At 43.1% G+C, this 550,632-nt stretch overlaps 22 protein-coding genes and 1 pseudogene across 54 annotated transcripts in view; 18 read left to right on the top strand and 5 right to left on the bottom strand.

Annotated features, from left to right (window-relative positions):
- The first annotated feature begins 3,322 nt into the window (after positions 1-3,322).
- Positions 3,323-32,096, top strand: LOC129862609 (anoctamin-10-like). The gene is made up of 13 exons (XM_055934433.1): positions 3,323-3,666; positions 17,608-17,813; positions 18,187-18,360; positions 24,088-24,228; positions 24,837-24,956; positions 26,521-27,153; positions 27,375-27,430; positions 27,743-27,817; positions 28,048-28,212; positions 28,392-28,583; positions 28,820-28,957; positions 31,049-31,165; positions 31,273-32,096. Exons 2-13 carry the CDS (start codon positions 17,615-17,617, stop codon positions 31,279-31,281), a joined length of 2,019 nt encoding a protein of 672 aa, XP_055790408.1. The 5' UTR covers positions 3,323-3,666; positions 17,608-17,614; the 3' UTR covers positions 31,282-32,096.
- Positions 32,097-49,189: 17,093 nt separating this feature from the next.
- On the bottom strand, positions 49,190-88,524 carry snrkb (SNF related kinase b). The gene is made up of 6 exons (XM_055934432.1): positions 88,106-88,524; positions 76,166-76,885; positions 56,246-56,387; positions 53,074-53,286; positions 52,752-52,889; positions 49,190-52,661 (listed from the first exon to the last, which is right to left on the bottom strand). Exons 2-6 carry the CDS (start codon positions 76,752-76,754, stop codon positions 51,404-51,406), a joined length of 2,340 nt encoding a protein of 779 aa, XP_055790407.1. The 5' UTR covers positions 76,755-76,885; positions 88,106-88,524; the 3' UTR covers positions 49,190-51,403.
- A 3,305-nt stretch (positions 88,525-91,829) lies between these two features.
- ldhd (lactate dehydrogenase D) lies at positions 91,830-106,444 on the top strand. The gene is made up of 11 exons (XM_055934430.1): positions 91,830-92,068; positions 95,738-95,850; positions 96,238-96,379; positions 103,671-103,812; positions 104,124-104,283; positions 104,480-104,679; positions 104,943-105,071; positions 105,208-105,335; positions 105,443-105,533; positions 105,661-105,772; positions 105,899-106,444. Exons 1-11 carry the CDS (start codon positions 91,970-91,972, stop codon positions 106,062-106,064), a joined length of 1,482 nt encoding a protein of 493 aa, XP_055790405.1. The 5' UTR covers positions 91,830-91,969; the 3' UTR covers positions 106,065-106,444.
- Positions 106,445-106,632: 188 nt separating this feature from the next.
- znrf1 (zinc and ring finger 1) lies at positions 106,633-137,737 on the bottom strand. The gene is made up of 5 exons (XM_055934431.1): positions 136,525-137,737; positions 122,653-122,748; positions 112,293-112,398; positions 109,822-109,913; positions 106,633-109,047 (listed from the first exon to the last, which is right to left on the bottom strand). The coding sequence occupies exons 1-4, from the start codon at positions 136,907-136,909 to the stop codon at positions 109,856-109,858; spliced, it is 645 nt and encodes a 214-aa protein (XP_055790406.1). The 5' UTR covers positions 136,910-137,737; the 3' UTR covers positions 106,633-109,047; positions 109,822-109,855.
- Positions 137,738-138,921: 1,184 nt separating this feature from the next.
- gins3 (GINS complex subunit 3) lies at positions 138,922-149,041 on the top strand. The gene is made up of 3 exons (XM_055934429.1): positions 138,922-139,190; positions 146,190-146,423; positions 148,457-149,041. The coding sequence occupies exons 1-3, from the start codon at positions 139,020-139,022 to the stop codon at positions 148,685-148,687; spliced, it is 636 nt and encodes a 211-aa protein (XP_055790404.1). The 5' UTR covers positions 138,922-139,019; the 3' UTR covers positions 148,688-149,041.
- An 18,379-nt stretch (positions 149,042-167,420) lies between these two features.
- Positions 167,421-209,186, top strand: LOC129862603 (protein NDRG4-like). Of its 6 annotated transcripts, XM_055934423.1 has the most exons (19): positions 167,421-167,595; positions 170,879-170,952; positions 178,296-178,386; positions 179,214-179,366; positions 180,396-180,434; positions 187,765-187,870; positions 191,369-191,489; positions 191,668-191,730; positions 191,849-191,909; positions 192,203-192,289; positions 192,456-192,512; positions 197,940-198,043; positions 198,795-198,851; positions 199,612-199,663; positions 201,742-201,789; positions 201,965-202,000; positions 202,379-202,430; positions 202,766-202,804; positions 206,156-209,186. In XM_055934423.1, the coding sequence occupies exons 2-19, from the start codon at positions 170,879-170,881 to the stop codon at positions 206,302-206,304; spliced, it is 1,389 nt and encodes a 462-aa protein (XP_055790398.1). In that variant the 5' UTR covers positions 167,421-167,595; the 3' UTR covers positions 206,305-209,186. The 6 variants fall into 6 exon arrangements, with proteins under 6 accessions (XP_055790398.1, XP_055790400.1, XP_055790399.1 ...); XM_055934425.1 differs by lacking the exon at positions 170,879-170,952 and having other exon boundaries at positions 167,422-167,595; XM_055934424.1 differs by lacking the exon at positions 202,766-202,804 and having other exon boundaries at positions 167,422-167,595.
- A 13,333-nt stretch (positions 209,187-222,519) lies between these two features.
- Positions 222,520-225,614, top strand: si:ch211-194m7.8 (olfactomedin-4). Its single transcript, XM_055934418.1, has 5 exons — positions 222,520-222,637; positions 222,873-223,031; positions 223,179-223,391; positions 224,107-224,239; positions 224,401-225,614. The coding sequence occupies exons 1-5, from the start codon at positions 222,584-222,586 to the stop codon at positions 225,237-225,239; spliced, it is 1,398 nt and encodes a 465-aa protein (XP_055790393.1). The 5' UTR covers positions 222,520-222,583; the 3' UTR covers positions 225,240-225,614.
- si:dkeyp-50b9.1 (uncharacterized) lies at positions 225,500-236,685 on the bottom strand. 3 transcript variants are annotated; one of them, XM_055934419.1, is made up of 14 exons: positions 236,623-236,685; positions 236,355-236,520; positions 235,026-235,161; positions 233,157-233,346; positions 229,270-229,434; positions 227,827-227,914; positions 227,120-227,244; positions 226,977-227,038; positions 226,825-226,891; positions 226,523-226,607; positions 226,200-226,275; positions 225,996-226,067; positions 225,686-225,817; positions 225,500-225,589 (listed from the first exon to the last, which is right to left on the bottom strand). In XM_055934419.1, exons 2-13 carry the CDS (start codon positions 236,496-236,498, stop codon positions 225,726-225,728), a joined length of 1,302 nt encoding a protein of 433 aa, XP_055790394.1. In that variant the 5' UTR covers positions 236,499-236,520; positions 236,623-236,685; the 3' UTR covers positions 225,500-225,589; positions 225,686-225,725. The 3 variants fall into 3 exon arrangements, with proteins under 3 accessions (XP_055790394.1, XP_055790395.1, XP_055790396.1); XM_055934420.1 differs by lacking the exon at positions 236,623-236,685 and having other exon boundaries at positions 236,355-236,612; XM_055934421.1 differs by lacking the exon at positions 225,500-225,589 and having other exon boundaries at positions 225,728-225,817; positions 226,204-226,275.
- A 222-nt stretch (positions 236,686-236,907) lies between these two features.
- On the top strand, positions 236,908-302,083 carry smpd3 (sphingomyelin phosphodiesterase 3). Of its 2 annotated transcripts, none has more exons than XM_055934415.1 (8): positions 236,908-237,175; positions 275,249-276,960; positions 285,768-285,843; positions 290,026-290,184; positions 290,347-290,436; positions 291,441-291,504; positions 300,434-300,593; positions 301,104-302,083. In XM_055934415.1, exons 2-8 carry the CDS (start codon positions 275,590-275,592, stop codon positions 301,203-301,205), a joined length of 2,022 nt encoding a protein of 673 aa, XP_055790390.1. In that variant the 5' UTR covers positions 236,908-237,175; positions 275,249-275,589; the 3' UTR covers positions 301,206-302,083. The 2 variants fall into 2 exon arrangements, with proteins under 2 accessions (XP_055790390.1, XP_055790391.1); XM_055934416.1 differs by lacking the exon at positions 236,908-237,175 and adding an exon at positions 270,524-270,705.
- Positions 302,084-306,473: 4,390 nt separating this feature from the next.
- LOC129861787 (C-C motif chemokine 4-like) lies at positions 306,474-308,353 on the top strand. The gene is made up of 3 exons (XM_055932938.1): positions 306,474-306,631; positions 306,991-307,111; positions 307,826-308,353. The coding sequence occupies exons 1-3, from the start codon at positions 306,562-306,564 to the stop codon at positions 307,938-307,940; spliced, it is 306 nt and encodes a 101-aa protein (XP_055788913.1). The 5' UTR covers positions 306,474-306,561; the 3' UTR covers positions 307,941-308,353.
- A 953-nt stretch (positions 308,354-309,306) lies between these two features.
- Positions 309,307-335,793, top strand: LOC129862598 (septin-7-like). 7 transcript variants are annotated; one of them, XM_055934411.1, is made up of 14 exons: positions 309,307-309,625; positions 317,027-317,123; positions 324,825-324,931; positions 326,410-326,510; positions 326,696-326,830; positions 329,570-329,687; positions 329,771-329,863; positions 330,036-330,132; positions 330,672-330,683; positions 332,704-332,755; positions 332,875-333,003; positions 333,250-333,385; positions 333,614-333,759; positions 333,890-335,793. In XM_055934411.1, exons 1-14 carry the CDS (start codon positions 309,587-309,589, stop codon positions 333,927-333,929), a joined length of 1,302 nt encoding a protein of 433 aa, XP_055790386.1. In that variant the 5' UTR covers positions 309,307-309,586; the 3' UTR covers positions 333,930-335,793. The 7 variants fall into 7 exon arrangements, with proteins under 7 accessions (XP_055790386.1, XP_055790385.1, XP_055790388.1 ...); XM_055934410.1 differs by having other exon boundaries at positions 309,308-309,625; positions 317,024-317,123; XM_055934408.1 differs by lacking the exon at positions 309,307-309,625 and adding an exon at positions 316,518-316,751.
- A 1-nt stretch (position 335,794) lies between these two features.
- On the bottom strand, positions 335,795-337,251 carry LOC129862599 (C-C motif chemokine 3-like). Its single transcript, XM_055934414.1, has 3 exons — positions 336,822-337,251; positions 336,477-336,597; positions 335,795-336,287 (listed from the first exon to the last, which is right to left on the bottom strand). Exons 1-3 carry the CDS (start codon positions 336,991-336,993, stop codon positions 336,155-336,157), a joined length of 426 nt encoding a protein of 141 aa, XP_055790389.1. The 5' UTR covers positions 336,994-337,251; the 3' UTR covers positions 335,795-336,154.
- A 6,104-nt stretch (positions 337,252-343,355) lies between these two features.
- On the top strand, positions 343,356-362,501 carry LOC129862597 (anillin-like). Of its 7 annotated transcripts, none has more exons than XM_055934401.1 (25): positions 343,356-343,483; positions 343,708-343,805; positions 344,109-344,279; positions 344,433-344,528; positions 344,639-344,814; positions 345,045-345,137; positions 346,108-346,197; positions 347,841-347,955; positions 348,113-348,988; positions 350,911-351,233; positions 354,594-354,688; positions 354,838-354,967; positions 357,413-357,548; positions 357,779-357,970; positions 358,204-358,330; positions 358,647-358,695; positions 358,826-358,882; positions 358,988-359,020; positions 359,139-359,160; positions 359,252-359,361; positions 360,136-360,189; positions 360,478-360,564; positions 360,690-360,797; positions 361,091-361,236; positions 361,433-362,501. In XM_055934401.1, the coding sequence occupies exons 2-25, from the start codon at positions 343,715-343,717 to the stop codon at positions 361,542-361,544; spliced, it is 3,489 nt and encodes a 1,162-aa protein (XP_055790376.1). In that variant the 5' UTR covers positions 343,356-343,483; positions 343,708-343,714; the 3' UTR covers positions 361,545-362,501. The 7 variants fall into 7 exon arrangements, with proteins under 7 accessions (XP_055790376.1, XP_055790375.1, XP_055790374.1 ...); XM_055934400.1 differs by having other exon boundaries at positions 344,109-344,285; positions 347,844-347,955; XM_055934399.1 differs by having other exon boundaries at positions 344,109-344,285.
- Positions 362,502-372,380: 9,879 nt separating this feature from the next.
- LOC129862596 (anamorsin-B) lies at positions 372,381-380,758 on the bottom strand. 2 transcript variants are annotated; one of them, XM_055934396.1, is made up of 9 exons: positions 380,669-380,758; positions 375,480-375,642; positions 375,155-375,298; positions 374,983-375,062; positions 374,728-374,896; positions 374,562-374,638; positions 374,352-374,473; positions 374,066-374,147; positions 372,381-373,940 (listed from the first exon to the last, which is right to left on the bottom strand). In XM_055934396.1, exons 2-9 carry the CDS (start codon positions 375,634-375,636, stop codon positions 373,830-373,832), a joined length of 942 nt encoding a protein of 313 aa, XP_055790371.1. In that variant the 5' UTR covers positions 375,637-375,642; positions 380,669-380,758; the 3' UTR covers positions 372,381-373,829. The 2 variants fall into 2 exon arrangements, with proteins under 2 accessions (XP_055790371.1, XP_055790373.1); XM_055934398.1 differs by having other exon boundaries at positions 380,657-380,695.
- On the top strand, positions 380,732-384,198 carry LOC129862595 (ubiquinone biosynthesis protein COQ9-B, mitochondrial-like). The gene is made up of 9 exons (XM_055934395.1): positions 380,732-380,822; positions 381,338-381,599; positions 381,772-381,907; positions 382,017-382,159; positions 382,289-382,373; positions 382,684-382,788; positions 383,154-383,309; positions 383,467-383,520; positions 383,789-384,198. Exons 1-9 carry the CDS (start codon positions 380,765-380,767, stop codon positions 383,822-383,824), a joined length of 1,035 nt encoding a protein of 344 aa, XP_055790370.1. The 5' UTR covers positions 380,732-380,764; the 3' UTR covers positions 383,825-384,198.
- On the top strand, positions 383,957-391,559 carry LOC129861830 (DNA-directed RNA polymerase II subunit RPB3-like; annotated as a pseudogene).
- Positions 391,560-395,720: 4,161 nt separating this feature from the next.
- LOC129862593 (diacylglycerol O-acyltransferase 1-like) lies at positions 395,721-399,972 on the top strand. 4 transcript variants are annotated; one of them, XM_055934393.1, is made up of 18 exons: positions 395,721-395,906; positions 396,206-396,407; positions 396,512-396,599; positions 396,714-396,754; positions 396,830-396,915; positions 397,032-397,084; positions 397,176-397,281; positions 397,450-397,554; positions 397,709-397,768; positions 397,879-397,982; positions 398,077-398,115; positions 398,253-398,294; positions 398,382-398,426; positions 398,527-398,639; positions 398,724-398,789; positions 398,919-399,006; positions 399,191-399,253; positions 399,352-399,972. In XM_055934393.1, the coding sequence occupies exons 2-18, from the start codon at positions 396,277-396,279 to the stop codon at positions 399,526-399,528; spliced, it is 1,407 nt and encodes a 468-aa protein (XP_055790368.1). In that variant the 5' UTR covers positions 395,721-395,906; positions 396,206-396,276; the 3' UTR covers positions 399,529-399,972. The 4 variants fall into 4 exon arrangements, with proteins under 4 accessions (XP_055790368.1, XP_055790365.1, XP_055790369.1 ...); XM_055934390.1 differs by having other exon boundaries at positions 396,202-396,407; XM_055934394.1 differs by having other exon boundaries at positions 395,721-396,017.
- A 1,012-nt stretch (positions 399,973-400,984) lies between these two features.
- LOC129862592 (NEDD4-like E3 ubiquitin-protein ligase WWP2) lies at positions 400,985-443,968 on the top strand. 2 transcript variants are annotated; one of them, XM_055934388.1, is made up of 24 exons: positions 400,985-401,067; positions 402,083-402,164; positions 402,914-403,067; positions 403,205-403,326; positions 403,698-403,835; positions 412,702-412,783; positions 413,988-414,133; positions 414,323-414,542; positions 414,657-414,746; positions 416,243-416,417; positions 431,827-431,884; positions 433,935-434,016; positions 434,832-434,960; positions 436,033-436,111; positions 436,260-436,331; positions 436,537-436,625; positions 437,856-438,015; positions 440,367-440,500; positions 440,660-440,800; positions 441,438-441,558; positions 441,718-441,822; positions 441,920-442,016; positions 443,034-443,106; positions 443,259-443,968. In XM_055934388.1, exons 2-24 carry the CDS (start codon positions 402,095-402,097, stop codon positions 443,356-443,358), a joined length of 2,637 nt encoding a protein of 878 aa, XP_055790363.1. In that variant the 5' UTR covers positions 400,985-401,067; positions 402,083-402,094; the 3' UTR covers positions 443,359-443,968. The 2 variants fall into 2 exon arrangements, with proteins under 2 accessions (XP_055790363.1, XP_055790364.1); XM_055934389.1 differs by lacking the exon at positions 434,832-434,960.
- An 11,977-nt stretch (positions 443,969-455,945) lies between these two features.
- adat1 (adenosine deaminase tRNA specific 1) lies at positions 455,946-477,078 on the top strand. Of its 4 annotated transcripts, XR_008760796.1 has the most exons (11): positions 455,946-456,288; positions 456,415-456,480; positions 456,612-456,666; positions 456,768-456,898; positions 459,192-459,816; positions 460,329-460,474; positions 470,164-470,196; positions 471,126-471,225; positions 471,434-471,520; positions 475,858-476,000; positions 476,449-476,534. XR_008760796.1 is itself a non-coding variant. In XM_055934386.1 (10 exons), the coding sequence occupies exons 1-10, from the start codon at positions 456,147-456,149 to the stop codon at positions 476,579-476,581; spliced, it is 1,518 nt and encodes a 505-aa protein (XP_055790361.1). In that variant the 5' UTR covers positions 455,946-456,146; the 3' UTR covers positions 476,582-477,078. The 4 variants fall into 4 exon arrangements, 3 of the variants coding, with proteins under 3 accessions (XP_055790361.1, XP_055790362.1, XP_055790360.1); XM_055934386.1 differs by lacking the exon at positions 475,858-476,000 and having other exon boundaries at positions 476,449-477,078; XM_055934387.1 differs by having other exon boundaries at positions 475,858-476,541.
- Positions 477,079-483,738: 6,660 nt separating this feature from the next.
- On the top strand, positions 483,739-502,017 carry LOC129862589 (protein spire homolog 2-like). 2 transcript variants are annotated; one of them, XM_055934382.1, is made up of 16 exons: positions 483,739-483,897; positions 484,021-484,561; positions 487,028-487,071; positions 487,279-487,665; positions 487,782-487,856; positions 489,672-489,836; positions 490,006-490,092; positions 493,086-493,206; positions 496,658-496,749; positions 496,856-497,072; positions 498,266-498,393; positions 498,512-498,649; positions 498,740-498,807; positions 499,000-499,027; positions 500,376-500,473; positions 500,899-502,017. In XM_055934382.1, the coding sequence occupies exons 2-16, from the start codon at positions 484,267-484,269 to the stop codon at positions 501,140-501,142; spliced, it is 2,187 nt and encodes a 728-aa protein (XP_055790357.1). In that variant the 5' UTR covers positions 483,739-483,897; positions 484,021-484,266; the 3' UTR covers positions 501,143-502,017. The 2 variants fall into 2 exon arrangements, with proteins under 2 accessions (XP_055790357.1, XP_055790356.1); XM_055934381.1 differs by having other exon boundaries at positions 483,740-483,897; positions 496,583-496,749.
- A 101-nt stretch (positions 502,018-502,118) lies between these two features.
- Positions 502,119-515,264, top strand: LOC129862590 (beta-2-syntrophin-like). Its single transcript, XM_055934384.1, has 7 exons — positions 502,119-503,589; positions 510,009-510,219; positions 510,460-510,667; positions 511,341-511,483; positions 511,682-511,878; positions 513,230-513,420; positions 513,526-515,264. Exons 1-7 carry the CDS (start codon positions 502,872-502,874, stop codon positions 513,616-513,618), a joined length of 1,761 nt encoding a protein of 586 aa, XP_055790359.1. The 5' UTR covers positions 502,119-502,871; the 3' UTR covers positions 513,619-515,264.
- Positions 515,265-515,464: 200 nt separating this feature from the next.
- LOC129862587 (vacuolar protein sorting-associated protein 4A-like) lies at positions 515,465-530,851 on the top strand. 4 transcript variants are annotated; one of them, XM_055934379.1, is made up of 12 exons: positions 515,465-515,749; positions 522,574-522,799; positions 524,432-524,543; positions 524,704-524,848; positions 525,034-525,095; positions 525,199-525,318; positions 525,454-525,610; positions 525,755-525,903; positions 526,096-526,177; positions 526,920-527,139; positions 527,258-527,398; positions 529,504-530,851. In XM_055934379.1, the coding sequence occupies exons 4-12, from the start codon at positions 524,751-524,753 to the stop codon at positions 529,603-529,605; spliced, it is 1,131 nt and encodes a 376-aa protein (XP_055790354.1). In that variant the 5' UTR covers positions 515,465-515,749; positions 522,574-522,799; positions 524,432-524,543; positions 524,704-524,750; the 3' UTR covers positions 529,606-530,851. The 4 variants fall into 4 exon arrangements, with proteins under 4 accessions (XP_055790354.1, XP_055790353.1, XP_055790355.1 ...); XM_055934378.1 differs by having other exon boundaries at positions 515,465-515,826; XM_055934380.1 differs by lacking the exon at positions 522,574-522,799.
- A 12,752-nt stretch (positions 530,852-543,603) lies between these two features.
- The window catches only part of LOC129862586 (charged multivesicular body protein 1a), an 11,806-nt gene continuing 4,777 nt past the window's right edge, over positions 543,604-550,632 (top strand). Inside the window, exons 1-3 of the mRNA XM_055934376.1 lie at positions 543,604-543,743; positions 544,375-544,394; positions 544,496-544,573. Coding sequence (XP_055790351.1) covers positions 543,737-543,743; positions 544,375-544,394; positions 544,496-544,573 — 105 coding nt within the window. The 5' untranslated portion in view covers positions 543,604-543,736. The remainder of the gene's footprint in view (positions 543,744-544,374; positions 544,395-544,495; positions 544,574-550,632) is intronic.

The following is a 550,632-nucleotide window of genomic DNA, read 5'->3' as shown; positions in this document are numbered from 1 at the left end:
CAAGTCCTGGTCAAAGTCTGAGTCACTGGGTCCACATTAACTCAAAATAAAGTTATTTACCCAGTCAGATATAGTGTAGTGGCAAGAGGAATTAAGTCAAATTGTTTGCGATCCCTTTTCCTTCCTTTGCATATATTGTACAGTGCATTCAGACAGTATTCAGACCCCTTGACTTTTTCCACATTTTGTTATGTTACAGCCATATTCTAAAATTGATAAAATGATCCCCCCCCCCATCAAGCTACAATTAATACCCCATAATGACAAAGCAAAACTGTTTTTTAGAAATGTGTAAAAAAAAGAAAGAAAATGAAAAACACATTTACATAAGTATTCAGACCCTTTAGTCAGTACTTTGTTGAGGCACCTTTGCAGCGATTACAGCCTCGAGTCTTCTTGGGTGTGACACTATAAGCCTGGCACACCTGTATTTGGGGAGTTTCTCCCATTCTTCGCTGCAGATCTCTCAAGCTCTGTCAGGTTGGATGGGGAGCGTCGCTGCACAACTATTTCAGGTCTTTTCAGAGATGTCCGATCGGGTTCAAGTCTGGGCTCTGGCTGAGCCACTCAAGGACATTCAGAGACTTGTCCCGAAGCCACTCCTGTGTTTTCTTGGCTGTGTGCTTAGGATCATTGTCCTGTTGGAATGTGAACCTTTGCCCCAATCTGAGGTCGTGAGCACTCTGAGCACAGGTTTTCATCAAGGATCTTTCTGTACTTTGCTCCATTCATCTCGATCCTGACTAGTCTTCCAGTCCCTGCCACTGAAAAACATCCCCACAGCATGATGCTGCCACCACCATGCTTCACTGGAGGGATGGTGCCAAGTTTCCTCCAGACGTGACACTTGGCATTCAGGCCAAAGAGTTAATTCTTGGTTTCATCAGACCTGAGAATCTTGTTTCTCATGGTCTGAGAGTCCTTTAGGTGCCTGTTGGCAAACTCCAAGCGGGCTGTCATGTGCCTTTTACTGAGGAGTGTTTTCTGTCTGGCCATTCTACCATTAAGGCCTGATTGGTGGAGTGCTGCAGAGATGGTTGTCCTTCTGGAAGGTTCTCCCATCTCCATAGGGGAACTCTGGAGCTCAGTCAGAGTGACCATCGGGTTCTTGGTTACCTCCCTGACCAAGGCCGTTCTCCCCCGATTGCTCAGTTTGAACGAAGAGGAAGAGTCTTAGTGGTTCCAAACTTTTTCCATTTAAGAATGATGGGGGCCACTGTGTTCTTGGGGACCTTCAATGCTGCAGACATTTTTTGGTACCATTCCCCAAATCTGTGCCTCACACAATCCTGTCTCAGAGCTCTATAGACAATTCCTTCGACCTCATGGCTTGGTTTTTGATCTGACGTGCACAGGCAATTGCGGGACCTTATATAGCCATGTGTGTGCCTTTCCAAATGATGTCCAAATTACCACAGGTGGACTCCAATCAAGTTGTATGAACATCTCAAGGATGATCAATGGAAACAGGATGCACCTGAGTTCAATTTAAAGTCGTATAGCAATGGGTCTGAATACTTATGTAAATATGGTATTTCTATTTTGAATTTGCAAAAATTTCTAAACCTGTTTTCGCTTTGTGATTGTGGGATATTTTGGGTAGACTACTGTGATTTTTTTATTTCATCAATTTTAGAATAAGGCTGTAACATATCAAAATGTTGAAAAAGTCAAGGGTGTCTGAATACATTCCAAAGGCACTGTATTGCTGTTGGTAATGTTAACAGGGTCATTTTCAGTTGCAAAATGTTCTGCAACGTTGCAGATAGAAATTTGATGAATAGAGCCAACGTGATTCCTTATTCAACATGTCAGAGAGGCATGTTTGTTCTACATAGAAATCTGCTATCTGAACGTTCCAAAGCATTGCATCCTGCTGAACGTGCCCCAGGTTGTTTGATAAATATTGTAGTCACTATTGTTGTTGACGAAATGAACACTGTTCACAGCAATTTTGCGCTTCATTAGCAATAATCAAAATGCGCATCAATAACATAAGAAATAGGTTATATTACCAGAGATTCAGGCATGGCCCATTATATTAGGCTATTGGTATTACTGGACTATACCTATCAGCTAATAGGCTAAACATAGTATGAAAGAGAGTCGGAGTTGGAGTGAGAGCCGACACTTGCATTTTCTCGAGTTATAGCGTACATTTTGCTATTTAATAGCCTAAATAGCCTACTTTTAGGAGTGGGACAACTTGCATGTAGAGACAAATATGGGTGATCAATAGGCTATATTTCCTAATCAAATGTATTAAGTAAATTTTCTTTTGCATAATGCCTCTAAATGAGACCACACATGGGCTTATGCACGCTTGATCTCGGATCTCGCATGCCCGACTAGGAGAGGAGCGGTAGGCTACTGAACTTCAAGCAGTGAATGATGATAGTGTGTGAATTGTGCGTTTAATAGTCTGCATTACATAGGCTAACGCATACAAAACAGAAAACCACCATTTCCAATTTTTTAAATTTTTTTTAAACAAAATGTACACATACAAAACCCTATCTCGAGCTCCCCAATCACTTTCCGCCACATGGCCTCAAACTGCACCATTTTGTTTCTCTCCGTCGCCCACACACTTTCAACATTTAGATAAAGCATTTGACCATTCCGTTGTGTTAATGACGTAGGATTAGTTCATTTCCAGTTTAAGTATACTTTTTTCCCAAGATGATTGACGAGAAAAGTATCGTCCAACCAATCGGGTATCTCACTGCACCCTCATATGCAATGTCTTAAAACATGCAGACAGACGGATTAAAAAGTAAATTTACATTGTAATACTTCTGACAGATAACTTTCTAACGTCGCACATAAAACTTTTGGACATTGTAATATTCCCAGAAGGCAAGGATTGAGTCATTGTTAGTTTTACACTTAAAACATGACTCTGTCGTTGTGCTGTAGATTTTGTGAATTGTGTCTTTCTATACATTAGTTTATACTGTCATTTAAATAGTTATGTTCCAACATTCCCTCCATCTTTTGCCAATCTGTTCTTTTTGAGTCTTGGTTCCAATAGTTTATATTTTTTCCTAAGAGATTGTCAGTTGGATAGGCTCCGCAAGGTTTTGTATAGTTTACCTATCATTTGAATATCCTTTTCTAAATCTAATAAGATTGCTCTGATGTCCAAAATATTTAAAATCAACATTTTGTGATATAAAACTTCTAAGTTGCATGTATTTGAAAATATCTACATTGGTCAATCCAAAATTGTTTGTAATTGTGTTTCCAAATAATCTGCAGTCTTTTTAATCTTCAAGTTTTTAAAAAGTCGTCCCAATGTTGTGTGTCTGACTACTGCGAGATTCCTGTGGGAATACAGTCCTCTACTCTGTCGGACAGTAGGACCCAGAGCTGCAGACAGACAGAGGCAGAGCTGGGAGGTGCCAGTCAGGGAGCTCCACACCCTAAAGGTAACGAGAAGTTTCACTGCATTCCTGTCCTGCAACTCCGACTCACCCATCTGCAAGGACATATCCGTAGTGTGTGTGTGTGTTTGTGGCAGTGTTCAGGACCCCTGAACAGGCCCCACCTTGATTTCAGGACCACATTGTGTGTATATTAGTTTGTGTTAAAACACAACATCGGAGGGGGTGTGGGCCAGACATCCGCATACGCCTATTGACCTAAACCTCAACACATTGTCAGGTACTGTACAGCCCCTCATTCACTCTTATTCTTTCCCTACCCACTCCCTTCTTTCATTTTCCTTGGCCTTGATGTTACATGTTGCATCTCTGTATACAGAGGCAGAGCTAAGAGGAAGTTGCTGGTCTGTTCAAATATTGCTAGTCTGATTAATCAGGCTATAATACAAAATTGGTATATTCAGCCTGATACTAATGTCTGCAAATGTTTCTTACAAGCCAGAATGTTGAAAAAAAGTTTAAATGTAAACTTACTCTACCGGTTGTCTGTGCAATTTGTCCTTAAGCTGCTTGAAACTTGAGACAAAATATCCACAGGAAAGTATTGTTTACCCAACTTTTTAGAGCAGGTAGGTACTGAGGTAAAGTTTGTTTTATATTGTACACTGAGGATACAAAACATTAAGAACGCCTGCTCTTTCCATGACAGACTGACCAGGTGAATCCAAGTGAAAGCTATGATCCCTTATTGATGTCACTTGTTAAATCTACTTCAATCAATGTAGATGAAGGGAAGGAGACAGGTTAAAGAAGGATTTTTAAGCCTTCAGACAATTGAGACATGGATTGTGTATGTTCACAATTGAGAATGGTGTGCCATTCAGAGAGTGAATGGGCAAGACAAAATATTGAAGTGCCTTTGAATGGTGTATGGTAGCAGGTGCCTGGCACACCGGTTTGTGTCAAGAACTGCAACACTGCTGGGTTTTTCACGCTCAACAGTTTCCTGTGTGTATCAAGAAGGATCCACCACCCAAAGGACATCCAGCCAACTTGACACAACTGTGGGAAGCATTGGAGTCAACACGGGAGAGTCCATGTCTTGTACAAATTGAGGCTGTTCTGAAAGCAAAAGGGGGGGTGCTACTCAATATTAGGAAAGTGTTCCTGATGTCTGGTATACTCACTATATGTAAAAACAAATAACACCACAATTCAAGTGTTATACACCTACAAAGAAATTCAACATTATTTTGATAAGACAGGTCTTTATAAACATTTCCAAAATATGTCCATTTTATTTCAAAAGAACAGAATCACTTTAAGTTGTATTATGTTAGTAGTCTGTGCTTAGTAGGCTATGGTTATGCTGCCCCAAGTGCTCAAATATAGAACGCATTGAGTAGCGGCTGTAATATTCTACAAAAGTGATATTTTGAAATAGAGGCCATGCCTTAATTTTAAGTTGTTTGGCAAATGTTTGTGTTTTAGAAACCGTTGAACCCGTTCTTTCCGATAGGTTATGAAATAAAAACGCCTTACCTGCACCAAGGATGATTTCTAAAAGTTTATTTTTGGTAAACTCGCTCCCTTCTTTGTCAATTACCCACGCTGCAGTCTCCTCTTTCACTAGGCAATTAACCTAGCGTAACAGAACTGGCTGAAACTAGATCCTCTACATACTGGTCTTGACAACAACAAGAGGTTATTTTGTGCACTGTTTAACCAATCCAGTAAATGTAGAGGAGGAGTTAAGATGGAGTGTCGCCTTAACAATTAAAAGCGCAAAATCGCTTTCCAGTTGTTGGGGACTCGGCAGAGGCTGCAAGACAATTGATAATAGTGTCACCCATCAGAATAGTGTCAATTTAAGCTCGTCTACATCTGTTATTATATGCCTTTGTAGGAAATTAGTTGATATAGTTTAGATGTTGTTTCTATGGGCCATTGTCAGATGGCAGCCAACTGGTGGAGGAAAGGCAGGCGAAAAAAAGTACCTCCTTGTAAAAGTGGCTGCCGCTGCTGAATACCCTGGCGGTGAGGAGGGGGAGGGTCATTGTGGTGGTGGTTGGAGTTGTCAACAAAGCAGCATGACAAATATGATGCCAAGTTTTCAAACTACCAGTAGTTTCTTGGAGAAGATATATAAAGCGATCTGTGCATTTGAACAACAGCATAAATACGGCCTATTTCACTAACATGTAAAAAATAAAAAATAAAATAACAAAAAATAAACACATGCTGCCACTGTTTTGAACAGATTAAATTATACTGTAATGAAACAGGCAGGGAGCAGGTCTCGAACCCTTGACCTTCTAGCCCGAAGTCTGGCGCGCTATCGGCAGTGCCGCAAAAGCATACTCGTGCGGCAGAGTCGATTTCCTCGCTTATAAACCCAGGTTCGTTACAATACCATTCAGAACGAGCAGGCAGCTCATGAATGAATAAGTGCACTAGGAAGAACGCAACAAGCATGCTTATGCAATAAGTGAAAATACATGATCTAACATAATGTCACAAAGCATGATGCGCTAGCCAGTTAACTTTCGTTCTGAAATAACTTCATAAACTCAGCAAAAAAAAGAAATGTCCTCTCACTGACAATTGTATTTATTTTCAGCAAACATAACATGTGTAAATATTTGTATGACCATAACAAGATTCAACAACTGAGACATAAACTGAACAAGTTCCACAGACATTTTACACCCTAGGTGTAAAATAGAAAATAATGGCTACATCTCAGAAAGTTTTAAACTATCTAGAGGAGTAAAACAAGGTTGTCCACTATCGGCATATCTATTTATTATTGCCATCGAAATGTTAGCTGTTAAAATTAGATCAAACATTAATATTAAAAAAACTAAGGTGTCATTGTACGCTGATGATTCATGTTTTCTTTTAAAACCACAACTAGAATCTCTCCACGGCCTCTTAGAGGATCTAGATACATTTGCTATCCTCTCTGGATTAAAACCAAATTATGATAAATGTACCATATTACGTATTGGATCACTAAAAAATACACATTTTACATTGCCATGTAGTTTACCAATTAAATGGTCTGACCGTGATGTGGACATACTCGGTATACAAATCCCAAAAGAAAGAAATGATCTTTTTTATAGAAAGTTAGCAAAAATAGATAAGATCTTGCTACCATGGAAAGGAAAATACCTGTCTATTTGTGGGAAAATCACCCTGATTAACTCTTTAATCATATCACAGTTTACCTATTTGCTTATGGTTTTGCCTACACCTAGTGACCTGCTTTTTAAATGATATGAACAAAAAATATTCAATTTTATTTGGAACGGCAAGCCAGATAAAATTAAAAGGGCCTATTTATATAACGAATATGAATTCGGAGGGCAGAAATTATTAAATATTAAAGCATTAGACCTCTCACTAAAGGCATCAGTCATACAAAAGTTATACTTAAATCCAAACTGGTTCTCTAGTAGATTGGTACGAATGTCTCATCCTATGTTCAAGAAGGGCCTTTTTCCCTTTATTCAGATTACACCTGCTCACTTTCGGTTGCTTGAAAAGGAAATAATCTCCAAAATATCTTTATTTTTTAAACAAGCCTTAGAAAGTTGGTTGCAATTTCAGTTTAATCCACCTGAAAGGACGGAACAAATAGTACAACAAATCTTGTGGTTAAATTCAAATATAGTAATTGATAAAAAAACTGTATTTATCGAATACATTTTTAAAAAAGCTATAATTTTTGTGAATGATATCATAAATAGGACTGGTGGAGTAATGTCACACATGCAGCTAACACAGCCATATGGAAATGTCTGCTCTACCCAAAATTACAACCAATTAATTGCAGCATTACCACAAAAATGGAAGAGGCAGGTGGAAGGGGATAAAAGTAAGGAACTTGTATATCGGCCTAATATTAAAGAACATAAATGGTTAAAGAAAAGTGTGATAAATAAAAACATATACCAATTTCATTTAAGGACCAAAAAACTTACAGCTGTGCCATATAAATTGCAAAATAGTTGGGAAGAGATTTTCGATGTACCCATTCCATGGCACATGGTTTATGAATTGATACGCAAAACAACGCCGGATTCAAAACTTAGAATTTTTCAATTTAAATTATTGTACAAAATTCTTGCAACTAATAGAATGTTATATATATGGGGGATACAATCTTCCCAGCTCTGTAGATTCTGCTGTGAGGAGGCAGAGTCATTGCCAGCAGCATACCACCCTGCATACCACTGCTGGCTTGCTTCTGAAGCTAAGCAGGGTTGGTCCTGGTCAGTCCCTGGATGGGAGACCAGATGCTGCTGGAAGTGGTGTTGGAGGGCCAGTAGGAGGCACTCTTTCCTCTGGTCTAAAAAAAATATATCCCAATGCCCCAGGGCAGTGATTGGGGACACTGTCCTGTATAGGGTGCCGTCTTTCGGATGGGACGTTAAACGGGTGTCCTGACTCTCTGAGGTCATTAAAGATCCCATGGCACTTATCGTAAGAGTAGGGGTGTTAACCCCGGTGTCCTGGCTAAATTCCCAATCTGGCCCTCAAACCATCATGGTCACCTAATAATCCCCAGTTTACAATTGGCTCATTCATCCCCCTCCTCTCCCCTGTAACTATTCCCCAGGTCGTTGCTGCAAATGAGAACATGTTCTCAGTCAACTTACCTGGTAAAATAAAAAAATAAAAATGAGACCATTTATTTTGGTATTGTCCGCATGTAGCTCGTTTTTGGTCACAGGTCCAGGAATGGTTGAAGAATTGCAACATTTGCGTAGAACTAACGCTACAGATAGCAATACTGGGGGATTTGAAAATCAATCAATAATATAATAATAATTTTAGCAAAAATGTTTATTTTTAATTTACAATCCGTGGAAGCTATGAGAATAGGAAGATTCAAATCTTTTGTGAAGCATCACAGCACAGTTGAAAAATATATGTCAAATAAAAATCCGAAATGGATGATGTTGGAAGATAGATGGGAAAGGTTGAGTGGAGCTGAAGGGTGGGACTAATAACAAGATAAACAATGTAGGGCATACGGGATCTGTGAAATGTGTATAGGTGCGGAGCTATTGTGAAATAGCACAGTTACAAGTGGAAATCAAACTGGATGGACAACAGAAATAGAGGAAGGACTAAGAACAAACAAGAGAGAACTATTATAAAGTAGACTGTGTCTGTAAAATGTGTATAAGATGTATAAATTGAAGGTAAAAACAGAAATGTTTATCAGTTTACTCCAATTGGGGGATCGGTGGTAGGGTTTGCGGGGAATAATAATAAAGGTATACTCTTTAAAAAAAGTATGTATGTCTATGTAGGTATGTGTATGTATGTATATATGTGTATATGTATGAATACGTGAATGGATATATATATTTACCCCAAAAAATATGGGGGATTGGAAATGATGCAGACAATTACATTGGAAGCAACATTCTTTCCGCAATATTAAGCTGATCCACCCCCCAGAAAAAAAAAGAAAAAAAAAAGAAAAAAAAAGTTCCACAGACATGTGACTAACAGAAATTGAATAATGTGTCCCTGAACAAAGGGGGGTTCAAAATCAAAAGTAACATTCTGTATTTGGTGTGGCCACCAGCTGCATTAACTACTGCAGTGCATCTCCTCCTCATGGACTGCACATATTTGCCAGTTCTCGCTGTGAGATGTTACCCCACTCTTCCACCAAGGCACCTGCAAGTTCCCGGACATTTCTGGGGGTAATGGCCCTAGCCCTCAACCTCCGATCCAACAAGTCCCAGATGTGCTCAATGGGATTGAGATCCGGGCTCTTCGTTGGCCATGGCAGAACACTGACATTCCTGTCTTGCAGGAAATCACGCACAGAACGAGCAGTATGGCTGGTGGCATTGTCATGCTGCAGGGTCATGTCAGGATGAGCCTGCAGGAAGGGTACCACATGAGGGAGGAGGATGTCTTCCCTGTAACGCACAGCGTTGAGATTGCCTGCAATGACAACAAGCTCATTCCAATGATGCTGTGACACACCTCCCCAGACCATGACGGACCCTCCACCTCCAAATCGATCCCGCTCCAGAGTACAGGCCTCGGTGTAACGCTCATTCCTTCAACGATAAATGTGAATCTGACCATCACCCCTGGTGAGACAAAACCGTGACTCGTCAGTGAAGAGCACTTTTTGCCAGTCCTGTCTGGTCCAGCAATGGTGGGTTTGTGCCCAAAGGTGACGTTGTTGCCGGTGATGTCTGGTGAGGACCTGCCTTACAACAGGCCTACAAGCCCTCAGTCCAGCCTCTCTCAGCCTAGCCTCTCTCAGCCTATTGTGGACAGCCTGAGCACTGATGGAGGGATTGTGCATTCCTGATGTAACTCGGGCAGTTGTTTCCATCCTGTACCTGTCCCACAGGTGTCATGTTCGTATGTACCGATCCTGTGCAGGTGTTGTTACACGTGGTCTTCCACTGCGAGGACAATCAGCTGTCCGTCCTGTCTCCCTGTAGCACTTAGCACTTAGTCTTAGGCGTCTCACAGTACGGACATAGCAATTTATTGCCCTGGCCACATCTGTAGTCCTCATGCCTCCTTGCAGCATCCCTAAGGCACGTTCACGCAGATGAGCAGGGACCCTGGGCATCTTTCTTTTGGTGTTTTTCAGAGTCAGTAGAAAGGCCTCTTTAGTATCCTAAGTTTTCAGAACTGTGACCTTAATTGCCTACCGTCTGTAAGCTGTTCGTGTCTTAACGACTGTTCCACAGGTGCATGTTCATTAATTGTTTAATGAATGGTTCATTGAACAAGCATGGGAAACAGTGTTTAAACCCCTTACAATGAAGATCTGTGAAGTTATTTGTATTTTTACGAAATATCTTTGAAAGACAGGGTCCTGAAAAAGGAATGTTTATTTTTTGCTGAGATAATTTCCGAGTTAGACCGAAATTGAAATGGGAGCAAACTACTGTAAAAATAGCTGTGACATTTTTTGTTTGTGTGGGGGGGGAGGGGCAGTAGTCACTCATTTTATTTTACAATCACAAGTGGGGCAACTAATGGGCGGGCCACCACTTCCTAAAACAAACTGTTTGTGATATTGAAATTCAAACAACGACTGTGTGAATAGACTTACAGTGCCTATAGAAAGTCTGGGCTTTGCATATGCATTCAACCCCTTTGTTAAGGTAAGCCTAAATTATTTCAGAAATAAAATGTGGCTTAACAAATCACATAGTTCGTTATTTGGACTCTGTGTGAAATAATAGAGTTTGACATGATTTTTTGAAGGACTAACCCTTCCTCTGTCCCCCATGCATACAACATCTTTAAGGTCCCTCAGTCGAGTGTTGAATTTCAAGCACAGATTCAACTACTAAGACCAGGGAGCTTTTCGAAAGCCAGTGCAGTGATTGGTATATAGGTAAAAATAATAAATTCAGACATTGAATGCATCTTTAAGCATAGTCAAGTTAAACATTATACTGTGGCTGATGTATTAAAGCACTCACACATATCAAAGATGCAGTCATCCTTCTGAACTGAGCTGCAGGACAGGAAGGAAACTGCTGAGGGATGTCACCAAGCCATTGGTGATTTAAAACAGTTACAGAGTTCAATGGCTGTGATGGGAGAAAACCAAGGCTTGATCAACAACATTGTAGTTACTCCACAATAATGACCTAAATGACAGAGAGAAAAGAAATATACAGAATAAAAATATTCCAAAACATGCATGTGTACCAACACTTTGACAGAGTATTTTATGTAAATCATTGACAGAAATTTACAATGAAATCCATTTGAATCCCACTTTGAAACAATAAAATGTGAAGAAATCCAAAGGGGGTGTAGACATTCTATAGGCACTGTATATTTATAACCAACTTTGATTTTGTCAAGTGAAACTACAGATGCTAAATTATGGTTACAAATCATTTTCCAAATCTATTTACTACAATATATTTTTTACTTTTGTTTAGCAATTTTAAATGTCTATGCTACAGAAGAATTTTAGGGCCAAGTGAAGAGAAAAAAATAAAATAAACAGCGATAGGTGGTGATACTTGGATTATTATTTTTTGCATAATAGTACTTCAAAAAGTGACAATATTTCGAGAATAAAGTAGAAATTAAATTGTGAATAAAGCAACGACATTTCGAGAATAAAGTGACAATATTTCGAGAATAAACTCGACATTTTGCGAATAAAGTCTCAATTATGTTTCAAGATTAATGTAGAGATTTGGATAAGTGTCTCCCTGACTGCGTGTTGCTGTGTGTTAGATGACCTGATGAAACTACTGTGTACTTTAGAGTTGGCTTTAGTAAGAATGAAATCCTTGCTCTTTCAGCATATAATAACCATATTATTATAAGTATTAGGACCTGGAAAAGGTTGTGCCACAGATTATTTTCAGGAGGAACCGTGGTTACATACATAGGTAGAGACGGCAGGTTGTGTGTGTATGCAGGTGTGTGTGGGTGGTAAAAAACTGGGTGTCAAAACAAACGTCTATCAATCTAGTGAACTAATACACTCGTTCAAACATGTGTCACTGCGCATTCACGCGCATCAATCTTATTTTTTTTTACGCGCATCAATCTAATAGCTGTCCGTTTCAGATTATAGGCATACACTCTGAAGGCAATGGTGCGTTGTGAGCACGTTACAGTGGGCTAGTGGATGTAAGGGATAGGGCTATCCAACGGCTTCGGGGGAATGAACAACGAACCACGGGTTATACGCTAGTGTCTGTGGGAGGAGGTGTAACTCAAGGACGACTCTTGCATGCACCAACCAGCTAATCTGAGGCACTGTTTGAAAATATTCATGGATGCATTCTCCGTTTCTCGAAATAATCCTTGATCTAAATATCAGCCTATTAGATCAATTATGATAACTTTATAGGCTATAAATAAATAAATAAATAATCACTTATATGACATAACTTGGTTGGTAGCCTAGCATAATATCTCCTTTCACTATTCCATTTTAATTAAATTCAAGGGGCTATATTGGCATGGAAACATGTGTTAACATTGCCAAAGCAAGTGAAGTAGATAATATACAAAAGTGAAATAAAACATCCATCTATCAATCTTCAAGGATGGGAGGAATGAAGGATGCATAGGATATCCCAAAACAGGGCATCGTCTCTGTTATAGGCTATTTATTTAAGTTATTAAGCTAATTTAGGCTACCAGTAGTTCACCTTAGACAGAGGCTAGTGGCTAGACCTGTTAGCTAATTTAACGTTACATTATTATAACCTGTCTCAGACGGGGCTTTGCCTCCCTGGCAAGGTCCATGACACGGTTTTGGGGGCAGCCCTTGATCCCGAAAGGACGTGCAATCCTTCTCCACACCATCCGTGACCTACATTGACAAGATAATAAGCATAGGCCTATGAGGCTACATCATTGGAAGTGTAGCCTACATAAAACACCATGTTATGCACACATTTGTATGTTAACCTTTCATTTCGACATACTTTTGGTAATGTAGTGTATGTGGACACCTGCTAATCAAACATCTCATTCCAAAAATCATGGGCATTAATATGGAGTTGGTTCCCCATTTGTTGCTTTAACAGCCTCCACTCTTCTGGGAAGGCTTTCCACTAGATATTGGAACTTTGCTGCAGGACTTGCTTCATTCAGCCACAGAGCATTATTGAGGTCGGGCACTGATGTTGGGCGATTAAGCCTGGTTTGCAGTGGGCGTTCCAATTCATCCCAAAGGTGTTCGATGGGGTTGAGGTTAGGACTCTGTGCAGTCCTGTCAAGTTCTTGCACACCAATCTCGGCCCCTATGCAAGGGAAGCTAGCGAGCATTTGGCCTCCCTTGATAAAATAAGCATAAAATAATAGCCAATCAGCATTGAGCTAAACTGAGTGAGCTCAACTTTAAATGGTCCTATTTTACCAAAAAATACATAAATAAAAAAGGGAGGCCAGTTTGGATTTGGCTTCACAATCACATCAAAACATATTTGACAGATTTTTTTTTGAATTGTTGCATCTTGTGTCGTTGTCTTCCGGTGGCTAAAATTGTCCCTTTCCTAAATTAGCCATGGATGGAGATAGGGATTTGGACTTGTGATTTTACTTAATTCGTCGTACCGGCCAATGATTATAATGGCGATTCTGAGCCAACCATAAATTGTGCCCCTGGCCTGAGAGAATGGAAGTTCAATGTGTAGCTAGATGTACAGTCGTGGCCAAAGGTTTTGAGAATGACACAAATAAATTTCCACTTCAGTGTCTTTAGATATTTTTGTCAGATGTTACTATGGAATACTGAAGTATAATTACAAGCATTTCATACGTGTCAAAGGCTTTTATTGACAATTACATGAAGTTGATGCAAAGAGTCAATATTTGCAGTGTTGACACTTCTTTTTCAAGACCTCTGCAATCCGCCCTGGCATGCTGTCAATTAACTTCTGGGCCACATCCTGACTGATGGCAGCCCATTCTTACATAATCAATGCTTGGAGTTTATCAGAATTTGTGGGGTTTTGTTTGTCCACCCACCTCTTGAGGATTGACCACAAGTTCTCAATGGGATTAAGGTCTGGGGAGTTTCCTGGCCATGTACCCAAAATATTGATGTTTTGTTCCCCGAGCCACTTAGTTATCACCTTTGCCTTATGGCAAGGTGCTCCATCATGCTGGAAAAGGCGTGTTGTTCGTCACCAAACTGTTCCTGGATGGTTGGGAAAAGTTGCTCTCGGAGGATGTGTTGGTACCATTCTTTACTCATGGCTGTGTTCTTAGGCAAAATTGTGAGTGAGCCCACTTCCTTGGCTGAAAAGCAACCCCACACGTGAATGGTCATAGGATGCTTTACTGTTGGCATGACACAGGACTGATGGTAGCGCTCACCTTGTCTTCTCCAGACAAGCTTTTTTCCAAATGCCCCAAACAATCGGAAAGGGGATTCAGAGAAAATGACTTTACCTCAGTCCTCAGCAGTCCAATCCCTGTACCTTTTGCAGAATATCAGTCTGTCCCTGATGTTTTTCCTGGAGAGAAGTGGCTTCTTTGCTGCCCTTCTTGACACCAGGTCATCCTCCAAAAGTCTTTGCCTCACTGTGCGTGCAGATGCTCTCACACCTGCCTGCTGCCATTCCTGAGCAAGCTCTGTACTGGTGGTGCCACGATCCCGCGGCTGAATCAACTTTAGGAGACGGTCCTGGCGCTTGCTGGACTTTCTTGGGCGCCCCGAAGCCTTCTTCACAACAATTGAACCGCTCTCCTTGAAGTTCTTGATGATCCGATAAATGGTTGATTTAGGTGCAATCTTACTGGCAGCAATATCCTTGCCTGTGAAGCCCTTTTTTTGTGCAAAGCAATGATGACGGCACGTGTTTCCTTGCAGGTAACCATGGTTGACAGAGGAAGAACAATGATTCCAAGCACCACCCTCCTTTTGAAGCTTCCAGTCTGTTATTCAAACTCAATCAGCATGACAGAGTGATCTCCAGCCTTGTCCTCATCAACACTCACACCTGTGTTAACAAGAGAATCACTGACATGATGTCAGCTGGTCCTTTTGTGGCAGGGCTGAAATGCAGTGGAAATGTTTTTTTTGTGATTCAGTTCATTTTCATGGCAAAGGGGGACTTTGCAATTATTCTGATTGCTCTTCATAACATTCTGGAGTATATGCAAATTGCCATCATACAAACTGAGGCAGCAGACTTTGTGAAAAGTAATATTTGTGTCATTCTCAAAACTTTTGGCCACGACTGTAGTAGGCTAACGTTAACAAGCTGCCTCATTGTTGCCAATGAAAGGAAGTTAGGCTAGCGAGCAAGTTTTTAGCCAGGTAACCTAAGACAACAAACACTAAAAGCATGTACTGTATGACAGCCATAGACTGCAATAAAATGCAAATTAATTTCTTAAAAATCATACAATGTGATTTTCTGGATTTTTGTTTTAGATTCCGTCTCTCACAGTTGAAGTGTACCTATGATAAAAATTACAGACCTCTACATGCTTTGTAAGTAGGAAAACCTGCAAAATCTGCAGTGTATCAAATACTTGTTCTCCCCACTGTATGTAGTGGAAAGCTATGATTTTCAGAGTAGGGTGCCGGTTTAAAAGGTGTCCTCTCTTGTGTCTCGTTTGACTTAGAGGCTGTGTGTTTTAGGGATAACATGCCAGGAGTGGTAGACAACACTTAAATCAAATGATAGATGGAAAGAAGCAAAGTCTATCGGTTTTACTGTCGTTTGATGCAGTGATTCTCCCGATTTGGGTATGTGAGATATGCAGTGAGACCATATGCACAGACGCCGCAGCAGTGTTACAGTTGTAAAACGTTTGGACATCTGGCAAGTGTTTGTCGAAGGAATAAATATGTAACTTAGTAGTTAAAGAATCAGATGAAGCATGTTGCTGTAATTGTGATCACGTTCCCGGAGTGCCCTGTAAGGAGGAAGGAAGTCGCAGTAGCTAGGATCAAAGCTTTCCAGCAGGTGTCCTATGTAAGGCAGTGAAAATAGCTAAAGGAGTGAGTAGAGATAGCAGTGGATGAACCACAGTCTGCCATGCAGGAGAAGGATCCCGACACACTAACAGCGAAGGTGGACTTTGTTGCGTTTATAGCGAAAGTGATAAATTGCACTAGTCAAACTAATATAAAATCTATGAAGCTAGACATCATTGTGAAGGCGGCAAATGGATTTCTGGATCTCCAGGACTTTACAGGCGAAAGGTTACAGGAAGTACTGAACCCCCCCCCCCCACCACCACACACACAGTAGTAGCGTGAATTTGGTTAGTGTTTTTGTTAAATCAACAACATATTTTGTTTTGGGGGGACTATTTTTATCCTGTACAGTAGGTGGCGGCAATACACCTTATGAATGTAGTCTGCCAATAAACCTTGAAGAAGAATGGGCCGAAGAGATACGCACCATATATTTGTCTGGGTGAAACCGATACCAGGTGAATTAGGTTCTGGGCATATAATGCAATGTTTGGGGTCAGCTTCTAATAGATACAGTCACCATAAGCATTGACTGTAATACCTTTGCTGTGCAACAACAGCTTTCTTCCTGATCTGTCAGCATGCTCCTTTCTGGTGATCTTACTCCCATCACCTGAATTACAATTACAAAAACATGAATAAAAATGTGCCTATTCAGTCCGAATTAGTTAATGAAACACTAATGTGTCCATGTACAAGCCTATTCTATATCAGCTAAAGTATACCAAAACAACACTACTTTTTCCAGTTACCATCAATAAACATTCAGGGGAACTAGAAAACTCGTTTGGCAAAAAGTGTTCAATAGTCAGTAGCAAGTCTTTAAAAATATATAACTAGCAAATATAGTTTTTCCTATCTAAAATCATTAGCTAGCTACATTGATAAACTAGGCTGATGGTGGGAGTTAGCTCTACCCCAGCAGTTTCAACCTAGCTAGCTAGCTATCTCATCCAACAGGCTTAGTTACGATACAGTGAAACAGAGACCAGACCAGACATCCTGATCATAATCCTATTGTGTTTATGCTAGCTAGCTACCTAATAGCCTTTTTAGAATCTTTATAGATAATATTTTTTTTTTTTCCCCCTCACATATACAGCTGCCTAATTTAGCATGCCAGTTGATAGTACATTACCTAGGATGAATGTAATGTGTGACATTAGTAGCGATATCAAATATTTTTTGCTAATTGTTCTGTGGCCAGGAGACAATGGATAATTAAGTATGATTAAATCTGAAGGAATAATTGATCACATCAGAAAAACGATAGACTAAACTGGAATTACTGAGTCTACCATTACAGATATCCACTGGGAAACCTATATCTAAATATTCATTGGTAGGAAGAAGTTGAGTCCAAATTGGATGTTGGGTATTATATTTATTGAACATTATATAAATACTATAAATTAAAATGGCCAATTGAGGTGCAATCTATTAGTTTAATTTCTCAGATCAAATTATATTTAATCCAAATCATGTTGCAGGAATGCTTATCTTATCTGTTTCTAACTACAGAAACCATCAGAGGTGGTGGGTGTCAAAATCCTCTTTCTTGTGCCTTTTTGAGGAGGAACAACCCTTGTAAATGTGTGGATTACAGAGTGTATAACAGATACAGTAAAATCAAATCAAAATCAAATCAAGTTTATTTTATATAGCCCTTCGTACATCAGCTAATATCTCAAAGTGCTGTACAAAACTCCTTGTCCTTCTCACACTGCCTCTCCACAGGGACGTGATGACGTCGCTGGGGGATAATGGCTCTGTCCAGACACAGACCAAGGTCCTGTCCCAGGACTCATGGACGCAGGTCAGCTGTCCCTGCTGTGTGTCTAAGCAGGTGGAGCCCCTGGTCCTCATCCAGCTGTCAGACAATGTCCAGCCTGTCACCAAGAGGTGGCTCATCTCCCTGATTGAAGCTTCAAAGAGACACGGAGGTGAGAGGTCATGTCGGGTTGTCAGCAGAGGTCTGACTGTTCTTCAGTCTGTGTCGCTTGTTTTGGTCCTGCTGAGTGCTATTAACACATCTGATTCAATTGATTCCCCTGCGCTTGATGATTAGCTTATTGAATCAAGAGTTTAAAAGTAGTGTACCCTCATCCAGTGAATGCTTTATGCATGTGGGTTAAGCCTGACAAAGACTTTTGACTCAAAGTGTTGCACAATACAACTGCGGGGCTATCTCGGTTTATTAGCTAAATTAGCTGTATCATTAAGTACTGGGCTGAAACAAAAGCATGTACATCCTCTAAGATCACTGCAGTAAAGGCAGAAGTATTGAAGTTGACCCTCTCCTCCTCCCTGGACTAGGAGCAGCATTGCTGGCCCACCCTGGAGAGGATGAGTGTGGGGATGTGATCATGGTGTCTGCTCCTCGCTGCACATTCCTCAAAGCCACAGAGGACCTGGGTCTGTGTAAGAAATACCACAATGAAGACATGGTTGCATTCTCCTACCACGACAGAGACAACTTCAGCAACGTTGGTAAGAACGTTGGTAATGGTGGGGGAAAGTAGAGGGAGATTAACAGTATCAGCAGTTGATAACAAGTCATTGAACTTGTTGTGTAGATCTTTAGTACCCAATACACATTCTGTAGGAATAGAGACACACATTCACTGTTGTAAGAGTGTGGTAATATAGCCCAAATTACATATTAAATATATTTAAAAAAAATATATATATTTACATACATACATACATACATACATTAGTACCAGTCAAAAGTTTGGACACCTACTCATTCAAGGTTTTTCTTTATTTTTACTATTTTCTCCATTGTAGAATAATAGTGAAGACATCACAACTATGAAATAACACGTGTAGTAACCAAAAAAGTGTTAAAGAAATACAATTATAACTGTAGCAAATATATATTTCACATTCTTTAAACTAGCCACCCTTTGCCTTGATGACAGCTTTGCACACTCTTGGCATTCTCACAACCAGCTTCACCTGGAATGCTTTTCCAACAGTCTTGAAGGAGTTGCCACGTATGCTGAGCAATTGTTGGCTGCTTTTCCTTCACTCTGCAGTCCAACTCATCCCAAACCATCTAAATTGGGTTGAGATCGGGTGATTGTGGAGACCAGGTCACCTGATGCAGCTCTCCATCACTCTCCTTCTTGGTCAAATAGCCCTTATACAGTCTGGAGGTGTGTTGGGACATTTTCCCTTTAAAAAACAAATGATAGTCCCACTAAGCGCAGACCAGATGGTGTATTGCTGCAGAATGCTGTGGTAGCCATGCTGGATATGTGTGCCTTGAATTCTAAATAAATCACAGTGTCACCAGCAAAGCACCCCCACACCATCACACCTCCTCCATGTTTCATGGTGGGAACCACACATGTAGAGATTCCGTTCACCTATTCTGCGTCTCACAAAGACATGGCGGTTGGAACTAAAAATCTCAAATTTGGACTCATCAGAACAAAGGACAGATTTCCACCGGTCTAATGTCCATTGCTCGTGTTTCTTGGCCAAAGCAAGTCTCTTCTTCTTATAGGTGACTTTAGTACATAGTGGTTTCTTTGCAGCAATTCGACCATGAAGGCCTGATTCACACAGTCTCCTCTGAACTGTTGATGTTGAGATGTGTGTGTTACTTGAAGGAGGCTGGTAACTCTAATGAACAGCAGAGGTAACTCTGGGTCTTCCTTTCCTGTGGCGGTCCTCATGAGAGCCGGTTTCATCATAGCGCTTGAGGGTTTTTCCGACTGCACTTGAAGAAACTTACAAAGTTCTTGAACTTTTCCGTATTGACTGACCTTCATGTCGTAAAGTAATAATGGACTGTTGTTTCTCTTTGCGTATTTGAGCTGTTCTTGCCATAATATGGACTTGGTCTTTTACCAAATAGGGCTATCTTCTGTATACCACCCCTACCTTGTCACAACACAGCTGATTGGCTCAAACACATTGAGGAAAGAAATTCCACAAATTAACTTTTAACAAGGCACACCTGTTAATTGAAATGCATTCAAATCAAAGTTTATATGTCACGTGCGCCGAATACAAAAGGTGTAGTAGACCTTACAGTGAAATTCTTACTTACAGGCCCTAACCAACAGTGCAATTTTTAAGTAAAAAATAGGTAGTAGGTGAACAATAGACAAGTAAAGAAATAAAAACCACATTAAAAAGACTGAAAAGAACAGTAGCGAGGCTATATAAAGGCACCGGTTAGTCGGGCTAATTGAGGCAATATGTACATGTAGGTATAGTTAAAGTGACTATGCATATATGATAAACAGAGTAGCAGCAGCGTAAAAGAGGGGTTGGCGGGACACAATGCACACAGTCCGGGTAACCAATGTGCGGGGGCACCGGTTAGTCGGGCTAATTGAGGTAATATGTACATGAAAGTATAGTTAGTGACTATGCATAGATGATAAACAGAGTAACAGCAGCGTAAAAATGGGATTGGGGGGGACGGGGACACACACAATGCAAATAGTCCTGGTAGCCATTTGATTCCCTGTTCAGGAGTCTTATGGCTTGGGGGTAAAAGCTGTTGAGAAGCCTTTTGGTCCTAGACTTGGCGCTCTGGTACCGCTTGCCTTGCGGTAGCAGAGAGAACAATCTATGACTAGGGTGGCTGGAGTCTTTGACAATTTTTAGGGCCTTCCTCTGACCCTGACAAGTGTAGAGGTCCTGGATGGCAGGCAGCTTAGCCCCTGTGATATACTGGGCCGTACACACTACCCTCTGTAGTGCCTTTGCGGTCGGAGGCCGAGCAATTGCCGTACCAGGCAGTGATGCAACCAGTCAGGATGCTCTCGATGGTGCAGCTGTAGAACCTTCCAGGTGACAACCTCATGAAGCTAGTTGAGAGAATGCCAAGGGTGTTTAAAGCTGTCATGAAGGCAAAGGGTGGCTACTTTGAAGAATCTCAAATCTAAAATATATTTTGATTTGTTTAACACTTTTTGTGGTTACTACATGATTCCATATGTGTTATTTCATAGTTTTGATGTGTTCACTATTGTTCGACAACATGTCCATATATATATATATAGTGTTGGTCAGAAGTTTACATACACTTAGGTTGGAGTCATTAAAACTCGTTTTCAACCACTTCACACATTTCTTGTTAACAAACTATAGTTTTGCCAAGTCGGTTAGGACATCTACTTTGTGCATGACAATGTAATTTTTCCAACAATTGTTTACAGATTTCACTTCTAATTCACTGTATCACAATGCCAGTGGGTCAGAAGTTTACATACACTAAGTTGACTGTGTCTTTAAACAGCTTGGAAAAGTCCATAAAATTTTGTCATGGCTTTAGAAGCTTCTGATAGGCTAATTGACATAATTTGAGTCAATTGGAGGTGTACCTGTGGATGTATTTCAAGGCCTACCTTCAAACTCAGTGCCTCTTTGCTTGACATCATGGGAAAATCAAAAGAAATCAACCAAGACCTCCACAAGTTTGGATCATCCTTGGGAGCAATTTCCAAACGCCTGAAGGTACCACGTTCATCTGTACAAACAATAGTACACAAGTATAAACACCATTGGACCACACAGCCGTCATACCGCTCAGGAAGGAGACACGTTCTGTCTCCTAGAGATGAACGTACTTTGGTGCGAAAAGAGCAAATCAATCCCAGAACAACAGCAAAGGACCTTGTGAAGATGCTGGAGGAAAACAGGTACAAAAGTATCTATATCCACAGTAAAACGAGTCCTTTATCAACATAACCTGAAAGGCCACTCAGCAAGGAAGAGGCCACTGCTCCAAAACTGCCATAAAAAAAAGACAGACTACGGTTTGCAACTGCACATGGGGACAAAGATCATACTTTTTGGAGAAATATCCGCTGGTCTGATGAAACAAAAATAACTATTTTTGCCATAATGTCCATCGTTATGTTTGGAGGAAAAAGGGGGACGCTTGCAAGCCGAAGAACACCATCCCAACCGTGAAGCACGCAGCATCATGTTGTGGGAGTGCTTTGCTGCAGGAGGGACTGGTGCACTTCACAAAATAGATGGCATCATGAGGAGGTGAAATTATGTAGATATGTCTTGAGATGTTGCTTCAATATAAGTCAGGAAGTTAAAGCTTGGTCGCAAATGGGTTTTCCAAATGGACAATGACCCCAAGCATACTTCCAAAGTTGTGGCAAAATGGCTTAAGGACAACAAAGCCCTGACCTCAATCCTATAGAAAATTTGTTGGCAGAACTGAAAAAGCTTGTGCGAGCAAGGAGGCCTGACTCAGTTGCACCAGCTGTGTCAGGAGGAATGGACCAAAATTCACCCAACTTATTTGGGGGAAGCTTGTGGAAGGCTGCCTGAAACGTTTGACCCAAGTTAAACAATTTAAAGGCAATGCTACCAAATACTAACTGAGTGTATGTAAACTTCTGACCCACTGGGAATGTGATGAAAGAAATAAAAGCTGAAATAAATAACTACTATTATTCTGACATTTCACATTCTTAAAATAGAGTGGTGATCCCAACTGACCTAAGACAGGGAATGTTTACTGGGATTAAATGTCAGGTATTGTGAATAACTGAGTTTAAATGTATTTGGCTAAGGTGTATGTAAACTTCCGACTTCAACTGTATATACACACACATATATACATATAAACACCCACACACCAGTTCAAAATTTTGTGGTCACTTAGAAATGTCCTGATTTATTGTCCATTAAAATAACATCAAATTGATCAGAAATACAGTGTAGACATTGTTAATGTTGTAAATGACTATTGTAGCTGAGACAGCTGATTTTTGTAGGCCCATTATCAGCAACCATCACTCCTGTGTTCCAATGGCACGTTGTGTTAGCTAATCCAAGTTTATCATTTTAAAAGGCAAATTGATCATTAGAAAACCCTTTTGCAATTATGTTAGCAGAGCTGAAAATGGTTGTTCTGATTAAAGAAGCAATAAAACTGGCCTTCTTTAGACTAGTTGAGTATCTGGAGCATCAGCATTTGTGGGTTCGATTACAGGCTCAAAATGGCCAGAAACAAAGACCTTTCTTCTGAAACTCGTCAGTCTCTTCTTGTTCTGAGAAATTACGGCTATTCCATGCGAGGAATTGCCAAGAAACTGAAGATCTCGTACAACGCTGTGTACTACTCCCTTCACAGAACAGCGCAAACTGACTCTAACCAGAATAGAAAGAGGAGTGGGAGGCCCCGGTGCACAACTGAGCGAGAGGACAAGTACAGTAGAGTGTCTAGTTTGAGAAACAGACGCCTCACAAGACCTCAACTGGCAGCTTCATTGAAGAGTACCCGCAAAACACCAGTCTCAACGTCAACAGTGAAGAGGCGACTCCGGGATGCTGGCCTTCTAGGCAGAGTGCCTCTGTCCAGTGTGTGTTCTTTTGCCATCTTAATCTTTTCTTTTTATTGGCCAGTCTGAGATAAGGCTTTTTCTTTGCAGTGGGTGCGAGACACTGTGGCTTGTAGGCCTCTCCAGGTTTCGCACCCATGCATGAAAAAAGCAACGTACAAGGTTTTCCTGGAAGAAAACTTGCTTCCTTCTGCTTTGACAATGTTCCCCAACTCTGAGGATTGGTTTTTCCAGCAGGACAATGCTCCATGCCACACAGCCAGGTCAATCAAGGTGTGGATGGAGGACCACCAGATCAAGACCCTTTCATGGCCAGCCCAATCGCCAGACCTGAACCCCATTGAAAACCTCTGGAATGTGATCAATAGGATGATGGATGGTCACAAGCCATCAAACAAAGCCGAGCTGCTTGAATTTTTGTGCCAGGAGTAGCATGTCACCCAACATCAATATGAAAGACTGGCGGAGAGCATGCCAAGACGTATGAAAGCTGTGATTGAAAATCAGCGTTTTTCCACCAAATATTGATTTCTGAACTTAAGTTAAAACATTAGTATTGTGTAAAAATGAATATGAACTTATTTTATTTGCATTATTTGAGGTCTGACAACACTGCATCTTTTTTGTTATTTTGACATTGTCAATTTATACAAATACTAGCTCTAAATGACACTATTTTTATCTGGAATTTGGGAGAAATGTTGTCAGTAGTTTTTAGAATAAAACAAAAATGTTAATTGTACCCAAACACATACCTAAAAATAGTAAAATAATAATTTTGCAGTGGTCTCTTAATTTTTTCCAGAACTGTGTGTGTGTGTGTATATATTATTATATATACACACACACGACAATCTTGATTGACGCCTGTCCTCTGTGTTACCAGATGACATGCAGGAGTTCCTGACGCTAGCGGAGCGTCAGTACATAGTCAAGAATGAGCTGGACTCTCTACAGGCCCAGAAGAAGCAGAGAATCCCTGGAGTCCTAGAGGCTCCAGGGGTCCTGGAGGCCTGGGAGAACATATGTGAGTCTTTACATGTGCGTGTGTGTGTTTAGGTATGTGAATAGAGTGATATACTATAAAATGGGGATGTTGGGTGATTCCTCATGAAACTAGATAAAAAAATGACTGATTTGGGGTATTTTCACTAAATATTATCCATATAAAGGTCCTTCAATAGGAAGGATTGTTGACATGTACTTGACATTTGTATCTTCATGCATAATTGAGAAATTATTAATTGAAGTTGGAATATGTGACATTTGGCATTACCCAGGCCTCCATTAAGACTCCACAATGTGCTGCAAAGTAGGTGCTACAAAGCAAAAGTTGGTATCATATGAAGCTTTATCACTTGCTCTGTAATATGAGTAGTATTGTTTGTGCGCATGTCTGCTATTCGGTTTACCTCAGCATGTTCTGTCCTCTGGTCATGATCTTGCTTAGCTAAGCTGTTCTGCAGCAGAGCAGAGCACCACCTCTGGCTGATTATTTCTGTGCTCTCTCCGGTCCTCTGTCACTGCTCTGTGATCTGCACTGTCCCTTAACTTATTCTGCCAAGCTTCTGGCTATGTTACCTCCTGTATGTGTAATAATGTTAGTAGCCCACCTGTCCTGTCTCTGTGCTGTAGGTCAGAAGCTGGTGAGGGCAGGAGTGATAAAGGACATCTTCCCTCTACATAACCAGCAGAGACTGAATGACCTCGGCAGAAGTTGGTACTATAAGAAGCAGATATGGGGACAGCCTCTCGGTAAACAACAACATACAGTAAAGCAAACACAAAATAGTTATACTGTATTCACCCACACACTAGAGCTGGGATGATAAACCAAAAATTACAGACACAGACACTGCCTTCCTACTATGTCGGTGATTTTGCTACACAACGTTCCTGTAGATGGTGCTAATACCATTATTTGGTCAACAGCAATAGTCTATGCATTATGTTTATTCTTGCTTTGAAAGTATCTGCCTGTCCCTGTTTTGCTGACTCTCATTCCCATCTCCCCACTGTGAGGTCATCAATCGACAAGATAATTGGAAAAAACATGCTTATTTTATTTCATAATATACATCATTTAAAACAGCCAAGTTCTATTCATAACGGTATTCCGTTGGCAAGAGACAGACATTCCATAAATACTAGGAATAGATTGTCCACCGCCTATGCGTTATCCAGACAGAAAATTTAGATTTAGAGCAATAAAGGAATGGAATTAATTAACTGGGCAAACGGGAACCTTTCAATATATAAATTTAAACATTTTAAAACCATTTAAATACATAGAAATGTTGTGGGACTATAGTAGATGAAGAATCAATATTTTTTAGATTGAGTATTTATTGGGTCATTGTTAGTATATTATGTATGTTTGTAATAGTGTGTTATATGTGAAAATGTGTTCGTATTATAAATTGTATTTTAATGTTTAAGGACTCTTGGAAGATTAGTCCAAATGGGGACTTAAAGATATCCAAATCAAATCAAATCCCCACTGTGAGGAGGTAGAGATGCATTCTGAGAAGCACAAGCATATGACCTTTGCTCAAAATGGTATTGTGAGAAATACAGTTTAAAGCAACTCGTGTTGTTCTAGTTACAGAAAGGAGTCACAGCTTTCTGTGAGTAGATCATGTATTTCCCACCTCTTAATATTGAGGTTATGGCACCACTTTACAAGTGGAACTGTAGCTTAGGCATAGCGGTGAAAGGTTTTTGTAGGACATTAGACTACATTTACTGAGCCTACATGTACTGAGCCTATATTTACTGAGCCTACATGGCTCATATTTAGAGTTAGCAATCTAGCTAAGTGTTTTGAGTTCCCACTTCCTCAGGTGCTGAAGAATACAGCCATGAGGCCAATATGCAAAGATGTTGTCAAATTCTCTGAAGAATTCTGACAGGTTGCACATCAAAATCTCAAATCATGCATTTCCTGGATGTGTTAGATGAAATAGCTTACTGTTTTAATCATAGGCTACCATCTCAGTTGTTTTAATATGGCACTGACAAATTGTCTAGTGCCATACCACTAATGTAAAGTAACTGTCCATTGACATTTTTTTATTATTGTTGTATATTGTTGTTATTGGGCAAAATAGGGCAAAAAAAACATTCGCGATATTACTTTTTACCCATATTGCCTAGCCCCTCCCGGATGTTTTTTTATTGTAATTTATTGCTGATTTATTATTATCGCAAAAAATGTGTGAATTTATTGTGATATGGATTTTTATCCATATCTCCCAGCTCTAACACACACACACATTTGCTCCTTTGTCCTGCTAATGATTGCTCTCTTCCTGTGCAGATGCAATACAATCATATTTTGGAAGCACCGTGGCGTTTTACTTCAGCTTTCTAGACTTCTACACCTGGGCCCTGGTTCCCCCTGCCTTCCTGGGCCTGGTCCTGACCTTTCTGCTGCCTGGAGGTGGTGGGGTGGTGAAGGAGCAGGCCGTGGAGGGGGTGATGGAGGAGGACGACGATGGCCCCTCGGTCAGTGGTCACATGGTACAGGCTGTATTCAGCATGCTGTGGTCCACGCTGTTCATCGAATTGTGGAAGCGCCGGAGCTCCTCCCTCTCCCACCGCTGGGGCACACTGAACCTGGCTGAGCGCTTTGCCGGGCCCCGCCCTGGCTTCCACGGTACCCTGGGGCTCAACCCTGAAACAGGTCGTCTGGAGCCCCTGTTCCCGGAGTGGCAGAGGCAGCTGCGTGTAGGACTGGTGTCATTGCCCCTAGTGGGGCTGTTCCTGGGACTGGTGGTGCTGGGGATGACAGGCTTCTACCACGGAGAGGCCCTGGTACAGGGCTTCCATCAGGACAGCGGCTCCCTGTTCTCTGGAGCTCTGCTCTACCTACCCTCCATGGCCCACATTGTCTACACCAACATGCTGGGGAATGTGTACCACTCTGTGGCCATGCAACTCACCGAGTGGGGTAAGAGAGGGCACTGGGCAATGGGGAGGGAGAGAGAATAAGTGTGAGGTTGATGAATAATTGCAGTAGGGGTTAGAATGTTTGGGAACACAGAGCTAAGTTCACCAAAGAGCAGATTCATAGAATAATAGAGAATGCAATTGAATGCAAAGTGTTACAGTTTGTGTGTGATAACTGATCCACTGAAGTCCACTGAAAATCTGTCTGATTTCCCCACATAGAAAACCACCGAGAGGAGTCCTCTTTCCAGAACCATCATACCACCAAAGTCCTCCTGGTCAGTCAGTCTTCCTTCCCCATCTATCAGTCTATCATCCTCCTCCTCCCAGGAGAAAGGTAGCATAGCTGTTAAAAGGGCCAGTAAATGAAAGGTAGCTGGATTGAATCCAGGAGCCGACTAAGTGCTACATCTGTTGTTGTGCCCTTGAGTAAGGCATTTAGCCTGTAAATTGCTCTGGATAGGAGCTAGGAGGAGATAGTATCAGCTGTTTTTTTATAAGCAGATGTGGGAGGCAAATCAGATACAGGATCTGTAGTCATGCCTCCAGAGATATTTATTGAAGCCAACATCTCCCTTTCTCATTTTCAGTTTACTTTCTTCAACAACTTTGCTGTGCTCTTCCACATTGCCTTTTACAAACAGGACCTACCACTGCTACGCAAGGTAAGAGATTTCAGCTGGGCAGCAATGTTTGTCTATGGCCGGAGGAAAAGTTATACAATGTGGAAATACCTCATTTTAAAGGGTAGATGGATCTCAAATAGATTGTTTTCTTGAGCTCTACAACAGAACAGATCACGTTTTCTCTGTGCACTGTGTAGTAATTGATCCCAGAGAGAGTGTGTATACAGTATGTAACTATTTATGTTTGTTTACTATCGATTTTTGCACAGAGACTTGCCTCTATGCTAATTGGGAACCAGCTGATGAACCAGTGTACAGAGGTGGTGGTGCCATTTATAGTCGACCGATTCCTCAGTGCTGCCCATAAGAAAGAGCAGGAGGACGACCTAGAGGTGGACAAACTCAGAGCCCAGAGAAGCCTTCCTCCTTTTCCAGTAAGTCCATGTAAAATGTTTTTTTTTCATCTTCTATTTCTCTTCATTGTGCTCATCTGCCTTGGTTTCCTTGCATCTGTGCCTTAAGGGGTAGAATCAGGGTTGGGTGTATTTGCATATGTACTGTATGTTTGGTGTATATTTGTTTTAGTGTTATTGCGTCTGTTGCTATGTTTCAGGGCCTGTTTGCGGAGTACATTGAATTGCTGCTGCAGTTTGGGTATTTGAGTCTGTTCTCCTGTGTGTACCCGCTCACCGCCGTCCTCCTGCTCCTCAACAACATCACAGAGATCCGAGGGGATGCCTACAAGATTTGCAAACTGTTCCGCAAGCCATTCTCTGCCCCAGTGTCCAATATGGGGGTGTGGCAGGTCAGTAGGGTTTTGGGCGATGTGAGAATTTGAACAAACAGAGAGGGCATTTTTAATGCAGACAGAAATGTGTTATGAAGCTAAATCTGGTAAATAAATAAATGTGAGCAACGTGTAGTGGTTAATGTTATTTCCTAATCAGTGCCCATCTATGCCCCTGTGTACATTTGCATGTATTTTTTCCTGTCCTTGTATGTACCTGTAACCATATTATTGTATGCCTGTGTATGTTTCAGACAGCGTTTGAGGTTCTGGGCTTTGTCTCAGTCATGTCTAACTGCTGGCTGCTGCTGCTGTCCCCTCGCGTCCAGGAGTTCTGTCTGGAGGGAGGGATCAGCGGAAAGAATATCATACTCGTCGCCATCCTGGTTGAGGTACAGTATGAGGGAGGGGAGTTAGGTTTGGGAAGCCTTCCTGGTGGAGGTACAGTATGAGGGAGGGGAGTTAGGTTTGGGGAGCCTTCCTGGTGGAGGTACAGTATGAGGGAGGGGAGTTAGGTTTGGGAAGCCTTCCTGGTGGAGGTACAGTATGAGGGAGGGGAGTTAGGTTTGGGGAGCCTTCCTGGTGGAGGTACAGTATGAGGGAGGGGAGTTAGGTTTGGGAAGCCTTCCTGGTGGAGGTACAGTATGAGGGAGGGGAGTTAGGTTTGGGGAGCCTTCCTGGTGGAGGTACAGTATGAGGGAGGGGAGTAAGGTTTGGGGAGCCTTCCTGGTGGAGGTACAGTATGAGGGAGGGGAGTAAGGTTTGGGGAGCCTTCCTGGTGGAGGTACAGTATGAGGGAGGGGAGTTAGGTTTGGGGAGCCTTCCTGGTGGAGGTACAGTATGAGGGAGGGGAGTTAGGTTTGGGGAGCCTTCCTGGTGGAGGTACAGTATGAGGGAGGGGAGTAAGGTTTGGGGAGCCTTCCTGGTGGAGGTACAGTATGAGGGAGGGGTTAGGTTTGGGGAGCCTTCCTGGTGGAGGTACAGTATGAGGGAGGGGTTAGGTTTGGGGAGCCTTCCTGGTGGAGGTACAGTATGAGGGAGGGGAGTTAGGTTTGGGGAGCCTTCCTGGTGGAGGTACAGTATGAGGGAGGGGAGTTAGGTTTGGGAAGCCTTCCTGGTGGAGGTACAGTATGAGGGAGGGGAGTTAGGTTTGGGGAGCCATCCTGGTGGAGGTACAGTATGAGGGAGGGGTTAGGTTTGGGGAGCCTTCCTGGTGGAGGTACAGTATGAGGGAGGGGAGTAAGGTTTGGGGAGCCTTCCTGGTGGAGGTACAGTATGAGGGAGGGGTTAGGTTTGGGGAGCCTTCCTGGTGGAGGTACAGTATGAGGGAGGGGAGTTAGGTTTGGGAAGCCTTCCTGGTGGAGGTACAGTATGAGGGAGGGGAGTAAGGTTTGGGAAGCCTTCCTGGTGGAGGTACAGTATGAGGGAGGGGAGTTAGGTTTGGGGAGCCTTCCTGGTGGAGGTACAGTATGAGGGAGGGGAGTTAGGTTTGGGGAGCCTTCCTGGTGGAGGTACAGTATGAGGGAGGGGAGTTAGGTTTGGGGAGCCTTCCTGGTGGAGGTACAGTATGAGGGAGGGGAGTTAGGTTTGGGGAGCCTTCCTGGTGGAGGTACAGTATGAGGGAGGGGAGTTAGGTTTGGGGAGCCTTCCTGGTGGAGGTACAGTATGAGGGAGGGGAGTTAGGTTTGGGGAGGCTTCCTGGTGGAGGTACAGTATGAGGGAGGGGAGTTAGGTTTGGGGAGCCTTCCTGGTGGAGGTACAGTATGAGGGAGGGGAGTTAGGTTTGGGGAGCCTTCCTGGTGGAGGTACAGTATGAGGGAGGGGAGTTAGGTTTGGGAAGCCTTCCTGGTGGAGGTACAGTATGAGGGAGGGGAGTAAGGTTTGGGGAGCCTTCCTGGTGGAGGTACAGTATGAGGGAGGGGAGTTAGGTTTGGGGAGCCTTCCTGGTGGAGGTACAGTATGAGGGAGGGGAGTAAGGTTTGGGGAGCCTTCCTGGTGGAGGTACAGTATGAGGGAGGGGAGTTAGGTTTGGGGAGCCTTCCTGGTGGAGGTACAGTATGAGGGAGGGGAGTTAGGTTTGGGAAGCCTTCCTGGTGGAGGTACAGTATGAGGGAGGGGAGTTAGGTTTGGGAAGCCTTCCTGGTGGAGGTACAGTATGAGGGAGGGGAGTTAGGTTTGAGGAGCCTTCCTGGTGGAGGTACAGTATCTTGTTCATAACAGTACAGTATATGGTTCATAACAATTGTCTTATTTACAGAATGTTACAGTGTCATCATCTGCCCAACCAACATAGGTGAGGGTAGCAGGTAGCCTAGTGGTTAAGAACATTGGGCCAGTAACCAACAGGTTGCTGGTCTGAATCCCCGAGCGGACTAGGTGAAAAACCTGCCGATGTGCCCATGAGCAAGGCACGTAACCCTAATTGCTCCTTTAAGTTTCTCTGGATAAGAGCATCTGCTAAATGACTAAAATGTGTTTGTCAGCATGTCCTGATCCTGGTCAAGATGATTCTAGCCTTTATGATCCCAGATGAGCCTGACTGGGTCAGAATCAAGAGGGAACAAATCGAGTTTAACTCTATGCAAGCTCTAGGGCAGCAGGTAAGAATGATCTAATCAAGAATAAGCACTAATAATATAGAAAATCCCTGTCAGTTACTGGAACAACCTGGCATCTGACAATCAAACATCTCCTTTTGATCCTACAGAAGCTATGAAGCCCCTGTGGGAGAGTGAGTGTCCTGTTGCCCTTCAAGTGGTGGTCTGGACTAGGGGGCTCATTAGAATTAGCTGCCATAACGAGGACGGACAGAAGGATATAAAGACACGTCTGTTTGGCCTGTGAACTTAAACCCTGGAGCCAGCCAGTCTGAGAAGCTCTCTCAGTTTCTCCCTCTGAAGGACTGCCTCTCCAGGCATAAATACAGTTCAGAAAGGAAACACTAGGTATTCGTTTAACCATTTATTAGAGAATATGAACAGTACAATAGGTCTTGGCAATAGGCTCTGCTCCTTCAGGGTAGCTCACTGTCAGAGCAAAGCGTAAACATATAATAACTACAGGTGTGCTATACCAATCCACCTGCAGGAAGGAAAACAGAACTAATCAGGTGGAGGTTGGGGTGGTGGAGGTTTTGGTGGTGGTGGGTAGCAAGAAAAACAAATGCATACTAGCAGGTGCAGCAAGCGGCGGCAGGCGATGTGTGAGCAGAACCTGGTCAGCTTAAATAGACCGCCATATTAAGGTAGGAAGTGTTGTTAGCATCTGGTTGTTGCAGTCTCAGCTGATGCAGAAACTCAGGTTTTAATTCTGAACCTGCTTTGCTTTATAAGTAATGTTAGATACTAGAGGCAGGGGCCAGGGACTGAAGCGAAACCCAATGAAGAGCTAGGTGTGTTGTTCATTGTTTTAATGTAGCTTTGCAGCTTCAGCTTAGGTGTCAGATTTCTTGAAATACTGGGTAGCTTTGGACTTTGTGTGTGGCACATACTATGCAAGTTTTTAATTTGCTATAAATATTTATTCATTTTCTCCAGTGGTTTACGTACTTTCACATAATGAGTGTTACATTGTACGCTTCACGCACATCACAAACCTACTAAAATCCAATTATAAATTATTTGAAGATTTTGCAAATGTTAAAACATAAGGATTAATGATTAACTTGATTTTGGAATACATACTATATTCATATGTATCTTTTAAAATGGAAGATGTAGAAGAGATGCTGTGTTGGATGAGAGGAGATAGTTATGTTCAGCCAAATAAAATAAACATCCCAAATCATCACACTTCACTGTAGGCTATTTCTCTTTCTTGCTCTAGTCGGGAAAAAACGAAGTTTAATTTGTGCATTTTTATCGTTTGACCTGTTAAAAAGCGAAAAACGCAAGGTTACGTAAACCTGGTTCTATGATAATATGAGTGAGGTCACTCATTTCTGGGGTAACACCTACTTGGTCAAAAAACTCCAATTCCACCATGCTTGCTGATTAACCTATGGGCTCGCTTGTGCAATAATCACTTCACTTTCTAGTGGAAGCCATAGGAACTGCAAACTGGGTCCTATCTATTTGTATTTCCCATAGGCTAGCACTGAAATGGCCTGTGACCTCAAAATAACAACATTCTGGATGGATTTTCCTCTGGTTTTCGCCTGCCATATCAGTTATGTTATACTCACAGACATGTGACATTATTTTAACAGTTTTGGAAACTTCAGAGTGTTTTCTATCCAATGCTACCAAGTATATGCATATCCTAGCTTCTGGGCCTGAGTAACAGGTAGTTTACTTTGGGCACGTCAGTCATCTGAAATTCCGAACAAAAACCAGTCTCCAAAACAGGTTAAACCATTCCCATGTTGCAGCCATACTTCTGGTGGAAGAGCTCCGAAATCATCACGATTATATTAACCTCCACTCATTCAAAGGATAAAATGGGCCTATGTTGACGCTTCGAAAACACAGACAGCGTCTTGGCATTTTGATACACCAGAATTACATTAATTTCCAATGAAACGCTGCTTTTGCCTTGCAGCATTGCGTTGCAGAGGCAGTTGCAGTGCGTTCGGTGTGGTGAATACCTTGGATTTATCAAACGTATTCGTCAAACTGTATGCGTACGGGCCTCCCGGGTGGCGCAGTGGTCTAGGGCACTGCATCGCAGTGCTAACTGCGCCACCAGAGTCTCTGGGTTCGCCCCCAGGCTCTGTCGCAGACGGCCGCGACCGGGAGGTCCGTGGGGCGACGCACAATTGGGCTAGCGTCGTCCGGGATAGGGAGGGTTTGGCCGGTAGGGATTTCCTTGTCTCATCGCGCTCCAGCGACTCCTGTGGCGGGCTGGGCGCAGTGCGCGCTAGCCAAGGGGGCCAGGTGCACGGTGTTTCCTCCGACACATTGGTGCGGCTGGCTTACGGGTTGGAGGCACGCTGTGTTAAAGAAGCAGTGCGGCTTGGTTGGGTTGTGCCTCGGAGGACGCATGGCTTTCGACCTTCGTCTCTCCCGAGCCCGTACGGGAGTTGTAGCGATGAGACAAGATAGTAATTACTAGCGATTGGATACCACGAAAATTGGGGAGAAAAGGGGATAAAATTAAAAAAATAAAAAATAATAATAATGTAAAAAAAAACTATGCGTACACGGATTGGCAGAAATGGTAGCAGAAGTTTAATGATGTGTAGTATTTTGCGCATCACACTGTCAATCCGGCGAATGACATTTCTATCAGCAGTGCAATGATTTGCGTTGTTAATTGATTTTGGCCCGCTTGGCCGCTTCCATAACGCCCATGATGCAGTGCTCTACAAGTCACAGCAAGTACTGCCACAGTGCTGCACGCCAAACCGCAGTGCATTGCCACACACACACACACCCCTCCAAGACCCAAACATGAGCCAGCCAGTGTGCTGTATCATATCATCACTAATGGCACTGGGTGAATCCCCTACGGGACCAAAAGTGTGAACGTGTTGTAGGCTAAATGTCCATGCCAAGTTTCGGTTCCAGCGGGTCATTGCTGTATCCTACAGAAAATGTCATCTTGGTTGTCAAAAAGTTATAAGATAAAGGATTCACACGCGGGTATAAATTACTACTAAAGAACAATAAGACACACGCGAGCAGTGGTGTTAAGTAAAACGTATGTACTTTTTACTCCATACATTTTCCCTGACACCCAAAAGTACTCGTTACATTTTGAATTCTTAGCAGGACAGAAAAATTGTCTAATTCACACACTTATCAAGAGAATATCCCTGGTCATCCCTACTGCCTCTGATCTAGCTGACTCACTAAACACATGCTTCGTTTATAATGAAGTCAGTGTTGGCGTGTACCCCTGATTATCCGTAAAAAAAATTAAACAAGAAAATTGTGCTGTCTGGTTTGCTTAATTGGGAATTTTAAATTATTTATACTTTTACTGATGATACTTAAGTATATGTAATACCAAATACTTTTAGACTTTTACTCAAGAAGGGTTTTACTGGGTGACTCACTTTTACTTGAGTCATTTCTATTAAGGTATCTTTACTTTTAATGACAATTGCGTACTTTTTCCACCACTGCACGCGAGTAATGAGTCAACAGTTGGAGTCATTTACTTCATGAAATCATAAGCCTGATGCGCTCGCGTCGGTGAATACAACATCAAATGCACTGCTTTCATGACTCCGGTTTACAGCCTGCAGCGGAGGGAAAATGTATAGACATGCCACATTCCTAGCTATGCTACTAAAATGTTGCAGTCTGACTTCGGTTTTTAAAGCTTGACAATTAATAACCACCCAAAAAAACACCATACGAAGGATAAACATGTAAGCGTCACACAGCAATGCTGCATGCAATCGCACCGGTGATCCATGCAGTACAAAAAAATGAAAAGCAAGTTTAAGTTTATTACAACAACCTTGCTAGTTTAAAAAAAAAAAAAAGTTATTTGGAGTTATTAAATACTTTGATTATGGTTACAGCATATTATGCACATCTGCAGGCATAGCAGCTAAGGTTGGACAAATAGGGTATTAATGTTGCACGTCACCATTAATATCCACATTAATATCCGCACTATGATTTGATGTAAAGTCCCTCTTTTAAATTCACCTGCACATAAATTTTCTTTGTTGTTCCATTTCCATACAACCCATTATGTACAATTACACTAAATATTATTTGAATAATGCAAGATTTTAAATCACAGCACTTTAAAATGGCATTAAGGAGCAAAAGGTTTTCAATAGTTGTTTTTAACTCATTAAAATATAACTAATAACATTGGAATATGAATTCAATTTATTTTGAGTAACAGACAAAAACAACAAAATGTACAATGTGGGTTATCACTTGAAAATATTATTTAAAACTCTTGTTTCCAAAGTGGTTCTCGATGGTAAAACAATAACAATAATATAACATTTATATTGCCAAAGACTCCAGCCACCCTAGTCATAGACTGTTCTCTCTGCTATCGCATGGCAAGCAGAACCAGAGAGCCAAGTCTAGGTCCAAAAGGCTTCTAAACAGCTTCTACCCCCCAAGCCATAAGACTCCTGAACAGCTAATCAAATGGCTACCTGGACTATTTGTATTGACCCCCCCCCCCCCCCCCCCCCCACATTCTTTACACTGCTGCTACTCTGTTTAATATCTATGCATAGTCACTTTCTACCTACATGTACATATTACCTCGACTAACCTGTGCCCCCGCACATTGACTCTGTACCGGTACCCCCTGTATATAGCCTCGTTACTGTTATTTTATTGTTGCTCTTTTTAATTATTTGTTATTTTTCTATTTTCTTCTTTTGTATTTTTATGTTTTATTTATTGATTTATTTTTACTTTATTTTACTAAATAAATGCTTCTTCAGGATCGGTGAGTCCCCCATGGGATGGTTGAGCTAACGTAGGCTAATGCAATTAGCATGAGGTTGTAGTTAACAAGAAAATTTACCAGGATATAAACATATCTGATATTGACAGAAAGCTTAAATTCTTGTTAAACTAACTGCACTGTCCAATTTACAGTAGCTATTACAGTGAAATAATACCATGCTATTGTTTGAGGAGAGAGCACAGTTTTGAACTTGAAAAGTTAGTAATAAACAAATTAGGCACATTTGGACAGTCTTGATACAACATTTTGAACAGAGATGCAATGGTTCATTGGATCAGTCTAAAACTTTGCACATACACTGCTGCCATCTAGTGGCCAGAATCTAAATTGCTGCTGGGCTGGAATAATAGATTATGGCCTTTGTCTTGTATTTCAAAGATGGTACAAAGAAAGTGTTTTTTTCTTTGTATTATCTTTTACCAGATCTAATGTGTTATATTCTCCTACATTACTTTCACATTTCAACAAACTTCAAAGTGTTTCCTTTCAAATAGTATCAAGAATTTGCATATCCTTGCTTCAGGGCCTGAGCTACTGGCAGTTAGAACGGCTCATAATGGCTGGAATGGAGTAAATGGAATTGTATCAAAACGTGGTTTTGATGTGTTTGATACCATTCCAGCCATTATTATGAACAGGTCCTCTCAGCAGCCTCCTCTGCTAGACATCCATACAAAAGACAGTGGACCGGAATATAACCCACGCTGACTCTGACATATATGTATGCCGGGTCTGCGGCTGTAACCACTGGACCATATAAGCCACTCTGTCTAGCATGAGTCCAACACAGGAACAGAGCAGGGTGATCTGTTACAGTGACATTACCTTAGGAAGCACACACATTACTAGCAGCAAAGTGAAGAGTGCCTGCTGTCTCCAACAGTCTGAAACCAGCCCATTAGATGAAGGGAGCGAACGCGCCCTATCGGTTGTGGGTCATCAGTGCAGTCAAATTCCTCTTGTAGGATAGAATGGAAATGACATTGCAGGACAGTTAACCAAGTGGATGGAGAACTAGTTAGCTAGGAGATTATACGAGCCTAGCTGATCCTAGAAGGCTAAAGGTGTGCTCCACACTAGGTGATAACGCCTCCCTTCCCTCTGATTCCCCTGACGCTATGCCCATGCAGGGTGACAGCCGAGAGAGGGAAAAACATCCACTCTGAAGTGTGGCGAGCCCCGAGACGGTTCGCTATGGCCATGTGGTGATGTGCTACTTAATGATTGTTTTCCTATGAAGGAAACCAACTCAGGGTACAAGGATTAGGCGAGAGATACAATAGCACTGTTGGCTTAAGACACCAGATAGCTATCCGGGGCCTAGTCGGACAGGACCTGCCCCCTTCACCTTCTTCAGGAACTGAGAAGTAGCGTGAACACATACTTCATGTTCCCTGGCTCTAATAAAGGACGCAGCACCTAGGACATGTAAGGATGTCCTAGGTGAAGAGGAACCTCGCTCACCTGAGGGACTGATGACCTCTAGTGGCGCAACGAGGAATCTCCTTTTTTCTGGTGCTCTGTGCTCTTGGCCAGGTGCCTGGATGCAACAGGAATGGCGCTTGATGGCTACTGGTGTTCTGTCGTCCTGTAAGCAGGATGGAGGGATAGCAAACACGTCGACATCCTGCCCCGGTTGGAACAGTGTATCCGGTGGAGAGTTATAACTGAGGTGGCACTTAGGGGGTCGAAGTGCACCTCTCAGTACTATCACTGTTGTTACAAAACCAATAACTAGCCTACTGATTTTGCTGCTCTCATTATGTCTAGGGGTCTTAGACATAGGTACATGGTCTGTGGCCTGATTTGATGTGTGCATAAATGTGAGAAGTAAACGTATGTGACCAGGTGTTGAATGCATGTACCCCGGGAAACAGCAACCTTACCTTAGGTCCAGCTGAGTCATGACTCCCATCGTCAGCCAGTACAAGGTCATTATTTTTTGTTCAGATGATGACGAAACAGAAATATATACAAAAAGGAAACAATACACAAAGGCATGCCAAAAAGGAAAGGTAATGTAAGACAAACAAAGGCAGGCTGAGTGGCTTCCTGCCACCTCTCTCACACAATCCACCTGATTGCTCCCACCTGTCGATTTATCAAGCCGCAGCACCTGGACTCTGTTGCTGCTGCACCTAGCGATGAGATGTGGAAGTGTGTAATGGTAGTGTCTAATTATGCTCCTAAAACTTAACCTAGGTAACTTATTCCATAACACTTTCCGCCAACAATAAAATAAAATAACTCAGTCACCAATATCTATACTGAACAAAAATATAAACGCAACATGTAAAGTGTTGGTCCCATGTTTCATGAGCTGAAGTAAAAGATCCCAGAAATGTGTCACACGCACAAAAAGCAAATTTCTCTCATTTTCTCTCAAAGCTTGTGTTGTGATATCACTTTCCTGAACATTTTTGTGTCGACCAGGGAAAATAAATCCATAGTGCCTTTGCGTGGTAGGCTAGGGCACATATTAAACTTCTCATCGGGTCTTGTTTGACTGATACCCAGCCTTATGTCTGAAGTATGCTCATCACATTTAGATGTGGAGGAAAGTTCACTTCAGAGGTGAGATAGCGTTTCTTAATAATGCGTTCAGTATTACCCTGTGCTATGGGCAACAAGGTAGTAAAAAATACACAGTGGTGATCAGATAAAGCAACATCAACAATATGTCAATAGAAAGACCCTTAGTAATAACCGGGTCCAGAGAATGGCCGGGTAGGCCCAGTAACATGTTGGATAAAGTCCATAGAGCTAAAAAAAAAATGCATACTGTAAATTCAATGGCTTTGGAGTCAGTCTATTTGTCAACATGAATATTAAAATCGTCCAACATATTGATTTTATCATAGTTCTCAAGAACAAGAAACAGTAGTTCAGATAAATCAGTAAAGAAAGTGGGGCAGTTCCTAGGTGGCCGATACAGGGTTATGGCCAGCACTGATGACTCACATTTAAACAGTATAGCATGATGCTCAAAAGATCCAAAGACGCCAAACGAAATGTCCTTACAGCTGAGAGCATGAGTAAAAATAGAGGCTGTCCCCCCACCCTTTTCCCCCTTTTCTGATAGAGTATGAAAAAATGTAGTCCGGGGGGGGGGCTTCAATAAGAGCAGCACTATAGCCTGATGACAGCCATGTTTCAGTGAGATACATGCAATCAACTTCGCGCTCAGTAATGAGGTCATTCAAGAGAAAGGTTTTACTTCTGATTGCTCTAACATTTAAAAACGCCATATTCAAGGAGTGTGGTCCACTCTGCCCCTGGGGCATCTGCCTCGAGGGAACCAATGGAATAACAACCAAATTATTAACGTTACAACTACGTTTTCTTACAGTCTCCAATCTATCAGAATGGTAGTGTCAAACCCTGATCTGTTTCTCCTGTCCTTATGCTTGTCTCCACCCCCTCCAGGTGTCACCCATCTTCTCCATTATCCCCTGGGGATTTAAACCTGTGTTTTCTATCTGTCTGTGCCAGTTTGTCTTGTATGTTCCAAGTCAACCAGTGTGTATTTCCCATGCGCCTGCCTTTTCTATTCTCTTTGCTAGTCCTCCCGGTTTTGACCTTGCCTGTTTTCTGGACTCTGTACCCGCCTGCCTGACCATTCTGCCTACCCTGACCTCGAGTCTGCCTGCCACACTGTACCTCCTGGACTCTGAACCGGTTTTGACCTTTTGCCTGTCCACGGCCGTTCTCTTGCCTACCCCTTTTGGATTATAAGAAATATCAAAGACTCAAACCATCTGCCTCCCGTGTCTGCATCTGGGTCTCGCCTTGTGCCCTTATAGGTAGGAGAAAACAGCTTGTATAAATTCACTAGAAATTACATTTTATTGGTCACATACACATGGTTAGCAGATGTTAATGTGAGTGTAGTGAAATGCTTGTGCTTCTAGTTCCAACAGTGCAGTAATATCTAACAAGTAATCTTACAATTCCCCAACAACTACCTAATACACACAAATCTAAAGGGGTAAAGGAGAATATGTACATATAAATATATGGATGAGCGATGGCCAAGCGGCATAGGCAAGGTGCAGTAGATGGCATAAAATACAGTATATACATGTGATATGAGTAATGTAAGATATGTAAACATTAATGTGGCATTATTTAAAGTGGCATTGTTTAAAGTGACTAGTGATGCGTTTATTAAAGTGTCCAGTAATCGGGTCTCAATGTGGGCAGCAGCCTCTCTGAGTTAGAAATTGCTGTTTAGCAGTCTGATGGCCTTGAGATAGAAGCTGTTTCTCAATCTCTCGGTTCCAGCTGTGATGCACCTGTACTGACCTCGCCTTCTGGATGATAGCGGGGTGAACAGGCAGTGGCTCGGGAGGTTGTTGTCCTTGATGATCTTTTTGGTCTTCCTGTGACATCTGGTGCTGTAGGTGTCATGGAGGGCAGGTAGTTTGCCCCCAGTGATGTGTTGTACAGACCGCACCACCCTCTGGAGAGCCTTGCACTTGAGGGCGGTGCAGTTGCCATGCCAGGCTGAGATACAGCCGGACAGGATGCTCTCAATTGTGCATCTGTAAAAGTTTGTCAGGGTTTTGGGTGACAAGCCAAATTTCCTCAGCCTCCTGAGATTGAAGAGGCGCTGTTGCGCCCTCTTCACCACACTGCCTGTGTGGGTGGACCATTTCAGTTTGTCTGTGATGTGTACGCCCAGGAACTTAACTTTCCACCTTTTCCAATGCTGACCCTTTGATGTGGATATGGGGGTGCTCCCTCCTTTCTCCTTTGTTTTGTTGACGTTGAGTGAGAGGATGTTTTCCTGACACCACACCACTTCGAGTGCCCTCACCTCCTCCCTGTAGGCTGTCTCGTTGTTGTTGGTGATCAAGCCCACTACTGTTGTGTCGTCTGCAAACTTGATGAGTGAGTTGGAGGCGTGCATGGCTACGCAGTTGTGGGTGAACAGGGAGTACAGGAGAGGGCTGAGCACACACCTTTGTGGGGCCCCAGTGTTGAAGGTCAGTGAAGTGGAGTTGTTGTTTCCTACCTTCACCACCTGGGGGCAGCCCGTCAGAAAGGACCCAGTTGCACAGGGAGGGGTTGAGACCCAGGGCCTCCAGCATGATGAGCTTGGACGGTACTATGGTGTTGAATGCTCAGCTGTAGTCAATGAACAGCATTCTTACGTAGCTATTATTTTTGTCCAGATGGGATAGGGCAGTGTGCAGTGTGATGGCGATTGCGTCATCTACGGACCTGTTGGGGCGGTATGCAAACTGAAGTGGGTCTAGGGTGGCCGGTAAGGTGGCAGTGATATGATCCTTGACTAGCCTCTCAAAGCACATTCATGATGACAGAATTGAGTGCTATGGGGCGGTAGTCATTTAGTTGTTATCGTTGCCTTCTTGTGTACAGGAACAATGGTAGCCAGCTTGAAGCATCTGGGGACAACAGACTGGGATAGGGAGTGATTAAATATGTCCGTAAACACACCAGCCAGCTGGTCTGCGCATGCTCTGCGAATGTGGCTTGGGATGCCGTCTGGGTCAGCAGCCTTGCGAGGGTTAACATTTTTAAATGTTTTACTCATGTCAGCCACTGAGAAGGAGAGGGGGGGACCGCAGACATTGTTAGCGAGACGTGACGGTGGCACTGTATTATCCTCAAAGCGGGCAAAGAAGGTGTTTAGTTTGTCTGGAAGCGTGACGTTGGCATCTGTGATGTGGCTGTTTTTGTTTTTGTAGAAGTGATTTCCTGTAGACCCTGCCACATACGTCTCGTGTCTGAGCCGTTGAATTGCGACTCCACCTTGTCCCTGTACCGGCATTTCGCTTGTTTAATTGCCTTGCGGAGGGAATAACTACACTGTTTATATTCAGCCATATCACCAGACCTCTTTCCATGGTTAAATGCGGTGGATCGCGCTTTCAGTTTTTTGCGAATGCTGCCATCCATCCATGGTTTCTGGTTAGGGTAGGTTTTAATAGTCACAGTGGTTACAACATCTCCAATGCACTTATTTATAAACGCACTCACCGAGTCAGCATATAGATCAATGTCGTTCTCTGGGGCTGACTGGAACATATTCCAGTCCACATGATCAAAATAATCTTGGAGCGTGGCTTCCGATTGGTCAGTCCAGCGTTGAATGGTTCTCGTCACTGGTACATCCTGTTTGAGTTTCTGCCTATAAGCCGGGACGAGCAAGATGGAGTCATGGTCGGATTTGCCGAAGGGAGGGCGGGGAGGGCTTTGTATGCATCACGGAAGTTAGAGTAGCAGTGGTTGAGAGCATTAGCCCTACGTGTTGTGCAATCAATATGCTGATAAAATGTAGGTAACATTGATCTCAAATTTGCTTTGTTAAAATCCCAGCTACAATAAATGTAGCCTCCGGGTATATAGTTTCCAGTTTACATAGAATCGAGTGATGTCCCTTGAGGGCTGTCTTGATGTTCGCTTGAGGGGGGGTGTACTGTGACTAAAACTGAAGAGAATTCTCTTGGTAGGTAGAATGGCCGGTATTTGATTGTAAGGAATTCTAGGTCGGTTGAGCAGAAGGACTTGAGTTCCTGTGTGTTGTTGTGATCGCACCATGTGTTGTTAATCATAAAGCATACACCCCCGCCCTTCCTCTTCCCAGAGAGGTGTTTATCTCTGTCAGAGCGATGCATGGAGAAGCACAGTGGCTGGATCGATTCCGACAACATATCCCAAGAGAGCCATGTTTCTGTGAAACAGAGAATGTTACAGTAGGCGGAGATAATGGAACATAAATTAGGTTACTCACAATAACCATAGTGCCATTTCTATAGGAGTTGATATGTTTTCCAAGTCCTCTGTTGCTTATTCTGACAGGGAGAACTAGAGCACTACCAGACCCTGTCCGTCAGTCTCTAAAACAGTTTGAGATGTTGCTGGAAATAATCCTGGAACCACTGTGGTTAGGGTGAATCCCGTCTCTTTTAAAAAAGTGCTGGTTGCTCCTACATCAAATCAATGTTGTCACAAAAAAATACATTCCTGTCATTGCAAAGTTTATTCAGGTACTCGTTCAGGTCAAAGAGTCGGCTGAAACATTCTCTACCCCTTTGTCAGCACGGGAGGGGGCTAGAGATAATTAGCATCTTCCTTGTGCTAGCAAGTGTGTCTAAAAAAGGTTTGTAGTCCTCCCTCAGTTCCTCAGATCGCAAAAAAATCAATATTGTCAATATTGATTAGTTGGCCAGAACCGTGGGCAGGAGGGGGTTGATGTCATGGACACAGGCTCCTGGGTAACAGTGGATTTTGATCGGTCCAGAGATCATAGGCAGGCCAAAATCTGTCACCATCGAGCTGCGCACAATGATGGTGTTCGTGATGGAATATGGTAGGAGTGGTATACAGAAGATAGCCCTATTTGTAAAAGATCAAGTTCATATTATGGCAAGAACAGTGCAAATAAGCAAAGAGAAACGACAGTCCATCATTACTTTAAGACATGAAGGTTAGTCAATCTGGAAAATGTCAAGAACTTTTAAAGTTTCTTCAAGTGCAGTCGGAAAAACCTTCAAGCGCTATGATGAAACTGGCTCTCATGAGGACCGCCACAGGAAAGGAAGACCCAGAGTTAACTCTGCTGCAAAGGATTATTATTATTATTATTCATTAGAGTTACCAGCCTCAGAATTTCCATCCCAAATAAATGCTTCACAGAGTTCAAGTAACAGACACATCTTAACATCAACTGTTCAGAGGAGACTGCGTGAATCAGGCCTTCATGGTCGAAATGCTGCAAAGAAACCACTACTAAAGTACACCAATAAGAAGAAAAGACTTGCTTGGGCCAAAAAACACTAGCAATGCACATTAGACCAGTGGAAATCTGTCCTGGTGACACTGTTGGTGATTTATTTCGAATTCATGGCACACTTAACCAGCATGGCTACCACAGCATTCTGCAGCGATACGCCATCCCGTCAGATTTGCGCTTAGTGGGACTATAATTTGTTTTTCAACAGGACAATGACCCAAGACACCTCCAGGCTGTGTACAGAAAAGGACTATTTGATCCAGGAGAGTGATGGAGTGCTCCATCAGATGACCTGGCCTCCACAATCACCCGTCGTCAACCCAATTGAGATGGTTTGGGATGAGTTGGACCGCAGAGTGAAGGAAAGCAGCCAACAAGTGCTCAGCATATGTGTGAACTCCTTCAAAACTGTTGGAAAAGCATTCCAGGTGAAGTTGGTTGAGAGAATGTCAAGAGTGTGAAAAGCTGTCATCTAGGCAAAGGATGGCTACATTGAAGAATCTCAAATCTAAAATATATTTGGATTTAACACTTTTTTGGTTACTACATGATTCCATATGAGTTATTTCAAAGTTTTGATGTCTTCACTATTATTCTACAATGTAGAAAATAGTAAAAAATAAATAAAGAAAAACCCTTGAATGAATGTGTGTCCAAACTTTTGACTGGAACTCTATGTATCTGAAAATAAATGCCTGTATATTTCTGATCACTTGTCATGTTTTTGTTTTTGAGCCAGCCCATTTTTGTCTTCTGAACCTACTATAATTTTTTATAGTCATGTTGATGTACTGTACTGAACTGTATATCATTCTGTTATTCTTTGCCTTAGTAATAGCACTAATCAAGGATTGATGTCAAACAGCATACATATGCTCTAGGATCTGCCAAACAGAGGACCTTCCAGCTGTCATAAACAACAGAGCGCTATGGCATGCCATTGTCTGGCATATTGCCCCATCATAAACAAGTTAGCAAGCTAGTAGTGGAAATAATTTAAGATAATCCATCATGAGACCACGTACAGATGGTGCTTGTCACTATCACTAACTAAATTGTTGCATCTATTTTTGATCATTTTCACAAAACTTGTTGAGAACTCTTCTTTTAATTGCTTAACTTACCACCAATGTAATATAAAATATGTATCTCTTTAGTCATTAAATATGTATAATTGTGCTGTATGTATTCAGTAGTGTGGCGGTTGTGGTCTGTGAGTCAGAGCTCTGTGAGACAGTGAACAGAGCTCCACACCCTAAAGGTAACGAGAAGTTTCACTGCATTCCTGTCCTGCAACTCCGACTCAGCCATCTGCAAGGACAGCTCCGTAGTGGGTAAAGGCATCCGCATGCTTCCAAGCCAAAACAGTTCGGTAGAGTTCGTGCATATATATTGTTATGATAACATTTTGTGACGTTTCTGTTCGTTTTGGACTTCGGCAAGGGTTCTTCGGCTGTTCGGGCAAACAACAGTTTTTCTGGAGGTAACCTGAAGTTCGGAGCCGAAGTCTACACCCCTTCATAGGTGGTTGGTCAATAGTAGGGATTCTTCAATAAAGTCTTTGTTGTCATTCAACGAGAGACAGCTCGTTTTCATGCACATTTATTTATTTTTTAAACACTGCACCAAACATCTTAGTTAGATGCAAAACTGCGTGACTAAAATCTCTATGGCAAAACATAAAAATTAATTATAGATTTCTTAGATAAATGTTGAATATTTTGAGGAAGTGTATACTGGCTACGGCGTCTCAAAATGGACAACCAGAACTATTGCCGCTTTTTCTCGTTTTACAAGCAAAGGACTTTTAAAGGAGTATGCGAGAACACTCGTTCAATTCAGCTACCCGAGTTCAACTAAGCGCCAGCCAAACTGAAGCATGCTGACACATTAAGTGCTTGTGTGTTTAGGTCTGTGTTCAGGACTCCTGACCAGGCCCTACCTTGATTTCAGGACCACAGTGTTTGTATGTTAGTGTGTGTTAAAACATCACATTGGAGGAGGTGTGGACCAGCAATCCGCATACACCTATTGACCTAAACCTAGTACCGTAGTCCTTATTCTGTCCCTGACTTCCTCCATCCTGCTCTGTGTGTGACGTGATGAGGTTGGACCCAGGTGCAGAGAAGAGACCAGACAAGGAATCCAAGGATAAACATAATACTGCACTGAGAATGGCAGCCGCAGGATCACAGTACACTTGAAAAACAACAAACGCTAAGTCTCAAAAACTCATACAGGAAACGAACGCACACGGTCAACAATTCAAGCTTCTGCAAAGGACAACAGAAAACACACCTCTTCTACACACCTCTTCACACTTCTTCCACTTTCTCCATTTATAGACAATTTGTCTTCCTGTGGACTGATGAACATCAAGGTTTTAAGAGATACTTCTGTAACCCTTTCCAGCTTTATGCAAGTCAACAATTCTTAATCGTAGGTCTTCTGAGATCTCTTTTGTTCGAGGTATGGTTCACATCAGGCACTGCTTCTTGTGAATAGCAAACTCCAATTTTGTGAGTGTTTTTTATAGGGCAGGGCAGCTCTAACCAACATCTCCAATATCATCTCATTGATTGGACTCAAGGTTAGCTGACTCCTGACTACAATTAGCTTTAAGAGAAGTCATTAGCCTAGGGGTTCACATACTTTTTCCAACCTGCACTGTGAATGTTTAAATTATGTATTCAATATAGACAAGAAAAACACAATTTCTGTGTTATTAGTTTAAGCACACTATGTGTGTCTATTGTTGTGACTTAGATAAAAATCAGATCAAATTTGATGACCATTTTATGCAGAAATCCAGGTAATTCCAAAGGGTTCACATGCTTTTTCTTACTACTGTATTTCAGTTCAACAAAGGCTTTCTGCAGGGCAAAAAAGGCAGATTGAAGCTCTGACAGAGGCTGGTCAGCTGTGGGGGCAATAGCAAACACAACAGTGTCATCTCCATACAGGTGAAAGTTTTTTTTACAGATAAACCAATATTGTTCATGTAAATAGTGTAAAGAACCAGACCAAAAATCGATCCTTTGTTATGTCCAGAAAACCTGATTTAACACCATCATTAAATGCACGCTGTTGTCACAACTGTCCTTGTGTGATCCAAATGGGAAGATCAGGTTTGTAATTAATAAACTTCCACCGCAGAGTGGAGGAGGGAACTGATGTGGGTGGGTTTTGACACCTCACGCCCTGTCGTAAATTAAGGTAGAAGAAGACTCTCTTCCTCCCTCTTTAAATGCGCATAGGAATGTATCTTTGTTCCACAGACAGTTTTCCCGACGAAACTCTAACACATTCAAAAGCGAATACTGGATCAATACTTCTAACATAAGAATGTGGGGAAGGGTCAGAGATTATCTATATAAAACTAATGTCATATTGGTTTTTATTTTGTGATGTCATTTTGTGATGTCCTTCTGCTCCTTAACAACCTCACCGAGATCAGAGCAGATGCGTACAACATTTTTAAACTCTTCCAGAAACCCTTCTCAGCCCGTGTGCAACATGGGAGTGTGGCAGGTCAAGTGGTATTAAGCTAAGGAATTTGAAAATGTGAACAGAGAGGGAATTTTACTGCAAATGATCTATGTAGATAAATCTGGTAAATAAATAGATGTGCGCAATGTGTAGTGGTTAATGTTATTGTCTAATTAGTGCCCATCTATGTCACTATGCACGTGTCTGTATTTGCTCCTGTCCTTGTATGTACCTGTAACCATATTATTGTATGCCTGTGTATGTTTCAGACAGCGTTTGAGGTTCTGGGCTTTGTCTCAGTCATGTCTAACTGCTGGCTGCTGCCTCCTCGGGTTCGGCTGTTCTGTCTTGAGGGATGGATCAGCGGCAAGAACATCATACTCTTCACCATCCTGGTCAAGGTACAGTACGAGGGAGAGGTTTAGGGTTGGGAAGCCATCCTGATGGAGGTACAGTACGTTGTTACTGTTCATCGTCTGCCCAACTGACATAAGTGTGTGTTTGTCAGCATTAATCCAGTAGATCGTTTCAAAAATTGTTCCGTTTGGTATAGAAGAGTGAAAATTGGAACGCTTGTATATCAGGACAATGCCATATTGATCGATTTGGGACAAAAGCATGAAAATTGGCACACTTGTATAATTTTTCACGCTGAAAAAAAACTGATATAGTGCCATTTCAGCAAAGCCCCGTGCAAGCATGTAGTGGCCCCTGGGGCTATATAGACCCAACACAGTGGAAGCCATGACCCAAAACATCAATACAGGTAAATGCATTTTCACCATTGACCTATAGGAGGCGCTACAGGTCGAACCGAGGCTTTGATTAAATGACGTTTCATCAGGTTTTGTTCAGCGTGAAAAATTATACAAGTGTGCCAATTTTCACGCTTTTGTCCCAAATCGATCAATATGGTATTGTCCTGATCCTGGTCAAGATGATTCTAGCCTTTATGATCCAAGACAAGCATGACTGGGTGAGAATAAAGAGGGAACAGATTGCGATCCACTCTCTGCAAGGTCTTGAGCAGCAGCTGAGAGTGATCAGATTTAGAGTAATCGTTAATGATATAGAAAAGCCCTGAATCTTAAGGAACAATCAGCTCAATGACAAACATCTCCCTTTGACTCCTGCAGAAAGTTTGAAGGCTGTGGAACCCCCGAGGGTGTTCGTGTTTCCCCTCCAGTGTTGGTCTGGAGACTCTGGACCTGGGGGCTCATTAGAACCAGCTGCCACGACCAAGATGGTGATGATCCACAGACAAGTCTGGGAGCTGAGCCATGAGAACCTGCTCTCCGCCCCAAGAAACTCTGTCAGTATCTCCCTCTGGAGCACTGCTTTAGTCATAACTAGAGCGGTCTCTCATGTCATGGGAGATACTAGAGAGAAGGCCAGGACTAAAGGGAAACACAAAGAAGAAGAGCTAAGTTCATTGGGTTCATACAGGATTAGCATACTTTTTTTTCATCTTGCTTATCATTTTGTCAAATGTTCCCACAGTGTGTTCCATGTAATTTCACATTATCAGCGTTACATTGTACGCTTAACTTATAATAGGCACATCACAAATACAACGAGAGTACTTGATATCACATAATATATCTGTGCACTTCTACTTGAAGTTTACTATATTTAAAACATTTGGATTGATGAGCTTGTTGTTGGAATACATGTAGGCCTATCTATTACATATGTATTATCAGTATCTTTAAAAAAATGAAGATTTCAGAACTGATGCAGTGTTGGATGAATGTAGATAGCAAGGCTGATGGTTGTACTTGATTTAGTATAGTTTACTTTGCCATCAAAATCATTTGTACAGTATGCTCTAGTCAAAATGTACTGAAATTCCCTTGGACTTTCATCTGACCTGCTAAAAAAAGACAATGTTCCATGACCGTTTCAGAGGAGTAATAATACATTGGTTTATCCTTCCTATAGTACATATAGCCCATTAAATCACATCACACACCATATCTCTGGTTTAATCCATTTTAATAAATAAATACAAAAATAAATACATCTCATTGAGACCTAGAGTTGTATTCGATCCGTAGCGCCTAAAATCAGCGTTATAGCGTGATTGAAATTTAAAGGTGAAATCTGCCGTTCAAACAACAATGGCCACCCCACCACTGATTTGGTAAACAGCGGAGGGATGGGGCTGGAGAAATGTAAGCGCTCTCAAATTCATAGACTGAGCTATGGGTGCAAGGACTGACCAGCTATGACATTAAAATGATAGTCTTAACCATGTTTGGAGGCTATACAATGTTTGTTTACAAACAAAGAGGTGTAAAAGGTTAAAATATGTATTGTGATGGGGTACAACTGTTGAACTAAGCTCATTAGGCATTTATAAGTTATATTCTTCAAGAATGAGTGGGTATATCACCAATTTAAAAGTCAAAAAATGGACCTAGCAACCGCAAATTGCCGTTTTAAATGCAGTGCTTCCGCGGTAAACACTTCATATTTCGGCTCAATTGAAAATTACTTAAAAATTTAAACCGTGCTACAACGCTGATCTTCTGCGCTATTAATTGAATCCAGCTCTATAGTCATAGTTTAAATCAGGTTCAATGGGCCGACAGACAGACAGACACTTTCCAGGTAAGGTGACCCCAGGCTAGGTGTGGAGGAGACAGCTGGTTGGCGGAGTGGAATGGAGACCACCCCCCCATTCCAATGACAGAAGAGGAAAGGAGACAGGGGAGGTTGAAGTGTCCATATCATATGAATGTGTGCCAGCTGAGGATAGTGCTCTGTGTCCATCACTACACTCTTCTCTTCCACAATGAGGGGGCTAAAAGTATGCCATTAATTCTGCTCTCATACAGTCCTCTGGGGATTCCACTGAAGAGAAAGAACACAGCTTTCTGAGGACTCTCATTTCTCTTTGCATAATAGCTAGTTCGCATCTAGATTAGGATTTCTGATTTATCAAGTGGTATCTCTTAATAGTATGTATAGGTTGTACTCTCAGAACAATAGACAGACAGAATACATATATACACAAATCCCCAGGCAAGTCCAACAACAATATGCAGGGACACGGTTTGTTTGTTTAACGGCCCAGAGTACACTGAGGCATATGTGGTAAATAATACAGATTTAAATACAGGAATTTAATGTACAGTATCTGTCATCACTCATGAGACTGATTCATTCTGTCACACTTAGATACCACAAAACAATAGTTATAATCACGCACCTGTGGATATGTCCTACGACAAAGAAACTGTTGTCCGACAAAATAAAAGGGTTCAATATCATTTGTAAGAATAACGATTAAAGATTTTTAAATAAAGTACATATACACACAAACAATCTGGAAGACCTGCAATTCCGTAGTCGATTTAATCATATCCATTTTCAAAAGTCTCTTGTATTAAACCCTGTCCAACAATTGTTCACAGATTTTGATCTCCCTGCATTAGTCAGTTTAGGTCCCAAACCTTGCGACTGTACACCTCTCAGATTACCACTGACGTATCCAACCCCCAGCATTAAATGATACCATGCTTCCAGCTACATTGTCAATAGCATCAACCCTTTCATCAGTCCGCTAGCTGAGCAAATGTAGGCGGGCGGCTGAGGCAGGGAGTATAGCTGTCCCCTCTACAGCATGCATCATCTTCATGCTAGACATTACAATTATAGCACTGTACTAGCAGGCCTAAGAGTGACAACATACCATACGCTGAAATGGGCTCAGTTCGAGATAAGCTAGTGCAAAATGAAGAGCTACGATATAAGGGATTTTAAAATAGCAATCAATACAAAGCTATATACTATATAGTGATAGTCTAAGAAGACTACACAAAAAGCAGTTAATAAACTTCAGTACGTAGCAGCACAAGAAGTTGAGTTATTTTCTCACAAAGGAAGCAGCAGTAGATGCTAAGTATAACGAGGTAAGGGCTACACAGATCTAACAAGAATTGTCTAGAAAATGTCTGAGGTCACAGTAAGATAGTTCAGTTCAGGTCGGATGCAGACTTCTAGTTCAGGCAGGACCCAGACTGCTCTGGTGTTTTGTGTTGAACTAGATGGATCGGTGACAGGCTCTGGCCTGGTGTAAAGCTGTCTTGAGGGGCCTGAGGACCCCTAGTTTGTGCCCCGTGGCCAGGCTATAAAGTGAGTGAGTGATGTGGGAGGTATAGGGAGGTAAAGCTACAGGTGGCCCCGCCTACAGCACGTGGCAGCAGTTGTACTGGGCGAAGGGCAGGAGTTTCTCCTTGGAGGTGGGCTGGATATTGAAGGACAAGGCCTTCTCACAGAGGGGGAACTGCAGTAGGCGGTCTCGCAAGTTCACGTTCTTCCCCTTCCCAGGATCCAGTCTGACCGCAGGGTCGGTCCCCGCCTCTCTGAGCCCAAGAGGACCCTGTGGTGCAATATGGGATCTCTCCAACTGGAGCTCCTCCGGCGTTTCCACCTCAGACTCTCCTCCAGGCCCACCCACCTTGCGTGTCGTCTCCACTCCGTCAGGACCCAGGTCCACACAGTGGTTACGTGGCAGAGAGCGGGGTGAAGCGCTTGGAGTGGAACCCCCACCCTGCACCAGGAGCTTAGGCTTGGACTCTGTGGTGTTGTTGTTGTTTTCAAGCATAGTGTCTTCCTCCCCTTCCATGATGTATGGGGTAGGAGGCTCTCGTTGCCCCCGACAACACTGCACCCGCCCTAGGCGAGACAGGCATGGAGGATGAGCTTTAGGAGTGAGTTGACTATCTACCACTGTCTGAACCAGGTTTTCTAAACCATTGATTGGCTGGTCTGAAGTCGCATGACTACCTAGCCTCAGTGGGTCACATGACATGTCCTCTTCCTCCATGGGCTTCTCCTCTGACTCCACTGTACCCTGTTCCTGTCTGGCTGCCACCTGGTCAGGCTCCATATCTTTGTTGTGGCTGGAAACCTTGTCCTGCTGTTCCCTGTTCCCCTCCCCCCTCTCTGTCTCCAGTGCTTCCTTCACTGAGGTGCCCAACAGGCCTGTTTCCTCTCCCTGACCTGGCACTACTCTGACTGGGTGCCTCTGTGGAGCCTCTGGAACTGAGAGTATGGGACTTGACTGTTCTGTAGACCCAGTGGTTGATACCAAGCCTATTGTGTGAGGCAGTGCTTGAATATTATGAAGTCCAACATGTGGTTTGATTGCCTCTTCCTCCCCTTCTTCTTCTTCCTCATCCTCTTCACAGATCAGCTGCAGGGCTCCCAGGCTTTTGACCTGCAGGGGTTCATCAGGGGGTGGGGGGTGCAGGGTGAGCCCCAGGCAGAGCCCTGTGCTGTACTCAGGGAAGGGGCTCTCTGTGCGACTTGGCTGTGGCTGGAGCAAAAGGGGCCTGTGGGCCAGGAAGTCCCCAGACTCTGACACCCCTCGGCGGGGACAGCCAGGCAGAAGTCCATGGAGCCCCCTTTGCTCCAGATCCAGAGGCTCAGACAGTGGCCTCCTGTAGAAGAGACAGGGACATTAGTAGTGTTCATGATCCGTTAGTGGCCTAGTATGTAATGTGACTGTCAGGGACGTGATTAGGTCTTACTGGAGTTGTGGTGGCTCAGCCCATGCGCTGTCAACTTTGGGCATCTCGCTGGGCTGCTCCTGCTTGTCTCTCAGGATGCGCTCCCCCAGCAGGTAATACGTGGCTGTGATGTGGTTGTATCGGTCTGCCTCTAGAGCCCTGGGTGCAACACAATGATTGGTATACACTTAAAATAAAATAATGAACTATCAAAATTAACTACATCCATAACGCATAACTTGCTTGAAAAACGTACAGATCTGTGGCAGGGTACAAAGGAAGAGGATAGATATTGAGAGAGAGAGAATATGGGAAGGAGAGGGAGATGTAGAGAAGTCCTCACTCTTGGATGGCGTCGCGGTCTGCAATGTTGCCACTGGTCATGGCCTGGAGGATGACCTCGTGTTCCTCTGGGGACAGGCTACGGTGGGAGGTGAGGGGAGCGGCACTGTGTCCCGCGGGCGAGGGGTCGACCCCTAGCAGCCAGGGGTGGTTCTCGATCTCCTGCAGGGAGGCACGGCTAGATGGATCCCTCTGCAGCATATGGGAGATCAGACTGAGAGAGAGAGAGAGAATTCATTATCTATGGACCAGATACTATATATAAATATCTCCTTTTGGAACACCGGTACAAGTGAGTGAAGTTCTCATGTACACTGATTCAGTAATTGACAGGCAAAGCACATAACCCCATATATCTGTGATAGACAGTTTGATCTCATTCCCTCTCCTATCTCATAGTTAATCAATATTTATGAGCGCCTGCAGACCTCAGACATTCTTTAGGTGCATCCATGCAGGGCCAGGCAGATAATTTGCTGAGAAGCATGGCATAGTCTGACTCTTGGCATCATCATGCAGGCTCTGAGACAGGATGGGGACTTTGTATTTCTCTCTTATATGTGGGTGTGCATAGAGGTATGCAAAGTCTGCATCAGACATCTATTTGTTCATGCGACTGTTTTATTGCACTGCAGTGAAAGGCTGAGAGCAGCCTCTACAAGCTCATTTGAATTACCATCAGGGGGTGCCACTGCACCCTCCGTGTCACATTTATTTATTTAATTAGGCAAGTCAGTTAAGATCAAATTCTTATTTACAATGATGGCCTACCCCGGCAAAAACCTTAACGACACTGGGCCAATTGTGCACCGCCCTATGGGACTCCCAATCACGGCTGGAATTGAACCAGGTTCTCCTAGTGACGCATCTAGCACTGAGATGCAATGCCTTAGACCGCTGCGCCAACTCGGAAGCCCAAGTCGGGAGCTCAGTGTATGTGTATACACTAAGCTCTTTCCATGACATGACTGGCCAGGTGAATCCAGGTGAAAGCTATGATCCCTTATTGATGTCACTTGTTAAATCCACTTCAATCAGTGCAGATGAAGGGGAGGGGACAAGTTAAATAAGTGTTTTAAAGCCAAGTTAAATAAGTGTTTTAAAGCCGCGAGACAAATGAGGCATGGCTTGTGTATGAGTGCCATGGTAGTAGATGCCAGGCACACCGGTTTGAGTGTCTAAAGAACTGAAATGCTGCTGGGTTTTTCACGCTCAACAGTTTCCTGTCTGTATCAAGAATAGTCCGCCACCCAAAGGACATCCAGCCAACTTGACATAACTGTAGGAAGCATTGGAGTCAACATGGGCCAACATCCCTGTGGAACGCTTTCGACACCTTGTAGTCCATGCCCTGACGATATTTAAGCTGTTCTGAAGGCAAAGGGGGTGCAACTCAATATTAGGTGTTCCTAATGTTTTGTCTGTCTGTGTGTGCGCGTCTGTCTTTACCTGGTTTAACCATGTAAGACCAGGATCACCAAATCAGCCTATGCACTTATCAGAAATGTTCTATTTGCCCTTAAATCCATCTATACTGTTCAAGTACCCATGCTTATCTGAACCTCCAATAATGCTGTTGGTGTTTGGTATATCCTATTCATACAACTACTTAAATATTTATAGAAATTAATTATTTACATACCATCCTAACTGACCCATGCATATCTCACAACACTACTGTAGAGTAAAGCACTAAATACAAATTAAGAGTAGCTTAGAGAGAGAGAGAGAGAGAGAGAGAGAGAGAAATAAATAAATAAATAAATAGCTGGGAAACGAGAGAGAGAAAATGAAAGAGATGAAGGGTGGGGAGAGGAGGTCTGTGCTTTCGCTCAGTTGATTGTTGCCCACAGGACTAAACTGTTTAGCAAGAAATCATCATCCCATTAAAGGAGCTTTCATCAGGGCCCTGGTCATGTGGCCCATGTTCTATGTTTGGAACTGTTCCTGAGCCAGTCATCCAGATGCCTGAGGCAGAATCATCTGCTTCGGAACCACAACATCTGCCAGGTCTCTGGTCTGAGGTTCAGGGGCTGCAGGGGTGTTCTTCAGTCTCAACCACAAATAGCACTGGTAACAAGGGGCTCAGCTAACACAACTTTTAGAACAAATACAGTTTTGTCAAGATTGATCTTTAATATATACCAGAGCTGGGGTGAGATCTGGGGTCAGATATGGAATGGACTAGGTATGCAGGGATTGATCGCACCCATGCCAATCCAATACAGCATGGGTTGCAGTCAACTCACTCAATTTCCTATAACGCCTGACATGAACTTTCCCTTTAGCCAGCTCTTTATTCTACCCCCCTTAAAATCAACACTCAGTATTGTATTCCCTATTCAGTGATTGGCTAGCCCCCATTGACAAAAACAGCCAATGATCACAGGGTACACCGTGTCCAGAAGTCTGTTTGTACAAGGTTGTCAGTTAGGTGTGAGGTTTAGAGTTTGGTAGATAGAAGACACTGGTTTATCATTTCTGGGCATGATCTAGGGCAGTGTAGGCTGGAGCAGTGTAGGCTGGGGCCGGGCAGGCTAGGGCAGTGTAGGCTGGGGCAGTGTAGGCTGGGGCCGGGCAGGCTAGGGCTAAGGCTAAGGCAGTGTAGGCTGGGGCAGTGTAGACTGGGGCGGGCAGGCTAAGGCAGTGTAGGCTGGGGCAGTGTAGGCTGGGGCCGGGCAGGCTAAGGCTAAGGCAGTATAGGCTGGGGCCGGGCAGGCTAGGGCTAAGGCTAAGGCAGTGTAGGCTGGGGCAGTGTAGGCTGGGGCCGGGCAGGCTAGGGCTAAGGCTAAGGCAGTGTAGGCTGGGGCAGTGTAGGCTGGGGCCGGGCAGGCTAAGGCAGTGTAGGCTGGGGCAGTGTAGGCTGTGGCCGGGCAGGCTAGGGCAGTGTAGGCTGGGGCAGTGCAGGCTGGGGCCGGGCAGGCTAGGGCAGTGTAGGCTGGGGTAGGACAGGTTGGGGTAGGACAATTTGGGGCATTGTATTTGTAAACACAGGAGCTGACAACTGACTGGCATCATGATTATTATGTGTGTAAGTATTTTTGTCATATAACCACAGCATCTGATGGAATAATAAAACCATATTACATATTCTCACTGTGTTAAGGTCAATGCATGGATGTGTGAGAGAGAAAGCTGTGGGTCTATCTCTGTAGGTGATGGGTGGTACTCACTCTCTGCAGTCTGCGGAGACGTGGGCTGGGACAGTGTAGCGACAGTCCATGATCATGGTGAGCGTCTCACTGTCATTGGTCTCCTGGAAAGGGGGCTGTCCACACACCAGCATGTAAAGGATCACCCCCAACGACCAGATATCTGTAACACAAACACCATGCATACAGTCATCATATGATACAATACAGAAACACCCTGTCACACTTGAGTAAAGTGAGTACGCACACACGGCCTATGATCACCAGGGCCTAGATATTTGTATGGTCAGGTCACAAGATCATGAAAATAAGCACTCAAACAAACCAACAAAGAACAGTATAACTTGTTCCTCAATAGGCTGGTTTCAGTAGCTGAAGTGTATGATGTTGTTTACAGAGCCAGGCATTTGTCCCAAACAGCTGTGTGAGTGCATAACTCTCCATCCTCCAGGCAGACTGGGTCTGGAGCCTGAAACCTGGAGCGAGCAGACAGGCCTTGAGATACTCAGGGCCAACCTCTCACCCACACTGTAAGTGGCCCTATGATTGCTTGCCCTAAGAGACAGAGAGGCAACCTCTCACCCACACGGACACAGGCCCTGCTCAGAGCCTTCTATCTGGCTCTGCTCTTATTGAGTGACATTCTTCAGCGTGCACAGTGCACGCCCTTCCTGTCTCCTCCCCTCTCCCCTTCCTCAGGGCCGGGGTAACACAAGGTCTCTGGAAGCGCTTTCAGAACATCCTGCACCCAGAACAACTCAGAACAGTGTGTGACCTGTCACAAGTAGAGAGCAGCTGTGGAACATGGGGGCTGGCCACAGAGAGCTAATCTTTTTCGGGATGGTTCCATTCCAAGATATCTCTCCAGGAAAATAAGCCTCCCTCCTTCTCAGTCATGTGCATAGAGAAAGGAGCACTGGAGAGAGTACGTGAGAGAAAAGGCGAATCGAATATGTAACCCCAATTCCCTGAAAAGGGGCTGATTCAAATACCATACATACAGACAATCTTTATTTACATGTTGTTTAACCTTTATTTACCTGGGCAAGTCAGGTAAGAAACAAATCTTATTTAAAATGACGGCCTCTTACCCAGAGTGACTTACAATTAGTGCATCCATCTTAAGATACACTATACAGTGCATTCGGAAAGTATTCAGACCCCTTGACGTTTTCCATATTTTGTTACGTTACAGCCTTATTCTAAAATGGATTAAATAGTTCCTCCCCTCTTCAATCTACACACAATACCCCTTAATGACAAAGCAAAAACAGTTTTTTAGAACATTTAGCAAATTTATATATCTTTTTTAAAGACGGAAACATCACATTTACATAGGTATTCATACATTTTACTCAGTACTTTATTGAAGCACCTTTGGCAGCGATTACTGCCTCAAGCCTTCTTGGGTATGACGCTACAAGCTTCGCACACCTGTATCTGTTTCTCCCATTCTTCTCTGCAGATCCTCTCAAGCTCTGTCAGGTTGGATGGGGAGCATCGCTGCACAGCTATTTTCAGGTCTCTCCAGAAATGTTCAATCAGGTTCAAGTCCGGGCTCTGGCTGGGCCACTCAAGGACATTCAAAGACTTGTCCCGAAGCCACTCCTGCATTGTCTTGGCTGTGTGCTTGGGGTTGTTGCCTTGATGGAAGGTAAACCTTCGCACCAGTCTGGGGTCTGGAGCGCTCTGGAGCAGGTTATCATCAAGGATCTCTCTGTACTTTGCTCCGCTCATCTTTCCTTCAAACCTGACTAGTCTCTCAGTCCCTACCACTAAAGAAAAATCCCCACAACATGATGCTGCCACCACCATGCGTCATCGTAGGGATGGTGCCAGGTTTCCTCCAGATGTGACACTTGGCATTCAAGAATGATGGAGGCCACTGTACTCTTGGGGACCTTCAATGCTGCAGAAATGTTTTGTACCCTTCCCCAGATCTGGAACTATGGACGCTTTACAAAACTGTTTCAGTTCAGCAATATTTTTGGGATGTCTGGTGTGAACCGCTCTCAAAATCGGGTTGAGGTCAGGACTCTGACTGGGCCACTCCAGAAGGCGTATTTTCTTCTGTTGAAGCCATTCTGTTGTTGATTTACTTCTGTGTTTTGGGTGGTTGTCCTGTTGCATCACCCAACTTCTGTTGAGCTTCAATTGGCGGACAGATAGCCTTACATTCTCCTGCAAAATGTCTTGATAAACTTGAAAATTAATTTTCCCATCAATGATAGCACACTGTCCAGGCCCTGAGGAAGCCAAGCAGCCCCAAACCATGATGCTCCATCCACCATACTTTACAGTTGGGAACAGGTTTTGATGCTGGTGTGCTGTGCTTTTTTTTCTCCTCACATAGTGTTGTGTGTTCCTTCCAAACAACTTCACTGTAGTTTCATCTGTCCTCAGAATATTTGGCCTGTAGCGTTGTGGAACATCCAGGTGCTCTTTTGCAAACTTCAGCTTTTTTGCAAACTTCTACTTTTTTTTGGACAGCAGTGGCATCGTCTGTGGTGTCCTCCCATGAAGACCATTCTTGTTTAGTGTTTTAAGTATCGTAGACTCGTCAACAGAGATGATGTTACCATGTTCCAGAGATTTCTGTAAGTCTTTAGCTGACACTCTAGGATTCTTCTTAACATTGAGCATTCTGCGCTGTGCTCTTGCAGTCATCTTTGCAGGATGGCCACTCGTAGGGAGAGTAGCAACAGTGGTGAACTTTCTCTATTTATAGACAATTTGTCTTACTTTGGACTGATGAACATCAAGGCTTGTAGAGATACTTTTGTAACCCTTTCCAGCTTTATGCAAGTCAACAATTCTTAATCGTAGGTCTTCTGAGATCTCTTTTGTTCGAGGTATGGTTCACATCAGGCACTGCTTCTTGTGAATTTCAAACTCAAATTGTGTGTGTTTTTTTATAGGGCAGGGCAGCTTTAACCATCTCCAATATCATCTCATTGATTGGACTCCAGGTTAGCTGACTCCTGACTCCAATTAGCTTTTGGAGAAGTCATTAGCCTAGGGGTTCACATACTTTTCCCAACCTACACTGTGAATGTTTAAATTATCTATTCAATATAGACAAGAAAAATACAATAATTTGTGTGTTATTAGTTTAAGCACACTGTGTTTGTCTATTGTTACCAATTTACTAATAATAACAATTTCTAAACATCTGTTGTTGCTTTTCATTATGTGGCATTGTGTATTGATTTTTTATTTAATCCATTTTAGAATAAGGCTGTAACGTAACAAAATATGGAAAAAGTCAAAGGGTCTGAATATTTTCCGAATGCACTGTATATACAAAAGTATGTGGACACCCCTTCAAATGAGTGAATTTGGCTATTTCAGCCACACCCGTTGCTGACAGGTGTTTAAAATCGGACATGCAATCGCCATTGACAACATTGGCAGTAGAGTGGCCTTACTAAAGAGCTATGAATTTCAACCTGGCACAATCCTAGGATGCCATCTTTCCAACAAGTCAGTTTAAAATGTCTGCCCTGCTAGAGCTGCCCCAGTCAACTATAATAGCTGTTATTGTGAAGTGGAAACGTCTAGGAGCAACAGCGGCTCAACTGCAAAGTGGTAGGCCACACAAGTGTTGAAGCGCATAAAAATTGTCTGTCCTCGGTTGCAACACTCACTACAGAGTTCTAAACTGCCTCTAGAAGCAATGTCAGTACAAGAACTATTCGTCGGGAGCTTCATGAAATGGGTTTCCATGGCCGAGCAGCCGCACACAAGCCTAAGATCACCATGCACAATGCCAAGCATCAGTTGCAATGTTGTAAAGCTTGCCACCATTGGACTCTGGAGCAATGGAAACTCGTTCTCTGCAGTGATGAATCACGCTTCACCATCTGGCAGTCAGACGGACAAATCTGTCAAGAGCAAGTGTTGGTTCAGGAAAGTTTGTTTTGTGTGTAGTGTGTAGGGTGATAATTATCCTTATACAAACGGCATATGTGACTCGTTTCAGGAAACTAGGTGTATGTCGCACGTCACTACTTTACAGGAGAGGCATTTGAACGTAAACATACATTTTTTATCAAAATGCGTTCCTTTGCAGAAATGCAATCATGAACATGTTTACTTTCATGAGCCTTAATAACAAACTTGTATTCCATCTGTAAATATGATAAAAATGGGTAAATTATGAGCCTAATTGGTTTAGCCAAGGAAAAAGACAGGAAGCTTTCCGCTAGCCATGATTGGCTGAGATAATGGGTGGGCTGGACATGCCGAGAAATGAGTTTGGATTGGTCTGCCATGTAGCATGCTCACGGAAGAAGTTGACCAAGTTTTAAAATCAGTGGAATGCCCTGTGGAAGCAGAGTATAATAGATAAGGAGATCGTAAGAGTCTAGCTAGCTACATTTTCTGATACTATAAGTTTCTAATTATGTCAGAAAGTTGTTTTCATTGCAAGTTAAAGCGTACCGTTAGCTAGCTAACGTTACGTGATCTGTGTAGTACTATTATTCGTATCTCAGAAAGCCATTTGGATTGCTAGTTATAGCCTAATGTTAGCTGTGAGAAATAAACTTTGATTTTAATTGATACAGTGTTTACCAGAGACGGTAATGTGAAGAACATGACCTGCACCAAAGTCAGATAAGGATATATACCACTTTCAACACTTTAACTTAGATACTACACTACCTTAATCTGTTTAGCACATGGCCCCACGTGAATCCTTAAAAATATGGGTGGGGCTAAGGCTTAAGAGGGTGTGAACGATGCTGAATGGGTGTAGACAAAGAAGAGTAGGTATACCAAAACTTTCAAAGACATTCTTTAAAAAGTGGGGTTACAACTTTATCAACTTTCAAAGCTGAATTACTTTCCCATTGTTCCTCAACTGCAGTGTATTATATACAATTTTCTAGCTCTGAGTCTTTACTTTCATCCAATGTAAAAAACACAATTTCAAATTTGGCTACATAAGACCGAATTGAGCCGGTCGGTCACATGTAGAAAACAATGTAGTTCATTGTACATTGTTCCATAGAAGAGGAGTGTGTGCTGGTCTAAGCAGAGACATTCCCCTGACTGACAGTCAGACGACTCAGCCTGAACAGAATAGCCTCCTGGGACAGGACAGTGGGCGTCATCACAGCTGCATGCTGGGACAGAGGAGATTATGATGCCTGCTGAGTGCATGTTACCATTGTCCCAGAGGGCTCTTGACAATGAAAACAATAACCCTCACTCTCTTTCTGCCTCGTTACCATATCTATCCCACATATATAAACATTCACACAGAAACACTCTCATGAACGCGCGCGTACACACACACACACCCACACACAACCCTCTCCACCTCAGTTATAAAACGGCAGCAAATTCAAAATGCGACGCGACGCTCCCTCTCTCAATCCACTGGGAATTTCCACATATTCTTACCACACATTAGATCTGACAGATCTGTAATGCTGCACTCAAAACACACATCACTCGCTGCTAAACAAGCACAAACACTGTCTTCACCCTTTACCCTGTCAAAAGCACAATTATCGTCATCACTCGTCTCTGAGCCCAGGGAAAGTAAACAGAAGTTGAAAAGTGAAAATCAACCATGAGCACTGAGCATTCGATCGTAAAGAAAATAACCTTTCCTTGGCTGAGCTGCCATATTTAATCAAGCACAGTCCAATAAATCATATGTATGTGTGCCCACTACGTAACATATTAACTGGAGTTACCCTTTTCTCTGCTGATGACTCCTGAACACTGAGATATATGCATATTATAATGTGTGTTCAAAGGGTAGAACGTGAATAGCTGGCCTTTTTAAGTTAAGGTTCAGCTAATGACATCCGACAGCCAGAATGCCCCATGGCACTGATTGCTGTATGAGGGCAAAGGTTACCCATGTGGAATCCCTGTGATTATTCTCCTGTTCTGTTCTCTTCCTGCAATCTCTATCTATAAATATTGGGGTCAGAAATTATTGATACCGTTGATAAAGAGGAGCAAAAATGACTGTATAAAATAAATAATTCAAATACTGCTAACATTTGGTTCCTTGGAAGTTGGTTTCACAAAAAAAATAAAACAAGCCATACGTTTCCTGACCGGTAAAACATAACCATTTTAAAACATTCTGAGAACAGAAGTGAAAATGTTGCCTGTTCTGTAAACGTTTATTTTTAGGTTGCAGGGAGGATTTGAGAACGTTTTTTTTCTCTGGTTGCTTGAACATTTTCCTGGGAGGTTTTATTAAATGCTCTGAGAAGGAAATTATCATTTATTTGGAGGTTTTTGAATAACTTCCTTACAACTTTCAGTGATCATGTTTATTTATTTTTACCTATACAGACTTTTGATGACACTGCTAGCTTATTTTGGGTTAACTTTTTTGTGATTCCAAGCACAGATAGAACACATGAAAATGTATTTCCTTAGGCATGAACCATGCAAACACTTTTCTTATTATTACACGGCATCAATGAGATTAAAAACTATAATCTTCTGTCCATGGAATTAGTCCACTGTGCCACCAGGATGGAGCTTAAATGCCTTGTTTTGTGTTTTTTCCGCATACAAAGCTGTTCATTTTAGTCTATTCAAACAGACCCCATTTCAAACAAAACAAGCACTCATTAATATCAGGTGTGGCCAATTAGGTGTGGCCAATTAGTGGGGTCGGCCAACACACTTAAGTAAGATGGCACCGAAGAGGATGGCTGACGTTTTACATGCCCGTAAACAATTGTGCTAAAACTTATTTTGTACGTAATGTTGCTGCTACCGTCTTTATGACCGAAAATAACTTCTGGACATCAGAACTGTGATTACTCACCATGAACTAAAAGAAGCTTTTCCGTTAATGAGTCCGACGAAAAAGATGTACTGCTCTCCCGGGAACAGGCCCAGATCCCCATCATTTGCGTGAAGAATTCTACTTGTTAACATGCAATCATTGGAAAATAAAATTGATGACCTACGATTTTCCTACCAACGGGACATTAAGAACTGTAATATCTTATGTTTCACCGAGTCATGGCTGAATGACAACACGGATAATATAGAGATGGAGGGATTTTCAATGCATCGGCAGAAGAGAGAAGCTACGTCTGGTAAGACGAGGGGTGGGGGTGTGTCCTTTTGTCAATAACAGCTGGTGCGCGATGTCTAATATTAAAGAAGTCTACAGGTATTTCTCGCCTGAGGTAGAGTACCTTATTATAAGCTGTAGACCATACTATCTACCAAGAGAGTTCTCATCTGTATTATTCGTAGCCGTTTATTTAGCACCACAGACCGATTCTGGCACTAAGACCGCACTCAACCAACTCTATAAGGCCATAAGCAAACAAGAAAATTCTCACCCAGAAGCGGCTCTCCTAGAGGCCGAGAACTTCAATGCAGGCAAACTTAAATCAGTTTTACCTCATTTTTACCACCATGTCACATGTGCAACCAGAGGGCTCTCCCCGCCCTCTATTTAGCCAATCTGACCATAATTATATCCTCCTGATTCCTGCTTACATGCAAGAACTAAAGCAGGAAGTACCAGTGACTCGCTCAATACTGATGACGCGGATGCTAAGCTACAGGACTCTTTGCTAGCACAGACTGGAATATGTTCCGGGATTCATCCAATGGCATTGAGGAGTATACCACCTCAGTCATCGGCTTCATCAATAAGTGCATTGACGACATCGTCCCCAAAGTGACCATACGTACATATCCCTACTTGAAGCCGCATCGAGCTAAAGGCTAGAAGCGGGACACTAATCCGGACGCGAATAAGAAATCCTGCTATGCCCTCAGACGAACCACCAAACAAGCAAAGTGTCAATACAGGATCAAGATTGAATCCTACTACACCGGCTCTGACGCTCGTCGGATGTGGCAGGGCTTGAAAACTATTACTGACTAAAGAGGGAAACCCAGACGCGAGCTGCCCAGTGATGCAACCCTACCAGGTGAGCTAAATGCCTTTTATGCTTGCTTCTAGGCAAGCAAAACTGAAACATGCAAGAGAGCACCAGCTGTTCTGGATGGCTGTGTGATAATGCTCTCGGTAGCCGATGTGAGCAAGACCTTTTAAACAGGTCAACATTCACAAAGCCGGCGGGCCAAATGGATTACCAGGACGTGTACCCAAAGCATGAGCGGACCAACTGACAAGTATCTTCACTGACATTTTCAACCTCTCCCTGACCGAGTCTATAATACCTACATGTTTCAAGCAGACCACCATAGTCCCTGTGCCCAAGGAAGTGAAGGTAACGTGCCTAAATGATTACAGTAACGATGAAGTGCTTTGAAAGGCCGGTCATGGCTCACATCAACAGCATCCTCCCAGATACCCTAGACCCACTCCAATTCACATACCGCCCCAACAGATCCACAGATGACGCAATCTCAATCGCACTCCACACTGCCCTTTCCCACCTAGACAAAAGGAACACCTATGTGAGAGTGCTGTTCATTGACTAAAGCTCAGCATTCAACACCATAGTGCCCACGAAACTCATCACTAAGCTAAGGACCCTGGGGCTAAACACCTCCCTCTGCAACTGGATCCTGGACTTCCTGATGGACCGCCCCCAGGTAGTGAAGGTAGGCAACAACACATCTGCCAAGCTGTTCCTCAACACTGGGGCCCCTCAGGGGTGTGTACTTAGTCCCCTCCTGTACTCCCTGTTCACCCACGACTGCGTGACCAAACACGACTCCAACACCATCATTATGTTTGCTGACGACAACAGTGGTAGGCCTGATCACCGACAACGATGAGACAGCTTATAGGGAGGAGGTCTGAGAACTGGCAGTGTGGTGTTAGGACAACAACCTCTCCCTCAATGTGAGCAAGACAAAGGAGCAGATCGTGGACTACAAGAAAGGCGGGCCGAACAGGCCCCCATTAACATCAACAGGGCTGTAGTGGAGCGGGTCGAGTGTCCACATCACCAACAAACTAGCATGGTCCAAACACACCAAGACAGTCATGAAGAGGGCACGGCAAAACGTTTTCCCCCCTCAGGAGACTGAAAAAAATTGGCATGGGTCCCCAGATCCTCAAAGTTCTACAGCTGCACCCTCGAGCGCATCCAGACCGGTTGTATCACCGCCTGGTATGGCAACTGCTTGGCATCTGACCGTAAGGCGATACAGAGGGTAGTGCGTACGGCCCAGTACATCCCTGAGGCCAAGCTTCCTGCCATCCAGGACCTATATACTAGGCGTGTCAGAGGAAAGCCCATAAAATTGTCAGAGACTCCAGTCACCCAAGTTATAGACTGTTTTCTCTGCTACGCACGGCAAGCGGTACTGGAGCGCCAAGTCTAGGATCAAAAGGCTCCTCAACAGCTTCTACCCCCAAGCCATAAAACTGCTGAACAATTACAGTTTTTCAAATTGCTAACACACTAAAATGACATGCACAGCACAATTATTTAAACTGACACACAGAGAGCAAAACCTCTTCTCAAGTCTCCAAAAGTCTAAACACATTTTCTGCTTGACACACATTTTGCAATTCAAAATGGCACCTTTTAAATGCACTGCACACTGTTCTCTGCATTAGACACAACAATCTGACATAAAGTAACATGTTGCCATTTCAAAACACTGACATTCAAAATGACACTACATGAGCTAATTGGCCAATACATGTGCCACCTGGCCAAACACCTCACTGGTTAATTGTTACCACTTCAATCAGGAAGTAAGCACTATGAAAAGACCACAGGTGAGCACCTGTTGTTTTACAACAACAATGGAAGCCGTTGCAGAGAGAGGAAGAGGGAGGGTGAGAATGAGAGGGGGATGAAGAGTGAGAGGTAGGGGGGGGTGAGAATGAGAGGGGGAGGAAGAGTGAGAGGAAGAGGGAGGGGGAGAATGAGAGGGGGAGGAAGAGTGAGAGGTAGGGGGAGGAAGAGTGGGAGGTAGGGGTAGAGCTGGTAGAGGAGTTCATGGCCAAAGAAGACAACAACTTTCAAATGAAATCAGAGCAACATTAGTTGATCATGTCATCCACCATGGGCTGACAATGTGAGAGGCTGGACAGAGAGTGCAGCCCAACCTTAGTTGATCATGTCATCAACCATGGGCTGACAATGCGAGAGGCTGGAATCAGAGCAACCTTAGTTGATCATGTCATCAACCATGGGCTGACAATGCGAGAGGCTGAACAGAGAGTGCAGCCCAACTTGAGACGTTTCACTGTCGCCTGTGTCATCCGGACATTTAGACTGGAGTACAGGTATGTAACCAAAATTTCTTTCACACTATGTAGTACACCCCATGTCATAGTGTATCAGTTGGGTGACACCTGTTTACTTCCTGAATGGCTGATGTCATACACTAACTGCACAAATTTCCTGTAGAATTGACTCTACTGTGGGGGAAATATCTTTAGGCTGCATTGTCCAAGTCCTATATTTATTTATTTTTGTTTTTCTAAAGGACTGAGAGACGCAACCATGGTGGAGGGAGGGGCCAAATGTTCACCGGGGTACAGGAAGCTGCCATTGTAAACTTGGTTTTGGAAAATAATGAAATCAGATTACGAGAAATTCAAAGCCACATCATCCAAGACAACTCCATATTCAACAACATTCAACGAGTCAGTCTGTCCACATTGGCTCGCATTCTCAAGCAAAACCAAATCAGAATGAAACAACTTTATAAGGTGCCGTTTGAGATAAACTCTCAAAGAAACAAAGAGGTCAGACGAGCATATGTGGATGTAAGTACAATATTGACTGCAGTACACTACACGCAACATTGTTTCCCAGTGTTCTGGATAACACCATATTGACTGCTTTTGTTCTTTGTTTTCAGGGAGCACTGGAAATGGATGCTCATGCAATCCCACATGAGTGCATCTTTATAGATGAGGCTGGGTTCAACCTAGCAAAGACCAGAAGAAGGGGGAGAAACGTCATTGGCCACAGAGCCATTATAGATGTTCCTGGCCAACGTGGTGGGAACATCACAATGTGCGCTGCCATCTCCAAGACGCATGGTGTCCTCCACCGTCATGCCAACCTTGGACCATGCAACACAGCCCATATTCTCACATTTCTGGACAGATTTCTGGACAGACATTCTCATACCACCAGAGCATATGAATGATGCAGACCATCAAAGAACCCGGTATGTTGTAGTATGGGACAACGTGAGTTTTCATCATGCAGCCCCAGTCCAAAACTGGTTTGCTGACCACCCACCATTTCTCGTGCAATACCTCCCACCATACTCACCATTTCTGAACCCCATAGAAGAGGAGTGGCGGTTGAAGGTATACGACCGGCAGCCCTTTGTGCGCATGCCTCTTGTGCAGGCTATGGAAGAGGCAAGTGATGAGATTGATGTGGGTGCGATTCAGGGTCTCACTTTTTCGAGATGCCTACAAGGCCCTCCCCTGCCCTCCCTTTGGCAAATTCGATCACAACTCCATTTGGTCCTCCCTATATGGCAGAAACTCAAAACAGGAAGCACCCGTGCTAAAGACTATTCAACGCTGGTCTGTTCAATCGGAATCCACGCTTCAAGATTGTTTTGATCACACGGACTGGGATATGTTCCGGATAGCCTCTGAGAATAACATTGACGTATACACGGACAAGGTGACTGAGTTAATCAGGAAGTGCATAGGGAATGTTGTTCCCACAGTGACTATTAAAACCTACCCAAACCTGAAACAGTGAATAGATGGCAGCATTCACTCAAAACTAAAAGTGTGAACCACTGCATTTAACCATTGCAAGGTGACTGGGAATATGGTTGAATACAAACATTGTAGTTATTGCCTCCGTAAGCCAATGAAACAGGCAAAATGTCAGTACAGAGACAAAGTTAAATCGCAATTCAACGGCTTAGACACAAGACGTATGTGGCAGGGTCTACAGACAATCACGGATTGCTCCCAGACAAGCTAAACACCTACTTCGCCCGCTTTGAGGATAACACATTGCCACCGACGCGGCCCGCTCCCAAGGACTGTGGGCTCTCATTCTCCGTGGCCGACTTGAGCAAGACATTTTAGCGTGTTAATCCCTCGCAAGGCTGCCGGCCCAGACGGCATCCCTAGCCACATCCTCAGAGCATGCACAGACCAGCTGGCTGGAGTGTTTACGGACATATTCAATCTCTCCCTATCCCAGTCTGCTGTCCCAACTTGCTTCAAGATGTCCACCACTGTTCCTGTACCCAAGAAAGCAAAGGTAACTGAACTAAATGACTATCGCCCCGTAGCACTCACTTCTGTCATCATGAAGTGCTTTGAGAGGCTAGTTAAGGATCATATCACCTCTACCTTACCTGACACCCAAGACCTACTTCAATTTGCTTACTGCCCCAATACTGTAGAGCCACAGACGATGCCATCGCACTGCACACTGCCTTATCCCAGCTGGACAAGAGGAATACCTACTTCAGAATGCTGCTCATTGACTATAGCTCAGCCTTCAACACCATGGTATCCTCTTAGCTCATCATTAAGCTCGGGGCCCTGGGTCTGAACCCTGTTCTGTGCAACTGGATCCTGGACTTCCTGACAGGCCACCCCCAGGTGGTGAAGGTAGGAAACAACACCTCCACGTCACTGATCCTCAACACAGGGGCCCCACAAGGGTGCGTGCTCAGCCCTCTCCTGTACTTCCCGTGACTGCGTGGCCACGCACGCCTACAACTCAATCATCAAGTTTGACACAACAGTAGTAGGCCTGATTACCAACAATGACGAGAGCCTACAGGGAGGAGGCGAGGGCCCTGGCGGAGTGGTGCCAGGCAAATAACCTCTCCCGAAACGAAGGAGCTGATCATGGACTTTAGGAAACAGCAGAGGGAACACGCCCCTATCCACATCAACGGGACCGCAGTGGAGAAGGTGGAAAGTTCCTCGGCGTACACATCACTGACAATCTGAAATGGTCCACCCACACAGACCGTGTGGTCAAGAAGGTGCAACCTTCTTCAACCTCAGGAGGCTTAAGAAATTTGGCTTGGCCCCTAAGACCATCACAAACCTTTGCAGATGCACAACTGAGAGTATCCTGTCGTGCTGTATCACCTCTTGGTACAGCAACTGCACCACCTGCAACCACAGGGCTCTCCAGAGGGTGGTGCACTCTGCCCAACGCATGACCGGGGTCACACTGCGTGCTCTCCAGGACACCTACAGCACCCGATGTTACAGGAAGGCCAAAAAGATCATCAAGAACATCAACCACCCGAGCCACGGCCTGTTCACCCTGTTATCATCCAGAAGGCGAGGTCAGTACAGGTGCATCAAAGCTGGGATGATAGACTGAAAAACAGCTTCTATCTCAAGGCCATTAGACTGTTAAATAGCCATCACTAGTCGGCTACCACTCGGTTACTCAACCCTGCACCTTAGAGGCTGCTGCCCTATATACATAGACATGGAATCACTGGCCATTTTAATAATGGAACACTAGTCACTTTAATAATGTTTCCATACGGCTTTACTCATGTGTATATTCTGTATTTTAGTCAATGCCACTCTGACATTGCGGGTCCTAATATTTATATATTTCATAATTCCATTCTTTTACTTTTAGATTTGTGTATTGTTATATTCTACTGCACTGTTGGAGCTAGGAAAACAAGCATTTTGCTACACCCGCAATAATATCAGCTAAATATGTGTATGTGACCAATAAAATTTGATTCGATTTTTTGAGTTTTGTTGATGCTGATAACAGAATGTATGTTTTTAAATAAACATTCTTGTGGTTTTTATGAAAAACGTATTTAATGTTCTTGGAACAATTTTAGAACATTACTGTAAACAGAACCATGCGGAAACGATATGATGAAGTACTGAAATTCCCACAGAAGAATGTCATATCTTAACATTCTCTGAACTATTAGAGAACATTCCCAATGTCAAACCAGTTGGAGAACATTCCTAGAACATTACCAAAATGTTCATTAAATGTAACCATGTTGGACATTTTAGGAAACGTTCTGTTAAAGTAATGAAATGCCAAGAAAATGTAGTTTCTTGCACTGAGATGCAGTGCCTTAGACCGCTGCGCCACTCGGGACCTTATGGACTGCCCTCTTCAATTCAAACCACAGTTTTTCAATGTCTAGTGACTAAGCTGGCCATTGCAAAATTATTTTGTGGCCAATAAACCATTTCTTTGTGGATTTTGATGTGTGCTATTGGGTTATTATCTTGCTGGAAGATCAACTCCTGACAGAGGCAACCAAGTTTTTGGCAAAACGTCCTGATACTGGGTAAAGTTCATGATGCCGTTAACCTTAAGGGCCCCAGGACCAGTGGAAGCAAAATAGCCCCATAACATCAAAGATCCACCATATTTTAAAGTAGATATGTTTTTTTTTCTGCTCATGTGTTCTCATTTTGACACCAAACCCACCACTGGTGTGTGTGGCCAAAGAGCTGTATTTTCATGTCCTCCAAAAAAAATGTAAACGCCTGGAGTTTTCTAAACAGTGTGTGTGTGGAGAGCTAGTTCTCCCGGTCTCTCTCTCTGTTCTGTCAAATATCCTACCAGATGGTGTTCAGTCCCTCTCTCAGAGGAAATGCTCTGTCCTAGAGTAAATAATGAGAGCCCTCTACCTCACCCAATCTGTTCCTCTCTCCCTAAATCTGTCACACTCGGACTGAATGAGAGGATCATACTAAACCACTGAATCACCATGTAGTGACGCCTCATGGAATGGGGTAAGGGTGAATCATAGAAAGGAAACTAGACCCACTTTAGACTGATGAATAAAAATAGTTTATCTGAAAGCACATAATCACAAGCATTACCTGCTGCAACTCTCCTTAACTCTACCTCAAAGTTGTATATTCATGAGTGTCAAATGGCCTGCTACTAAATCCCCCAAATTCTACATGTAGATGTCCTCTGCTTTTGAGTATGCCATGACTGTCCGTTTAGGCACAACCCGGGTAGAGACAGACAAGTTCTACTTCAATAGCCCTGGACACAAGACAAGACCTGAGATGGTATCTGACTGTTCTTCTCCACACTGCTTTGTTTGGCTTATGCAGTATAGCAGCCATGTGTTAGACACAGAAGAGGCCACTGTCCCATTGCCCTGGGTTTGGTACTGCTGCGTGGCTCTGCACACACAGGCCTCTGATTTTCTCTGCCTCATCATATGACCACTGTGTTTAGACAGTCATGCTGCACTCAGTTTAATGGCCCTTGGGATCCATTCATAGCTTCATACAGTACCCACCTATAAAATACCAGTACACCCTGTACAAATATTTAATACGTGGTTGTACATTTGTTTGTATATTGCATCATAGGTGTATGAGTGATACACAGTGTGCTATAAAAAGGAGTTTATGACTCACGTCCCCATGGCCTAAGGTAATCTCTTTTCTCAGTACAGAAGGGACATCTCTTTCTCAGAGCTACTCAGCATTATCCACAAACCTGCATCTGTGCAGAAAGAGGGATATAATGGAGTATCATATCTCTAAGTTCTTCTTTCACGCGCACATGTCATGCCTTGCAGTGTTCAGCAGAGCTGCAAGGCTGGGGTCAACCTCATTTGCATTCTGTCCAATCACTCCAATCTTCCAGGTGTCATTTATCTTCTAAGAGCAGTTTGAAATTCTTACATTGGAAATTCAATTTACTTTCTGAATTGTCTGAATGTAAATGGAGTTGACCCTAACCTTGCTGTGTTGTGTTGTGCTGTGTTATCATAACAGGTCTGCATGGCAGTATAATGGCAGTGGGCCTCAGTGAGCTAGCTGCCTCGCTCAGCTGGCACTCTGTCACTAAGACCTAATAAGTAGATTACACCAGCACCTGCTTAGTGGACCAGGATAAGAGCATGCTGAACTAATGAATATTCATTAAGTGATACTGTAACTGTACATAACCACCCAGGTAACCTACTACATCACACTGACTCAGGCTCCATCCATGGCATTTACAGGCGTCATCAGAAGACGACTGAGTCACAGAGACTAGACCATAGAATCCAGTAGTAATAGGATATCTGTGGTCTAGAGACACAATGCCTTCGGAAAGTATTCAGACCCCTTGACTTTTTCCACATTTTGTTAGATTACAGCCTTATTCTAAAATGTATTAAATAGTTTCCCCCCCCTCAATCTACACACAATACCCCATAATGGCAAAGCAAAAACAGGTTTTTAGAAATCTTTGGTAATTTATTTAAAAAAAAAATATATATATATAGAAATATCACATTTACATAAGTATTCAGACCCTTTACTCAGTACTTTGTTGAAGTACCTTTGGCAGAGATTACAGCCTTGAGTCTTCTTGGGTATGACGTGACAAGCTTGGCACACGTGTATTTGGGGAGTTTCTCCCATTCTTCTCTGCAGATCCTCTCAAGCTCTGTCAGTTTGGATGGGGAGCATCGCTGCACAGCTATTTTCACATCTCCTCAGAGATTTTTGATCGGAATCAAGTCCGGGCTCTGACTGGGCCCCTCAAGGACATTCAGAGACTTGTACTGAAGCTACTCCTGCAATGTCTTGACTGTGTTCTTAGGGTCGTTGTCCTGTCGGAAGGTGAACCTTCGTTCCAGTCTGAGGTCCTGCGCGTTCTGGAGCAGGTTTTCATCAAGGATCTCTATGTACTTTACTCCGTTCATCTTTGCCTCGATCCTGACTAGTCTCCCAGTCCCTGCCATTAAAAAACATCCCCACAGCATGATGCTGCCACCATCATGCTTCACCGTAGGGATGGTGCCAGGTTTCCTCCAGATGCGATGCTTGGCATTCAGGCCAAATAGTTTAATCTTGGATTGATCAGACCAGAGAATCTTGTTTCTCATGGTCTGAGAGCCTTTAAGTGCATGTTGGCAAACTCCAAACAGGCTGTCATGTGCCTTTTACTGAGGAGTGACTTCCATCTGGCCACTCTACCATAAAGGCCTGATAGGTGGAGTGCTGCAGACATGGTTGTCCTTCTGGAAGGTTCTCCCATCTCCATAGAGGAACTCTAGAGCTCTGTTAGAGTGACCATTGGGTTCTTCAATCAATTGAATTTACCACAGGTGGACTCCAATCAAGTTGTACAGTAGAAACATCTCAAGTATGATCAATGGAAACAGGATGCACCTGAACTCAATTTAGAGTCTCAAAGCAAAGTGAATACTTATGTAAATAAGGTATGTTTTTTGTTATTACAGTTGCAAAATTTTCTAAAACCCTATTTATGCTTTTTCATTATGGGGCATTGTGTGTAGATGTTTTTGAATCCATTTTATAATAAAGCTGTAACAAAATGTGGAAAAATTCAAGGGGTCTGAATACTTTCCGAAGGCACTAAATATAATCGTACGTGCACACACACACACACACACACACACACACACACACACACACACACACACACACACACACACACACACACACACACACACACACACACACACACACACACACACACACACACACACAGCAGGCCTTGTCCCAGCTTGACTTCAACAGCCTGTCAGATAACATCAGGGACAAGGTGATACTAGAAACAAGGTCTATTCAGCCACATGGTGTGTGTGTTGTTTCCCAGGCTCATTGACTGGGCTCAAACCAGGTTAATGCCCCAAACCTGACCTGTGCCGTATGTTGGGTGTGGAATGGGACCTTTCTCTGTGCCAGACACTGCAGTGCCCAACATGCCACACAATCTGATTATACCACTGTGAGCCTCAACCCACTGGGCAGACTGCCACTGGTCAGTCGCACACACAACACCAAGGCCACCCACGTGCAATAGGTCAAAATATTTGGGATTTTACAGTAGTTCCATTGCCTTGCGAGCCAATAAGCTTGTTTTGATGTAATTATCAAAATGTGTGCCAGATGTGTTTGAGGTTAATCAACCCGTATTAACCAGAGGGATAAAATAAAATCTGCTCTGATTTACTTGAGCTTCCACTACAAATGTAGGTGAGAACTGTCCACGCATTATTGCACGTGCCCACAGTGACACACATAGGACTGATCAGAGAATATACTGGAGCTCCAGTGATCAGAGAATATACTGTGGCTCCAGTGATCAGAGAATATACTGTGGCTCCAGTGATCAGAGAATATACTGTGGCTCCAGTGATCAGAGAATATACTGTGGCTCCAGTGATCAGAGAATATACTGTGGCTCCAGTGATCAGAGAATATACTGTGGCTCCAGTGATTGTCACCAGTGTCCCAGCTACAATAGTCTCTATTTGAGGTGTGGAAGTTAAAGCCAGGTACTGGTGAATGTGGTGGTTGTGTTGTGGTTGTGTCTTTAGTTTCAGTGCACATGCCTAAACCCCTGCGGTCCCTCTGCAGTGGGAAGCCCACTTAGCTTTTGGCACCTGGCAGGCTGAGCTGGATCTCAGAGGAGTCTGACCCAGTTAGGGACTGGCACACTCCCAGCACCCCACTGCATAAAGCCCAGTCAGTATGACTGTAGTCTGTATTACCAGCCCTGCATAGGTCACATGGCTGCTTGAGAACAGTCTCAACTATATGTTCTATAGTATGTAGCCATAGGGGATATTCAATACTTTCCGTAGCGCACATCTTCATTCATTCACATGGCCCATCAGCAGTTATGATTAAGGAATGTACATGACCATGCATCTGCGCACTAGAAGAGTGTTGTGCCGACATGAGGTATGAATCTGATTTGAGTCTCTCTAAACTGTGATCCTGTCAGGTGTTCCCTGGCCAGTGGCTATTACCTAACAGGTCTAATAGGGTTACTGGATTACTCACTGCTAAAAACCCAAGGAATAACTCTGCACTCGCTCTTCTACTATCGCTCAGTGTTCTGCTAGGGTATTAATGACACCACAACACTTTCCACATGTTAAGATGTCATGGTGCATTTTCACAACAACAGTCCATTTCCCTGTAGCAGATGAATGAGGTGCAGCCAGATGTTTATATCTGGGGCAGGCCAGGAGTGTGTATTTGGGGCATGCTTACGTCTGGAATACTACAGAACTGGAGACATTGTACATTTACTCTCGCTGCACTACTCTCCACTGATTTAATTTCATTGAAGAAAAATCCAGATACAACCCTGTCTGTCTGCGGCAAACAAACCAGACTAAAAACAACATCAGTGGGCAGACAGGCTGAACTGTAAGTGGAAAACCACAATCCTCCTACCCTGACACAGAGACAACTATCCCCCTGGCTCTAGGCTTTAAAGATGGAATTGGCAGTAGGGGGAAACAGCGCCACTGACCGCCCCACCACCGTTGTTATTTTTGCCGAGCTGAGGTAAAAAATATAAAGTGTGATACATATTGTGCTCTTCTATCACGCGTGCAATGATGTCCGAGGGGGGGAGACTGTGTTCGTTGTTTACAGTAACTTTTGTTGTTGTAATATCGCAAACAGACATGGCTATTTCCCCATTAAGGATTCCAGGTTTAAGCCCTGCATGTACACAGCTTCACTGTCCCTGCCCTGGATTAAAGCCCTGTGTGGATTGCTTCAACAACACCGCCCATCCACACGCAAATTACATTTCCATTCCAGATTCCATGCAGCCCAGAGAGTAGTCCATCTGTTCACGTTTGTGTGTGTATGTTGGGTGAGCTAGAGGAATGCCTGCCTGACTGATAGATCCACAGGCAGTACCACAGACACACCCATGTTCATCTCTCCAGCTTTATCTTCGTCTCAGGGGATTTATGGTAATTCTGTGTAGCTCAATGGCTTAGCCTTAGAGGGACCTGAATCTATATATGTGGTCTTACGGACAGAATATAATAAAAAAAACTCAGTGAATCATGTATTTGTCTGCAAAATGAGTCACACGCAAACAATGTTCTATTTATTTTATCTTCACATTTCATCACTTGACCCTTCCGATGAAGAAAACCGCCAGCCAGCCAAACAGCCATACAGACAACCAGATGAACAGACAGACCCCCTGCCCAACCAGACACGCCCCCGTCCCGGTCCCCCATTTGTCTTACCTACTGCCGGAGCGTCATACTCCTCTCCCAGCAGGATTTCTGGGGCGGAGTAGGCCAGCGAGCCACAGCTGGTCATCAGCATGGTCCCGGGCTTGAAGAGGTTGCTGAAGCCGAAGTCGGTCAGCTTGACGGTCCCCTGCTGCCTGAAGAACACCACGTTCTCTGGCTTGAGGTCTCGGTGCACCACGTGGAGCCGGTGGCAGTAGGAGATTGCTCGGACGATCTGGGCAAAGTGAACTTTAGCCGTGTCCTCAGCCACGCCACCCTCGTGGCGCAAGATGTAGTCATACATGTCTCCTCCATCGCCCAGCTCCAAGATGAGGTAGAGCTTGTTGGCAGTGTCGATGACCTCGTAGAGCCGCACCACATTGGGATGCTGCACCAGCTTCATACAGCGCACCTCTTGCAGCAGGTGGCCCGTCGCCATGGCGTCCAGCTTGGTCTTGTCGATCACCTTGACCGCCACCAGCTGGCCTGTGAAGACGTGGCGTGCCAGCTTGACAACAGCGAAGTGGCCTTTACCCAGCGTGCGATCCAGGTCATAGAGGCCGGCGATCTTGCCCTCGTAGCCGCTCTTGGAGGCAGCCATGTCTGGGTGGGGCAGGGCAGAGACGGGGTGAGGGGAGTGGTGTGTTGGTGCTGGAGGCAGTCTCAGTCTGGATGAGAGGCCTTGGAGGGGTCTTGAAGCTCTATGGAGGGCTCTCTCTACTGATGCATTACCTGGACAAACAGAGAAGATGTGAAACAGAGTTGTGCTTGATATCAAACGAGATGGAGGAGGGATAAACTAAAACCTATATACTTTGAGCCTTATATCTCAATGTATTGGAATTTCTTCAGCCTTGCAGTCTGTTGCAGCTAGGGTCCTTATTCGAGTGCGAGTGCTCTGATCAGTGGTACAGATTGAGTGCTCATTGTGTGGACTGCCATTAAAGTACTGCTACGGTAGCACACACACATTATGCAACGGCTTTCAACAAGCTATTCATTGTAGAGGTCTATACATTTGTGCAAACTATATTACAATATGAACAGAATCTACTTTTACAATCTTGAAACTAATTTTAGTAGTTATAGTGGCTGGCCATCGTCAAAATGTATGCAATAGAGAATTTAAGCTTCAGAACATTTGTCAAAATTTCCTGGCTGCACTTCATCCTCATTTCCAGTTTCTCACACAGACTGTCCCGTCATTGAACCTATATGTGTACATGCGTGTGTGTACAGTAGGCCTACACAGTGACCTGACAGACAGGTTAGGGAAGTGTTCCTATCAACATAAGGGAGTGGAAGCATCAAGCAGGAAGTAGCCTCATCGACAAACACAGACAGTTGAAGAGGCCATGTTACGACAACTAAAAAGTTTTTTTCTGTGACACCTTATGCCATTAAAACAATCTCAAATCCCTTAATGGCATCATAAACACCCAAGCAACCTTCTGTGCCTCACAAGTTGCAACGGTCCAAGAATCCCAGAGGACTTTCGAAGGCAGCAGGAAAGGAGGCAGAAAGAACAACAGAACAGGCGTCACTATTGTAGTGCTCTAGGCATAGATACACATAACTGTGAGGATAATAGCCAGGACAGGAGAGAGGAAAAGCTAGAATAAACAGAGATTGAGTTGGGGAAGGGCTCGATGGAGGAGGGTGGCAGATACAGACAAGGTTGGAAGGGATAAAGGCTATGGATGTTGAGTGTGTTTAGGGAATTAGTGGCAGGGAGTCAGATAACAGCAATCCTGCAAAAATGGTATGGATCAATATCTGTAATGGGATATCATAATTTGTTTGTGTGGGTGTATCGCAGTGTGGGTGCAAGTGTGAGTGTGTGTGTATCGGGGTGTGTGTGTGTGCATGCGTTTGTGTGTGCGCGTTCGTGCAAGTGTGTGTGCGCGAGTTTGTGCCTGTCTGTGTAACTGAATGGTTAAAGAGCAACTGCCCCTAAACTTCTCATTTATAAAACAGTCTGTGGCATTAATATGTGCCATTAATTAGACTACAAACGTGTAAATAGGATAATTTTGGTCAAAGTCAGTCTCATCCAAAACAGAGTTTGTGAGACTTGTGATCGTGACTGCCTCACAATGTAAATTAAGGTTGGGTTTGGTTCAATCCCGCCCACACCCACAGCTGGCAGCACACAAGTAATCATCAATTCGAGGTGCTGATACCTGTGGTAAATTTAAATTTGGGTTGACTTTGGATATCCCTATGGGGCTAGTTAGGGACCATCGGTCAATTACACAATATACATGGGACAATATGTTAAAATTCCAATAGCGTTAAATTTCGATGACTTAAAAACATCAAACCAACTATAAATTGGAGAAATGCATATGCAAATATTGAACGCATTTAATGAGAACTAAAAGGTGAACAACATAAAATATTGCCTCATTTACATTGTGTAATTTTATTGACGATCCCTAACTAGCCCTGGAGAAAGGCTATCTAAAGTCAAACAAACTTTGCCACGGTCGCACACCTGCCGGCTGAAGCTAATTAGCTAAATCATTTTGCAAACTCTTCCCACTTGCAAACACACACAACAAACCAGACCCCGAGACCAAGACACACATTTCTTAATGAACCATATCTAAAAACGAGGCCAAATCAGGAAGTGCAGTCGCCCTTTAATGAGAAGCAGAAGGGTTGGAGAGAGAGCAGGCCTTCTCACATGTGTCTGAGTGCAGAGTCCTTGGAGGAACATGTGCAGACAGACACAGAGCTCTGTCTGCAGAAATCAATGCTGCTAATTATTGACCTACCCACAGTATGATGGGCGTCTGATGGCCAAGTCTCAGGACTCTCTCTCTCTCTGCAGCATAGCAGACACCCAGACCTTTAGCCAACAAGAAACAGTCTTATAACATAACTTGTGTATAATGCTAAAGAAACGTGACAGTGGATCTTCATATTTACACTGTATTTTTGTTGCCACTGCAAAGCTGGACAACTGAACTTATAGCTAACCTACCTGAAGCATTGTGGGACTCCATTAGGGTTAGGGGGTATTATTACCAGAAGTGCACGCAAAGGGCGCTATTTTAAAAACCTAAAAATGATTAGCTCTCTCATAGTTATACTTCACTTATAAGCAGTGGCGCGGCGCGCACCCCTAGCGGGAGCTGTGGGGGTGCGTGCTGTGCCACCAAAAATTATAAAAGAGCAGTGTCCCTGAACCAAAAAACTATACAAATAAAGCTTTTGTTTTTAATGCACAAAACAATTTAAGCAATAGGGAACTTGATCCAGGAGGGGATTTAATGTCTCTACTGTAACCAAGAAGCTTGATCTTGACATCTAGCCACATATCAAGTTAGCAAATGCATAGCTGGAGGCCTGAGCAGCATATCATGTATTTGACACCTCTTAGATTTATTATAGTTATATACTTAACATAGTTAGAAGGAGTGGCGTGGCATGCCCCCCCCCACCCCCCCCCCCCCCCCCCCCGGGTGCCCCCAAATTTTACAAATGTAAATGTGTTTTTTTATGGTTTTGAAAATCATACCGTTAGTAACTCAAAATATACCGTTTATACCATATACTGAGGTATCAGCCAAGCCTAGAATCAATCATTGTTAGCTGAACTGTGTATACATACACTAGAGCTGTGTTCGAATACTCATACTAACCGCACTATTTATGAAGTAAATTGAGTATGTAGTATGGTTATTGGTCATAGTATGGATATAGTTAGTATGCCAAAAGTTCCCGGATGTCGTACTAAATTCACTAAAATACGAAGTATACAAGCAGTGGACACTATTTCTCTGCTTTTAGGCCCCATAATGCAATTATTCAGAAAATGAGCGTAGCTTCACAACGTTTTCAGATTTTAAGAAAATGGCAGAAAATATGCAGCCGAAGTCCGACGAGAGCATATACAAATTCATTGCTTTAACGAATTATGATCAGTGTTAAGACAACGTTGAGCGACGTAATGCCTTTTCAAATAAGTTACACGTTATGTTGGCTGACAATTTGTTAGCTACGCTATCCTTACGAACCGCATAGCATATCATTACAGCAGTATGTACCGGTGTTAGCTAGCTACTTAAAGTAATGTTAGTTGGCTACTAATACATCAGACCTTCCAGTATATTAACTATATGCTAACTACCTTGATTGACGTTGATTGACAATCAAACGTTGATTGACTTGATTATCCATGTCACGCTTAGCTAAGTGGTCTAGTCGTTGTGCGTTCTCAATGGACAGTGTTAATTTGTTCTGGCTATCTACTCTGATTTCAGAGCACTCTCGTCTGAGTGTGCCAGAGCACAGAATAATTCAAATCAAATCAAATGTTTCTTGTCACATACACATGGTTAGCATATGTTAATGCAAGTGTAGCGAAATGCTTGTGCTTCTAGTTTCGACCATGCAGTAATATCTAACAAGTAATCTAACAATTCCACAACAACTACCTTATACACACACAAGTGTAAAGGTGTCACGTTCCTGACCTATTTCTGTTAGTTTGTTATATGTGTTAGTTGGTCAGGACGTGAGGTTGGGTGGGCATTCTATGTTTTCTGTTTCTATGTTGGTTTATGGGTTGCCTGGTATGGCTCTTAATTAGAGGCAGGTGTTTGGCGTTCCTCTAATTAAGAGTCATATTTAGGTAGGTGTTTTCACAGTGTTCGTTGTGGGTGATTGTCTCCTGTGTTTGTGTATGGCGTTACGCCACACGGGACTGGTTTCGGTTTGTTTGTTCAGTGTCATTTATGTGTAGGCTTTTTTCCCTGTTCGTGCGTTCTCGTGTTTTATGTGAGTCCGTCGTTCAGATCTGTCTACACCGTTTATTTGTTTTGTTAGTGTATTAGTCGAGTTCGTGTTTTTCGTTAATAAATAATGTCTACAAACTCAGCTGCATTTTGGTTCGATCCCTGCTCCTCCTCTTCTGATGAAGAGGAGGAGGAAAGCCGTTACAAAAGGAATGAATAAGAATATGTACATAAAAATATATGAATGAGCAATGGCCGAACAGCATAGGCAAGATGCAGTAGATGGTATAGAGTACAGTATATACATATGAGATGAGTAATGTAGGGTATGTAAACGTTATATAAAGTGGCATTGTTTAAAGTGACTAGTGATACATTTATTACATACATTTTTCCATTATTAAAGTGGTTAGAGATGAGTCAGTATGTTGGCAGCAGCCACTCAATCTTAGTGATGGCTGTTTAACAGTCTGATGGTCTTGAGATAGACTGAAAAACAGCTTCTCTCTGTCCCCGCTTTGATGCACTTGTACTGACCTCGCCTTCTGGATGATAGCAGGGTGAACAGGCAATGGCTCGGGTGGTTGTTGTCCTTGATGATCTTTTTGGCCTTCCTGTGACATCTGGTTGTGTAGGTGTCCTAGAGGGAAGGTAGTTTGTCCCCGGTGATGCGTTGTGCAGACCTCACTACCCTCTGGAGAGCCTTACGGTTGTGGGCGGAGCAGTTGCCGTACCAGGCGGTGATACAGCCCGACAGGATGCTCTCGATTGTGCATCTGTAAAAGTTTGAGTGTTTTTGGTGACAAGCCGAATTTCTTCAGCCTGCTGAGGTTGAAGAGGCGCTGCTGCGCCTTCTTCACCACACTGTCTGTGTGGATGGACCATTTCAGTTTGTCCGTGATGTGTACGCCGAGGAACTTAAAACTTTCCACCTTCTCCACTACTGTCCCGTCGATGTGGATAGGGGGCTGCTCCCTCTGCTGTTTCCTGAAGTCCACGATCATCTCCTTTGTTTTGTTGACATTGAGTGTGAGGTTATTTTCCTGACACCACACTCCGAGGGCCCTCACCTCCTCCCTGTAGGCCGTCTCGTCGTTGTTGGTAATCAAGCCTACAACTGTAGTGTCGTCTGCAAACTTGATGATTGAGTTGGAGGCGTGCATGGCCACGCAGTCATGGGTGAACAGGGAGTACAGGAGAGGGTTGAGAACATACCCTTGTGGGGCCCCAGTGTTGAGGATCAGCGGGGTGGAGATGTTGTTTCCTACCCTCACCACCTGGGGGCGGCCTGTCAGGAAGCCCAGGACCCAGTTGCACAGGGCGGGGTCAAGCTTAATGACGAGTTTGGAGGGTACTATGGTGTTAAATGCTGAGCTGTAGTCGATGAACAGCATTCTTACATAGGTATTACTCTTGTCCAGATGGGTTAGGGCAGTGTGCAGTGTGATTGCGATTGCGTCGTCTGTGGACCTATTGGGGCTGTAAGCAAATTGGAGTGGGTCTAGGGTGTCAGGTAGGGTGGAGGTGATATGGTCATTGACTAGTCTCTCAAAGCACTTCATGATGACGGAAGTGAGTGCTACGGAACGATAGTCATTTAGCACAGTTACCTTCGCTTTCTTGGGAACAGGAACAATGGTGGCCCTCTTGAAGCATGTGGGAACAGCAGAATGGGATAAGGATTGATTGAATATGTCCGTAAACACACCAGCCAGCTGGTCTGCGCATGCTCTGAGGACACGGCTGGGGATGCCCTCTGGGCCGGCAGCCTTGCGAGGGTTAACAATGTTTGAATGTTTTACTCACGTTGGCTGCAGTGAAGGAGAGCCCGCAGAGTAAGGTGTTCTCTCAGTTGTGGCTGGAAGTAGCTAGCAAGCTAGACAACGTTAGCCAGTTAGCTTGGGTGCTTGACTGCTGTTGTGAGGTCAGAACGCTCAGATCAACCCTACTCCTCGGCCAGAGCGGCAGGAGTGGGCTCTGAACGCTCCGAGAGCAAAACGCTCTGAATTTACGAACGCACAATCTGACAACGCTCTGAATTTACGAACACTCAGAGTGCACTCTGGCACTCCAGATTGATTTTACGAACACACCCGAAGTGGTATGATGTCTAGCTAGTAATTGGTTATGCTAACAAGCTAGCAAGAGGTTGCACAGCAACAGCATCAACTTCTGGTAGACAGGCAAAGCGCTAGTCTTCTCAACTAAAAGGATACTGTTTGTTTACAGTATACTAAAATGAACTAATAGTATATAGTATGTAGTATATACTCATTAAGTAAGCTAGTGTGGGTATTCAAACACATCACTGTACACAGAAAGGCAAACTCACTTGTGCATTCAAATGAACACAGCCACACAAACACAATGTGTGTGACTTGCCTCAGGATCTGTCCTTGGGATAGAGCTTTTATGTTACCATCTGAGAGATGCAGCAGCAGTTATGCTAAACAACACTCAGTGGACAAGCTGTGCTGTGGTAGACTGTAAAAGAGAGGGGGAGTGAGAGAGAGAAAGAGACAGGAGGGAGAGATGAGAGAGAAAGTGAACAGGAGAGAACAGAGAATGAGAGAGTTAAGGATAAGGCCATCCTCCTATTCACTGTGGCTTTCACTGCCTCTCTTGTCAGTTACCAAAGCAGAACAGGTCTTAAACAGACTGCTGCTTCCTACAGGGAGCAGGGAGGGAACAACACTGTTTCCTTCTGATAGTGTTCACACCGGGAAAAGGCTTCCGCTGGGGAGATTACTTTTACAGTTATAAAAACACACAGACACACACACCGACAAACTAACACATACATACATACACTCTCACGCACACACCCACACGCCTACAGGTGCACGTACACACATACACAAATAAACAATGCCAAGGCATCATGATTTTAGTACACTCAGCATATTTCTTTGCAAACAAAAAGGATCTCACATCTTGAGCCAATTGGTTAAAATATATATTGTGCTGGTGCTAGCTGAGCAGAAAAGGCAGAGAACACATTCTACCTAAGTGAACATTCCAGACAAACAACAATAGAAGGGCCACACTTAAAGATGCACGCAGGGATCTTAAGCACAAGAAATGTGTAACATATTGCACAAATTGAGTTTGTAACATATCACACGAATTGCAAAATAAAACGGACGATGTAGTACACAATTGGGTGACACAGTACACAAAAAAAGGGGATCCATTTTGGCTCAAGGGCACCACTTTCAAAACTACTGGCTGAAATTATACAAAAGTTTGAGAGTGCATCTTTAACACAAGGACAAGGGTGAATATGGACCCATGCACTGCCACACACACACCCACACACACACACACACACAGGGTACAGCTGGGTAGGATTATGGTGTGAGAGAAGCATAACAAGAGAGGTGCAAGGGGATGACTCATTCAGTTTCTTATCAGAGGGTAGAGTAGAGAGTGAGAGGATAGGGATGGAGAGGGGAAAAGGGAGGGAGGAGGAAATGGAGTCAGGATAGTGAAGGGGAAAATGGAGGGAGGGGTGATGGAGGAACAGAGTGGGGTTTCCTTAGGTATGATCTCATCTCACTTGTTCCCATCATGCAATATTCAACATGGTGAGGTCCACATGGGAATAGGGGAGCAGAGACTTGAGAGAGCACTCTCTCTTCTGAATTCTCAATTCACTCATTACAACAAAGTAGATTCAATTCCACACTCATTCCCAGCATTTAAACTCATCACATATTTAACTCCTCCATTATCTCTGTCTCTCCCTTTGTATGGAACAGCATTTTAATATTAATCTAAATACAATTGGGAGGGGAAGTACAGTGTTGAGTGGGTTGTGTCTTAAATAGAGGTCGGCCGATTAATCGGAATGGCCGATTAATTAGGGCCGATTTCAAGTTTTCATAACAATCGGAAATCGGTATTTTTGGACACTGATTTGGCCATTTTTTTTTTACACCTTTATTTAACCAGGCAAGTCAGTTAAGAACACATTCTTATTTTCAATGACGGCCTAGGAACGGTGGGTTAACTGCCTTGTTCAGGGGCAGAACGACAGATTTTTACCTTGTCAGCTCAGGGATTCAATCTTGCAACCTTACGGTTAGCTAGTCCAACGCTCTAACCACCTGCCTTACATTGCACTCCACGAGGAGCCTGCCTGTTACGCGAATGCAGTAAGAAGCCAAGGTAAGTTGCTAGCTAGCATTAAACTTATCTTATAAAAAACAATCAATCAATCAATCATAATCACTAGTTAACTACACATGGTTGATGATATTACTAGTTTATCTAGCGTGTCCTGCGTTGCATATAATCGATGTGGTGCGCATACGCGAAAAAGGACTGTCGTTGCTCCAACGTGTACCTAACCATAAACATCAATGCCTTTCTTAAAATCAATACACAAGTATATATTTTTAAACCTGCATATTTAGTTAATATTGCCTGCTAACATAAAAAAAAAATAACTAGGGAAATTGTGTCACTTATCTTGCAACAGAGTGAGGGTATATGCAGCAGTTTGGGCCGCCTGGCTCGTTGCGAACTGTGTGAAGACTATTTCTTCCTAACAAAGACAGCCAACTTCGCCAAACGGGGGATGATTTAACAAAAGCGCATTTGCGAAAAAAGCACAATCGTTGCACAACTGTACCTAACCATAAACATCAATGCCTTTCTTTAAATCAATACACAGAAGTATATATTTTTAAACCTGCATATTTAGCTTAAAGAAATCCAGGTTAGCAGGCAATATTAACCAGGTGAAATTGTGTCACTTCTCTTGCGTTCATTGCACGCAGAGTCAGGGTATATGCAAAAGTTTGGCCCGCCTGGCTCGTTGCGAACTAATTTGCCTGAATTTTACGTAATTATGACATAACATTGAAGGTTGTGCAATGTAACAGGAATATTTAGACTTATGGATGCCACCCGTTAGATAAAATACGGAACGGTTCCGTATTTCACTGAAAGAATAAACGTTTTGTTTTCTAAATGATAGTTTCCGGATTCGACCATATTAATGACCAAAGGCTCGTATTTCTGTGTGTTATTATGTTAGAATTAAGTCTATGATTTGATATTTGATAGAGCAGTCTGACTGAGCAATGGTAGGCAGCAGCAGGCTCGTATGCATTCATTCAAACAGCACTTTTGTGCGTTTTGCCAGCAGCTCTATCAACTCCCGAGATTGGGCTGGTGTTTATGACTTCAAGCCTATCAACTCCCGAGATTAGGCTGGTGTAACTGATGTGAAATGGCTTGCTAGTTAGCGGGGTGCGCGTTAATAGCGTTTCAAAAAAAGTGACATCACTCGCTCTGAGACTTGGAGTAGTTGTTCCCCTTGCTCTGCTTTTGTGGAGCGATGGGTAACGATGCTTCGAGGGTGGCTGTTGTCTATGTGTTCCTGGTTCGAGCCCAGGTAGGAGCGAGGAGAGGGACGGAAGCTATACTGTTACACTGGCAATACTAAAGTGCCTATAAGAACATCCAATAGTCAAAGGTTAATGAAATACAAATGGTATAGAGAGAAATAGTCCTATAATTCCTATAATAACTACAACCTAAAACTTCTTACCTGGGAATATTGAAGACTCATGTTAAAGGGAACCACCAGCTTTCATATGTTCTCATGTTCTGAGCAAGGAACTTAAACGTTAGCTTTTTTATATGGCACATACTGCACTTTTACTTTCTTCTCCAACACTTTGCTTTTGCATTATTTAAACCAAATTGAACATGTTTCATTATTTGTTTGAGGCTAAATTTATTTGATTGATGTATTATACTAAGTTAAAATAAAAGTGTTCATTCATTATTGTTGTAATTGTCATTATTACAAATAAATAAATAAATAAAATGTAAAAAAAATAATCGGCCAATTAATCGGTATAGGCTTTTTTTGGTCCTCCAATAATCGGTCGACCTCTTGTCTTAAATATCCTTATATCTGTCTATCCTTATCTTCCTTCCCGCATGACTAGGGCCCAAAGTTTGGTCACGGACAGTCAAATCAATATGGTGGACACCTATCCAGTCCTTTCACCTATCAGTGGTAATGAGAGAGCGGAGTTGAGGACAGCGTGGCTATCAAGGCCTACCGAGACACATAGTTAGTTGATGTGTTGAGCAGCACACGCTCTGTTCCCTTATGCAGCAGATCGAAGCACTAACAGAGGCTGTGTGCTGAGACTGGCTGCTGCAGGGCCTGTGTGACCTGGCTGCTCTCCCTTCTTTCCTGTCCCCTCTCTCTCCCCCAGGCTCTCCCCATGACCCAGGGGACACAGCGCAGGCAGAGGACAATCTGTCTCGTCCCGGAAATGTTTTAAAAATAAACTGAGGACAAGAAGCAGTAACTTGTACACATGCCAATAAGCCCTCACACACACATGCACTCTGACTGTATACACACAAACACATGCGTGTTCCCTCAATTATCAACTCTATAGGTTCGAGTTAACTTTCCTCTGCTATTCAATCACCCCATCTGTATTCCTGTCCACCCTCTCCCTCTCTGGTTGGTGGTCCTGTGATGACTCAGAGTTGACCCATGCTCCATGGTTTCCCTGGAGAAGCCAAGGCAATAAAAAGACAAGGTGCAGGCCAGGATCCAGCTCTCTTGTTACAGTAACGACCAATAGGCTACAGAGTTATCAGTGTTCACACAATGCACTGTGAGATGCCACCGGACTTGCTACCCCCCTAACAAAGGACAACACACACAGAACGCATTAACAATAATTTTACTCATCATCCCCTGTACTACAATCATCATCATCTTTCATTATGGGATCATGAACATCAACAGCTCTTTACATGCATTAAAGCATTCAAAGTTTCAGCTAAACTTGAATAGGAATCTGGGTATTAGAGCGGATGGATCGATCATCAGTCAGTCAGTGTAATTTTCTGTGAAAGCTGTGAGCGCATATGGCTAGATATCAAAATGCAAATAACAATTGTCCCATTGTCCCCACGTAGATTAATATAAGCAGCACAACAGCCCAGCGTAAACACTTGCTTTCGACTGGTAAACTTCCACTCCGCAACTGCAGTCCTGAGTTCGCAAAATACGCATCTACTACGCATCTGATGAAATGCACAAAAATAGACATGTCGTAAACATCCGCGGTCTGACAATAACATTCTAACCAAAGATGATGATTCTAAAATTGCTAAAAGATTGAGAATATTGCTACCTTAAAAGGTTACAAAAATAACTTACCATTGAGAGGAAAATGCGTTATCCTTGAGGCTTGTGGAGCGACCTGCCTCTGTAAACAGCTTGGCACTTCTTGCTATTCCAATACTACTTGATGAGTTAGAATCGTAAAGCTATTGGTTTCCAATATTTTCCCGACGTCCTGTTGTGTTCACTGTGCCAGTTGCGTGTGTATGCCCCGATTTCTCCGAAAGGACGAGGCAACAGGGATGGATGGTCGATGCTGCGAGTGCGCCTCTCTGCAGTATTCGCCCATTCATTCACTGTCTGATCGGCTCTGAGAGCTGGCCTGCTACTGACGTCAAAGCATTCCAGCTTACTCGCGTCCTCTGCGGCCGATGTTCTCTCCCAGTGCGCGAGAGGAAGGGCTGAGGGCCTATACAGGGAAAAAAATGTCTGTTCTGAAGTCAAGAGAGGAAGACTATTATGCAATGCAACAGCCAGCGTGTCACTGTCTATAATTAGGTAGGCTGAGGAAAGCAAGAAACAATGGGGATAATACTCACATATTACTCACATATTTCTATGGGTTGAGGCAGAGTGGCCTATTAGTGGAGGCCTTTCAACCACATCACATTAGGCCAACTGTAGCCTTTAGCAATGATTCATAACTACAAAGGCTTTTTACAAATTGTAATTCTTTAGAATGCCTTTGCAGAGAAATAATGAAAACACGTTCTCTTGAGTCAGTATGGCTACTGTAGCCTATGATAAATGACACAAGATTATCCTCAGACACCTGTAACAGATGTAATCAACTTGTTAATACAGGTACATATTACACAACATAAGCTCAGTTGTAAATACCCAAGGAGGAGGACAGAAAGTCCTGTAAACAAACTAAAGCAGATGAGCAGAGGCAAACAGTGCGGAGAGTTCTGGAGTTCTAAGTGGAAAGAGAGAGCATTTTTATCCTCCAAGAGGCAGTGATCAGGTCTCTGAATATATTTGGCCCAGGCAACAGAGAGCTCTGGTCTGTGGCGTTGGGACCTGTGCCACACAGACTGACCGCTTGTCTGCTAAAAACTATTCTGGAACCAGTGGAATAATAAGGGTATCAGATACTGCCTCAAATAACCCTCTCTCTCTATTGATCCTGGTTGAAGGGCCCCCAACCGAGCCCATCTCACTGCAGGCCACTGACCCACACTGAAATGTGAAAATCCATCATCACCATTGACAAGTGTATTGACAAAACGATGTACTGGGGCTATAATACAAAACCTACCAGCAGCACAGCTGAGAAGCTAGATAGTTTGATTGATTTCATCTTGGGAAAAAAGGAGATATCTCATTCTAATTATCTGCTGTCTCATATGACCTGCGGACATGTCACTAGAGCAAAAACCAGAGCTTTCTAAATAGAATGGCTAGCTACATAAACAAGTGAAAAAAATAATAGTGCATCTGACTATAGCCTACTAGAGGAGGAATAGCCTTGAGGAGACTTGTGGTACCATACTCCCATCTTGTGGAACGATGCTATCACCATAGGCTTCTTTCCTATGACATTTGCATTTATAAATGCGTCACCATTCAATGTGTTACTTTGTGACTTTGGCCAAATTGATAAAAAAGCTTGGTTTAATTAAAAGGCTCATTAAATGGCTTTTGTTCATAGATATGGCTATGTCTTACGAAACTTGGTTACAGTCGAATGGATAGTAGATTATACAAATTATTCCAAATATGTTATTCAAGACAAAACCCCTGTTTAATGTTAAAATTTAAAAACACTAGTAACCTGATTGGTTTTGCTTGATATTGCTGCTCAATATGTAGGTAGTGTCTCGAGCCAGACGGATTACTTCCGCAATCTTTAAATGCTACAGTTAAAAAAGGTCCAATACAGCTGTTTTTATCTCAATATAAAATCATTTCTGAGTATCTTACTGTGATTGTTTTCAATTAAAATGGTCAAAAAGAAACAAAAATAGCTTCTTAGCAAAGAGCAATTTCTTAAGCAAGCAATTTTGCTAGGACTGTCTGGGAATGGTCTGTGGGAGGGGACAACTGAAAACTAGCTTTAGAACTCTCTAATTGATCTATTAACTAATTTTGCGCCTGGCCAAACTCCATCCCACCAAAACAGGCAGAAATTTCAGGAGGTCTTTTCAAACAGCTCTTACAACAAAATTTCATTATCATAATTTTTATAATATTATTCCAACCTCAGTGTGGAAATATATATAACACAGGGAAATCATGTTTTTGACTGCACTGGGCCAAGCCGTTACCCAAAGTCTGGTTAGTTGATACTAATGTGTAGGCAGGTACCTGGCGTGAGGTCGACGTCAGAAGTGTGATGACGCGAAAGCGTAAGACTTTGCTGTTAAGATCAGAGACTCGTCTCCTGAGTATGCACCTTCGTTCAAGGTGTACATACCTATGTTTCCTAATTACAAACCAAGTAATCTTACTTATAGGTCATCAAGCTCTCTTGAGAACCTTGATGATCTGCGAAATGGAGTCAGTCAGCAGTGGTGAGCGCTCTTAAGTTGAACCAGTCCAGGATGTATTGGGCCTACCTGTGGTGGCAGGTGTGGTAGAGTCTTCCAACGTTTGCCCTGAGAATCATACCAGAGATGATTTTGGACGGGTAGGAGTGCAATTTTTGGAAATAGTGGATTCCTGCTTTTTGGCTGACCCATACATTGAGTCAAGCTGGGTAAAGGACAAACTGGTTACATTTGTGAAAGTTTCGAGAAGTGGAATTGTTTAGATTTGTGTATCTGCCTCCTAGAGGAAGTGGGCACTTGGAGTCACGCGGCTCGGGACTCAACCTGTGGTGGGCTTTGCTCTCTGGAGCCACTAAAAAGAGTGATCAGTGGGATAGCGTTGAGTGTAGAGGTGGATCAAATTAAAAGGTATATTCTTAGTGTTTGTGACACCCGCTGTTTGGTAAGACGTAGACTCGGTAGCAATGGTGAGACTGAGAATACCCTGTCTGTTATGTTTAGCTTTGCTATTCTGTGAGGGCCTATGTTCTGAACCCGCTTCGGTGCTTTAGCTGCCGAGGATTCGAACATGTTGCAGCAGTGTGTAGAAGGGAGATCCCACGATGTGAGAAATGTGCAGGAAGGTATAGTCAGAGGGAGTGTGCAGTTGGGATAGAGAAAGCACTGTAGTCAACTGTGGAGGTGCCCATGCAGCTGGGGATCCGAAGTGCCCTGTGAGAGAGAGACAGGTTGAGATTGCCATAGTTCAAGTGGGGCAGAAAGTTTCCTATGAGGCAGTGAAGAGAGTAGAAGATAGCCCAAGGATGAGTGAGTCGACTGGGATGCCCCCATGAGTAGGCCTGAAGAGAGAGAGCCAGCGAGGATGAGTTTTAGTAAGGTTGGATTTGTTGCATTTATAGCCATAGTGATCAACTGCACTGCACTGATTGGGTGGAAATCACAGAAAATATATGTGGTAGTTTCAGCAGCAGATAAATATTTGGGTGTGAAATATTTTTAGTTTAGAAGATCTACAGGATGTTTTGAGAGAAGGGGTTCCATCCTCCCAGGCCGACAGCCTGTTGTAGGCTCGTTTAGGGCCAAAGTTGTGGGATGGGGTGGTCGGATAGTGTATAGCTGCAGGGTTAGATGTTGGTGCAATTAAAGTTTTCCCATTCCCCTTTTCCCTTTTTTTTTGGTCACAAAATGTGCAATCCGTACTCTGACCTGCGAATGGCAGCAATACAACACAGCATCTGGTCTACCAGAAAACCAAAACGAAGAAGAAGTATCGACGTCACTACTGTAAACTTCTGATCCGGAAGAATACTTTGTCCATTATGAAATCACAGGCAACAGATAAGTGCATTTAGTATATAGTAGTTTATTATAAAAAATATTTCACGGGCCGACATTCTGATCTGTGAATATGACCTTCGCCTTGAGACCAACGCGACGCTTGTACGCTCACCTGTCAACGTCTAATTTCGTGCAGTGTCGCACTATCAAGAAAGAACACACTTTAAAAGTGAGCATTCAGTTAACTTGGTAATGTGTCCGTTTGTTCTGATATTTTGATCATACCGGTAGTTAATGTTTAAAAGCTTAATGAGCTGCATGATATAATCTTGTTCTGGTAGATAGATAACCGAAATGCACGACTGCATTTATTCTGTAGGCGAGTAGAGCCTTAGCCCTTGATCATGACTCCGTTCCATTGCATTACACATGAGAGTCATTGGACGAAGGTGTCTTCTAGGGGGAGTTTTGTTAAGATCCCGACGCTCGGTCTGAACATTAACATGCATCTCTTGCGCTACTGTTTTGGAAACACAACAACATTTTCTTTCATATCAGCGAGAAATATTCGCTTTTTTGTTAAACTAAAGGTTAAATTGATACACACCTTGTTAAGATGTGTGGCCATTTCTCTATGTTACAGCACTTGTTTGCTGAAGACAAGAGGCTATCTAGCATGTTCCGAACACCTGTATGTACTGCTGCGTTCAAAACAACTGGGAACTCAGTGCAAATCACGAAGTCAGTGTTCGTCAGGTTGGAACTCTAGAGAGGCCCAGGTTCCTGAGTTGGAATTCAGAGTTGGGTAACCCTTCAAATCGATTTTTCCCAGTCGGTGGTAGTTTATCCCGTGTTCCCAGTTGTTTTGAATTTCATCCGACTTCCGAGCTCCCAGTTGTTTGAACGTGGCAAAAGGGTAACTCGGGATGTGAAGCTGAAGTGTAGTTTAGTCAGGAGACACCCATAGCTGAATGGATCTGTACAAACGGCTACATTATGTGTATATGTTTTATTTGAAATATTCTTTCTCACTGATGAAAGATACGATGTTTTTCGAAAGCTATATAGCAAGTGATGATTATTTACATTTATAAACGTTACAATACAGCGTCGGGATTGTAGTTCACGTGTGGCATTTGTGGGCGAAGCTAATGGCTGAGTGAAGGGAGAAGGCATAATGCGACCTAGTTTTCCAGCGCAAGTATAGCCTAGCCATCTAGGCTACCAAGTAAGCAAAATTACGTTGAAAATATGTATTTTTCAGACCTGGACATCACATGCATTTCAGGTGCTGGACGTCAAAATATATATTTTACGAAAATTAAAAGACGTCTTATACAGACGTCACAGAGACGTTTTTTTCCAGATGTTGAAAGACGTCTTCTCCGGACATTGAAATCAGTGCATTATAGGTGTTGAATGAAAGGTAAAAATAGGTATTTTACTGACGTTGAAAATACAGATTTTTCAGGCATTGAATCTATGGCCAAAATTCAACTGCTATACATTATTAATTAAGTAAGCATTTTATCGCAATAATATTTGCGATATATCTTCCTAGGAAAGAGGAGCAGGCGGCAGACCACTTCGACTACAATAGCATTCTAGAGTAACGGTTACAGATGTTTTATTTTTTGCTATGACTGAAATGTTGTTGTTTATCTATCTTAGTTGAATGCACTGACTAAGTCACTCTGGATAAGAGTGTCTGTTGATTGACCTAGACCTAAATGTAAAAACAAATTAGTTGAATGCACCAAGTCACTCTGGATAAGAGTGTCTGCTGACTGACCTAAATGTAATAACAAATGTAATGCAAAGCATGATGGGTATTAGTCTAATTAGGTTCGCCCCCAAACAATTACACGTTTGGTCGGTGCGAGCCAGATCTAAATCGGAACGAATCATACAGTACAGCACAGTTTAGTATAGTAGAACACAGAGTACAGTACAGATCCCGGTTTCGAGCTTATGAGTGTTTTAACAATGCATCTTTCCTACAACTGGCGAAGATGTAACATGCGTTTCCCAAAACACCACACGGTCGCTAAGTGTTTTGTTGAAGCATGTGTCTATACTGATGGAGTCGAAAGAAACGTAGAGCTGCTCTCGGATCACCCTTTTCCATTAAAATCTTACCTTAACATTATAATTATTTCACAATACTGATGACGAATCAGCTCCTAGAGAGATAAACACTCATGGCTGCAAATATTGAGGTGGCTTATTCTAATTCTTATCCAATAAAAATGCACTAAATCACAGATTTGGACATTGAGCTCATGTTAGGCTGGAGCCAAATAAAACTAAATTGATTGAACATGAAATGTATTTCATGTTTATTGAAATATAGTATATAGGCCTATGTAGCCTATACTGTACATTAGGTAGGCTATTTATCTAATGCATTCATCTCAGTTTTAATTTGAAGCATCTTTTCATCCTTAGCTTGTTTGCAACAATTTCAAAGACATTGACATTGTATTTGTAGTCAACTTCGTTGTGAAGTTATCCGCATCACAGAGACAGATAAACCTCTTCTGTGTATGAAGTGACACGGAAGGGCAAAAGGCATCTAACGACACACTTAACTGTTCTAAGAGTGGTCTGAGGCAGGAGTTAGAATATAAGCGTTTATAGTGCTCAGATATCTATCGATGAACTTAGCCTTAAGATGCTTTTGGGAAACCGGGCCCAGGTCAGTAGAGTTTTATTCGGTAGAATACGACACAGTAGAGATACATTTAGTAGAGTACAGTTTAGTAGGGTACAATAGGTTTCCGAAACTCTGTCCTGGTGCCCCAATTGGGTGCATGTTTTGGTTTTTACCCTAGCACTACACAGCTGTCATAGCTTGAGGATGAGTTGGTTATTTGTATCAGCTGTGTATTTATTTAACCTGGCAAGTCAGTTAAGAACAAATTCTTATTTACAATGATTTTTACTTTGTCAACTCTGGGATTAGAGGGCAGGGCCGAGTTTGGGGGGGGGGGGGGGGGGGGGGGGGGGGGGGGGCAGGGCCGAGTTTGGGAAACCCTGCACAAGAGTATACTTTGCTTTACTTTAAAAAAAAGTTGACTGAGGACACATTCTCATTTACAGCAATGACCTGGGGAATAGTTACAGGAGAGTGTAGGGGGATTAATGAGTCAATTGGAAGCTAGGGTTGATTAGGAGGCCATGAGGGCCAGATTGGGAATTTAGCCAGGACATCAGGGTTAACACCCTTACAATAAGTGCCATGCAATCTATAATAATCATAGAGAGTAAGTACACCTGTTTTAACGTCCCATCTGAAAGACGGCACCCTACAAAGGGCAATGAGCCCAATCATTGGGTTATTTTTTTTTACCAGAGGAAAGAGTGCCTCCTACTGGCCCTCCAACACCACTTCTAGCAGCATCTGGTCTCCCATCCATGGACAGACCAGGACCGACCCTGCTTAGCTTCAGAGGCAAGCTAGCAGTGCTCTACTATATTGTACTGTACTATACTCTACTTTTCTTTACTGTACTTTGCCGTCCAAACTTGTGAAACATAGATGTCTATGATTGACCCCAAAAAGACGTTGCATGACGTCAAATGCTTAGTGGGTACTTTCTTAAGGTGCTGAAAACAAGGGGCTCTCCTTGCCAATCCTTATCTTTTGTCGTTTTTTTGGAGTTGTAATTTTCGGGACTTGTGAACAGTAATGCTTTATTACTTGTTACAAGCATGTATACATGTCTTTTTAAGGCTTATAATGATTTTTTTTTTTTTCACCTTTCTGCCTTTCTTGTCTGTAGAAGTATACAGTGTATTAATTCAGTCACAAGTCCAATAAGCCTATGTGGTTCTTGTATAGTTCCCTTGTTCAGGTATGGCTATACTGTTATTATTGTGTGTGTCCCTGTGTTAGAATGGTGGGTGGGAGCGGGTGATCCCTGCATTCCGCTCTGTGTGTGGTGAAGATGGAGTGTCCTTGGGTGAAGCAGTCAGGGAGCAACATGGCAGAGACGAGTCTGTACACAGGTGAGCTCAGCCGTCTGGCACAGAGCAGGTGTGTCCTGTCTCCAACATGCATGCACACATACACACACACTCGATTTGTGTATGTGTTTCAGGGTTGGGGTCAAATTCGAATTGAAGCCAGTCAATTCAGGAAGTGAACTTAAATTACAATTCAATAATTGAAAAAAGTGCATTTATTTTCAATGTCTTCTCAATAAACTGAACAGTAGAAGCTATTTAAAAATTAAAAAAATCGAAATCTGAATATTAAATTCCTGAATTGACTGCCTTCCATTTGAATTGAGCCAACCCTGATGTGTTTCTTGTGATGGATAGCTTCAGGGATTCGGGGTGTGCCTTTGTGGTTCTAGGAGTATCCAATAAGTCTAAGTGATTGTTCTGTCCCAGATGTCGCCCCCCAGACGTAGTGGTGTGGCCGCGGAGTGTGGAGGAGGTCAGTGCCCTCGCCAAGATCTGCCACCACCACCACCTTCCCATCATCCCCTTTGGCACAGGCACAGGCCTCGAGGGAGGAGTAGGTGCACTTAAGGTGAGAGCGAATCAGTCTGTGTCAAGAAAAAAGATAAATACCAGCCTGGAAAGTTTGATTGATCTCTCTGTGAATTTATAGAGGAATTTATATATAATTTGATTAAGATAATTGATTGTACACAAATTAGCCATTTTAATTGATAGGATTCAGATAATCTTCAATAAATATAGTACCCAACATCCAATTTGGAACTTAATTCTTCCTAACAATGAGTAATACATAAGGAATCCAATAAATTATAAAAAGCCACCCATGGAGCCTACACACCCCATGCCAATCCAACCCCAACAACCAGTATACAATATCGTTTATCAGTGTTTGAAAAGTAGTATGAAGTATTGCTTCTTCTGCGTCCTTTGTAATGTATTCCCTGTGAATCTGGTGATGTTTTTTCCCACTGTTCAGATAAATTAGTCATTGAAGTCACTGAATCCAAGATGGCGTAGCAGTCAGATGTCCTGTGTCCTCGTCTTGTCCCGTGTATATATATTTTATATATTTTTCTTCGCATATCTTTTTATATATATATTCTTTTCTTCTTAAAAACTCAACTTCAAAACACTCTCCTGCAACCCACCTCACCAAATGTGGTGCGGATCTGTTTTTTTTTCTTCCTCAAAAGTATTATTCACCTCGTATCCGAAATCTACAACAGAAGCTAACCAGAAGTTAGCCAGCTCACAAGCTAACGTTAGTAGTTCAGCTAACCACAGCTAGCGCTCATCAGCTATCCTTTAGCTCGGAAAACTATTGCCAGTTTTGTACAACGCGACTCAGACCAGAGCATACCAGACCTATTTTCTCTCGTTATCCCCGGATTTTTACCTCAAGCTCTGGACATTTACACCTGGATCTTGCAGCTAACTAGCTGCTATCCGAGTGACTATCGGCTAACATCAATTCCGGAGCAAACACCAATTATCCCGGAGCTAGCCAGCTGAAGAGTTCCATCAGCCACTCCTGGGCTACAATCACCTATCCGGACCCGTTTTACTGCCGATGCGGAGCCCCACCGGGCCTTCACGACTGGGATACCGACGTTATCTGCCCGAGGGAGTATTTCAACTGGCCCCTCCATCGCGACGTAACCTGAACGTCCATATACTAACTGCGGCCCGCTAATCGTTAGCTGTCTTGAGCATATCGGCTGCTATCTGAACAGGTCTATCGAACAATCTTCTTAGGCCACTATAACTATTTTGACAATTGGATTGGTCCCCTCTACCACACGGAACCCCACTAATCTACCGACGGAATTGCACGGCGTGGCTAAAAACAGACCTCCATCTTCTGCTAGCTTGCTACCCATGACTAGCTGTCTGAATCACGAAGCTAGCACCAGTTAGCAAACACAATTCTACAAATCACAACCTCTCTTTCGCCACCGCCATCCGGCTTGGATTCTCTGTCGACACGACCACGTCTGGTCTGCAGACAAATACCCCATCCGCTGTGCCCTCCACCGGCCTCCGTCTGAGCAGACCCCCTCCGTCTGAGCAGACCACCCCCCCGGGCTACTAACTTTAAACGCCGCGGGCTAGCTTACTCCATCTACGGCTGCCCCCTGGACACTATGATCACTTGGCTACATAGCTGATGCCTGCTTGATTGTCCATTAATTCACGGTACTCCATTCTGTTTATTTGTGTTTTATCTGTCGGCTCTGTGCCTTAACTCAGGATCTGTGTGTAGTTAATCCGACCCTCTCTGCCCAGTCGTCGCCATTTTTACCTTCTGTTGCTGTGTTAGCTGACTAGCTACTGTTATCTCACCTGCTGTTTTAGCTAGCTCTCCCAATCATGACCTGCAATCACTTTATGCCTTATTGTATGTCTCTCTCAAATATCAATATGCCTTGCATACTGTTGTTCAGGCTAGTTATCATTGTTTTGGTTTGCAATGGACCCCGTAGTTCCACTCTCCGTACCTCTGATACCTCCTTTGTCCCACCCCCCACACATGCGGTGACCTCACCCATTGAGACCAGCATGTCCAGAGATACAACCTCTCTTATCATCACCCAGTGCCTGGGCTTGCCTCCACTGTACCCGTGCCCCACCATACCCTGGTCTGCACATTATGCCCAGAATCTATTCTACCACGCCCATAAATCTGCTCCTTTTATTCCTTGTCCCCAACGCTCTAGGCGACCAGTTTTGATAGCCTTTAGCCGCACCCTCATCCTACTACTCCTCTGTTCCTCGGGTGATGTGGAGGTAAACCCAGGCCCTGCATGTCCCCAGTCACCCTCATTTGTTGACTTCTGTGATCGAAAAAGCCTTGGCCTCATGCATGTCAACATCAGAAGCCTCCTCCCTAAGTTTGCCTTACTCACCGCTTTAGCACACTCTGCCAACCCTGATGTCCTTGCCGTGTCTGAATCCTGGCTTAGGAAGGCCACCAAAAACTCTGAGATTTCCATACCCAACTATAACACTTTCCGTCAAGATAGAACTGCCAAAGGGGGAGGAGTTGCAATCTACTGCAGAGATAGCCTGCAAAGTTCTGTCATACTTTCCAAGTCTATGCCCAAACAGTTCGAACTTCTAATTTTAAAAATTAATCTCTCCAGAAATAAGTCTCTCACTGTTGCCGCCTGCTACCGACCCCCCTCAGCTCCCAGCTGTGCCCTGGACACCATCTGTGAATTGATCGCTCCCCATCTAGCTTCAGAGTTTGTTCTGTTAGGTGACCTAAACTGGGATATCCTTAACACCCCGGCAGTCCTACAATCTAAGCTTGATGCCCTCAATCTCACACAAATCATCAAGGAACCCACCAGGTACAACCCTAAATCCGTAAACATGGGCACCCTAATAGACATTATCCTGACCAACTTGCCCTCCAAATACACCTCTGCTGTCTTCAATCAAGATCTCAGCGATCACTGCCTCATTGCCTGTATCCGCCACGGGTCCACGGTCAAACGACCACCCCTCATCACTGTCAAACGCTCCCTGAAACACTTCTGCGAGCAGGCCTTTCTAATCGACCTGGCCCGGGTACCCTGGAAGGATATTGACCTCATCCCGTCAGTTGAGGATGCCTGGTCATTCTTTAAAAGTTACTTCCTCACCATATTAGACAAGCATGCTCCGTTCAAAAAATGCAGAACCAAGAACAGATATAGCCCTTGGTTCACTCCAGACCTGACTGCCCTCGACCAGCACAAAAACATCCTGTGGCGAACTGCAATAGTATCGAAGAGCCCCCGTGATATGCAACTGTTCAGGGAAGTCAGGAACCAATACACGCAGTCAGTCAGGAAAGCAAAGGCCAGCTTTTTCAAGCAGAAATTTGCATCCTGTAGCTCTAACTCCAAAAAGTTCTGGGATACTGTAAAGTCCATGGAAAACAAGAACACCTCCTCCCAGCTGCCCACTGCACTGAGGCTAGATAACACGGTCACCACTGATAAGTCCGTGATAATCAAAAACTTCAACAAACATTTCTCAATGGCTGGCCATGCCTTCCACCTGGCGACTCCAACCTTGGCCAACAGCCCCGCCCCCCCCCCCCGCTGCTACTCGCCCAAGCCTCCCCAGCTTCTCCTTTACCCATATCCAGATAGCAGATGTTCTGAAAGAGCTGGAAAACCTGGACCCATACAAATCAGCTGGGCTTGACAATCTGGACCCCCTATTTCTGAAACTGTCCGCCGCCATTGTCGCACCCCCTATTACCAGCCTGTTCAACCTCTCCTTCGTATCATCTGAGATCCCCAAGGATTGGAAAGCTGCTGCTGTCATCCCCCTCTTCAAAGGGGGAGACACCCTGGACCCAAACTGTTACAGACCTATATCCATCCTGCCCTGCCTAGCTAAGGTCTTCGAAAGCCAAGTCAACAAACAGATCACTGACCATCTCGAATCCCACCGTAGCTTCTCCGCTGTGCAATCCGGTTTCCGAGCCGGTCACGGGTGCACCTCAGCCACGCTCAAGGTACTAAACGATATCATAACCGCCATCGATAAAAGACATTACTGTGCAGCCGTCTTCATCGACCTGGCCAAGGCTTTCGACTCTGTCAATCACCATATTCTTATCGGCAGACTCAATAGCCTCGGTTTTTCTAATGACTGCCTTGCCTGGTTCACCAACTACTTTGCAGACAGAGTTCAGTGTGTCAAATCGGAGGGCATGTTGTCCGGTCCTCTGGCAGTCTCTATGGGGGTACCACAGGGTTCAATTCTCGGGCCGACTCTTTTCTCTGTATACATCAATGATGTTGCTCTTGCTGCGGGCGATTCCCTGATCCACCTCTACGCAGACCACACCATTCTGTATACTTCCGGCCCTTCCCTGGACACTGTGCTATCTAACCTCCAAACGAGCTTCAATGCCATACAACACTCCTTCCGTGGCCTCCAACTGCTCTTAAATGCTAGTAAAACCAAATGCATGCTTTTCAACCGTTCGCTGCCTGCACCCGCACGCCCGACTAGCATCACCACCCTGGACGGTTCCGACCTAGAATATGTGGACATCTATAAGTACCTAGGTGTCTGGCTAGACTGCAAACTCTCCTTCCAGACTCATATCAAACATCTCCAATCCAAAATCAAATCTAGAGTCGGCTTTCTATTCCGGAACAAAGCCTCCTTCACTCACGCCGCCAAACTTACCCTAGTAAAACTGACTATCCTACCGATCCTCGACTTCGGCGATGTCATCTACAAAATAGCTTCCAATACTCTACTCAGCAAACTGGATGCAGTTTATCACAGTGCCATCCGTTTTGTTACTAAAGCACCTTATACGACCCACCACTGCGACCTGTATGCCCTAGTCGGCTGGCCCTCGCTACATGTTCGTCGTCAGACCCACTGGCTCCAGGTCATCTACAAGGCTATGGTAGGTAAAGTGCCGCCTTATCTCAGCTCACTGGTCACGATGGCTACACCCACCCGTAGCACGCGCTCCAGCAGGTGTATCTCACTGATCATCCCTAAAGCCAAAACCTCATTTGGACGCCTTTCCTTCCAGTTCTCTGCTGCCTGCGACTGGAACGAATTGCAAAAATCTCTGAAGTTGGAGACTTTTATTTCCCTCAACAACTTTAAAAATCTGCTATCCGAGCAGCTAACCGATCGCTGCAGCTGTACATAGTCCATCTGTAAACTACCCACCCAATTTATCTACCTCACCCCCATACTGCTTTTATTTATTTACTTTTCTGCTCTTTTGCACACCAGTATCTCTTCTTGCACATGATCATCTGATGATTTATCACTCCAGTGTTAATCTGCTAAATTGTAATTATTCGATTTATTGCCTACCTCATGCCTTTTGCACACATTGTATATAGATTCTCTTTTTCCTACCATGTTATTGACTTGTTTATTGTTTACTCTATGTGTAACTCTGTGTTGTTGTCTGTTCACACTGCTATGCTTTATCTTGGCCAGGTCGCAGTTGCAAATGAGAACTTGTTCTCAACTAGCCTATCTGGTTAAATAAAGGTGTGAAAAAAAAAAAAAAAAAAACTTGCATTATTTACCATAAATAAGTGTGAAAGTACCACGTTTTGTCCAATAGATGCCACTGTTCCTGCTACTGCCACCACGCCCTTTAATCCATGTTGCTGGTCTCTTGTGTTTATCAAATGGATCACAACATTCTCTTTGCAACTTTGGGTAGAAAACCAATAGCTTTTGCTCATGATGAAAATAGATTTTATGGTCATCCTCACAATTCGAGCCTGTCCTCCATGAAAGCAATTCTGTTTTTCATTCTTCTAGGCTTAATTTCTGTCCATGAAACAGACCCTCTGTGTGTGGTGTATTCCCTTCAAAAAGGTCTGGATTAGTTAGACCATTCCTGGTGAACAAACAAACCATTAGGGTACAGCACTTCAATGGTAAAAGTCCCAAATACACAGTGTATATATAGTGTTTTGCAATAGTAATTGTATTGGGTTGGGTTTAATGGTAAATGTCACTAATCACACTACATAAGAGATGTTTTCTAAGAATTTGATTGAAAAACATATGACTGCCATGCAATGGATTATATTTGAATTATTTCATAAGGGTTGTCATAACATTTTATTCACTAGCCCATTTCTCCATCAAAGTTTTGGGCTTGAAAGAAAGGTCTTCATATGAGAATTGCACCGTACGGATAGTTCTCAGACAGCTGCCATTTGTTGGACTATTCAAGGAGAGCTGGGTTGAAGCATTAGGTTGCTAAGAGAAGGACAAATTGAATTGCTTTCATGGAGGACTGGCTTGACCACACAATCAATTTTCATCAAGAGCAAAAGCTATTGGTTTTTCTACCCAATTTCCAAAGAAAACGTTGTGATTCATTTAATAAACACAAGAGACCAGCAAAATGGATAAAACGGTGTGGTGGCAGTATCAGGAACAGCGGTATCTATTGGACAAAACGTGGTACTTTCACACACATTTATGGTAAATAATGCGACTTCAATGGCTAATTTCTCTGAACAGGGTTAAAAACCATCACCAGATTCACAGGGATATACATTACAAATGGTGAATAAGCAGTACTCTAAGCCACAGCTCCGTACTACTTGTCAAACATAGAGAACTCAATCAATAAAATGTATTTATAAAGCCCTTCTTACGTCAGCTGATGTCACAAAGTGCTGTACAGAAACCCAGCCTAAAACCCCAAACAGCAAGCAATACAGGTATAGAAGTACGGTGGCTAGGAAAAACTCCCTAGAAATGCCAGAACCTAGGAGGAACCAGGCTGTGAGGACACTGATTGATGGGTGGGATTGGCCTGCGTGGCTTTTCACCATTTTATTAGATTCCTTGTGTCTCACTCAATGGTAGGAAAAGTTCAGACCAAATTGGATGTTGGGTACTGTAATTTGTTGAATATTATGTGAATCCAATTTGGGTGCAATCAATCAGCTTTATTTCTCAATAACAATCTGAGATGGTGGGTGTCATGGCTTTTTGAAATGACATGGAATGACCCTAGAGAGAAAGATTACTGGAGTGAGAGAGAAAGTTGTTTTTGTGTAAAAGCCGTAATAATTGAAGTTTTTTGTTTCTCGCACAATGTTAGTCGGAATGTGTGTGACAGAGTAAGACAGGATGCAGTGTCATCTCCTAAAGGTGTCTAAATGAAGGGTGCTGTGTAAGAGGTCTTGAAAAAGGGCTCAATGTGTTGTCAGTACCAAACAGCGCAGACGTCTGTGCAGTGCATCCCTGACCTCTGATAACATGGGTCCTTGTATTCACAACGTTTCATTGAGGGTCTATAGGAAGTATTCCAATTGTGTGTGTGTGTGTGTGTGTGTGTGTGTAAGGGCGGGGTGTGTTTTAGTCTGAGGAACATGGACAGGGTGTTGGACCTCCATCAGGAGGACTTTGATGTGAGCGTGGAGCCAGGTGTGACACGCAAAGGCCTCAACTCCTACCTGAGAGACACGGGCCTGTGGTTTCCTGTCGGTGAGTCACGTGACCTGCAATGATGTCACTGCTCCAACGGGTAGGCCCCATAGGCCTGTCACTATACACGCGCCTGAGTTTAGTTAATCATTGTGAAATTAAGGGGCACGTTTTTCTATCATGAAATAGGGGTCCATGGGTGGAAAATGTTGGGAACCCCTGATAAGTAATCATACAAACTACTTTCATGTACAATGGTATTGCATGATCGTCATTCTAGCTGGCATTTTGTGCCTGAAGTTGTGAAGAATATTTGTGAAGTGTTGGGTATGAAATCACTGAGGTGTTCTACTGTCTGTCGGCACACACAGACCCTGGTGCAGACGCGTCTCTGTGTGGCATGGCTGCCACCAGTGCATCAGGCACCAATGCGGTGCGCTACGGCACCATGCGGGAGAACGTACTCAACCTAGAGGTGGTGCTGGCAGATGGATCCATCATCCACACAGCAGGCAGGGGGCGCCGGCCCCGGTAACAGTCCCAGACATAAATATATTCATGGTTATATACATCATTGGTTACACTGCCAGGCCTGAAACAGAAAGTGACAGTTAAAACATATTTTAGTGTTTAGCTATTAACAACCTATGTGGCGTTCTCTCTCTTTCTGTAATTTCCCCAGTAATGAGGACATGTATGACCTTTGACCTTCTCTCATCTCCGTTAGGAAGACATCAGCGGGGTACAACCTGACCAACCTGTTTGTGGGTTCAGAGGGCACTCTGGGGGTGATCACGAAGACCACCCTGCGTCTCTATGGGGTGCCAGAAGCCATGGTGTCTGCTGTGTGCACCTTCCCCTCTGTCCAGGCAGCAGTGGACAGCACTGTGCAGGTCCTCCAGACTGGAGTGCCCATCGCACGCATCGGTTAGTAGACGAGGTGGCCGTTTACTAGTTTTAACACAGAACTTACCTCTGCGTTCATTGTTTTCTTACTGAAAGGTGCCTGTCCATCTTAAACTGACACTGAGCAAGAGACTGCTATGCATTCTTACTCAGAGTAACCAAGGGCTTTAGACACTAATTGGAGGACCTGATGCTATTTGAAACACTGACCAAGTGTTTTTTACCACCATCTTCTCAGTGGAGCTGGAGCCTTGTTCTAATCCAACCACGTCTGTCCTTTCCAGAGTTCCTTGATGATGTGATGATTGACGCCTGTAACAGCTTCAACTCGCTGTCCTACCCCGTGGCCCCCACTCTCTTCCTGGAGTTCCACGGCACTGAGAAGAGTCTGGAGGAGCAGGTTACCGTCACAGGTGTGTGTTTTGTTGCTGTACGGTGTTATACTGAATGTGTGATGTAATTGTACGTTAAGTTAACGTTACTTGCGATAGTTTGCTGTAAATTTGACTTGTGAGATTTCTTCTTATTTGTTGATTGGAAACTGTCCAGAGGAGATCACGCAGGCTAACGGTGGGTCAGACTTTAGCTGGGCACGGGATGCAGAGACCCGCGGGCGCCTGTGGAAGGCACGACACGATGCCTGGTACGCTGCCCTGGCACTCAGACCGGGCTGCAAGGTAAGTAAGGCTCTGACTCATAATTATTGCTAAATAATGTAATCACTTTGGCATTATTGTTTGTAATGTTGTAACAGAAATGTGCTGACTCCATTTTGGTCCTGCAGGCCTACTCCACAGATGTGTGCGTCCCTCTCTCTCGTCTCCCTCAGATCATTGTGGAAACCAAGGAGGACCTGATGCTAAACGGACTCACAGGTAACGGCTAGCTAACAATCAACACAGACTCCCTCGTGGGACATCACTCAGGGTACAGTGTTTGTGTATGTTACTGTACATGTTTGTGTGTGACCAGTAGTGTATTGAGGATTCTTTCTCTTCTGAGGTCCGATCGCGGGTCATGTTGGAGATGGAAACTTCCATTGTATAATGGTCATGGACCCCAATGACCAGGATGAGGTCATTAGAGTTCATGAGTTCACTGAGCGACTGGCCAGGTACTGTATGTCTCTTTCCTCCATCCGTACTCCTTTTATCGCCATTAAAACGGCCCCTTGTTCCTGACCATTGAACTCATTCTCTCTTATCCCTGTATTTATAGTTCTGTTTCTCTCATGCTGTAGGAGAGCACTGGCCCTGGACGGGACATGTACGGGGGAGCACGGGGTAGGCCTGGGGAAACGAGCGTTGCTCCGAGAGGAGATGGGACCCCTGGCCATCGAGGTCATGCAGGGCCTCAAAGCCACCCTAGACCCCAAGAACCTCATGAATCCTGGGAAGGTTCTGTAGCTGAAGGTACTGTAGCTATGACCTTATCAGAGCACTGAATCAATGAATGAAGTGTAATACAATACCTTTGTCTGCCACAGGGTGTCAGGAGTTTGGTATTTTATAGCGTAACTGACTGAGTACCAAGGGCAAATTGTGTTCTTTTTGCCTGTCCCCTGTTTTTCCTGTTAAGTTCCTCAGAATGAACTGCTGCTAATTTAGATGTTATTACAATGGAACAGTAGCTTGAAATTATTTATTTGCAACAAACCTAATGCAACGTTTTGTGTTTTTGTTTCTGCTAAATTGTGTGCACATACTGTATTCAAACTGTAAATTGGCCACTTCTGATTGACAATGAAGTATTTTTTAATAAAAATCCCTCATATTGCCATGGTGAAGTTGCTCTTATGTCTAAAGATTTCTTCTACAATCTGATTTGTTCCTCTTAAGTCAATCTTAGCTGATGCCTTGAAATTGGGTGAACAAAGTAACTAAATGCATTTACACACCATTTCATGAGTAGATTTGTTAAACTTAACAACATTTAGGCCTGGAATCAAATTAAGGAAATTACATGGGAAAAATGTTTATTTTGACTTTTTTATTATTATATTTATCATTACTCATCCCACAGATTGCACATCAAAATCATGAGACAATTAGTTGATACCTTCAAAACAGGCATCCATTCACATCCTTGGGGGGAAAAAAGTAATCAAAAGATATTAAAACTAAATAAAGCAAGAAATTAAGGTATGGCCCTTTAGAGCATTGAGCTACAGTTAGCAGGAGACATTAAGTTATATAGTTTATATCATAACTGACTAGTAGTCTGTCTCCCCTGTGTCTGAGAAGCTTGGTGGTTGTCTGCTTGCTTAATAAATGTTTTTTGTAGTGCCCTCACGGGTATGAAGCAGATAACCCTGCAAAAATACTATTCTCTACATTTTAATCTAGCACAAATGGAAAAAAATATTCACCCATTTGTTCAGCTTTGTTTTTTGTTTTTTTCAGAATCATCATTCTGTTATTCTTTATACATTAGAGGCATTCTGAACAGTACTGTGAGTTTTGACAGATTTGGAAAAACAAATCTTCTTAAATGTGAATAAATAAATTGTAACCCCGGAATAGCTCTAAAATGTTTGGGTTGATGGTCTTGAACACCTCCATTACAAATCAGCCAACACAACCAGAGAGGACATTACCTATTTCAGCAGAAAGCATATGGGGCACAGACAGTCTCTTAGGCCAAGAGGCATCACACTCACATGAACACACTCAAGGCCCTTACAAAGAAATGACTCATTCTGATCAGTGTCTCCCCATCACAGCAAAAACCTGGCGAACAAAAATAAGTACATAGAGTATGTCATGTCAATTTTCTGTAACTGTAAACATTAGCGAAATAAAGGGAGAAAGGACACAGTCACACAGGGAAAATGGACATCTAAATTGTAAACGTTTCAAACACAGACCAACACACAGTATTGTCTCAGACTTCTATTTGACCCTTTAGCAAATCAGGCTCTCACACTACAGAGATCATCATCACCCCAACCACACCACAGGTATGGTGACTGACATCCTCACCGCCCCAGCACATAGACCGTAAACCAACGAACCCCAACTGTCCCCCACAACACACAAGCACACATTCACACACCACCAAGCATAAACAATGTAACCCCTCCACACAAGCACACATTCACACACCACCAAGCATAAACAATGTACCCCCTCCACACAAGCACACATTCACACACCACCAAGCATAAACAATGTACCCCCTCCACACAAGCACACATTCACACACCACCAAGCATAAACAATGTACCCCCTCCACAGAAGCACACATTCACACACCACCAAGCATAAACAATGTACCCCCTCCACACAAGCACACATTCACACACCACCAAGCATAAACAATGTAACCCCTCCACACAAGCACACATTCACACACCACCAAGCATAAACAATGTACCCCCTCCACACAAGCACACATTCACACACCACCAAGCATAAACAATGTACCCCCTCCACACAAGCACACATTCACACACCACCAAGCATAAACAATGTACCCCCTCCACAGAAGCACACATTCACACACCACCAAGCATAAACAATGTACCCCCTCCACACAAGCACACATTCACACACCACCAAGCATAAACAATGTAACCCCTCCACACAAGCACACATTCACACACCACCAAGCATAAACAATGTACCCCCTCCACACAAGCACACATTCACACACCACCAAGCATAAACAATGTACCCCCTCCACACACAGAACAAGTGTAGTTTGACTGGCATCTTCACTGCCTCAACACATATAGAAGCATAAACTACACCCGACACCACCCACCCACACAACCCAAACAGAAACCTACACAGACAGACCCTGCCCCGCCAGTTCTGCACCTCACACACCACTACTCCACCTCAAAGCGAAGACTAAGAGAAGCACATGTGACTCCAGCTAATGAGTGAGTGGGTGGGAGCTGTAACTCTGGTGATTGGGGGGCTTCTGTCGGATGATCAGACAATGTCCTGGGAGTCGACCTTTCCCTGGCACACAGGGTGCATCCAGCCCGATTCTTCCTCCTCCCCCGTCTCTTCCGGTGAAGGCCATGCGAGGACTGGATCCAGATGAGTGACAGGGAGCCAGGGACCGCTAGACTCTGGAGGCAGAATGGAGGGCAGAGCAGGGGGCCAGGGCATGTGGTGGGGCAACTGGCTGGCTGGGGTGGGGCGACAAGCGGCCTGGTGAGGCCGTTTGCCTGGAGGGGTCAGCCTGATTGGGCCGACTGGCAGTCTCTAGGGCTGAAGGGGCAGGGAGGAGGGGCACTCCTTAATGCATGTGGAAGTGACAGTATTGGCTTGATGTTTCTTTTGGTTCAGTTTGCTAGGAATTTTCTTGATAGATCAATTGATTGGTTGTTTTGGTTACTTCAGTATCCAGATATCCATGGTTGGACCATAAAGTGCCCTGAGAGGTTATAACCATATAATCAAAGTGGATACACAAAGACAGTTAAGGGTGTTATTTTAAATGTATAATTCACACTTACAGAAGGCTATAATTTCATACCGACTGAGAATGTTCGTTTTATTCAGGGTGGTTATACTGTACATGCATGTGTGCGTATGTATGCATTATACAGTGCATTTACACTGAGTATACCAAACATTAGCAACACCTTCCTAATATTGAGTTGCTCAATTAGTCGGGGAGTGGACTCTACAAGGTGTCAAAAGCGTTCCACAGGGATGCTGGCCCATGTTGACTCCAATGTTTCCCACAGTTGTGTCAAGTTGTCTGGACGTCCTTTGGGTGGTGGACCATTCTTGATACACACGGGAAACTGCTGAGCGTGAAAAACACAGCACCGTTGCAGTTCTTGACACACTCAAACCGGTGCACCTGGCACCTACTACCCCGTTCAAAGGCACTTAAAAAAATTGTCTTGCCCTTTCACCCTCTTTAACCTGTCTCCTCCCCTTCATCTACATTGGTTTGAAGTGGATTTAACAAGTGACATCATAGCTTTCACCTGGATTCACCTGGTCAGTCTAAGTCATGGAAAGAGAAGGTGTTCTTAATGTTTTGTACACTGTTAGTGAGTGAGCTATTTCAAGAGTACGTTCTCATCATATTACTACTACCTAGTTACACTGAGTGAGTGTCCTATTTGTATCATATAATTCTTGTAAGAATCTCCTGTCCCCAGTCTCCTGTGTGGAAGATAAGGGATGCTCTCACCTTGGAGTAGTAGGACTAGCAGCACAGAGGTCAGTCAGTCTGAAGGATGCTCAGGGCAGGACCGATTAATCTCAAACCAGGAGTCTATACAGCTGGGAGAGGAAGAGAGGAGAAAACACAACCATTACATGAATGCACATATCTCTTTGGCCTCAGTTACGGTATATCACTGAGGCCTAAATGTATTGCCCCACTGAGTATAATTAATCTAGTGGAGTCATTTCAGGCTGGGTAATCCTGTGAGCCTGCGTGCTTACTGTACATTGGGAACGTATTCAGAGCCCTTGACTTTTTCCACATTGTTACATTGCAGCCTTATTTTAAAATAAAATAAAAATATTCTCTCAATCTACACACAATACCCCATAATTACAAAGTGAAAAAAGGGTTTTAGAATATTTTGTAATTGTCTTAAATAAAAAACAGAAATACCTTATTTACATAAGTATTCAGACCCTTTGCTATGACAAATTGACCTCAGGTGCATCCTGTTTCCATTGATCCTCATTGAGATGTTTCTACAACTCGATTGGATTCCACCTGTGGTAAATTCAATTGATTGGACATGATTTGGACAGTGCATGTCAGAGCAAAAATCAAGCCATGAGGTCAAAGGAATTGTCCCTTGAGCTCCGAGTCAGGATTGTGTTGAGGCACAGATCTAGAGAAGGGTACCAAAAAAATTCTGCAGCATTGAAGATCCTCAAGAACACGGTGACCTCCATCATTCTTAAATGGAAGAAGTTTGGAACCACTAAGACTTTTCCTAGAGCTGTGCCCCTGGTCAAACTGAGCAATTGGTGGAGAAGGGAGGTGACCAAGAACCCAATGGTCACTCTGACAGAGCTCCAGAGTTCCTCTGTGGAGATGGGATAACCTTCCAAAACGACAACCATCTATGCAACACTCCACCAATCAGGCCTTTATGGTAGAGTGGCCAGACGGAATTCATTCCTCAGTAAAAGGCACATGGTATCCCACTTGGTGTTTCGCCAAAAGGCACCAAAAGGACTCAGACCATGAGAAACAAAAACATTACGCCAGGGTTAATTTACACAAAACACAGCCCTTATTTTAAGTGTTTCTAAAATCCCCTATGGGAAAAATAAATGGTGGGGAAACAATTGGAACCATTTCCTTGTTTGACAGCTAGGTTATCGCTATTATGACTCATACTGTGGAATAGTCCAAAAAGTACCAACTCCAAGCTAAATTAAAGTGCAGCTCAAATACTCTAAATTGTTTATAACATGAATGAAAATGACATATATATGGATGTTGCCCAAAAAAATATTGGTAAATGTTGAATTAATATGGAAATGACTAAAAGTAACTCCACTACACGTAACTGTTATTCTTTCTTGACTGCGATATTAGGTTGCTTCTTGTGTAAATATTTTCCGTCTGGATTTTAATGATTTGTTTGTTATTCTTTCTTGACTGTGTGATATTAGGTTGCTTCTTGTGTAAATATTTTCCGTCTGGATTTTAATGATTTGATTCTTTGGTCTGATGAAACCAAGATTGAACACTTTGGCCTGGCAGCCAAGCATCACGTCTCGAGTAAACCTGGAACCATCCCTACGGTTAAGCATGGTGGTGGCAGCATCCCTACGGTTAAGCATGGTGGTGGCAGCATCATGCTGTGGGGATGTTTTTCAGGGGTAGGGACTGGTAGACTAGTCAGGATCGAGAGAAAGATGAACAGAGCAAAGTACAGAGAGATCCTTGATGAAAATCTGCTCCAGAGCACTCAGGCCCTCAGACTAGGGTGAAGGTTCACCTTTGGACAGGACAACGTTCCTAAGCACACAGCCAAGACAACGCAGGAGTGGCTTTGGGACAAGTCTGAAAGTCCTTGAGTGGCCCAGCCTGAGCCTGGACTTGAACCCGATCGAACATCTCTGGAAAGACCTGAAAATAGCTGTGCAGTGACGCTCCCCATCCGACCTGACAGAGCTTGAGAGGATCTACAGAGAAGAATGGAAGAAACTCCCAAAATACAGGTGTGCCAAGCTTGTAGCGTCATACCCATTAAGACTCGAGGTTGTAATGCTGCCAAAGGTGCTTCAACAAAGTACTGAGTAAAGGCTCTGAATACTTATGTAAATGTGATATTATATATATTTCTTTCAATTTGATTTTTTTTTCCGAAAAACCTGTTTAAGCTTTGACATTATGAGCTATTGTGTGTAAATAGTTTTTTTCCCCCTCATCAATTTAATACATTTTAGAATAAGGCTGTAACGTAACAAAATGTGGAAAAAGTCAAGGAGTCTGACTGAATACTTTCCGAATGCGCTGTACAGTCCGGACCAGGAGTTGAGTCAGAGGGTTCGTCAACTGGCACCCTATTCCCTATGGTGCATGTCTTTTCACCTGAGCTGTATGTGCCCTAGTCAAAAGTAGTGCAATATCTAGGGGATATGATGTAATTTGAGATGCAGCCTGAGAGCTGAGTCGTACCTCACCTTTTGTGATAGATGCAGAGACAAGGCAGTCTGGCGATGGTGTCTCCTTGCTGCAGCTCCTCCAGACAGATCACACATTCCCCGGCATCCCTTGCTAGCACGTCATCTGTAACACGCAGACACACGCACAGGAAATCAGGCGCAGGCACACACACACACACACACAAAGCAAGACAACGGTGAGTGGCAATGACACATCACATCGTACCAAATAATGAAAACAAAGGCAGTGTGTCACTGCCACAAGAACAAAACTAAATTCAGTAAAAAACTGGAGACTATTCCACAAAAGTAACAATAAAACAGATACACCAGAATAGAACAGAGCAAAAGAAACGCAGCTGTGCGCTATTCAGGTGGAAGAGCATCCAGTCAGTGCGTCAGAGGAGAGGGAGGACTAGGCCTGGTCTGGTTGCTGCTGTGTAAAACAAACAGCAGGGGGCAGCATTGAGCACAGGCTGGTCTGGACCAACACAACCAGAGAAGAAGAGGCGACGCAAGAGGGTCCACTGCTGTCAAAATCTGTCCACGCGGGAATACAGCGATAAGCAGACCGATAAGCAGACCGCCTGCCTACCCGCCTTTTGGGACAACGACTCCTATTTTAAGGGCAGAGACACAACCATCTCACACAGCATATACAAAGTTTCTAACACAACTCACTGATGCAGCCAACCCATCGTTTGGCTTCTAGACCCAACATGGCTCACAGTTACTGTCTCTGTGCACAGGCAGACGGTACACGAACCAGAAGAGTGTGTGTGTGTTACAGGAAACATCCAGCCATTTGTTCAGCAAGGTAATGATCAGCAGGATAGAACACGGTAGCTCATACCCCAACAGTGAGTCACTGAAACACATTTTGCAACAGCCATTGTTCTTAGAATAAGACATTGTGGATTCCAGTAAAACCTAGTTTAAATTTGACAGGAAATGCTGCACTGCACAGTGCCAGAACAGAGTAGGACACCAGACCACATCCTGTTACAGTAACTCAATACTTTCCCTGGAAACACCAGTGTGTGTGTGTGTGTGTGTGTGTGTGTGCGCACATACACACATCTTTCTTGTCATGACTGTTTTGTTGAGTGAGAGTGGAGTTTTAGAACAAAGGGTAGACTTAAACAATAAGGCCCAAGGGGGTGTGGTGTATGGCCAATATATCATGGCTAAGGGCTGTTAGGCACAACGTGAAGCGGAGTGCCTTATTGCTTTTATAAACTGGTTCCCAACATACACTGAGTATATCAAACATTAGGAACACCTTCCTAATATTGAGTATCAAAGGCTTTCCACCGGGATGCTGGTCCATGTTGACTCCAATGCTTTCCACAGTTGTGTCAAGTTGGCTGAATGTCCTTTGGGTGGTGGACCATTCTTGAAACACACGGGAAACTGTTGAGCTTGAAAAACCCAGCAGCATTGCTGTTCTTGACACAAACCGGTGCACCTGGCACCTACTACCATACCCCATTCAAAAGGGACTTTTCTTTGTCTTGCCTATTCACCCTCTGAATGTCACACATACACAATCCATATCTCAATTGTTTCAAGACTTAAAAATCCTTCTTTAACCTGTCCCCCCCCCCCCCCTTTCATCTACACTGATTGAAGTGTAATTAACAAGTGACATGAATAAAGGATCATCGCTTTCACCTGGTTGGTCTATGCCATTGAAAGAACAGTAAACAAGTGTTTGTCATACCCATGGTATATTGTCTGATATACACATTGTGTTTTAGCCAATCAGCATCACAGACCCAAACTACCCAGTTTATAAAACGGGATGGTGAGGTGGACGTGATGCTCTGAACCTCTGGTAGTCCATTCAAAGCATTTAAGGAAGTGAAGGTTATATTTTTAAATGACCCTTAATGAAATGTTTGGTTAGGTTTGAGCACTGGGTGAAAACAGTATTAGAACAAAGGGAAGCGGGAGGAGGAGGGATGAGAGAGGGAATGTGGGGAAGCTAAGGTGAAGGGAGGAGAAGACAGCATGAGATGGAGTGAGACAGACAGAAGACATATGCTCTGAATGTAAATTAGCTTAGCTAGCTGCCCAGTCCCGTCAACCCTCTGCCTCCCCCTCTCTCCCCACCTCCCACAACATCCTCAATCTCCAAAACTGGTCCTCAGTAAATTTATACACAGCTGTTCCCTTTCCACACCCTTGCAGATAGAACAATAAGCACCCCCTCCTCCTCCCCCCGTCCTCAACTCCTGCTCCTTAGCTTGTTATCCTCTTAGGAGCTATGGCATCAGCGGCTCTCTTCGCATTATGCCAGCCAGCCAGAGGGAAGGAGGGTGTGTGTTTTTGTGCATGCAATGTTGTGTACATGGGGGGGATTTAGGTCTAGGTGTTCACACTGCAATGTACAGTGCAGTACACTGTATATGTCTATATATATATATATTTGTGTCTGTGGGTATGCATTATTATTTGTGTGAAGTTCGTTAGGTCTTGTGTTTTATGCTTATGTATGCGTGTGTGTTTTCTAGGAATCTAGGGGTGTTCGTGAGTGAGTGACTGAATGTGACACCGTTTTAGTAGAAATGTAAGTTGGAGATTGAGGGATAGGTGTAGCCAGTCCACGTGAGCTGACCACTGTCTTTTTTGGGCTACGACATTACATGATGATATTTTAATACCTGTGGTTAAATATAGCCCTTGCAGAGAGAGGAGAGTTGGAGAGAGAGAGGAGAGAGAAAGAGTTTGGCTTTTACAGCACAGGTGATGTCTGCCTGCTAGTCTGGAGGACACACAGGGAAGCAAGCCATGCTTGAGAAAGCCATAAAAGAAAAAGTACTTTAATCCTATTTGATGTGTTTGGGAAGAATGCCAAATCTCTGTTGGCAATATACTGTATGCAAATGACACTGAGTGGGAAAGGAGTTTATCTGTGAAATAAAAATGAATAATTCAATAACGTCAAGATATTACACTGTCTCTTACAGTTGATGGCGGACGGCGCTGTTTTTGACCAATATTAATGCACTTATATATTTCTGTATTAGCTGGGTGTCACCACCCCTATGTTAATCTCCCATCAGGATCAATACTGGCTGGGGTGGACAGGAGTTCACAGGTATAAGCACCATTAAAGACCACTGGGTAAACCACACAAATAATGTATGGCATTTCTAACCAGTAACCAATATCACAATGTCAATCTTGCTGGCCAGATACCCACACCTCACCCAACCCACCCACTGTATGGATCTTCTATGTCATTATTATAGACACACACAACTCTCTAGCTGCTCCACAAACAGAAACAGTAAGAATACAGACAGACACACACATTTATCACTGCCACTGCAGACAGGGTGTGTGTGTGTGTGTGTGTGTGTGTGTGTGTGTGTGTGTGTGTGTGTGTGTGTGTGTGTGTGGAGGTACATTGGCCATGCAGAGAGATCTGCTGATGTGTGACAGGCAGCGGGCCCAGCTGACTGACAATGGACCACAGAGCATTCTGGGAAATAAGATAAGCCGCAGTCCTGTCCCTATGTGTCACTAACTCAGGGGATTGCAGAGTGAGAGAGGGGGGGGGGGGGGGGTGGAGAGAGAGAGAGAGAGCGAACAGACAGACAGAGGGGGAGAGAGGGAGAGAAAGCAAATGTGTCAGAAATAAAATTTGACAGGACAGTTGAAAAACAACCCAAAAAAAGGAGAGATTTCTCCTCTTACTCTATATCAGCCATCTCTGTATCACTCTCCAGACTTTTCCATCCTTCTCAGTCACTCTCTGTACTATTCCATCCATCCCAGTCAGTTTCGCTCTACTTTTGCTGCTCACTATCAAGCCAGGCAACCTGGGCTACTATTGCCAGATACCAAGCACGCTAAGCGGTTAACCCTTGTGGCTAGGACCGCACTTCAATGTGTCTCGGTTTTAGGACCACCAATTTCCAGAGTTTTCTACTGCTGGCGCCTCTCATTTCACGGAGTGAATAACGTGCGTGTCCTACTATCATTACTGTCATGCCTCCGAAAAAAGACGAGGACCACATCTCTGCTGGACAGGTACGTGAACTCTTGGAGAAGCAGAAAGTTTTCTAAAAGGAAATGATACTTCAGCAGGAAAATAACTGTAAAAGCTTCATACAAATGATCATGGAGTCTACCAACAAACGACCTGACTAAAGATGTACAAGACATTAAAACAAGCCTTCAGTTCACACAAAAGGATGTGGATGTATTGAAGACACACTTTCCAGAAACTGTTCCTCTATGCGGAATGAAATCACCACAGTCAGGGAGGGCCTCCAGAACATGTCTGGGTAGGCTGATTACCTGGATGGACAATTGAGGAGAAATAATCTTGTAATACATGGTATCCAGGAGAGCCAAAGTGAGACATGGGCTGAATCAGAGGACAAAGTTCGAAAGCTGTTTTCTTAGGAGCTACAACTGGATCAACAGGTAGAGCTGGAACGTGCTCACCGGTCTGGGAAACCAGGGGGCACTGGTGGTGCAAATGGAGCCAGACCCAGGACAATTGTAGTGAAATTCCTCAGGTTCAAGGATAAGCTTGCAGTCCTTGAAAAAGCCAAACGCCTTAAAGGGTACTTCATCTTCATCAATGAGGATTTCTCAGATGCAGTCCGTCAAAGAAGAAAGGAACTAATACCAGCCATGAAGGCTGCAAGAGAACGAGTTGACATAGCATATCTGAGGTATGACAAACTGATTGACCCTCCCTCCCAAGGAGTTAGGAGGAGCGACAGACAAGTAATTCCAGCTCCACACACATTGACTGAGTATCTCTCTCTCAGATTCCAACTGCTGATTCATGTTTGGACATATAAATACTGTGCATCTACCAAAGAAAGGTCTGTTAATTGCTCACTTGAATATATGCAGTTCAAGGAACAAAAATCATGAAATATGCTGTCTAGTGCAGTCAAACAATATTCATGTATTGGCAATAACAGAGACTCACATGGACTCTTCTTTTGAGGATGCTGAGATCTCTATACATGGAGACAATATGTTCAGGAGGGACAGAAATAGATATGGGGGTGAAGTTGCAGTTTACATCCAGAGTCATATTCCAGCAAAACAACGTAAGGACTTGATGTTGAATGGATTAGAGGCGCTATGGGTACAGGTGCATTTAACACATTTAAAACCTAAACTAGTTGGTGGCTGCTATAGGCCACCTGGTGCTGATGTGAAATATATTGATGTAATTTGCGAAATGTTAGATAAGTTATCTGATGAAAATAGGGAAATATATTTTGGGGGGCAGATATGAATATTGCTTTTTTTTGAGCACCAACTGTCCAATGAGAAAGAAACGTATTTCTGTTGCCAATGTACAGTTGAAGTCAGAAGTTTACATACACCTCAGCCAAATACATTTAAACTCAGTTTTTCACAATCGCTGACATTTAATCCTAGTAAAAATTCTCTCTCTTAAGTCAGTTAGGATCACCACTTAATTTTAAGAGTGTGAAATGTCAGAATAATAGTAGAGAGAATGATTTATTTCAGCGTTTATTTCATCACATTCCCAGTGGGTCAGAAGTTTACATACACTCAATTAGTATTTGGTAGCATTGCCTTTCAATTGTTTAACTTGGGTCAAACGTTTCGGGTAGCCTGCCACAAGCTTTCCACAATAAGTTGGGTGAATTTTGGCCCATTCCTCCTGACAGAGCTGGTGTAACTGAGTCAGGTTTGTAGGCCTCCTTGCTCGCACACGCTTTTTAGTTCGGCCCACAAATTTTCTATAGGACTGAGGTCAGGGCTTTGTGATGGCCACTCCAATACCTTGACTTTGTTGTCCTTAAGCCATTTTGCCACAACTTTGGAAGTATGTTTGGGGCCATTGTCCATTTGGAAGACACATTTGCGACCAAGCTTTAACTTCCTTACTGATGTCTTGAGATGTTGCTTCAATATATCCACATAATTTCCCCTCATGATGCCATTTGTTTTGTGAAGTGCACCAGTCCCTCCTGCAACAAAGCACCCACACAACATGATGCTGCCACCCCTGTGCTTCACGGTTGGGATGGTGTTCTTCGACTTGCAAGACTCCCCATTTTTCCTCCAAACATAACAATGGTCATTATAGCCAAACAGTTCCATTTTTGTTTCATCAGACCAGAGGACATTTCCCCCGAAAGTATGATCTTTGTCCCCATGTGCAGTTGCAAACCGTAGTCTGGCTTTTTTATGACGGTTTTGGAGCAGTGGCATCTTCCTTGCTGAGCGGCCTTTCAGGTTATGTCAATATAGAACTCATTTTACTGTGGATATAGATACTTTTGTACCCGTTTCCTCCAGCATCTTCACAAGGTCCTTTACTGTTGTTCTGGGATTGATTTGCACTTTTCGCACCATAGTACGTTCATCTCTAGGAAACAGAATGCGTCTCCTTCCTGAGCGGTATGACGTCTGCATGGTCCCATGGTGTTTATACTTGCGTACTATTGTTTGTACAGATGAACGTGGTACCTTCAGGCGTTTGGAAATTGCTCCCAAGGATGAACCAGACTTGTGGAGGTCTACAATTTTTTTTCTGAGGTCTTGTCTGATTTCTTTTGATTTTCCCATGATGTCAAGCAAAGAGGCACTGAGTTTGAAGGTAGGCCTTGAAATACATCCACCGGTACACCTCCAATTGTCTCAAATTATGTCAATTAGCCTATCAGAAGCTTCTAAACCATGACATCATTTTCTGGAATTTTCCAAGCTGTTTAAAGGCACAGTCAACTTAGTGTATGTAAACTTCTGACCCACTGGAATTGTGATACAGTGAATTAGAAGTGAAATAATCTGTCTGTAAACAATTGTTGGAAAAATTACATTGTCATGCACAAAGTAGATGTCCTAACCGTCTTGCCAAAACTAGTTTGTTAACAAGAAATTTGCGGAGTGGTTGAAAAATGAGTTAATGACTCCAACCTATGTGTAATTAAACTTCTGACTTCAACCATATGTAACCTGACCCAAGTTATGACATTACAAACCAGAACGTTCATTAATAGGTCTGGTATCACATCATCAACTTGTATCGGTCACATTTTTACTAACATGGCTGAAAATTGTATCAGTGGCACTAGGTTGCAGTGATCATAACTCCCTAGGAATGCTAAAATACCAAAGGCGGGCCCTAAAATAATCTACCGCAGGTCCTACAGAGGGTTCAATCAGGACTCATTTGTGGATGAGATTAAGGATGTGCAACGGTTAGAAGTGTGTAGTAAGGATGATCCTGAAATGTCACTTAAGTTTAAGAAATCATTTATGAGTATAGTTGATAAGCACGCCCCTTTAAGAAAATGCACTGTGAGGTCAAACGGTGCCCCATGGATTGATGATGAGCTGAGAAATTTAATGATTCAACGTTATAACGCCAAAAAAGTAGCAGATAAATCTGGCACTCTGTTTGATAAGCAAAGTTATTGTGAATTAAGAAATCTTGGGACCAAGCTAAACAAAGGAAAGAAGAAGGAATTCGGTCAGCACAAAATTGATGAAGGGTGATGTGAAAAAGCTGTTGGGAACGTTGAACACTTATGGGTAGGAATTCGAACATGTCCGCCTTTTTTGTTGAATTAGAGTGTATATTTATTACAAAACCACATGATATCGCAAACTACTTTAATTAATATTTTACAGGCAAAGTGGACAAGTTGAGGAATGCTATGATTCCAACTGATGGCTCAGTGGCATATACCCTTATAACAGATTGTATCAAATTTCATCAAGTAGAACGGGAAGAGTTAGAAAGGATGCTGTTGTCTCTGTCGTATGACAAGTCGCCTGGTACAGATAATCTTGACGCCAAATTGCTTAGAGCTACAGCTAGCCAAACATCTACCCCAATCTCTTATATTTTGAATAAGTGCTTGATGTAGTGGGTGTGCCCAGAAGTCTGGAAAGAGTCAAAGGTTATTCCACTACCTAAGGATAAACAATCTGCATTCGCTGGTCCTAATAGTCCTATAAGTTCGCTGCCTGAGTTAAGTAAATTATTGGAAAAAAATTGTATCTGTACAAATAAGGATTATTTCTCATGTAATGGTCTGATAACGGGTTTCCAGCATGCATACAAAGGGCATTCTACGAGTACGGCCTTAGCACAAATGACAGATTATTGGTTAAAGAGTATGGATGACAGGAAGTTAGTTGGTGTTGCTAGATTTCAGTGCTGCTTTTGATGTAATTGAATGAACTGTTACTAGGTAAACTCAAATGTTATGGTTTTAAGTCTGCAGCTCTATCCTGGATGGAAAGCTATCTATCCAGGAGAAGGCAAAAATTGTTCTTTAATGGTAGCTTTTCAAACAGTAAATATATACACTGTGGTGTTCCTCAAGGAAGTTGCCTAGGCCAACTTCTCATTACCTTCAGTAATGAGCAAAGTAAGAGTGGTCATGTATGCTGATGACTCTACAATGTATAGCGCAGCATCAGAATGTAATGAGCTAACAGATGTACTGAGCAGTGAACTAAGAATGGTGTCTGAATGGGTTGATACGAACAAATTGGTGTTGAACATTTCTAAAACTAAATGTATCGTATTTGGTTCAAGATATATGCTTGCTGATGATCCCCAATTGAATTTGTCGATGAATAGAACGCATGTACAGCAAGTGAAAAAAACAAAACTACTAGGCGCCATGTTGGACGCAGCTTTATCATGACATGGATAATATTGTTATTAAGATGGGTAAGGGAATTGCTGTCACAAGAAAATGTTCAGAGTATGTAACATCTAGCACACTGAATCAGGTGATTCAAACCTTGGTCCTATCACACTTAGAGTACTATCCAGTTAAATGGTCATCTGCAGCAAAGAAAGATATAAAAAAGCTCAAAACAGGGCTGGTAGATTACCTCTTCATTGCTCTATCCGTATGAATATTATCCAAATGCATCAGAATCTCTCATTGCTTCATGTTAAAAACAAATTACTATCTAGTCTTCTGATTTTCTTTAGGAATGTTATATTACATTTTTTAAGTATTTTTCAGTCCAGTCAGTACATACTAGCAACACACATAACCACCAACCCAGACAGGCAAATTCAGGGCAGCTAAAACAACCCAAGCCAAGGAGAAATCGCCTTAAATCTACAGTTTTATATAGAGCCATAGCTGAATGGAACAATTTACCAATCCATATCTCAGGCAAAAAAATAAAAGAACATCCATATGACTGGACAGCAAATAGAAAGCACCAACTGAATGTTAAATGTGTTCATGTCAGGTATTTTAATGATCTGTATTGTCTACTTGTTGAATGACTGAGAAGTCTTGAATGTGGTTGTTTGTATTGTCTTATTAATTGGTGTTGGACCCAGGAAGATTAGCCAGCATTACGGCGTTAGCGAATGGGGATCCTAATAAAAATTACAATCTCAATCTTTTTCTACCGCCATTCCTTTTCAGCCCCTCATCTATCTACTTCTCCCTCTCCATCCTGACAGACCTGGCTTTAAATGAGCCCGAGAAAGCAGACTGGTCATACGTGACACGTAGCCCACAGGGTCACCTTCAGCCCCAGACCGGAACGGAAAGCGGTCACTCAAACAGGTAGCAGTCAGTCAATCACAGGGGTGACCAAGGCTGCAGGCAGCCATCTCAGCTAGTCACGCTGTCAATCAAACAACCTGGAGCCAAGCCGGCACACATGGTCACGGGAAAAGAACAGCAGACAAGGACCCATAATGCCCAGGGAAAGCTGATTGTATACCTGAATCGACTCGGAACATATACCTGGCTTGACTCCCTGAACATACTTAGATGTGCTTAGCTGACACTCTGAACATTTAACTGTCTCTCCTACAATCTGAGCATACTGATTACACATGAACCAAAACCAATTACAGAGCTAATGGCATACATACACTATCTCTGTGTGTCGCTACTGTATGGCGCATGAAGATCAGGTTTTTCTTGTTTAGATACTGTGATTACTTAAGTACAAGCAGCTCAAGCCATTGATATAGAAATACAGGATTCTAATTCTATTTCTATGGCTACAGTCTGCATTGGACAATCCTGAACTCTCTGTCCACAGACAGACAGTAGTAATATGGAGAGAATCGATGGAGGGAATAACACTCGCCGTGACCCCCCAGCTCTGGTGCTAGAGAGACGGCTCATATAAAGTTCACGTCTACATTCCCACAGTCACAGCCAACATCGACATAGTAAGAGATAGGGGGAGAGAGCATCATGGGAGACGGGGATGAGAGGCTACGTGCGCAAGATCGAGACAGAGGGATAATGAGAAGAATGCAAAGATTCAGAGGAGGAAAAGTGACAAACAAGAGGGGAGAGAAGAAGAGATCAAGAGCAGGATATAGGGTCTGGGGAGAGGTAGAGGAAGTGTGTCTCACCATTATAGGACAGGCGGGGCTTGCTTAGACACATGATGAAGTGCACCTCCATCTCATTGGACGCCACAGACTTGGAGCATACAGGACACTTGAACCCTGTGGAGAACGAGGTTAGACCTTAGTATACACACACACACGTTATACTGGCGCTCAAAGCAACTATCCAATTTACAACAGTGAATAAGTGAAACAAATTATCTTAGATTATTACAAACCAATGTTCCAAACTAAAATAGGGGCACCACAAAGTAGTGACACTGAATCACTGTCTGTGTTTTCTAGTCAGTCCCCTTTGCATGACAATGTGATACAGACCTGTCCCCTATTAATCATGTAATACAACAATTATCATCCTTAAAAACGTTGAATGTTTACCTGCATATGGAAAGGGACTGCAGATGGAAATGAGCTGTGTTGCAAAATCTGGTGAGATATACAGTATGTTGTCCCTGACTAATAAACTAAACTCTTTTTCAAACTGTGTTGATACAAATCTGGCACATAGAGTGAGTCATTAATCACATACTGTATATCCCATCCCAAATAGCAGACATGACTTACTGCAAAGCCCTATTTTAGCTATCTCCCTTACGATGTTTGGTTTCAGCTTTGTGCATACAACAGCATTAGCAAAGCACATAACGGAGATTACATCAATTCCTGGCGTCGCTCTCTATCCAGCCACGGGTTGAGTTTTGCATCATGAGCTCTCAATACTGCTTAAACACAGACACTAGTAGTGTTCAGCTGGCTGCACCCAGCACTTTAAAATGTACAGAGCAACCATAAAACAGACACCAGGGCAGTGTCTCAAATGGCACCCTTTCCCCACGACTTTGGAATATAGGGTCTCATTTGGGACGCAACCCAGTAGTGTTTAGCTGGCTGCTGCACCAAACTCTTTACATTTATTTACACAGTTACCATGCCAGATCCTACAGCGCTGGGCTGGACTTGCCAGTGTTTTAATGCACAATAGCAGGCCATTATCACGTTGGCCATGAAACCACTCAGTACAGGGACCACGCTGTGCTGTGTGCATGGCCAGAAATGAGCTCAGCCATGCCAAAATCAGCGTGCTTTTGGTACAATTATAACTATGCACTCATGAAGATGTTGCTATTCATTTATACTGGTAGCATATGACCGAGTTATTCTTCATTACTAGTTAGTTATTCATGTAATGTTTTAGAAATGGTAAATATATATATATGTGCTGCTGGGACAGCAGTGGGCAGAATGTGTCCTTCCGTATTTTCTCTTTATTCAGTAGAGGAAAGGACAGCATAAATGTGTCAGTAGTGGGATTTGTAACCGTATTGCCCATGGACAATATGTGCTTGGGAGCCTGCAGCACTACCGCTATGCCACGCTCCCGCACCGGAATGTGTGTTTAGTGTTAAGTCAGGGTCTAAACTCTTTCTTTGAGGCTTGTCTGGTTTCTATGAGTCTGTCTGGGATTTACCTAGAGAGCATAAAGCATTAAGCAGACGGACCAGCACAGTTGGGAGAAGAGTTGGAGAGATGAAGACAAGCTGTAGAGGTCTATGGAGTAGCTTGGAAGATAAGTATGACAAAGTGATGAAGGTGGGATTGATAGACAGAGGTAGGGAGAAACTAAGAAGGGAAGTAAATGTAGTCAGTAAACCAGGGCCGTCCCCCCACCCACCAGCCCCCCACGGCAGCTGACCCAATTTTCCCCTGGCTGCTATTTTCAGCCCCTCCTTAGGGACAGACGGAGAGAGGGATGGAAGAAATCTGAGGGAAAAAGGAGGAGGTGCAGGAGGACTTTATAAGAGAGATGCTCTGCAGAGGTTGCATGGATCTGATGGACTGAGAAAGCCCATGAATCACCTCCCAGGTGGCAAGAGGCCAGAGAGGCCCTATCTGTAAATGGCAAAGCAGACATTATATGGCAACATCTCTATGACCATTCCAATGATCAAAGAAGTGTTCAAACAGAGTTCACTTGACAACACTGTGGACCTTTTACCCTCATCATGGAATGGAAACAATGCTAATTTACCCTTCCCTATCTTGTTCAGACTTTCGCCCATTTTCTCTCACCGAATAGAAGTGTGTGTGTGTGTGTGTGTGTGTGTGTGTGTGTGTGTGTGTCCATCCACTGAGGCGACATCAGCCTCTGAGAACATACTGTAACTGAGAAATAGCACTCTACTGTGAGGTCAAATAGGGGCAAAAGAAAATCACAAGACTGCATCAAAACATAAGCAAACAAAGATATTCCCTACAGTGAACACAGTGTGTGTCATGAACACAGAGCTGGCCCTTCATCAAACCACACGTACAAGACATACTTCATACTGGCAGAGAAAACACAAATAATCAACACAATAAAATGTACCTACATGAAACTAAGACTAACCACCACACCATAACAGATTTATTATGTGTGATCACGCTCTCCATGGCCAATGTAAGTGAGACCTTTAAACAGGTTAAATTCACAAGTAAGCAGGGCCAGATGGATTACCAGGACGCGTACTTAGAGCATGCACTGACCAGCTGACAAGTGTCTTCACTGACATTTCCAACATCTTCCTGACTCAGTCTGTAATACCTACACATTACAAGCAGACCACCATAGTCCCTGTGCCCAAGAACACCAATGTAACCTGTGTAAATGACTATCGCCCCATAGCACTCACATCTGTAGCCATGAAATGCTTTGAAAGATTGGTCATAGCTCACATCAACACCATCATTCCAGAAACCCTGGATCAACTCCAATTCACATACCGCCCCAACACGTCCAGAGATGACAATCTCTATTGCACTCCACACTGCCCTTTCCCACCTGGACAAAAGGAACACCTACGTGAGAATGCTGTTCATTGACTACATCTCAGCATTCAACACCATAGCGCCCTCCAAGCTATTTTTTGTATTTTATTTTACTAGGCAAGTCAGTTAAGAACAAATTCTTATTTACAATGACGGCCTACACTGGCCAAACCCGGACGACGCTGGACCAATTGTGCGCCACACTATGCGACTCCCAATCCTGGCCGGTTGTGATACAGCCTGGATTCAAACCAGGGTGTCTGTAGTGACGCCTCTAGCACTGAGATGCAGTGCCTTAGACCGCTGCGCCACTCGGGAGCCCATCACTAAATTAAGGACCCTGGGATTAAACACTTCCCTCTGCAACTTGATCATGGAGTTCCTGACGGGAGTTGGTAAGGGTAAGGAACAACCCATGCGCAACGCTTATCCTCAACACTGGGGCCCCTCAGGGGTGCGTGCTTAGTCCCCTCCTATACTCCCTGTTCACCCACGACTGCGTGGCCGTGCACGACTCCAACACCATCATTAACACCACAGTGGTAGGCCTGATCACCAACGACAATGAGACAGCCTACAGGGAGGTCAAAGACCTGGCATTGTGGTGCCAGGACAACAACCTCTCTCCCTCAACGTCCGCAAGACAAAGGAGCTGATCGTGGACTACAGGAAATGGATGGCCGAGTACGCCCCCGTGTCTGTAGTGGCGCATGTCAAGAGCTTGAAGTTCCTCTGTGTCCACATCACTAATGAATTATCATGGTCCAGACACACCAACACAGTCGTGAAGAGGGCACGACAATGCCTCTTTCCCTTCAGGAGGCTGAAAAGATTCAGCACGGGCCCTCAGATCTTCAAAAGGTTCTACAGCTGCATCATTGAGAGCATCTTGACTGGCTGCATCACCTCTTGGTATGGCAAATGCTTGGCAAGGCGCTACAGAGGGTAGTGCGCACGGCCCAGTACATCACTGGGCCAAGCTCTCTGCAATCCAGGACCTCTATATCAGGCGGTGTCAGAGGAAGGCCCTAAACATTGTCAAAGACTCCAGCCATCCAAGTCATAGACTGTTCTCTCTGCTACTGCATGGTACGCGGGTCGGTGCACTAAATCTGGAACCGACAGGACCCTGAAAAACTTCTACCCCCAAGCCATAAGACTGCTAGACCCTTTTGGCACTAACTATTTTGACTTCTCACATACACTGCTGTTACTGTTTATTATCTATCCTGTTGCCTAGTCACTTTATCGCTGCCTAGATTATATGCCACAGGAGGCTGCTGAGGGAAGGGTGGCTTATAATAATGGCCGGAACGGAGCGAATGGAATAGGATCGATGTATTTGATACCATTCCACTCCAACCATTACCATGAGTTCGTCCACCCCAATTAAGGTGACACCAATCTCCTGTGGTATATGTACATATCTACCTTAATTACCTCATAGCGCTGCACATCAACTTGGTACTGGTACCCCGTGTATATAGCCAAGTTATCGTTACTCATTGTGTATTTATTCCTTGTGTTATTATTTTTCTATTATTTCTGTTTTTCTTCTCTCTGCATTGTTGGGAAGGACCCGGAAGCACTTCACTGTTAATCTACCTGTTGTTTGTGAAGCATGTGACAACTAAAATTGTATTTGGTTTGACATTCTTACTTGGTAATAGTACAGCCACTGTATACTTACCCTGAACAATGTAGAGTACAGATGTTGTCACACAACTGTATAGATATCAAGCCATTGTTAAAGTAACTATGGAGTGGGCATGCTAACCCAAGCTGACCAGCGTGCTGCCCCCATGTTTCTGTAGGTGAAATAGAGCCGTCACACTGCGCTTCTGTTAAAGTGTCCCAAGGCGCCTCTCGACAAAGCCGACACATTTCTCAAGCCGAGCCGACTGACTCAATCTCTGCTTCATGCATTTTTCATGATACCGCTGCAGTCCAGCCCCATTCCCCATCGTCAATGATAAAGAATTCAAAACCTTACAAAAATACCTATGTCTCAGAAGCTCATAAAATGTCCATGACTGGCCACCAGCATTACGATAGCTTCCTTCCTCAGGATCATTACCCTCTCGATACCTAACCCCTCCTCTCCCTGTGTGTGAGAGAAGAAACACCATCTCCTTTTAGATGATGTCAAACTGCATTTACCCTTCTGAAGAAGCACTTCAAATGTTAATTACTGTGATTTAAGACTAAATTGTAAACATTAGGCATAAGAAATGGATCACTTAAACCACCAAACAAAACAAGAAGTAGATAGGATCAGCCCCCTAAATGAGTTTAGATCAAATTAACGGTTAAATTAATTGTTTTGGAAACCACACTCCGACTGAATCAATATATTGTTGTAACAAGTGTATTCAACCTTCACATAAATATCTAGGCTCTAGGCCCGGTTGAAACAGAAGACCGAAAAACACAGAAAAAGGTTTTGGATAAATGCTACTATTTGAAAATAACAGTGAACTGCTGATGGTAAGGCAAGGCCATGCATCTGACACAATATTTCACTCATGTGGCACAAACATCACTGCATAAGCACAGTTAAAATACCTCAGAATCATTTCCTCCACATGGGTCTTTTGGGGGCCATAAGTGTGATTTGGTTGGGGGGCCCCACACTTCGCAGTAATACATTTTAGTGCCCCCCTCTTGACGGAGGAGAGAGAACTGTCAAGTTTTAAAGTTAATTTCCTGCAATTATACACATTTTGTCATGGGGCGTAGAGAACATGTTGCAGTTTTATAAAAAATGTCATGCAATTCTAGGGCAGAGACAAAATGTGTACTTTTATAGCTAATTTCCTGCAAATCTACCTATTTTTCCATGGGATTGAGAGAGAATTTTGCCATTTTAAAGCTAAATCTCAGCAATTCTACACATTTCCCCATGACTTATGCCATGTTAATATGATATCTGAGTGAGAGTGACTAACAAAATAAAAAAATGGGGACACCTGGAGGTCAGGGCCCCTGGGCATGTGCCCGGTGGGTATCCCTGCATGCCCGGTCTATATTCAGCCATGATTACTACAAGTTTAGATAGTCTAGCCAGCTAACTATCAATCCAGATATTTTTAGCCGACATTGCTAATTGAGTGACTGTCAGTGACTGACATAACGAGAAAAACTGATAATGCACAACTAAATGTATGAATTGCACTTGGTGTATTCTACTATTCTTACTCTCAATAGTAAGTTGAGACCCCAACTGAGTTCCAAAAAAAAATAATTAAAAGCCAAGAAAAATAATATCAGTCTATGGATTTCACGACTGGGAATACAGATACAGTATCCGGTTTCAGGTAAGACCCAAATGCAAACTGTGTTGAAGTAACAATATTTATTACAGCAACAGGAGCAGACAAACGACAGGTCAAGGCAGGCAGGGGTCGATAATCCAGAGTAGTGGGGCAAAGGTACAGGACAGCAGGCAGGCTCAGGGTCAAGGCAGGCGGGCTCAGAGACAGAACATTTAGTTGGTCACAGATACCTTAAATAAAAGGTAGGGTGTGGATCAGAACACCAGTCCGTATCTGGTGTGACCACCATTTGCCTCTTGCAGCGTGACACACCTTCGCATAGAGTTGATCAGGCTGTCAATTGTGGCCTGTGGAACGTTGTCCCACTCCTCTTCAATGGCTGTGAGACGTTGCTGGATAATAGCGGGAAGTGGAACAGGATGTTGTACGCGTCGATCCAGAGCATCCCAAACAGGCTCAAATGGGTGACATGTCTGGTAAGTATGCAGGCCATGGAAGAACTGGGACATGTTCAGCTTCCAGGAATTGTGTACAGTTCCTTGCGACATGGGGCCGTGCATTATCATGCTGAAATATGAGGTGATGGAGGCGGATGAATGGCATGACACTGGGCCTCAGGATCTCGTCACTGTATCTCTGTGTATTCAAATTGCCATTGATAAAATGCAATTGTGTTTGTTGTCCATGGCTTATGCCTGCCAATACCATAACCCCTGTTCACAACATTGACATCAGCAAACCGCTCGCCCACACGACGCCGTACACGCTCTGCAATCTGCCCAGTACAGTTGAAACAGTGATTCATCCATGAAGAACAAACTTCTCCAGCGTGCCAGTGGCCATCGAAGGTAAGCATTACCTGCAAAACTGCAGTCAGGTCAAGACCCTGGTGAGGTCGACAAGCACACAGATGAGCTTCTCTATATATTTTTGTTCCGTGTACTGTTTATTATTTAAATTTTTTAACTTGGGGGCCTCCTAGCAACCACTTATGCCTGGAACCGGCCCTGCCTCCACAGGCCAAAACTGTGAGCCAGATGAACACTAACTTGGAAAGATCTGGTTTTGAATAAAGTATACATGTTCAGTTTCCAGATGTTCTGAAGACCATCATGACACACTCACCCAAAGCCAACACAGTATTTTAATTCATTGTAGCAATTAATTTAGACAAATGTTTGGCTTCTACCTTGAACTTGTATTGATTTTAAAGCAATCATGAATCTGAACACTTCATGAATCATTAATCTCTACTTAAAACAATCCTGTCATCGCCTCAAGCATTCTGCATAAATTATACAATGCAATCGTTAAGTATTCAGACCCTTTGCCTTTTTCCACATTGTTACGTTACAGCCTTATTCTAAAATAGATTTTTTTAAATGTAATCCTCATCTCTCCACACAATACTCCATAATGACAAAGCGAAGACAGGTTTTTAAAATTAAATCAAATCAAAAATGAAATACCTTATTTACATAGGTATTCAGACCCTTTGCTATGACACTCGAAATTAAGCTCAGGTACATCCTGTTTCCATTGATCATCATTGAGATGTTTCTATTGGAGTCCAGCTTCGGTAAATTCAATTGATTGGACATGATTTAGAAAGGCACACACCTGTCTATATAAGGTCCCACAGTTGACAGTGCAAAACCCAAACCATGAGGTCAAAGGAATTGTCCATAGAGCTCCAAAACAGGAGTGTGTCTAGGCACAGATCTGGTGAAGGGTACCAAAACAGTTCTGCAGCATTGAAGGTCCCCATAAACACAGCAGCCTCCATCATTCTTAAATGGAAGAAGTTTGGAACCACCAAGACTCTTCCTAAAGCTGGCCGCCCAGCCAAACAGAGCAATCGGGGGAGAAGGGAGGTGACCAAGAACCCAATGGTCACGCTGACAGAGCTCCATAGTTCCTCTGTGGAGATGCTATAACCTTCCAGAAGGAAGGTTACCATCTCTGCAGCACTCCACCAATCAGGCCTTTATGGTAGAATGGCCAGACGGAAGCCACTCCTCAGTAAAAAGGCACATGGCAGCGCACTTGGAGTTTGCCAAAAGGCACCTAAAGGACTCTCAGACAATGAAAAACAAAATTCTCTGGTCTGATGAACCCAAGATGAATGCCAAGCGTCACATCTGGAGGAAACCTGGCACCATCCCTACGGTGAAGCATGGTGGTGATAGCATCATGCTGTGGGGATGTTTTCAGCGGCAGGGACTGGGAGACTAGTCAGGATTGCGGGAAAGATAAACGGAGCAAAGTACAGAGAGATCCTTGATGAAAACCTGCTCCAGAGCGCTCAGGACCTTAGACTGGAGCGAAGTTTCATCTTCAAACAGGACAACGACCCTAAGCACACAGCCAAGACAACGCAGGAGTGGCATTGGGACAAGTCGCTGAATGTTCTTGAGTGGCCCAGCCAGAGCCCGGACTTGAACCCGATCGAACATCTCTGGAGAGACCTGAAAATAGCTGTGCAATGACATTACCCATCCAACCTGACAGAGCTTGAGAGGATCTGCAGAGAAGAATGGGAGAAACTCCCCAAATACACGTGCCAAGCTTGTTGCGCCAATACCCAAGAAGACTTGTGGCTGTAGTCGCTGCCAAAATTTGCTTCAACAAAGTACTGAATAAAGAGTCTGAATACTTAGTAAATGTGAGATTTCCGTTTTTTTTTTTATTATACATTTGCAAACATTTCTAAAAACATGTTTTTTATTTGTCATTATGGTGTATTCCGTGCAGATTGATGAGGGGGGAAAAAACTATTTAATTAATTTTAGAATAAGGCTGTAACGTAACAAAAGGTGGAAAAAGTCAAGGGGTCTGAATACTTTCCTAATGCACTGTATATAATACATGATGGTTTATATAGATCAGAATATCATTAAACAACATGTATTATTAGAACAAAGTAAGAAGTAAGTTTCAGTGGGTTAAAATGCAAGGATGCCTACCCAGCTGTTCCCTTAAGCATTCCATAAACACTATCTAAAGGGAGTATTCACAGCAAGAAGACCACCTCAGGTTCAGATCATTGGATTTTAAAGTCACAATATCAATATTTAGATTCATATTTTAATAGCATTCCCTTGGTTCATTGGTAAAATTTTATGAACACAAACACAAAATAAACTCTCCTGACTAGATCTCTCCCTACATTCTTGATGTTTTCAAAATGACATTCGACCGAATCCGTCTTTGCTCAGAGAATTATGTAGAGGGAGAGATGGAGGGAAGAGAGGAGCAGGGGAGTTGTGTTAGCCAGCCAGACAAACACAGTGACACAGCACAGAGGTTCAGGAGTAGCATTATGAACAGAGCCGAGAGGTACAGTAGCAGACAAACAGAGTGCACATCCCAAATAGCACCCTATTCCTTATACAGATGTAGGATCTTAAATTTGAGACAGTTTGCTACAGCAGGAAAATCATCCTGCGGTAACAGGAAATGTGAATTATGTGGATTATAATTAATGGACATTTTTGTAGGGGCTGCTTCATTTTTTTTAAAGGGAAAATCAAGTCTGAAATTACAAAGTGGAAATCAAACTTCAAAAAAAATACAGGTTTTACATTTCCTGCATTGCAGAAAAGTTCTCCTGCAACAGGGTGATCAAATTAAGATCCTACATAAGATTCTACAAAAGTAGTGCACTATATAGGGAATAGGGTGCCATTTTGGATGCGACCCTGGTCAAAAGTAGTGCACTATATAGGGAATAGGGTGCTGTTTGGGATGCAACCAGAGAGAAGGGATAAGACACCATTAAAAAAGGTACAGATGGGAAGTCTGTCTCCCTCTAGCAGGCAAGGTGACAGCTAGCTCCTTGTAATACCCTGCCCGGCCTGCTGTCCAGAAAGCCTCTGTCTCTGAGGAGAGCAAACACCTTGCTATTTCAAGCCCTCTCTCTGTCAAGTCAAGGACATAGCTTGTTTACTGTCTACACAGGTCATTAGAGTAGACAAGACAACATAGATTATCTTATTAAATGAGTGACCTTGTTTGTTTGTGTATATCTTCTTTCCACGTGTCTGGGCTGGTTGTCCCTCTAATGATGGTACTAAATGAGGACTGTATGAGTGTGTCTAGAGACCTGTTTAGTCCAGAATACAGGACATTATGTTCAGAATACAGGACATTATGTTCAGAATACAGGACATTATGCCCATACATGGATAGTAGCCATTTGATTACATCACATCCAACTCAAACCCAACTCAGACAACTCTTTACCTTACCGGAAAGAACAGCAGTTTCCATGGAAACAGCTGAATGAGAGAGTCAAAGACTTGGAGAGGGAAAGGGGGAGGAGGGGGCCGTGAGAGCTGACATACTGACCTATTGTTGTTTTAGCTAAACTCTTTGATTGCAGGAAGTAATGTGGCCTTAGATACAGGTGAGACGGGGGTAGAGTATGGGTAGGAGGGAGGTGTGTAATGGCACTGGTGTGTATTGTGTCGGGGAGAAAGGGGTATCATTACATAGCGAATAAGACAGAATGGGCTGTTATGCTGTGGTGAGAAACAATGTGATTTAGGTTTGTGATGCTTAATAATATAGAAAGCATCCGGTGATCAGTGATGCTTGCTAGCCATTGCAATTATCAGTGTAGTTGATTGACAGGAGCCATTCCCCCCTGCTACTGATGTCAAAGGTTTATCTTAAGAAAGTCTCTGCTGTGTGATGACAGGATATAGTCCCTACACCACGGCAACGGTCGTCACTGCCTTAGCTCCGTCCATTTGTGGTGTCCTTTTATTAGAAAGGTTTGTCGGCTGTCACTCAATCACAGACTGGCTGTGAAACACTAGTGAGAAAGTCTGTTAGAGGAACTTGTCAAGCCTCTATCCCTCTCACCTTACCTCAGTCTCTTCCTTTCTCGCCTTACCTCAGTCTCTTCCTCTCTCCCTCTATCCCCTTACTTCAGGCTCTTCCTTTGTCCGTCTCTCCCCTTACCCCAGTCTCTTCCTCTCTCCCTCTATCTCTCTCTCACCTTACTTCAGGCTCTTCCTCTCTCCCTCTATCCCTCTCTCACCTTACTTCAGGCTCTTCCTTTCTCCCTCTATCTCTCTCTCTCCCCTTACCTCAGTCTCTTCCTTTCTCCCTTTATCCCTCTCCCCTTACCTCAGTCTCTTCCTTTCTCCCTCTATCCCTCTCCCCTTACCTCAGTCTCTTCCTTTCTCCCTCTATCCCTCTCTCTCCCCTTACCTCAGTCTCTTCCTTTCTCCCTCTATCCCTCTCACCTTACCTCAGTCTCTTCCTTTCTCCCTCTATCCCTCTCTCCCTTCCTGGCCCTCTGTCTCTTGAGGAAACAAGTGTGTGAGGATATTGTGGGGATAGCAAGGAGCAAGCAAGTGTGCATCTTGAAAACAGCAGTGACAAGCAACATGGTTGTCACAGCAACAGAAATCCTCTCTCAGCAATCCAGTGTAGACTGTGTGTGTGTCCCTCTTCCTCTGTATACACTGTGCTGAGGTAATGGGAGAAGGGAGAGAGACAGTGTATGAGGGGAGGGGAAAACATAAATAAAATGAGTGACCTATATTGTTGAATCCCACTGCCAGACAGTTTAGCACATATGTTCCACAATCCCATCATTCCAAAAAGACTTGCCACTAAAACCCAGCCACAACAGTGTGTGTGTGTGTCTACAGTAGTGCGTGTGTTCATGTGTGTGTGTGTTATCGTTGTCATTATTTACGTTTCAATTAAAATGGCGGTGCACACAAGTGCATGATTGCTTATGGCTCTAATCTGAGAACAATTACATTGGCTTCCGCTAAAAGAGAGTTCAGTCATTGCTCTGCTCAGTTTACATTCACATCGGTGAGTGAGTGATTACTTATCTCTGTGACAGGTGACTGAACACGGTGGGTCTAACACAAGAGAGATATTACACAGACCATTGTTAAAGGGTCTTTCATCTGAAAGTGCATAACAACAACAGTGGGTGAACAACTCACTAAGTGGCAATGCAGATAGGACTCTGTTTAGGAATTGCATCAGTGGAGGGAGAATTGTCTCAGTGTTGTTCACTGCTTGCATCTAGATCAAACAGTTGACTATCAGAAGGAGGTTTCCTGTCAGGATCAAGCTTATCAGGCAGTCATACACCAGCCACGTAGGCACGGAGGGCCTGGGCCCACACACTGGAAGCCAGGCCCAACCAATCAGATTGAGCAACAGCAACAAAAAACAATTTACTTGTCAGTGGTCCAAACGGGACATTATTTGTCATGCAGGAAGTTAGCTGTTCTGTTTTTGGTCCACCCAAGTTTCCGCTGGCCCACCCACAAATTAATTTCTGGCCACGGCACTGTCATACACTATTGATAGAGTGTCAATGCAGTATCACGGAGGCTGAGGAAAAGGACAGGCCAAAACAGTCCAGTTGGTAAAGATCAGAGGCCTCTGTGATATTTGGGCAACTCCACTGTAACGGAATTACGCTGAGACTCAGATATTTCCATTTAAAACGTATGCCAAACAAAAAACATTGATTTCAAAGTTTAACAAACCATACAACTCTATGCAAAATGACTATTTTCAACAATTTATACAGTAAAAAATAATAATTCACTGGAAAAACTGTGCAAAGTTTGGTAACATAATTAATTGGTAACACAGCTTTATTCTGTTACTAAACGTATCTGCACAGTTCATCCTGTAAATCAGTTTTTGAAACATTTTCAGTGGAAATGTTTAAAAGCAGTCCTTGTGAATAAAGTTGTATGGTTTGTTAATGGCCCACTGCAGTCAAAAACATGATTTTTCTTATTTTTCCACACTATGGGTTTGGAATAATACTGTGAAATTGTGAAAATTATAATAATGACTTGATGGCCTGCCTCCCCACTCAGACCACTCCCAGACAGTCCTAGCAAAATTCTTGCTTGAGAAATTGCTATTTCCTAAGAAGCATTTTTTCTTCTTTTTGACAATTTTAATTGAAAACAATCAGAGTAGGTTAGTTAATTGTTACCCAGAAATGATTTGATAATGAGATAAGGGCTGTCTTGAACCAGTGTAATTCTGCTCCCATAGAATTGCCCATTTGTAATGATCAAACCCTTGGAGAAGTACAGTATATCCCATTGTCATAGGAGTGTTCTAATGTGACTTTGTGTCATTACATTGTTTATTTTGCAGCAGAACTGTCTACCATGGTGGCAACTCAAGCCTTTGGGTGTTAAAATGCTTTGCAGACTGCCAGTACTGTTTTTAGTTTGACTAATCAATTGAAGGCAACAAGATGTCTGACAAATGCTCCACTGAGATAAGAAATATCCAGAAAAAATACTACATACTATGATAGGAGTGTGACCACAACAGACGGGAGGGTTTGAAATTGATACAATTCAAGATTTGGTGTCTCTGTCTGAAAACGTGCTCTATCAGAGACATGGAGCTCAGAATGGAGTTACTGGAAATCTTTAATAGTGTTGGTCTAGAAAAGACCAGTGTAAGGCATTGGTCTACTTAGCATGGCCTTCACTTTTCAATCCCCATTAATATCCTGTGAATCTGAAACCTGAATACATTGACTATATTTTATGTCATTAGGCCTTCTTTGTTGACATCCTGGCATACAAGAGGTCAGACACTTTATAAACCCTGACTTACTGGCCTGCCACACACACTTCACAAATTAATTAATGAAGTTCCATAGATGGTAGGGAAGTTTTCTGATGACATCTAGCCTAATGTCAATTCATCCCTCTGTAAGCACTGATAAATGTGATGTATACTGCCAGCCAGAGGTGGATGTGTTGACACTTACCACTGTGGGCGCTAAACCACCGGGGTGCAATGTGCAGGGGCAAGGTGTCTGCCAACGACCCTCGGGATCCCAGATAGAGCATACCGTCCGTGTGATGCCCGCCGCCTGTTTCCTGGTAGCCGTTACCATGGGCAGCGTTAGTGCCAGACCCCCCTCCCGCCCTGTCCGAGTCAGTTCCTCTGGGGGTATAAAACCCAAAGGGCACCGCAGGACTATGTTCTATGCCCATCCCAGCCACTGAACTCACTGAGCGGCTGCGTAGCCCCATAGTGCCACTCGGTCGGTAGTGCCCAAAGTGAGCCGAGGGCGGCACTGCGCTGTCATCCGTCGAGACACCGGGAAAAGCACCCCGTGGCCGCCCCGCCGTACTTTGCTTGCCCCCCATCCAAAGCACCCGAGCAAAATGGGTGGGGGTTGTTGAAATGGGGGCTCCGCAGAGTCGAGCCGTCACTGGAATCGCCCCCGACACGCCTGTCTGCAGTGGACTTCTCGCCCTTTGCCAAAGACAAAACGGCACCTAAAAAAATCTGGGTTGTCAAGTCTGACTAACAGACGCAACAGCCCATTTCCCTGACCACAACATGAGCGACTGAATGCTTTGATTCACACCAAACGAGAAAAACTAGAATCTATAGTATGATGTCAAACGAATGACAGAAAAACAAAACGATAAAGATAAGCAACACGTTTTCCCTCACAGCTAATGACAGGTAGCCTGCCCCAAATCACAACAGGGATGACAAACACAAAGCGCAACAAACGTATCCGACAGTCGCGCTTCTCCGCAATAGGTTACTACATTTGCATTTATTAATTTGCCTTGACTGGCTCAGTTGATCATAGCAATGACAACTGTTGCTGTCAGTCTGCCAGTATGTCTTTCCAACGATGTGTGTCCGAGTCCACTTGTTCTCCAGTTCCCGGAGATTCGGGTCAATGTATGCCGTTCCCCTGCACTATCATATCCGCGCGCTCGCTCTCACTCTTGCTGCTGGCAGACAATGGCGTTCAGTGCGCATACTCGGATTATCAATGTAAAGACCGTGTGAAGAGGGAATACACAGTACTCTATATTCTTAATCACGATTAATTGATTAACAGATTGTCCTCGTTGTCTATCTCTTCTAGAAATCCAACGATGGCTCTTGTCTGTCTCGCCCCCGGCTGCCAAATCAGAGTGTGAGCAGAGGACGAGATATGACCTGATGTCATAACCAAGTTAACATGCAGATGGCACAGTATTCATATTTCTCACCATATACTGCATTGTTGAGATTATTGACTCGTGAGTAATTATGGGATTAGGCCTACTAAATCTCATCCTGTTGATTAGTAGCCTTGATGTATTTCCCCCCAAATAGTCCTAATTGTTATTGGCATAAATTATTGCCGAACAGTTTATTAGCCTACTGTTAAATAAACTATAAATAAACAAACAATGAACACTATTCACCATTTATAAACCCAGTAAACAATTTGTAAGATGCCAGAATGTAAAATAAACTACCACTGTGTGTTTCTTAAAAAGCAATCTGACTGAGAAAACGGTGTATCATTCCATGGCATCACAGTTGAAAGACAAAGGATAGCCTATAGGCCTACGGAACGAGTCAGAGGTATTTACTTTGCCTTCTTTTATTAATGTGTGTGGGTGTGCCACTGTGCCAGGAAACACACATCAAATGTGTGCGTGTGTGTTAACAATCTCTTTGATTTAGGCTACACGTGATACAGGTTGGCCTATGTGTCTGAATGTGTGGGTTTGAGTGACAGCACAGTCAGGGGTGACAGACACCTGTCACTTCCATTCACTCATGCAACAAGGCAGTCTAACTAACAGTATATCAGATTGTCATATCTCAGGTCAAAATAACCCAATTAGGCCATCCTTGTTGATGTGGTCATTAAACATAGCCTACAAACACAAACACACCCACAAGATAAATATTTGAACTGCTTCATACAAAGGCGACCTTGGGACCTCCACTGGCTAAATTAGTAATTGCAAGTTACTAATCACTCACCATCACTTAAACTTGCATTGTTGTTGCAAAGAAATACATGCCACCTCAGATAACCATGCTGTTCAGAGACTGAATAACGTGTTTTCAGCGATACAGGTTAGAGTATTTTAGCCTATATGATCAGTGAAAAATATAGCTAGTCTGCTAATAATGCACGGAGATTTTAAGAACAAAGAAAAATAAGCATTAAGCATATGTCTTTAATGTGCACGTCTTTCATGTACTCTTCTCATAAGAACCAGTAATTATAGGCTAAATGTTAAGAAAGCTCTCTGTTTTATCCGATTGTTTTGACTGTCGAAAATCGATTGCTCTTGCCTGGCTCAAAAGTGGACTGTTGCGCATGTCGGGTAATTTTGAAGTTTCGCGCCAAACCAGAGAAGCAAAGTGTAAACAGTCCCACAGAGCAGAAGTTAGCTAGCTCGCTAATAACTTGTCGGATATCTACTTTTGAATTACTGTGAGTTTTTAATGGAAACACATTCGTACCTTCCCGTGCCTCCCGGGGTGGGGATGGAAGAGAATTTCTTATCTCTTGATGACATTTTGCTTTCTCACGAAAGGCTACCTAGTCGGACAGAATGCACATTTCCCCGACTTGGATTCCTGGAGAAATCGAGTGACTCGCGAGACATTCAAGAGGTCAGTCGAACATGTGAAACAATGTAGAGCTAGCTAAAAATGCCATCCGATAATGTTACTGTGTAGCCATTAATCTCATCACCTGTGGCTGTTAGCTAGCTAACTAGTTATCCACTTGTAATTCCTGCTAGTCATTCAGTCAACTCGTTCACTAGCCCTTGATCATGACCCAGTTCCATTACATTACACAAGTCACTGAGGGAAAGCAAAATGAAAAATACGTATTTTCTAGGCGTTGAAGTTAACTTCAAATTTGTTGCTGAATGAAAGCATGAAAGGTATTTCATGTTTAAAATGCATATTTTCCAGGATGTTGAAAAGGCGTCTTTTCCGGACGTTGAAAAATGTTTTTTTCCGGAAGTTGAAATAAGGTTCATTTTAGGTTCTGAATGAAAGTTGAAAATTAGTAATTTATAGACCTTTGTTTGGGCCAAATATGTCTCGTCCATACCGGGCAAAATCTGAACCAAACATAGACGTGTACTGGTGATTATAGCATGTAAATCTTGGTGGGGCAAAAAAAAAAAAAAGTGGGGGTTGCATGCCAACAAAGCCACTACACAACACAATACATGAATTGCACTATAACGGGGACAAACGGTGCCTACATAAAGCTGTCCCAACAGCAGTCCTAACTTCTTACCACTGCTACACCTGGCTATCAGCGGAGCCTTGTCTGCCGCGAAACAGTTAATTCAGGCTCATTTACTGCCTTTAAAAAAAAAACTGCTGATTTGGTTGTGGTTTCTACAGACAATTTAGATGTACAAACTATGGCGTAAGGGGACGACGAGCGGATAAGAGGCAACCCGTAATTTCGATTAAGATATTAATGAGCGAACTAAGACGGACGTAGTCAATAACTATTTGTTCAGCACTTTTGAAATGTACAGCAACGTAATTCAGAACATGGGCCGTTCTTAGTCTTCTCCCAGTACACAAAATCAGAACCGTAGGATAAATAAAGGGAGCATATAACCAGACAATGAAAGCTCTTACAATATTCGATGATTACATTTCTCAAAAACAGGTAATAGGCTACATGTGCACCACCAAGTCAGAACAGTTGGCGAAATTAAGAGGTGAAAATAAATCAAATTATTAGCATGAGGCACATGGGCTACTAACAGTTTACAACACAACATACACTTAGTATTATTTCATATGTACAGTATACATATCTCCCTGGCATATTGTGTCATTTATGCAGCAGCAGCATACAAGACACTTTTGGACTCACCTTTTTCAGGTCACTTGAACAGGAAGGTGGCGCAGCAGTCCTTCATGGGCAAATTTTGTCATCAAAGTCTGTAATTCTCTGGATTTATAGTGCTTTCAAGACAACTGGGAACTCTGAGAGGGGGGGGGGGGTTGAATCATGATGAAGTCAGTGATCTTCAGGTCATAGCTCTAGAAAGAGGCCCGAGTTTCGAATTTACAATTCCGAGATGGATGAAAGTTCGAAACATATTTTCCCAGTCGTAGCTCGTTTTTCCTGAGTTCCCAGTTGTCTTAAACTCACTAAAGCCAGATTTTTCAGTTCGAAGTTAGTTGTTTTGAGCGCGGCACAAATCATGCTTCATTGACACCATGGCCAATGTTGAATATCTAAGATTAAGGGTCTCTTTTCCTAGTTTAAAATAATAGACTTTCGACCACACAGCCACTCCACAGAATAGCATTGCTTTGCAATACTTTCAGTTAGCCACACTGAATCCTTCCAAACCACTCATAGTTGAATTTGAGATTTCCTTGTGTAATGTGATTTCCATGTGTAACTTGTCTAATGTTTATGGCCGATGAGCACCGATACCTTTTATCTATAATTGTTGACTTGATTCAGTATGATGTTAACATGATCAGTTCAATCAAAGCTACTGTACATGTAACGTGATTTGATGTAATTTTATCTGTGGCCAATGACATTGAGCCTTCTTGGTTGGGCACTTCTAATGGAACTCTGGCAGAAACCAAGGGGCTAGAATTTTCTAGCTCTGCCCTTAGACTTGGCGGTGACACTCCGTATTTTCTCCTGGCTTGCCCCACTACCACAGAAAGCACTGAGCTAGGCTGAAACACCTGGATTTTTGAGCTGCCTTCCTCAAGAAAACAAGAGACCATGTTTATATGTGGCTTTTTTAAACTCTATGATATATTTTTGCAATGTTTGCAAACTGATATGTAACACGTATAAATGCCAAAATAGCATGCAAGAATGGACCCCCCCCCCCCCAAATAAATGACTGCTTGCCACTGCGTAGATGATTGGTTCGGATTTGGTTTGAACCGCACATACAACAGTGGATGTGAAATCAAGGCCGGTCTGGACTGCACAAAAGAAAACATCCAAAAGGTGTCGGTCTGTGCTTACTGAGGCCTGTGCCTACATTGTTGCCTGAAATGTTATTTTATAAATGCCCATCTGTGGTATGTCTACCGTTTGGAAAACACAAAATAAGACATCCGGACAGGGCCAAAAAATGGCCAAAAGACATTGGCTGGAGCCTACTGGGGTGTAGCCTACAATGTCAGCCAGCAATGGAATTTTATGAATGTCCACCGATTGTAAAACAGGCCGATGCATTGGCTGTATTAGTCCTGATTCCTGGGACTAATCAATTTGCCTATTTAAGCTATGAATATCAACTACCCAACTTTATCAGGAGTTAGCGCGAGCCTATTTGTAATGTGTTTACAACAGCGGAAAATACAGAAGTATTTTATTTTGTAAAAAATGGACAGATACAAACTTGAAACCACTAATGACAATGGGGTAAAACTCCTGGACAACAGTTGTGATTGTCCATTCCAAATTGTCCCTTTTACTTTGACCTGTCCTGTTTTTAGGATATGTTTGTTCACATGCCAGTGCATTTTTATTTGGGTTGAACGCCATTTAGGATAGGCTATTTGATCTGAGACTCCTGCATGATGTAAAAAGTGTCCTTCTCAAAATGTATGACAATGTATTATCTCCAGCCTGTAGGCTACAGAAAGGCCACATTCTTTCTACAGTGGTTTCTCTAAAAGTTGCGAGCTTGCGCTGCGGGACTTAGAGAGGTACCCAGCTTCATTGCTCCAGACCACAACAAGGAGGAGTTAGAGCACTCATTGTGCATTTGGGTCCCAAGGTTTTTATTTGACCAATCATATCGAGTGGTTCCTATGACGAATTTTGACGTGAGCCACCCTTGTGGCGTCCTTCAACAAAGATGGCTGACAAAATAGTATTGTGGAACCAGATGTAAGTTGTTCTAACATGAGACGAAACTGGGGGGGAAAACGACTTGTGTAGAATGTAAACCTCGATGGTGTCAACTGTGCTTATGTCTGCGTAGCGTAATGGGAAAAACAAAAACTTCTGGCCTAGCGATCAATGACAAACGAGCTCGCTGCCCAGGCTTGCATAATTACAAAGAGGAGATTCTCCTGACTTAAAATGGTGCCCGTGTCACAATTTTGCTTCCGTCCCTCTCCTCGCCCCTACCTGGGCTCGAACCAGGGACCCTCTGCGCACACACAGACAACAGCCACCCTTAAAGCATTGTGACCCATCGCTCCACAAAAGCCACGGCCCATGCAGAGCAAGGCGAACAACTACTTCAAGGTCTCAATGAGTGACATCACTGATTGAAACGCTATTAGCGCACACCCCGCTAACTAGCGCGCACCCCGCTAACTAGCTAGCCATTTCACATCGGTAACACCCGACTTGAAATAAAATCTAAATATACACATTGCGAAATTGTTTCCAGCAGCACATTTACAGTCACCAACGCTCTGGTTAACACGTAAACTGCCTTACCACCTCTGCTAGGGTGAGTAAAATGGTCAGCGTGGTCTCATTTGGGTCTGGAAGTAGCTAGCCAACATTAGCTTGGGTGCTTGACTGCCGTTTTATAAGACCAGAATGCTCAAATCAACCCTACTCCTCGGCCCGAACGTCCAGTGTGCGCTCTGAGAGCGAAATGGTCTGAATTTACAAACAAATTTTTGCAAGCCACGTGACTCACTGTCTGTAGGAGGCAATTGCCGGCTAATGGAAACCCTGTCAGGGATATGAGTCTAGCTAAATTGTAAAGTATGGTGGAGCTGTTTTACAGGAAAACATTTCATGCAATCTCATTGGATTGTAGTGGCCTTGTTTGAGCAAGAGTTTTGGAAAATATTGCGTTTTGAAGACGTGCATCCATAGACACGATATAGCAAATTTGGTGCGTGCGATCCAGCGGTTCTGGAGAAGATGTTTTAACATTAGAAATGGTCCAAAAATGTATCAAAAGCAAAAAAAAGAATGTTCTGGTATTTGGCAAGCGTGGTAAAGACTACAGAAGTAGCTAATTCTAGGGCGACGTGTCCATTTTGTCCTGATTGTCTCAGTGGGCCCACAGCTTGAACCCCGGCATTGCTGCTTGCAGCTATACTCATTATTAATAGGAGACAAATATAAGCACCCACATTGTGTAGCTATAGACCCATATAACGTTATAAAGTCATGAGCCTTGTGCGTGGCCAAACTGAAATGCATTTTGGGGAGATGTTTGTTGTGACTGTGTACACTGTGGCCAGTTTTAATAGGTACTAGAGGTCGACTGATGATTTTTAACGCCAATACCGATTATTGGAGGACAAAAAAAGCCGATACCGATTAATCGGGCGATTTCTTTTTTTTCTTTTATTTTATTTTTTTTTATTATTATTATTTAAAGAAAAAAACTTTTTTATTTAAAGAAAAAAATATATATATTAATATATATACATCATACACACATTTTTGTAATAATGACAATTGCAACAATACTGAATGAACAATGAACACTTATTTTAACTTAATATAATACATAAATACAAACACACACACACAGCTCTGAAGTGACAATGAAACTGAAGAGTATGCTTAGGAGACAAATACTCTCAACTGTTTGAATAAAAATAGAGTTTAAGTTACCTGCGATGAATGTTGAGAAAAAAAACTGTAATTTCTATATGCAGGAAATCCTATTTTAATGATGGGCATGGTAAGAATTGACGACCAAAGTGCGAGTCATAATTCCCATAACACCTTCTAGTAAAATCTGAAAATCGGTTCCTTCATTTATTCCATAGGATATTTTTAGATTCAAGGATATTTTTAGATTCACTTAAAATAAGGTCTGTGTTTTGTGTAGGCTTACACCACCGTGCCAATTTTATAACTGTAGATATCCATAGGACAAGGTAACTCTGATCAATATTGGCTAAATATAAGCGAAGATCATTTTTTTGGTATAGTGGATTTATGAATAATCCCCAGTTTACAATTGGATCATTCATCTCCCTCCCTTCCCCTGTAACTATTCCCCAGGTCGTTGCTGCAAATGAGAATGTGTTCTCAGTCAACTTACCTGGTAAAATAACGGTAAAATAAAATAAATAAAATGAAAATATGTTGACAAACGTTACCTTATCCTAGTGAGATTTACACGGTATCAAAACGTCAAGGCGGTTTAAGCCTGCACGAAACACAGACCTTATTTGAAGTAGATCAAGACATTCTCTATGGAAGACATGAACGGTAAAATAACGAAGGAACCCCTTTCAAGTTCAGCCGCAAGTTATTACAGGAATTATAACGCGTCGACTATTTCTCTCTAAACCATATACCTTTGACTAATCTGGAAACTATCACCTTGAAAACAAAACTTTTATTCCGTTCCGTATTTTATCTAACGGGTGGCATCCATGAGTCTAAATATTCCTGTTACATTGCACAACCTTCAATGTTATGTCATAATTACGTAAAATTCTGGCAAATTAGTTCGCAAAGGGCCAGGCGGCCCAAACTGTTGCATATACCCTGACTCTGTGTGCAATGAACGCAAGAGAAATGACACAATTTCACCTGGTTACTATTGCCTGCTAACCTGGATTTCTTTTAGCTAAATATGCAGGTTAAAAAAAATATATACTTCTGTGTATTGATTTTAAGAAAGGCATTGATGTTTATGGTTAAGTACACATTGGAGCAATGACAGTCATTGATTGATTGTTTTTTATAAGATAAGTTTAATGCTAGCTAGCAATTTACCTTAGCTTACTGCATTCGCGTAACAGGCAGGCTCCTCGTGGAGTGCAATGTAATCAGGTGTTCGAGCATTGGACAAGTTAACTGTAAGGTTGCAAGATTGGATCCCCCGAGCTGACAAGGTTAAAACTCTGTCGTTCTGCCTCGTAGGCCGTCATTGAAAATAAGAATGTGTTCTTAACTGACTTGCCTAGTTAAATAAAAATTAAATAAAGGTAAAAAAATAAATAATAAAATTGGAAAATCGGCGCCCAAAAATGCCTATTTTCCATTTGTTATGAAAAACTGAAATCGGCCCCGATTTAATCGGTCGACCTCTAATAGTTACGCCAAATGGTTCGCTCCTACAGACAGTGTGTCGTGTGGCTTTGCTATATAAATCAGGCAGACAGGCGCCGATGCAATTCAGTTACTGTTCGATTAAATGTTAGAATGGGCAAAACGAGTGACCTAATCCAGTGGTTCTCAAACCTCTCATTGGGGACCCCCAGCCATTTAATCTATTCCAGAGCTAGCACACCTGTTTCAACTTGTCAACTAATGATCAATCCCTTGACTATGTGAATCAGGTGAGCCAGTTGAGAGTTACTACAAAATTGTGAAATGTCTGAGGGTGCCCGAGAAGAAGTTAGAGAACCAATGACCTGAGCGACTTTGAGCGTAAGCAGCATGACTCCATGGCCACATCATGCCTGGTGTCAACGGTACAGGCTGATGGCGGTGGTGTAATGGTGTGGGGAATGTTTTCCTGGCACATGTTAGGTCTTTTGATACCAATTGAGCAATGTGTCCATGCCCCAAAGAATTCAGTCTGTTCTGGAGGCAATGTCGATCTGGCCCGGTACTTGATGGGTGTGCCTAATAAGGGTATATATCTTGCTAGCTATGTTATTTTTGATCCATCACCGAAATAATATTTTTCTTCGGTCTTCCAGGGTACGAAGATGGAGATGCCCCTGTTCCTGGCAAAGGGCTTGTATGAGAGGAAGAGGCGCGTTGTCTCAGTGGAGCTGCCCAAGGTCTACAAAGAGGGCTGGAGAACTGTGTTCAACGCAGACCCCACTGTAGTAGACCTTCACAAGATGGGACCCTATTACTATGGCCTCGGCTCCCAGTTGCTGCACTTTGACAGCCCTGAGAATCCGGAGATTGCCCAGGCAGTACTTCAGGTGAGTACAGCACACAAACATTGATGTCAGAGGTTATAAATATCTCACTGCTCACCCCACTACCCCCCCCCGACAGTTCAGGTGTTATTAACTTTGGCTGCTAGCAGAAACTTTGCTTTGACTCTCCCCCAGAAACTGTGCATATCCCAACTAACCTTCATTGTTTTATTAGTCGGCTGTTGATACAGTCCCAAAATGTTTGGCATGTCAGCAATCAAGTTTTCAAGATATAGAACTTTCAAAATACAGAGTGTCACAGTATGATGCATTTTGCAAATAACAAAATATCGATTTTTGAATGGAGTTTTCCTTCCATTTCGTACTATCACTCTTTTACCGTCATCATTGATTTCATGTAAGGGAGAAGTGTATATAGCGATTCTGGGGAAACAATTTTAAACATACTGGCCCTGTGCAGAAACCCAACTCTCTTCTAAGCATAGCTACTGCCTCATTGGTGCTACTACCATAGCCAAATTATTTCTCACTGATCTTTATCTATTTGTACCCATTTAGTTGTATAATATCACTAGAAAGTTTATGAATGAGTCACCACCCAGGTCAAATGGTTGGACACGCTGACAAACCCATTCAGTGTTATGTCCCATAGTCAGCCACTAGGTGGTGCCATGTGATCGAATTGTCATCATTGACTAAAAGGCTACGTAGTGTTTTGTTGCTGGGCAGACTGACAAATCACATCAGTCATCTTTGAAAAACAATGACTTCAAGTGAATCCAACAGGATTATTAGTAGACTGCATCCATGAAGGATGACTGAGTTTCATCAAATGTTTTTATTCACCTCTTCTATCTCCTTCATGTATGTATACGGGTTGTGTGTATTGTTCTTTGGTGTTTATATTAACCTCCCTCTTTATTCACCTCTTGTATTTTCTTGAGCTCTTGGTATGGTTGTGTGTATTTCTCGTTGGTTGTGTTGATGTGAAACATTATATTCTCATGGTTTAACCCAATGATGTTTGTAAACACTGTATTGCTGATTCTATGTATTGGCCATTGAGAGGCTTTGAAGCCACCAGTCAGCCATATTGGCACACTCCAGTAAGAGCTGTCCTCCCATAGGAATCAATGGAATTCTACAGTATTTCAATTAATTGTTTCAAGGACAGAATTACATGTATTCACATTTTTGCAGTGGGGAGAGTAACATTAGTCATCCATTTTTTTTTTTATAAATGTGTTTATTTTTAGCTCATAATATGATTTTTAAAGTATGGATTTAAATGTGCAATAGTCTCCCGATTGGTGCAGCGGTCAAAGGCACTGCAGTGCTAGAGACGTCACTACAGAGGGTTTGGCCGGCCGGGATGTCCTTGTCCCATCGTGCTCTAGCGACTGCTTGTGGCGGACCGGGCGCATGCACGCTGACTTCGGTCGCCAGTTGTACGGTGTTTCTTCCGACACACTGGTGCGGCTGGCTTCCGGGTTAAGAGAGCAATGTGTCAAGAAGCAGTGTGGCTTGGCATGGTCGTATTTAGGAGGAAGCATGGCTCGCAACCTTTGTCTCTCCCGAGTCTATACGGGACTTGCAGTGATGGGCAAGACTGTAACTACCACTTGGATATCACGAAAAAGGGGTAAAAAGTAAAAAAAAATAAAGGTACAATTTGGGAAAAATCACGTCGCCATTTCCTGCTTGCTAAAATTCTAACAGTTTGCCCAATTTTAGTTTGACAAAACAAGCATAGAGAACCATAGTACCATCTAAACCACTGTTAAATGTCTTTTCATTAACCAAAACTATTGTATTTTCAGCTGTTTGAAGCTGGTGTACAAAACCGAAAGTAAAAGGTGCAAAACGCAACGTAAGAACGGGAAGCATAGAATGCCCACCCATGGCTGCGCTGCTGCCCAGTCATGTGAAATCCTATAGATTAGGGCCTAATTCATTTATTTCAATGGAATGATTTCCTTAAATGAACTGTAACTCAGTAAAATCTTTGACATTTTGTATGTTGCCTTTTATTTTTGTTCAGTATAAATCATTGGCTTAAACCTCTTCACCTCCAGACATTCATTGGTCGTTTCCGCCGGACCATGGATTCCTCACAGAATGCCTACAACGAAGACACGTCAGCCCTAGTGGAGCGCTTGGATTACCTGGAGAGGGCACTGTTCAGGGCAGGGCAGAGCGGCCTCAACAGCTTCCAGAACTGGGAGAGGGGCCGCGCATCAACCATCACTGCCTCTAGCCTGGTGCTCAACTACCGCAAGAGGAAGATCACTGATCTGCAGTCCTGAGGGGCATCTCCAAAGATGCATCCCAAATGGCACCATATTCCCTATATTCCCACTACTTGGGCCCTGGTCCATTTGGAACCCAAAGCAACAGGCCAGAAGAGAAATGACTGAGTTGGAAGGAGAGTAGTGGAGGTGTGTGTGTGTCATAAAATACAGAAAACTGATTCCCACATGAAACTTAGCTGAGTTTTGTTTTTATGTTATGGTGTAATCTTGTGTGTTCGATTTTGAGATCTTTATACACATTCTGTACACAAATGTTTTTCAAAGACTTTGTAAATATTTTTTGAATTATCTGCTTTATGTAATGTAAGTTTGAATTGTTATAAAATTAAAGCTACCTTATTCTTTAAATTGGATGTCATCCTTAAAGTAAGAAATGGTGGGGTTAAACAGGAATGTTTTTTTGAAAGCAGAGTTACAGTATTTTGCCGACGCGTGTGGCCATGCATTTCATCAGGGATGAGGCAAAACAACTTTTAAATGGTTGTGTAAGGATTAACAGGAATGTATTACCATATTATGTAGCTCTGCATGCATAATGAATGTAACCTACCCTTTCTTCATAAATGTTATTACTACAACCACACCAACTTAATGAATATATGGCAGAACTGATTTACAGCACATCTATTTAGTCTGTTTGAAAACCATCTACAGTACATCATATGCTGTGTTCATAACCAAGTGGGAAGGTGGTATTTATCACACGACTGGGAAAAATCCACTGGAACGCCCCTCCAACGGATAATTATTTAACTAGGCAAGTCTGTTAAGAACAAATACTTATTTACAATGGCAGCCTACCAAAAGGCCTCCTATGCGGGCCGGGTTTAAAAATATAGGACAAAACACCCATCACGACAGGAAAATAATTACTAGTGGGAAATTATCATCCCTGAGCTCAGGCTTCTTCCACACGCCAACCTCTGTCACCTAAGTAAATTACCTCTAACAGCATTTTTGGTAGTTAAATGCAAAAACATTTTTTAATAAAAAGCAAACTATTAATTTGTTTTTTGAACACTTGAATTTGTTTCCAAGCATGATGGCTGTACTTTTAATTTATGGTTAACGCAGCTTGTTGGCCATTAGCTAATCAGCGTTTCTCAACTAGTTCAAATCACATGAATGCATCCAATTGGTATTTACGACTTCATAACTAGTAACAACGTTAGTCTACAGAGGAGCAGCTTGGATCTTTGCCCATAGAGAGTGATAAAGGATTCTTATCTGTCCCATTGTCATCAGCACACGGGCAGCGCCATTGAGGCCATCTCCATTTTGAAGTAGTCCATTTTCCTCTACTACTTCTATGAGTTGGTAAACAGGCTGAAAAGGTGCATACTTCCATCTGGAGTGTGTTCATTGGCTGATCCCTCTTGACCTGGATGGAATTATGTGATCATGCTAAAACAGACTTTTGGTCACTAGACTCTATCGATCTACCATAGAGTCCGTAGTCATAACAGCACAGAGAGTTGTTGATGCTGCTGCATTAGCTACGCATTGGTTGTTAGGGGACTTCATCTTTACAATGAAACTGCCGTAAGTCGCTCTGGATAAGAGCGTCTGCTAAATGACTTAAATGCATTACCCAATTAAAAGTACATCTAATTTGTACTCTGTCAGCATCAAAGTTTCAGCCTGTGAACATTTTAATCACAGGGAATGATTCTTGACTCAAATGTGAATTGGCTAAAAAATGTAATCTCAATTTGTTTAATCTGAAATGTGGTTTGCATAATGGCCCTTGTAATGTAATCCTCTGTTTACAGTACATATTCATGTGGTGCAGTGTCTGCATAATAATGACTGAAGTGACAGGGAGCTCTCAGGAGATGTGTTATGGGCAGCTGAAGGCTGTTACAACGTCAAGTTTTGAATGGTTTATTTTTGCAAAAGTGTTTTAGTGTTAATGTGTGATACATAAATGTGAGTGTGTTGACCTTGTGCTGCTGCTGTCACTCATTAGACTTGTCTTTGTCGCAGCACTGCCTGTTCCCCAGAGGTGACATTCACACATCACATTCATTTATTGTGTGTGAGAGATGATCAAAAGCTCCATCTGCGTCATAATGCACAAGGGCAAGTCTCGGTGTGCAAACCTCCGCACTTCACACACAAATGAAAGACCTGTAGGAAGCTTTCTAAAGAGAACAAGTACTGTTTACAAACGATTAAACTGTCTATCCCTGTTGAGAGGAAATGTACATACATTATGTATGGTAGTAAATCAGTATGTTTCTACAGTACAGTGGCAGTCCTATATGTTCTCTCATGTGTTAAATGCGGATCAGCTGATGCCTGTCCTGTTAGGGAGTTGGTGATGCGATAGAAGCTATTGACGTTCCCCTCTGGGATGTAGCTATTGATCCTGGGGACTGACCTCTGTGGGGAGGGTTTGAAGAATATTGTCAACTTTTCCCTCGTCATAGGCCTACGTCACAGTGTACTGTAACTTTTTATGCTGGACCATCAGGAATCTTACCAGTCCAGACCATTTGGAGGGACTCTGCACTTCTGGTAATAGTAGAAGTCTGTTGTCAGTGTTTCCTGACCGCATGACCTGACCAGGGAAACTCCTGGCTCTAGTCATTAGTACTGCAGAACTGAGGTATTGTTCTTAGCTCTTTAGCACAGGGCCCATTTCTCCATGGTCTTGAGGCGAGAGAAAGAATATGGCTTGGCTAGAGTAGCTTCCAATCAATGCCTCAGCGGAATAAGCCAGGGTTGTCTAGATATCTGAAGATTGTGACGCAATGCCTGAGCACCACGTGATTCTAGTGTGTGTGCTATGTAGTATGGCTGATTTGCAGTCTTCTAGAATGTTCTGGTCTGATTTTGTCTGGTGCTGTGACAACTGTCGGAGCTCTCCCTGGAGCCAACTAGAGAGACTATGCTCAGCCAAAAGATTATCAACATCAAAGGGTAGAGTTAGGGACAGAGTCCAGGAACTGACACACACAGCAGCCTCTGCTTTCTGTTTAGTTTAAGGGTCTCTGACGGATTTAAAACAAACATATTTGTGTACGCTTGTGCCTCATTTTCTGGGTATTATGCAGGCAGATTTGGGCTTTTATTATGAATGTGGCTGCCAATATACTGTTTCCATGCAATTAACTATTTAATTATCTTTTCTTTGAAGTGTACTACCGCACAGTTCCATAATAGGGCTTGTGTTTTGGGTAATTCCAGCCCACATTATTTAGACTACTTTGATCTACTACAGCACTTCTCTTTAAAGTCCTTGTCCTTATTTGAATAATGGTGGTGGGATGCTGCTGGCTTTTTGTTCTGTAACACTACATCTCTTTGAAAGTTGCTTCTTCTCACCTTTCTATTTTCTGATTGTCTTCTGTAAGGTGTCTGCCCTTTTTACCCGCATGGCTTCACAGATCAAAGAACAAAACTGAATATAAGAGGAGGCTGGTGTGAGGACCTATAGGAGGACGGGCTCATTGTAATATCGGGAATGGAATAAATGGAACGATATCGAACACATCAAACGTGTGTAAACCACATGTTTGACTCTGTTCTATTTAATCCATTCCACACGTTACAATGAGCTCATCCTCCTATAGCTCCTCCCACCAGCCTCCACTGCTGAATATGTGCTAATATATGGAAGCTGTTTCATTGCAAAGATAGTTGAAAAGGTACTGGAAAAGAAGGTATTATAAGGAGGTGTATATGTTTTGTGTCAAATTGCACTAATGTACAGTATGTATTTGTGCTGCTAACTTATTTATTAGGCTGCGTTCTTGGCCAGGGCGCATTTGTAAAATATATGCTCACCACAAAGTGACCTTCCTGCTTGAATTCATTTTAAATGAAATAATAAGATGTCCAACATCTGACAGATTTCTTTATTTATGTTTTGAACTACACCACCCAGCGACATAAAGCGTCTTGACTAATCAGGACCTTGACCTCAGTGGGGTAAAACTTTAACACGAGCGACTAAAAGTAAACTTTTGACGAGCTTTACTTTTCTGAGAGATGACGACGCCTTCCTCTCATCCTCACTACAGGGAGCATGTAGCCTAGCTACATCAATAGAACTCTCCCTGCATCTGTCTGCTTTCTCCTCTCTGTCTCCTCAGACTCCATGTCTGCGTGAGAGCTGTGCACTTTCCAGGGGTTTCTGTAAGAGAACAGAGGTGCTGAGGCGCACATTGCATCCACATCGTAGTGATGAGGTGTGTCAGGATTAGCCGTATCTGTGTGAACGCCCCCACACCACTCTTCAAATGGGTATAATCTCCCCCCACTGCGCACTCTGGCACAGACACAACAGCCCAACAATGCCATGGGCTGGGGGTGGGAGGATAGAGAGAGAGGAATATATTCTTCCCAATATTATCTAATGCGGCAAACATTGGTTTTGTATAGGCTGAGTGTAGACTAAGTAGTGCTAATGGAAAAACTGCGACACAGAACCATTGCTTACCCATGTGATGACGCACAGCATGGCTAAACTACCTATGAACGCTCTATAAAGTATACCATAATGTACATGTAAAGTGTTACCACTCATCCATCTCTCTTTCAGTCTTGATTGATTCTCTGCATTCTCCCTGGTTCCCTCCGTCTTCTCTACCTCTCTGTCGGTGGATTGTATGTAGTGCTGGGTGTTCTGTCGATGGACAAGGGAGCTTTTCAAGAGAAGTGGTCTCCATAAATACATCAGAGCAGAGCCACTCTCGCTGCCTGAGAGCTGCCCATTCTCAGCATATCACACAGATGAGTCAGAGTTGTACTGCAGGAGGAATACTGTACTCCAGGGTTCCCCAACTGGAGGTCCAATGGACAAATTTGACCCGTGGTTGATTTTATTTGGCCCCCCAAGTATTCTGAGAAAAAAATATGATATTATTATTTATTATTATTGTTGGACATAAGACTAAAAACGCCAGTAAATCAGCTCCAAGTTATTTTAATTGAGGAAATTAATCAAAGTATTCCCACGCATAATAGAGATATACAATCACCAGCCAGTTTTTTAAGTACACACATCTAGTACTGTATCGTACCCCCCTTTGCCTCCAAAACCGTCTGAATTATTTGGGGTAATCTACAAAGTGTCAGAAATGTTCCACATGGATGTTGGTTCATGCTGACTCGATGGCATCATGCTGCAGATTTGACGGTGGTACGTTCATGATGCGAACAACCTGTTCCATCTCATCCCAAAGATGCTCTAATGTAGTGGTCACCAACCTTTTCTGAGTCAAGATCACTTTTTGAGTCAAAATGCAAGCCAAGATTTACTGCTCATATATATATGAGCCCGTCCTCATATATATATATATATATATATATATATATATATATATAATATATATATATATATATATATACACTGCTAAAAAAAATAAAGGTCTGGATTTGGAGTCACACTCAAAATTAAAGTGGAAAACCACACTACAGGCTGATCCAACTTTGATGTAATGTCCTTAAAACAAGTCAAAATGAGGCTCAGTAGTGTGTGTGGCCTCCACGTGCCTGTATGACCTCCCTACAACGCCTGGGCATGCTCCTGATGAGGTGGCGGATGGTCTCCTGAGGGATCTCCTCCCAGACCTGGAATAAAGCATCCGCCAACTCCTGGACAGTCTGTGGTGCAACGTGGCGTTGGTGGATGGAGCGAGACATGATGTCCCAGATGTGCTCAATTGGATTCAGGTCTGGGGAACGGGCGGGCCAGTCCATAGCATCAATGCCTTCCTCTTGCAGGAACTGCTGACACACTCCAGCCACATGAGGTCTAACATTGTCTTGCATTAGGAGGAACCCAGGGCCAACCGCACCAGCATATGGTCTCACAAGGGGTCTGAGGATCTCATCTCAGTACCTAATGGCAGTCAGGCTACCTCTGGCGAGCACATGGAGGGCTGTGCGGCCCCCCAAAGAAATGCCACCCCACACCATGACTGACCAACCGCCAAACCGGTCATGCTGGAGGATGTTGCAGGCAGCAGAACGTTCTCCACGGCGTCTCCAGACTGTCACGTCTGTCACGTGCTCAGTGTGAACCTGCTTTCATCTGTGAAGAGCACAGGGCGCCAGTGGCGAATTTGCCAATCTTGGTGTTCTCTGGCAAATTCCAAACGTCCTGCACGGTGTTGGGCTGTAAGCACAATCCCCACCTGTGGACGTCGGGCCCTCATGGAGTCCGTTTCTGAGTAGACACATGCACATTTGTGGCCTGCTGGAGGTCATTTTGCAGGGCTCTGGCAGTGCTCCTCCTGCTCCTCCTTGCACAAAGGCGGAGGTAGCGGTCCTGCTGCTGGGTTGTTGCCCTACTACGGCCTCCTCCACGTCTCCTGATGTACTGGCCTATCTCCTGGTAGCGCCTCCATGCTCTGGACACTACGCTGACAGACACAGCAAACCTTCTTGCCACAGCTCGCATTGATGTGGCATCCTGGATGAGCTGCACTACCTGAGCCACTTGTGTGGGTTGTAGACTCCGTCTCATGCTACCACTAGAGTGAAAGCACCGCCAGCATTCAAAAGTGACCAAAACATCAGCCAGGAAGCACAGGAACTGAGAAGTGGTCTGTGGTCACCACCTACAGAACCACTCCTTTATTGGGGGTGTCTTGCTAATTGCCTATAATTTCCACCTGTTGTCTATTCCATTTGCACAACAGCATGTGAAATTTATTGTCAATCAGTGTTGCTTCCTAAGTGGACAGTTTGATTTCACAGAAGTGTGATTGACTTGGAGTTACATTGTGTTGTTTAAGTGTTCCCTTTATTTTTTTGAGCAGTGTATATATATATGTATATACACACACACACAGGTGAACCTTAGCCAAATACATTTAAACTAAGTTTTTCACAATTACTGACATTTAATTATAGTAAAAATTCCCTGTCTTAGGTCAGTTAGGATCACCACTTTATTTTAAGAATGTGAAATGTCAGAATAACAGTAGAGAGAATTATTTATTTCAGCTTTTATTTATTTCATCGCATTCCCAGTGGGTCAGAAGTTTACATACACTCAATTAGTATTTGGTAGCAATGCCTTTAAATTGTTTAACTTGGGTCAAACATTTCGGGTAGCCTTCCACAAGCTTCCCACAACAAGTTGGGTGAATTTTGGCCCATTCCTCCTGACAGAGCTGGTGTAACTGAGTCAGGTTTGTAGGCCTCCCTGCTCACACAGGCTTTTTCAGTTCTGCCCACAAATTTTCTATAGGATTGAGGTCAGGGCTTTGTGATGGCCACTCCAGTACCTTAGTTGTCCTTAAGCCATTTTGCCACAACTTTGGAAGTATGCTTGGGGTCATTGTCCATTTGGAAGACCCATTTGCGATCAAGCTTTAACTTCCTGACTGATGTCTTGAGATGTTGCTTCAATATATCCACATTATTTTCCTGCCTCATGATGCCATCTATTTTGTGAAGTGCACCATTCCCTCCTGCAGCAAAGCACCCACACAACATGATGCTTTTGATTTTCCCATGATGTCAAGCAAAGAGGCACTGAGTATGAAGGTAGGCCTTGAAATACATCCACAGGTACACCCCTAATTGACTCAAATGATGTCAATTAGCCTATCAGAAGCTTCTAAAGCCATGGCAGAATTTTTGGGAATTTTCCAAGCTGTTTAAAGGCACAGTCAACTTAGTGTATGTAAACTTCTGACCCTCTGGAATTGTGATACAGTGAATTATAAGTGAAATCATCTGTCTGTAAACAATTGTTGGAAAAATTACTTGTGTCATGCACAAAGTAGATGTCCTAACCGACTTCACAAATTTGTTGTCAACAAACTATAGTTTTGGTAAGTGTTTGAAAAACGAGTTTTAATGGCTCCAACCTAAGTGTATGTAAACTTCTGACTTCAACTGTATGTATATTACTTAAAAAACGTAAACCTTTGAAACATTAACCCACACTTTATGATCAAAAGTATGTGGACACCTGCTCGTCGAACATCTCATTCCAAAATCATGGGCATTAATATGGAGTTGGTCCCCCTCTTTGCTGCTATAACAGCCTCCACTCTTCTGGGACGGCTTTCCACTAGATGTTGGAACATTGTTGAGAGGACGTGCTTCCACTCAGCCACGAGCATTAGTGAGGTTGGGTACTGATGTTGGGCAATTAGGCCTGGCTCCCAGTCGGTGTTCCAATTCATTCCAAAGGTGTTCAATGGGGTTGAGGTCAGGGCTCTGTTCTTCCAGTAAAGTTCTTTCACACAAATCTCGAGAAACCATTTCTGTATGGACCTTGCTTTGTGCACGGGGGCATTGCCATGCTGAAACAGGAAAGGACCTTCCTCAAACTGTTGCCACAAAGTTGGAAGAACAGATTCACCTAGAATGTCATTGTACGCTGTAGCTTTAAGATTTCCCTTCACTGGAACTAAGGGACCTAGCCCGAACCATAGAAAAACAGATCCAGGCCATAATTCCTACTCCACCAAACTTTACAGTTAGCACTATGCATTGGGTCAGGTAGCGCTCTACTGGCATCCACCAAACCCATATTCGTCCATCGGACTGCCAGATGATGAAGTGTGATTCATAACTCCAGAGAACGTGTTTCTACTGCTCCAATGGCGGCGAGCTTTACACCACTTCAGCTGACGCTTGGCATTGCGCATGGTGATCTTAGGCTTGTGTGCGGCTGCTCGGCCATGGATACCCATTTCGTGAAGCTCCCGGCAAACAGTTATTGTGCTGATGTTGCTTCTAAAGGCAGTTTGGAACTTGTTCGTGAGTGTTGCAACAGACGATTTTACGCCCTACAGCACTTGGTGGTAGCTTGAGCTTGTGTGGCCTACCACTTTGGCTGAGCCGTAGTTGCTCCAGGACGTTTCCACTTCACAATAACAGCACTTACAGTTGACCGGGGCAGCTGTAGCAGGGCAGAAATTTGATGAACCCGGCTTGTTGGAAAGGTATCCTATGATGGTTCCACGTTGAAAGTCACTAAGCTCTTCAGTAAGGCCATTCTACTAATAATTTTTAGGATGTGACTGAAATAGCTTAATCCACTAATTTTGAAGGGGTGTCCACATACATTTGTATACAGTGCATTCGGAAAGTATTCAGACCCCTTTTTCCACATTTTGTTACATTACAGCCTTATTCTAAAATGGATTAAATTATTTTTCAATCATCAATCTACACACTATACCCCATACTGACAAAGTGAAAACAGGTTTTCCAAATTGTTTGCAAATTAATACAAAATAAAAATAAATAGAAACAGAAATACCTTATTTACATAAGTATTCAAACCTTTTGGTCAAGGAGGGGCGGCAGTTAGCCTAGTGGTTAGAGTGTTGGGCAGGTTGCTATATCGAAAGGTTGCTAGATCGAATCCCCGAGCTGACAAGGTAAAAATCTGTCATTCTGCCCCTGAACAAGGCAGTTAACTCTCTGTTCCTAGGCCGTCATTGTAAATAAGAATTTGTTCTTAACTGACTTGCCTAGTTAAATAGTGAAACTCACGTGTAAGTCTGTGCTGTTGTTTTTTTGTCGCACTGCTTTGCTTTATCTTGGCCATGTCGCAGTTGTAAATGAGAACTTGTTATCAACTGGCCTACCTGGTTAAATAAAGGTGAATTTTTAATAATAAAGGTTAAATTTGCTAAGAGACTCGAAACTGAGCTCAGGTGCATCCTGTTTCCATTAATAATCCTTTTAAGATGTTTCTACAACTTGATTGGAGTTCACCTGTGGTGAATTCAATTGATTGGACATGATTTGGAAAGGAAAACACCTGTCTATATAAGGACCCACAGTTGACAGTGCATGTCAGAGCAAAAACCAAGCTATGAGGTCGAAGGAATTGTACGTAGAGCTCCGAGACAGGATTGTGTCAAGGCACAAATCTGGGGACACATTGAAGGTCCCCAAGAACACAGTGGCCTCCATCATTCTTAAATGTAAGAAGTTTTGAACCACCAAGACTCATCCTAGGGCTGGCCGCCCAGCCAAACTGAGCAATTGAGGGAGAAGGGTCTTGGTGAAGGAGGTGACCAAGAACCTGATGGTCACTCTGACAGAGCTCCAGAGTTCCTCTGTGAAGATGGGAGAACATTCCAGAAGGACAACCATCTCTGCAGCACTCCAGACGGAAGCCACTCTTCAGTAAAAGTTACCTGACACCCCGCTTGGAGTTTGTAAAAAGTTACCTAAAGGACTCTGACCATGAGAAACAATATTCTCTGGTCTGATGAAACCAAGATTGAATTCTTTGGCCTGAATGCCAAGCGGCACGTCTGGAGGTAACCTGGCACCACCCCTATGTTGAAACATTGTGGTGGCAGTATTATGCTGTGGGCATGTTTCTCAGCGGCAAGGATTGGAAGACTAGTCAGGATCGAGGGAAAGATTAATGTATGCAAAGTACAAAGAGATCATTAATGAAAACCTGCTCCAGAACGATTGTTCTGATTGTCCTTGATTGGCCCAGCCAGAGCCCGCACTTGAACCCGATCTTACATCTCTGGAGAGACCTGAAAATAGCTGTGCAGCGATGCTCCCCATCCAACCTGACAGAGCTAGAGAGGATCTCCAGAGAAGAATGGGAAAACCTCCCCAAATACAGGTGTGCCAAGCTTGTAGCATCATACCAAAGAAGACTCGAGGCTGTAATCGCTGCCAAAGGTTCTTCAACAAAGTACTGAGTAAAGGGTCTGAATACTTATGTAAATATTTTTTTATTTTATACATTTGCAAATATTTCTAAAAACCTGTTTTTACATTGTCATTATGGAGTATTGTGTGTAGATTGATGAGGGAAAAAACTATTTAATCCATTTTAGAATTAGGCTTTAACAATGTGGAAAAAGTCCAGGGGTCTGAATACTTTCCGAGTGCACTGTGTATATCTTATTTATAACAGTTCTGTAGCAATGTGGTTTGTGGTAAACTATATGTCCAAAACATTATCATTGCATATTTGCTATGCTTGAATTGCCCTGCCATTGTTTTTTTCAGACCATTTTGAAATGATATGATCGCACTGGTAATATATCATTTGTTGTACAGCTGAATGAGCAGAATCCTGATGGTCTGTCTGAGGAGAGAGAGCAGCGGTAAGGATGCCTCTCACCCAAGTCACCAACCATCTGCTGAGAAAAGGGCACGCAGTCTTCCAGCTGATGGCGAACTCAAGTCGCACTGCATTATTTCTGCCTCATACGCCAATTCGTGTATTTAATCCGATGTCCAGATGAAGTGAAATATCAATATCAAAAAATGGACAAGCTGCTAGTAATAACAATGCAAGCTTATCGAAACACTTTGCTATGAAATACTAATTCGTTGCAGCTGCGGTGCTGGTTGTAGCGGGAGTGGAAGTAGGGAGAATGCACATTTTATTGGTTATAAAAGTTTTGAACAAAGTGTTGACAGTGCTGAATAACAAAAAACATGAACTTACTCCTAAAAACAGCAGCTCTTTGCTCTATTCATTGAGTCTCTCTCTAGTCATGGTTTCAAATGTTTTGTGCTCGGGGCTTCACTGTGCGGACACGGTGATCCGAACTATCTGATTGGCCAGCGGTAGGCCTATAGGTGCACTTGATATACACTGGGACTCCTGGGTTAGGTGAAGTTCTAACTTCAGACACATGAAATGGTTCAAAATGGGAACACTTGCCTTTCAGGGGCTAGGGCTGCTGAATCAAGTGCCCCTACCGTCAAGAGCACAAAACGTTTTTTTTAAAATTACATTTACTGTTGTGTTTTTTACAAAAATGTTTGATCAACTAGGAATGCCTTGGAGATTGACTGTTTGGTGACCACTACTATATTGGGTTGAGGTCTGTAGACTGTGCAGGCCACTGAAGTAAATGTAACTTGCTGTCATGTTCCAAGCTATGTTTTTCAAACTCTTCAATTGTCCAGTGTCGGTGATCACATGCCCACTGGAGCAGCAGCTTCTTGTTTTTAGCTGATAGGAGTGGAACTCTGTGTGGTTGTCTGCTGCAATAGCCTATCCGTGACAAGGATCAACGAGTTCTGAGATGCCGTTCTGCTTTAACACTGTTGTACTGCTCCGTTATTTGTGTCTGTTGCCCACCTGTTAGCTTGCACGATTCTTGCCATAGATGACCCTGCTGGTCAGTTGGAGATTTGCTGGTTCATAGATGACCCTGCTGGTCAGTTGGAGATTTGCTGGTTCATAGATGACCCTGCTGCTCATCTATGAACGTTTGAACATCTTGGCCATGTTCTGTTATAAATCTCCAACTGGCACAGCCAGAGGAGGACTGGCCACCCCTCAGAGCCTGGTTCCTCTCTAGGTTTCTTCCTAGGTTCCAGCCTTTCTAGGGAGTTTTTCCTAGCCCCCATTCTTCTACATCTGCATTGCTTGCTGTTTGGGCTTTTAGGATAGGTTTCTGTACAGCACTTTGTGACATCGACTGATGTAAAAAGGACTTTATAAATACATTTGATTGATTTGTGATCTTCCTTCAACCTCTCTCATCAACAAGCTATTTTTGATCACAGGACTGCCGCTGACAGGAGTTTTTTTTGTTTGTCGCACCATTCTTGGTAAACCCTAGACACTGACGTGCGTGAGAAGCCCAGGAGGGCAGCCGTTTCAGAGATACTGGATCCGGCGCACCTGACACTGAAGATCATACCACGCTCCAAGTCGCTTTGGTCACTCGTTTAGTTTTCACTTTTGCCTTATGGCAAGGTGCTCCATCATGCTGGAAAAGTTATTGTTCGTCACCAAACTGTTCCTGGATGGTTGGGAGAAGTTGCTCTCGGAGGATGTGTTGGTACCATTCTTTATTCATGGCTGTGTTCTTAGGCAAAATTGTGAGTGAGCCCACTCCCTTGGCTGAGAAGCAACCCCACACATGAATGGTCTCAATATGCTTTACTGTTGGCATGACACAGGACTGATGGTAGCGCTCACCTTGTCTTCTCCGGACAAGCTTTTTTCAGGATGCCCCAAACAATCGGAAAGGGGATTCACCAGAGAAAATGACTTTATCCCAGTCCTCAGCAGTCCAATCCTGTACCTTTTGCAGAATATCAGTCTGTCCCTGATGTTTTTCCTGGAGAGAAGTGGCTTCTTTGCTGCCCTTCTTGACACCAGGCCATCCTCCAAAAGTCTTTGCCCCACACCTGCCTGCTGCCCTTCCTGAGCAAGCTCTGTACTGGTGGTGCACCAATCCCGCAGCTGAATCAACTTTAGGAGACGCTCCTGGCGCCTGCTGGACTTTCTTGGGCGCCCTGAAGCCTTCTTCAGAACAATTGAACCGTTCTCCTTGAAGTTCTTGATGATCCGATAAATGGTTGATTTAGGTGCAATCTTACTGGCAGCAATATCCTTGCCTGTGAAGCCCTTTTTGTGCAAAGCAATGATGACGGCACGTGTTTCCTTGCAGGTAACCATGGTTGACAGAGGAAGAACAATGATTCCAAGCATCAACCTCCTTTTGAAGATTTCCAGTCTGTTATTTGGCCTCAATCAGCATGACAGAGTGATCTCCAGCCTTGTTCTCATCAACACTCACACCTGTGTTAATGAGAGAATCACTGATATGATGTCAGCTGGTCCTTCTGTGGCAGGGCTGAAATGCAGTGGAAATGTTTTTGGGGGATTCAGTTCATTTGCATGGCAAAGAGTGACTTTGCAATGAATTGCAATTAATCTGATCACTCTTCATAACATTCTGGAGTATATGCAAATTGCCATCATGCAAACTGAGGCAGCAGACTTTGTGAAAATTAATATTTGTGTCATTCTCAAAAATTCTGCCCACAACTGTACATAAAGAGAGACCTAAGACAACAACATAGCATGGTAGCAACACAACATGGCAGCAGCATAACATGGTACAAACATTATTGGGCACAGACAACTGCACAAAGGCAAAAGGTAGAGACAACAATGCATCATGCGAAGCAGCCACAACTGTCAGTAAGTGTGTCCATGATTGAGTCTTTGAATGAAGAGATAAAACTGTCCAGTTTGAGTGTTTTTTGCAGCTCATTCCAGTCTCTAGCTGCAGTGAACTGAAAAGAGGAGCAAACCAGGGATGTGTGTGCTTTGGGGACCTTTAACAAAAGGTCCCCACATACAACACCCGTTCTGACTGGCAGAACGGGTGTTGTATGTGGAGGATGAGGGCTGCAGTAGATATCTCAGATAAGGGGGAGTGAGGCCTAAGAGGGCTTTTAGAAATAAGCATCAACCAGTACGACGTGTATACAGAGATGACCAGTTTACAGAGTTGTATAGAGTGCAGTGATGTGTCCTATAAGGAGGTTGGTGGCAAATCTGATGGCTGAATGGTAAAGAACATCTAGCCACTCGAGAGAAACCTTACCTGCCGATCTATAATGGGTAGGATGGTCATCTGAATCAGGGTTAGTTTGGCATCTGGGGTGAAAGAAGAGTGATTACGATAAAGGAAACCAAGTCTAGATTTAACCTCAGCCTGCAGCTTTGATATGTGCTGCTAGAAGGACAGTGTACCATCTAGCTATACTCCCAAGGTACTTGTATGAGGTGACTACCTCAAGCTCTTAACCCTCAGAGGTAGTAATCACACCAGTGGGGAGAGGAGCATTCTTCATACCAAACCACATGACCTTTGTTTTGGAGGTGTTCAGAACAAGGTTAAGGGCAGAGAGCTTGTTGGACACAAAGAAAGATTTGTTGTAGAGCGTTTAACAAAAAATTCCAGGTGGGTCCAGCTGAGTATAAGACTGTATCTGCATATAACTTGATGAGAGAACTTCCTACTGCTTGAGCTATGTTGTTGATGTAAATTGAGAAGAGCGTGGGACCTAGGATCGAGCCTTGGGGTACTCCCTTGGTCACAGGCAGTGGCTGAGACAGCAGATGTTCTGACTTCATACACTGCACTCTTTGAGAGAGGTAGTTAGCAAACCAGGCCAAATACCCCTCAGATACATCAATGCTCCTTAGCCGGCCCACAAGAATGGAATGGTCTACCATATCAAAAGCTTTGGCTAACTCAATAAAAATAGCAGAGAAACATTGCTTAGAATCAAGGGCAATGGTGACTTCATTCAGGGCCTTTAAGGTCGCTAAGCACATCCATAACCTGAGCGGAAACCAGATTGCTTACCCGAGAGAATACTATAAACGCCAAAAGGCGAGTTTTTCCAACACGTTTGATAAACAGGGCAAAATATAAATTGGCCTATAACAGTTAGGATCAGCTTGATCTCCCCTTTAAGTAAAGGACGCACCGTGGCTCCCTTCCAAGCAATGGGAACCTCCCCAGAGAGGAGAGAGAGTTTTAAAAATGTCAGAGATAGGCTTGGCAATGATAGGGGCTGTAACCTTAAAGAAGAAAGGGTCTAAACCATCTGACCCAAATGTTTTTGGGGTCAAGTTTAAGGAGATCCTTTAGCACCTTAGACTCAGTGACCGCCTGCAGGGAGAAACTTTGTAGCGGGGCAGGGGAAAAAGAGGGACGAGCATCAGGGATAGTCGCATTAGAAGGGATGGGAAATGTTTGACGGGCAAGGAGGAATGGCTGAGTCAAATAGAAATCCTGACTTAATGAAGTAGTGATTTAAAGAGCTCAGCCATGTGCTTCTTGTCAGTAACAACCACATCATCAACATTAAGGGACATGGGCAGCTGTGAGGAGGAGGGTTTATCCTCCAGGTCTTTAACTGTTTTCCAGAACTTCTTGGGGTTAGACCCAAAGAGAGAGAACTGCTCCTTAAAGTAACTAGGTTTGGCCTTCCGGATAACCTGAGTGCACTTATTTCTCATTTGCCTGAATGAGAGCCAGTCTGCCAAGCGATTTGACAAATGGAATTCTTGAGGTGGAGTAACTCTGCCAAATCAAAGTCGAACCAGGGGCTGAACCTGTTTTTAATTTTCTTTATGGGCGCGTGTTAACAATACCACTGAAAATATAAAAAAGAAGGTCCAAGCGTCTTCCACCAAGGGGATCAAGCTGATTCTATATCCATTTAAAGAGGCCAGGTCATGAAGGAAGGCTTGCTCATTAAAGGTTTTTAGCAAGCGTCTATGACAAATCAGGACAGGTAATTTCACTGAGCAGCCATTACGAACTCAGGCTGTAAAACTGATCACTAAGGTCATTACAGAAAACACCAGACTGATACCTATCAGGATTATTTGTGAGGATAACATCACGGCATAGCCTTTTCTGGGTGTTTGGAGTCATACCTTGTGGGATTGTTAATAATCTGTGAAAGATTTAGGGAGTCCCATTACTTTAGGACTTGGTCAGGTGGTTTAAGCATGTCCCAGTTTAGATCACCTATCAGGACAAATTCAGACTTAGTGTAAGGGGCCAGGAGAAAGCTTATGGCATTTAGGGTACAGGCCGGTTCTCGTGTACAAATGTGATCATGTAGAAATGTAAGCAAGGTTTGAAATGATTGTTTAAGTAAAATATTATACCTGTTTGGGCTTCTTGCTGTCAATTTGCAGTCTACAAATGATTTGTAATTATGTTCCAGCCCCCTGACCATCTGCTCAAGAAAAGATCGGCCCGCGGCTGAATCTAGTTGATGATCCCTGCTGTACAGTATGTGGGTTGAGTAGTTAAGCAAGCTGGCACAAACACCATCCCACATACTGGACCAAGTGCTCTTTAACATTTCTCCTCTGAGGGTAGAGTCCCACACTGTGCCAGGTCTCTGGTGTCCCTTCAGCCTCTCAGTCTGGCCATGCCCTGTTGGTCAACGGCTATTCTCCACTCCAAGATGCTTCTCAAATGGCACCCCTGATTCTATTCCCTATGTAGTGCACTTATTTTGACCAGAGCACTGAGCACTACATAGGGGATAGGGTGCCATTTCAGACACAGTCCCTCTGTGTGCCAGGTTTCCCTTCAGTCTCTCTGCTGGCCACGCCCTATTGGCTAACGGCTGTTCTGTTCTCCACTCCAGCATACTATCCTATCTACATCCTAATAAGGTCTCTGACCTGCTTACTGTGCTGGACCATCAGCAGTATCACTGCACAGACAAATTAGGGCCAATAGCTCCCAGTTTGTGAACACTGCGTACACTAATCTGTGTCTGATGAACACTGAGCATTTTGTCCAGACCAAACATGACAGCGTTTAGAACTGTGACTCACCCCGCCTCACTGAACAAAAATATAAATGCAACAAGTAACTATTTGAGTTACAGATCATGTAAGAAAATCAGTCAATTGAAATAAATTAATCAGGCCCTAATCTATAGAGTTCACATGACTGGGAATACAGATATGAATCTGTTGGTCACAGATACCTGAAAAAAAGGTAGGGTGTTGATCAGAAAACCAGTCAGTATCTGGTGTGACCACCATTTGCCTCATGCAGTGCGACACATCTCCTCCGCATAGAGTTGATCAGGTTGTTTATTGTGGCCTGTGGAATGTTGTCCCACTCCTCTTCAATGGCTGTGCGAAGTTGCTGGATATTGGCGGGAACTGGAAGAGGCTGTCGTACGCGTCGATCCAGAGCATCCCAAACGTGCTCAATGGGTGACATGTCTGGTGAGTATGCAGGCCATGGAAGAACTAGGACATTTTCAGCTTCCAGAAATACACATGGTCTGTGGTTATGAGGCCATTTTGACTTACTGACAAATTCTCTAAAATTACATTGGATGGGGGCTTATGGTAGAGAAATGAGCATTCAATTATCTGGCAACAGCTCAGGTGGACATTTTTGCAGTCAGCATGCCAATTGCACGCTTGATACATGTGTGGCATTGTGTTTAGAGTGACCTTTTATTGTCTCCAGCACAAGGTGCACCTGTGTAATGATCATGCTGTTTAATCAGCTTCTTGATATGCCACACCAGTCAGGTGGATGGATTATCTTGGCAAAGGAGACAGGGATATAAAAACAATAGCACAAAATGTGAGAAAAATAAGCTTTATGTTCATATGGAACATTTCTGGGTCTTTTATTTCAGCTCATGAAACATGGGACCAACACTTTACATGTAGCGTTTTTATTTTTGTTCAGCGTAGAAGAGGCTCTCCATTTTGGCAATCGGTCCATCTGGTCTGATATTACTGTGTCTCGTCAGTGAATCAGTGTTGTTCTAAAGTAGGTCACTTGTTGCGGATCCAGCAAACAAACACAGATCCATTATTGCCTGCATGATGAAAAAAAGATGTTCAAAATAAAAGTATACCAGCAGATCCCTCTAACAAACCCATTGTATTGGTTTATTCCTGTGTGTGTGTGTGTGTGGGGGGGGGGGGGGGGGGGGGGGGGGGGGCGGCTGAGAGAGGCTGTCTACAGTTAAAATGTGCTAAATTAAATAATAAATCCATAAGTACTGTTTTTTGTGTTTTGGTGGAATGTGCCATTGTGTGGGTGTTGCAGAAAATGGACTTCTGAAGCTCATGATTGTGAACTCATTGGTGCAGTGGAACCTTCACTCTTCTGTTTTCAACAGCAATAGTTATTACCCCAAAACAATCAGTTTCTCTCCTTTACCAAACTCTAAATCTCACTTTTATGACCATATCATAATATCCATACCCTCCGTTTAATTTACCTCCCATCACATTCTGTCTTCCCTCTTTCATTTCATCCCCTCTCCCCTTCTCTCTCCTCCCTCGCCTCTGATCTTCTAGTGTGGCGGCGCTCTCATGCTGCATCATTGGGGATGACACGTGCTCTCTGTTTATTGCCAAGGCGAGAAGGAAGGGAGAAGGGAGCGCGAGATGGAGAGGGAGGGAGGGAGCGGGAGAGAAAGAGGGAGGGAGGGAGGATGAGAGGGAGAGAGATCTGGAGAGCAGAGACCCCATAGAATACACTGCCTCTTTCTGTAGCACGCTCATACACACAGACTGGAACAGACTAAGGGAAAGCGAGAGAAAAACAGACGCACTATAAAATACGCAACAATAGCAGCTGTTGAAGCTCAAACCACCACAAGAGGTAAGTTCTTATGTGTGTATGTTCAGTTTGGATCTGATGATGATACCTACATGAGATAGAATGACAGAACTCATTTTTGCAAAGCTTGACTTAACTCTTTGATAGTGCATAAGAAGGTTAAGGTACATCGATCATGATAGCACATACTGTATAGGGACATTAGCTCCCCCAGATCATCTACTGTCTCCTAGCTGTATAAGTGAGGCTCTGACTGTGCCCCAGTACCAGCCTCTGCATTGGCGTGAGTACGAGGTCGTCAGGTTGAATTTATTAACCCTAGAAACAGGAGTGCGTCATACAGATCAGTACTGCCCTGGGCAACCTGCGTATTAATAAGTAATATAGAGAATATACAGTCTAACTTCCTTACCAGGAGCAGGCCTTCTGCTTTCCAGTTAAAGAGAATAGCGAACTGCTTTGCATTGTTGTGTTTAGTTGTGTATCAGCTGTAGAAAAGGTTTGCGTACCCTCCCCTCCAACAACCAGCAGCCACACTAATCACTAACACACTGCACTTCATATCTGAGGCCATTGCATGTGTAAGGGATAGAGTTAGAGATGGATAGAGACAGGAAAGCTTATATTCTGGTCAAAATAGACTCTGTGTTCCAAGTTTTACAGTCTCAATGAAGAGTTCATCAGTGGACATTTCCAGAGCGTTCAGAAAGTGTCCACATGCCCCTTGACTTTTCCCACATTTTGTTCTGTTACAATCCGAAATTAAAATGGATTACATTTATATGCTTTTGTCACCGGCCTACATACAATACCTCATAATGTCAAAATGGAATTATGTTATAAGATTTTTTAATGAATTAAAAATGAATTGGTGAAATGTCTTGAGCCAATAAGTATTTAACCCCTTAGTCATGGCAAACCTAAATAAATTCAGGAGTAAAAATGTGCTTAACAAGTCACATAAGAAGTTGTATGGACTAAGTCCTATGCTATAACAGTATTTAACATGAATTTGGAATGACTGCCTCATCTCTGTACTCCACACATAAAATTATCTGTAAGGTCCCTCAGTCGAGCAGAGAATTTCAAACACAGATTCAACCACAAAGAACAGGGAGGTTTTCCAATGCCTTGCAAAGAAAGGGCACCTATTGGTAGATGTGTAAAAAAAAACAGACATTGAATATTCCTTTGAGCATGGTGAAGTTATTAATTACACTTTGGATGGTGTATCAATACACCCAGTCCCTACAAAGATACAGGCGTCCTTCCTAACTCAGTTGCTGGAGAGGAAGGAAACCACTTATGGATTTCACCATGAGGCCAATGGTGACTTTAAAACAGTTAGAGTTTAATGGCTGTGACAGGAGAAAACTGAGGATGGATCCACAGTTACTCCACAATAATAACCTAATTGACAGAGTGATAAGAAGGAAGCCTGTACAGAATAAAAATATTCCAAGACATGCATCATGTTTGCAACAAGTAATACTGCAGAAAATGTGGCAAAGCAATTAACTTTTTTTCCTGAATACAAAGTGTTATGTTTGGGGCAAATCCAATACAACACATTTACTGAGTCCCACTTCATATTGTCAAGCATAGTGGTGGCTGCATCATGTTATGGGTATGCTTGTAATCATTAAGGACTGGTTAGTTTTTCAGGATAAAAAAGAAACGGAATGGAGCACAGCCAAAAGCCTAGAGGAAAACCTGGTTCAATCTGCTTTCCAGCATACACTGGGAGATAAATCCACCTTTCAGCCGGACAATAACCTAAAACACAAGGCCAAATCTACACTGGAGTTGCTTACCAAGAAGACAGTGAATGTCTTACAGTTGTTCCAAGTTACAGTTTGGACTTAAATCTATGGAAAGATCTAAAATGGTTGTCTAGCATTGATTAACAACCAATTTGACAGAGCTTGAAGAATAAAAACAATTATAATAGGCAAATGTTGCACAATCCAGATGTGGAAAGTTCTTAGAGACTTACCCAGAAAGACTCACAGCTGTAATCACTGCCAAATGTGCTTCTACAAAATATTGACTCGGGTGTGAATAAATTTGTTATTTCTGTACTAATTTTCAATAAATTTGAAAACATGTCTAAACATGTTTTCACCTTGTCATTATTGGGTATTGTGTGTAGATGGGTGAGAGAAAAAAAACAATTTAATCCATTTTGAATTCAGGCTGTAACAACTAAATGTGGAATAAGTCAAGGGGTATGAATACTTTCTGAAGGAACTTTAATTGGATATCTGTTAGGCCTCCATTTCTTTTGAGCTCTTTGTGTATGTGGATGTTCGTTTACATGCTGTGTGCACAGCCTCCTGCCTCATTGAATAGTGGTTGCACACTGAGACCTGTAGGCAAACCCTTTGAGATCTGAGGCTGAATGTCAGGCCTGACATGGTGTGAGTGATCTTCACCCCCTGTCAGCAAAATGATGACGCTCCTGGGCTCTGGTGGAAGTAAATGCTGATATGTATCATTTTCACCTTGTGAGAAATATGTCCTGTTCATTTCTACAGTTTCTGTCGACAAGATAATATGAAATAATATGGGTGCAGCCCCAATTCATTGTCTTATATAAGCCTAGTGCAGAATTCTAATACATACATTTGTTCTAGGATCAAAAGCTTTGACAAATGAACAGTAGACACAATGTCCCTGTTTTTTAATCCACACTGTCTATTATGATTTATTATCACCTTATACATTGTAAAAAGGATGTTATCAGGTTAGCTTTTTCTCCTTCGGCATATGCAAGCTCAACAAAGCCCACTGTATCCTATGGGACCAGGTCTGTTTCTCTGCTGCTCTTGGATATTAATAGAACTACAAAGAGCATTATAAACTGGGTGGTTCGAGCGGTGAATGCTGATTGACTGAAAGCCGTGGTATATCAGACCCTATACCATGGGTATGACAAAACATTTATTTTTACTGCTCTAATTATGTTGGTAACCAGTTTATAATGGCAATAAGGCACCTCGGGGGTTTGTGGTATATGACCAATATAATACGGCTAAGGGCTGTATCCAGGCACTCCACTTTGCGTCGTGCGTAAGAACATTCCTTAGCCGTGTTATATTGGTTATATACCCCCCCCCCCCCCCCCCCCCCCGGGCCTTATTGCTTAAAAATACCCTGTGGATTTGTTCCTCTATCAGCTAGGTTGTGGCAGATAAAATTGCTTTGTTCCTACCACTGTAAAAAATCGACCTATGAGTCATGACGATATGGCTTGAACTTTGCTGTTCACTTTTTTCCCTCACTCTTTCAATCTCCAACGGATGATTTTATTTTGTACTAATAGATGGGGCCCGGATTGTTTTGGAACTTCCCTTCAAAGGCTAACTGCACGGTGCCGCAGAGCCTGCTGCAGACCATGTACGTAGTGCCTTCTGGAATGGACTTCATATACTGTATATAGCTTCCATAACTTATGTTTTGGGCATCTCATTCATCGCTCTTTCCATTCACACTGTCCGTCCTTCCTAAAGTCATGAGCTGATGACTGCAGTGTTTCACACCGAGGCCTAGCTTGTGGACCAGTGGAATGTAACTTAGTGTCCTGGACTAACAAGCTAATGGCCAATCCCTGCAGAGCATTGGACGGCAACTCATGACTCTGTGGCCAATCGTGGCTCAGTATTGGACTATTACTTGTGAGTCATCAAGCACTTTTTTGGCAAAGTTAAAAGAGACTCATGAGCCATGGACCAATTGCAGCAGAGCACTGGACCAGGACTGATGCAATTTGGGTGATCAAATGATGACTCGTATCTCACCTTCACCCCATTAAGGCCTTGGTAATGATGCTCAGAACGAGCTTTAGCCAAGCATCACAGCACACATTCTCTATGTGTGTGTTATATTACCATCCATCAGCTTTGAACCCCAGCCGTAGCTGTTGTTGTGTTCAGTCTGGACAGAACTGCATGTTCCACACATATTGCATGCTAATCATGTCCTTGCTTTGGGGTGTGTAGGTATAGTCTCAAACTCAGTATTAGCATACGCTTGATAGTCTTTTGAAGTAAGGTATAGCTCGTTTTCAAGTGTTTGAAACCTGTTGCGTATTTTTTTTGTTTAGACTTTTGGGTTTGTTTCCTGACTACCCACTGGGCACAGACGTCATTTCAACGTCTAGTTTTGATTTACATTTGGTTGAGTTGTCAACTAACGTGAAATCAACCAAACATGTGACCATGTCATTGGTTTTATGTTAAAAGTTTAGTTTAAAAAAATAAGAAATGCCCATACGTTGATGACTTTTATTAAATCCAATCAGTTTTCCACATTGATTCAAAGTTGTTGTTTTTTATGACAAACAACATTAATTCAACCAGTTTTTGCCCAGTGAGTAACCAGCATACAGTACTTACTTCTTTTAGTTTTCAGTATCTCAAGTACACATTTCCAGCCCAAACAAACATGCTGTTATTTTTTGGGGGTGGGGGGGGGGGTCGGCAATAAAGAGACTGGATGCTATAGGCCTAGATGTTGTGGATGTTTGGGTTACAGTAGATAGACAGTGGGGGATTCAGTGAAGCGGATCATGTAGCCCGTTGACATATTGGATATTGAGTGTGGCTTCACTGGACAAGGATGTTGGCTGACGTCAGAAATGGCCGATGAGGGGCATGAAAGACTCCAGCCACCCTAGTCATAGACTGTTCTCTCTGCTAACGCATGGCAAGCGGTACCAGAGTGCCAAGTCTAGGTCCAAAATGCTCCTAAACAGCTTCTACCCCCAAGCCATAAGACTGCTGAACAGCTAATCAAATGGCTATGCAGACTATTTGCATCTCCCCCCCCCCCCCCCCCCCCCCCTTTACGCTGCTGCTACTCTCTGTTATTATCTATGCATAGTCACTTTAATAACTCTACCTACATGTACATATTACCTCAATTACCTCTACACCGGTGCCCCCGCACATTGACATTGACTCTGTACCGGTACCCCATGTATATAGCCCCGCTGTTGTTATTTACTGCTGCTCTTTCATTATTTGTTATTCTTATCTCTTACTTTTTTTAGGGGTATTTTCTTAAAACTGCATTGTTGGTTAAGGGCTTGTAAATAAGCATTTCACTGTAATGTCTACACTTGTTGTATTCGGCGCATGTGACAAATAACATTTGATTTGATTTGAAGACATCATTTTCTGACCAGCTTAAGTACCCACCAATCTGTAAGCTTTAACAAAACTGAGTCAGGTGGAAGGAGAGGGTTTGGATGTCTAAGAAAAGGGCTTCCAACTCCCTGTTGGGCAGATCCTTTACAGTGTTACATTTCATAATAAAATAATTAAGAGATCCATCTTTTGATCTATAAGAATGAACGCTGCAATCGAAAATGTAGTCTTGTTCAGGAAGGTTTTAAGACCCCCCCCCCCCCGCCTCTCCCCTCTCTGTTGTGTACAGGTCCCATTGAGAGCCACATGCCATGTCCTTCTGGAAGACTGGCTCTGTCCCAAAGCCCTGGGTACCTATAGTGACAGGAGGCAGGGTTAGGCAGGCTGGAAACACAGCCCTGTGGATTCCTCAGGGGACACGGCCCTATCAGGCCATCTCTGACGCCAGAGCTGAGAGGAGCATAGACACAAAGATAGGGTTAGGCTGCGTCCCAAATGGCACCCTGTTCCCCATGAAGTGCACTACATAGGGAATAGTGCACTACATAGGGAATAGTGCACTACATAGGGAATAGTGCACTACATAGGGAATAGTGCACTACATAGGGAACAGTGCACTACATAGGGAATCGTGCACTACATAGGGAATCGTGCACTACATAGGGAACAGTGCACTACATAGGGAATAGTGCACTACATAGGGAATAGTGCACTACATAGGGAACAGAGTACTACATGGCTGGCCTGCAAGGCAGTACTGTAAGTACAGGTATATAAGGCTAAATGCCAGGGGCACCAGCCATAGCAGCCGCAAGTTGATATCCGGTTATCAAACATGGATTAAAAATTGATATCTTGCTCCCCCCAGCGCATGTTCATCTAAGGCCTTCAGACATACACCACTATATTAAAAATGGAATGTGTCACTTCAAATAGTGGAAAAAAAGCTGAATCTCTAACATTGTTTTGATTGCTCTCTCTCTCTCTCTGTGTGTGTGTGTGTGTGTGTGTGTCTCGTTCTCTCTGTCTCTATGTGTCTGTGCCAGTGAGATGATGCCACTTCAAGATTGACCTGCTGAAGTGAATCTCTGGTCATGTTGTCAGTCTCTGTTAGCATCATTCTCTGGGCTTGTGTGGGAGGCGAGTCCTGTAGGGATATGTCCACTTAGCTCATAAACAACACTTGGATTAGCACAGAGAAACCAAGCAGGAGCAGAGAGAATGACGGATACAGAGGATGGATTGGTACTAACAGATGCGGGTCTGGTCTGAGTAGACTAGAAGATCCCCAAGAAGGGTTTTGAGTTGTTTTGTTTGAAAGCAGATCATTGAGAGAAGAGAGATGAAGTCTGTGACGACAGCAGGATTACTGTGAGAGAGGTGACACTGGTTGCATCTAAAATGGTACCCTGTTTTCTATATAGTACGTTACTTTTGACCAGTGTTCTTGTTTGCACTTAATCATCGTTAGTGTGTATAATTGATTTCATTTCTTGAGTTGTTAGTTTCCAGTCTGCTGAGGAGAGCAAAAGGCCATATTCTGTTTTGGAAGAGTTGGCCTTTAATCCTCTCTAATGTTATCGTCCATATGGCTAATTAATATGCCGTACTGGAGTTAATTATGTTACTGACAGAGAGGAGGCTTAAAAAAACATGAATCAAGTAACAGTGTCTTTCTGGATGTTGTTTTTCCAGGGGTCACTGGTGGGCCAGCTTTATTGAATTTATGGGTCAAACAAACTGTTCAAAAACTCGTCAGTAAGAGTTAAAATCCTGACACTACCCAAACACATACATTACACAACGAAACGCACACACATGACAGAGAGCTGAACCTGGCCCAGTTTCCGGGAATTGATTCTGAATCGTGCATCTGGTCAGATGCTTCCCCCTACATGCACATCCCATCGATTTCTTGTCCAGCGGAATGCTTTTCCTCAGGCCCACTCTCTATCACCGATATGAGTCACACATAAGGCCCCTGCAACTGTAATTGGGGACTGTGAGAGAGAACTAGTCTCTCCACAGTACAAAGTCAACCCTTCCAGCTCACAACCCTATGAGCTACATGAGAGGAAAGGAGAGTGATATGTTGGATATGGAGGATGGAGGACGGCCAGCCAGACAGAGGTAGTTAGTGTGGGTAAAGAGATGTGAGTGGGGAGCAGCTGGTGGTAATGAGAAGAGAAGGAACAGAGAAGGTAAGCCAGATCCTGTTAGAACCCAGGCGAGTCGACAGCACTGCTGGAGGTTGTCATGGCTACAAAATCTGTGTAGAACTGTAAAAGAACAGAGGAGAGGAAGAGGGAGAGAGAGAGAGAGAGAGGGAGAGAGATGAAAAGGAGGACCGATTTATTTGACCATCCTTGACCGAATAAAATTACGTTCTTCTCTTGACTCTCATGGAGAAAAACAAACCTCACATCTTCTTTTCACTAACAGAGAGCAGATGAAGAAAAGACACTGGATGAAAGGAGACTTTGAAGTAGCACTTGACTACTTGACTCCATTGACCATGGATGCACAATGGGCACACATAAAACACACACACACCACCAGCACCACCCAAAAGTGAAGTTGATGTTCCCGATCATTCTCATTTTAGGGTAAATGTTCAAGTCCCCCTCATTTCATTTAATTAGTATGAGGAATAATTCCTCAGAGAAAATATAAAACCGTATTTGTGGATTTAGGGAATATTGAATAAAGCAGCTAGCAAACAAAAGTATTGAGTCATTTAAACCTGAATCAGTGGGTTTGAAACGGCTTCAACAGGGACGAGTATAGACTGTAATGGTAATTGATTTCACAGCAAGCCATTTTATATAAGGAGAGAGAGAGATTAAGCAGGCAGAGTGATGAGGCTGGTTGTCCTGGTTAGTTCCTAATTAAAGTTGGTCATGGGCCCATTATAATGTCATGCAAAGGTCACTTTCAGACAGAGAACAACAACAGTGTTGTCGCAAATAGGAGGAGAGGGTTTTGTTATCCAGTGTCGCAAATTACTTAGAGGGACTTTTGTTTTGGAGTGTCTGCATCTGGGTTTTGTCTAAGGGTCTGGAAACTTCCGCTGACAAGAGAGAGAGCGTGTGTTGACTAGCTGTTGCTGTTACTGCATCCCAGCCATTAAACAACCTGTCACTGTGTGAAGTTGGGGTTTCTAAATCATTATGAGGCCACTTTATCACCGTGCATGACTCAATTTGGTAGGAAGGCTCAAACAGCAAACAATGTTTTGATGCTAACTAAGTCTGTCAGTAAAGTACTTGATCCAGCAGGGAATAGTTGTAAATCTCATAGGTTTCCATATTTCACCATACATGCTTATTGGGCTGACAGCCTCCCATTGCAGCTTCTTTACCATTACGTTTTGATCATTTTTACGTTTTTTTATTCAATAGGCCTTCTTTTATTTTGTTGCATTTGTTTTTCTTGACAATGAGTGAGTTAATGTGCCTGTGTGTGCATGCCTATCGAACGTCTACACCACCTTGAACTTTTGTCACATTTTATTGCTTTACAAAGTGGGATTGAAATATATTTAACACAAAATACTCCATAATGTCAAAGTAAAAATATTGTTCTTTGTTTTCTTCTTTTTACAAATGAATACAAATGAAATAACTAAAATATAGTCTCTGCATAAGTATTCATCCCCTTTGTTAAGGCAAGCCAAACTTAGTTCAGAAGTAAAATGTGGCTTAACAAATCACATAAGAAGTTACATGGACTCACTCTGTGTGAAATAATAAGGGTTGACATGATTTGTTTATGACTATCCCTCAGTCAAGCATCGACTTTCAAGCACACAGGCATAGTGGTGGCTGAATCATGGTATGGGTATGCTGGACATCAGTAAAGATGGGAGGTTTTAGTATGAAAAGAAACGGGATGGAGCCAATCACAGGCAAAATACTTGAGGAAAACCTGCTTCAGTCTGCTGTACACCAGACACTGGGAGAGGAATTCACCTTTCAGTAGAACAATAACCTAAAACACAAGGCCAATACTACACTGGAGTTGCTTACCAAGAAGACAGTGAATGTTCCCGTGTGGCCTAGTTACAATTTTGACTTAAATCTGCTTGAAAATCTATGACAAGACTTGAAAATGACTGTCTAGCCATGATCCCCAACACCTTGACAGAGTTTGGAGAATTTTGAAGAGAATAATGGTCAAATATTGCACAATGCAGGTGTGCAAAGATATTATGAGACTTAACCAAGAAGACTCACAGCTGTGATTTCTGCCTAAGGTATTTCTAACATGTATTAACTAAGGGGGGTGAATAGGGAAAACCTAGTCAGTTGCCCAACTGAATGCATTCAATGTATCTTCTGCATTAAAGAGGTGAGGGGGGCTGCCTTATTCGACGTAATTGGCGCCAGGGGAACAGTTGTTGGGGATTAACTGCCTTGCTCAAGGGCAGAACGGCAGATTTTTCCAACTTGGCGGCTTGTGGAGTCAAACCAGCGACCAACACTCCCAACCACTAGGCTACCTGCCGCACAAAACTTATCTAATACTTATACTTGTAAGACTTATCTAATCATGGTATATTAGTGTTTTGTTTTTCATTAATCTTCCTGTTGACCAAAAAATGACAATGAAATCTATTTTAATCCCACTTTGTAATAATATAATGTGATGAAATCCAAGGGGGGTGTAGACATTCTATAGGCACTGTAAATAGGCTGTGTGTGTGTGTGCGTGCGTGCGTGCTTTTGATATCCTCAGTGATCCAATGTGTTAGTCGAGTGGCGCCAGGCTGGGTCAGCTCTGCTCTGTGGGCTTAGCAGTGCCCTTGTATAGACATATCAATCTAAATTGATAGAGCCCCTCTGTGTCCACTGATCTGGCTACACTGCAGGAGTTTCATTATATCCTAACGGGGAAGCTGTCTGTCTGTCCGTCCGTCCGTCCTCAGGCTACTACTGGGCTACTACTGTTTAATATGTTTTCCAATAGGCCAATACCACAACTTTCCACAAACTTTCCACGACCATTGAAATCTTTGGGCGTCTGCCTTAGCATTTTTTCTGGTCTCCTAAGTCCAAGCAATGTATAAATCAGTACACATTATATTATCACGTTTGAGCAAAATAACACAGCATTAGCCATGGCAAAATGCATAGAATCGCAGGAAATTTGCTTTAAAACGGCATCAATGTATCTCAGCTCCATGGACAAATTTGTAGAATTTCAGGAAAATGTCTCTATAGCGCCAAGATTGGGGCCTCTAAAATTCAGACACGCCGACAGTGCCCCCTTTTTGCCCCTTTTTGATCCAGAAAAAACTCTGGACATGTATTCTCTATTCAGATTCTGTGCATCCCTGGACTTCTTTACATGCCCAACAAAAAGGGACTATGGGGGTTGGTGTAGCAATTATATAGGGAAGATGGACTTGCCCAGCCACAGCAACCAAACCTCCTGAAGAACTTGCCACCCAGCCAAAAGCTTGATATACTGTAGAGATTTACTGGGGGGAGAAAAACATGATAATGCGGTTTTGCTACTGCAGTGGTTTGAATTGGTGGATGAATTTCAGATTTTAAAGTAACAAAGTGTGCGTTGCTATGGTGATTGCAGGTTGCTCTCCAGGATGGCTGGGATGAAGGAGCAGCAATTTACTGAGGAGAAACCCCTACTACCGGAGCAGAGAGGACAAGATACTGAGATGGTGAGCATTTACTTTATATAACTGTGTGCGTGTGTATTCAAATATGTATTTGTTTTTGTGCAGAGTGTGTGATATAATAGTGTATTTTTGTGTGTCTTTCTTTGGAAACAGAATGTGTTTACATGTGTAGGAGGGATGAATCATACACTGCATTTCAATTTAGGAGTGTGAAAGAAGGGGTGGGGGGGACAAGACTTTATAATTGAGAGGCTGCAAGGTCTAACCAAATCCACTGATTGCAGCAGTATGCTTGTCTTAGCAGAAGCTGTAAGTAACTCTTGATTGCTGGGACTGTGTGTGAGGAGGACAAGAGAGGTGGCATCGGTAGAGGAAAAAAAATCCCATTGATTGAAATGCCAAATGTCTAAGAGAATATGTCACTGTAATTTATACACTTCCCTGACTCTCTTGACAATGATTGATAGAGTGGAGAAACTGATTACTAATACGATGCCAAGGCATTGGCGGATTAAACTTGGAGGCCAAATAATAAATTCAAAGTTATTGATGATTATTACCTGCTAGCTAGTAATTAGTCCCAAGGGAAATACATAATAAAGTAAAACGTTATCGGGAGTGGATGTGTGACCCAGATTACATTGTATCCTTTAGAAGTCTATGTTGTTGAGGATTTAACAGGAGGACATCATTACAGCAGTTTATCCAGACAGCTATTACCTTAGCCTATCCTCTGTTGTCCTCCTCTACGTGGGTCATGTCCTCCCAGGTCTGTTAGTCTTCCTCCCCTCCAGGCCTCTCCCTGCCTGGACCCCTGAGGTGGACTGACCAGCCACTGTAACACACCTGTGTTTGTGTTTATGATGCAGAGAGACCAAGGGCGGTGTGTGAACGCACTCCCCTGCGCAAGCCCTGCGCCACTCACCGCCCCCTCTTCCTCAAGCCGCCCCCCACAACGGTGGCATGTGATCGCGCGGCACTGGCTCCACCAGACCCGCAATCGGACCAGTGGGTGCATCCCGGTAATTACATACCCAGAACTCACCTGCAGGGGGGACTATTCCCCATGCCCTGCAGGGGTACCAAATCTCCATTACCTTTGACTGTGTTATCGGATGCACCTTTAAATCCTCACCTGCAACACATCCTGAGTCAGAGAAATATGGAGGGCCACAAACAACAGAGAATATTTATATTTTTGAAAGTTCCTTTACACACAGGCTGTAGTAGTAGCATTAGCAGTGTTTCATACTGACATAAATTCAGACAGGCTAAGGATAATCGGATAATAGAGAGGTTTTGAACATTCCTGGAGACCAACATGCAGCCAGCCAACACCTCCAGCACAATGTCGCAGCTCCCCCCCCCCACCATGCTGTGCTACTGCAGTCACACGTGGGCTCCAAAGGACAAGAGTGACACCTGCTGGTCCGACCGCAGCACTGAAACCACTAACCTACTATGTCTCTCCACTAAAAACAACTGCATGAAATAACCATTCTCTCTAGGTGTGTCTGATCACTGTAACACTGTCTTGAATAGCATCACCCTCTATCAATGGACTGCTGATGACGATGCAACCATTTGTCATCTTTACTCTTTCACCTCGTCCATGTGTTTATCTATAATCCTTTTGTCTTTCCTGAAACCACTGTATATGAATACACTATCCAGGATTGCACCTTTAGCATCACAAGGAGTTTGGGGGACAATTTTTCTTAACCCACTAATAATGCTTGGTCTGATTCAACTTTAACCTCTATAGAGCATGTCCTTCATGTTGCACTGAAGTTTAGGGGAATGCTTGGGTTCTGGTTTGGCTTTTTTAGGGCAGGGAAAACGTATTCTGTCTCTCCTGAGCCTTCTCTTCCCTGTCCACTAACTATTGTCTGTCTGTTTGGACCCACACAGCCTCTATCTCTGTTGCTCTCTGTGGATCCATCCCCTCAGCTTTAACGGCCTGCTCAGCCCTGTGGCATCTCAGAAGTGGAAGCAGAGGGACTATCATAATGGGTGTCAGTTGACATTGTGTTTTTGTTATCTGTCTGCAGGAGAACTGTGAGACCCTGATGCCAATTGGAGACTGGAAGGTACTTAAAGTCTATTCTCTTCTATTCTCAATATACTGTATCCCCAATAATCGTTATGTCCACTCACCCGCGTAACCATGGTGTCGCACTGGGAGGAGAAGGAGGAGGGATTGTTTGGCCAAATGGTTGATGGAATCATTCACTATCACACAGCATCCCTCACACAGTGTGGTACAGATTTGTGTCTGAATGATAAAGTGTAAAGGACGTATGTGTTTGTGTGTGAGAGACACTGGAACACTCTTGTTCAATGATTATCACTCACATAATAGGGCATCAATCTCAATACTACAACTATCACTATAACCATAGTAGCCTACTATCCGTTATGGATTAATAATACCACAGTTGTTTTAAAGTCCTCAGAAGTTGATTTCTGTACCCGTGATGTTGTCAGTTTGAACATGAATCCACGTGATGATGAGATCAGAATAATCCAGACACCGTGTTTCTCACCTCTGTCTGACGCCTCCAGTGTCACCCCCCTCTTCTCTCACCCTCTCCAGTCTCACCTCCTCTTTCTCTCTCACTCCCCTCTCCCACCACCTCCTGACAGTCCTTCATAATGGAAAGGCTAACAAACACAGGTGCTGATTAAGTTGAGTTAAACGGGAGAGGACTGTCTACCCTTACGATTGGTGCTATGAAAATAACAACTGATTTGCTTTGCACAAATCAAATGAACGGGCCTCTTGAAGTTTGAGTTTTGAGAGTGTGTATGTGTGTGCCTGTATGTGTGTCCATGCATGTGTGTGTGTTGAATTTTAATTAGCAAAAGCAATCTCACTGCATACTAAGCATTTGTTTATGCATCACCTTCCATGACTTTTGAGGAGCGATAAGAACGGTGGGAGAGGAAAGGGGACAGGTAGGACAGGGACAATAGGAGGAAGGGAGGGAATTGTTTTGCTATATTCTCAATGACTGAATACAGACCTTCCTCAGACAACATAATGCTCTCAGCAAAAACGCATTGTCTTTCTACTCAAACACAGAACAGACCATATACACACATTACACACACTAATAAACCAGCATGTTCATCAGAACAGACCATATACACACATTACACACACTAATAAACCAGCATGTTCATCAGAACAGACCATATACACACATTACACACACTAATAAACCAGCATGTTCATCAGAACAGACCATATACACACATTACACACACTAATAAACCAGCATGTTCATCAGAACAGACCATATACACACAATAATAAACCAGCATCTTCATCAGAACAGCAGAGTAAAAGTATTTGTATGTTTTGTTGATTTTTATAATGCTTTTGATTCCATATGGCATGATGTACTATATAACAAAATGTATGTATTTTTACTTAAGTACTTTACACCACTGACTGTAATAGTGAAGGTGTAAACTTGGCAGTAGAAAACCTAAACAGCATATTTGACCTCTCAGCTTCTCTATCAAGTATTTGTTTTCAAGCAGACAACCTAAGAAAATTAACAACAATGACAAATGGTTTGATGAAGAATGCAAAAATCGAAGAAAGAAATTGAGAAACGTATTCAACCAAAAACATAGAGACCTAGAAAACCTGAGCCTACGCCTTCACTATGGTGAATCATTAAAACAATACAGAAATACACTCCGGAAAAAGAAGGAACAGCAGATCAGAAATCAGCTCAATGTGTCATGTTCACTTGTTCCTGTGATTGTCTCCACCCCCTCCAGGTGTTGCTTATTTTCCACAGTGTATTTATCCCTGTGTTTCCTGTCTCTGTGCCAGTTCGTCTTGATGTTTAGTAAAGTCAACCAGTGTGTTTTTCCTGTACTCCTTTTGCTATTCTCCTTTTTCTAGTCCTCCTGGTTTTGACTCTTGCCTGTTTCTGGACTTTGTACCCGCCTGCCTGACAGTTCTGCCTGCCTTGATCACGAGCCTGTCTGCCACTCTGTACCTTCTGGAGTCTGATCTGGTTTTGACCTTTAGCCTGTCCACGACCATTCTCTTGCCTACCCCTTTGGATTATTAAACATTGCAAGACTCCAACCATCTGCCTCCTGTGTCTGCATCTGGGGCTCGCCTTGTGCCTTGATACAATGTAATTGAAGAATCAAATTTTCTCGTTTCTGCGACAATTTTGAAACACTAAACAAACAACAACACGAAGAGTTATCTATCCAAAACTGAGATGTATGGATAAACCACTTCTCCAATCTTGTTTGCTCTATAACAAAGAACAGCAAAAACACATACAGTACCAGTCAATTGTTTGGATACACTTACTCATTCAAGGGTTTTTCTTTACTTTTACTATTTACTACATTGTAACTCTGGGTCTTCCTTTCCTGTGGCGGTCCTCATGAGAGCCAGTTTCATAATAGCGCTTGGTTTGTTTTTGCGACTGCACTTGAAGAATCTTTCAAAGTTCTTGACATTTTCCAGATTGACTGACCTTCATGTCTTAAAGTAATGATGGACTGTTGTTTCTCTTTGCTTATTTGAGCTGTTCTTGCCATAATATGGACTTGGTCTTTTACCAAATAGGGCTATCTTCTGTATACCAACCCTACCTTGTGACAACACAACTGATTGGCTCAAACGCATTAAAATTAACTTTTAACAAGGCACACCTGTTAATTGAAATGCATTCCAGGTGACTACCTCATGAAGCTGGCTGAGAGAATGCCAAGAGTGTGCAAACCTGTCATCAAGGCAAAGGGTGACTATTTGAAGAATCTCAAATATAAAATATATTTTGATTTGTTTAATGCGTTTTTGGTTACTACATGATTTCATATGTGTTATTTCCTAGTTTTGATGTCTTCACTATTATTCTACAATGTAGAAAATAGTAAAAATAAAGAATAACCCTTGAATGAGTAGGTGTGTCCAAACCTTTGACTGCTACTGTAAGTATTCAGACCCTTTGCAATGAGACTTGAGCTCAGAATTGAGCTCAGATGCATCCTGTTTCCATTGATCATCCTTGAGATGTTTCTACAGCTTGATTGGAGTCCACCTGTGATAATTTCAATTGATTGGACATGATTTGGAAGGCACACACCTGTCTATATAAGGTCCCACAGTTGACAGTGCATGTCAGAGCAAAAACCAAGCTATGAAGTCGAAGGAATTGTCCATCGAGCTCTGAGACACGATTGTGTCAAGGTCTGGGGAAGGGTACCAAAAAATGTCTGCAGCACTGAAGGTCCGCAAGAACACAGTGGCCTCCATCATTCTTAAATAGAAGACGTTTGTAACCACCAATACTCTTCTTAGAGCTGGCCGCCCGGCCAAACTGGGCAAGCGGGGGAGAAGGGCCTTGGTCAGGGAGGTGACCAAGAACCCGATGGTCACTCTGACAGAGCTCCAGAGTTCCTCTGTGGAGATGGGAGAACCTTCCAGAAACACAACCATCTCTGCAGCACTTCACCAATCAGGCCTCTAAGGTAGAGTGGCCAGACAGAAGCCACTTCTCAGTAAAAGGCACATGACAGCCCTCTTGGAGTTTGCCAAAAGGCACCTAAACGATTCTCAGACGATGAGAAACAAGATTCTCTGGTCTGATGAAACCAAGATTGAACTCTTTGGCCAGGCACTGCTTATCACCTGGCCATTACCATCCCTACGGTGAAGCATGGTGGTGGCAGCATCATGCTGTGGGGATGTTTTTCAGTGGCACGGACTGGGAGTTTAGTCAGGATCGAGGGAAAATCCTTGATGAAAATCTGCTCCAGAGTGCTCAGGACCTCAGACTGGGGCGAAGGTTCACCTTCCAACAGGACAACGACCCTAAGCACACAGCCAAGACAACGCAGGAGTGGCACGGGACAAGTTTCTGAATGTCTTTGAGTGGCCCAGCCAGAGCCCGGACTTGAACATTTCTGAAGAGACCTGAAAATAGCTGTGCAGCGACGATCCCCATCCAACATGACAGAGCTTGAGAGGATCTGCAGAGAAGAATGGGAGAAACTCCCCAAATACAGGGGTGCCAAGCTTGTAGGGTTATACCCAAGAAGACTCCATGCTGTAATTTCTGCCAAAGGTGCTTCAACAAAGTACTGAGTAAAGGGTCTGAATACTTATGTAAATGTGATATTTTATTTATTTATAAATTTTCCCAAAAAATCTAAACCTGTTTTTGCTTTGTCATTATGAGGTATTGTGTGTAGATTGATGAGGGGAAAAAACTATTTCATCCATTCTTGGATAAGGCTGTAACGTAACAACATTTGTAAAAAGTGAAGGTGTGAATTTTTCCCAAATGCACTATATATATCAACAAATTGGCGAGGGCACTAGAACAGTCTGCACCACCTGGTCTCACCCTACTGGAATCTGAAGTCAAATGTCTACTGTTTGCTGATAATCTGGTGCTTCTGTCACCGACCAAGGAGGGCCTCCAGCAGCACCTAGATCGTCTGCACAGATTCTGTTAGACCTGAGCCCTGACAGTAAATCTCAGTAAGACAAAAATAATGGTGTTCCAAAAAAGGTCCAGTTACCAGGACCACAAATACAAATTCCACCTAGCCACTGTTGCCCTAGAGCACATCAATGAGTATACATACCTCGGCCGTTTAGGTTTTGTGCTCGAGGGCAACGGTGGCTAGGTGGAATTTGTATCAGCACCACAGATAACTTCCACAAAGCTGTGAACGATCTGAGAAGTAAGGCAAGAAGGGCCTTCTACGCCATCAAAAGGAACATAAAATTCAACATACCAATTAGGATCTGGATAAAGATACTTGAGTCAGTTATAGAACCCATTGCTCTTTATGGTTGTGAGGTTTGGGGTCCGCTCACCAACCAAGAATTCACAAAATGGGACAAACACCAAATTGAGACTCTGCATGCAGAATTCTGCAAAACTATTCTCTGTGTACAACGTAAAACACCAAATAATGCATGCAGAGCAGAATTAGGTCGATACCTGCTAATTATCAAAATCCAGAAAATAGCGATTAATAATAATAGTAATAGTAATAGCAATTGGTGTAATACCACAGTGTGACATCAGAGCAGCAAGATTTGTGACTTGTTGCCACAAGAAAAGAGCAACCAGTGAAGAACAAATACCACTGTAAATACAACCCATAATTATTTATTTTCTCTTTTGTACTTTAACTATTTGCACATCGTTACAACACTGTATATTTACATAATATGGCATGGCTTTTGTGAGTGTAATGTTTACTGTACATTTTATATTGTTTATTCCACTTTTATCTATTTCACTTGCTTTGGCAATGTAAAAATATGTTTCCCATGCCAATAGAGCCCTTTGAATTGAAGGGAGAGAGGGAGAGAGAATCACACCTGATATAGAGCACTGGTGGTGATGATGAGAGAGCAAAACAAGAGCACAGCAGAGAAGATCCTGTGACTGATTGGGCAGCCAACCAATCAGATGCAGAGAGCCAGCCAAAGGGCTTGAGCTCAGCACTCCCTCACGGTGGGTTTATAAGGTGTCTGGGGAAGAGAGAGGGCAGCAGCACTGCAGAGCTCAGCCCTAGAACAGGACGAGGCTAGACGAGACAGAGACCACCAGCAGCAGCAGTCCCACTACCAGAGAGGACGGGCTCTGAATGTCTCGTCTCCCCTCGCAGCTCCTACTCCTCCTGCCGCTCTTCCTCCTCTTCTTCCTCCTCCACCGAGCACGCTTACTCAGGCACCATGCCTGAATGCTGGGATGGGGTGAGTGGCAGTGTAAAGTGTGTCTGCAGGTGACTGAGTGACTGATAGCGTGAGGATATTTTGATAAAGTAAATTCACTACTGTGTCTTAATAAACTTCTTTGTTCATGGATGTGCATGACGAGCACATTGTGCACACGTTTATTTCTCGTGCACATACACAACCATGTCTTACCTTCTTCGTGCATGTTCTTTTACCATGTTTATATCTTAGCAAAACGACTAGCTGTCTATCATGTACCCATCTGTTTTAATGCTCTGAGATCATGAGTGAAATCTGCATGTTGAAATATTAGTAGTCTAGATTTGGTTTTATTATATAACTGAACATATGAGTTAATGTTGCATAGTGGCATGGTTGTTGTACTGTTGTTGTGTTGCTCTAATGATCAGTCGTGTAATGTCTGAGTCTCCGTGGAGACACACTGACACACTAATGCTGTGACACACTAATGCATTCTGCAACACATGCAAGCCTACACAGAGATGCCCGTAAGTCTGGGGGAGATGCAAATTATTCCGCACTTGGATGTCTGTGTGACCTTGGGAGTGAGGGAGGAAGGGAATTAGAGAGGAAGATGAGTGAGAGACAAAGAAATCAGAGAAGAGACTAAGAGAGGGAGGGAGTATTTGCAGTGATACAGGTGCTGTTTTTACCTGCAGTATATTGTTCTGCCATCCAGAAAATACCAAAATAGTTTTACCCATTCCATCAACCCCTATCATACTACACGTTTAGACAACCCAAATGACCTTTACCTTTACATTGTATCTGTCAATCGATCACACAAGCATTTCATGTCACACAAAGACAAAAAAGACAACAGATTTTACAGGTGAGTGTACTGCAGTAGCTGCCAATGTATTGCTTCACAGAGGGCATGCAGCATACTGTCAAACATACATGTATTGGGTGCCAGACCGATGCGTGGTTAGGGAGCACTTGGCGTCACAGACTATGGCTACATTACATCCGCAATGGCATCCTATTCCCTAGTTAGTGCACTACTTCTGACCAGGGCTCATACGGTGCCATTTTGGATGCAGCCTATCAGTGGCATTTCTCTGTCTGGCTGTGATAGGACAAAATCCTGGAGCCCTGAACCAACGTTTATGGGAATAATATCTGCTGCATCCATTTTGAGTGTGTCTACCTGTCTGGCTGTGTTGATGAGGATGTGGGTCATGTGAGATTGAAATACCAATGAGACCCTGTAACTATGTCAACACCACACAATAACATTTTGTAATTAATATGATATTGCATAGAACGTTTGCCGGTTTTTGTTTATTCCTTTAATTTAAGACCTAGAAAACCAGATGTGGGGGTGAGGTTACCTACTAATTAGTGACCTTAATTAATCAAGTAAAAGGGAGGAGGGAAAACCCGCAGCCACTCGGTCCTCCGTGGAATGAGTTTGATACCTGTGCCTCTCAGAATTCTCCTTTGAATCAATGAAGCTTTTATGTTGATCAGAGGTGGAAGGTTGCGGTTGGTGTTTATTACATCTCAGTGATAGTGGGTCAACTGTTTGTGCTCATCAGTGAACTCCATTGAACCCCACCAAAATGGCATTGACTGTATGTGCAGAGGTACAGAATGCGTCCCTGTGGAAGTATATGTATATGCATTTAAATATGTGTATTTGTCTGTTTCAGGAACATGACATTGAGACTCCGTATGGGATGCTTCATGTGGTTATTCGTGGGGCCCCCAAAGGAAACAAGCCTGCCATCCTCACCTACCATGATGTGGGGCTTAACCGTGAGTACAAGCACTGTCTTTCTATGCTTGTGTGTGTGTGTGTGTGTGTGTTTGTGTGTGTATGTTTGTGTGTGTGTGTGTGTATGTTTGTGTGTGTGTGTGTGTGTGTGTGTGTGTGTGTGTGTGTGTGTGTGTGTGTGTGTGTGTGTGTGTGTGTGTGTGTGTGTGTGTGTGTGTGTGTGTGTGTGTGTGTGTGTGTGTGTGCACACGTGTTTTCTGTGTGTGCTCCATGTGTGAGTTCATGTCTTTGTTGCACCACCATCTGTCATGTAACAATGACCTGCAGCTGGTTCCAGGGTTCATCTTGCCACACTTCCTCAGGGTGTTGTTCATGGTGGGATCTGGCAGCTGTATCCGTCGAGCTGTCAGCCCCGGGAGGTGTTGTGCCTATCTGAGGTGATAACTGGGAGCCAAATCAGAGTACCAGTAGCATTCCCTGACAGCAGTCCAGCCAGCCCACTGCAGAGCGCAGACAGACAGTGTGACTCTCTCACCTTTACCCAGCATGTCCGTTACTACCTCCCCACTGAGCCTGCTCGTTAGCTCCTCTAATTGGTGGACGGGGACTGCTTTTCAATGTTGCTGCAGTTTGCAGGGAGTATTGTTACACTTGTAGCAGGAAATGACTCCAGGATACAAAACACAATATTTAATCATCTACATTACAACTACATTGCCAGTAGCTGTCTGAAATAGGATCCAGCCCATTGAAGTTCCAGATACAAGCTGCATTCCACGAGATAGCACTGTCTGTCAGTGCTCAGTCATTAAAGGACTGGGTAATGAAAGAATGATGGCTGGAGAGAGAAAAAGAGGGAGAGTGAGAAATGTAGGTCAGAAAAACATCCCTATCATACAAGCGGGGTGGTGTTTGGGGAAGGGTCAGCACTTCTGCGCTGTAGATCAGCTGCTCCTCTGCATGCCTGCCTCCCACTGCATGTCTGCTTCCCTCTGCGCGCCTGCCTCCCTCTGCATGCCTGCCTCCCACTGCGCGCCTGCCTCCCACTGCATGCCTGCCTCCCTCTGCATGCCTGCCTCCCACTGCATGCCTGCCTCCCACTGCATGCCTGCCTCCCACTGCATGCCTGCCTCCCACTGCATGCCTGCCTCCCTCTGCATGCCTGCCTCCCTCTGCATGCCTGCCTCCCACTGCATGCCTGCCTCCCTGCCTCCCTCTGCATGCCTGCCTCCCTCTGCATGCCTGCCTCCCTGCCTCCCTGCCTCCCTCTGCATGCCTGCCTCCCACTGCATGCCTGCCTCCCTGCCTCCCACTGCATGCCTGCCTCCCACTGCATGCCTGCCTCCCACTGCATGCCTGCCTCCCACTGCATGCCTGCCTCCCACTGCATGCCTGCCTCCCACTGCATGCCTGCCTCCCTGCCTCCCTCTGCATGCCTGCCTCCCTCTGCATGCCTGCCTCCCCTGCCTCCCTGCCTCCCACTGCATGCCTGCCTCCCTCTGCATGCCTGCCTCCCACTGCATGTCTGCCTCCCTCTGCATGCCTGCCTCCCTCTGCATGCCTGCCTCCCACTGCATGCCTGCCTCCCACTGCATGCCTGCCTCCCTGCCTCCCTCTGCATGCCTGCCTCCCACTGCATGCCTGCCTCCCTGCCTCCCTCTGCATGCCTGCCTCCCTCTGTATGCCTGCCTCCCACTGCATGTCTGCCTCCCTCTGCATGCCTGCCTCCCTCTGCATGCCTGCCTCCCACTGCATGTCTGCCTCCCTCTGCATGCCTGCCTCCCTCTGCATGCCTGCCTCCCACTGCATGCCTGCCTCCCACTGCATGCCTGCCTCCCTGCCTCCCTCTGCATGCCTGCCTCCCTCTGTATGCCTGCCTCCCTGCCTCCCTCTGCATGCCTGCCTCCCTGCCTCCCTCTGCATGCCTGCCTCCCTCTGCATGCCTGCCTCCCTGCCTCCCTCTGCATGCCTGCCTCCCACTGCATGTCTGCCTCCCTCTGCATGCCTGCCTCCCTCTGCGCTCCTGCCTCCCACTGCATGCCTGCCTCCCTCTGCATGCCTGCCACCCACTGCATGCCTGCCTCCCTCTGCGCTCCTGCCTCCCACTGCATGCCTGCCTCCCACTGCATGCCTGCCTCCCACTGCATGCCTGCCACCCACTGCATGTCTGCCTCCCACTGCATGCCTGCCTCCCTCTGCATGCCTGCCACCCACTGCGCGCCTGCCTCCCACTGCATGCCTGCCTCCCTCTGCATGCCTGCCACCCACTGCGCGCCTGCCACCCACTGCGCGCCTGCCTCCCACTGCATGCCTGCCTCCCTCTGCTTGCCTGCCACCCACTGCATGCCTGCCTCCCACTGCATGTCTGCCTCCCTCTGCATGTCTGCCTCCCTCTGCATGTCTGCCTCCCTCTGCATGTCTGCCTCCCTCTGCATGTCTGCCACCCACTGCATGCCTGCCTCCCACTGCATGTCTGCCTCCCTCTGCATGCCTGCCACCCACTGCATGTCTGCCTCCCACTGCATGTCTGCCTCCCTCTGCATGCCTGCCACCCACTACATGTCTGCCTCCCACTGCATGTCTGCCTCCCTCTGCATGCCTGCCACCCACTGCATGTCTGCCTCCCACTGCATGTCTGCCTCCCTCTGCATGCATGCCACCCTCTGCAGCCACAGCTGGGGGTATTAGTATGCACTGCCAGTAACCACAGCCTGACTCAGTCAACACAGATGCAGGATGGAGAGAGAAAGCGAGCGAGAGATGGAGGGAGAGGAATGAGACTAAATAGAGGAGACACTGGCCTATATGTGGTTGTGCTGCTCCTGTGTTGTGACCTTGTGCTGGGCAGGAGATGTGAGGCAAAGGAAGGGTCACGTTGCCACAGGGAGACAATGAATAATAATGGTCTTCTGTTGCTCTATGGCTGACTGATGTGGGCGAATCAGAATCACCTCTCTGCCCCTGTGTGATGCCAGGTACTGTAAATCACAGCGCAGAACACATCAGTTTCATTGATGTTTAAAAGGACACCTGGAGCATTTCAGCTTTTTCATTTCCGTCCAGTTCTAGGTTAACTAACCTGGTTAATGATGTTTGTGGGTGTTTGATGAGATGGAACAAACACCTCAGTGTTTTCTATCACCTTATCAACTCCATGTTGTTGTCTGAGTCACCACAAACTGAAGAGAAGTATGACAACAGCGGCGGTAGGAGGGGGGAAACAGAGTTGTTGATATTGTTGTAGGTTTTAAGAGGTGAGGTATATAGGGTGTCATTGCTGGTCTGTAAAACAGAGAGGTGGCACTTCAGTTAACCTATAACCTCAGTTAAAATGCAGTATATCAAACTAGATTGTTTTTTCTTTACTCTGACTTAATGTTTAATGTACGATCATTCAAGCACCCAGATGAAAATGGAATGACTCCCAGTAAAACCTCAGGTCATTTCCCATTCTCATTTCCCCTGCTGACAAGGTGCTCTCTGCTTAATGCATGTTTAACGTTTTCTTCTCTCTGTCTCTCTCTGTCTGCCCTGCATAGACAAGTTGTGCTTCAACAGCTTCTTCCACAACGAGGACATGCAGGAGATCACCAAGCACTTTGTGGTGTGTCATGTGGATGCTCCTGGACAGCAGATTGGAGCCTCTCAGATGCCACAGGGGTATATAATACCTAAACACACGTACATGTCTATACACACTTATACCTATCCATGCACCTCTGGTGTTGTCTTGTATGGACCGGAGTGTGCAGACAGACAGATAGACAGGGATTCCTACAGTGCCGTCTCTTTGCCACGTGACTGTTTAACTAAAGATCTCCACCTCACCTCTCAACAGGTACCAGTACCCCACCATGGACCAGCTGGCAGGCATGCTGCCCAGTGTAGTGCAGCACTTTGGGTGAGTGGGCCTCCCCCTCCTCTCTCTCCTAGTAAACAGTACATATATTATCCATATTGTTCAACTTTGAATGCATTAATGAACCTGTAAATGAATTCAAACCATTCTCATTTGACAGATTCAAGAGCATTGTGGGCATTGGAGTTGGGGCTGGCGCCTACATCCTGGCCAAATTTGCTGTAAGTTATACCCGGTTATTGTTCTTTTTCACACATTTCATATTTTGGGGCCTAATAATGATCCCAGGTATATCTACCACAGGAGGCTGGTGGCACCTTAATTGGGGAGGACGAGCTCATGGTAATGGCTCAAGTGGAATTAGTGGAATGGTATCAAGACATGGTTTCTATGTGTTTGATGCCATTCCATTCGCTCCGTTCCGGACATTATTATGATCCATCCTTCCCTCAACAGCCTCCTGTGGTATCTATCTAACATAAGACAGCCTTGCTCTGCTCTGCTCTGTCCTCAGCTGATCTTCCCTGATCTGGTGGAGGGCCTGGTGCTGCTCAACATCGACCCCAACGGGAAGGGCTGGATCGACTGGGCCACCGGCAAGGTAGCAGACACTGCACCTCTGTGGCAAACACATAAACAGAGTTACCTTTTAAAGCATATTCCAACTATCAAAATGGCTGCTGTACTTGCAATTGGTGCAAGGTAATAATATTTATCTCTCTTTCCTCATCTCTCTCTTTCTCTCTCTCCTCCCCCTTCCTCTCAAGCTCTCTGGGCTCACCAGTGCTCTTCCAGACACAGTCCTGCCCCACCTCTTTAGCCAGGTGAGTTCTCACTCCAGATATATGTGGTAATCAAACCATTATCCACATACCTACAATAGTTTGTGGCAATACATAGCACTACACACAACACACCAAAATAACAACAACACTAGATTGGAGGCTTTGGACTACACACCAAAATAACAACAACACTAGATTGGAGGCTTTGGACTACACACCAAAATAACAACAACACTAGATTGGAGGCTTTGGACTACACACCATAATAACAACAACACTAGACTGGAGGTGTTGGACTACACACCATAATAACAACAACACTAGACTGGAGGCTTTGGACTACACACCAAAATAACAACAACACTAGATTGGAGGCTTTGGACTAAACACCAAAATAACAACAACACTAGACTGGAGGTGTTGGACTACACACCATAATAACAACAACACTAGACTGGAGGCTTTGGACTACACACCATAATAACAACAACACCAGACTGGCGGCTTTGGACTACACACCATAATAACAACAACACTAGACTGGAGGCTTTGGACTACACACCAAAATAACAACGACACTAGACTGGAGGCTTTGGACTACACACCATAATAACAACAACACTAGACTGGAGGCTTTGTGCTACACACCATAATAACAACAACACTGGACTGGAGGCGTTGGACTACACACCATAATAACAACACCAGACTGGAGGCTTTGCACTACACACCATAATAACAACAACACTAAACTGGAGGCATTGGACTACACACCATAATAACAACAACACTAGACTGGAGGCTTTGGACTACACACCATAATAACAACAACACTAAACTGGAGGCTTTGGACTACACACCAAAATAACAACAACACTAGACTGGAAGCTTTGTACTACACACCATAATAACAACAACACCAGACTGGAGGCTTTGGACTACACACCATAATAACAACAACACTAGATTGGAGGCTTTGGACTACACACCAAAATAACAACAACACTAGATTGGAGGCTTTGGACTACACACCATAATAACAACAACACTAGACTGGAGGTGTTGGACTACACACCATAATAACAACAACACTAGACTGGAGGCTTTGGACTACACACCAAAATAACAACAACACTAGATTGGAGGCTTTGGACTAAACACCAAAATAACAACAACACTAGACTGGAGGTGTTGGACTACACACCATAATAACAACAACACCAGACTGGCGGCTTTGGACTACACACCATAATAACAACAACACTAGACTGGAGGCTTTGGACTACACACCAAAATAACAACGACACTAGACTGGAGGCTTTGGACTACACACCATAATAACAACAACACTAGACTGGAGGCTTTGTACTACACACCATAATAACAACAACACTGGACTGGAGGCGTTGGACTACACACCATAATAACAACACCAGACTGGAGGCTTTGGACTACACACCATAATAACAACAACACTAAACTGGAGGCATTGGACTACACACCATAATAACAACAACACTAGACTGGAGGCTTAGGACTACACACCATAATAACAACAACACTAAACTGGAGGCTTTGGACTACACACCAAAATAACAACAACACTAGACTGGAGGCTTTGTACTACACACCAAAATAACAACAACACTAGACTGGAAGCTTTGTACTACACACCATAATAACAACAACACCAGACTGGAGGCTTTGGACTACACACCATAATAACAACAACACTAGACTGGAGGCTTCGGACTACACACCATAATAACAACAACACTAGACTGGAGGTGTTGGACTACACACCATAATAACAACAACACTAGACTGGAGGCTTTGGACTACACACCATAATAACAACAACACTAGATTGGAGGCTTTGGACTACACACCAAAATAACAACAACACTAGATTGGAGGCTTTGGACTACACACCATAATAACAACAACACTAGACTGGAGGTGTTGGACTACACACCATAATAACAACAACACTAGACTGGAGGCTTTGGACTACACACCAAAATAACAACAACACTAGATTGGAGGCTTTGGACTAAACACCAAAATAACAACAACACTAGACTGGAGGTGTTGGACTACACACCATAATAACAACAACACTAGACTGGAGGCTTTGGACTACACACCATAATAACAACAACACTAGATTGGAGGCTTTGGACTACACACCAAAATAACAACAACACTAGATTGGAGGCTTTGGACTACACACCATAATAACAACAACACTAGACTGGAGGTGTTGGACTACACACCATAATAACAACAACACTAGACTGGAGGCTTTGGACTACACACCAAAATAACAACAACACTAGATTGGAGGCTTTGGACTAAACACCAAAATAACAACAACACTAGACTGGAGGTGTTGGACTACACACCATAATAACAACAACACTAGACTGGAGGCTTTGGACTACACACCATAATAACAACAACACTAGATTGGAGGCTTTGGACTACACACCAAAATAACAACAACACTAGATTGGAGGCTTTGGACTACACACCATAATAACAACAACACTAGACTGGAGGTGTTGGACTACACACCATAATAACAACAACACTAGACGGGAGGCTTTGGACTACACACCAAAATAACAACAACACTAGATTGGAGGCTTTGGACTAAACACCAAAATAACAACAACACTAGACTGGAGGTGTTGGACTACACACCATAATAACAACAACACTAGACTGGAGGCTTTGGACTACACACCATAATAACAACAACACCAGACTGGCGGCTTTGGACTACACACCATAATAACAACAACACTAGACTGGAGGCTTTGGACTACACACCATAATAACAACAACACTAGATTGGAGGCTTTGGACTACACACCAAAATAACAACAACACTAGATTGGAGGCTTTGGACTACACACCATAATAACAACAACACTAGACTGGAGGCTTTGGACTACACACCAAAATAACAACGACACTAGACTGGAGGCTTTGGACTACACACCATAATAACAACAACACTAGACTGGAGGCTTTGTGCTACACACCATAATAACAACAACACTGGACTGGAGGCGTTGGACTACACACCATAATAACAACACCAGACTGGAGGCTTTGGACTACACACCATAATAACAACAACACTAAACTGGAGGCACTGGACTACACACCATAATAACAACAACACTAGACTGGAGGCTTAGGACTACACACCATAATAACAACAACACTAAACTGGAGGCTTTGGACTACACACCAAAATAACAACAACACTAGACTGGAAGCTTTGTACTACACACCATAATAACAACAACACCAGACTGGAGGCTTTGGACTACACACCATAATAACAACAACACTAGATTGGAGGCTTTGGACTACACACCAAAATAACAACAACACTAGATTGGAGGCTTTGGACTACACACCATAATAACAACAACACTAGACTGGAGGTGTTGGACTACACACCATAATAACAACAACACTAGACTGGAGGCTTTGGACTACACACCAAAATAACAACAACACTAGACTGGAGGCTTTGGACTACACACCAAAATAACAACGACACTAGACTGGATGCTTTGGACTACACACCATAATAACAACAACACTAGACTGGAGGCTTTGTACTACACACCATAATAACAACAACACTGGACTGGAGGCGTTGGACTACACACCATAATAACAACACCAGACTGGAGGCTTTGGACTACCCACCATAATAACAACAACACTAAACTGGAGGCATTGGACTACACACCATAATAACAACAACACTAGACTGGAGGCTTAGGACTACACACCATAATAACAACAACACTAAACTGGAGGCTTTGGACTACACACCAAAATAACAACAACACTAGACTGGAGGCTTTGTACTACACACCAAAATAACAACAACACTAGACTGGAAGCTTTGTACTACACACCATAATAACAACAACACCAGACTGGAGGCTTTGGACTACACACCATAATAACAACAACACTAAACTGGAGGCGTTGGACTACACACCAAAATAACAACAACACTAGACTGGAGGTGTTGGACTACACACCATAATAACAACAACACTAGACTGGAGGCTTTGGACTACACACCATAATAACAACAACACTAGATTGGAGGCTTTGGACTACACACCAAAATAACAACAACACTAGATTGGAGGCTTTGGACTACACACCATAATAACAACAACACTAGACTGGAGGTGTTGGACTACACACCATAATAACAACAACACTAGACTGGAGGCTTTGGACTACACACCAAAATAACAACAACACTAGATTGGAGGCTTTGGACTAAACACCAAAATAACAACAACACTAGACTGGAGGTGTTGGACTACACACCATAATAACAACAACACTAGACTGGAGGCTTTGGACTACACACCATAATAACAACAACACTAGATTGGAGGCTTTGGACTACACACCAAAATAACAACAACACTAGATTGGAGGCTTTGGACTACACACCATAATAACAACAACACTAGACTGGAGGTGTTGGACTACACACCATAATAACAACAACACTAGACTGGAGGCTTTGGACTACACACCAAAATAACAACAACACTAGATTGGAGGCTTTGGACTAAACACCAAAATAACAACAACACTAGACTGGAGGTTTTGGACAACACACCATAATAACAACAACACTAGACTGGAGGCTTTGGACTACACACCATAATAACAACAACACTAGATTGGAGGCTTTGGACTACACACCAAAATAACAACAACACTAGATTGGAGGCTTTGGACTACACACCATAATAACAACAACACTAGACTGGAGGTGTTGGACTACACACCATAATAACAACAACACTAGACTGGAGGCTTTGGACTACACACCAAAATAACAACAACACTAGATTGGAGGCTTTGGACTAAACACCAAAATAACAACAACACTAGACTGGAGGTGTTGGACTACACACCATAATAACAACAACACTAGACTGGAGGCTTTGGACTACACACCATAATAACAACAACACTAGATTGGAGGCTTTGGACTACACACCAAAATAACAACAACACTAGACTGGAGGCTTTGTACTACACACCATAATAACAACAACACTGGACTGGAGGCTTTGTACTACACACCATAATAACAACAACACTAGACTGGAGGCTTCGGACTACACACCATAATATCAACAACACTAGACTGGAGGCTTTGTACTACACACCAAAATAACAACAACACTAGACTGGAGGCTTTGTACTACACACCATAATAACAACAACACTAGACTGGAGGCTTCGGACTACACACCATAATAACAACAACACTAGACTGGAGGCTTTGGACTACACACCATAATAACAACAGCACTAGACTGCAAGCTGTGTTATGTTAATAACCTTCAGAGACACCAGTCTCTCAGTCTACCTGTGTTATTGTGGATGGTTGTACAGGAGGAGCTGATGAACAACACAGAGCTGGTCCAGAGTTACCGTCAACAGATCAACAACACCATCAACCAGGTCAACCTGCAGCTCTTCTGGAACATGTACAACAGGTAACACACACACCTAGTGTGTACAGACACACACACACACCTAGTGTGTACAGCCACACATACACCTAGTGTGTACAGACACACACACACACCTAGTGTGTACAGACACACACACACACACACACCTAGTGTGTACAGACACACACACACACACACACACACACACACACACACACACACACACACCTAGTGTGTACAGACACACACACACACACACCTAGTGTGTACAGACACACACACACACCTATCAATCAATCAATCAATCAATCAAATGTATTTATAAAGCCCTTCTTACATCAGTTGATGTCACAAAGTGCTGTACAGAAACCCAGCCTAAAACCCCAAACAGCAAGCAATGCAGGTGTAGAAGCACGGTGGCTAGGAAAAACTCCCTAGAAAGGCCATGAGGCTATAAGGCTATGAGGGGTGGCCAGTCTTCTTCTGGCTGTGCCGGGTGTGTAGTCTAGTGTGTACACACACACACACACACACACACACACACACACACACACACACACACACACACACACACACACCTAGTGTGTACACACAAACTGTAAACTGTGTGTGTGTGTGTGTGTGTGTGTGTGTGTGTGTGTGTGTGTGTGTGTGTGTGTGTGTGTGTGTGTGTGTGTGTGTGTGTGTGTCTCTGTGTGTGTCTCTGTGTGTGTGTGTGGGGCAGATGGTGAGAGCACTATATTATTTGAGAGAATGTAAGCAGTGTGTCTCACAGTTCTCCTCTCCCTCTCAGCCGTAGGGATCTGGAGATGAACCGCTCTGGGACCATCATCAATGCCAAGACCCTGAAGTGAGTCTCTCTCTACACTACTAGACTATTTTCCTTTGGTCCTTCATGGCATTGTCTAATTAAGCAATAAGGCATGAGGGGGTTTGGTATATGGCCAATATACCATGGCTCAGGGCTGTTCTTAGGCACAACGCAAGACGGAGTGCCTGGATACAGCCCTTAACCATGCTATATCAAATATTAGGACGAGCAATGTCGGAGTGGCATTGACTAAAATACAGTACAATAGAATACAGTGTATACATATGAGATGAGTAAAGCAGTATGTAAAAATGTTTAAAGTGACGAGTGTTCCATTATTAAAGTGGCCAGTGATTCCATGTCTATGTATATAGGGCAGCAGCCTCTAAGGTGCAGGGTTGAGTAACTGGGTGGAAGCTGGCTAGGGATGGCTATTTAACAGTCTGATGGCCTTGAGAGAGCAGCTGTTTTTCAGTCTCTCGGTCCTAGCCAGGCCGTGGCTCGGGTGGTTGATGTCCTTGATGATATTTTGGCCTTCCTGTGACATCGGGTGGAGTAGGTGTCCTGCCCATATACCACAAACCCCCGAGGTGCCTTATTGCTATTATAAACTGGTTACCAACGTAATTAGAAGGAAATAATTTTGTGTCATACCCGTAATATATCAGCATTCAGGACTCGGTCCACCTGGTTTATAGTAGTGTTTAGGCACCTTTAACATTCATAACAGGTTACTGAAATTAGCCATATTTGTGTATGTGTGTTTGTGTTGTTGCTGATCTGTGGTCTGTGTTTCTAGGTGCCCTGTCATGCTTGTTGTTGGTGACAACGCTCCAGCTGAGGAGGGAGTGGTGAGTCCTTTTCCTTCTGTTATTCCACTCTTTTTCTCTCATCTACACCCTCTCTCCAATTTCAATCTCTTCCTCTCTCCCTGCATCACCTCCCTGCCTCACCTCCCCTCCTCCCTGCCTCAACTCCCTACTTCCCCGCCTCACCTTCGTTCCTCCCTGCCTCACCTCCCCTCCTCCCTGCTTCACCTCCTCTCCTCCCTGCTTCACCTCCCTTCCTCCCTGCCTCACCTTCTCTTTCCCCCTGCCTCACTCCCTTCCTCCTTGCCTCACCTCCTTGCCTCACCTCCCTTCCTCCCTGCCTCACTCCCTTCCTCCCTGCCTCACCTCCCTACTTCCCTGCCTCACCTCCCTTCCTCCCTGCCTCATCTCCATTCCTCCCTGCCTCACTCCCTTCCTTCCTCCCTGCCTCACCTCTATTCCTCCCGGCCTCACTCCCTTCCTCCCAGCCTCACTCCCTTCCTCCCTACTCCCCTCCATCCTTCTGTTGTGACTCTGTACAGTACTTGGCATGCTGAAAGGTATGTTTGCCCTCATTGAGAGAAACAGAACAGGTTAGTCAGCAGAAGCTCAGTTCTCTGTCTCTCTCTAGGCACCCCTTTCCGGGGACGGCTGAGTCAACTGTGTGTGTCTCACTGCCTCTCCAAGGCCCATATGTATCTCTCTCTCTCTCTTTCTGCTCCAGTCTCTGGGTTTCCACATGTTATTATGGGACAGATTTTTCTATCTGTGTCTTTCTGTACTGTTAATCTGACTTTCAGGAGGTCAAGGCTTAATTACATCCCTCCTCTGTAAATGTAGGGATGATAGGAGGAGGGGATGGACAGGGGAGGGGCTAAAATGTTATAAAAATGTTATACAACCTTTTTAGAGAGAGAGAGAGAGAGATGAAAACATAGATGAAAAATAGAGATATGACAGATGGAGGTCACTTTAATATTTATTGCTATGTAATGTCTGCCAGCACACATCTGTACACACCCCGTGTGCTGGAATGACTCATCACTGCAGCAGACTTCAGTAGCTGAGTCCACCCTCTCCCCCACCTCCCTCCAAGCCTATCTTCTGTCTTTCAATCACAACATCTATGTCTCTATAATGCTATTGATTTCAATTTTTTATATGTGTATATAAAGAGACGACTCCGGGATTCTGGCCTTCTAGGCAGAGTTGCAAAGACAAAGCCATATCTCAGACTGGCCAATAAAAATAAAATATTAAGATGGGCAAAAGAACACAGACACTGGACAGAGGAACTCTGCCTAGAATGCCAGCATCCCGGAGTCGCCTCTTCACTGTTGACGTTGAGACTGGTGTTTTGCGGGTACTCTTCAATGAAGCTGCCAGTTGAGGATTTGTGAGGCGTCTGTTTCTCAACTAGACACTCTAATGTACTTGTCCTCTTGTTCAGTTGTGCACCGGGGCCTCCCATTCCTTGTTCTATTCTGGTTAGAGCCAGTTTGCTCTGTTCTGTGAAGGGAGTAGCACACAGCGTTGTACGAGATCTTCAGTTTCTTGGCAATTGCTCGCATGGAATAGCCTTCATTTCTCAGAACAAGAATAGACTGACGTGTTTCAGAAGAAAGTTCTTTGTTTCTGGCCATTTTTGAGCCTGTAATTGAACCCACAAATGCTGATGCTTCAGATACTCAATTAGTCTAAAGGCCAGATTTATTGCTTCTTTAACCAGAACAACAGTTTTCAGCTGTGCTAACATAATTGAAAAAAAGCTTTTCTAATGATCAATTAGCCTTTTAAAATTATAAACTTGGATTAGCTAACACAACGTGCCATTGGAACACAGGAGTGATGGTTGCTGATAATGGGCCTCTGTAAGCCTATGTAGATATTCCATAAAAAATTTGCCGTTTCCTGCTACAATAGTCATTTACAACATTAACAATGTCTACGCTGTATTTCTGATCAATTTTGATCATACATTTTAATGGACAAAAAAATAGCTTTTCTTTCAAAAACAAGGACATTTTTAAGGGACCCCAAACTTTTGAACGGTAGTGTACGTCTGAGAATGAAATATCCAGCACCTTGGTCCTCTATGTAATATTTTGTTGTTTCTCAAGGTTGAATGTAATTCCAAACTTGACCCGACCAACACCACCTTCTTAAAGGTAAGAATGCAAAGTATTAATTGTGGAATGTTGGTCTTTATTCGATTTTTCATCTAATTAATTAACCAAATGGAAAATAATTGTACCTTACATGTTGTACTTGTTGAAACATTTGATGTAAAAATAGAGTATTCTGTAATGACTAATGTCCCTGTTCTCCCCTGTTGTGCTTCAGATGGCTGACTCTGGTGGACTTCCTCAGCTCACACAGGTCAGAACACTGCCTTCAGATGGCCCTCTGCATCCTCTCATTCCATATTCAAATACTCCTACTATTATTTAGCCATGCCTTCCTCTGCACCACCTCCATACCCCCCTTCCTCCAGTTTCTCTTCTGACGCAACTCTCAGTTGACCCCTAACTTCCTCTTTAAAATACTTCTCTAACCTCTCTATATAAGGCCTCCATACAACCCTCTTCTGAATCTCCACTTCCTCTTTTTATAAGCCATTCTGCCACCATGAGAGGGTTGGCTCTATAGCACTCTCCACAGAACTCCACAGAGGTCATTGACATCATCTGGGGTCAGAGTTACACAGGAGTCTCAGGAGGTCAAGTGTCTAACCGTACTCTTGTTGTTGTTTTATAGCCTGGAAAACTGTCCGAAGCATTCAAGTACTTCCTTCAGGGGATGGGCTACAGTAAGTATCTAGAACCCAATTACAGTAATTTGTCATATGTGAGTGAGTGTGTGAGACTGTGCATGTGTTTGCGGTCTCTCAGAAACTAGGCATCACTACCTTGACTGAGTTTATCTCTCCATACCTTAGAAATACAATGTTGTACAGTCTTCTCCCTTGTTTGTCTTAATCCTCTGCTTAAACACTGTCTGTACGTTGGGTTGTTCTGAATGTGTGATGGAGTCCAGTTCGGACTGTGTTGTCAAAATGTTGTTTGGTATGGTGCGATGTGATGTCTATTGCAGGGACCTGTGTTGTGTTAATCTTGCCCTCTATGTTTTCCTGCCTTCGCTCAGTTGCGTATGTGAAGGATCGGAGGTTGAGTGGAGGGCCAGGTACTTCCTGTTTGCTGTTCACCTCTGACCTCCTCCTCTCTTCTTCCCCTACATGAGATGTGGAGTGATAATACTCTGATCATATATCTGCCTTGTGACTTATTATTGCATTTTATTCGTTTTGGCGCTTGATTCCTGGTCATTTGCAATCTTGACGATTTTATTCAAAATTGTTTTTTTTATGCATTTTTCCTCAGCCTAAGGGAAAATATGCCATTGTTACTTTTTTCCCCATCCCTGCCATTGCATTTTCTATCTTGATCTTTGCATGGGATACAGTTAATTATGATCCAGAATTGAACTCTCATTGGCACATTGGAGTATCCAAGTGAAGCAACTTTTTGAGGAATGTTTGCATGAAAACAAATAGGAATAGGTCTTGCCAGATTGTAAATTGAATATTATAGCTAATAGGCCTGTTATGCAAATACAGTGCCCAGAATAATGATTGGGACAGTGAAGCATTTTTTATTATTTTGGCTCTTTACTCTAAAAGTTTGCATTTGAAAACAAACAATGACTATGAGGTTAAAGTGCAGCTTTGATTTGAAGGTATTTTCATCCATATTGGGTGAACCGTTTAGAAATTCCAGCACTTTCTGTACATAGTCCCCCCGTTTGATATTTGTGCATCTGTAACTTTCTCACTCGTCATTATTTACGATTCATTCAGGACTTTCCGTAATCCTGGTAGCATCCACATTCATGTAGAAGTGTTTAGAAACATATTCTATTCAAATTTACAATAAAAGTGACTCCAAAATGACACAATACATTATTTACCATTCATTTCTATTGGGAACAAAAGTCTGAAACACAACCAAAACAAACAGCAAATTCATCCAACAAATTTGTAGTCACAAACTAGTAGTAATTGCGTGCTATACAGTGCCTTCGGAAAGTATTCAGACCCCTTGACTTGTTCCACATTTTGTTTATTTATTCTAAAAAGCTTTATTCTAAAATTGATTACATTGTTTTTTCCCTCATCAATCTACACACATTACCACATAATGACAGAGCAAAAACAGGTTTTTAGACATTTTCGCTAATTCATGAAAAAAAAAATGGAAAAATGGAAATATCACATATACGGAAGTAAGCATCTTTGGCAGCGATTACAGCATGGAGTCTTCTTTGGTATGGCGCTACAAGCTTGGCACACCTGTATTTGGGGAGCTTCTCCCATTCTTCTCTGCAGATCCTCTCAAGCTCTGTCATATTGGATGGGGAGCATTGCTGCACAGCTATTTTCAGGTCTCTCCAGAGATGTTTGATCGGGTTCATGCCCGGGCTCTGGCTGGGCCACTTAGGGACTTTCAGAGACTTGTCCCGTGCCACTCCTGTGTTGTCTTGGCTGTGTGCTTAGGGTCGTTGTCCTGTTGGAAGGTGAACCTTTAGCCCAGTCTGAGGTCCTGAGTGGTCTGGAGCAGGTGTTCATCAAGGATCTCTCTGTACTTTGCTCCGTTCATCTTTGCCTCAATAATGACTAGTCTCCCAGTCCGTGCCACTGAAAAACATCCCTACAGCATGATGCTGCCACAACCATGCTTCACCTTAGGGATGGTGCCTGGTTTCCTCCAGACGTGATGCTTGTCATTCAGGCCAAAGAGTTCAATCTTGGTTTCATCAGACCAGAGAATCTTGTTTCTCATTGTCTGAGAGTCCTTTAGGTGCCTTTTGGCAAACTCCAAGTCGGCTGTCATGTGCCTTTTACTGAGGAGTGGCTTCCGTCTGGCCACTCTACCATAAAGGCTTGATTGGTGGAGTGCTACAGAGAGTTGTCCTTCTGGAAGGTTCTTCCATTTCTACAGAGGAACTCTGGTGACCAAGAACCATCGGGTCACCTCCCTGACCAAGGCCCTTCCCCCCGACTGCTCAGTTTGGCCGGGTGGCCAGCTCGAGGAAGCATTTTGCTGGTTTCAAACTTCTTCAATTTAAGAATGATGGAGGGTTCTTGGGGACCTTCAATGCTGCAGAAATGTTTTGGTACCTTCCCCAGATCTGTGCTTCGACACAATCCTGTCTCTGAGCTATAAGGACAATTCCTTCGACCTCACGGCTTGGTTTTTGCTCTGACATGCACTGTCAACTGTGGGAAAGGGGGATACCTAGTCAGTTGTCCAACTGAGTGTATTCAACTGAAATGTGTCTTCCGCATTTAACCCAACCCCTCTGAATCAGAGAGGTTCGGGGTGCTGCCGTAATCAACATCCACGTCTTCGGGGCCCGGGGAACAGTGGGTTAACTGCCTTGCTCAGGGGCAGAACAACAGATTTTTACCTTGTCAGCTCGGGGATTCAATCCAGAAACCTTCTGGTTACTGGCCCAATGCTCTAACCACTAGGCTAGCTGCTGCCCCTGGACATACACTATCAACTGTGGGACCTTATATAGACAGGTGTTTGCCTTTCCAAATCATGTCCAATCATTTGAATTTACCACAGGTGGACAATCAAGTTGTAGAAACAGCTCAAGGATGATCAATGGAAACAGGATGCACCCAAGCTCAATTTCGAGTCTTATAGCAAAGGGTCTGAATACTTATGTAAATAAGGTATTTCTCCATTTTATTTGTAATAAATTTGCAAACATTTCTAAAACTTGTTTTCACTCTGTCATTATGGCGTATTGTTTATTTATTTTATTTTTTATTTCACCTTTATTTAACCAGGTAGGCTAGTTGAGAACAAGTTCTCATTTGCAACTGCGACCTGGCCAAGATAAAGCATAGCTTAGTGTGAACAGACAACAACACAGAGTTACACATGGAGTAAACAATAAACAAGTCAATAACATGGTAGAAAAAAGAGAATCTATATACAATGTGTGCAAAAGGCATGAGGTAGGCAATAAATCGAATAATTACAATTTAGCAGATTAACACTGGAGTGATAAATCATCAGACGATCATGTGCAAGAAGAGATACTGGTGTGCAAAAGAGCAGAAAAGTAAATAAATAAAAGCAGTATGGGGGTGAGGTAGGTAAATTGGGTGGGTAGTTTACAGATGGACTATGTACAGCTGCAGCGATCGGTTGTGTAGATTGCTGAGGATTTTTTTATTTAGAATAAGGCTATAACGTAACAAAATGTGGAAAAAGTCACACTTTCCAAAGGCACTGTATATATGGGACCAAATACTTAACTTTTTGCTACATTCATACACATGTAAGTGAATTGGTCCCAATACATTTGCTCCTCTAAAATGGGGGGAGGGGACTGTCTACCTTTACCTTCAGACTGACCTCCCAAAATTGTACCTTCCACTATTTCATTCTGTCTTATTTATTTTGCTCTCTTTGTCTCTCTGTCTCCCTCTCTCTTTTTATCTGTCTGTCTCTCTCTTAGTGCCCTCTGCCAGTATGACCCGTCTGGCACGCTCCCGGACGGCCTCGCTGACCAGTGGCAGCTCTATTGAGAGCTCTCGTATCCGGGGTTTTACACACACTGACAGCAACGAGGGCCAGGTCAGCCATACCATGGAGGTGTCCTGCTGAACCCTCAAACACACATACACGTAGATAAACAGACAGACAGAATGATGTTGGTTAAAGAGAGATGAGTTTCTACTTTGAAATTGTTAGTGCAGGATGTTCTCCCTATTTATCTCTATTTGTCTCTGTATTATCTTTCCCAAAGTCCCTCAGTATTTGACATCTTTTGCCACCCCCTCCCCTCACTGTAAAATGACACCAATGTATTACTCTCCCCCCTTAAACTTAAGAAACAGTTTTGGTTTTCTTGAATTGTTGTTTGTTTTGCTCAGTGTCTCATCCCCCTTCATTTTCCCTGCTCCCCCAGCCCTCCACCTGCGCCCGCCCTCTTACACTCAGACCCATAGCCTCATCTGCCCCCTCCCACACTCATCCGCTTGCCTGCCGACAGTTTCTGTGAGGTGGTCAATGATGGTAGTTAAGTGGGTTGTGGTCAGTGAGGATGGTTGGTCACTGGGGAAAAGACATACAGGACATTATGTATTAGGTTGCTCTATTCTTGCTCTTTGTCTGGGAAGTTCAGGATTTGACAGAAAGCAGCACACAGCCTTATATTTCAGAGGGGTTTTATATCACACTGTGGAGGATGTGTCTGTGTGACAGCTACTAGATCAGTATTTCCACTCCACATTCCTCGCATGGCGTTTACCCATTGATGGTCATAAAGAAGCATAAATACATGTAGTGTGATTCTATACCCATGTAGCCCACGTGATTCCACTCACCTGCATTGGTAGGAGCATCCACCCTATAGGCAATGTGACCACGGTCATTTCCAGCTCCCTAAAATGGAAGTAGTTCTGCCGAGGATCGGTTCTTAGTGGTCTCCCAAATGACAATCACACCTTGACCCAAACCAAACCAGACCTAGGAGCCGAGGAAGAACCTGTTAGATCTGAGATGTTCTTCTCTCAGGTCAGATAAAACAAATCTACACACACACACTAACCTACGACGGCTGGGCTCTGTAAGGGGACCGATTGAAATGACATCGGCACAGAAGCACAAAACATGCACAAACTTACGCACACACGCAAACACTGTCAATGTGTCACAGTAAATGTGTTTTCACAAAACAAATGTTCATGTATTTACATACCCATATGCATAGCTCACATAGAGAACCAACATCCTAACATCCCACAGACCTCTTTTTCCCCCCATGATATTGAGCTGAAATACTGGTCGTTGTTAATGAAGAGGAGTGTGCTGCTAGCTGCTGTGATAAACTACCCATTGAGTTAAGCTAGTCCTATGAGGAGGAACTGTTGTCCCTGACAATTTGCACAGTAATGTCTTTCTACATTCTATTTGCATTCCTTATTCTCAGTAAAAACATCTCCCTATTCTCTATTTGAATGCCAATCTCTGCATCCCCGACAAGGGTGAGGTAGGATAACTACTACTGCAGGGTGCTTCCTGGGACCGTCTGTAAGGGACGGGACTTTTTTGGAGCCCATTGCTCAAAGCTAGGAATGTAGGGAAATCCCACCCCCAACCACAAGATGCCCCGCCCCTTACAGATACGTCCAGTCGCCCCAAAAGGGCTATCAGCTGAGGTCACTTTTCAGTTCATAGTGTTGCCTAGCAACAGTGCACCAACGAGCAACGGTCCCCAAGGGGTACACAGCAACCATTTTAGAACAGAGAGATTAATTCATAAATTACTTCTGACAAAGAGCGAGGGAAAGGGAGAGATTATGTCTGGATGAATAAAACACATTTTCATTTGTAAAGATGGAAAGAGTGTGAGAGAGCTGGATCTACAAAATGTCTTGATCGGGGGACAATAAGGGGGGATAATACATGTAAAGAGGGTATGAGTGGGGCTTCTGGGAGAGGATATTGGGTCAGGTCAACAAACACACCCTTATACTCCTCCAATCTGTTTGCATGCACCTTAATGTGTGATATTTAAGGCTGAGGTCATGCATTTTCTCTCCGTAAGACTACTGTTGCTGTCAACTCTGAGCAGGCCTGATTTTGACCCCTCCCTCAGTCTCATGCACACTGCCTGGTGGCCCCTGAATGTAATTGGTCATATTGAAGTGCTGTACAGTATTGTCCAAGTGCCCCCTTCCACCCACCCACCACCATTACCCACTAGTGCTTGTAGCTGCTTTCCCCCCTTCCCTAACTCCTACCCTACATTGTACCCTAATTCCTACCCTACATTGTACCCTAACTCCTACCCTACATCCTACCCTAACTATTACCCTACACTGTACCCTAATTCCTACCCTACCCTAACTACTACCCTACATTGTACCCTAACCTCTACCCTAACTCCTACCCTAACTACTACCCTACACTGTACCCTAACTCCTACCCTACCCTAACTACTACCCTCCATTGTACCCTAACTCCTACCCTACAGTGTACCCTAACTCCTACCCTACCTCCTACCCTACATTGTACCCTAACTCCTACCCTACATTGTACCCTAACTCCTACCCTACCCTAACTCGTCCAAGAGAACCCAAGTCCTTCCGGGTCCTCCTTGCTCTGTAGATAGAGCACTCCAACACTATTGTATTGTGACAAACAGCATTAGGTTCCTCTTTCCTAGAGTTCCTATTTTTACATAACAATAGAATGAAGTTTTCAGTGGTATATTGGTTCTCGTGTATTATTATTATTATTATCATTATTACAGTATTATTGATTGATTTATATTGAGCAATAAGTTGTTTTTTGACTGTATGGTTTCATGGGAGTCTCCCCAACATTGTTTCTGTTCACAGAGATAGTAGGATTGACTCTTACCTGCTTAGTCATAAAATGTGTAATGTAAAGTTTAAATATATATACAGTATATATAGTGTAATCTGTCTCTGTCCATGCATTGAACATGTAAAGACAAAGAAATAAAGACTTTAACTCAGCATGGAGTCATATGTTTAATAAGTGCATTTCTTTGCAACACTGGTTTTATTGAAAAAGTAATGATTCACACATTTTTTCACTTGCTCCCACCGATGCTGGATATGTACACAACAAAATACACTCTGTCAAGTGAGCAATAAACACTTATTTAGATGCAACTCAAACATTATTGTTGTATATATACAGTAGTTCACCCAAAATTAACCTTGCTGTTGGGGTGACCATTTTGGCGGTGATGTTGAAGTGGCAGACAGCGTCTTTGTTGTAGCAGTTATAGTAAAGGGCTACCCCGAATGTGACGACGTTCGGCCCCTGGATGGTGTTGGAGATGTGAATCACCACACTGCCTGGAATACTGACCCCCACAACTAGAGAGCTCAGGCTGCTATACAGTCGCACAAAGTTGAGCAGGTTTGGGGTCACGACCCCAAGAGCCATAGCTGAATATACAGTTGAAGTCGGAAGTTTACATACACCTTAGCCAAATACATTTAAACTCAGTTTTTCCACAATTCCTGACATTTATTCCTAGTAAAAATTCCCTATCTTAGGTCAGTTAGGATCACCACTTTATTTTAAGAATGTGAAATGCAGAATATTAGAGAGAATGATTTATTTCAGCTTTTATTTCTTTCATCACATTCAGAGTGGGTCAGCAGTTTACATACACTCAATTAGTATTTGGTAGCATTGCCTTTAAATTGTTTAACTTGGGTCAACAGTTTCGGGTAGCCTTCCACAAGCTTCCCACAATAAGTTGGGTGAGTTTTGGCCCATTCCTCCTGACAGAGCTGGTGTAACTGAGTGAGGTCAGGGCTTTGTGATGGCCACTCCAATACCTTGACTTTTCCTTAAGCCATTTTGCCACAACTTTGGAAGTATGCTTGGGGTCAGGCTTTAACTTCCTGACTGATGTCTTGGGATGTTGCTTCAATATATCCACATAATTTTCCCCCCTCATGATGCCATCTATTTTGTGAAGTGCACCAATCCCTCCTGCAGCAAAGCACCCACACAACATGATGCTGCCACCCCCGTGTTTCACGGTTGGGATGGTGTTCTTCGGCTTGCAAGCCTCCCCCTTTTTCCTCCAAACATAACGATGGTAAGTTCTATTTTTGTTTCATCAGACCAGAGGACATTTCTCCAAAAAGTACAATCTTTGTCCCCATGTGCAGTTGCAAACCGTAGTCTGGCTTTTTTATGGCGGTTTTGTAGCAGTGGCTTCTTCCTTGCTGAGCGGCTATGTCGATATAGGACTCGTTTTACTGTGGATATAGATACTTTTGTACCTGTTTCCTCCAGCATCTTCACAAGGTCCTTTGCTGTTGTTCTGGGATTGATTTGCACTTTTCGCACCAAAGTACATTCATCTCTAGGAGACAGAACGCGTCTCCTTCCTGAGCGGTATGACAGCTGCGTGGTCCCATGGTGTTTATACTTGCGTACTATTGTTTGTACAGATGAACGTGGTACATTCAGGCGTTTGGAAATTGCTCCCAAGGATGAACCAGACTTGTGGAGGTCTACAGTTTGTTTTCTGAGGTCTCGGCTGATTTCTTTAGATTTTCCCATGATGTCAAGCAAAGAGGCACTGAGTTTGAAGGTAGGCCTTGAAATACATCCACAGGTACACCTCCAATTGACTCAAATGATGTCAATTAGCCTATCAGAAGCTTCTAACGCCAAGGAATTTTCCAAGCTGTTTAAAGGCACAGTCAACTTAGTGTATGTAAACTTCTGACTCACTGGAATTGTGATACAGTGTATGTGTTGAGACATTGGTAGCTGTGAGTGGTATTGTTAAGTTTGGCCCCAATTTTTTCGAACTTTTATTTATGGTTTATGCAATAAGCTGCTGGATCTGAGGCAGTTCGTTCTTTATGACCTGCAGAGACACAGTCAGATCCCCATCATCCTCCTACTCCAGCGCACACAAAATACGCCTCTTCAGACCCAGCAACAGACCCTCCACTTTCATAGGCTACAGGTGAACAGTAGACAGGTAACAGGCTACAGGTGAACAGTAGACAGGTAACAGGCCTCAGGTGAACAGTAGACAGGTAACAGGCTACAGGTCAACAGTAGACAGGTAACAGGCTACAGGTGAACAGTAGACAGGTAACAGGCCTCAGGTGAACAGTAGACAGGTTACAGGTGAACAGTAGACAGGTAACAGGCTACAGGTCAACAGTAGACAGGTAACAGGTGAACAGTAGACAGGTAACAGGCTACAGGTGAACAGTAGACAGGCTACAGGTAAACAGTAGACAGGTAACAGGTAAACAGTAGAGAGGTAACAGGCTACAGGTGAACAGTCGACAGGTAACAGGCCTCAGGTGAACAGTAGACAGGTAACAGGTAAACAGTAGACAGGTAACAGGCTACAGGTGAACAGTAGACAGGTAACAGGCTACAGGTAAACAGTAGTCAGGTAACAGGCTACAGGTGAACAGTAGACAGGTTACAGGTGAACAGTAGACAGGCAACAGGTGAACAGTAGACAGGTAATAGGCCTCAGGTGAACAGTAGACAGGTTACAGGTGAACAGTAGACAGGTTACAGGTGAACAGTAGACAGGTAATAGGCCTCAGGTGAACAGTAGACAGGTTACAGGTGAACAGTAGACAGGTTACAGGTGAACAGTAGACAGGTAACAGGCCTCAGGTGAACAGTAGACAGGTAACAGGCTACAGGTAAACAGTAGACAGGTTACAGGTGAACAGTAGACAGGTTACAGGTGAACAGTAGACAGGTAACAGGCTACAGGTGAACAGTAGACAGGTAACAGGCTACAGGTAAACAGTAGACAGGTTACAGGTGAACAGTAGACAGGTTACAGGTGAACAGTAGACAGGTAACAGGCCTCAGGTGAACAGTAGACAGGTAAAATGCTACAGGTAAACAGTAGACAGGTAACAGGCTACAGGTGAACAGTAGACAGGTTACAGGCTACAGGTAAACAGTAGACAGGTAACAGGCTACAGGTGAACAGTAGACAGGTAACAGGCTACAGGTAAACAGTAGACAGGTTACAGGTGAACAGTAGACGGGTAACAGGCCACAGGTGAACAGTCGACAGGTAACAGGCCTCAGGTGAACAGTAGACAGGTAGCAGGTAAACAGTAGACAGGTAACAGGCCTCAGGTGAACAGTAGACAGGTAACAGGCTACAGGTAAACAGTAGACAGGTAACAGGTGAACAGTAGACAGGTAACAGGTGAACAGTAGACAGGTAACAGGTGAACAGTAGACAGGTAACAGGTGAACAGTAGACAGGTAACATTTGAACAGTAGACAGGTAACAGGTGAACAGTAGACAGGTTACAGGTGAACAGTAGACAGGTTACAGGTGAACAGTAGACAGGTAACAGGTTACAGGTGAACAGTAGACAGGTAAAAGGCCTCAGGTGAACAGTAGACAGGTTACAGGTGAACAGTAGACAGGTTACAGGTGAACAGTAGACAGGTAACTGGTGAACAGTAGACCAGTTACAGGTAAACAGTAGACAGGTTACAGGTGAACATTAGACAGGTTACAGGTGAACAGTAGACAGGTAACAGGTTACAGGTGAACAGTAGACAGGTAAAAGGCCTCAGGTGAACAGTAGACAGGTTACAGGTGAACAGTAGACAGGTAACAGGCCTCAGGTGAACAGTAGACAGGTAACAGGCTACAGGTAAACAGTAGACAGGTAACAGGCTACAGGTGAACAGTAGACAGGTAACAGGCCTCAGGTGAACAGTAGACACGTTACAGGTGAACAGTAGACAGGCAACAGGCTACAGGTGAACAGTAGACAGGCAACAGGCTACAGGTGAACAGTCGACAGGTAACAGGCCTCAGGTGAACAGTAGACAGGTAACAGGTAAACAGTAGACAGGTTACAGGCTACAGGTAAACAGTAGACAGGCTACAGGTAAACAGTAGACAGGCTACAGGTAAACAGTAGACAGCTAACAGGCTACAGGTGAACAGTAGACAGGTAACAGGCTACAGGTAAACAGTAGACAGGTTACAGGTGAACAGTAGACAGGTAACAGGCTACAGGTGAACAGTCGACAGGTAACAGGCCTCAGGTGAACAGTAGACAGGTAACAGGTAAACAGTAGACAGGTAACAGGCTACAGGTGAACAGTAGACAGGTAACAGGCCTCAGGTGAACAGTAGACAGGTAACAGGCTACAGGTAAACAGTAGACAGGTAACAGGCTACAGGTTAACAGTAGACAGGTAACAGGCCTCAGGTGAACAGTAGACAGGTTACAGGTGAACAGTAGACAGGTAACAGGTTACAGGTGAACAGTAGACAGGCTACAGGTGAACAGTAGACAGGCTACAGGTGAACAGTAGACAGGTTACAGGTGAACAGTAGACAGGTAACAGGTGAACAGTAGACAGGTAACAGGTGAACAGTAGACAGGCTACAGGTGAACAGTAGACAGGTTACAGGTGAACAGTAGACAGGTAACAGGCTACAGGTGAACAGTCAACAGGTAACAGGCCCCAGGTGAACAGTAGACAGGTAACAGGCCTCAGGTGAACAGTCAACAGGTTACAGGTGAACAGTAGACAGGTAACAGATGAACAGTAGACAGGTTACAGGTGAACTGTAGACAGGTTACAGGTAAACAGTAGACAGGTAACAGGCTACATGTGAACAGTAGACAGGTAACAGGCCTCGGGTGAACAGTAGACAGGTAACAGGCTACAGGTAAACAGTAGACAGGTAACAGGTTACAGGTGAACAGTAGACAGGTAACAGGTGAACAGTAGACAGATTACAGGTGAACAGTAGACAGGTTACAGGTGAACAGTAGACAGATTACAGGTGAACAGTAGACAGGTTACAGGTGAACAGTAGACAGGTTACAGGTGAACAGTAGACAGGTTACAGGTGAACAGTAGACAGGTTACAGGTGAACAGTAGACAGGTTACAGGTGAACAGTAGACAGGTAACAGGTTACAGGTGCATAGTAGACAGGTAACCGGTTACAGGTGAACAGTAGACAGGTCAAAGGCCTCAGGTGAACAGTAGACAGGTTACAGGTGAACAGTAGACAGGTTACAGGTGAACAGTAGACAGGTAACAGGTGAACAGTAGACATGTAACTTCCGTTAATACTGTATTACACAATGAAATTATGTAAAATATCAGAGATCTGTTTCTCACTATAGGTAATTGCTTTAGAGAGTGGATATTTAGAAATAGAATTTCAGAAGCCTGTCTCTTACCTGCTGTGGAGTGATGTTTTTGGTGCACTTTGAGGCACTGTTCTCTACAGTCTCAAATCAAATTCGAATTGTGTTCGCATATGCTTTGTAAAAAACAGGTCTAAACTAACAGTGAAATGCTTACTTAGGGGCCCTTCCCAATAATGCAGAGAGAAAGAAAATACTGAAAAAATAGAATAATAAAAGTATTAATAAATACATAATGAGTAACGATAATGAGTAACAATAACTTGGCTATACACACTACATGACAAAAGTATGTGGACATCTGCTCATCGAACATCTCATTCCAAAATCATGGGCATCCCCCCTTTGCTGCAATAACAGCCTCCACTCTTCTGGAAAGGCTTTCCACTAGATGTTGGAACATTGCTGTGGGGATTTGCTTCCATTCAGCCACAAGAGCATTAGTGAGGTCAGGAACTGATGTTGGGCGATTAGGCCTGGCTCGCAGTCGGCGTTCCAATTCATCCCAACGGTGTTCGATGGGGCTGAGGTCAGGGCTTTGTGCAGGCAAGTTAAGTTCTTCCACACCGATCTCGACAAACCATTTCTGTATGGACCTCGCTTTGTGCTCGAATCCACACATTTGAAGGGGTGTCCACATACTTTTGTATATATAGTGTACACGTGGGTACCAGTACCGAATCGATGTGCAGGGGTATGAGGTAATCGAGGTAGATATGTACATATAACTAGGAATAAAGTGACAGATAATAAACAGTAGCAGTAGCAGCGTATGTGATGAGACAAAAAAGTTAGTGCCAAAAGGGTCAATGCAAATAGTCCGGGTAACTATTTGGTTATCTATTTAACTAACTATATGGCTTGGTGTATCAGTACCACTTGCCATACGGTAGCAGAGAGAACAGTCTATGACTTGGGTGGCTGAAGTCTTCCTCTGACACCGCCTGGCATAGAGTTCCTGGATGGCAGGGAGCTCGGCCCCAGTGATGTACTGGGCTGTACGGACCACCCTTTGTAATGCCTTGCGGTGAGATGCCAAGCAGTTGCCATACCAAGCAGTGATGCAACCAGTCAAGATGTGCTCAATGGGGAAGCTGTCAAACTTTTTGAGGATCTGAGGGCTCAGGCCAAATCTTTTCAGCTTCTTAAGGTGGAAGAGGCTTTGTCGTGCCCTCTTCACGACTCTGTTGATGTGTGTGGACCATGACAGATCCTTAGGAATGTGGACACTGAGGAACTCGAAACTCTCGACCCGCTCCACTACAGCCCCTTTCTCCGTCGATTTGAATGGGGGCGTGCTTGGCCCTCCGTTTCCTGTAGTACACAATCAGCTCCTTTGTCTTGCTGACATTGAGGAAGAGGTTGTTGTTCCGGCGCCACACTGTCAGGTCTCTGACCTCCTCCCTATAGGCTCTCATCGTCGTTGGTGATCAGGCCTACCAACGTCATGGTGTTGGATAGTGGTAGGCCTGATCACCAACGATGATGAGACCCACAACAGCGGCTACGCAGTGGGTGAACAGGGAGTACAGGACTAAGCACACACTACACAGGGACTACGGTGGTCTGCTTGTAACGTGTAGGTATTACAGATTGGGTCAGGGAGAGGTTGAAAATGTCAGTGAAGACACTTGCCATCTGGTCAGCGCATGCTCTGAGTACGCGTCCTGGTAATCCATCTGGCCCTGCGGTCTTGTGAATGTTAACCTGCTTAAAGGTCTTACTCACATCGGCTACAGAGAACTTGATCACACAGTCGTCCGGAACATGCTCTCATTAGGGAAGGGGCGCTCAGGTCACACACACAATCATTCAGTGACGACCAGGCCTGTGAAGAACAGTGAGAGAAATGTGCAGAGAAAACATACAATATTATAATACACACCTGCAGGACATTTTTAACATTGAATTGTCAAAGATTCACATAGACAAAATGTGTTATCGGCTGAGCAGGACAGTGGTGATGATGGAGACCTGCTCATCAATGTAAACATCCGAGAGGACTTCATGTTTGGCCAGAGTACAGAATGGATGTTAGACCAGTTGCTCTAAGACCCGTGTCATTATGAGAGGGATATGTGACTCCCTCTTGTGAAAAAAGACTTAAGGCATTAATGCTGATAAGAATAACGGTAAGAGAAGAAAAATGGGAAGTTCATTTTTATAGTTTGTGGGTTTGCAAATGAAATATGACCAAATATGTGCTGTAGGGAAAAATATTAGGAACAGAAACGAAAACATGTTCTACTTCTGTTCACAAGGCAACACGATAGATGAGAAAAGATATCGGATTGTGCAAGAGCTTATTCTAACTCACTTTCAGTTCCATTCACGCTTGGTTTGTGCAATTAAATTATATTGAAAAGTTTACCCCATAAAAGAAAGAATGCCTGTTCTTCATCAAGCCTGTCTGATCTATGGCAATGCCATACTTTAGCTATACACTTTAATGAGCAGCTTCAAGTCTACTGTACGTTCAGTAGAGATGTAGGGCCATACAAGCCACACCGAGAAGGATCTTCATTTTCTAACATTTTAGAGCTAGTGTGGTGTTTAAAGGAGTTCAAATTTAAAAATACCATTATTGGTTAGAATGAGATTTCATAAATCACGATGCTGTCTGCGATTCGACAGACGGTGAATGCGTTACCATCGCGCCAAACAGCGCTTGGGATAAACATCGTTACAGGTTACTTATTATATACACTGCTCCAAAAAATAAAGGGAACACTTAAACAACACAATGTAACTCCAAGTCAATCACACTTCTGTGAAATCAAACTGTCCACTTAGGAAGCAACACTGATTGACAATACATTTCACATGCTGTTGTGCAAATGGAATAGACAACAGGTGGAAATTATAGGCAATTAGCAAGACACCCCCAATAAAGGAGTGGTTCTGCAGGTGGTGACCACAGACCACTTCTCAGTTCCTATGCTTCCTGGCTGATGTTTTGGTCACTTTGAATGCTGGCAGTGCTTTCACTCTAGTGGTAGCATGAGACGGAGTCTACAACCCACACAAGTGGCTCGGGTAGTGCAGCTCATCCAGGATGGCACATCAATGCGAGCTGTGGCAGGAAGGTTTGCTGTGTCTGTCAGCGTAGTGTCCAGGGCATGGAGGCGCTACCAGGAGACAGGCCAGTACATCAGGAGACGTGGAGGAGGCCGTAGGAGGGCAACAACCCAGCAGCAGGACCGCTACCTCCGCCTTTGTGCAAGAAGGAGCAGGAGGAGCACTGCCAGAGCCCTGCAAAATGACCTCCAGCAGGCCACAAATGTGCATGTGTCTGCTCAAACGGTCAGAAACAGACTCCATGAGGGTGGTATGAGGGCCCGACGTCCACAGGTGGGGGTTGTGCTTACAGCCCAACACCGTGCAGGACGTTTGGCATTTGCCAGAGAACACCAAGATTGGCAAATTCGCCACTGGCGCCCTGTGCTCTTCACAGATGAAATGACATGTGACAGACGTGACAGTCTGGAGACGCCGTGGAGAACGTTCTGCTGCCTGCAACATCCTCCAGCATAACCGGTTTGGCGGTGGGTCAGTCATGGTGTGGGGTGGCATTTCTTTGGGGGGCCGCACAGCCCTCCATGGGCTCGCCAGAGGTAGCCTGACTGCCATTAGGTACCGAGATGAGATCCTCAGACCCCTTGTGAGACCATATGCTGGTGCGGTTGGCCCTGGGTTCCTCCTAATGCAAGACAATGCTAGACCACATGTGGCTGGAGTGTGTCAGCAGTTCCTGCAAGAGGAAGGCATTGATGCTATGGACTGGCCCACCCGTTCCCCAGACCTGAATCCAATTGAGCACATCTGGGACATCATGTCTCGCTCCATCCACCAATGCCACGTTGCACCACAGACTGTCCAGGAGTTGGCGGGTGCTTTAGTCCAGGTCTGGGAGGAGATCCCTCAGGAGACCATCCGCCACCTCATCAGGAGCATGCCCAGGCGTTGTAGGAAGGTCATACAGGCACGTGGAGGCCACACACACTACTGAGCCTCATTTTGACTTGTTTTAAGGACATTACATCAAAGTTGGATCAGCCTGTAGTGTGGTTTTCCACTTTAATTTGAGTGACTCCAAATCCAGACCTCCATGGGTTGATAAATTTGATTTCCATTGATAATTTTTGTGTGATTTTGTTGTCAGCACATTCAACTATGTAGAGAAAAAAGTATTTAATAAGAATAGTTCATTCATTCAGATCTAGGATGTGTTATTTTAGTGTTCCCTTTATTTTTTTGAGCAGTGTATATATTGAGCACCTACCCACTACTGGTGTTAGCTTTAAACAATTTATAATAAAGAAAAATTTAAGCAATTATTTAATTGGCTGCTGACTGGTTGAGTATCTCTTCTGCCCGGAAGTCCTTCATAAGGATTAGTGACATGTCCAAAACATCGCCATCCAGACAGACTGAGAGGAACCTCTGACTGGATGTAATATAGTCACCATCCGCTGGGATTTTGTGCTGTATTGCCACCATCTCGCTACAACACACACACACACTCGTACTATCTAGCCATTATCTGGCAGCATCCGCACTCACACCCGATTGTGGCACAGCTACACCGACACTCTAGCTGAGGTGTTTCCGGCAGCGTATCTGTGTCACTGCTACGAGAACAAACTCTTTGATCTGGGGCATCGATCCGCTCAAACATGAACGGCTTCAATAGGTTAATTAGCAACCCAACTTACGTTATTTCATCCACTATAATAAACTCATTCACATACTCGGAGCTACTTTTGGTAAATTCAGACATTTTTGGGATTTAAAAAAAATATATATATTTATTTATTTATTTATTTATTAACAACAAATCAATACAGAAAGTACATAAGGGAACACAAGTATATATAGATTATATATAATGGACAATTGAGCTAGGGGGTACAATATCACATTACAATTACACAAGGACCTTAAGGGACCTACATACACTTACAATTCTAACAGCTTTTTTGTTAGTAGAGTATTTAACTGTCTTAAAATACAGTTCAATTTCCTTTTGTAGGGTAAAAAAATGTTTTTTTTTGTTTGTAAATGTACATTTGTGTATATGAAATTTGGCCAAAAGAATAATGAAATGAATTACATAAAAATGTTTCAGCTTATTTCTATCGTATGTAAAGAATCCAAGCAGTACATCTCTCCACAATAGTGTAAAATCTTCATAAATGTGTTCAATTATAAATCTACTGATGTTTTGCCACAGTTTTCTTACATGAATACAATGCCAAAAAATATGCAATACTGAGTTGATGTTTTCCTTAAACTTCTTCATATAGTGGTTGGCAGGATAGTATTTATGAATAATTTTAAAGGAAACTTCCTTAATTTTGTTCCAACAGATATTATCAATAAATCCATTCCAATAAGGCGTGACATAAGGTATAGATACAACATCCTGCTGAAACAAGGTTCGTATCGCTCAGTTGTTGAATGGACCAAAAGATAAACAAATCTTTCCTACTGATGAGTCAACAGGGTCAATAGAAGGTAGGCTCTGAGGGTCAGGTCTTGACACGTTCCTGAATAACAGAGCAACACCTGAGGGAATGGCACCTAAAACAATTGCAAAATCTTTAGGTGTTACAGGGACCTTGTAAAATGATAAGAATTCCTTATAACTGAGTAAAAGACCCTCTGCATTTACCAGTTGGCTCACCAATAGGATATTATTTCGGAACCAATATTCTAAAAACAAAGAAGTATTTTTATACAATATATCCCGATTATTCCATATGTAATATCTGTGTGGAGAAAATTAGTGTTTATAAATTAAGGACCATGACAAGACCTGCAGATGAAAAGCAGAAAGTTTCACTGGAATTTTGTCAATATTATAATTGCAAAACAACATGAAGTTAAGGCCACCAAATGTAGAGAAGACATGATGAGGAATAAAATTCCAGATAGAAGTGGGTCTTCTTAGGAATTGTTTTATCCAATTGATCTTAAAAGTATTATTTAAAGTAGTCAAGTCCAGAAAATTCACCCCACCATTCTCATAAGTGTTCATTACAACAGTTTTCCTAATGTAATGGGTACGGTTTCTCCACAGGGAGTTGAAAAGCATCTGGTCTATCTCCTTGCTTATTTTACTGTCAAGATATAAAGATAGAGCGCCATGTGTTAGTCTAGAGATACCTTCAGCCTTGGTTATTAGGACTCTATCTTTTAAAGATAAGTCCCTCTGTAGCCATTGATTTAGCTTCTTCTGGGTATTTTTAATAAGAGGATTAACATTTAGTAAGCCTCTAGACTTCTGATCCTTTGTAATGGTTATGCCTAAATAGGTAAGTTCTTCTTTTACTGGAATACCATAATATGAAGGTGTCACACAATCTTTGACAGCTATGTGTTCAAATTTATTAATGTTAAGGTTAGCGTCTTTCAGAAAAGGTGTAGTATCATCAGCGAGCTGGCTTATAATAATTTATTTACCAGCTATGGAAATACCTTGTACAGGACTATTATTTAAAGAATTTGCAAGAAGTTGGGTGATTAATAAAAACAGGTACGGGCAGATAGGACAACCTTGCCTAATTCCTCTCTTTAACTCAAATTGTAACTGTACCTTGCTAGCTACTTCCAGACACAAATGAGAGAACAGCTCACTGACCATTTAACTCGCCCTAACAGAGCTGGTTAGGCTCTTATGTTATCCAGTGCGTTGGTGACTGCAACTGTGCTGCAGGCAACAATTGACGCTTTTTGCCAATGTTTACTGACACCGGCCAAAATCAACAGGTGTTGAACGTTCATAAATTCGTTAGTTATTCTGCATTCTGGCACTCAGTAGAGAGTGCTCTGATATCGGAGTAGATAGCCAGAGCGAATTTACCAGCTACGTCTATCAACAGTTGTCGCAGTGACATTCTATTGAAATGGTTACTTGCATAGTGGAGTCTTTTCTTAAGACATGTAGCTAGCTAGGTAAACAATGAACCATAATCCCAACTCACGACATCACTACCCTGCATGAATATGCAGGTAGCTAACCAACCAGGTTCAATGTTAGCAAGCTAACATTAGACCAACTAGCAAAGCAAATGGCTCTGAGATAGGAATAATAAGATCATACACGTATCATTAGCTAGCGAGCCAGCCAGTTAGTTAGCTAGCTAACAGTACACTTTCATTTGAAATGAAAATGACTTTGTCAAAATTAGAAACGTGTAATATCTGAAAATGTAGCTAGCTAGACTATCTTATCCGTATACATCATGGATGGACGCTTCTCCTTGTCACGGATGCCATGGTTGCTCTTAGTTTGAAGATGTAATCCGGAGACAGGTGTTTTCTCCATCTCCTTAGCTATCATGCTCTAATTCAATTCCACTGATTTCAAAACTTGGCCCTCCAGAAAGTGGAGAGCAACACGTATGCAGTTCTACTACGCAATGCATTTAAAAAAAAGCCACGATAGTCAGGGTCACCTACACATTCTGACCAGCTCAAATTGACAGAAGCATGCTATATGGCAGACCAATCCGAACTCATCTCTTGGTGTGTCCAGCCCACTCATTATCTCAGCCAATTATGCCTTAATGGAAGGTTGCTTTCTTTTGATGTGGCTAAACCAGCTAGACTTGTAATTTAACAAATGTATTTGTATTTACAGATGACATACAAATATGTTATTAAGGCACATGAAAGTTCAAATGTTCCAGAAGGCATTTCTCCCCAAAAATGCATTTTGATTAATAAAGTTTACGTTCAAATGGCTCTTCTGTGAAGTAGTGACCAGCGAAATATGCCTAGTTTCCAGAAAAAAGTCACTATTAGGAAGGTGTTCTTATTGTTTTGTACACTCAGCGCAGATATGCAGGTATGTAAATGTGTCCACAGTGCACACGTTTCATAACATATTTTTTGTGAAATGTGAAGACCTCAGCAAAGTGGGTTGCGCTGTAAGGGAATCATGAATTGCACAAAGAGGTAGGAATATGGAACACACTTCCTGTCACTGATTCCGCCACAACCCCAGTACATGTCCATATTTTGGTTTAATGGTTTCACATCCTCGTGATGAGCTAGATCTTTGTCAACCTCTGCATTTACATATAAAAAACTGCCTTCTACAGCAAAAGTAGTAACATCCGTGGCTGTGTACATCTGTGTGTCTGTGTGCTTAAAAGCCAAAGTTGTTCCTTTTAGTTTCAGTGTGCCATGGGTACTCTAACACTAACTATGCTGTTGCTCCTGTTGCTCCTGACATCCACTGTGAGTTCTACTCTTTGTCCACACTGCCTGTGTACTATTTTACATGACCTATCTCATACATCTAATATCTTTTTTAAACCTCCACAGGTTTATGTTCATTGTAATTACAGCACACCTGAATTGTTCATATCTTTTTTTTAAGGATTGATAGTATATTTTTGTTCAAGTAGATGTTTTTATTTTGGTGTATGTGAACAGTTTAACATGCTTTTCTCTGCGTACTGTGTATACACAGAGTAATGGTGATGCCCAGCGTATTCCTGGCTTGAAGAAGGATGACTCATGTTCATGTCAGGTCAACAGTAGTGTCTGGGTGTTCCCTGCCATGAAGTTTGAGGGGGTGCTGCAGCTGGTGCAGGACTGTGGCGACTCCCTGCAAAACCTCCAGGCACAGGTAAGGCGTGTTACAGTGGGCTATGATTAGGTTCTGAAATGTTACACAAACAATATGACCATGGATATGGGATAAAAATGATCTCTTAGGGTAATAAGAGTGTATTTTAAGTTGATTGATAGCTGAAATTCACAACTGATTGTTTAGGTGAAGCTGTCCAACGAGAGGCTTCCTGAGATCCAGGCCATTATTGAGAACGTGACAGCTCGCCTGGAGCCGTACCAGTACCTGAACGACCAGGGTCTGTACACCGCCCTGCACCTGCGTCAGCTAGCTAAGGGACTGAGGGAGCTGGAGGAAGACATCAGCTCCATACACCAAGACATGCCAAGTGATCAGACTCAGAAACTGACCCAAGAGGTACATACAGTGTAGCTCGCTTTAGTACATGTCATTTTGGACAATCTTACAACAACAATCCTCTCAACACGCAGATATATAGATGAATTACAACATGTTATGCAATCTGGCCAAGGTGGTTATACATGCATCTCAAATGGGGATGAAATGAAAGCTTGCCAGGGCCTCCCGGGTGGCGCAGTGGTCTAGGGCACTGCATCGCAGTGCTAACTGCGCCACCAGAGTCGCTGGGTTCGCGCCCAGGCTCTGTCGCAGCCGGCCGCGACCGGGAGGTCCGTGGGGCGACGCACAATTGGCATAGCGTCGTCCGGGGTAGAGGGGGTTTGGCCGGTAGGGATATCCTTATCCCAGCGACTCCTGTGGCGGGCGGGCGCAGTGCGCGCCAGCCAAGGGGGCCAGGTACACGGTGTTTCCTCCGACACATTGGTGCGGCTGGCTTCCGGGTTGGAGGCGCGCTGTGATAAGAAGCAGTACAGCTTGGTTGGGTTGTGCTTCGGAGGACGCATGGCTTTCGACCTTCGTCTCTCCCGAGCCCGTACGGGAGTTGTAGCGATGAGACAAGGTAGTAATTACTAGCGATTGGATACCACGAAAATTGTGGAGAAAATGGGATTAAAAAAAAAAAGAAAAAAAAGAAGTGAAAGCTTGCCAAGGTCTTTCTCTGGGTAGTCTAATGTGTAATATGCTAATTTTGTCACTTCACTGTGTCTCCCAGATAGGTAAGGTACGTAAGGAGGTAGATAAGATGCATTTGTCAAACACCTTTAACATGAAGACGGTGAAGGAAAAACTTCGCTCGCTGAAGAATGGCGTGGAGTCCTGTAGGACAATCCCAGAGGAGTTCATAAGTGAGTGTTATGTTTATGTATGTTTCTGTGAGATAGCTAAAATATGTTATGGATTTTTTGTTGTTGATTAATTGCCATCATTTGGACTTTTATTGATGTAGAAAATCAATCCTGCCCTGACTGTATGACCATCTGATTGACTCCATTGTCTCTTATCCCAGGCAAGCAAGGTGTTTGCTCTCAACGCATCATGTCCAACATCAGCACCCCTGTGATCACAAAGATCAGCCCGTATGGCAAAAGCTATACGTCTGGTTCCTGGGGTCGCCAGGCCAAGCAGGTCATGGAAGACCAGGAGGGCAGTGGGGTGTTCTACTGGGTTCAGCCCCTCGTGAGCAGCCACAGACTGGGGAACATCGTTCGACGCTACCGCTCCTACGACGACTTCATGGCCTCCAAGAACCACGAGGATGTGTCCGTGGCACCGTCCTACAGCCATGCTAATGCCATCCAGGGCTCCGGCACGGTGGTGTATGGTGAGGCAGTGTTTTATAACTGCTACTTCTCCACTGAGCTGTGCCGCTATGACCTACAAACCAAGGTCACAACTCGTCTGAATATCCCAGACATCGGTACCAACAACAAGTTTCCCTACTGCTACTACAACTGTAAAGACTGGACGGACACTGACTTTGCTGCTGATGAGACTGGCCTGTGGGTAATCTACAGCACACTGGGTAACCATGGGAACCTGGTGCTGAGCCGGCTAGACAGCGAGGCGTTCAACGTGACACACACTTGGACCACGCGCCTCTTCAAGAAGTCAGTGACTAATGCCTTCATGGTGTGCGGAATACTGTATGCCACCCGTTACATTGACCAATTCCATGAGGAGGTGTTCTATGCGTTTGACACAGCAACAGGTAAAGACGATAACACCCTGGCTCTTCCCCTGGAGAAGATTGAGAACGGTGTGGCCAGTCTGAGCTACAACCCCATCGATAGGCAGCTCTACATGTACAATGATGGTTACCTTCTGTCTTACCAAGCTATCTTTTAAAGTAAACCTTGTACGTGATGTAGAAACAGTGTATAATGTGAGACAAATCCCACATTTTGCTGTTTTCCTGCTTATCTTTATAAACTTGACTTCTTCCTAAAAATAAAACCACAGCAATCCTCAATTATTTTGATGTTAATAAGAGTGTGTTTTAATTGTGTTGAGGTGCTATAAAACACAATTAACAGACTGAACTGAGCTCTAAATTACTTTATTCAGTCAATCTTTTTTCTCAATGGGGGCATTCACTTTCCTTTCCCCAAAGCTACTAAGGTAGACATGTAACACACACACAGATGATATGTTCTCTCAGTGTAGTCTTGTTGTATCCATAATAGTGCTCTTGTTCCCTGAAAATAAATACATAGAAAATTCCACTAGTTATGAGCCCTTTTTTTCCAAAATAGAAAGTATTGTTTCAATAACTCTTGTTCTGCAAATTGTACCGTAATCTTGTTCAGCTTGATTTCATTTTCAGCCTCTCTCCTACATCTCTGCATCTAGCGACAGGTCCAAAGGACTGGCAGTGGAGATGATGGGGTCACTGGGAGATTCCGGGTCATTCTGGTTGGGATCATCTAAAAAACAGAACATCCTTAAAGCAAATTAATACTGTTTAATGTTCACATTCAAACATAGATATAAATATAAAAACAAAGCTTCATGGAGATATCAGTAACTTGGTATGGCCAGTGCAGGGTGCTAGAAGGACTAGCAATGCGATCAGAACATGTTGGCAAAGCTAGCCACACTGACCTGAGTCGTAAATCACCTGCCTCTCTAGGAGCTGTCGTGTCTTCCTTAGTTTGTACTCCAAGAACTGCTGCTCTGTGCACACAAACGCACAACAATGCTTCAAAATCTAAATTCTGTACAGCATTGTGGATATGTCTGATCAAAACGGAGTAGGGCCTATGTCTGAGTATATTATATGAGTATATAAGCCCATGTGAAACGGACCTACTCTGTGCCGTCGCTCTCTCTCCTTGTCCAGTTCATTGTTCAGGTTGTCCACATCTCTCCTCTGTAACTCCAGCTGAATGTGTTAACACAAATACACATGATGTATATTTTATTGTGTACCTATTTTTATTTTGTTCATTTTCTGACTTTTTAACTCTGGCTTGTTGGGAAAGGACCCGTAAGAAAATATTTCAGTAAAGTCTACACCTGTTGTATTCGGGCGCATGTGACAAATACAATTTGATTTGATGTACAGTTATCTATCCAGGTTATATATTCCATAGGATATCCTCAAAGGAGGAGTGGTTGGTTAGTCTCACCTGTTCTCTGAGTGTCTTGACCTCTCTGACTAGCCTTGTCACACACACGGCCTGCTGCTGATAGGCTGCCAGGGCCTTTGTCCTCCTGACAGAGATAGAGGAGACAACAATTACCTTCTGACAGGGCACAACAATCATAGTGTGTGATCTCACTTTCTATGTATTATGTTACACCATGTAATAACACTGAGAAATTGCTGTGTGACCTATGTGCTACTTTATATAGTCTCTGCTCTAATAAACAATGTTAGTCTCTATGGACACAGTTGGGGAGTGTCATGTTGTGTGCTTAATTAACTCACGCCATCTCCACCTCCAGCTTGAGCTCCGGCAGGATCAAGGAAAACCCAGGGTTACGGCTCTCTGACTCTAGAGGAAGAGAGGATGGTAAAGGCTGGATTTATTGATATGACCAGTATTGAGCTCCCTGTGTGGTAAATGTCAGGTGGCTCACCTGTGGTGAAGGGAGGTAGATAACTCATTAGGGTGGTGTTGGTCCACTCATCCCTCACTTCTCTGATGAAAGATAGACAGAGGTAAGATGTAAACAACATGGTGAACATGCAGACTGCTGCTGGTGAGGATGTGTTTCAGTACCTGAACTTGTCGTTGAGCAGGGCGTCATCAGTGAGGCCACAGTGTGAGAAGAAGTCCACCGCGTCTGTGTCAGCATGAGCGAGGAATGCATCATAGGCCCCACACACTGATTGGGTCTTCAGCAGCTGACCACCACAGAGGAATAACGAAAACAATGGTAAGCTTTTATAATACTATATCATCATCAAAAACAGATGCTGGTAGATTTGGAACTGACAGGTACTGTAGAACCATACGGTAGTAGTTCACTGTAAAGATCTGCAAATCCTCTCATGGCCAGCAGGGGGCCTTCTAACCACACAGAGACAGAGAGAGGATCAGAGATGCTGTATGACTGTGGCAGCAGACAGAGAAGGGCGCTGCCTTGATTTGACTGACACACCCAAACTCCTGACATAATAACAGACTGCTGGTTCATAGTTAAAGAAAATGTACACTCTGTATAGTTCCCGCTCTGTGGTTACAGTATTTTGACCTTTCATCATGTACAACTTTTAGTTAGTAATATTATTTTTAACTGGATTTGTCTGGCAGTTATTTTTCATCTAGTTACTCCTTACTATTTTTCAAACCAGTATAGTCCAACATTACAGAGCGAATTTCTTCTGATTTCAGGTTCTCACTAAAGCACGGTTTACACAGCTACTGGGAACCTCTACTGTATATTCCCACTGAGCTGACAAACACATGCCCCAGCCCCACCCTACCTCTATGATGTAGCGACCCACTCCACAGTTCCGATAACGCTTCCTGGTAGCCATCAGGGATAACTGTAGCACCTTATCTCCTGTTGACCTGGTAAGGTGAAAGAGAGGTCAGACCTTCGCGTTTCCCAGTAGTGTTGTTGTTTGCTTTCGCTCAATGTCATGTCCATATTTCCGCCAATAGCCATTACTATAGTGGTAATGCACATGATGGCCACACTACTATCATCCCCATTACCAGTGATGCTCTTATACTCCTGCATTGTATGCATTAGTGATGATCCCACCAGTTATGGCGATTAGCTAGCAAGCATCTATGCCTGAGTTGATCCCTCTCCTTATGGCCATTACCATCTCTGTTAATACTGCTTGTTATGTCCATAAGTAACCACTAGGGGTAATACTTCCAAATGTGATTAATATTACAGTTCCTATTGTAAGGACCAGGTTCAATGGACTGTTGTGCTGCTAAAGCAGAAGATCTGAAACACTGTTGAGCTGCAGAAGCTAAGCACTTTTTCTCACTCTGCCACCACCATTCACTTCACTGGACACACTGTGAAAGTGTGGAGGCTCGGGTTGGCAGAGGGGAGAGGTGGAAGCCATTGGCAGGGAGAGGAGAGGGGAGGGTGGGGGCAGCAGTGGGAAGGGAAGCAGTACGCTGCTGCTGCTCTCTCATTGGGAGATAATTACACACTACCTCCCTCATAGCTCAGCGCAGTGTTCAGTTCAGCCATCCTCTGGAAATAGACGCAGGCAAGCCGAGAGGGTGTGGGAGGGATGCAGGCCACAAAGGGTGGGACCCAGACCTGACTTCCAGAAGGGGACTTATAATGACAAGGCCTCTTTCAGTTTGAAGATATACATTTTTAAAAAACTCTTTAAAAAACCTGGAAGGAATCCACCCAGTCCAAGAGGAGAGGATGGATGGAAATGGTAATGCTTGCTAGACACTGTACCCAGTCTGTTCCCTATACTGACTGGGTCATTGTGTTTAAGGGCATTTCCCGGACGGCCTTGGGGCTAAAACATTCCATTTTAATATGTTCTACCTGATACATAAAAATGTGGGTTCAAATAGAATGTTGAAAATATGGTTCACACCCTGATGTAAATGCATTTTCTTCTGTGCAAAAACAGAGACAGGTGCTCAGGAATTCCTATGCTGTTGACAGAGGACTGGAAAAGGATAAATAACAGGAAACAGATTTTGGGAGAGAAATGTAGACGAAGACAGACAAGGAAATGATGTTCCTGTGGCAAAACCTGGGCTAGAGCTCAGCAAAGGGGTGTAACCTGTCCCAAATTTTCACCGAATGCCCCATCACCTCACCTAGGATCATTTTCCTGTGTTACATTTTGACTGTAATCTTTGTTCATTTTACCACAGTACCGCATATCCCTGTGTACCTGATGTCTTACGCCTGCCCTCATACTGCTACTCACAATGTCTTTAACTCGTACGCTGCAGCCCCTACGATGAGTGACTCAGCTCCCACAGCTGTGGGCAGGAGTGGCTGGTCTTCTACTAGAGTCTCTCTCTGTGCCCTCCGCTCCCGTGCCTTGGCCAGGAACTCCTCCAGCCCCATACAGAAGGTCTCCCACGCAGACCTGCAGGGATGGAACACTGCACAGTTAGACACACATAGATGACTGACTATTTGACTGGGCCAAATAGTCCTCCTACTATAAGACGACTAGAGGTATGGCTACGTAATAAGACGCTCTTAGAAGCCAGGCCTAAAGAACGGACACAATGAAGACAACTGTCACTATGAATTACAGACTGTTACACAAGCTATTGAGGCACACTGAGGCACACAAGCTAGTAAACAAACACTACAAGGTTTTTCACTACAAAACACAAGAAGATATTTCGCCATGTCTCCGCTGTCTGATAATCAATCTGCGCCTCCCGGGTGGCGCAGTGGTCTAGGGCACTGCAGCGCTAGCTGCGCCACCAGAGACTCTGGGTTCGCGCCCGGGCTCTGTCGCGACCGGGAGGTCCGTGGGGCGACGCACAATTGGCCTAGCGTCGTCCGGGTTAGGGAGGGTTTGGCCGGTAGGGATATCCTTGTCTCATCGCGCTCCAGCGACTCCTGTGGCGGGCCGGGCGAAGTGCGCGCTAACCAAGGGGGCCAGGTACACGGTGTTTCCTCCGACACATTGGTGCGGCTGGCTTCCGGGTTGGAGGCGCGCTGTGTTAAGAAGCAGTGCGGCTTGGTTGGGTTGTGCTTCGGAGGACGCATGGCTTTCGACCTTCGTCTCTCCCGAGCCCGTATGGGAGTTGTAGCAATGAGACAAGATAGTAATTACTAGCGATTGGATACCACGAAAATTGGGGAGAAAATGGGATAAAAACTTTAATTAAAAAAAAGAAAAAAAAGAATGGCCTTACTGAAGAGCTCAGTGACTACTGAAGGAAAGTCAGCACAAGAACTGTTTGTTTGGAGCTTCATGAAATGGGTTTCCATGGCCGAGCAGCCGCATACAAGCCTAAGATCACCATGCGCAATTCCAAGCGTCGGCTGGAGTGGTGTAAAGCTCGCCGCCATTGGACTCTGGAGCAGTGGAAATGCGTTCTCTGGAGTGATGAATCTCACTATACCATCTGGCAAGCTGACGGGACAATCTGGGTTTGGCGGACGCCAGGAGAACGCTACCTGCCCAGATGCATAGGGCCGGGTGCAGTGCGCGCTAACCAAGAGGGCCAGGTACACGGTGTTTCCTCCGACACATTGGTGCGGCTGGCTTCCGGGTTGGAGGCGCGCTGTGTTAAGAAGCAGTGCGGCTTGGTTGGGTTGTGTTTCGGAGGACGCATGGCTTTCGACCTTCGTCTCTCCCGAGCGCGTACGGGAGTTGTAGCGATGAGACAAGATAGTAATTACTAGCGATTGGATACCACGAAAAATATGGAGAAAAGGGGGTAAAATAAAAAGGAAAAAAAAGATAATCAATCTGCAAAACGGTGTCGACACACAGTTATATATCATAATGTTTCCATGCTCTGAGCGGTAGTGTTTCAGCTCTCTACCACGTCACCTTGTGCTTCAGTGCTCTGAGCGGTAGTGTTTCAGCTCTCTACCACGTCACCTTGTGCTTCAGTGCTCTGAGCGGTAGTGTTTCAGCTCTCTACCACGTCACCTTGTGCTTCAGTGCTCTGAGCGGTAGTGTTTCAGCTCTCTACCACGTCACCTTGTGCTTCAGTGCTCTGAGCGGTAGTGTTTCAGCTCCCTACCACGTCACCTTGTGCTTCAGTGCTCTGAGCGGTAGTGTTTCAGCTCTCTACCACGTCACCTTGTGCTTCAGTGCTCTGAGCGGTAGTGTTCAGCTCTCTACCACGTCACCTTGTGCTTCAGCGCTCTGAGCGGTAGTGTTTCAGCTCTCTACCACGTCACCTTGTGCTTCAGTGCTCTGAGCGGTAGTGTTTCAGCTCTCTACCACGTCACCTTGTGCTTCAGTGCTCTGAGCGGTAGTGTTTCAGCTCTTTACCACGTCACCTTGTGCTTCAGTGCTCTGAGCGGTAGTGTTTCAGCTCTCTACCACGTCACCTTGTACTTTGGGGTGCTACAGTGCTCTGTAATAGAGTAACTTCATACTGTTCGATATAGGTTTGTTTCTTCCCCTGTGATAAAGCTGTACTGCAGGCAGGAACTGAGTAGTGGGTGTTTTTATATGGACTCTCCCTTCCAGGAAATGTAATCTCCAGAGCATCAGTGCTAATGTTAGTTGGGCCTGCTCTACTCTGCTGCAGGGAAGCTCTAGCTGGACAAGTGAGAGCACTTGGCTGACAGCAGTGTCAGCCTTGGGAGTGGATATCCTCATAGTCCCTTAATCTCATTATCTTTAATAGAGTCGCTCTTGTTAGCCGGGTCTCGCCTTGGGTTTACTTTGCCCTCATTTGTCATGCATGTCCATTAGCATCACATCAAAATGCAGAGACACAACCTTACAGCTATCAACACACTTACACTCACACATGCACTCTCACACGCACGCACATGAACACACACACTGGAGGATATTGACACAACAAGCTGACAACTCACAGTCCTGAGACCACGCCACAACGTATGTAATACACTCAAACACAGTCAGATACTACTCACTGGGCACAGAAGTCAGTCCAACGTTTAGTTTTGATTTACATTGGATTGATTTCAAATCAAATCAAACTTTTTTTGCGCCGAGTGTAGACTACCGTGAAATGCTGACTTACAAGCCCTTAACCAACAGTGCCGTTCAAGAATAAGAAAATGTTTACCAAGTAGGCTAAAATAAAAAATAAATAGTAAAAAGTAACACAATAAGAATAACAATAATGAGGTTATATACAGGGGGCACCGGTACCGAGTCAGTGTGCGGGGGTACAGGCTAGTTGAGGCAATCTGTACATGCAGGTGGGGGTGAAGTGACTATGCATAGGTAACAAACAAACAGCAAGTAGCAGCAGTGTAGAAAAGGGAGGGGGAGGGGGGGGTCAATGTAAATTGTCCGGTGGCGATTTTTATGAATTGTTCAGCAGTCTAATGGCTTGGGGGTAGAAGCTGTTAAGGAGCCTTTTGGTCCTAGACCTGGCGCTCCAGTACCGCTTGCCGTGCAGTAGCAGAGAAAACAGTCTATAACTTGGGTGACTGGAGTCTCTGACAATTTTCTGGGCTTTCCTCAGACACCGCCTATTATATATATGGCAGGATGCTTGTCAACTAACGTGAATTCAAAGTAAAATCAACAACAACAAAAATACAATCTAATTGGATTTAGGGTCAAAGTTGGATCTGCCATGTCCTGTTATTCCAGAGCAGGGATTCTGGTAGCCCCTTCTGTTTGTAAGTGTCTTTCAGCCCATCCTATTTAGGCACCAAACAATCCTATCAGCTTTATGGTTCCCCTGAGGATCCACCTTTATATTAATCTTTCTGTTGGACTGATGAACTAATAGAGTTGTTTGGAAATGGCCTGCCACAGATAATTATTTATTCATAGGCTTGGCGGTCAATTCAACCCAGTATTCAGACCAATAAATATAATTTCCATGGCACTCACTACAGCAATGCATTTGGAAATGACTTCAATGTGCGTAAATCCCTTATTTCATTCATTCATTAGTTTGTCTTAAATGCTTGAATTGTTTAGGGTTAGTGAGACTGATGTTGGCATTCTAAGTCAGTGCTATATAGATCCATCATGTATTAGCGTGAGCTTATGGATCAACACACCTGCCAATACTAAGAAGAGCTTTTTGAAATCAGGAGTGTTACAGTACTATGAGCTAATGTAACAATGGGTCAGAGGCAGTGCAATGAGATGCATGAGTTACTGTAGCACTGTACCTGGGCTCTGTGCCCTCGCCATCTTCATGCTCATCAGAGCTGTCATCTGAACTGTCTTCTGATTCGCTGAACACTTGGAGGTATCGTCCCTCTGATTCTCTATCCCCATTTACCACTGCAGGGACAGGGGACCTCACCGGTTCCCGTCGAGGACTGGGCAGTGGTCTGCTACTGTACTCTTCTAAAACATCTGGAGAGAGAGAGGAGCAGAGGAGCAGGGGGAGAAAGAGAGAGAAGAGCAGGGGGAAAGAGAGCGAGGAGCAGGGGGAGAGAGAAGAGTAGGGGGAAGAGAGAGGAGCAGGGGGGAGAGAGAGAGGAGCAGTGGGGAGAGAGAGAGGAGCAGGGGGAAAGAGAAAGAGGTGCGGGGGTGAGAGAAGGGCAGGGAGAAAGAAAGAGAGAGTGGAGAAAGAGAGAGAGGAGGCAGGAAGGTGAGAGAGGAGCAGGGGTGGAGAGAGAGAGAGAGGATCAGGGGGAAAGAGAGAGAGGAGCAGGGGTGGAGAGAGAGAGAGAGGAGCAGGGGGAAAGAGAGAGGAGCAGGGGTAAAGAGAGAGGAGCAGGGGTAAAGAGAGAGAGGAGCAGGGGCAGAGAGAGAGGAGCAGTGGGGAGAGAGAGGAGTAGTGGAAAAAGAGAGGAGCAGGGGGAAGAGAGAGAGGAGCAGGGAGGATAGAGTAGCAGGGGGAAAGAGAGCGAGGAGTAGGGGGAAAGAGAGAGAGGAGCGGGGGTGAGAGCGAGAGGAGCAGGGAGGAGAGAGAGGAGTAGGGAGAAAGAGAGAGAAGAGCAGGGGGCGAGAGAGGAGTAGGGGGAAGAGAGAGGAGCAGGGGAAAGAGAGAGAGGAGCAGGGAGGATAGAGTAGCAGGGAGAAAGAGAGAGGAGCAGGGGGAGAGAGAGAGAGAGAGAGAGGAGCAGGGGTAAAGAGAGAGAGGAGCAGGGGCAGAGAGAGGAGTAGTAGGAAAAGAGAGGGGCAGGGGAAAAGAGAGAGGAGCAGTGGGGAGAGAGAGAGGAGCAGGGGGAAAGAGAGAGGAGCAGGGGTAAAGAGAGAGAGGAGCAGGGGGAGAGAGAGAGGAGCAGGGAGGATAGAGTAGCAGGGGGAAAGAGAGCGAGGAGTAGGGGGAAAGAGAGAGAGGAGCAGGGGTGAGAGCGAGAGGAGCAGGGAGGAGAGAGAGGAGCAGTGGGAAAAGAGAGGAGCAGGGGAACAGGGAGGATAGAGTAGCAGGGGGAAAGAGAGCGAGGAGCAGCGGGAAAGAGAGAGAGGAGCGGGGGAACGAGAAAGAGGAGCGGGGTGAGAGAGGCGCAGGGGGAAAAAGAGAGAGGAGCGAGGGAGAGAGGAGCAGGATGAAAGAGAGAGAGGGGCATGGAGATAGAAAGAGAGAGAGGAGCAGGGGGAAAGAGAGAGAGGAGCAGGGGAGAGAGGAGCAGGAGGAAAGAGAGAGAGGGGCATGGAGATATAAAGAGAGAGAGGGGCAGGGGGAAAGAGAGAGAGGAGTAGGGGGGAAAAAGAGAGAGAGGAGCAGAGGGAGAGAAAGAGAGGAGCAGGGGGTTAAGAGAGAGAGGAGCAGTGGTAAAGAGAGAGAGGAGCAGTGGGAAAGAGAGAAAGGAGCAGGGGGAGAGAGAGAGAGAGAGAGAGGAGCAGGGGGAAAGAGAGAGGAGAAATGGGGAGAAAGAGAGAGATGAGCATGGGGTAGAGAGGAGCAGGGGGAAAGAGAGAGAGGAGCAGCGGGAAAGAGAGAGAGGAGCAGGGGTGGAGAGAGAGTTGCTGAGACAAAGATGGAGCAGGACATTACAGAACATGTTTGATGTCTGATGTCTATCTCCAAAAAGGCCCACTCTAACTGTGTGAATAATAACCATACTTTAGAAAGTGAAGTATACCTGAGGGTTGCCTGAGGAGGATAATAGTGTGCGTTCCATGGCTGTGTACCGTGTCATGGACATCTCGAGGGCCAACATCAGGGAGGGACACATCAAACAGAGCAACCACTGAACTCAGGATATCCTTATTTTCTACCTATGGAAAATACACACACTCATGAACACACACACACAACCCTTCCATATCCTACTCTTCCAAGACACTGGGATTTAGCAGGATTTGAAAGTGTAATCAATTAAGAATTAGAGTTCTGGGACAGGAGGAATACTATTGATGATAATATGTATATAATACCTATATGCATAAAATCTGCATCTGTACAGCCATGCTCGTAAAACGCAGAAAAAGCCAGGAAATGGGAGGCAGAGAAGTCGAAGGGGTGCAAAGAATATCATAATGAAAGTATGAACGAGAGGAAATGAGATGTGTGACGAGAGAGAGATAATGGGAGAAGGTGTGTGTTTTGTGTGTGTGTACAGTTGTAAGATCTTAATTTGAACACTCTTGTTGTTTAGAATTAAATGCAGACGAGCTTCATGATTCACATAAATTCACTGATAACCTGAACTAACACTCGGTTATATTAACAGTATTGCACTTTTCATATTTCCTCATTTTGTCCAGCTAATAACCTAACCACCAGTCAAGCAACATTATGGACTAAACGTTCAAATCCTGTTGCTGCAGGATTATTTTGCTGCGACAATACTGGTCAAATTTAGATCTAACACCTGTATGTGTGCACTTGCTATTTTTCTCTCCCTTTCTCTCTCTCTCTCTCTCTCCTATTCTACTGTAGCTATTGCAATAATTAGTTTAGTCATCTACAGTGGTTTCGCAACAAATGATCTTCACAACCAAAGCTAGATTCAGTGTGTGTCTATGAATAGGATGAGGATAAACCCCAAGCAGTAACACATGCACACAACCCACACAAATGCGCATGAGAATACAGACTTGGCTGCACGACTATACAGTATCTTCTAATGACCAAACATAAGGGCAATTTTTCTATATGTTGCATCTTGGCTACACAGCAACATTCCCTAACCCCTTTGGCAGAGCCAGGCATTACTGCCATTTATTTTTAGTGGTCCCAGAAGAGTGGATGCATTTGGACTGCACTCTATAATTAATCTGATTGCCTGTGAGAGGAATTCATCATAGAGTCTGTGGGTATGATGACACTTGTGCTGTTTCCAGCGGAAAAGGGGTGCTATGGTACGGAGGGGATGGACAGATGCACACAAGTTATTCAATGTGAGTTCGGTAGTATGTCTAGATAAGAAGGCAAACGGATGCAGGGGAGTGGCAGGAGTTAAGAGTACCTGTGGAACGAGCTCATTGGCATCACTGATTCCCAGCAGCTCGTAGAAGTGAACTTTGATGGGCTGTGCAGTAAAGTCACCTCTGCTGCCATCTATTTTGGGCTTGAATTTCACTGTGTGGAGACGGACCACACAACCATCCATATTCACAGGCTCTTTATTTACCCTGTAGTAATGACAACAACAAAAATACTTGTCATGTTATCATTCAAGTCGACGCTAACAGCTAATTAGCTAGCTAGTGTCTGATACGAGCTATGCCACTTACTTGCCTGCTGCTGGTAGCCTACAAAAACTCCAATGTTATGTTTTGGTAACTATGGAAACACTGTGACTGACTGTGCCTTCTGGGAATTGAAGTCTAAGAAATTTTACACCACAGAAGAAGCGAACTAGAATCTCACTGAGAAGTGACCAGTGGTTTCAGGAAGCGTGTTTGAGTGAGCCATGCAATCTCACGTTTGCCTTTCTACTTAATTCAAATAGTACATTTAATCAAGTAAAAACCAACCCAACTGCACGAACAAGCACCAGAGTGGTCGTCATGAGAGGTTACAAGGTTTTGTCTCTGCCTTTCGATTGGCGGTGGTCGTTATGAAAAGGGAGTGGCATCGTAGCCGGTGAGCTATGACGTCAATGGAGCTGTTCAAAGTGTGATGGTGCTGTAAGGAATCTCACGCAGTTCATCAGCACAGGCTCCGCGGCCATAAAGTGGACTGGATTTGAGAGCATCAGAGGCTATTATCACGGTTCAGAGATGGAGAATACCGAAGAGAAATAGTGTTCCACCTGTTTGAATAAATCGGCGAGATCTGAAAGAAGTGAGTAGCTATTCTGAATAGCATGATTTGCGAGGGAACAAGGGTTGGGTTCATGAAGAAAATTGGATTTTAGAACATCTTGAGCACGTTGCGATAGTAGAAATTGTTCTTTGCCCTTGTGAATTTTCAACCATACACAAACGGTCCTGATTGGTTACTTCGGGCTACCTCTTGCCTATAATAGCTTTATTGGTGCGTTTTTGTCTTTGTAATCCGCTCCTTTCACCTCAATGACTATTGCATACACAGTGGGATGATTTGACTGGTATTTGCATAAATCCCAAGGATCGAATGTTCAAGGCACATCGAGTGTGTGTTTGTGTGTAAAAGACGAGGGAGAGCGAGAAAGGGAGACGCTGTTCTTTTCACATAGACTAGTCTAGTAAATCAAGCCCGTGGAATTAAAAAAACATTATGCGCTCACGTTTCATATAGCCTACTCCTCGTAACTAATTGTCTCTCTACATATTATATTCTCTTCAACATGATTGTGAGGGGAGGGCTGTGTGGGGCGGCTAGGCGAAGTCACTTGGACATAGTGGCTAGGAGAAGTCACTTGGACATAGTTAGAAAAATATACCCTTTTATGAGAAGTCGTAATAACAGTTTGCATGAAATCGGTAGGCCTAGATATCAACACTGTCGGGACAGAATTATAGCCTACACTCTTTCCAAAAGGGTTCTTTGCGGGGATAGGGTTCTACCAAAAAGCGGTTTTATCTGAAGAGCCCTTTTTGGAAGCAGTGGGTTCTTTGAACGGCAAAGGGTTCTAGCTAGAACCTTTTTCATCCCAATAGCCGTTTTTAGAAGAAAGGGTTATTTTATGATTATTTGGAAGGCAATAAGGATTCTTTGGAAAGTAAGAAAGGTTCCACATACATTGAACACTTTGAATATTAATACCTTTTAATTTATTTTACCTCAGTGTTTAAACTTGAACATCAGGAGTTTGAATAATCTTAAAAAGATAGGTGTGAGCATATTTTAAACTGTACCAATAAAGGAATATTTGTAGGCTGAATTTATCTGGTATTCTCTTATTCATTTTATATATGCAGTACTGACATAGTTGATATCTTTGCCATGGTTTCTATCTTTAAAATGAGTATTTTCTGTGATTTTATTTAGGAGAGTAGGATAATAGAAGGGAGTATGTATGGTACACAGTAAATTGGCAAGTTTGACTGACATCATGTTGATTATTCAGTGTAACATTTCTAGTGTTGATTCAGGAGTTAAATTATCTTAACACTCAGTGGCGTGAAATAACCTACAACCAGAGTTGAGTGTAGAGTAAAATACTCAAAACCACACCCATCATTATGATATTTCCCAGCATGGTCTATTGCAGGTTGATTTTCAGAATTGTTTGTTTCAATATCTGTGTTTTTGCATGTAGATTGATTAGTTCATTAATCGTATGCTATACACAGATAAATAATATACATTTTTCTAAATTAATCCAAACTGTTAGTAGTTGGACTTATTGCACCCATTACTGAGATTGATGTTCCAGTTTAGATAATTGACGTACTCTCATTAATTAATCTTCCCTTCCCTGACATGTGTTCTGTATGCATGTTGTGGGTGATTAAAAGTACCAATTGTTGGATATCCTCGCTCTGGCTGGATTCCAATAGGAATTACACATCACTTTGCAAGCCAACATAATGTGACTTGCAGGCCTGATGTGGTCTGTAAACCAGGAGTTTCAGAGCACTGTTTTAATGTATAACTAAGCTCTCAACAAAAGGCCTAATGATATATGTAATGTATTGTAATAAATCGTTTTTTTAAAGGCTATTACGACTGGTGGAACCGTTCATAGAGGGTTCTAGGAATAACTTTTAGATGATAAAAGGGTTCATGGGAGAGCCATTTATAGAGGATTCTATAAGAAGAACCCTTCATTGAGGGTTCTAGGTAGAACCATTTACAGAAGGTTCTATGAATTACCCTTCATAGAGGGTTCTAGGTAGAACCCTCTGGAAAGGGTCCTCCCTAGAACCAAAAATGATTCCCCTATGGAGACTAGCTGAAGAACCCTATATGGTTATACTAAGTACCTTTTTTTCTAAGAGTGTATTGAAATAGGTTAGTGTTATTGGCTGAACATGACTACTGATTTAGCCCCCATGTTGCTGTAGATTCAGTGGAAACTAAATCTTTGATTTCGGATGGTGATGTTATTCCAATTATAGGTGTGGCACAGCCGGTGTGCACAGGCTGCTCTCTCAGTCGGTGTCCATCTCTGATCCGCTTTTTGGCTGACGTGGTGAAAAAGAGTCAGGTGCTATAAAACTCCTCCCTTCTCGGGGATAGACGCTGAAAGCTGCGGTGACAAGGGAGGGAGCATGAGGATGCTGGTAGCTGATAGGCCTAAGTGTGTCCCATTAATTAAAACACAACCTGCAACTCGTAATTAAATAAACTATTATTGGGGCGCTGATGGCCAAGTGTGATAGGCTATCTTCAAAATGTGGGTAAAGAAAATATAGGGATTCAATCTTCAAAGTAGCCTATAATTGGATAGAATTGAGTGGGTCTACTTTCACTTTATTATAGACCTGCCCAGTGTATGTCTGGCTTGCCTATCAAACGCCCATCTAACCACTGTTCAATAATGAACCAGGTGGTCGGGCCGGATGAGGGTTGATGGGCCTTGCACAGGTGATACAGGATACTTCAGGATTCGGTTTCTTTTATGTGTAACCTACATTACAGTCTCATGAGTAAGTGACAGCCAAATGTAAATAAGAGGCCAGTGACAGTGGTGACAGAAAAACATTAATGTTCAGTGTCACTGTCATTATAGTCTTCAATACATAAGCCTTGTGTGTGTTTTTGTCCATGCAGCTCCAGATGGAGGAGGCCCTTAAAGGAAAAATCCACCCAAAAAATACATTTTGGTAATTTTTTCATTAGTGTTAGCAATCAAGTTTTCAAGATATAGGACTTTCAAAAAGCAAATTGTCACCTCCTACGTCATCATGTATCATGTATCAGCAATGGACTAATGGGCTCCTTTAAGTGCTATCAAGTGAGGCTGAATACACGACTCGGTACATGGAAATGCTCTGTTGTGTATCCTGCAAGCAGGCAATTTTCTCATCAAGAGGATGCAATCACTAATCAAATGCATTGTTGAATGCTTTTAGCAAAATAGCAGCAATACAACACTGGTCCCACTGTGAACATCTACAGTCTTGGTGCCAAAAAGTCGTTCCTGAGCTTCAAGAGGGGATGGGGCCCTCTGCCATTCTAGGCCTACACTACTTTCACTCTTTGTGACACTGAGCAAGTTGTCAAGGCTCTCTCTCCATTTAGGCCCATACACTTAGAAACAAGGCGCTATCTAGAACCTAAAAGGGTTCTTTGGCTGTCCCCATAGGAGAACACTTTGAAGAACCCTATTTGATTCCAGGTTGAACCCTTTTTGGTTCCATGTAGAACCCTTTCCACAGAGGGTTTCACGTGGAACCTAAGAGAGTTCTACCTGGAAACAAAAAGGGTTTTACCTGGAGCCAAAAAGTGTTCTCCTATGGGGACAGCTGAAGAACCCTTTTGGAACCCTGTTTTCTTAAGAGTATGCCTTCTTCCTTCTTTCTTTCATTTACTCCGTTCTGACCATCTGCCTATTTTCAACATACATTATCTTTCCATCCAAGTCTATTTGTCATTCACTCTCTCCTCTCTCACATAACCCTGTCCCTCTCTGTCTGTCTCTGCCATCTCCCTTTCCTCTCCATCTGTTTGTTTCCATTCACAGTGCCTGGGTTAGGTTGTCAGTGTTGTGTAGCCTGATGTTCCCGTGGATGTGTTATTATACAAAGTGTGATGCTCCAAAACTCAGCGAAGCTGGCTCAATTTAGTCTAACCCACGTCACAGTATTGACACAGCAAACTGAATCACATAAATACATCACGTAAGAATACCTGAAAAGACTTCTCTCAATGCCTCCACTTTTCAGCATAAGACATGTTGGCTCGGACAACAAACATCATGCAAAAATATATTTCAGTAAGATTTATTTGAATACTGATATAATGATTCTTCATATATCTGAATAGTTACACAAACTATGAACCCCACTTTAAACACTCAGGCCTAAGAACAGATGATTTACTGCAGGTTTATTAGATGCACATGACCCCACTGATTCTATGGCGTGTAGAAAAGATTACCGACATCTCAGACGTCATTCAGTGTGAGCACTCAAAGAACACACAGGGAAGGAACAATATAACACAGTTCAATTGATGATCCCAAACAGTACAGCAGATTTGATTTGTGTGCTCTAAAATCTGATTTCTTCAGATGAAAGTAACTGTACAGTGTTTACAGATATATCTGAAAAATGACCTATAATGAATTACAATATGAGTGAAATAGTTGCTAATTAAGTATGTTAAAGTGCAGCTTTTCTGTGTTGGAATGGTGTGGGCGTACCCCAACAACCAAATGTTGTGGGTGTATACCAGTCATTACAAATATTAATGCAAGTACACCGCTGATTGGCCAGCTCATCCTACTCAGAATGACATCATCCTCTATGAGGAAATAGCAAGCTTTTTTTTCAAGTCTGTTTGAGATACAAGTTTAAGGTGGGGTTTTGGAAGTGTTTTTTCTCCAATTTATGCTTTGGCCACAAATACAAGTATAGGATGAGTCAACAACATTATTTGGGAATGAGCTAATAGAATATGAACTTTTAAAAGTAAGATTTTCATTGGACGGTTTAGGGAAAAAAACATTTGCTTGTGGATTTTCATGTGCTAAAAATATCACTCAAAGTATAGGACAGAGCAGCCTACAATTATTCTAGTAGAGTGCCATGGTGGGATTGACTCAGCAGGGATATGCTAAGTTTTATTTAATGACCTCTCACTGATCATGTGTTTAAGCCAGTTCATAGTATGTGTGTTCATAGTATGTGTGTTCATAGTATGTGTGTTCATAGTATGTGTGTTCATAGTATGTGTGTTCATAGTATGTGTGTTCATAGTACGTGTGTTCATAGTATGTGTGTTCATAGTACGTGTGTTCATAGTATGTGTGTTCATAGTATGTGTGTTCATAGTATGTGTGTTCATAGTATGTGTGTTCATAGTATGTGTGTTCATAGTATGTGTGTTCATAGTATGTGTGTTCATAGTATGTGTGTTCATAGTATGTGTGTTCATAGTATGTGTGTTCATAGTATGTGTGTTCATAGTATGTGTGTTCATAGTATGTGTGTTCATAGTATGTGTGTTCATAGTACGTGTGTTCATAGTATGTGTGTTCATAGTACGTGTGTTCATAGTACGTGTGTTCATAGTACGTGTGTTCATAGTATGTGTGTTCATAGTATGTGTGTTCATAGTATGTGTGTTCATAGTATGTGTGTTCATAGTATGTGTGTTCATAGTATGTGTGTTCATAGTATGTGTGTTCATAGTATGTGTGTTCATAGTATGTGTGTTCATAGTATGTGTGTTCATAGTATGTGTGTTCATAGTACGTGTGTTCATAGTACGTGTGTTCATAGTACGTGTGTTCATAGTATGTGTGTTCATAGTATGTGTGTTCATAGTATGTGTGTTCATAGTATGTGTGTTCATAGTATGTGTGTTCATAGTACGTGTGTTCATAGTATGTGTGTTCATAGTATGTCTGTTCATAGTATGTGTGTTCATAGTATGTGGTAGGGAAGGAGGGAGGGGGAGACCTGGGTGATATTGGCAGTGTTGTGTGAACAGACTTTGTGAACATGGAGAGATGATGTGTTCTCTACCGATAGAGGGGAAAATATGACTGACACAAGAGGGGGAGGATTTGGGTTTTGTTCACTACGCCAGGGGTTTGTTTTAGCCTATATATGTGCACATGTGTGTGACCACCAGCCCTCAAATTGTCCGACTTTGCCGTCCACTCATCAATGCACTCAGCCACCCACACTGCCAGGCTTGACCCATGCCATCCTCTCTCCTACAAAGCCAGAGCAGAGCTATGTCATTAGGTCCAGTATACTGCCGGTTGCTGGTCTGGGTGAGTGTGTAATTATGGTGCTGTATGGGTGCTCAGGGTGGTGCTATGGTCTTGCCCCAGACAGTGGATCGTGTGGAGACAGGCGCTTCCAGCTCTGGGTCTGGAGAGGTTTCCTCTTCAAGGTCTTGGCTACAGGCTGATCACAGGGGGAGAAGTCAGTGTGGGCCCTGGGTCTGGGTGGGGTTCACTCCTCCATCCCAACACACCCTGCCTATCCTTCTGGAACCTATCAGATGGTCTTTCATTACCTAGAGGCCATGCTCTGACCTCAAAAAGTGTGTGTGCGTGTGCGTGTATGTGTGTGGTTTTGTGTGTGTGTGTGTTGTACATTTGGTTTGTGTGTCCTGTACATGCGTGTGTGAGCGTGTGGAGCAATGCTTTTGTGTCATTTGCCTACTACACTCTGTTGGCTTGTATACTGTGATTGGAGATGGGGTGGACTGGCGCGGTGGGACATTTAGCTGACTGCTTGCTGCCTCAGCTACACACAGACCTGGAGAGCAGCTATAGGAGGGCTGCTGTACTACATGTAGGATGTGGTGCGTTCTTCAGAACCTGTTCACGCGGTGGTGCTTGTTGTGACGGGCAAAGGTACGGACACTCATTTTCTCTCTCTCCATCTCCCTCCCTCTTCTCTCCTGTCTCACTCTCTGCTCCTAGATGGTCTTGTACTCACCTGTGTTTGCCGTTGCCTGAACTTTGAGTGGTTTCCATGGCAACCTTCACCTCACACTTCAGGGAATACCTGTGATCTCTCTCTTTGTCTGTTCTTTCTCAATCTGTCTTGTTTTTCACATTTTGTTACTCCTGTTATGAGTAGCTATGTGTGTTGTTATTATTACATCATTTTATGTGCTGATATTGCTTTATCCCACTGCTAAAGGGATTGCCATGTTTATTATGCCAGGCCTTTGCTTTGAAGCTAAGCAGTTTATTCAAAAAGTGTCAGTTCCTTCAAGTGGCAGTTGGTTTAGTTTCTAAAGACCGTATAAATGGAAATATGGTCTCTCAATGTGCAGCTCTTTGTGGAGCTTCTTTAAAATTACTTACATCTACTATTAACTGGTTGAAGAACCATAGAAAATATCACACTCTCAAGTTCCACACCTAAATGACGAGGGGCATTTTAACTGTTTCTAACATTTCAACCCTGCGGGAATGGTGCAAAGTCGCAGTTCATGCCAGAGATTTTCAGTCCAAGGCTGGTTTCCATTCCAAGGCTGGCTTTCAATTCAAGGCATGGCTTGCTTTTAGTCCAATGCTGGCTTGCTTCCCTCACAAATACAAGTTTTCTCTATCTGTATTTTGAATATGAATGTATTTGTTTTCACTGTCTGCAAGTTATCAGACTGAAACGAACAGTTTTGACATTTCAGATCAGTGTTGCCGTAGCCTTTAACATGACAAATGTGGAACAAATCAATGGGACAACCAATCCATATCTGTCTGTCGAAAACCAGGGCAGGGTTCGAGCTAGTGATGGATCACTTACTGTTTGTTTGTGCGTGTATGTACACTACATGACCAAATGTATGTGGACACCTGCTCGTCGAACATCTCATTCCAAAATCATGGAGTTGGTCCCGCCTTTGCTGCTATAACAGCCTCCACTCTTTTGGGAAGGCTTTCCACTAGATGTTGGAACATTGCTGCGGGGACTTGCTTCCATTCAGCCACAAGAGCATTACTGGTTGGGCAATTAGGCCTGGCTCAGTCGGTGTTCCAATTCATCCCAAAGGTGTTCGATGTGCTTGAGGTCAGGGCTGTGTGCAGGCCAGTCAAGTTCTTCCACACTAATCTTGACAAACCATTTCTGTATGTACCTCGCTGTGTGCACTGGGGAATTGGCATGGGGAAACATGAAAGGGCCTTCCCCAAACTATTGCCACAAAGTTGGAAGCATAAAATGCCATTGAATGCTGTAGCGTTAAGATGTCCCTTCACTGGAACTAAGGGGCCTAGCCCGAACCATGAAAAACAGCCCCAAACCATTATTCGTCCTCCATGGCACTATGCACCTGGGCAGGTAGTGTTCTCCTGGCGTCCGCCAAATCCAGATTGTCCCGTCAGCTTGCCAGATGGTATAGCGACATTCATCACTCCAGAGAACGCATTTCCACTGCTCCAGAGTCCAATGGCGGCGAGCTTTACACCCCTCCAGCCGACGCTTGGAATTGCGCATGGTGATCTTAGGCTTGTATGCGGCTGCTCGGCCATGGAAACCCATTTCATGAAGCTCCAAACGAACAGTTCTTGTGCTGACTTTCCTTCAGTAGTCACTGAGCTCTTCAGTAAGGCCAATCTACTGCCAATGTGTGTCTATTGAGATTGCATGGCTGTGTGCTTAATTTTATACACACAGGTGTGGCTGAAATAACCAAATCCACTCATTTGAAGGGGTGTCCACATACTTTTGTACATAAAGTGTATATGAGCACACATGCATGCAGGATTTGCTATGTTACTGTAACGAATGTGAGAATGCATGATGTCAGCCCATATGTCTGTCTGTGAATGTTTTTCAAGGGCAGGGGAGTAGGCACCATGTTTACAGAAAGAGGAAGCTGGAGTATTTTTAGTCGTAGAGCTTGGTCATGGGTGTTACAGCACCCATGTGAGAATGGGTGAGGAGGGAGGTGGGGTCCAGATGTGTGACTGAGGGAAGGTTGGGGTCAGAGTTCATAAGTCGGGGACAGAGAAACAGGGGACAGGCATGGTGCAGAGGTTAGTGTAAGTCGAGGCACGGTGGGGGGAGGGGCACAGGACATTGCATGAAGTGTATGATGGCACATCAGCTCATTCTTATTGATCCAGCATGATCTAGATTTGAAAGTATATTTAGTGCAGCTGCCCAATGGCAGTGTGAGCCCATATAGGCCACAGCCCAGAGGCATGCTGGGTAATTCTGAATCATCATCGTAATCCCCCATGTCAGTAGACGCCAAGCCAAGGAGCCCAGCAGTAATACTCCACAGCACTACTGTGTACTATTCCAGTTCTCTCTTTCTCTTTTTCTCACACATCTGTTTTCTTCTTGGTACCCCTTTAAAGTACAGTAAATGTCTCTTATACAGGGTTGGGTAGGTTACTTTCTAAATGTAATCCGTTACAGCTAGTTACCTGTCTAAAATTGTAATCAGTAATGTAACTTTTGGTTACCCAAACTCAGTAACGTAATCTGATTAATTTCAGTTAGTTTTGGATGACTTTCCCCTTAAGCGGCATTAGTAAAAGACAAAAATAATCCATCAAATGCATTGGTGTGTCATAATAGTGGTCTCTGACTCGCTCAGGTGGAGCAAACTTAAACGTACGCCTTTTTTCAATGCTGATTTGACTGTCATTGAGAAAACAGAAAGGTTTTCACAAACATCCTTTCTGAATTTAAAAGTAATCCAAGAAGTAGGCCTAAATCATCTAGTTTTTCGAAGGTATCTGTAATCTGTACAATATTTTAGCTGGTAATGTATCTGATTACAGTTATAGTTTTTATTAATCAGATGAATGTAATCGGTTACACCCCAACCCTGCTCTTATACCTGTGCACAGTAATAACTCTTTAGTTACTCACCAACAACCTTAATTAACAAGCTGTTACATAATAAATGAGTAAATATGTTTCATCACTAAATAACACAAACATACACAAACAGAGACCAATTTCCCTGTGCAAGCCCTTAGAGGGAAGCTTGAGGAATGATTGTTCCTTACTAAAAAGCAGGTGGCAGGAGGGGCTGATTGAGTTATAGTGATGATTGCATTGTGGTAATAGTGATGGCATTATCCATTTCCTCTAACAGTATTACATTCCCAATTACACCAAGCCCAGAGCACACTGTGGCTCCCACATGGGCTTCCGAGTGGCGCAGTGGTCTTAGACCAGTGCAAGAGGTGTCACTGCAGTACCTGGTTCGAATCCAGGCTGCATCACATCCAGCTGTGATTGGGAGTCCCATAGGGCGGTGCACAATTAACCCGGTGTTGTCCGGGTTTGTGCGGGGTAGGCCGTCATTGTAAATAAGAACTTGTTCTTAACTGACTTGCCAAGTTAAATAAAGGTAAAAAATAATAAAAAATAAAACTGTCCTGTCCGGCATAGAAAGGGTGATGAAAGAGAGAGAGAAACTAATACAATGATCCAATGGGCCAGTCTTCTACCAGCATGCCAAAAACAACCAGTGCTGCTGAGAAAAACCATTGAGACTATTTGTCTGGACACAGCCAATCCAACAGCAACAAAACAATAATAGACTGACCCTGATACCATAGAATATTCAGAGCATTTGGCAAAGATGCTAATCTGGCCAATATGCTTTCTGGGTTTGGAAAGGCGTAATGATGATGGATTGATTGTCTAATGAGGCTTTGGGAGGTATTGTTTTCAGCCTGCCTTTCTCATAGGGACTTAGTCAATAGTAGAAGCCAATCTTAAGACATTTAAAAATGACAAATGCTTATTTTTACCGCACGTGGACAGACAGGGCCAGGGGTCTGTTACAGACACATGAGTTAGTGCGTCAGGGTGTCGTTCTGCCTGTTGGAGTGTGGATCTGAATTACACCTGAATGCTCTACCTGTGTTATTAGATTGCTTGTTCAAATTTTAAAAGGTACCTGTATCCTTGACCAGGCGTGTGTGTTTGCCAGAGGGTGTGTGTGTATTTGATCCAAAGTGCAGTTTTGTAGAGTTAAGGTTAGACACAAACATGTGTGTGGTAGGGGAGTTGGAGGTGGGCAACATTCACCACCACACACCAACAGGCCTCGCTAGTACCTGAGTGCATGTGACTAGGTCACCATGACAACCGAAATCCCTTAAGCATACTCGGAGTAGCGTCACCGCTGGCTCTGGAAGTGGAGGAAGAGCGGGGGGCAACTTTCAAAGCTTACGGGGAGGAGAAAGAGATCCAGAGAAGGGCCATCCTTAGGGGAGAGGGAAACAGCAGTGGGTCTGCATATGCTCCAACTCTGTTCTGATCGTTTTGGATCCTACTGGTCTGTTTTAGTGCTATGCTCTGAACACAGACATCTGCCGGTGTCTCTGGTCGTCATTACTCACAATGTAGCAGCATCGTACACTTATAAACACTCCACAATTCTGCACCATTAATAATGAAACAGAAGGAAACCACCACAGCCGGCTAGATGGGCTACATCGATCTCTGTGGTCACCGGATACTTAGCAGTACATCACTCATTTGCCCACTCTAAAACGTATTGACACAAACAGAGCCTCCACACACAAGCACACACACAACATACACACACACACAACATACACACACACACACACACACACACACACACACACACACACACACACACACACACACACACACACACACACACACACATGCACACGTATTCACCCAGGATTCAGCAGGAGCTTTCTCCCTTTGTCATTATCAGTATTGATCCAATGGAGGAGGACATTTCGTAAAACAAATCCATGGGGAGCTGTTGAGGCACCCGGACCCCATTCATTTGTCATGCTCGTCCCCATTGAAGCTTGCTGATGAGTCTCTCTGGGTTGGTTATGCTTCAGTTGAGTGTGAATTTTTCAGGCAGGAAGAACCCTTGGGTAACTTATGAAAGATGCCAAAACATTGCTTGGAGATATACGACACGATTATTATCCAAGTCGTTTTAATTCCAAAACAAACACATGGTTGGCTAGCTAGATGAAACAGATACGACCCCTCTCAGCGGGGGATCTATTCCTAGATTCCTTCCAGCAAACAGATAACAGTTGTTAGTCATGTAAACACAGTAAATACCAGAGAGCTGACTACTGAGTTAGTTACTCAGGCAGTCACACAGCAAGGCTCTCTCAATGTCAGTACTAGATGGAGGTCAGGACACTGCTGTGCACTCTGTGGGTGTGTGTGTTTGTATGTGTGTGTGTGTGGGGGGGGGGGGGGTTTGTATGTGTGTGTGTGTGTGTGTGTGTGTGTGTGTGTGTGTGTGTGTGTGTGTGTGTGTGTGTGTGTGTGTGTGTGTGTGTGTGTGTGTGTGTGTGTGTGTGTGTGGGGGGTGTTTGTATGTGTGTGTGTGTGTGGGTTCTCGTTTTTGAGATCGTATTAGGACCTCAACTTATATAAACACCTTCCATATTAGGACCTTTGACCAAGTTAGGTCCAAAACCATGGGCTCAACTAGGGAAACCATTGGAATAGCCTGCAAATAGCATGCTAATATGCCTGGTTTGAAAATCACACAAAACTGTCAGGGTCCTAAGAAGGGGGTATTTTTGTAAGCCACCTGGTGGTAACATACCATACTGCAAGGTATCAAAACAAATCAAATCAAATGTTCTTGTCACACACACACACACAGTCTTGTATTTGTAACCATTTTAGGACACATTGTAGTAATATCTAACAAGTAATCTAGCAATTCAACAACAACCGTTCCAGAACAACCTAATACACACAAATCAAGTAAAGGGATGGAATAGAATATATACATATAAATATATGGATGAGTAATGACCGAGCGGCATAGGCAAGATGCCAGAGGTGAGGTGCTTTTGGGTGACAGCGGCAGAACCGTTGAGGCTAGAAGCACAATTCAATCACAGGAACCTTCCCAAGGTCCTCCCGATCTGTGCAAGCCTAACCTTGACAGTGTGGAATTAACCCTTAACAGTGAAAACAGGGTGTTTTCTTCTAACAGTTTACATTGACATCTCTCCCCATAGGAATACATTGCCTGCTGCACTAAATTCAACCTGATGCCTATGTGGGTTATGATTGCCATCTCAAGCTGTCTTCAATGACAATCCATCAGGCCACTATGAGGATTACCTGTGTTGAGTTTAAGCTTCCTAGAGCAACCGGAAGTGGTTAAATTACCCTAAAAGTGGTTTTGATATACCCAACCTGCAGTTTGTATAAACACTGAGTTCAACCCTCTGTAAATCAGTCAGTTCTTAACGTGAAGACTTGAAACTCAGGATTCTGTAAAAGCCTACCCCAATGAGGATATGTGTTTATTTTCAGCTTCCTGTGACAACCGGAAGTGCCTTGAATTGGGGTCATAGGGGCTGTTTCAAAGGGTTAAAAAGGTCACATCTTTCTAAAATGTCATGTGTGTGATTAGGCAACCCTCATGAACCGGTACATATTATAAAAACAGATTTTTATCCGGTTTTTTTGGCTCTTTTTGGAGGACTTACAAGTTCCACCTAGGTAGTGCTATGTATCCATGTATAGTCTGAATTTAATATATTTCCAGATTATGGTTGGGGGCCATATACAGAGCCACATATGTGAAGAGCAGCTGTCTCTGACGTTTTTGGGGAACGATATTGACATCCAGAAAGGTCTTAGCACAAGGCCCAAAACGAAGCCTGACCTAAATGTGAGGTGCTTTTGGGTGACAGCGGCAGAACCGTTGAGGCTAGAAGCACAATTCAATCACAGGAACCTTCCCAAGGTCCTCCCGATCTGTGCAAGCCTAACCTTGACAGTGTGGAATTAACCCTTAACAGTGAAAACAGGGTGTTTTCTTCTAACAGTTTACATTGACATCTCTCCCCATAGGAATACATTGCCTGCTGCACTAAATTCAACCTGATGCCTATGTGGGTTATGATTGCCATCTCAAGCTGTCTTCAATGACAATCCATCAGGCCACTATGAGGATTACCTGTGTTGAGTTTAAGCTTCCTAGAGCAACCGGAAGTGGTTAAATTACCCTAAAAGTGGTTTTGATATACCCAACCTGCAGTTTGTATAAACACTGAGTTCAACCCTCTGTAAATCAGTCAGTTCTTAACGTGAAGACTTGAAACTCAGGATTCTGTAAAAGCCTACCCCAATGAGGATATGTGTTTATTTTCAGCTTCCTGTGACAACCGGAAGTGCCTTGAATTGGGGTCATAGGGGCTGTTTCAAAGGGTTAAAAAGGTCACATCTTTCTAAAATGTCATGTGTGTGATTAGGCAACCCTCATGAACCGGTACATATTATAAAAACAGATTTTTATCCGTTTTTTTTGGCTCTTTTTGGAGGACTTACAAGTTCCACCTAGGTAGTGCTATGTATCCATGTATAGTCTGAATTTAATATATTTCCAGATTATGGTTGGGGGCCATATACAGAGCCACATATGTGAAGAGCAGCTGTCTCTGACGTTTTTGGGGAACGATATTGACATCCAGAAAGGTCTTAGCACAAGGCCCAAAACGAAGCCTGACCTAAATGTGAGGTGCTTTTGGGTGACAGCGGCAGAACCGTTGAGGCTAGAAGCACAATTCAATCACAGGAACCTTCCCAAGGTCCTCCCGATCTGTGCAAGCCTAACCTTGACAGTGTGGAATTAACCCTTAACAGTGAAAACAGGGTGTTTTCTTCTAACAGTTTACATTGACATCTCTCCCCATAGGAATACATTGCCTGCTGCACTAAATTCAACCTGATGCCTATGTGGGTTATGATTGCCATCTCAAGCTGTCTTCAATGACAATCCATCAGGCCACTATGAGGATTACCTGTGTTGAGTTTAAGCTTCCTAGAGCAACCGGAAGTGGTTAAATTACCCTAAAAGTGGTTTTGATATACCCAACCTGCAGTTTGTATAAACACTGAGTTCAACCCTCTGTAAATCAGTCAGTTCTTAACGTGAAGACTTGAAACTCAGGATTCTGTAAAAGCCTACCCCAATGAGGATATGTGTTTATTTTCAGCTTCCTGTGACAACCGGAAGTGCCTTGAATTGGGGTCATAGGGGCTGTTTCAAAGGGTTAAAAAGGTCACATCTTTCTAAAATGTCATGTGTGTGATTAGGCAACCCTCATGAACCGGTACATATTATAAAAACAGATTTTTATCCGTTTTTTTTGGCTCTTTTTGGAGGACTTACAAGTTCCACCTAGGTAGTGCTATGTATCCATGTATAGTCTGAATTTAATATATTTCCAGATTATGGTTGGGGGCCATATACAGAGCCACATATGTGAAGAGCAGCTGTCTCTGACGTTTTTGGGGAACGATATTGACATCCAGAAAGGTCTTAGCACAAGGCCCAAAACGAAGCCTGACCTAAATGTGAGGTGCTTTTGGGTGACAGCGGCAGAACCGTTGAGGCTAGAAGCACAATTCAATCACAGGAACCTTCCCAAGGTCCTCCCGATCTGTGCAAGCCTAACCTTGACAGTGTGGAATTAACCCTTAACAGTGAAAACAGGGTGTTTTCTTCTAACAGTTTACATTGACATCTCTCCCCATAGGAATACATTGCCTGCTGCACTAAATTCAACCTGATGCCTATGTGGGTTATGATTGCCATCTCAAGCTGTCTTCAATGACAATCCATCAGGCCACTATGAGGATTACCTGTGTTGAGTTTAAGCTTCCTAGAGCAACCGGAAGTGGTTAAATTACCCTAAAAGTGGTTTTGATATACCCAACCTGCAGTTTGTATAAACACTGAGTTCAACCCTCTGTAAATCAGTCAGTTCTTAACGTGAAGACTTGAAACTCAGGATTCTGTAAAAGCCTACCCCAATGAGGATATGTGTTTATTTTCAGCTTCCTGTGACAACCGGAAGTGCCTTGAATTGGGGTCATAGGGGCTGTTTCAAAGGGTTAAAAAGGTCACATCTTTCTAAAATGTCATGTGTGTGATTAGGCAACCCTCATGAACCGGTACATATTATAAAAACAGATTTTTATCCGGTTTGTTTGGCCCTTTTTGGAACGTTTACAAATTCTATCTAATTAAGGGTATTCTTACATTTCTAGTCTTCAAAGCTATTGAGGGGATTTGTCTAGGGGGTCATAGCTTAAACATGTCTATGGCAATGAGGGGAGATGCGTATGTGAGTCTCGAGCTAATCAGACCATTGATATAAGAAGGCTTGCTCCTGGACACTTGTAGCTTAACTGGGTGGCACAACGTGGCACTCCCGACATCATACTTAAATACTGAGCCAATAGCAGCATCTATATATTAGAAATGGCCTTAGGCCCTATAAAGTTCATAAACGAGATGGGCGTGGCCACCCTACCTTCATACTTGAGTCTTTAGCCAACCGCAAAATATATATACAGTACCAGTCAAATGTTTGGACACACATACTCATACTCACACATACTCATATTTTCTACATTGTAGAATAATATTGTAGATATCAAAACTATGAAATAACACATATGGAATCACGTAGAAACCAAAAAAGTGTTAAACAAATAAAAATATATTTGAGATTTGAGATTGTTTTAAGTAAACACCCTTTGCCTTGATGACAACTTCGCACACTCTTGGCACTCTCTCAGACAGCTTCATAAGGTAGTCACCTGGAATGCATTTCAATTAACAGGTGTGCCTTGTTAAAAGTACATTTGTGGAATTTCTTTCTTTCTTAATGCGTTTGAGCCAATCAGTTGTGTTGTGACAAGGTAGGGGTGGTATACAGAAGATAGCTCTATTTGGTAAAATACCAAGTCCCTATTATGGCAAGAACAGCGCAAGTAAGCAAACAGAGACAACAGTCCATCATTACTTTAAGGCATGAAGGTCAGTCAATGAGGAAAATGTCAATAACTTTTTTAAAGTTTCTTCAAGTGCAGTGGCAAAAACCATCAAGCGCCCAAATTAAACTGGCTCTCATGAGGACCGCCACAGGAAAGGAAGAACCAGAGTTACCTCTGCTGCAGAGGATGAGTTCATTAGAGTTACCAGCCTCAGATTGCAGCCCAAATAAATGCTTCACAGAGTTCAAATAACATCAACTGTTCAGAGGAGAATGCATGAATCAGGCCTTCATGGTCGAATTGCTGCAAAGAAACCACTACTAAAGGACACCAAAAATAAGAAGAGACTTGTTTGGCCCAAGAAACTCTAGCAATGGACATTAGACCGGTGGAAATCTGTCCTTTGGTCTGATGAGTCCAAATTTGAAATGTTTGGATCCAACTGTGTCTTTGTGAGAAGCAGAGTAGGTGAACGGATTATCTATGCATGTGTGGTTCCCACCGTGAAGCATGGAGGAGGAGGTGTGGTGGTGCTTTGTTGGTGACACTGTCAGAGATTTATTTAGAATTCAAGGCACACTTAACCAGCATGGCTACCACAGCATTCTGCAGCGATACACCATCCCATCTTGTCTGCGCTTAGTGGGGATATCATTTATTTTTCAAAAGGACAATGACCCAAAACTCACCTCCAGGCTGTGTAAGGGCTATTTGACCAAGGAGAGTGATGGAGTGCTGCATCAGATGACCTGGCCTCCACAATCACCCAACCTCAACCCAATTGAGATGGTTTGGGATGAGTTGGACCGCAGAGTGAAGGAAAGCAGCCAACAAGTACTCAGCATATGTGAGAACTCCTTCAAGACTGCTGGAAAAGCATTCCAGGTGAAGCTGGGTGAGAGAATGCCAAGAGTGTGCAAAGCTGTCATCAAGGCAAAGGGTTGGAATAATCTCAAATATATTTTGAGTTGTTTAACACTTTTTTGGTTACAACATGATTCCATATGTATTATTCTCAGTTTTGATGTTTTCACTATTATTCTACAATGTAGAAAATAGTAAAAATAAAGAAAAACCCTTAAATGAGTTTGTGTGTCCAAACTTTTGACTGTTACTGTATATTAGAGTTGGCTTTAGGCACTTAAAGTCACAGATCTAGGATCAGTTGACCTCCACATAATGTTAACATGAGCCACTAATATCTTACTTCAGTATTGTCTATAGCAGTTTCTTCATTAAGACTTATATTTGGCCTTAATGTACACTGCTCAAAAAAATAAAGGGAACAATTAAACAACACAATGTAACTCCAAGTCAATCACACTTCTGTGAAATCAAACTGTCCACTTAGGAAGCAACACTGATTGACAATAAATTTCACATGCTGTTGTGCAAATGGAATAGACAACAGGTGGAAATTATAGGCAATTAGCAAGACACCCCCAATAAAGGAGTGGTTCTGCTGGTGGTGACCACAGACCACTTCTCATTTCCTATGCTTCCTGGGTGATGTTTTGTTCACTTTTGAATGCTGGCGGTGCTTTCACTCTAGTGGTAGCATGAGACGGAGTCTACAACCCACACAAGTGGCTCAGGTAGTGCAGCTCATCCAGGATGGCACATCAATGCGAGCTGTGGCAAGGAGGTTTGCTGTGTCTGTCAGCGTAGTGTCCAGAGCATGGAGGCGCTACCAGGAGACAGGTCAGTACATCAGGACAGGAGACGTGGAGGAGGCCGTAGGAGGGCAACAACCCAGCAGCAGGACCGCTACCTCCGCCTTTGTGCAAGGAGGAGTAGGAGGAGCACTGCCAGAGCCCTGCAAAATGACCTCCAGCAGGCCACAAATGTGCATGTGTCTGCTCAAACGGTCAGAAACAGACTCCATGAGGGTGGTATGAGGGCCCGACGTCCACAGGTGGGGGTTGTGCTTACAGCCCAACACCGTGCAGGACGTTTGGCATTTGCCAGAGAACACCAAGATTGGCAAATTTGCCACTGGCGCCCTGTGCTCTTCACAGATGAAAGCAGGTTCACACTGAGCACATGAGCACATGTGACAGACGTGACAGAGTCTGGAGACGCCGTGGAGAACGTTCTGCTGCCTGCAACATCCTCCAGCATGACCGGTTTGGCGGTGGGTCAGTCGGTGTGGGGTGGCATTTCTTTGGGGACAGCCCTCCATGTGCTCGCCAGAGGTAGCCTGACTGCCATTAGATGCCGAGATGAGATCCTCAGACCCCTTGTGAGACCATATGCTGGTGCTGTTGGCCCTGGGTTCCTCCTAATGCAAGACAATGCTAGACCTCATGTGGCTGGAGTGTGTCAGCAGTTCCTGCAAGAGGAAGGCATTGATGCTATGGACTGGCCCGCCCGTTCCCCAGACCTGAATCCAATTGAGCACATCTGGGACATCATGTCTCGCTCCATCCACCAACGCCACGTTGCACCACAGACTGTCCAGGAGTTGGCGGATGCTTTAGTCCAGGTATATGCAGTATTTTGTTTTTCTATGTGTTATTTCTTACATTGGTACCCCGGGTGATCTTAAGTTTCATTACATACAGCCGGGAGGAACTACTGAATATACGATTAACGTCAACTAACCACCCTTCCTACCAGGAATATGACTTTCCCGAAACGGATCCAGTGTCTTGCCTTCCACCCAATACAATGGACCTGATCCCAGCCGGCGAAGCTACACGACGCCGAAAAAGGGGCAAACGTAGCGGTCTCCTGGTCAGGCTTCGGAGACGAGCACATCGCGCTCCACTCCCTAGCATACTACTCGCCAATGTCCAGTCTCTTGAGAATAAGGTCGATGAAATCCGAGCACGGGTAACATTCGAGAGAGACATCAGGGATTGCAACGTGCTCTGCTTCACGGAAACATGGCTAACTGAAAAGACGCTAACGGAGTCGGTGCAGCCAGCTGGTTTCTTCACGCATCGCGCAGACAGAAACATACATCTTTCTGGTAAGAAGAGGGGCGGGGGGGTATGCCTCATGATTAACGAGACGTGGTGTGACCATCATAACAACACTCAGGAACTAAAGTCATTCTGTTCACCTGATCTAGAACTCCTCACAATCAAATGTAGACCGCATTATCTACCAAGGGAATTCACTTCGGTCATAATCACAGCCGTATATATTCCCCCCCAAGCAGACACATCGATGGCCCTGAACGAACTCTATCTGACTCTCTGTAAACTGGAAACCACACACCCTGAGGCTGCATTCATCGTAGCTGGGGATTTTAACAAGGCTAATCTAAAAACAAAACTCCCTAAATTCTATCAGCACATCGATTGTCCGACCAGGGCTGGCAGAACTCTGGACCATTGTTATACTAACTTCCGCGACGCATATAAGGCCCTCCCCCGCCCTCCTTTCGGAAAAGCTGACCACGACTCCATTTTGTTGATTCCAGCCTACAAACAGAAATTAAAACTACAAGCTCCCGCGCTCAGGTCTGTTCAACGCTGGTCCGACCAATCTGAATCCACGCTTCAAGACTGCTTTGATCACGCGGATTGGAATATGTTCCGCACGGCGTCCAACAACAACAATGATGAATATGCAGATTCGGTGAGCGAGTTCATTAGGAAGTGCATTGACGATGTCGTACCCAGAGCAACGATTAAAACATTCCCAAACCAGAAACCGTGGATTAACGGCAGCATTCGCGTGAAACTGAAAGCGCGAACCACTGCTTTTAACCAGGGCAAGGTGACCGGAAACATGACCGAATACACACAGTGTAGCTATTCTCTCCGCAAGGCTATTAAACAGGCTAAGTCCCAGTACAGAGACAAAATTGAATCGCAATTCAACAGCTCAGACACAAGGGGTATGTGGCAGGGTCTACAGTCTATCACGGATTACAAAAAGAAAAGCAGCCCCGTCGCGGATCAGGATGTCTTGCTCCCAGACAGGCTAAATACCTTTTTTGCCCGCTTTGAGGATAATACAGTGCCACTGTCACGGCCCACTACCAAAACCTGCGGGCTCTCCTTCACTGCAGCCGAGGTGAGTAAAACATTTAAACGTGTTAACCCTCGCAAGGCTGCAGGCCCAGACGGCATTCCCAGCCGCGTCCTCAGAGCATGCGCAGACCAGCTGGCTGGTGTGTTTACGGACATATTCAATCAATCCTTAGCCCAGTCTGCTGTTCCCACATGCTTCAAGAGGGCCACCATTGTTCCTGTTCCCAAGAAAGCTAAGGTAACTGAGCTAAACGACTACCGCCCCGTAGCACTCACTTCCGTCATCATGAAGTGCTTTGAGAGACTAGTCAAGGACCATATCACCTCCACCCTACCGGACACCCTAGACCCACTCCAATTTGCTTACCGACCCAATAGGTCCACAGACGACGCAATCGCAACCACACTGCACACTGCCCTAACCCATCTGGACAAGAGGAATACCTATGTGAGAATGCTGTTCATCGACTACAGCTCAGCATTTAACACCATAGTACCCTCCAAACTCGTCATCAAGCTCGAGACCCTGGGCCTCGACCCCGCCCTGTGCAACTGGGTCCTGGACTTCCTGACGGGCCGCCCCCAGGTGGTGAGGGTAGGTAACAACATCTCCACCCCGCTGATCCTCAACACTGGGGCCCCACAAGGGTGCGTTCTGAGCCCTCTCCTGTACTCCCTGTTCACCCACGACTGCGTGGCCATGCACGCCTCCAACTCAATCATCAAGTTTGCGGACGACACTACAGTGGTAGGCTTGATTACCAACAACGACGAGACGGCCTACAGGGAGGAGGTGAGGGCCCTCGGAGTGTGGTGTCAGGAAAATAACCTCACACTCAACGTCAACAAAACAAAGGAGATGATTGTGGACTTCAGGAAACAGCAGAGGGAGCTCCCCCCTATCCACATCGACGGGTCAGTAGTGGAGAAGGTGGAAAGTTTTAAGTTCCTCGGTGTACACATCACGGACAAACTGAATTGGTCCACCCACACAGACAGCGTTGTGAAGAAGGCGCAGCAGCGCCTCTTCAACCTCAGGAGGCTGAAGAAATTCGGCTTGTCACCAAAAGCACTCACAAACTTCTACAGATGCACAATCGAGAGCATCCTGTCGGGCTGTATCACCGCCTGGTACGGCAACTGCTCCGCACACAACCGTAAGGCTCTCCAGAGGGTAGTGAGGTCGGCAGAACGCATCACCCGGGGCAAACTACCTGCCCTCCAGGACACCTACACCACCCGATGTCACAGGAAGGCCATAAAGATCATCAAGGACAACAACCACCCAAGCCACTACCTGTTCACCCCGCTATCATCCAGAAGGCGAGGTCAGTACAGGTGCATCCAAGCAGGGACCGAGAGACTGAAAAACAGCTTCTATCTCAAGGCCATCAGACTGTTAAACAGCCACCACTAACATTTAGCGGCCGCTGCCAACAAACTGACTCAGCTCCAGCCACCTTAAAAAATGGGAATTGATGGAAATTATGTAAAAATGTACCACCAGCCACTTTAAACAATGCCACCTAATATAATGTTTACATACCCTACATTACACATCTCTTATGTATATGTATATACTGTACTCTATATCATCTACTGCATCTTGCCATCTTTATGTAATACATGTACCACTAGCCACTTTAAACTATGCCACTTTATGTTTACATACCCTACAGTACTCATCTCATAGGTATATACCTGCAGGTATCTACTGCACCTTGCCTATGCCGTCTGTACCATCACTCATTCATATATCTTTATGTACATATTAGTAGTTGCGGAATTGTTAGGTTAGATTACTTGTTGTTATTACTGCATTGTCGGAACCAGAAGCACAAGCATTTCGCTACACTCGCATTAACATCTGCTAACCATGTGTATGTGACTAATAAATTTGATTTGATTTGATTTGATTTGATTTGATTTGAGGTCTGGGTGGAGATCCCTCAGGAGACCATCCGCCACCTCATCAGGAGCATGCCCAGGCGTTGTAGGGAGGTCATACAGGCACGTGGAGGCCACACACACTACTGAGCCTCATTTTGACTTGTTTTAAGGACATTACATCAAAGTTGGATCAGCCTGTATTGTGGTTTTCCACTTTAATTTTGAGTGTGACTCCAAATCCAGACCTCCATGGGTTGATAAATTTGATTTCCATTGACCATTTTTGTGTGATTTTGTTGTCAGCACATTCAACTATGTAAAGAAAAAAGTATTTAATAAGAATATTTCATTCATTCAGATCTAGGATGTGTTATTTTAGTGTTCCCTTTATTTTTTTGAGCAGTGTATATGACTTTGTGGTTGTGGGAGGGGGGGATTTCAACTGCTGGCTGGAATTCTCACTCAACTGTACCACTAATATGAACCTGTTCTACAGACTCTTGTAGACTACTATGCACTGAAAAACAGTTAATATGTTACAAATCAAAGCTTAACATTGAAATTTGTGATTTCAAATGATTAAGTTAAATTCAGATAGGCATGTTATGTGCTCTCTAACACAAACATAAAATGTGTTGTTGCTGTAGACCTTTTAACAGATCTAGGAGCAGTTGACCACAGAATGTTAACATTAGCCATTAATATCTGACTTCAGTACTGTCTATAGCTGTTTGTTCATTAATACTTATATGTGGCCTTAATATACAGCATTTGACCTGGTAAAGGAGAGGGGGATGGGAGCAGAGAAGGGGGTGGGAGGCTGCTCAATGATTGGCTGTAGTGTAGGGCGTGTCATACAATGTATCAAAATTTCAACTGCTGGCTGGAATTCTCACTCAACTGTACCACTAATATGAACCTGTTCTACAGACTCTTGTAGACTACTATGCACTGAAAAACAGTTAATATGTTACAAATCAAAGCTTAACATTGAAATATGGGATTTCAAATGATTAAGTTAAATTCAGATAGGCATGTTATGTGCTCTCTAACACAAACATAAAATGTGTTGTTGCTGTAGACCTTTTAACAGATCTAGTTGACCTCCACAGAATGTGCACATTAGCCACTAATATCTGACTTCAGTATAGTTTATAGAGGTGTATCTGTCTGTCTGTGTCTTTCAGTTTCTATTTAGACTACATCAAATATGAAGAAGCTGTGCAGCCACACCATGTTCAACATGTTACCTAATTAGCTAGCTGACAATCTGGTTGACCTGTAGCATATAAACATTTGTTGGCACAGAAAGAAAGGGGATATGAAAAATGATTGATCAAATTCCTCCTGACACTATCTGACTGGGTTAATAACTTAATATTAAGTTAATATGGACCCATTGTCTTAGACTTGAACTCTTGGACCAAACAGTGGGACTCTGATTTCAGCCATAGGGACTTGTGACTCGACTCCTGACTCCAACATTGGTGACTTTGACTCAACTCAGAGTAGCCATAGGGTCTTGTGAATTGACTCGGACTTATGCTTTTGTGACTCAACTACAACACTGCTGCCATTACATGGCTACTACTACTGCTTCAACTACCAATTCTAGCAAGTTGTACCCCAGGTTGGGTACACTTTTCTGCTGCTCCCTCAAAAACATTAAGCAGACATTTTGATTATACCTCCCTCCCCATAACTCTCTGTTGGGGTGAAGCTTTCAACAAATATACGCAGCAAGAGGATTACAACAGCTAACACAGGAAGCTGAAATCCTGGGGTCTGCCTTATGTTCCCTCAGTTCTACCCCAGTTTTAAAATGTGCTTTTCATCCATGACCAGGCCATGTTTCGGCCATTTTGCGCGCTAGGCAAGTCTGCAATAGACCTTCTCCTACCCGGAAAAGAAATAGGCCTATAGTGTACAATGTTGGCCTATAATGTCATTTTATAACTAGGCCTAACATTTGATAGCCTAAAACATGCAGTTGCATTGGCTTTATTAACCCAGTCCTGATTCCTGACAAAGGCTTATAGGGACTTGTCCTTTAAGATATGAACATCAGCTACCCATCAGCTACCCAATGTTATTATGAGTTTTCTTGAGGCTTTTTGCAAAGAGATCAATGCTGATGTAAAGGCCTACGTCTTCACAGCAGTACAAACCTGAAATCACGTATTATCATGACATTTTATTCCACATTGTGAAACCAGGGATCTAGTGGAAGATAAATGCAAATATGATTAAAAAAAGGCCTGTTATAAGAGAGAAAGAGAGATTGTGGGAGTAGCTGAGTGCCTATAGTGAGAGATGGCTGTTAATATCAGTAGGCTGTTTGAGTGGTCTGTGGGCAGGTAATTAATCTGATTGCTGATGGGTTAGGTTGCTAGATCGAATATTAACCTGCCATAAGCTACTTTTGTGTCAGCAAGTCTCCCCAGTTAAAAATGTACATATCCACCACTCCATCTCTCATGTACAGACCATTCAAGTAGCTGCACTTAACACCTCACTGATACTGATTGTGTAAGCTACAAACCCAAATTGTCTAAGGAAATGTGGCTAACAGTAATAACATTGCAGACATATTCAGAAATCTGGGCTGATGGAATCATTGTTATGCATATCTACTGGCCATAATTTCCGCTTGAGACCCTGCCCCTCCCCCACTGCAAAGTGCACAAAAGTACCAAACTATCAAAGGTTTTATAGGTCAACAGTCCCCCCCCCCTCCCCCTGACCTTTGTATATTATTTATATATACTTGTGTTCCCAAATGTACTTCCTGTATTGATTTGTTGTTAATAAAAATATAATAATAATAAAAGATACAGAGTTCCCCCTCCCCCATGTTGCAGCATAAATCTCTGCCCAAGGTTGCCATGTACACTATTTTGTGGTTTATTGATGTACTTTTAAAACTTTGCGGCAGGTGAAAGATTTTGGTCGCTAGGTGGAAGTTGTTATACTACTTCTATATTGCAACGTTACCAACATGGCATTTTTTTAAAATCATTATTTTCCCTGTATTCTGCTAAAATTGTGCTAGTGAAGGTGGGTTTTGAAGTCTGGTTTGCGCAGACTCCTAGAAATTTGAAGTTGACCTGGCAAGCCTGTCCCTGCCTGAGCGTGATCACCACTGAAGTAGCTGTGCAGCACGTGTTTTAAGGAAGAGGAGGATGGTTGCAGATGTTTGCATTCATGCAAGAAGGTAAGCTATTAACTAAACTGTTAACCAATATTTTAGCTAAAATTGTATTTGGTGTATTGACAAGCAATGCATGTTCTCGTTGTCTTTATTTTTAGTGAATTAATGTCAGTCATGTATGTCTTTCGGTGGAATCCAACATGCATTGATGATGTCTGAAAGCCGCATTGTGTCAGATATACTGCGTCATGACAGATTGAAATTGGCAGGTTTATCCAAACAATTCATTAATGTGCAATTGTTACTTTGCATGTTTCTACCTTATAGGTATTTGTGGCTTGCTAACGGTTAGCATGCTACCCATGCTAGTTAAAAAAAAAAAAAGGTAGCTATGGTTGCAAGCTAGCTAATAAGTTTAGCATAATTGGTAAACGTGTCTTTGATTCAGAATACATGATTGTGGTTAACAATGTTGCATGTATTGGAAGATAATATTGCTATAGTGTAACAAGCTAGCAAGAAAAGCCAGTTCCTTTTCATCATTTTTGTCAAGTTATAAGCCTGTATGTGTGTTAAAATATTTAAACCCCCTCATTAAATTCATGTATTGAAGTTGCGCCCGTTTTTTATAGCACTTTCTTACCCAAATACCGTTTTTTACATTGAAATAATTCAGATGAAAATAAGAAATATGTTAAACTAATTAAGAAATAAGTGACCAGATTTTTTTTATTGAAAACCATGGACATTATTTTGGGTGGGGGGAGGGGCGTGGTGCGGTTCCTCGTTCTTCTTTTTTTTGCACATAAAAGAGTGAAACACCACAACAAGAATAAGGGTTGTGGAAAGTGTCAATTTTGGTAGGACTGTGACAATTCACTGTCTTGAAAAATACATACATACAATACATACATATATTGGCAGATTCTTTAACCAAATCCCTATTTCTTACACACATTTTTTAAGATCGAAAACATAATGGAAGATAAGAGTCCAGGAACCTACAAAGTAACCAATGCGGTATGTTTTCTGATTTGCCTAGTATTTAGAGTACGCTTGCCTTGCTTTAGCCAAACCACTCATACTGATTCTCTTTTAGTCCATCCATAAAAGCACATTCAGCTTTAGTTGCATGCAGGAACTTGCATAATGTGCTTATTTTATGCTTATACTTGCTTTTTTACCTTGAAAGTAGTTTTAAAAAACAGAAATGGTAATAGATGTTTGTTGGACCTCTTAGTCAATGATAACAGTCATTGGTGTCCCCCAGCCCATCCCCTGTTGTGTGCCGAGCAATCTTGTCATTCTATTAAGTCTCAACTATTCTTTTTGTCTTCCTTTACAAAGGCACTGCAGAGGCTAAGAAGGCGCATGTAAAATCTAAAGAAGCATAGTTCAACTTCAACCAGATTTGAAAAGGAAAAGAAAAGATAAATCCCGAAGCGCAGGTTTGTCAGTTGTTTAGAATGAGGATACTGGGGATGGTTGAATCGTTATCATATCCTATTGCCTAATTTGCACATGACTATCATTTTATTGTATCCTTAGATGTCAGACACCGAGGCTGCCAGTACCTCTGAGGCGGACAGTACTTCTGGGTCGATAGTCAATGTGTTGGATGATGCACCACCGTTGATCAGAACAGACAGTATATACGTAAGTTAAAGTGTCATTCAACACCAGCTTACAGTATGTAAGTTCTTGTGAATCAGCTTTGTAAATCAAAGATGGGCAAGTCTGCACTTTCATCCCATATTCATAGTATTATGACATAAACAAGTAGAGGAGCACAGTCGTAACTAATCAAAATGTGCCGGTGTCCAAATACTTTGTCATCTGTCTAGTTATCCAATATAATTTTTTTCTTCAATACAGTTGACCAAAGCTATGCTTGGATACAAGACTGATGACTCAATAACCAGCATTGGCAACAGTGTAGATGGTTATGTCCCAGGATCATCAGAGAAGGGCAATTTTTATGAAGAAAATCTGACAGGTATGTCTACACTTTACATACTAATGGACCTATTCTTAATTACAATGTCCTGTTTGAAAATGACATGTTTTCCACTGATGTTTTCCAGGAGAGATGTCAGCTATTCAGGCCAAAAAGCCAATGACCAAGGGATTGGGGCAAAAGAGAGACTCACACGGTAAGCATGTTTCCTGCTGCCTTCAGTCAGTGCAAGTCTGATGGCCTTGAGATAGAAGCTGTTTTTCAGTCCCAGCTTTGATGCACCTGTACTGACCTCGCCTTCTGGATGATAGTGGGGTGAACAGGCAGTGGCTCGGGTGGTTGTTGTCCTTGATGGTCTTTTTGGCCTTTCTGTGACATCGGGTGGTGTAGTTGTCCATGAGGGCAGGTAGTTTGCCCCCGGTGATGCGTTGTGCAGACCTCACTACCCTCAGGAGTGCCTTACGGTGTGGGCGGAACAGTTGCCGTACCATGCGGTGATACAGCCCGACAAGATGCTCTCGATTGTGCATCTGTAAAAGTTTGTGAGTGTTTTTGGTAACAAGCCAAATTTCTTCAGCCTCCTGAGGTTGTTTTGTTGATGTTGAGTGTGAGGTTATTTTCCTGACACCACACTCCGAGGGCCGTCACCTCCTCCCTGTAGGCCGTCTCGTTGTTGTTGGTAATCAAGCCTACCACTGTAGTGTCGTCTGCAAACTTGACGATTGAGTTGGAGGAGTGCATGGCCACGCAGTCGTGGGTGAACAGGGAGTACAGGAGAGAGCTGAGAACGGCCCCAGTGTTGAGGATCAGCGGGGTGGAGATGTTTTTACCTACCCTCACCACCTGGGGGCGGCCCGTCAGGAAGTCGAGGTCCCAGTTGCACAGGGCGGTGGGTCTCGAGCTTAATGACGAGTTTGGAGGGTACTATGGTGTTAAATGCTGAGCTGTAATCGATGAACAACATTCTTACATAGGTATTCCTCTTGTCCAGATGGGTTAGGGCAGTGTGATTGCGATTGCGTTGTCTGTGGACCTATTGGTGCGGTAAGCAAATTCGAGTGGGTCTAGGTGTCAGGTAGGGTGGAGGTGATATGATCCTTGACTAGTCTCTCAAAGCACTTCATGATGACGGAGGTGAGTGCTACTGGGTGCTAGTCATTTAGCTCAGTTACCTTAGCTTTCTTGGGAACATGAACAATGGTGTCCTTCTTGAAGCATGTGGGCACAGCAGGCTGGGATAAGGATTGATTGAATATGTCTGTAAACACACCAGCCAGCTGGTCTGCGCATGCTCTGAGGGCGCGGCTAGGAATGCCGTCTGGGCCAGCAGCCTTGTGAGTGTTAACACGTTTAAATGTTTTACTCACGTTGGCTGCAGTGAAGGAGAGCCCGCATGTTTTGGTAGCGGGCCATGTCAGTGGTACTGTATTGTCCTCAAAGCAAGCAAAGAAGTTGTTTAGTTTGTCTGGGAGCAAGACATCGGTGTCCGCAACGGGGCTGGTTTTCTTTTTGTAATCCGTGATTGACTGTAGACCCTGCCACATACGTCTTGTGTCTGAGCCGTTGAATTGCGATTCTACTTTGTCTCTATACTGACGCTTAGCTTGTTTGATTGCCTTGCCTAGGGAATAGCTACATTGTTTGTGTTCGGTCATGTTTCCGGTCGCCTTGCCATGATTAAAAGCAGTGGTTCGCCCTTTCAAGTTTTGCGCGAATGCTGCCATCAATCCACGGTTTCTGGTTGGGGAAGGTTTTAATAGTCACCGTGGGTACAACATCACTGATGCACTTTCAAATAAACTCGATCCCAGTCCACGTGACCGAAGCAATCTTGAAACGTGGAATCAGATTGGTCGGACCAGCGTTGAACAGACCTGAGCACAGGCGTTTCCTGTTTTAGTTTCTGTCTATAGGCTGGGAGCAACAAAATGGAGTCGTGGTCAGATTTGCGAAAGGAGGGCGAGGGAGGGCTTTGTATACGTCGCAGAAGTTAGAGTAGCAATGAACCAGAATCATGCCTGCCCGGGTCACGCATTCCATATGCTGATAAAATTTAGGGAGCTTGTTTTCAGATTAGCCTCGCTAAAATCCCCATCTACAATAAAAGCAGCCTCAGGATATGTGGTTTCCATTTTACATAGAGTCCAATGAAGTTCTTTCAGGGCCGTTGAGGTATCTTCTTGGGGGGGATATACACGGCTGTGATTATAATCGAAGAGATTTCTCTAGGTAGATAATGCGGCCGGCATTTGTGAGGATTTCTAGGTCAGGTGAGTAAAAGGACTTGAGTTTCCTGTATGTTGTTATGATCACACCCCGAATTGTTAATCATAAGGCATACACCCCCGCCCTTCTTCTTACCAGAGAGATGTTTGTTTCTGAGATTTGTGAAGAAACCGGGTGACTCTACGTACTCTGATAACGTATCCCAAGTGAGCCATGTTTCCGTGAAATAGAGAATGTTACTATCTCTGATGTCTCTCTGGAAGGCAACCCTTGCTCGAATTTCGTCTACCTTGATGTCAAGAGATTGGACATTGGCGAGTAGTATACTCGTGAGATGTGGGCGATGTGCCCGTCTACAGAGCCTGACCAGAAGACCGCGCCATCTGCCATCTGTGGCGCCGTTGTTTTGGGTCACCTACAGGGATCTGATGCATTGCCCTGGGTGGTAGTCGAAACAGAGCATCCGCTTTGGGAAAGTCATATTCCTGGACTTAATGTTGGTAGTTGACGTTGCTCTTATATCCAGTAGTTCTTCCCGGCTGTATGTAATAAAACTTAAGATTTCCTGGGGTATCAATGTAAGAAATAACACATTAAAAAACAAAATACTGCATAGTTTCCTAAGAACGCGATGCGAGGCGACCATCTCTGTCGGTGCCATAAGTATTCTGGCCGTACTGTGCTGGTCCAGATCTGTTCTGTCTTCATCAGTTAGTGTATTTCCAACCATGCCAGCACAGAACGGTTCAGTTTGGATTGTACAGTGGTGTGAAAAAGGTTAGGATGGAGTCTGCCTTCATTTCAGCATGGTATTGTGCTTTCCCCTCTCAATACATGGCTGTATCTGTAGGGTTTTGGTGGCTGTAGCCGTCCCTCTCATACCATATTCAATAGGCTTGAATGGCACAGCTGTTATAAACCTGCATTTTGAGTTTTTCCAACAGTTATCGCTTATGGATTGGTTGATAGGTTGGATTGGGTGAAACTGACATGATTTCCACTGATGTTTTCCAGGAGAGATGTCAGCGATTCGGGCCAAATAGCCAATGACCAAGGGAAAGCTGGAACAAGAGACGTTCACACGGTAAACATGTTTCCTGCTATCTTCAGTCAGTGCATTTTCACTCTGGGAATAATGCTGACTCTAATTGGTTGTGCATTGATTTAACTTGCTGCAATTTGATTTTGTTTTTATTGTCTTTTACAAAATGTTATGTTTGAATAAATGGATGCAGCGGCCACTGATTGTTCATCAGAGAATGACTCTGAGAGAGAGGAGTCGTCTGAAGAATCCTATGAAGAAAATCTGACCGGTATGCCAACACCTTACATGGACCTATTCTTAATTACAATGTCCTTTTCGACATGTTTTCCACTGATGTTTTCCAGGAGAGATGTCAGCTATTCAGGCCAAACAGCCAATGACCAAGGGAAAGCTGGGACAAAGGAGAGGCTCACACAGTAAGCATGTTTCCTGCTGCCTTCAGTCAGTGCGTTTTGACTCTGTAGTGTCAGCTTTTATTTATTTATTTTATTTTTATTTCACCTTTATTTAACCAGGTAGGCAAATTGAGAACACGTTCTCATTTACAATTGCGACCTGGTACTGTGCTAGTCCAGATCAATCCTGTTTTCATCAGTTAGTGTATTTCCAACCATGCCAGCACAGAACGGTTCAGTTTGGATTGGACACAAGTCAAGACGTTAGATCTGAACTAGTGTGTCAGAAGGATTACCACACTTTACATTGTTTTTCCTGGGTGAGGGAACTTAATTTAATAAGTATTGCTTTTATTAGAAGGATTACATTGCAAACCTTTTGATGGGCTTAGATTCCATACAGATTGACTCTGCCTTGATGTCAGCATTGCACATTCTTCTCTCACATCCTTATCTATGTAGTTATTTAGTTGGAATTGTTAGTTTAACCTCAACACTCTCTGCAGATACAGCTGCAACCTGGTAGAGTTAATACAGAGATGAACACATACTGTATTGTACTCAACCTTTATTTAATGTAGTCATTCATAATGTCATCTCTTTCCAAAGGTGCCAAAGGAACAAAAAGGTTTTGGTCGACAATAGAGGTGGATGCAGTTGAAGATTCCTTGATGAATTTTATCCGAATGGGAAAAACGCCTGGAAAACAAGACTGTGAGAAATGCATTGCTGCTTCTGGCCAAGCGCTAGTAAACAGGGACAGGAGAGCAGTAAAGTTCTATGTACACAACAGAATAGTTGCAGATCAGAGAAAATAAGTGTAAATAAGCTTCTATCTTGGTGTACATCTGAGGATTTAATGGGACTTACTTGACTTAAGCTCATAGGCAGTTGATGAATGTCCTCCATCTCACTCTGTTTGGGGGAAGTTTTCCCAGGTGGGTGGTTCACTTTTGGAGTGACTAAGGTCTCAAGAATACAAAGCCTGCTGACTTTGAATGTTACAGAAAAATAAAATACATTTTTCTAAACTATTAATCTGTTACTTGGATATAATGACTCCATTACTGAAATGGTTGTTCCAGTTTAAATACTTTACAGAAGAACTACACTACAGAAGAACTACACTACAGTAGAACTACACTACAGCCGTTGAGTTGCCATCCGTGTTGCATCATTGTGGCATTCTACATGCAATATTTTCAGTCATAAAATAGAATGAATGCATCTAATATCGATGTAATAAATGAATCACTAGTCACTTAAACAATGCCACTTTAATAATGTTTATATACCCTACATTACTCATCTCATATGTATATACTGTACTCTATACCATCTACTGCATCTTGCCTATGCCGTTCGGCCATCGCTCATTCATATATTTATATGCACAAATTCGTATTCATTCCTTTACACTTGTGTGTAAAAGGTAGTTGTTGTGAAATTGTTACATTACTTGTTAGATATTACTTCACGGTTGGAACTAGGAGCACAAGCAATTCGCTACACTCGCATGGGGCGGCAGGGTAGCCTAGTGGTTAGAGCGTTGGACTAGTTACCAAAAGGTTGCAAGTTCAAATCCCCGAGCTGACAAGGTACAAATCTGTCGTTCTGCCCCTGAACAGGCAGTTAACCCACTGTTCCTAGGCCGTCATTGAAAATAAGAATTTGTTCTTAACTGACTTGCCTAGTTAAATAAAGGAAAAAATTAATGTCTGCTAACCATGTGTATTTGACCAATTTGATTTGATTTGATTTGCAATGTGCGGTCTCCAGTAGGTAGTAAAATTACAAGTGGACTTTTTTCAAGAAGTCAGCAACTTTCGGTGATTTCCTCATATTAGATTTTTTTTCTAGCTCATGAGTGTAATTTCTGTACTTCTATGATGTCTGGAAAGCAGGGTCCTAAAAAGGTATGTAAATGTGAGGAGTCCTAAATTGGTTAGAAATGCAAGACTGTGTGTGTTTGTATGTGTGTGTGTGAGTGTATGTGTGTGTGTGAGTGTGTGTGTGTGTGTGTGTGTGTGTGTGTGTGTGTGTGTGTGCGCGGGTATGTGTGGGCGTGTGGTCTTGTGTGGCTACAGACTGCAGAAGCATTAGAAGCTGTCGAGATTTCTATCTCTTCCTGTGCTCAAACCCTGACTACAGCATTATTTCACTTTTTATGTTCTGCCCGAGCACAAGTAGTGTGTTCAGGCAGAGATCGTTACATTCAGGCCTGGTCATACTGTAGGTTCAGCATTCTGCCATCTAGCACCACCAGGGGTGGGCTACAGTGATGCACTGGCCTGTCTTCAGCAGGAGTGGACCCAGCAGAGCAAACACTGCAACAAAATAGCAGATTGTTTCTGACAGCAAACAGCCTCTCTGTAAGTGTTCTTCTGTGTTTGGTTTTGTCACTGTGCATCTGTGTCTCTGAGAGAACTGGTGTTTGTGTATGAATGTTTTATGTGTGCGTATGTGCAAATATGTCAATGAAACTGAAAGTAGATAGGATACTATTCATACTGTTTTTGCAATGTGGCACTGTGGTATGCATGTCTGTGTGTCCTTTTTATGTGTGGGTTAGAGACAGAGAGAGACAGAAATGATGTGTTGGCTCATACACCACCCAGTGATATGTTCTCTATCCTCACTGTGGAGAAGTATGGTTAGTTGAGTCTGGATAAGACATAGGGTGACTGTTTGATAAAACAAAAACAATCTCCATTTCCCCCTATTGATCCTGCCATCCGTCACCAGGGTTGGGGAATAACGTATTACATGCAATCAGTTACATGTAATCTGATTACAACAAAACTGTAACTAATCGGTTACGTTACCAGCAAAAATGTTGTTAATCAGGTTACAGATACTTTTGAAAAACTAGATGGTTACTTCTTGGATTACTTTGAAATTCAGAAAAGGATGTTTGAGAGAAAAACAACACATTATGACACCTCTATGTGCATTTGATGGATACTTTTTGTCTTCTTCTAATGCCTCTTAAGGGGAAAGTAATTGTGGTGGAATATTCTAATCAAGTGAGAGACTTTGTCATTTCTTCAAACAATCATCTTTGTTCAATATCGATTAATTATTGCTAAAATGAGGCTGGTCAATCCCCCACCCTTGAATGTTGGACCGAATAACCTAACCTTTACACAAATGCAGAGTACTATATATAGCTGACACTACAAATGCTTAGTCATGGTTGGCTCCACCCATCCCATGCAGATTGGGGCATCATAAACCACCCTGGGTTTATCTGGTCGTTTTCTGCACGGGGTTGTTGTCTTAACCCCACCCTGGTTTAGTTTCCCAGATGCAAGGATGATTTTGAGACAATGAGGGATTGTTCTACTCCTAAGCTATCCCTAGTAAAACACATTCTTGTCTATGTAATGCAGTCTTTAACTCATTTGTCAGCTCAAGCCATCTCTAGTGACCATACGCCCAGATTAGCTGCATGGAACTAGAGTGGAAACCATACAAACACAGACACTAGTAGGACAGAAATGTCTTACTATAAGTGAAATATTTATTGTTAACCATTAATATCAAATAAATCAGGTAAATAGGTAATTTTTCTCTCACTTTATCCAAAGTAACCAGATTACGTTACAGATCCAAAGTTACATTACATATAACAGTTTTGGACAGGTAACTAGTAACTGTAACGGATAACATTTCAAATGTAATCTACTCAAGCTTGTCTGTCACCCACCCCTACGATGCAGAGGTGCAAAGGGAGATAAATGATGATGAGGACAGGAACCGGCTCTGCACCTGCTCTTTCTTTCCTCTCCATCTCTCCTCACTTCTTCTCTCCTCCGCTCTTCTCTTTATTATATCTCTCCATCTCTATCTCTCCTCTGCTTTCTCTCCATCTCTATCTCTCCTCTGCTTTCTCTCCATCTCTATCTCTCCTCTGCTTTCTCTCCATCTCTATCTCTCCTCTGCTTTCTCTCCATCTCTATCTCTCCTCTGCTTTCTCTCCATCTCTATCTCTCCTCTGCTTTCTCACCATCTCTATCTCTCCTCTGCTCTTCTCTCCATCTCTATCTCTCCTCTGCTCTTCTCTCCATCTCTATCTCTCCTCTGCTTTCTCTCCATCTCTATCTCTCCTCTGCTCTTCTCTCCATCTCTATCTCTCCTCTGCTTTCTCTCCATCTCTATCTCTCCTCTGCTCTTCTCTCCATCTCTATCTCTCCTCTGCTTTCTCTCCATCTCTATCTCTCCTCTGCTCTTCTCTCCATCTCTATCTCTCCTCTGCTTTTCTCTCCATCTCTATCTCTCCTCTGCTTTCTCTCCATCTCTATCTCTCCTCTGCTTTCTCTCCATCTCTATCTCTCCTCTGCTTTCTCTCCATCTCTATCTCTCCTCTGCTTTCTCTCCATCTCTATCTCTCCTCTGCTTTCTCTCCATCTCTATCTCTCCTCTGCTCTTCTCTCCATCTCTATCTCTCCTCTGCTTTCTCTCCATCTCTATCTCTCCTCTGCTTTCTCTCCATCTCTATCTCTCCTCTGCTCTTCTCTCCATCTCTATCTCTCCTCTGCTTTCTCTCCATCTCTATCTCTCCTCTGCTCTTCTCTCCATCTCTATCTCTCCTCTGCTTTTCTCTCATCTCTATCTCTCCTCTGCTCTTCTCTCCATCTCTATCTCTCCTCTGCTTTCTCTCCATCTCTATCTCTCCTCTGCTTTTCTCTCATCTCTATTTGTCCTCTTTTCTCTCTTCTCCTCCTCTTTTCTCTTCTCTCCTCTGCTTTTGTCATCTCTCATGCTCCAAAACATTAGGTGCATGGTGCTTCTGCTCGTGCATGCAGATTTGCTTTGTCTAATTTCATAAAAGGGTCCAGTGTTGTTGTACTCTGTGTTAATCACCATGACACAGCTTTAACCTGTCACCCTGAACAGTGAGATGCATTAAGAATATTGCATATGATCAAAATATATTACGCTAGCTGATTCAAAACAGTAGCCAAAGCACAATAAAAAGAATCAGTGCCAACACAAGAGATTTTTGGAAGCCAAGTCTGAGGCCTCAATATGAATAGTAGTAATTACAGTTGTGATGGTGCATTATATTCCATACATACGGTGAAGCATTGAGCGCTATCTTGCTGTCATCCGGACATCAAGATACCAAGATGATCTATCTAGCCAACAAAACCTGTACAGTTTTAAAAATACAGTATCTTCCAGATAAAAATTGCTCATATTGTTGTATATACATCATTATCTTGTTAAATGAAGTGGCACATACTCTATAGTGAAGATAGAATAGATCCCCGTTATTATCGCTTCATTCCAGCAAACACTGACAGTTTCACATTGGAAAGGAAATGAGCGTGTCAAGACAGCTAAGAAGAGTTCACATTGAAATGGCTTATCATCGGAGCAAAACCTATTCACAGTTGACCCCACTGCCATTTCAGCCTAGAGGAGAAGGTCACAAACAGCCCCGGGTGCTGCCTGAACTCCACTTCAACATAGTCATGGTCAGAGGTCCAGAGACAGATGCGGTTAGTGTGCAGCCAGCCTCATCCCAGGGCTCCTCATTTAGCAGATAGACAGACAGACACAGGGGCTGCATCCCAAATGGCACCCTTTTCCCTATATAGTGCACTACGTTGTGCTGTATGTCATCAGGGACAGATAAGGGCCCTGGTCAAAAGTAGTGCACTATATAGGGAATAGGGTGTGATTGAGACACAGACAGGGCCTGCTCTGGGCACTATCTGTCCCTGATTTCATAGAGCGTGACGTTCCACAACATGATAGAAAGTTTGACATTAATCATAGTGGTGACAAACAGTGACGTTACACATGAGGAGACACTATGTAACCAGAGATGGTCTATAATCTTGTAACAGGCTTTGATGTACGAGATGGATGATGAGGTGATCTTATTAAGAGAGCTAGTAGCATCAATATATTTCTGATCCATTGAAAGTTTTTTTGGCATCAGTCCTAAAAGGACTCACTAACTACTTTGTTATCCTAAAAAGTCCATTGACAGGGACTGCATAGTCCATTGACAGGGACTGCATAGTCCATTGACAGGGACTGCATAGTCCATTGACAGGGACTGCATAGTCCATTGACAGGGACTGCATAGTCCATTGACAGGGACTGCATAGTCCATTGACAGGGACTGCATAGTCCATTGACAGGGACTGCATAGTCCATTGACAGGGACTGCATAATTCATTGACAGCAGCTGCACTATTCTTTCTGTTTCGTGAAACAATGACATTTTCATATGATCCTGATCGATTCAGAGCAGCATACATAATGGTCATTTATACAGTGTTTGTGACACGGTCTTGCCCCAGGGTCACGGTGGCACTCTGTCCAGAGTCATATTGCTGTTGCTGTGCTGAATATGGTTTGGTGGCTCTGGGGTTAGGCTAAGGCCAGTGGCCCTTCAGTGTTTCAATTCATGAATTAACAATTCATGATTTATTTATATTGTGTGGATTTCTTCACTTTCCACTCAACCCTATATTTATATAAGCATACCCCACTGAGTGCGTCCTGTGTCTGATCATCATTTACAGCAGTGTTATTTGCTATGAATTCTGCCAATTTATTAACCTTGTTTTGGCACTAAAACCATTTGGTGTTTTTGTTGTGTTATGTCAAAAAACAAGTCTGATTTTGACTGTTTAAACACATGGAGAAACTATCAGAAACTGTGTATCACATGTAATGCAGTATTTCTAACCATTGGGGGACATTATGGATATGAACAAGGCCCATTTTACTGACCACACATTTCCATCACAGTAAGTCATTGCACAGCTGATGCCCCATCCCTTTTTTCTCCCTCTCTCTCTTCGACTCTCTCTCCCTCTATCTTTCTGTCCTCCCTCTCTCTCTTCGACTCTCTCTCTCTCTATCTTTCTGTCCTCCCTCTTCTCTCGGCAGGTTCTGAAGCTGAGATGATACTGAGATTCACGTCTTCATAGATCCGCCTTCCTGGTGTCCATGGGTTCCTTCTGACTACAGCAGCTAGTTCTACGTCATCAAGATGATCTCCACCCAGAGACTCTAGTTCCTCATTCCTCCATTGGAGGGCCACTGTGGTGAGGGGAGGGGGAGGGTGAAGGAGCCTCCTGTCATCAGGCAAATAACTGCAGAGCCTGCTGGTGAAAGCGAAGGGAACCATGTAGTGTTCATTTCTCCACCCAGGGGGGAGGGTAGATTTGAGTCAAGTTTGTTTTCCATTGATTTTAGTGTGAGAGTGTTTTATGTGAGCCAGAGAGGAGATGGTCCTCCACACCTCTCCCTACTCCAGTGCCTTCCTGCAGTGCCTCACTAGCCTGTCATGGGGCTTCATCTTCCCTTGCTACTGGCTGCTGGACCGCCTGCTAGCGTCCTGTGTGGCCACCTCTCTGGAAAAGCGCCGGCGCTCCCAGGACCCCTGCTCCTTTGTGACGCTGTATGTGCTGGTGTCCACTCCGCTCTACCTGCTGCTCCTCTTGGCCTCGCTGCCCTTTGCTCTGCTGGGATTCCTGCTGTGGGCTCCCCTGCAGGCGGCCCGCCATCCCTATCTCTACACCCACCGCCGCCCGAACAAGCACCAGGCCGAGCAGGGGGGCGCGGCATCACTGGCCGACTGGAGGCCGCAAGGCCGCAGCTTCTGCTTCGGCAGTGCCAACGTGTGCCTACTGCCAGACTCCCTGGCACGCTTCAACAACCTGTCTGAGACCCAGCGCCGTGCCTGCGAGGTGGGAAAGCGCATCCGTAACGGGGCCAGCCGGCCGCAGATCAAGATATACATCGACTCCCCCACCAACACCTCCATCAGCGCCGTCTCCTTCAGCAGCCTGGTCACAGGGTTCCCACGCACCTCCTCACTGGACCAGCGGCCTGACAACACAGCCGAGGCCGAACCCCTCACTGAGTGCCCTGTACACAATGCTAGTGCAGACTGCCCAATACACACTGCCAGTGCAGACTGCCCCATACCCACCGCTGGTGACGACTGCCCCATACACCCAACAGGGGACCAGAGCTCCTCAGATTGTCCCGTCCATGTAGCTGGTGGAGAGAAAACACCAGAGTGTCCGCTTCACACTGCTGGTGCCCATAACAGCTCTGACTGCCCTGTTCACACCACAGTGGCCCAGAACTCCCCAGACTGCTCCATGCACGCCTCTGGGGTCCAGATCAGTATCAGTGCACCAGATCCAGACCCCCCAGAGGCCGAGACAGGAAACCACCAAGGCGAGGGTGACGCGGAGAGCCTGACAGGGGGGGTGCCTTCTAACAACACCCTGTCCCACCGCACCTCCATGTTCAAGAAGCACAGCGGCCGCAAGCGGCGCCAAGGCGACGACGGCATCGACCACGAGATCTCGGCCTTCTTCCCTGCCAACCTGGACTTCCTGTGTCTGCAGGAAGTGTTTGACCACCGGGCCACGTCCAGGCTGAGGCGGCAGCTGCACCACTACTTCCCCTACATCCTGAGTGATGTGGGCCGCTACGCCTGGAAGGACTGCTGCTCCCGCTTCAAGTTCCTCAACAGTGGCGTTATGCTGGTCAGCCGCTACCCCATCCTGGACGCCCACTATGAGTGCTACCCTAACGGGCGAGGGGAAGATGCCCTAGCAGCCAAAGGAGTTCTCTTTGTCAAGGTTAGGTGTTTTTTCTCTCTCTCCTAATGATAGCATTGGCAAGTGCTGTAAATGTGTAAAAGGCTGAAGGAAGGATCATAATTAGGGTATCACTTTGAGTGTTAACAATAAGTTACTGCTTCTTATTGGACCAGAACATTGGTAAAGGAGCTATATTTCCTCCAGGCTGCATCCTCACATCTGGCTGCTTTTTGGGATTGGATGTGTTTCCACTGTTGTTAGACAGATATATTCAATCTTACTGTTGCAGAAACTTTGTGAACACAACAACGTTGAATTATTTAGGCATAGTTCCCTGTTCCCTTGGCTTGGGGGTAATTGAAAGTTGAAAATCTCTCTTGCAATTTTTTGCAGAGACCAGGAAAAAATAAAGGCCCTTTTTTTATTCAGTCTCAAATTAAATAATACATAACTGTAGACCTTATTTTTAATTTGAGGGTTGCAGATACAGGACCAATCAAAAGTTTGAACTCATTCAAGAGTTTTTCTTTATTTTTACTATTTTTTACATTGTAGAATAATAGTGAAGACATCAAAACTAGGAAATACACATATGGAATCATGTAGTAACCAAAAAAATAATAAACAAATCTAAATCTATTTTATATTTGAGATTCTTCAAAGTAGCCACCCTTTGCCTTGATGACAGCTTTGCACACTCTTGGCATTCTCTCAACCAGCCCCATGGGGTAGCCACCTGGATTGCATTTCAATTAACAGGTGTGCCTTGTTAAAAGTTCATTTGTGGAATATTTTTCCTTCTTCATGCGTTTGAGCCAATCAGTTGTGTTGTGACAAGGTAGGGGTGGTATACACAATATAGCCCTATTTGGTAAAATACCAAATCCATATTATGGCAAGAACAGTTCAAATGAGCAAAGAGAAACGACCGTCCATCATTAAGACATGAAGGCCAGTCAATGCGGGAACATTTCAAGAACTTTGAAAGTTTCTTCAAGTGCAGTCGCAAAAACCATCAAGCCCTATGATGAAACTGGCTCTCACGAGGACCACCACAGGAAAGGAAGACCCAGAGTTACCTATGCTGCAGAGGATATTAGAGTTACCAGCCTCAGAAATTGCAACCCAAATAAATGCTTCACAGAGTTCAAGTAACAGACACATCTCAACATCAACTGTTCAGAGGAGACTGCGTGAATAATTGCCTTCATGGTCGAATTGCTGCAAAGAAACCAGTGCGAAAGGACACCACTAAGAAGAAGAGACTTGCTTGGGCCAAGAAACATGAGCAATGGACATTAGACCGGTGGAAATCTGCCGTTTGGTCTGATGAGTCCAAATTGGAGATTTTTGGTTCCAACCTCCATGTCTTTGTGAGACGCAGAGTAGGTGAACAGATGATCTCTGCATGTGTTGTTCCCACCGTGAGGCGTGGAGGAGGAGGGGTGATGATGTGGGGGTGGTTTGCTGGTGACACTTTCGGTGATTTATTGAGAATTCAAGGCGCACTTAACCAGCATGGCTACCACATCATTCTGCAGAGATACGCCATGCCATCTGGTTTGGGCTTAGTGGGACTACAGTATCATTTGTTTTTCAACAGGACAATGACCCAACACACCTCCAGGCTGTGTAATTGCTATTTGACCAAGAAGGAGAGTGATGGAGTGCTGCATCAGATGACCTGGCCTCCATAATCCCCCGACCTCAACCCAATTGAGATGGTTTGGGATGAGTTGGCCTGCAGAGTGAAGGAAAAGCAGCCAGCAAGTACTCAGCATATGTGGGAACTCCTTCAAGACTGTTGGAAAAACATTCCCGGTGAAGCTGGTTTAGAGAATGCCAAAAGTGTGCAAAGCTGTCATCAAGGCAATGTGTGGCTACTTTGAAGAATCTCAAATATAAAATATGTATTTTTTGGTTACTACATGATTCCATATGTGTTATTTCATAGTTTTGATGTCTTCACTATTATTCCACCTTGCTATTCCCACATCTAGCCTACAGCATGTCTTTGATTATAATTTTGTGGGCTGTCTATTTATACTGTGACAGTATTTATTAAGTCCAAAACAAGGGGTTCAAATGTGAATTAGCACAGGGCAACAGGAACAAATTGTAGAATATTTAATATTTTTAAGGATAATCTTCTGTTATAGCTGTTTTCGGGCATTCGAGTTGCTCCAGAACTACAGACCGCTGCTATTTCAGAACATGAATTAAGTCATATTTAGCTAGTCTAACCCATTTCCACCAGTGAGCTTCTGGCGTGGCAGCGCCATGCCGTGAGCTGCAGGTAACTGACGAGGCTCCATTGGGGAGACTGATGACAGGCAGAGCAAAGCAGAGTTTGGGTTCATTGATCACTAACCTGCGAGGTTGGTGCTATATGGCTGGGGCTGGGGCTAGGGCTGTGTGGCTGGGGCTAGGGCTGTGTGGTTGGGGCTAGGGCTGTGTGGTTGGGGCTAGGGCTGTGTGGCTGGGGCTAGGGCTAGGGCTGTGTGGTTGGGGCTAGGGCTGTGTGGCTGGGGCTAGGGCTGTGTGGTTGGGGCTGGGGCTAGGGCTGTGTGGCTGGGGCTAGGGCTGTGTGGTTGGGGTTGGGGCTAGGGCTGTGTGGCTGGGGCTAGGGCCGTGTGGCTGGGGCTAAGGCTGTGTGGTTGGGGCTGGGGCTAGGGCTGTGTGGCTGGGGCTAGGGCTGTGTGGTTGGGGTTGGGGCTAGGGCTGTGTGGCTGGGGCTAGGGCTGTGTGGTTGGGGTTGGGGCTAGGGCTGTGTGGCTGGGGCTAGGGCTGTGTGGTTGGGGCTGGGGCTAGGGCTGTGTGGCTGGGGCTAGGGCTGTGTGGTTGGGGCTGGGGCTAGGGCTGTGTGGCTGGGGCTAGGGCTGTGTGGTTGGGGTTGGGGCTAGGGCTGTGTGGTTGGGGCTGGGGCTATGGCTGTGTGGCTGTAGTTGTATAGCTGGGGCTGCCTGGCTGGGGCTGTGTCCGGGGTTGTGTCCCAAATGGCAGCCTATTCCCTTGGTGCCATTTGTGATGCATCCCTGGTTCTGGCTGGGCTCCAGGTCCTGCTGGGGCAGCTCAGCAGTTCTCAGCCTGAAGGTGATGATGGGTCTGGGAGATGCTGGCTGACAACAAGCCTGCTAAGTTCTGTATGCACCTTTTAGTTCCACCACTCTGCCAACCATGTTTGATACCTCCCCCTGCTGCTTATTGATTCACATAACAAGCTCCTATGGCTTTGCCTCTATGTGCCTCCCTCCTCCGTAGGGTCATTCTGGGTCATCATCTCACTCTCTCCAGAGCTCATGTAGGACTGACCCTTAGCTTCAGGGTCCTCGTGCAGCTTGACCCCACAGACTAGTAGGCTTTAGAAAGAATGATGTATCCAAGGGGTCTTCCTCTGAAAGATTGGGAATCTTGTGACCAAACAAACATTATCAAACCACATGGTAATTTTCCTCTAACAATGTACGTTCTTAGCAGACCTACATGAAGTGTAAGTGGCAGATTTCATTTGCAATACAAAGTGACAAACTCAGACATTACAAAGACATGAGCTCCGGAGGAAAAGGGAAGAAGGGTGAAAGGGAGGAAGAGATACAGGGAGAGAGGGAGATACAAAGGTAGATACAGGGAGGGAGAGAGAGAGAGAAATACAGGGAGGGAGGGGGGAGGAAGGGAGGGAGGGAGAGAGAGGGAGGGAGGGAGATACTGGGAGATATATATATATATATACTGTAGCGTTAAGATATATATATATACATATATATATATATATATATATATATATATATATACAGCTAGGGGGGGAGGGAGAGTGGTGGGTGTGTAGAGATACACAATTAATTAAAAATGTCTCCCTGAAGAGCAACCCAGTAATTAAAGCCTTTCGGTCTCAACATTTATCCCTCTTATTATTATTTAAAACCACAAAGTGCAAGGTTGAAGGAGGAGTGTGTGAGTGAGTGTGTGTGCATGCGTGCGAGAGAGCGTGCATCTTTGTGCATGCTTGTGCCTGTTTGTGTGGAGTTTGAATACATTACAGAGAGAACCTTAAAACAGGCCCACTCAGAGTACACATTGAATGGAAATCAATGAAAGAAATCAACCTTAGCTTCTCCCTTTGCTTTTAATGACCAAGAACTCCTTTCAGTGCTGAGGTCGACTCCATTTGTTGATATAAATTACCTTCCTTCCTGGGGATAAAGGGACTTGCTTTTACTCTGCCTGTGTCGATGTGAAAGTCTATTTAAGCATTGGACACAGTAATGGGGTACAGTAGAGGTCTTGGCTCCTCTATCTAGCCTCCATGCTGAGAGAGAAAAAGGTCTGGTTGCAGGAGAATTTAAAGTGGGTCACATAAACTACATGACCAAAGGTATCTGGACACCTGCTCGTCGAACATCTCATTCCAAAATCACAGGCATCAATATGGAGTTGGTCCCTCCCTTTGCTGCTATAACAGCCTCCGCTCTTCTGGGAATGCTTTCCACTAGATGTTGGAACTTTGCTGTGGGGACCTTCTTCGAATCAGCCACAAGAGCATTAGTGAGGTCAGGCACTGATGTTTAGCAATTAAGCCTGACTCGCAGTCGGCGTTCCAATTCATCCCAAAGGTGTTCGATGGGGTTGAGGTCAGGGCTTTGAGCAGGCCACTCAAGTTCTTCCACGCTGTTCTCAACAAACCATTTCTGTATGGAACTCATTTTGTGCACAGGGGCATTGTCATGCTGAAACAGGAAAGGGTCTTCCCCAAACTGTTGCCACAAAGTGAGAAACACAGAATTGTCTCGAATGTCATTGTATACTGTAGCGTTAAGATTCCCCTTTATTGGAACTAAGGGGCCTGAACCATGAAAAACAGCCCCAGACCATTATTCCTCCTCCACCAAACATTACAGTTAGCACTATGCATTGGGGCAGGTAGAGATCTCCTGGCATCCGCCAAACCCAGATTAGTCCGTCGGACTGCCAGATAGGGAAGCGTGATTCATCACTCCAGAGAACGCATTTCCACTGCTCCAGAGTCCAATGGCGGTGAGCTTTACACCACTCCAGCCGACACTTGGTATTGCGCATGGTGATCTTAGGCTGGTGTGCGTCTGCTCAGCCATTGAAACCCATTTATGAAGCTCCCGACAAACAGTTATTGTGCTGACGTTGCTTCCAGAGGCAGTTTGGAACTTGTAGTGAGTGTTGCAACCGAGGACAGATGATTTTTACACGCCACGCGCTTCAGCACACAACGCTCCTGTTCTTGTGAGCTTGTGTGGCCTATCACTTCGCGGCTGAGCCGTTGCTGTTCCTAGACATTCCCACTTCACAATAAGAGCGCTTATAGTTTCCCGGGGCAGCTCTAGCAGGGCAGAAATGTGACAAACTGGCATGTTGGAAAGGTGGCATCCTACGATGGTGCCACGTTGAAAGTCACTGAGCTCTTCAGTAAGCCAATTCTACTGACATGTTTGTCTATGGAGATTGCATGGCTGTGTGCTCGATTTTATACACCTGTAAGCAACGGGTGTGGCTGACATAGCCGAATCCACTCATTTGAAGGGTTGTCTACATACTTTTGTATATATAGTTGAAGTCAGAAATGTACATACACCTTAGCCAAATACATTTCAACTCAGTTTTTCACAATTCCTGACATTTAATCCTCGTAAAAATCCCCTGTCTTAGGTCAGTTAGGATCACCACTTTATTTTAATAATGTGAAATGTCAGAATAATAGTGGAGAGAATGATTTATTTCAGCTTTTATTTCTTTCACCACATCACCACACCATGGCCTTTGAGGTTATGTCGATATAGGACTCGTTTTACTGTGGATGTAGATACTTTTGTACCTGTTTCCTCCAGCATCTTCACAAGGTCCTTTACTGCTGTTCTGGGATTGATTTGCACTTTTTGCACCAAAGTATGTTCATCTCTAGGAGACAGAACGTTTCTCCTTCCTGAACAGTATAACGGTTGCGTGGTCCCATGGTGTTTATACTTGCGTACTATTGTTTGTACAGATGAACGTAGTACCTTCAGGCGTTTGGAAATTGCTCCCAAGGATGAACCAGACTTGTGGAGCTCTACAATTGTTTTTATGAGGTCTTGGCTGATTTATTTTGATTTTCCCATGATGTCAAGCAAAGAGGCACTGAGTTTGAAGGTAGGCCTTGAAATACATCCACAGGTACACCTCCAATTGACTCAAATGATGTCAATTAGCCTTTCAGAAGCTTCTAAAGCCAGGACATTATTTTCTGGAATTTTCCAAGCTGTTTAAAGGCACAGTCAACTTAGCGCATGTAAACTTTTGACCCACTGGAATTGCGATACAGTGAGTTATAAGTTAAATAATCTGTCTGTAAACAATTGTTGGGAAAATGACTTGTGTCATGCACAAAGTAGATGTCCTAACTGACTTGCCAAAGCTATAGTTTGTTAACAAGAAATTTGTGGAGTGGTTGAAAAACGAGTTTTACAGCGCTAGCTGTGCCAACAGAGACTCTGGGTTCGCGCCCAGGCTCTGTCGCAGCCGGCCGCGACCGGGAGGTCCGTGGGGCGACGCTAAGGGAGTGTTAGGGAGTGTTTGGCCGGTAGGGATATCCTTGTCTTATCGCGCACCAGCGACTCCTGTGGCGGGCCGGGCGCAGTGCACGCTAACCAAGGTCGCCAGGTGCACAGTGTTTCCCCCGACACATTGGTGCGGCTGGCTTCCGGGTTGGAGGCGCGTTGTGTTAAGAAGCAGTGCGGCTGGTTGGGTTGTGTTTCGGAGGACGCATGGCTTTCGACCTTCGTCTCTCCCGAGCCCGTACGGGAGTTGTAGCGATGAGACAAGATAGTAACTACTAACAATTGGATACCACGGAATTGGGAAGAAAAAAAGGGGTAAAATTAAAAATTAAAATAAAAGAAAGTAAGAAAAACTAGTTTTAATGACTCCAACCTAAGTGTATGTAAACTTACGACTTCAACTGTATAGTTTATCTTGTCCTTTGGGTTCACATTGAACTTTTACCCTGCTACTAGTTTACTCAAGATGCAAGGAATTCAGATTTTCATAATCATCATTATCATTTATTTATTTTCTAACATGTAGCCTATGTAAAGCACAAACACAAACAGCGCCCACACACCCGCACACGCACCCACACACCCGCACACGCACCCACACACCCGCACCCGCACCCACACCCGCACACGCACCCACACACCCGCACCCACACACCCGCACACGCACCCACACACCCGCACACGCACCCACGCACCCGCACACGCACCCACACACCCGCACCCACACACCCGCACACGCACCCACACACCCGCACCCACACACCCGCACACGCACCCACACACCCGCACCCACACACCCGCACACGCACCCCACACCCGCACCCACACACCCGCACACGCACCCACACACCCGCACACGCACCCACACACCCGCACACGCACGCACACACCCGCACATGCACCCACACACAAGCGGTCCTAGACACAAGACCATGATTCCCTTCAGGCCTGTTGTCAGTTTTAGAGCACACACCTACCCAAGCATGGATAAGCCTCTAAAATATTTATACACAGGGACACAGGCAGAGAAAGAGAGAGAAGTGAAAGGAGAGAGAAAGAGAATGGGGAACAGGAACAGAGGGTAAGAGAGTTGGAAAGGGACCTGCTATACAGACTGGGTCAGGGAATGTACAGTGCATGTGTCAGGCCAAGTGGACAGAGGATGGCTCCAAATCTCTGTGGAGGAAAAAATGTCGCAGAATGTATTATGTTGTTGTCTAAAACGGATCTCTTGCATTTCACTTTAAAGTCTAGCTAATTGGGCTAATGCTTTACTGTGGTCCCAAGCGTTTTCTATGAGGTCCTTGTCGGTGAGACCAAGCCAAGACTGCGTTCCAGTGATTGGATGACTGCACAGTGACTGAACAGAGAGCTTGAACACACTGTAATCAAATCTAATCAAACCTGCAATCGCCCTGATGACAGAGGAGATCTATTGAACGAGTCCTGAAAGGTCTTTAGATAGATCTTTTCTGACACTAGGTGACACTTCAAAACACTGCACATTTACAACCCACTCAATCGAATACTGTAGTCCATCCCTATTACCTGCACCCAACTGTGTAGTCCACCCGCCCCTGTGTAGTCCACCCAACTGTGTAGTCCACCCGCCCCTGACACTCAAAAGCACCAGTCTATCCATTCAGTATAACCATTTTTGGCCCTGGCTCACAGGCCCAGTGTAATCTGCAGTAAAAGCCTCTCCATTCATTCCAGGATCATCAGTGTTTCTATGGCCATTTCGGGCCTATAAATCGAAACAGTGACGAACAGACTCCACTGAGGGGATTTCAAACAGGGACAATGTCAGAGTAACGGGTGTTGGAGAGGGAGGGAGGGAGGGAGGGAGGGAGGGAGGGAGGGAGGGAGGGAGGGAGGTTGTTTTTGGATTGGGCCAATGACAGAGAAAGTGAGGAGCAGAAAGGGGGAAAGTAAAAAAAGAAATAAAAAAAAGCATGTCAGTTAAGAACAAATTCATATTTATGAACAGTGGCTTAAGGAACAGTGGGGTAACTGCCTTGTTCAGGGGCAGAACAACATATTCTTACATTGTCAGCTCAGGGATTTGATCCAACAACCTTTCGGTTACTGGCCCAGCGCGTTAACCACTAGGCTACCTGCCACCCCAGAGTGGGTAGCATCGAGACAGAAGTAGGTCTGTAGATGTACAGGTTACATTAATATATGATATGATGTGGTATTAAATATTTTCTAATTCACTGTCCAATCTGCTTGTTATCAGAGATATTTAACTTACTATTTTTCTCTCCCTATTCTCTACAGGTGCAGGTGGGAACCTCCCATCAGGAGCAGAGAGTTGTGGGATACCTCACCTGCACTCATCTACACGCCATTGAAGGTATTTTTATGTTTACAGTATACAGTACAGTACATGCTCACACACCAATACATTTTTGAGCTTCTTTGATAATTGGATCCTAGCTTCTCCTGTCTGAATAGGTCTATGCTGGCGCTGAAGTCTTATATGAATATCAGAGGTAAATGGAACAAATGTTTGGGAATAAAAAAGGGTTTGAGAGTCAAATCAAATCAAAGTTTATTGGTCGGGTACACAGATTTGCAGATACAATAACACAATAATATGCACACAGCAATACAACAACAATACACATATTATCCAAAAAGTTTTAAAACACAGCAATGTCAGAGTACTGAATATACATACAGTTGAAATTAAAACTAGTTATTCAACCACTCCACAAATGTCTTGTTAACAAACTATAGTTTTGGTAAGTCGGTTAGGACATCTACTTTGTGCATGACACAAGTAATTTTTCCAACAATTGTTTACAGACAGATTATTTCACTTATAACTCACTGTATCACAATTCCAGTGGGTCAGAAGTTTACATACACTAAATTGACTGTGCCTTTAAACAGCTTGGAAAATTGCAGAAAATTATGTCATGGCTTTAGAAGCTTCTGATAGGCTAATTGACATCATTTGAGTCAATTGGAGGTGTACCTGTGGATGTATTTCAAGGCCTACCTTTAAACTCAGTGCCTCTTTGCTTGACATCATGGGAAAATCAAAAGAAATCAGCCAAGACCTCATAAAAAAAATTGTAGAGCTCCACAGGTCTGGTTCATCCTTGGGAGCAATTTCCAAACACCTGAAGGTACCTCATTCATCTGTAGAAACAATAGTATGCAAGTATAAACACCATGGGACCACACAGCCGTCATACCGGTTCAGGAAGGAGACACGTTCTGTCTCCTAGAGAGGAACATACTTTGGTGCAAAAAGTGCAAATCAATCCCAGAACAACAGTAAAGGACCTTGTGAAGATGCTGGAGGAAACAGGTACAAAAGTATCTATATCCACAGTTAAACGAGTCCTATATCGACATAATCTGAAAGACCTCTCAGAAGGGAAGAAGCCACTGCTCCAAAAGAGGCAGCATCATGTTGTGGGGGTGCTTTGCTGCAGGGGGGACTGGTGCACTTCACAAAATAGATGGCATCATGAGGGGGGGAAATTATGTGGATATATTGAAGCAACATCTCAAGACATCAGTCAGGAAGTTAAAGCTTGGTCGCAAATGGGTCTTCCAAATGGACAAAGACCCCAAGCATACTTCCAAAGTTGTGGCAAAATGGCTTAAGGACAACAAAGTCAAGGTATTGGAGTGGCCATCACAAAGCCCTGACCTCCATTCTAACAAACATTTGTGGGCAGAACTGAAAAAGCATGTGCGAGCAAGGAGGCCTACAAACCTGATTCAGTTACACCAGCTCTGTCAGAAGGAATGGGCCAAATTTCACCCAACTTATTGTGGGAAGCTTGTGGAATGCTACCCGAAACGTTTGACCCAAGTTCAATCATTTAAAGGCAATGCTACCAAATACTAATTGAGTGTATGTAAACTTCTGACCCACTGGGAATGTGATGAAAGAAATAAAAGCTGAAATACATCATTCTCTCTACTATTATTCTGACATTTCACATTATTAAAATAAAGTGGTGATCCTAACTGACCTAAGACAGGGGATTTTTACTAGGATTAAATGTCAGGAATTGTAAAAAACTGAGTTGAAATATATTTGGCTAAGGTGTATGTAAACTTCTGACTTCACCTGTATATTTATAATGGTGTGTATAGACGGTATGGACAGTATATGAATATAAAAGGTGTGTATATAATGGTGTGTATTGGCATGACTTGACTTTAACATTAATCTGAAGACTGTTATTTATCTAATCAACTGACTATATTTAATTTTTACCTGATTAAATTAATCATGTAACAATGAACTCATAAGGGGCACCACCAGAGCAGTTCTTTAAAGAGTTACCATCTCCCGAATTAAACTCTACTTATCACATCTATAAACAGTCAACTTATTCATCATTAACTTTGTTAAAAGTAAATAATAAAATAAGTATAATTTATTTTTGTTATTTGTATACTCAGGTTCCCTTGATCTAATATTAGGTTTTGGTTGAAGATCTGATAACATTCAGTAATCAGAAAAGGGTCAAATACTTTTTCACGGCACTGTATACATATAAAGTGGGTCAAATAGTATGTAAGCGTTGTTCAAATGACCAGTGTTCAATGTCTTTATATACATGGGGCAGCAGTCTCTAAGGTGCCGTGCAGAGTACCGTGCGGTGGCCTGCTGGTGATGGCTGTTCAAAAGTGTGGCCTGGAGATGGCCTGGAGATGGCCTGGAGATAGAAGCTGTTTTTCAGTCTCTCAGTCCCCGTCTTTGATACACCTGTCGCCGTCTGCTAGATGAGCAGGGTGAACAGGCTGTTGCTCGGATGGCTGACGTCCTTGATGATCTTCTTGGCCTTCCTATGACACCGGGTGGTGTAGATGTCCTGGAAGGCAGGCAGTGTGCCCCAAGTGATGAGTTGGGCTGAACGCACCACCTTCTGGAGAGCCATGCAGTTGAGGGTGGTGCAGTTGCCGTACCAGGCGGTAATGCAGCCTGAAAGAAAGCTCTTAATGGTGCATCTGTAGAAGTTTGTGAGGGTTTTAGGGGCCTTGACGAATTTCTTCAGCCTCCTGCGATTGAAGAGGCACTGTTGCGCCTTCTTCACCACCGTGTCATTGGAACCATTTCAGGTCCTTGGTGATGTGCACGCCAAGGAACTTTAAGCTTTTGACCCTCTCCACTGCGGCCCCGTCTATGTAGATTGGGACGTGCTCTCTCTGCTGTCTCCTGTAATCCACAATCAACTCCTTTGTTTTATTGACAATGAATCAAATGGCCACCGCACTATTTACATTGACACCCCTCCCCTCCATTTGTTTTGTACACTGCTGCTACTCGCTGTTTATTATGTATGCATAGTCACTTCACCCTACCGCCATGTACAAATGACCTCGACTAACCTGTTCCCCCGCACATTGACTCGGTACCAGTACCCCCTGTATATAGCCTCGTTATTGTTACTTTTTTATTATTTTTTACTTTATTTGGTAAATATTTTCTTAACTCTTTCTTGAACTGCACTGTTGGTTAAGAGCTTGTAAGTAAGCATTTCACGGTAAGATCTACACTTGTTGTATTCAGTGCATGTGACAAATAAAGTTTGATTTGATCTTAAAGCAAGTGGGGACGACAGACTGAGATAGGGAGAGATCTGAGTGATTGTACACGAGTGTGTGAACACAATAGTAGTAGACAGATGGTGTAAGATGGATGGTGTGTGTGTTGTAGCCTACTCTGCGTTCTACCTCAGGGCAGATAAATGGACGCATCAAACCGACACACTTGCTCTGCACACATGCTCTGTTCCCATGGCGATGGGCTCAAACTGTTTTAAGAGTCAGGCCTATTCAAAGCCTCTGGTCTCTGGGTCTCGTTTTTTTCAAAGACAGATCTCCCTGCTATTTTTGGAGCATCCTACACCTCTGATAGTCTGCTCACTGGGCTAACTATAGAACAAGGGCTATTTCTAAAGACAAATGAAATATAGGGAAGAGAGAACAAGAGAGACCTTATTATGTTCTAGGCGATGCTTTACACAGTACAAATCCAATCTTTACAACGAGGCACATTCCTCTTACTGCTTGTTCTGTGTGTGTGTGTGTGTGTGTGTGTGTGTGTGTGTGTGTGTGTGTGTGTGTGTGTGTGTGTGTGTGTGTGTGTGTGTGATTTCTGCTTTTACTTCTGTTTATTTTGGCCTTTGCTGCTTATAACCCATGTTTTCATTGTCTTATTGACTCATAAATGATCAGCATTGAATAGATGTTGTCAAGGGTTCCAGACCACCCCTGCTCTCCCCACACACATATCTGTTTAGTAGCTTGGTCATCCTTGCTGGCCCAGGGAGCCTCCCCATTCCCCAGCCAGCAGCCCATAGTGACCAGTATGCAGTGTGCTGTAAATACTGTTTGAGTACACTCTATGTATTTTTTCTCCCTCTTTCCTTGTGCTGAGGCCAAAGTCCCAGCTAAGCCACTCACATTTTGTATTTCCATCCTTCTAACCACCCTCCTCTCTCTCTCTCTCTCTCTCTCCCCTATTTCTCTCTCTCTGTCTCTCTCTCTCTACATCCTTTAGGAGATGCAGCTGTGCGTTGTGAGCAGTTGGATCTACTCTTGGAGTGGGGGACGGATTTCCGCAAGGCAACGTCCCGCCCCTCAGAGGAGAAGGGTCTGGAGGACCAGGTGGCCTTTGATGTTGTCCTCGGCGACCTCAATTTCGACAATTGCTCTTCAGGTAGCTAGCTCTCTGACTGTGTGAAAAGCTTCTATTCTCTGACATCCTGCAGAAATTGTGTGTTTGGGTGTTGTACCTATCATTCCATGTATCTGGACTAATGACTGGGGGATCTGGACAGACAAGCCCCTCTTTGTTTCTCATCGTATCCCTCCATTTCAGAGGATAAACTGGAGCAGCAGCATTCCCTCTTCACGCAGTACAAGGACCCGTGTCGCCTGGGGCCAGGGGAGGACAAGCCATGGGCTCTGGGTGAGTGAACAGGAGTTTGGGCTGGTACTGGTGGTAGTGGGTGTGCTTGTGTCAGGGAACTAGGCTTTGTCTCTTTGTCAGCAAATCTGGGAACACCTTGTGCAGATCAAAATAAGTACAATAGATTATGAGACATCAGCAATGCTGGCATAAACCTGGAGAATGATGGTCTGGAACTGAATCTAAAGGAGAAGGAACATTATCAAATCAAATGTTATTGGTCACATACACATATTTAGCAGATGTTTTGCGGGTGTAGCGGAATGCTTCTCTAGGACACACAGTGATGTTTGGAAAGTGATATGCGTTGTGATGGTAGGATGGATGTTGGCATATATTCAACCAAGCCAAGTTTATTGTGCACTAGAGCCAATGTGTAGATACTGTATATGGGAGTTATGTTAATCACTGTGAGTCACCAAGTTCTCCTTCTCATCTACTGCTCATTTAAATGTCGTCTCGCCCTCCTCCTTGTGGGAGACATCATTAGCCTAAGACTAGGTCCTCAAAGGTCCTCATTACTGTTACTGCACATTTGTTTGCTGACCACAATTCTCTAAATTAACATTTTAGAGGTCCGGGGAGAGATCTGTTATGTCACAGAGGAGGAAGATACTGGAGTGTTCTTTTTTTCCTCCCAATTACAGTTCATCCATTTGTGTTATTGTTGAGTTTTCGAGAAATTATAGAGAGAACAGGCTTCAGAACTACAGGTTTCTATGGGCTGCCATCCATTGTCAGATTACGAAATTGGTCAGGTGAACTCAAATCCCTCCCTGTCAGCTGTTCTCTAACCCAGGTGTGTGTGTGTGTGTGTGTGTGTGTGTGTGTGTGTGTGTGTGTGTGTGTGTGTGTGTGTGTGTGTGTGTGTGTGTGTGTGTGTGTGTGTGTGTGTGTGTGTGTGTGTGTGTGTGTGTATATATATATATATATATATATATATATATATATATATATATATATATATATATATATATATATATATATATATATATTGTTAACAGGAACACTACTGGACACCAGTGGGCTTTATGACGAGGAGGTCAGTTCACCAGAGAGTTTACAAAAGTAAGTAAAACAACCAGTATCAACTCACACACAGACATAATAATAGTAATAACACGTAGTACATATAATACATAGCACCCAGCTCGCACCTTTGGTTCCTTGGAAATTGTGGGAACATGTGTTTTTGGTTTCACATTGGTTGTCAGAATGAAGCCATATGTTTCCTGACTGGTAAGAAATGATGTTTTTTAAACATTCTGAGAACAGATGTGAACATTTCACCTGTTCTACGAATGTGCATCTTTAGGTTACAGGAAGGTTCTGACAACTTTTTACTCTGTATCCCTGAAAGTTTTCCTGTGTGGTTTTATTAACGCTCTGAGGACGGAAATGATAGGTTATATGAAGATAATTAAATAACATTCTGAGAACATTCTCTAACTGTTGTCAAAGTTTCGTTATGGTTATATACTACCCATCAAAGTTTTAGAACACCTACTCATTTCAGGATTTTTCTTTATTTTATTTTTTATTTTATTTTTTATTTATTATTATTTATTTATTTTTTCTCTTTTTTGGGGGGGGGGTGGATCAGCTTAATATTGCGGAAAGAATGTTGCTTCCAATGTAATTGTCTGCATCATTTCCAATCCCCCATATTTTTTGGGGTAAATATATATATCCATTCACGTATGCATACATATACACATATATACATACACATACCTACATAGACATACATACTTTTTTTAAAGAGTATACCTTTATTATTATTCCCCGCAAACCCTACCACCGATCCCCCAATTGGAGTAAACTGATAAACATTTCTGTTTTTACCTTCAATTTATACATCTTATACACATTTTACAGACACAGTCTACTTTATAATAGTTCTCTCTTGTTTGTTCTTAGTCCTTCCTCTATTTCTGTTGTCCATCCAGTTTGATTTCCACTTGTAACTGTGCTATTTCACAATAGCTCCGCCCCTATACACATTTCACAGATCCCATATGCCCTACATTGTTTATCTTGTTATTAGTCCCACCCTTCAGCTCCACTCAACCTTTCCCATCTATCTTCCAACATCATCCATTTCGTATTTTTATTTGCCATATATTTTTCAACTGTGCTGTGATGCTTCACAAAAGATTTGAATCTTCCTATTCTCATAGCTTCCACGGATTGTAAATTAAAAATAAAAATGTTTGCTAAAATAATTATTATATTATTGATTGATTGACTATGGCTTTTCAAATCCCCCAGTATTGCTATCTGTAGCGTTAGTTCTACGCAAATGTTGCAATTCTTCAACCATTCCTGGACCTGTGACCAAAAACGAGCTACATGCGGACAATACCAAAATAAATGGTCTCATTTTTATTTTTTTATTTTACCAGGTAAGTTGACTGAGAACATGTTCTCATTTGCAGCAACGACCTGGGGAATAGTTACAGGGGAGAGGAGGGGGATGAATGAGCCAATTGTAAACTGGGGATTATTAGGTGACCATGATGGTTTGAGGGCCAGATTGGGAATTTAGCCAGGACACCGGGGTTAACACCCCTACTCTTACGATAAGTGCCATGGGATCTTTAATGACCTCAGAGAGTCAGGACACCCGTTTAACGTCCCATCCGAAAGACGGCACCCTATACAGGACAGTGTCCCCAATCACTGCCCTGGGGCATTGGGATATTTTTTTTTTAGACCAGAGGAAAGAGTGCCTCCTACTGGCCCTCCAACACCACTTCCAGCAGCATCTGACCAGGACCAACCCTCCCATCCAGGGACTGACCAGGACCAACCCTGCTTAGCTTCAGAAGCAAGCCAGCAGTGGTATGCAGGGTGGTATGCTGCTGGCAATGACTCTGCCTCCTCACAGCAGAATCTACAGAGCTGGGAAGATTGTATCCCCCATATATATAACATTCTATTAGTTGCAAGAATTTTGTACAAAAATTTAAATTGAAAATTTCGAAGTTTTGAATCCGGCGTTGTTTTGCGTATCAATTCATAAACCATGTGCCATGGAATGGGTACATCGAAAATCTCTTCCCAACTATTTTGCAATTTATATGGCACAGCTGTAAGTTTTTTGGTCCTTAAATGAAATTGGTATATGTTTTTATTTATCACATTTTTCTTTAACCATTTATGTTCTTTAATATTAGGCCGACATACAAGTTCCTTACTTTTATCCCCTTCCACCTGCCTCTTCCATTTTTGTGGTAATGCTGCAATTAATTGGTTGTAATTTTGGGTAGAGCAGACATTTCCATATGTCTGTGTTAGCTGCATGTGTGACATTACTCCACCAGTCCTATTTATGATATCATTCACAAAAATTATACCTTTTTTAAACATTTCTTCGATAAATACAGTTTTTTTATCAATTACTATATTTGAATTTAACCACAAGATTTGTTGTACTATTTGTTTCGTCCTTTCAGGTGGATTAAACTGAAATTGCAACCAACTTTCTAAGGCTTGTTTAAAAAATAAAGATATTTTGGAGATTATTTCCATTTCAAGCAACCGAAAGTGAGCAGTTGTAATCTGAATAAAGGGAAAAAGGCCCTTCTTGAACATAGGATGAGGCATTCGTACCAATCTACTAGAGAACCAGTTTGGATTTAAGTATAACTTTTGTATGACTGATGCCTTTAGTGAGAGGTCTAATGCTTTAATATTTAATAATTTCTGCCTTCCGAATTCATATTCGTTATATAAATAGGCCCTTTTAATTTTATCTGGCTTGCCGTTCCAAATAAAATTGAATATTTTTTGTTCATATAATTTAAAAAGCAGGTCACTAGGTGTAGGCAAAACCATAAGCAAATAGGTAAACTGTGATATGATTAAAGAGTTAATCAGGGTGATTTTCCCACAAATAGACAGGTATTTTCCTTTCCATGGTAGCAAGATCTGATCTATTTTTGCTAACTTTCTATAAAAATTTATTGGAGTGAGATCATTTCTTTCTTTTGGGATTTGTATACCGAGTATGTCCACATCACCGTCAGACCATTTAATTGGTAAACTACATGGCAATGTAAAATGTGTATTTTTTAGTGATCCAATACGTAATATGGTACATTTATCATAATTTGGTTTTAATCCAGAGAGGATAGCAAATGTATCTAGATCCTCTAAGAGGCCGTGGAGAGATTCTAGTTGTGGTTTTAAAAGAAAACATGAATCATCAGCGTACAATGACACCTTAGTTTTTAGGCCCTGGATTTCTAATCCCTTAATATTAATGTTTGATCTAATTTTAACAGCTAACATTTCGATGGCAATAATAAATAGATATGCCGATAGTGGACAACCTTGTTTTACTCCTCTAGATAGTTTAAAACTTTCTGAGATGTAGCCATTATTTACTATTTTACACCTAGGGTTACTATACATAATTTTTACCCATTTTATAAGAGATTCCCCAAAATTGAAATATTCTAGGCATTTATATATAAACTCCAGTCGTACTTTATCAAAAGCCTTTTCAAAATCAGCTATGAAAACCAGGCCTGGTGTCCCCGATATTTCATAGTGTTCTATTGTTTCCAGTACTTGCCTTATATTATCTCCAATGTATCGTCCATGTAAAAAACCTGTCTGATTAGGATGAATAATATCTGACAAAACTTTTTTTATTCTATGCGCCAAGCATTTTGCTAGGATTTTTGCATCACAACACTGAAGTGTAAGAGGTCTCCAATTTTTTAAATGGACTGGATCTTTATATATACCACTTGGGTCCTGTTTCAGTAATAATGATATCACACCTTCTTGTTGCGTGTCTGATAATCTATCATTTATATAGGAGTGGTTAAAACAAGCTAATAATGGTCCTTTGAGTATATCAAAAAAATGTTTGTATACTTCCACTGGTATGCCATCCAGTCCTGGAGTTTTCCCATCCTTAAAGGCCCCAATTGCATCAAGTAGTTCCTCCTCTGTAATTAGGCCTTCACATGAGTCTTTCTGTACAGATGTTAATTTTACATTATTATTAGGGAAAAAATCCATACAATTAGTTTCAGTTAGTGGAGATGGAGGAGCCTGAAACGAAAACATATTCTTAAAGTACTTTACTTCCTCTTTCAAAATATAATTTGGTGAATCATGCGTGCATTTTTCCCCATATTCCATCCAGTTCGCTTTATTTTTATAATATATTACACTGGATCTTTCTTGAATAAGTTCCTCCATTTCTTTTTGTTTTTCCTCTAACTTATTCTGTGCCTCTATGGTACCGTTTTTATTGTTATCTAACTGTACTGTTAGTCCTTCAATTTCCTTTGTTAATATGGACTCTTTTGATCGAAATTGCTTTTGTTTTATAGATGAGTACTGAATTGCATGGCCTCTAAAGGCACACTTAAAAGTGTCCCATACAATATGGGGATCTGCTGTACCTATGTTATGTCTAAAAAAGTCAGTTATAAATTCTTCTGTCCTAGTTCTAAACAATTTATCATCTAGTAGGCTTTGATTAAATTTCCAATATCCTCGCCCACGTGGAAATTCTGTAAGAGTAATATATATGCCAATTATGTGATGGTCCGACCGCATTCTGTCCCCTATCAAACACTTTTTAACTTTTGGTGCCAGAGAGAATGATATAAGAAAGTAGTCAAGGCGACTAGCTTGATTAAGCCTCCGCCATGTATATCTCACTAGGTCAGGGTATTTAAGTCTCCATATATCATAAGGTGAATGCACCAATTTGTAAGTCGCTCTGGATAAGAGCGTCTGCTAAATGACTTAAATGTAAATGTAAATATATCCACTAATTCCAATATATCCATGACATTCCTGATTTCCTTAAGTGCCTGAGGGTGATAGTTTGTAGTGTGATTTCCTTTCCGGTCCATAGAGGTATTTAAGACCGTATTAAAATCTCCCACTATAATAATAGAGTCTAGTGTTGCTTGTAGAGTTGATACATTCTTATATATATTGTCAAAGAAGCTTGGATCATCATTATTCGGACCGTATAGGTTAATAAGCCATATATGTTTATTGTCCAATAACATATTTAAAATAATCCATCTACCTTGAGGATCTGTTTGGACAAGTTGAACATTTGGATCAAAGTTATTATTAATTAAAACCATCACCCCTTTTGAATTTCTTTGCCCATGGGAGAAATATATTTCGCCCCCCCAGTTCTTTTTCCACAAAACTTCATCTAAAACTGTCGAATGGGTTTCCTGTAAAGAGTAGATATTATAATCCTTCTCTTTTAGCCAGGTAAATACTGATCGTCTTTTCTTATTATCTGCTAAGCCATTACAATTGTAACTGGCTATACTTATTTCACCACTTACCATAATGAGACACACCTTTCAATTATTTTTATCAAAATATATGTTTGTAAACGTCCTATTAAAAAGTAACATAATGATTGAGTGTCTATATAGTTGTACCATGACATTTGCATCTCCACTAAGCAAACCTCCAATTGGTCCCCACTATTCCACCCGCCAAAAGCCCCCATCTCGAGTTGGGTTGTCATCCCAATGCCCGGCAGACCACCCCCGACCCCCCGCATCGCACAGCCCCGGACCGACTGGGATCCATCCTTCGAAAAGTGCACACAGCGCCATCCACCGAACCGAAGCAGATCCATTGCCAAATGCATTTCCATCGCCCTCACCTCGATTTTTATTACATATTGCTGTGAATCATCCTCTATAGTCCCTAACATCTTTTACTTCTTCCTTCGCAACAGTTGTGGGATACACACATACACCCACACACATTCAGCCCTTACCCCCACACAACCATAAGCTCACCCTCTCAACAATTGCACCATCCCAGAGCCCAACTCAAGATGGGTCATGATTTACAAATGTACTTGCAGTTGCAGCTGCATGAGAAGGCCTGCAAGACCGCGCAAAAAATGAGCATAAATGTAGAGATTTATTTACCATTGTCACATCCTAGATGATGGAGATCAAATGTACACCTTCTTCCTGAAACACCCACAATACGGTCATCCATTTTGACCATGTTCCCAAGCATCTCCATGCAGTCCGATTGGTTTCGTGCCACCAGGGCCACAATAATATACCCCCTCTCTGAATGTCCGAGTGTGACCCCCTCCCCATGGGTTACTGCAGCTAGTGTTGCCAGCACTGCCACTGCCACTGCCTGGGTGGGGGCACCCCACCGGAATCACCACCGGCTAGGTACAAGGTCGTCAAGGTTCTCATTAGCAGCTTTGAGAATTTCCTTGTTTATTATGCTCTCCCTTTAGGGGGCTTTGGCTTTGCAGGACCAACCCTGCCAAGCAGGCTCAGAATCTTGAGGGGGCAGTGCTGCTCTTGGTCCCTGACCTCATTTTGGCTGCATACAGACCGCTTACAGCATGCACATAAAACAGTTAGGGACTTCTCCTTAGTATCTGGGCCATTCATGTGGGTGTCTAGGGTATAGGGCCATGGACCGTACCATTAAAATAGGATAATAAATAATTAGATATAATTTATTTTAAAAATGTAGTTCCCCATGATAGGACAATAAATAAATAAGACGTATAATTCATTATAAAAGTATATCCATCATCTGAACAACATTGAAAGCCCTCTCATACCCGGCCCACAGCAATACACTGGCTCTGGGATATGCAACTATTTCATTACTCACTCACTCAACTTTCCAAACATAACAAATAAAAATAAACACACACCACACCATCCACACATACTGTGCCTTCTGTTTACTTAGTTTTTATCTTCACTATGTAGAAATAGTGCTTGTGTTCAATTAGTTATATGTGAAGATTTATAGAAAAGCTATATTTTGTATTGTATTGTTACAATCAGTAACCGGGCTTGAATTGTGTTTATTTTCCTCATCTATGAGAACTTTGTAATTTTTAAAATAACCATGGAGTAATCTTCGTGTCTCTGAACAACTGGTTATCAATATATGGTTTATCAATGACGAGAGCTACTCGTTTCGCTTTTTCTTTATTTTTACTTTTTTCTACATTGTAGAATAATAGTGAAGACATCAAAACTATGAAATAACACATATGGAATCACGTAGTAACCAAACAAGTGTTAAACAAATCAAAAATATATTTTAGATTTGAGATTCTTCAAATAGCCACCCTTTGCCTTGATGACAGCTTTGCACACTCTTGGCATTCTCTAAACCGGCTTCACCTAGAATGCTTTTCCAACAGTCTTGAAGGAGTTCCCACACATGCTGAGTATTTGTTGGCTGCTTTTCCTTCATTCTGCGGTCCAACTCGTCCCAAACCATCTCAATTTGGTTGAGCTCGAGGGATTGTGGAGGCTAAGTTATCTGATGCAGCTCTACATCACTCTCCTTCTTGGTCATATAGCCCTTACACAGCCTGGAGGTGTGTTGGGTCATTGTCCTGTTGAAAAACAAATGATACTGTTGTCCCACTAAGCCCAAACCAGATGGCATGGCGTATTGCTGCAGAATGCTGTGGTAGCCATGCTGGTTAAGTGTGCCTTGAATTCTACAAAATCACTGACAGTGTCACAAGCAAAGCAGCCCCACACCATAACACCTCCTCCTCCATGCTTTATGGTGGGAAATACACATGCGGAGATCATCTGTTCACCCACACTGCGTCTCACAAAGACACGGCGGTTGGAACCAATTATCTCCAATTTGGACTCCAGACCAAACAACCAATTTCCACCAGTCTAATGTCCATTGTCCATGTTTCTTGGCCCAAGCTTGTTTCTTCTTCTTATTGGTGTCCTTTAGGAGTGGTTTCTTTGCAACAATTCAACCACGAAGGCCTGATTCACACAGTCTCCCCTGAACAGTTGATGTTGAGATGTGTGTGTTACTTGAACTCTGTGAAGCATTTATTTGGGCTACAATTTCTGAGGCTGGTAACTCTAATGAACGTATTCTCTGCAGCAGAGGTAACTCTGGGTCTTCCTTTCCTGTGATGGTCCTCATGAGAGCCAGTTTCATCATAATTCTTGATGGTTTTTGCGACTGCACTTGAAGAAACTTTCAAAGTTCTTGAAATGTTCCATATTGACTGGCCTTCATGTCTTAAAGTAATAATGGACTGCCGTTTCTCTTTGCTTATTTGAGCTGTTCTTGCCATAATATGGACTTGGTATTTTACCAAAAAGGGCTATCTTGTGTATACCACCCCTACATTGTCACAACACAACTGATTGGCTCAGACGCATTAAGAAGGAAAGAAATTCCACAAATGAACTTTTAACAAGGCACACCTGTTAATTGAAATGCATTCCAGATGGCTACCCCATGAAGCTGGTTGAGAGAATGCCAAGAGTGTGCAAAGCTGTCATCAAGGCAAAGGGTGGCTATTTGAAGATTCTCAAATATAAAATATATATGTTTTGATTTGTTTAACACTTTTTTGGTTACTACATGATTCGATATGTGTTATTTACTAGTTTTTATCTATTATTCTACAATGTAGGAAATAGTAAAAAATAAAGATAAACCCTTGAATGAGCAAGTGTTTTAAAACTTTTGACCGGTAGTGTATATATGAACATTTTCTTTACACTCTAAGAAGTAAGTGTAAAGGTTATTTAAAGATTTTTGAATAACCTGTGGGAAACATTATGCTGAAGAGCTTAAATTCCCACAGAAGAATGTTGTTTCTTAACATTCTCTGAACCGGATGGAAAGCATTCCTAAAACATGACCAAAATTGAAATGAAATGTAACCATGTTTGAGCTTTTAGGAAACATTCTGTTAAAGTAATGAAATACCAAGAAAATATACATGTTTTCCCCTTAAATGTGTTGAGAATGTTCCAAAGCCAAGCAACTATCCTGCACCATTCCCAGAAAGTGGTGGGAAGGTTGTATGCAAAATAACCATAGGACAACCCCGCTCTCACCAAGTTCTAAAACACATATTGTTCTCAGAACGTTATGTGCAGCTGGCTGTTGAAATCGTTAAGGTGTTTTTAAGTAAATGGTTGATTGTTTTCATTGATAGAGTGATGGAGAATGAGGAGGGGAGGAAGGAATACTTGGTGTTCCCTACCAATAAAAACCAATGTCCTAATCAGAAGGGCAGAAAGATCCCCCTGAAAGGCAACGGGAGGAGGATCGACTACATCCTTTACAGTGAGGCGGTGCAGCAGGACTGGAAAGTGGTACGTTCATTGCCAAATATGGAAACCCTGGCTAAATATCCTCAAGATTCCAAGGAGGTTGAGATGTAGAAACACACAAAATAAGGAGACTGAGCATAACAGAACAACAGCTGATCAAGACCAGATCAAATAAATTGGGAAAGAAGGGTTAGGACAATGTTTTCATCACATTTTGTTTATGGATCAAATAGGATTAGAAAACCAAATCACTTTATTTGCATAGATTGCAAATCTGTGCTCAACAACATCTCACTTTTCTCATTATGAATCATGGCACTGAACTGCCACCTTGTGATTAAATGTAGCTATGGCAAGAAGAGTGACATACATTTTCAGATAAACCATATTTTCAAGGACATTATGCACAATGGCTCAGAAGATTATGATTTAAAATACGCTGTGTTGTAATCTAGTATTATGATAACGTGATATAATTAATCTGTAATCCCATAATGTTGTATTATGAAATTATAATGATGTCATGTACCTACTCTCTGTTGCCACCTGCAGGACATTGAAGAGTTTAGCTTCATCACCCAGCTGGCCGGCCTCACTGACCACCTGTCTGTGGCCATGCGTCTGGCTGTGTCCACAGGAGAGGAGGAGCCTTAGGGCCACACCCTTTATACTGCCACGGAGGAAGAACGGGGACCGAAGAGGCAGAGAGAAGGCAAGAAACTCAGGCCTGAGAAAGACAGAGCTTGAAAAAGGAGAAGAAACGGATGGACATAACGAAGAAGAAATAAAGGAGCAGATGCAGAGGAGTCATGTGATCCAGAGAGAACCTGGTGGAGAGAGATAAGAGAGTGGTTGTTGTGTGTGCCAGAGGTCTGGACTGGGCTCAATGCGGACCTGAGGGACTGAGCCAAAGACTCACACAAACACACACAGTCTGAGGTTGACTCACACACCTACAGGTCTCCACCGTACCATGTATCACCTCTGGTCCTCGGGGCCTATCAGCTCCCTGATGATGGAGTCCCAATGATTGACTTACTATGAATAATTTCCTGTATTTAGATACTTTTATGTTTTTAGGCCTCATTTATGTCTGACCTTTTTATGTTTTTACTTTTTGGGCTCGGAAGCGTCTAAACTTTGTTCTTTATTTGATTTCAAACGGTGACATGAGACTTCTCTTGACACATGGAATATAGAGTGTAGCCTGGCTTACTGTGTCTCTGTGTTAGTGTGTTTGTTCCTCTCTTACCAATTCATGGAACCTCAGCATAAAGTATTTTTTTTCTAACTCTTTCTAATGGTTTCTATGGTCAAGGTACCATCTTTGTAGGGAGTTGAAACACCCACATTTAATATTTTACATTTATAATGGAGGTATTGTATGAAAAATAACATCTGAAAGGGATATTTTCGGGGCCAATCTGACCGGCATCTCATGTTTCAGTGGTTGTTTGGTTGTTATGCAGAGCTGAGCAGTGAGGAACACCTGATATGATTAGATAAGAGGAACTTAGTTAGGAGGGCCTGGGTGGGGGAGTGGGGGGGGGGGGGGGGGGGGGGGGGGGGGGTCTGCATGGGGAGGGTAGTGAGGATATCAGATGCAATCCCTCAATAAGAATTTTAATCACAGACTGTTTGGGTTGAAAGCCTGGTCTCCAGGGCGATAAGCATGTTCCCCTGACGATGCAATCTCAAATGCTGCCAATGCAATGAGTCTGCATGAAATTCCACCCTGGCAAAACCCACAAACACACACACCTGCACACTCATTACATACACAGACACCATTGGCACTGATGCCTGCCTCATTTGTGACAACACCTTTTTACTCTCTCACCTGTTCTTATTGACACTGTTGCTATTGCTGGCTGTATCACAGGATGATAAGGGATGTGCGTATGTGTGCAGAGCTGGCTTTGGGATATTTGACGACCCCATGTCCCCCTTTAGCATGGTGCATTATTAATAGATCTTATTCCTGGTTATGGCCACAGCAGAGACGAACGTTTACACACCTGCTTACTTGTTTCAGGTCATGGAGGGATCCTGGTTGGTCAGAATATATCTGTACTTTACTATGTATGTACTCTATGTATGCCCACCTGGCGTTTCTACTCATCTACTATCACCTGGCTGCTTTTATACGCTCTAAAGCCTCTTTGTTATTATTAGTATTAGTATTAGTATTGGTAGGGTTTATATTTGTGCTTTTTTAATACAGTACATGGCCCATCTTGCATTGATCTGTTCCATATTTAGGATGCTGCAGTTCCCTGGTTTAGTTCACAAACTCATAGAGATAACATCTCCCTTGTGCTGGTCTGCCTCTCCAGTCCCTCAGCCTCTCTGCGGTTGGGTCTGTTTTTGAGTCAGGGACTGGGGGGGGTTCAAGGGGCAGGCAGGGGGACTGCTGTAGCTGCTTGCAAAGTGTTATGATGATGCTCCATGGCTTCTAGTCTCTCCACAGATAATGCATCACATTGCTATTCTTTTGATTTTGTTCTCTATAATAACTGATGGTCACTGATGGTTTTGTAAAATCATTTTGTGGGGAATGCTGCTTTGGGGTAGCCTCGTTATCTGAGTGATGTGGCAGGGAATTGGCTCTCTTTTTTAAGCTTATTCAACAGCTTATTTTCTTCTGCTTTAAAAAATATATATATTTTCCCTCTTTGAATCACTGGCTCTTTGTGTCTTCATTTGAGTGTGGAGTATATGTCTGAAGGAGTCTCATTCACCAACAGTCATTCTTTGCCAAGCCTCCAGTGGAAAACACCATAGAAGCCTTCTGTCTCACTGGGACTTAGGGACTGTGTGTGTGTGTGTGTGCGTGTGCGCGTGTGTGTGACCCAAACTGACCCATAAGTGTGTGTTGTGTAGGTCTTTGTATAGCAAGCGGGCCGAATAAATGTTGCTTTAACTTTGCTGAGCATCAGATACCCAGAGGAAGGGTGGTGGGTTACACAAAGAGCAGCCAGTAGTGCTTGCGTACCTGTGTCTGAATTTGTTTTCACTACCTCAAGTTGTGTAACTCATGCCCATGAACATACCACAGCTCACAGCTATTTAATGAGCTTCACTGTCTATGAAAGCTTAGTGTTACACAGGTTAATTGTGTTTAGTGCCACATTATATAGGACATAGAAAGGAAATAAACAACTTCTGCATAGAAAGAGAGAAAAGTGACAAGGAAGTAAAACCTTGTGTGTACTTTCCTCGTATGACGTGGACTTCTGCTTTTTAATATCAGGGGAGAGGGGAGTTCTATGTTACACTTGATAAACAACAAAGCACTCTTCGCTGTGACAGCATTCCCTTAAATTAGCTTTTTTGAAAACCCCAAGGAGGGGAGTCCCTGTGAACATAAACCAAAAACAAATAAACAGAGACACAAGGCCAAATGTGAGATAAACATTTGGCCATTTTGGCATCTTTTGCCAACCAGAAGGGTCCATAATAATGACATTCCTCCAAACCAATATCACATGCCTTATAATTTGTATCTAATTTTGAGGTTATTATTGTTTATTCGAGCTTGATGATATGCCCTATATGCTAATGAGTTCTGCAGATTGCGTGTCCAGTCAACCGAACACATATTTGTTGCTAATAAAAAGCAACTCTCATTTATAATGACAACATTCAACCATAACTACAGTGAATTTGTGTCAAAGGCAATTCTATACTAAAGCCTTCTACATGCATGCCTAGAAACACATGTAACAACACTGTAATAGGAGGACTTTAAATAAAGAGGGGAAATCACCTGCTTGTGTAAAACTTTACATACCACAATATACTGTACGTTAGTGGTGCGTGGGTCATCTGTTTGTTCACCCGCACCCGTCTGCAATTGCTAATAACCCATCCACAACCGCCTGACTATACGTGATGAAGTGAAAATCTGAGGCGGTTTGTTAGTCTATTTATCTATAATTAAATTAATGTAGCTTCTCTTCTGTCATTAAATGTTGCCCTAGAAGACTAAATAAATCCTGGCTCAACAGAATCATGTCATAGATCAATATAATTAATGCTTTAATCTAGTTGACATCAGTAAAGTTTTCTGTCATCTTTCGAGGAGAATAAAACGTTTAGGGACTTGGGAGAAATACATCAATGCAATCAACAACAAAAAACAGGAAAGATTTTCTGTGCAAAATGTCCAAATGACATCAGTTTGAAAGGTTGTAAAGAAAAAGAAAGCTGTAAAAACGACCCAATGTGTTTCTGATAAGATTTCAGTTCGGCTTCGAGGTATATTTAATGTAGCTGAAATACAATCAGCTTTATTGTGCTTTTATTAGGAAGACAGCACCTCTACAAATGGTATCTAACTGTGCATTGCATTCTCTCAAGATGCAGAAAGAAAGAAATAATATTTCTCCACTCCTGTTCGCATAACAATGTTGCCTACATTTGGTGTATCATTTTCCTGCAAGAAATGCTTAATTCTGCCGGAGTTATTATTAAGGCTATGTGGGAGGTTATAGACCTACAGTCAGTGTCCAAATGTCAATTTAACCCATCTAAACAGTAGAATAGGCTACACTATCTGTAACAGTCAAATTTGTATAACGCCTCACAATCATCACACATAACAGCCACCAGCACCGCTATCATCCTCTTTTACAACTTGACCAAGTATTTTCCAAAAATTGCTTTTATGGCCCTCCCTTCTCTTTATTTTCTACTCTCCTCTCGCAGCTTTTGTCTTATTGGATTCAACTTCGACAACGTATTTTTTGCCTCCGTGGATTGACATTCAATTTTCTGCCCGTACCCCAAATCATTATTTGACGATTGGCTGTGTAGGCTATTTGGCACTCGTACAGTTAAGCCCTAAAGTTTAGGTTTATGCACTAATACCAGATAGCCTAAATATAACCTGGCACAGAATATGTATTCATTTATTTCAGCATTACAGTACATGAGATCTGAAAAAAAGGAACGTTCTTAACGGTTCTTCCTCAGCACTTAAGATTCATTGGACAACTCTTGCCTGATAAAGAACCTTTGAGTTAAGTGTGGGTTTCTTGACATAGCATCTACGGTTCTTCCGAATTCTAAAAGGTTCTTGAAATGTATGGTAACCTGCAGATGTATCCCTTTCATACCACACAGCAAATTGGCCAGATTTAACCTCTAAAAGTCTAAGCCTTTGGGGTGGGGGGGTGGGGGGGGCAGATGTCATACCAAGGATCATTTAGCTATTTGACTTCTAGTTTTAGGACCTATATAGGTATAAAAAAAAAACATTTACCATTGTGTTCGTGAAGTCTCATCTTTCCATAGAGTGGTCATATGACTTCATAGAGCTCGGGCAGGTTCCACTGCAAATGCGGAAGGCCAACATAGGTGGATGTGGTAGATTGAGACGCAGCCCATGCAAAAAAACAGATATCTCTAGTTTAAACTGACAAATTTTGATGGGGATTTTTTTATTATGTTACTTAGATTGGCGCACGGGTGCGTCAATAGTAAATAGTGTTGTTTTTCAGGGTAGCATTTCTAGTGTTGATTCAATAGTGAATAAAGAGAAACAATACCTTAAAAAATCCATAAATGTATACTTCTTGTGCAATTTATATAGGCTACTTTGAGGTTTTTCTTTCATTACCTAACTCTAAGAATAGTTTTGCTGATCAACAGATCAACAGGCTATAGAAATAAAAGTCCCACAAATGATGAACTTCTGGTGTAAAAACCAATGGCGAAAAAGGGAAGTGAAATACAGACACGTCATAACGGGAGAAGACAACACACTGATGCATGGGATGAAACCCACCCACATGTACACATACTAAATGTCAATCAGATGTAAAAAAAAAAAAAGAAAAAAAAAAAGGTGACCGAGACTATCACTTTCTGGATATCCCCCTAACACTCTCACCAGACTATAAAGATTGGTCCTCTGTTCCCTCCACCACACAGCAGACAAGAAAGCTAGAGACCAGTATTCACAGCAGACTTCTCCTCATCTAATCTCCACCCCACCTGAGCCAGCATGTTCACCCCTCGTCTTGCTATGCTGTCTGTGCTTGTTCTTGTACTGAGTGCCATCACATTTAGCGATGGTAAGAGACAACTGGAATGTTTGTATGTTTGAGTGTGGAAGTGTTTAACTATATGTGTGGGGACCAGACGTCCCCACAAGAATAGTAAAGGAACACAAAATAGGATTTTGAATGGGTCACTGAATTGTGTGTCAGTTATAAAATGTCAGTTATACAAGACTGTGTGTGTGTGTGTGTGTGTGTGTGTGTGTGTGTATGTGTGTGTGTGTGTGTGTGTGTGTGTGTGTGTGTGTGTGTGTGTGTGTGTGTGTGTGTGTGTGTGTGTGTGTGTGTGTGTGTGTGTGTGTGTGCGTGTGCGCGTGTGCGTGTGCGCGTGTGTGTGTGTGACCCAAACTGACCCATAAGTGTGTGTTGTGTAGGTCTTCGAATGTCAAGCGGGCCGGAGAAGTGTTGCTTTACCTTTGCTGAGCGTCAGATACCCAAAGGAAGAGTGGTGGGTTACACCAAGACCAGCCAGCAGTGCTCTAACCCAGCAGTTATGTGAGTAAACCCTATTGTACTTATGCTATTGATGTGTGTGTAAGTGGATATGTGTGTGGCGATGAGAGTTAGGCTCATTACAATTTGATTCAAACACTCAAGATGCCGTACCGTATGTAGGAATTGAAATGAATGAAATGTCAAAGAAACAGTGATATGTTGTAAAAGTAGTGTGAAATAGAGGTGTCAGACAGACACAGAGTCATTGATTCAATCATGCTGTGACTGGGATAGTTACAGGGGGTTAGGGTTACCCATTATTGGCCGAATCCTCAAAGCAATCTGTGTTAGAGATCAATCCACAAGGAGAGACACAACAACCTCTTATCATCCAGGGGTCAAATGCAATGTTTAGACTTTTTTGTGAATTTACCTCTGTTGTAAAATGCAGAATGTGCTCTATTCCTCCTTCATTTGATTGATTTTCACATTGGGCATTTTCCTCTCATATAAGCTAATTTTATTTTATTTATTTAACTACGCAAGTCAAACAAATTCTTATTTTCAATGGCAGCCAAACCTAGATGACGCTGGGCCAATTGTGCTGTAGTGACACCTCAAGCACTGAGCTGTAGTGCCTTAGACCGCTGCGCCACAAGTCACATCATAATCTAAAAAAGGATGGCATGAGTATCAACGTTATCTTGTATGTGCATTTCCCTATGAGGTTCGTACTGTTATGCTGTGCTGATAACAGTGTATTTCTATGTTCAGGTTTAAGACCAAGAAGGGGAGACAGGTGTGTGCCAGGCCCTCAGACAGATGGGTGAAGGACTACATCAACATCCTGGACGGCAAGAACTTTGGGAAGCAGACGCCACTCCTGTAACCATGGTGATGTGACCCTCATCTATGTCAACGTCAAAGCAAATCCTTCAAAACCTATTTTATTCCTCGGTTACACAAGAAGGACATGGCCAGAACTCTGCCTCAGCGAGAGCAGTCAAGGTCCTGAGCCAAAACACCACCTGGGTCTATCTGGGCAAATAGATAAGCTAAATGATCTCCATATAACTGTAATGCTATGTATACCTCTCTCTTTACCATTTGATGCCTGTGATCGATAGTCAATATTTATTTTTTGAATCCGTAAAACACATATTTGTGCCGAATGAGTTGTGCATAGTGATGATTAGATTAAATTAGAATGTAGTTCCATAGAATTTCCTATGGAACTACATTCTATAGGCCCATTCTTTTTGATTGCCTTCGATGAATTAAAGTGCATGTGGATAAACCATTCTTTGGTTTTAATGTATCTCTCTATTTTTTCATGCTTACCTGATGAAACAGGACTGTACAAATCTATCTAAACCACATTCAGTTGTAGGCTACTTAATTGTGTCTGTGTCTAACCCTCTCAGCATGAAGAACATGTCATATGCCATTTAGCAGACACTTTTATCCAAAGCAACTTACAGTCATGCATGCATACAGTTTGCATATGGGTGGTCCCAGGAATCAAAACCACTACCCTGGAGTTACAATTGCCATGCTCTACCAACTGAGCTATAAAGAACCACAAAGTGGCCAGCTAATTCTGGTGCTCATCTGCTATCTGCAACTGACCTCTAGTGGTGGATTTCTAACTTGTGTGTGTGTGTGTGTGTGTGTGTGTGTGTGTGTGTGTGTGTGTGTGTGTGTGTGTGTGTGTGTGTGTGTGTGTGTGTGTGTGTGTGTGTGTGTGTGTGTGTGTGTGTGTGTGTGTGTGTGTGTGTGTGTGTGTGTGTGTGTGTGTGTGTGACGTTCCAAAAATGCAAAAATGTGCGTGGGCCAAAATAAAAATGATACAATCACCAAATGTGCATTCTAACAGAACATAGCTAATAGGCCTAATTCAGCTACTTCAATTGCACAGCCACAAGAGAGCGCAACTAGACCGTGTACGGCGGATGTCAAAAGACAATGTGGGATGAATTAATGTATGTTTCTATTTCTTGATCATCCTGTTGAGAATCCTAAGAAGAAGCACACATGTATGCGATACATGACCTGTGAAATATACAAATCCAACTGCGCATTTTTGGTTTGTACGTCCAAGGCATTCGTAAAAGATTCGAGGTAAAAGGCTCGGCTGGCCACAATGCCGACAGTTCACCTTTAGAACCAATAGAATTCGGTAGGCTGTCGGATCTTGTCTGACATCACAATTGTAGATGTCTTTAGCCAATAGGCATGCAGTTCCAAAGGAGGACACAATCGCCTTTTGAGATTTGTAGCTTGGGAAAAAAAATCCCTTCTGCTGTTCATGATGCTATGACTAGTGGTATGTCGATACCACTTACCCAATTTCATTATTTTGGGCCCGTTTAGAGGCATTAGGGGTCTGTTGCTATATAAAAACGTTAAATTGCCTGAATAGGACGTGTCTTTTTGAAAGAAGCGTCTCTAACGCTTTTGTTTCGTAGTTTTCTTATTTTTTTGTATGCCTGATTTCTTCGGCTCCTGGGTGGGTGGTGTCACACTAGTACTACAATGATCGAACGACCAGAATCTACAGTTGCCAGCATTGCAGTAAGTGTTAATCTGATCACATTAAATCAATGTTGATACTCTGTCTCGTGTGAACTGGATTTAAACATTTCCATGAATGAATTGAAACCAATGACTTTATGCAACCGACGTTGTCTCCAACGTTAGAACTCCATTATGGTCCATGGCAATACTATAAGAGAAAGAGGAATGTGACCGAAAATGCTGATTTCATATAGACTATTCCTATTCCATATAGCTCTCGGCCAGAGTACGAGTTTATTCGAATCCATTTTCGCTTATAATTGACAAGAAGAGAAGGGTTCCGCGCCCGGTCGTTGGGAGGAATGGACATGCATACTTATGCGCGTTTGAGAATCCACAAGGGAATTTATAAAATGATGTTTCCATTCATTTTTTTGTTTCCATGCCTAGGCAATTTTTTTAATTTGCGCCCGTGATGAAGGCTATTATGTAGTCTTTGATAATGTCATTATAGGCCTAGGCTATAAAAGGTGGTCTTAGTCAAATATTGATTGAACATATTCAGTTCATTATTGTATTAGAATGCAGAAAAACGTGATCACTTGACACATTTGCATTGGCTAACAGAGAATCCGAACGCAGTTGCTGTCATCCAGCCAACCCTGGTGTGCTTTTCATTCTGCACCACACACATCTTTATTCACAGTCCTCGGATCTCTCTCTTCTCATTCTCTCTCTCTCTCTTTCTGTCTCATACACATGTATTTATACCTACGTCAGTCCCTCTTCAAAAGGTCCCCAATAATTCTTGCTTCTACCGCCTGTTACGTCTGTTACGTGTTAACCCCAGGTGATGAGAGAGCTGAGATTACATCACAGCAAAGTTATATAACCCAGCATGGGTAGGGAGGGAGTATGGAAATTGCTTTGGGGCCATTTAAAATCACTATGTGCCTGTACACATAGTGAACTGTAAACAACAGCAAGATATCAATATTGGATTGACGGTCATAAAGCCTTTATGTATGTGACCTTTTGCTTGGACCTGTTATTTTCCACCAATAATGTACGTGTGTAAATTGAAAAACTCTTGATTGCCACTAGGGTTGCAAAGGGTCAGAAACTTTCCCGGAAAATTTCGACGAGAAGTTAAGCCCGGGAATTTTGCTTAAATTCATCAAAAAAGTAAGTTTATAACTGTGAACCTTTTTTTGTGGTATACACATAAGGCAATTTTAGGTATTGTGGCATATTTTGGTTAAACTATCCCCAATTCAATGGAATTGCAACCCTCTGCATGCACAGTGCATTCTTCCATCATATGTGCAGCTGATTCTCAAGATCTTGCTCACTAATGAGATGCTATTGAGCCCACACTACTACACTGTCTGAGCCAAGGACTAAATGCTTTCTGGTAAGTTTTTATTACAATACTGGGTGGGGTGAATATATTTTGTATGACATATGTGATTTTTGTTAACTAGTAAATGGTAGCCTACAGCAAAGTGTGTTTAAATCATTTCTAACTTGTTAAGAATTTCTGCTAGTTAGTTTTTGCTACCAAGTGGGTTTTAGCTTGCTTGAGCCTGCTAACTGAGGAGTGTTAATTCACCTGTTTCCATACATGTTTCATTTTAAAACATTTATCTAACAAAGGAGTTGATTAATTTAACTGCTTAACTATTTATCTGTACATGGAATTGTTTTGTTTTTTTTACTTTTTTTTTTACAGGAAAATGCCACGGGCACTATCTGATGTGTGAAGACATTTCACTGCAGCTAATGTAGAAGGAAAAGCTGTGTACATTTGCAAATACTGTGCCAAATCATATGTGAAGAATGCAACAAAGATGCAGAATCATCTGGCCAAGTGCATAACGTTCCCTCAGTGCTCACAACAAGCAACCTCTGACAAAAGTCCCTCTACTTCTATTCGAGGTGAAAATGATGAATCAGACACCTTATTAATAGCAGCAGCTCATGGTCCTCGAATAAAAATGTTTTTTGACTCAATGGAGGAACTTAGTCAGAGAAATGCTGATGAATGTCTTGCTCGAGCTGTGTATGCAACTGGTTCACCTCTGATACTCACAGGCAATGTGTATAAGAAGAGATTTCTGAATGTTCTTCGCCTAGCATACACCCCTCCAACCAGACATGCTTTATCTACTAATTTGCTGGATGTTGAGTTCAACAGAGTTCAAGTGAAGGTCAAGCAAATCATAGAGAATGCAGACTGTATTGCAATCATCTCTGATGGGTGGTTGAATGTTCATGGGCAAGGAATAATTAACTACCTCATCTCCACCCCTCAACCAGTATTCTACAAGAGAGTGACAGACAATGCTGCAAACATGAAGGCTGCTTGGTCTAAAGTGAAGGTGTCCTACCCTCACATCACACCCATTGGCTGTGCTGCTCATGCATTGAATCTGCTCCTCACAGACATCATGACACTGAAAACAATGGATACACTCTACAAGAGAGCCAAGGAAATGGTTAGGTATGTGAAGGGCCATCAAGTTATAGCAGCAATCTACCTCACTAAGCAAAGTGAGAAGAATAAGAGCACCACATTGAAGCTGCCCAGCAACACCCATTGGGGTGGTGTTGTCATCATTTTTGACAGTCTCCTGGAGGGGAAGGAGTCTCTCCAAGAAATGGCCATATCAGTCTGCCGACATGGACAGCCCTACCAAGAGGATCCTCCTGGATGATGTATTTGGGAGAGAGTGGTAAGCAGCCTGAAACCTATATCAGTAGCCATTGCACGGATTGAGGGGGAAAATGCCATCCTGTCTGATGTTCAGACTGCTTGCAGATGTAAGAGAATAAATCCGTACTGCCCTGCCCACTTCACTGTTGCTCCAAGCAGAGGAAACTGCAGTTCTGAAATACATCAAAAAGCGTGAAGACTTCTGCCTGAAGCCCATACATGCCGCAGCGTACATGTTGGACCCCAAGTATGCTGGCAAGAGCATCCTGTCTGTTGCAGAGATCAACAAGGCCTATGGTGTCATCACTACCGTGTCTCGCCACTTTGGCCTGGAGGAGGGCAAGGTTCTTGGCAGTCTGGCAAAGTACACTTCCAAGCAAGGGCTTTGGGATGGAAATGTAATATGGCAGTCGTGCCAACATATCTCATCAGCCACATGATAGAAGGGAATTTGTGGATCTGAGGCTCTTTCCCCTGTTGCCTCCATCCTCCAAATCCCACCAACATCAGCCTCCTCAAAGCGCAACTGGTCCTTGTTTGGGAACACACACACCAAAGCACACAACAAGCTGACCAATACAAGGGTCGAAAAATGTATGGCCATCCGGGCAAATTTGAGGCTTTTTGAGCCTGACGACGAGCCATCCTCAACAGGGTTGGAAAGTGACAGTGAAGATGAGGCCTCAGTCTGATGTTCAAGACATGAAAGCCTGAGAGGAAGACAACCAATGCTTTAGTTTCTAGACTATCATTTTACAGATGAATGTTGAAATTTTTTTTGGGATATGCGATGGGTCATTCAATATTCCCTTTTGTTGTTCAATGAAATTTCCCATGTGAAGAGTCAACTCGTTTAATTAAAGTTCAATTTGTAACAATTACAGTTGAAGTCGTAAGTTTACATAAACCTTAGCCAAATAATACATTTAAACTCAGTTTTTCACAATTCCTGACATTTAATCCTAGTAAAAAGTCCCTGTCTTAGGTCAGTTAGAATCACCACTTTATTTTAAGAATGTGAAATGTCAGAAAAATAGTAGAGAGAGTGATTTATTTCAGCGCTTATTTCTTTCATCACATTTTGCTACAACTTTGGAAGCATGCTTGTGGTCATTGTCCATTTGGAAGACCCATTTGTGACTAAACTTTCTCTTCCTTCCTTGAGATGTTGCTTCAAAATATCCACATCATTTTCTTTCCTCATGATGCCATCTACTTTGAGAAGTGCACCAGTCCCTCCTGTAGCAAAGCACCCCCACAACATGATGCTGCCACCCCTGTGCTTCACGGTTGGGATGATGTTCTTCGGCTTGCAAGCGTCCCCCTTTTTCCTCCAAACACAATGATGGTCATTATGGCCAAACAGTACTATTTTTGTTTCATCAGACCAGAGGACATTTCTCCAAAAAGTACAATCTTTGTCCCCATGTGCAGTTGCAAACCGTACTCTGGCTTTTTTATAGCGGTTTTGGAGCAGTGGCTTCTTCCTTGCTGAGCGGCTATGTCGATATAGGACTCGTTTTACTGTGGATATAGATACTTTTGTACCTGTTTCCTCCAGCATCTTCACAAGGTCCTTTACTGTTGTTCTGGGATTGATTTGCACTTTTTGCACCAAAGTATGTTCATCTCTAGGAGACAGAATGCGTCTCATTCCTGAGTGGTATGACGGCTGCGTGATCCCATGGTGTTTATACTTACTACTATTGTTTGTACAGATGAACGTGTTACCTTCAGGCGTTTGGAAATTGGTCCCAAGGATGAACCAGACTTGTGGAGGTCTACATTTTTTAAAATGAGGAATTGGCTGATTTTCTTTTGATTTTCCCATGATGTCAAGCAAAGAGCCACTGAGTTTGAAGGTAGGCCTTGAAATACATCCACAGGTACACCTCCAATTGACTCAAATGATGTCAATTCGCCTATCAGAATCTTCTAAAGCCATGACATCATTTTCTGGAATTTTCCAAGCTGCTTAAAGGCACAGTCAACTTGGTGTATGTAAACTTCTGACCCACTGGAATTGTGATACAGTGAAATAATCTGTAAACAATTGTTGTGAAAATGACTTGTGTCATGCACAAAGTAGATGTCCTAACCGACTTGCCAAAAGTATAGTTTGTTAACAAGACATTTGTGGAGTGGTTGAAAAACAAGTTTTAATGACTCCAACCTAAGTGTATGTAAACTTCTGACTTCAACTGTATATATGTTTTTTCTATTGGAGCTATTTAATCGTTTGCAATTATGTCTACTTATGATAAGGTAAAAGGTTTATGTTTCTGTCTCCATATGATATGGTAAATATAACCAATGCAAAAAACATCTATATTTAAATGGTATTAGTATTCATTTGCATATATTCCTGTTAATTCCCATATATTCCCATTGATTCCCACAAAGTTTCCACCTCTGAATATTCCCCAAAATGTGCAACCCTAATTGCCACAATTGATACAGATCGCATCATTTAGGTGTAGGGTGCTGTGGGTGATTACACCACTGTCACATGCTGATGCACAGACCTGATTACATGAATGTTCCGTTTTCCCTGAAGGAACATGCTATACAGTGGTAAGAAAAAGTATGTGAATCCTTTGGAAATACCTGGATTTCTGCATAAATTGGTCATAAAATTTGATCTGATCTTCATCTAGGTCACACCAATAAACAAACAGTCTGCTTAAACTAACAACACACAAACAATTATACGTTTTCATGTCTTTATTGAACACACTGTGTAAACATTCACACTGCAGGGTGGGAAAAGTATGTGAACACTTGGATTTAATAACTGGTCGACCCTCCTTTGGCAGCGATAACCTCACGCAACTACAGAAAACATTTGGTTATCAGATCTGCACAACGGTCAGGAGGAATTTTGGACCATTCCTCTTTACAAAACTGTTGGGATGAGGTTTTACAGTTGGGATGAGGATTTGATGTTGGTGTGTTGTGCCTTTTTTCTCCACACATATTGTTGTGTGTTCCTTCCAAACAACTCAACTGTAGTTTCATCTGTCCACATAATTTTTGGAACATCCAGGTGCTCTTTTGCCAACTTCAGACGTGCAGCAATGTTTTTTTGGACAGCAGTGGCTTCTTCCGTGGTGTCCTCCCATGAACAACATTCTTATTCAGTGTTTTACGTATCATAGACTCGTAAAGAGTGAGTATTTTATAGGGCAAGGCAGCTCTAACCAACATATCTCATCTCATTGATTGGACTCCAGGTTAGCTAACGCCTGACTCCAATTAGCTTTTGGAGAAGTCATTAACCTTGGGGTTCACATACTTTTTCCAACATACACTGTGAATGTTTAAATGATCTATTCAATATAGACAAGAAAACTACAATTTGTGTGTTATTAGTTTAAGCACACTGTTTGTCTATTGTGACTTAGATGAAGATCAGATCAAATTTGATGACAATTTTATGCAGAAATCCAGGTAATTCCAAAGGGTTCTCACACTTTTTCTTGACACTGTAGTTCGGCAGAGATGGATATGGGCTTTGCTATGGAGCCTATTTGATGGTCAATATAGCCTAGGTGTTTTTGTCCCTGCTACTACGGATTATCTGGTTTTATAAGCCAATTCTCTGACAGGATGTGCCCTGATTTTCTCCATTGACCTGTTATAATTATTTCTTCTAGCACAGTGATTGCGCTGTTACACTGAATCTGTTCAAATACAGAAGGGGATGGTGAGGAAGGTTTCCCATCTGCCCCTTGGTCTTGTTGTCAAAAAATGGTTTGGGGGCAAGGAGTCTTAGGATTTGATTCGTCATTGTATGTGTAGTAACACATTTGTTATCACATAGCCTATAACAACACAATTGTTATTACATATTCAATCAGGGTTAAGGCTTAAACCCCCTCAAATCTACCAGCTTCTGATCGATGTGAGGTTAATAAAGCTTGAGATGTGGAAAGGATACACACAAAGATTGTCGTAGAGCTTTTTGGGTTAATACTCCACTAACTCCTTTCCTCAAATGGAAGCATTGAGGGCAATTGCCTGTACACCTCCGACATACCACAACAATGTGTTTGCTCCCAAAGCAGCCCTGTTGTGTGTCTCCTGACTCTCCTTGTTACTATAGGAGTGAGAGGACACGTTTTCAGGGTGGTAGACAGTGTCTGACTGGGCTGTTGTGTGGGAGTGACTAGTGTGGCCCCTCTCCCTTTTCTACCCCTGTGTTGTCCATTGGGACACGCATGAGAGGTCCTGTGAACAGGGGCGAGCAGTGATCAATTGTGTTTGCCTTATGTAGCATGAGTGACAACGCGCTGGGAGAGAGAGAGGATGAGATTAGAGCAGGCAGAGGGCGGCATGGAGAAATGCGGTACTCAAGAGAAGGAGAACACACAACTTGGGAACGCGTTGGCTGTCATCTGGTGTGAGATCCACTGTCTCCATGACGACGTCTCTCAGATGATGGATATGATGGATATGATACGACTCGTAAATAAACACAGGAGGATCAGTTAGACTACCTTACCCCCTTCTTCTCCTTTTGTACCTATTTTTTGTTGTTGTAATTTTACTCACCTCAAACCCGGAACCCTGTTCCAGTTTTACCCCACTCTTTCAAAGGTGCTTTGTCACTCCAGGCCAGAGAAATACTAATCATGGCCTCTAAAACCAGCTCTTTGTCTCTCTGTGTGTCTATGTACACAAAGTGCTTTTCTCACCCAAGGAGATTCCAGAGTAACTCTGTGTGTGTTTTCTTCCAGCAGAGGAATCTGGAGGGGTATGTGGGGTTCGCCAACCTCCCCAACCAGGTGTACAGGAAGTCAGTGAAGAGGGGCTTTGAGTTCACACTAATGGTTGTTGGTGAGTCACTTTGTCCGCTTCTCTTTTTATGCGTGGGTCTCCCTGGTCGGGTTAATTTTTGTTTGTCTATATGTGCCTGCTTGTGAGTCTGTCTGTCTGTGAAAAAGGAACATGAAGCATGTCATTTGAGGTTCCATATTTGGTTTGAATGTGTGTTTTCTATTTCTCTGCATGGAATTTAAGTAAAAATGTCACACAATTTCAGTGAATTTGTTCATTACTTTTTTAACTCTAGCTCTGTGAATTGGTAAACTGAGTGCATTTAAGAATTATTGAACCACAGAATTCCAATGAACTTGGAATGGAATCTGGAGATGAGAGTGGAGGAGTGATTGGTTATACCAGCCAAGTCGCTCAAGATCCACTGCGAAAGTAGACATCCGTCCAGAAAAACAGGACGTCAGGAGATTACTTCAAAACCGGCCACTAGAAGCAACGGTGAATGCTATTAGAATCATGTAGGCTTGGGTTTTGCTTTGTGGACTGTTCTTCGGGTCGTGTGTTCTATCCCAGTGCTAGGCACTTGTTTTTGATGTATATAACTTAACCTGCCTAGACGTAACCTTCGAAATTTGACGTTAATGGACAAACTTCTGATTCTTCAGTGAGACTGTGAGAGCTGGTTGGTTATACATGCACACGCACACATTCACAGACCACAATCACATGTTTATTGAATTGTTCATCAGCATGAGGCGATTGATGTGAGGAAATACAGTATTGATCATACTTCACTGATGTAAGGGCTGTCTTCCATGGGAATCAAGAGTGCATATTTTGGTTTTTGTCTTATGTATGCCAACTGTGCACTCTTGCACTTCCTTTTGACACACACACACACACACACACACACACACACACACACACACACACACACACACACACACACACACACACTCTCTCTTTCTTTCTCTCACAGCCAACCAGCATGACATGTCCCACATACAGAATATCTCCCTCTGGTTTGGGTTTCCTGTTTGGTAAAGTAACACTGTGAAAGGGCTGCATGTGCCAGAGGGAGAGTGGCAGAATTCAATGTCAACAGGTTTGGATTTCAGCCTTGTTACATATGGGCCTTTCTTTCCTTGTATCTCCAACCACTGCATACCCCAGCTGAGCCAAACATTACACATAACAAATGTGAAGTGTGGAAGAGAGTACAAACACAACAGTGCCTCGAACACAAAGATGAGACACTCACACTCACACAGACACACACTCACACGGTATAACTTTCGCATTATAACTTTTACACTTTAAGACACTATTATTGTGAAACTCTACCAGACACTCATAAAAAGGTTAAGACTTCTGGAGCAATCTCATTCATTCCAGCTCTGACAGACAGGCAGACAGACAGACAGGAACCCTCTCTCTGTGAGAGTTGTAGAAAGTGTTAGAGAATGCACTCCCAGGCTCAGGGCCAGTAGAGCGAGCTGTAGCTGTAGTCGTGAGAAGATTGGCCTATAATGGAAGCCAGCTGGGTTCACTGTTTTGACAGACTGGGGTTCTTTTTGGGAATCCGCTCGCCTGTTAGAGCCCGGTCACTTGGAAGTGTCTCCACTGTTCCAATGTCACTCTGTGAGACTGACGCCACAGGACTTTGGCTTGGGACAATTTTTTCCCTCCAAAATTCTGGAATGGAAAAAACCTGTTTCCTGGCCTTTTGGCCAGCTGGCAGAATTTCTGTACTGAACTTGGGAAAGATTGGAGCGAGCCGGGCCGCTCTACAAAGCAGGTCGTCCAAATCCATGATATACTATAGGAACAAAGAAGAGGCTAAATAGACTACTGTTACAATTCACCTCACAAGACTTAAGAATTTACAACCCTTGGAGCTTGAGCTTCTCTTTTATCACAGTCAGTGCCAATAGTAGATCCCAGTCTCTGTTCTCTTCTGTCAGCCATGCTGTTAATACAATTAATAGAATTCACATCAAAATCTCAATATTGACACGTGCAATATCCATATCGCAAGAGGTCCATATTGCATGGAATATTTTGAAATGCCACTCAGCCACATGTGACGTCTGTTTTTAGAGTTGACTCCGTTTGGCGTCTCTCTCCTTCTCTCCTCTTGCAACTCCTTCCCCACACACACCAAGCCCCGCCCGGTCACTCAAATTGAACCTTTATTTAACTAGGCAAGTCAGTTAAGAACAAATTATTATTTACAATGACGGTCTAAACCAGCCAAACCTGGATGACGCTGGGCCAATTGTGCACCACCCTATTGGACTCCCAATCACAGCCAGATGTGATATGGCCTGGATTTGAACCAGGGACTGTAGTGACACCTCTTGCACTGAGATGCAGTGCCTTCGACCGCTGCGCCACTCGGGAGCCCTCAACCAGTGCAGTTCCTCATCTGTTAGATTCACTATAAGCTTGTTCTGTTCGGTCAAATGCTTTGCTTCGTCTCATTCTATGATTCAGTTCACCCAAGTGTTTTAATCTACACAGAGTAGAAAACATTAAGAACACCTTCCTAATATTGACTTGCACCCCCTTTTGCCCTCAGAACAGCCTCAATTTGTCAAGGCATGGACTCTACAAGGTGTCAAGTGTTCAACAGGGATGCTGGCCTTTGTTGACTCCAATGCTTCCCACAGTTGTTTCAAGTTGGCTGGATGTTCTTTGTGTGGTGACCCATTCTTTATACACACAGGAAACTGTTTAGCCTTCTACCATACCCCGTTTAAAGGCACTTCAGTCTTTTGTCTTGCCCATTCACCCTCTGAATGGCACACATACACAATCCATGTCTTAATTGTCTCAAGGCTTAAAAATCATTATTTAAAGGGGGGATACCTAGTCAGTTGTACAACTGAATGCCTTCAACTGAAATGTGTCTTTAGCATTTAACCCAACCCCTCTGAATCAGGGGATAATAGCTTTCACCTGGATTCACCTGGTCAGTTTGTCATGTTCCTAATGTTTTGTACGCTCAGTTTATATCGCAAGTCCAATCGCAATATTTGGTCAAAAAAATTGCAATTACATTTGTTGCCCATATCTTGCAGCCCTACCTACCATTCATACTCCCCTACCACTGTCCCATCCCTGTTCCAGGATTTTCCAACTGGCGAACCACGGGTGTCTTTATTTGGCCCCTCAAGTTTTTGGAGTACATTTTGGTTTTATTGTTAGACATAAAAGACTGTAAAAATACCAGGAAATCAGCTCCAAGTAATTTTAGTTTTGGGAATCTGTTCTTGAGTATTCCAGCGCAAAAGAGAGACGTGATTGCATATAAACAAGGTTTGAATTTATTCTGTTTTAGTCAAATATTATATCTGTTTGTGCTTCTTGCGGTGAATTTGCAGGCTACAAATGATTTGTAATTATGTTCTGGCCCCCCGACCTTCCGCTCAAGAAGAAATCATCCGGTGGCTGAATCTAGTTGATGATCCCTGCTCTATTCTATGGCAGTTTATTTTCACCTATTGGTTTCCTCTGGTTCGTCTTCTTCCTGTCATCTACTGACTCTTGTTCACTGACTAAAAAGATAGCGTTACCTCAACAGCGTAGAACCACGAAAAGAAAGGATGTTTTCAGACACATATTTTCCAGGTGAAGGAAATGTCATCACATTGCATCAAGATGAGCCACTAAGAAAAGGAAATGTATTTCACAATGACTTATTCTGGCCCTTGTGCGTGAGACACAGCAGGAGCGCCTTTGTGTGTGTTTGTGTGAGATCAGTTGGACTGCTTCAGGGTGTGTGAGTGACTCTGTGTGGGGGGAGCTGCTGCTGCTGTATAATGCAGTGTGCACATGTCCTGTATGACCTCACTCGTGCTGATTCTGTCAGTTTCTGTTTAGACTCAGGGGTTCAAAGTGAATCTTCTATAGATTACCCGCTCTCTCTCACAAACATCTTGGGAAACTGACTCACATTGACTATACAGACCAGATCTTATAATAGACAGTGGAGTAGCTAGTCCATCTGTAAGCCTACCACATCATCTCATATTTCTGGTATATCATCCTCTTTATCTTCCGCTGTATAGTAGTTGAGGTATGTTTGTGTGTGAGTTGCAGATCTTTATCAGATGACCTTTGACCCTACTGCAGCCATCCCATCTCCTGATTGATAGAGCTTATCTGACCCATTTACACATCCCTTCTCACATTTCCTCTCTCCTCACACACACACTCTCTCTCCTCCCTTCCCCTCTCTCTCTCTCCTCATATAGACATTAGTGCATGTAGACCAGATGTCTCATTTCACACTCTGTGATTCAGGCCCACATGTCTGTTAGTTAGGGGAGGAGAGCTCTGTGTTGTTTGTCAGTGGAAAAGAGCTACAGGCGTACAGACCAGAAGCACCAGGAGCCCCTTTATGTGGCATGATGAGGAGAGGAGCAAGGGTTCTGGTGTGGCTGGGCTAAGCAGGGGAGTGTAAAAGGGGCCTGTCAGGATGTCTGGGGCCAGCTGCTACCCCAGGGCTCATTTTTGGTTGGGCATTAGTATGTTGACAGGAAGAGGGAGGAGAGATAAAAGCCCGGAATGTTAGGAATCTCCTGGGAAACATGTCCTGTGTGTCCATCTGTATGTCTGTCCCCATATCCCTGTCAATCTGTCTCGCTCTCAACTGCAGTTACTGTACTTCCATTCCCTCCCTGTCAGTTGTTTTCTCTTCACCTGCCTCTTGGTCTCCCCCTCTCTGTCCCCCTCACAATGTTCCCATTATGAAAGAGGGGAAGTAAGGGGCGGGTCACCCAGCCAGCCATCCATCCATGCAGCTTTGGGTCGTCAGGGACAGGGTCTATTTATGGAGAGTACGTTTCCAGAGATCATGCGGACCAATATTTAATTAAAACTGAGAGGAAGGCTAATTGGGTTGGACTTGCCCTCCGGGGGTGGGGTAACTACTGCAGAGAGACTATCATTGGCGAAACTGTCGGCTAGTTTGCATCACAGAACGGCCACCATCACAACTAACTGTATGTGGTATGTCGACTGTTGCTGTCCTGTGATTTTGACCACGATGAGTTACCATGAACTCCAAGGTCAGTGGTTGTTATAAGTGGAGTACACTACGCAGGACATTAGCTGTAATTTGGCTTTCCTCCTCTTTGGAGCAGCTCTATGGTATTTGGTTAGTGCCCTGTGTTCTGGCTGGTCTGTTGTGCAGCTGAGGTGGAGTGTTTGGTGAGAAAGAGGGGGCAGGGGGTGTAATTGATCCAGGACCGCAGCAGGAGGAGGATGGAGAGAAGATGCGCTGGGGGTTGGATTTTAGATGGTAGGTAAGGTGACCTTGAGTCACCTAAAATGGGTCTGGTTCTTTGTGGTAATAATGGGCCTACTGTGTAAAGGATAATAGATATATGGACTGTTATCACGTTGTGATTGATGTCCTTTCTCGTCCACGTGTTTAGTTATTCATTTCCCTTAATTTGTTTTTTCTAGCCAGCATCAGCAGTCACCCTCAAACTAACAAAGGACGAGGAGGCTCTAGTCTAGGGACCAGAGATAAAAGTTTTTGTGGCTATATATATATTTATATATATATATATTTTTTTATCCCCTTTTCTCCCCAATTTTCGTGGTATCCAATCGCTAGTAATTACTATCTTGTCTCATCGCTACAACTCCTGTACGGGCTTGGGAGAGACGAAGGTCGAAAGGCATGCGTCCTCCGAAGCACAACCCAACCAAGACGCACTGCTTCTTAACACAGCGCGCCTCCAACCCGGAAGTCAGCCACACCAATGTGTCGGAGGAAACACCGTGCACCCGCCCCCACGGTTAGCGCGCACTGCGCCCGGCCCGCCACAGGAGTCGCTGGAGCGCGATGAGACAAGGATATCCCTACCGGCCAAACCCTCCTTAACCCGGACGACGCTATGCCAATTGTGCGTCGCCCCACGGACCTCCCGGTCGCGGCCGGCTGCGACAGAGCCTGGGCGCGAACCCAGACTCTGGTGGCGCAGCTAGCACTGCGATGCAGTGCTCTAGACCACTGCGCCACCCGGGAGGCCCTTTGCGGCTATATTTTATACCAGGATTACAATAGAGTTTGTATTGCATTTCTGCAAGATAGTTATTTAAAGTGTCCTGTTTTTTCCTAATCCAGTGAACGCCGATCCTAATTCTGTCCTTCCCATTGTCTATTTCAACCCAAAACGCAGATTAGTGTCGCAGGAGCCAGACTCAGAACAGGTCCTCTCTCTATCTGGGACTTGTAGATCCATTTTGCATGCATGAGAGGCAGAGAGAAACAGGAGATCCTAGTGCCAGGTTTCAGGGCCACAGAGAGGGGCGGGAAGATGATGTGTATGACTGGCTTCCATTAAAATGCCTTCATAACTGCTGTCAAGCTCCAGTAATGTAATCTGCAGGCACTCTGTCTGCTCTGCTTTAGATACATGCCCCTGACCCTCTGTTGCCCTCCACCTATTCCCCCAGATTAGCGTAGGAGGTGCCTGCCCCTCTATCCTCTCCCCCTCCTGGTTTGGGTGACCTCCTCCAGCACAGGCCCGGTGCTGACAGGTGTACCCAGCAGACAGTGGGTGGGTTTGGTGTGTCTTATCTCCTGCTTAAACAGTGTGTTTTGAAGGGGGCAGGGGGGAACCTGTGACCTAGTGCTGTTTGTCAGCCAGAGGTGAGCTGCCCAGCGTCTACACCTCAAAGAGAGGGTCTGTGTGAGAGGTCAAGGTTAAGAGACACACTGTCTGTAATCTGAGGATTTGACAACTGGACAGGACAGTTGGAAGCTGTGGGAGATGGAAGCTGTGTGTGTGTGTTTTATCCTCTGTAGACTAATAAGATCATATATGTAACAGTATAACTTTAACCCGTCCCCTCGCCCCGACACGGGCGTGAACCAGGAACCCTCTGCACACATCAACAACAGTCACCCACGAAGCGTCGTTACCCATCGCTCCACAAAAGCCGCGGCCCTTGCAGAGCAAGGGGCAACACTACATCTAGGTTTCAGAGCAAGTGACGTAACTGATTGAAACGCTACTAGCGCGTACCCGCTAACTAGCTAGCCATTTCACATCCGTTACACTCACCCCCCTTTCAACCTCCTCCTTTTCCGCAGCAACCCGTGATCCGGGTCAACAGCATCAATGTAACAGTATAACTTTAAACCGTCCCCTCGCCACGACACGGGCGCGAACCAGGGACCCTCTGCACACATCAACAACAGTCACCCACGAAGCGTCGCTACCCATCGCTCCACAAAAGCCGCGGCCCTTGCAGAGCAAGGGACAACACTACATCTAGGTTTCAGAGCAAGTGACGTAACCGATTGAAACGCTACTAGCGCGTACCCGCTAACTAGCTAGCCATTTCACATCCGTTACATATAGTCAAACTAACAACATACTGAGTGATTCTAATGTCAGGGTGGGAAGAGAGGGTAAGAACGATTAGTGAGGGAGAGAAGGGGAGAGAAGAAATGTTTTATTCACTCGGACTTAAAGCTTACTTTCTGGCAGTTAGGCTTTTGGCCTTTCCCAATGAGACAATGAATCAGCTTTTATTTCCTCTGCTGCAATTATCCGGGACAGAAATGATCTTCAAACCCTTGACTGTGACTATGCCACTGCAGGGTATGTGTATGCATGAGTTATTTTGGTGTATGCATACTGCATAGCCAGATAAAAGCCAGATAATATGCTGAAGCTATATGCTGAATTCCACATTGTGACAATGATGTTACTGACGTCAGATCTCCTCCCATAGGTGAGTCTGGATTGGGGAAATCCACGCTCATCAACTCCCTCTTCCTGACTGACCTGTACTCCAAGGATTACCCTGGCCCATCCCTACGGATCAAGAAGACTGTGCAGGTAGCCTACACCCCCCCCCCCCCCCCCCCCCTTCCTCCAAATGTGGAAGTGCAACACAAGCAAAGGCCAAAGAGCACACAGCTCTCAGGCCAATACAAACAAACCCAATAACCACTGGAGGGTCACAGCGGCCAGGCCACAGGCAGCACGCCCAGAGCACCAGCAGCCAGAGATAGAGCCCACAGTGTTTTGTCCTTATATGTCCTTGATAAACAGAAGAGGGACAGATGAAGAGGCTGGGGGGGGGGGGGGCTAGTTCACTCAATGGATGGGTGCACATTTTAGTTTTTTTTAGTTAAGGGTGTTTGGGGAGATTTATGTGGCTTCTCTTTAGGATGGGGACAAGAAGGGGGGGAGTTGGACTCGGGGGCTCTGGTTCCTCTTGGGGCCTGAAGGGGTCAGTAGGAGGTTGGGAATGTTCCCATGAAACAACACCCAGTGGTGACTTTCCCACCAAACACAAGACTCCCATCCCGGAGGCATCCTGGGCCTCGGCTTTCTGTCTTTGTGATGTATATGCAAAGGCGCACACACCAGGGCGGTTTTTGGCTGCTATATTTGGGTTTTGTCACTATCACACTGAGGTGGGAGTTAGTAACCATTGTGAGTCATCATTTCCTGAATTAGAACCACACTTTTGCAAAGCTGTTTTCAAGAAATTAGCTTGTTCGTAAGAAAGCGTGTGACTTCATTTTGAATGTAGACCGACGTAAGTTGTTTTTCAGATTTGTGAAGGCCTAAGATTCCTGGTTGTGACTCTGGGGTCCCCGTGGTTCCTGCTGATGTGTTTGATCCTCCATTGAAGAGTGCGTCCAATGTTTAGAAATGGAGCTGTTGAGGTTGGCCAAAGCCACAGTGTAAATGTAGAGGGGTAGACTTGGGCCCAGTGTGCTGTGTGCAGCTGTCTGCTGAGGAGGAGAGACAGGGGGAAGAGTATTTATATTCCAGAACAATCTCTTATGTCTGTCAAATGGTCACATTCTGTCTACTCAGATTTCACTCAATTGATGGGTGCACATTTTTTGTTTTTTTGTTTCTCTTTCACTGAAATGGATTTAAAAGCAGATATGCAGGCACACACACACACACACACTATTCCGAAAGTATTTTGAGTGCTTGATATATGCCCTGCTAGAAAATAATGTGCATCTTAACTAAAGTGTTTTGCAAAGGCAAAGAATGTGTTTCTGCGTGTTTAGAGAGACTGAAAGAGGTCAACCCAAAATAACTACCCTTGTGAAAGTATGCAGCAGCCGAACAGAGAGCAACTGAAACAAACCGCAGCGGGAAGCTAATTATGCATTTGTCTTCTAAACCGTGAAAAATCTACCAGCACCATATCACTGTCACAGCTGCCATTTGTTTCCCAGGACTAACATGATTAAGCTATAGATGAGCCGTAGTGTATGGGGGAGGCTGAGAGATGAAATGGGAGCTATGGAGTTATGTCTTAGAGCCACCGTGTTGCTGTTTTGCAGGTGGAGCAGTCCAAGGTTCTGGTGAAGGAAGGGGGTGTCCAGCTCACTCTCACCATCGTCGATACGCCAGGGTTTGGAGATGCAGTGGACAATAGTAACTGGTGAGTATTGGGGAGTGAATGTGAGCATGTATGAAAGATATGGTGGAGTTTGTTTGTTGTGTGGGAGTGTGACTATATGCAATATTCTGTCTGCGTCAAGGATAGCCTAAATGTAGAGGTAAACAACATTTTCCTATTTTTCCTCTCTCTCTCTTTCTCACCTCTCTCTCATCCTCCCCTCTCAGCTGGCAGCCTGTCATTAACTTCATTGACAGTAAGTGTGAGGACTTCCTAAATGCAGAGTCCAGGGTGAACCGACGACTGATGCCAGACAACAGAGTTCACTGCTGCCTGTACTTCATCGCCCCCTCTGGCCACGGGTGAGTACTGACAGACCTTGGGGGAACAGTCCTTTTGTGATCATGTACCAGTACTACATTGATGTCATAGGATGTATAGTATATACTCATTGATGGCTAAATATATGAAGCCTATGCTACCCACCTTTCCTTGTCTGAAAAAGAGACTCGTATGAGCTGAAACACATTTTAGATTATAACAAATGTTGTTATACCATATGTGTACTGTAATTGTGTTCTCTATGCTGCTTCTGAGTTAAGGGTGGCCATGTATTTCCATGTGCATTAACTCTGTGTTATAGAAGTCATGACGTTATGCTTTTGTGTGTGTGTGTGTGTGTGTGTGTGTGTGTGTGTGTGTGTGTGTGTGTGTGTGTGTGTGTGTGTGTGTGTGTGTGTGTGCCTTTATCGATTATCTCTGCTTGCCTATGTATGTGAGCCCGAACGTGAACATGAATGTATTAGTGGAGTGTAGGCGCATGCGTGAGTTCACATATGTGAGTGGGAAGCAAGACCGAGAGAGATGTAGGCTGCCAATGTTGTGACCTACAAGGTTGCATAACACCCACTAGACAGAGAATGAGATGGAAGCGCTCTCACCATCACTGAGCCAGCCAATCAGGAGGAGGCAGCTCACTGAGGAGCCCCTGAGCTCAGAATCCCTGGGAATGGGATGCTTTATTTTCAGCTTAGAAAAATGCCTCCATAGATAGCCTCCGTAGCAAATCAGCTAGGCCCACTTTTTGTGTTAGGATCTATCCAATCCTACATATTTTAACCAGTCAAATGGTTGCTGTAATTATATGCAGCCATATAAGGAGGACTATGGACACTGACGTGGTTGTGACATTATATTATAATTATATAATATCATGAAATTGTCCGTTGTTAGACCGACACAAGGTAATGCATTAAGAGATCAGAAATCCTGTCAGTCCTTGCCTCTGCTAATGTGGAGACAAATTCAAAACATCCTCTGCCAGGTCTGTCCCTGTCGCTCTCCCCACACTTCATATGCCCCCTTTACTCCTGTGACCTGTAACAGCGGGTCTGTTGCTCTGTATCTGTATATTCCTGGAATCCACAGCCCTCCCCACCACCCCCCATCACCCTTACTGCTTTTCCCCCTCCAGCTCTCCCCTCCAGTCCCTGGACAGAACTCACTCTCTCAGGCCACAGAGAAGAAGAGCCCCTTTGTCCACCTACTCCCTCATCAGCCAGAGTGAGAACATCACAGAGAGAATAACAAAGAGAATCCCTCATGATCCCACCATGACATAATTAGTAGTGGTCACTGACTGGAAAAAAGAAAAGAAAGAAAAATACACTATATATACAAAAGTATGTGGACAACCCTTCAAATTAGGGGATTCGGCTATTTCAGCCACACCCATTGCTGACAGGTGTGTAAAAATCGAGCACACAGCCATGCGATCTCCATAGACAAACATTGGTCTTACTGAAGAGCTCAGTGACTTTCAGGGTGGCACTGTCATAAGATGCCACCTTTCCAACAAGTCAGTTCGTCAAATTTCTGCCCTGCTGAGCTGCCCCAGTCGACTTTAAGTGATGTTATTGTGAAGTGGAAAGTTTTAAAAACAACAACCGCTCAGCCGCAAAGTGTTAGGCCACACAAGGTCGCCAGGTCGCAATTGTAAATGAGAACGTGTTCTCAATTTGCCTACCTGGTTAAATAAAGGTTAAATAAAAAAATAAATAAATAAAAAACAAGCTCACAGAACGGGACCGATGAAGTGCGTAGCATGTAAAAATAATCTCCCCTCGTTTGCAACACTCACTACAAGTTTCAAACTGCCTCTGGAAGCAACGTCAGCAAAAGAACTGTTAGTCTGGAGCTTCATGAAATGGGTTTCCATGGCCGAGTGGCCACACACAAGCCTAAGATCACCATGCGCAATGCCAAGCGTCAGCTGGAGTGGTGTAAAGCTCGCCTCCATTGGACTCTGGTGCAGTGGAAACACGTTCTCTGGAGTGATGAATCACGCTTCACCATCTGGTAGTCCGATGGGCGAATCTGTGTTTGGCGGATGCCTGGAGAACTCTACCTGCCCTGATGCATAGTGCCAACTGTAAAGTTTGGTGGTGGAGGAATAATTGTCTGAGGCTGTTTTTCATGGTTCGGACTAGGCCCCTTAGGGACATGTTAATGCTACAGCATACAATGACATTCTAGACGAATCTGTGCTTCCAACTTTGTGGCAACAGTTTGGGGAAGAACTTGACGGGCCTGCACAGAGCCCTGACCTCAAGCCCATTGAACACCTTTGGGATGAATTGGAACGCAGACTGTGAGCCAGGCATAATCGCCCGACCTCACTAATGCTCTTGTGGCTGATTGGAAGCAAGCCCCCGCAGCAATGTTCCAATATCTAGTGGAAAGCATTCCCAGAAGAGTGGATGGTGTTATAACAGCAAAGGGGGGACCAACTCCATATTAATGCCCATGATTTTGGAATGAGATGTTCGACCATGTGTCCACATACTTTGGGTTATGAAGTGTAAATAAGACAGTGTTTCTTTGGTTCCTCCAGTGTTTTCTTGCCACTGGTGGCATAATGCACTGCGGCAGTTTGAGCAGAACAAGTACTAACTACAGAGAATTATTCAGGACTGTGTCACATCAAAGCATAAGTCAGCCTTTCCTGCCTGTCTGTGTTTGTCTGACTGACTGTATCTGTTTTGACTGTGCAACAACAGAGCCTCAGAACATGTTTTTTAACTGTGTAAAATGCGTTGAAGGCTGAAGCCCCTGGACATTGAGTTCATGAAGCGTCTCCATGACAAGGTCAACGTGATCCCTCTCATCGCCAAGGCAGACACTCTGACACCTGAAGAATGCCAGCTGTTCAAGAAACAGGTGTGTGTGTGTTCATTATTTGTGTTCGCACAAACACAACATGTGTATGGCAATTACTCATGTCATTTTTACCTTCAACTCAGATCATGAAGGAAATCCAAGAACACAAGATCAGGATCTATGAGTTTCCTGACGCCGAGGACGATGAGGACAGCAAGCTCATCCGGAAGATCAAGGTAGTGTCCAATGAGAGTGAGAGAGACTGATGCGGTCATTGGTATCAGTCCACACTAGTCCCTATCTGCCATTTTGTTTTGTCCCTGTCAGTTTGGTTATCTAATAGGTTGTTGATACTGTACAGGCTCACTGATTAACTGTCACTTCTCCCTCTGTCTCCATGTGTGGCAGGAGCGGATGCCTCTGGCAGTGGTTGGCAGCAACGTGGTGATTGAAGTGAACGGCAAGAAGGTCAGAGGTCGTCAGTACCCCTGGGGCGTGGCAGAAGGTAGGTTCAGAATGGGCCTGGCTGGGTTCTCTGTTCTCTGTCTGAGATGAAACAGTGGCATGGTATTGTCTGTGGGTTGTTGTTGTTCTGGAGAATGTCACTCACTGTGCCATGCAAGTGGATGAAGCACAGACGTGTGGAGACCTAGTGTAGGCAAACTGCATGGCCTCCCAGGAAATCCTCCCCCCCCCCCACTCCCCCAGAGAGTGTTTCTGACAGGGATTCTGGAAAAGGGGGACAGGGTTCTTCTACTATGGTATCATGGTCTCTCTGGCAGTGAACACTGTACTGTACCACCCCAGGGACCTCAGAGAGAGAGACCTTGTCACCCCTTTTTTCACCATTGGCCACAATGAATCGTTGTTGTTGTTCTCCACTTGATTTTCTTTTACTTTAAGTTCCCTGAAATACATTTTTTTCATTTTCAAGTGTTGCTCTGTGGTTGACCGTTGACCGTATCAGTGGTTGATCAGTCTTTCACTTTTTCATTCTTTCTTTTCTCTTTTTTCTTTCTGTCTATTCTTTTCCATGACTGACAGAGGGCATTTTTGGTAAACAAAACCATCTCTCACATTTGATACCCCTCTCCCTCAGGCCTTCCTCCCCTCTTCACTTTTTGTTGCTGCGACATTAGGTTGATCGTCAAAGTGGAGCTCGTACTAATTTAAAAACCTATAGGCTGTTCAGTGCTAACGCTTCTCCTAGAATAGAGCAACATCACCATCTAACTCATGTTAATAAGTACCTGATTATCTTAAAGGGATACTTTGGGATTTGGCTAATGATGCCCTTTATCTACTTCCCCAGAGTCAGATGAGCTTGTGGATACCATTTTTATGCGTCTGTGTCCAGTATAAAGGAATTTAGAGGTAGTTTCGTGAGCCAATGCTAACTAGCGTTAGCACAATGGCTGGAAGTCTATGGGTATCGACTAACACGCTAGATAAAGGGCCTCATTGCCAAAATCCTGAAGTATACCTTTTTATATTAAGTCATACCTTTTCCAGAACTGCATGATCTACCTTTATTCGTTTTAGTCATCATTTGGCCACTCGTCAACACTCAATTGTAGAACTGTTAAGAGTTACATTTTCACAAACTTATTGTATACATAGTATGTGAATGTATACATATTTTGCATGCATTATCTACGAACAGTCACTTATGTATATATGCTCTGTTGCTCTAAATCCTTGCACCATGATGCTGTTTGCTGACACTCCCTCCCTGTAGTTCCCACAGGGGGTCCATCACACATACTCCGTTGCATATTGATTCATAGACCATTTTACAATAAGTTCTTTGTCATGGGATAAGACATTTTTCCCTGTTCTTGGCTCATTCAATGGAAACCTCCATGCAGGTATCATAATCTAACGACCATTAGTAGCTAAAGCACTCGGGCTTAAAACTCCTGATGGGCAGCTGACCCCATGCGATAGCAGTGATCTTGCTCTCAGTATTGCTCTGTTTTAACGGCAGAGCACTGAAAACAACAGTGAGCAAGCAACAACCATTCAGTCCAGCGTACATCAGGAGTTTTCAGCCAATTGGCCGGGGGTGTGTCTTTCCATTAGAGCTACAAACATGCTTTGTTGTGTCCCTATGACCCTGTGACCCCACCTCAACCAAACCCTCCTCCACTCCCGTCCCATCACTGAGGCTGGCCTGCCCTGCCAGCCCTCATCTCCCCTCATGTAACCCCTCGTTCAGTAGACAGTCAGGGTGGACAGACACGGGTTACAGGGGTCACCTGGGCAGGACCTGGGTTCCTGTGTACCCTCCTCCCTCCCGTCAGAAGTCACTCAGGTAGGTGACAGCAAGGGGCTCTATGCATGCACCTCACGGGTAAGGTGTCCTCCTCCTCGTCCTCTTCCTGAGATCCATAGCTGACAGCGTGACGCACGTTAGGCTTAGCCCCAGATAAGGTGGGGCCTGGGGAGAGGAGCTATGTAGTAAAGGAGCCATGTTTTGATCAGGAAAGAGGAGGAATCCACATCCTCAGCAGCAGCAGCAGTGTCTCTGCGGTCCTTTTCCAGAATCCCATGTGATCTTTTAACCATGTGTGTGTTTAATCAGCTGAAATATATGTCTTAGAGCAGTGGTCTGTCTGGTCCGTGACATGTCTGTCTGTTGACTACTCTATGTACTGTATACTACTGAATGTGTGTGTTTGAGCAGTGGTCCAGTGAAATGTGTCTCTGTCTTAGTGATAGTTTTAACCATGTCTGTGTGTTCACTGAGCAGACACATTCTTGTTTAGTCTGTCTGAGCACGGGTTCTTTTGGCCAATGACTTTGTGTGTTGACTGTGTCTGTGTGTTTGACTACCTACCAGTCTCATCAGGTAATTACCTGTAATAGGAATGTACACTAGACTAGCTGAGCGACCCAGTGATTTCTGGCTCCGTGAGTAGAAATTGTCCCTTTGATCCGAGAACCTTTGTAATGTTACCGGGAATTCTGGGAACTGGTGTGTATTCTACCAGGATCCAATGATTGATGGCGATGTGATGAGATCAATCTCTGTGGGTCTCTGACATCTCTCTCTCTCTCTCTCTTCCTGTTTTAGTGGAGAACGGGGAGCACTGTGACTTCACTGTCTTACGGAACATGCTGATCAGGTGAGAGACAGAGGATGCATGTCAATCCTTTTATTCATCCATTATTGTCAGTGATTATACCACGGTATTTACAGTGATATAATTATTTGAGACCCAACTTCCCCAATTCTCTCCTGTAGGACCCATATGCAAGACCTGAAGGATGTGACCAACAACGTCCACTATGAGAACTACCGCAGCAAAAAGCTTGCTGCCGTAACCTGCAATGGAGGAGTGGACACCAGCAAGACCAAGAACCAAATGACCAGGTAGGAGAGAGACCTTAATCATCAGAGGAAATACCATAGATCTGATATGTTCAATAGTAATCAGACAGACAGGCTGAGAAAGAATCTAAAATATGTTGTAAAGCTTATTTCATAGATTAACCTGATGCTTGAGTCATAATGTCATTAAGTGACAGTGACCAGACTGTATTGGTTGGGATGTGCTTCGTTAATCACTGGTCACTGTTAGTGATTCTTGATGTTTGGTCCCTCACCTTTGACCTGTAGGAGCCCCCTGGCCCAGATGGAGGAGGAGCGGAGGGAACATGTCATGAAGATGAAGAAGATGGAAACAGAGATGGAGCAAGTGTTTGAGATGAAGGTCAAGGAGAAGAAACAGAAACTGAAGGACTCTGAGGCTGAGGTGTGTGTGTGTGTGTGTGTGTGTGTGTGTGTGTGTGTGTGTGTGTGTGTGTGTGTGTGTGTGTGTGTGTGTGTGTGTGTGTGTGTGTGTGTGTGTGTGTGTGTGTGTGTGTGTGTGTGTACACCAATTGGGAGACATAAGGACAGGAGAGGTAGAAGGCCTCAGTCAATTTGGATCTGTGTATCTGTCTGTTTTATTCACAAGTAACACATTTGCCTCCCTTCTCAGCTGGAGCGACGTCACGAGCAGATGAAAAAGAACTTGGAGGTTCAGTATAAGGAACTGGAGGAGAAGAGGCGCCACCATGAGGAGGAAAGGTGCAACTGGGAGGCACAGCAACGTATACTGGAGCAGCAGAAACTTGATGCTTCTAAGTGAGTGTCTGACACATTTAATCATCCTTGCTCTTATTCTATCAGACAAGCATATAGTATGTTTTGTCTATTTCTCTCAATGAAATGCAATTTTTAAATATTAAATAATTCCCTTTTTCTCTTTTTACAGGACCATGGAAAAGAACAAAAAGAAAGGAAAAATATTTTAAGTTGAACCTATTCCTCCAATTAAATATTGCAAACTCGTTTTTACATCCCTTTTGATGCTCACACAATCTATGACCCTCAAACCACATATACACACACACACACACTCACGCAAATAAGCCGTGTTCACACTGCACTTAGCTCAGGGCTAAGAGGGTGTTCACGCTTGCACATTCTAAAGTGGGCTAGCTGACCCTATTGTACTATTTAGACATTCCATCCCAACCTCTCTTACATGCAGTACGTCATACATGGACCTCACACATGCATCTCATTCTAATTCAGTACATACAACAACACAACCCAATGTCACACTCATACACCACTATATACACACACAGCCACGTCCCTCTTTTGGGGGTCTGCCAAAACCTTTTATTTCTATTCTTGACAAGGAGGAAATTATGTCCCTCTGATCTTTTGGAGTTTTACACATGGCAGGCACCATGCATAGGCACCATGCATCCTTTATACTAGTACACTACAATCTGTTCTCTAGTCTAGCTAGCTCACCTGTTTCTTCCAGCAGAGGCAGCTCAAGACCATTCACAAGCACACTCCATTGTGACATGTGTAAACACAATTACATACACTCGGACATTCCCTGAACTCCTGGGACATGTGCATGTTAAACACACACTTGTAGGTGATTATTAAGGGTTCGAGTCAGGTGGGAGTGTACAAGAAACAGGAAAATAATTGTTTGGAATTATGACAGTGAAAAGCCAAGTCGAGATGAAAAAGCCAGGTTCAGGAAAGGTGGTGACCTATCTTAAATGTGTGTGTACTTGTGTGTGTGCACGTGCCTGTGTGTGTACAACTGTAAACCATGTGTTTGTGTCTTCTATTTTAGTAATAGAAGACACATTTAACGGTATAAACAGTAACATTGTCAGTGTCATAACATTCTCTGGATACTGAAGCAGATAATTATGTCCCTAATTATATAGATAATGTTACACAAATCATATGGGTGTCTAAAACAATGATAACCGTGATTATGGCAATGTTTTATATTGTGAAGTGATGGATTTTGTCAAAGCCCTAAACCTAAAGCCCTATCTATTCCTTGTCCCCTCTCTCTGTCTCGTTCCCTGTTCTGAAGACTGTACCGAGAGCTCTAAATGCATGGGTTTGTCCCAAACGCACGGTGAGACTCTGACACTGAGACACATTGTGTGACACCTCTAAACCCTTACCTCTCTGAGGTCCGTCAAGTTTTATTTTAATATATTATGTATGTATGGTTGGACAACTATCCCTTGAATCCAGTAGGATCATTAAGCGGTTAAACAATTATTATTTTAGTGTAGTCTTGATTTTACAAACCTCTAGAATCTTAAAATATGCACTTGAAGACATGCAAAAGGGACACAGAAAATGCACAGATAAATACAACACACATAAAACCCCTGTCATTTTCTTCTGGTTCACATACATAATGGAATTGACTGTAAATTGTTATATACTTCAACTGAACACAAATCCCAGAAGACAACCTCTGACCTACACTGCCTTCACAAGCCACACTCACACACACAATATAACTATATGCCAACTGTATACTTTCTCAGGACCAGTCTCTTGTTGCAGGTCTCTGAGTTGTAATAGTCAGAAGTTAGTCCATGGTCTGAGAAGTCTTAAAGGCTCATTTGAGCTAAGGTCTGAGACAAACTTTTCCTAAATCATTCTTTAACCACTCCCCTATCTAATAGTGTTGAAGGTAGCCATAACTTTAGCAGTTGTTTTTGTTATTGTTTTTTTATATATCTACACTCTTCAGCTTTATTCTGTTCTTCATTTTATTATCATCTGTTCTCTCTAACTGTACATTATTAATATTAAAGATGAGAAGGTTATGCTTAAGTGAAATGTTTCCTCTCCCTTTATTAAAGCAGTGGATTCTTACATACAGTACATTAAAACACAATAACGTTCATGTGCATCTTAACACTCATATTAATTCCATATATTGCAAAATAGTTATTGCTGCATTCAAAGTGATAAACATGTCAGTTTCTTACTGTTAAGTGTTATAGGAAATAGTTCTGAAAGTTTTTATAGTAAAGTGAACATGGGTACAGTATAGTACAGTAAAACATGGGGTAAGATGATAACCAAAAGTTTGGTGCCATCCAGTGAGCTACATTAAAACTCTCTGCTTGTATGTCGAGGATAGAGTAGTCTTCATGGAGCTGGTGAGGCTTGAGTCATGATGAGGAGGTTGTCAAGGATGAGTGGAACTCTCAATGCCTCTACCTGTGGCCACAGCTGCTGGCTGCTTGAGCCGGTTGAAGGCTTTCTGTACCCACCGCTCACTCAAGCGGAAGCAAATAAATTTCCCCTTGACAGTTTTGACCCTGTAGTAGAGAAATAAGGATACAAAGAAAAGGGTAATATTCAGATGGGTACTATTCGTTTTATGACTGTTGCAAGTCAGTGAAGTCACTAGTTCTTTATTCTTCCATAATTGAGACAATGCAAGGGCCTCAAACTAAGCGTTTGTGCTGTTGGACTCTGGCATCAGTGGAAGAGGAACAAACACTTACACAAATGCTGGTAGGGGGCAGCCTCTGTGAGTCTTCTGGATGGAGTCAATCTTATTGCGGGGCACTATCACTCTGAAGAAGCTGAAACAGCAGCTTTCTGGTGATGTCTGCAGTCCAAGAGCTGTGGGGGATAAGATGGGTCAATTAGAACATCCTTGTGACTATTTCCTAGCATAAGCCGTGAGGCAATCAACCCAAGATAAGCATGACTATCTTACAGGTATATAATCAAGATCATAAAAGGATAACTTATCCAAGTGCCCCTATCAAGAGGGCATATAAGCACTCACTTGGGATACATCCTTCTGTTAATGCACAATCCTTATGAAAATATAATGAACTTACGGGTAGCATAGGAGTGGAACATTGTCAGCAGCAATAACCCAAGAGCCAAGCAGGTAGTCTTCATGATGGTTTGAGATGTCGAAGGTCTGGCTTTTGCCCTGTTGTCTTGGTTCCTCTGTAGTCTGAGTCCGTAAGAGTTACATCTCCCCATATAAATACTGTCCAGATGCATAATGGAACTTCCAGAGTTATATAAATATTTCGTTGAAGAGTAGGTGCAATTACACACTACCGTTATAATCTCAAAATGTCACTACGCCCCCATAGCTTGCCAAGTTAACCACTACTGATCAATGGCTGTAGTCTTTATATTCAGTTCCTTTTTGAGAGGTAGGGGACTCTGTAAACATGATGGTGTGAAGATAAGATTCAATGCAGTGCCACCACAGTGCTTACAACTTCTCTCCAGAAACCCTCTGTCAGTGGAAAGCTGATGACGAATCTTCACAAGAAGTGGATCAAGCAGGAAGGGGTCATACTGTATGACAAAGTTTTGCTAAAAATATTTTTTCATCCTACTGTATTTCATCAGCTATTTGAAAACATGCCATCATCAAACAACATCCATTCAGCAGTCCTGGAAGAAGCTGAATCTTCAGATGTGTGACTCTGTATGTTGTCCTCCTGCATTATTTAGTTGTAATAGATCAAATATGGGTATACAATCACAATTACCACAAGCCTTAAAGCGGCAATCAGCAGTTAAAGCAATAACATGTATAGGGTTGGAGAAATGTAACCACTCTCAAATTCATAGACAGAGCTATGTAAAACATTGGAGTCAAACACACTTATATTTTGGGTTCTGATGGTGAGACAGTTGAACTAAGCTACATACATAAGTCCAAAAATGGATGTAGTAACTGCAGATTGCCCCTGTAACTGAATTAATATAAACAAAGTATTCACACCCCTTGACTTTTTCCACATTTTGTTGTGTTACAGCATGAATTTAAAATGAATTAAATGTAGTTTTTCTTGTCACTGGCCTACACACGATACCCCATAATGTCAAAGTGGAATTGTGTTTTTTTTTATTTTTACAAATTAATACAAAATTAAAAGCTGAAATGTCTTGAGACAATAAGTAAGTCAACACATACAATTAGCTGTAAGGTCCCTCAGTTGACCACTGAATTTCAAACACAGATTCAACCACAAAGACCAGTGAGGTTTTCCAATTCCTCGCAAAAAAAGGCACCTATTGGTAGATGGGTAAAAAAAACGCTATTGAATATCCCTTTGAGCATGGTGAAGTTATTAATTACACTTTGGATGGTGTATCAATACAGCCAGTCACTACAAAGATACTGGTGTCCTTCCTAACTCAGTTGCCAGAGAGGAAGGAAACCGCTTAGGGATTTCACCATGAGGCCAATGGTGATTTTAAAACAGTTACGACTGTGATAGGAGAAAACTGAGGATCAGGGGTGTAGGTAATGCTTCAGGAGCACTCCCTCACCTTTTTCAATTTGAGAATACATGGAGCTGGTAAAACTATTTCTGGAAAATGTATTCTGATTAATTCTATTAAATTACCATGAAAACCATTTAATGACAGACCAAATAAATATGTAGTCTATAGCAGCCTAGAGGTAGGTAAATGGTGATTTCATCTATGAAAATACACTTTATGAATTGATAGTTCACCTCTCTATTTTCTTTTATTCTTTAATAGGGTATATTGTAGCCATGTGTTAAAGCTAATCAAATCAAAGTGTATTTACGATACAGTGTAGTGCAGTGTGCAGTAGTGGTGGGTGGGTAAAATCACTGGGGCAGCCAAGCCCCCCCCCCCCATAATTCATATGCCTTGCTACCATGATATACTGTATTCGCCTAAAGGCTGAGACAATAAAAAGACACAGTGGCAGAATAAATTCAACCAAGCCTTTGTTTAATCACAAAACCAGATAGCAACCTCTGTCCAGTAAAGTATATTGCATGTACAGTAACATGACCTACAGCATAGTCAAGCAAGTTCATATTTCCAACAGTTTCAGACCACAAGACAACTGTTGATTTAGAACCACAGAGTGTTACATTTACATTTGAGTCATTTAGCCGACAGTCTTATCCACAGCAACAATTGGGGTTAAGTGCCTTGCTCAAGGGCACATCGACAAATTTCACCTAGTCAGCTCAGAGATTAGAACCAGCAAATTTAGTCCAATCAATGTAAGATACATATGATGTGGCTGTCCATGGTTCAGATTTCATAGAGTATAAGATTTTTTGTTGTTGTTGTCTTAGTCTAAAATGCTTGCTCGCCAAACTTCTATTCATGGGCAACGTTAGCTTCTTAACATTAGCCTTTTACATCTAGCTACACATTGAACTTCCATCCTCTCAGGCCAGGAGCACGACAATGTTTAAATTATTGGTTGGATCAGAATCACCGTATAATCACTGGCCAGTATGGATAATTAAGTAAAACCACAAGTCCAAATCCCTATCTCCATCCATGGCTAATTTAGGAAAGGGACCATTTTAGCTAGCTGGCTAGCTAGCTACCGGACGACAACAAGATGCAACAATTCTGTCAATGCTCTCAATGCTCTCAATGGGATTTGATAGGAGTGATGCCAAATCCAAGCTGGCTTCCCTTTACACTTTCAGGACCATTCACAGTTGAGCTCGCTCAGTTTAGCTCAACGCTGATTGGCAATTTTTTGAATACTTTTTTTTTGTCAAGGGAAGCAAAGATTGTACTTCTTGGAGAGATATCCTCTTGTCTGATGAAACAAAAATAGTACTGTTTGGCCATAATGACCATCGTTATGTTTGGAGGAAAAAGGGGGATGCTTGCAAGCCGAAGAACACCATCCCAACCGTGAAGCACGGTGGTGGCAGCATCATGTTGTGGGGTGCTTTGCTGCAGGAGGGACTGGTGCACTTCACAAAATAGATGGCATCATGAGGAATGAATATTATGTGGATATATGGAAGCAACATCTCAAGACATCAGTCAGGAAGTTAAAGCTTGGTCGCAAATGGGTCTTCCAAATGGACAATGACCCCAAGCATACTTCCAAAGTTGTAGCAAAATGGCTTAAGGGCAATAAAGTCAATGTATTGGAGTGGCCATCACAAAGCCCTGACCTCAATCCTAAAGAAAATTTGTGGGCAGAACTGAGAAAGTGTGTGCGAGCAAGGAGGCCTACAAACCTGACTCAGTTATACCAGCTCTGTCAGGGGGAATGGGCCAAAATTCACCCAACTTATTGTGGGAAGCTTGTGGAAGGCTACCCGAAACGTTTGACCCAAGCTAAACAATTTAAAGGCAATGCTACCAAATACCAATTGAGTGTATGTAAACTTCTGACCCACTGGGAATGTGATGAAAGAAATAAAAGCTGAAATAAATCACTCTCTCTACTATTATTCTGACATTCCACATTCTTAAAATAAAGTGGTGATCCTAACTGACCTAAGACAGGAAATTTCTACTAGGATTAAATGTCAGGAATTGTGAAAAACTGAGTTGAAATGTATTTGGCTAAGGTTTATGTAAACTTCCGACTTCAACAGTATATTAATGACTTCCCTTGAGATCCATGGATACACGCCACTGGTGTAGTGTAAGTTACACAATGCAACTTATTTGACATCATTGAGTGATCCTGGCGGGTACTCCAATCTTTTAAAATAGCACTCATCTGTTGCCTACGACTAATAGTCAAACTCATCAAATTATTATTATTATTGCAAATAGAAGGTTATCACTTTTCACAATGGGTCTTTTCACAAAGAATTTTCTTCTGAAACTCTTCAGTCTATTCTTGTTCTGAGAAATGAAGGCTATTCCATGCAAGAAATTGGCAATTTCTCGCATGGAATAGCCTTCATTTCTCAGAACAAGAATAGACTGACGAGTTTGAAAAGAAAGTTATTTGTTTCTGGCTATTTTGAGCCTGTAATCGAACCCACAAATGCTGACGCTCCAGATACTCAATTAGTCTAAAGAAGGCCAGTTTTATTGCTTCTTTAATCACAACAACAGTTTTCATCTATGCTAACATAATTGCAAAAGGGTTTTCTAATGATCAGTTAGCCTTTTAAAATGACAAACTTGGATTAGCTAACGCAACGTGCCATTGGAACACAGGACTGATGGTTGCTGATAATGGGCCTCTGTATGCCTATGTAGATATTCCATAAAAAATCAGCCGTTTCCAGCTACAATAGTAATTTACAACATTAACAATGTCTACACTGTATTTCTGATCAATTTGATGTTATTTTAATGGACAAAAAATTGCTTTTCTTTCAAAAACAAGGACATTTCTAAGTGACCCCAAACTTTTGAACGGTAGTGTATATCAATTAGATATTTCTGCATTTCATTTTCAATAAATGTACAAAAATGTTAGCATTTTTTAATTCTAGCTGTAACACAACAAAACATGGAATAAGTGAAGGGGTATGAATACTTTCTGAAGGCACCGTCTTTGCATAGTCACACTAGGTCTACTGTATGACAATTATTTTAGGAAACCCCCAAGCATTTTCTCTATCATATGTTCTTCTTTTTTTGTTTGTGTGAAAAGCGTAGGATGCTGTTTTCCTCTTTTGCAGAAATCTGTGGTGTGGAGCTATCTGTGTCAAGTGGAGATGCTACAGACAGCAGATGTTATCAGATATTTTCACATGCATACAGTAAGATTTTTTAGAAAGTTCTTATCGGGCTGACTCACACAATCACACACATTTTCAACCCTCACCAATTTCCACAGACAATTCATCATTGATATGCTGCAATAACGCAAATGAGAGAATTCTAGACCTCACATGTATGTTCAATAAATGTTAAATGAATGTAGAGAATGTGTTTTCTTTTGGACTATTAGGTTTTGGTTGTAAATTGCAATTAGACAAATTTTACAACCCAGTGTAGACTGCAAAACGTTGATGACACTGACTCAGGTTATCAACTAATTAAGTTAGTTAGATTAGATATGAATTTATGAAGTTCCTTGCCTCACCCTTTATGGAAGTTCATCATCTAAGATTCTCACATTAATTTTCCACCTCTCAATGTCCTAGTCTGTAATCCCCTGAAGACTTCAATCTTTCTAGTTCACAATAACTCTACTGCTTCATACCACAATGGCTACCACCCTGTAGCGCTCACATCTGTAATTATAAAGTAATTTGAAAGGCTGGTTATGGCACACATCAACTCCATCACCCCATTCACCCCCAGACCCACTCCAATTTGCATATTGCCCCAACAAATCCATAGACAATGGAATCTCAATTGCACTCCACACTGCCCTCACCCACCTAGAAGGAATACCTATGTGAGAATGCTGTTCATTGACTACAGCTCAGCGTTCAACACCATTGTTCCCTCCAAGCTCGTCACCAAGCTTAGCACCCTAGGACTGAACACCTTCCACTGCAACTGAATCCTGGACTTCCTGACGGGCCGACCCCAGGTGGTAGGGTAGGCAACATCACCTCCGCCACGCTGACACTCAACATGGGGGCCTCACAGAGGTGTGTGTTTAGTCCCGTCCTGTACTCACTCTTCACCCACAACTCTGTGGCCACACACGACTCCAACACCATCATCAAGTTTGGGATACAGGAAATGTGGGGGCGAGCATGCCCCCATCCACATTGACTGGGCTACAGTGGAGTGGGTTGAGAGCTTCAAGTTCCTCGGTGTCCAAATCACTAAGGATTAAAAATGGTCCACTCACATGCACACTGTCAGGATGAAGGCGTGACAGTGCCTTTACCCCCTCTGGAAGATGAAAAGGTTTGGCATGGGCCCTCAAATCCTCAAAAAGTTATACAACTGTACCATTGTGAAAGGAAGGCCTAGGAAAATCATTAAAGACTCCAGCCACCCAAGCCATAGACTGTATTCTCTGCTTCCACACAGCAAGTGGTACCGGTGCATCAAGTCTGACACAAACAGGCTCCAGAACAGCTTCTATTCCCAAGCTATAAGACTGCTAAATAGCTAACATAATGTCTACACAGACTATTTGAGTTGACCCTTGTATTTGATTTTTGATTTTTGCACTGGCTCTATGTACAATCACAGGACTCTACATACATACGGACACTGACACTCCAACACACACACATAACATGAATACACATTTATACTGACTCTACACACATACGCACACACACATTCACATACAATAATAATTTATTCTGCTGCAACTCTGTTCATCATATATCCTGATAACCTTACCGCTATACAGATCTACCTCTATCATTCCAGTATCCCTGCACATTTTAAATATGGTATTGGAACTGACTCTGTATATAGCTTCTTACTTTCTCATCTTCTTATTTTTATTTCTTGTGTTTTTTCTCTGCCTTGCGTTATTTTTAGTGCTACATTGATATTTATTACTTCATTTCGGTGTTTGGCGCTTGCAAGAAAGACATTTCACTGTACTTGTGCACCTGACATTAAAACTTGAAACTTAATCTACCGTAAACACAATAACAAAATCTTGCGCGCTCGGTCTTGTCGTTATGGTAATTTATTCACCCACCACTGACGCACTTCCAAAAACCCGCTGAAATTCAAAGTGTATTTGAAAAGGCTTCAAATGAACAGCCGTTCGAATCTTTCCGCAGTTTATGCTCAGCCGTGACTTGTTTGCTTGACCTACACGGACACTTCTGTTGAGGTAAGGGGATGTTATACCCGACACATTATAGGTAAATAGCTGAAAGTATGTTCAGCCAGCTAGCAGCAGTAACATTCAGCTATCTATGCATTCTCCAGAGTCCAGTTAGCTTGTAGCTAGCCAGCTGAGTTATTGTAACCAACCTGCCGAATAAATCAATTAGCTAACGTAAGTTAAGTTGCATAAACTATAGCTAGGCACTTAATTTGGTGTTTATTTCACAGGAAGATCATGGATGGGGAATTTCGAAGTGGGTTGGCGACAGCTTTGAAGAGACATAGAGATCCTTTGTCTGACACAGAAGACAATGTCCACTCGTCTGGTGAGTGTGTCAACATCACTGCGTGCGCATGAGTGCTTGTTAAACCCCCTAAGGTAGACGTCCACGCCCCGCGAAAATCGAATTAATAAATTCATTCAAATCAAATGTCAAAAAGCTCTTTGATATGACCTTAAAACAATTCCATATAGTTAAGCAGACCCCCCCACTTCCCTGGCTTAAACAGGTCTTAGACTCTTAAGGCTTGAACAAGTATTAATTAGTCAACTCATGTCATCCATCATCAGTGCAGTGTTGGGGCATACCCATTATTATTATTGTGAGCTTCCCTTTCCTGTCTTACAGATGTCAATGATGTTCAGAAAAGGCGTCGCCTGGAGGTGTTGGGCGAGAAGAACGTCAGCCCTACAAAGAAGTCTTCAACTAGAGACCGCCTCCGCTGTGCAGAGCTGGTGAAGCCTGACACCCCTGCTCTCTGCTCTGTCCGCTCCAGAGTACAGCAACTAACCCAGAGACGTGAGGGTAAAAGGATAACGCCCCCTCCTAAAATTACCAACTCGCAGCCTGTATACAGTATCGATAGAACTTGAATATGGCAGTATCTGTGCAACACTCAGATCTGTAGTCATTGAGAAACAGTGACTCCAACTGGGGATGTTTTGTTTACAGGAGGGCATGTGCTGGCTCATAGATGCCTCTCTGATCCAGGGTCTGGGGTACCATCCATTAAATTCCAGGATGGATTCAAAGAGCACCATCTTATTGGTGAGGATTCTTATACATTTACCTTCCAGCTTCTTTACATTCATTGAATGCAAGTGATAACACATTTGCACTAAAGTGGTTAAATGATAGGAGCATCTGGTCTGTTTCAGGTGAGGCAGAATTCAGCTCGCGGGTGGAGCGGTTTAGATCCCCCACCACTCCTCAGGCCAGCCCCCTGCCAGCCAACCGGTGGCCCCGTACCCTCTCCAACGCCGTTACCAACTTACAACTGAAACTCGAGGCCAGTGACACGCCCAGCTCCAAACAAGCCTCCCGCATACGCCAGGTCTGTGCCACACACAGGTGAAAAATCTGTCTGTGCCCTTGAGCAAGGCACTTAACCCTAATTGCTCCTGTAAGGTGCTCTGGATAAGAGCATCAGCTAAATGACTAAAATGTATATGTGAAATGTACCAGGAGTCTTGAGGTATGCAATGCATTCTGAAATATTGCTGTTGCACAATTCTTAAAATTCCTGTGAAGTTTCTAACAGCTTCTATTTGTCTGACCAATCAGGAGAGGGAGGAGGAGCTGCGTCTCGTAAGGGCCCAGCCAATCACAGAGAATGTCTTCCTAAAGCGAAGCTACTCTGATTCCTCACTGACTGAGGTAAGTTGTTACCCTCCCTCTTGTGTCTGGTCACAGAATATTGTTAAGTGTTATGTTTGTGGCTTCTGCTCAGCCCAGTCAAAGCTCTTCTCTGTCTTGGCACCTCAATGGCGAAACGAGTTTCCCGCTGACACTAGGACAGCAGAGTCCCTGCCTGTCTTTCAAAAATGCCTGTAACTCTACCTCTTCAAACAGTATCTTAAATTATGTGCACATTATGATCTGTTTCTCTTAATTGTCTAAAATCATATTTTATAACTTGTTGGCAATGGAACAAGCTTTCAAGTCATGCCCACCTGACACATATTACGATTTATAATGGATCCTTTTTGAATTGCGTAAAGAACAGTAATTGTGTGATGGCTGTTATGCAGGGTTGTGTTTCAAATGAAATGACTACAAGTATACTTGCTCTAGTTCCTCAACAGCACAGCTAGGAGAACTCAAAGTACCTTTTTATAGTTGAACTCTTTGACATAAAATTGCTTAGGAACTGTGCACACCTTGGAAAGGTGTGTGTGTGGCCACTTGGAGACACCAGTTAGTCCTCTCACTCAAACCCTTATTAAGTTTTATTTTGCAGATACCCCACATTTTCCAGGAATAGGCTTATGTTACTAAATGTATTTTCAGATTTTGTTGTAAACAAATGCGACAAAGTACAGTAAATGTAAAATGCACATAAAATCTGTTGTTTTGTGTAATGTTTGGATTCAGTCCTGTCAGGTGAACTGTTGTGTACTCACCATTTGGTCTAATAATTTTCCCATTATCTCCAAACTGTTCCCTTTCAATTACTACCGTGGTTATGCATTTTCATATTTCTTAAACATTTCAATATACTGTAGCAAATTCCCATGTGTGTAAAGGGTTAATCGCTCTGGATAAGACCGTCTGCTAAATTACTAAAATGTTGAGCTCAAGTACTTGTTTCCTGATAGAACAATGATATTTGTTGTGATATCATTAGAGGGCGACCCCACCCGTCTCCGCATTCTCCCCTTGGATGATGTTTAGACGTAGCAGGAGACTGCAGTGGCCACCGTTCCAACCATGGAATGTGAGTTTACTTATATGGACTTAGTGTAACTGGTTCTGAGGAGAACAGGGTGTCTTGAAATGTCACAGGTGTCACTGATGAGGTGTCATTTTCATCCTCCAAGTCACTTGACTGGTAATCGGGTATAGGGTTCACTTGGTCCTTCATATAGTGGTACAGAATCTTTATAATATATAGTGCCTTCGGAAAGTATTCAACCGCCTTGATTTTTTCTGTATTTTGTTGCGTTAAAGTATGATTTAATTGTGGGTGAAAAATTCTAACATTTATGAAAATTTAATGACAAATAAAACACTAATATATTTTGATTTGATAAGTATTCAATACATGTTAGAAACACCAATAGCAGCAATCACAGCTGTGAGTGTTTCTGGGTGGGTTAAGAGCTTTGCACACCTAGATTGTTCAATATTTGCACATTCTTTTTCAATTTCTTCAAGCTCTGTCAAGTTGGTTGTTGACCATTGCTAGACAGCCATTTTCCAGTTTTGCCAATTTAAGGCAACTGTAAATAGGCCACTCAGGAACATTCAATGTTTTCTTGGTAGGCAATTCCAGTGTAAATTTGGCCTTGTGTTTTAGGTTATTGTCCTGCTGAAAGCTGAATTCCTCATCCAGTGTCTGTTGGAAAGCAGACTGAACCAGGTTTTCCTCTAGGATTTGGCCTGTGCTTTGCTCTATTCTGTTTTTTATCCTAAGGAAAATCCCTAGTTCTTTGCTGATGAACATGCACTACCCGTAACATGATGCAGCCACCACAATGCTTGAAAATATGAAGTGGTACTCGGTGATGTGTTGGATTTGCCCCAAACATAATGTTTTGTATTCAAGACAAAAGTTAATTTCTTTGTTGCAAACAGGATGTATGTTATTGGACATTTTAAAAATGTTTATTATGCACATGCTTCCTCCTTTTCACTCTTCAGGTTAGTATTGTGGAGTAACTACAATGTTGTTGATCCAGCCTCAGTTTTCTCCTATCACAGCCAATAAACTTTAACAGTTTTAAAATGACTATTGCCCTCATGGTGAAATCCCTGAGTGGTTTCCTTCCTCTCCGGCAAGGTTTATTGATACACCATCCAAAGCTTAATTAATGACTTCACCATGCTCAAATGGATATTCAGTGTTCATATTTCTACCCATCTACTAATCGGTGCCCTTTGTGAGATTTTGGAAAATCTCCCTGATCTTTTGTTTGAATATGTGCTTGAAATTCACTGCTTGACTGTGGGACCTTACATATTGTATGTGCGGATTGCAGAGTTGAGGTAGTCATTCAAAAATAATGTTAAACACTATTGCACACAGTGAGTCCTTAACTTATTATGTGACATGTTAAGCACATTTTTACTCCTGAATGTATTTAGGTTTGGCATATCAATGGGTTTGAGTACTTATCGACTCAAGACATTTCATATTTTCATTTGTAAAAGAATAATATATATATATATCTCCACTATGACATGGGATATTGTGTGTAGATTAGTGGCACAATCTCAATTTAATCCATTTTAAATGCAGTCTGTAACACAACAAAAAGTGGGAAGTCAAGGGGGTTGAATACCTTCTGCTGTAAATGCATAGACATGTGCATAAGAGGAACAATGCATTTTAGGGGGCTAATTTGTCTGAGTGTCCAGCAGGCAGACCTCAATGTGACTGGTGATGAACCTTTTGGGGTGAAGGACGGCAGCTTTACCGAGACATCTGTCTTCACAAAGGTCGATGGAGTGGAGCCTCCAATTCAAGACACCGGTAAGACACTGCAAGAGAAGTCAATGCATTATTACAGTTTAAGAGCTTGAAGGTAGATACGTTAATGGTATATGTTGAGAGAAATCTGACTAAAATTAAGAATCTGAATTTTGTGCAAATGTCAGTGTAGAGAGGTCAGATTGTGATTATTCAACAGGTGAGGTGACCAAGTCCTCAGTTCACATGGATGTCCCACCAAAAGAGGTGAAGGGGAGACACATGGCTGAGCAGCAGGCAGAGTGCACTATGGACATTTGTCAGGGAACTTCTCGACCAGATGATCATGAGACAGCAGAGGGTCCTGTAGTGAAAGAGCAGCAAAAGGCAGTCTCTCCTGCTCGTGACAAGCAGGAGGAAAGGGATTTAGTCCACAGGGGGGTGAAATTCTATGTTAATGATGAGTCCCATTTGTTTTTAGTTAATCCTGTGGCAATGGAGTCAAAGGGAGATGGTGAGGAGTTGGGTTCTTCTGTAGTTGAGGAGCAGATGGTGTCCATACAAGAGAAGGAGATGAGGTCTTCTGTAGTTGAGGTGGGGTCCCCTGTAGATGAGGAAGTGGGGTCCCTGAAAGAGGAGAACTGGGAGGTGGGGTCCTTTGTAGATGAGGAAGATGTGGCTTCCTCTTTAGGTGAGAAACATGTGGCGTCTGCTGTAGGTGAGGAAGAGGAGGTAGTTCAGTCCCAACTAGAGAAGGTTGGGGACCTATTAGGTGAGGAGATGGAGTCTTCTGGAGTTGAAGAACAAGGGAAAGCGGAAAGTATTTTAGATGACATCCAGGGTGAGAAGTCTGTTCTAGGTGAACACCAGGGGGAGTTGGGTCCAGAGCAGGGAGAGGCCGCAAACGCATCAGCTGTGTCAGACAGAGAACAGGGAGACTCTGAGCTGCTTACAGACGAGGAACAGACTGATGAACCACAGTCAGAGGCCAGAGGGTTAAAGAAAGTCACATTTATCCTGGAGCCAGAAATGATCAATGACTCAGCCCTGTCTGAGCTGGACTCTTCATCAAGCTGGAAAAGAGAAAGTATGTCAGGTGAGACATGTCTAGGTTGTTGGCACAAGTTGGGCAGGAGGTGAGACACAACCACGTTGGGTTACACACACAGTTGCGCACACCTGGGCATAAAGTCATAAAGATACTGGTCAAATATTTCTCTCACTACCATTGTCTAAACAAGGGATTCAATGGGTCACTGCCAACACTTTGCACCTAATCTTTTTTCTACACTATGAACAGCTAAATTATGACATTTTAAAATATTTGTTACATGTTGGAATAACAGTAAAATGACAGTGAAAATAACAGTAGCGAGGCTATATACAGGTGGTACCAGTACAGAGTCAATGTGCGGGGACACCGGTTAGTCGGGCTAATTGAGGTAATATGTACATGTGAGGTAATATATTTGTAGACTTCAAATTGAGCGCAAGAAGCCTAAACAGATATACAGTGCTTTCAGAAACTTGTCCAACCCCTTGACTTATTCCACATTTTGTTACGTTACAGCCTTATTCTAAAATGGGTTTGATTGTTTTTTTTGTCAGTCCCTGCCACTGGAAAAACATCCCCAAAGCATGATGCTGCCACCACCATACTTTGCTGTTGGGATGGTGCCAAGTTTCCCCCAGCTGTGACGCTTGGCATTGAGGCCAGAGTTCAATCTTGGTTTCATCAGACCAGAGAATCTTGTTTCTCATGGTCGGAGAGTCCTTTAGGTGCCTTTTGGAAAACTCCAAGTGGGCTGTCGTGCATTTTACTGAAGAGTGGCTTCCGTCTGGCTACTCTACCATACAGGCCTGATTGGCGGAGTGCTGCAGAGATGGTTGTCCTTCTGGAAGGTTCTCCCATCTCCTCCCTGAGCCCCTTTTCCTCCTGTACCCTTCCCCAGATCTGTGCCTCGACACAATCCTGTCTCCGAGGTCTACGGACAATTCCTTCAACCTCATAGCTTGGTTTCTGCTCTGACATACACTGTCAACTGTGGGACTTTATATAGACAGGAATGTGCCTTTTTTTTAAATCATTTCCATCAATTGAATTTACCACAGGTGGATTCCAATCAAGTTGTAGAAACTTCTCAAGGTTGATGAATGGAAACAGGATGCACCAGAGCTCAATTTTGAGTCTCGTAGTAAAGAGTCTGAATACTTATGTATATAAGGTATTTCTGTTTTTATTTTTACAATACATATAATACATACAGCCCAGTTTTTGCTTTGTCATTATGGGGTATTGTGTGTTAAATCATCCATTTTAGAATAAGGCTGTCACATAACAAAATGTGGAAAATGTAAGGGTTCTGAATACTTTCTGAATGCACTGTAATATTTGACTAAACATAATCATTTCAAACCTTGATTACATTTGTGAACATAGTCCTGCGTAGTGTACCGTCTTTGGGACAGTAAAACGGGTGTCCTGACTTCTCAATCCCGTGGCGTTTATTGTAGGGGTGTTCACCCCGGTGTCATGGCTAAATTTCCAACCTGGCCACCTAATCATCCACCTCATTCCTAATTGGCATATATCATTCCTCACCTCTCCAACTGATAGTTGATGTGTGGTGAGAGTTCTGGCACAAAATGGTCGCTGTGCATCACTGAGGTGAGTGCTTCACATTGATGGTGGATGAGGTGCGTTTTCCCCCTACTATGTAAAGCGCTTTGAGTACCTCAGTTGGTAGAAAAGTGATATATAAATCCAATCATTATTATCTCTCTTGTGTGTGGGAATACTTGAACAGATTTCCAAAATGAAAATAACTTGTTGCTGATTTCCTGGTATTTTTAGTCTTATGTCCAACAATGAAATTTAAAAATGTTTGTGTTTTTGGGGCTCAGAAAACTTTGGGCCAAATAAAACCATTGTCAATTGGGGAACCCTGTTGTAGACGCACTAGGGCAACGTTTTTTATGTCTGGATGTAACTTGCTGCATATGGGGATTTATCCACAGAGGCTGAGCTGAGCTCTCGTGATGAAACCAACACCGCTGAGATGATTGACCTAATGTTTGATGAGGTGCTGGAGGCTGCTGCCCAGGGAAGGATGGAAGAGCAGGGTGAAGAGGACACTGAGGATCACAACAGTGGCATAGCCACAGCGATGCGCAGAATGGAGAAAACAGACACCGAGTTGGACAAGGACAAAGCTGAGGAGGGTGAAGACCTGGAAGAAACCAAGGAACTGGACTCCAGTGCAGATGAGCTGCTGTCCTTCCCACCCAGCTTTATCCTCTCCCCTCTCAGCAAGTCTGTGGAAGCTGTGGTCACTCCTATGGTAAGGCTCTGCAGACAAACGGGGGTGCCATAGTCACCTAGTTCAATGTGATTGGTATTTTATTAGGATCCCATTAGCTCTTGCGAAAGCAGCAGCAGCAGCTACTCTTGCTAGGGTCCACACATGAAACATGACATCATACAGAACATTAATAGACAAGAACAGCACTGCATACTTACAAACGGCACACACAGCCTACATATCATTACATGCACACAATATCTAAGTCAATAAGGGGGAGGCGTTGTCGTGAGATGTTGCTTTATCAGTTTTTTTAAACCAGGTTTGTGTTTCATATGAGATGGGAGTTTGACGCAATAATGGCCCTGTACTCTTAATAATACTGTACGCTTTCTTGAATTTATTCTGGATTTGGGGACTATGAAAAGACCGCTGGTGGTATGTCTGGTGGGTTGTGTTTGTGTGTGTCAGAGCTGTGTGTAAGTTGACAACTCCAAATTGTTTGCGTATTCAAAGGAATTGTCCGTTGAGCTCCAAGACAGGATTGTGTCAAGGTACAGATCTGGGGGAGGGTACCAAAACATGTCTGCAGCCTTCATGGTCACTAAGAACACAGTGGCCTCCATCATTCTTAAATTGAAGAAGTTTAGAACCACCAAGGCTCTTCCTAGAACCGACCTCCCTGGTCAAACTGCGCAGTCGGGGGAGAAGGGCATTGGTCAGGGAGGTGGCCAAGAACCCGATGGTCACTGACAGAGCTCCAGAGTTCCTCTGTTGATGAGGAGAATCTTCCAGAAGGACAACAATCTCTGCAGCACTCCACCAATCAGGACTTTATTGTAGTGTGGCCAGATGGAAATCACTCCTCAGTAAAAGGCACATGACAGCCTGCTTGGAGTTTGCCAAAAGGCACATAAAGGACTCTCAGACCATGAGAAACAAGATTCTCTGGTCTGATGAAACCAAGATTGAACTCTGGCCTCAATGCCAAGCGTCACGGCTGGGGGTAACTTGGCACCATCCCTACGGTGAAGGAAGCATGGTGGTGGCAGCATCATGGTGTGGGGATGTTTTTCAGCGGTTGGGACTGGGAGACTAGTAAGGATCGAGAGAAGGATGAACAGAGCAAAGTACAGAGATCCTTGATGAAAACCTGCTCCAGAGCGCTCAGGCCCTCAGACTGTTCACCTTCCAACACGACAATGACCCTAAGCACACAGCCAAAACAATTCAGGAGTGGCTTCGGGACAAGTCTTTGAATGTCCTTGAGTGGCCCAGCCATAGCCAGGGCTTGAACCTGATCGAACATCTCTTCGATCAGGAGACCTGAAAATATCTGTGAAGCAGCACTCCCCATCCAACCTGACCGAGCTTGAGATGATCTGTAGAGAAGAATAGGAGAACTCTTCAAATACAGGTGTGCCAAGCTTGTAGCGTCATACCCAAGAAGACTTGAGGCTGTAATCGCTGCCAAAGGTTCTTCAACAATGTACTAAGTAAAGGGTCAGAATATTTAGGTACTTTATTTTTATTTCTTAACATTTTTATACATTTTAAAACATTTCTTAGCCTGTTTTTGCTTTGTCATTATGGTGTAGATTGAAGGAAAAAATACTATTAAATCTGTTTTAGAATAAGGCTGTAACAAAAAATTTGGAAAAAGTTGAGGGTTTACCATACAAGATAACACCATCTAATTTATTAGCCACACCAGTCAATTCCAGATTCAGCTGAGGTCTAGAGCTTAGGGAATTATTTGTACCAAATACAATGCTCTTAGTTTTAGAGATGCTCAGGACCAGTTTATTACTAGCCACCCATTCCAAAACTGACTGCAACTCCTTAAGAGTTTCAGTGACTTAATTTGCTGTGGTTGCCGACATGCATATGGTTGAATCATCAGCATATATGGACACAGGATTTGTTTAATGCCAGAGGCAGGTCGTTGGTGAACTTAAAAAGGAATAGAGTGCCTAGAGAGCTGCCCTGCGGTACACCACATTTTACAAGTTTGACATTCGAGAAGCTTCCATTAAAGAAAACCCTCTTAGTTATATTAGGTAGCTCTGAATCCACAATATGGCAGAGGTTGGAAATCCATAAAACATAGCTCTGAATCCACAATATGGCAGAGGTTGGAAATCCATAAAACATAAGTTATGGTCAATAATATCAAAGGCTGCACTGAAATCTAACAGTACAGCTCAAACAAATTTAATCAATTTCTTTCAACCAATCATCAGTAATTTGTGTCATTGCAGCACATGTTGAGTGCCCTTCCCTAAAAGCAAAATGAAAGTCTTGTCAATTTGTTTACCGAGAATTAGCATTGTATTTGGTCAAACACAATTTTCCCCAACAGTTTGCTAAGAGCTGGCAGCAAGCTGATAGGGTGGCTGTTAGAACCAGTAAAGGCCGCTTTACCAGTCTTGGGTTGTGGATTGACTTTGGCTTTCCTCCAGGCCTGAGGATAAACACCTTCCTCTAGACTGGAGTGGCCAGTCAGCTACCATCCTCAGTAGCTTTCCATCTGTTGTCAATGCCAGGAGGTTTGTCATTATTGATCGATAACAATGATTGTTCCACCTCTCCCACACTAACTTTACACAATTCAAACTTACAATGCTTTTCTTTCATTATTTGTTTTAATGCATGTATACAATGGCTCACTGTTCATTGTTGGCATTTCCCATCTGAATTTCCCTACATTGCCAATGAAATAATCACTAAAATAATCTGCATCATCAATCGTTTTGTGATGAATAAGCCATCTGATTCGATGAAAGATGGAGTTAAATTAATCTTTCTGCCCATAATTTCATTTAAATGACTCAAGTTTTTTTTCATCGTTTTTTTATGTCGTTGTTCTTGGCTTACAAAGTTTAATTTTATCCCATTTTCTCCCCAATTTTCGTGGTATCCAATCGCTAGTAATTACTATCTTGTCTCATCGCTACAACTCCCGTACGGGCTCGGGAGAGACAAAGGTCGAAAGCCATGCGTCCTCCGACGCACAACCCAACCAACCTGCGCGCCTCCAACCCGGAAGCCAGCCGCACCAATGTGTCAGAGGAAACACCGTGTACCTGGCCCACTTGGTTAGCGCGCACTGCGCCCAGCCCGCCACAGGAGTCGCTGGAGCGCGATGAGACAAGGATATCCCTACCGGCCAAACCCTCCCTAACCCAGACGACGCTATGCCAATTGTGCGTCGCCCCACGGACCTCCCGGTCGCAGCCGGCTGCGACAGAGCCTGGGCGCGAACCCAGAGACTCTGGTGGCGCAGTTAGCACTGCGATGCAGTGCCCTAGACCACTGCGCCACCCGGGAGGCCCTTGGCTTACAAAGTTTGAATGTTTTACACTTAAATGTTCCTCCTTGACTTTGATATCCCCACAGAGACTTGCAGCCAATCAGCTAGCCAACCCTCCATCCCTACTTCTGACTCCTGAAGAGCTGACCACTCCCCCTGCTGATAGTGCCCCTCTCTACAGGTGAGTCATCTTGTCCTCTACACTTCAGGACAAGCAGAACTGACAGTGGTCAGCTAACATGTGTGAAATGAAACTCATTGACTATGACAATATATGATTGGCTTGTTATTTATATCTGTGACAACTCCAATGTGTTTTGTGATTGACAGCATCGATGCCTACCGCACCCAGAGACAGAGCACCAAGCCAGCCATTCAGAGTGTAACCCCAAGGGTGCAGAAGCATGCCGCTGAGAAGTCTCACCCCCAGCCCTGTGTCAACACCAAGGAAAGGATCATGGTCTGTAGTAGGACTGTTGGAACGGTTGAGTCTATTCTGTGTCTTCCGTGTCATGGAGAGTGACTACCTGTGTAGCATATCATCCAAACTTTGCATGTCCTTTATGTGGGCATTGACAAATGTACCACATGGATAACATTGGCTTTGGCACTGACCACGTTTACATGCACGCGCAGTATTCCGGATAGTAGCTCATACCCTGCTTAAGGTCTTTTTCAGGAGAAGCTGTTTCCATGCACCTTTTGATATCCCATTCATGAATATCCCTGTATCCATGAATACAAAATAATATTCCTTATTTAAGTTCATGTGTGTTAACTGAAATATGGACACTGACTGTAAGCCTATAACCGCTCACGTAGCGTAATATTAACTCCTTACAGTGAAATTAGACACAATTAACATTTGTTGTCTTGGGAACAGGAGTGGAGAAATTATTTCTTATCGCATCTCTTGAGGAAATGCGAGTACACGTGTAATGTGTTATCTTTGACACTGTTATGCAAGCAGACAGTATTTCAACCAAGATATGCACTCAAGACGAACTGAAGTTTTATCAGAAATGTATTTTGTCATTTTCTCAGGTTTTCATTTCCTTAAAACCGGTCAAACTGATGACATTTTGCACAGGACCGATCTTTTCACTTTTAGAGTTATTCCGTTTTCTCCTCAGTCCCTAAATGAAACGGTAAAACTGACAACTTTACAGATGTTAACTACTGTAGATTACTCATGCATTCATTCTATTGATGTATGACATTATTCTGGTGAGCTTTACTTTATTTAGTCTTTTGGGGCAACAATTTATAACAGAAGAGAAGCTGCATGTTTCAAACTATAGTTGACAACCAAATGTTGGAAATGTATAATATGGCCTACCAAATATAGGAAATTATAAATTGAAATGTAAGTTTAATTTATAGTAGGCTAAATTATTACGGCATTATTATGGTGGATCGAACTGCACAGGTAGTCTACTTTTTGAAGTGGTTTGTTTGACAATCCGATGACATCACACAACACCCATGATATGTGAAACTGAGCCTGCACAGACCACAATAAACAACAATAAAGGAGATGAGATGTTTACATGTCACAGTATCCCGTCTTACATCAGCATGTCCCAGGCATCTAATCCGGGTTTCTCATAACTGGGATACAAGCGTTTTCGGGTTATTGTGAACTGGATATGATGTTTATATGCATGAACTCAAAAACCGAATACTTGTGTCCCGAATAATAACAACAGGATATTGGTGTGCATGGATTTGGTATTTTAGTTATTTTTTTAGGATCCCCATTTAGCTGTTGCAAAAGCTGCAGCTACTCTTCCTGGGGTCCACACAAAACGTAATACAGAACATCATTAGACAAGGACAGAACTACATACATTTTTTCAAAGGCACACGTAGCCTACATATCAATGCATAAACGCAAACTATCTAGGTTAAATAGGGGAGAGGCGTTGTGCCGTGAGGTATTGCTCTGTTTTTTGAAACCAGGTTTGCTGTTTATTTGAGCACTGAGATGGAAGGAAGTTCCATGCGGTAAGAACTCTATATAATACGGTACGTTTTCTTGAATTTGTTCTGGATTTGGGGACTATGAAAAGACCCCTTGTGGCATGTCTGGTGGGATAAGTGTGTCAGAGCTGTGTGTAAGTTGACTATGCAAACAATTTGGGATTTTCAACACCTTTTAATGTTTCTTAAAAAAAAAAGTGATGCCGTCAGTCTCAACTCTTAGCCAAGAGAGACTGGCATGCATAGTATTCATATTAGCCCTCTGATTACAATTAAGAGCAAAGCGTGCTGTTCTTTTCTGGGCCAGCTGCAGCTTAACTAGGTCTTTCCTTGGAGCACTGAACCACACGACTGGATAATAATCAAGATTAGACAAAACTAAAGCCTGCAGCACTTCCTTTTTGGAGTGGTGTCAAAGCAGAGCATCTCTTTATTATGGCTAGATCTCTCCCCATATTTGCAACCATTGAATCTATGTTTTGACCATGACAGTTTACAATCCAAAGTAACGTGAAGTAATTTGGTCTCCTCAACTTGTTCAACGGCCACACCATTCATTACCAGATTCAGCTAAGGTCTAGCACTTAAGGAATGATTTGTACCAAATACAATGCTCTTAGTTTTAGATGTTCATGACCAGTTTATTACTGACCACCCATTCCAAAACACAGCAACTCTTAAGGGTTTCAATGACTTCATTAACTATGGTTGCTGACTCGTAATGGTTGAATAATCAGCATACATGGACACATGCTTTGTTTAATGCCAGTGGCAGGTCATTGGTAAAAATAGACAAGAGTAGAGGGCCTAGAGAGCTGCCCTGTGGTACACCACACATGTAAATGTGACCAATGTAAAGAAAGAGTATTTGAATGAGTATGGCTGGTTGGAGTTAATGTCCTATCCTCCTGTGATTGGTCAGGTTCTGAATGAGGATGCTGCCAAGCTACAGACGGTCATCAAACAGACGTTGCAGGCCCTGAGCTGCTGCACTGACGAGGACCACGGCAGAGGCTCCCTGGAGGAGGCAGAGGCTGATAAATTGTTGCTTGTCTCCTGTGAGTCTCTATCCACTCCTATCCCACCCCTAGCTCCGTGACGTTTTCTCTCCCCTCTCCTAATTTGTCTGCTGAATTAGTGTATAATCGTCAACCTCATCTCTCTCACTGCTATTGCTTTTTTTTCTCCTGTATACGTTTATGCTGGAAGGTATGATGGACCTCTTGATTTGTTCCATTGCTTGATCATCTGACTGTGTCCCCCTCTGTCTTTCTCTTCTGTGTGTCAGGTGAGAAGCGGGCAGCCCTGCTGGCTGAGGTGGCCAGGCTGAAGGAGAGGGGGGGCTCAGTCTCTGAGGATCTAGAGGGGGGTGAGGGGGACTCCAGCATGTCCCAGCAGCCTTGCAGGGGCACAGTCAGCATCAGCAGTGTCCAGCTCCCTCTCAAGGTGGAGTTTGTCTGCTCTGCCCGCACACGAACAGGTACCTACAGTCAGTTAGGCTACGCGTGTTATCACCTTTGTAGTATGACGTTTGTTGCATCATTTATTTTGAACCATTTACTCTGCTGCTGCTTGCTGCCAAGGTGAGTTGTTTGCCTGCTCATTTGGGTTAAATGTTCAAGTAGTAAAGTACAATTAATTCATTTTCAGCTCAAGACACATTTTAAATCATACCAGGTGAACAACCTTCCTGACTTTCTCTCCTCCCTAAAGGTCGGCCCACTCATTATTTCTTTGTCCTGATTCGTTATGGACCCTGCAACATCGTTGCGACCCCATTGGCCACCGCAGTGGACGCCCAGAATGGAGACACCATCTCCTTCCCCACCTCCATCACCCTGTGAGTCCCGCCACTGGTTCCAAATGGAGGAAGTGAGGAGTAAAGGAGAACTCGCCAGACCGATTGTCGGTCTGTACAGTAGGGGGCTGTTCACTTGTCGACGCATGTGTTGTAGGGTCCATGTTGAATCAGTTTTGTAAATTACGGCCAGCACTCTGTTCAGAGTCGCTAAGTTCTCTCGGCAGGCAATCCTACTGGTCTGTCTTTGCCTTTTAAAGGAGACGCTTGTGTAATATCTGCTGTACTACTGCTAAAATGGCTCTCGCCCCTAGTCTGTCCAACTCTTTCTGTGACTGACTGTATTATGTCCCTTCAGGCAGGACATTCGCTCCAACTTTGAGATTGATGTGGAGGTCTACAGCCTGGTGAGATGGAACATATTACTTTATTTCTCACCTAAAACGTGTGTATTAGTAAATATAGTAGATGGTCCGTGATAAGAATGTGTGTCAACAGGTTGTATGTATCATTTACAAACGGTCTTCTATTACTCAGTCCCATACCTCAGGGAACACCTGCAATGTGGATCTCCGCAGCTCCACCAAGTCAAGGGTGAGTGCGACATCTTCTGATTTACGAATGCTATCCAATGTTCTATGGCTGACAATGAGACATATACATGTCAAAAGCTCAGTTCTGATCATATTTATTTTTTAGGTCACTCCAAGGAAGCTTCTAAGCACCATCAAGGTAAATTATCTGCTTTCTTATCTGTGTAGTACTTGAAATGGTGAGGGGTGTATATTTATACCCCCTTTCCTGTTACATGTTTCTAATCTGAAAACGTTATCTTGTTGCTTTTCAACAGAGATCCAACCAAAATGTAACATGTAAGTATTATTGTCCTAGTTGCATATGATCTGAAGATGACATTTGTCCTGAGTGGTGACAGTTTGATTGGATTGAATCAACACCCCACAGCTTCTACCATGCCGCACCTGAACACCCGGCGCACCAGCAACTTCTCTCTGGTTGGTTCTCACAAGATCTCCCTGGCCTCCCTGGGCCAGAGCAAGTTCCCCCTGGACAAGGTAGGCTCATCTCACCTGGCTGCCCGTCTGTCACACCTGCTGCAGTGCACCAGCCTGGATGAGATATGTTTAGTGTATCTGCACTCCTACATTATGGGAAGATGTAGGGAGGCATGTTTTGTCAGTCCGTTCCATGGTTTTACCGTGCCTCTTATTTTATTTTGAACCACCTGATTGCTAGATTGTATCTCACTGTCACTTGAAGATGTGTGCCACTATCTTTTAATCTATTTAGCTGAATCTAATGTATATCCTGTTACATTTTCAGTTTTTCCAGATTTTGTTGCGATATCAGATCAGATGGTTGTCATTTCCTCACATGACTTGTTCTTCTTTGGTGTTAAAGTTTTACAGTCTGGGCTGGGTCACTTGTAGGGCTGTGATTATGGAATTTGGGATAACAATTAATTGTCATGCAAATTGGTATTTATTGCAATTTTTTTGTTGACAAATATTTTTAGCTTGTAATGCATCTTTGAGAATTATCTATAACATACCTAATAAATAAAACAGCTTTGGTACCACCCTTGTCTCAAACTTTACCCACTTCATAAAAAATGAAAAACGATTATTGGGTAAACTATATCTAATTGAATATGAAATTGAATCGCCCCCCCAATCTTTTAAAATGACTGTATTAAGATGTTTATGACCCCCCCAAAAAAATTCCCTCTTACTGTCGGTTTCATAATTATACAATAATTGTGCCAGCCCTAGTCACTTGGGATGTTACCTCTATCCCTCCCTGTTCTGTTTCTCTCCACTTGTGCACAGATGAAGTTTGAAGGCAAAATCAGGAGACTCCTGGGAGATGAGTTTCAGGAAAAGGTTTCACTCTCACTTTTCCGCGTTGCACACTCACTTTTACCCCTTTTCTCTTTGCGTCTCAATTTGACTCCTTTCATGCGGCCAGCAAAACTGGTATCAATAATTAGTCTTTGCTACACTGGCTATAATATCAGTGATGGAGTACTCCATAGGTAGATTTCTAAACACATTTTAATCTATGTTCATATGACTTCAATTTTTCTTCATTGCATGTTTTGTTTACCTCCCTAGCTAGATGAACTACAAGAAGCTTAACCCTGGTATCCATGTAATTCCACCTCTGTGCAGGTGCCCTTCCTGTCTCCACTAGAGGGAAACATATACCTGCAACTGGACAGCGAGAGCCACTCTAATGTCCAGCAACAGGGCTTCCTTGTGAGTTTGTTGTTGACCCAATTCGCTTTGATCTCAAGTGCATATTATCCTGTTCCTGTCCTCTATACTTTCTTTACTGTGATTCATCCTCCACCCACCCCTTCGTTCTCCCTTCTTCCATCCAGACGATGTTTGAGGTGGTGAATGGATTTGGAGCTTGGCATCGACGCTTCTTTGTCCTGGAGGGAAACCACATGTCCTATTGGAACCACCCCAATGACAGAGGCAGCAAGGTGGGTATTGAGATATGACAGAGATGACTGGACTGGAGCTCTTGGTTCTAAGCTCTCAGGTTATCAGAAGGATTTTGAAAAAAGAAACTAAGGATAACAATTCCATTATGTTTATTGCATACATAATACACTTTTCTAATATTTCTAAGTTGTCTATGTACATTTCCTGCTGCAAAATGCATTGCCTCTTGGGGACATTAACGTTTTCTCTTATCTGAATATACAAAGTCACACTAACTTGATTTAAACATTCCCTTATCGCCTCTCTACTGTTCTCTCTGTTGTACTTGCAGGCAGCAGAAGGCAGCATCTCCCTGTCTAGTTCCTCTAGTCAGAGTGTGAAGCCAGTGATGAGAGGCTCCTGTGCTCGCCCCTATACTTTTGAACTGGTCAGCAGCGTTCAGACTGCACAACCGGATGACCAGGGCGCTCTGGCCAAGTAAATAAATTACATATTTTCTTACTCCGTTATGACACAAGCAAATTAGCTTGACAACAAGTGGTCATGAATGTTTTCAATATTAATGTTTTGTGGATGACTGACACTGCTAAAGTGAGCCTGTCTGTATCTGATAGACAGTGGTCGATTTTCATTTATCTTGTGATATTTCTCATATGTTCTCTCTGTTCTTCAGGTGCTGGTTCTCAGCAGATACTGGGGAGGATCGAGAGGACTGGATGGAGAATCTGAACCAGGTTCTCCTGGACCTGCATACCTGGACTCGCTGCCCCCCTGAACCATGCTAAAGCACAGCCCAACAACCAGGCCAGCTGTGGGAACATGAGGGACAGCAGTCTAACACACTATTATATCATATCTTTATGAATTCTTATGATTACCATTGGGAGATTATTTTAGACATGGTGATATTTTGCCTTTCCTTGGATTTGTCACTTTCAATAGCTATTTAAAATAGAGCTCCATCTTGTCCTGTGTTGCATGATATATATACTATTTACCTGAGCTTGAAGTAGATGGTTTAAATGAATCCATATAATCTACAAACACTATTAAATAGGTTTGATACGTAGTGCAGAAGAGCCCTAACACTAAACGGATGATTAGTCCAATAGTGCAATTATAATTTTCATAAGACTAACAGAAAAAAGACAGACATGGCTACTGGACAATATGATTTCACTACTACAGCATTGCTGTAATGCCCTCGAGTGTAGAAATCTGTCTCTCGGAAATAAGAAATCTGTACCTGACACACAACCTACCTAATCTAGAAACTTGTGAATTTAGTGATTAAACTAGAATTGCAGTCAAGTTGAGTTTATAGTACTGTACTTGAAAAACTGAGCTATCTGCTACGAGGTAAATATTGACTATTTCACAAGTTAAATTCTTGCTTTCCTTAACTCAATCTATTGCTGTGTTGTGCATAACACAACAGGGGCCTGTCAACAAGATGGTACCCAAGCACTTCAAATGGACTATAGAATGATGAGGTGTATAATGTTAGTGCCGCATGATAAATCCTAGTAGGAGCCTGAAAGGTGATGAATGTATATGCTGACTGTAGTCAACCTAGTTTTTTTTATTTTCCTTCCTTGTGTTTACTGTCAATCGGTCATTCTCTTTCTGTATGTGGATGTTATCCCTATAAAATACCTGTCAACATTCTTTATATGCACTTGATTGATGAAGGTACTACCAGTAAATAATACAAATGGGTCTAATGGCATACACTGTCTGAATATGTTTTGAGTCCATGCAGTTTGTGTGTCATGCTCTTCTGAAAATTTGATTTGGAAAATATTTGCAATGTTTTTGGTACACATACAATTTGAGTTTCTAAAACCATAAGCTCAAATATAGCCTTCATTGTCCCCCGTCTTAAAGCTGACATCTTCCTCCATAATATAGTGATGGCAATATTAGCATATGAATGAGTGAGCCATACAGTGTTTACAACATTGTAAAGTATTGAGGGAATGGGGTTGGCTATGGAGCAGGAACTCGGGTCAGTAATGTCATACAGGAAGTCATGCCTGTGTTTGGTGTGTACTGCTACAGAAAGAGAATTCCTGGAGCCCCTCTGGGTGGAGGTGGGGTGGTTGGTCCTCAGCTCAAGGTGATGATTGGATGAGTGGCCCAGCTGTACATCCCAGGGCCCATGCCTCAGTGTCGTGTTCAGCCAGAACACTGGGCAGAGTCTTGTAAATGACACCATATTCCCTATTTAGTGTATAATGGGCCCTGGTCTAAAGTAGTGCACTTTCAAGGGAATAGAATGCCCTTATGAATGCATACTGGGCCTATAGCTAGCAGAACATTGACATGAGTGGTGAGATGCCCAGGGACGAGGCCAATGTTATAGGGGAAGTAATGATAGACCAGTGTCTTAAGTGATCCGGGTGGTCAGTGAGATACAGTAAGAACAATGGGGCACTAGTCTCACCCTAAGAGGAAATAATATCACATCCTCTCCACAATCTGTAACTTATTCCTGGTAAACTTGTCTTAGTCTGTTTTGTTAGATACTGTACCCTCAACCCATTATGGTACATGTCTTTAGGGGTTCATATGCCATGTTACCGGACACTTTACATCAAAAAACCAATTGACCGTTTCACTGATTTGTGGAAGCTGTATCTGACTGGATTACTTTACAAACTGGAAAGAGAGTTTTAAGAAATCCCATCACACATACAAAGGCTGTAATAATACCCCCACTTGGGGCATAGTTCTGTGTTTTGAAGAGGTGCAGGAAATGGGGAGACATAAACACAGATGTGGGGAGAGGTCAGAGGACTTGCTGATACACAAATAAACAAGCTCCCTTTAGAGGTAGCAGTTGTGAAACATCCCTAGTTTGTCCCAGATCTCAATAGCTGTGGAAAATAAGAGGACTTCGCTCCTCAAAGCTACCGATGTTAAGGGCGGTACAGAATTCCCTTATTGAAATGTCTTACAAAGAAGGAATAGAGTTTTCCCCCTTCATTTCTAATGACAAGTACTGTAGGTATGCATTCTATCAGCAAGTATGTATGAAATTCATTTGCCCATTTAAAGAAATAAGTTTCATACGCAGAGCGACACTTGGATAAAAGACCATGCACCCCCCAGCCATCTGGATCGTTTTTTTTTCGACTGACGAAGGTTCCCTCTACCTCTGCCCCCCTCCCTTCCTGCCGGCCTCTCCGTAGAAGATGTGTCTGGGAGAGTGAGAGGGGAAGGCCGTCAGTAGAATGGATATGTGCCTTCTCTCCTTTCTCTACTATCTGACTCTTCATCCCCCTCTCGGTGGTGTTCTGGGCCTATGTGTAGGGCTCTCTTGGTGGTGGATGGGTGGACTGCTGAACTTATGGCAGACAGAGACAAGAATGGTGGTGACAAACCTGAAGGTACAGATGTCTACATGCTCACGTTCAAATCACTAACAACCACCACCACAGACTGTACGAGCTGACTCACACCAACACCCACTTCTCACAACAGAAAATAATACAGGGCTTTATTGGGTTTATGAGTTGGCTGTAAATGTGCATGCATCTAATTCTCTTACCCTCACCGAATGGAATTGTTTGTGTTAGACAAGGGAAGCTTATTCTAAGTGTTTCTCTGACAGCATCTCCAGCTTGCCTATATTAAGACTAGTCATATTTTCCATAGGTTTATTGTGCTGCAGAATTGATGTCATGCTTGGTCATATTTAATGCTCATGGCCACCACTGAGACCGACAGTGCTGTTTGTCTAAATGGCACATACACACATACATACATACACACACACAAACACATTTTACTGCTCCCCATTGACTCATAACTGCTCATGACCACACGCTCATACAAGCAAAACAACAAAACTGATTCCTTCCAGAAGTACAGACAGACCTGTATACTTTTAATGTGTATCCTGTCACATATATTGTTTGATTGAATATCTGGTGAATTGAGCTTGTTTACATCTGATTGACAGATGCTACAGCAGCGCTCTGAGGTGTAGAGGACAGAGCTTGGCCTGGGACACTGCCCTGAAGTGGGTATTGGGTGTGTTCTGTTGCCCTGAGCATTTGGAGAGGTTAGGACAGTACCGCAAAAGGGAATGTCTGAGGACCTCATCCATCCACTCCAGACTCAAGGTGTCATGTAATTACAAACACACCTGCTCTCACTAGAAGCAATTGTCATTTCCCATGTGAAATTATATAGACTTGAGGGAGAAATTGATACCATTCCCCAGATCTGTGCCTCGACACAATCTCGGAGCTCTACGGACAATTTTTTCGACCTCATGGCTTGGTTTTTGCTCTGATATGCACTGTCAACTGTGGGACCTTATATAGACAGGTGTGTGCCTTTCCACATCATGTCCAATAAATTGAATTTACCACAAGTGCACTCCGATCAAGTTGTAGAAAAATCTCAAGGATGATCAGTGGAAACAGGATGCACCTGAGCTCAAATCGTAGCAAAGGGTCTGAATAAATAAGGTATTTCAGTTGTTTATTTTTAATACATTTGCAAAAATGTATGAAAATCTGTTTTCACTTTGTCATTATAAGGTGTTGTGTGTAGAATGATGAGGGAAAAAATTTATTTAATCCATTTTAGAATAAGGCTGTAATGTAAAACAAATTAGGGACAAGTCAAGGGGTCTGAATACTTACCGAATGCAGTGTATGTACACTTGTTTAATACAGTGAGAGTCAGAGAGAGGCTTGAGCATCATTCAAGAGCCCACATTGCTAACTGGAGTTTGTATTGTGTAGGAGAAAAGTGTCTGGGTGGATGCACAAGCCCTGGAGGTTGAGCTGACACACTGGCAGAGAGACCAGGAACCAGACACTGACCATGAGGGCTTTTACCGCACCAGCCTGCCAACCATAATCACACAGGTTAACAAACATACAATCTACATTAAGGCTGCTTTAAAATGGTCAGTATATAAAATGTTTGCAATGTGGTTGTGGTAAATATTATTTTAATGCACATACTTGAGTTGTGTTGGTGATATGTTGTGGAGGATTTTGTGGCCTGTGAGTTGTTAGATGCTGGAGGGGAATGCACGGGTGGCTGATGATCAGTGAATGACTTTGGGATCAGACCACACAGGTGGGGCTCTATGAGATGGAGAACCTCAATAGGTGAGTCTGTTTTTTGTGTGTGTGTATGTGCCTGCTGTGCATGTATGAGAATGGGGTAGAGAATTTGTGATACTTTTCCTATAACCTATATATCACCTATAATATTTGTTTGTGCGTGTAATCACTGGATCCGCTTTCTCTCTACATCAGTCTCCATGTCCAAGTCTCTCATTTCGTCTCCCTCTGTTTCCAGTTTCCGGGAGGCGCTTGTTGAATTTGGGAAGGAGCATCGCTGGGATCAAAGCACAAATAACAAGTTCCACCTCTATCTACTGGCCTATATAAGTGACTGCATCATCCTCATCCTCTATCAACCCCTGGCTGCTCTGGACCGGATTGTGAGGATGGCCTGCCGTCTGGCGATAGGCCAACTACTGCTGGAGATCCAGCCCTTCCTGCAGGGACTCCTGTCTCGCTCCTGACTGGCCCAGGGATACATCACGCTCACTTCGAAGTTATGTGGCGTCCTGGAGCGCCATATTGAGATGTATAGTTGTGTTCCCCCACCCTGCCGGCAGGTCAGTATCTTTGACAATCATATTAGTCTGTAGCTGACTTATACCAGTGTCCCGAGTAGCGTTTGCAGCCGGTGGCTGTTGGTGGTGGAGTATGTGAGGGTGTTGATGGAGAAGAGGCTGGTGTGTCGTAATGCAGAGGAGCGACACCAGCTGGTCCAGAGAATGGCACTGGATGCCCAGTATCTGAGGGATCACTTGCAGGGCCTGGTTGTGAGGATGCACTTGAGTTTAGCCTCAGCCAGTGACACCCAATCCAGTGGGAAACTCTGCCCAGCTCTGCTCTCTTCTCTATCCCACAGACTACACACCCAACTCACAGCCGGTCCACACCATACCCAACATACACCTCAAACCACACCCTCCTTTGTTTTAATTCACTGCACCATTTTATGTACAGTTTCCATTTTCACATAAATACAAACATACTGTACACTACCAGTCAAAAGTTTGGACACACCAACTAATTCAACGGTTTTTCTTTATTTTTACTATTTTATACATTGTAGAATAATAGTGAAGACATAAACTATGAGATAACACATGGAATCATGTAGTAACCAAAAAAGTGTTAATCAAATCAAAATATATTTTATATTTGAGATTCTTCAAATAGCCACCCTTTGCCTTGATGACAGTTTTGCACAGTCTTGGCATCCATCTTCTCTGACACCCTGGTGCCTATTCCTAGCATGCCATTCTGTCTGCCTACTACCATCTGTGCCTGACTAGCAATTTGCACCCTTTAAATTCACTAATCACACACACACAAGCGTGTGGTTTATAAGTTATATAAACTTGAAATTAACAATAATACAATTAAAATGTGTGAAATTCATGACTACTTTATTGGAATAATATGTTGATGAATCTGATAACTTTAAGTGTTTGATCACTGCCAGAAAGAAATACAGGTAACCAAAATAAATACTTCATTAAATGGGGGATACAAAGCATATTGAAAGCATGTTCATCCACACAGTTGTTGTTTCTGAGTTAATTAAGCAATTAACATCCCATCATGCTAAGGTAATTTATAAAAATGCCAAGTTGTGCATTATTTTGCCTACCATGGCTAGAAGAGATCTCAATGAATTGACTTTGAAAAAGGGGTCCCAAAAGTACATAGGAGACAGCGTTTCCCACCACCTTCAACAAAACACCCAATTATGGAATCTTTCATGGAATAATGGTGTCGCATCCCTCCAATAGTTCCAGACCCTTGTAGAATCTATGCCAAGATGCATTGAAGCTGTTCTGGTAGCCCAACGCCCTATTAAAGAGAAAGGAAAGGGGGATACCTAGACAGTTGTACAACTGAATGCATTCAACTGAAATGAAGACACTACGTTGGTGTTTTTTTTATTTTGGCATTCCCTTGGAGCAGTTATCTCGATCGTTAACTACAGCTAACTAAGCATTAATGTCATTGTTGCCTTTCCACCGGCACTGTACTGTAGATAGCCTAAATACTGTACATCTGCAACGTTGGAAAGATGGGATTCCCCGATATTAAACAGTAGCCATGTAATTGCGACAAAGTTAAAACATCTTCTAAGAATAGCATAATTGATAAATAACTTGCTGTGCATAGTTCTCCCCTGAAACGTGAATATTTGAGGCTTATATATAAACATGTATAGTGAGATACCTTGCTCTTAAGTAGCCTACCTTATCCAGCTGATTCCTGATTCATCGAGTTAGGGAATAATTTTATAAAGACAAAAGTATTTGGTTGTAATGTTGCACTATTTTATATCAAGTGTGGCAACCATCCTCCAGGATAGCTACTGGGTGGCAACCATCCTCCAGGATAGCTGCTGGGTGGCAACCATCCTCCAGGATAGCTGCTGGGTGGCAACCATCCTCCAGGATAGCTGCTGGGTGGCAACCATCCTCCAGGATAGCTGCTGGGTGGCAACCATCCTCCAGGATAGCTACTGGGTGGCAACCATCCTCCAGGATAGCTACTGGGTGGCAACCATCCTCCAGGATAGCTGCTGGGTGGCAACCATCCTCCAGGATAGCTACTGGGTGCGCATGCATTTGTTCAAGCCCTGATCTAACCACATTGTAGCCTAAACATCAGCTGCTCAACAGGACCTTGTTAAGCAGACTTGGGTGTTTCAGGGCTGGATCCAGAAAGAGGGTTGACCACATGTTGACAACATCTGACTAACAGTGCAGTGCTACTTTGTGTGTGTGTGTGTGTGTGTGTGTGTGTGTGGGGGGGGGGGGGGGGGGGGGGGGGTTGTTAAGTGCCTTAAGTGCCTTGATCAAGGGCACAACGGCAGGAGATGGTAGGCCTACATGGGATCAGACACTGCAGCCTTCCAGTGTCAAAAATGCTTACTATTTCATGTAGGGTATAATAATGGTTAAAAGTCAAGGAGAAGTCATTGAAAATGTTTATGAACCCCTTAACAGTGAATAACTAGAGGTCTCTATAGCATAATGTCATTTTAGAATTTCTGTAAATATAGTCTTTAATGGACTGACTTGGAAAAAGACAGCTCCTTCACTTCTTTCATCCAAAATCAAGCACTGACTACAACCAGTTAGCAAGTTCAAAATGTCAGTATGTGTTCACACTCAGATTACAAGGGGTTAATGCCGCATTCAAAACAACTGGGAACTCAGGAAATCTTCGACTTCAGTGCGTTCAAGACAACTGGGAACTCAGGGAAAAGAGAGCTCCGATTGGGGAAAAATCTTTTTGAACAGTCATCCGACTCGGTATTCCAAGTCGGAAACTCGGGTATCTTTCTTGAGCTCCGACCTGAAGATCACCGATGTCATGATTTGATCTCGTTTTTGTCCGAGTTCCCAGTTGTCTTGAAAGCACCATATTTTGACACCAGTGTATGACTCGGGGGATGACGTCAGGTAACATGTCTGCCCTGGTTGAGGCAATGCTGTCATAAGCCAATTTTGTGGGGATTGGTGTAAAAACATTATTATTCTGTAATACAATAGATACAGCATGTAAATATGCTATTTCTGTTTGTTATTTGTAATAAAATAGCAAAAATGTATTAAAAAAACTGTTTTTGCTGTTTCATTATGTGTTTAGATTGATTTTTATAAATTTCAGAAAAAGGCTGTAACGTAACAAAATGTGGAAAAAGAGAAGGGGTCTGAATACTTAATGAATGCACTGTAGATATGCAAGCTAGCTGACCCCGTTTTGTTGGTACATAATTTCATGTTAATGTATTGCACTATGCAACGCACTAGCTACCTAATGTTTTCTGTCTTTGTCAATCACTTCAAATCACGTTGCTAACTATAGTTCATATAGGGGGAGTTAATCTAAATGTGTGATATCCATGATCACCTGTTTGTTTCTCAGGACCTGTGGAACTGATATGCTGCACAATCACGATAGGGTGAGTATGTGGCCTGGCAGGAAACACTTCATCCAATACAGCTTGTACAATACATGGCACACTATTCTGTGAGTTGTGGAAGCTGTCTTGTTTCTTACCCTGTACGTAAACCACAATCTGTCTATCTCATAGACTGCTGCCATGCTGTGGAGGTGAGAATGACAATTCTTGACTCGCTGAACCCCAGGCATCGTTGCTTAATCTATCGAAGTGCATTGACAGTTCACCGTCAATTAGAGGAAAAGGGGAAAGGTGTTCTCTGACTGTGTTTGTCTGTCTGATCCAATAGGTTTTCAAGCCCATGACAGATGCTGCTCTCCGAACGGTGAAGATAAATGGCTTCTCCGACAATTTCAAGATCATCAATACACAAGTGACAGTTCGACCAAGTGAGTAACACACATTGTACACACAGTCCTGTAATTTGTAGTCCAAAGTTGTTTTGGTTAAAACGTTATTTTTCAAATTGCTTATGCTGCAGCAACGGTAAATCATTGTGACAAATTCTCTCAGTGACCTGAAATACAGTATTTCTGAAAAATGCAGTAAATTTTTTTTTTTTTCGTCTGCAGTGAAACTTTTCAACCAGATCAACTGTATTTTACCATCAGAATGTTAGATGAATGTGTGGTCACTGCAGATGGAGACATGCAGACTCGAGCCAACGTTCTCGTCACAGAGCTGTTTGACACAGAACTGATTGGAGAGGGAGCCTTACCCCTATGAACACGCTCATACCGAGTGGCGCAGCGGTCTAAGGCATTGCATCTCAGTGCTAGAGGCGTCACTACAGACCCTGGTTCGATTCCAGGCTGTATCACAACCGAGCGTAATTGGGGGAGTCCCATAGGGCGGCGCACAATTGGCCTAGCGTTGTTAGGGTATGCCCGGGGTAGGCCGTCATTGTAAATAAGAGTTGTTTTCTTCAGTAAAAATACTTTAAAGTACAACTTAAGTTGTTTTTAGGGGTATCTGTACTTAACTATTTATATTTTTGACAACTTTTACTTTACTACATTCCTAAAGACAATTATGTACTTTTTTACTCCATACATTTTCCCTGACACCCAAAAGTACTAGTTACATTTTGAATGCTTGACAGGAAGATGGTCAAATTCACGCACTTATCAAGAGAACATCCCTGGCATCTCTACTGCCTCCCTAAACACTAATGCTTCATTTGTAAATTATGTCTGAGTGTTGGAATATGCCCCTGGCAATCCACAAATAAAAATAATATGGTGCCACCTGGTTTACATAATATAAGGAATTTGAAATGATTTATACTTTTACTTTTGATCCTTTAGTAAGTACATTTACTTTTCATACTTTAGTATATTTAAAATAAATACTTTTACTCAAGTAGTATTTTACTGGACGACTTTCACTTGAGTCATTTTCTATTAACATATCCTTACATTTACTCAAGTATGACGAGGTACTTTTTCAATACTGACTAGAAGTCCACTCAGAATACCTCTTTTCCGCCGGTAGCGTCTTGGAGCAGCCTCTGGGTAAGTTCAATTGCCCTGGGGGTTACAAACAAAGGATCCAATTTGGGAAAGTCGTAATTCTGGTCGTTATGCTGGTGAGTTACCACCGCTCTGATATCCAAAAGTGTTTTTTCCCCCTGGTTTACATTTGCTCTTCTGCTCATTCTTTCTCTATAAACAATGGTTTGACTTGATATTACCCTAATAAAGTTTTTTAATGTTTGTGAAGGTTTGGTATGGTGTGACTATTATTATTAAGCTTTAGCTACTGCAGGCCTATGATATGAAGGCAGTGCACCCTGGTACTCCAACTGATCCCCCTGATACATTTAGTGTTCAATGACAGCTGAACCGTGAGGTGCACAATTATTGTTTTAGGTAAGTTATCTACGCCCCCCCCCCAATTTTTTTTTAAATTGGCTAGAAATGTATGCATACGCTATACATCAAAACACAAGTAATAGTGTTTTTGTAATTTGTTATAGGCTGTTTTTAAGGACACCTCATTTATTGATGGTGCAGGCTATGCCAGGTTGGATCAATGCGTATGGATGCCAAATTTTCTTAAAGGAAACTCTGAAATGGCATATTGTCTTTAAAGATTTTAGAATATTCAAATCTGTCACCAAATTGGATGGAAACCAAGCTAAAGAATCTAAGCTACCAGCCAAACAAGCTTGGAACAATTGTACTTGAATTATGCTCATCTAGATGTTGAGCTTTTTTTAATCTCTATCTATGAAAGTGTATATGTATTTACAGTACCAGTCAAAAGTTTGACCACACCTACTCATTCCAGGGTTTTTCTTTAGTCTACAATGTAGAAAATAGTAAAAATAACAGTGAAGACATCAAAACTATGAAATACATATGGAATCCTATTTTTTATTTTGTTATTGACTGTACGTTTGTTTAACTGTTTTTAGTCATTTTATACTGTATTGCTGTTGCCCTCAATTTGTATTATTGTGCTTCTGAGTGTGAAAGTGATTGAGCGTGAGGAAATGGTTTGTGATTGGATCTAAAACAATCTGATCTGTAAACGAGTAATAATTAAATGGGATATCCTGAAAAAAATGAACTTGTGGCTATGATTAACAGATTTTTATTGACTGTTAAGATAGTAATATACACACGATTCATTGAACTGACAAATCGACACCTGTATGTTCCAGTTGTACTTGAAATATGGTGACTGCTCTGTGAAATCTTCACTGTATCCAGTAGCATACTGTAGTTTTCACATGGTCAAAGCCTGTAGCCTGGATTGATGCAATGATTATGTATTCAGTCATGTTTGGATACTTTAAATTATACTCCTAATACATGTATTACAACTGTATACAACTAGCAATAACACATTTCTGACTGCAATTCAGTGCATTAGGTCTTCATTTTCTTAAACTAAATCTGTTTTTTTGCTCTCACATAAATGAGATGTAGAACCATTCTCATCTCATTGAGAACCTGGCATTGAACAAGCACCGCAGGGCATTGTTCCCTCTAAGCTGCAAGCGGGTGTGCAATAGCCCCGAGACTGCAGAGCAAAATAAATATCAGCCCAAGGAGAGAAAGAAGCATGGGATTGAACTTCACTCAACTTTCTAGAGTTTTCCCTGTTAACACTATCAGTGTTTCCCTTTACTCTGACAATTGTGATCGAATCAACACAATATTAGCCACTTTCAATGCAACATACCGAAACAAAACAAACTATGCAAGAGATGTTGTTGTAGGCAGAACGCATCAGAGTAAGATTCTATTGCATTGACACTGCATGACTCAGCCCATACTCTGCAGTCTACACAGACCAGTGTGGCATAATCAGAGCTGCAGTAGGCCTATTTGCAAATAAAACATTGACATTTACTTTGAACTGGACTGTGTTTACAGCATGAGTGGTCGTTGCGCTTGTGTTGAGATCAAAGCAAGAGCCGCATGTAGCCATGTGTGCACATTTTGTTAATATACTTTGCTAGTGAGTTAACTTAAGTAGCCAATATATAGAGGGTAGCATAATTTGTCTGTCTAATAATGGTATGGGAATAATAATGCATTTTATAAAGTAGTTTCTTGCATCAAACAATATTTATTTGGTCACCTTGTCTGAAGGACAAGTGGATAAACAGGTTAATGTCAAGCCCTGCATGTTTTTTTCTAAAGTCTTATGGAATGTAGGCCTACATTGAACACCACACATTAGCTGCTACTGTAGGCTGAATGATAGCTGTTCTATTTCCATGTTAAGATGTTACGGGATGCATTTTATCCATTGTTTTTGATGGTAGGCCACACTGATCGGCCTACATTATGATCAAATAGCAACAGTAGCATACTTGACCACTGTTAAAACTAACTTAAAGTGGGTACAGCCTCAGTGTTCACAGTAAATGTGAGTTTTCACAATATTCAAGTATGTGCACAGCAGACCTGAAATTTGCCCAGTGCTGAAAAAAAGAGGGAACATTGCTCCAGGGGGTGGTAGGTTAGCAGTGTGTAAGGAATGTAAATAATGTGACACTACATAAATATGTGTTCCTAGGCATCATTTAGCCCCATGTTGGCCAGGACAACCTTCTCCCCAGGTTTAAAGGCAGGCATCCCAAGATACGGACAGCTGGCACATCGGAAGGCATCACCCAGGTAACACTGAAATACAGATCAAAAGGTCAGGTCAACAACTACAAACTGGCTTCACAAAGATACATGTGCCGACACAGATAGATAGAAAGCTAAAGTATGATGGTTGCATATGGGAAAAGAGTGACACTCACACTTCCACACGCTGACTTGGGCTGGTTGATCGTCTGGACACCCTTGCTTTCCTGTTCCAACTCCTCAGCAAGACCACAAGAGCTACATAGGAGTAATGACAAATTACAAGATAAATTATGATACAAGGCAACTATGTGTGTTTATCTCCATATTTGCATAAGGGATATTCAATAATCAATTGAACTTCATCACTCAAGTTTCTTGGTTATGACTCCAGCGATCTTGTTGGTGTATGGATGAGCCCTCTTTTCTGTAACCAAAGAAAGGGTGAGGGGTGTTTCTCACCAGTTCTTGCAAGCTTTCTTTTTCTTGGTTGTTCCGTCACCACAGGAGGGCGCCTTGAGGGAGGCTGCATCTGGCTTCTTTAGATCATCTGCATCCAGGAGAGCATCGGAGTCTACCAGGTCCTGAAGAGACAGCGGAAAGGCATATTTAGACCATCATCGAATGCATTAAATCATATAGATCTACACACAAATACAAACAAACACACACCACATCATCGTCATCCATGTCATTGGCTGACAGGGTCCATGCCTTTTCAACATTGGGGTCAAGAGCTGGTTTGTCTTCTGCAACAAGAAAAGGAATACATTTGTAAAGGCCAGAAGCAAGAGGAAACATTTGAAATGGTAACAGAAGGAAGGAGAACCCCACATACCTGGTTTTGGTGTCTTTTTCCCAAAGGAAAGCTTCAGCTGGCTAGAGGAGCCCACCTCAAAGTTGGGTTTAGAAGCAGACATGCGCACCCTGGAGAGAGTGTTCCCCTGGAAGCCTGTAGATGTTCTCAGGGCAGACAAAGCTTTTGGGGTCAGGGGTCCTTTACTGATCTGCCAATGTTGGTAAACAAAAATGTGTCAGCATATACAGAGCCTGGAGGAGTGTATATTTACCATTCCAGTGCTGGTTAACTCACCTCAGTGACAGACACCAGTCCAGACAACTTCAAGGCTGACATAAGTTTTTCAGCAGTCCTCACTTGTTGGTCATTAGTTCCTGAGAAAAAGGACAGGTGTCAAGAGTCAGAGTCATTTACTATGTGTCCTCAATAATGACCATGGAGACTTTGCTCTCTTCACCCCTCTTACCTGTAACAGGTTCCTCTAGCACTAGTTTCCCACCAGGTTTTATCACTCTGGCCATCTCTGCTAGCATCTCTGAGGTGTGAATGGAAGAGCTGTCAGGGAGTAGACTTGAGAGGACCCAGTTATAAGTTGATGCTGCATGTGAAGCTGAGGAAAGGAAAGGATTGGCAGGTATTTTGGAGGCTCACCTTATCGTTAGAGTAGCAAGTACAATTTTACAATACAATGCCTTTTAACAAGCGCATAGAATATCAGACCTATAAATGCAAGAGTTTTGATATAGCATTGGCCAACTGTTGAAACAGAACTTTAGGGAAGGGTCACTCACACATTAGTAGTCTCTCCATATTCTCCAGTGACACTCGGCCCTCAGAGCCAACCATGGACCCTAGACTCTCTGCCAGCTCCTTCAGGGTTGTTGGGGATGAGGGTTGGCTCCACACCAACAGCACCTTCTCCCCTGCTTTTACACCAAGGTCTGCCATGGTCTCCTGCAAACAGAACAACAGTCAATACATTAACACGCTTACTAGCATTTTAAGTTAAATCAATCCAAAGAAACCACCACAGACTGTGGACACTGCCCTCTGACTCCTCCCAAAATTGAGATACCAGAGCGGACAGAACATACAGTGCCTTCAGAAAGTATTCAGACCCCTTGACTTTTTCCACATTTTGTTACGTTACAGCCTTATTCTAAAATGGATTAAATGTAATGTTTTCCTCATCAATCTACACACAAAACCCCATAATGACAAAACAAAAACAGGTTTTTAGAAATGTTTGCAAATTATAAAACATTTGATACTGAAATATCACATTTCAGTAAATATTCAGACTCTTTACTCTGTGCTTTGTTGAAGCACCTTTGGCAGCGATTACAGCCTTGAGTTTTCTTGGGTATGACGCTACAAGCTTGGCACACCTGTATTTGGGGAGTTTCTGTCAGGTTGGATGGGGAGTGTTGCTGCATAGATATTTTCAGGTCTCTCCAGAGATATTCTATCGGGTTCAAGTCCGGGCTCCGGCTGGGCCACTCAAGGACATTCAGACACTTGTACCGAAGCCACTCCTGCGTTGTCTTGGCTGTGTGCTTAGGGTCGTTGTCTTGTTGGAAGGTGAACCGTCGCCCCAGTCTGAGGACCTGAGCACTCTGGAGCAGTTCATCATGGATCTCTCTGTACTTTGCACAGTTCATATTTCCCTCGATCCTGACTAGTCTCCCAGTCTCTGCCCCTGAAAAACATCCCCCCAGCATGATGCTGCCACCACCATTCTTCATTGTAAGGACGGTGTCAGGTTTCCTCCAGATGTGACGCTTGGCATTCAGGCCAAAGAGTTAATTATTGGTTTCTACAGACCAGAGAATCTTGTTTCTCATGGTCAGAGTCCTTTAGGTGCATTTTGGCAAACTCCAAGCGGGCTGTCATTTTACTGAGAAGTGGCTTCTGTCTGGCCACTCTACCATAAAGGCCTAATTGGTGGAGTGCTGCAGAGATGGTTCACCTTCTGGAAGGTTCTCCCATCTCCACAGAGGAACTCTGGAGCTCTGTCAGAGTGAACATCGGGTTCTTGGTCACCTCCCTGGCCAAAGCCCTTTCCCCCCCGATTGCTCAGTTTGGCCGGGTGGCCAGCTCTAGGAAGAGTCTTGGTGTTTCCAAACTTCTTCCATTTAAGAACGATGGAGGCCACTCTGTTCTTGGGGACATTAAAACCTTTTGTCAATAGGGGGGTGCTATTTTCACTTTGTAAAAAATCGTTCCCAAATTAAACTGCCTCGTACTCAATTCTTGCTCGTACAATATGCATATTATTATTACTATTGGATAGAAAACACTCTCTAGTTTCTAAAACCGTTTGAATTATATCTGTGAGTAAAACAGAACTAATTTTGCCGCAAACTTCCTATCAGGAAGTGAAAAATCTGAAATCGAGGCTCTGTTCCAGGGCCTTCCTATTAATTTGCCTGAAATCTATGGATCTACATGCACTGCATACGCCTTCCACTAGATGTCAACAGACAGTGAGAGGTGGAATGGGGTGTCTAGCTTGATCTGAGGCCGAACAAGAGCTTTTGGAATGATGTGACCAGAATTTTCATTGTCTTGGAAGGCGCGAGAAGGGACCCCAGATTGCGTTCTGAAAAGCTTTTCGGTATAGACGTTAGATATCTCCGGCTCTGATTTTATTTGATATGTGTTAAAAACATCATAAGGTAGTTATTTTAAACCGAGTTATATCAGTTTATTGAACGTTTATTGCGATTTTCGGCATTTTCTTTTCTTTGCGTTATGTGAAGTTGGGCACGTTTGCGCCACATGGCTAGCTTTGGTTGCTAATTCGACAGGAGAAGAGGACATTCTACAACCAAACAACGATTATTCTGGACAAAGGACAACATTCTGATGGAAGCTCATCAAAAGTAGGAACCATTTATGATGTTATTTCGTATTTCTGTTGAAAATGTTTAGTCATATTTTCCGCCCTGATTTTGGGCGATGTCTCGCTATAACGTAAGCTGTATGTCGTACTAAAGTTAGTTTTAAAAATCTAACACAGCGGTTGCATTAAGAACTAGTGTATCTTTCATTTGCTGTACAACATGTATTTTTTAGTAAAGTTTATGATGAGTTATTTGATTAGATTAGGTGACTCTCCAAGATTTCTCCGGACAATTTTGTGCATTTTGACTACGTATTCACATTGTAAAACCACGATTTGTACCGCTAAATATGCACATTTTCAAACAAAACATATATGTATTGTGTAATATGATGTTATAGGACTGTCATCTGATGAAGTTTGTCAAGGTTAGTGAATAAATGTATATCTTTTGCTGTTTTTTTCGCTATCGCTACCTTTGCGGTGAATGAATGCGGTTGTGTGGTTGGCTATTATAGTAAGCTAATATAATGCTATATTGTGTTTTTGCTGTAAAACACTTAATAAATCTGAAATATTGGCTGGATTCACAAGATGTTTATCTTTCATTTGCTGTACACCATGTATTTTTCATAAATGTATTATGATGAGTATTTAGGTATTTCACGTTGCTCTCTGTAGTTATTCTAGCTGCTTTGGTGATATTTGTGATTGTAGCTGCAATGTAAAACTATGATTTATACCTGAAATATGCACATTTTTCGAACAAAACATAGATTTATTGTATAACATGTTATAAGACTGTCATCTGATGAAGTTGTTTCTTGGTTAGTGACTAATTATATCTTTATTTGGTCGAATTTGTGATAGCTACCTATGCGGTAAAAAAATTGTGAAAATATGCGGTTGAGTCTTTTGCTATCGTGGTTAGCTAATAGAAATAGTGTTTTCGCTGTAAAACATTTTAAAAATTGGAAATGATGGCTGGATTCACAAGATGTGTATCTTTCATTTGGTGTCTTGGACTTGTGATTTCATGATATTTATATGCTAGTATTTACTTGTGGCGCTATGCTAGTCAGCTTTTTTTACTGATGAGGATGCTCCCGGATCCGGGATTGTGACCAAGTAGAAGTTAAGACTGCAGAATTTTTTTGCTACCCTTCCCCAGATCTGTACATCTACACAATCCTGTCTCGGAGCTCTATGGACATTTACTTTGACCTCATGGCTTGGTGTTTTCTCTGACATGCACTGTCAACTGTGGGACCTTGTATAGACAGGTGTGTGCCTTTCCAAACCATGTCCAATCAGTGGAATTTATCACAGGTGTAGAAACCTCTCAAGGATGATCAATAGATACCGTATGCACCGGAGCTCAATTTTGAGTCTCATAGCAAAGGGTCTGAATACTTATGTAGATAAGGTATTCTAAAAACCTGTTTTCGCTTTGTCATTATGGGGTATTGTGTGTAGATTGATGAGGAAAACATAAAATGTAATCCATTTTAGAATAAAGCTAACGTAACAAAATGTGGAAAAGTCAAGGGGTCAGAATACTTCCCGAATGCACTGTATCTGTTATGCTGATAAGACACCAAGTGTTGGGGACAGAGGAGTAAACTCAACCACCCAATAGATTATCGGTACCTGATAGCAGCGGTCTCATCAGTCGTAGATTCAAGATTGAGAAACAGAAGTGAAAGTGACCTTGTTCCATACATAATGCTTTACTGACTTCTATTGGGGTATCAAAATTGTTCTGAATTGGTTACTGCCAGCACCAGTTACACAGACATAAGGATTAGGGTTAGTGTAAGGTGACCAGCCCTCAGTAAGAAAAAGTTTCAATTGCGGTTGATTATCAATCGCTGTATCCATTCAGATTTGCATGTACAAATTATATCTATCTGTACCCAACAGCATAGGCTACCAAACTTGGGTGATTAAAAAATATACGAGATAGGCCAATATTAACAAAACTGTGGAGGGGTAATCAATTGCTGTGTTATAATTAATAAAAGGACTATAGTGAAAATACATTTGTAAATATAGTTCCATGTCATTGTTTTTTTCCCACCAAGCTAGAAAATCAGATCACCTTACATTAGTGTCAGCATTTCAGAGTCCAACCTCATGAACACACGTACAGTTGAGGTTGGAAGTTTACATACACCTGAGCCAAATACATTTCAACTCAGTTTTTCACAATTCCTGACATTTAATCCTCCTTTTTCCGTGTTCCCAGTTGTCTTGAAAGCACCATGTAGGTAGTCTGACCGTGCTTTCAAGACAACTGTGAACTCGGGAAAAAACTAGGTCAAATCATGACGTCAGTGATCTTCAGATCAGAAAGTGGGGTTCTAAAAAGATGCCAGTTTCCGACTTGTAATTTCGAGTTGGATGACCATTCAAAACAAATTTTCGAGTTGTTTTGAACACGACATGAGTAGCAGTTTCTATAGCTAACATTCCACTCCTTGTCATTGCCAAAAAGACTGGCCTTTCAGCAATTTCAACTTTCAATATGCGCTGGATTTACGGCAGAGTTGCTTAAAGGGTTGTTGGAAATAACATTCATATTTTCTATGACAACATGTGGAGCCTTAAATATAATTTTCTTCCTTCTCTAATCTTAAACGGCACAGTCTGCAACTGGCAGAAAGGCCAGTCACTTTGGCACATGACATGGAGTATAGGGAGTAGATTAGCTAAAGAGACTGATATCCAGGCTATCAAGTGTAACTAGAACACACGTAATATGGAATATTCTCGAACTGACTAGAAACCTAACGTTTATGGCAAATTTACTGCCAGACATACAGACATCATCAAGTCCATTTTAGCACATCACGTTTAATACATTATCTTGGTCTTAACTCTTTTAGTTAAAGACGTTCAAATGTGCTTTTCTCTTTGTGACAAGTTACCAACCAGCTAAATTAGCTAGTAAGCTAACGTTGTTTAACGAACAGCTAACAAAACGTTCACATCAAAATGTATGTTTTCGCTATGCAAATTCACTGCAGATTCACAAAACGTGTGTGTGGTAGTTCCGCTTTGACTTTGAGACTTTCTGAACGTGAAATAAGGCAAAAAGGTTTTCGGTCAATGTTAGCTGACCTGCTAACTTACCTCTCCGGTCAAAGCAATGACGTTTATTACGTGCTGCTTAAGTGAGTCGCGTAAAAATGATGCGTCTGATATCTAAATATCTGTTAGCAGCTGGATATGGCGGCGCTGCTACGAGGACTACGAGTTGGAAGGGCCCTGCGGGGTTTTGGCAGCGGTGAGCCAAGACTTGCTAGTTGGTCTTTGTCTGTAGGCATTAGCCAGTAGCTCTGGGACTTGACTTTGGTAATCGTGTACATTGATTTAGGTCTAAATCGCGTGAGAACTTGGGAACTAGCTAGTCAACCAATGTCACTTTAAGCAGAAGGTGATCATGAAGGACAGAATCTGGTAATATAATGTTGGCTACTCATTGCAATCTAAATCTCAACGCAAGAAAACACATGTAGTTATCAAAACTGCAAGTATTGAGCTCTTCGATCCAATAAACATAGTTAGCTAATTAGGCTAACCCCGTAAGTTGTGACGGGGGTTACATTATCCAAGTATTTTCACAAACTGCTCACATAGGGACTCCTACACTGAAATTACCCACCGGTCACAATTTAAGGAGTTTTAATTATTTGCCAATATTAGGCAACTTAGTTCATACGTGTGCTTAGTCAGAATACAGGATGCATCGTGTCAGTATGGACATCATTAGAGCATACTTTTCTGATTTATTTCTTGTAGTGGTAGTTCCAAAAACATCCAGTCCCCAATGCAATGGCCTGAGACGAGGCTTCCACTGTGCTGCACTTCGTCTTCAGGAGGACAAGGACAAGTCCATCCCTGTCCCCCCATCCTCTGCTGCATCTTCAACTACAACCTACCACGAGCATTACCGAGCCCCCCCATCTAAAAACATTACCGCCACATATATGCATGAAGCGCCTGCACCCGAGGCTGCTGCATCTGAAGCTGCTGCAAAGGAGGCTCCCCAGCCCAACACTAGGTTAGGTTCCACCAAACTGAACAGACACCCATTTAACCAATGCATAATAACATTACAATACCATGTTGTGGTATATGCCTCTGAAACAACATTTGTGACATTTTGTACTTAAGTTACTTATGACGTGTGCATGTCAATGGTCTATGCTGTGTGCTCTCTATTGTCACTGCAGTTATGCAGACCAGAGTGGAGAACAAGGAGAAGAGTATGAAACAGAGGAGCAACTGCAAGCACACATCCTTAACGCTGCACTGGACTTTGTCCAACTACATGGTTGGACCCTTGAGGCCATTTCAGCAGGGGCTGAGGTAAGTGAGTGGAGGGAAGTTGGATTTACTGTAGTTGTGTGGATGGAGAGATTTATCTATGTGACTAAATGTAATTGTTTCTTTCCTGTTACTGTTTTCCTCGGAGCAGACACTGGGCCTCTCAGCAGCCTCCAGTGGAATGTTCCAGAATGGAGCAGGGGACCTGGTTTTGCACTTCATTGCTCAGTGCAATGCCCAGCTAACAGAGCAAATGGCAGAGCAGCACAACCAGGTCCAACTTGGTCAGGCTGAGTAAGCTCCCTCACACTCTCAATTTAGCAGGTGCAAGAATAGTGCACTTCTACTGCGCAGTTAGGATTTAAACATGAATGTGATTGTTAATGGTGTGTGTGCATGTGTTAACCACGTAATTTCTTGCAGACCAAAGAAAAATGCTGAGTTTCTTAGAGATGCTGTGGAGACTAGATTGAGGATGTTGATGCCATACATCGATAATTGGCCACAGGTATCTTGCACACAACACAATATAACAATTAGACTTTAGACATCAACTAGACATGTGACAGTTAATCTCTTCACCTTAAACCAGTTTAAGCTACTGATTGGTATAAGGTAGCTTAATCTTGTAACATCGTCTTGATACACTAGTAGAGGCAACCATTTATTACATCTGTGCATAGATGTGACATATAGCTTACTTGATCAAATGTATCACTTTGCCATCAACATTAGTCTCCCCCAAATTATTACACTCAGTAACAGGCATCTGTTTTTTTCTGCTGATTAAAGTATATCTTTCTTTCTCCTCTCTCCAGGCTATGAGTATCCTGCTCCTCCCACACAACATCCCAGACAGTCTGAAGCACCTCTCCACCCTGGTGGATGATATCTGGTACTATGCTGGAGACCGTTCCACAGATGTGAGTCGACCTTCTCAGCCTAAGTACCCCTCTCCCCATGTCTTCCTCACCCCCTTTCATCAGGCACCTCATACTATCCGACCAGCCTCTGCGAAGGTTACTACTCACCACCTCTCCTCACACTGCACTCTCATTGTCCTTCTCACTTTTAACTCTGTCTACCCTATTAATCTCCATTTTTTTATGCCCTCTCCTCTCATTAATTGTACATGTGGGTACAACTGACATTATTTGTCAATTGTTTATAAATCAGCCCAATCCAAATGTTTCCTTTTATTAAGTTTTTGTCTTTCAACAACCACTTTAATAGTATGTCTATGTATCAAAATCTTTGTTATTCAGTTTTCACATTTTTCCTATATCAGTTGAACTGGTATACGAAACGGGCCGCACTGACAGGGATCTATAACACCACTGAGCTGGTGATGATACAGGACTCCTCAGAAGACTTCCAGGACACCTGGAACTTCCTTGAAAACCGAATCCAGGATATTGTCAACATGGCTGGCGCGGCCAAACAGGTACCATTTCCTTAGTCTGTGCATAGTCCCTTTAATTAGGTAACAGATCACTAGTGATAAAATATAAATCCATTAGAAAGAACTCACTAGTATGCAATCTATATTAAGGGAACTCAATATGTGTAATTGACACCTATTTTGCTTTTGTGTCCTGTAGGTGGCATCTACAGGAGAAGCAGTGGCGCAGGGGCTTATGGGAGCTGCTGTTACGGTGAGGGTGCTAGAGAGATAAAATGCACAAAACAAAGGATTATTGTTACGAATTGACATTTTAAACACTTATCCGGGCATTGTGAAGATCTGTTGTATCCGTGCAGAATATGTGTCTTAAACATATACAGCAGCATTGCTTGGAACCTTGGATTACTTTTTTTCAGAATCCTAGATTGTTTTAATGTCATGCACTGTATTTGTTTAATTTAATACCAATTGTATTATGTGTGTTTAGTAGTGACTGGAGATGTATTTATTTTTTTCAGCTGAAGAATCTAACAGGGATTAACCAAAGACGATGAAAAAAGATGTCTATTTCTGTTCCACCATCCCCTTCCCTTCCCCTCTGATCTCTGCCAGTCAGTGGTTTGTGTGTGAGGCATTGAAGATCAGCTTCTGTGCTCACAGCTCAGACATTTCTTCTCTTATCTGTAATGCCCTATCGTGTTGGTTTGTTTTATTGCTTAGTCGCCTTTATCCACTATACAAATATAATTGTGCCTTAGGTCTGGTATGAGGTTTCACTTTCATCCAGTTTGAAACGGTTTTCCCTCACATCTACTTCCTATCCATTTTCCTTTTGTATAAAGGATGCAAAAATATGATTGTATTTTAAATGTTTTTGTTAGGCTCCATTGAGAGTTCCTAAATAAATTACAGATCAGTTACAACAAAACAATCTTGTTTATTTTTTTCAGTTATTGATTTAGGATAAGGGGGTCCTTGGGATGAACAACACTTCCATACTATGCTGTTGGTACTTTCAAGACAACTGGGAACTCAGGAAAACAATGGGGTCATGACATCAGCGAAAGTCGGGAGTTCTGGAAAGGTGCCAGTTTCCAACTTGGAATTCCGAGTTGGATGAACGTTCAAGTAGATTTTTCCAAGTCAGAGTTAGTTTTTTTTTCATGAGTTCTCAGTTGTCTGGAACGCGTCATAAGTATTTCACCTAGGCGCACTAAACTTTTATTTTGAAACATCTTTCTCGACGTCACGGGTGAAAGGTGTGACCCGGATGTTAAACACGCCCACCACGACTTGGTAACCAATCACATATTTTATTTTATTTTGGCCAATGAGTAGTAGTCGTCGATTGAGGCCTTCGCGACGTGCGCGGGGTTGGTGTTGTTTTTTAGACGGATCGATACAGAACTTCTATTTGTGCTTTTCTCATACGTTAACAATGCCGTATGCTAACCAGCCAATCGTGAAAATCACAGAATTGACGGATGAGAATGTTAAATTTGTCATAGAGAACACCGATCTGTCGTGAGTAACCATTTAAATGAATTATCCAAACGTTAGCTTACTAGTGAACGAGCTCGTTACGTAGCTTGTGAGAGCGTAACTAGTGCAATGAATAGCTGGCGCCCGCTGATACATAATTGAAATAACTACAGCATGACATATGTCCATGTTTTAATATTTCTGTATGCAGGTCAATGATGACGCAGCAATGGAATGTTAGACCTAATCATGTGTAAAGTTACATAACTAACGCGTTAGGTCACTAGTTGGCTTGCTGGGAGGGAACAGCCGAGAGACGGGTTGCCTCCCACGATGTAACCGATGTATGTTCCAACATACACTGAATTACCAAAAGTATGTGGACACCTGCTCGTCGAACATCTCATTCCAAAATCATGGATATTAATATGGAGTTGGTCCTCCTTTTGCTGCTTTAACAGCCTCCACTCTATTGGGAAGGCTTTCTACTAGATGTTGGAACATCATTGCGGGGACTTGCTTCCATTTAGCCACAATAGCATTAGTGAGGTCAGGCACTGATGTTTGGCGATTAGGCCTGGCTCACAGCTGGTGTTCCAATTCATCCCAAAAGTGTTCAATGGGCTTGAGTTCAGGGCTCTGCGCAGGCCAGTCAAGTTCTATCACACCAATCTCGACAAGCTATTTCTGTATGGACATCGCTTTGTGCACAGGGGGATTGTCATGCTGAAACAGGAAAAGGCTTTTCCCCCAAGCTGTTGCCACAAAATTGAAGCACAGAAATGTCTAGAATGTCATTGTATATTGTAGCGTTAACATTTCCATTCACTGGAACTAAGGGGCTTAGTCCAAACCATGTTAAACAGCCCCAGATCATTATACCGCCTCCACCAAACTTTACAGCTGGGACTATGCATCTGGGCAGGTAGCATTCTCCTGGCATCCGCCAAACCCAGATTCGTCCGTCTGACTGCCAGATGGTGAAGTGTGATTCATCACTCCAGAGAACGCGTTTCCACTGGTCCAGAGTGTTAGGGTTGCGAAAGTTCAACTGAGATAGGAACAATAGTACACCTGAACTTGGTTAAAATAATTGTTTAATTCAAAAGTTAATAAATGGCAAATACATTTTTCGTATATACGGGGTCACTGCACCACCCCGCAGGGTGGGACAAGGAACAACTGATTTGTTTCTGACAAAGATAGTATTTTATACTCGTGACAGAGATAGTTCCCGCTTCCGAGCCGGCCTGTCAGAGTAGAGACTGGGCGTGGTTTAGACTCACCCAGCCTATCGTTGATGTTGGCGCCTTAAGCCAGTCCTGGCCCCTTAGCGCATGTGATGTCCCGACGCTGTTGCTGTGTAGATTACGCTCCTTCACCCCAAAGACTGGGGTCAGACAGTTTTATAACATTGTCTGAGATATCTGCACCTGTATACATTGTCCACTGTTCGCGCTCAAGGCTAACCACAGCTTCCCAGCTCCTTATCTGAGCTAACCGTTACTTCCAGCACACACACACAGACATCCAGGCGCCCAAACAGTTTGTCAATATCAAATCACATTTGTTATAGTATTCAATCACATATAATATAGTTGCTGATCACGTTTATAGTATTGGGTTATAGTGCATGACTCAGAACCTCACATATGTTTTTCGTGTGTATCGTTTATCTGTTATTGTCTGGTCAGCAGTCTCCTGATTCACCCCCCTCCTGTGTGTCTCTAAGATTAGCACGGTCCCGGCCACACAGTACAGCGCCCACACTACTGATACATTTGTTGCACACACACACATATTTCATACACACACACATTTCAGACTGCTTGTTCATGGTTAGGCCCTGAGCACTGGTAAAAGTGAGAACAATGGAAAATGCAGGTTCACAAGAGTCAGCAATTCAAACTTTAATGCATAAGAAGCCCTACTAGCTTATAGTTAGTTAAGCATGTCAAAAAACCTTATAAAAACCCCACAAGAGTCCAATAGCGGCGAGCTTTACACCACTCCAGCTGACGCTTGGCATTGCGCATGGTGATCTTAGGCTTGTGTGTAGTTGCTCGGCTATGGAAACCCATTTCATGAAGCTCCCGACGAACAGTTCTTGTGCTGACGTTGCTTCCAGAGGCAGTTTTGCAACCGAGGACAGACAATCTTTACGCACTTCAGCTCCCGGCTGTCCCGTTGTCAAATCAAATATTTTGTGAGCTTTTGTGGCCTACCACTTTGCTGCTGAGCCGTTGTTGCTCCTAGACGTTTCCACTTCACAATAACAGCACTTCCAGTTGACTGGGGCAGCTCTAGCAGGGCAGAAATTTGACGAACTGACTTGTTGGATCCTTTGATGGTGCCACGTTGAAAGTCACTGAGCTCTTCAGTAAGGCTGTTCTACTGGAAATGTTTGTCTATGGAGATTGCATGGCTGTGTGCTCGATTTTTATACAATTGTCAGTAACGGGTGTGGCTGAAATAGCAGAATCTACACATTTTAAGGGGTGTCCACGTACTTTTGTATATACAGTGCAGGTCTGGGAGTTTCGAGACAAGTGCAGGGTCATAGTGCCTGCTCATCACCCTGGAGGGCGAGCTAGATCATAAGCTTAAATATTACATGAGACTGCTGTTGGCTGAAGTTACAATGTTAATGTGTTCTTTCACATGTGTTGTCTGATTATACAGGGTTGCAAATTCCATCCGACGTGTCTTTATGTCAGAGGTTGCAACAATAGGTAAGATACTCTATCGCCTGTGCTTGTTCTTATTAATAATATTATGAATATGTAGTGGTTTGTAAAATCCATGTCCTCGCCACAATGGTTAATGTATGTGTTAATCTCATGTCTCATTTCAGCTATTGATTGGATTCAAATTGATGCAAATTCTTCTGTGATCCACGATGAATTCATTGCTCACAGAGTGGGTATGTAGTGAATTGTACAACTTTTGTTTTTGTCCCTTCTAGTGCCTCCTGTGTTCCAATATTGCACTGATAACTATGATCACATTTTCAGGTCTTATCCCCCTCACAAGTGATGATGTTGTGGACAAGATGCAGTACTCCAGAGTAAGCATTTGAACACCTGATGAAGATGGCGGAAAGTAACATTGCCAGCCATGCTTACATGACGATGAAACCCCTAATGCTTTGCACCTCTCTTCCCCTCTACCGCAGGACTGTACATGTGACGATTTCTGCCCAGAATGCTCTGTTGAACTGACGCTGGATGTTCGCTGCACAGAGGACCAGACCCGGCATGTGACCTCACGAGACCTGCTGTCCAACCACCCTCGAGTCATCCCTGTGAGTGAGCTTCCATTCACCCATAATTCAACGTAAACTTTCCTCCCCTTACTATTTTCTTCAGAACTGAGTTGACTTCTATATTATCTGATCTTCAGGTGACCTCCAAGAGTCGAGACAATGATCCCAATGACTATGTTGAACAGGATGGTGAGCTGCTCTTCCCCATGGTCTTCTATTACAGCATTTTATTATAAATATTGGGTGTCTTACACACATTACCTCTGTTTCTCTCTCTCGACTCTGCCTCCTTTGTCTTGTCAGACATTTTGCTGGTGAAGCTTCGAAAGGGTCAGGAGCTGCGTCTCAGAGCTTATGCCAAGAAGGGCTTTGGCAAGGAACATGCTAAGTGGAACCCTACAGCCGGCGTATCCTTTGAGTATGACCCAGACAATGCACTGAGGCACACTGTGTACCCACGGCCAGAGGAATGGTGTGTTATATTGTAATGTTCTTTATTAAGGGAGAGACAAAGTATTCTGTGAGGGAGAGTGTCACTTATTGTTTATCCATTAGAATTGACCCTGCTATTCTCTGTCTCAGGCCAAAGAGTGAATACTCCGAGATTGAGGAGGATGAGGTGCAAGCCCCATTTGACCCCAATGGGAAACCTGAGAGGTAAATTACATGGCTGTTATGGAGCATTTAGTGTGCATCATCAGCAGAAATGGGCACGTTTATTCAAACAGACGTTGGTATTCGATTACTTGGGAGAGTATTCATTTTTGAGGAGAACAAATATAGGCCTATTTTAACAGTAAAAAGGCCTTTTCTAAAATGTAATCAAATTATATACAGTGCCTTTGTATAGTATTCAGACCTTGACTTTTTCCACATTTTGTTATGTTACAGCCTTATTCTAAAATGGATTTAAAAAAAATATTCCTAAGCAATCTACACACACTACCCCATAATGTCAAAGCAAAAACAGGTTTTTAGATAATTTAGCAAATTTATGTGATAAATTCAACTGATTGGACATGATTTGGGAAGGCACACACCTGTCTACACCTGTAAGGTCCCACAGTTGACAGTGCATGTCAGAGCAAAACCAAGCCATGAGGTTGAGAGAATTGTCTGTAGAGCTCTGAGACCACATTGTGTCGATGCACAGATCTGGGGAAGGGTACCAAAACATTTCTGCGGCATTGAAGGTCCCCATGAACACAGTGGCCTCTGTCATTCTTAAATGGAAGAAGTTTGGAACCACCAAGACCCTTCCTAGAGCTGGTCGCCTGGCCTAACTGAGCAATCGGGGAAGAAGGGCCTTGGTCAGGGAGGTGTCCAAGAACCCGATGGTCACTCTGACACCGCTCCAGAGTTCCTCTGTGGAGATGGGGATAACCTTCCAGAAGCACAACAATCTCTGCAGCACTCCACCATTAAAGCATTTATGGTAGTGGCCAGACAGAAGCCACTCCTCAGTAAAAGGCACATGACAGCCCATTTGGAGTTTGCCAAAAGTCACCTAAAGACTCTGACCATGAGAAACCAGATTCTCTGTTCTGATGAAACCAAGATTGAACTCTTTGGCCTGAATGCCAAGGGTCACGTCTCGATGAAACCTGGCACCATCCCTACGGTGAAGCGTGGTGGCAGCATCATGCTAGGGGGATGTTTTTCAGCTGCAGGGACTGGGAGACTAGTCAGGATCGAGGGAAATATGAACTGTGTAAAGTACAGAGAGATCCATGATGAACTGCTCCAGAGTGCTCAGGTCCTCAGACTGGGGCAACAGTTCACCTTCCAACGGGACAACAACCCTAAGCACACACCCAAGACAACACTGGAGTGGAATCGGGACAAGTGTCTGAATGTCCTTGAGTGGCCCAGCCAGAGCCCGGACTTGAACCTGATCCAACATCGCTGGAGAGACCTGAAAATATCTATGCAGCAACACTCCCCATCCAACCTGACAGAGTTTGAGGGTCTGTAGAGAAGAATGGGAGAAACTCCCCAAATACAGGTGTGCCAAGCTTGTAGTGTCATACCCAAGAAGAATCATTGCGGTAGTCGCTGCCAATCGGTGCTTCGACAATGTACTGAGTAAAGGGTCTGAATACTTACGTAAATGTATATTTCAGTTTGACATTTTTTATAAATTAGCGAACATTTCTAAAAACCTGTTTTTGTTTTGTCATTATGGGGTATTGTGTGTAGATTGAGGGGGAAACAGTTGTAATCAATTTTAGAATAAGGCTGTAACGTAACAAAATGTGGGAAAAGTCAGGGGGTCTGAATACTTTACGAAGGCACTGTATGTGACATTGCTACATAGCCTACAAGGATAGACCATAACATTCAACACATGTTGCGCCCCATAGAAAAAGTCACCTCTAGCCTACACACATTTTGGTCAATCAAAGCAGCGCTACAGTCGGTCTCCATGTGTAACAAGCGAAGTGGGAGATTAATAATCAATGCAAAATAGAATTGGCTAAATGAGAAGTAGGCGGCTACAATGCTCAACCAACAGGTAGGCCGTTTCATATGAACGGAGTTGTTGTAGACCAGTACGGGGAGCACAGCAAAATTTCCTCACTTAGCCATGCTACTTTAACTAGCTAGCTGGCTAACTTAGATGGCTACTGTAGCTGGCTAGCTTCTTTAGGTACAAAGATTTGATGAAGTCAAAACATGCACTACCAGATGGTATGATAGATATCCTATGGCAGCAATAAGCTTGTCTAACTAGCGGGAGTCGGTTTGGCTACTTTCTCTCCCTCCGTGCCCAACACAGACTGTCACACACACTGGCTCCTGCTCCTCTCTCGCCCCACCCTTCTGCTGAAACAGAGCAGATATCTGAAAAAATATACGATTTGAATGGTGGTGAAATAAATTCAAATACCCATCCCTAATCATCAGTGTCCACTGTCCATTCCTATGAGAACAATACCTGTATGTGATAGAGATTTTGATTGTCATCACATACTGCTGTAACAAAGTCAAATTTATATCAGCTGATATCGCAAAGTGCTGTACAGAAACCCAGCCTAAAACCCCAAACAGCAAGCAATGCAGGTGTAGAAGCACCCAAAGAGGGTGAATAATGATCGAGAAAGACGTCACGGTTAATTTCTGTTGTCTCAAACTTTTGCAGGTTCTATTACAATGTGGAGACGTGTGGCTCACTGCGACCTGAGACCATCGTCATGTCTGCTCTGGCAGTGCTGAAAAAGAAACTGAGTGACTTACAGACCCAACTGAGCCACGAAATCCAGAGTGACGTCCTCACTATCAACTGAGACCTGCAGTTTTAGCCAGTCCTACAACATTGAGACTTGGAGAGCAGACCCAGTTGCAAATCATAAACTTTTTGGATGACAACAAACATTGATGTAGGCAGGAAAAAAGTTTATTCAAGAGCTCGCCAACTGAAATCAGCAGTTTTTATATCGTCCACCACATTTTGTCCTTTTGTTGAAGTTGTTTGCGGGAATATGTTTTGAATTGTCGTTTATTTTGTCTACCGAAAGAATAAACTTCCATTTTCATCCAGATTGAATGTGCTTGCCTTTGAATATAAATAAGGTGATGAATGGGAGCATAGGTGAGCAGTCACTGATGTGATTCGGGACAATTCTACAAAGGATATACTCTAAATGCAAACAAGCCCTATATACCATCTCTTGGAAAGTGGTCTCAGAACATTTTGTATTCTGTATGTAAATCAGAGAGACTCCATTTAGTATGTTACAATTCATATTGTATGTATTAATAATGTTCATCCATTTCGTATGATGTTACAAATTCCTTACGTTAGCTAGGCTAGGGTTTGTTAGGAGTTGGGTTATGTTAAGGAAAGGGTTAGCTAACATAGTAAGTATTGCAAACTAGCAAAAAAAGTTGTAAGTACTTGCTAAAAAGCTACATTTATCCATGATGAGATTAACACGCAACCTTAGCGTTACACTCCTACCAACCACCATCCTTTTGTTTTTGCTTTAAACTGGTGGCTTTTTCTAAACGAAGAATAATATTGTATACTACCAAAATAAAGTAAATTTCGATTTCAACTGTAAGTCCTACAAACATGATAGTACTGTTAGAAAGGTTTCAGATAAAGGTGTCAGTGACTACTACAGAGCCTGAGATACAGCGGATCCCAAAAACCTCGGTCCCCCTGTCGAGGAATAAGAGATTTTAAAATGTAAGTAGGATTTAACGTGTCACGATTACTGTTCCAAAAAGAATAAACATGCGTAAATTCACATTGGAACAGGGTTTGCGCAATGTGCCACATCTTAATTTTTTGTTTTACAGGAATGATATAGATATGAGGAAGTTGCGGCTGGTGGGAGGAGCTGTTGGAGGATTGGCTCATTGGAATGGGTTAATGGAACGGTATCAAACATCAAACGTGGAAACCACATGTTTGACTCCGTTCCATTTACTCCATTCCAGCCATTACAATGAGCCCAACCTCCAATAGCTACTCCCACCAGCCACTGATAGAACGCTGAAGCCTCTACCTATCAATTGATGTAAATATATACTTAACTATTAATATTTTTGACAACTTTTACTTTCCCTCCACTACATTCCTAAAGAAAATAATGTGCTTTTTACTTCTTACATTTTCCCTGGCACCCAAAAGTACTGGTTACATTTTGAATGCTTAGCAGGACAGGAAAATCCCTGGTCAATCCCTGAGTGTTGAACTGTGCCCCTAGCTATTTGTAAATGAATAAAATAAGAAAATCGTGTCGTCTGGTTTGTTTAATATAAGGAATTTGAAATTATTTATACTTTTACTTTTGATACTTAAGTACATGTAAAACCAAATACTTTTAGACTTTTATTCAAGTATTTTACTGGGTGACTCACTTTTACTTGAGTCATTTTCTTTTAAGGTATCTTAACTTTTACTGTGAAAATGGTGTACTTTTTCCACCACTGAGTTTTAGCCACGATGCTCCTGTACTGCAAATGTCTGAGTGATGGAACACCATCATCCCGGAAACCCTAGACCCACTCCAATTCGTATACTGCCCACAGATAACACAATCTGAATTGTACTCTGCAATGCCCTTTCCCACCTGGACAAAAGGAACACCTTTTGTCCAGGAACACACAGCGCAGCGTTCATCACCATAGTGCCCACAAAGGTCATCAGTAAGCTAAGGACCCTGGGACAAAATACCTCCCTATGCAACTGGATCCTGGACTTTGTGACGGGCCACCCCCAGGTGGTAAGGATAGGCAACAGCACATCTGCCATGCTGGTACTCAACACTCAGCTTAATCACATCCTGTACTCCCTGTTCACCCATGACTGCGTGGCCAAGCACTACACAAACACCATCATTAAGTTTGCTTACGACGAAACAATGGTAGGCCTGATCACCGGAAGTTATGAGACTATAGGGAGAAGGTCAGAGACCTGGCAGTGTGGTGCCAGTGTAACAGTATAACTTTAGTCTGTTCCCTCGCCCCGACCCGGGCGCGAACCAGGGACCCTCTGCACATATCAACAACTGACACCCACGAACCGTCGTTACCCATCGCTCCACAAAAGCCACGGCCCTTGCAGAGCAAGGGGAACCACCACTTCAAGGTCTCAAAGCGAGTGACGTAACCGATTGAAACGCTATTAGCGCGCACCACCGCTAACTAGCTAGCCATTTCACATCCGTTACACTAGGACAACAACATCTCCCTCAATGTGAGCAAGACAAAGGAGCTGATCGTGGACTTCAGGAAAAGGAGAGCCAAACACGACCCCATTCACATTGACAAGGCTGTAGTGGAGCGGGTCGAGAGCTTCAAGTTCCTTGGTGTCCACATCAAGACAGTCGTGAAGAGAGCACGACAACGCCTATTCCCCCTCAGGAGACTGAAAAGATTTGGCATGGGTCCCCAGATCCTCAAAAGGTTTTACAGCTGCACTATCGAGAGCATCCTGACCATTTGCATCCCCGCCTGGTATGGCAACTGCTCTGCATCCGACTGTAAGGTTCTACAGAGGGTAGTGCGTACGACCCAGTTCATCACTGGGACCAAACTTCCTGCCATCCATGACCTCTATACTCGGCGTGTCAGAGGAAGGCCGAAAAAATCGTCAAAGACTCCATTCACCCAAGTCATAGACTGTTCTCTCTGCTACCGCATGCCAGCGGTACCGGAGCACCAAGTCTAGGTCCAAAAAGCTCCTTAACAGATTCTACCCCCAAGCCATAAGACTGCTGAACAGTTAATCAAATGGCTACCTGGACTATTTGCATTGACCCCCTCCCTTTTTTTCACACTGCTGCTCCTTGCTGTTTATTAGCTTTGCATAGTCACTTTACCCATACCTACATGTACTGTTACGGATACAGGTATCCTGTATGTGTATTTCTTTGCTCTCCTTCTCCTTTTCCCTTACCCAATCACATTCCCTTTCCCTTGGTTTAAAACCCTGTCAGTTGTTTTCTCTGGAGCTCAATCTCTCTGTCTGTAGATCTCTTAGTTGGTTTTTGCAACTACATGTCACTTTGTCCCCACCTGTGAGTATTGGTTTTGTTATGGTGTTTGTTTGATGGTGGGAAAAGGGGGTAACCAGACAGGTCGCCCATGGGCATACACTACCCGTAGGAATACTTTGTATAAACACACTAATTAGAACTGGGTGGACCACCCTCTGTATTTTTGGTTAGTTAGTTAGCTGTTGTTGAAGTAGGCTACTCTAGCTTAGGGGTGTTTTGGGATATTTATTTCTTTCCTTGGGTCCAGCTCAGCCCCTTTTCCTGACCCTTTTCTTGGCCTTCCTTTTGTAGGTGTCCTGGCTTAGCTACAATACTACTACAATACTAGTTGACAACAACTATTGTCCCTGACATGACCACTAGATTGCGCTGTAGGGCTACTACATCTAGCCACAAAGCTATGTATTTGGCCATTGAGAGGCTTTGAAGCCACCTTTCGGCCATATTGGCACTCCCCAGTAGGAGCAGTCCTTCATAGGAATCAATGGAGAATTCTACAGTATTTCAATCAGTGGAGGCCGCTGAGAGGAAGACAGCTCATAATAATGGCTGGAATGGAGTAAATGGAATGGTATCAAACACATGAGGAAAAAAAACAACATTTGTTTGATACCAATCCATTCTGGACATTATTATGTGCTGTCCTCCCCTCAGCAGCCTTCACTGATTTGATTAAAGGCAGACTCAGCGATATGATGTAGATGCAGAGAGTAAACATCATAGTGGGTCAATTTTTGCAACAACTAAGAGTGTTGAAACGCAAGGCTCAACTTCTATGCTATTTTGGTCCCGTGGCTACCACGCTCTCACAGTACTGAAGCAAACCTGTGCGCATGCGCAGTGACTGTCTTGCATCTTGCTTATTTCAACATCTGCGGTGCTGCTGGTGGTAATGTCATTTCGCTGAGTCTACCTTTAAATGTTTCAAGAACAAAATTACATGTCTTTTTTTATTGTTGTATGGGAGACCAAAACATTAGTGATCTAAAAAATACTTTAAGGTTTGTGTTATTTTACATTTTTTATGTTTAGCTCACATAATATAATTAAAAGATATGCATTAAGGTGTCTTATAGAATAAATGCATTTCTATAGCTTCCAAAATATTTTTAACGGTGGAGGGAGGACTTCAGATGGAGGTACGCTGGCTTTAACACAGCGCCCCCTATATGTCATCTAGTGTAAATATAAATCATTGGTCCAGACAAACTGTACCATCTGCATCATGATGACTTGCACGCTAACGGAATGGTGCGTGGATCGTGAACATGCAGAAAAATGGAGACGTGAGATGAGAAGATATTCATGTTCAAATGATTGCCAATATGTTTTCCACATTTCTTTGCAGAAAGATCATCAATTCGAGGCAATTGATGTCAGGTCAGAACCGACTATTATTGCATGATATCAGTCATAAAAACAGCAACAATGTTGCGACAAACGAGGAGCAACAATATTGTGTTCGTTGAACGCTGCCTCGTAATCTACAAGGTGGGGGTGGCTCATGTGCAATTTATCTTAAACCTAATAATTCACGATGGAAATTGCTTCCCTGCCATGACAGTAAAATGAATGTACATTTTTTTTTTTTTTACTACTTGTCATTTTTACATTTATGAAGATTATAGCAATGCTTGCAAGTTGCAACAAGACAATCTCTGCTTTTTTGTTTCAGATAGATGTGGATATCTTGATGTGCCTTCAACTTTGTCTGATGTACTGATGACACACCATCAACACAGAGGCTGAGATGTCTGCAGCAGAACCTGAGGCCTGTGCCTGCTCCTCTTCTTCACTTGATGTGGAAGAGAAATGTCAGTACTATGGCAATTCCAGCTCTGATCCTCCCACTGAACCACATCCAGACATGGACATGTTCTGGTACACATTAATATTAAACCTATATCTCTATCTCCAGCTATTGCCATGATTTAATTGTTATTGACTGAATATGTTGATGTAATTTTGTAATTTTGTCACTGCAGCTGTCACAGTGTCCAGGATTCCTTACTGAGCTCTGACAGCCGCTTCACAAACTATAGAGGGATTCTCAACTGGATCATTATCCTTCTGGTGAGTCATTCTCTCTGGATACTAAATGTGATCATGCTAAATGTGATCAAGTTCTATAAGCTATGCAGGGAAAGAGAAGAGACCAATATTGTTGTATTTTGTGTGTTTTTTCAGATCTTGACCCATGCTCACCTGTTCCTGGATAACTTTATACAGTGAGTACACACACACACACTCGATTAGCAATTAATGTGTTTTCTTTTTTCTCTGACATACCCTCTTCTGAACAGACATGGCTTCTTGATTGACTTGAGGAAAGTCTTGGAGCACCTTATGGAGGACAATTATAACTGGCCGTCTGTCAACCTGATACTGGGTGAGGCTTTGTCACCACTGCACTATTGTCAGCTTAACTAACTGCACAAGGAATATACTGTTAATGAATTTGAGTAATAAACTCACTCATCCTTCATGCTTCTCTCACCTTTGCAGCTGCCAATATGTTTGCTATTGCTGCTCTTCTACTTGAGAGGTGTCTGGATAAGGTGAGACAGTTCTACCCTTGGCTTTTCAAATAAGAGAGGCTAGGCTATGTGAACTGTCTCACAAAGGTTGATATGTGTGTGTCGATTCTAGGGAACACTATCCCCCAGTGCAGGGCACTGTTTACACCTGGGGAACCTGGGACTACTAACACTTTTTCCTGCTGTTATCATTCTATATGATACTTCAATATCAACAGGTAAATACCGCAAGTATGATCTGCACAGATATTGACCTGTACCTGAAATTCCAGGCTGTTATAGCTCCATTGCAATAGAGTATATTTAGCTTTGTGTGGATGTGTAACCTCAACTTAAGATGATGACTCACCCTGTCTGGTGAAACTGTTTCACTATCTGCCTATCAGGGGGAGCATATTTCTCACTCTGGACCTACACTGTTCTTGGGCTCAAGCTTTATTCTTACCAAGAAACCAACAATTGGTATCGTCAGGGGTCTGTTCCATCTCCAGGTATGTCAGTGGCAACCTTTTTTTTCTTTGTGGATGCAGTTAATGCTGGTTGATTTCCTGCAGTTATCACTAATTGTAATTGCTGCTTAGGCTGAAGATAATTACTCTGCTGTTTGGATTTCTGGTGTGGTGAACATCTGTGTCTGTTTTCCAGGAACAGACGAGTGTGTATTACATGAGACAAAAAAATATATAGAACACTTAACTATTAAAGGTGAGTGTCATTCTTTCTCACGCGTAATGGCTTGTGCACAATTTCTGCCTGTCTAGTTGTAGACTAAGAACACAGACAATGACAATGACATTGACTGTTCTCTCTGTCAGACCTTTACTACTTTCTCCTGGCGCCCACTTTATGCTACCAGCGAGACTTCCCCTTCACACCAAGGGTCCGTATCAACGTTCTTTGTAAGACGCTGATAGAAATGGTGAGAACCTCACCCACACAATACCTATCCCGTGTAATTATTGTGTTAATATGCATTGATTATCCACCATCTTATTTTGGGTCTCTACTTTCAGGTGGTCCTTACTCAAATTATTGTGGGAATTGTGCAGCAGGTGATATGTTTTATCTTTTAGGTTTGGTATTAAATTATCCATCTGTTTGCAAGTCTATCTAAGATTTATTTGAAATAGCTTTATCTTTGTTACCCATTGTAATTCTATTCTGTGCGTACCTTTTGTTTTCCTATCAGTGGATTGAACCCATCTTCCAGAGATCAGAAAACTCCTTCTCTGTGAGTGAAAGCAATATCCCCTTTTCATCAAAAATGTAATGATATAATAATTTCACATTATTTCCTCTGACTGTTCCTTTCCTCTAGAATATGGACATCACTACCAGGGTGGAGCACTTGATGGAGCTTGTGGTAAGCGTGTTTGTGTTTTAGGGTAGGGGAGCATTATTAGTATGTTCTGGTGGTGTCAAACAATAGCCGTGTCAATAAAGCGGTCCATTTTCCTTTACAGGCTCCCAACCACTTCCTGTGGCTGATGTTCTCCTTCCTGTTTTCTCACTCCTACCTGAACTTCTGTGCTGAACTGTTGTGCTTTGGAGACCGCCATTTCTATGGGGATTGGTGGTCCGTTATATCATAATCTTTCATTTTGGATGACCCACTTGTATGTGTAACAGATGTGTAATAGATTCATATTTTCATCTGCAGGAATGCTAAAACACTGAAATGTTTTTGGGGGAATTGGAATATTCCTCTTCATAAGTGGCGCTACAGGTAATAGTGACTCTTGACACCTAATAGACTTTACCATTTTCTCTCAGAAGAGGTATGGACTGTGTGTGTAAAACTAACTTCAATCACTCTTTATCCCTCGCTATCTGTCTCTTTTTCTCTTACATAAAGACACTTGTATACACCACTACTGAAAAAGAGGGTGTCACAAAAGCAAGCAGATTTGCTGGTCTTCCTGATGTCAGCTGCCCTTTGCGAGGTAGGACTGGTCATAGTAGGACTGGTTGTTGTTATTATTATTATGGTGTAGATGGGTGAGTACAATCAGTTCAGTTATCCTGTGTGAAATAATGATTAGTTGCTAACTGCTTAAAGCTGTCCCATGTGCTACTATGAGACAATCCATGGTAATGGGTTATGTATTCACTTTTTGTTCCGTGCAGTATGTCATTGCTCTGCCCTTACACAGCTGTCGTCTATGGATCTTCTTCATGATGATCTTTGAGGTGAGGGAAACTGAAATACCATGAAGTATACACTGTATGTGTTTATGCAGTGTGTGTGAACATGCATGTTAGCTCCTCCCTCTCTTTCCTTGTCCCAGCTCCTGGTAGATGTTTACCTTGGAGACTATTTCAAGGGTAACTATGGAAATGGGCTGGTGTGGCTGTGCTTTCTACTGGGTCCTCCCCTGGCTGTGATGACCTATTTCCATGACCACTACATGAGTCACCATGGCCAACATCCTCCTGGACTGTCCGTTGCTGAGTGTTTGTCATGATCACTGTCTTGTACACAATTGGATATAGCACTTTCGGATACCTTTGAAAGACTTATGTCCAGCAATGGACAATTTGTAAGGACAGTTGGCATATCAGACAAATTGTTCCCATTTTTGTTGAAAAACTCTTAAATTTGAATTTGAACTTTAACTTGAATTTAAAAAATCTGTGGATACATCTTGTAATGATATGAGTCAACCACACATGAAAGATATGGCTGCTTATTCACTGTATATCAACTTATGGTTTTGGTTCACCCAATTTTACTGTAAACTTATGGATTATAGCCAATTTATTTCAGACAACATTAACTACTGGGTGAAAACTATTAGTAAATCACAACATGTTGAATTTAAGTACTGTTTGAAATATGTAGCTTCCAATTGAATTGTTGTTACTCAATATGGGGAAATGTGCTCTTAAATAAACATAATTTGAAGCTTTGTTGTCTTTGGTTTATTAAAGGGGCAATCAGCAGTTGCTACATACATTTTTGAACTTATAAATTAATGATATGTACACATTGATTCTTGAAGAATACATTTACATTACATTTAAGTCATTTAGCAGACGCTCTTATCCAGAGCGATTTACAAATTGGTGCGTTCACCTTATGATATCCAGTGGAACAACCACTTTACAATAGTGCATCTAAATCTTTTAGGGGGGGGGGGGGTTAGAAGGATTACTTTATCCTATCCTAGGTATTCCTTAAAGAGGTGGGGTTTCAGGTGTCTCCGGAAGGTGGTGATTGACTCCGCTGACCTGGCGTCGTGAGGGAGTTTGTTCCACCATTGGGGTGACAGAGCAGCGAACAGTTTTGACTGGGCTGAGCGGGAACTGTACTTCCTCAGAGGTAGGGAGGCGAGCAGGCCAGAGGTGGATGAGCGCAGTGCCCTTGTTTGGGTGTAGGGCCTGATCAGAGCCTGAAGGTACGGAGGTGCCGTTCCCCTCACAGCTCCGTAAGCAAGCACCATGGTCTTGTAGCGGATGCGAGCTTCAATTGGAAGCCAGTGGAGAGAGCGGAGGAGCGGGGTGACGTGAGAGAACTTGGGAAGGTTGAACACCAGACGGGCTGCGGCGTTCTGGATGAGTTGTAGGGGTTTACAGAATACAACTTCTAAATGCCTCATGAGCTTAGTTCAACTGTAGTACCCCATCAGAACCGAAAATATAAGCCTGTTTTCCGCCAATATTTGTAAACAAAGTATATGTAAAAAAACACTATTTAGCATCAAAATATGGTTAAATCTATAATGTTGATATCATGGCGGGTCAGTCATTGCCTCCATAGCTCTGTCTATTAATTTATTTGAAAGTGGTTACATTTCTCCATCCACATCCCTCAGTTTTGTACCAAAACGAGGGGGATACCTCGTTAACTGCTGTAAAGCTGTCAGATACTGTACATGTGTTTGCATGTTGTGAACCACAATTCAATGCGCTGGCCATTAATGTGAATCACGTGACCCCGTCATAGAGGCAGGCGGAAATGAAAGTTAACTAGCTAGTTGTACCAGCGGACCACAGCTAAAAAGGTAATTACGCTAAAATTAACAAAATACGTAACCAACAATGTCAAGTAATGTAGTATTGTTTAATACATTTCTTAAATAGTACACATATCCATCTACGTTTTCAAGAAAATGTGACAATTATCTTGTCCTTATGCCGACAACAAAGCTGTTCGCTAGCTTGCTAGGAGCTATCAAAATAGCTCACCATCTTCCGTGTTTTGTTTTTGTGTGCAGGGTATTTAAATACGGAGACAATGAGCCAATTTGAGTTACTGATATGTAGTTACAGTTAATCGATACGTTTAGCGAGCTAGTAGTTTGCAGCAAATGCGATGTCTCACCTTGGAACTAACTAAGTTAGCTACATCTCTTACAGGCAGTAAATGTTGATGTTCTCGTCTTGTCGATTTCGTTGGGTTACGCTGTTTACTAGTAACGTTAGCTAGCTACGGCTAATTGATCCGCTAGCTATATGCCTTCATAGTCGACATCAGTGATGAAATTACAAGGTGATTCACAAGGACTCGGCCACGACCCAAGTTATTGGCTAAGAGATAACGTAGCAAACCTTATCAGACTAACTAACCATCTCTTCACCTGATGTATGTGATAGCTAACGTTAGCAAGGAGGTGTATTTTAAGACGTGATAACACCCAGATATGAGTCGAAACTATTCGAGCTACTACTGTCTACAATGACTAGCTAGATATGCAGAGGAAATACAATCCACTGCCAGTTGTCATTGTGCCAGACAGTTCTTTCCAAGGTGGTGAGATGCCTAGATAGCTAATGTATGATCATTTGGCTGTAGTAATGTAGATGGCATTGGCATGCTATTGTTGGCTAGTTCATGTCTGTTGTAAGGATTCACTGAGACGTGCTATTTTACTATGTATGTTGTTTACGTTGTGGAGGGTACACAGGGGAAATGCATAACTAATTGTTTTGAATTGCAGTGTGTGATTTAGGCCTACTTTACAGTTTGCCTTCATGTCGGTTATGTGTGCTCTCTGATTGTGCCTGTGTGTGTCTCAGGGCTGTGATGTCATGGCAGCTGCCAGTGTGACAAGACCTGGCAATGTCCAGACCACAGAAAAATCACAGTTGACCTTGAAAGGTAATAATCAATATGAAACTTAATTCCTCTCATCTATCACCTTCTATTGTAACCTACTCTAATACTCATCCTCCTCTTCCCTATGTATGTCTGACAATTTCTCTCATGCCAACCACCCCCAGCTCTTTTCATCATCCATTGTTATTCCAATTTCCCATTTGCTCTCCCTGCCATTTATTCGCTCCCTTTTGCTCTCTTTTCCCTCAGTGAATTTTTAATTAACTACTAATATGTCACCCATCACTCGCTCCCCTTCTCATATAATATCAGATAAAACAGGTTTAATTCACCTTGACAGTTTAAAAGAATTGGAAGATTTCTGGTCTATTGAAAAGATACAGCAGTAGCCTAACAGTTATTCTGCCCATGTTTTCATTAGCGGATATTTAATTAAGTTCAAAGTTCATTCTGACATGGATAGGCAGACAGTTGTCACATTTCACAGGCCAAGTGAGCATCACAGTAATATGGAACAATCAACAACTAATTTTTTAACAGAACATGCAATCCAAGGGGCAATATCCACCTTGCTGTGCATGTGTCAGCTAGAGGGCGATATTTGCATTTTTGTGTTTTCTTGACATACATTTACTTGCCATACAGTTACAAATGCAGAGTAGCTGTAATAAGAATGTTTTATTACTGTAGGTTAATGGTTGATCAGAATTCGGTGTACCACAGTCATTCAAATGGTCTCTTTTTGTCATTTGCATATATGTTCATCAAATTTTTTTTTTTTCTTGCCGCAGTGGTCTCAGCAAAGCCTCAGTCGCCTAAGCTGCCCACCCGTTCCAGACTCAGCTCTTTTGTGGAGGTGACTGCCGATGGCCTGACTAGTGAAACCAAGAAAACAGGAAAACGTACTGGACACCTTGAGCTACAGTGGAACGAGGACCTCACCCTGTGAGCCACAGCCCCCCCACCTTCTCTCAATTCTGACACAACATGCCAATGCTATGCCGCTGTCCAGTAATACCACATGAATGTGTAATGTAGGTTTATCTGTCTGTGTAGCTGATTTTAACTTGTGTGTTGTGTAGGAATGTGACACCTCAGAGCCACTTAGATCTGAAGTTGTGGAGCTGCCACACCTTGAGGAAGGAGTTGCTGGGAAGTGCCACTATTGACCTGCTTGACACCCTGCGTACACATGATGGCAAGAGTAAGACAATAAAAGTGTATTTTTAAAGTTGTTTTAATTTTTATGTAGGCCTGTGTCCATGGATTGTTAATAGGATTCCTAGTCATGCTACTAAAGTAGTCTTTCCAGTTGAAAATATTTGGGGTTATCCTCTTCAGAAATGAAATATCAAATTTACACTTGTGAAACAGACTCCCTCAGGATGTTTTTTTATACAAACATGTAAGAAGAAGAGAGAAAGAACTTTGGTTGCCTTTACGCAATTGATAGAGCACATCTTATCATCTCTTACTCGCCCTAATCCTTCATTTTTTTTCTCTCCTTCATTTTCTCTTTCTTCACACTCTCCATATATCCCTCCCTCCATTCCACACTCCCCACTTTCCCTCCAGTGGAGAATCTGCAGCTCAGTCTGGTCTTGCAGACAGAGAACAAAGGCTCAGTTGTAGCAGGAGGCGAGCTGAACGTCTGTCTGGACGGCCTGGTTGTTGATCTGGGATCTTTGCCCAATGGCAGCACAGCAACAGACAGTGAGTCCCGCCTTACACCCCACATTCACACACACACGTTAACACTTACAAAACAAGTACACACTATTCTTAATGCAAACAAAATGCTCACACACACACACACTTTCACTCTTTCTTGCATTTTCTCTCTCTTGGTCTCTGGTATATATTCACACTCATTACATTTAGGGGCATGTTTGTGGTGACTTCTATTTGTTCTTTTTCAGACTCCACCCAAACGAAAAGTGGGGCTCATTTGGAAAAAGCCAAAGAGTTGTTACTTTGAAAGTGTGGTGGTCTCAAATGTGATGGAATATGAGTATTTTGAGCCATCGTTGCCTGTGTGCAAGTTTGTACACAGTCTTTTACGGGTTTTGGCAGAGTCTTTCACATGTTTTGAAACATGTGGACAGAAATACTCTGTTTGACCACTTTCCACACTTTCCTGTAGGCCTAGTTGATACTCTTGCTTAACATCCACTAGGCCTATAACTTGGGGACACACTAACAGAATTAGATTTAAACAACAGTAACGGACCTGTCAATAGTTGACTACACGTATACAAACAAGGGGCGGAAAAAGAGCCCAAACAGCAGACAAACTTTTGTAAGACAAAGATTGGGCTTTTGACAAAAATTGGGTTTTCCTCTAGAGTTGTTTTTAATGAATAACAACCCATTAACTTATTTATAGGGGTTGCTTGAGTTTCCCAGTTCATGCATCTCTCATCTTTGTATAAAACAACACACAAGCCTTTTCATACTGAATGACAGAGCCAGAGTGTTTCCTAGTGAATGAACACAAGTCAGGGTTGGGTCTCTGAGCATATGGTTCATAAATGTGTCTCTGTATGTGTTTTATATATCTAAATATGTGTGCATGAATATTAATATTGTTCTTAAAGCGATGAATAAGCTTCACATCCTCTGTTCCTTTTGGATCTGTTACTTTTGTTCTCCAAGCACTGTTTCACACACGCACGACATCATCACGCACAGGCATGCACACTTGTGCACATGCTTGGGAGTACTTATGTGTAATTTGCTTCCCAGAATTGCGTAATTGAGTCTTATTTCTATGAGCTGTGCAGGACAATCAACTCCTGTGATCCAGGACCGGGGGGGGGGGGGATAGGTGTATTAAGGCAATGAAATGTGCTTTCTGATGTCATAATGGTCTTGTTTGTTGGGGATGGTTGTTAGTGAATAGAGGTCTTGAGTGTGCCCTCTGAGGTCAGATTTTTTTGGGGGGGATGTTTTTTTGGGGATGTATGAAGGTCTGGAGTATGTGCTCTCTGGCAGGTTGGTGTATAAAGGTTCAAGTGTGTGCCCTGTTGCTGGGGGAAGGTGTGTTAAGACCCTCTGTGTTCTCTCTGAAGGCAGCTCTGTTACTTTACTGTTTTAAATCATTTCCCTTGGCAGATTATTTTTTTTTGACACGCTGACACACACTGCTACCATAAACAGGCCTTTGTGCTGCAGCCAGTAAAAAAACACACTTAGACCAGACAGTACTCACCTTTATGTACAGTGGGGCCTGACATTGACACCCTTGATAAAGATGGGCAAAAATGACTGAATAAAATGCATATTTAAATTACCGAGCTACATTTAACTGCCAAAATAAAGGATACACCAACATAGTGTCTTAATAGGGTGTTAGGCCACCACGAGCCAGAACATCTTCAATGCATCTTGGCATAGATTCTACAAGGGTCTGGAACTCTATTGGAGGGATGCAACACCATTCTTCCATGAGGTGTTTTGTTGATGGGGTTGGAAAACACTTGTCTCAGGAGCGGCTCCAGAATCTCCCATAAGTGTTAAATCCGGCTGTGATCTGGTGACTGAGATGGCATATGGTTTACAAAGTTTTTATGCTCATCAAACCATTCAGTGACCGCTCGTGCCCTGTAAATTGGGGCATAGTCATGGTTGCTAGAATAATGGCCTGGCAAGCATGTTTATACATGACCCTAAGCACAATGGAGTCTTATTATAGGACAACATTTAGATTTCTGCCTAAGTAGACATACCCAAGCATACATTATTTTCACGAGATGGCTATAAACAATTACTGGTAATGTTGCATTGTTTTAGAAAGGTCTGGAACTCACCTTTTCAATTAGTATTTAAAAAATAATAATAATTGCTGCCGTGTACTCACTTTTGAGGACACAAGCTCATTATGAAAATATGAACAATTATGACCCCCCCCAATTCAACCAAAGCTTGCCAATAGGGCTTGGAATGACTGAGATGCGTTCTAAATATAGTAGCAATCAAATAATTAACAACTTACGATAAGATTTCACATTTCTTATAACTGTAAAATAAATATGATCATACTTAGTGACAGTACAATATTGGCACTATTTCATACAACTGACGACAGAGAATTTTCTCCTTAACATCCACTGAGGGGTGCAGAGACACCATTCATATGTGTGCAGACTCGTTACAACTTCAGCTTTAAACACAAAGTGATTCTGTCCGTCTGTGGCAAAGATAGTGGTCTTGTTTCAGAGCTATGAAATTATTTAGTATTTCTTCATGTTGAGAGCTCTAAACCTTCCTGTAGGTTTTCACTCCAACCCCAGTTATGACTAACCTGAATCAGCTTATCAACCAGCTAATTATTAGAATCAGGTGCGCAAGATTATGGTTGGAGCGAAACCCTACAGGACAGTTGTTCTCCAAGAACAGGGTTGGAGAGCTCTGCGCAAGACTGTCAGATGGGGCTTACTGCCACTATAAGGCACGGGACCCACAGAGTGCTTTATACAATGCATTCGGAAAGTATTCAGACCCCTTCCCTTTTTCCACATTTTGTTACGTTACAAACATTTTCTAAAATGTATTACCCCATAATGATAAAGCAAAAACAGGTTTTTAGAAATCTTTGCAAATTTATTAAAAACAGAAATGCCTTATTTACTTAAGTATTCAGACCCTTTGCTATGAGACACAAAATTGGGCTCAGGTGCATCCTGTTTCCATTGCTGATCCTTGAGATGTTTCTAGAGTCCACCTGTGGTAAATTCAATTGATTGGACATGATTTGGAAAGGCGCACATCTGTCTATATAAGGTCCTACAGTTGACAGTGCCTGTCAGAGCAAAACCAAGCCATGAGGTCGAAGGAATTGTCCAAATAGCGCTGAGACAGGACTGTGTCGAGGCACAGATCTGGGGAAGGGTACCAAAACATTTGTGCAGCATTGAAGGTCCCCAAGAACACATTGAACTCTCATTCTTAAATGGAAGAAGTTTGGAACCACCAATACTCTTCCTAGAGCTGGCTGCCTGGGCAACCTGAGCATTCGGGGGAGAAGGGCCTTGGTCAGGGAGGTGACCAAGAACACGGTGGTCACTCTGACAGAGCCCCAGAGTCCCTCTGTGGAGATGGGAGAACCTTCCAGAAGGACAACAATCTCTGCAGCACTCCACCAATCAGGCCTTCATGGTAGTGTGGCCAGACGGAAGCCACTCCTCAGTAAAAGCACATGACAGCCCGCTTGGAGTTTGCCAAAAGGCACCTAAAGGACTCTCAGACCATGAGAAACAAGATTCTCTGGTCTGATAAAACCAAGAATTAACTCTTTGGCCTGAATACCAAGCATTACATCTGGAGGAAACCTGGCACCATCCCTATGGTGAAGCATGGTGGTGGCAGCATCATGCTGTGGGGATGTTTTTCAGCGGCAGGGACTGCGAGACTAGTCAGGATCGAGGGAAAGATGAACGGAGCAAAGTACAGAGTGATCCTTGTTGAAAACCTGGAAGGTTCACCTTCCAACAGGACAACGAACTTAAGCACATACCCAAGACAACGCAGGAGTGGAATCGGGACAAGTGTCTGAATGTCCTTGAGTGGCCCAGCCAGAACCCGGACTTGAACCCGATCAAACATCTCTGGAGAGACCTGAAAATAGATGTGCAGTTACACTCCCCATCCAACCTGACAGAGCTTGAGAGGATCTGTAGGGAAGAATGGTAGAAACTCCCCAAATACATTTGTGCCAAGCTTGTAGCGCCATACTCAAGAAGACTCGAGACTAATCGCTGCCAAAGGTGCTTCAACAAAGTACTGAGTAAAGGGTCTGAATACTTATGTAAATGTGATTTCAGTTTTTCAGCAAAAATGTGTAAAAACCTGTTTTTGTTTTATCCCTATGGGGTATTGTGTGTAGATTGATGAGGGGGAATTGTAATACATTTTAGAATAAGGCTGTAATGTAACAAAATGTGGAAAAAGTCGAGTTGTCTGAATACACTGAACACCAAAATGTCAGTTGGAACTGGTCCAGAACCACTCATAGTCCCCCATATGAGGGACTTAACATTTTGAGACTCAGTAACCACACACTTTCAATACACTTTGTAACCCTCATTTACTTAAGTGTTTCCATTATTTTGGCAGTTGCCTGAATATTGAGACATTATTTTATACTAATACAATTGCTCAGAGAAAGAGATTTGTTTAACAAGTAATATTTTTTTCTCTCAAGGGTTTGGGTCAAAATCATTGACACCACTGTTTTCAATACCTTTCAATTCCTCACCTTATGAGGATAATGGCACTGAACCTTTTTCTAAACTGTTTAATGAGTTGGAGAATATGTTGGGAGGGATCTTAGACCATTCCTCCATACAGATTCCTTCCAGATCCTTGATATCCATCGTCTGCGGTTATGGACTGCCCTCTTCAATTCAAACTACACGTTTTCAGTGGGGTTCAAGTCCGGAGACTGAGATGGCCATTGCAAAATGTTGATTTTTGTGGCCAATTAACAATTTCTTTCTGCATTTTGAGGTGTCCTTGGGGCTGTTGCCTTGCATGAAGATTCACTTGCGACCAAGTTTCAGCCTCCTGGCAGAGGTAACAAGGTTTTAGGGCTAAAATGTCCTGGTACTGATTAAACTTCATGATGACATTGACCTTAAGGCCCACAGGATCAGTGGAAGCAAAATAGCCCCATAACATCAAAGATCCACCACCACATTTTAAAGTAGATATGGGGTTATTTTTTGCTCATGCGTTCTGATTTTGACACCAAACCCACCGCTGGTGTGCGTGGCCACAGAGCTCTATTTTCATGTATGGGGGAATAGTCTAAGATCCCTCCAAATGTGTTCTCCAACTCTTAATATATATATATATATATATATATACATATTTTTTTAAAGGGTCCGTGTCGTTATCTTCGCAAGGTGAGGTATTGAAAACGGGTGTCTAATTTTGACCCCTACCTTATTTAGAAAAAGTTATTGTTAAAATCTTTCTCTGAGCAATTGTATTAGTATAAAATAATTTCCCCCAGAAAATGTTTTTTTTTATACAATATAGCTCAGTATTTTAATTATTTATTTTATACAGTCATTTTCATCTTTATCAAGGGTGTCTCATCATCGGATCCCACTGTATATAATGGAAACACTTTAGTAAATCCAGGCTGAATCACATCCGGCTGTGATTGGAAGTCCCATATGGCGGCGCACAATTGGCCCAGTGTTGTCCAGGTTTGGCCGGGGACTTGCCTAGTAAAATAAAGGTTAAAATACACTGCTCAAAAAAATAAAGGGAACACTTAAACAACACAATGTAACTCCAAGTCATTCACACTTCTGTGAAATCAAACTGTCCACTTAGGAAGCAACACTGATTGACAATAAATTTCACATGCTGTTGTGCAAATGGAATAGACAAAAGGTGGAAATTATAGGCAATTAGTAAGACCCCCCCCAAAAAAGGAATGGTTCTGCAGGTGGTGACCACACACCACTTCTCAGTTCCTATGCTTCCTGGCTGATGTTTTGGTCACTTTTGAATGCTGGCGGTGCTTTCACTCTAGTGGTAGCATGAGACGGAGTCTACAACCCACACAAGTGGCTCAGGTAGTGCAGCTCATCCAGGATGGCACATCAATGCGAGCTGTGGCAAAAAGGTTTGCTGTGTCTGTCAGCGTAGTGTCCAGAGCATGGAGGCGCTACCAGGAGACAGGCCAGTACATCAGGAGACGTGGAGGAGGCCGTAGGAGGGCAACAACCCAGCAGCAGGACCGCTACCTCCGCCTTTGTGCAAGGAGTAGCACTGCCAGAGCCCTGCAAAATGACCTCCAGCAGGCCACAAATGTGCATGTGTCAGCATATGGTCTCACAAGGGCTCTGAGGATCTCATCTCGGTACCTAATGGCAGTCAGTTTGCCTCTGGCGAGCACATGGAGGGCTGTGCGGCCCCACAAAGAAATGCCACCCCACACCATGACTGACCCACCGCCAAACCGGTCATGCTGGAGGATGTTGCAGGCAGCAGAACGTTCTCCACGGCGTCTCCAGACTCTGTCACGTCTGTCACATGTGCTCATGTGCTCAGTGTGAACCTGCTTTCATCTGTGAAGAGCACAGGGCGCCAGTGGTGAATTTGCCAATATTGGTGTTCTCTGGCAAATGCCAAACGTCCTGCACGGTGTTGGCTGTAAGCACAACCCCCACCTGTGGACGTCAGGCCCTCATACCACCCTCATGGAGTCTGTTTCTGACCGTTTGAGCAGACACATGCACATTTGTGGCCTGCTGTCTCCTGGTAGCGCCTCCATGCTCCGGACACTACGCTGACAGACACAGCAAACCTTCTTGCCACAGCTCGCATTGATGTGCCATCCTGGATGAGCTGCACTACCTGAGCCACTTGTGTGGGTTGTAGACTCCGTCTCATGTTACCACTAGAGTGAGAGCACCGCCAGCATTCAAAAGTGACCAAAACATCAGCCAGGAAGCATAGGAACTGATAAGTGGTCTGTGGTCACCACCTGCAGAATCACTCCTTTATTGGGGGTGTCTTGCTAATTGCCTATAATTTCCACCTTTTGTCTATTCCATTTGCACAACAGCATGTGCAGTTTATTGTCAATCAGTGTTGCTTCCTAAGTGGACAGTTTGATTTCACAGAAGTGTGATTGACTTGGAGTTACATTGTGTTGTTTAAGTGTTCCCTTTATTTTTTTGAGCAGTGTATATACACACACACACACACACACACACACACACACACACACACACACAGAGAGGCTTACAAACACATGCACTCTTATATGTCCAGTGCGCACACATCAACGGAATATATATGTTCAGAATAATTGTGAGCTGTTAAACCATATGGAAATATTGCCAATGCCAAACAGCAAACAAAATAAACTGTATTGGAGTTGGTGGGGAGGCTGGCTGCTGAGGATTGTTTTTTAGGGGAGCACATGAAATCCAAGACGCTTTGGCTCAATTCGTTGAAACATTGACTTTTGCGAGAATTTCAATAAGCAGTATTCACCAGCAGACGGTCGACCCTTTAACCACATTCCAACTTACTTTTCCTCCGGCTCCGGAAAGTTAGCTAAAGCAACACAAACAAACATACATACTCTTGTATATATAGTGTATGTGGACACCCCTTCAAATGAGCAGATTCGGCTATTTCAGCCACACCCTTTGCTGACAGGTATATAAAATCGCGCACACAGCCATGCAATCTCCATAGACAAACATTAGCAGTAGAATGGCCTTACTGAAGAGCTTAGTGACTTTCAACGTGGCACTGTCATAGGATGCCACCTTTCCAACAAGTTGATTTGCCAAATTTCTGCCCTGCTAGAGCTGCCCCAGGCAACTATAAGTGCTGTTATTGTGAAGTGGAAACGTCTAGGAGCTTCAATGGCTCAGCCGTGACGAGCTCACAGAACGGGACTGACGACCGCTGATGCGCATAAAAATCATCTGTCCTTCGTTGCAACCCTCACTACCAAGTTCCAAACTGCCTCTGGAAGCAACGTCAGCACAATAACTGTTCATCGGGAGCTTCATGAAATGGGTTTCCATGGACGAGCAGCCGCACACAAGCCTAAGATCATCATGCGCAATGCCAAGCGTCGGCTGGAGTGGTGTAAAGCTCGCCGCCATTGGAATCTGGAGCAGTGGAAACGAGTTCTCTGAAGTGATGAATCACACTTCACCATCTGGCAGTCAGATGGACGGATCTGGATTTGGCGGATGCCAGGAGAACGCTACCTGCCCCAATGCATAATGCCAACTGTAAAGTTTGGTGGAGGACGAATAATGGTCTGAAGCTATTTTTCATGGTTCGGGCTAGGCCCCTTAGTTCCAGTGAAGGGAAATCTTAGCGCTACAGCATACATTACATTCTAGACTATTCTGTGCTTCCAACTTTGTTTCCACAGTTTGGTGAAGGCCTTTTCCTGTTTCAGCATGACAATGCCTCCGTGCACAAAGTGAGGTCCATACAGAAATGGTTTGTCGATTTCAGTGTGGAAGAACTTGACTGGCCTTCACAGCGCCCTGACCTCAACCCAATCGAACACCTTTAGGATGAATTGGAATGCTGACTGCAAGCCAGGCCTAATCGCAAAACATCAGTGTCCGACCTCACTAATGCTGTTGTGGCTGAATGGAAGCAAGTCCCTGCAGCAATGTTCCAACATCTAGTGGAAAGTCTTCCCAGAAGGGCGGAGGCTGTTATTGCAGCAAAGGGGGGTCCAACTCATGCCCATGATTTTGGAATGAGATGTTTGGCGAGCAGGTGTCCAAATACACTACATGGACAAAATTATGTCTCATGTCTCTCAGGAGGTATATGCGGACAACAGCTAGACTATGACGAGCTCTGTTATTATTGGATGATGCATTCAGAGCAATATGACACAATGGTTTCTCCCCACCTAGACCGATATGGCCTCTCACAAGGCCTTTTCAGATGGGTGAAACAGTAGCATTCCCTGGAATTTTGATCTGGTGTGATTTCCTCTTCAGATATTGGATGGTATATTATGAAGTTTGATATATCAATGTTGTGTCCTTTGTCTGTCCTGTTTTTACAGAGATGCTGCAGTCGGACAGACAAAACCTACGCAGGACCCAGAGTGAGGAAACCCCCAGTACAGCCAGCGGCCCCCACGGCAGGTGAGCAGCAAACATGCACATTTTAATTGACCTGTATACTATTTATACTTTGTTGTATTCATACCCCTACAGAGTACATACTGTATGAACAAACACTTTCACACAAATGGTCATAGATTCATTTCACAACTTAGATGTACAGAGACTCACTTTCTCTACCCTCTCACACATACACACATGCACTCACTCACACACACAAACTCTCAGAAGTCTAACTTAAAACACAAATACACTTCTTTGAGGGTAATGTTCAGTGCAGTGATCCAACACAGAGATGCCCTAATCAAATCAATGATAAGGTTCAGATGGGGAGCGCGCCCACGTGTTAGACACTAGTCTGCTCTACTACAAAGCACAGATGGTATTTTATGGTATTTTCCTGAAAACATTATAGGGCACTGCTCTGGACCTTTTTTATTTATTTTATTTATTTGAAACCGCATTCAACGGCTCCATCCATCTGCCCCTAAATAGGAGAGGAGTAGGAAGGGTGGTGTAGATGGAGGAAGGAAGAGACAGGAGTGCAGAGTTTTCTATGTCGTGTTCTTTTGTTACTTCTGCATTCTCCCATGACGAGAACCATGCCCTCCCCCCAAGGGGGAAAAGGCTTCAATGTCGGGTGCTCAAAGTTAATATTTTCTCCTGTTCTTTTCCAAACGGCTGTTCCTCTGTCCCTCTTTTAGTATAGGTAGTTGGTTAATTTCTTTTACGGCAAAGACGGTTTCAGAAGCTTTCTAATACAGTTTCCATTGATAATTATCTAATTTTGTATTCAGAATTCCAATGTCTGGGGGGTAAAAACCGACATGTTTTCATTGTATAAAAGCACTTGTATGAAAGAAAAGCTGTATTTAGCTTCAGGAAAATTAGTATATTTTGAGAGGAAAAGGAGCTCACACTGACACCTCTTTGTGCGTGTGTGCATGCATGTCCCGGCGCCTGTATGTTTGTGAGCTGTGCTTGGCTGCTTTTTAAAGATTTTCTTAATCGTTTGGGTCATTCCTAAGCAGCACTCCAAAGAATCAACTGCAAACCAATTCTATATCTTTGCAGTAGAAATGCACATTTACATAAATAGCTTAGGTTTACATCACATTCATATTCTGTTCATTGTCACACAGTGTGAGTTGAGAGTTCAAGGGTCATTTTGTGTGTTGTGAGTGATCCTGACTCCTCCCCTGTTTTCTGTCTGCGTTCTGGTCAGGACTCACAGACACTCTGCAGGGGGTTCGCGAGGGTGTTCCCCGGGGGGCTCTCTGACTAACGGAGAGCTGAGTGAGGAGCAGAGTCCTGGGGCTTCTGGTCACCCCCGCTCGGCCAAGAACTCCCACAGCAGCCCTGGGAGTGCAGGTACGATAACCTTGGAGACATGAAACCATTTTTTTGTCTCTCTCCATTCACTTGACACTAGAATTGGAACAGTTTTATAAATCAGCTGTGAACTTCCATACTAAATACCAAGTTTTTTTAATCATTATGACATGTAGCTTTTTGTTCCGGTGTGGATCAATCAACTCCTTTTAACTACCCACCCCACAGGTAAAGTTGAGCTGACTGCCAACGGGCTGGAGAATGGCCGGAGCGGTCTGGCTCCTCATACACCCCCACCCTCCTCCCCGTCGGTCCGGTCCCCAGCCCGCAGCAGCAGCCCCTCTCCTGGGCCAGACAGCACAGTCCTTCCCCCTCCTACAGAGGCACCCCCTGCCGGCAGCAACCCATCCACTGCTGCAGAGCCTGTTCCAGAATCACTACCGAATGGGTAAGATTTTGCATGTGTGTTTGTGTGACAGATGATTGGGGTTACGTTCAATCTCTCTTTCCTCACCTGTAACTAGACATGACCAAATATGCCTTCTCTGTCTCTCTCTGTCAGCTGGGAGCAGCGAATCCTGCCCCATGGCAGGGTGTACTACGTGGACCACAACACAAAGACCACCACCTGGGAGAGACCTCTTCCACCTGGGTCAGTCGGTGGAAAATGTTGAAATCCCAATGTGGCCCTTGAGTCAAGATTACTGCCCACCCCTGGCCTACACACGTTGACCTCTCCTCCTCCTACCATCAGAGAAGAGTGACCACAGTTAGCCAGCCCAGTGCATGATGGGAATGTCTCTCTGTGGAGGGGAGATGTTGCTGACTTGTGAACATTCCCTGTGACGTGGGCCCAGCAGGGAGTGGCAGAATCCCCAACTTAGACTATACTATCCAAGTAGAGGAGTCCTTTACTTAGAGTATATGCGTGTCAGGTCTTTAAGTGTGTGTTTTATGTGTTTGGGCATCCATACATTAGTGATCTCTCATCTCTTTAACAGGCTCTGAATCACGGGCACTGATTATTTGAGTCCAGTGGTGTTTCTCACTGTGTGCTGCGGAAACGCAGCTCTCTTTTGGGGTTACCAGAGCCAAGCCTTTTATTGCCTTTTTATTTCTGTGAATATTTATTGATTTTCGCTTCCACTGTGTTTGAGGGAAAGGTCACTCCCGCCCCATCTCACTTTTTCCACTGGAGGGAACGGGACGGAAAACAAAAGTCCTTTCTTAGAAAGAGCAGATGTATGCAGCGCTGCGCTGAGCCCATCCTGAGGCTCCATTAGCTGAGGCCGGGCTGGCTCTGTCTACAGCTGCAGGGTTTGGTGCTTAGATCTTTGGCTGCGTATCTAGTCTGTGTTAGCATGGTGCTGCAGCCCATCGTAGTGCAGCTCAGATGAAAGGCGTGTGGCGCGGGGCTGCATTAATGGGCCTTGGGCTGAGCTCTTCTCTAGCAGTGTTGGGTTTAACTGCTCTCAGGTTCCCCCTCTAAGGACAGACTGTATGGGAGCTGTAGTACTGCTCTGTTTGATATAGGACGAGCCATAGTACTCCTCTGGAGGCTAGAGGCTGGCACAATTATCATATAACCCTGTAACCGATGGTTATGAAAATATAATGACCGTCATATCCATAAAAAGGATAGGGGAGCCATAGTACTGCTCTGTAGGGGACCTGTTCTCTCAGGGGAACAGCAGCACGGGGAACAGCAGCACGGGGCACAGGGAGGGATTTTATGTTGTAGCTATCAAAGCTTTTTTTTGAGGAATTTCTCCTTTTTGAGTTCTGAGCTGTGTGTGTCTGTGTGTGTGTGTGTGTGTGTGTACGTGTACGTGTGTGTGTGTGTTAGCAAATGGAACTCTTTGCTGTTTTCTCTTCCAAATTCTGTTCTGGTTGAGTCAGAGATATGAGAATAGCAACAGCAGCCTCCACACTTGAAAAAACACTGCTGCACTTCGCTGGAAATGTGCTCATGTGTTGTTTTTACGTGTGTGTCTGTGGGATAATGCATATCTTAATCTTCTGTTTGCATATCCAGCCTTGTCTGTGTCCGTGATGATATATGTCTCTCTGTCTGTCTCTCTGTCTGTCTGTCCATTTGTACATTCGTATGAGTCTCACTCCTTTCTCTCCGTGTCTGTCCCTCTCCAGTTGGGAGAAGCGTGTGGACCAGCGAGGCAGGTTCTACTATGTGGACCACAACACCAGAACCACCACGTGGCAGCGGCCCACGGAAGAGTCAGTCCGGAACTATGAGCAGTGGCAGTCCCAACGCAGCCAGCTCCAGGGGGCCATGCACCAGTTCAGCCAGAGGTTCCTCTATCAGGTAACTCAAACTCAACATGAAATAGTGTACTGTCTGAACTTCCTCTTTAGTCCCTTTAGGTGTGGCCTTCTGAATGCTTCCCCTCAGCAGAGCGTTCTTGGTAAAATGCAAGGGTACAGAAAGGCGTTCGTTGAGATAAAAATAATGTATCTGAAATGGGCGTTCCATGGTTCAAACAATTACTGAAATGAGCCTCACTGTCATTGGGTTCTATTAAACCTGCCTGCTCCCACCCAGGCTGCTCGACAAACACAGTTCTGAGTCTCTTTCAAAATAACATCCACCTCCTCGTGTATTCTGAGTAACAATGGGTCTCTGAGAACTGGATAGCATGTCTGCTTCTGATCAGTGTTTCCACTGCGCAATGATGTTTAGTTTTTTTATAGTTTTTTTTTTTACATCATAGTTTTTCTACCAGACAATGCACATTCACTTTTACTCAGTAAATAGAACATCTAAAGATGATTTATCTCTTTGTGCCACTGTGGCAGCCAAACCTGCCTGCGTGCAAAACACAGTGCACCGTCCTCGAGAGAGAGACCCAGAGAGCCAGCATGACACTCACTGGTTCAGAATAAATATTAGGAACTTCATCATTCCTGTTCCTCAGATCTCACCCCTCACCTAGTCAAGTCTCACCCTTCCTCCTCAGCCCTCACTCCTCCCCTAGTCAAGTATCAACCAGTGGCTTAGAGCAGTTTCGCGAGGCCCCTCTCAAGGTTCCGAGCAAAGTATTATATACTTAAAAGATATTTAGTGGGTAGATCAGCTTTAACATTGCAGATTGATTGTGGCTTCAATGTAATTGTCAGCATCATTTCCAATCCCCCATTTCTTTGGTAAATATATGCAGTATACATTTATTTTTATAATGTTCCTTTATTATATTCGCCTAACCCTACCACCCCTCTCTTAATTGAAGTAAACTAATGGACAACAACACTTAAGCTTCTACTTCCATCTTATATATACTGTATACATTTTACAGGCAAAGTATATTTTACAATAGTTATCTTTTGTTTGTTGTTAGTCCCATCCTTCAGCTACCCTCAACTCCTCCCATCTATCTCTGAAGACCATCCAGTTGTGATTTATATTTGCCACATATTTTTCAACTGTGCTGTTTCACAAAAGTTCTGAACCAATATACATTTTACAGACACAGTATATTTTACACCATACAGTTTTGATTTCTATTTGCCATATATTTTTCAACTGTGCTGTGATGTTTCACAAAAGTTCTGAACCTTTCTATTCTCGTAGTTTCTACAGATTGTAAATTATTATTATTTTTGTTAAAAGTAATATTATATTATTGATCGTTTGACAATTACTTTTCAAATCACCCAGCAGTGCTATTTGCTGAATTAGCTCCAGATAAATGTTTAAATTCTTTAACCATTACTGAACCTGTAACCAAAACAAAAGCTACATATGGACAGTACCAAAACAAATGATATAATGATTCTGTCTCTTTGCATCAGAATCTGCAGAGCTGGTATGGTTGTATTCCCCATATATATAACATTCTATTGGGTGAAAGAATTTGGTAAAATAATTTAAATTGAAAACCTCTAAGTTTTGTATCCAGCATCGTTTTGTGTATCAGTTCATAAACCATGTGCCATGGAATCGGTACATCGAAATTCTCTTCCTAACTATTTTGCAATCTATATGGCACAGCTGTACATTGTTTGGTCCATAAATGAAACTGGTATACTTTTATTATTTATGACAATTTTCTTGAACCAATTTAGGTCTTTAATGCTGGGCCGACAGAAAGTTTCTTACTTTCTCCCCCTTCCACTTGCCTCTTCCATTTTTGCGGTACTGCTGCAATTAGTTGGTTGTAATTTTGGGTAGAGCAGACATTTCCATATACTTTTGTTAGCTGCATGTGTTACATAACTCCACCAGCCCTATTTATGATATAATTTACAAAGATTATACCGTTTTTTCCCATATTTTTCCATAAATATTTATATATTTTTAAATAAATGACTATTTCAGTTTAACCATAATATTTGTTTGTTCTGTCTTTTCTGGTGGATTAAACTGAAATTGCAACCAACTTTCTATGACTTGTTTTAAAAATAGCCATATTTTGGAGATTATTTCAATTTCAAATAACTGAAAGTGAGAGGGATAACAAGAAAAAGGCCATTCTTGAACCTGGGGTGAGACGTTCTTACTAATCTGCTGGAGAACAATTTCAGATTTAACTTTTGTCTGAAGCCTTTAGTGAGAGGTTTAATGCTTTAATATGTAATCATTTATTCCCTACGATTTCATATTCATTATATAAATAGGCCTATTTCGTCTTGCTTGCCGTTCCAAATAAAGTGGAATGTATTTTGCTCATATAATTTAAAAAACAAGTCGCTAGGTGTAGGCAAAGCCATAAGCAAATAGGTCAACTCGGATATACCTAAAAAGTTCATCAGGTGATTTTCCCACAAATATTATATACTTCTTGCAATTCTACACATTTTGTCTGCAAGGCTGAGCCCCTCGGGTGCGTGCTTAATCCCCTGTACTCTCTGTTCACCAACGACGCTAACACCATCATTAAGTTTACTGATGGCACGACGGTGGTAGGCTTGATCATCGACGACAATGAGACAGCCTATAGGGAGGAGGTCAGTGACCTAGCAACAACCTTTCCCGCAACGTCAATAAGACAAAGGAGCTGATCGTGGACTACAGGAAAAGGAGGGCCAAGCACGCCCCCATCCATATCCACATGGCTGTAGTGGAGTGTGTCGAGAGCTTCAAGTTCCTTAGCGTCAACATCACTTAGGAATTAACATGGTCCAACACAGTCACAGGGATTTTTTTTATCATAATGGGGATTAGGTGGTGGGTGTGGCGTGGGCGTGGCCAATAGCCCAAAATTTAGAGGCCCTCCTGTTGGCCGCAGTGACAAAATGTAGCTGTTTTAAAGCTGATATGCTGCAATTCTACACATTTTGCCATGGCTTATGCTATCTGAGTGACAAAACATTACTCCTGAATACATCATTTTTAGATTATTAGATCTTCCCTGACTGTCTACCTTTTTGATTTTGATAATTGTTAGTCTTCAAAGATGATCTTACAAAAAAATATATGGGTCCGTTATCTTCTCTACTTACTTAATATCTGGTTTTAGACGTTTAAGATTACACTGAAAAGTTTTTCCATCCCAAATTGAAAATGTAAAAAAAAATATGAGGTATTATTAGGTACACCCATCTAGTACCAGGTCAGAACCCGCTTTGCTTTCAGAACAGCCTGAATTCTTCAGGGCATGGAAACCTTGCTCAATTGATATCAAGGGACCTAACGTGTGCCAGGAAAACATTCCCCATACCATTACACCACCAGCAGCCTGAACCATAGACACCAGGCAGGATGGGGCCATGGACTCATGCTGCTTATGCCAAATCTGGACTCTGCCATCAGCATGACGCAACAGGAACTGGGATTCGTCGGACCAGGCAATGTTTTTCCATTCCTCAATTGTCCAGTGTTGGTGACCGCATGCCCACTGGAGCTGCTTCTTCTTGTTTTAGCTGCTGGAAGATAGGACCCGGTGTGGTCCTCTGCTACAATAGCCCATCAGTGACAAGGACTGACGAGTTGTGCCTTCCGAGATGCCGTTCTTCATACTACTGTTGTATTGTGCCGTTATTTGCCTGTTTGTGGCTCGCCTGTTGGCTTGCACAATTCTCTTTCGACCTCTCATCAATGAGCTGTTTTTGCCCACAGGACTGCCGCTGACTGGTTGTTTTCTGTTTGTCGCATCATTCTTGGTAAACCGTAGACACTGTCGCATGTGAAAAGCCCAGGAGGCCAACTGTTTCTGAGATACTAGATCCGGCGCGCCTGGCACTGACAAACATACCACGCTCAAAGTCGCGTAGGTTGCTTGTTTTGCGATTCTAACATTCAATCGAGCAGTAACTGAATGCCTCTGTCTTTTATATAGCAAGCCACAGCCACGTGACTCACTTTCTGTAGGAGCGAACCATTTTCGTGAACACGGTGGTGTACCTAATGAACTGTGAATGTAAATACACAGTCTACAAAATATTAAAAACACCTTCCTAATATCGAGTTGCGTTACCCCCTTCTACCCTCAGAGCAGTCTCATTTCGTCGGGACATGAACTCTACAAGGTGTCAAGTGTTCCACAGGGATGCTAGCCGATTCTGACTCCAATGCTTCCCACAGTTGTCAAGTTGGCTGGATGTCCTATGGGTGGTGGACCATTATTTATACACACGGGAAACTGTTCAACATGAAAAACCCAGCAGTGTTGCAGTTCTTGACACAAACCGATGCGCCTGGCACCTGCTACAATAAACCGTTCAAAGGCACTTAAATCTTTTGTCTTGCCCATTCACCCTCTGAATGGCACGCACACGCAAATCCCAATTGTTTCAAAGCTTAAAAATCCTTCTTTAACCTGTCTCCTCCCCTTCATCTACACTGATTGAAGTGGATTTAACAAGTGACTCACTCACACACTCACTCCAGTCCATGTCAAAAGTTTTAGAACACCTACTCATTCGAGAGTTTTTATTTATTTATTTACTCATTTCTACATTGTAGAATAATAGTGAAGACATCAAAACTATGAAATAACACATGGAATCAATTAGTAACCAAAAAAGTGTTAAACAAATCAAAATATATTTGAGATTCTTCAAATAGCCATCCTTTGCCTGCTTTGCACACTGTTGGCATTCTCTTAACCAGCTTCACCTGGAATGCTTTTCCAACAGTCTTGAAGGAGTTCCCACTTATGCTGAGCACTTGCTGGCTGCTTTTCCTTCACTCTGCGGTCCGACTCATCCCAAGCCATCTCAATTTGGTTGAGGTCGGGGGATTGTGGAGGCCACGTCATCTGATGCAGCACTCCATCACTCTCCTTCTTGGTAAAATAGCTCTTACAAAGCCTGGAGGTGAGTTGGGTCATTGTCCTGTTGAAAATCAAATGTTAGTCCCACTAAGTGCAAACCTGATGGGATGGCGTATCTCGGCAGAATGCTTCGGTAGCCATGCTGGTTAAGTGCGCCTTGAATTCTAAATAAATCCCTGACAGTGTCACCAGCAAAACACCATAACACCACCTCCTCCATGCTTCACGGTGGGAAATACACATGTGGACATCATCCGTTCACCTACACTGCGTCTCACAAAGACACGGCGGTTGGAACCAAAAATGTCCAATTTGGACTCCAGACTAAAGGACAAATTTCCACCGGTCTTATGTCCATAGCTTGTGTTTCTTGGCCCAAGCAAGTCTCCTCTTCTTATTGGTGTCCTTTTAGTAGTGGTTTCTTTGCAGCAATTCGACCATGAAGGCCTGATTCACACAGTCTCCTCTGAACAGTTGATGTTGAGATTTGTCTGTTACGAGAACTCTGTAAAGAATTTATTTAGGCTGCAGTGTCTGAGGCATGTAACTCTAATGAACTTATCCTCTGCAGCAGAGGTAACTCTGGGTCTTCCTTTCCTGTGGCGGTCCTCATGAGAGCCAGTTTCATCATAACGCTTGAGGATTTTTGCGACTGAACTTACAGAAACTTTCAAAGTTCTTGAAATGTTCCAGATTGACTGACCTTAAAGTAATGATGAACTGTCATGAAAAACCCTTGAATGAGTAGGTGTTCTAAAACTTTAGAACGTGTGTGTGTGTGTGTGTGTGTGTGTGTATATATACATATACATGCACAACCATTCAAAAGTTTGGGGTCACTTAGAAATGTCCTTGTTTTGAAAGAAAAGCAAAAAAAATTGTCCATTTTAAAATATAATTGATCAGAAATGCAGTATAGACATTGTTAATGTTGTAAATTACTATTGTAGCAGGAAACTGCTGATAAAAAAATATATATATATCTAAGTAGGCGTGCAGAGGCCCATTATCAGCAACCATCACTCCCGTGTTCCAATGGCACGTTGTTAGCTAATCCAAGTTTATCATTTTAAAAGGCTAATTGGTCATTAGAAAACCCTTTTGCAACTATGTTAGCACAGCTGAAAACTGTTGTTCTGATTAAAGAAGCAATAAAACTGTCTTCCTTTAGATGAGTTGAGTATCTGGAGCGTCAGCATTTGTGGGTTCGATTACAGGCTCAAAATGGCCAGAATAGTGGGCCTCTGTACGCCTACGTAGATATTCCCATTAAATAGTACCCACAAAACATCAGTCTCAACGTCAACAGTGAATAGGTGACTCCGGGATGCTGGCCTTCTAGGCAGAGTTCCTCTGTCCAGTGACTGTTCTTTTGCCCATCTTAATCTTTTCTTTTTATTGGCCAGTCTGAGATATGGCTTTTTCTTTGCAACTCTGCCTAGAAGGCCAGCATCCCGGAGTCGCCTCTTCACTGTTGATGTTGAGACTGGTGTTTTGTGGGTACTATTTAATGAATCTGGTAGTTTAGGACTTGTGAGGTGTCTTTCTCAAACTAGACACTCTAATGAACTTGTCCTCTTGCTCAGTTGTGCACCGGTGCCTCCCACTCTGTGAAGGGAGTAGTACACAGCTTTGTACAAGATCTTCAGTTTCTTTGTAATTCCTTGCATGGAATAGCCTTCATTTCTCAGAACAAGAATAGACTGACGAGTTTCAAAAGAAAGGTCTTTGTTTCTGGCCATTTTGAACCTGTAATCAAACCCACAAATGCTGGTACTCCAGATACTCAACTTGTCTAAAGAAGGCCAGTTTTATTGCTTCCTTAATCAGAACAATTGTTTTCAGCTGTGATAACATAATTGCAAAAGGGTTTTCTAATGATCAGTTAGCCTTTTAAAATGACAAACTTGGATTAGCTAACACAACGTGCCATTGGAACACAGGAGTGATGGTTGCTGATAATGGGCCTCTGTACGCCTACGTAGATATTCCATTAAAAATCAGCCGTTTCCAGCTACAATAGTCATTTACAACATTAACAATGTCTAGACTGTATTATTGATCAATTTTATGTTATTTTAATGGTCAAAAAAATAGCTTTTCTTTCAAAAACAAGGACATTTCTAAGTGACCCCAAACTTTTGTGTGTGCGTATGTGTGTATTTTAGATTAATGTTTTGAATGTTTGGACATATGCGGCCCTCACAAGACTTTTCTGTGCAGAAAAAAACACTGCAGTTGTGAAGAAGGCACGACAACGACTCTTCCCCCTCAGAAGGCAGAAAAGATTTGGTCCCTCAAAAAAATACAGCTGCACCATTGAGAGCATCTTGGCTGGCTGCATCACCACTTGGTATGGCATGGCGCTACAGAGGGTAGTGCGTACGGCCCAGTACATGACTGCCGTACTGGATCTCTATACTAGGGGGTGTCAGAGGAAGGCCCTAAAAATGTTCAAAGACTCCAGCCACCCAAGTCAAAGAACGTTCTCTCTGCTACCTCACGGCAAGTGATACTGATGCGCCAGCTCTGGAACCAACAGGACCCGGAACAGTTTGTACCCCCAAGCCATAAGACTGCTAAATAGTTAACCAAATAGCTACCCGGACTGTCAGCACTGACGCCCCTTTGCACCAACTCCTTTGGCTCATCACATGCACTGCTTCTACTGCTTATTATCTATCCTGTCACTGTACCCTCTACCTATATGTACATACTGTATCTACCTCTATTACTTTGTAACTGCACATCGACGCGGTACTGGTACCCCGTGTATATAGCCAAGTTATTATTACTCATTGTGTGTTTATTCCTCCTGGTATTATCTTTCTATTTTTCTCTGCGTTGTTGGGAAGGGCCCTTAAGTAAATGTTTCACTGACGCAAGTCACCAGAGCCAGCCTTTTCAGTTTATCTACAACCCCCCCTACTACAATTACCAGAGAAAACACTGGTGCTGATAGTCGTGTTCTGTTTTGGAATGCCTCCTCTGTTGATGGTTTGGTTATTTTTAGGCCGGTCTGTGTGAAAGTGAGTGGAGCTTGGGGAGGTAACATACACCACCTCTCTGGCCTGGGGGTTGACTCCAACCTTACAGCTGTGTGAGCACACACAGTTGTGCGCACACACACACACAGTTTTGTTTTACACAAGGATAGTTAAACTGAGGGCAATAGAAAGTATTCACACCCCGTGACTTTTTCAAAATGTTGTGTTACAGCCTGAATTTAAAATGGATTAATTAGATATTGTGTTACTGGCCTACACACAATACCCCATCATTTCAAAGTGGAATAATGTTTTAGAAATATTTTCAAATGAATTCAAAATGAAAAGCTGCAATGTCTTTAGTCAATATACATGTACGTAACAAGTCACATAATAAGTTGCATGGACTCACTCTGTGTTCAATAATAGTGTTTAACATCATTTTTTATGACTACCTCATCTCTGTACCCCGTACATACAATTAGGTCCCTCAGTCAAGCAGTGAATTTTGAGCACAGATTCAACCACAAAGACCAGGGAGGTTTTCCAATGCCTCACAAAGAAGGGCACCTATTGGTAGATGGGTAAAAAAAAGCTGACATATTCCTTTGAGCATGGTGAAGTTATTATTTAGACTTTGGATGGTGTATCAATACACCCAGTCACTACAAAAATACAGATGTCCTTCCTAACTCAATTGCTGGAGAGAAAGGAAACCACTCAATAATTTCACCATGAGGCCAACGGTGACTTTAAAACAGTTACAGAGTTTAATGGCTGTGATAAGAGAACTGAGGATGGATCAACAACATTTGATTTACACCACAATACTAACCTAAATGACAGAATACAACTATTCCAAAACATGCACCCTGTTTGTAGTAAGGCACTAAAGTAAAACTGCAAAAAATGTGGCAAAGAAATGTACTTTATGCCCTGAATACAAAGCGTTATGTTTGGGGCAAATCCTACACAACACATCACTGAGTACCACTTTTCACCATGGTGGTGGCTGCATTAAGTTATGGGTATGCTTGTCATCGGCAAGGACTAGGTACATTTTTTGGATAAAAAGAAACTGAGTAGAGTTAAGCACTGGCAAAATCCTAGAGGGAAAAACACTGGTTCTGTCTGCTTTATAAACATACACTAGGAGATAAATTCACCTTTATTGTCCAACCTAGAACACAAGGCCAAATACACTGGAGTTGCTTATCAAGACAACATTGAATGTTCCTGAGTGGCCTAATTACAGTTTTGACTTCAATTGACTTGAAAAGAATCTATGGTAAGACTTGAAAATGGCTGTCTAGCAATGATCAACAACCAACTTGACAGAGCTTGAAAATTTTTAAATGGAATTATGTGCAAATATTGTACAATCCTGGTGTGCAAAGCTCTTAGAGACACAGAAAGACAGTTGTAATCCCTGCCAAAGGTGATTCTAACATATATTGACTCAGGAGTGTGATTTTATTTTCAATAAATTAGCTATAATTTCTAAAAACATGTTTTCACTTTGTCATTATGGGGTATTGTGTGTATGGGTGAGGGAAATAATCTATTTAATCCGTTTTGAATTCAGGCTGTAACACAACAAAATGTGGAAAAAGTCAAGGGGTATGAATACTTTCTGAAGGCACTGTAGATTAAGTAACACATACACACTGGGGTTTTGTGTGAGTGTGCCTGTACGCATTTGGCCAGTAATTGCAGCTTATTAGGAACTCCCGAGAGAGCAGTCTCGGAGTCATTAACTGCAGTTTCCGGCTCCTCCCAAATCCCCCCTTTTCTACCTCCTGCTTCTTATTCGCTCTGTCCATTCTCACTAACAGAAGGACACATGCAGTAACACCACTGGAACTGGACCATTGTCTCAATACTTGACTACCTACTTAAGACATTATTGTACACCTTTCTAAGATACCTCATTGTTATACAACCTGGTTAAAGCAAGTTTGGGTATTTTAGTCACTATCTTATTAGGGGTCCTCCTATCACTCCCATTGTTTCGCACCATTTGGGTGAACTATCTTTAATTGCGCTAACATTAGTTACTAAATCAGAGAGACACTACAATGTATGCCAGAGTGTGCAATGTAGGTCTATGTGACTTTTCCCACTGAGTCATTCATAACTGGCCTTTTTTTTGCAATTCTCTGATCCTGAAGTAGGATAGGAGTCTGTTGCTATTTACGTGCGTTTATCACAAATAATATCTCAACTCAAATCACCTACTTACCACTCCATCACCATGTTTTGTGTTTTAGTGCTTTCACTTTATTATACCACCTTCTTACGACCCCGCTCTTGTTTTCCCTGTCTTTTCTTTTTTCTTTCCCTCTCTCTCTCTAGCTCTTTCTATCCCTCTTGGAACTGGTTAGGAACTGAATTATCAGGGCATAGGAGATAATGTTTTCATTCTTGTCTTTTTTGTTGTTGTTGTAACAAACACAGAAGGGTGGGTCTCATACATATATTGGCTGTTGATTGAGTGACATAAACACATTCCCCTTTAACCCCATATGCCTCCTCTTCTTCCTTCGCACTCTTTACCATCTTATTCCTTACGTTCTTCTCAAAGTTTCCATGATGAATTCTAGGGCTGTGATGTTACCAGTAAAAAAATGAAAACATGAAGCAGACCAATCTCTTTGGTACTTTGGTACTTTTCCAACTCAAAGCTCACGGAGTATGTTAAGTAGTGTGTGCTATAGCTTGAAAAATAAATAAATGTGACTCTAGATGGGATGACAACATAACAGAGTATGTGAGTTGAGCGGTCAGAAATCCAACTCAAAGCTCACGGAGTTGTGCAGGGGGAAAAACTGCCGCTCCAAATTCACTCCATTCATTAAAATCACCATTTACCCAACACCCATCTCTTTTTGTGACTACCTGGACCTACCATTTGGTATTTTAATAAACAACATGACAAGGTGACTAAGAAGCGGTCATCATTTCAAATAGGCTACATGTCGTATTAAACAGCATATAAAAACTAAATAGATCAGGAGAAGGCTATATTAAGACAGTCTAAATAATACAGTTTTGTAACATGTTATTAGCCTATTATTTCAAGGCAAATAAATTGTGAGGCATTTGCAAGAGTGACACACTAGGCTGATAGGAACATTAAGCACACAGCATTTAAACCTTTTATTTGTATTAAATCATTATAGTCTATAAATTGTGCATACTTAGAATTAAATAAAAATCACCCCTAAATGAAATGAAAAGTGCCTTTATTAGGCTACAGTGCCTTTTGAATTCACTTTTAGAAACAAAGTTTGGCCATAGTCTGTGGCTTCAGGCTCATGTGACGGTGCCTGAAGAGCAGTCCAGTAGCGGAGAATACCCTCCATGCGCTTGTAAAGCCACTGGGGATGCTAAACACCCTTCGGGCCACTCTGTCCAGGATGGGCAAGGATGCAGAGTTGTTTTTTAAATATTTTTTATATAGGTCGGCCTAAAGGTTTTTAGGCTAATAACCCAATAAAAACAGAAAGCTCCTTGAAATTAGGTAAAATGTCAGGCCTATTGGGCCAAAATCAATGATAGCCTATTGTATAGATAATACAATGAAAATGAACTAAACTTCTAAGAGATCTGATTTTTTTGTTAATAAAAACTTTGCTACAATGACACACTTAGCTAGCTACCCACCTCGTTCCTTTCTGTTAGCATGTGCACGTAGCACACCATCATGCTTTTGAGATACATGTCTTTTCAGATTCCACAATGATTCTTTTAGTTGTGGACACTACATCCCAGCACTCCCTCTCTTACTCTCGGTCCTCCTCATCTTTGTAAGTCACCTTGATTTTTGCACCTGTGTTTTATCAGTTTCTTTCTGAAAATATTTAGCAAACTCCATGACAGTAGCTAAAGTAAGAGGCTATAGCAGCACTAGTGCTGAGCGATTAACCAAAATGTTTTTTTTAAACAACAAATTGATCAACGTTGAAATCAATTTTACATTGTGAGCTCAGTGTGCACATTGCACTGTTTCTCTAGCGATAGATAAATCAGATCTAGCCTGAACTGTGCAATGTAGTAGGTACAGTGCATTCGGAAAGTATTCAGACCCCTTGACTTTTTCCACATTTTGTTACGTTACAGCCTTATTCTAAAATGGATTAAATTGTCCCCCCCCCATCAATCTACACACAATACCCCATAATGGCAAAGCAAAAACTGTTTTTTAGAATTTTAGTAAATGTATTACAAATAAAAAAACAGATCACATTTACAAAAGTATTCAGACCCTTTTACTCAGTACTTTGTTGAAGCACCTTTGGCAGAAATTACAGCCTTGAGTCTTCTTGGGTATGGCGCTACAAACTCGGCAGACCTGTATTTGAGGAGTTTCTCCCATTCTTCCCTGCAGATCCTCTCAAGCTCTGTCAGGTTGGATGGGGAGCGTCGCTGCACAGCTTATTTCAGGTCTCTCCGGAGATGTTCGATCGGGTTCAAAGTCGCTCCTGCATTGTCTTGGCTGTCTGCTTAGGGTCATTGTCCTGTTGGAAGGTGAACTTTCTCCCCAGTCTGAGTTCCTGATTTCTCTGGAGCAGGTTTTCATCAAGGATATCTCTGTACTTTGCTCCGTTCATCTTTCCCTCAATCCTGACTAGTCTCCCAGTCCCTGCCACTAAAAAATATCCCCACAGCATGATGCTGCCACCATGCTTCACCGTAGGGATGGTGCCAGGTTTCCTCCAGACGTGACACTTGGTATTCAGGTCAAAGAGTTCAATCTTGGTTTCATCAGACCAGAGAATCTTGTTTCTCATGTTCTGACAGTCCTTTTAAGTGCATTTTGGTAAACTCCAAGCGTGCTGTCATGTGCCTTTTACTGAGGAGTGGCTTCCGTCTGGCCATTCTACCATAAAGGCCTGATTGGTGGTGTGCTGCAGAGGATGTTCTCCTTCTGGAAGGTTCTCCCATCTCCACAGAGGAACTCTGGAGCTCTGTCAGAGTGACCATCGGGTTCTTGGTCACCTCCCTGACCAAGGCCCTTCTCCCCCGATTGCTCAGTTTAGCCGGGCGGCCCTCTCTAGGAAGAGTCTTGGTGGTTCCAAACTTCTTCCATTTAAGAATGATGGAGACCACTGTGTTCTTGGGGACCTTCAATGCTGCAGACATTTTTTGGTACCCTTCTCCAGATCTGTGCCTCGACACAATCCTGTCTCAGCTCTATGAACAATTCCTTTGACCTCATGGCTTGGCTTTTGCTCTGACATGCACTGTCAACTGTAGGCCCTTATATAGGCAGGTGTGTGCCTTTCCAAATCATGTCCAATCAATTGAATTTACCTCAGGTGGACTCCAAGTTGTAGAAACATCTCAAGGATGATCAGTGGAAACAGGACGTACCTGACCTCAAATTCGAGTCTCATAGCAGAGGGTCTGAATACTTATGTAATTAAGGTATTTCTGTTCCATTTTTTTGTTAATTTGCAAAAATAAAATAAAAAATGGTATTGAGTGTAGGTTGATAAATATTTTATTTAATCCATTTTAGAATAAGGCTGTAACGTAACAAAATGTGGAAAAAGTCAAGGTCTGAATACATTCCAAATGCACTGTAGTTGTAGTTTACAAGAGGCCAATATTCTACATAGTTTAGTGTATTAAACGTGGTAATTAACTGCAATGACCATAATCCATTGCGCATCTACTATTCCTGTGTTTCTTTTACACCTACTACAGAAGAGGCAGAAGAATGCCTGATCGTGAGGGGATATAGAGAGCACCTGTTGCTTCGCTAGGTATCTACTTGAAAATACATGATCTAAGTGATTGATAGTTGGTATTCAGCAGGCATAAAAGTATGCCTTATTTACTTTGAAGAACTACAATATAGTGATTTTGTCAGACAGCGTAGGCAGCAGTTCTATAGAGATGAGATGATGACTTGGAATTAAATAATAAAGTAATCAAATAATACAAATGTAATATACACAAGAGCTGAAATATTTTGTTAAAGGAATGTGAATACATGGTTAATAATTGATAAGCATTAATGGGCAGTCACTACCATCATGGGACTTGTATTAATTGTTTTATTCTGTGTTGCAGTATTCAACCCAAATCATTTAAAGCGAAATCGGATAAATATTTTAATTTAAAAAATAATCAAACCGAACCAACCTCAAAAATAACTAATCGCGCAGCACAGAAGTAGACTACAAATGCACGCTGGTCCGTGCATGCCCTGAGCTCGTGAAATTGGAGCGGGCGAGAAGGCCGACGCTCCAGCCATTGGGGAATCTCGCTCCGCGCTCCAAGCAAATTTGGCACGCTCCACTCCTTGTGCCGCTCCTCCTTCCGCGCCATCTCCGCTCACATATTTTGCAACATAATGATGTTTGTTTCCAACATTAGTGCTGTTTTCCTAAAGAAGTTAAATCCGCTTCATGTTTTGTTTCCTTGCCGTCCCGGCCCTAATTAATTCTCATGAATGGGCACAGTATGAATATTCTGTGGAAATGCTGGGTGAAGTTGTGTGTTCAGTGACACATGGGCTGCTGTAAGGTACGTTTTGTTTCATTATAGGAAGAAATAGAAGACCTTCTGAGGTGAGGAGAATGAACGTATTAGATTTGCTCTGGAATCTTTCATCCACAACTCTCATAGTCGTGAAACAAACAGTATGGGCACTAACTCCTCTCAAACATCTTACAAATTACATACTACTTGGAGGCAAATGTACACACACGCACACAGATGTATTCAAACACAAGGTCATACACATTCAATTAGTATTTGCTATACACATTTTCCGTACAGTGCCACATGCACACACACACTCTCTCTCTTTCTCTGTATGCACAGGCTGAATAAACCACACTGGTTCCAGGGCTGGGTGAATAAAGGTGCTTTTGTCATGAGGGGGTGGGCAGTCTGGAAAATGGATGAATGTTCCCTAAGTTGGCTCAGACATCGCGCCTCCCTGCTTACTTTCACAGCACATCTAGAAGAGGAGGACCTCTGCAGATGGGTGGGGTAGGGAGGGGTGCCAGGGGGGCAGGAGACAGGGTGGGGTAGGGAGGGGTGCCAGGGGGGCAGGAGACAGGGTGGGGCTTGAAGCCAGCCAGTGAGCTCATTGGAACAGCATGTTTTTTCTTTCCTGAGCGTGTAGTTTTTGGAAGGCATACGAGCTGCGTCTGAGCCTCTCTGTCAGTCTCCTGTTCCAGCTGCATGAGAGAGGCCACCTCAGCCTTCTGGGGTACCCCTCTGCTCGCTCCTGCTCCACCAGACTCAGGCTGTTAAACTGTGTGCTTTCTGTGGCATTTTGAGGCATTTGCTGCATTCTTTCTTTTCCCCCCTGTATGTTTAGTTTTTTTTCTACCTCACACCAGTGTGAGAACTGAGTTGGGAGCTGTGTGGATGGACAGAAGAATTTCACACAGAGCCACTGCCATGAAGCGAGTGTGAGGAGAAGAAGACAAAGGTGGAAGAAGGTGGAAAGTGTCCTAACTGGAAACGTATTTTCTCTCTCTCTCCCCCTCAGTCGTCTGGTGTTCCTGCTGTGGAAAATGACCCTCTCGGCGCGCTCCCTCCAGGATGGGGTAAGTGTTCCCTCCACGTACACCTATATCTTCTCGCCACACTAAGACTACTAGTAATCAGTGGCCCCCAGTGGTCCCAGGACCTGAAACCGGACTGATGAGTAAATGGAGATGCTGTTGGGTCCAGTGATGCTGAAGAGGGGCATTGGCTACATCGACACCTGCACTGGTTGTTATGAGAGTGGGTTCTGATGCTTTCAAGGGCACAGGACTTTGTTTTTGTGTTGAAGAGGGAGAGCTAGTTTGTGTGTTTTTCTCACGCGTACACTCTCAAACAGACACACAGCACTGTTGGCCCACATCTATTGTTTGGTATCTTGTAAACATTGTGATAACAGCCTTGTCCTTAATCAAATAAGCTCATACAGAAGATCCTTTTATTCTTACATTCAGCCAAACTCATCTTTCAATTAGTTATTGGTCAACAAAATATAATTTGGTTGAATTGTTGTTGTGGATTTCAGTCTTTTCCCTTATATTATTGATTAGTTGTTGGTTCAAGTGTAATCTCAAGGAATTGGTAATTATACTTGTATTGCCGTTTTGTGCTCTACTCGTATATTCCCAGGGCGCTCTGTTCTCATGCGTTCGTATATTCATTCATATTCTCAAAAGCGCATATTCTACCAACATTCCCACCAACACAATTATACAGGGTGTACACACAAACTCCATCACTCAGAAGTAATGGTCGTTGGCATTTTTTCTCTCCACCTCACATTTTCACATACTTACATTCGCGCTCACCCATGTGCACACTCATATTTTCTAACCATGATGCGTTTTCAACATGTTGTGGCATCCCAAGCAAAAGCCTCAATTATACATTGGACTTTAATTTGGATGAATTTCCTTTCATGCATTTCTGTGTCATCTGTAAATGCCCTCTTTCTTTGGGGCGTTGAAGAGGGGGTGGATTGAAAGAAACTCTTTACAGGAAAAAGAAAGGAGAGAAAGACTTGACCAAGCGCGGGAACAGTCAAATAAAGGAGGGCTAGTGGAATAGAGGGGGTTAAGTGAAGGAGAGGGGGAAAATTAGCAGGCTAGTATGAGCTGCAGCGTGAGCACTACTGTTCCTGCGCCCTCCACACACATCTGCTAATGAGAACAAGATGTCAGAGAGAGAGTGGTGGGAGTGGAGGGGGCACCAACTATGGTCACGAAATCAGCGGGTCGGGACAGAAGCAGCACAGGGATGCACAAACTTGAACATATCAACGCAACCAACACATTCTTGGTGGAGGAAGTTGACATGGTTGCCATGTTATTATCTTCCATGTAGCCATGTTATTATCTTCCATGTAGTCATTGTAACCATGTAGCCATGTTATTATCTTCCATGTAGCCATGTTATTATCTTCCATGTAGCCATGTTATTATCTTCCATGTAGTCATTGTAACCATGTGGCCATGTTATTATCTTCCATGTAGCCATGTTATTATCTTCCATGTAGTCATTGTAACCATGTAGTCATGTTATTATCTTCCATGTAGCCATGTTATTATCTTCCATGTAGCCATGTTATTATCTTCCATGTAGTCATTGTAACCATGTGGCCATGTTATTATCTTCCATGTAGCCATGTTATTATCTTCCATGTAGTCATTGTAACCATGTAGCCATTGTAACCATGTAGTCATTGTAGGACTCTGACTGCTAGAAATAGAAAATAGTCAGCAAATTGTCTTTTTCCTGCTCTCCCTCAGTTTAGTTTTTTGCCCTTTACACCTCTGTAACATTCTGTCTGAGCACTCCACCCCCATCTTTCTCCAACACCGTCTCCTCCAGAGCCAGGTCAGAAAGGCTGAGGTGGATTGTAGGAAGGGATTTTGGAACAAGCTCGAGTGAAATGCCACACCGACGCGTCAGTTTTCAGTCAGCTTTGCCAGATTCAGCCATCCTTTTTTCTCTTTCCTCCCCACTCCCAACAATTCAACGTCTACTGCGGTTGACGTTCACATCTCCCCACACAGTCACTCTGTACTGAAACCAAATAGTAAACTGTTGATCTATCCTGTTGTTAACTGTCACTTCTCTTGGTCCCTGTAGAGAAACGACAGGACAATGGGAGGGTGTATTTTGTCAACCACAACACACGGACCACACAGTGGGAGGACCCAAGAACCCAAGGGTAAGCCAATCTGTCTTTGCTCCACTGTGTGTGTGTGTGTGTGTGTGTGTGTGTGTGTGTGTGTCTGTTTGTTCATGTTTGTACACACAGGTGTCTCAGAGAAATGCCACCATACATTGCTATTTTGACTGATATTACATTAACTAGTGTAGGATAGGGACTGGTAGCTCGAGGGCCCAACGCTATGCAGCACACTCATCAGACATCCTAATAACGATAGGAATGAATCATGTAGAGTCATAGACATAATGTACCAGTAATTGAGATCCATATTTTGAAATCATTCTGCACAGGCCAATAGGGAAGTGTCCTATGTTGCCTCAATTGAAGGCTGCGTCAACATGTCTCTGAGTCGTGTGGGTGGGGTTTAGATTAGTATTGTAAGCAATTGGTCAATGAGGGACCTTGGGCATCTTTCATGGAACTAGTGTGGGTGGTACTGCTGTCCCCTAACATCAAATCGAACAACAAAACTACATCAAATGCGGATGGCCGAATTATCCAAATTGTATCATTGTGGGTTTTAGGACATTTTACAGTGTCATAGCATTTTATTCATTCATCAATTAGTTAATTCACTCCCTCATTCACCCCCTCAGCAAAGCTGAGTCATATTTTCCCTCATATTTATATTTTCATGTTTAACTACATCCATGTGGTCTCAGACGCATCACCACTGAGGTCAGAGGTTCTGAGTCCCGGTCAGGGAGAGCTGGTAGTGGGACCGGGCCAGAGCTGGGGCCAGGGGGGACAGGTGTGCATCGTTTGGGGAGCCTCCCGTTTAGGCTCTGCTCACTGCCCTTTCCCTCTTACAGGATGATCCAGGAGCCCCCCTTGCCCCCTGGCTGGGAAATGAAGTACACCACGGAGGGAGTCCGATATTTTGTGGATCACAACTCTCGCACCACCAGCTTTAAAGACCCTCGTCCCGGGTTTGAGTCAGGGTAAATATTATTCTGCAGACCCATTTTTGAGAAGGGCAGTTACAGTTTCTGATCAAATCTACTGATGAAAGCACCGCTCTTTCCTTCAGGGATGATGTGTGCAGGGATTCTCTCATCACAGGCTGCTTTTGTTTGGATTTATTTCCTTTTTTCCCCCCGTTTCTTTGAACCAGAAAGCTAGCCTAGATATGAGAAAGGGTATTATAAGTACGTACACACACACATGCAAGTAAGCACACACTCTTATGAACATATGTGTCGTGCCTTAAAGCATGGCCCTATTTTGAAATCTTCCAAAAAAGAAAGTCATGAAAATTAACAGGGCCAACAAATCAAGTCCAAAGCAGACTGCTCTGCTGTCTGACTCTGTCTGTGTGTACGTATGGATGTGTGTGAATGAGAGAGCGCAAGTGTTCATGCTGATGTTGAAACATAAGGAGGTCTTGGTGTTATATTTTTAGATGAGTGTTCATCTAGAGTTTTTAAACCCTATACTGCTGCAGTCCATATCTGTAGCCAAAGGGTTGCCTCTGTGGTCTGAAACTTCCTAACCAAAACCAAGATGTGCCTGGCAGCATTCGACAAAGCGAATAAGCGAGTATTAGAGGCCCCTCTCTCTCTCTCTTCCTCGGGCTCCATATTTCCCCTTCCTTGCTCTCTCTCGCCCTCTCGGTTTATCTTCTGCTGACGAGGCACATATCCAGTATGTCTGTAGTGAAGTGGTGTAGCTTCTACTAACACAGCTGCACACCAAGGCATACCTCCATCTCTGGGCTTAACCCAGTTATTTCAATCCTTCTGCACGTCACATCTGACCACTTCAATAGAATACTGCCTCACTTCAATAGAATAAGTCCTCACTGCGCAGCTCGGCAACAGGGCTCAGCTCTACTGCTGGGCCCATTTTCCAGTCTCTTAAGCATATGTGCATGGGACAGCCATATTGGCCTGTCGTTTCCCAGTACAGCTACAGTATCCTTCGCTGACATGTACAAATTTTAAACCTGGCTTTGAGATTTCCTTTGTTTCTTGCTGGAACAGCAAAAAATAAACAAATTTTATTTCTCTGTAGGTCGAGGACAGGTGGTTCCCCCGGGGCCTATGATCGCAGCTTCAGGTGGAAATACCACCAGTTCCGCTTCCTGTGCCATGTAAGTGCTGACTCTCGTCTCTTAGACCTCTGTTATGAAAACAGGCTCTTACCTCGAGCCCAGTTTGCTTCTACTGTTCAGACTCGAGATCTCTTTGTCTGTCTAGTATTGATGAAATGGATTTTTACACTTCTCTCTGCCTCTCCAGTCCAATGCCTTACCCAGTCACGTGAAAATATCCGTGTCCAGACAGACTCTATTTGAAGACTCATTTCAGCAGGTAAGAATGACATGGAGTCATTTTCCCTACTGAGGATAATCTATTCTAAATGTTACGTGATTAAACTTGCATGAGGGTTGCTATAGTTGGTTATGTATTCATTAGTACCACCTATTTGTATTTGAACAACTAATATATGATCGTAGGGTGGTAGTTTATTTCTGATGTACTATATGTGCCTGTGTTTTTTGTTCTATTTCCTCAGATCATGAATGTGAAACCCTATGACTTGCGTAGAAGACTCTACATCATCATGAGGGGAGAGGAAGGTCTTGATTATGGAGGCATTGCTAGGTAAGATGACCGTTTCCTGCCTGCATGTCTGGCCTGCTGCCTCTTATAACAGTTGTCTTTCTTTCTACTACCTCAGCTCTTAGTCTTCCTGGTCTACCCTGTGTTCCTTACTTAAATGTCCGTCATCCATCGTTCATCATCTCCCTCACAGCCCCTGTCTCTTGCACTGTTATTTGTTGTCTGTGTGTGTTTTGGTGTTTGGGGACTGGTGACAGTGTGTCCGCACTTCTGGTTGTCAGCGGTGGGATCCCGGGATTTGTTCCTCCCCCTCCTCCTCCTCCACGTGGTCTGTGTTTGCGTGTGTCTCTGTCTCTGGTGTCGCGCCAGTGGTTTTACCCTATGGTAGGTTACGTCATGCTGTTCTACCACAGGGTAGAACCACGGACGGGATGTTTGGAGGTGTCTGCACAGCCCCGGTACGACCCCCGGGACTGGCTGGCCGACCGTGGGGGCAAAGGTCAGGGGCTTGTTGGTGGCCGGGGCTTCATTCTCTACATGCATTTCATGTTCCACATTATACTGCTTGTCTTCATGGTGTTTTGTGTATATGTATATCTGTATGCCCATGTGCTTAGTGTGTAAATGTAATGATTTTAAACAACAATTCAGTGATTGGACCATTTCCCAGTGTGGCAGCTTCTCTTTTATTTTTTTGCTGACAGAAAATTGACATTTGAAAGCCATTTCTGAGTTTGGTTATGGAGTTGCTATATGAACATTACATTTACACCACTTAGTATGATGCTAAATGGAAATGTCATGACCAGAAGAAAATCAAGACGTGTTCTTCAGGAGCACACGTTTTTGTTGACTGCCGAACTGTGAATAACCTCCATATGTAGAATAATTTATGAATTTTACATTTTTGTTTTGCTTGTTTTAGTTGCAGGTGTGTGCATAAACCAGACCCCATTTTGACAAAGTATTTTGAAATTTTACCATCTATTTTAACAACCATGCAACTTTTTTGTGCTGTCAAAGTCACTGATTGTGTCATGTTTGCTGCTGGTGTCAAATGTTGTGTGGTTTTGTAGGAGATGTTTTATAAAATTCTGCACGACTCAATACAAAGAACAGCTATGGCAAAAACTTACAATTTGTAGCCCTCACTTATAGGCAGAAGGGTTAAAGGGTTGTAGTTAGCCTGTACACACCCTGCTTTTCCATGAGGGAAAACAATGTTCTGTCTCTAGATATAGATGTGTAATGCCCTTTCTCTCTCCAATACAGAGAGTGGTTCTTCCTGCTGTCCCATGAGGTGTTGAACCCCATGTACTGTCTGTTTGAGTACGCTGGGAAGAACAACTACTGTCTGCAGATCAACCCCGCCTCCTCTATCAACCCTGACCACCTCACATACTTCCGCTTCATAGGGCGATTCATCGCCATGGTGAGCAATGCTTCATTGGCAAATTTTGCCCAGATCTGCAACAACAACAGAAGTCAACTATAACAATAGTTATGATTAGAATTGAGGAACATATGGTGAGGATGTGTAGCACAAAATGTTTTTTTAGGAACAGGAGCGGTGATGACAGTGTATGAGTGTCTGTGGGGGTGTGTTCTTCATCTGTCAGTCGTTTCTAAAGCTGTGTGTCCCTAAACCAAGTTAATAAGTCTGTTATACTAAGAAACCTCCCCTCCCCCACCGCACATCTTGCCAAACCCAACTCTCTCTGGGACACTATCCAGAAGCTACAGGCCCCAAAACCAACAGCTCCCCCCTCTCAATCCCCTCCTCTCCTCCAGAGCATGACCTCACTGCCACACACAGCCCACACCCGCCAATAATGACCTATATTTAGTCTGCTAGCACACTTCACACAACACCCCTTATAAAGATGCTTGTCTCATCTAGCCCATGTCTTTTCTCCCTCTTTTCTGGGCTCCTTTTCTCCTCTTTTTCACTGCCCTCCATCTCCTCCTGCTCCCCACTTCCCCTCTCTCCCACTTTTCCGTCTCTCCCTCCCTGCCTCATGTCCTGTTGCTCAGAGCAGATGATGATGCTAGTACTGACGGTGCAGACTGAACAGACTGAGTCACACAGTGGAGGGTGTCTATGTTGTTTTTGGACAGATATACACTGGGGCTCTGTGCTATTACATTATACAGTCTGGGTCTAAGCCACCGCTTCAGTACTAACTGAATCAATCAGTCTTTTCCACACAGACAGACTTGTGACTGACTCTTTAAGTGTTGTGTGTGTGTTAACACTTAACTGTGGTTAGGCTATATCAAATCAAATTTTATTTGTCACGTGCCAAATACAACCGGTGTAGACCGTGTCATGAGATGCTTACTTACAAGCCCTTAACCAGCAATGCAGTTTTAAGAAAAATAAGAGTTAAAAAATATTTAATAAATAAACTAAAGTAAAATTAACGCACTAAAATTCCAATAACAAGGTTATATACAGAGGGTACCGGTACTGAGTCAAATGTGCTGGGGTACAGGTTAGTCAAAGTAATTGAGGTAATATGTACATGTAGGTAGGGGTAAAGTGACAATGCATAAATAATTAACAGAGTAGCATCAGCAGCAGCAACAACAACAAATATTCCAGGTAGCCATTTTATTAACTGTTCAGCAGTCTTATGGCTTGGGGGTAGAAGCTGTTAAGGAGCCTTTTGGACCTAGACTTGGCACTCCGGTACCGCTTGCCGTGCGGTAGCAGAGAAAACGGTCTATGACTAGGGTGGCTGGAGTCTTTGGCCATTTTTAGGGCCTTCCTTTGATACCGCCTGGTACAGAGGTTCTGGATGGCAGGAAGCATATACGTATACGGCTATACTGGGCCGTATACACTACCCTCTGTAGCACTTTGCGGTCTGATGCCGAGCAGTTACCATACCAGGTGGTGGTGATGCAACCAGTCAGGATGCTCTCGATGATACAGCTGTAGAACCTTTTGAGGATCTGAGGACCCATGCCAAATATTTTCAGTCTCCTGAAGGGGAATAGGCGTCCTGGTGTGTTTGGACCATGATAGTTTGTTGGTGATGTGGATACCAAGGAACTTGAAGCTCTCGAGCTGCTCCACTACAGCCCCGTCGATGTGAATGGTGGAGTGCTCGCCCCTCCTTTTACTGTAGTCCACGATCATCATCTTTGTCTTGATCACGTTGAGGGAGACGTTGTTCTGGCACCACACTGCCAGGTCTTTGACCTCCTCCCTATAGGCTGTCTCATCGTCAGCGATCAGGCCTACCACCGTTGTGTTGTCGGCAAACTTAATGATGGTGTCCTGCTTGGCCGTGCAGTCGTGCGTGAACAGGGAGTACAGGAGGGGACTAAGCACGCACCCTTGAGGGGCCCCTGTGTTGAGGGTCAGCGTGGCAGATCTGTTGCTGCCTACCCTTACCACCTGGTGGCTGCCTGTCAGTAAGTCCAGGATCTAGTCGCAGCGGGAGGTGTTCAGTCTCAGCTTCCTTAGCTTAGTGATGAGCTTTGAGGGCATTATGGTGTTCAACTCTCAGCTGTAGTCAATGAACAGCATTCTCACGTAGGTGTTCCTTTTGTCCAGGTGGGTAAGGGCAGTGTGGAGTGCAATAGAGGTTGCGTCATCTGTGGATCTGTTGGAGCAGTATGCGTTATTGGAGTGGGTCTATGGGATGATGGTGTTGACGTGAGCCATATGTGTCTGTATCTATGTGTATTGGCCCATAGGAGGGATGATGCTTATGGTATATTTTAGTTTTGGTATGGTACTTATTGCAACCTCTCCTCCCCTCTCCCTTTTAGGCCCTGTACCATGGCAAGTTCATCGATACTGGCTTCACTCTGCCATTCTACAAGCGTATGCTCAACAAGAAACCCACTCTGAAAGACTTGGAGTCTATTGACCCTGAGTTCTACAACTCTATCATGTGGGTCAAGTAAGTACACCGCTCCTTCATTATGTGTGTGTGGGACTGTTTGAATATGGTCGCCCCTTGTGGCAAACAGTGTATGTGAAGAGCCAGATGGAAGTGTTTGACATTCTGTAGCTTAAAGCTTTAATATGTGTATGATGCGTCTGTGTGTTATGTCTACAGAGATAACTGTCTGGAGGAGTGTGGAGTGGAGCTGTACTTTGCTCAGGATATGGAGATTCTAGGGAAGGTGTCCACCCACCAGCTGAAAGATGATGGAGAGAATGAGCTGGTCACCTCGGAGAACAAGGAGGAGTACATCAGGTAAGCCATCTCCGTCACTACTTTGACTCCCGTCTGTATGCCAGCAGCATACCACCCTGCATACCACTGCTGGCTTGCTTCTGAAGTTAAGCAGGGTTGGTCCTGGTCAGTCCCTGGATGGGAGACCAGATGTTGATGGAAGTGGTGTAGGAGGCACTCTTTCCTCTGGTCTAAAAAAAAAAAATATCCCAATGCCCCAGGGCAGTGATTGGGGACACTGCCCTGTGTCGGGTGCCGTCTTTCGGATGGGACGTTAAACGGGTGTCCTGACTCTCTGAGGTCATTAAAGATCTCATGGCACTTATCGTAAGAGTAGGGGTGTTAACCCCGGTGTCCTGGCTAAATTCCCAATCTGGCCCTCAAACCATCACGGTCACCTAATAATCCCCAGTTTAAATTTGGCTCATTCATCCCCCTCCTGTCCCCTGTAACTATTCCCCAGGTCGTTGCTGCAAATGAGAACGTGTTCTCAGTCAACTTACCTGGTAAAATAAAGGATAAATAAATAAAATAAATATCAGACATTGGTACTCCACAGACTAGCATTAATGTTGTTTCATGTCGACACTCAACTTGTTTCAATTAATATCCTCTCTTGTTGCTTAGAAAATGCTATACCTCATCCCTGTTTCCTCAGTCTGCTGACGGACTGGCGGTTCATGCGTGGTGTGGAGGACCAGACCAAGGCCTTCTTGGATGGCTTCAATGAGGTCGTGCCTCTGGAGTGGCTACGCTACTTTGATGAGAAAGAGCTGGAGGTATGTAAAGAGTCTGCAAGAACATGCTGGGTTAGCTAGGGCGGTGTTATAGGTTATGAAGCTTTTGCAAAGACTTATAAGTTGGTAGAGTGGACAATTTGTTGCAGATTCCCTCCCTTTGACTGTGGATTAATGGTATGGGCTCATTCCTTCCTCCAGCTGATGCTATGTGGAATGCAGGAGATAGACCTCAGTGACTGGCAGAAGAACACCATCTATCGGCACTATACCAAGAACAGCAAGCAGATACACTGGTTCTGGCAGGTATGGTGGCCTCTCTTCACAGCGTCTTGTGTGTATATGAGACTGTCTATATCTCACTATGTGCATCCTTGACATGTCTTACCTGTGTGTTATACAGGTGGTAAAGGATATGGACAATGAGAAGCGGATCCGCCTGCTCCAGTTTGTCACAGGAACATGCCGTCTGCCAGTCGGAGGGTTTGCTGAACTCATAGGTGGGTTGTTCCACCAATTCGGTGCCTTTTCAGATGTATAACTTGGTGGGGAAAAAACTGTTTGATTTCACCTAATTTAAACATTCTGTCATACAGAGCACATGTTCAACTTAATAAAAAAAACATTCTCAAGAGGTTAAAGAAAATAATTACTCTACTAAGTGTATATTAAGTGCCAAATAAAGTAACAGTGTTGACAATTTTGTCTTAAATCAGCCATGAATCCCCTTGTGACAGGGGGAATGGTAGGTTGTGTGCAACAGGAAATGGCAATTGGATGCAAAAACAAGTATATAGTTAAAACATTTCGAGCCTGTCTATCTATGGGTAACAGGGTTGATGTGTTATGCTCGACCTGCTCAGTCTTCCACCACAAAACACCAGAAAATGGTCAAAAAGAGAATCAGTTGTTCAATGTTTCTTTTGAAAAAATGATTTAAATATTTTTCATCATTATTTAAAAGAGTGTTCAGATCAAGTAACAGGGTTGACCATAAAATGAGGGACATGTTATTTTTGTCATTGAATGAATCACTAATCACATTAAATGAATAACAATCTTCAGAAATGACTTTGTCAAAGCAACAAAATAACTGAAGCTTTACAATGATGGTGAAAAATTGGAGACATTTTGGGGTTAAGTGGGTTAAAATCTTCCTGGAACCATGGGTTGCACGGAGGGACATGTCAAAATGCAGAATTATTTTATTTTCAAATAAAAAATGTATTTATTGAATTCTCCATTGCCTGTCGTTGTGCCCTTGAGCAAGGCACATAACCGCCCACAACAACTGCTCCACGGGCACTCAGTGTGGCAGCCCCAACCTCCCTAACATGTATAAATATGTGTGTCTTTCAGAGGGGTTGAAATAAAGCTGAAGTCAAATTTTGGTTTGGATGTTGTGTACAATTGGAAAATAACTATCTTAATACAATAACCACCTTTACTGTCAAATGTGTTTTGACAGAAATGTAATTCCCTGCCGAAGAATCTAACATGGTCTCTCTTCCCCTTAGGGAGTAATGGACCACAAAAATTCTGTATAGACAAGGTGGGGAAGGAGACTTGGCTTCCAAGAAGTCACACCTGGTGAGACTGACATTTTCCTAAATTCCTCTGCCAAAGTTGATTTATCGTTCCCATGACCATGTCCATTACTTTTGTCTCTATGAATGTACCCCTGCTAACCACAAATGTATCCCTCACTGTCAATTTTCTTTTCATCTCGAACACTCACACAGCTTCAATCGTCTGGACCTGCCACCCTACAGGAGCCTGGAGCAACTGAAAGAGAAACTTATGTTTGCCATCGAGGAGACAGAAGGATTCGGGCAGGAATAAGGGAAAAATATAAAATAATCACATTATGAGTCAGGGAAGGTGGATAGAGAAAGAAGAGTCATTCATTCAAATAGTTTGTTTTGTCAATCATAGGGATATGAACTCTCCAATCATCTAGACCCCACTTCCAGATCATGTGTGGTTGGGAGACCATAGAGACCCATAGGACTGTGGGTGCCCACCTGTATCTATCATACTAGGCTGTGGAGGATGCTGGGGGGTACAAGGGGAAACAGTAGGGAAAAGGTGTGTGTGCCGAGGGGATGGTCCAGACAGGTTAGTGTTATATTATATAACCATAAACCCCTTCTCCTGCCCGAAGACTCCACCCACTAGATCTAGAGACACACCAAAAACATAAAGGATAATGTCTTCAAATAATTATATCAACTGCAAATCGCAACGACAGCACAGCTACAGCAACTATATATCTTTCGAAGATAAATGAACATTTTAAAAAAGAAGTGTATGTGAATGGAAGAGAGAAAGAGGTAATAATTAGTGACCTCATAAGAGGATTGATTGGTGAAATGTGATTTTATTTATTTTTTTGTTCATTGTGAAATTCAGCATTACCTGTACATAGCTCAAATAAATGACTCAAATCTTAGTGGGTTGATTGTGATGGTAAGAAATCACATTTTTTCATAGCCTTGGTTAATTGTTTTTGACCTGAATCTAATTTTGGTTAGAATGTCATTCTACTGCTAGAACACTAATTGGGTTATCCAGCCAGCCATGTTAGTCTGCTAACAGTATTACTGTGGAACAGCTGTGCCCATGCCTTCCCATTTACATTTACATCATTTAGCAGACGCTCTTATCCAGAGCGACTTACAAATTGGAAAGTTCATACATATTCATCCTGGTCCCCCCGTGGGTATTGAACCCTGGTCCCCCCGTGGGAATTGAACCCACAACCCTGGCGTTGCAAGCGCCATGCTCTACCAACTGAGCCACACGGGACCATTTCAAACAGAAACTTCAACTGCTGATACTGACAGGAAACAATGACAATGTAAGCAAGTGATATACATGATGACGCAATCGCCATTGCACTGCACACTGCCCTATCCCATCTTGACAAGAGGAATACCTATGTAAGAATGCTGTTCATCGACTAAAGCTCAGCCGTCAACACCATAGTGCCCTCCAAACCTCAACACTAAGCTTGGGGCCCTGGGCAGTGGTGTGTATTCATAGATGCCAAGGGAAGCCAGGCTTCACCCAAAAAATGATCAAGAAAAAAAAAGGAAATTTTGTCGCTCTGTGTTAAATACAATTCTTTCAATTCGCAAGAGCTGCATGGTATCTCACCGGAGAAAGCATCCAAGCAAACTAAACAGCGCCCCTCGGTGTCTGTGTGTAGTCCATCTGTGCTGTCTGGTCAAAAAGAGTATGACATTGTTGCCACCCGTAGCATTGAATGCAAGGAAAGCCCGTGAGCATTTGGCCTCTCTTGATAATTTATAGAATAATAGCCCATCAGCGTTGAGCTAAACCGAGTGAGCTCAGTTGTGAAAGGTTCTGGCACATCCAAAAAAGTCTTCAAGGGAAGCCAGTTTGCATTTGGCTTTACACCAATCACATCACGTTAGAAGCCAAATGTCATTGACAGAACTTGAATTGTTGTGTCGTTGTCCTCCGGTGGCTACCTAGTTAGCTAAAATCGTCCCTTTCCTAAATTTGCCATGGATGGAGATAGGGATTTGGACTTGTGGTTTTACTCCATTCTCCATGCTGGCCAATGTTTATGACGACGATTCTGATCCAGCCATAAATTCATACGTTGTGCCCCTGGCCTGAGAAGATGGAAGTTCGATGTAGTAACGGCTAATGTTAACTAGCTGGCACATCGTTGCCCATGAAAGGAAGTTAGGCTAGTGAGCAAGCATTTTAGCAAGGTAGCCTAGGAAAATGAAAATGAAAAGTGTGTATGACAGGGTCATAGACCGTTTAGGCAACATGAAAGAGTAGGATGGCATTGGCCTTTCTCTACAAGTAGTGAGTCAACATGTTTTTTCTAATTGCACACACACACACACACACACACACACACACACACACACACACACACACACACACACACACACATCAGTACCATGGACAGCCATACCATATTTAGATTAGCTTTGGATATTTTTGAATTGTCATTGTATAAGACTAAGCATAGGTGATTAGATTATGTTGAAATTGTGCTACAAAACTGGAGGCAGCGCCTGTTTTCTTTACGACTTACAGTAACAATCCATGGTTCTAAATCAATATTTGTTTAGTAGTCTGAAAATGTTGGAAACTTTAACTTGCTTGACCATGTGGTAGGTCATGTTACTGTTTGTTACATGCAATATGTTTTGTGGACTTCCCCGGACAGCTGTTGCTCTCCGGTTTTGTAATGAAACAAAGGTGTGGTTGAATTTATTCTGCAACTGTGTCTTATTGTCTTGGCCTTAGGCCTATATATCATGGTGTTTTTTCTGGCTTGGCTTCCCTAGTGATTTTAACCATGCACCGCTATTGGCCCTGTGTCAGAATCCCGCCTTGTGCAACTGGGTCCCGGACTTCCTGACGGGCCGACCTCAGGTGGTGAAGGTAGGCAACAACACCTCCGCTATGCTGATCCACGGGGGTCCCACAAGGGTGTGTGGTCAGCCCCCTGCTGTATTCCCTGTTCACCCATGACTGCGTGGCCACGCATGCCTCTAACTCAATCATCAAGTTTGCAGATGACAACAGTGGTAAGCCTGATTACCAACAACAATGGGACAGCCTACAGGGAGGAGATGAGGGCCCTGGTGGAGTGATGCCAGGAAAATAACATCAATGTCAACAAAATGAAGGAGCTGATCGTGGGCTTCAGGAGACAGCAGAGAGCATAGCTAGGTCAGATAGGTAGGTTTGCCAGCCAATGACTTAAATACATACATTCAAAATGCCACATATAGCCTATATATCAGTACATACACAATATCTAGGTCTAATATATAGTACAGTGCAAATTACAATACAATATATCTTCACAGTCCCATTTGTGCAGTAAGATGATCTTTTATCTTGTATTTCTTTACTGGTTTTACCGCTAGCTTGAGTTACCTGGGGTGGCACACAGCTGTGCAGTAGTCCAGGTGCGACAAAACTAGGTCCTGTAGGACCTGTCTGGTCGATTGAGATGTCGAGAAGGCAGAGCAACATTTTATCACGGACAGACCTCTAACCATTTTAGCAACCAGTCTATATGTTTTGACCATGACGGCAGTTTAGTCTCTTCAACTTGCTCAATAGCCTCATTATTCAATAATGAATCTAAATTAGGTTTTTCTCAATGGGATTAAGATCTGGGGAGTTTCCTGGCCATGGACCCAAAATATCTATGTTTTGTTCCCCAAGCCACTTAGTTATCACTTTTGCCTTATGGAAAGGTGTGCCATCATGCTGGAAAAGGCATTGTTCGTCACCAAACTGTTCCTGGATGGTTGGGAGAAGTTGATCTCAGAGGATGTGTTGGTACCATTCTTTATTCATGGCTGTGTTCTTAGGCAAAATTGTGAGTGAGCCCACTCCCTTGGCTGAGAAGCAACCCTACACATGAATGGTCTCAATATGCTTTACTGTTGGCATGACACAGGACTGATGGTAGCGCTCACCTTGTCTTCTCCGGACAAGCTTTTTTCCGGATGCCCCAAACAATCGGAAAGGGGATTCATCTGAGAAAATGACTTTACCCCAGTCCTCAGCAGTCCAATCCCTGTACCTTTTGCAGAATATCAGTCTGTCCCTGATGTTTTTCCTGGAGAGAAGTGGCTTCTTTGCTGCCCTTCTTGACACCAGGCCATCCTCCAAAAGTCTTCGCCTCACTGTGTGTGCAGATGCACTCACACCTGCCTGCTGCCATTTCTGAGCAAGCTCTGTACTTTTGGTGCCTCGATCCCGCAGCTGAATCAACTTTAGGAGACGGTCCTGGAGCTTGCTGGACTTTCTTGGGCGCCCTGAAGCCTTCTTCACAACAATTGAACCGCTCTCCTTGAAGTTCTTGATGATCTGTTAAATGGTTGATTTAGGTGCAATCTTACTGGCAGCAATATCCTTGCCTGTGAAGCCCTTTTTGTGCAAAGCAATGATGACGGCACGTGTTTCCTTGCAGGTAATCGTAGTTAACAGAGGAAGAACAATGATTCCAAGCACCACCCTCCTTTTGAAGCTTCCAGTCTGTTATTTGAACTCAATCAGCATGACGGAGTGATCTCCAGCCTTGTCCTCGTCAACACTCACACCTGTGTTAACGAGAGAATCACTGACATGATGTCAGCTGGTCCTTTTGTGGCAGGGCTGAAATGCAGTGGAAATGTTTTTGGGGGATTCAGTTCATTTGCATGGCAGAGGGACTTTGCAATGAATTGCAATTCATCTGATCACTCTTCATAATATTCTGGAGTATATGCAAATTGCCATCATATAAACTGAGGCAGCAGACTTTGTGCAAATTAATATTTGTGTCATTCTCAACTTTTAGCCACAACTGTATATTGCTGAGTCGTCAGCATACATAGACACATAGGCTTTATTCAAGGTCAGTGGAAAGTAATTCGTAAAAACAGAAAACAATCATGGTCCTAGCCAGCTGCCCTGCGGTAAACCACACTCAACTGAATTTGCATGAGAGAGGCTTTCATTAAAGAAAACCCTTTGTGTTCTAATAGATAGGTAACTCTCAATCCATAATAAGGCAAAGGATGCAAATCCATAACACCTGAGTTTTTTCAGCAATAGGTTATGATCAATAACATCAAAAGCTGCACTGAAGTCTAACAAAACAGCTCCCACAATCAGCTATCAATTTCTTTCAGCCAATCATCAGTCATTTGTGACAGTGCCGAGCATGTTGAGTGCACTTCCCTATAAGCACGCTGAAAGCCTGTTGTTAATTTGTTTTCTGTATATGATCAAACACAATTTTTTCCAAAAGTTTGTTAAGCACTTGTAACAGGCTGATTGCTCCGCTGTTTGAACCATTAAAGGGTGCTCTGCTATTGTTGGGTAGCTGAATGACCTTTGCTTCCCTCCACGTCTAAGGGCACACACTGCCTTCTAGGCTTAAATTGAAGATGTGGCAAGCTGGACTCACAATGTATTCCGCTACCAACCTCTGCAATTTACCATCCAGGTTGTTGGTACCAGGTGGTTTATCCTTATAGATAGATGGCAACAATTTTTTCACCTCTTCCACACCCACCTTGTGGAACTCAAAACTACAATGCTTGTCTTTCATTATTTGGTCCATTATGCATGAATATGAAGGCTCAGCATTTGTTGTTTGCATGTCATAACTACGTTTGCTAATCTTGTCAACAAAGAATTATTAAAGTGGTTGGCAATATCAAAGGGTTTTCTTATGAACAAGCCATCTGCCTCAATGAAGAATATTTAGCCTTTTTGCCCAGAATTTTATCCCAAGTACTCCAGAGCTTTTTACTATCATTCTTTATATAATTTATCTGTGTTCCATAGTATATTATCTTACTTTTGTTTAGTTACGTGATTTCTCAATTTACTGTATGTTTGCCAGTGTGCTGTGTTGTCAGACTTCCAGTATTTGCTATTCTCTTTGCTTCCTCTCTCAGCCATACAGTTTTTCAATTCATCATCTATCCATTGAGATTTGGCAGTTCTAACAGTCAGATTCTTGATGGGCACATGCTTATCAGTAACTGGAAGAAGCAGTTTCATAAGTGCACCGTCCGGCTGTTCCTCATAACACACATCAGACCACCAAATATTTTTCATAGGAATCATTGCAAAACCTCCTGTATGATCGTTTATACACAATTTTAGGTCCAGTCTTTGGAACATCGGTGTTTCTAGATATGGCTGTTATATTATGATCACTACATCTGCCAGATATCTACTGTAGGTCCGTCCGCCCAGCTAGATAACTAGGTCCGACCGGCCAGATAGCTACAGTTGAAGTCGGAAGTTTACATACACTTATGTTGGAGTCATTAAAACTCGTTTTTCAACCACTCCACAATTGTCTTGTTAACAAACTATAGTTTTGGCAAGTCGATTAGGACATCTACTTTGTGCATGACACAAGTCATTTTTCCAACAATTGTTTACAGACAGATTATTTCACTTATTATTCACTGTATCACAATTCCAGTGGGTCAGAAGTTGACTGTGCCTTTAAACAGCTTGGAAAATTCCAGAAAATGATTAAATGGCTTTAGAAGCTTCTGATAAGCTAATTATCTTCATTTGAGTCAATTGGAGGTGTACCTGTGGATGTATTTCAAGGCCTACCTTCAAACTCAGTGCCTCTTGCTTGGCATCATGGGAAAATCAAAATAAATCAGCCAAGTCCTCAGAAAAAAAATTGTAGACAAGTCTGATTCATCCTTGGGAGCAATTTACAAATGCCTGAAGGTACCACGTTCATCTGTACAAACAATAGTACACAAGTATAAACACCATGGGACCACGCAGCCGTCATACCGATCAGGAAGGAAACGCGTTCTGTTTCCTAGAGATGAACGTACTTTGGTGCGAAAAGTGCAAATCAATCCCAGAACAACAGCAAAGGACCTTGTGAAGATGCTGGAGGAAACAGGTACAAAGGTATCTATATCCACAGTAAAGCAGGTCCTATATCGACATAACCTGAAAGGCCGCTCAGCAAGGAAGAAGCCACTGCTCCAAAACCACCATAGTAAAAGCCAGACTACGGTTTGCAACTGCACATGGGGACAAAGATTGTACTTTTTGGAGAAATGTCCTCTGGTCTGATGAAACAAAAATAGAACTGACCATCGTTATGTTTGGAAAAAAAAGGGGGAGGCTTGCAAGCCAAAGAACACCATCCCAACCGTGAAGCACGGGGAGGCAGCATCATGTTGTGGGGGTGCATCATGAGGTAGGAATATTATATGGATATATTGAAGCAACATCTCAAGATGTCAGTCAGGAAGTTAAAGCTTGGGTCTTCCAAATGGACAATGACCCCAAGCATACTTCCAGAGTTGTGGCAAATTGGCTGAAGGACAACAAAGTCAAGGTATTGGAATGGCCATCACAAAGCCCTGACCTCAATCCCATAGAAGATTTGTGGACAGAACTGAAAAAGTGTGAGTGAGCAACGAGGCCTACAAACCTGACACAGTTACACCAGCTCTGTCAGGAGGAATGGGACAAAATTCACCCAACTTATTGTGGGAACTTGTGGAAGGCTACCCAAAACGTTTGACCCAAGTTAAACAATTTAAAGGCAATGCTACCAAATACTAATTGAGTGTATGTAAACTTCTGGCCCATTGGGAATGTGATGAAAGAAATAAAAGCTGAAATAAATCATTCTCTCTACTATTATTCTGACATTTCACATTCTTAAAATGGAGTGGGGATCCTAACTGGGAATTTTTACTCTGATTAAATACCAGGAATTGTGAAAAACTTAGTTTAAATGTATTTGGCTAAGGTTTATGCAAACTTCCGACTTCAACTGTATGTCCGTTTGGCCAGCGGACCAAATAGGTAGCTCTGGCCGGCCAGATTAAACAGCATGATCATTACATAGGTGAATCTTGTGCTTGGGACAATAAAATGCCACTCTAAAATGTGCAATTCTGTCACACAACACAATGCCACAGATGTCTTAAGTTTTGAGGGAGCATGCAATTGGCATGCTTGACTGCAGGAATGTCCACCAGAACTGTTTCCAGATCCTTTAATTTTAATTTCTCTATCACATGCAGCCTCCAACGTTGTTTTGGAAAATTTCGCAGTATGTCCAACAGGCCTCACAACCGCAGACCACGTGTAACCACGCCAGGCCAGGACCTCCACATCCGGCTTCTTCACCTGCGGGATTATCTGAGACCAGCCACCCGGACAGCTGATGACACTGAGGAGTATTTATGTCTGTAATAAAGCCCTTTTGTGAGGAAAAACTCATTCTGATTGGCTGGGCCTGGCTTCCCAGTTGGTGGGCCTATGCCCTCCCAGGCCCACCCATGGATGCGCCCCTGCCCAGTCATGTGAAATCCATAGACTAGGGCCTAATAATTTTATTTAATTTGACTGATTTCCTTATATGAACTGTAACTCAGTAAAATCTTTGAAATTGTTGACTGTTGCGTTTATATTTTTGTTCAGTATACTATCCCCTATAGTACAAAAGTATACCTATTCTATTGTTCAACTTGTTCTTCTGTGTGAATAATAAATAAATAAATAAATAATAAATAAATATTACAAACATACTCTGGGAAAGTTGTGGGATGCAATAGATCTCAAATTAATACAACCACCTTTTAAACGCAATGAGTCTGATGCAACAGATCAGAACGTTTAGCTTAACATGTTGATAAACTATTAGGCTATTTCTTCACAATATAAGTGCAGCACTAATGTTCCAAAATAGAATCAATTAGCGAGAAAACACAGTTCTCAAAAGTGAACTGGACATGATTTGGAAAAACACACACCTGTCTATATAAGGTCCCACAGTTGACAGTGCATTTCAGAGTAAAAACCAAGCCATGAGGTCGAAGGAATTGTCCGTAGAGCTCCGAGACACGATAGTGTCGAGGCACAGATCTGGGGAAGGACACCAAAATAAATCTGCAGCATTGAAGGTCCCCATAAACACAGTGGCCTTAAATGAAAGAAGTTTGGAACCACCAAGTCTTCTTCCTAGAGAAGAAGGGCCTTGGTCAGGGAGGTGACCAAGAATCCGATGGTCACTCTGACAGAGCTCCAGAGTTCCTCTGTGGAGATGGGAGAACCTTCCAGAAAGACTTGCATCACCATTCTTGCATCACTCCACCAATCAGGCATTTATGGTAGAGTGGCCAGACGGAAGCCACTCCTCAGTAAAAGGCACATGACATTCCACTTGGAGTTTGCCAAAATGCACCTAAAGGACTCTCAGACCATGAAAAACAATATTCTCTGTTCTGATGAAACCAAGACTGAACTCTTTGGCCTGAATGCCAAGCATCACATCTTGAGGAAACCTGGCACCATCCCTATGGCGAAGAATGGTGGTGGTAGCATCATGCTGTGGGATGTTTTCAGCTGCAGGGACTGGGAGACTAGTCAGGATCGAGGGAAAGATGAACAGAGCAAAGTACAGAGATCCTTGATGAAAACCTGCTCCAGAGCGCTCAGGGCCTCAGACTGGGGCGAAGGTTCACCTTCCAACAGGACAACGACCCTAAGCACACAGCCAAGACAATGCAGGAGTGGCTTCAGGACAAGTCTCTGAATGTCCTTGAGTGGCCTAGCCAGAGCCTAGACTTGAACCTGATCTAACATCTCTGGAGAGACCTGAAAATAGCTGTGCAGCGATGTTCCCCATCCAACCTGACAGAGCTTGAGAGGATCTGCAGAAAAGAATGGGCGAAACTCCCCAAATACAGGTCAGCCGAGCTTGAAGCATCATACCCAAGAAGACTCAAGGCTGTAATCGCTGCCAAAAGTGCTTCAACAAAGTACTGAGTAAAGGGTCTGAATACTTACGTAAATTTGATATTATTAAAATAAATAAAAAATGGTAAACATTTCTAAAAACCTGTTTTTGCTTTGTCGTTATGGGTTATTGTGTGTGATGAGGGGGATTTTTTTTTAAATTCATTTTAAAATTAGGCTGTAACGTAACAAAATGTGGAAAAAGTCAAGGGGTATGAGTACTTTCCGAATTAACTGTATATCATGTAATATGCAGTCCACAAGAAACCGCAACAGATAACTGTTGGAAGGGAAGATAATTGGAAGATAATTTAAGATACTAATTGCATAAACAAGGTAACGGGAGTATAGTACAGTAATAAACTAACCTCATTAAAACAAAACTTCTATATGTTATGATTATGCTACCATAATCGTTCCATTAACTCAGGTGATCTGAAATTCACCAATGTGAAAAATGACACTTTAGTGGTTGTTGAGAAATGTTATTTCTGGCCAAGTCAGGATAGAAACTGAGGACCTTCAGGTCCACTCTTCCCCTTCCTCAAACATAGTAAAAACATAATTTTCATTGTTTTTCAGCTTATCATAATGAATAATAAACACATATTATGAAGAAGCCTCAATAGCATTTTTAAAAATGTTTTCCTAATTTCTTCCTCCTTTTTCTTCTACCCCCTTTCTTCACCTTCTTTCTCCCACTTAACATACTATTGTTCCCCAGCTTCACCAGAAGCAACGCCGGGATAGCCAGGATTTGCTGTACATTGTGTCACAGTAAAATGGTGGTCCATTCTACTCAGGAGCAAATCCAAAAGATGCAATGCATCCACAGAATTTACACACCCAGCAGCGTCGCTGATACATTTTCAGCCGTTAAAGAGTGACCAATCAGATTAAATGCAGTACGTTTTTCATGTTGGACATACATATTTGCCTGTATGCTGTGTCACAGTAAAAGGGCGGATCCATTCTACTCGAGCACTTTTAGTTTCCAAATCCACAGTTTACACCCCAAGGAGTGTCACTGCTCATTTTGAGGCCCTTAAAAAGAGTGGCCAATCAGCTTAAATGCAGTACGTTTTTCATATTGAAAATGACTAGTGACACTCCTCGGGGTGTAAACTCTGTGGATTTGAAAACAAGAAGTGCTCCTGAGTAGAATAGCCCCATTTTATGGCGCCACAAAGTACAGGCAATTATGTACAACACAATATGTAGAGTGACTTATTCCACATTTTGTTGTGTTACAGCCTGAATTTAAAATGGATTAAACATTTATTTTTTTCACCCATCTACACACAATACTCCATAATGACAAAGTGAAAATATGTTTTTTGAAACGTTTGATCATTTATTGAAAATGAAATACAGAAATATCTGTATATAAGTATTCACACCTGAGTCAATACTTTGTAGAAGCACCTTTGGCGGAAATTACAGCTTTGAGTCGTCTGTATCAGCTTTGCACATCTGGATTTAGGGATTTTCTCCCTTTCTTCCTTGCAGATTTTATCAAGCTCTGTTAAATTAGATGGGAGCGCAGTGAACAGCAATCTTCAAGTCTTTCCACAGATTTTTTAATGGGATTTGGCTGGGCCACTCAAGGAATTTCACATACTTGTTCTGAAGCCATTCTAGCGTTGCTTTGGCTGTATGCTTTGGGTTATTGTCTTGTTAGAATGTAAATCTTTGCCCCAGTCAGGTTGTTTGCACTGAAACTCTAGGCGTGCTATCATGTGCCTTTTTCTCAGGAGTGGCTTCAGTCTGACCACACTCCCATAAAGCCCAGATTAGTGAAGTGCTATCACGACTTCCACCGAAGTCGGCTCCTCTCCTTGTTCGGGCGGCGTTCGGCGATTGACGTCACCGGCTTTCTAGCCATCGCCGCTCCATTTCTCATATATCCATTTGTTTTGTCTTGTTACATTACACACCTGGTTTTCAATCAAGTTTCAATCAATCAAGTTTATTTTATATAGTCCTTCGTACATCAGCTAATATCTCAAAGTGCTGTACAGAAACCCAGCCTAAAACCCCAAACAGCTAGTAATGCAGGTGTAGAAGCACGTTTTCATTCCATAATTACTGCATGTATTTAGTCCTCTGTTCCATACCATGTCTTTGTGTGTAATTGTTTAATGTTATGTGGATTTTGTCAGGCGCTATACTTTTGCTATGTTCTGTGTTTTTGTCACGTTATTGTTCTTATGTGCTGTCATTTTTGGACCGGAATTAAAGTGCGCCTGTTTATTACACTCTGCTTTCCTGCACCTGACTTCGCCTCCCGTACACACCCCTGACAAGTGTTGTAGAGACTGGTGTCCTTCTGGCAGGTTCTACAATCTCAGCCAAGGAACTCTGTAGTTCTGTCAGAGTGGTCAGTGGGTTCCTGGAGAACACTGTGCTCTTGGAAACGTTCAACACTCTATAAATAGTTTTATACCTTTCCGCAGATATAAGCCTCCTCACAATTCTATCTAAGAGATCTACATACAGTTATTTTGACTTCATGGTATAGTTCCTGCTCAGACATGCACTGTCAACTGTGAGACCTTATATAGATAGGTGTTTCTTTCTAAATCAAGTTGTAGTGACATCTCAAGGATGACCAAAGAGAATTGGATGCACCTGAGGTCAATTTGGAGTGTCATCATAGCAAACGGATGTGAATACTTATATAAATGAGATATTTCTGTAACACAACACAAATTTTTAATAAGTCAAGGGGTATGAATAATAAGAAAAAACAACTGGCCACTCTTTAAGGCCACAAAATGAGCAGAGTCTCTCCTTGGGGTGTAAACTCTGGATTTGGAATCTAGAAGTGCTCCTGAGTAGAATGGACCCCATTTTTACTGCAATACAATGTACAGGAAATTGTGTAGAGTCCAATAAATTATAGAAGTATATACACAAAAAACATTGTTGACCATTTATGCTTGGAAAAATAAACAAATGAATCACATACCTTGTAGAAATACTTAAAATTATTATTTGTATGATAACTACAGGTCTATCGATAACGGTACACATTTTCGCCCTAATTATTCATTTACAAAGTATACAGGATGGGACTCTTATTCTGAAGGATTCCAAATATCCGTGACCTGGAAGTGCTTAGCTATTCTTGCCTGTTTCACACGGAGCATGTCATGTGTGCAAATAAGAATTTGTGTAATGCAATGAATATTGACTGTATCGTTAAAATACAAATATAAGAGAGACTACGAATAACCGTTTTTTATTAACTTTACGTACCTTCACAACAGGCTGCTGCCACCATAGTTAACCAGATAGCTAGTTTGTTTAAAACTCGCTGCAGTATGTGGACCGCCGATGAGATTTCCAAACTGTGCTATCAGCGCTTCAGCGAGTTGCCCAAGAGAGGAAAGCCCGAGTCGGGCAGGGAGTGGACGCTTTTGGCCGCCGTAGTAAAGTGTTCAATGTCCCCGAATCAAGAGAAAGGTGAAATATAAATGCATGTCTTTAGCTTGGCGTCATCCCCTTCAGTTCATGTTAATACAAATATCGTACTTGATTTTCTACCAGAGTGAATGTCAGTACAATAAGGCTGTTTTATCTCCTTCACAGTTGAGGAGGTAGTGTCATTGGGAACTGGCACTAAGTGTATTGGGCGCTCAGCCATGAGCTCAAAGGGTTGGTATACCTACCTACACACACACTTTATCTTTCACACACACACACACACACACACACACACACACACACACACACACACACACAAGGCATAGACAGGTAGTGGCTCACTCACTTTCTCGTCCAATCAGGAGATGTGCTCAATGACAGCCATGCAGAAGTCATTGCCAGGAGGGGTTGCATTAGGTGAGAGTGTGTCATGCATGAGAGTAAGACATGTTAGTGACATTTGTTTGTGTGTATGTATGTTTTACCCATAATAACATAAGCCTACTTTGTTTGTGCAGGTATCTGACTGAGCAGCTGCGGATGGCAGTATGTGGGCAAGGCAGCACTGTGTTTTGTCAGGGAGAGGAGATGGGAAAGTGGAAGGTGCAGACAGGGGTGTCTTTCCTGTTCTTCACAAGTCACACACCATGTGAGTTTGGTTGTTTGCCATTTTGTTGTTCATGAGAACTATAGGCCTTATAGTCCCAGTCAGTATTAAAGTCCAGGTAGCAGATAATGGACCTCATCAGATATTTATGTAATTGGTGCTGTATATTTAAGCAATAAGGCCCAAGGAGGTGTGATATATGGCCAATATACCATGGCTAAGGGCTGTTCTTGATTGCGACGCAACGCAGAGTGCATGGATACAGCCATTTGCCATGGTATATTGGACATATACCACAAACCCCCAAGGTGCCTTATTGCTATTATACACTGGTTACCAAAGTAATTAGAACAGTAAAATGTTTTAAAAATCATACCTGTGGTATATAGTCTGATATTGAACCTTTATTTAAATAGGCAAGTCAGTTAAGAACAAATTCTTATTTACAATGACGGCCAAACCCGGGTGACGCTGGGCCAATTGTGCGCTGCCCTATGGGACTCCCAATCACGGCCGGTTGTGATACAGCCTGGAATCGAACCAGGGTGTCTGTAGTGATACCTCTAGCACTGAGTTGCAGTGCCTTAGACCGCTGCGCTACTCGGGAGCTCAAAATACACCACGGCTTTCAGCATTCAGGGCTCAAACTACTCAGTTTATAATAACTAGTATACATGGGTTCTAGCTTGAAAAATTGTTAGTTGACAATTCATGCTACCCGCATATAAAAACCACAAAGACTGCCAGAAAGGCCCAAACGCAAGATCGCAATTTTGATGACTCACACAGTGAGCATACTGTACATGGTAAACTGGTTCCCATGGGATGGGTTGTGTTGGCGACATCACGAAAACGATGTGCGCGCTTCCTTGGGGCATAAGTCTGCCTTTTGTTGTGATTCTGGATGGCCAGATTGCTTGCAAGAATGACAAAGTGCCATGTGGGGAATCGCAAGTGGCTCGTTTCATATTGTTATTGATACCATGTATTGTTTTGATTGATTTCATGTCAGTCTATGGCAAAAATTCGCTAGCTAGCTAACCAACACCTGTAATGGTGTATTTGAGAGACAAAAAGTAGTCATGTGCAAATGTATTTGTTTTCAATAAACATTGGTGACAAAATATAGCTTACATGTTGTCAATGTTGTCAATGTAAGCCAACTTCATCTGTTTTGCCTCATGTTTGCGTGTGTGTTGTTTTTGTTGCTGAACAACCAACCTGTCTTTTTATATATATATATATATATATATATTTTTTTTTACCAATGTAGAAATGTATGTACATTTGTGGCCTGCTGGAGGTCATTTTGCAGGGCTCTGGCAGTGCACCTCCTTGCACAAAGGCGGAGGTAGCGGTCCTGCTGCTGGGTTGTTGCCCTCCTACGGCCTCCTCCACGTCTCCTGATGTACTGTCCTGTCTCCTGGTAGCGCCTCCATGCTCTGGACACTACGCTGACAGACACAGCAAACCTTTTTGCCACAGCTCGCATTGATGTGCCATCCTGGATGAACTGCACTACCTGAGCCACTTGTGTGGGTTGTAGACTCCGTCTCATGCTACCACTAGAGTGAAAGCACCGCCAGCATTCAAAAGTGACCAAAACATCAGCCAGGAAGCATAGGAACTGAGAAGTGGTCTGTGGTCACCACCTGCAGAACCATTCCTTTTTTGGGGGTGTCTTACTAATTGCCTATAATTTCCACCTTTTGTCTATTCCATTTGCACAACAGCATGTGAAATGTATTGTCAATCAGTGTTTCTTCCTTAGTGGACAGTTTGATTTCACAGAAGTGTGATTAACTTGGAGTTACATTGTGTTGTTTAAGTGTTTCCTTTATTTTTTTGAGCAGTGTAGTTAAATGTCATACCAGTGATGCAATGTTTTCCACACAGCTACGTGTAGCCTACTTGGACACCGGATCCCCACATTTTTCCCGCTCTTCCACAACGAATAGCGTTAAGCCACAGGGCTCTTGCAGAACCTTTTTTGCATGGTTTTTTATTTCTGTAAAAAAACAAAAATTCTACAACTAAGTTGGCTCATTTACAATGAGGGTCAATCAAATTGTATTGGTCACGTAGCAGATGTTATTGCTAGTGTAGCGAAATGCTTGTGCTTCTAGTTCCGACAGTGCTAACAAGTAATCTAACAATTACAATGAGGGTCAATGGGAAAGAATGTTTGTTTTCCCCAATTTCCAACTGAGTTATGTGTTTGCTAGCATTATATATACATATATGCATGCATAGTTGACATACCAGTTTCCTATGATGGCTATAAGTTGTTAGTGCTGATATGCTTAATCAGTATGTTTCGCTGTTATGTCTCCAGGTGGAGATGCCTCCATCATTCCCATGATGATTGACCGCCAATCCCAACCCTGCCAACCAATAAAGGCAGATGCGATAATCCCCAATGGAACCAATGAAAAAGCAGAAAGAGTGAACCTGAAACGCAGAGCGGAGACACAGACTGATGGGATCAATAAGCATCCTCGATTAGAAGAACCGGAGAAGTCAGAGGATGAGCTACAGTGTGGTGGGAGCCTGGTTGAAAATCTTACTGAGAGCTCTGCACAGGCCCCTGCAGAGAGTCCAAGGCCGGAGGGGGAGAATGCGCTGACCAACGTGGTGTTAAAACAAAGGGACAATGTTTTGACACAACAGTCTCTACAGGACATACACCGGACAGGTGCTAAGTGTGTCCCTGGAGGACCAGAGGATCCCCTTCAGCCCGGGTTAGGGTACCACAGTACTGGGCTGCTGAGAGTGAAGCCTGGTCGGGGGGAGCCCACTCTGTCTCTCTCTTGCAGTGACAAGCTTGCCAGGTGGGCAGTGCTAGGTTTCCAGGGTGCTCTGCTCTCCCATTACCTACAGGGGGCAGTCTACTTCAGTGCAATAGTGGTGGGGAGATGTCCATACAGCCATCAGACCATGCAGAGAGCTCTGATCACCAGGTGAGCTAGCTACTACATATGGAAAGGGGGATACCTTTAAGGGTTTAGGACTCTGAAAGAGTAAGAATAATGGAAAGTTGAGAGAAGATGTTTAAATGTGAAGGTGGGGCAGCTGTGGTATGAGTACAGTTTGTTAGTAAATACAGAGGGTTACAGTTGAGTGAGAGGGACACCAATGTTTAAATTCCCACCATGTCGTCAATGTCCTGTTCGGCCTCTTTGCTGGCACGTGTTGTATGTGTGAGCCACCAGCTGTGGTTTTGTTGACCACCATCTCTGGTGGCTCGTCATGTTACATGGCTGCTCACTAAGCCCTGGTGGTGTGAACTTTAAAGGAGCAAAGCCTATAACCTGTCAATGATATAGCCTTGCAAACTGCCTTTTTTTGTCCCATATTTGTGTTTTTATGTTTCTGTTTGGTTAGGGAAACAGATAGTGATTTGTGACCTCTCTGTTTAAGCAGATTTTAGTATAACTAGAAGTGATTGATTCGTTCCTCTGTGTTTCTACAGGTGTTCTGAGGTGACAGCCCTGCCTGCTGGCTTCAGAGTGCAGCCTCCAGAGCTCCTGCAGTCCAGCCTGGAGTTTGCTCACAGCCAGGCACAGACTGAGCACAATCATCAGCCCGGCAAGGGCAGAGTCTCACCTTGTGGCGCAGGTGAGACTTTTTACCGGTCTGTAGCTAAAAGGCCCAATGCAGCCTTTTTTTATGGCAATATCAAAAATAATTTATGTTTAACAATTAAGTAACTTAGTGTAATAGATTAGAGGTTGACCGATTATGATTTTTCAACGCCGATACCTATTATTGGAGGACCAAAAAAAGCCGATACCGATTAATCGGACGATTTTTATTTATTCATTTGTAATAATGACAGTTACAACAATACTGAATGAACACTTTTTTTTAACTTAATATAATACATCAATAAAATCAATTTAGCCTCAAATAAATAATGAAACATGTTCAATTTGGTTTAAATAATGCAAAAACAAAGTGTTGGAGAAGAAAGTAAAAGTGCAGTATGTGCCATGTAAGAAAGCTAACGTTTAAGTTCCTTGCTCAGAACATGAGAACATATGAAAGCTGGTGGTTCCTTTTAACATGAGTCTTCAATATTCCCAGGTAAAAAGTTTTAGGTTGTAGTTATTATAGGAATTATAGGACTATTTCTCTCTATACCGTTTGTATTTCATTAACCTTTGACTATTGGATGTTCTTATAGGCACTTTAGTATTGCCAGTGTAACAGTATAGCTTCCATCCCTCTCGCTCCTACCTAGGCTCGAACCAGGAACACAACGAAAACAGCCACCCTCGAAGCAGCGTTACCCATGCAGAGCAAGGGGAATAACTACTCCAAGTCTCAGAGCGAGTGACATTTGAAACGCTATTAGCGCGCACCCCGCTAACTAGCTAACCATTTCACATCGGTTACACCAGCTTAATCTTGGGAGTTGATAGGCTTGAAGCACAGCGAAGAGCTTCTGGCAAAACGCAGGAAAGTGCTGTTTGAATGAATGCTTACGAGCCTGCTGCTGCCTACCACCGCTCAGTCAGACTGCTCTATCAAATCATAGACTTAGTTATAACATAATAACACACAGAAATACGAGCCTTAGGTCATTAATATGGTCGAATCCGGAAACTATCATCTCGAAAACAAGACGCTTATTCTTTCAGTGAAATATGGAACCGTTCCGTATTTTATCTAACGGGTGGCATCCATAAGTCAAAATATTCCTGTTACATTGCACAACATTCAATGTTATGTCATAATTACGTAAAATTCTGGCAAATTAGGCGGCCCAAACTGTTGCATATACACTGACTCTGCGTGCAATGAAAGCAAGAGAAGTGACACAATTTCACCTGGTTAATATTGCCTGCTAACCTGGATCTCTTTTAGCTAAATATGCAGGTTTAAAAACATACTTCTGTGTATTAATTTTAAGAAAGGCATTGATGTTTATGGTTAGGTACACATTGGAGCAACGATATGCACCGCATCAATTATATGCAACGCAGGACACGCTAGATAAACTAGTAATATCATCAACCATGTGTAGTTAACTAGTGATTATGATTGATTGATTGATTGTTTTTTATAAGATAAGTTTAATGCTAGCTAGCAACTTACCTTGGCTTCTACTGCATTCGCGTAACAGGCAGGCTCCTCGTGGAGTGCAATGTAATCAGGTGGTTAGAGCGTTGGACTAGTTAACTGTAAGGTTGCAAGATTAAATCCCCCGAGCTGACAAGGTAAAAATATGTAATTCTGCCCCTGAACGAGGCAGTTAACCCACCATTCCTAGGCCGTCATTGAAAATAAGAATGTGTTCTTAACTGACTTGCCTAGTTAAATAAAGATTAAATCGGCAAAATCGGTGTCCAAAAATACCGATTTCCGATTGTTATGAAAACTTGAAATTGGCTCTAATTAATCGGCCATTCCGATTAATTGGTCAACCTCTATAATAGATGTCCATTAAAATGGGCAAAATGGCTTTTTAGCTAACATTTTGGGAGTGGTCTGAGTGGGGAGGGGAAAACTAGCTGTTATTGGCAGAGAGGTTTGGAACTCTTTGTCATTGGTCTATTAACCAATTTACCGCATGTTGATGTCACCATGGAAAGCTGAAACTCCAGCCCATGCAAACCTGTTGATTAGAAGTTCCTGTGTAGATTGTATTTCCAACCAGCAACTATCAGGAAATAACACAAATTTTAAAAAATCACACGTTTATGGCGTTAGTTTTAGTTGTTGTACAATATAATGTAAAAAAGAGGGGAAAAAATATGTTTGACTGCAATGGGATTTAAATTTTTAGAAATAATCGAATAATTTAGAAATAATAAATTTTTCGCATAGAAAATAGATGTGACAATTGCCTGCTACAGTGCCTTTCCATTTAACGGTCTTGTGACAATTTAAAACAGCTTGATGTAATGACATCACACTAAACAAAAAACTAGAATGTGGATAAAAAATTCCACAGGGCACACCACATAATTTCAACATTGATAAATGCATGCTATTCAACCGATCACTGCCCGCACCTGCTCGCCCGTCCAGCATCACTACTCTGGACGGCTCTGACTTAGAATACGTGGACAACTACAAATACCTAGGTGTCTGGTTAGACTGTAAATTCTCCTTCTAGACTCACATTAAGCATCTCCAATCCAAAATTAAATGTAGAATCGGCTTCCTATATCGCAACAAAGCATCATTCACTCATGCTGCCAAACATATCCTCGTAAAACTGACCATCCTACCGATCCTCGACTTCGGGGATGTCATCTATAAAATAGCCTCCAACACTCTACTCAACAAACTGGATGCAGTCTATCACAGTGCCATCCGTTTTGTCACCAAAGCCCCATACACTACCCACCATTGCGACCTGTACGCTCTCGTTGGTTGGCCCTCGCTTCATACTCGTCGCCAAACCCACTGGCTACAGGTTATCTACGAGTCTCTGCTAGGTAAAGCCCCGCCTTATCTCAGCTCACTGGTCACCATAGCAGCACCCACTCGTAGCACGCGCTCCAGCAGGTATATCTCACTGGTCACCCCCAAAGCCAATTCCTCCTTTGGTCATCTTTCCTTCCAGTTCTCTGCTGCCAATGACTGGAACAAACTGCAAAATTCTCTGAAGCTGGAAACACTTATCTCCCTCACGAGCTTTAAGCACCAGCTGTCAGAGCAGCTCACAGATTACTGCACCTGCACATAGCCTATCTATAAATTAGCCCAAACAACTATCTCTTCCCCTACTGTGTTTCATTTATTTTGCTCCTTTGCTCCCCATTATTTCTATTTCTACTTTGCACATTCTTCCACTGCAAATCTACCATTCCAGTGTTTTACTTGCTATATTGTATTTACCTCGCCACCATGGCCTTTTTTTTTGCCTTTACCTCCCTTATCTCACCTCATTTGCTCACATTGTATATAGACTTATTTTTCTACTGTGTTATTGACTGTATGTTTTGTTTATTCCATGTGTAACTCTGTGTTGTTGTATGTGTCGAATTTCTGTTCTTTATCTTGGCCAGGTCGCAGTTGCAAATGAGAACTTGTTCTCAACTAGCCTACCTGGTTAAATAAAGGTGAAATAAAAAATAAATAAATAATTGGTTATATTTGGTTTACAGATTATATTTGGAACCTCTTCCCCCCCATTGCCTAGATTAATTGGTTTGATCTCTCTTTTTTGTTCAGTGCTGTTAGAAAGCATTAGTTACACCACTGGTGTTTTAAAAGGAAAAGGCACCTGCAAAATAATTGTCTGTTTTGTTGTGCTGTTAGATTTGTATCATTATTTCATGTCCGATGGTGTTGGTCCAATGGTGTTGTTAGATATCATTTGAGCTGCGTGTACCATAAGGGAATTCATTATAATTTTACTTTGCTTGTAAGAACCATGATGCGCAATGGCATGTCTGATTAGGCTTTGCTGTAGCGCAGACTCTGTGTAGCCTTCCATCAGCCTACCAAAGGTTGCACCTTAGCAAACAACTGCATGTCCGGTAGCTCGCAGGCTGTCAATGAGTAGCTCGCAAGTAGATAGTGAGAAATAATCAGTAGGCCATATATTACATGATTAAATGTTTTTTTAAATCATCCTCCCCATGCTGTTTACAGGCAATTAACACCATTCTGCATTTTTGCCATATATTTTCAGTTACATATTGGGATATTATTTTTAACGGTACAGTGCATTCGGAAAGTATTCAGACCCCATGACTAATTCTACATTTTAGTACATTTCCAGCCTTATTCTAAAATGTATTAAATTGTTTGTTTTTTATTCTCACCAATCTATACATAATACCCCATGACAAAGCAAAAACTTTTTTATTTTTTTATTTTTTGCTCATTTATAAAAAAGACAAAATTTAAATATCACATTTACGTAAGTATTCAGACCATTTACTGTGTACTTTGTTGAAGCACCTTTGACAGCGATTACAGCCTTAAGTCTTCTTGACGCTATAAGCTTAAAACACCCGTATTTGGGGAGTTTCTCCCATTCTTCTCTGCAGATCCTCTCAAGCTCTGTCATCTCCAGCGATGTTCAATCGGGTTCAAGTCTGGGCTCTGTCTGGGCCACTCAAAGACATTCAGAGACTTGTCCTGAAGCCCCTCCTTCATCAAGGATCTATCTGTACTTTGCTCTGTTCCTCTTTCCCTCGATCCTGACTAGTCTCCCAGTCCCTGCCACTGAAAAACATGATGCTGCCATCGCCATTTTTCACCGTAGGAATGGTGCCAGGTTTCCTCCAGACGTGACGCTTGGCATTCAGGCCAAAGAGTTTAATCTTGGTTTCATCAGACCAGAGAATCTTGTTTCTCATGGTTTGAGTGTCCTTTAGGTGCCTTTTTGGCAAACTCCAAGCAGGCTGTCATGTGCCTTTTACTGAGGAGTGGCTTCTGTCTTGTCACTTTACCATAAATGCCTGATTGGTGGAGTGCTGCAGAGATGGTTCTCCTTCTGGAAGGTTCTCCCATCTCAACAGAGGAACTGTGGAGCTTTTTCAGAGTGACCATCGGGTTCTTGGTCACCTCCCTGACCAAGGCCCTTCTTCCCCGATTGCTCAGTTTGGCCAGGTAGCCAGATCTAGGAAGAGCCTTGGTGGTTCCAAACTTCTTTCATTTAAGAATGATGGAGGCTACTGTGTTCTTGGGTACCTTCAATGCTGCAGACATTTTTTGGTACCATTTCCAAATCTGTGCCTCGACACAATCCTGTCTCTGAGCTCTACGGACACTTCCTTCGACCCCATGGCTTGGTTTTTGCTCTGACATGCACTGTCAGCTGTGGGACCTTTATATAGATGTGTGTGCCTTTCCAAATCATGTCCAATGAATTGAGTTTACCGCAGGTGGACTCCAATCAAGTTGTATTTGTATTCATTATGAATCCCCATCAGCTGGGGTCCAGCAAAATTAAGGCACTTTATACAATTTTAAAAACATTACATTACATTCACAGATTTCACAACACACTGTGTGCCCTCAGGCCCCTACTCCACCACTACCACATATCTACAGTACAAAATACATGTGTGTGTGTGTAGTGCGTATGCTATAGTGCGTGTGTATACATGTGTCTATGCCTATGTTTGTGTTGCTTCACAGTCCCCGCTGTTCCATAAGGTGTAGTCATATCTGTTTTTTAAGTCTAATTTTACTACTTGCTTAAGTTACTAGATGTGGAATAGAGTTCCATGTTGTCATGGCTCTATGTAGTACTGTCTGCCTCCCATAGTCTGTTCTGGACCTGGGGACTGTGAAGAGATCTCTTGTTGCATATCTTGTGGGGTATGCATGGGTGTCCGAGCTGTGTGCCAGTAGTTCAAACAGACAGCTCGGTGCATTCAATATTTCAATACCTCTCATAAATACAAGTAGTGATGAAGTCAATCTCTCCTCCACTTTGAGCCAGGAGAGATTGACATGCATATTATTAATATTAGCTCTCTGTGTACATCCGTGCTGCCCTGTTTTGAGCCAATTGAAATTTTCCTAAGTTATTTTTTGTGGCGCCTGACCACACGACTGAACAGTAGTCCAGGTGCGACAAAACTAGGGCCTGTAGTGATTAGTGATTTTAAGAAAGTAGAGAATCGCTTTATTGTGGACAGACATCTGCATCAATATGTTTTGACCATGACAGTTTACAATCTAGTGTTACTCCAAGCAGTTTAGTCACCTCAACTTGCTCAGCTTCCACATTATTTATTACGAGATGTAGTTGAGGTTTAGGGTTTAGTGAATTTGTCCCAAATACAATGCTTTTAGTTTTAGAAATATTTAGGACTAACTTATTTCTTGCCACCCATTCTGAAACTGCAGCTCTTTAAGTGTTGCAAATAATTTCAGTCACTGTAGTATCTGACATGTGTTGAGTCATCCGTATACATAGATACATTGGCTTTACTCAAAGCCATTGGCATGTTAGTGAAGATTGAAAAAATGAAGGGGCCTAGACGGCTGCCCTGGGGAATTCCTGATTCTACCTGGATTATGTTGGAGAAGCTTCCATTAAAGACAGGTAACTCTTTATCCATAGTATAGCAGGGGCTGTAAAGCCGTAACACACATACGTGTTTCCAACAGCAGACTATGATCGATAATGTCAGAAGCCGCTCTGAAGTCTAACAAGACGGATCCCACAATCCTTTATCATCAGTCATTTATGTAAGTCTAGTGCTTGTTGAATGTCCTTCCCTATAAGCATGCTGAAAGTTTGTTGTTAATTTGTTTACTGTAAAATAGCATTGTATCTGGTCAAACGCCATTTTTTCCCAGAAGATTACTCAGGGTTGGTAACAGGCTGATTGGTCGGCTGTTTTAGCCAGTAAAGGGGGCTTTACTATTCTTAGGTAGCGGAATGACTTTTGCTTCCCTCCAGGCCTTGGTAGCATACACTTTCTAGTAGGCTTAAATTAAAAATATGGCAAATGGGAGTGGCAATATCGTCCACTATAATCCTCAGTAATTTTCCATCTTGGAAAAAAAATACTACTACTCCCTTCACAGAACAACGCAAACTGTCTCTAACCAGAATAGAAAGCGGAGTAGGAGTACATTTAGTGTCTAGTTTGAGAAGCGGGGCGCCTCACAAGTCCTCACCTGGCAGATTCATTAAATAGTATCCGCACAACCCCAGTCTCAACGTTAACAGTGAAGAGGCAACTCCAGGATGCTGGCCTTCTATGCAGAGTTGCCTACCATTTGATATACAGTTGTGCACCGGGGCCTCCCACTCTTTCTATTCTGATTAGAAACAGTCTGCGCTGTTCTGTGAAGGGAGTAGTACACAGCGTTGTACGAGATCTTCAGTTTCTTGGCAATGCATCGCATGGAATAGCCATAATTTCTCAGAACAAGAATAGACTGACGAGTTTCAGAAGAAAGGACTTTGTTTCTGGCCATTTTGAGCCTGTAATCGAACCCACAAATGCTGATGCTCCAGATACTCAACTACTCTAAAGAAGGCCAGTTTTATTGCTTCTTTAATCAGGACAACAGTTTTCAGTTGTGCTAACATAATTGTCAAAGAGTTTTCAAATGATCAATTACCTTTCTAAAATGATACGCTTGGTTTAGCTAACACAACGTGCCATTGGAACACAGGAGTGATGGTTGCTGATAATGGGCCTCTACGCCTACATAGATATTTCCAGCTACAATAGTCATTTACAACATTAACAATGTCTAGACTGTATTTCTGATCAATTTGATGTTATTTTAATGGACAACAAAATGTGCTTTTCTTTCATGAACATGGACATTTCTAAGTGACCCCAAATTTTGAATGGTGTTGTACTTGGATGTGTAGTGTCAGTGTTTGTTGCTGGCATGACATGCCTAAGGTTGCTCTTCTTGCCAATGAAAAAATCATTAAAGTAATATCAGTTGGTTTTGTGATGAATGAGGCATCTGATTCAATGAATGATGGAGCTGAGTTTGTCTTTTTTCCCAAAATTTAATTTAAGGTGCTCCAAAACTTTTTACAATCCTTCTTTGTCATTTATCTTTGTTTCATAGTTTAGTTTCTTCTTTTTATTCAGTTGAGTCACCTGATTTCTTCATTTGAAATATGTTTGCCAATTGGTTGTGCAGCCAGACTTATTTGTCATCCCTTTTGCCTCATCCATTCATTTTTGCCCTTAATGGGTTCATGCTTATTCGTAACTGGAATAAGCAATTTCATATATGTTTCAAGTGCAGCATCTTTTTGCTCCTCATTACACACCATGGACCAACAAATATTCTTTACATCAACAACATAGGAATCACTACCGAAACCTGTTATACACTATATTAAGCCCAGCCTTTGTAGAATCATATCAATGATCAATGGAAACGGCATGCACCTGAGCTCAGTTTCGAGTCTCATAGCAAAGGGTCTGAATACTTACGTAAGGTTTTTCTGTTTTTAATTTTTAATATATGTGCTCAAATTATCATTATGGCATATAGTGTGTGGATTGAGGAAAACAATTAATTTAATCAATTTTATACTAATGCTGTAACTTAACAAAATGTAGAAAAAATAAAGTGGTGTGAATACTTTCCAAATGCACTGTATATACATACAGTGGCTTGCGAAAGTATCCCCCCCCCCCCCCCCCCCCCCTTGGCATTTTTCATATTTTGTTGCCTTATAACCTGGAATTAACATGAATTTTGGGGGGGTTGTATCATTTGATTTACACAACATGCCTACCACTTTGAAGATACAAAATATTTTTTAATCTGAATCAAACAAGAAATGAGACAAAAAACAACTTGCGCGTGCACAACTATTCACCCCCCTCCCCCCCTTGGGAGTATGTCTCTAGAAGCTTGACACATCTAGCCACTGGGATTTTTGCTCATTCATCAAGGCAAAACTGCTTCAGCTCCTTCAAGTTGGATGGGTTCTGCTGGTGTACAACAATCTTTAAGTCATACCACAGATTCTCAATTGGATTGATATCTGGGCTTTGACTCGGCCATTCCAAGACATTTAAATGTTTCCCTTTAAACCACTCGAATGTTGCTTTAGCAGTATGCTTAGGGTCATTGTCCTGCTGGAAGGTGAACCTCCGTCCCAGTCTCAAATCTCTGGAAGACTGAAACAGGATTCCCTCAAGACTTTCCCTGTATTTGGCGCCATCCATCATTCCTTCAATTCAGACCAGTTTCCCAGTCCCTGCCGATGGAAAAACATCCCAACAGCATGATGCTGCCACCACCATGCTTCACTGTGGGGATGGTGTTCTCGGGGTGATGAGGTGTTGGGTTTGCGCCAGACATGGCGTTTTCCTTGATGACCAAAAAGCTCAATTTTAGCTCATCTGACCAGAGTACCTTCTTCCATATGTTTGAGGAGTCTCCCACATGCCTTTTTGGCAAACACCAAATGTGTTTTGCTTATTCTTTTCTTTAAGCAATGGCTTTTTTCTGGCCACTCTTTCATAAAGCCCAGCACTCTGTGGAGTGTACGGCTTAAAGTGGTCCTATGGACAGATACTCCAATCTCCGCTGTGGAGCTTTGCAGCTCCTTCGGGGTTATCTTTGGTCTCTTGGTTGCCTCTCTGACTAATGCCCTCCTTGCCTGGTCTGTGAGTTTTGGTGGGCGGACCTTTTTTGTCAGGGTTGTTGTGGTGCAATATTCTTTCCCTTTTTTAATAATGGATTTAATGGTGCTCTGTGGGATGTTCAAAGTTTGATATTTTTTTATAACCCAACCCTGATCTGTACTTCTCCATAACATTGTCCCTGACCTGTTTGGAGAGCTCCTTGGTCTTCATGGTGCCGGTTGCTTGGTGGTGCCCCTTGCTTAGTGGTGTTGCAGACTCTGGGGCCTTTCAGAACAGGTGTGTATATATGTGTGTGTATATATGTGTGTGTGTGTGTGTGTGTGTGTGTGTGTGTGTGTGTATACTGAGATCATGTGACACTTAGATTGCACACAGGTGGACTTTATTTAACTAATTATGTCACTTCTGAAGGTAATTGGTTGCGCAGAATCTTATTTAGGGGCTTCATAGCAAAGGGAGTGAATACATATGGATGCACCACTTCTGTTTTTTATTTTTTATTTTTTGAACAAGTAATTTTTTTTAAATTTAACTTCACCAATTCGGACTATTATGTGTATGTCCATTACATGAAATCCAAATAAAAATCCATTTAAATTACAGGTTGTAATTGGAAAAACGCCAAAGGGGATGAATACTTTTGCAAGGCACTGTATCTATCTCAATTACCCTGTACCCCTGCACATCGTTTCGGTACTGTGTATCTATTATTACGGGTTTTATTTTTCTATTATTTCTCCATTTTCTTTATGTCTGAATTTTTGGGAACGGCCCATAAGGAAGCATTTCACTGTTAATCCACACCTGTTGTTTATGAAGCATGTGACAAATTAGATTTATAGTTACGTGATGATATCACATGCTCCGCGTACCTTCAAATTATTTGGCAATCATTGTTCATTCGAAAAACATAGTTAACATAATTATTTAGACCAGTTCTCCTGTAGCTGCTGTTTTCATTACAATGTTTTTTTTGCGATATTGCTTTTGTTGAATGACCTGGGTCAATGGAAACCTGCCTACTGTCTCAATAGGTAACAACTTGTTCTTCATTCTTCACCCTATTTGTCCTCTGTCATCTCATTTCACCTCATGTGCCCTTTCTAACTATCCGAATCGTTTCTCAGCCTAAGGGTCTTGTCTGTTTTATGTGATATATTTGCTCATCTACATTGAGTCATGAATGTTAACTCTCCTGTTTTCAGCTATCAGCTGGTGCGCTGTATCGGATCAGCCACTAGATGTCACTGCTAATGGCTATAAACATGGAGTGACCAAGAAGGCTCTGGGCACATCAAAAGCAAGGTAACAGCCAGTACTTTAAAAAAACAAATAGGTTTGTTGTTTAGGCTCAAGTTAGAAATATTTCTATCTGGCCAGTTCCCTTTTCATGTGTTACCCCGGAATTATGCAAAACCTTCTGTGCACAGGCTGCCTGCCTCTCATCACAGTGGTATCTGTATTGTGTTAAGCCCCCTGAACTTCAGATTGACGCCTGACTTTGTCTTTTCAGGTCTCTTATTTGCAAAGTGGAACTATTTCATTCTTTCCTGTCACTGCTGGCTGTCACTGACAAGTCCCACCTCCCTGAATCTCTAAGGTAATTGTCCCTCTGAGAAGAACAGATGACTGCCGGCATCATAATGTAATTTCTAAATATTCTGTTCTCAGCCACTTATTCTGTTTGATTAGTGGATAGCGTGCTCTCTGTGTGAAGTGCCAAACATATTCGATTCATTAATTTAAGAGAGGTATCAATTTCCTGCATATGATTTCATATTAGATCAAATGTCTGTGTGTGTGAGAATCCATTAACTTCACTAAGCTAGGGGGCAGCATTCGGAATTTTGGATGAAAAGTGTGCCCAAATTAAACTGCCTGCTACTCAGGCCCAGAAGATAGGATATGCATATAATTAGTAGATTTGGATAGAAAACACTCTAAACTTTCCAAAACTGTTAAAATAACTGATATGGCAGGCGAAAACCAGAGGAAAATCCAACCAGGAAGTACTATTATTTTGAAAGGCTGTTTTTCCATTGAAAGCCTATCCACCATACAAAGACTTAGGACCCAGTTCACGGGCTCTGTGGCTTCCTCTACACGTGGCCAGTCTTTAGGCATTGTTTCAGGCTTTTACTCTGAAAAATGAGGGAGATACAGCACTTTCAATCAGTGGCCAGTGGAAATTTCCATTCATCAGCCATGCGCCTGATCGGGAACGCGCCTTTCTTGTTTCTCCTTTCCTATTGACGAAGCTTTTGTCCGGTTGAAATATTATTGTTTATTTATGACAAAAACAACCGGAGGATTGATTTTAAACATCGTTTGGCATGTTTCTAGTAACTTTTAGTGTACTTTAAAAAAAACTTTTAGTCTGGACTTAGCGCGAAATGCGCGAACAAAAAGGATGGATTTGGTCATAAAGAGGGACATTATCGAACAAAACAAACATTTATTGTTTAACATGGAGACCTGGGAGTGCCACCAGATGAAGATCATCAAAGGTAAGGGATTAAGTTTAATGATATTTCTGAATTTTGTGACACTCTCCTTGGCTGGAAAATGGATGTATGGGTTTCTGTGGCTAGGTGCTGACCTAACATAATCGCAAAGTGTGCTTTCTCCGTAAAGCCTTTTTGAAATCTGACACAGCGGTTGCATTAAGGAGAAGTTTATCTTTATTCGTATGTTTAACACTTGTATCGTTTATCAATGTGTATGATGAGTATTTCTGTAATTTGATGTGGCTCTGCACTTTCACCGGATGTTTGTTTGAGACAATGCATTTCTGACCATAACGCGCCAATGTAAACTGAGATTCTTTGATATAAATATGAACTTTATTGAACAAAACATACATGTATTGTGTAACATGAAGTCCTATGAGTGCCATCTGATGAAGATCATCAAAGGTTAGTGATTCTTTTTATCTCTATTTCTGCATTTTGTGACTCCTCTCTTTGGCTGGAAAAATGGCTGCATGGTTTTCTGTGACTAGGTGCTGACCTAACATAATCGCATGGTGTGCTTTCGCAGTAAAGCCTTTTTGAAATCGGACACTGTGGTTGGATTTACAAGAAGTTTATATTTTAAATGTTGAATTATACTTGTATGTTGAGGAATTTTAATTATGGGATTTCTATTGTTTTGAATTTGGGGCCTTGCAATTTCACTGGCTGTTGTCGAGGTGGGATGCTAGCGTCCCACTTGTACCAGAGAGGTTAACAGCAAATATAACAAAATATACAGTCATACTTTACAACACAGTATACAAAATAAGTACAGAGTTTATACACAAGGATATACACATTTAAACAAAAATACGTAAGGCTTCACAGGCATTTAGGGTTCGCTTTGCTTTCCCGTTAAAAAAAAAGTAATTTCAATAAGTACAATTTTTCTTTAGCCCACTAACATTTATGTATAAAATATTTACCATACATCATAAGAATATTATTCATGTATACTTTGTTCTGATCCAAATCCTGATTTATTAAGTAAAAGTAAAATATCCTTACCATTAAGCTGAACCTTAGAACCAGTTAAAAATAATGCTCAAGATCTGTCCCAAAAAATCTTAGTGCCAATACAATCCTAGAATAAATGACTTGGAGTTTAATTTTCTATTTGACGAAAAGCACACTTTAAATCAATGTCAGTTTAAAATTTTGGAAGTACCTGGTTAACTGGATAAGTTAAGTGAATGATTTTAAAAGACACTTACCGGACTTTGTTAGTGACGCAATACTTTCTATTTCAATTCCATACCGCTGGGGGCCTCCCGAGTGGCACAGCGGTCTAAGGCGCTGCATCGCAGTGCTTGAGGTATCACTACAAACCGGGTTCAATCACAGGCTGTGTCACAGCTGGCCGTGACTGGGAGACCCATGAGGCGGCGCACAATGGACCCAGCGTTGTCTGGGTTAGGGGAGGGTTTGGCCAGCCAGGATTTCCTTGCTCATTGCGCTCTAGTGACTCCTTGTGGCGGGCCAGGTGCCTGCAAGCTGACTTTTACGCGAGCAGTGTGTCAAGAAGCAATGCGGCTTGGCAGCGTCGCGTTTCGAAGTATGCATGGCTCTCGACCTTCGCCTCTCCCGAGTCCGTAGGGGAGTTGCAGCGATGGGACAATACTGTAACCACCAATTTGGATATCACGAAATTGGGGAGAAAAGGGGAATTCCGTATACTGGAGGAAGAAAAGCAGGCTCGGTACATATCTTCCGAACATCACTTAGTGCACTTTTTTATCCTTGAGGCACACACCATGTAATGGGATGCTAAAATGTAATTCCTCTCTTAAACATAATTTCCCTGGCTTATAAGACCTGTAGGTATTGCAAAAAACTATGGCATACTCCTTCACATCACTGGAATTCCATATTTATTCAAAAACGTAAGAATTTATACAGTTGTCCATTTTCATTAAATAATTGTCTTTTCAGCTTCTGTGCTCTCTTCTATAATGGCAGGGATTATACAACAAGAAGAGTAAGACTAAAAATAATATCCTGCACACTAACATTATCTTGATTTATTTGTCCTATTGGAGTGTATCAACATTTTAATTGTTCATAGGAGCAGTATGCCCAATGAGTGCTTTCTATTTTTTAAAGGGTCAAGTTACCAGTTAATACGATTGTAAAAGTTAAAATACATTAACATAGCTATATACACACCATTCACATGGCTAAATACACAACACACACTGCTGCTAAAGTCAGAGCCTCTCCACTGGAGAACTCAGACACAGGAAATTAAGCAGTGTTGTCGGGGCATGGAGGACTGAGGTGGATGTCCAGGCTGATGAAATGCAGGGTCTGGGCCTCAGAGCCCCAAAGGGCATCTTTACACTACACTACTTTGACGCCACAAACTAGATCAATGAGAGATACTTGTGTAGTGTAAAGAGACAGATCTAGATTCAAATCTCTCACTACCTCCGGAGGTAGTGTGGGAGACATCTACGCTAGAGGTTGATTCTGGAACAGGACTCCCGCGTGTCTTGCCGGAATGGGAGTGAAGTTCAATAGTGAAGTTCGGGACAGGATTGACAGTCATAAACAGTTTTTTTTTTAATATTTTATGGAGCGTTTAAAAAAAAAAGGTGTAGGTCTAATATACACTGCTCAAAAAAATAAAGGGAACACTTAAACAACACAATGTAACTCCAAGTCAATCACACTTCTGTGAAATCAAACTGTCCACTTAGGAAGCAACACTGATTGACAATAAATTTCACATGCTGTTGTGCAAATGGAGTAGACAAAAGGTGGAAATTATAGGCAGTTAGCAAGACACCCCCCAAAACAGGAGTGATTCTGCAGGTGGTGACCACAGACCACTTCTCAGTTCCTATGCTTCCTGGCTGATGTTTTGGTCACTTTTGAATGCTGGAGGTGCTCTCATTCTAGTGGTAGCATGAGACGGAGTCTACAACCCACACAAGTGGCTCAGGTAGTGCAGTTCATCCAGGATGGCACATCAATGTGAACTGTGGCAAAAAGGTTTGCTGTGTCTGTCAGCGTAGTGTCCAGAGCATGCAGGCGCTACCAGGAGACAGGCCAGTACATCAGGAGACGTGGAGGAGGCCGTAGGAGGGCAACAACCCAGCAGCAGGACCGCTACCTCCGCCTTAGTGCAAGGAGGTGCACTGCCAGAGCCCTGCAAAATGACCTCCAGCAGGCCACAAATGTGCATTTGCTTAGCACGCACCCTTGTGGGGCCGCAGAGTTGAGGATCAGCGAAGTGGAGGTGATGTTTCTTATCTTCACCACCTGGGGGTGGCCTGTCAAGAAGTCCAGGACCCAATTGCACAGGGCGGGGTTATAGACCCAGGGCCTCAAGCTTAATGATGAGCTTGGAGGGTACTATGGGGTTGAATGCTGAGCTATAGTCAATGAACAGCATTCTTACGTAGGTATTCCTCTTGTCCAGATGGGATAAGGCAGTGTGCAGAGTGATGGCGATTGCATCGTTTGTGGATCTATTGGGGCGGTAAGCAAATTGAAGTCGGTCTAGGGTGGGTAAGGTTGAGGTGATCCTTGACTAGTCCCTCAAAGCACTTCATGATGACAGAGGTGAGTGCTACGTGGCAAACACTTATTGACTCAAGACATTTCAGCTTTTTATAAATAAATAAAAAACTAATTCCACTTTGACATTATAGGGTATTGTGTGTTAAGGCCATTATTAAGACAAAATCAGAATTTAATCAATTTTAAATTCAGGCTCTAACACAACAAAATGTGGAAAAAGCCCAGCGGTGTGTCTTACGTCAGTGTGTCGCTTAGGAGTGACACAATCTGACGTAAGACAATGCCCACAGAGGACAGGAATCCTTGGGGTATGCTTCCACACCCTGGGAAAAAATCTTTAATTTCCTCAGTAGCATGACAAGGGTTCATTCCACATAAATAGAATGACTCATTCTTATTCTATAGTTAATTTATCTAATGTCTTGTGATTTAAGAGGTTAATATGCCATGGTAACTGCCACTGTTCTGTGTTTGTTGATTGTGTCTGTAGGGGAAAGGAGCTCCAGACGTACTGGGACTACAAGCAGGTGGCTCAGTCGTACCAGCAGGCCTCGCTGCAGCTGCGCTCACAGGCCTTCCCACTGTGGCTCCGCAGTGATCGCGACCTGCTGCAGTTTCACTGAAACACAGCACAACTGTGTACTAACCAGAAACCGGTTAGTACAGAATGCTGTGTGATTATTAGAGGGACATAGCCAAAAACAGGTGAAAGGACACAAACATACTGTCATGAAGCATTATTTTACTTGTGGATGTGCCAAGGAGGCGATGACTAATTTTGGCAGGACATGCAAAGACATGAGTTTAGAAAGGGCTTGGAGCTCACATGGTCAGTATCCCCACGTAGCCTATTCAGATATAAATCACTTGGCTTGGAATGTGTTAAAATTCCACTAGAACAATGCATGACCTGTTTTTCAAATGTATTTATCTGTTCAATCTCACATTATGTTCATGAGATCTGCGTTATTGATTTGTGTGACAGTCTTTGTTCCTGTATTGCCAGAATGTTATGTTTTATTATTACACTATTACTTCTGAATATTTTTCTGTTGCTAAAAATGGATTGGTTGTTTTGAATGAGTACAGATAATAAAGAGTCATTTTGTGTTTTTATTGATTAGGTAGTCCAGCTACCTTTCATATATTCAAAATGTTTGGTATATATTGTCTTTAAAGATGAACAAGAAATCAGCCAAGACCTCTTGTAGACCTCCACAAGTCTGGTTCATCCTTGGGAGCAATTTCCAAACGCCTGAAGGTACCATGTTCATCTGTACAAACAATAGTACGCAAGTATAAACACCATGGGACCACTCAGCCGTCATACTGCTCAGGAAGGAGACGTGTTCGGTCTCCTAGAGATGAACGTACTTTGGTGAGAAAAGTGCAAATCAATCCCAGAACAACAGGAAAGGACCTTGTGAAGATGCTGGAGGAAAGAGGCACAAAGGTATCTATCCACAGTAAAACGAGTCCTATATCGACATAACCTGAGAGGCCGCTCAGCAAGGGAGAAGCCACTGCTCCAAAACAGCCTTAGTAAAAGCCAGACTACGGTTTGCAACTGCACATGGGGACAAAGATCGTACTTTTTGGAGAAATGTCCTCTGGTCTGATGAAACAAAAATAGAACTGTTGGGCCATAATGACCATCATTATGTTTGGAGGAAAAAGGGGGAGGTTTGCAAGCTAAAGATCACCATCCCAAGCGTGAAGGACGGGGGTGGCAGCATCATGTTGTGGGGGTGCTTTGCTGCAGGAGGTACTTGTGCACTTCACAAAATAGATGGCAACATGAGCAAGGAAAATTATGTAGATATATTGAAGGAACATCTCAAGACATCAGTCAGGAAGTTAAAGCTTGGTCGCAAATAGGTCTTCCAAATGAACAATGACCCCAAGCACACTTCCAAAGTTGTGGCAAAATGGCTGAAGCACAACAAAGTCAAGGTATTGGAGTGGCCATTACAAAGCCCTGAACTCAATCCCATAGAAAATTTGTGGGCGGAACTGAAAAAGCATGAGCGAGCAAGGAGGCCTACAAACCTGACTCAGTTACACCAGCTCTGTCAGGAGGAGTGGGCCAAAATTCACCCAACTTATTGTGGGGAGCTTGTGGAAGGCTACCCGAAACGTTTGACCCAAGTTCAACAATTTAAAGGTAATGCTACCCAAATACTAATTGAGTGTATGTATACTTCTGACCCACTGGGAATGTGATGAAATAAATAAAAGCTGAAGTAAATCATTCTCTCTACTATTATTCTGACATTTCACATTATTAAAATGGAGTGGTGATCCTAACTGACCTAAGACAGGGAATTTTTACTAGGATGAAATGTCAGGAATTGTGAAAAACGGAGTTCAAATGTATTTGGCTATGGTGTATGTAAACTTACGACTTCAACTGTATAGACTGTATTCTACGCTTTCTATTGCATCTTAGCCGCTCCGTCACTGCTCATCCATAAATGTATATATTCTTATCCCATTCCTTTACTAGATTGTGTGTTTTCATTTTTGTTGTGGAATTGTTAGATATTACCTGTTAGATACTGCTACACTGTCAGATCTAAAAGCATAAGCATTTCGCTACACTCGCAACATCTGCTAACCAGTAAGATTAGGTGACCAGTAAGATTTGATCAAATGTACAATGTATAGTTTCAATATGATACTGAACTCAGCAACAAACAAAAAATGTCCTCACTGTCAACTGCGTTTATTTTCAGCAAACTTAACATGTGTAAATATTTGTATGAACATAAGATTCAACAACTGAGACATAATCTAAACAAGTTCCACAGACATGTAACAGAAATTGAATAATGTGTCTGTGAACAAAGTGGGGTCAAAATCTAAAGTAACAGTCAGTATCTGGTGTGGCCACCAGCTGCATTAAGTACTGCAGTGCATCTCCTCATGGACTGCACCAGATTTGACAGTTCTTGCTGTGTGATGTTGCCCCACTCTTCCACCAAGGCACCTGCAAGTTCCTGGACATTTCTGGGGGGAATGGCCCTAGCCCTCACCCTCCGATCCAACAGGTCCCAGACGTGCTCAATGTGATTGAGATCTGGGCTCGTCGCTGGCCATTGCAGAACACTGACATTCCTGTCTTGCAGGAAATCACGCACAGAACGAGCAGTATGGCTGGTGGCATTGTCATGCTGTAGGGTCATGTCAGGATGAGCCTGCAGGAAGGGTACCACATTAGGGAGGAGGATGTCTTCCCTGTAACGCACAGCGTTGAGATTGTCTGTAATGATAACAAGCTCAGTTCGATGATGCTGTGACACCACCCCACCACCCACATGGCGGACCCTCCACCTCAATCGATCCCACTCCAGAGTACAACCTCGGTGTAACGCTCATTCCTTCGACGATAAACGCGAATCTGACCATCACCCCTGGTGAGACAAAACCGTGACTCGTCAGTGAAGAGCACTTTTTGCCAGTCCTGTCTGGTCCAGCGACGGTGGGTTTGTGCCCATAGGCAACGTTGCCGGTGATGTCTGGTGAGGACCTGCCTTACAACAGGCCTACAAGCCCTCAGCCCAGCCTCTCTTAGCCTATTGCGGACAGTCTGACCACTGATGGAGGGATTGTGCGTTCCTGGTGTAACTTGTTGTTGCCATCCTGTACCTGTCCCGCAGGTGTGATGTTAGGATGTACCGATCCTGTGCAGGTGTTGTTACACGTGGTCTGCCACTGAGAGGACGATCAGCTGTCCGTCCTGTCTCCCTGTACCGCTGTCTTAGGTGTCTCACAGTACGGACATTGCAATTTTTTGCCCTGGCCACATCTGCAGTCCTCATGCCTCCATGCAGCATGCCTAAGTCACGTTCACGCAGATGAGCAAGGACCCTGGGCATCTTTCTTTTGGTGTTTTTCAGAGTCAGTAGAAAGGCCTCTTTACTGTTGCATATCCTTCTAATTCCAAGGCCTATTCAATTAAACCCATAACCATGTGTACTGTCTACCCAAATAATGCATTAGTAGATACAGTGCCTTCAGAAAGTTATTCCACATTTTGTTGTTACAGCCTGAATTCAAAATGGATTAAAAGGATTTTGTATCTCACCCATCTACACAAGTACCTCATAATGACAATGAAAACATGTTTTATATATTTTTAGCACATTTATTCAATGAAATACAGAAATGTCTAATTTATGTACGTTTTCACACCCCTGAGTCAATATTTTATAGAAGCACCTTTGGCAGCGATTAAAGCTGTGAGTCTTTCTGGGTAAGTCTCTAAGAGCTTTGCACACCTGGATTGTACAATATTTGCGCATTATGCTTTTTAAAATTCTTCAAGCTCTGTTAAGTTTGTTGTTGATCATTGCTAGACAGCCATTTTCAAGTCTTGCCATAGATTTTAAAGACGATTTTAGTCAAAGCTGTAACTAGGCCACTCAGGAACTTTCAATGTCATCTTGATAAGGACCTCAAGTGTATATTTGGCCTTGTGTTTTAGGTTATTGCCCTGCTGAAATGTGAATTTGTTTCCCATGTCTGTTGGAAAACAGAATGAACCAGGTTTTCCTCAGATTTCCACAGATTTTTGCCTGTGCCTTGCTCTATTCTGTTTATTTTTATCCTAAAAAAAACTCCCTAGTCCCTCGATAATGAGTATACTCATAACATGATGCAGCCACCATGCTTGAAAATATGAAGTGGTACTCAATGATGTGTTGTGATGGATTTGGCCTTAATTAATATAACGCTTTGTATTCAGGACATATAGTTCATTTCTTTGCTTCTTTTCAGGATATTTTGGAATATTTTGTATTCTGTACAGGTGTCCTTCTTTTCCCTCTGTCATTTAGGTTAGTATTGTGGGCTCCTGAGTGGCGCAGCGTTCTAAGGCACTGCATCTCGGTGCTAGAGGCGTCACTACATACCTTGCTTCGACCCCCGGCTGCATCACAATCGGCCCTGATCGGGAGTCCCATAGGGCGGCGCACAATTGGCCCAGCGTTGTCCAGGTTAATGGAGGATTTGGCCGGGGTAGGCCGTCATTGTAAAATAAGAATTTGTTCTTAGCTGACTTGCCTAGTTAAATTAAATAAACTACAATGTTGTTGATCCATCCTCAGTTGTTTTCCTATCACAGCCATTAAACTATGTAACTGTTTTAAAGTCACCATTGGCCTCATGGTGAAAGCACTGAGCGGTTTCCTTTCTCTCCGGCAACGGAGTCAGGAAGAATGCCTGTATCTTTGTAGTGACTTGGTGTATTGATACGCCATACAAAGTGGAATAACTTAATCATCCTCAAAGGGAGATTCAATGTATGCTTTTTTTTACATTTTTACCCATCTACCAATAGGTGCCCGTTGCAAGGCATTTGTGAACATCCCTGGTCTTTGTGGTTAAATCTGTGTTTGGAATTCACTGCTTGACTGAGGGACCTTACAGATAATTGTATGTGTTGGGTACAGAGATGAGGTAGTGTTAAACTGGTATTTTTTATTTCTATTATTGCACGAAGTGTGAGTCCATGCAACTTATTGTTAAGCAAATTTTTACTCCTGAACTTACACTACATATACAAAAGTATGTGGACACCCATTCAAATTAGTGGATTTGGTTATTTCAGCCATTGCTGAAATACCCATTGCTGACAGGTGTATCAATTTGAGCACTCAGCCATGTGATCTCCATAGACAAACATTGGCAGTATAATGGCCTTACTGGCCATTTTACACACCTCCAGGCTGTGTAAGGGCTATTTTACCAAGAAAGAGAGTGATGGAGTGCTGCATCAGATGACCTGGCATCCACAATCCCCCGACCTCAACCAAATTGGGATGAGTTGGACCGCAGAGTGAAGGAAAAGCAGCCAACAAGTGCTCAGCATATGTAGTAACTCCTTAAAGACTGTTGGAAAAGAATTACAGGTGAAGCTGGTTGAGAAAATACCAAAAGTGTGCAAAGCTGTCATCAAGGCAAAGGGTGGCTATTTGAAGAATCTCAAATATATAATATATTTTGATTTAACACTTTTTTTGGATACTACATGATTCCATATGTTTTATTTCATAGTTTTGATGTCTTCACTTTTATTCTACAATGTAGAAAATAGTAAAAATAATTATTTTCCACCATAATTTGCAAATAAATTCATTAAAAATCCTACAATGTGATTTTCTGGATTTTTTTCCTAATTTTGTCTGTCATAGTTGAAGTGTACCTATGATGAAAATTACAGGCCTCTCTCATCTTTTTAAATGGGAGAACTTGCACAATTGGTGGCTGACTAAATACTTTTTTGCCCCACTGTATAAGTAAGCATGTAACTGTAATACCTGTTGTATTCGGTGCATGTGACAAATAAGGATTTGATCATACTTTCAAAATCTTAGCAAGCAAGCTAGACAAGCAGTCATCATCATGAATCACATAGACAATCTACTAGCAAATCCTTTTCAATCTTTGTCATATGAAGAGAAATTATAGACAAAACGTATCGGTGCTCATCAGCCATTGGACATAAACATTACACAACAAGTCGGAAATTGCAAATTCAACAATGAGTGGTTCAGAAGTAATCAGTGGCTAACTGCAAGCGTTGCAAAGCAATCACTATGTTGCTTCCCCTGCCTGCTGTTCGGTTAAGAGGGCCCCTTTCTGGAGCTTCAACCTGAAGATCACTGATTCAACCTTGTTTTTTTTCAGAGTTCCCAATAGTCTTGAAAAGACCATAAATCCAGAGAATTCCAGACTTTGATGACAGAGTTTGCCCACAAGAAGAACAGTAGCGCTACATTACTGTTCAAGTGAACATAGCACAACAACAGTCTATGGCTTGGGTGGCTAGAGTTTTTAACCATTTTCTGGGCCCTCCTTTCACACCGTCTGATATAGAGGACCTGGATGGCAGGGAGCTCGGCCCCAGTGATGTGATCAAGGGCAGTGCTGTTGCCATACCAAGCAGTGAGGAGGCCAGTCAAGATGGTCTCAATGGTGCAGCTGTAGAACCTTTTGAGGATTTGAGGGCCCATGCCAAAACCTTTCAACCTCCTGAGGGGGAAGAGGCGCTGTTGTGCCTTCTTAACGACTGTGTGCCTGTGTGTGGACCATTTTAAATCCTTAGTGATTTGGACATTGAGGAACTTGAAACTCTCAACCTGCTCCAGTGCAGTTCCATTAATATGGATGGGGGCGTGCTTGTCCCCCCTTTCCTGTAGTCCACGATCAGCTCATTGGTCTTGTTGATATTGAGGGAGATGTTGTCCCGCCACCACACCTCCTACCTGTCTCATCGTCCGATGTGATCAAGCCTACCACCATCGTGTCGTCAGCAAACTTGATGATGGTGTTGAAGTTGTATGTGGCCACGCAGTCGTGGGTGAATAGGAGGGGAATAAGCACACACCTCTTTCGGGCCCCCTTGTTGAGGGTCAGTGTGGCAAAGGTGATGTTGCCTACCCTACCACCTGGAGTCTGCTCCTCAGGAAGTCCAGTTTCCAGTTGCAGAGGGAGGTGTTCTGTCCCAGGGTCCTAAGCTTGGTGATGAGCTTGGAGCTGACAATAGTGTTGAACGCTGAGCTGTAGTCAATGAATGACGTTTTCAAGCAATGCTTATTACAAGGTTATTACTGATTTATAAACTACACTATCCTATATTAACTAATGATGAACAGTCTATAGCTACTTATAAACCCTTTACAAGCTCTTATTTGTAGTCGGCTGGCTATTATTTCCTTGGGCCTACATAGGGGTTGAATCTCATGAATGAGTTTCTGCATGATGCACTGCTTCTGTTGATCGCCCTGTAGCCTACTTTGACAGGATTGTGGTTTCAATATTTTGTGGGTTGTTTGCATGATGCTCAGGATGCGTGAGACAGGGGCGGAGCACAGCGGCTGTTGGGATGCGCTGCAGTGGAGCCGAACATCTGGGGAACCAGACTGTCAAACCTAAGGTTATGGTCTATTCTCTCAATAACAATAAGCTCTAAAGATTAATGTATCTCTTCATCATTGTTTACCACGTCTGGTCGGTGGTCAAACATTTTCAACAAGTTTTCCCCTTTTTCTCCTTGCAGGTTGATTGCGACACTGGCGTAAGGTTTCCTCCTCCCGCCTCTTCTCCTTTCGGCACTGATTGAAATTCATGCAGATCAAAGATCGCTTTCGGTAACTCGCAGCTGCGGCAGTTGAGTTGGCGTGCTGTCGGTAACTCGCAGCTGCGGCAGTTGAGTTGGCGTGCTGTGGGGAAGGAAGGAACCCGGCGTGAACAGATAATGGCCTCAGAGCCGGCGGAGTAATGGGATCGGTCGCCTACCGCAGCCATGGCCAGATCAACAAACAGAAGCGCCAAGGATGGAGATTCAAGGGTGTCTGCTCCCACGGACCGGGCAGAGGCGCGGGACCTGAGCGACCCCAGAGAACTGTCTCTTGAAGAAGTGTTGAAATCCTACGAGCAGCCCATAAACGAGGAGCAGGCTTGGGCGATGTGTTATCAATACTGCAGCTGGTTGAGAGTGCCGCGCCCGGCCACTGTGACTGGTGGAGTTTACCGGGTGAAGGACCCGTCCTCTATACTCCTGCTCAGGGATGGGACGGTTTCCCCAAAGCAAGAACCAGGTAAGAGAGCTCTGTTAGCTCATCTTATTTATTTATCTAACTTCCTGACTGACATGTGCTGCACCAAAATACCTTCATTAAAACTATAGCCTACAATATAATTTAGAATAGGCTTTTCAGCTATTGCTCAATGAATTTGATAGGCTATTGATTTCCTATTTGTAGGCTATAATCGCTACATGGTATATTGTTTTGAATTAGCAATTTACAATAAATTCGTCAGTCGCACTACCTCCCCACACAGGGATGGCTTGGATTGGCAATTATTCATACAGTGCAATTCCAACCATGTATCGATTTGTTACATAAGGTTTGGACTTTAGACATATTGTGCAGATTTGTAATCAGTTTACCATTCACAAGTGTTTCAGTTAAAGCATCCAAAGGGTCCAAAGGGCCCAAAGCAAAACTCTAAAAACAGAGTTGCTGGCATAACTAACTGGGCCATGACATGATAAAATACAGGATACAATTGGGAGTGGAAAAAGATAGTAGGCTAGTAGATTACGAAATGGAAATAACACAAAGTTGAGAAAAATATGAAATCACCTTATCACTATGCTAATTTTCAATTTCATTTTAAATATGTTACTTTGTAAGAGGTAATACAAGTAAAATTATGCCACAACAAGTTGGACAATAGTTCATCCAATAGTTTAGGCTATAGATCAGTTGCTGAGACAGAGTTGTATAGGCCCAAATATATAAATACTTTGTAGTTTTTATTATTATTGAACAACGACAAAAGTATATAAAGAACCATGTAAATCACAATGAATAACAGAGACAGTTATTGATAGCTCACTACAGGGTCACTGTGGTCATCTTGTCTTGGGAGTTGTTTACTTAGGAGGGATGTTTCTTGGATGTTTTTGTTTACATTTATGGGACCATTTACAGAAGATTGTCAGTCAATTTAATGGCCGCAACAAAGGATATTGCTGCATATGTATGGTACATGTATCCTTGCTGATGACACGATTGTATTGTATTATTGATGCAGTTGGTCTGTATGGGTTAAATACATATGTTGTTCTGGACTTTCATCACACATCACACATCACAACCTGTCTGGTCATCACAATTACTTATCCCTGGCAAATGAGTGAGTAATGAAGTTGGCTACAGGTATTGTTGGTTAAGGGTTAAGGTTAGCCTACTAAGGGTGTGTTTTATACTGATTATGAATGAGGTCACCAGGAAGTTGATGTATCTATATTTGGATTGTACCTGGTGAGGTCACTAGTAATCTCACTCTCTCTATATTCTGTCCCCCGCCCTCTCTTTTCCCTATAGTTCTCTCAGATACGCTTGTATTTATTTTTTAACTCCCTCTGTTTTTTTATGTACATTTCTTGTCCCCCATATTTCCATGGCAACAGATGATATGGTCCATATTTTGAATGTGGGGGAAATCACAGGGCCAGCAGACATAAAACAGTACCAAAATAGATGAAATCTTGAAAACATTGCCTGGAAGAGAAATAAGGCTGTGTTTACATAGGCAGTCCAATTCTCATCTTTTTTCCACAAATTGGTCTTTGGACCAATCACGTCAGATCTTTTTCAGAGCTTATCTGATTGGCCAATTAGTGAAACAAATATCAGAATTGGGCTGCCTGTCTAAACGCAGCGAAACTATCATCACCAGACATGCACAAGATGAAAGACTCCATGTTCTCTCAGAGACACTGTCTGTGTCATTGGTTACATGAACCTGACCGGCCATAATGAAACCTGTCTAATGGTTCAGAAAGGATCTATTACTTTGCTTCTGATGGGCTTGAATAGAAATGTCTTCACCCTCCTGAAAGAGAACAGTACTACCACTTTGTGTCAGGCAGACTCTTTGCCCACGGCACGGATATATTTAGATGGTCTCTGTTTCTCTGGGCCTAGCCCTGCTTTCAGTGCTTTGTTCTGGACAGAAAGAGCAGCACTGACCCTTCACCCAGGCCTCTCCACTAGTCTCCGGTTCTGCAGGGCTGCTGTGCTGAACATGTAGTTTCAGGCCTCCCAGGTGTCATTACTGACATCTGAGCCCTGTGCTCCCCTGTACACACAGAAAACTGAGCCGCTACTGGCTAGCTGAGTTGAGTCTGCAGCACATGAGATATATAGAATATAATGACTGTGAAATGAAAAATGCGCATTCTAGAGTTATAAAGGGATCAATGGTGGGAAAATGATGCATCTTGTCTGTATTTTCTTCTGTATATCATATTTTCTATTCATATTTAGACCCATGAAATGCAAAGTAACCCAATGCTATATTATGGCGTTATAACCTTTTTCAGATCTAAAAAGCCAATATTTCTCGGATCAGCACAGAATATATTGTATAAAAAATGTGTGAAATAAATGGAGATCTCCAGACCATGTCAGGGAGGAGAGCAGGCATAAAACAGTTTTTGTTGATGAGGTAATGAGGTAATGAAAGTCATGCCTACTTTCTTGTCTTCATAGATGACACAGATGGACCTCCCCTTCCACCAATCGCAGAGCGTCAGGTGAGTTTCTGAACCCCTCATCCCCACCCTGTAATACACAACCCACTGTCATAGGTGAAGGCCAGTCTTTTTCCTCTTTTATCAACTATAAGGACACGTCTGCTCTGCCGGTCTCCGTATTTGGAGCTGGCCCTTTTCCCTCCACCTCAAGGTCTCCAGCTGTTCAGTCCTATTTATTTCCTCTATCACTTGCTTCTGTTTCCTCAGCTGGTTCAGTCTCTGGGCATGGCCATCTACCAGGCCCTAGACTGGGGACTGGATGACAGTGAGGAGCGGGAGCTGAGTCCTCAGCTGGAGCGGCTCATTGAGCGCATGGCGGGAGGTGATCATAGCCTGCAGGCTGACTCCGGCGGTGGCAATGGAACAACAGATGAGGGCTACAGTGGACAGGAGGAGGAGGAGGAAGAGGAAGAGGAGGGCGAAAAGGGGGCTTTAAGACCAGTGTGTACATTCAGCCAGGTGATGACGCTGTGCACTTCCAGATTGGCAATCCCTGCCCTTGCTCCGGAGCACTACCAGGCTGTGTGCAGAGCCTTGTTCGTTGAGACTCTTGAGTTGCAAACCTTCCTGATCAAAATCCGAAATGCCAAGGAGGTATGTTCCCGATTTGGTTCTATATCAGAGATTACAGAGCCGTCATGTGTAAAGCTCTGAAGTCATTGTTAACTGAATAGTTGTGTTATCATCAGTGTATTATCATTTCTCTGTAGATGCTGAAGAAGATCAATGGAGAGGATCCTCAGGAAGATCAAGCTGAGATCGATGCACTGAAACACACAGACTGGGTGAGATTCAGGGATTGTGTGTGTTGTCTGTGTCACTGTGTGTGTAGGTGAGGATATTTTCTTTCATTGGGTTGATGGGGTGTGCGAGGTACATGAGGGCTTATGTGTGAGTGTACACTGCCTTCAGAAAGTATTCACACCCCTTGACATTTTCCAAATTTGATTGTTTTACAAAGTGGAATTAAAATGTGTTTAATTGTCATTTTTGGTCAACGATTTACACATAATACTATGTAATGTCAAAGTGGAAGAATAATGTTATAACATTTATTTTTAAAAATTATGAAAAAGAAAACGGTAAAACTGTATGTCTTGATTAGATAAGTATTCACCCCACTGAGACAATACATGTTAGAATCACCTTTGGCAATGATTACAGCTGTGAGGGTTTCTAAGGAAAGTCTCTAAGATCTTTGCACACCTGGATTGTACAATATTTGCCTATTTATAATTTTTTTAATTCTTCAAGTTGGTTGTTGATCATTGCTAGACAGCAATTTTCAAGTCTTGCCATAGACTTTCAAGCAGATTTAATTCAAAATTGCAACGAGGCCACGCAGGAACATTCACTGTCATCTTGGTAAGCAACTCCAGTGTAGATTTGGCCTTGTGCTTTAGGATAGTGTCCTGCTGAAAGGGGAATTTGTCTCCCAGTGTTTGTTGGGATGAAGACTGAAACAGGTGTTCCTCTAGGATTTTTCCTGTGTTTAGCTGTGTTCCGTTTCTTTTTATCCTAATAAACTCCTTAGTCCTTTCCGATGACAAGCATACCCTTAGCAGCCACCACCATGCTTGAAAATATGAGGTGATACTCAGTGATGTGTTGGATTTGCCCCAAACATAACGCTTTGTTTCCTAGCCACCGTGCTTCTACACCTGCATTGCTTGCTGTTTGGGGTTTTAGGCTGGGTTTCTGTACAGCACTTTGAGATATCAGCTGATGTAAGAAGGGCTATATAAATACATTTGATTTGTATTCAGGACAAAAAGTTAATTTCTTTGCCACATTCTTTGCAGTATTACTTAAGTGCCATGTTGAAAAACAGAATGCATGTTTTGGAATATTTTTATTCTGTACAGGCTTCTTTTTTTCACTTCTTTTCACTCTATCATTTAGGTTAGTATTGTGGAGTAACTACAATGTTGTTGATCCATCCTTTGTTTTCTTCTGTCACACTCATTTAACTCTGTAACTGTATTTAAGTCTCCATTTGCCTCATGGTGAAATTCCTGAGCAGTTTTCCTTCCTCAACTGCAACTGAGTTAGGAAGGACTCCTGTATCTTTGTAGTGACTCTGTATTGATAGACCATCCAAAGCCTAATTCATAACTTCACCATGCTCAATGGGATATTCAACGTCTGTTATTTTTGTACTTTTAAAAATGTACTTTTATCAATCGCAAGACATTCAAAAACCTCCCTGGTCTTTGTGGTTGAATCTTTGAGTGACCTTACAGATAATTGTATATGTGGGGTACAGAGATCATGTTAACCACTATTATTGAACACTGAATGAGTCCATGCAAGTTATTATGTAATTTGTTAAGCACATTTTTACTCCAACACTTATTTAGCCTTGCCATAACAAAGGGGTTAAATACTTATTGACCGTAGACATTTCAGCTTTTATATGTTTTTTTGTGTGAACATTTTCTACAAATAAAATTCCACTTTGACATTATGGAGTATTGTGTGTAGATCAGTGACACAATCTCAATTTAATCCATTTTAAATGCAGACTGTAACACAACAAAATGTGGGAAAAGTAAATGGGTATGAATACTTTCTGAAGGCACTGTATATGTGTATTTCAGACTCATCTCTGGGTCCAGTTGATGAAGGAGCTGAGACAGGGGGTGAAACTTAAGAAGGTGCAGGAGCATGAGTTTGACAAACTGCCCACTGAGTTCAGCCTCACACCCTTTGAGATGCTCATGCAGGACATCCGCACCCGCAGGTTCCAGCTGCGGAAAGTCATGGTGAGCTGGGTATTGGTACTGATAGACTCTTGATCAATGGATTAGACAGAATTTACACAGAATTATACAACCTATAACTCAACCCATTGTCATGGGAAATTTAGTGATTAATGTATGACAGTAGTTATTTCTCCTGTATGTATCTCCCTCACTCATTTTCTCTCTGTAGGAGGATGGTGACATCCCCACACGAGTGAAAAGAAATGCCCATGAGCTTATTTTGGACTTCATCAGGTCTCGCCCTCCACTGAAACCAGTGAGTGTCCCTTCAATTACATTTTATTCTGTTGACTAGGGTGACCACATGTGCGGGACAGTCCTGCATGTTATCAACAAATTCAAACACCACTAATTTGGAAGAAAAAAAAAGTTAATTTGTCCCATATTTCAGTTGTAAATTCCAACCTGTCTCTTGCAGTCACATTGGCTTATGAGCAAATTTGAGTTTAGTTTATTAATTCGACCATTTAAAAAAACAAGCACACAAACTTAAAAGCCATACATGCACATGAATAAAATCATCGAGGATAACACACAATAAAGTCTGGGACTTATTTCCATTGTGGTCCTCCAAATGTATATAATAAGGATGTAGTACTGGTGAGGTTAAACACTTCTCCAATCGTTGTTGAGATCTGATATTATGTGTAGCGCAAGACGAGACGTAGGCAATGTCATAGGCCTATCGTAAACCAATCACATTTTTCAAATCCTTTCGGGCTAAATTCCAGCTAAACTTGGAGAGGACTATGGAAGTCCAGAGAGGACATATGAATAAAATAACTATTCCCTCGTTATATCGAGATCAAGACTTATTTATCTCAAGATCACGACATAACAAAAGTTGTTTTGTTGAGATCACGAGATAAACTCTATAAATAGGAGTGGACATATTGATGGTAGATTGACAGTAGTGTCATTGTGGACCAAAGACTACAAAGATCTAAGACCTTTCATTAGAGCACATCTGTTGTAGGTAGCCATGTGCTAGTGTATAGGCCTGGTGTAACGTCCTGACCAGAGTTCCTATGTGTTTTGCTTGTTTAGTGTTGGTCAGGACGTGAGCTGGGTGGGAATTCTATGTTGTGTGTCTAGTTAGTCTGTTTCTGTGTCCAGCCTAATATGGTTCTCAATCAGAGACAGCTGTCAATCGTTGTCCCTGATTGAGAATCATATATAGGTGGCTTGTTTTGTGTTGGGGATTGTGGGTGGTTGTTTCCTGTCTCTGTGTTTGTATTCTGCACCAGATAGGACTGTTTCGGCGTGCCACATTTTGTTCGTTGTAAGTGTTCACTGTTTTTGTTTAATTAAACATGTTGAGCACTGGCTACGCTGCGTGTTGGTCCGATCCCTGTTTCACCCTCTCTTATAGTGAAGAGAGGGAAGGCTGCCGTTACACCTGGGCCTTCATATCAAAGCTCTGGCAATGAAAGGCAAACAATGGCATACTGAGGAATTACAAATTCCAAAGAAACTGCACATGTTACAGTATGTGTTGGGTCAGTGAGCTGATTTTTATAGCTGGATGAATGGTGGAGCTGTCCTTCAGCACCACAACATTTTGCCCACCATTTATGGCTGAAATGACAAATAGACTGTACTATTGAGAAACCTCAACATGGCCTCCCGGGTGGCGCAGTGGTCTAGGGCACTGCATCGCAGTGCTAACTGCGCCACCAGAGTCTCTGGGTTCGTGCCCAGGCTCTGTCGCAGCCGGCCGCGACCGGGAGGTCCGTGGGGCGACGCACAATTGGCATAGCGTCGTCCGGGGTAGGGAGGGTTTGGCCGGTAGGGATATCCTTGTCTCATCGCGCTCCAGCGACTCCTGTGGCGGGCCGGGCGCAGTGCGCGCCAACCAAGGGGGCTCAGGTACACGGTGTTTCCTCCGACACATTGGTGCGGCTGGCTTCCGGGTTGGAGGCGCGCTGTGTTAAGAAGCAGTACGGCTGGTTGGGTTGTGCTTCGGAGGACGCATGGCTTTCGACCTTCGTCTCTCCCGAGCCCGTACGGGAGTTGTAGCGATGAGACAAGGTAGTTATTACTAGCGATTGGATACCACGAAAATTGGGGAGAAAATGGGATAAAAAAAAAATAAAATAAAAAAAAAGAGAAACCTCAACATGTGATTCACTTCACCTTTTACTATTTTTATTTTTCTGTACTACTTGTTGTTTGTAACTTTGTTTTTGCTGCTATTGACAGGCCAACCTCACCATTAAAACTATTAAAGAGATTAAAATAAATCTATAATGGTAGACTGGTAAACTTTGTGGTCTGCAACCACAGTTGTGGTAACTTTTCTTGCACTGAACATTCCAGATTCAATCTATTTAAAATAGTAGTGCAACCGTACTTTTGCATCTTTAAAATGGTATTGTATTGGAGCCAAAACTAGAACCTATAACTATAACTAGCCACCTATAACTGACAGACATAATGCAATTTCTACCTGGGTTAATCCTTAATAAAAATAAAAATGGATGTGCTGATCCACCATGGGCTCTGCCTCCCCAGCCATAATGTCAATCTATCATCAATAAGTCCACTCCTATTTATAGTTGATCTGGTGATCTCAACAACAAAAAAAATGTTATGTCCCGATCACAAGAAATGTATTTTGTGATGTCAAAATGAGGGATTTTAAATTGTTTTATTCATATGTCCTCTCTGGACTTCCATGATTGAACCAGAATACAGGAAGGCTATAGTTTGTTATCACTGCTCTAATGTGCTCACAAAACAGTAACTCAATGCAGATTTGGACGTTTCACCGTAAAACGTGAAGAATTCTCATTTACGAGAAAGTGATGATGGCCTATTTTGAAAATTAGGTATGCCTAACTTGCTGTTTGAGGGTAGGCCGATTGAAAATAGATCATTTACATGAGACATTGTGTGTGGGATTAGGCAGACATTGCAATTGGAGTATGCATTTTATGCATATTCTATAATGATATTCAATAGGCTACATCTGTTGATCCAAATGTAAGAAATTATGATGTCATTAGCACTACACCATGAGCGGTGGGTGACAAAAAAAGGCTACACTGTGCCGCGAATGTCCCGCGAAATCATCCTGCATTTGAGTATTTTAAATGTGGTCACCCTTCTGTTGATGTGACTGCACTGTGCCTGTGCCAGTACCTTGTGCATAGACTGGTCAGTGAGACAGTCTGAGACTGGGTCCTGTGTGTCTGTGTTTGTTTCTCCTGTGTTCTCAGTCTACCTGTGTGTTGTGTTGCATGCTAGGCATCGGAGCGCAACCTGCCCCCTCCTCCTCAGGAACAGCAGTCCCTTCACGAACGCGTCCTCGCTGAAATCAAACAGGAGCGCAAACTGAAGCCTGTGGACCCACCCGGCTCCAAGAGATGTATGGGCATCACTGCCAGTGCATTAACACTTAGAACTATATGGGTTGTTCTTCAATTATGGTGGCATTTTGGGGGAAAAACGAAAAAAAAAATTGAAATGTATTTGGGTACATATTCCCATTCTAAATCAACTAATATGGTAGCTTAATGACTTAATTTTCTTTAACCATTATGATAACATTGTGCCTCCAGGAGGAGTAGTAACACTCCAGGAGGAGTAGTAACACTCCAGGAGGAGTAGTAAAACTCCAGGAGGAGTAGTAACACTCCAGTAGGAGTAGTAACACTCCAGGAGGAGTAGTAACACTCCAGTAGGAATAGTAAAAGGAGGAGTAGTAAAACTCCAGTAGGAGTAGTAAATACTACAGGAGGAGTAGTAACACTCCAGGAGGAGGAGTAACACTCCAGTAGGAGTAGTAACACTCCAGGAGGAGGAGTAACACTCCAGTAGGAGTAGTAACACTCCAGTAGGAATAGTAACAGGAGGGGTAGTAAAACTCCAGTAGGAGTAGTAACACTCCAGGAGGAGGAGTAACATTCCAGGAGGAGTAGTAACACTCCAGGAGGAGTAGTAACACTCCGGGAGCAGTAGTAACACTCCGGGAGGAGTAGTAACACTCCGGGAGGAGTAGTAACACTCCAGGAGGAGTAGTAACACTCCAGGAGCAGTAGTAACACTCCAGGAGGAGTAGTAACACTCCAGGAGGAGTAGTAAAACTCCAGGAGGAGTAGTAACACTCCAGTAGGAGTAGTAACACTCCAGGAGGAGTAGTAACACTCCAGTAGGAATAGTAAAAGGAGGAGTAGTAAAACTCCAGTAGGAGTAGTAAATACTACAGGAGGAGGAGTAACACTCCAGTAGGAGTAGTAACACTCCAGGAGGAGTAGTAACACTCCAGTAGGAGTAGTAACACTCCAGTAGGAATAGTAACAGGAGGGGTAGTAAAACTCCAGTAGGAGTAGTAACACTCCAGGAGGAGGAGTAACATTCCAGGAGGAGTAGTAACACTCCAGGAGGAGTAGTAACACTCCAGGAGCAGTAGTAACACTCCGGGAGGAGTAGTAACACTCCAGGAGGAGTAGTAACACTCCAGGAGCAGTAGTAACACTCCAGGAGGAGTAGTAACACTCCAGGAGCAGTAGTAACACTCCGGGAGGAGTAGTAACACTCCAGGAGGAGTACTACCACCCCTGTAGGAGTAGTAACACTCCAGGAGGAGGAGTAACATTACAGGAGGAGTAGTAACACTCCAGTAGGAGTAGTAACACTCCAGGAGGAGTAGTAACACTCCAGTAGGAGTAGTTACACTCTGGGAGGAGTAGTAACACTCCAAGAGGAATAGTAACACTCCAGTAGGAGTAGTTACACTCAGGAGGAGGAGTAACATTCCAGGAGGAGTAGTAACACTCCAGTAGGAGTAGTAACACTCCAGGAGGACTAGTAACACTCCAGTAGGAGTAGTTACACTCTGGGAGGAGTAGTAACACTCCAAGAGGAATAGTAACACTCCAGCAGGAGTAGTTACACTCCAGGAGGAGTAGTAACACTCCAGTAGGAATAGTAACACTAACACTCCAGGAGGAGTAGTAACACTCCAGGAGGAGGAGTAACACTCCAGTAGGAGTAGTAACACTCCAGTAGGAGTAGTAACACTCCAGGAGGACTAGTAACACTCCAGTAGGAGTAGTTACACTCCAGGAGGATTACTACTCCTCCTGGAGTGTTACTACTCCTACTGGAGCGGTAGTACTCCTCCTGGAGTTTTACTACTCCTCCTGTTACTATTCCTACACCAAATCTCCCAGCTCACATCAACACCATCATCCCAGACACACTGGACCCACTCCAATTTGCATACTGTCCCAACAGATCCACAGATGATGCGATCTCTATTGCACTCCACACTGCCTTCTCCCACCTGGACAAAAGGAGCACCTATGTGAGAATGCTGTTCAATGACTACAGCCCAGCGTTCAACACCATAGTGCCCTCCAAGCTCATCAATAAGCTAAGGACCCTGGGACTGAACACCTCACTCTGCAACTGGACTTCCTGACGGGCTGCTCCCAGGTGGTAAGGGTAGGCAACAACACGTCTGCCACACTGACCCTCAACAGGGGGGCCCCTCAGGGCTCCTTATTCACCCACAACTGCGTGGCCACGCACGCAACCTCTCCCTCAACGTCAGTGAGACGAAGGAGCTGATCGTGGACTCCAGGAAACAGAGGGCCGAGCACTCCCCCATTCATATTGACGGGGCTGTAGTGGAGCTGGTCGAGAACTTCGTGCCCATATCACTAAGGATCTTTCATGGTACACACACACCAACACAGTTGTGAAGAGGGCACGATAAAGCCACTTCCCCCTCAGGAGGCTGAAAAGGTTTTGCATGGGCCCTCAGATCCTCAAAACGTTCTACAGCTGCACCATTGAGAGCATCTTGATCCACTGCATCACCGCTTGGTATGGCAACTGCTTGGCATCTGACCGCAAGGAACTACAGAGGGTAGTGTGTACTGGGCCAAGCTCCCTGCCATCCAGGACCTCTATACCAGGCAGTGTCAGAGGAAGGCCGTAAAAATGATCAAAGACTCCAGCCACCCTAGTCATAGACTGTTTTCTCTGCTACCACACTGCAAGTGGTACCGATGCACCAAATCTGGAATCAACAGGACCCTGAACAGCTTATACCCCAAGCCATAAGACTTTGAAAATAATTAGTTAAATAGTTAACGACAGGAGGCTGGTGGCACCTTAATTTGGGAGGATGGGCTTGTGGTAATGGCTGGATCAGAATAAGTAGAATGGTATCAAAAACATCAAACACATGGTTTGATGCCATTCCATTTGCTCCGTTCTAGCCATTATTATGAGCTGTCCACCCCTCAGCAGCCTCCACTGTAGTTAACCAAATAGCTACCCGGACTATCTGCATTAAACCCTTTATGCACTAACTATTTGTTTTACTCATCACATACGTTGCTGCTACTGTTTATTATCTATCCTGTTGCCTAGTCACTTTATTCCTTTTATATGTACATATCTATCTCAATTACCTCATACCCCTGCACATCGACTTGGTAATGATACCCTGTGTATATAGCCAAGTTATTTATTACTTTTGTTATTACATGTTTTACTTTTCTATTATTTATCTATTTTCTTTCTCTGCATTGTTGGGAAGGGCCCGTAAGTATAAATACAATTTGATTGGACTATTTGTCCTTCAAGTGTTTTTCATGGTTGCAAAGGCAAGGGACGCAAATACCACCGCGATTCAAGAACGACCCATACACGTAGCATCTACCTAGCGTGGCATGTATTCTAAATGTGTTTGAGAGTTCAGTGTTTGTGTGTTGGGTTTCATTCCCCAGCGTTTGGCTCCTTGCCCTGTCTGGCACCCAACTTCCTGTGTGATTTCAAATCTACTTCCTGCATTGACCTGTCAGTCTCAGAGCTTAGGTCCCGCCCCCCATCTCATCCTCGTGTTCTGCTCAAAGCTCCTACTCTTCAGGAGATGGAGGAGATGAGTATTTTGGAGGTGAGAGGAAAGAGAGAAGATAACTACAACAACATCTACCAATTAAGCCTCTCACACAAGAAGTCATGTTCCATTTCCTCCTCCTCCTGTCTTGTTGTTGCTGCAGGATGAGGAGTCTCCAGGAGAGCTCTGCCGGGCTGAGAGTTTTCCCACATCCATGAAACGGGACCGCTCCTTCTCTGAACATGACCTGGCTGAGCTCAGGGGGGAGATTCTCCCCTCACTGTCCGAATCCGCACATCTGGGAGGGGCTGTGTTGCGGAGGGGCGAGAGACCACGGTCACACACGCTCTCAGGGGCTGGGCCACCCCCCACGCACAGAGGTCAGTATGCTCACTGAGCCTCCTCTCACTGCAGACAGTTTCAGGTCTTGGTCAACAGAGGGAGACATTTACTGTATTCATGTGATACTGTAGCTCCAGTCATTAAGCTACTGACTGTAATCAGTTTATGAAACAGATATTTTGGTATTTTGGCCATGTCAAATATTTATTTATGTTGAAAAGCAAGCCTGACAAAAAAATAATATATTTGCAAATAAAAAACTTTGGTGTAAACTGTTAAAAAATGTTAAATAAATAAATAAAATGCAATAGAGTTTTTTTTAGGGCTTCATGATGGATATAATAAACTTATAAAGCTGTACAGATAAGAACTAGATCCATAAAATGCTAGGAGGAAAACAGCTAATGGGTTTGATTGGTTTCTTACGCCCCTTGATTGGTGAGATGAGGGAGATGTGTTGACCATAGTTAGTTAGTAAGTAAGTTCTCCATCTCCTTACACAAACCTTAGCCAGAATGGAGGCCCTTACCCCCAATCTATCAAATTAAACTCCCAACCTTCCAATCTCAGGGTGGACTCTGTAACCACAAGCCGACTGAGTTGGTTTTGACCTGGTTTTGACCATAGTAGGCGAGAACAAAAACAAATGGGGGTTCAGTGAGTTGTCACCACTGTTCTAGGGGAATGTCAACCCTTTCTCATCACAGACTTGTCCAAAATGTAGTGATGAGCAGCTGATTTACATTAGCCTACATTTAGCCTGCTGTTGTTTTCTAGTTGAATGTTTTCCGTAAGACTTGGCTGTGGTTAAACCCCATAGGAGTCTACAGCCATGTCACAGGGTTAGTCCTCGCTTCTGCTTCCTTTACATTTAGCATAAAGAAGACATTGGCACTTATTTAGTCTTAGAGGTTACATCACATACAAAGTCTTACTACTAATACCTAGCCTCATTTTTATTTACTCCGACCCCAATTTAGTTCCCCTCTTGAATGTCAAAAAAGGATCTGCTGTGATCTCCTTGCAAGTGTTCCTACATGCGTTATACTCCACCAAAAACAGACAGATAAAAACACTAGATGTCACCACTAATTTATTTCATTGACGGCTCATTTTTAACCTACAGCTTTGGATGTTCAGAGCTCTGACTCAATAGAAGAACATCATGGACTGTGATTCAAAGCTTTCTTCCTATTCGTCTGTCTGTCTGTCTCCATCTCCCTGTTCCAAGCCCCTCTTCCTGTGCCAGGCTGGGTGCCCCTCTCCCCTGCCCGTATCTCTCTCAGCTCAGTGGATGAGACCACAAAAGGGGCAGAGACTGGCTCTAGCTCTCGGGGTGGCTATAAACCCAAGTGGATGGTGAGTGGCCCATTGTCTTTGATCACTGCTTCCCCTGGGTGCTCCACTTCAACCTGACCTGACTAATCTATGCAATCTCCTCTCTACCTACTCAACCCCTCTCTATATCCCTGTGAAGGAGGAATTCAGTCACCCAGTGGAGAGTCTTGCCTTAACAGTCGATGAGGTCATCAATGTGCGTCGTGTGCTGGTGAAAGCAGAGATGGAGAAGTACCTCCAGAACAAGGAACTGTATGACAATCTGAGGAGAGGCAAGGTACAGGCAGTTACGTCATATCCTTTCATATTGTTCTCTCAAAGCCTTATGAGCGAGGTTTTATCGATAGTATATGTATGTGTCTCCCAGGTGTGCTGTTGCTGCAGAATTAAATTCCCCCTCTTTTCCTGGCCATCCACCTGCCTGCTCTGTAAAAGGTCAGTAAACATTAGTACGTGCGCCTTTTGAAATAACACCATATTCAATTAATTTAAACTTGGTCAAGAAGAACAAGAATTATGTTGCTTTTTACATACCATTGTGGGTTTGATTGAATAGCGCCATATGTGTTGTTGGCAGTGTAATTCGGGGGATTCTTAGCTCTGTCCCTGTGCTTCTCTCTCCTTCAGGTCTGTCTGTGGATCCTGCAGTGCAAAGGTATCCTACATCCCCTTCCTCTTTGACAGTGTAAATGCAAATTCATGTTTTTGGAATGTGTAATGTTTTCACAGTTCTTTCTGCTAATGTGGTTTGTATTCAATATACAGTATATATCATTAGACGATCAAAATATGTTCTGTGGTGGCTCATAATATTATTCTGTGCATTTAATCATGTAAATTATTTTAATTTGTGCCTCAGTCATCAGACCATTTGTGTTTCTGTGCTAAATAGGTTTTAGGTCTGGGCTGTTCTAGTTTGTCGTGTGAGATTGTAGTTTGTCTTTGCTGTTTCTGTTTTGTAAGTTCATGGTTCTGAATATATACTGAACAAAAATGTAAACGCAACATGCAACAATTTCAACGGTTTTACTGAGTTACATTTCAGATAACGAAGTCAGTCAAATGAAATAAATTAATTAGGCCCTAATATATGGATTTCACATGACGGCAGGGGGGGGGCCTGGAGGGGCATAGGTCCACCCACTGGGGAGCCAGGCCCAGCCAATCAGAATGAGTTTTTCCCCACAAAAGGGCTTTATTACAGACAGAAATACTCCTCAGTTTCATCAGATGTCCGGGTGGCTGGTCTCAGATGATCCCGCAGGTGAAGAAGCTGGATGTGGAGGTACTGAGCTGGCGTGGATACATGTGGTCTGCGGTTGTGAGCCCGGTTGGATATACTGCCACATTCTCTAAAACAACGTTGGAGGCAGCTTATGGTAGAGAAATTAACATTAAATTATCTGGCAACAGCTCTGGTGGACATTCCTGCAGTCAGCATGCCAATTTGACACTCCCTCAAAACTTAAGACATCTGTGGCATTGTGTTGTGTGACAAAACTGCACATTTTAGAGTGGCCTTTTATTGTCCCCAGCACAAGGTGCACTTGTGTAATGATCATGCTGTTTATTCAGCTTCTTGACATACCACACATTTTCTTGGCAAAGGAGAAATGCTCACTAACAAGGATGTAAACAAATTTGTGCACAACATTTCAGAGAAATAAGCTTTTTGTGATAGAACATTTCTGGGTTCTTTTAATCCAGCTCATGAAACATGGGACCAACACTTTACATGTTGTGTTTATTTTTTTGTTCAGTATAGTTTGTGATTGTGCTGTGAGGTTCTGTTGAGGTTGATGTTTTGTGACATTGTTTCTCCCTCATTCTCGCAGCTCTGTCTTATCTCATATTTCCTAATCATATTAAGTCTGCCATTTCCTCTTCACTTTCTCCTGCAGATATATGATCTCTCTCAGTTCTTCAAATGTCCTGCTCCTCTTCCTCTTCCTCCTCACCCATGCCCATTTTAACTATCTATTTTCCCTCACCCTTTGCTACAGATGAAGATTCCTTCCAAGAAGATGGCCCACATCCCAGTCTACACTGTGGGCTTTCACAGCAGCCCAAAGAGCCATGGTCGCAAGAGTGAGGTCTACAAGTGAGTCTTGTTTGCCTGTACAGTATATCTTTCAGTCTATTTGAGTTACTTCATGGCCACTGAACTGGATCTCTTTACCTCAGCAGAGGAAGTCTTTGCTCACCCCAGCCAATAGGAACTCACATGCTTAATCCAATCACTTGCCATCCTCTAGATTTCTCAGCATTTGTTATGTAACTCCTCCATTTCACTCAGATCTCGAAGTAGCCATTATGTACTAATTACCCATCTGATTGCTCCGCAGTCAGTCTTTAATGTCTCCCTTTAGGCCATTATAGATGGGTAGGGCCTAGAGTTGTTCCAAACCATGTGCCCTGACCGGGAAAAACTCCAGGCCAATGCGACCTGATTAGAGTGTTCCTGGTCATGTTATATACTCAGAGCACTCCACTGAAGGGTTATAACACCTGTCTCCCTCTCCACAGATCTCTGCGTACTCTCTCCCGCCGGTCTGTGGAGGAGGAGTTCCCCCACCTGTACACCCATGGCTGCAGCCTGCGGGATGTCTGTGCGGACTGCACCAAGTTTGTGGCTGATGTCATCTCGTCCAGTCGCAAGAGCCTGGACATCCTCAACAACACTCCCAAGAGGGAGAGTGTTACGCCCAAGACACACCCCCAACCTCATGCATCACCACATCCGCCCACCTTGAAGAGGAAGAACAAGTGAATAGATCGACTGTTGGTTTTTCCTGCGCCTCCTTAGCAGGGTTGCACCTGTGCTGCACTACTAGCCTACTCAAATACCCCACCATTCCCCCTAACCTGCAAGTATCCCCTCACCCTGCTGAAGTGCTTGTTAAGGGTTGTTCCTCCCCCACTCCACTGTGGAGGTTCATAGGAGGATATGGCCTAGGAACAACAATAAGTCTGCCTCATCACACCAGTGATTACTTCACTCACTGGTCTGATGCACAGCTGAAACTGAGAGAGAGGACATAAGGAAGAAGTGGAGGGCAAGCAGAGAGGGGAGGCAAAACAGAGGGAGGAGGAAATAGGTGAGAGAGGAAGAGGTAAGGACGGTTGGAAAAAGGAGATATATCTACTGTAGGAGCCAAGAGTTTGGTTTAGGCTAAACATTTAGCTCCCTAGTTGCCTTGTTGTAGTTATGAAAAACCAAAATAACACATTTTAACTGTAAACGCACCTTGACACACCTTCTTAGAACACCAGATTTTTTTTCTGGAATGTTAAAACAACACTATGGCAAGCTCAATAGAAGAGTATTTCACTATGACAATAATTGTTGAAATGTGCTAGGATTGTCTGTGGTCCAACTTAATGATGCATGGTGACATTGTCTGTACGACTGTTTGAATGTAACCGGGTCTGAGAGGACTAGTAAAGGTCACGTCTGGGTAAAAGAGATCCTAAGAGAGACCTGTCCTGTTGGCACCACACTGGACTGGACCCCAGCCGTCTATCTCTGCTGCTTCAGAATGACATTAAGCCCCCTCTCTCGCCCTCGATGGTCCTGTGAGATCTGCTCTAATTTTCTAAACACTAAGTAAACCTCAACTGCAATACATCTAATGTAACCATGAAGTACTATGTCTACAGTGTGGATCTGTCCATCCTTCCATAGAAGGCTAAGTAAGCATTATACTGTATATTTCTATATAACTGTTGAAGCCTAGTTTCCCTGTTGACCTTGAGTGACCATGTGAAGATCTAAAGCTTTGTTAGATAGGGTAAAAGGTCAGAGAAATTCTTCACTAATAGCATGCGGTAGCCTACATGTTAAAACACTATGATCGTTCATTAAACCTTTAGATACACCTATATGAGGAAGTGTCTGTTACAGTGTAATAGATAGTAGTGGTTAGAGCGTTGGGCCACTAACCAAAAGGTTACTGGATCAAATCCCTGAGCAAGGCATGTTCCCCGAGCGCCGAAGACGTGGATGTTGATTAAGGCAGCCCCCGCACCTCTGATTTAGAGGGGATGGGTTAAATGCGGAAAACACATTTCAGTTGAAGGCATTCAGTTGTACAACTGACGAGGTATCCCACTTTCCCCTTTCCCTTTCTAATAGACCACTATAGTGAGAAGGGAGATGGATTGGTCAACAGAACATAAAAAGTAAAGCTAAGCCTGTCGGGAATTTTTTAACCCCCGCTTTTCATGAATAAGTAATTTAAGGTCCAATCACACACTATTTAATGTATTGGCTGTTTCTGTCGTCTGGCTCCAAGTTTTCACGCCACAGACAGCGGGCTTAAGCGCGCTCAATAATAAGGGAGAGAGTACGTCAGAGGCAACTTTTTCCCTTCAGTTTCCACAATCTGTGCGTAAGTGGGTGTGTCAAATGTAGGGTATGCTAGCGCTTGGGTACGCACTCTGAAAAGAAGAAAAAGTTCATCATGAGTTTAGTCTGAAACCCGCCCCGGATTTACAGGATGGCTCTCTGGACACGAGCGGACAAAAATGGTCAATTAGACCTTTTGCTCCAGGACCGCTGGATTCGGGTAGCGGGCGAATTGACCAGCGAGACTTTCACATTAACGGCCGAAGCAGAGATAAGCGGGCACGCGAACAACTTGCATTGCAACAATTCAGCGGACCTACGAAATGGAATATCAAACGGAAACGACCCAGGGTTAACTTCGGGAAATTCGAATCATGGTCAAATCTCGAACCCAGAACAACATCCGAACCATGGTGCGCTAGGACGAAGCAGTAGCCCAGCGCACGGGGGCATCCACAGGGGTCACTACGAAGGTTTTAGCCCAGGCTCTAGCAAGTATAATCGTGATAACGGTACGAACTCTGATTTTGGCAGCCCGGGGTCCAGTTACGGTAGTCCTGGATCTAGCTTCAGTTCCAGGCATGGCGAAACTAACATCAATTTGGAATCCTGCGGATCGGAAGCTGTGCGCAAAGTTCGAGTTGTAAAACAAGAGTCGGGCGGGTTGGGGGTCAGCATCAAGGGGGGTCGGGAAAACCGAATGCCCATCCTAATATCCAAGATCTTTCCCGGACTTGCAGCTGATCAGAGTCGAGCTCTTCGGGTCGGTGACGCGATACTGTCAGTCAATGGAAATGACCTCAGGGAGGCTACGCATGATCTAGCGGTGCAGGCTCTAAAAAAGGCCGGGAAAGAGGTTACGCTTGAGGGTAAGTTTTCAAACGCAATAGCGGGGATTTGAGGCCAGTCAGTCTGACAGCTGCCTCAACCAGTCCTAGTACCCTAAACAATGTGCGCTTGATAGCAAAATAAAACTTTATTCTGCTTCGTTCTTGATGAAGGCCTACTATGGAGATGTGGGCCAAGTATTGCATGTATTTGACAGTCAGGAAATAGACACAGACCTAAATAAAAGAAGATCACGAACAGCCAGTTGGATGATGAACATTCAGTATGTTGAATTTATTGATGCCCAGGATACTTTTTCAATTTTTTAAAATTTAGGCAGGATTCAGGCCAAGCTTTAGGCTACAATGTTTCCTTTCTAGTACATTGCCAGACTACAGCACATAGGCATAGGCTACAATGTAAACCCAGTTCACACTCCACTGACCGCCACTGACTCATTAGGCCTATTGTAAACAGAAAAGTAAGAACAGTGGTTACAGAATTAGCTACATTGTATGTGGCAGTGCATTATTTTAGATAAGTCATTGTAGGCTAGAACAGTTAATCATCATGTTTGTGTGTTCTTATATTGATTTTGGAGCACTTTGGTGTGAAGCCCTGGGGGTTGGAAACAACTGGTCAGGGGCTGAAATGCACTGTGTGGTGGTTAGGCTTAATGCTTTGTAAATTAACCCTTTATGAATACTAAATAAGGCTGGGTGTAGAGAGTTGGTTTATGTGACACAGTTTGTCTCATTTCTTCAAATTAGGTCTCACTATAACCCCCAAAATAAAGTAGGCTTAATCTTTTCTGCTTCTCATCTCAAATAGGCCTAATAGTCCAAAATAAGAGTTTGTGTAATCTCTGTCTCTCCACTGAGGAACCTAGGAATTTGTTTAAGGAATGTGCCAGTTCCCTGTCAATGTTTGTTAGACTGACAGGGAGTGTAGTGAGTTGTGATTTTAGTAAAAAGGGCCCCCATTCCAATCTGTCTGCATTTTCCTCCTCATCTTCTGAAGACTCCCATAGGCCTAACCACAGATGGACAAGGTCGAAATTAGATTTCAATTTCCAGACCACTATGTGATGTACACAACACATAAACCCTAGACATTAGGGCAATTAGTGGCTTCCAAAACCTGCATAAAACTCTCACACAGGCATGAATGTTGTGTTTCTAACAAATACAATAGCTACTTCATTTAGCTTTTCCTAATAAATATGAGCCCACAGTAATGTAAATGTAATATCTGAATAACATTATTCAATTGGATCATGGCTGTCTGTGTTTAGTTTGCCTGCTTATTGGTGGATAGAGGAGGAGGCCGTTGTCTGGTTAAAAGGAAGAATTAAAACCGTACAAAGAGACAGACTCTAGTCATAAAATGGGGACAGGCCCAATTAGAGAGAGTTAGTTATTTTCTGTTGTTCACAAACCAAAACTTACTGACCATTGAACATTTCACTTGAGTATGCAATGCTCTATGAGTCAAAGCATAAAAAAGGCCACCACACATAGAAGTGTGAATCCAGGTTAATGTTGTAACACTACCGGTTTTCATTCATATCAGTGGAACAAGCACATTTGCTCTCCTTTCTCTATCTCTCTCAAGTTGTTTGTGTTTGTAAACAGAAATGGATAACCACAGAAATATCTGAATATAACCTACTTAGCTAAGATATTTGGTTATGTGGGATTCATTGCAGGAACAGTGTAGCAGCATGCACATTGTGTATAGTGTTTGTGTAAAAAGATCCACATACTGGATATATACACTGTTTCCACTAATTTCCATGCCCTCCTTTTGTGATCCAGGACTGTGGGTTAGAGGGATATGATTCTGAGAAACCGTTGTCCCCACACAATTGACTCTGACTTCACTGTGCCATTACTAGATATGCTAACTTATGTACTTATTTGTAACTGTTGGTTTGTTTTGCCAAAATCTCATTTGTTGTGTCAGGTTAAGGTTTATTTTCAAATATCAGTAATATCATGAAAATGATTAACAAAATAACAAGGCTTTCTTTTTCTTTCTCCCTCCTTTTTTTCTATTCTAAAGGCCTATATGTTTGTTTTGGTGAACAGAGGTGAGGAAGGGGCCAAGTTTGTGTGTTTTGAAGGGGAGCAGCACAGGGGGGCTTTTTTAAATTAGGCCAGATATGTACAGTACCAGTCAAAAGTTTGGACACACCTATTCAATCCAGGATTTTTCTTAATTTTTACTATTTTCTACATTGTAAAATAATAGTGATTACATCAAAACTATGAAATAACACATATGGAACAAAACAAGTGTTAAACAAATCAAAATATATTTTAGATTCTTCAAAGTAGCCACCCTTTGCCTTGATGACAGTTTTGCACACTCTTGGCATTCTCTCAACCAGCTTCATGAGGTAGTCACCTGGAATGCATTTCAATTAACAGGTGTGCCTTGTTAAAGGTTAATTTGTGGAATTTCTTTCCTTAATGCGTTTGAGCCAATCCTTTGTGTTGTGACAAGGTAGAGGTGGTATACAGAAGATAACCCTATTTGGTAAAATACCAAGTCCATATTATGGCAAGAACAGCTCAAATAATCAAAGAGAAATGACAGTCCATCAATACTTTAAGACATGCAGGTCAGTCAATCCAGAAAATGTCAAGAACTTTCCAAGTTTGTTCAAGTGCAGTCGCAAAAACCATCAAGCGCTATGATGAAACTGGCTCTTATGGGGACCGCCACAGGAATGGAAGACCCAGAGTTACCTCTGCTGCACAGGAAAAGTTCATTAGAGTTAACTGCACCTCAGATTGCAGCTGAAATAATTGCTTCACAGAGTTCAAGTAACAGACAAATCTCAACATCAACTGTTAAGAGACCGTATAAATCAGGCCTTCATGGTCGAATTGCTGCATAGAAACCACTACTAAAGGACACCAATAAGAAGAAGAGACGTGCTTGGGCCAAGAAACACGAGCAATGGATATTAGACTGGTGGAAATCTGTCCTTTGGTCTGATGAGTCCAAATTTGAGATTTTTGGTTCCAACCGTCGCGTCCTTGTGAGACGCAGAGAAGGTGAACGGATGATTTCCGCAAGTGTGGTTCCTACTGTGCAGCATGGAGGAGGAGGAGGTGTGATGGTGTAGGGGTGCTTTGCTGGTGACACTGTGGTTTTATTTGTTATTCAAGGCACACTTAATCTGCATGACTACCACAGCATTCTGCAGCGATACGCCATCCCATCTGGTTTGCGCTTAGTGGGATTGTCAATTGTTTTTCTACAGGGCAATGACCCAACTCACCTTCAGGCTGTGTAAAGGCTATTTGACCAAGAAGGAGAGTGATGGAGAGTCCTGCATCAGATGACCTGGCCTCCACAATCACCTGATCTCAACCCAATTGGGATGAGTTGGACTGCTGTTACGCACGCCTCTGAGAAGAGGGAACGCAACTCCCTGCTACAACTCAACTCTCTGAAGTGCAAGAGGTATGGACTGTAGGTGCGAGTAAGGATGACACAAAAGCAGAATTTACCGTTTACTAGAATTTATTTTCTTACACGGTAATATGGGGAAAAGGGGCTGGACGGAACCAAAGCAAAGAAAGTAAATATCAAAGTTCCCCCTCTCCTATCTAACCTGCCTACCCACTTAACTTACCTAACTTAACTTAACCTAACCGCCTGGTGCCCTAACCAAAATACAGGGAGTGGTCCGCCCAGGTCTTACCTAGTGTGCCTAGACAGTAAATATACTACGGGTATATGTATGCCCTCGGGCCTCTTGCCTAAGCACTCCCAAAGTGCCTTCTCCTTCCCCCCTGGGAACAAACGAAACAGAGTAATTTTTAACGATTTCACAAACACTCACAAACACAGGACATAGAAAAACTGCTACCAACAACAACAGTACATACCAAACTTTCTGATACACAACCAACACTATATCACAATCTATTTTTTCTCTCTCTCTCTCAATCTCCAAATCTCTACTCCAAATCTCATCTCTCTCTCCTGGGCAGAACACTGGCTTTTATCTTCAGGTGGCAATGGTGATTAGAGTCAGCTGCTTCTTGACGAGGGGGCGGGGTCAGCTCCAATCACCCATTAGCCTGGGGTTGACCAATCAGCTGGTTGGGGAGTACTTCAGGAAGCCATCTCCTGAAACACACACTCAAATACAAAACAGAACACAGAAACTGGGGAACGTAACAACTGCAGAGTGAAGGAAAAACAGCCAACAAGTGCTCAGCATATGTAGGAACTCCTTCAAGACTGTTGGAAAAGCATTCATCATGAAGCTGGTTGAGAGAATGCCAAGAGTATGCAATGCTGTCATCAAGGCAAAGGGTGGCTACTTTTGAAGAATCTAACATTGAAAATATATTTTGATTTGTTTGACAATTTATTTTGGTTACTACATGATTCCATATGTGTTATTTCATAGTTTTGATGTTATTTCATAGTTTTCACTATTATTCTACAATGTAGGAAATAGTAAAAATAAAGAAAAACCCTTGAATTAGTAGGTGTGTCCAAACTTTTGACTGGTACTGTATATTTGAAAGGAACCTCTCCAGAGCCTTCTACAAACCCCCTCCCCACCTGTGGAGTCTGACACACTGTTCTCATTAAAGGCCTGGCAGCACACAGTCTGGGGCAGGGGGATAGAAAGGCGTTAGTGTGGAGGAGAGGAAGGTAGAGATGGACAAACCACAGGAGGATTGTGGTCATAAGAAAAACAGTGGTCAGGGTCTGGGGTGTAGCCAGGCACATAAAGCAATACCCGGGTGAAGTCTACAAGAAGAGAAGAGCAAATGTGTGCATGATCAAACCATTGGGGGGGGGGGGGGGGTACACAACACACAACAGACCTTGGGTTTGAACCTCAACTCCTTCAGCCAAATAATGAGTTGGAGTCAGTCAGATACCTCCAGCTCTCCCCTTCCTCCTCTGTATCATTCCCCTGCATTGCTGTGGCCATATAGGGAAGGAGGAAAAATGAGCTCTAGCTATGTGTGATGGCACCTCTAGGGACCCAGTCCCATCTCTTTCTCTCAAACACACACACGCACACCTCTGTGTACTGCCCTAATTAAAAGCAGAACGGTAGCTAACAGCTCTAATGAGATCTTTAAACGGCGCCAGCGAGGGACAGCAAGAGCAGCTTCTGGAACCAACTATCTGACTCTGAACTTTTCACAAGGGTTTAATGCCATGGAGGGACTGGGATAAACCTTTTCCTTGTTTAGTTCATCAGAAAACACTGCCATAATACACAACTAGCCCAAACTGCAGTCTGCACTCACTCAAGCAGAGTATTGATAAATGGAGATGGTGTGGTAAGCCTCCAACATGTATCTTTCCTCTGAGTGTGAGCCAGTGTCATAATGTTTTTTTGTCACCTATTCTTCAACCTGTGATGGCTAAAGCGTATCCGTAAAGATGTAACAGAGCTACAGTACAGTGGGAACGGAGGAATGAGACAGAGAGCAAGCCTGTACTTAAACGTACCATGGCATTTATAACCACACTGGAACACTGCAGTGATATTGTGGCTGGAAGTTTTGACTGAGCATCTTTACAGTAAATCTATTCATTACATTGAATCTAGAGTTGTCATTCACTACTTCTCACATTTTTTCACTACTTCATGTGGCTGTGTGTATTGGACATATGACACTCGGTGTAATGTATACTTTGCTACATCAGGATTGCGCTGTATAACTGTAGGCAGCTCTGCCCATCTTGATCTCTTCAGGGTTGGGGTTAGGTGGTTTCTAGTCATGCTCTGGCCCATGTCCAGAAGGCCAGCCACTTTCTAAAACATGCATGCACACACATACACTCCAAATGACTTGATTAAGCAGACATATTCACTGACACTGTTAGTAAGAGCAGTGTGGTTAGCAGGGACTTGGAAATAGGTTCCAATCCTTGGCACAGTGCCTTACCATTACTTCCCTCCTTCTGTCAAATTGCACACACCCACAGTCCGCCCATACTTGCACTAGCAGATATTTGGGCCAATTACTTTCACAAGCCTAATCCTCGCCTACATCCAACAATGACCTTGTCTCTTCAGCTACTCGTTTTGAGTTTTTCAGTCAGAGCAGAGCGACCCAGAGCACTAAAGGAAGAGAGAGGGAAAGAGAATGTGTGAGAGGTGGAATGGGCCATGGGACCAAATTTGGAAACTGAATCCATTATTTCAGTCAAAACCATTATTCTCCAAGGAGCTGACCTGCTAAGCACACAACTGCCCCACCAACTCTCCTACTCAGAGCAACTCAACAAGAGACTAATACGTCCATATAAAACATTTATTACTCTTTAATTGAGCGTTGAAACTTTTTCAACCACTGTCTGAAATATATGATCAATCTTGTGTTTCTTTTGGACACACTTTTTTACAACTTGAGGTCCATGCATATTTAATCACTGTTTATTTCATTTTTCTGTGTTTCTGTAGTGAAATATATCAGGGAGGTTTCCCCACTGTTTAAGAAGCCGTCCTTGGTAGCAGACCTACCGTGGGATGGGGTGCGTCCTCAATCCCCCAACTTCAGTGGCAGTGAGGACTCGGGGTCCCCCAAACACAGCGGGGCCAAGGACCGAAAGGTCATCCCCCTCAAAATGTGCTTCATCAGCAGGAACCTGACTATACCTGACCTGGAGAACAGGTAAGACCTGTGGGGGGTGGGGGGGGGGTGAGAGAGAATACAAAGAGGAGGAGGAGGGGAGTGTTGGTTTGGTAAGATAATGATAAGAATTAATCATTGAAATTAGTAATTTCTTGCATTTTGTAAATTGGTTTTCATTATACAAAATAATCTTGAAGTGCATAAAATTACAAATTAAAACCAAACAGAAAAAAATGAACACAACTAGACACTGATGATGAGTACTGTTGACGCCCACAGGCTCTTAGAACTGCACTCTCCTGATGGCCAACATACGATGGTGCTGCGCTGTAAGGACAGCCCCAGCGCCCACTCCTGGTTCACAGCCATCCACACCAACATTGCTTCCCTGCTGCCCCAGACTTTTGCCCACATCAACTCCTACCTGGGCTCCATCACCACGGGGTCACACCCCCAACTCAAACACATCAGCTGGCTGGCAGAACAGGTACTACACTCATAGGCCTTCAGAATAAATTACATAAACAAAACATTATATAAAAATAACTAAATTATACTAAAAAGTACTGTATGCTGTTGTGAAATACACTTATGTACAGATGCACACATACAATATTGTGTTTTGTTGTTCAGTCGTGTACATTACTGCATGTGTACTGTAAAGAGTTCTGTTTTATAGATGGTCACTGTATGCTTGTTGTGATATTCTGTAGTCTTTTAAATGTGCCGTCTTATACTTTTGCTGTGTAAATCAGAAACAAATCAGAATTTATTTGAAATTCATTTCACATGGGTACACATCATTTAAAAGAACAATAGAGAACAACATTGAAGAAATTTGAACAATAGGGAAAAGAGGGTAACAGCTGAACAAAATGAAAGCAGCAAATAGTCCACAAAGCGGGTAGTGGTGTCGTGTTGGTACGCCTGTTTTAATGTATGGATATTGTCTGTGCAGGGTTGTTTAGTTGGCCTTGTTGGGGGTTGACAGGAAGTACTTTGAGACAGAAAACCACAGGAAGCTGCCGTTGCATTAACTATTTACTCTGGGCCCACCTAGCATGACACACCTACACAAACAGACATGGAAAACCTTATCAGTAATGACATAAGAACTTTGACACCTTCTCTCATGCTGTCTCTCTTTCTTTATGGTGTAGGTCCAGTTGGATGGTGGGCGGCACCAGTTCCGACCAATCGTCATGGCACTGACAGAGAAAGATATCCTGCTGTTTGAATCAGTCCCATGGAACCGTGAAGCATGGTCCACACCCCTGCTCACACACCCACTTCTCGCCACAAGGTATGTCAACAGGTTGGCCAGACGGCATTAGAATGTAGGTTGTATCTCTCTTTGTCTTTTTCTCTCTGCCTCTTTCACTCTGCGATGTGTTGCCGTTTTGTTATCATAACTTATGAATCACTTAACTTGATAAAGATCACTCGTGGGAGGAGCAAACGATGAGCTGACCTTGTTTGGTGTGTACCCGTTTCTATGTAGACTGGTGCACTCTGGCAGTGCCCGCAGTTCCCCGGCGCAGGGGGCAGACCTGGTGTTTGCCACTCGGACAGGTACAGGGCGAGGCATCGAATCCCATGTGTTCCGGGTGGAGACGCACTGGGACTTGTCCTCGTGGACCCGGGCGCTGGTGCAGGGGGGGCATGCCGCTGCAGAACTGATTAAGGAGATCTCCATTGGTGAGTGTATGTCTGTATCAGTGGAGGCTGCTGAGGGGAGGACGGCTCATAATAATGGCTGGAACGGAGCGAATGGAATGACACCTGTAAACCATGTGTTTGATATATTTGACACCGTTCTACTAATTCTGCTCCAGCCATTACCACGAACCCGTCCTCGCCAATTAAATCAAATCAAATTTTATTGGTCACATACACATGGTTAGCAGATGTTAATGCGAGTGTAGCGAAATGCTTGTGCTTCTAGTCCGACAGTGCATTAATATCTAACAAGTAATCTAACAAATTCACAACGACTACCTTATACACACAATGTAAGGGGATGGAATAAGAATATGTACATATAAATATATGGATGCGCAATGGCCGTGCGGCATAGGCAAGATGCAATAGATGGTATGAAATACAGTATATACATATGAGATGAGTAATGTAGGATATGTAAACATAATTAGTGGCATTATTTAAAGTGACTAGTGATACCATTATTACATCCATTTATTAAAGTGGCCAGTGATTTGAGTCTGTATGTTGGCAGCAGCCTCTCTATGTTAGTGATGGTTGTTTAACTATCTGATGGCCTTGAGATAGAAGCTGTTTTTCAGTCTCTCAGTCCCAGCTTTGATGCAACTGTACTGACCTCGCCTTCTGGATGGTAGCGGAGGGAAACAGGCAGTGGCTCCGGTTGTTGTTGTCCTTGATGATCGTTTTGGCATTCTGAGACATCGGGTGCTGTAGGTGTCCTGGAGGGCAGGTAATTTACCCCTGGTGATGCGTTGTGAAGACCGTACTACCCTCTGGAGAGCCTTGCGGTTGAGGGCGGTGCAGTTGCTGTACCAGGCGGTGATACAGCCCGACAGGATGCTCTCGATTGTGCATCTGTAGAAGTTTGTGAGAGTTTTAGGTGACAAGCCAAATTTCTTCAGCCTCCTGAGGCGCTGTTGCGCCTTCTTCACCACGCTGTCTGTGTGGGTGGACCATCTCAGTTTGTCCGTGATGTGTATGTCGAGGAACTTAAAACTTTAACTTTAAGGTGCCACCAACCTCCTGTGGTCTGTATTTCTAACATTGGTGAGTGGATGTATGTATAACGTTGGTTTGTTTAACTATCTGTATATATTATTGAGTGAGGCTTTGGAATCACATGATTCACTTCTCACTGTGATACAGGAAGTGGTGACAGAAAAAAGTTAATGTTAAAAAAAACTACTGTTCAATGGTAAAAGAAGGGGGAATGTTTCCACTCACGTTGAGTCTTCATTCCCTATTCCACTGCAACACAAACATATTCAGACTTTCTCTCACACACACACACACACACAAAGTTCTCACCCTCTCCTCTGTCGCTCAGGTTGCATGCTGAACAGGCAGGACGTTCGCCTCACGCTTCATTATGAGAAGGGCTTCACTGTGACCCGGGTGTCAAGGGAACCTGCAGTGGGCACTGTGCTCTTCAGATACCCCTTCGAGAAGCTCAAGATGTCCACAGACGATGGGATCCGCAACCTTTACCTGGACTTTGGAGGTCCAGAGGGCGAAATGGTACATGGCTGTTGGACACATTAGTGCATTTCAGAGTGTAATGGTCTAATAGTCCATTCAATGTAATGATTGATCTACTGTTTTATCTGGTCTTTGTCTTTTTAGGTGTTTGACCTGCACTCTGGCCCCAAGCCCGTGGTGTTTGTTCTTCATTCCTTCCTGTCGGCCAAACTGTCTCGTCTGGGCCTGCTGACGTGAAGAGGCTGGGGTCAGGCACATCAATAAATAGTCCTCTTTTTACTATGCATCATTCATCACAAGCATTCCAATGTATATGTGCTCTTTTTATGCATGTACTATGTTCTTGTCAGGTGAATGAGTGCTTTTTGTGAAGAACAGAGTATGTATTTGTTCATCTGAGTATGTGTAAATGCGATTGGGTTTGCAAGTTGTTGATTGAGTGTAAATGACCAAGAGCATACTGCCAGTGTGAATGGGTTTATACTTTTGCATTTGTGTTGGCTTTATAGTGCATGTTACCCAAAACCAGATAATTTGGCACATTATCTAAAATTACTTATAATCAGGATTGCCAACTGTGCCTTGTTACATGTAGTCATAAATGCTATTTTTATTGTGTAAAAGTTATTTGTCTTCAAAAGCTAATAGGTTTTAAAGCAAAGTAAGCGTTAAACATGCACAGCAATAGTATTATTCTTATACTGTAAACATGTAATTTCTGTATTGTTTATTTTTTTGTATGTATATCCTATGTTTAGCATGACTTGACTATGGAAAAAGTGATCTTATTTTGGAGCATTTACAAAATCACGGTGTAACACCAGTAACCCCTATGTTACCTGCCTCAAAGTCACCCTGCCCTCCAGTAGGCTAGCCACACCGCCAAACCATTGTCCCATGCTGCCTGAGAACACCACTTCCCTTTACCATTCCGTTCTGCATTGGCCTTAAGCCAAGTCTTTCTATTCGAGTTCATGATATGAGGTCATACCTAAGCTTCTCTGCCGTTCTGCTCTCTTCTTTTTCTGTGTTTCCTGTGGAAGTCCCTCATACACACCATGCAAACATCAGATGTTTCTGTCAATAGGCATCCACAGTAAAGTCCCTGAGGGGTCTGGGTCATGTTTTTGCCCATATACTCCATCATGGTCATATTACATAATTAAAATAAGCAAAATACTTAAAGAACGTTCAAAGATGTTCATTTGGCACTATATCTGGGAAAATGTCATTTCAGCTGCATTATGACTCATTTGTCTCAAGCCTTCTCTCTCTCTGTCTCATCTTCAAAACAGGCTTCAGGTCCAGTTAGTAAAAGCTTTGGATACTTTTAATAGCACAAATAGGATGCAATTATTTTTGTTTTATCCCTGTGTAAGCTTATCATGCTGTATGTTACCTCTGGCTCTGATTGCTACATTATGTCATGGCTCTTATTCGGACCCTGCTGGACCACATGATCCCCCAGCTTGACTTAATATGTAAGCAGATACTGTAAGTGGGGCCTAGTTGATGCTGCCAAGTGTATGTCTGAACTCCATCCCACTTCAGTCTCTGTACTTTTAATAATTGGTAGGTATCAATACAGATCTGTCAAACATTGTTTTTTAAAATGTTTATCATATCTTTGTCTTCCATTTTGTTGTGAGCAATGTACTGTTATTGCAAAGCATTTTTTTCAAGAAAGAGTGTTGAACCAAATGTATCTGTGGTAGCTTGCGTTTGACACAATCATTTAGCAGGACAGCATTGAAGAAACATTGCTGCGGCAAACCTGTTATGCTAAGTATTTTACACTTCCAAGCCTGCACTCTAAAATATATATGCAATGTATGAAAATGTAAATATCTATAAGAATAAAACCTGTTAATGCCCAGCTGTAACAGATGGTTTTGTTGTCTGATCATTACAGTGGAAAGAACTGGTTTAGAAAACCACACGGGGTAAAAATTACAAAGATTTCGGAATAACTGTTCCCTTCCTACCTCATTTTTTCCCCTGATTCCATGTCCGCTAGGCGGCAGAACTTCTTTTTTCTTTTTCTCTTTCGAGAGATGCAGACATTCTCATGTCTATGGTAGTTGTTGGGGGGTCGTCAGTAGTTACCACAGCCACAAAGTAATGGCTAAACCCCGTTTATTTCTACAATGTATCTTCTTAAAATCTGATTTTAAACCTAACCACACTGCTAACCTTATTCCTAACCCTAAATTAAGACCAGAAATGCATTTTTACGATATATAGCCAATGATGACTTTGGCTGTGGTAACTAGTGAAAACCGCGGCTGTCACAGAAAGAGGCATGTGTAGTTAACCTTAGTCATGCAGCAACCTCCCCTCTGAAAATATTGCAAACATATTTTGAAAGGTAACTTGAATTAGCATCAGAGACAGGAATTTGGGTGGAGTGCAGAGTGAGATGAAATGACAACGTCAACATTACAGGTAGGTTAGCTAGCTAGTTATCTAATGATAACTGTGTAAACATAATCTCTCACCATTGATGTGCTAATACTGCATTCATTATGTGTAGTGTGATTAACCAGGCTGTAATACAACTAATTGTTATATACAGCCTGAATCTAATGTCTGCAAATCGTGTAAATTACAAGATTTACAAGCCAGAATGTTATATAAAATGACATTTGTCGGTTTGTCTTTCAGCTACTTGAAATTTTAAACTAAAATATCTACAGCAAAATATTGTTTACCCGACTTTTTCTGAGAGCGGGTAGGTAGTTATATGGACGGTTCAGCACCCAGGTAAAGTTAGTTTTATATTGGATATTCGGTCTTCTCTCGTCAATTGTTATTGAACCAACTATGCCATGACAATGAAAACACTAAATTAAATACAATTTTATTTGTCACATTTAACCTTTATTTAACTAGGTAAGTCGGTTAAGAATAAATTCTTATTTAAAATGAGGGCCTACCCCAGCCAAACCCTAGCCCAGACAACGCTGGGCCAATTGTGCGCCGCCCTATGGGACTCCCAACCAGGGTCTGTAGTGACGCCTCTAGCATTGAGATGCAGTGCCTTAGACCGCTGCACCACTCTGGAGTTGAATACAACACGTGTAGACTACCGTGAAATGCTTACTTAGTCCTTTCCCAACAATGCAGAGTTTAAAAAGTAAGAAAATTGGCAAATATAAATAGAAAATAGTAACACAGTAAATAGCAATTGACCAGTCATGAGTCAATGTGCAGGGGGTACAAGGTAGTTGAGGTAATATGTAGGTAGGGGTTAAAATGACTAGGCAATCAAGATAGATAATTACAGAGCTGCATCAGCAAATGTAGAGAGTGTAAGGAGTGTGTGTGTGTTGTCACAATACCAACATTTTCCTAAGGATTTGATACCAGGCCAAGTATCATAATACCGAGTAGTATCACGATAGTGAGTAGTATCGCGATACCATGGGGGGAAAATTGAGTTACTTAGCTTTCTGTTCGCCCCAATGCTTGTTCCCGTTTTCGAAACGTTATGCACATTTGCTAGGCTACACAAAAAACCTGTCACTGATATTCACACTTCTACTCAATACAGCACATATTGAATTTAACTTCACACTGTTTACAATAACAGAATGGTGCATAGAATGGCTGATTTGCTCATATTTGCAAAGGCCTACCTGTGATTTGGCTGGAGGAATAGGAGGAAGGAATATACATGCATAATGATCTGCATGTCATTGTGGCAGTAAGGAGAAAACACTGAATGAAACCTTCTTTACTCTTTAAAACACACACACTCTCCCTCCCTCACACACTCTCTCTGTCTCCCTTTCTCAAATAAACACACACACACCACTTTCTCCTGCAAAAACACATGACCTACACACACTGCTCCCAACTTTAAAAACATTAGGCAACAAACAGAATGTAAGGAGCACCAGAAGGAGATTTATTTTCTATATATACTGAACAGAAATATAAACGCAAAAGGGAACAATTTCAAAGATTTTACTGAGTTACAGTTCATATAAGGAAATCAGTCAATATAAATAAATGCATTAGGCCCTAATCTATGGATTTCACATGACTGGGCAGGGATGCAACCATGAGTGAGCCTGGGAGGGCATAAGCCCACCCACTTGGCAGCCAGGCCCAGCCAATCAGAATGAGTTTTTCACAACAAAAGGGCTTTATTATAGACAGAAATACATAATTGAGTAACACAATACATTTTCAGATACTTCAGGATGATTTGGACAGGAAGTGTAAAAAGTTTATATAGGTACCATTAACCAGGTTTCCATCCAACCATTTTATGCGAGTGAAGTACATGTTGGATAAAAAATGTCACAACAGGGCTGATGGAAATTTGTCAGGAAACTTTCCAAAATACGCTAGACCAGATGGGATCTTTTTGTGTCGGTAAAATTACTTATGTGAGAAATTGCGTTGGAAACACCTTTATGCGCAAATATTCATATAATAACCATGTCGAAGTAAACTTGGATTCACGCAATGTATGTTGTGTGGTCCTCCCACTACGACTGGGGAAAGCATGCAGTTTATTAGGCTACTGATTAAATAAGTTATGATGAACTTCACAGAGTGGTGAAAGTGCACGGTGATGAGCTTGATGCTCCTTTCCAATAAATATTGAGGGTCTTATTCTGGTGACATGCTGATCGATGCTTGGCTGCCGTTTGGCAAATAAAAAGAATCTCGCTCTTTTGTCCGTAATAATCTCATCATGCACGCTATTCCCACTGTATCTACAAGCTGGTGGCTAGAGTACACGTTCCTAGACCAGAATGGCCACATTCAATATATAATATAACACACAGTTTTTTATGACAAAACAATCAGTACAGTTGAAAATATGATGGAAACCCATTTAACTTGTAGTTTTTATTCGGTACATGAGAATTTAACTGCAAGTTATTTTTATGTACACTATGTCATCACACACATCCTTTTATCCGCAACAAGTCAATTTGATGGAAACACATCTCTGTTGGGATAATGTGCATATTGTTTTTATGCAGATTTTAGAATATTCGCATGAAAATCTGTCGCCAATTGGATGGAAACCTAGCTAATGACTTGCATCGGATTTGTGCTAGAAATGCTAAATAGGTAGCATTTGAAACAGTGAACAACAAAACCAACGCATGGATTGCTGTCAAACCAATATGTAATTTGAGTGAACTAGCCCTTTAAAGGGGGGGGGGGGGGGTATTTTAAAAATAAATCACCTAGAACAGCACCATCTAGTGGTCAGAACCTGGTAATATCCGGATGTAGGATGGAACAAAAACCTAACTGACTTAACAATGACTAATTTCTCAGAACAGGGGGGGAAAAACTCACCAAATTCACTGGAAATACATTACATAGGATGAAGAAACAATATTCCGAGCCAAAGCTCCATACTATATTTCAGACATAGAAAACTGAGATTGTATACTCATTGGTGGGGTGGGATTGGCATGGGGTGTGAAGGGTTCGTGGGTGGCTTTTGGCCGTTTCTTTGGATTCCTCATGTCTAACTCATTGTTAGAAAAAAGTTTGGTCCAAATCGTATGTTAGGTAATATATTATTGTTATATTATCCTATTAATTAAAATGGCCAATTTGGGTGCAATCAATTTGCTTAATTTCTCAGAAATTGAATTATATATATTTTTTAAATTAGGCAGGAATGTTAATTGTTTTTGTTTCTAACAACAACAAAAAAACATTTCAGAACAATCTGAGATGGTGTGTGTGTCGAAATCCTCTTTCTTGTGCTTTTTGAGGTGGAACGACCCCAGGTGCCTTTTGGTCCAGACTTGGTTCAACGGTACCACTTGCCATGTGGTAGCAGAGTGAACAGGCTGTGGCTGGGGTCCTGACAATTTTCCATGCCTTCCTCTGACACCTCCTGGTATAGAGGTCCTGGATGGCAGGGAGATCGGCCCATGTGATGTACTGGGCTGTCCACACCACTCTCTGTAGTGCCTTGCGATCAAGGGTGGTGCAATTGCCATACCAAGCGGTGATGCAGCTAGTCGAGATGCTCTCAATGGTGCAGCTGTATAACTTTTTGAGGATCTGAGAGGCCATGCCAAATCTTAACATACACCTGAAGGAAAAAGAGGCGCTGTCGCGCCTTCTTCACGACTGTGTTGTGTGTACCATGATAGATCCTTAGTGATGTGGACACGGAGGAACTTGAAGCTCTCAACCCGCTCCACTACAGCTCTGTCAATGTGGATGGGGTCGTGCTCGCCCCTCTGTTTCCTGTAGTCTATGATCAGCTCCTTTGTCTTGCTGAGGGAGAGGTTGTTGTCCTGTCACTACACTGCAGGGTCTTCGACTTCCTCCCTGTAGGCTCTCACATTGTTGTTGGCGATCAGGCCTACCACCGTCGTGTTGTCAGCAAACTTGATGATGGTGTTGGAGTTGTGTGTGGCCACACAGTTGTGGGTGAACAGGGAGTACAGGAGGAGCCTAAGCACACACCCCTGAGGGGCCTCCGTGTTGAGGGTCAGCGTGGCAGATGTGTTGTTACCTACCCTCACCACCTGGGGATGGCTGTCAGAAAGTCCAGGATCCAGTTGAAGAGGGAGGTGTTCAGTCCCACAATACTTGTTCTCCCCACTGTACCTACAGGCTCTCTAAAAAGTCTGGTAAACAACACTTTCCTGTGGACCTTTAGTCTCAAATTTCGTACAGCTGAAGGACAAACCGCACAGAAAACCAACAAGAGTAAATAAAAATGTTATTGTATTCAACGTTCTGGCTTGTAAGGAACATTAACACGATTTTGCAGGCATTCGTTTCAGGCTGTATATACCAATGTATTGTGTAGCTTGCTAGCCACATCATAAATTAAACTTATAGTTTGCGTTAGTTACCAGTTAAATTGTATGCGGTTATTTAGCCCAATAATGGACTAAAGTAGCCTAACTTTTTTTAGGGTTAGGGTCCCCACACGTCCGTATTTCCATGTTACAGCGCTTGTTTACGGAAAACAGACGGAAGATAAGAGGCATATCTGTGCTAATTAGCGTTAGTTATCTGCGTCTCCGAACACCTGTGTTTAAATGGAAGACTGACGCCAAAAACATGTCACTGAAAAATACTGTTGGCTAGAACTAAGTTAAAACCGGTTAAAACAGTGTACATTAAGTTTATATGTTACATTTGTGACATTATTTTGATGTGATATGTAAGTAGAGGGGTTTATGTTTCCATAACCGTACCACAATTGAGAATCGATTCACGTTTAGATGGAGTATTTGGCTGTTTTGGCTTTCAGAGCCAATTCGCCTCTAAACAGAACATGTAAGGTCCTTGGACTATAAAGGTGTAGTAATTTAACAATTTTTTATTATTATTTCTTGCTTATGTGAAAGATAAATTCCTTGTTTCCAAAACCGTACTGAAAGTTCTGCGTTTTAACGTTCAGAATGAGCGTTGGAGCTCTTAATAAAACTTCCCCGGCCAGAAGATACTATCGTCAATAGGCGCTAAAGGTAGTTAGCATCGATGAATGGGTTAGCTGTTATTGAATTGTACATTATTAGCTACCAACCATAGAGTGTTTAATCTAGCTAGGTAACTAGCTAGCTACACTTGTTGTCAGTGACACATGTAACTGTTACTTAAGCTGAGAAATCTCAACTCTCCACGTACAGTGCCTTGACTTTTTCTACATTTTATCGTATTGCAGCCTGAATTTAAAATGTATTAAATTGAGATGTGTCACAGGCATACACACAATACCCCATAATGTCAAAGTGCAAAGATGTTTAAAAGCTGAACTGTTTTGAGTCAATAAGTATACAACCTCTTTGTTATGGCAAGCCTAAATAAGTTCAGGATAAAAAGTGTGCTTAACAAGTCACATAATAAGTTGCATGGACTCACTCTGTGTGTAATAATAGTTTTAACATGATTTTTGAATGACTACCTCATCTCTGTACCCCACACATACAATTATCTATAAGGTCCCTCAGTCGAGCAGGGAATTTCAAACACTTATTCAACCACAAAGACCAGGGAGGTTTTCCAATGCCTCGCAAAGAAGGGAACCAATTGGTTAAAAAAAAGCAGACATTGAATATCCCTTTGAGCATGGTGAAGTTATTAATTATACTTTGGATGGTGTATCAATACACCCAGTATTGACTTTAAAACAGTTACAGAGTTTAATGGCTGTGACAGGAGAAAACTGAGGATGGATCAACAACAGTGTAGTTACTCCACAATACTAACCTAAATGACAGAGCGAAAAGAAGGAAGCCTGTACAGAATAACAAATATTCAAAAACATGCATCCTGTTTGCAATAGAGCACTAAAGTAAAACTGCAAAAATGTGGCAAAAAAATCATTTTATTATGGACTGAATACAAAGCGTTATGTATGGGGCAAATCCAATACAACACATCACTGAGTACCACTCTCATATTTTCAAGCATGGGAGTGGTTGTATCATGTTATGGGTATGCTTGTCATCGGCTAGCACTAGGGAGTTTTTTTTTAAATTAAAATAAACGGAATAGAGCTAAACACAAATCCTAGAGGAAAACCTGGTTCAGTCTGCTTTCCAACAGACACTGGGAGACAAAGTCACCTTTGTCACGACCCCTCCTCTGCAGTGCAGGGGGCGGTTCCTCCTGCAGGCAGAGGAGGGTTGTTAGTGATTGGAGTCACCTGGGCTCAGGGTATTTAAACTGTTGCTTCACTAATCTTTCTCTGCTCCTCCAGGTATGATCCTGTTTTGTTTGTTCCGTTGTAGTTTTGACTCAGTCATATTCACGCTTCCATGCACTTTACATACACCTTACATTATGATACTTCCACACCTCATTACTTTTTCTTTGTTTAAAGTTAATAGTTTTGTTTAGAATAAAGAACCTTTTTAATTGGCCTATACCTGTTGTTCGTGTCCCCTTATTTTTGTCACAGGCTATGAGCCGGCCTGTGACAAGTTGGGGCTCATCCGGGATAGTAGTTAACTTGGGTTAGTTTAATTCAGATTGACAACATTTTTTGTTTGAGGGGATGTTTTGGTTGGGCAATTTTGTTGAAGAGAGCGTTGAGAGCCATGTGTTCTTTTGGTTCAGTTAGCTTGGTAGCTAAGCAATTCACTCTGTGTTTTTCTGGGTTTTGTTCAGGTGGGAGTCCTCTCCTGTTCAGGTATATCAGCAAGTGTCCATAGGAAGCTTGTGGTGTTTTTGTTTTAGGTGGCAGTGAACGTGGGTAGAGCATCCCTTTCCCGTTTCCCCTACATCGGCTCGGGAGCACCTCCGTGGTTATGGGAAGGCCGCCAGTTTCTGGTTGTCTTTTCCACTCCACTGGTTTTGTGTGCATAAAACCCCACCACGTGACTGCACGAAGACCAGGGCCAGTTAGTTGTTTTTGGAGGATAGTGGGGTGTGGCTCCTGTCCTTGAACCCAGACTGACAGCAGGTGAGTTGTGTGTTTTTGGATCATTTGTAATAGTTGTATTGGTTGAGGAAAATGTCTTCCATTTTGAGTAGTTTTGTTCAAGCTCCTTCCGAGGTAGCCGGCTCATAGCCTGTGACAAAAATGAGGGGACACGAACAACAGGTATAGGCCAATTAAAAAGGTTCTTTATTCTAAACAAAACTATTAACTTCAAACAAAGAAAAAGGAATGAGGTGTGGAAGTATCATAATGTAAGGTGTATGTAAAGTGCATGGATGCGTGAATCTGTGTGTGTGAATATGACTGAGTGAAAACTATGCAAAACTACAAAGGAACAAACAAAACAGGATCATACCTGGAGGAGCAGAGAGATTAGTGAAGCAACAGTTTAAATACCCTGAGCCCAGGTGACTCCAATCACTAACGACCCTCTGCCTGCAGAGGGGTCGTGACACCTTTCAGCAGGACAATAACCTAAAACACAAGGCCAAGAATACCCTAAAAAAAATGTTTTTTACTTTGACATTATGGGGTTGTGTGTAAATTGGTGATAAAAAAAAGTCTAGTTAATCCATTTTTAATTCAGGAAGTAGCACAATAAAATGTGGAAAAAGTCAAGGTGTATGAATACTTTCTGAAGGCACTGTACAAGTACAAGGAAGTTGAGTGGCGACGAGTACAAAATCTTAAATTCTAACTATTGTTTCTATGTTTTGTGTAAAGTCTGGGATTTTTTTGTTTGCTGATATCCATATTTGTTAAAACGTTTGTCAAATACAGCCACCGACTGTTTCCTCATTTGGGCAATGAGTATTTGTAGACGTAGGCCTATGTAATCTGATATATCCACGGCGCATGCAGTTGTTGTCGGGGTTAACTGTCTTGCTCAAGGGCAGAACGGTAGATCTTTCTACCTTGCTCAGGGATTTGAATCAGCGACCTTTCGGTTACTGACCCAATTAACCGCCAGGCTACCTACCGCCCCAGATCTGATGTGCTTGGTCAAAAGACTAATTAGTGGGGGAAAAATCTGAATTGGGCTGCCTGTGTAAATGCAGCCTTAGAGCAACAGAAATGAGAAAACAGTCAGTGGTTCTATTTGACCAAAGATTTATTAAAAGTATGGGTTTCAGCAAACATAGAAATGCCTCTTCACACAGGACAAACATAAGTACACAGTAAGGCTTTAAGATTTTTACAGCTAGTAAGTATCGACTGACAGTGACTCAATGTAGTCGGAGCACCAGTCCGCCCACACTTGTCGCCAGTCAAATGCGTTGTACTTGTACATGGAGAGTTGGGATTTCTCAGCTACTGATACTTAGGCAATGATGTCCTTAATGGATTGTCAAGTCTATAAGTATTAGGCTGGTAGGTAATTACTTCTCTGTCAGTGGAGGCTGCTGAGGGGAGTACGGCTCATAATAATGGCTGGAATGAAGTAATGGCTTGAATGGTGTGAATGGTATCAAACACATGAAAACCATGTGTTTGAACCCATTCCATTCACGCCATACCGGACATTATTATGAGCCGTCCTCCCCTCAGCAGCCTCCACTGTCTGTTAATGTCAGCTTTTATCACAGTTACTGGACTCTACCATGATGTTTTCATGTATATCTTTCATCCCTTCCTTTCTCTTCCCTTACGCAGAAAGCGATAGATCTTGTGACCAAAGCCACAGAGGAGGATAAGAACAAGAACTATGAGGAGGCTTTGCGCCTTTACCAGCATGCAGTGGAGTACTTCCTGCATGCTATCAAGTGTGAGTGTAAAATGTAATCTTCTACTGGCCGCAGTCCCATTTTTTTAAGTGTGCAGAGGGGAACATAGCTTGTGTTTTTGGGAGGTAAACATTGATTTAGAAAATACTTAATGGATGGTAGGTGGTTAAAAAGTAATGTTTTTTTATTTATTTTCTCCAGATGATGCACACAGTGACAAGGCAAAGGAGAGCATACGTGGGAAGTGTATGCAGTACCTAGACCGGGCAGAGAAACTCAAAGATTACTTGAAGAACAAAGAAAAAGCGGGGAAGAAGCCTGTCAAGGAAGCACAGAGTAATGATAAGTAAGTTGTCACACATTTGTTCACACAGACACTGTCCTGCATTAACAAAAGCATACCTAGGAAATAACACTTTGAAAATAGATCATAAAAACTGTGCATGCATGCATTGCAGACAATGACAAGGGCCACACAGTCACCAGCACCAAATAGTTTGTTTCACATTTAGAAATGTATATTCCTTCTAGGAGTGACAGTGACAGCGAGGGTGAAAATCCAGAGAGAAAGAAACTGCAAGAGCAACTAATGGGTGAGTGTTTATCTCCTCTTTCACATGTCGGCTGTCTAAACTGTGTCTCATGTACATGAAGGAAATTAACTTAGATGGTTCACTGATTCTTGTCCTGGTACAGGTGCCATTGTAATGGAAAAGCCCAATGTTCGGTGGAACGATGTGGCTGGACTAGAGGGAGCTAAGGAGGCCTTGAAGGAAGCCGTAATCCTGCCCATTAAATTCCCTCACCTCTTCACAGGTTAGAATGTCTTTATTTCTCCCAAACATCATCTTTCTCACTATCTTCTGTGTGGACGTGTCACCATAACGATATACTACTGTATGTGTATTCTGTCTATTTGTTCGTTATGCTTGAATTTGTCTCTGGTTGCAGGCAAACGCACTCCATGGAGAGGGATTCTACTCTTTGGACCCCCTGGGACAGGAAAGTCTTACCTGGCCAAAGCAGTAGCCACAGAAGCCAACAACTCCACCTTCTTCTCTGTGTCATCATCAGACCTCATGTCCAAGTGGCTTGGAGAGAGTGAGAAGTGAGACATAATTTTTATTTGTAATTCTGTTTGTGTAAATCCCCATTATGCATGCATCCACAAATGATTAGATCCATTTTTTCTCACTCATACTCATGTGTCCTGTGAAATGTTTGTGCCTCTCTTTCTCTCTCCATCCGTCAGACTGGTGAAGAACCTGTTTGATCTTGCCCGCCAGCACAAGCCCTCCATCATCTTTATTGACGAGGTGGACTCGCTCTGTGGCTCCAGGAATGAGAATGAAAGTGAGGCAGCCCGGCGGATCAAGACAGAGTTCCTGGTACAGATGCAAGGTGAGAGATTAGTCACTACACCCACTCCCCACCATCTGCCAAGACAGCTATTACACTTCAGACCAAACAAACACCTCATCAGAGAAGACTTAATCCTCTCCATCAGTTGACTTGAACCTTTCCGATTCAATGCACGTTCCATATGAGCAACAGGCTTACATAGAGTTCTCATGCCTCCTCTCTGATTGACAGGTGTGGGCAACAACAATGATGGAATCCTTACCCTTGGGGCCACTAACATTCCCTGGGTTCTGGATGCTGCCATCCGCAGAAGGTCAGTGGTCAAAATAGGAGGACAGGGTCAAGTTGGGATGGGACATAGGTTTGTTGTTTAACATATTCACAGAAGTAATGATAAAGCCTGAATATTTGCTGAAACTGTGTGTACCTATTCATGTAGATTCCATTGAGTGGAAGACCAGCCCTGGATTTCTTGAAATGTTTGTAGAACAATAGATACGCACCCAAAATGGGATTTTTTTGGTTTTGTATTGTTCAAGCTACAATAATTTCCTAATGTCGTAGAAATATTGGTCCAATAATATTTCTCGGATACCGGAACTTGTGAATTCAAATGTAACAAGCCGAGCTGGTCCACGGATCAACTGTTTTTCCCAGCCCCAGCACACTCCTTTTATACAGTTTCATCCTTACATTACATACATAGTCACTTCTCTCTATTTAAATTAACTCTTTTTGGCTTTGGCCACTATTGTTTCCCACCCTAAGTTCTTTCTTTGAGGCAGGCCTTTTCCCGCCACTACAAATCACTTAACCTATTATATTTGTGGTGCAACTGTGAAAGTTTGTTTGAAAAAATATTGGGGGCCCCTACCAGGCTGCAGTCACAAGTACATTCATTATATAGATTATATCAGCACCCACCAGGCTATAGTCATAAGTATTCTGTTTCAGTACATTATTATTTCACAATATGCTACTGAAAAATCACCATACTAACAGATGCAATAAAGTAATCATCAAGCATTCTCATCAGTACATTATGTCACCGTCAGGTTTGAGAAGCGTATCTACATCCCTCTCCCAGAGGAGCCTGCTAGGTCCCAGATGTTCCGCCTGCACCTGGGCAACACGCCCCACAGCCTGAGTGACACAGACCTTCGTCAGCTTGCCAAAAAGACAGAAGGCTACTCTGGGGCTGACATCAGCATCATTGTACGAGATGCCCTCATGCAGCCTGTCAGGAAAGTGCAGTCAGCCACACACTTCAAAAAGGTTATACACTTGATATAGTAACTCCATTATAGTCAACTCATGTACACCACATTAAAGGTGTATCTCTTTCCCTACTATTAAGACTATTTAAGATAGTTTGTTTGTTATGCTATTCTAGGTTCGAGGGGCGTCCCGTGCCAACAGTCAATTGATGGTGGATGACCTTCTGACCCCGTGTTCGCCTGGGGACCTGGCTGCCATAGAGATGACATGGATGGAAGTGCCTAGCGACAAGCTGCTGGAGCCCATCGTCTGCATGGTATCAAGCACACATCCACAACCAGGGCTCTGAAGTGTGACCATTTTGGTCACATATGCTCCTAAATATTTTGCTATGCAACCTGACATTTTATTTTGGGAGCGATGTGCATCTTGATGAATTGTCACCCGGATAACCGGATGTACCGTTGTTTTCGAGTGCCCGAGAGAGAAAGTGAGTGAGTGCAGATTTGTTACTGTCACGGTTGCACCACTGCTACAGGGAAAACGGATTGTAAAAAGGTAAACAGATAAAAAGATATGATCCATATTACGAACGCAATGTTTTTTTCTTCCGATCGTGAATTGGCTATACATTCATAAACCATTTAGCGGGCTGTTCCAAAACCACTCGCGGGAATTTGTTTGGACATTGTTCAATCATGTAACCTCATTAGCTAGCTAATAACCTGGTTACTTAATTTCCAGTATATCCATACATTTGGGGGCACAGAAAGAAAGGAAAGGGGATAGATATCTTCTTCAGGAAATCAGTGATCATAACTAGTGCCAGTTGTTTGTATTTTTGTGTTTTTTTTACCAGTAATGCCAGCATTATCCACTAGGTTTGCTGCGTGTAACAAATCTTAAGAAATGTTCTTTAATTGCGTGAGTGTTTGGTGGGGGATCACCTAAGCCAGGGAAGGCGGAGCTCTATGAATCTTAATTGCACAAAGCCTATTATTTGTCAGGGAATATTATTTGTAGATCAGTGATTCTACACCTCACTTTGCTCAAGCTGATCCTCTCCAATGGACTTGGAAGTTGTAGTAAAACATTTGTCAATTAGGGGCAGTTTAAAGGGAGAGGGATTAGCAGTTTAAAGGGAGAGGGATTAGCAGTTTAAAGGGAGAGGGATTAGCTAGGTTTCTATCCATTTGACAATGGATTTTCATGTGAATATTCTAAAATCTGCATAAATAAAATGTTCCCACCAGTAGTGTTTCCACCAAACAGACTTGTTGTGGATAAAAATCAGTGCCTTATGACATATTGCAGACAAAATGTCCTTTTTGGTAAAGTGTTCATGTACTGAATAAAAATCTAAGGTAAAATTCGAATTTTCTAGTCTTCTGATAGTTTTGTCCCAAAATATAAAATGTGCCTACTATGGTATTGGCACGTGCACTCTTGCCAACAGCTCACAGATACAGTGCCAGTAGGCTAGTCTACATTTAGGTATTTGGTATTTTATTAAGATCCCCATTAGCTGCTGCGAATGCCGCAGCTACTCTTCCTGGGGTCCACACAAACATGAAACATAATTCAGAACATTAATAGACAAGAACATACATTTAAAAATGGCACACATAGCCTATACACTATATCAATACATACACACAAAATATATTTGATAAATAGGGGAGAGGAGTTGTGCCTTGAGTTGTTGCTATATCTGTTTTTTGAAACCAGGTTTGCTGTTCATTTGCGCAATATGAGATTCATAGAGCTACGCCTCCCCTGGCTTAGGTGATCCCCCCCCCCCCCCCCCACCAAACATTTACACACAACCAGGCAGGCCAATTTATTGATTAATAGACCATTAATTAATGTCCATTTCCTAGGATGTTCTACCTGCAGCAAACCTAGTGGATAATGCTGGAAATACCAGTCAAAGAAAAGAAACACAAAAACCAACCAAAACAACTGGCCCTGATCATGTTATAGCAATGAACTTGAAGCTCTTAAAGAAACAGTGTACAATGTAATGGGTAGTGGTAGTGCTTTAACACAGTGTAGAAACCTAATATTACAAAATGACCGTAACTTAAATTACAGGTTTTTGTATCAACATTTTTGCTTTTTATAATAAACAAATGTCTTTATAGGGTTAGTTTCTAGCGTTCAAAATATCAGTTTCTATGATTCAAATGTAGCTGGAAATTAATATAGGCCCAATATTGACTGTATCTAAAAGAAAATACAATAATTTAGAGCCACTCACAATGTTCAGTCACATTCTGTTCATACATACATGCTGTTTTTCAACATACACATTGAGGTATTACACATTTATACAAATGCTAAACCATGCTCATATGTTTGTCCGCTGTGTGTGAACAGTGCTAATGGTTTGTTATCTGCTTTGTGTCCTCTGCCCTCCAGTCTGACATGCTGCGGTCCCTGTCCACCACGCGCCCCACAGTCAACACGGAGGACTTGTTCAAGGTCAGGAAGTTCACAGAGGACTTTGGACAGGAGGGTTGAGAGAGCCTTGTCATCTGGAGCTTAACATCTCCTTACCCTGTGTGGTGGAAATTAAATATTAATTACATACTATACTGTTTAATTAGACATACTATGCTGTTTTACATAGAGATTTGTCTATTGTTATATGTTAGTTTTTTTACTGATACAGACTTGTCTTGTGTGACTTAGTGGGAAGAGCAGGGAGGAACAGAGTGGTGGCGATATCAGCTATCTTGATCTACACAGACGAGCTAAATTACGTTTTATATCTCTGTTCCCAGGGCCTGTTTCTGCACATCTGCTAAACTGTCACGTAGACAAAATAGGTTGTACTTTTTCTATAAGAGGAGAGATACAACTCTGTTATTGCGCTTTCCTAACGATGCACCGATTGAGTGGTTGTTATTGATTGCTTCATTTTGGCTAATCTTATAATGAAGTTGAAGAATACAGTCTCTCTCCTTTTGGTTAGAATTACCACCACACCTGCCAATTCTTTTCTCGAGCCCCATTCAAACGACCAAGTTTGACTAACCTGCATTGGCAAGAGTGATGGAGCATTTTAACTTCATGTACAGTATATTCTTTCCCTCCGATCATTCACTATTGCAGTCCTGAAGACAGAAAGACTATTTATTTCTCTGCCATTTTGCACTTTTTTTAAGTTATTTGAAGTTAATAATTATGAACGAGAGGTATTGAAGCACTTTTGAACAATTACACGTTTCATTGTTTTCTTGTCTCTCGTGTGTAAGTGCATACATGTCTTTTATTCAATGTGTCAGTCTTAATGTATGTCTTTTATGTGTATGATTTCTGTTTGCTTTTTAATTTGAGTATTGACTGACCATAGCTGCTCCAGTGTTGCCACCTCTCCCAATCCCCACTAGAGCTGTCCCTATGTTACAAGTAGTGTTACTTACACTATTTATGATTATTTATTTTATTATATTTCATCTTGTCAGTTGTTGTGGGGGAGGCGTTTACATTTTAGTATTTCTCTGTTGACATGTGAGTGAAGATGGGGATGAGCATATTTGTATTTCTGGATTTGAACATTGAAAATAATATTTCCACAACAGACACTATCATATTGTTCCAATACTGTTGTCATAATAGTATTGCTGTGTCTCTGTATAGATGGGGGTATCGGTTCAGTAATACTTAAGTCAGTTCTGCTCCCAAGGGGATCTCACTCCTGTTACATGTAGCTATGATAACCAAGATACCCTGACTTAATAAAACCTGAATTCAAAAAGAACAAGATGTGCTTTTCATGATTCAATTTTAACTTTATCCCCGTTATAATATAGATCACCGGCTAATATTTACACCCTTTCCTTATTATTTTCTACCCACATTTTTGTCCACAACTTTTTAATCAAGTACTAATTTAACAAATACATACTGCTTTTCCAATTGATGTGAACATTCCACACAAATATTCATTTAAAGTTTATTATAATTAAACTACAATATTCAAAGGATTAAAAAAGGATATATACACATGAATAAAGCATAACAAATCCTCTTGGTTACTTGAACCTCACTGTCAAAGGTTAACCAACATCCATTCTAACAATGTAACGGTGGTCCTCCTCCTCTTCAACCGAAAAGGAGTAGTTATGGAACCAAGGCGCAGCGGGTTGTGATGACATAATTTATTTACAGAAAGACGAAAAACACGAACTTGACTAACCTAACAAAACAACAAAACGGAGTAGACAAAACCTGGACATGCGAACTCACATACAACGCAGAACAGGAAAATAGACTACACAAAAGAAGGATGTACAAAAACAAACCGAACAGTCCCGTATGGTGCGACAAACACTGACACAGGAGACAACCACCCACAACGAACACTGTGAAACAACCTACCTAAATATGACTCTCAATTAGAGGAACGCCAAACACCTGCCTCTAATTAAGAGCCATACCAGGCAACCCTTAAACCAACATAGAAACAGAAAACATAGAATGACCACCCAAACTCACGTCCTGACCAACTAACACATACAACAAACTAACAGAAATAGGTCAGGAACGTGACATAACCCCCCCCCCATAAGGTGCGAACTCCGGGCGCACCAGCACAAAGTCTAAGGGAGGGTCTGGGTGGGCATCTGACCACGGTGTCAATAGTCAATCCCAGCTTACATCTCCCCCTACAAATGACCACCCTCATATTACCCCCACTTAATCTTTTGGGTAACATCGACACAAGGGGCAGCACAGGGATAGAGGGATAGCTCAGGACAGAGGGATAGCTCAGGATAGAGGGGCAACTCCGGACTGAAAGGCAGCTCCGGACAGAGAGACAGCTCTGGACTGAGGGGCAGTTCTGGATAAATAGCCGCTCTGGGCTGAGGGACAGCTCATGACTGGCTGACGACTCTGGACGCTCATGGCTGGCTGACGGCTCTGGACGCTCATGGCTGGCTGACGGCTCTGGACGCTCATGGCTGGCTGACGGCTCTGGACGCTCATGGCTGGGCAGTACTCACGGGCTTTTCCGGCTTCCGTGCCAGATGCGTCCCCTCATAATGCCGGTTCCTCTCTCCGGTTTCCTCCGCTCTCCGAGCTGCCTCCAGCTGTTCCCATGGGCGGTGATTTACTCCAACTTTAGCCCATGGTCCCTTTCCTTCCATGATTTCCTCCCAAGACCAGAAATCCTGTTTCGTGCGCTGTCCGTTTACCCGCTGCTTGATCCGGGTTTGGTGGGTGGTTCTGTAACGGTGGTCCTCCTCCTCTTCAACCGAAAAGGAGGAGTAGTTATGGAACCAAGTCGCAGCGGGTTGTGATGACATAATTTATTTACAGAAAGACGAAAAACACGAACTTGACTAACCTAACAAAACAACAAAACGGAGTAGACAAAACCTGGACATGCGAACTCACATACAACGCAGAACACACGAACAGGAAAATAGACTACACAAAAGAAGGATGTACAAAAACAAACCGAACAGTCCCGTATGGTGCGACAAACACTGACACAGGAGACAACCACCCACAACGAACACTGTGAAACAACCTACCTAAATATGACTCTCAATTAGAGGAACGCCAAACACCTGCCTCTAATTAAGAGCCATACCAGGCAACCCTTAAACCAACATAGAAACAGAAAACATAGAATGACCACCCAAACTCACGTCCTGACCAACTAACACATACAACAAACTAACAGAAATAGGTCAGGAACGTGACAAACAAAGCAATGTTGGTGAATTCAATTTAACCTATCATGTTAATCACATACTTTGGGGTATTCAGACACAAAATAAAACTTAAGGCTGAACTGTGGAATACTTGAAAGCTTACTATTACCAAGTGGTGTAAAGTACTTTAGTAAAAATACTTTAAAGTACTACTTAAGTTGTTTTTTTTTGGGGGGGGGGGGGTATCTGTACTTTACTTTGTATATTTTTGACAATTTTTACTAGATTCCTAAAGAAAATGTACTTTTTACTCCATATGTTTTCCCTGACACCCAAAAGTACTCGTTACATTTTGAATGCTTAGTAGGACAGGAAAATTGTCCAATTCACACACACTTATCAATAGAACATCCCTGGTCATCCCTACTGCCTCTGACCTGGCAGACTCACTAAACACAAATGCTTAGTTTGTAAATTATGTCTGAGTGTTGTAGTGTGCCCCTGGCTATCCGTCAATAAAAAATAAAAATACATTTCAAAAAATTGTGCAAACTGGTTTGCTTATTATAAGGATTTTGAAATTATTTATATTTAAGTATATTTAAAACCAAATCCATTTGAATAATTACCGCTATGTACATGCATTCTATGACAATTAACATGTTTTTACAACCAGGCACATTTTCTATGTGTAGTAGTGAACATGTCCATACAGTGCATTCGGAAAGTATTCAAACCCCTTAACTTTTTCCACATTTTGTAACATTACAGCTTTATTCTAAAATGTATTAAATAGTTTTGTCCCTGTAACGTAGACGATGGGAGTCGAGAAGCAGGTAAGTTTAATAAAACAAAGAACGATACAACATAGGAGTAGCATCTGAACATGGAACATAAACAATACTGCCTGGGGAAGGAACCTAAGGGAGTGCCAGATATAGGGGCGTTAATGAGTGAGGTAATGGAGTCCAGGTGTGCCTTCAGGTGAGTGTAATGATAGATGCCAGGACCAGTGGTTATTAAACCGGCGACGTCGAAAGCCGGAGAGGGAGTAGATGTGACAGTACCCCCAATCCACCCTAGACGTGCTGAAATAGAGGGGTGTCGTGGGAGACAACCTCAGCCAGGGGACCAGGAACCCCCGGCCTAAGAAGGAGGGTGAGATACGGTAGTCAGAGGGGAGCTGCAATCTATACGTCACCTCATTGACCCTCCGGAGAACCTTGAACGGCCCCACAAACCGGGGGCTCAGCTTCTTGCAGGGCAGGCGTATATGTCCCAGAACACAGGGGCTACGACACGAGAGGAAGGAATTATGGGTGCAATCGTAGAGACGGGACAGGGCATCGGTTTTGGTGTTCTTTGAACCTGGGCGACAGGTCAGTGTGAAGTCAAATCTAGTAAAGAAAAGGCCCACCTTGCTTGGCACGGATTCAGCGTCCTCGCTGTCCGTATGTACTCCAGGTTCCGATGGTTGATGAGGCTGACAAATGGGTTGGTGCCCTCCAGCCAGTGTCTCCACTCCTCTAATGCCAACTTCACCGCCAGGAGCTCTCGATCACCGAAGTCATAATTCCTGTCTGTAGGGTACAGTTTCTTAGAGTAATACATTTTTTGTGGATTACCTTGTCGGTGAGACAGAACAGCCCCCACGCCTACCTCTGAAGCATCCATCTCTACAACAAAGGGTAGCATGGGATCTGGGTGTTTGAGCAATAGGGCGGAGGTGAAACGTCCCTTCAGCAGGCGTAAGTCCTCGTCAGCTGCAGGACTCCACACCAACCTATGGGGACCACCCTTGAGGAGAGAGGTGAGAGGAGAGGCGATGGAGCTAAAGTTCCTGATGAAACTGCGGTAGAAGTTGACAAATCCCCCAAACCGTTGTAACCCATTTATGGTGGTTGGGACAGGCCATGACCTGACCGCATCTACCTTCTTGACGTCCATCTTCACTCCTTGCTGGTTGATTTGGTAGCCTAGAAAGGAGACAGCTTCCTGATGAAACTGGCACTTCTCTGTGTTGACATACAGTTGGTTAGCCAGGAGGCGTTCCAGAACTACTCGGACGTGAGTGATGTTATCCTCTAAGGTAGAAGACCAGGATGTTGATGATATACATGACCACCTAACATCCGAGCATGTCCCAGAACACTGCATTGACAAATCCCTGGAACACTGACGGAGCATTGGCTAAACCAAAAGGCGTCACCAAGTACTATTAGTGACCAGACGTCGTGTAAAAAGCTGTCTTTCATTCATACCCCTCCCGGATGCAGATGAGATTGTATGCACTCCGCAGGTCCAATTTGGTAAAGATCCGGGACCCACAGAGCTGTTCTATGGCTGCCGGCTGCAACGGGAGAGGGTATCGGAACTTGGTGGTGATCTCCTTCAGTCCTCTGTAATCAATACACGGCCATAAAACCTCCATCCTTCTTAGCCACGAAGAAAAAGCCTGCAGACGCAGGAGAGGTGGACGTGCGGATGAAACCTTGTTGGAGCACCTCATAGATGTACTCTCCCATGACCTTGGTTTCAGCCACCGATAGAGAGTAGATGCGTCTGCACGGGAGAGCAGATCCTGCAAGCAGGTTGATGGCACAGTCCCAGGTGCGATGAGGAGGGAGACAGGTGGCCCAAGTTTTGGAAAATATACCTGGTATACCTCTGGGATGTTGGGCTGAAGGGCAACCACAGGACTCTCAACCACAGGGGACAACTACAGGGGACGGGAAAGTAGGCATTCAGGTGCCTAGTCCGTGATCTTCATCCTTGACCATGAGATGGTGGGGTTATGGCGTTGAAGCCATGGGAGGCCGAGGCTGATCTTCCAACCTGGTGCACTCCTGATGAAAAAGGGAATGTTCTCCTGATGGATGGATCCCACAGTGAGAGAGAGTGGTGTGGTGATGTGTGTGATGGTCCTGGAACCTTTGTGGCTGATTATCGAGGGCTTGAACCGTGAAAAGGAGAGGAGAGCAGATATGAGGTGATGTTAAGAGAGGAGGCAAGGGTCTGGTCAATAAAGTTCCCTGCGGCACCGGAATCAACTAGCGCTGTTGAAACAGTTAATAAGGGACAGTCAGCTTGTGTGATTGACACCAAAAAAGGTTTGTCAGAAAGTGATGAGGAGGGGATACTCACACCTGCCCCAGGAGGTGGAAGATCACGTGACTGTCCCTCTGCGCTCGTGGATAGTGAGTTGGGACGTATCGGACACCGCTGGAGCTGGTGCCCCCCTTGACCACAGTAGAGACAGAGCCCCAGCTGTCTCCATCTGTGTCTCTCCACCAAGGGGACATGTATTACCCCTACCTCCATGGGTTCAGGCTCTGATACAGAGTGTTCACTGAGGGAGGGAGAGAAGCGATGAGGGTTCCCGACGCTCCCAAAGTAGGTTATCCAGACGGATGGCCATCGCGATGAGTGCGTCTAAGGAGAGGCCGTCGGCTCGACAGGCCAGTTCCATCTGGTCATCCTCTCGCAGTCCTCTTCTGAATAGCGTACGAAGCGCCGGCTCATTCCATCCACTGGATGCTGCTACTGTCTGGAAGGTGAGCGTATACTTGGCAGCAGTCTGGTTCTCCTGCCGTAGTTGGAGTAGGTGCTCACCTCCCCCTCTGCCCTCCGGGGGATGATCGAAGATACCTCTGAACAGAGCCACGAACCCCCCAAACGAATCCAGCTCCTCCTCTCCTAGACGGCCGTGGCGCATTCCAACACCCGTCCAGTCAGCAGAGAAATAACCGTGGCAACCTTGGACCTCTAGGTGGAGGGGGCTCCCATCTGGTACGCAAACTAGTAGGAAGCTGCGACATTTAGATGCGGTGCCGTCATATTTATCTGGGAGGGACAAACGGGCATTTATGACCTGGGTGGGTTGCTTAATGGCCTGGTGTGCTGGCTCACTGGGTCGACTGGTGGTAAAGTATCCTCCGCTAGTTGAAGGAAATGCCTCTCGGGTATGTTTGCAGTGTTCAACGTCTCGAAGAACCTCTTCCATAGCCGTCCCGAGTTGCGCCAGTTGGTTTTGTTATTGATGAAGTAGGTATCCCTGTTCATCGACCGTCTGGAAGATGTTCTGATTTCCTGCTGCTTCCATTTGTCGAGGCAGTATTCTGTAACGTAGATGCTGGGAGTCGAGAAGCAGGTGGTAAGTTTAATAAAACTAAGAACGTGGAACGACACATCATAGGCAGAGCGTCTGAACATGGAACACATAAACAATACTGCCTGGAGAATGAACTTAAGGGAGTGCCAGATATAGGGGAGGTAATGAGTGAGGTAATGGAGTCCAAGTGTGCCTCAGGTGCGCATAAGGATAGATGCCAGGAGCGCGCAATGATGGTTGCCAGGACCGGTGGTTAGTAAACTTGCGACGTCGAACGCCAGAGAGAGGTAGCAGAAGTAGACGTGACATTCCCCCTCATCAATCTACACACAATAGCACATAATGACAAATATATATTTTATTTTTTACATTTTTGCAAATGTATATACAGTACCAGTCAAAAGTTTGAACACACCTCTCATTCAAGGGTTTTTCTTGAGAGAATGCCACGAATGTGCAAAGCTGTCATCAAGGTGAAGGGTGGCTATTTTGAAAAATCTCAAATATGAAATATATTTTTATTTGTTTAACACTTTTTTGGTTAATACATGATTCCATATGTGTTATTTCATGGTTTTGATGTCTTCACTATAATTCTACAATGTAGAAAATAGTCAAAAAAAAAAAAAAAAAAAAAAAAAATAAGAAAAATCCTTGAATGAGTAGGTGTGTCCAAACTTTATACTGGTACTGTGTACATCACAATTACATAAGTATTCAGACCCTTTACTAAGTACTTTGTTGAAGCACCTTTGGCAGCGATAACAGTCTCAAGTCTTCTTGGGTATGACGCTACAAGCATGGCACACCTGTTTTTGGTGAGTTTCTCCCAGAGATGTCCGATCGGGTTCAAGTCCGGGCTCTGGCTGGGCCACTCAAGGACATTCAGAGACCTGTCCCGAATCCACTCCTGCATTGTCTTGGCTGTATGCTTAGGGTAGTTGTCCTGTTGGAAGGTGTTCCTTCGCCCCAGTCTGAGGTCCTGGAGCAGGTTTTCATCAAGAATCTCTCTGTACTTTACTTCGTTCGTCTTTCCCTCGATCCTGACTAGTCTCCCAGTCCATGCCACTGAAAAACATCCCCACAGCATGATGCTGCCACCACCATGCTTCACCGTAGGGATGGTGCCAGGTTTCTTCCAGACGTGAGGCTTGGCATTCAGGCCAAAGAGTTCAATCTTGGTTTCATCAGAACAGAGAATCTTGTTTCTCATGGTCTGAGAATCCTTTAGATGCCTTTAAGCAAACTCCAAGCGGGCTGTCATGTGCTTTTTACTGAGGAGTGTCTTCTGTCTGGCCACTCTACCATAAAGGCCTGATTGGTTGAGTGCTGCAGAGATGGTTGTCCTTTTGGAAGGTTCTCCCATCTCCACAGAGGAACTCTGGAGCTCTATCAGTGTCCATAGGGTTGTTGGTCACCTCCCTGACCAAGGGACCAAGGGGGGCTAACATGGGAGTGGTCAGAGGGGGTAGGATCCCCTGGGCTTGTGGTTCTTCATTTGTCTGTCCTGCTGTGATGTCGAGGCTATAGCCAGGGTCTGGGGCGAACTGTTCTGCTGTGGTGTCGAGACTTTGGTCAGGATCTGAGATGGGCTGTTTGTTGGCTTTTCTGCGGGGGTGGCCAGCTTTCTAATTGGTTGTTCTCTGTCACACCTCATCTTTCTCACCTTCTCCTCCAGCACTCTCACCTTCTCTTCTAGTGCTCTGTTCTCCAGCTCCTGCTCTTTCTCCTGTTGATGATGTCTCACCACAGTCCAGAGTATCTCTCTCACTCTCTCTCTCTCTCAATCTCTCTCTCTCTCAGGGCACAAGGCAAGACCCAGATGCAGACATGGGAGGCAGATGGTTTGAGTCTTGATATTTATTAAACAATCCAAAAGGGGTAGGCAAGAGAATGGTCGTGGACAGGCAAAAGGTCAACACCAGTTCAGAGTCCAGGAGGTACAGAGTGGCAGGCAGGCTCGAGGTCAGGGCAGGCAGAAGGCAGGCAGAAGTCAGGCAGGCGGGTACGGAGTCTATAAAACAGGAAAGGGTGAAAAACCTGGAGGACTAGCAAAAGGAGAATAAAAGCAGGAGTACGAGGAAAACGCTGGTTGACTTGAAAGGCATACAAGACGAACTGGCACAGAGAGACAGGAAACACAGGGATATATACACACCAGGGCAATTGGATCTAATCCCAGAGCCTGACACAAAACAACGTCGCCACAGGAGAGGTAGACGGAGCGGCCTCTTGGTCAGACTTCGAAGGCGTGCCAATGTCCAGTCTCTAGACAACAAGGTGGATGAAATTAGGGCAAGGTTTGCCTTCCAGAGAGACATCAGAGATTGTAACATCCTCTGTTTCACAGAACATGGCTCTCTCGGGATATGTTGTCAGAGTCGGTAGTGCCACCGGATTTCTTCATGCGTCACACCGACAGAAACAAACATCTCTCTGGTAAGAAGAAGGGCGTGGGTGTATGCCCTAATGATTAACGACTCATGGTGTAATCATAACAACATACAAGTCCTTCTGTTCACCTGACCTAGAATTCATTACAATCAAATGCCGACCACATTATCTCCCAAGAGAATTCTCTTCGATTATAGTCACAGCCGTGTACAGTGGGGCAAAAAAGTATTTAGGCAGCCACCAATTGTGCAAGTTCTCCCACTTAAAAAGATGAGAGAGGCCTGTAATTTTCATCATAGGTACACCTCACCTATCACAGACAAAATGAGAAAAAGAAATCCAGAAAATCACATTGTAGGATTTTTAATGAATTTATTTGCAAATTATGGTGGAAAATAAGCATTTGGTCACCTACAAACAAGCAAGATTTCTGGCTCTCACCGTCCTGTAACTTCTTCTTTAAGAGGCTCCTCTGTCCTCCACTCGTTACCTGTATTAATGGCACCTGTTTGAACTTGTTATCAGTATAAAAGACACCTGTCCACAACCTCAAACCGTCACACTCCAAACTCCACTATGGCCAAGACCAAAGAGCTGTCAAAGGACACCAGAAACAAAATTGTAGACTTGCACCAGGCTGGGACGACTGAATCTGCAATAGGTAAGCAGCTTGGTTTGAAGAAATCAACTGTGGTAGCAATTATTAGGAAATGGAAGACATACAAGACCACTGATAATCTCCCTCGATCTGGGGCTTCACGCAAGATCTCACCCCGTGGGGTCAAAATGATCACAAGAACGGTGAGCAAAAATCCCAGAACCACACGGGGGGACCTAATGAATGACCTGCAGAGAGCTGCGACCAAAGTAACAAAGCCTACCATCAGTAACACACTACGCCGCCAGGGACTCAAATCCTGCAGTGCCAGACGTGTCCCCCTGCTTAAGCCAGTACATGTCCAGGCCCGTCTGAAGTTTGCTAGAAAGCATTTGGATGATCCAGAAGAAGATTGGGAGAATGTCATATGGTCAGATGAAACCAAAATAGAACTTTTTGGTAAAAACTCAACTCGTCGTGTTTGGAGGACAAAGAATAATGAGTTGCATCCAAAGAACACCATACCTACTGTGAAGCATGGGGGTGGAAACATCATGCTTTGGGGCTGTTTTTCTGCAAAGGGACCAGGGCGACTGATCCGTGTAAAGGAAAGAATGAATGGGGCCATGTATCGTGAGATTTTGAGTGAAAACCTCCTTCCATCAGCAAGGGCATTGAAGATGAAACGTGGCTGGGTCTTTCAGCATGACAATGATCCCAAACACACCGCCCGGGCAACGAAGGAGTGGCTTCGTAAGAAGCATTTCAAGGTCCTGGAGTGGCCTAGCCAGTCTCCAGATCTCAACCCCATAGAAAATCTTTGGAGGGAGTTGAAAGTCCGTGTTGCCCAGCAACAGCCCCAAAACATCACTGCTCTAGAGGAGATCTGCATGAAGGAATGGGCCAAAATACCAGCAACAGTGTGTGAAAACCTTGTGAAGACTTACAGAAAACGTTTGGCCTCTGTCATTGCCAACAAAGGGTATATAACAAAGTATTGAGATAAACTTTTGTTATTGACCAAATACTTATTTTCCACCATAATTTGCAAATAAATTCATTAAAAATCCTACAATATGATTTTCTGGGATTATTTTTCTCATTTTGTCTGTCATAGTTGAAGTGTACTTATGATGACAATTACAGGCCTCTCTCATCTTTTTAAGTGGGAGAACTTGCACAATTGGTGGCTGACTAAATACTTTTTTGCCCCACTGTATATCCCCCCCAAGCAGATACCTCGATGGCCCTCAAGGAACTTCACTGGACTCTATGTAAACTGGAAATCATATATCCTGAGGCTGCATTTATTGTAACTGGGGATTTCAACAAAGCTAATTTGAGAACAAGGCCAACTAAATTCTATCAGCACATTGACTGTAGCACTCGCGCGGGCAATACACTGGACCACTGCTACTCAAACTTACGCAATGCATACAAGGCTCTCCCCTGCCCTCCCTTTGGCAAATCCGACCATGACTCTATTTTGTTCCTACCGTCCAACAGGCAGAAACTCAAACAGGATTTACCCGTGACCAGAACCATTCAACGCTGGTCTGACCAACCGGAATCCACGCTTCATGATTGTTTCGATCACGCGGACTGGGGAACATTCCAGGAAGCCTCAGAGAATAACATCGATTTATATGCTGACTGGGTAAGTGAGTTTATAAGGTGCATTGGAGATGTTGTACCAACTGTGACTATTAAAACCTACCCTAACAGAAACCGTGGATAGATGGCGGCATTTGCGCAAAACTGAAAGCACGAACCACCTCATTCAACCATGGAAAGATGTCTGGGAATATGGCTGAATATAAACAGTGTAGTTATTCCCTCCGCAAGGCAATCAAACAAGCGAAACATAGGTATAGGGACCAAGTGGAGTTGCAATTCAAAGGCTCAGACATGAGACATATGTGGCAGGTTCTACAGGCAATTACGGACTACAAAAAGAAAACCAGCCACGTCACGGACACCGACGTGTTGCTTCCAGTCAAACTAAACACGTTTTGCCCGCTTTGAGAATAATATATAGTGCCACCGACACGGCCCGCTACCAAGGACTGCGGGACTGTTGTCCCCAAATGCTTCAAGATGGCCACCATTGTTCCTGTACTCAAGAAGGCAAAGATAACTGAACTAAACAACTATCGCTCCGTAGCACTCACTTCTGTCATCATGAAATGCTTTGAGAGACTAGTCAAGGATCACCTTCACCTTATCTGCCACCCTAGACCCAGTTCAGTTTGCATACCGCCCCAACATATCAACAGACGATACAATCACCATCACGCTGCATACTGCCCTATCCCATCTGGACAAGAGGAATACCTATGTAAGAATGCTGTTCATTGACTACAGCTTAGCATTCAACACCATAGTACCCTCCAAGCTCATCATTAAGCTTGAGGCCATGGGTCTCAACCCCGCCCTGTGCAATTGAGTCCTGGACTTTCTGACGGGCCGCCCCCAGGTGGTGAAGGTAGGAAACAACATCTCCACTTTGCTGATCCTCAACACTGGGGCCCCACAAAGGTGCGTGCTCAGCCCCCTCCTGTACTCCTTGTTCACCCATGACTGCGTGGCCATGCACACCTCCAACTCAATCATCAAGTTTGCAGATGACACAACAGTAGTGGGCTTGATTTCCAAAACGACAAGACAGGGAGGAGGTGAGGGCACTCGGAGTGTGGTAGCAGGAAAACGACCTCTCACTCAACGTCAACAAAACAAAGTAGATGATCGTGGACTTCAGGAGACAGCAGAGGGAGCACCCCCCTATTCACATCGACGGGACAGTAGTTGAGAAGGTGAAAAGTTTTAAGTTCCTCGATGTACACATCATGGAAAAACTGAAATGGTCCACACACACATACATACAGTGTGGTGAAGAAGGCACAACAGCGCCTCTTCAACCTCAGGAGGCTGAAGAAATTTGACTTGTCACCTAAAACCCTCACAAACTTTTACAGATGCACAATTGAGAGCATCGTGTCGGGCTGTATCACTGCCTGGTACGGCAACTGCTCTGTACTCAACCGCAAGGCTCTCCAGAAGGTGGTGTGGTCTGCACAACGCATCACCAGGGGTAAACTACCTGCCCTCCAGGACACCTACAGCACCCGATGTCACAGGAAGGCCAAAAAGATCATCAAGGACAACAACAACCGGAGCCACTGCCTGTTTCCCTCCGCTACCATCCAGAAGGCGAGGTCAGTACAGTTGCATCAAAGCTGGGACTCAGAGACTGAAAAACAGCTTCTATCTCAAGGCCATCAGACTGTTAAACAGCCATTACTAACACTGTGAGGCTGTTGCCTACATACAGACTCAAATCATTGGCCACTTTAATACATGGATCACTAGTCACTTTAAATAATGTTTACATATCTTACATTACTCATCTCATATGTATATAATGTATTTTATATCATCTATTGCATCTTGCCTATGCCACTCAGCCATTGCTCATCCATATATTTACATATTCCTATTCCATCCCTTTACATTTGTGTGTTTAAGGTAGTTGTTGTGGAACTGTAAGATTACTTGTTAGATATTACTGCACTGTCGGGAACTAAAAGCACAAGCATTTCGCTACACTCGCATTAACATCTACTAACCATGTGTATGTGACCAATAAAATTTTATTTTATTTGGATGACAAGGGGCTAAAAAAAATCCACATCATGTCATGTGACTGCCAATAATGGCCTCTTCCTATATGGCTTCAGCAACAGAAACGCCACTCTCACGTGACCCGTTCTGAACCCGGAAGAGTGTCGTCATACACGGAAATCTATACAATAGGGCAATTAGCTCATTTGCAAGGTAAAACATTTTTTTTTTAGGTGAAGTGGGACTCAAATACACGTGGACATGGATGGTAAGTCGTTTTCGACTTTTGATATGACGAGGTTGTCATCTTATTTTGAACTATGTCGCGCTAGCTAGCCGACATAAGCTAGCACAAAGCTTGGAAACCAGTCGGTGAGCTAAATCATGTTTTCAAGTTTTAATACCACAGCCACAAGTACAGTGAAATTCCTTTAATAAATGTTATTAGGATTTACCAAATATACACGTTTTTAATAGCTAGCTAAGATACCTGCTGCTATGTCATATGTCACCAGAAACTAAGACTAGTTCAAATAAGAAGGTTCAGACGAGTAAGTTAACATTACATGGTTATTATTGGAGAGGTGATTTTGCTTAACTGTCTGTAAGCCTAGATAGTTATCTAACGTTAGCTAGTTAATTAGCAACTTCCCACTAATTTATTCAATGTAAGGTAGTTAGCTATCATTACGTACGTTATCGCCATGGGAGTACAGTATAGTTTACAATGATCAGAAAGCATTGACGCCTTATACAATTCTATGATTTGGACACAGAGATCACTACCCTCACTCTGTCATATTGTCATTGCACAATGTTAGTGCTACGTAAGGTACGCCCAATTCACTCGGCTGTATTTATCACCCCTCCCATCCTATTTTTTTATTTCTTCATTTCAGACACACTCTTCCAACTGAAGGTATGTAAGAAATATGCATTATCTTTGTTAAGTTTAATTAAACACATCCATATTTTTTATTACAAATCTCAAATGTCTGCTGATACTTCTCTCTTTTACAGTTTACAGCAAAACAGCTTGAGAAACTTGCCAAAAAGGCAGAGAAGGATTCAAAATCTGAGCAAGCCAAAGTTAAAAAGGTCAGTAAGTGTGCTTTCTGGGACACAAATGTAGGCTAGTAAACAGTTGTGTGCAGTAAGGAGAAATGTTTTTGAGGTGTGAAGGTACTGCCTGAACAGATTTTAGTTTTTCTGCAAAACGTTTTTGCTATGTGGTGTACGCTGTTCCCTACTGAACACGACCCCTGTTATGGGTATTAGTGTTGAATGGCAGGAACCGGGTTACCTGCCATTCTACTCCCTTTTCCCAGGAATAATAACTGCGAGAAACCCATAAATGATTTATATGAACAATATGGCGTGAAACGGAACTGTTAAATTATATGCAATTTCTAAATCTGGCTTCTCTACTGCCTCGGCATGTTGAATCATCAACACTTAGGGTGGGGCCAGAGCCCATCTCAGTATGGAGCGCAGTTCACAATGCATGTAAACCTATCATCTCATCATGGTAACTTTTTTTTCTTGTGACAGGTAGGCCTGCATTTTCTGCAGCATAGTCTGTGCTACAGTAATATAAAGACTGAATTAGCATCTAATTTACCCATCTGGCGTTTGGGGGTCACCATATTTTTAATTGTGAAGATTTTATTCACTGCAGCAGCAGTGTTTTAAAACAGCCTGTCACTTTAATATTGTTGCTTTAAATCAGAGCATGCGTGAGCACTCTGTCTCCATTTTCATCAACTCCATTCAAATTGATATTCTTGTTCTAGATTTGATATATATATAGCCCTATATATAAACTCAGCAAAAACGTCCTCTCACTGTCAACTGTTTATTTTCAGCAAATTTAACGTGTAAATATTTATATGAATATAGCTAGATTCAACAACTGAGACATAAACTGAACAAGTTCCACAGACATGTGACTAACAGAAATGGAATAATGTGTCCCTGAACAAAGGGGGGGTCAAAATCAAAAGTAAGTCCTATCTGGTGTGGCCACCAGCTGCATTGAGTACGGCAGTGCATCTCCTCATGGACTGCACCAGATTTGCCAGTTCTTGCTGTGAAGTGTTACCCCGCTCTTCCACCAAGGCACCTGCAAGTTCCCAGACATTTCTGAGGGGAATGACCCTAGCCCTCATCCTCCGATCCAACAGGTCCCAGACGTGTACCGGATTGAGATCCGGGTTCTTCGCTGGCCATGGCATTCCTGTCCTGCAGGAAATCACGCACAGAACGAGCAGTATGGCTGGTGGCATTGTCATGCTGGAGGGTCATGTCAGGATGAGCCTGCAGGAAGGGTAGCACGCTCATTCCTTCGACGTTAACGCGAATCTGACCATCACCCCTGGTGAGACAAAACCATGATTTGTCAGTGAAGAGCACTTTTTGCCAGTCCTGTCTGGTCCAGCGATGGTGGGTTTGTGCCCAAAGGCGATGTTGTTGCCGGTGATGTCTCGTGAGGACATGCCTTACAACAGGCCTACAAGTCCTCAGTCCAGCCTCTCTCAGCCTATTGCGGACAGTCTGAGCACTGATGGAGGGATTGTGCGTTCCTGGTGTAACTCGGGCAGTTGTTATTGCCATCCTGTACCTGTCCCGCAGGTGTGAAGTTCGGATGTGTTGTTACACGTGGTCTGCCACTGCGAGGAAGATTAGCTGTCTGTCCTGTAGCCCTGTCTTAGGCATCTCACAGTACGAACATTGCAATTTATTGACCTGGCCAAATCTGCAGTCCTCATGCCTCCTTGCAGCATGCCTAAAGCACGTTCTCGCAGATGAGCAGGGACCCTGGGCATCTTTCTTTTGGTATTTTTCAGAGTCAGTAGAAAGGCCTCTTTAGTGTCCTAAGTTTTCATAACTGTGACCTTAATTGCCTACTGTCTGTAAGCTGTTTGTGTCTTAACGACTGTTCCACAGGTACATGTTCATTAATTGTGCATGGTTCAATGATCAAGCATGTGAAGCAGTGTTTAAACAAATTATCTTTGAAAGACATGGTCCTGAAAAAGGGACGTTTCTTTTTTTGCTGAGTATAGATGTCCTAGAAAAATACATGTGTGTGTGTATATATGTCCTAACCTAGCCTACCTCTTTCAGGTAATAAATTCAATTCAGTATTAACTTTTATATTTAGCTAATTAATGCTGGGTTATGCATAATAAGCTTCTATCTTATAGCCTCTGTTTTTTGCGCAATACGTAAGCACCTGTGCTCCGCTGGCGCCTCTCCCTAAAAAACGTTCCTTAGCTATTGGAATCCCATGCAGTCAAAGCTAGACAAGAATAGCTTGCTGGCCTCCCGGGTGGCGCAGTGGTCTAGGGCACTGCATCGCAGTGCTAACTGCGCCACCAGAGTCTCTGGGTTCGCCCCCAGGCTCTGTCGCAGCCGGCCGCGACCGGGAGGTCCGTGGGGCGACGCACAATTGGGCTAGCGTCGTCCGGGTTAGGGAGGGTTTGGCCGGTAGGGATTTCCTTGTCTCATCGCGCTCCAGCGACTCCTGTGGCGGGCTGGGCGCAGTGCACGCTAACCAAGGGGGCCAGGTGCACGGTGTTTCCTCCGACACATGGGTGCGGCTGGCTTCCGGGTTGGAGGCGCGCTGTGTTAAAGAAGCAGTGCGGCTTGGTTGGGTTGTGCCTCGGAGGACGCATGTCTTTCGACCTTCGTCTCTCCCGAGCCCGTACGGGAGTTGTAGCGATGAGACAAGATAGTAATTACTAGCGATTGGATACCACAAATTGGGGAGAAAAGGGGATAAAATAAAAAAAAAAAAAAAAAAAAAAAAAGAATAGCTTGCTGGACATTTTTTTTCTGAATTTCTTCTACCAATAGACTTTTCGAAGAGGTACGCTAGCTCTTGTTTGCTCAATGTTAAATACAGCAGCCAATAGAACTCACGGGTAGTTTGAAAGAAGAGCAAACACATGATGGCGGTAACCATTCAATCTTCATGAAGCGAAGTGAAAGCCTTTTCCATCTAATTCTAGTCCTATATTATTCAAGGATGTCATAAGAATGATGAAAAATATGGACGACAACAATTTATAACTGTTGAAAGTGAGGAAGGAATGAAGCAACAATAGAGAAAGGGGAGGTATGCTAATAACATTAGGGGAAATATTATGGAAGATGCATATATGCGTCAGCCACTAATTATGCAAATATGCCTTAATATATTTCAAAATCAAATGTCTAGCCTATACTTGTAACTTCGTAGGCCGCATCAGCTGCACAAGAATCACATTCTCTCCCTGCTTTATCCTTGTTTGAACAATGTGCGTAATTCCAGTCCATATAATACCATACAGTTCACACTCAAAAATATTAGCCTACTGGAGCTAGTTTCAGTTATTTGCCCAAGAGAGAAAATAAAGTGCATTCGGAAAGTATTCAGACCCCTTGACTTTTTCCACATTTTGTTAAGTTACAGGCTTATTCAAAAATAGATTTTTCCCTCCTCAATTTACACACAATACCCCATAATAACAAAGCAAATATATATATATATATATTTTTTACATTTTAGCAAATGCATTTGCAAATACATTTGCATAAGTATTCAGACCCTTTACACAGTAATTTGAAGCACCTTTGGCAGTGATTACAGCCTCGAGTCTTCTTGGGTATGACACTGCAAGCTTCTGTTTTTTGGCACATCTGTTTTTTGGGGGAGTGGAGTTTCTCCCATTCCTCTCTGCAGATCCTCTCAAGCTCTGTCAGGTTGAATGGGGAGCATTGCTGCACAGCTATTTTCAGATCTCTCCAGAGATGTTCGATCGGGTTCAAGTCTAGGCTCTGGCTGGGCCACTCAAGGACTTTCAGAGAATTGTCCCAAAGACACTCCTGCATTGTCTTGGTTGTGTGCTTAAGGGTCATTGTCCTGTTGGAAGATGAACCTTCGCCCCAGTCTGAGAACCAGAAGCGGGCTGTCGTGCCTTTTTTACTGAGGAGTGGCTTCCGTCTGGCCACTCTACCATAAAAGCCTGATTGGTGGAGTGCTGCAGAGATGGTTGTCTTTCTGGGAGGTTCTCCCATCTCCACAGAGGAACTCTAGAGTTCTGTCAGAGTGAGCATCGGGTTCTTGGTCACCTCCCTGACCAAGGTCCTTCTCCCCCGTTTGGTCGGGCGGCCAGCTCTGGGAAGAGTCTTGGTGATTCCAAACTTCTTACGTTTAAGAATGATGGAGGCCACTGTGTTCTTGGGAACCTTCAATGCTGCAGAAATGTTTTTGGTACCCTTCCCCAGATCTGTGCCTCGACACAATCCTGTCTTGGTGCTCTACGGACAATTTCTTCAACCTATTTTTTTGCTCTGACATGCACTGTCAACTGTGGGACCTTATATAGACAGATGTGTGCCTTTCCAAATCATGTCCAATCAATTGAATTTACCACAGGTGGACTCCAAGTTGTAGAAACATCTCAAAGATGATCAATTCAAACAGGATGCACCTGAGATCAATTTCCAGTCTCATAGCAAAATGTCTGAATAATTATGTAAATAAGGTATTTCTGTTTTATATTTCATATGTTTGCAAACATTTCTAGAAACCTGTATTTGCTTTGTCATTATGGCTTATTGTGTGTAGGTTGATGAGGGGAAAATTATATTGAATCAATTTTAGAATAAGGCTGTAATGTAACAAAATGTGGATAAAGTCAAGGGGTCTGAATACTTTCCCGAAGGCACTGTAGCGAGCTACATTTGTGGGCTTTTATGTTTTTCTGTCGTGCTTAATGTGCAGTAGCCTATATCATATAGGTCTATGTATTGGATAACTGCGCAATCGTTTGGGATTTTTTGGGGGCTTGCGTCATGAAATGTCTTTTAATGTAAGGCTCATCAGGCTCAAGTAGGATCAGTGTATTGTTCATACTAGTACTGAAACGACTAGGCAGGATCAGCACCCAGTAAACCCCATAGTGTATAAACAACGTGAGAATATTGATACAATTTGTGTCATTAAATACACTACACTGCTCGTCAAACATCTCATTCCAAAATCATGGGTATTAATATGGAGTTGGTCATCTCCTTTGCTGCCACTGTATAACAGCCTTTCCTCTTCTGGGAAGGCTTTCCACTAGATGTTGGAACAGTTGCTGTGGGGACTTGCTTCCATTCAGCCACGAGCATTAGTGAGGTCGGGCACTGATGTGGAGCGATTAGCCCTGGTTCGCAGTCGGCGTTCCAATTCATCCCAAAGGTGTTTGATGGGGTTGAGGTCAAGGCTCTGAAGGCCAGTCAAGTTCTTCCACACCGATCTCGACAAACAATTTCTCTATGGACCTCGCTTTGTGCATGGGGGCATTGTCATGCCGAAACAGGAAAGGGCCTTCCCCAAACTGTTGGAAGCACAGAATCATCTAGAATGTCATTGTATGCTGTAGCTTTAAGATTTTCCTTCAATGGAACTAAATTCCTAGCCTGAAACATGAAAAACAGCCCCAGACAATTATTCCTCCTCCACCAAACTTTACAGTTGGCACTAAGCATCCGGCAGGTAGCGTTCTCCTGACATCCACCAAACCCAGATTTGTCCAGACTGCCAGTTGGTGAAGCGTGATTCATCACTCCAGAGAACGCGTTTCCACTGTTCCAGAGTCCAATGGCGGCGGTCTTTACACCACTCCAGCCGACACTTGGCATTGCGCATGGTCATCTTAGGCTTGAGTTCGGCTGCTCAGCAATGGAAACCCTTTTCCTGGAGCTCCCAACGAACAGTGCTGTGCTGACGTTGCCTCCAGAAGCATTTCAAAACTGTGAGGTTCTGTGGCTACCACTTCGCGGCTGAGCCATTGTTCCTCCTAGACGTTTCCACTTCACAATAACAGCACTTACAGTTGATTGGGCCAGCTCTAGCAGGGCAGAAATTTGACTAACTGAGGAAAGGTGGCGTCCAATGATAGTGCCACGTTGAAAGTCACTGTGCTCTTCAGTAAGGCCATTCTACTGCCAATGTTTGTCTATTGAGATTGCATGGCTGTATGCTCAATTTTATAGACATTTCAGCAATGAGTGTGTCTGAAATAGCCAAATACACTAATTTAAAGTGGTGTCCACATACTTTTGGTGATGTAGTGTAGCTCATTTTAACATCATTATTAGGCATTGTGTTCTGTTGGCGTTTG

The sequence above is a fragment of the Salvelinus fontinalis genome, chromosome 9, assembly GCF_029448725.1.
Source record: "Salvelinus fontinalis isolate EN_2023a chromosome 9, ASM2944872v1, whole genome shotgun sequence".
In the NCBI taxonomy this organism is placed as follows: domain Eukaryota; kingdom Metazoa; phylum Chordata; class Actinopteri; order Salmoniformes; family Salmonidae; genus Salvelinus; species Salvelinus fontinalis.
This window is presented reverse-complemented; position numbering and strand designations above follow the sequence as displayed.

Excerpts from the sequence above, each read along its gene's own strand:
- LOC129862609 (XM_055934433.1), top strand. The coding sequence starts at position 17,615 with ATGACGTCGCTGGGGGATAATGGCTCTGTCCAGACACAGACCAAGGTC. Across the intron at positions 28,584-28,819 it reads CCAATATGGGGGTGTGGCAG|ACAGCGTTTGAGGTTCTGGG; the intron begins GTCAGTAGGGTT and ends TGTATGTTTCAG. Across the intron at positions 28,958-31,048 it reads TCGTCGCCATCCTGGTTGAG|CATGTCCTGATCCTGGTCAA; the intron begins GTACAGTATGAG and ends TGTGTTTGTCAG.
- LOC129862598 (XM_055934406.1), top strand. The coding sequence starts at position 316,593 with ATGAGATTAGAGCAGGCAGAGGGCGGCATGGAGAAATGCGGTACTCAA. Across the intron at positions 316,752-317,023 it reads TGATGGATATGATACGACTC|CAGAGGAATCTGGAGGGGTA; the intron begins GTAAATAAACAC and ends GTTTTCTTCCAG. Across the intron at positions 324,932-326,409 it reads GGATCAAGAAGACTGTGCAG|GTGGAGCAGTCCAAGGTTCT; the intron begins GTAGCCTACACC and ends GCTGTTTTGCAG.
- LOC129862603 (XM_055934423.1), top strand. The coding sequence starts at position 170,879 with ATGGGGCCCGGATTGTTTTGGAACTTCCCTTCAAAGGCTAACTGCACG. Across the intron at positions 192,513-197,939 it reads TGCCCCACCTCTTTAGCCAG|GAGGAGCTGATGAACAACAC; the intron begins GTGAGTTCTCAC and ends ATGGTTGTACAG. Across the intron at positions 202,805-206,155 it reads GAGGTTGAGTGGAGGGCCAG|TGCCCTCTGCCAGTATGACC; the intron begins GTACTTCCTGTT and ends TCTCTCTCTTAG.
- LOC129862595 (XM_055934395.1), top strand. The coding sequence starts at position 380,765 with ATGGCGGCGCTGCTACGAGGACTACGAGTTGGAAGGGCCCTGCGGGGT. Across the intron at positions 380,823-381,337 it reads CCTGCGGGGTTTTGGCAGCG|TGGTAGTTCCAAAAACATCC; the intron begins GTGAGCCAAGAC and ends TATTTCTTGTAG. Across the intron at positions 382,789-383,153 it reads CTGGAGACCGTTCCACAGAT|TTGAACTGGTATACGAAACG; the intron begins GTGAGTCGACCT and ends TTCCTATATCAG.
- ldhd (XM_055934430.1), top strand. The coding sequence starts at position 91,970 with ATGACCTTCGCCTTGAGACCAACGCGACGCTTGTACGCTCACCTGTCA. Across the intron at positions 104,284-104,479 it reads GGCAGGGGGCGCCGGCCCCG|GAAGACATCAGCGGGGTACA; the intron begins GTAACAGTCCCA and ends CATCTCCGTTAG. Across the intron at positions 105,072-105,207 it reads GGAGCAGGTTACCGTCACAG|AGGAGATCACGCAGGCTAAC; the intron begins GTGTGTGTTTTG and ends GAAACTGTCCAG.
- LOC129862599 (XM_055934414.1), bottom strand. The coding sequence starts at position 336,993 with ATGCATCTGGACAGTATTTATATGGGGAGATGTAACTCTTACGGACTC. Across the intron at positions 336,598-336,821 it reads GTTCCACTCCTATGCTACCC|CTCTTGGACTGCAGACATCA; the intron begins GTAAGTTCATTA and ends TATCCCCCACAG. Across the intron at positions 336,288-336,476 it reads TGCCCCCTACCAGCATTTGT|GGTCAAAACTGTCAAGGGGA; the intron begins GTAAGTGTTTGT and ends TCTCTACTACAG.
- LOC129862589 (XM_055934381.1), top strand. The coding sequence starts at position 484,267 with ATGGCCAGATCAACAAACAGAAGCGCCAAGGATGGAGATTCAAGGGTG. Across the intron at positions 489,837-490,005 it reads TCCAGCTGCGGAAAGTCATG|GAGGATGGTGACATCCCCAC; the intron begins GTGAGCTGGGTA and ends TTCTCTCTGTAG. Across the intron at positions 496,750-496,855 it reads AGGAGATGAGTATTTTGGAG|GATGAGGAGTCTCCAGGAGA; the intron begins GTGAGAGGAAAG and ends TTGTTGCTGCAG.
- gins3 (XM_055934429.1), top strand. The coding sequence starts at position 139,020 with ATGGAAACACATTCGTACCTTCCCGTGCCTCCCGGGGTGGGGATGGAA. Across the intron at positions 139,191-146,189 it reads ACTCGCGAGACATTCAAGAG|GGTACGAAGATGGAGATGCC; the intron begins GTCAGTCGAACA and ends TCGGTCTTCCAG. Across the intron at positions 146,424-148,456 it reads TTGCCCAGGCAGTACTTCAG|ACATTCATTGGTCGTTTCCG; the intron begins GTGAGTACAGCA and ends CTTCACCTCCAG.
- snrkb (XM_055934432.1), bottom strand. The coding sequence starts at position 76,754 with ATGGCTGCCTCCAAGAGCGGCTACGAGGGCAAGATCGCCGGCCTCTAT. Across the intron at positions 53,287-56,245 it reads GTCTCCGCAGACTGCAGAGA|TCTGATCTCCCATATGCTGC; the intron begins GTGAGTACCACC and ends TCTCTCTCTCAG. Across the intron at positions 52,890-53,073 it reads GACCGCGACGCCATCCAAGA|GGCTCTAGAGGCAGACCGAT; the intron begins GTGAGGACTTCT and ends TGTTGCACCCAG.
- LOC129862596 (XM_055934396.1), bottom strand. The coding sequence starts at position 375,636 with ATGGCAGACCTTGGTGTAAAAGCAGGGGAGAAGGTGCTGTTGGTGTGG. Across the intron at positions 374,897-374,982 it reads GACTGGTGTCTGTCACTGAG|ATCAGTAAAGGACCCCTGAC; the intron begins GTGAGTTAACCA and ends CAACATTGGCAG. Across the intron at positions 374,148-374,351 it reads AAGAAAGCTTGCAAGAACTG|CTCTTGTGGTCTTGCTGAGG; the intron begins GTGAGAAACACC and ends ACTCCTATGTAG.
- smpd3 (XM_055934415.1), top strand. The coding sequence starts at position 275,590 with ATGGTCCTCCACACCTCTCCCTACTCCAGTGCCTTCCTGCAGTGCCTC. Across the intron at positions 276,961-285,767 it reads AAGGAGTTCTCTTTGTCAAG|GTGCAGGTGGGAACCTCCCA; the intron begins GTTAGGTGTTTT and ends TATTCTCTACAG. Across the intron at positions 285,844-290,025 it reads TCATCTACACGCCATTGAAG|GAGATGCAGCTGTGCGTTGT; the intron begins GTATTTTTATGT and ends TACATCCTTTAG.
- LOC129862587 (XM_055934377.1), top strand. The coding sequence starts at position 515,806 with ATGACAACGTCAACATTACAG. Across the intron at positions 525,904-526,095 it reads GTTCCTGGTACAGATGCAAG|GTGTGGGCAACAACAATGAT; the intron begins GTGAGAGATTAG and ends TCTGATTGACAG. Across the intron at positions 527,399-529,503 it reads TGGAGCCCATCGTCTGCATG|TCTGACATGCTGCGGTCCCT; the intron begins GTATCAAGCACA and ends TCTGCCCTCCAG.
- adat1 (XM_055934386.1), top strand. The coding sequence starts at position 456,147 with ATGTGGACCGCCGATGAGATTTCCAAACTGTGCTATCAGCGCTTCAGC. Across the intron at positions 456,899-459,191 it reads CTTCACAAGTCACACACCAT|GTGGAGATGCCTCCATCATT; the intron begins GTGAGTTTGGTT and ends TTATGTCTCCAG. Across the intron at positions 470,197-471,125 it reads TCTGGGGCCTTTCAGAACAG|CTATCAGCTGGTGCGCTGTA; the intron begins GTGTGTATATAT and ends TCCTGTTTTCAG.
- LOC129861787 (XM_055932938.1), top strand. The coding sequence starts at position 306,562 with ATGTTCACCCCTCGTCTTGCTATGCTGTCTGTGCTTGTTCTTGTACTG. Across the intron at positions 306,632-306,990 it reads TGCCATCACATTTAGCGATG|GTCTTCGAATGTCAAGCGGG; the intron begins GTAAGAGACAAC and ends TGTGTTGTGTAG. Across the intron at positions 307,112-307,825 it reads TGCTCTAACCCAGCAGTTAT|GTTTAAGACCAAGAAGGGGA; the intron begins GTGAGTAAACCC and ends TTCTATGTTCAG.
- znrf1 (XM_055934431.1), bottom strand. The coding sequence starts at position 136,909 with ATGGGGGGCAAGCAAAGTACGGCGGGGCGGCCACGGGGTGCTTTTCCC. Across the intron at positions 122,749-136,524 it reads GTGGTTTAGCGCCCACAGTG|GGTTCAAGTGTCCTGTATGC; the intron begins GTAAGTGTCAAC and ends CGTTCTCCACAG. Across the intron at positions 112,399-122,652 it reads GCCCCGCCTGTCCTATAATG|ATGACGTGCTAGCAAGGGAT; the intron begins GTGAGACACACT and ends TGCGTGTTACAG.
- LOC129862597 (XM_055934399.1), top strand. The coding sequence starts at position 343,715 with ATGGATGGGGAATTTCGAAGTGGGTTGGCGACAGCTTTGAAGAGACAT. Across the intron at positions 358,696-358,825 it reads ATGTGGAGGTCTACAGCCTG|TCCCATACCTCAGGGAACAC; the intron begins GTGAGATGGAAC and ends TCTATTACTCAG. Across the intron at positions 359,362-360,135 it reads GCAAGTTCCCCCTGGACAAG|ATGAAGTTTGAAGGCAAAAT; the intron begins GTAGGCTCATCT and ends ACTTGTGCACAG.
- LOC129862593 (XM_055934393.1), top strand. The coding sequence starts at position 396,277 with ATGTCTGCAGCAGAACCTGAGGCCTGTGCCTGCTCCTCTTCTTCACTT. Across the intron at positions 397,769-397,878 it reads AGAACACTTAACTATTAAAG|ACCTTTACTACTTTCTCCTG; the intron begins GTGAGTGTCATT and ends TCTCTCTGTCAG. Across the intron at positions 398,427-398,526 it reads AGCACTTGATGGAGCTTGTG|GCTCCCAACCACTTCCTGTG; the intron begins GTAAGCGTGTTT and ends TTTCCTTTACAG.
- si:dkeyp-50b9.1 (XM_055934419.1), bottom strand. The coding sequence starts at position 236,498 with ATGGATGGTTGTGTGGTCCGTCTCCACACAGTGAAATTCAAGCCCAAA. Across the intron at positions 226,892-226,976 it reads TCTACCTCCCTTCACCACAG|AGTCAGAGAGCCGTAACCCT; the intron begins GTGAGCCACCTG and ends CTCTTCCTCTAG. Across the intron at positions 226,276-226,522 it reads TCAAGACACTCAGAGAACAG|CTGGAGTTACAGAGGAGAGA; the intron begins GTGAGACTAACC and ends TAACACATTCAG.
- LOC129862592 (XM_055934388.1), top strand. The coding sequence starts at position 402,095 with ATGGCAGCTGCCAGTGTGACAAGACCTGGCAATGTCCAGACCACAGAA. Across the intron at positions 434,017-434,831 it reads GAGGACCCAAGAACCCAAGG|GATGATCCAGGAGCCCCCCT; the intron begins GTAAGCCAATCT and ends TCCCTCTTACAG. Across the intron at positions 436,332-436,536 it reads TTGAAGACTCATTTCAGCAG|ATCATGAATGTGAAACCCTA; the intron begins GTAAGAATGACA and ends CTATTTCCTCAG.
- si:ch211-194m7.8 (XM_055934418.1), top strand. The coding sequence starts at position 222,584 with ATGGGTACTCTAACACTAACTATGCTGTTGCTCCTGTTGCTCCTGACA. Across the intron at positions 222,638-222,872 it reads TGTTGCTCCTGACATCCACT|AGTAATGGTGATGCCCAGCG; the intron begins GTGAGTTCTACT and ends GTGTATACACAG. Across the intron at positions 223,392-224,106 it reads CTCAGAAACTGACCCAAGAG|ATAGGTAAGGTACGTAAGGA; the intron begins GTACATACAGTG and ends TGTGTCTCCCAG.
- LOC129862590 (XM_055934384.1), top strand. The coding sequence starts at position 502,872 with ATGGCTCTCTGGACACGAGCGGACAAAAATGGTCAATTAGACCTTTTG. Across the intron at positions 510,668-511,340 it reads TCAGCTGGCTGGCAGAACAG|GTCCAGTTGGATGGTGGGCG; the intron begins GTACTACACTCA and ends TTTATGGTGTAG. Across the intron at positions 513,421-513,525 it reads GAGGTCCAGAGGGCGAAATG|GTGTTTGACCTGCACTCTGG; the intron begins GTACATGGCTGT and ends TTGTCTTTTTAG.